Source organism: Apis florea, unplaced genomic scaffold, assembly GCF_048593485.1.
Source record: "Apis florea isolate Af1SG1 unplaced genomic scaffold, ASM4859348v1 contig_1615_pilon, whole genome shotgun sequence".
In the NCBI taxonomy this organism is placed as follows: Eukaryota; Metazoa; Arthropoda; class Insecta; order Hymenoptera; family Apidae; genus Apis; species Apis florea.
In genome coordinates, this window is record NW_028256416.1 from 1,100,157 (window position 1) to 1,540,123 (window position 439,967).

At 33.8% G+C, this 439,967-nt stretch overlaps 47 protein-coding genes and 11 long non-coding RNA genes across 137 annotated transcripts; 36 read left to right on the forward strand and 22 right to left on the reverse strand.

The window, feature by feature from the left end:
• Positions 1 to 17,612: 17,612 nt before the first annotated feature.
• On the reverse strand, positions 17,613 to 20,773 carry LOC147658800 (uncharacterized). 2 transcript variants are annotated; one of them, XR_015291233.1, is made up of 2 exons: positions 20,513 to 20,666; positions 17,613 to 17,975 (listed from the first exon to the last, which is right to left on the reverse strand). It is a non-coding gene; the product is annotated as an uncharacterized LOC147658800 (long non-coding RNA). The 2 variants fall into 2 exon arrangements; XR_015291230.1 differs by lacking the exon at positions 17,613 to 17,975 and adding an exon at positions 19,080 to 19,903 and having other exon boundaries at positions 20,513 to 20,773.
• Positions 20,774 to 26,152: 5,379 nt separating this feature from the next.
• LOC147658801 (uncharacterized) lies at positions 26,153 to 26,758 on the forward strand. Its single transcript, XR_015291671.1, has 2 exons — positions 26,153 to 26,482; positions 26,589 to 26,758. It is a non-coding gene; the product is annotated as an uncharacterized LOC147658801 (long non-coding RNA).
• Positions 26,759 to 27,641: 883 nt separating this feature from the next.
• LOC116415049 (uncharacterized) lies at positions 27,642 to 40,642 on the reverse strand. Its single transcript, XR_015291668.1, has 2 exons — positions 40,259 to 40,642; positions 27,642 to 28,300 (listed from the first exon to the last, which is right to left on the reverse strand). It is a non-coding gene; the product is annotated as an uncharacterized LOC116415049 (long non-coding RNA).
• A 6,815-nt stretch (positions 40,643 to 47,457) lies between these two features.
• Positions 47,458 to 50,352, reverse strand: Jra (Jun-related antigen). Its single transcript, XM_003690182.4, has one exon. It carries the CDS (start codon positions 49,621 to 49,623, stop codon positions 48,811 to 48,813), a length of 813 nt encoding a protein of 270 aa, XP_003690230.1. The 5' UTR covers positions 49,624 to 50,352; the 3' UTR covers positions 47,458 to 48,810.
• Positions 50,353 to 52,222: 1,870 nt separating this feature from the next.
• On the forward strand, positions 52,223 to 52,841 carry LOC147658802 (uncharacterized). Its single transcript, XR_015291662.1, has 2 exons — positions 52,223 to 52,492; positions 52,702 to 52,841. It is a non-coding gene; the product is annotated as an uncharacterized LOC147658802 (long non-coding RNA).
• LOC100872475 (uncharacterized) lies at positions 52,667 to 56,836 on the reverse strand. Of its 3 annotated transcripts, none has more exons than XM_086906405.1 (10): positions 56,656 to 56,836; positions 56,125 to 56,252; positions 55,913 to 56,055; positions 55,695 to 55,842; positions 55,380 to 55,615; positions 55,253 to 55,313; positions 54,891 to 55,153; positions 53,700 to 54,814; positions 53,167 to 53,259; positions 52,667 to 53,074 (listed from the first exon to the last, which is right to left on the reverse strand). In XM_086906405.1, the coding sequence occupies exons 2-10, from the start codon at positions 56,231 to 56,233 to the stop codon at positions 53,053 to 53,055; spliced, it is 2,190 nt and encodes a 729-aa protein (XP_086762531.1). In that variant the 5' UTR covers positions 56,234 to 56,252; positions 56,656 to 56,836; the 3' UTR covers positions 52,667 to 53,052. The 3 variants fall into 3 exon arrangements, with proteins under 3 accessions (XP_086762531.1, XP_031774396.2, XP_086762532.1); XM_031918536.2 differs by having other exon boundaries at positions 53,167 to 53,289; XM_086906406.1 differs by having other exon boundaries at positions 56,125 to 56,589; positions 56,656 to 56,796.
• Positions 56,811 to 59,860, forward strand: LOC100872590 (lymphotoxin beta receptor inhibitor). The gene is made up of 6 exons (XM_012491581.3): positions 56,811 to 57,631; positions 57,772 to 57,890; positions 58,073 to 58,123; positions 58,267 to 58,415; positions 58,488 to 58,636; positions 58,706 to 59,860. The coding sequence occupies exons 2-6, from the start codon at positions 57,783 to 57,785 to the stop codon at positions 58,882 to 58,884; spliced, it is 636 nt and encodes a 211-aa protein (XP_012347035.1). The 5' UTR covers positions 56,811 to 57,631; positions 57,772 to 57,782; the 3' UTR covers positions 58,885 to 59,860.
• Positions 59,861 to 60,091: 231 nt separating this feature from the next.
• On the reverse strand, positions 60,092 to 62,819 carry LOC100868266 (uncharacterized). The gene is made up of 8 exons (XM_012491496.3): positions 62,399 to 62,819; positions 62,148 to 62,293; positions 61,968 to 62,080; positions 61,431 to 61,895; positions 61,311 to 61,374; positions 60,999 to 61,173; positions 60,746 to 60,917; positions 60,092 to 60,672 (listed from the first exon to the last, which is right to left on the reverse strand). Exons 1-8 carry the CDS (start codon positions 62,684 to 62,686, stop codon positions 60,413 to 60,415), a joined length of 1,683 nt encoding a protein of 560 aa, XP_012346950.3. The 5' UTR covers positions 62,687 to 62,819; the 3' UTR covers positions 60,092 to 60,412.
• A 4,707-nt stretch (positions 62,820 to 67,526) lies between these two features.
• Positions 67,527 to 78,814, reverse strand: LOC100872713 (uncharacterized). The gene is made up of 4 exons (XM_012489542.3): positions 78,716 to 78,814; positions 68,174 to 77,826; positions 67,845 to 68,084; positions 67,527 to 67,771 (listed from the first exon to the last, which is right to left on the reverse strand). The coding sequence occupies exons 2-4, from the start codon at positions 77,738 to 77,740 to the stop codon at positions 67,724 to 67,726; spliced, it is 9,855 nt and encodes a 3,284-aa protein (XP_012344996.2). The 5' UTR covers positions 77,741 to 77,826; positions 78,716 to 78,814; the 3' UTR covers positions 67,527 to 67,723.
• Positions 78,735 to 83,237, forward strand: CSN1b (COP9 signalosome subunit 1b). 2 transcript variants are annotated; one of them, XM_086906480.1, is made up of 7 exons: positions 78,735 to 78,891; positions 80,764 to 80,971; positions 81,220 to 81,312; positions 81,434 to 82,555; positions 82,645 to 82,779; positions 82,874 to 82,937; positions 82,996 to 83,237. In XM_086906480.1, exons 2-6 carry the CDS (start codon positions 80,945 to 80,947, stop codon positions 82,928 to 82,930), a joined length of 1,434 nt encoding a protein of 477 aa, XP_086762606.1. In that variant the 5' UTR covers positions 78,735 to 78,891; positions 80,764 to 80,944; the 3' UTR covers positions 82,931 to 82,937; positions 82,996 to 83,237. The 2 variants fall into 2 exon arrangements, with proteins under 2 accessions (XP_086762606.1, XP_086762603.1); XM_086906477.1 differs by lacking the exon at positions 78,735 to 78,891 and adding an exon at positions 79,334 to 79,667.
• A 210-nt stretch (positions 83,238 to 83,447) lies between these two features.
• Positions 83,448 to 95,694, reverse strand: Aldh-III (Aldehyde dehydrogenase type III). 10 transcript variants are annotated; one of them, XM_086906491.1, is made up of 13 exons: positions 95,555 to 95,694; positions 93,476 to 93,596; positions 88,931 to 88,968; positions 88,611 to 88,754; positions 88,437 to 88,532; positions 88,105 to 88,326; positions 87,821 to 87,984; positions 87,501 to 87,731; positions 87,227 to 87,424; positions 86,843 to 86,958; positions 84,852 to 84,987; positions 84,620 to 84,773; positions 83,448 to 84,089 (listed from the first exon to the last, which is right to left on the reverse strand). In XM_086906491.1, the coding sequence occupies exons 1-13, from the start codon at positions 95,555 to 95,557 to the stop codon at positions 84,072 to 84,074; spliced, it is 1,641 nt and encodes a 546-aa protein (XP_086762617.1). In that variant the 5' UTR covers positions 95,558 to 95,694; the 3' UTR covers positions 83,448 to 84,071. The 10 variants fall into 10 exon arrangements, with proteins under 10 accessions (XP_086762617.1, XP_086762628.1, XP_086762639.1 ...); XM_086906502.1 differs by lacking the exon at positions 86,843 to 86,958 and adding an exon at positions 85,932 to 86,047 and having other exon boundaries at positions 95,555 to 95,685; XM_086906513.1 differs by lacking the exon at positions 95,555 to 95,694 and adding an exon at positions 94,171 to 94,319.
• A 2,324-nt stretch (positions 95,695 to 98,018) lies between these two features.
• LOC100872831 (glycerol kinase 5) lies at positions 98,019 to 103,900 on the reverse strand. Of its 2 annotated transcripts, none has more exons than XM_086906570.1 (12): positions 103,675 to 103,900; positions 101,660 to 101,753; positions 101,474 to 101,576; positions 101,235 to 101,394; positions 100,856 to 100,970; positions 100,178 to 100,371; positions 99,915 to 100,041; positions 99,696 to 99,773; positions 99,293 to 99,387; positions 99,041 to 99,204; positions 98,628 to 98,761; positions 98,019 to 98,351 (listed from the first exon to the last, which is right to left on the reverse strand). In XM_086906570.1, exons 1-12 carry the CDS (start codon positions 103,768 to 103,770, stop codon positions 98,197 to 98,199), a joined length of 1,515 nt encoding a protein of 504 aa, XP_086762696.1. In that variant the 5' UTR covers positions 103,771 to 103,900; the 3' UTR covers positions 98,019 to 98,196. The 2 variants fall into 2 exon arrangements, with proteins under 2 accessions (XP_086762696.1, XP_003690234.1); XM_003690186.4 differs by having other exon boundaries at positions 99,669 to 99,773.
• A 615-nt stretch (positions 103,901 to 104,515) lies between these two features.
• On the forward strand, positions 104,516 to 107,146 carry nAChRa9 (nicotinic acetylcholine receptor alpha9 subunit). The gene is made up of 7 exons (XM_003690189.4): positions 104,516 to 104,616; positions 105,167 to 105,360; positions 105,470 to 105,514; positions 105,617 to 105,726; positions 105,825 to 106,038; positions 106,130 to 106,460; positions 106,705 to 107,146. The coding sequence occupies exons 1-7, from the start codon at positions 104,562 to 104,564 to the stop codon at positions 107,055 to 107,057; spliced, it is 1,302 nt and encodes a 433-aa protein (XP_003690237.1). The 5' UTR covers positions 104,516 to 104,561; the 3' UTR covers positions 107,058 to 107,146.
• A 394-nt stretch (positions 107,147 to 107,540) lies between these two features.
• On the forward strand, positions 107,541 to 109,943 carry nAChRb2 (nicotinic acetylcholine receptor beta2 subunit). Its single transcript, XM_003690381.4, has 7 exons — positions 107,541 to 107,928; positions 108,023 to 108,067; positions 108,140 to 108,249; positions 108,522 to 108,738; positions 108,860 to 109,037; positions 109,136 to 109,288; positions 109,417 to 109,943. The coding sequence occupies exons 1-7, from the start codon at positions 107,719 to 107,721 to the stop codon at positions 109,779 to 109,781; spliced, it is 1,278 nt and encodes a 425-aa protein (XP_003690429.3). The 5' UTR covers positions 107,541 to 107,718; the 3' UTR covers positions 109,782 to 109,943.
• A 349-nt stretch (positions 109,944 to 110,292) lies between these two features.
• LOC100863319 (neuralized-like protein 2) lies at positions 110,293 to 112,158 on the reverse strand. Its single transcript, XM_003690191.4, has 3 exons — positions 111,304 to 112,158; positions 110,854 to 111,174; positions 110,293 to 110,765 (listed from the first exon to the last, which is right to left on the reverse strand). Exons 1-3 carry the CDS (start codon positions 111,665 to 111,667, stop codon positions 110,647 to 110,649), a joined length of 804 nt encoding a protein of 267 aa, XP_003690239.1. The 5' UTR covers positions 111,668 to 112,158; the 3' UTR covers positions 110,293 to 110,646.
• Positions 112,159 to 113,224: 1,066 nt separating this feature from the next.
• On the forward strand, positions 113,225 to 116,399 carry LOC147658803 (uncharacterized). Its single transcript, XR_015291689.1, has 3 exons — positions 113,225 to 113,451; positions 115,837 to 116,015; positions 116,074 to 116,399. It is a non-coding gene; the product is annotated as an uncharacterized LOC147658803 (long non-coding RNA).
• On the reverse strand, positions 114,593 to 125,896 carry GLS (glutaminase). 4 transcript variants are annotated; one of them, XM_003690195.4, is made up of 12 exons: positions 125,613 to 125,896; positions 123,932 to 124,029; positions 119,602 to 119,637; positions 118,436 to 118,535; positions 118,206 to 118,348; positions 117,738 to 118,111; positions 117,262 to 117,542; positions 116,988 to 117,164; positions 116,697 to 116,857; positions 116,079 to 116,204; positions 115,827 to 115,967; positions 114,593 to 115,688 (listed from the first exon to the last, which is right to left on the reverse strand). In XM_003690195.4, the coding sequence occupies exons 1-12, from the start codon at positions 125,703 to 125,705 to the stop codon at positions 115,505 to 115,507; spliced, it is 1,914 nt and encodes a 637-aa protein (XP_003690243.2). In that variant the 5' UTR covers positions 125,706 to 125,896; the 3' UTR covers positions 114,593 to 115,504. The 4 variants fall into 4 exon arrangements, with proteins under 4 accessions (XP_003690243.2, XP_012347217.2, XP_012347237.1 ...); XM_012491763.3 differs by having other exon boundaries at positions 116,079 to 116,222; XM_012491783.3 differs by lacking the exons at positions 119,602 to 119,637; positions 123,932 to 124,029; positions 125,613 to 125,896 and adding an exon at positions 121,978 to 122,174 and having other exon boundaries at positions 116,079 to 116,222.
• Positions 125,897 to 130,514: 4,618 nt separating this feature from the next.
• On the reverse strand, positions 130,515 to 138,218 carry NKAIN (sodium/potassium-transporting ATPase subunit beta-1-interacting protein). 2 transcript variants are annotated; one of them, XM_086906619.1, is made up of 6 exons: positions 138,006 to 138,218; positions 137,047 to 137,184; positions 136,888 to 136,968; positions 136,617 to 136,808; positions 136,468 to 136,528; positions 130,515 to 131,625 (listed from the first exon to the last, which is right to left on the reverse strand). In XM_086906619.1, the coding sequence occupies exons 1-6, from the start codon at positions 138,057 to 138,059 to the stop codon at positions 130,802 to 130,804; spliced, it is 1,350 nt and encodes a 449-aa protein (XP_086762745.1). In that variant the 5' UTR covers positions 138,060 to 138,218; the 3' UTR covers positions 130,515 to 130,801. The 2 variants fall into 2 exon arrangements, with proteins under 2 accessions (XP_086762745.1, XP_086762753.1); XM_086906627.1 differs by lacking the exon at positions 130,515 to 131,625 and adding an exon at positions 134,910 to 135,665.
• Positions 131,632 to 137,480, forward strand: LOC147658804 (uncharacterized). The gene is made up of 2 exons (XR_015291695.1): positions 131,632 to 134,833; positions 137,049 to 137,480. It is a non-coding gene; the product is annotated as an uncharacterized LOC147658804 (long non-coding RNA).
• Positions 138,219 to 139,421: 1,203 nt separating the features above from the next.
• LOC100868857 (NPC intracellular cholesterol transporter 1 homolog 1b) lies at positions 139,422 to 146,388 on the reverse strand. The gene is made up of 22 exons (XM_031918875.2): positions 146,049 to 146,388; positions 145,737 to 145,963; positions 145,521 to 145,651; positions 145,296 to 145,431; positions 144,861 to 145,104; positions 144,490 to 144,707; positions 144,324 to 144,422; positions 144,033 to 144,235; positions 143,141 to 143,341; positions 142,545 to 142,749; positions 142,356 to 142,472; positions 142,102 to 142,282; positions 141,878 to 142,005; positions 141,539 to 141,796; positions 141,216 to 141,379; positions 141,022 to 141,137; positions 140,792 to 140,934; positions 140,481 to 140,671; positions 140,093 to 140,321; positions 139,873 to 139,986; positions 139,634 to 139,796; positions 139,422 to 139,565 (listed from the first exon to the last, which is right to left on the reverse strand). The coding sequence occupies exons 1-22, from the start codon at positions 146,287 to 146,289 to the stop codon at positions 139,519 to 139,521; spliced, it is 3,756 nt and encodes a 1,251-aa protein (XP_031774735.2). The 5' UTR covers positions 146,290 to 146,388; the 3' UTR covers positions 139,422 to 139,518.
• LOC147658805 (uncharacterized) lies at positions 143,219 to 144,696 on the forward strand. The gene is made up of 2 exons (XR_015291709.1): positions 143,219 to 143,674; positions 144,345 to 144,696. It is a non-coding gene; the product is annotated as an uncharacterized LOC147658805 (long non-coding RNA).
• Positions 146,389 to 153,001: 6,613 nt separating the features above from the next.
• On the reverse strand, positions 153,002 to 181,495 carry sif (guanine nucleotide exchange factor still life). Of its 14 annotated transcripts, none has more exons than XM_086906708.1 (31): positions 181,395 to 181,495; positions 177,568 to 178,361; positions 175,398 to 175,582; positions 175,183 to 175,301; positions 174,671 to 174,878; positions 174,331 to 174,575; positions 173,632 to 174,190; positions 172,155 to 172,508; positions 172,035 to 172,091; positions 171,718 to 171,883; positions 171,321 to 171,548; positions 170,994 to 171,123; positions 165,248 to 165,393; positions 164,863 to 165,130; positions 163,727 to 163,870; positions 163,409 to 163,591; positions 161,846 to 162,100; positions 160,993 to 161,163; positions 158,963 to 159,149; positions 158,082 to 158,348; positions 157,535 to 157,815; positions 157,243 to 157,437; positions 157,044 to 157,152; positions 156,775 to 156,954; positions 156,546 to 156,664; positions 156,053 to 156,229; positions 155,792 to 155,979; positions 154,755 to 155,164; positions 154,577 to 154,645; positions 154,424 to 154,504; positions 153,002 to 154,195 (listed from the first exon to the last, which is right to left on the reverse strand). In XM_086906708.1, exons 2-31 carry the CDS (start codon positions 177,732 to 177,734, stop codon positions 154,017 to 154,019), a joined length of 6,027 nt encoding a protein of 2,008 aa, XP_086762834.1. In that variant the 5' UTR covers positions 177,735 to 178,361; positions 181,395 to 181,495; the 3' UTR covers positions 153,002 to 154,016. The 14 variants fall into 14 exon arrangements, 12 of the variants coding, with proteins under 12 accessions (XP_086762834.1, XP_086762788.1, XP_086762809.1 ...); XM_086906702.1 differs by having other exon boundaries at positions 153,892 to 154,195; positions 154,424 to 154,507; XR_015291706.1 differs by having other exon boundaries at positions 154,138 to 154,195; positions 154,577 to 154,667.
• Positions 181,496 to 182,381: 886 nt separating this feature from the next.
• On the forward strand, positions 182,382 to 184,417 carry LOC100863951 (NAD(P)H oxidoreductase RTN4IP1, mitochondrial). Its single transcript, XM_003690196.4, has 6 exons — positions 182,382 to 182,994; positions 183,111 to 183,343; positions 183,432 to 183,641; positions 183,712 to 183,824; positions 183,904 to 184,171; positions 184,247 to 184,417. The coding sequence occupies exons 1-6, from the start codon at positions 182,760 to 182,762 to the stop codon at positions 184,352 to 184,354; spliced, it is 1,167 nt and encodes a 388-aa protein (XP_003690244.1). The 5' UTR covers positions 182,382 to 182,759; the 3' UTR covers positions 184,355 to 184,417.
• On the reverse strand, positions 184,058 to 186,459 carry TrpRS-m (Tryptophanyl-tRNA synthetase, mitochondrial). The gene is made up of 6 exons (XM_012491812.3): positions 186,069 to 186,459; positions 185,844 to 186,008; positions 185,390 to 185,652; positions 185,093 to 185,214; positions 184,742 to 185,012; positions 184,058 to 184,650 (listed from the first exon to the last, which is right to left on the reverse strand). The coding sequence occupies exons 1-6, from the start codon at positions 186,147 to 186,149 to the stop codon at positions 184,428 to 184,430; spliced, it is 1,125 nt and encodes a 374-aa protein (XP_012347266.2). The 5' UTR covers positions 186,150 to 186,459; the 3' UTR covers positions 184,058 to 184,427.
• A 1,116-nt stretch (positions 186,460 to 187,575) lies between these two features.
• On the forward strand, positions 187,576 to 195,659 carry LOC100863716 (Inositol hexakisphosphate kinase). Of its 2 annotated transcripts, none has more exons than XM_012493012.3 (9): positions 187,576 to 187,846; positions 188,537 to 188,663; positions 188,780 to 188,903; positions 189,020 to 189,099; positions 189,307 to 189,482; positions 189,670 to 189,875; positions 190,026 to 190,307; positions 194,305 to 194,586; positions 194,711 to 195,659. In XM_012493012.3, exons 1-9 carry the CDS (start codon positions 187,724 to 187,726, stop codon positions 194,934 to 194,936), a joined length of 1,626 nt encoding a protein of 541 aa, XP_012348466.1. In that variant the 5' UTR covers positions 187,576 to 187,723; the 3' UTR covers positions 194,937 to 195,659. The 2 variants fall into 2 exon arrangements, with proteins under 2 accessions (XP_012348466.1, XP_012348470.1); XM_012493016.3 differs by having other exon boundaries at positions 194,308 to 194,586.
• A 250-nt stretch (positions 195,660 to 195,909) lies between these two features.
• Positions 195,910 to 204,987, forward strand: LOC147658806 (uncharacterized). Of its 5 annotated transcripts, none has more exons than XM_086906941.1 (6): positions 195,910 to 196,973; positions 198,428 to 198,503; positions 198,645 to 198,810; positions 198,936 to 199,160; positions 199,336 to 199,485; positions 204,502 to 204,987. In XM_086906941.1, exons 1-6 carry the CDS (start codon positions 196,900 to 196,902, stop codon positions 204,513 to 204,515), a joined length of 705 nt encoding a protein of 234 aa, XP_086763067.1. In that variant the 5' UTR covers positions 195,910 to 196,899; the 3' UTR covers positions 204,516 to 204,987. The 5 variants fall into 5 exon arrangements, with proteins under 5 accessions (XP_086763067.1, XP_086763054.1, XP_086763075.1 ...); XM_086906949.1 differs by lacking the exon at positions 195,910 to 196,973 and adding an exon at positions 197,064 to 197,425; XM_086906928.1 differs by lacking the exon at positions 204,502 to 204,987 and having other exon boundaries at positions 199,336 to 199,830.
• LOC100869208 (mini-chromosome maintenance complex-binding protein) lies at positions 200,322 to 203,399 on the reverse strand. 2 transcript variants are annotated; one of them, XM_012493026.3, is made up of 8 exons: positions 202,958 to 203,399; positions 202,570 to 202,847; positions 201,985 to 202,308; positions 201,548 to 201,867; positions 201,281 to 201,460; positions 200,953 to 201,196; positions 200,701 to 200,874; positions 200,322 to 200,592 (listed from the first exon to the last, which is right to left on the reverse strand). In XM_012493026.3, exons 1-8 carry the CDS (start codon positions 202,962 to 202,964, stop codon positions 200,407 to 200,409), a joined length of 1,713 nt encoding a protein of 570 aa, XP_012348480.1. In that variant the 5' UTR covers positions 202,965 to 203,399; the 3' UTR covers positions 200,322 to 200,406. The 2 variants fall into 2 exon arrangements, with proteins under 2 accessions (XP_012348480.1, XP_086762947.1); XM_086906821.1 differs by lacking the exon at positions 201,985 to 202,308 and having other exon boundaries at positions 202,958 to 203,390.
• On the reverse strand, positions 203,620 to 205,743 carry LOC100869328 (NF-kappa-B inhibitor cactus). Its single transcript, XM_003690385.3, has 3 exons — positions 205,310 to 205,743; positions 204,448 to 204,797; positions 203,620 to 204,307 (listed from the first exon to the last, which is right to left on the reverse strand). Exons 1-3 carry the CDS (start codon positions 205,636 to 205,638, stop codon positions 204,033 to 204,035), a joined length of 954 nt encoding a protein of 317 aa, XP_003690433.1. The 5' UTR covers positions 205,639 to 205,743; the 3' UTR covers positions 203,620 to 204,032.
• A 1,065-nt stretch (positions 205,744 to 206,808) lies between these two features.
• LOC100869456 (p21-activated protein kinase-interacting protein 1-like) lies at positions 206,809 to 210,340 on the forward strand. The gene is made up of 4 exons (XM_003690386.4): positions 206,809 to 207,329; positions 207,797 to 207,959; positions 208,045 to 208,789; positions 209,180 to 210,340. Exons 1-4 carry the CDS (start codon positions 207,252 to 207,254, stop codon positions 209,703 to 209,705), a joined length of 1,512 nt encoding a protein of 503 aa, XP_003690434.2. The 5' UTR covers positions 206,809 to 207,251; the 3' UTR covers positions 209,706 to 210,340.
• LOC100869574 (endothelin-converting enzyme 1) lies at positions 209,494 to 217,097 on the reverse strand. 3 transcript variants are annotated; one of them, XM_086906786.1, is made up of 18 exons: positions 216,528 to 216,940; positions 215,822 to 215,872; positions 213,751 to 213,809; positions 213,505 to 213,683; positions 213,061 to 213,306; positions 212,710 to 212,915; positions 212,412 to 212,588; positions 212,232 to 212,330; positions 212,009 to 212,153; positions 211,691 to 211,905; positions 211,431 to 211,607; positions 211,200 to 211,362; positions 211,073 to 211,121; positions 210,923 to 210,990; positions 210,668 to 210,804; positions 210,369 to 210,533; positions 209,972 to 210,144; positions 209,494 to 209,628 (listed from the first exon to the last, which is right to left on the reverse strand). In XM_086906786.1, the coding sequence occupies exons 2-18, from the start codon at positions 215,831 to 215,833 to the stop codon at positions 209,607 to 209,609; spliced, it is 2,292 nt and encodes a 763-aa protein (XP_086762912.1). In that variant the 5' UTR covers positions 215,834 to 215,872; positions 216,528 to 216,940; the 3' UTR covers positions 209,494 to 209,606. The 3 variants fall into 3 exon arrangements, with proteins under 3 accessions (XP_086762912.1, XP_086762921.1, XP_031774157.2); XM_086906795.1 differs by lacking the exons at positions 209,494 to 209,628; positions 216,528 to 216,940 and adding an exon at positions 216,956 to 217,097 and having other exon boundaries at positions 209,731 to 210,144; XM_031918297.2 differs by lacking the exon at positions 209,494 to 209,628 and having other exon boundaries at positions 209,731 to 210,144; positions 216,528 to 216,970.
• A 1,665-nt stretch (positions 217,098 to 218,762) lies between these two features.
• On the reverse strand, positions 218,763 to 224,074 carry LOC100864457 (dipeptidase 1). 4 transcript variants are annotated; one of them, XM_086906865.1, is made up of 9 exons: positions 223,943 to 224,074; positions 222,831 to 222,967; positions 222,459 to 222,585; positions 221,727 to 221,926; positions 221,220 to 221,657; positions 220,837 to 221,095; positions 219,524 to 219,608; positions 219,356 to 219,431; positions 218,763 to 219,133 (listed from the first exon to the last, which is right to left on the reverse strand). In XM_086906865.1, the coding sequence occupies exons 4-9, from the start codon at positions 221,867 to 221,869 to the stop codon at positions 218,899 to 218,901; spliced, it is 1,236 nt and encodes a 411-aa protein (XP_086762991.1). In that variant the 5' UTR covers positions 221,870 to 221,926; positions 222,459 to 222,585; positions 222,831 to 222,967; positions 223,943 to 224,074; the 3' UTR covers positions 218,763 to 218,898. The 4 variants fall into 4 exon arrangements, with proteins under 4 accessions (XP_086762991.1, XP_031774164.2, XP_086762982.1 ...); XM_031918304.2 differs by having other exon boundaries at positions 221,727 to 221,898; positions 223,943 to 223,960; XM_086906856.1 differs by lacking the exon at positions 223,943 to 224,074 and having other exon boundaries at positions 222,831 to 223,014.
• LOC100869694 (uncharacterized) lies at positions 223,127 to 226,540 on the forward strand. Of its 2 annotated transcripts, XR_015291728.1 has the most exons (6): positions 223,127 to 223,676; positions 224,504 to 224,761; positions 224,870 to 225,022; positions 225,109 to 225,233; positions 225,342 to 225,436; positions 225,508 to 226,220. XR_015291728.1 is itself a non-coding variant. In XM_031918634.2 (5 exons), the coding sequence occupies exons 1-5, from the start codon at positions 223,569 to 223,571 to the stop codon at positions 225,358 to 225,360; spliced, it is 663 nt and encodes a 220-aa protein (XP_031774494.2). In that variant the 5' UTR covers positions 223,127 to 223,568; the 3' UTR covers positions 225,361 to 226,540. The 2 variants fall into 2 exon arrangements, 1 of the variants encoding a protein (XP_031774494.2); XM_031918634.2 differs by having other exon boundaries at positions 225,342 to 226,540.
• On the reverse strand, positions 226,217 to 231,259 carry olf186-M (Ki-ras-induced actin-interacting protein-IP3R-interacting domain olf186-M). 3 transcript variants are annotated; one of them, XM_031919603.2, is made up of 6 exons: positions 231,094 to 231,234; positions 230,892 to 230,949; positions 230,280 to 230,577; positions 229,909 to 230,204; positions 228,900 to 229,124; positions 226,217 to 228,790 (listed from the first exon to the last, which is right to left on the reverse strand). In XM_031919603.2, the coding sequence occupies exons 2-6, from the start codon at positions 230,899 to 230,901 to the stop codon at positions 227,784 to 227,786; spliced, it is 1,836 nt and encodes a 611-aa protein (XP_031775463.1). In that variant the 5' UTR covers positions 230,902 to 230,949; positions 231,094 to 231,234; the 3' UTR covers positions 226,217 to 227,783. The 3 variants fall into 3 exon arrangements, with proteins under 3 accessions (XP_031775463.1, XP_012347364.1, XP_003690253.2); XM_012491910.3 differs by having other exon boundaries at positions 230,892 to 230,903; positions 231,094 to 231,218; XM_003690205.4 differs by lacking the exon at positions 230,892 to 230,949 and having other exon boundaries at positions 231,094 to 231,259.
• LOC147658807 (18S rRNA aminocarboxypropyltransferase-like) lies at positions 231,246 to 232,779 on the forward strand. The gene is made up of 4 exons (XM_086906917.1): positions 231,246 to 231,846; positions 231,905 to 232,074; positions 232,148 to 232,535; positions 232,655 to 232,779. The coding sequence occupies exons 1-4, from the start codon at positions 231,723 to 231,725 to the stop codon at positions 232,774 to 232,776; spliced, it is 804 nt and encodes a 267-aa protein (XP_086763043.1). The 5' UTR covers positions 231,246 to 231,722; the 3' UTR covers positions 232,777 to 232,779.
• Positions 232,780 to 232,783: 4 nt separating this feature from the next.
• On the forward strand, positions 232,784 to 240,367 carry LOC100865134 (F-box only protein 32). Its single transcript, XM_003690204.4, has 7 exons — positions 232,784 to 233,433; positions 236,682 to 236,728; positions 236,951 to 237,000; positions 237,388 to 237,574; positions 237,658 to 237,833; positions 237,908 to 238,158; positions 238,290 to 240,367. Exons 1-7 carry the CDS (start codon positions 233,312 to 233,314, stop codon positions 238,486 to 238,488), a joined length of 1,032 nt encoding a protein of 343 aa, XP_003690252.1. The 5' UTR covers positions 232,784 to 233,311; the 3' UTR covers positions 238,489 to 240,367.
• Positions 240,368 to 241,391: 1,024 nt separating this feature from the next.
• HDAC1 (histone deacetylase 1) lies at positions 241,392 to 246,377 on the forward strand. The gene is made up of 9 exons (XM_086906968.1): positions 241,392 to 241,532; positions 242,621 to 242,733; positions 242,898 to 243,015; positions 243,124 to 243,497; positions 243,572 to 243,719; positions 243,789 to 244,074; positions 244,148 to 244,376; positions 244,456 to 244,546; positions 244,672 to 246,377. The coding sequence occupies exons 1-9, from the start codon at positions 241,484 to 241,486 to the stop codon at positions 244,740 to 244,742; spliced, it is 1,479 nt and encodes a 492-aa protein (XP_086763094.1). The 5' UTR covers positions 241,392 to 241,483; the 3' UTR covers positions 244,743 to 246,377.
• A 42-nt stretch (positions 246,378 to 246,419) lies between these two features.
• On the forward strand, positions 246,420 to 250,293 carry LOC100869811 (uncharacterized). Its single transcript, XM_012491899.3, has 6 exons — positions 246,420 to 247,363; positions 247,442 to 247,712; positions 247,784 to 247,920; positions 247,982 to 248,209; positions 248,308 to 248,515; positions 248,653 to 250,293. Exons 1-6 carry the CDS (start codon positions 246,872 to 246,874, stop codon positions 250,053 to 250,055), a joined length of 2,739 nt encoding a protein of 912 aa, XP_012347353.2. The 5' UTR covers positions 246,420 to 246,871; the 3' UTR covers positions 250,056 to 250,293.
• Positions 250,294 to 252,299: 2,006 nt separating this feature from the next.
• On the forward strand, positions 252,300 to 254,431 carry LOC100865014 (mitochondrial enolase superfamily member 1). 2 transcript variants are annotated; one of them, XM_086906985.1, is made up of 7 exons: positions 252,304 to 252,341; positions 252,462 to 252,523; positions 252,639 to 252,741; positions 252,831 to 252,946; positions 253,068 to 253,222; positions 253,309 to 253,892; positions 253,973 to 254,431. In XM_086906985.1, exons 2-7 carry the CDS (start codon positions 252,521 to 252,523, stop codon positions 254,272 to 254,274), a joined length of 1,263 nt encoding a protein of 420 aa, XP_086763111.1. In that variant the 5' UTR covers positions 252,304 to 252,341; positions 252,462 to 252,520; the 3' UTR covers positions 254,275 to 254,431. The 2 variants fall into 2 exon arrangements, with proteins under 2 accessions (XP_003690251.2, XP_086763111.1); XM_003690203.3 differs by having other exon boundaries at positions 252,300 to 252,523.
• On the reverse strand, positions 253,839 to 255,781 carry LOC100865373 (adenosine 5'-monophosphoramidase HINT3). Of its 3 annotated transcripts, XR_015291741.1 has the most exons (7): positions 255,566 to 255,686; positions 255,361 to 255,454; positions 255,065 to 255,182; positions 254,799 to 254,992; positions 254,689 to 254,723; positions 254,495 to 254,583; positions 253,839 to 254,062 (listed from the first exon to the last, which is right to left on the reverse strand). XR_015291741.1 is itself a non-coding variant. In XM_003690206.4 (6 exons), exons 1-6 carry the CDS (start codon positions 255,577 to 255,579, stop codon positions 254,571 to 254,573), a joined length of 468 nt encoding a protein of 155 aa, XP_003690254.2. In that variant the 5' UTR covers positions 255,580 to 255,781; the 3' UTR covers positions 254,287 to 254,570. The 3 variants fall into 3 exon arrangements, 2 of the variants coding, with proteins under 2 accessions (XP_003690254.2, XP_086763124.1); XM_003690206.4 differs by lacking the exon at positions 253,839 to 254,062 and having other exon boundaries at positions 254,287 to 254,583; positions 255,566 to 255,781; XM_086906998.1 differs by lacking the exons at positions 253,839 to 254,062; positions 254,495 to 254,583 and having other exon boundaries at positions 254,685 to 254,723.
• A 240-nt stretch (positions 255,782 to 256,021) lies between these two features.
• On the reverse strand, positions 256,022 to 283,598 carry Psq (pipsqueak). Of its 6 annotated transcripts, none has more exons than XM_086907013.1 (9): positions 283,054 to 283,598; positions 271,330 to 271,474; positions 270,894 to 271,058; positions 259,791 to 260,054; positions 259,464 to 259,677; positions 259,033 to 259,188; positions 258,185 to 258,523; positions 257,622 to 258,072; positions 256,022 to 257,442 (listed from the first exon to the last, which is right to left on the reverse strand). In XM_086907013.1, exons 1-9 carry the CDS (start codon positions 283,059 to 283,061, stop codon positions 257,238 to 257,240), a joined length of 1,947 nt encoding a protein of 648 aa, XP_086763139.1. In that variant the 5' UTR covers positions 283,062 to 283,598; the 3' UTR covers positions 256,022 to 257,237. The 6 variants fall into 6 exon arrangements, 5 of the variants coding, with proteins under 5 accessions (XP_086763139.1, XP_086763135.1, XP_086763131.1 ...); XM_086907009.1 differs by lacking the exon at positions 283,054 to 283,598 and adding an exon at positions 271,694 to 272,139; XR_015291747.1 differs by lacking the exons at positions 271,330 to 271,474; positions 283,054 to 283,598 and adding an exon at positions 264,696 to 267,282 and having other exon boundaries at positions 257,622 to 258,112; positions 270,894 to 271,036.
• Positions 279,478 to 281,945, forward strand: LOC105736398 (uncharacterized). The gene is made up of 2 exons (XM_031918467.2): positions 279,478 to 280,204; positions 281,497 to 281,945. The coding sequence occupies exons 1-2, from the start codon at positions 279,951 to 279,953 to the stop codon at positions 281,894 to 281,896; spliced, it is 654 nt and encodes a 217-aa protein (XP_031774327.1). The 5' UTR covers positions 279,478 to 279,950; the 3' UTR covers positions 281,897 to 281,945.
• Positions 283,599 to 284,054: 456 nt separating the features above from the next.
• LOC100864777 (uncharacterized) lies at positions 284,055 to 374,007 on the forward strand. Of its 19 annotated transcripts, none has more exons than XM_086907108.1 (9): positions 284,055 to 284,292; positions 286,873 to 287,073; positions 287,935 to 288,317; positions 288,393 to 288,636; positions 288,934 to 289,111; positions 291,404 to 291,544; positions 342,405 to 342,519; positions 343,931 to 344,051; positions 346,449 to 346,993. In XM_086907108.1, the coding sequence occupies exons 2-8, from the start codon at positions 286,900 to 286,902 to the stop codon at positions 344,043 to 344,045; spliced, it is 1,350 nt and encodes a 449-aa protein (XP_086763234.1). In that variant the 5' UTR covers positions 284,055 to 284,292; positions 286,873 to 286,899; the 3' UTR covers positions 344,046 to 344,051; positions 346,449 to 346,993. The 19 variants fall into 19 exon arrangements, 18 of the variants coding, with proteins under 18 accessions (XP_086763234.1, XP_086763230.1, XP_086763231.1 ...); XM_086907104.1 differs by lacking the exon at positions 346,449 to 346,993 and adding an exon at positions 345,344 to 346,109; XM_086907105.1 differs by lacking the exon at positions 346,449 to 346,993 and adding an exon at positions 344,195 to 344,580.
• Positions 330,550 to 332,588, forward strand: LOC147658808 (zinc finger X-chromosomal protein-like). The gene is made up of 2 exons (XM_086907220.1): positions 330,550 to 330,755; positions 332,192 to 332,588. The coding sequence occupies exons 1-2, from the start codon at positions 330,678 to 330,680 to the stop codon at positions 332,486 to 332,488; spliced, it is 375 nt and encodes a 124-aa protein (XP_086763346.1). The 5' UTR covers positions 330,550 to 330,677; the 3' UTR covers positions 332,489 to 332,588.
• Positions 336,540 to 339,649, forward strand: LOC105736426 (uncharacterized). The gene is made up of 3 exons (XR_015291786.1): positions 336,540 to 336,965; positions 338,185 to 338,443; positions 339,100 to 339,649. It is a non-coding gene; the product is annotated as an uncharacterized LOC105736426 (long non-coding RNA).
• Positions 348,203 to 353,633, forward strand: LOC105736407 (longitudinals lacking protein-like). Of its 3 annotated transcripts, XM_086907181.1 has the most exons (3): positions 348,203 to 348,285; positions 348,353 to 348,620; positions 350,833 to 351,358. In XM_086907181.1, exons 2-3 carry the CDS (start codon positions 348,409 to 348,411, stop codon positions 351,056 to 351,058), a joined length of 438 nt encoding a protein of 145 aa, XP_086763307.1. In that variant the 5' UTR covers positions 348,203 to 348,285; positions 348,353 to 348,408; the 3' UTR covers positions 351,059 to 351,358. The 3 variants fall into 3 exon arrangements, with proteins under 3 accessions (XP_086763307.1, XP_086763317.1, XP_086763326.1); XM_086907191.1 differs by lacking the exons at positions 348,203 to 348,285; positions 348,353 to 348,620; positions 350,833 to 351,358 and adding exons at positions 348,635 to 348,796; positions 351,673 to 353,633; XM_086907200.1 differs by lacking the exons at positions 348,203 to 348,285; positions 348,353 to 348,620 and adding an exon at positions 348,635 to 348,796.
• LOC147658809 (uncharacterized) lies at positions 357,148 to 360,026 on the forward strand. The gene is made up of 3 exons (XM_086907211.1): positions 357,148 to 357,998; positions 358,135 to 358,444; positions 359,119 to 360,026. Exons 1-3 carry the CDS (start codon positions 357,932 to 357,934, stop codon positions 359,150 to 359,152), a joined length of 411 nt encoding a protein of 136 aa, XP_086763337.1. The 5' UTR covers positions 357,148 to 357,931; the 3' UTR covers positions 359,153 to 360,026.
• LOC105736139 (zinc finger X-chromosomal protein-like) lies at positions 360,879 to 362,690 on the forward strand. The gene is made up of 2 exons (XM_086907252.1): positions 360,879 to 361,927; positions 362,003 to 362,690. Exon 2 carries the CDS (start codon positions 362,065 to 362,067, stop codon positions 362,344 to 362,346), a length of 282 nt encoding a protein of 93 aa, XP_086763378.1. The 5' UTR covers positions 360,879 to 361,927; positions 362,003 to 362,064; the 3' UTR covers positions 362,347 to 362,690.
• On the forward strand, positions 362,758 to 365,206 carry LOC147658810 (uncharacterized). Of its 2 annotated transcripts, none has more exons than XM_086907156.1 (2): positions 362,758 to 362,886; positions 363,584 to 365,206. In XM_086907156.1, exons 1-2 carry the CDS (start codon positions 362,862 to 362,864, stop codon positions 364,045 to 364,047), a joined length of 489 nt encoding a protein of 162 aa, XP_086763282.1. In that variant the 5' UTR covers positions 362,758 to 362,861; the 3' UTR covers positions 364,048 to 365,206. The 2 variants fall into 2 exon arrangements, with proteins under 2 accessions (XP_086763282.1, XP_086763273.1); XM_086907147.1 differs by having other exon boundaries at positions 362,767 to 362,886; positions 363,578 to 365,206.
• On the forward strand, positions 368,379 to 371,290 carry LOC147658811 (testis-specific zinc finger protein topi-like). The gene is made up of 2 exons (XM_086907244.1): positions 368,379 to 368,702; positions 369,913 to 371,290. Exon 2 carries the CDS (start codon positions 369,915 to 369,917, stop codon positions 370,254 to 370,256), a length of 342 nt encoding a protein of 113 aa, XP_086763370.1. The 5' UTR covers positions 368,379 to 368,702; positions 369,913 to 369,914; the 3' UTR covers positions 370,257 to 371,290.
• A 4,005-nt stretch (positions 374,008 to 378,012) lies between the features above and the next one.
• LOC147658812 (uncharacterized) lies at positions 378,013 to 379,814 on the forward strand. The gene is made up of 2 exons (XM_086907213.1): positions 378,013 to 378,034; positions 378,113 to 379,814. The coding sequence occupies exon 2, from the start codon at positions 378,118 to 378,120 to the stop codon at positions 378,508 to 378,510; it is 393 nt and encodes a 130-aa protein (XP_086763339.1). The 5' UTR covers positions 378,013 to 378,034; positions 378,113 to 378,117; the 3' UTR covers positions 378,511 to 379,814.
• Positions 378,565 to 383,707, forward strand: LOC147658813 (zinc finger Y-chromosomal protein 2-like). Its single transcript, XM_086904904.1, has 5 exons — positions 378,565 to 378,577; positions 379,297 to 379,639; positions 379,893 to 379,930; positions 380,314 to 380,472; positions 381,218 to 383,707. The coding sequence occupies exons 1-5, from the start codon at positions 378,565 to 378,567 to the stop codon at positions 381,490 to 381,492; spliced, it is 828 nt and encodes a 275-aa protein (XP_086761030.1). The 3' UTR covers positions 381,493 to 383,707.
• Positions 383,708 to 383,910: 203 nt separating this feature from the next.
• On the forward strand, positions 383,911 to 388,060 carry LOC147658814 (uncharacterized). Its single transcript, XM_086907289.1, has 3 exons — positions 383,911 to 385,020; positions 386,027 to 386,288; positions 386,895 to 388,060. Exons 1-3 carry the CDS (start codon positions 384,888 to 384,890, stop codon positions 387,346 to 387,348), a joined length of 849 nt encoding a protein of 282 aa, XP_086763415.1. The 5' UTR covers positions 383,911 to 384,887; the 3' UTR covers positions 387,349 to 388,060.
• Positions 388,061 to 389,858: 1,798 nt separating this feature from the next.
• LOC147658815 (uncharacterized) lies at positions 389,859 to 390,943 on the forward strand. The gene is made up of 2 exons (XR_015291787.1): positions 389,859 to 389,994; positions 390,694 to 390,943. It is a non-coding gene; the product is annotated as an uncharacterized LOC147658815 (long non-coding RNA).
• A 380-nt stretch (positions 390,944 to 391,323) lies between these two features.
• Positions 391,324 to 402,963, reverse strand: LOC147658816 (uncharacterized). 2 transcript variants are annotated; one of them, XR_015291801.1, is made up of 3 exons: positions 402,918 to 402,963; positions 392,386 to 392,802; positions 391,324 to 392,277 (listed from the first exon to the last, which is right to left on the reverse strand). It is a non-coding gene; the product is annotated as an uncharacterized LOC147658816 (long non-coding RNA). The 2 variants fall into 2 exon arrangements; XR_015291800.1 differs by having other exon boundaries at positions 391,324 to 392,802.
• LOC100869449 (uncharacterized) lies at positions 392,509 to 400,317 on the forward strand. 2 transcript variants are annotated; one of them, XR_015291765.1, is made up of 3 exons: positions 392,509 to 392,647; positions 393,226 to 396,170; positions 396,662 to 400,317. XR_015291765.1 is itself a non-coding variant. In XM_003698381.4 (2 exons), the coding sequence occupies exon 2, from the start codon at positions 393,363 to 393,365 to the stop codon at positions 393,849 to 393,851; it is 489 nt and encodes a 162-aa protein (XP_003698429.2). In that variant the 5' UTR covers positions 392,509 to 392,647; positions 393,226 to 393,362; the 3' UTR covers positions 393,852 to 395,987. The 2 variants fall into 2 exon arrangements, 1 of the variants encoding a protein (XP_003698429.2); XM_003698381.4 differs by lacking the exon at positions 396,662 to 400,317 and having other exon boundaries at positions 393,226 to 395,987.
• On the forward strand, positions 402,380 to 408,951 carry LOC116414916 (uncharacterized). Of its 4 annotated transcripts, none has more exons than XR_015291794.1 (3): positions 404,215 to 404,836; positions 405,469 to 407,512; positions 408,040 to 408,951. XR_015291794.1 is itself a non-coding variant. In XM_086907279.1 (2 exons), exons 1-2 carry the CDS (start codon positions 402,385 to 402,387, stop codon positions 405,520 to 405,522), a joined length of 234 nt encoding a protein of 77 aa, XP_086763405.1. In that variant the 5' UTR covers positions 402,380 to 402,384; the 3' UTR covers positions 405,523 to 408,951. The 4 variants fall into 4 exon arrangements, 2 of the variants coding, with proteins under 2 accessions (XP_086763405.1, XP_031774373.1); XR_015291795.1 differs by having other exon boundaries at positions 405,469 to 406,084; positions 406,166 to 408,951; XM_086907279.1 differs by lacking the exon at positions 404,215 to 404,836 and adding an exon at positions 402,380 to 402,564 and having other exon boundaries at positions 405,469 to 408,951.
• Positions 408,952 to 410,266: 1,315 nt separating this feature from the next.
• Positions 410,267 to 412,036, forward strand: LOC100866400 (uncharacterized). The gene has a single exon (XM_003698049.4). It carries the CDS (start codon positions 410,267 to 410,269, stop codon positions 410,801 to 410,803), a length of 537 nt encoding a protein of 178 aa, XP_003698097.1. The 3' UTR covers positions 410,804 to 412,036.
• Positions 412,037 to 415,006: 2,970 nt separating this feature from the next.
• Positions 415,007 to 417,990, forward strand: LOC147658817 (uncharacterized). The gene is made up of 2 exons (XR_015291796.1): positions 415,007 to 415,308; positions 416,682 to 417,990. It is a non-coding gene; the product is annotated as an uncharacterized LOC147658817 (long non-coding RNA).
• Positions 417,991 to 439,967: the final 21,977 nt, after the last annotated feature.

The window sequence follows — 439,967 nt, forward strand, 5'->3', positions numbered from 1 at the left end:
ACGAGAAGAAGATTGAAGCGCGCGATTAAAATGCGACGATACGATCATCGATCGCGTCCTCCTTACGCGTTCTCTCCCTCTTTTCTTTCTTTCTTTCTTTCTTTCCTTCCTTCCCTTCCCTCCCCCAAGGATTTTTGCATTGCGGATACGACGATTACGTATAATCGTATAAACGGAAGATAAAGGCAGTCGAAGTTGGAATTGAAACGAGTTATCTAACGAAACGGTTAATTTCGGACGAAGAGCAGAGTAAAGCTGTCCATCCTAGATTGTCGGTCGTATAAGAAGAAAGGTAGGAAGCGAAGAATAAATCTTCTTTCCCCGTGCATGATACGGAAAAGTAGGGAGAATAAATCGAAGGAAGGAGGTGGGGGGGAGGAGAATCGGGGAACGAAACGGGGACGACGACAAAAAAAGAGGAAAAGGGGAGAAATAAGGAGAGGGGGAGGGGAGGCGTTAAGGAGGCGATGGAAACCCTTTGGCAGGGCGTAAGGAAATTCGGCAACAGGCCAATTTTCCAAATCCGGAACGATGACTAAGAGGTCGCGAGGCGCGAGGCTGGCCAATCGCGGCACCGCTCAATTTTAGCACCGCCAATCAGCCGCCACCTGGTTCGCAGAATCGCCACCCCGAGTGTCAACAACGGCCACCTCCCCCCCCTCCTCCTGTCTCCGTGTCCTTTCCACGCGTTTCTTGATCACGGGCCAGATAACTCTCCCTCCCTTCTTTACCATCCGATTCCGGTCGCTCAGTCGATCCAGCAGGTTCAACCTGACCGATCACGCAGAATTTCATTTCCCTTCTTCCCCTCCTCGTGTTTCCTCCAGGTTCTTTTTCGCGCCTCGTCCGTTGTTGTTGACATCACCAGCATTGGGAAAAATTCGATGGTAAATCCTCTCGAGTTTTATATTCTCTCTCACGGAAAGGAGCGAAGTTGACGTGAACGAATGAAAGAGGGAGAGGGATCACGTATTCTTCTTTTTTTTTTCGTATCTATTCTCTGGATCTAACTTGCGACACGTAAGGCAAAACGTATTCGAGGATTTGACAAAAGGCGAGGAAGAAACGGGGACAAAAGAGTCTTGGAAGGCCTCTTCCCATACAAATTAAACAACGTTTAGTTTTATTACCACGGAAACGGTTCATTGTGGTCACGAGTCGGTGAGCAGCATCGTTTTCTTTCTTTCTCTCTTTCTTTCTTTCTTTCTTTCTTCCTCGACAATTATCACCTTCCACCACCTCGTCTCTCTCCCTTCCTCCTCTTCCTTCTTTCTTCCCTTTCCCCTCCCTTCTCCTTTCTCCCATTTTGTTCCTCCTCCTCCTCCTCTTCTCTTCTCTTCTGTCCATAATAGCTTAGCTATTCCCGGACAACGGAGGATAACGAACATCTCCCGTAAAAAATTCCCTTATCCCCGCCAAGATAAATGGATCCTGCTTTCGAAATCACAATATGAATCGTGACCGCTTCTTCTCTCTCTTCTCTTCTTTCGTGGAAGGAAGAGGCGGAGGAGGAGGTAAGAGGAACGATTTGTTTCTGGGGCCCCTTGAGCACCGGTCCTTACCTATTCATAGCTCGTACAGAGAGAGAGAGAGAGAAGGAGAGACGTTCGTTAGACGAATGAATGAATGAATAAATTTGAGAAGTTGGCGGGAAATGAAGGAACTCGTTTTATTGCGGGAGGAAAAAAAATCCTTCGAATTCGATCGCGTCGACGTTAACAAATATATACATATAAAAATTAAAAAAAGGAAAAATTTCGAATTATCGCAATTATGCACATATTTTTAATATCATTTTCTCTCTCTCTCTCTCTCTCTCTCTCGTTTCCTTTTTATAATCTCTTCTCAGACGATGGATCGACGCCCGGAGTTATTTGGAACGCGGTTTAATTACGAAACCTCTTGTGGGAATAAGAGAAAAAGAAAGAAAGAAGGAGAGAGAGAGAGAGAGAGGATTCTTGATTTAAAACACGGAGCACGGAGACGGGAGCGAATTAAAGAGCGAAAACAGAGGGGCAACAGTCCCGCCGATCCCGTCTTCCTCGACGACGATCGAGTGTCTTCGATTACGACATACGAGGGCCCTTAAACGTTTTTATCCTCCTCCCTCTTTCCTTGATACTCGAGAGAGTATCTTTTCTGACGAAGAAGAGATAAAGAAAAAGAGAGAGAGAGAGAGAGAGAAAGGCGGGGTCGCGTAAATATTTAGGCTGTCCGGCCGGAGGGAGTGTTTTATTTCCACGATTCCTCGCGCAAATAAACCGATCGACGACGGATCCGTCGAACGAGATTCGAACATCTGTTTTCGTCCCGCCACTATTTCCAGAATTTCTATTCGATCTATTCGCCTATCCGAAATAAATCCAACCGATCCGCGGTCGATGAAACGATCTCGACGAGATTTTTTTTTTTTTTTTGAAAAGAGATTGTTGCGATAATTTTTTCGAAACGACGACAATCAATGAAACGATACCCTTGAGATTTTTTTTTTTGAATTTTTCCAGATATTTTTTTGAGAAGAGAGATTTCCTTTTTTTTCTTCGAATTATTTGAGAAATTTTTCTTTCTTTTTTTTTTTTTTTTTTTTTTGAGATTCTTGCGATAATTTTTTCGAAACGAATGAAACGATACCCTTGAGATTTTTTTTCGAGAAATTTTTTCAGGTATTTTCTTGAGAAAAGATTATTGAGATTTCCTTTTTTTCTTCCAATTTTTCGAGAAATTTTTCCAGGTATTTTTTTGAGAAGAGATTATTGAGATTTCCTTTTTTTTCTTCCAATTTTTCGAGAAATTTTTCTTTTTTTTTGAGATTCTTGCGATAATTTTTTCGAAACGACGACAGTGAATGAAACGATACCCTTGAGATTTTTTTTTCGAGAAATTTTTTCAGGTATTTTTTTGAGAAAAGATTATTGAGATTTCCCTTTTTTCTTCCAATTTTTCGAGAAATTTTTCCAGGTATTTTTTTTGAGAAGAGATTGTTGAAATTTTCTTTTCCTTCTTAGAATTTTTCGAAAAATTTTTCCAGATATTTTTTTTGAGATTCTTACGAAAATTTTTTTCGAAACAACGACATCAGAGGAGGTTGCGTTTATCCGAATTATTAAGCGTCGGATGAAACAAAGACAGAGGTCGAGATTTTATCTTTTCAATCTCGAACACCTGGGTTGCCGCGCCACTTGCACGCGATCTAGCCTTTCGCGATCCTGCAACCATTTTCCACGACGATTTCTTACACGAGAACAATTAATTTTGAAAAATAATTCTGATACAACGATTAAAGTAGAAACTCCCTATATCTGTTATTATTTATTATATGTTCTGTTATTAGATTACACAATGCAATGTATTCAGGTGTAACAAATATTTTGCAGCGTAATCACATCGATTCGATGCGAGTCGAAACGAAAACTAGTAGCGTAGTTTTAACCCTTTGCACTCGTATGTTTCGCCATCCTATATTTTACTTTATATTAATTACATTCTATATGTGTAATACAATCGCATTCTGTCAGACTCGTGTTACCTTCTTAAATATAAATAAGAGTGCAAAGAGTCAACTAGAAAGAAGAGAAACACGAAATAATTAAAGATCTTGAAAGTGCAACGAAATCAAGAAGAATACACGGTTCGATGATTCGAGGGAATGTAATTCCACGCAGCTGCTTGCGATAAAAAATTTTTATGCGATTAAAAAGATACGGGACCCTTACATGCTGAGAGAAACCGTCAATTTTATTTCTGCTTGAACAAACGATATTTGATGCGAAACAAACGATAATCGTCCAAAAATATTAATCTCCCTGTTAATTCGTATACATATCTCTACTCCCGTATTTAAGAAACTTTGTTACCGATCGAGGTAACAAGAAAGTCCCTAGAATTATATTATACATTATATTTACATTAGTGAAATAAAATGTAGAATGGCGACCGAGTTCGACGACGCAGGAGCGCCAAAAGGTTAAAAAAAAAAAAAAGGACGTGTTAACGACACGTTGGTGCACTTTGATCCGTGACGAAATCGACACCGCGAGATGCGTACGCGGAGGAAAGGAGGAAGCGAGTCGATCTGCTGTTTGCCGACGAGCAGCAGAAATATGCACAGGCCGGGAGGAGAAAATCGAGGGGAAAACGAGGGAGCGGCGTGGTGGTGGCGCTGGTGTCACGGTCGCGCAACAACCGGCTCGAGAAAATTAACTCGAGCGCACGTGTTCCCGTTTCCTTTGCGAATCTCACGTGCACTTTTCGTAAACTGCGCGTTCGTTCACCGCGCACGCCAGTTTAACCGGTCAAGGAGAGCCAGCTTAATCTCGCCTCGCGACTACAACGAAAATCCCCTTTTTCGACGGATGCTCCGTTCGAGGCAATTTTTTTTTTCTTTTCTGGAAACAAATTTTTCTTTCTCTTTTTTTCTTTTTTCTTATTTTAAACGAAACTTGTATCGTTACATAAGGGAAAAAAATTGGGAAGAGACGCGCGTTTTGTTGTGAAATTTTCCAAACTCGAGAGATTTTGAGGGGGAGGGGGGAAACAAATTTTTTTTTAATATCGAACAAGCGTTGGAATAATATCCAGCGATCGATCTAACGATCGTTGCGAAACAGCGCAGCGATTGCAAAATCGCGCGAGAGAAGAAGAGAGACGGCGAAACAACGCGTCAATTAGCCCAAGAAGCGGGAATGACCATGATTACGATCGTTCACGGTTTAATCGGCGTTATTTCACGTCTATTTTCACGATACTTAGGCGAGGTCCGTTGCTGACATCATTTCGATCGAACGTTCCTTAACCACCATCATCACCATTCTTTCTTCTTCCCCCCCCCCCCCCTCCTCCATCTGGATAAAATAAAATCCAACACGATTCCTTTGCGTTTGTTATTATTACATCGAGTTTACTTACTCGTACCTTTTCCTCAAATTGGACCAAGTTTCGATTCAGAATCGATTTAAAATGGCCGCCGATTAATTCGATTCCCTTCAAATAATACCTTTCTAATCCTTTTAGAATAGAGAAATCCGATCTTCTCGGAATAATTCTTAGAGGCGAACGAAGCGTTGTTGTTTCAAACAGATATATTATTTTTAATTATACGAGTTTCGACGAGAAGAAACGAAAATTAGTCGAGGAGATCGAGCATGGTGGTGTGGAATCTTTGAAGATTGCACGAGTCGAAACGATCTCGTCCAGCCTGATACTTTTGCACACCAACTTTTACCAACTAGCTTCTCATCCCTGGCGTTCAACTCTCTCGCTCGAACATGCGTGTCAAGTAATACGAGTTCTTACGTTCAAGATCGAATTGATATAATTAGAATTATATTGGTATTTATGATTTGATTTTAAATTTTTTTTTTTTTTTTTTTTTGCATTTCGGCTGTGCTAAAAGAAGTACACGCAGAACACGGTTCAAACTTTTTCATACGTTCAAACATATAATTTATCAAATATCGCTATCAAACTTTTCCTAAAATATGCATACAATATATTTATTTACTTTTACTTCTTCTCTTTTCTTTTCTCAAGAAATATTTGTACTTCGTTTTGCCTATCGCGGAATAAGCAAATACAAGAATTGTCGGTTTAGCAGCGTTAAGGGATCAATGCACAAAGAGCATCCGTCTGATGAGAGGGCACAAGATTTCGAGTGGATCATCGATACGTCTCGTGAATTATTACATTGCACGTGGTTAAAAAAAAACTTATATACATACGCATCTCTCGCATCTGTTCTCGATTAACACCATTTATCGAATCAACGTGTCGATTGAAACCTACTCAACGTCGATTCAACCTTGAAGATCCTCGATTCGAAAAATTCGATCCAATTATTCGATCGAGGAATTAAGAAATTAATGGATAGAAAATAATCGGTGATAGAAAATATACACAAGAAACACTTAAATGATTGAGAGGCGCTTGTAGTTTCGATCAAAATATCGACTCAATCTTGAAGATCCTCGATTCGAAAAATTTTCTTTTCGATCCAATTATTCGATCGAGGAATTAAGAAATTAATGGATAGAAAATAATCGGTGGCGAAAAATATACACGAGAAACACTTAAATGATTGAGAGGCGCTTGTAGTTTCGATCAAAATATCGACTCAATCTTGAAGATCCTCGATTCGAAAAATTCTCTTTTCGATCCAATTATTCGATCGAGGAATTAAGAAATTAATGGATAGAAAATAATCGGTGGCGAAAAATATACACGAGAAACACTTAAAAGGTTGAGAATTGTAGTTTCGATCGAAACATCGATTCTACCTTGAAGATCCTCGATTCGAAAAATTCTCTTTTCGATCCAATTCGATCGAGAAATTAAGAAATTAATGGATAGAAAATAATCGGTGGCGAAAAGTATACACGAGAAACACGTAAACGATTGAGAGGCGGTTGTAGTTTCGATCGAAATGAAACTGAAGAAGATCCTCGATTCGAAAAATTCGATCCAATTATTCGATCGAGAAATTAAGATATTAATGGATAGAAAATAATCGGTGGCGAAAAATATACACGAGAAACATTTAAACGGTTGAGAGGCGGTTGTAGTTTCGATCGAGACGAGACTGAAAACACGAAGCGATCGAAGCGCACGTGGCGATCGATCAACCTCCTTCGATCCTTATCTCGAAACAATCGTCGATGAGTCAATCGGGCGGAATGCCTGAGCGAGTGAACGCGTTTGCTCGATCGGCAAACCATTTGCATACGAACCGCCCAGATCGTGCCGCGATCGATAAATATCGGGATGAGCCGGGTGACTTCGCGCGCCAACCTTCGACAAACTCGCCCACAACGAGGAAAATCCTCGCTCTTCGTTGTCGCCGACAATTAAATTTCCATTTGGAAGATTTTCCATTCTCGATCTCCCTTTTGAAAGATTTACCGATCTCTTGAATCGTCTTAACCCTTTGGGCACCGCTTGGATCAATGCAGCAATTCGAACGGCGACAATATTTATTTGTGTTTGATTTTTTTTTTTTTTTTGAAATATCGTTTCTTATAAAGTAGAATAATACACTACCAAATGATTTTTTATCTAAAATTAAACCGTGATCGAACTACGTACTCGACGTTAGTCCGAGTTTGACGAGTCGTGGCGATAGAAATATTATTTTCAAAGTTTTTTGGAGCATGGAATATTGTAATGAAATTAGTTCAAGCGGAGTTCATGCATTTGATTTTTCGTTGTTAAATAACGAGATTATTTCTATTCAAAATTGACGATAGAAGAGTAGGAAAACAGTGGTAAAAATTGAGATAAGAGCAGGTGAAAAATAAGAATAATAAACAGCGAATGTGAGAATATTAGAAGTTATTGGAATGTTAGTTAAACAACGAAATTATTTCTATTTTATTAAGAGATTGGCAATAGAGAGAAGGAAAATAATGGTAAAAATATAGCATAAGAGGATGAGAAATAATTTATAACGATACTTTATTGTGATATTTGCCTTGACAAACCGAGAATAGCTTCTTAGTAATTACTTTATTATTAAAACATCACACAACGTAGATTTTTTAATATTCAACAATTTAATATTCAATAGATTATCTTCCTATTATATGTAGATAAGCTAGATAAAACGTTAAAATACAAAAGTTTTATAATTCCCGTTTAAAATCATTTTAACCCTTTGCGAACGAAGCGATCATCCTTGTGTATTGCAAAGAAAATATTCGCGTTTGCCTTAAAAATATATATATATATACAAATTAAATACTTTAATTAAAAATTTATACTAATATTTTATTATATAATTTTTAAAATATGAATAACAAAGTATTATTTAAATTTTTTAAAAATTTAAAACTACAAAATAACCAAAAAACCAAAATAATAATAAAAACTACAAAATAACCAAAAAACCAAAATAATAATAAAAACTACAAAATAACCAAAAAACCAAAATAATAATAAAAATTACAAAATAACCAAAAAACCAAGTATAATAATAAAAATTACAAAATAACCAAAAAACCAAAATAATAATAAAAATTAACCAAAAACCCAAATAATAAAAAAGCCTTAAAAAAAAAATTACAAAATAACCAAAAAACCAAAATAATAATAATAACTACAAAATAACCAAAAAATCAAAATAATAATAAAAACTACAAAATAGCCAAAAAACCAAAATAATAATAAAAACTACAAAATAACCAAAAAACCAAAATAATAATAAAAATTACAAAATAACCAAAAAACCAAAATAATAATAATAACTACAAAATAACCAAAAAATCAAAATAATAATAAAAACTACAAAATAACCAAAAAATCACGTACAATAATAAAAATTACGAAATAACCAAAAAACCAAAATAATAATAAAAATTAACCAAGAAACCAAATAATAAAAAAAAGCCTTAAAAAAACTAAACCTTCATTCAAATAAGCTTTATTCAAAAACTAACCAGTTTCAACTAACCTAACTTCTTAGTATACGTAACTTATCGTTAAGAATAACAGACGTACACCAGCGCGAGAATCGGACACAACTCTTTGCCCACACTCGGCCGCAAAGAATTAAATCAGCCAACAGATTCACCGAACGTCACGAAATCGTTCGCCCGTCGAATCGTTGAAATTACGCATAATCTCGAGATGAAGAGGGGAAGGCGTGGAAGGGAGGAGGATCGGAAGGAAAACTCGATCGGAGTAAACAGATCTCTTGCGCAACACGTGGCCGGTCGAGTGTAAAAAAGAATATAAAACGCGATCGAAAGAACGTGGAAACGAATCGCCGATACGAGCGCTGGTGGCCAGTTATATTAATTATACGGCGGAGTGGAGGGGCGAGTCGGAAGAGGGCACGGTAGCAACGAGAGAGGAGGCGCGTCATCCTCCTCCTCCTCCTCCTCCTCCTCTCTGCTTCTCCATCCGGCTGGCGCCTTCACCCGCCATGTCCGCATGTAAATTAATAAACGACCGATCTCGGCCAACGAGGGAACATGGAGAGAACGTGGAGAGAGAGAGAGAGAGAATCGTGGTTGATCGTCACTGTCCTTGGCACGTTTTCTTTTAAGGACCGGCGATTCTGAAAAAGTACCGTTCCTTCCACGAAATCGTTTTCTCTCTCTCTCTCTTTCTCTAATATCGAATAATATCGTTGGACTTTGATCCACAGATGTTTCTTCGTGTTTTTCCTTCCTTTTTTTTTTTTTTTTTTTTTTTTTACGTGTAAACACGAACTTCCTGTTTGTCGTCCCGATGCAAACACGATTTTAATACGTTCGTTTCAATTCCTACGTTCTTTTTTCTCGAAGAAGAAGAAGAAGAAGAAGAAGAAGAATTTATTAGCCTGGAAAATATACGTTTTCTTGCGAATCGATCGTTCTTCGAGACGAGAGAGAGAATAGAGTTGTAAATAGCGTTAAAGAGGAATGGAAAGAGAGGAGGAGAATTTTTTTCAACCATATATATATATCGATATGAGAGCCACTGTCCACTGGTGGCTGACAGGATGTGGGAGGCGAATGTCAAGGCTAAACACACTCGTCGTAACCCCCCTCCTCGCCTCTCCTCCTCCACGTCTCATCCGATTCTGTTTGCACTCCGATTTTCGCCGTTCTTTTTTAACGTTTCGGTCCCCCTCTCCCCGCCATCCTCGCTCGTCCCAAGGCAACCAGAACCCGCAGAAAATAATTCCTCGCCAAGGACCAAGGGGGGCTTCGTTGTTACGTTCCTGCGGGCCCCCTTCCCCTTGTGTTTCCACAAAGAATTCGTAAGAATCGTGCGTGGCCACGCACGATTCTCTCTCTCTCTCTCTCTCTCTCGTTCGCGAGATTTATTATCGTTATCGCGTGCGAACATCGAAAGAAGACGCCAATTACCAGGGGTTTACGCCTATGCGCTACTAGTAGACTCTTTGTCCGGATCCTCTCCTCGAAACAGAGCTTTCGCGACAGAACGAGTCGATTTATCGTGCAAAGAAACGGTTATTAAACGCACGGTTTAGAGGGAATTTTAGAGAGGATTTTAGAGAGTTGTTGCAAATTTCGATCCAGTTTTCGATAAACCGAGAAAGAAAGTGTAAAGCATAAATATTATATAGTTAGAGACGTTCATAGTGGACGTTTATGGTTTTTCGAACAATTAAACGCACGATGGGAATTTTAGAGAGTTGTTGGAAATATCGATCCAATTTTCGATAAATCGAGAAAGAAAGTGTAAAAAGCATAAAAGCATAGTTAGAGATTCGTTTATGATTTTTCGAACAAACTTACGATGGGAATTTTAGAGAGGATTTGAGAGAGCGTCGTTGTAAATTTCGATCCAGTTTTCGATAAAGTTCGAGCGTGGAGATTCGTTTATTGCGGTTTTGTACGAAATTTACGATCGTTGATTCGAGGACTAAGGTTGAAATATAATAGAAGGGAGGAGGGGAATATAGGTATTGAGCGAGTCAGACGGATGACCCAGTATTCGGGAAGAAAAGTTGGAGAGAGGAAGAATTTCAAAGTTGGGAGGACACACAGTGTGAAAACGAAAGGCAATAATTGCCAGTGGCGCGCAAACGAGGGACCGCGGTAATTATGGGGTCTGGGATAATGGGTCGTCATGGAAACCCTCTGTGGATAACTTTCTCGCTGCATTTCTCTCCCCCCTCCCCCCCCCCCACCTTGTCCCTCGCTTGGAACGACACGGAACGACGGTGGTCGGTGTTGGAAATTGGTCTAATAAACATAGCCGCGCTTAACGCGCCTCTAACGGCACTCTCTGTAACAATAACCGAACAGGAGAAGAAGAAGAGAAGAAGAAGAAGAAGGGAGGAACAAGGGAGATTTATCGCGGCTAAGAAATCTCATATCGTCTCTCGTTCGCGTGATTACCCTCCACATTCCCCGATTTCGAAGAATCGGCCAATGTTAATCGTCTCTCCATCTTATCCTCCTGATCAATTATTTTAACCTAACCGAAATTTATCGTTGAACGAAGAAGAACAGCCAAAATTTTTCCCTAAAATACGGCAAATACCTCGATTTTTCTTCGCAGAGAATTTCGTTTTTAAAAGTTTCTAATTTTTAGCAACTAAGGACCCGTAATCCGATTAAATATCGAGTAACCGAGTCATAAATTTAAAAGGATTTAAAATCGTCGGTAATATTTTTAAAACATTATTATATACAAATTTCGCTTTCTTCCCATTGTTTCCCTCTTACGTGTTTCAATTAAAGATGTAACAGATGAAAGATTAACAAAAAGAAAGAAAGAAAGAAAAACTTTAATAACGGAGATTAAGATTAAGAGAGCGTTGATCGCATCGCGTGAAAGTTTTCATTCGGCCACTCTGTATTTAAACGATACAAAAGATGGATGTTAAAATCACGGATGCGCCGCGGTATAAAAGTTGATTGGAGTTACGCAACGCTAAGTTCTTCCTGCTTGGAAGAAAGTGAAACGGATGCCGCCCACGGATGGCGCGCGAACCTTAAGCCTCGTTCAGAGCCTCGAGTTTACCTGCCTAAGTGACTCTTCTCCATCGTCTAACTCTTTCGTCGCCTCTTTCGTTCCTTCCCCCCTTTTTTTTTTATTTAAACTATTGAACCGGGGAAAATTCTTCCCACCACGTAGAACAGAAATACGGGAGGGCGTAGAATTTAATGGGATCCTCGCCTCCTTCCCCTCGTTGTAAATTCGACCAAGGGTGTGGTGGACGGTCGACGGTGGCGCTACGGCCAGATATTAAATTACGTTTAATAACATTCAGAAGTTGTAAGGCCGCCACCGGGAATGGGGCGAAAGCGATTATCCTTTGTGCAGGGGACCCTTCCCCCGCGCTATGTTAATTGCACACGTGCGCTCTCTCTCTCTCTCTCTCTCTCTCTCTCTCTCTCTCTCTCTCTCTCTCTCTCTCTCTCTCTCTCTCTCTCTCTCTCTCTCTGTGTGTGTGTGTGTGTGTGTGTGTGTGTGTGTGTGTGTGTGTGTGTGTGTGTGTGTGTGTGTGTGTGTGTGTGTGTGTGTGTGTGTGTGTGTGTGTGACTTTTTTTCATTAATTAAGAGCGCCACCGTCAAATGCCTTCAGCTCCGTTGACACCGCCATTTTTCAGACTTTTTTGAACCTGTTTCTTCTTTTTTCTCTCTCTCTCTCTCTCTCTCAACGTTCAATTTCGACGTGAATTAATTCGCACGCCCTGTTGTATCTGTTTTAATAATAATCTTTAATAATAAGAAACGTGAAAAGGACGAGTTTGGAAAAGAGAGAGAGAGAGAGAGAGAGAGAGAGAGAGAGAGAGAGAGAGAGAGAGAGAGAGAGAGAGAGTGAAGGTTCGAAATTTATCTTCCCTCGATATCTCGAAGTGAAGGAAAAATTCAATGCGTCGGTTGTGGTGTTCGAGGCTAAGAATCGTTTACCTTTTCAACCATAAATCCTCTTAAATAAGACGGTACGGCGTAACGACGATGTAATGACACGGTAGCCTTTCACGAAAGATTATGGATTTAACTGCATAACAGTACTCGATCGTTGTCCATTTGTCAATCGGGCAAACTCATCTTTTCCAACTTGGTAATACTTTCTTAAATGTATTTCGAATAAATCCTTGTCTTTTTTTCTTCTTCTTCTTCTTAACGTAACGAGACTTTTAAAATCTCTCTTTCTCTCTCTCCCTCTCGAAGATTATTTCGCGACGAGTGAAAGAAAACAAAGCGATAAGAAGGCGAACGAACGATCCACACTAATCTGGGCAAAATGGTTGCCCCGAACAGTCCATTAAGAGGAATCCTCAATGGGCGACGGTAATGCGACGCTTTCTTGCATTCGAGCCGGATTAAGGCCGCATCCGCGTGTCTTTCAACCAGGTGATCGGCGCTGATGAGGGTTCGGGAAGGGCCCATTAAACCGGATTTTCAGTTTCCGCGATAGACGGAAACAGCACACACAGTTTTCTGAAAATTTTACGATTTTCGATGAATCGATCGATCGGAAGAATATTTTTTTCTTTTTTCACTTCGACGTCAAAAAGCGTTTAAAATATTTTTCATCGGATATCCCTTTTATCATATATCCCGCTCCTTTTTGGCGCAGTCCCCTTGGGATAATAATTGGAGAGTATATCTCGAACGAATGTTCGAAACGCTGCTCGTCCATACAAAGAGGAAGAGAGTGGCACGAACTGAAATGGTAAGAGCTTTGAGAACGAGTAGGTTAAAGTGTTAATGCCGTATGATTGCCGTCGAGGCTCCGGCCCGACGGGGAATAAGTAGCTTTCCTGCGTTAAACCAACCATGCGCTCTATCGGGTGGCGAAAAAATCCACCGACGATTATATCTTTTTCTCCTTTCTTCTCCTCGCTTTTTTCTCTTTTTCTACCCTAAAAGGATCATGGATAAAACAGAAAAAACTTACGGTATTCGATTAACGAACGAATTTTGGACGATAATTTAACATTGGAAATGGAGAGAAAAATCATCCACTTCGAATCGAGATAAAGAGGCGAAGAAATGATCGTTTCGCGTATTCCCTTGTTTCAAAACTTTTTATATCGTCACTGGACACACGTGGAACGTGGAATTATCTCACGGGAGAGATTAACTGATAGATAAACGAGGCGGATATATAAAGTTGATTCGCGTTTTGCAAGAGCGTGAAATATTTATATAGAGGAGTATATAGCGGCGAGTATGGAAAGTTCGAGAACTCGAGTTAAGTTGCGAGACGCGATTCTCCCGAGTCTGCGCGTTGCGATACGTGCGTTGTGTGCATCGAAGGTCCTGGCTTTCCAACCGTCGGTGTGCTGTTCTATCGCCGACGAACGAGAGGACACGTCCATCCTGTCGCGAACCACCGACACCAGAATCGCAATTTTAATCTTTCCCGATGTCCTTCGAGATCATCGAGGATTGCTTTCTTAACGAAACTAAAGGAAATAATTTTAAGTAATTTCGAAATCGATCGTAACGGCGAATTTAAATTTTCCAAGATTTATCTTTTTAAATCGATAAATAATTTACGAAGTTTAACAATTCAAAGGAAAAATCGAAGAGTATTTTTAAGCAAAACTTTTTCTAGAAATTTTTCAAAACTACGAATATTATATAGCCGAGAAACGATTGCGAAAATGCAACGATGCCGATTATTCAAATATCGAAGCAATACCCTTCGAGGGTATCCAATATCAAGGATTTTAACAGAATTTTAAATAATTTCGAAAACTGCATCGATCGTAACGACGACCTTAAATTTTGCAATCGGGAAGCGACTCGATTTATCTTCAAATTTATCTTCTAAATCGCTATACGATAACGATCGATAAACGATTTACAACAATTTTTGAGAATTCAAGGAAGACTGGGTATTTTATTTGCGAGGAAAAATTTTTTCCACAAATTTTTCGAAACAATCACAGCCGAGAAACAGTTGCTATCGAAGCAATTTGAAGATCTTCTTTTCGAAATCACAGAGATAGAGAAAATTTGCAACGATCGAACTTGAGAATAAGCAACGAAGAGCGGATCGAGTATATCGAATTGGAATTACATAGAAACCAAGTTTAAGGAACGAAATTTCAATCATTTTTACTTATTTTTCACCGGGTTAGCGGGTTAGGAAGCAAAAAGAAGAAAGAGAGAGAGAGAGAAACGAAGTTATCGATAAGCGAAGCTGTGGAGGAGCGGCGTGTGTTGTTGGACGGTGAACGTGCGTGCGGCCCCTGCCAGTCTGGGCGTCGGGACGCCCGGCGCCACGTCTCTACGCCCCTGCACCCTCGACACCCGCGGACCCTCGTAAATCCAGGAGCGGATCACGCCGCTGCCTCTCCCCTTTTCGCTCGCTTTATCGCCGCCCGGGGATCGTCCACGATATAATTTCTTTTTCTTTCCTTCCTTCCTTCTTTCTCTCTTTCATCGTTCGTTGCGTTCACGCAATCCTCCTCGTACATTATCTCCTCTCGCGCGACATTCTTCCAGGACAAGTTTTACGAGGACAACTTTTCGTTGAAACTTATTTTTACGCAATTTATCAAGGGTTATTTGTAGATGGGATTATTTAGATATGTGAAAGAAAGAGAAAAGAAGAAGGTAATTGATTTTTATACAAAAGTTTTACGGACAATTTATTCTTATAGAATTTATTATTTCGTAGATGGGATTATTTATATTTGTAAAAGAAAAAGAAAAAGTAAAAAAGAATTGATTTTTATACAAAAGTTTTACGGACAATTTATTCTTATAGAATTTATTATTTCGTAGATGGGATTATTTATATTTGTAAAAGAAAAAGAAAAAGTAAAAAAGAATTGATTTTTATACAAAAGTTTTACGGACAATTTATTCTTATAGAATTTATTATTTCGTAGATGGGATTATTTATATTTGTAAAAAAAAAAAAGTAATTGATTTTTATATTTTTAGATTTGCTATTTCTAGATTTAGGTAGAATTTCTTAGATTAGTGAAAAAAAAAAAATAATAATTGACTTTTATGCAAGATTCGGTGAAAGAAGGATGAAACTCTTCGTTTCGAGGAGAAGTTCGAGACAATTTATTTTTACTCAGGGTTTTTATCAACGGTAGATGGGATTATTTAGATATGTAAAAGAAAAAATTAAAGAAGAAAGTAATTGATTTTTATATAGAAGTTTTACGAACAATTTATTTTTGTAGAATTATTTTGTAGATGGGATTATTTATATTTGTAAAAAAAAAAAAAAAAAAAAGTAATTGATTTTTATACATGATTTGGAGAGAAAGAACTATAAAACTCTGTGTTCCTCTCCGTTTCGAGGAGAAGTTTTACAAGCAATTTGTTTTTATGGAATTTACCAAGTGCCATTTCTAGATTTAGATAGAATTACTTAGATTTGTGAGAGAAAAAAAAAAATAATAATAATTGATACACGATTCGGTGAAAGAACGATGAAATTCTTCGTTTCGTGGAGAAGTTCGAAGCAATTTATTTTAATGGAATTTATCAAGGACTGTAGATGGAATTATTTAGATTTGTGGGGAAAAAAAAAAAAAAAAAAGAAGTAATTGATTTTTATGCAGGATTCGGTGAAAGAGCTCGATGAAACTCTCCGTTTCGAGGAGAAGTTTTACAAGCAATTTATTTTTATGGAATTTACCAAGGTCTAGATGGAATTATTTAGATATGTAAAAAAAAGAAAGAAAAAAGTAATTTATTTTTATACACGATTCGGTGGAAGAAGGATAAAATTCCACTGTCTCTTCTCGAAAGAGAAGAAAATTTTTACCAAGCAAATTTATTTTTATAAAATTTATTATTCGTAGATTTTTTATTACACTCTTTCTACATCTCTCTGTGAAAAGTTTTAATTCTCTTAAATAAAAATTATTTAAATTTAAAGTAAAAAGAAAAAAAATCAATCGATCATTATTTACCACGAAACTCTTCTCTTCCTCTTCCTCTCCGTCGTCGAGGAGAAGTTTTAACAAGCTTAGACTTTATCCGTGGATGGAATCGCTCAGGCGAGAAAAAATTCGATCTTTGCACTCGCGATTCGAAGAGAATAAAAAGAAACGAAAGGAAAACAATCGAGCGAAACGAAAAAAGGTAGGAAACGTTGGAATCGTGGTCGGCGCATAAACGGGGGAGGGGGTGGAGGGGCAACTGCGAGGTTGGAAAACAAAAGGGGCGAGAGAGCATCGAAGGGGGCTTCGCCGCGGTGGGGTCGCTCGATTTCCGTTCTCTCCCCCCGGCCGAGGGGCATGGGATCGATAAAGTTTCGAGGGTTCCACCGCCGTCCCCCCCTTTCTCTCGACCCCGGAATTGCGAATTCTTAAGCCGAGTATCCGCCAACGTTTCGCCATCGGAATAAACGACGAACAAATTTCCCTTCGAGAGAGAAAAATCCCCAATTTCCCTCCACGCGCATGCTGGTTTTTTCTTTCTTTTTAAATTTCGACAACTTTCGAAATGATAACATTTACTCCTTTATGCCAATTGCTGAACAAATTTCCCTTCTTTCCCGAGAAAAAAAGAAAAACTTGCGTCCAATGGTGGTTTTTTTCTTTCTTTTTAAATTTCACTTTCGAAATGATAACATTTATTCCTATTATGCCAATTGCTGAACAAATTTCCCGAGAAAAAAAGAAAAACTACGCGTCCACCAATAGTGGTTTTTTTCTTTCTTTTTAAATTTCACTTTCGAAATGGTAACATTTATTCCTATTATGCCAATTGCTGAACAAATTTCCCGAGAAAAAAAGAAAAACTTGCGTCCAATGGTGGTTTTTTTCTTTCTTTTTAAATTTCACTTTCGAAATGCTAACATGGTATTCCTATTATGTCAATTGCTGAACAAATTTCCCTTCTTTCCCGAGAAAAAAAAAAAAACTTGCGTCCAATGGTGGTTTTTTTCTTTCTTTTTAAATTTCACTTTCGAAATGGTAACATTTATTCCTATTATGCCAATTGCTGAACAAATTTGAGAAAAAAAGAAAAACTACGCGTCTACCAATGGTGTTTTTTTTCTTTCTTTTAAATTTCGATAATTTCACTTTCGAAATGGTAACATTTATTCCTGCTATGCCGATTGCTCGAGTCACGTTTCCAACAATTTATCCTCAACTTGAAATCCTTCTCTTCGTCGGTTTATTCGAAAAACTATTCGAAACTGTAATGATTAAATTACACGTATATATATATAAATCCTATATTTATCCCAGGTACACGGGAGTAGAAAATTGAGGAATATAAGATAAGCGTGTAAATTAAAAAAAAAAATATGTACGAATCGTGTGTCGACGAAGGAATTGGCGAGTATTTGGTCGGATTTGGGTGTTGTTTATTCCGTCCCCTCAGGCTAGAACGTGTCAGCGGGGGGTTCCCGTGGAGAGTCGGGAACCGACGATCGTGGACGATGAAAATTTCGACCCCTCGCACGCGCCGATATCACTTTTATTCCCGACGATAATAAATTGCCCGCCTAGATAGGGGTGGATAGGCCACGAGAGATAGCGCGGATGGTGTTTTGGAAACACGGGGAGGAGGTGTCTTCCATCCTTGGATGGAAAGAGATTGGTTAAAAATCTCGAACGAAACAGCTACTTTTGAGTTATTAAAATATATTGAACAGCATTTGGTAATCGATCTCGTTCGATCGGTTGGAACCAGTTTCTTTCTTCCTCTTTGGAACAGAGTATTAAGACTCGTTGAAGAATGTAATCAGTTGTAAAACATTGTCGAATACCTGTTATAGTCGATTCGCTTTTCGCGTGCAACCTGGTCACTTTGAACCAGTTCTCTCCTTTGTTTGTCCTCCTCGTTTCGGGAAAAATTGACGGTCGATTTTCTCTATTCTTTCGAATAAAATTTACTTTAAACAACGTTCGCTCGTATTAATTATTACGAGTTTCACAACGAGTTTTTCGGTTAAAATTATTAAAAGTAACTAACAATTCAAATTTTCGCTCCATCAACGATATGGCGGCAATATTATATCAAACGTCCGAAAAATCGATCGGTCTTCCTCGTCTTTCAAATTAAGATTATCTACTTCGATTTCACGGGAAGAGACCCGCCAACGTCGACTTAATTTCCTTCGCAGAACCGATACTTCCTTTCTTTTTTTTTTTTTATTCCCTATTTTCTCGACACGACAAATACGCTTCTTTTCGAAGAAATCCCCGAAAAGGATTAAAAAGACGAGTAAAGAGAAAGAAAGAAAGAAAGCGAGGCTCGTGTGTCGATGGATTATCCAAGAAAGGTGGTTGCCAGAGGTTGGGAACAAAGGGCAGTCTTGCAGGCGCCGTCTGGACTTTCACCCCCTCAGACAGAGACACGACAGTGGTGGTGGAAAGGCGCGAAACGGACGGACGGAGCTCGGTCTCAGCTCCACGAGCGTGTCACCCTCGCAAATGGAAATTGGATGGAAATTACACCAATTTTTTCGGCCACTTCCTCCGTTTTTTCCGTACTTTGTTGCTTGTTGAGAACCAGCAATATATATATATATTTTTTGATCCAAAGAGTTTGAAAGAGTATATACTTTTATACGTATATATATATATTTTTTTAATCAACAAGTTTGAAAGAAGAGAGGTTGAAAAGAGGAATAACAGCCGTACGAATATTTTTCTTCCTTTTGTCTAAGAAAATTAACTATATATTTTTACATATATATTTTAATCCAAAGAGTTTGAAAGATATAATAAAGCTGCACGAAAATGAGTTACACATTTTTATATGTATACGTATTTTTTTAATCAACAAGTTTGAAAGAAGAGAGTTGAAAAGAGGAATAACAATCATACGAACATTTTTCACTCTTCGTTTTCGGTATTTTGTCCAAGAAAATGAGTTACATACTTATGTATATATATATATATGTATATACTTTTAATCAAAAGAGTTTGAAAGAAAAGAAAAGTAAAGGCGCATTTTTCTTCCTCCGTTTTCGGTACTTTGTCCAAGAAAACGAGCTATTTACTTATATCTTTAATCCAAAGAGTTCGAAAAAAGGAGAATGGAAAGAGTAATAAAGGCACGGCTGAGATCAAACTGTTTTGGACAAAGAGAGAAGGAAATTACAGCGGTAAGACAATTTTTCTCTTCGAGATTTTGTTCGAAAAAACGAGCTATACATTTATAATCCAAAGAAGAATCTCGAAAACAGATAAAGTTAGAATATGTACGCTTTTCTCCTCCCATTTTCGATATTTTGTTATATACTTTTATATATACGTATTTTAATTCAAATAGTTGGGAAGAAGAATGGAGAGAAAGGGACGAGGGGGAGGAGTTGATCGAGTTTTGTATTTTCGTTGCCTGTGCGACGCGGAACGACTTTCACGCACGACTACTTCCAGATTTATTTCGCGAGCCGTGATTCACTTAGCGCCGTCGAACGTCCCTTATCATATTTTTCGTCACTTCCTTCGTCCGTCCTCTTCTTCCTCTCCGCCCCGCCAATTCTTATCGGCTGACGCCGCTTTCATCCGGACCAAAACGAAAAGAGAAAAAGAAATCCTCGATAAAAGGAAACAAAAAAGAATTCGTTCGCTTCGAAATCCCGCGAAATTCGACGATTAATCGTTCCGCGAGTGATTTTCGAAACCGACAGGGTTAAAGAGAGAGTCGAAGCTTGAACGAAAAGATCGGGAGGGGATGGAATCTGTGATCCCCGATTAGAACGTTAATGAAAATTTAATAGTTGAAATTACGTGTAATAAGTTAGTTTCGATAATTTATCGTTCGAAACGTAACGATAATTGCAAATAATGTTCGAGGTTACACGAAAAAATGGATCGATAATTACCTAATTAATACCTAATTAAGCAATTACTCGAAGTAACTTTATTCGAAATTTTTAACCAATTAATGTTCTGAATACGGATCGTCGATTTTTGAAAAATACGCGTGAAAATAATACGCGTCCACAGTGATGGGGGAAATTTATTAATTGAAGTTACGAATAAAATTACTTTCATACACACGTCGCGAATAATTGTCAAATTGTCGAGGTTATACGAGGAGTGAATCAACTGTAACAGCTACGAATAAACGTTATTGGATTTTAATGTAATCAGCAATTACTTACAAGTAACTTTACTCGAAATTTTTAACCACTTTTACTTTTTCAACGGGCCGAAGCATTACTTTCTCAATGCCCGGCTGTGATTAGAATCAATTCGTCTTTCGACTCGGACGGACGTACAGCAGGAAGTTGCCGAAAGCTCGCCATGGCTGCCGTTGTTTTTATTGGCGATCGATCGATAAACATTTACATTTGACGTCCCATTTCCGAAGTCTCAGAACGCACAGAACGCTGCCCCTCTCTCGACAACTGTCTCGAAACGATAAAACAACACGCCCCCCTATTATTTTATGATTTCAAGATTCGAGAATCTAGGTCGAGTTTAAAAAAAAAAAAAAAAAAATCAAAAATTCTTCTCCGTCTCACCTTTCGATCGCCTATTTTTAGAAAGAAAGAAAGAAAGAAAGAAAGAAAGAAAAAAAAGCGAAAGCGAATTTTCCTTCTTTCGAACGTTACGAAATTTATAACCAAGTTATATCGATCGATATGTCAGAGAGAAAGAGAAGGAGAGAGAGAGAGAAAGAGAAAAAGATTCCTTTTTTCCAACAATTCCTTTCTTGACCGAGCCTTATTCTCGATTCTTGAAAAATTTCGATTTTCGTAAATGAAGAAGGCGCGCTTGTAAATTATAGCCGCATAATTTACACGTTAATATATAGGTATATCGGCTGAAGCCGGGCATGAAATGTACACACGGACGAAATTGCTTTCACGGAGGATACGTCAGGGCTTATCCCATTTGGACAGCTGCCAATATACCAATAGGCCAACTTGTAGGATGCGCCGAAAATAACAGGGGACTAGCCACGAAAAGTTTCAATGTACAAGAGCTGTCAATTAAATGACAGCCGGCCAGGGCTCGTTAGCTCTTATCCGAGAAGAAACCGAGAACCGAGTAATCGCGATCGTGAATCATAAATTTTCGATAAAAAATAAAATCCTTGAATTTCTTCTCCACGTGGACACGTATATACAACAACAGCTTGGGAAAATATTTGTTCTCGAAACGAACAACAACGCTTTGCTCGAGCTGCTGGAACCTTCCTTTTTTTCGAGATTCGAGTGGCGAATTTACATTCGAAATTACGTATGTATCGTATTGCGTGCGAACGGATGATGAATGGGACGGTGGTTTTGGCCGTTAGATACTTGGAAACCGAGTTACAAACGATAGTTTCTATCCAGCCCACGCGACCGACCAACGATCGACGAATACAATCTTTACAGAAATAAATAATCTGCTTTGTATTGATCGTTGTTCATATTTCACCAGGCTAATTATCACAGACAGATTAATGTTTCTTCCCTCCGAAAAATTTTTCGCTATCCTTTGTTCTCGCTCTCGAACGGTAACCAGTAACGCGTTACAACAACGACATTCGTGAACCATTAGAAGATCGAAGTTTGAAACGAGTGTGGAAAAAAAATTAGCCAATGGAAATTTTACGAGCAATTTTACAACTCTATCGCTTTCAAAGATGTTGTATCATCGATTTTCATCAAAGGTTTCTCTTAAAAATAAAAAATAATAAGATTTTATAAAAATACGTACTTTAAATATTTATTCGTGTGTACCAAATTGAAAAAGATTAAAAAGTAAAAAAAAGTACGGTTCTCGAAGATTGGAATTCTCATCAGAATAACTCCTTAAACGATGAAAATATTTCTTGAAAATTTCCTCCATCAAAAATTCCGCGATAAAGCGTCGAGTTTCTCGCGGAATTCAGAAACTCTATATTCTCGGGATAATAAAATAATATAAAGATATAAGATATTTAAATACAATTAAATTTATTAAGGATGATGTTTTTTTAAACTTTTCTCGAAAATACGATAGAACCTTCCAATCGACTGAAACATCACGAGTTCGATTTTCTTTCCCCTTAACTCTTTCTCACTTTCAAACGAGTTCCAATTTTTGCACAAATCGATTTTTCCACACTTCGAGAAAGAAGAGATTCGTCCGTCGTGGAAATCGAGCCAGCAACGAGCGAATCTCTTTTTCCCCCCCCTCCTGGTGGAAGAGGAGCAAGCGAGAGCGTGAAACGAGACACGCACAAAGTTTGAAACGAGCGGTGTCTATTAATAGCGCCAGGGTTGATGAAATAAAAAGGCAGAAGCGTAGGTGGGCGTGAGAACGGCGTGGACGTTGGAAGGTCCTCGAAGCGGCTATTGCGTTGGACGCACGAATTCGCGATCGAATTGTTGCGCAACCATCACAGGACGAATCCTCCATCGATGATTAACGACACCGTGCACCTCTTGGCTCGCGCGAGAAGAGAGAGAGAGAGAGAGAGAGAGAGAGAGAGAGAGAGAGAGAGACAGATTCCTCAACTTAGTCGATCGAACCGTCGTCCGATTTACATAACTCGTGCAAACTCGTGCCAACGAACGCGTGTGTCGCGAAGATTTATGGATTGTTTTGCGTAGTTTGATCCTCGCGAGCTGGTCACCCGAGAGGAGTGGGTTGGATTCCGTTCTTTTGAATGGGGAAGAAAGAGAAGAAAAAGAGTCCTCCTTTCTCCGATACCAACGAAAGAAATTCGATCCCTCGCGTCACGGTCCGGGAGGGGGAACGAAGTTCGAGAAAAAGAACGTGTAAAAAAACAAGTGAAGCGAGCGTTCGCTTTAAAAGGAGTTTAACGTTAAAAGTTCTCGAGAGAAAAGGAAGAGTGGAACAAAGGAGGAGAAGAAACAACGAACGAACGAACGTCCACCTGAGCCAACAACTCTTCTAATCTCTCGTTTTCGCCCGCGTATTCAGAAACCGACAACAAAATCTTATACCTCGCGTGTATATAGCCACGAATAAAGTTATGCCTCGATAATTTATCGTTTAAAACGTATAATACAAAATAATTGGAAATAATTGTAACGGATAAACGTAATATTCGAACATTTTAATAAGCGATAACTTAAAGTAACTTTTTCAACGAACTCTGCTCCCAGGATTTCGAGCAAAAATTACGTGATTCTAAAACCCCGTTTCATTCGACAGATTATCTCGAAATTGATCGATATTATCTCGCGTTGCTTCGCTCGCCGTCGAAGTGAAATAATTCGGTACGTAATTTTATCGATTATCGGGGGAAAAGTGGGAGAGTGGTTTCGAAGAGAGTTAGCGCGAGATTTTATCCGATCTGGCAGAGGCGTGCGCGAAATTTGGCAAGCGGCTCGGATATTTGCGCCCAACAAAAATCGCCCCGTGTGCACAATGTAGAACGAGGCTCGTATAGCAATAATTTTCCAAAATCGCCCGCTCTCTATATACCTATACATCTCGTAAAAGATATAAATATAACGTACCGCGTATTTCCGAGAACGTGACCGTCTTAGACGCGTGGAAGGAATGCGTTCTAGAACGCATGCATGAAAGGGCACGAGCGTTTTATTACTTGTTCCATTGTTTCGAAATACCTCGCGCCAACGATCGTCCCCGATTAAAAACGATGCGAAGGGAGGACTCGGAGGAAAAGAAACATGGCCTACAACAGACGAGGGAAAAAAAGCGAAAGAACTTTTTCTTTTCTTTTTTTTCGAAAACGCGAGATCCGAAATTTCAACGTGGTGCTCTTCTTTCTCTTTGAAAGAGAAGAGAGAGAGAGAGAGAGAGATTGCGGTGAGACGATTAGTCACGCGTTTGGCAAAGGTGGTATCGCGGACGAGAAAAGGCGGTCAACGATTCGACGGAGGGCTACTTGGCACTGTGCGCCGCCCGTTTGGATCAACAGGAAGCGGCGCAACGTGGTGACGTGGTGTCCAGGGATTTCCTCTCCTCTCCACGAATCGCGCACGCAGAAAACACCCGGAAACCGGTCTTTTACACGCGGTCTAATTATACGAAGGGGGGAGGGGGGATTTGCCCCGTGAAAATGGGTCAATTTGACTCGCAGTACGAGAGAAGAGGAGAGAGAGTCGAAGTTGAGAAAAGTAAAAAAAAAAAAAAATAATAATAAAATCCGGTCGATCCGTTTTAAATTTGTTCTTGTGAAAATCCGGTACAAAGCGTTTTTTATCTTTTCGTTTGTTACTTACGACGCGTGGTTGGGAATGGTCACGTTCTACAATAGCGCAAACGACTTTCGAAATGGCAGCTTTTTCCCCTGAAAACACTTGCGCGTAGAAAATACGCCGATTCCAAGAATCTTGCTTTACAAGTTTATTATGCTTTTCGTTAACGCGTCGTTCGCGCTCCGTTACGCGATGAATTTTATAACGTCGTTTTCCCGATTAAAACGATATCGCGCGAGATTGTGTAAAAAAGAGAGAGAGAAAAAAAAACGAGAGAGAGAAATCTAAGGAAAAGCCGAAACACAATCCAATCGCCGAGGAGAACGAGTTTTTCCTTTTCTTTAAATCGCGCGATAAAACGTTTCTCTCTATCTTTTTTTTTCTTTTTCTTTTTCTCGTTTTTTCTCGTAGCGAAACTTTTTTGCGCCCCGAAAAATTTTCACCGCTCGTAGATCTCGGTTGCTCAACGACGAACGTTGTTGTTGTTGGAGAAAGAGAGAAAGAAAAAAAAGAGACGGGGAGCGAACAAATTGCCGATTGCGCAACCTCTGTCGTTATCGCTGGATTTTACGCGTGAAAATTTATTCACAATGGTGTGCAATTAAACTTAACGATCGAAATTCCTGGCCCGAACGAGTCGAAACGTTTCAATCTCGTTGATCTCGCCACGAATGACTTTTTCCATCTTTCGCGCCGATCTCGATCGAATTTCGCCGATCGTAAATCATTCGGATTCGAATCGAATCGAATCGAAGACTGAAATTCTTTTTTTTTCTTTTTCAATTAAAAGATAAGGCTATTCTTGTCTATCTATAATAATATCGAAAGCGTCGTACTGTATGGAGAGAGAAATATTGAAGAAAAATTGCGCAATCGTGACAATCGTGCAATCTTCCTCTCAATCGGAAACACGTCGCTGTTATTCTTATAATAATCGAGTTCCGAACGGTCGAAACGGACATCTTTCTTCTTCTTCTTTTTTCAACGATTCCAAACCGCTATTAATTATATCGGATACCGAAATAATTGATTTTTCTCTCTCTTTTCTGTCCACAATTATACATATTTGATTTTCTTCAAACAAATATCACTTATATCATTAATTCTCCTTTATTTCAAATCGCGATTTGATCCGTTTAACACGAATAACAATTACACGAATAATAATTTCCAATCCTAACCTATATCGTATTATCGTCTCGCGCCGAGTTATGCGACCGATTGTGTTTCATTGACACCGCCCACGCGCCCAGCTCGTTCACGGAAAGCAGCTTTCACCTTATTTGTTCCAGGCGAAAAAAAAAGCACTTAAACAATAATAATAATAATAATAATAACAACAACAATCACGAACACCGAGTCGATAATCGAGTTAACCAATTTTCGAATTTTTCCGAACTTTAAAAATTCCACGATTCCTCCTTTATCGACGTAACTTAGAGTCGTTCGATCGAAACATGTATATATATATATATATATGTATTTCGACGATCCAGATCCAGAATTGGTAAACGGACTTGAAAAGTGGGAAAGCACGCGGCAAAGTTTACTCGCGACGACGGGTACGATCCCGCGGAGGTTTGGAACGGAGCCAGAACACCACCGTGTGTTCCTCCCTACGTCCGCTGGACCAGTTTTCTTTATCCGGCTTTACACCGCGAACAGATTTCGAAACGACCGGTTCTCCTTCCACGAAAACGAAACGCCCGTTTTCGGCTGCGGCGACGAAAATAAAGCGGCACCCGCGATATCCTTGCGAACTTTACGATCCTGTAACGGACACACGCGCACGCGCGTACTGTCCGCCATTTTCGATGAAGGTATACAACGTGTAGATTGGGCAGAGGGCCTCGCGAGGCGAAGCGTTCGGGTCGTCACACGAAGGAAAAAGAAAAAAGAAGTAATTTTGCATCGGGTTGCGAAACTCGTCACGAATTATCGTTTCGCAACGATAATCGTAACGTAAGTAATGCTGTTAAGATAAGAAAAGTAGCTCGCAATCGTTAATTAATTTCCCGAGCCGAATATTATTATCATTATTTATTATCATTACATTACGAAATATCAGGTGGAAAATAAAGGATCGTTTCAGAGAAGAAAAACGAAGAAAGGAAATTGGGAAGCTCGTTGCCACAGCTTAGTGTAATCTCTGATAGATCGAAGTGCCATCTCTTACGTTCGCATAACCTCTTATTTACATAAGTCGTGGACAAAATAAACACCGATTCTTTTTCTTTTTTTCGCGCGTGCATTTACTGCGAGATAAATTATCGCGCGTTTTCGTCCATTTCGATTGGACATTCCGTTTCCTAATCACAATTTTGCGGAAAAGTTTCTTTCGAGAAGCTGAACTCGAACCTATTTACAGCTTGTTGATTAAAAGGAACGGAAGGAAGAGGATCTGTTCGCAGGAGCGAACTTCTCGACGGGCGTTGTTGAGATCCGTATTCTGGATCCTTCTTAACTAACACACGCGCGCGCGACAACAATGCCTGCCACTTTCCGGCAGTCTCTCTACGCGGATCTGTTACGTGATTCCCGCAACGCGTCGACCGCCTCGTTTCCCCGAATCGGAAAGTTCCGCTGTTCCGTTGAAATTTTTAATCGAGAAATTGTTGGACGAGAAAGCGAGATTTATCGAATTAAATTCCATCTCTCTTCCTCCTCTTCCATCCATCCTGGAAAATTATTGATCGATTATTTCGAGGAGTTTGGGATTCTCGAAGGTGGATGGACAAATTGTGGGCAAAATAAGCCAATTACGTCTCTCTCTCTCTCTCTCTCTCTCTCTCTCTCTCTCTCTCTCTCTCTCTCTCTCTCTGTTAAAAACCGTTAAATTCGTTGCGAAATAGCATAGGGATTACGTAAGCGAAACCGGTGAATCTGCTCTTTACCAAGTGGAGAGAAAAGTGGAAGGGGGGGGGGAGATAGACTCGATGTTTTGCAAGAGCAGTTTTGTTTGAAGAAGGACGAGATTTTTGGGATTCGAAAACATTGTTGAATTTTCTACTATACGTATGTACATTTATACGTGATAATACAGAGAATATTGACACACGTGTAGACATCATGGTAAGATAACTTTTTATAGTGTCGATTAATCCTAAAATAAACGCAAAAATTGGTGTAGAAAAAAATCTGAATTAAAGTTTATTTATTAAGTTGTAAAGCAATTTATAATAAGTTTATGAACAGATACGCGTTGTCTTCAACATAAATTTCAATCGTTTCTTTTCGTTCGTTTCTCCCCGACCTCTTCAGAATCAATTTTGAATAAATTTGACGAAACGCGTGTAGAGAAAATTTTGAGAATTTTTGGAAAAGAAATATTCCTCGTTCGAATAACGAGGAATAGATATCGGTGGATAATAATATAGGTCGTTGAACCTGGAACCACGTCACGCCTCAGAAAGCCGTTAGATATCTGGATGGTTGGCGGGAGAGACAGGCAGGAGCCAACCTTGATCGCGTATCTGCCATTCAGAGAAACGGTCTACTAGAATCGGCCGAGGTTCGATTCCGGATCGGCACGTTTTCACCGGCCTTGAACATCAGACGTCCGTCAAACACGGAGGAAAGACGAATAGCCGGGATCGGGCAAAGTCGAGAAAGGGAACTTGTATACGTAGCCAGGTCACGTTCTACCTTCGTGTACTCCCCTGCTTTCCCGCCTATTCCTATGCGCCTTTCCGACCGAGAGAAACACATCTCGACTTTGCGCCACAGCCTCTTCCATCCTCGTTCAACAGATCACTTCCCCCGTGCCGAGATTCGAACACTCTGAAAGGATCCAAATCTTGGTTAATACCGCCGATTACCGTAATATATGAACGTTTATTTTTACGCGGAAAAATAATTAATTTTAGCGAAGAAGGAGGAGGAGGAGGATGAGAGAATCTACGAGTATAACTTGTGTAATTTATTTGTAGACAATTCGAGCTGCATTAGAATGGAAAAAATATACACCGACGATACGCTCTCATTTTTCAACAAGATCGCTTCTCTTCAAGAATTTAATTTCTCTTCGTTCGTTTACTATTTTTTTTTTTTTCTAAAAACTTTAGATTCGTAAACGAGAGACTGGGTAATTTTCGTTTCACAACGTTGTGGATAATGTGCGAGCTACACTGTGGCCTTGAAATTTCGTCTCGACGAAATTTTCGTATTTCGCAATATGTAGCCTATTATTAAGTTTAACTGACTACATATATCGTAAAATAAGTGGGAATTGAAAAATAATAATGGCGAAAGAAAAGCGTAATCGTAAAAACTTGGAAAATATTCCTATTCGATTATCTTAATTCTTTTTTTTTTATTTCTCGTTCATCCGTGTCGCTTGGTTAATACCGTTAATATCTCGTTTCTACGCGCAATAACAATTAATTTTGTCCGATTCGAGTAGAGAAACGGAAACGAGGAATAGTGTACGACTTTATTCTCGATCGAGATTCTTCGAGAATAATATCCTAGCCCTAATTTATTTAGGGCAATTTATTTCGAGCACATTAGATTAAATACACTAGCGATACGTTCTTATTTTTCCACGAGATTGGCATTAATGTAATATATATATATATCGAGTTTAGTTTCTCTTCGTTCGTTTCACAACGTTGCAGATAATACGAAGGTTCAGCGAAGCTAACCTTGAAATCATCTCGAATTGAAAACTATGGAGGGGAGGATCGTAATTCGAACAAGCTTGAGAAACAAAATTTTCACAGAATCGTATATGATAACGCCTAGTTTATTAATAGTTCAACTGGTACGTATATTGCCGAGATAACGGATCGGAATTCAAAAATAATATGTAGAAAGAAAATCGTGTAATTCGAGAAAGAAAAATATTTGAAAAATATTCCTACACGCTATCGATTATCTCGAACGTTAATTCTCCATTCATCCTCCCATTATCGCTCGATTTCAATACCGTAATAATACCGCGATCTCGCTGTAATATCTCGTTTCTACGCGTAATAATAATAATAATAATAACAACAATAATTAATTTTGCCCGACTCCTAACCGAAGGAATAATCGCAACAACCGCGCGACAATCCCTCCCGATCCTTTCTTCGAGGTGAGGAGAGAGGAAGATGAAAGAGACAGAGAGAGAGAGAGAGAGAGAAAGGAAAAGATAAAAAAAAAAAAAAAAAGAAAAAGAAGAAGAGGCACGGCCACGTTTTCCACGTCGCGTATCCTTTGTTCTCCTGTTGTTGCGCGCACGGTGCATCGACGTGCAAACTGCGCAGCGGCGAGCTAATCTCGGGGAAAAGATAAGAGAATCGTGGGAGCGGACGGGTCGGGGGGAGGGGAGGATGGGGGGAATGGGGGGCGAAGGGGGGAGGAGAGCGGAGGAGGCGGAGCACGTGGCGCGCGATGGCTAGGTCAAACGCGCACAATGCCCGAATAAACCGAAACGCGACAGCCAGCGTGGAAAATACATCGGGTAATTCCGAACTGACAGACGTGCCACCGCGTGCACACGTGCTCCGACCAACACTGTTTTCCTCTCTCTCTCCTCCTCGTATCGTGTTCCACCGTATTCCGCTTCGAGAGATCGAGGTTACGATTATGAATTCTCTCTGTCTTTCTTTCTTTCTTTCTTTCTTTCTCTCTGTTTAAATTACAAGAGAAGAGAATGAGGAGAAAAGAAAATTTTCGAAGAAGAATTTGTATAATATCGGTTGGAGAGATGTTTTATCTTTATTATTTTTGTTGAAAATTACTGGGGCGTGCACGTGCACAATCGCGTGATAGTGTTGTTTAACGCACGAGCGTTTAAAATTGCGTGGAGAAGGAAATAAGGATGATGGGACGAAAGTGTTTTTACATGGTTCCATGGGTGGTCTTCTCCCGCGTAATCTCTCGATCGGCGTAGTACGGATGCGCCGTACGAAACGAAGCTTATACACGGTTCAAGAAACTTGCCGCGCTATCGGTCGGAGACTTTCTAGGAAAGTGATGGCTTCCGTGTCGAACGAGCGCGACGGTATTCCGCGTTATCGTTCGAAAAGTGGCCATTTATCGTTCCGCCTTAAAGCGATAAGTCTCTTTAAGGCGTTTCCTTCGAAAAATACCTCTCTCTCTCTCTCTCTCTTCTCTCTCTCTCTCTATCCTCGGTCGTCGATGGAAAAAGTATTAGTGTTATTTGGAAGAGAAAATAATAATTTCAAGTATGGAGCCGTTACTTGGAATAGAATTAAAACAGAGATCAAAGTTGAAAAATTAATCGAGTTTAAAAATTTCGAAATGACGTTACTTTTAAGCGATTACAACTGCTCGAACAACATTTATTCGTAGCTATTATAGTAAATACACGCTTTTCGCGCAACCTCGGCCTATTACAATTATCTCCAATTATTTATTTTACGTTTCGAACGTGATATGAAATTATCGAAGCAGAATTATCCAAGTAAGTTTAACTTGAACCGTATTTAAATTTTGCTGAAGAGGGGCCTTATCGAAAATTTAATTTATCTCTGCGAGGAAAAGATGATAATTGATGATAATTCGGGTCGATCGGTGACGATCCCGCGTTGCGACGAGGATCGAAGCGCGTCCTCTTTGGCGAGTCGAATGTCGAACGAGCGGAGACGGAACGAGGAGAGATGGTCGGATAAGAGAACGTGTGTATATACACACACCGTTCGAGGGTCGTTCGCAGCATTGTGCGCAGCGTGGAGGACTTTCCAGTTAAAACGTGCAAATAAACAGCGGGAGTGGCTCGAATTAAGCACGACTCCCGCGGCGGCCGTGAGGGAAAAGGGGAGCAAAAAAGATGGCGGGCAAAAAGGAGAAGCTCGAAAGGGAGGCGAGAGGGCAACAGGAGCAAGAGGAGGAAAGAGAAGGAGAAGGAGAACGGTGCCAGAAGGCGGGCAGAAAGAGAAGACGGATGAGTGACACAAGGTGGTTGCGCGCTTACTTTTCTCTAGCGATGGCACCAACCTCTCGAACTATACTGACGAACTAAACTAATTATTAATTTTTCAAATCGACATTGATCCGGTATATAAATTTACGATCTCTTTCTTCCTCAACTCGAAGAAATATTTCCGATTCGATCGCGAGAAAAAGAAGGACGGATGAATCGGATGCTCGCTTCTTCTTCTTCTTCTTCTTCTTCTTCTTCTTCTTCTCTGTTCGAGAAGAATGTAATTTAGAAGTTGCAATTTGAAAAGATTCGAAAAAATGTTTCGAAAAAAGTGTAGGTGTCGAGTAGGGATCGTGGCCATCGCTACCAACTACTCTGTCGGCGCATCCCCCAAGATAAAGTGAAAACAAAGCGGCGTGGGATAATATAACGAAGAGAAGAGCGGAGAGGGCAGCAACACGAAAGAGAGGACAACGAACTTGCCCCGTAATACTTGCTGCGTATATAATCGGCCGATTCTGGGTTAAGCTTGACAGAAGTTGGTGCGCAGAATGTCACGTGCGTGTATTTATCGCGGGAGAAATTGCCAACGTGGCTCGAGCAACCTTCGATGAAAGAAATTCTTTTCGAGTTTATTCCGTGGATCCTTTCTCCCCCCACCTTCTTGTCGCGTCCGATTTATTTCACTTTTATCTCTCGAAAAAGTTCTGGCTTCGGCCAGAAGAATTCGTTGTCGCGTTGGAAATCGATCGAGAAATCACGTTTCTGGAAGATTAAATTACGTATTGAATTCTTTTTTTTAGGAGTAGTAAATTTTTCAAAGAAATTTGGAAATTTTAATGTTGAAGAGAAAGTAGAGATAATTCTTATGAATCTAATAAACAAACGTATTCGCATCCGCGTTGGAAATCGATCGAGAAATCACGTTTCTGGAAGATTAAATTTTCTTGGAATTTTTTTAAAGAAACGATCAAATTTTGATCGATCGAATCAGTGAAAGAGAAAGTCAAAGAGATAATTCTTACGAATCTACCAAACAAACTTTGTTTAAACTTCGAAGATTACGCTTATCTACCTTCGAGTATCCCAAATTCCAGTCACAATTTTGAGAAAAAAAATATGTATGATACCACCTACTCGAGAAACTTGTTCAAACAGAGGCTAAAAGGTTTGGAGAAAGCGAATCTTGACAATAGACGATCGAACGATCAGGAATTCCAAATTACGTCATAGAAAGAGAGATTCCTCGAAATTCCTTCGTCAACATCGCTCTCTTACCGATCTCTTGCAAAGAAAAAAAATCGATTTCCCCATCTATTGATGGACACGTTTCGTTTTCATACCTCGTCGAGAGTACGAGTTTCGAAAAGAAGAGAAGAGAGACAAAGGGTTGAAAGGTGTCAGAAAACGCACGAAACGCTAGAACGAGGAAGTGGTTCACCAACGAGGTATATATTCGGTGGTTTTGTATTTTCTCTTGCATTCCTTGGCTAGCCGCAGGTCCAGAAGGGTTCGTGCGACCTTGCCTGGTTCCGTGAATAAAGCCTTCGCATTTTTCAGCTTCCATTTATTACGAGCACCCCATAATGCAACGGCTGTTCATTTAAACGATTTCAAATTGCATTTGGAAAAAATACACTTGCGACACCTTCTTAATTTTTCAACTAACTTCAACTTCTAATTCGTTCGTAATATAATATATATACAGGGTGTCTCCAGATTTTAGTTTCTCTTCGTTTACAAGTTTGTCTAAAAACTTGGGATTCGAGATAAATTGTAGAATTTTCGATATTGTAGATAAGATGTATGTATGTATGTAGATAAGATGTCATCACAGCATTGTAGGTACACAATGAGTTTAGCCTATTAATAGTTTACAAATGGAATAAAATATGGATGGAGAATTTTTCTATTTCTTCTCATCCATTCCTGCCATTCAAACCTATCGGCTGTAATTATTATTTCTTTTTTTTTTTTTTAAACAAGTTTCGAATGTTTCAAAGTGTGAAATGTACAATGCAGGATAATAGGCCGTAATTATTTTAGAAATGAAAAGAGGTACAAAGTCCCTTCCCATTCACTCCTTTGTCCTCCGTTGTCTCCTTTAACGGCGTTTCGAGCAATTGACACCGTGTCCGACACGCGATAAATCGGGAAGAAAAGAAAAAGAAAAAGAAAAAGGAAAAAAAAAAAAAAACGTGCGTTTCGTCCGTTTCTTTGTTTCCGTTTCGCCAGCCGATATATCTAACCGCGCGGCCTTCGAACTATTCCCTTATCGCGAGTCCAGCGCTGGCTCCGCATAATCTGGATCTTTGTCAGCGATTCCAAACAAAGCGGTTCGAAATCTCTGTTTGCTCGACCGGCACGCAATTCCTTATCTAACGTAAACTTTGCCTTTCTTTGTTTCACGGGCAGGAACAGAGCGAGAGCGAGAGAGAGGAGTTTCGGTTCCTCGCTTCCTTTTCAACGACCGTTTCGAGGATGATTTCTTTTTGTTTTTGGAGAGAGGAAAAAAAGAAAAGAAGAATCGATAAGGAGAAATTCAAGTATACAAATTTTACTAAGTGAAAACTAAGTAGATAAGATTTGTAGAAATTTTCAAATATAGTAGAAAAATTTGGATGTTATATTTTCACGTGTAAAAATATATCTGGCGTATATTCGTTTTTTCCAAGGATCGATATAATGGCCAATTAGTCGAGCTGTCTTTCACGGGGAAAAATATATATATATACATATTCTTCTAACGAATTAGTATTTTGAAATTCGTCGACGACCGCTATTCGTCCGGGTTAAATACGTCAGTGACGTTCTACGAAATCTATTGGCTCGTTAACCGGTCACGTGATAAATTGGTGCGCTGCCAATCGGTGTATTGCCTCGAAACTGGCAAAATGCCATTTGTTTACCGAACGTTTGAACGGCACGATATCGGTTTTTGATTCGAAGTGGCCTGTGCGTCGCTTATGCCATCTTTCTTTCTTTCGTCTCATTTATTTTCACTTCTTCTCTTCTCTTCTTTTCGAATCGTCGATCAAGTTGTTCTTTCGTGATCGGTTTCATTTCGGCTACACAGTCTCTCGCACTTTCACTTTTCGATTTGGTAAATTACACGTCTCATAAATGGCAAAAGGAATTAGTTTTCAATTATTCATATTTATCTTGATTTACATTAACTCGGCAACCCATAGAATATTCATTACTTTTCTCAATATTCTTTTGGGCCAAGAATGAAATTTTACTTTTAAATATCTCGAATGGAATTTCGATCGTTTTAACAATTTTCAACAATTACTTTCCTCGAACTGTAATTTCCTTCTTTTTTCTTTTTCCTTACTTTTTCTTCTAATCGCATATTTCTTTTTACGGTTATCAATTTTTTTTTTGCAAACAAATTTTTGAAAACATCCCGCCCTAATATATGATAAAAATAATAAACGAGATAAGATTCTTAGAAACACTTTTTTTTTTTTTTTTTTAAGGCATCGGTCGTTCAAAGGCAAAAGCGTGATTCGTCACGCTGATCGTTTTTTTATTCGAATCATATGATCGGTGTTGCGCGTATATCTCGGATGCATCGATGAGTATTTTGCAAGCCGCGGAATCCGTGACTCGATTTTCAAAAGAAATATGATCCTTGCTGCGCGTCCTCGTTACGCGTGCACGTGAAGCGAATGAAACGCATCTCGAACTCTGAAAAGGAATTCCATCCGAATGGAGGCCGGCCGGAGGGAATTAGCATAAGAAAATTGGAAGCCCACTTTCGTATCGTGTATTTTCGGTGGACGGATCGGCATACAAGGGGCGCGGGACCCATTATGCGCCGCCTCCATCGCCCATTTGCATTCGAATCGATCGTCCAACGTTTTCCGTTTTCATCGATAACAGAACCTCGTTACACCTCCTTTCTTTTCGATATCGAATTGAAAAAAATCCTTGAAAGCGTGTATCTTTTTAATTATATTCGAATTATCTGCATCGTTTCCATGGATATTGTTTTTATCGTCTACTGTTCTTTCAAGTTCAAAAAAGATGAAATTCGATTTTAGCAGCTTCGAGATTCATATTCGATGGGTATTGTTTTCGATTGCCTATTAAAAAAGATGAGATTTTTCGATAACTCGAGTCAAATTCGACTTTGGAATTTCGCATCGTTTTCGATTGTCATTTTCGAGTTTAAAATAAGATTTTTCGATGATGATTCGAGTGGGGGAAAGGAAGGATAGAGCGCGTGGAAATAGGCGAGTAAACACGGAAACCGTGTTTCTCGGAATCGAGACGAAAGCCCAGCCTCGCGTTAACATCATTGTTCGGAAGCGACAATGACAGGAAACTATGCAAAATTTTTCGATTCTTCGATTCTCGGAACCGATTCTCCGATATATTGCAATAAACGATATTTCACGATGGAGTGGAATAAATTATGCGAGGGGGGAAGGGATTGGAGAAGGAATCCGAGGCGTTGGACGAGGATAGAGATAGCGTGGTTAATAACATGCATGAAATAACGCAGCTGCGCTATCAAAGATGTCGTTTTGCTCGCCGCCATTACGCCACTAGGTCACTGGTACTGGACTACGTAAGTATTCCATTATTCCCGAGAGAGAAAGAGAGAGAGAGAGCGGAATTATGGTATTATTATCGCGGGCTTGCACACTGTAACACAGGCCGCTTCGCTTTAACGACTAATCCCCAAGCCTTTAACTAACAGCTTTCCACCGACATACACCGTATTCAATGTAGATTTCCTTTGTCCCGTAGCGAGACATCGCTATACCTCGTTCCAACCCAACGGATTTTATGTTTACATTCGCGAGTGACGCGAGCGACACCACTCTCCTTTTTCTCCTTCTAACCTACCTCGTTCTAACCTAACCTAAACCCTCGTACCGTAGACAGTCCGTTTCCACGATTTATTTAATCCAGGCTAGTGATCGCGTAATACTTATTCGATTCGATTTTCAACAATTTTTCCCGGTAAAGGAGGGGAGCGGCGGACGTGTGTAACGCGCTGTAGACGCGCGTGCTCTTTGTTTACCCGCGCATTCCATCGTGCATGCATACGCGCACAACACACACACACACACGGAGAAGAATCGTGGCGTGCACGCGTAGAGGCGTGCGTGCGAATGCATTAGCCGCGAGTTATCTACATCACAAAGCATCGCCGCTTAGCTGCCCTACTTATCCCGCGCCTCGACGCTTAATAACTTCGGGGAGCGTCCAGATAAGAGCCTCACCACCACGTTTCTTCTTCTTCATTTTTTCCTCAATATTTTTTTTTTTTTTTTTTTTTTTCCTTCATCGATCTAGAGGACGTTGCGATTGGCGATCCATTCCGTCATCGCGAAATAAATTATCGTTGTTACGATTTAAGATACCGGAGAGAGAGAGAGAGAGAGAGGAAACTTGAACTTTAACGATGCTTTATTATTAGAGCGAAATTACCATAAGAAAAAACGTGCAAAAAGGCATGGATGGATTTTATGATTAATTTTTCACCGTGGCACGGTTTCACCGTTTCACGAGATAGAAGTGGAGTGGACTAATCCGCAGTTCCTTCCTGATTAAACCGCATCTCGAGCTCCGTACCGAATTGAAAGTTTTTTTGCGTTGCCTTCTCTCTCTCTCTCTCTTTTTCTCTCGTCAAGAAGAATTCTTTTATCGATCAATGTTAAAACATCTCTCGAAACGATCTAATCGGGACAGATCTAGACTAATGTAAAACCGAAAAGAGAGATACAGAGATATTATTGAAACCTCGGATTTATTAATTTAGAAATTGCTCAATTAGTCTAATCGGCTCGAACAATTAGTCTCAATTTATCAATTTATCATTATACCGGCCATACAATATTGTTACACAGCGCAGAAATCCCATAATCGAAATCATCGTGCACATAGATAAGGATATTTTTCCACGACCTCGGCAAACGGTCGATTATTCATCTTCTTATCGCGTGGGAAAGGTTATCTTTCCAATTCTAAATGGCGTATGTACACACTTTCGTACACACGAGGAGCGAGAGGGGAGGACAGGGGAGGAGATCCGTAAAAAAAAAACGGAAATGTATTTTTCTCTTTCCCCTTCCTCCCCCCACGTGCAATAATTTGTATGGAAATGCATTGAAAGCATTATATTGCAACACATGCTAGAATATATGTTTGTATACGTGTGCATTCGTTTGAACGATCGTTCGTGCGAAGGAGGAAAGAGTTTGCACGAGTTTTAAATATCTAATCTTGAGACACGATTAAGGAGGCGAATGTTAAAACCGGATCGATTTTCCAGTCACAGGTGCGGAATGTTTACGATGATTTTTGAGTTTTTTTTTTTTTTTTTTTTGCGATCGTAAAAATATCTCTCGAAGGAAAAAGAGAAAAAAAAAAAAAGAAAAAAAAGATTTCCTTCGCATAATTTTTGCGCATAAAAATATAAACAGCGTCGATGCTTATATTTAATTTCGTATTTTTAAACGGCAAATATGGATGGATTAAATATGGATTATTTTTTTTCTTTTTTTTTTTTTTTTGTTTTCCGTATATCAAGTCTACGATAAATTTGCATACATTTGACGTGGTAAAAAGACGAGGAGTACAGCGTGGTGAATCGAAGGAATAAACAAATATGCGTATAAAAGGTAATAGAGTCAATTTTCTCTGCAAATTGGTTTCTTTTATTATTAGCTCCTTCTCTCGTTATCTTCCAACTTATATAATAAATCCACACCACTACATTGTACGCGCAAACAAGGATCATTACTCTGCTTATCTCTGAAACAGGTTTTCTTCTATCCTCGAGCGCTTTTAATACATACTCTGTGTATCTTCGAAGAAGAAGGAGAAGAAGAAAAAGACGCAAATATTCATATTCGCGCATAGATAGATATGTATCAAAGGCGTGTTCTGTTTTTCAAAATTCGAAAACTCCACTCGTCGATCGAATCACTCTTTCTTTCCTTCCCGTTCAAATTTTTCATTTTGATGAGAATCGAAGGAAAAAAAAAAAAAAAAAAAAGAAAAGAGAGAGATTCGTTTTAGACGAATGTACAAACGAATATATAAACGAAGATCGATCGAGATCCAAGGATAAAGAGAGAGTGTGTAACGAGGAATGAAGAACGAGGCACGGGGAACGGAATTCGCTATAATAACGCTGGTTCGAGAATCGTATACACCGTGTACGGGTATCTGCGATCGTCCTCGCATTTTTCACCATCTTAGAGAAGTATGTTGCATCGGTTAAGGAGATCTAGACGCGCAACCTTGCGGGCCGAGAGCGACCTTCGTGTCGAATTATCCATTCGAAGCCGTTTGCCGCGTAATCGAACTCGATGCGGATTAATCGAAGGGGGATCGCATCGATCGATCGAGGATAGAATTCAGAATTCGATGGATGCCTTCACTCATACGTACAGATTCGTTTTGAGTCGAGAGGATAATATCGATTACAAATAATACGTACGTATACATTTTGCTAGAGAGAGAATCTGAAAGGTGTGGAAAAATTCTTGGGAAAAATTACACGCGTGATATAGAGAGGTTAGGTTACGTTCACTTCTCAAATATTTTGCTAGATTCGAAAGAGAATCGGAGAGATGTGAAAATATTCCCTTTGGAAAAAATTACACGCGTGATATATAGAGAGGTTAGGTTAAGTTACGTTCACTTTTCAAATATTTTGCCATATCTGAAAGAGAATCGAAGAGATGTGGAAATATTTTCTCTCTTGTTATTCTCCTTGGAAAAGATGAACACGAATTAAAATTCACGCTTGATATAGAGAGGTTAGATTAGGTTAGATTAGCTTTTCAAATATTTTGCTAGATTCGAAAGAGAATCGGAGAGATGTGAAAATATTCTCTTTGGAAAAAAAATTACAAATGCGTGATATAGAGAGGTGTAAGGTTAGGTTATGTTCACTTTTCATTCGCTTTGAAAGTTGCGATATACTTATACAATCTCGACTCGTTCGTCTCGAAAGATCGAATGGAAAAATAGTGGATATTAATCGAAGGAAATTCAGAGACGCGATTATTGTTTTTCTGCGACGGGCACCGTTCTCCAACAAGGTTATTTCTGCCTTCTCGTATTTCAACTCGAAACCGGACTCGTGCCACTAATGAATCGTGGTTCTTTCCCGCGCATTGCATAACCCTTTTTTTTTCTTTTTTTTTTTTTTTTTCATCATACGCTATCGATTCGCGATCACAGGTGCACGCATCTCGCGTTATTTCGATTTATCGCACACAGGTGTAACAACGGCAGATTTTTCATCTTTCCTTCGAATAGAGGGAATCGATTGATATTTCTAATCGTTGATTTTCCTCGTCTTCGTTCTCACTTATTATACATGATATTTGATTTCTTTTTTTCTTTTTTTGAGGGGAGAGAATTTCTCGAGCAATTTATCTTTTCATTATCATTGGAATGTTTTATTATCGGGAGAAGAAATCCGTGTTATTCCACGAGGGAACTATCGGCATATAGCGATCGTGTAAATTGAACCATCGCTTTCAACTAGGAATGCGGCGAGAATTGGCTTGACCTACAGTGCACTACAGTTTCATATTTATCGCCAATGTTCACGGCAACGTACCATAAAAGAGCGCCGAGAAATGTTTGCTATTTAGCTCGTCGAATTAACGTTCGCTACGTGCTAAAAATGTGCACAATTTCTCTGGAAATGGTGAGAAACCGAAGGAGAGGTTTTATACGACGAGAGATTTTTTTTTTTTTTATACGATAATCACGATCACTTAAATTTTCTTCACCTTTGATTAACTTTTTGAAAGTGAATAGAGAAATCGCGTTGCTCGAATTCGACGCACGAAAAAAGAAAAAAAAAAAAGAAAGAAAAAACTTACCTATACATGTATCGTTGTCGCGTGATTAGGTTAGGTTAACCTTACGAGGCTACGAAGTCTTAGTAGAATCTTATCCGAATAATTTTAAGGCTATTACACGTCTCGCCGCGTGAAGAATTCGAAATATTCTAGAAATTTTCCTATATTATCCTTTTGTTATTTCAACTTGGGAAGACTTAAAGAAACACCGAACAATCGTATCCAATAATTTTGAACACTATCGTATTTCACCCGGTCACGTTCCAAAACTCGTTTGTTTCGAGTTTGCATGGATTTATATAGAACGAAATGAGAAATCGTGTCCAATCTTGCAATTCCTACGCGTGAAAGATAATCGGATAATCCAAGTGTGACACACAAGTTTCGAGAAGTCTCTCACTCGCCATCGAATCGATTCTCGCGTCTTTTTAGTTTATCGACGGAACGCTAGACTCGTCGATAAATTGTACAAGTTGATATATTCGCGTAATCGTGGTCTATATACACGGTATAACTATATCGTGGATTGGCAAGCATTCGTGGCTGAAGTGGCGGCCAATTTTGCATACGTTGGTCTTTTTCGATCGAAATACGTACACGTATTCGAGCGGATGATACGAGCTCGAGGTTTCCTTCCTTCGTTAACCACTCTTTCCGTCCGTTCCGTGCGCACCTGTACACGATATTTCCATTGGAAAAAACAAAACCTCTTTCCTTCGTTGTTCGACTTATCTTCGACGCATTCCAGTGGAGCCAAGGTAAACGGAGAGGGAAAAAAAAGAGAGAGAGAAAAAAGAAGGAAGAGGAATATCGTTCTTCTGCGAGCACGTACTCGACAACGTAATCAATATTCTTCTGTTTCCTGCCTTCCCCTCATCTTCCATCGATCGAGATGAAAATCGTAGACGATATGGATCGTGATTCTGTCGTCTAAGAAATTGAATAAAACGAGAGAGAAAGAGAGAGAGAGAGAGAGAGAGAAAGAAATTTTATTTCTATTTTTATTTTATTATCGATAGTTTATTTCTACAACTTTTTCAACTTTTTCTCTTCCTTTCGTGGATCGAAAAAATCGAAATCGTAAATTCTTCGAATTGGATAAAAAAAAAAAAAAAAACAAAGAGGAGACCGTTTTTCCCTCGATCCCTCGGCGATCGATATCGGGATCAACCGTGATCGACGAATTAATTAGAGATCGATCAATTAGAGAACGGGGTCGAGCCAGTTACTTCGTGGAAATTATGCCCGTTGGCAAGCATCGCGATTTCATTTGCTTGTTGGCTGGTTAAATAAAAATGTGAGGACACCACGCGTCGTGACACCACGGCCTCTCTCTACTCTCAATTTCGATTCTCTTCTCTTTCGTTCTCGATCTCTGACAAGCGTTCGTTCCACGTATTGTATTTTTTTTTTTTTTTTGGAAAAACTTGGAAATCTGTATCGCGTGTACGTTTCGAAAACGTGATAGCTTGTTATTGTCGATATTTGCCGAATTATTCGAAGAGATTCGAGAGGATTAAGGAACAAGCCCCCACCTCTCGACTCGAGCCTCGACTCGAAGGCTTTTGAGAGAAGATTCATTGGACAGGCTCTGCAATATTTCATCGCTGAAAGCACCATCCTACGAAATGAACGACGCCGATTTTTTTCAATCTGACGTTTCGAAAAACCCTTTTAACCCTATGAACGTGAGGCGCGGGCTAACCTGCCATGCAATTATAAATATATATTATATTTTAAAAAAACATTAGCTCGAAATCCGCGAATTATTTCTCCCGATATGAAACGGATAGAAATAAAACCGCGTTAACTCGAGATCACCCGTCGTATCGATTTCGATTAATCGCGGGGAGTGTTTATTAAATTCGATCATTAACGGCAAAAGGATCAACACGGGTGTTTGCCTTTCTTCGATTGTATACGTATAAGTCGATACGATGGATCGTGTTCCGATCGAGATAACGTCCCGATAACGATCGATAACTCTTCGATTATCCCCGTTTCTTTCGACGAGCTTCGAAAAATTCCTCATTTTTCACCGATCGATCGATAAAACGATCGAATCTTTCCCGAGTTTCTTTCTCCACGTGTTTTCCACCCAAGAAAAAAATATTATTTGCGCGGTTTATGGTTTGGGCTGGGTCTCCTCCGCGATTAAACGCGAAATTTACGAAGAAGCAAGCACGAGCAAGAGTTGCCTCGAACGCAACACCGTGAATAATTCATGAGCGACGGACGAGGCACACGATCGTTTTTCATATTCTAAGCGTTTATTTACGAGGCGGATCGTTCGTCTGGGGCACGGGACCGAGACAATGTTGCGATTGATTCTTAATCGATAACGACGATCTCGACGGTCGTAAGGTCGTTTTCTGCCGGCGTTGTTAATGGCACGTGGCGATAAATCGGGGAGGAATATCGCGGGGAAAAAAAGGAAAGCGGGTTATAAACTCGCTCTGTCGTGCGTATTATTATTATATCAACGAACACTTTTCACTTGGGCGCGAAAAGGAGCGCGTAAAAAGGAGTGCGTTCAAGAGTAGAAACAATATTTGGTTTCTCGTCTACGATATATGTGCATCGCGCCGTTTACATTAAACTATCGAGTTATTTTTATACTCGAGGACGTGGAGCGCTACGCGAAACAAAGCCGGTTCGAATCTGGATAACGCAAGGTTCTTTCGCGAAAGAAAAGCGGAGGATAGAATGTAGGAAGAAACAAGTGGTGGTGGTGGTGGTGTGGCCTTGGGATCGAACGATCGTCGAAAGAAAAATGGAGAGAAGGAATCTCGTTAAAAATCGAAGATATGGGATCTCTCGATTTTTATGATGAAAAATAGTTAAATTCGTTCGAAATATTAATCCATGTTATTTCTCTTCGTTCGTTATTGAACATTCGTTGTTTTTTTTTTACACGAACGAATCTATATATCTACGTATATATATATATATATATATACACATATGTATATCTCTTGGAGAATTCAATTACACCCAATTCCGTCCACGCCTTCGCTTTCACGCAGCGCTCGTTTATCGCGAGCATCATAAACGCCCGTTTACGCCTGTTAAAACAACGAAATGGTTGATTTTCAACGCGCGAGTGAAAGTTTTTCCACGATCCCTCCATCCCGTTATCTGTCCCACGATCTTCGAGTTAATACTTTTTTTGCCTCGTAAAAACTAAACGAGAGAATATAACGCTGTGTAGAAGAAGAAGAAGAAGAAAGAAGAAACGTTATCTTTATTATTATTAACCGATAAATTTGAAATTTTATCCAACACTTGTGCAACTTTTTTCCGTTACTAGCGAGAATTGTACATATGCACGGCTTCCGCTGAACGAACGTTCGATTCGGTTAGACCGCAAAAATTCACCGTCTTAATTCCTTACCGAGAAACTTGCCCAATTGAGCCAATTAGCCAATTGCGATAATTAACGCGGCGCACCGATGGGAGGACGCGAGTTGAGATTCCGGTTTCTTCTTCGCTTAAATTTATTATTATTTCTACACGATCGTGGTTTTTCGGGATCGGTGGTTGATTGGTTGGTTGGTTGGTTGGTTCGTCGATTATTACGCGATCTTTTAAAAATTCGATTCTTTTTTTCCCCTCTTTTTTTTCCTCTCCCGTTTTTCTTGTTTTCGATCGATCGTTCGACGAAAATTTCTCTTTAAAACGGGTATTAAATTACACGAGAAAGATGTAAGATATAAGGGAGGGAGGAAGAGAGAGAGAGAGAGAGAGAGAGAAAGAGAAAGAGACGGTTTATGGACCGTGAAAAAAAAGAGACGCAAAGTTTAAGTTTTAATATAGTGAAATTTTATTCTTTTCATCGTATTTCATTCAAAAATAAAATTATTCGTAAAAAAAGATTTCTTCGCTTTCTTCGATCGGTAGACAATATATATATATGTATATATATAACATGTACATACGGGTCGCGATATATGTATAAATATATACATACACGCCAATATATTTATACATATATACGTATATATATATATATATAATTCTTTTATAATAATTATTACATATTATTACAATATAGCAATATTTACTCTCGTTTATAGGGTTATATTTAACTCTATATATGCGATGCATTTTATCGCCGCGTCGTCACCGTACCAACTATACTTATTTATTTATTTATTTATATGTCACGCATACATATGTATACGTATAACAATCGAACGACGTTTTATACGTATACATATGGATGACTGATCTTTTTTAACGGGGTTATTCTCGCTTACATACTAAATCACATTGTGGTTGTTTTTTCACCTTTTACTTTCATACGTTCCTTTGTGCCACCGATTTTCTCCGCTCGCCTGTCATATATATATATATCTATTAAAAAAAAAAAAAAAAAAAAAAGAAAAGGATCTGGCATTATATCTCATTATCATTATTTATTATTCGTTTTATCAAATTTTTCTTTTTCTTTTTCTTTTTCCCTTTATCCTCCTTCACAGTGGAAGATTTCATCGACCACTTGCTTCTTTTTTTTTTTTTTTTTTTCTTTCAACTTTCGCACTCCTCGTAATCGTCAAAAGTTTAGTTAGAATAACTAGAAAGAGAAAAAAAAAAAAAAAAAAAAAAAAACATTCGACAGGAAAATAATACACAAATACGACAACGTTCCAAATTGCCTCGTGCATCGCACAATATATTTTAATTTATTAGTGTTATATAATCCGGATAGAAGTAGAACGAAAATTCTACTACGTGTATATATATATATATATATATATTGAAAAATTTCAAATATATATATATGTTTGAAATATCGAACAATAAGAATATTTGGAACATTTTAGTCATTGGTTAATCGATGTAGTTATTGTGTTCTTTTTTTTTTTTTTTTTAATTCGTTTTTTTCTTTATTACTTTGTGAAAAAGGCACGCTGTTAAGTGATGGCCGATTCGCCCTAGACAACTAATTTCTCTCTACTTTCTCGCAATTCTAGCATGAAAGAAAAGAAAGGAAAAAAAAAAAAAAAAAAAATGGAAAATCGCAGAAACGAATTCTAATTTTTTAAAACTGCTTTTTTTCTGCTCTCGATGAAGAATTTTCGCTTTCGTCATAACGTGAAAGAAAAAAACGCGTGAGAGTTTTTCTCTCAGAACGAGGCTGACCATGCATACCGTGGTCTCTCTCCCTCGTGGAATAAATTAAAAAGAAGAAGAAAGGAAGAAAAAAAGAAAAAATAAAAAAAAATAAAAAAGATAGAACGAGGCCTTTCCAAAGCAAGAGAAAACAGAGCACGCTTATCTAATGTGTATTTAAAAAAAAAAAAAAAAAAAAAAAGAAAATAAATATACATATATGTTAAAAATTGTCAAGTTATGTGCCGAAAGTCGTCAAAGGAGGGGAAGAGAAATCGATTTTCAAGCTTTTCTAAAATTTTTCTCGAAAAATTGAGAGGAACAAAAAAAAAAAAAAAAAAAGAAAGAAAGGTTCGATCAACAAACGATTGATTTTTAGTGAGAAACTTACGTGAAATCGAAATTGCAAAAAAAAAAAAAAAAAATAAAAAATAGATTCCTTCCCTTCATTTGAACCCATTCTTTCAATGGTACCCTATATATATATATATGTATACATATATTATTACAATACGTGTATCTAAAAATATCGGATAAATTTCTGTTCTTCCATCGAATTGCATTCTCCCGACAACGAATCCATTTCCAATTCGTTTATTTCCATTACACTACTTCAATTAAGCCTATCTTCTCGTAATTAAACGAGCTCGCAGCCACGGAGGATCCCAACACGACAGTTTTTCGTCTTCCTCTTCTTTTTATCGATTATATTTCATTGTCATTTCGATAAAGTAAATAGTAATAATAATAATAATAAAAATAAAAAAAAAAAAAAAAAGAATGAGTGATAAGAACGAGCAATCGCGGGGGGAACGTGTTTCTATTAATTTGAAATTATTTCGTGAAACAAATTCCGCCGTGAGAAAAAATATATCCACGTATACTTTTTAAAATTGAATTTTTTAAATATCGTATAAATTCGAACCCTCTCGATACGCAGTTTTGCGAAAGAAGGAATATCGACAACAAAGAAAACTTTCATAAACTTAACAAAAACGCGAAGATCATAAATAGAACGAGTCAAAATTCGCGCATGATTGCTCGATTACATTGCTCCTGAAGGGTCGATCAAAAAAAAAAAAAAAAAAAAAAAATCTCGTCAAGTCGTCAATTTATGACTAATCGTAAAAGTGTTGCGATTACTCCGGGAGAAAACTTCTTTTTTTTTTTTTTTTTTTTTTTACAACAATTATGTATTTGCGTAATGGCACAACGGTAACGCCATGCGATTCTGTTACCACTTGCTTTTTTCGATTGAAAAAAAGAAAGAAAAAAGAAAAAGAAAAGAAGAGAAAAATATCGACTCGAGTATCAACGAGAGGATGATTTTTAAAATAGAAAAAGAAAATAATTTTTTTTTTTTTTTTTTTTTTTTTTTTCTCCCAAGCGTTTCTTCTAAATGCAAGTCCTCGTCAGCACGTGGTAACACAATCGAAACCTACGCACGTATTACATGTCTCTGTTGTTCTTGTTTTATGCGGATCTGCGAGTATCACGCAGCGTGCATAAGTTACGAGGGCATACTGGACACAAGACTAGATGCACATATGACGAAACGACATGTTCCAGAGACATGAAAAAGAAAATGTCTTTGGAACCGTGGGGAATATATGCAGTATCCGGCTTAAAAGCTACAAAGAAAGAAAAAGAAAAAAAAAAAAAGAAGAAGAAAAGAAAAGAGGAAAAGATTGAGAGCTGTTTCACGTAGGAGAGTCGCGTACGTGAGCAAGATTGCACCACGTACACGCAAAATCAAAAATGAAAAATTCGACAATTTTTCGATAGAAAGCAAGACAGTATTCGAAACGCGAGAAACGAGGACCTTTGAACGCGGTGATTTCAACGCCAGCAACTATTTTCAGACGCTAACGCTATTTTGTACAGGTTTAAAAAACAATGATGGTTCTCCGTCGCAGAACATGGTTCCAAGATTGATTATAATCGTAAAAAAACGAAATTATCAAGAAGAATTTTACAAGCTCGCGTTTATTTGAAAAAAAAAAAAGAGAAAAAAAGAAAAAAGAGAAACTCGAGAAATATTTTTACAGCACCTTCGAACGACGATATTTCGCCGATTCCTGTGAATACGCACCGTGAAACTTCGATTAACATTACTAGAAAGCACTCGTTTCTTAATTTTTTTTTGCATCTTTTGCCAAACGCATTCGACACATTCGTTTCTTATCAAAATTTTTTTACCCTATTTATTATTCTTATTTCTTTAATTCTTGTGTCGCGCTGCGCAATAACAGATTTTCTTTAATCACATCTTGTTGCGAATTCTTCGAATGAAGTTCTTTCTTTTGATTATCATTCGAGGAAAAATTAAAGAATTATTCTGCGTCGAAGGATTGATAAATAATAATTAATATTCAATTTGCGAATTTATTATTGTGAAACGATAATTTACGATTGCAAAAATTGCCACGAAATTCTTCTAGATCACGTAAAGATCTTTCTTAAATTCTTGAGATAAATCGAAAAAAAAACTTTTCAAAGATTATTTCTTCGGAAGATTTCATAAATTCTTGCTTATTATATAATAATATATACATACTTTTTACAAAATAGAAGAAAAGAATTGATAGAAATAGATAGATAAAAACCCAAATAATTGTAAAAAAAAAATCTTTCAATAGAGAGAAAACTCTAAAAAGAACAACGTTAAAAAGAACATAAAATACGATAATCAAGCATGAAAAAGCAACAAACGAGAATCCAAAGATTTTTTGATCGATTATCAATTTAATTGATTTCCTCCTCCGACGAAAATATAATACAATTAAAGAATTTCTAAAAAAAAACCAGCTGGAAGATTTGAATCTCCCGCCAGTATTCGAGGTTCTCCAAAATGGCCGCGCTGCCAAGTCCCACCCACTCTCCTTTTACTCTATCCTTTTCCTCCCCTCTTTATTCCTCACTTCACTTCTCGTAATATATACTCGACGCTATTTCTCTCTATCTCTTTTTCTTTCCCCTTCCTTTTCCACCACGGTTCCCACTTTCTCTACAGTCTTTCTATAATCGTCACGCAACGCGTTTCACGTATGCATAAAAAGCAGACACACACAAAGAGACACGCGAGTATACGGATGATTATCTTCTTGTTTTTTTTTTTAAAATAAAAAAAAAAGCGTCTCTCTCTCTATTTTACGTCATCCGGTACATCAAGGCACTCCCTTCTTCTTCTTTTTCTTCTTCTTCCTCTTCTTTTTCTTCTTCTTCTTCTTCTTTTACATCGTTAAGCACGATCATCACCGTGTCCTCTTTTCCCGAAAACAACGAAACAAACGAGAAATCGAAAACGACGTAATCCAAACGACAACGACATCGATATTCCATGGTAAAAGCTTCTCGTTTCGGTAACAGAATACAATATCGTCGCATTTGTAAAAGCGACTACAGACACCATCAGACGAAACAATATACGTCGGAGAGTCCCGCCCGATGCCGTCGGCTCAGAACTGACCCGAAACTGCCATGATCTGACAACCAGAATGCACGTGGTCCATCACCTGCTCCTTTAGCCGGCACACGTGCTCTTTCAACCTATGCACCACAGCGCTTAATTCGCTGTTCTCGCCCTTCAGCAATTTAACTTTATCTTCCAGCCTGGAAATACGTTCAAGCTTACGCCTGCGACATTTGGATGCCGCCACGCGATTCCTTTGACGTTTCCTCTCTAACTTGATCCTTTCCTGATTCTCCATGTCGATGGGAGACATCGGAGGTGAACTCGATACGCTTGGTACCGTTTGGGGTTCATCCTTGATCTGCATTACACCCTGACTCACTGACGATTCTGTACTTTGTACACTGTTCGGCGGCTCCAAAGTTGTATATGTAGCTCCATGAATACTGCCAGGTTCTTGTGAACTATCCGAATGGTGTAGCTCGTTCAAAGCGTCGACAAAACCTCGAGCGTATAACTCTTGCGCCTCGGTGACTGCTTTCGGAAACAAGATCTGCGTAGGCGTCACTAAATTCGTTACAAGACTATCTTGTTGGGCGATAATGAACTTCTCCAATTCTGGAGAACTCAGTTTCAACATGTTCAAATCTGGTGAGCTCAAAATTGGAGTAACGTTGTTTAACGCTGGTGGTATAGGTCCTAATCGCGGCTTTTTCGCTTCAGGTCCTTGTCTCTGACATTCGTTCAGATCTAGCGTAAGATTACGCTTCAATTGACCCATGTTGTTCTCGCGATTCACGGCGCCGTAGACGCTCGTGTCCTCGTAGAACGTTTGCTCCATTGTCGAACTTCGCACCATCGATGCCGCGGGACTCACTGCGTGACGATTGAAAGTTTACAGCTCTGAAAACGAGCCGTGCGCGACTGGGACACTATGTATCGCTAACTTCGTCGCTCAACACACGCGCACACACTCACCGCCACTGGAAAAGCGCGATCGGTCACGTTCGATGATCGATCGTCTCTTTACTCGTATCTGTATTCGTCTCTTGTATTCACTATACGTCCGCGTTTTTCACCCGAGCACTCTCGTGTATCTAGTTTTTCTTTTTTTTTTTCACTCTTTGTTACATAACCATGCGACGGCTGCGTTCAAGAAATTCATCGACGCTACTACAGCTTTTTTTTTATCGCACTCGCTACACGGTCGGTCGTCACCAAATATTGTTCGATCCGCACTCTGGATACGATTCATAAACTAGCTACTACGTTTTTAGTATTCGCCACATGTATTTTATCGACGTAAGTCGAAGTTGAGATGCAAAAGATGTGTATTTCGTTCACTGACTATGCGGTTCGCAAACGCGTCGCGCATAGATGCAAGTCGTGTCTGTCCGTTTTGATTTCAGAGGCCGACGGCGACACGAGGACCGATCTGGATCAACTGTCAACACAACAATGACTCACGACACGCAATCCGATGAACGTGATGTTCTGCGCGTGTGCACCTCTAGAACAGACTGCAATGTACACCGAATGCGGATGTCACTCGGCTGCACAGCACGATGTCTCGACAACTTGTGAACACCCAACTAAACGTACAGCCTTATATCCCGTGACTCATGTCCACTAAAAATAGCTCAGTCGTCACTGAAACGAATGATGATTGGCTGTAGCTAACGTCATCTGTCGTTTACTATTGGCCAGACAATCGGCGCTACTAGGAAATGGCCAACGCATGCGCAAATCCACCTTGTTATTCTCGAGGAGGGAGAGTTTGAACGCCGGTACGCGCGTCAAAGACACAACTTTTACTCGCTAAAAATTTGCTTTATTTTCGAGACTCGATAATACTATGCACCCTACGATGCATAAACAATGTGAGATGTTATTGAACAAGAAAAATATTGCAGTTATAATTCCACGAGAGAAAATTCAATATGCATTTTAAATCTTTCAATGTTATGCTCGTCTATATATATTTTTTTTTAAGTTTCCTAACACTTCCACTCCTACGCGAGTGGGTGTTTTTCACGTTCTGTAGTGTAGTGCACGTTACGAGATCTGCTTGTTTTATGTTTCGCCTTTGAAAATGTCCAATCGCTATTTACAAATTTAATGCCTCCTTATTTTTTAAATAATAAATATTTATATATATAAAACGAAAACAAAAAGATTATAAAAAAATTAGTAACCTTGCTGTTTTGTATTTTGATATAGTAACTGTACGTACGTAATTATATTTGCATGGATGAACGCTTTAATGCTAACTATCCATTGCATAAACTTATATCAAGCGAACTACAAGTCAATACACTAATTATGATTGTTTCACGCTATCTCGCATTTACCACATAATGCTTATAATTGAGCGAAATGTTCTGCAATCTTAATTAATAATAATTCATTGGAATACTACAATTCAAGATCAATGTTTTCTTAAGTATTCAACTATCGAATTTATTTTTTCAAAGAGAATCACAAATTAGATGATTGTATAATATATGTTATATTGGATATATTTTATTCAATCTGAATAATTTATTCAAAAAATATTATTTTAACCTATTGGTTTTTTTTTAATTATTTTAAATTTTTCCTGATCACTTGTTTATGAAAATATACGAGAAAATTGTCTGAATGAATTCTTGAATGAAAAATTAAAAATTAACTAAAACGCAAAAAATATTAATAATTAATGGATTTATATATCTATTGTTTTTTTATATTTTATTTTGAGGAAAAAATTAAAATAACGTTATATTTAATATATAAAACAATGTTACATTTAAGATTTATCGTATGAAAATTTTAAGATAATTATTTTTTTTGTTTTTTTCTTAGCATTTTACACAAACATATTACAAACATGTGAATATGAAAATAGCTTTATAACAAATTATTACATAAGCTATGCAAATTAAACGTCGAGTTTAGATTTTAAGTAACACAAAAAGTTCCGCGTGCGTACACCCACGCCTTACGATTGCTACCAGGTAGCGGTTCAATTAAGTTTGTGGCAATTACGTCACGGTGAATTGTTGTAGCTCTTGATGTGGTAGAATTTTATTTATAACTATCACATATCAACTATTAGACCAGATTTTAGAACTGGTCAAAATAATAATATAAAATTTTAAGAAGGAATATATTTTGAAAGAACAAAATTAAAAGATATTATATAAAGACATAAACAAAGTAGAAAGAAAGGAATAATAATAAGTTAAAATTACTTTATAAAGATATCATTAAATCTGGTATGTAAAATCACAAATCGGATCGAAATAATAAAGTTCTTTTATCTTGAAATTAAACAAGCATAATTAATTTCCACCTCTATACCAGATTTTCTATAACTATGTAGGCTAGGAAAAGTTAAATTCATTATATACGTAGCATTTCTTGCTCCATATTTGTTCTAGCTTTTTTATTTATCCATCCATGTGACCTTTCTGAACATTGTCAATAAATCGATTGTTTTTAAATTGTGTTAAAATTTAGATTGAAGAATTCCTCGATAACCTTAAAATTTGTAGTTTCAATTTCAGTTGTAATACTCATTATTTTAATCATTGATCCTTGACAATTATGCGTTTATAAAGATACATATATCATATAATGTTGCCATGTAATATATTTAACATATCACATTTTATATTTATGTATTTATTATATATTTTTCAAGAATAAAATTTACAAAATGTCATATAATTTAAATCTTTATTCTAGTAAGTAAATATTACTTAAAATTAAAAATGGTGTCATGTTACGATTTTTGTGCAAAAAATTAACAAAATTTTGATTTTACAATAATCATTATTTCACGATCGAACATTAAGAATAAAACAATATTTTCGTTGTTTGTTTTCGAATGTAAATTAATGGAATAAATAAGAAGTTCATATTTTTAAATATTTATTTACTCATTAAAACATAGTTAAGTATACAAAAAGTACAATATACGAACAATACTACAAGAGGAAGTCAAAATCATCGAGGCTATGACTACGTCAAAGCAAGCCGATTTTATGTGAATAATTAACAATAGCTGTGTACAACAAAACTGTGCGCAACAATGGAAGCAAAATGGTTCTAAGTATTAATTTGTTTTACACTTATAAATATTTAGTAAAATCAATTTCTCTATTTTTTGGAAATTTTTGTTTAATAATATTTATTATATGCACCAATAACTTATTTACATGAAAGGGAACGTCGATGTACTTTAAAAACACATTATTGTGTTTTATCAATCATTCCTCGAGTATGGAAAAATATCATAGTATAATTATTGATTCCTTCGTAATTTTCTGAAATAAAAAGTAATTATTTAAAATAATGTAATAAAATGTACAAAATTCTTCATGTTCAATCTCCAGTGAAGATAAAATATATTACTCACTTTTTCAAACTAGGTTCATGAAAATTGATTGGAACACGTTTTCTCCTAGGACGACTATAAGAGCTACTGACACTCAAATTACTTTCCGAGTCACTTGAATTAGAGCGAGAAGGTACAGAATTTCTGCACATATAAGTATTTAAATTGTACATAAATATATACAAAATATCCGAATTTAATATTATTGCAAATAATTCGTAAAATATTTATTATATAAAAAAATAGTTAAAAAGATGCAACTTTTGTTCATTCCGTGTATTTTATTATACGTCAAGTTCTATATAATTAAAATTTTTTTTAAAAGGAATATTGAATTATATTAATTGATTGCATAAAAAATTTGATTGTATTTAAGAAAATAAATATAACTTGTATATATTTATACATTTAGTTATAAAAAAAAAATAATTCTGTCAGATTATTATATATCAAAATTATTATATATATAAAATTTTTTCGTATCGTTTTTTTTTTACAATAATATGTTTCGGATATCGTGTACATATTCATACTGATTTTAACATAATACTTACAAAGATTGATTGGAATTGAGAGACAATATTTCATTTGATTTAACATCGAATTCATCCAACTTTTGCAATACTACTTTAACAGCACTTGGATCTTTCACAAATTTATCTTTCTTTTTCTTCTGACAATTATTTTTATTTAATAATGGTGTCTCAACAAAATCATTACATTGTGTCTGAATTATTTTCACTTTTTTTTGTCTTGAAGATCTGGATTTTTTTTTTAATATAGTCATCTCTTTATTATCATAATCATTCACAAGTAATGGCAGTTTTACGGTAGACTCGTTAAACTCAGATTCATCTAAAGTATTGTGCGAAACAGATGGAATTGGATAAATCTGGGATATTTTTCGAAGAGTGGTTGTTATTTCTGGTTCTGGTTCAACTGTGATATTTGGTTTTAAAGTAGACTGTTCCAAAACTGGTAATTTTAAATCATTTATGTCGAAATTCATATTACATGGACGTTGCGTGTAAATCAAGGTAAAATCATCTTCGTCTTCACTTTCAAAATAGCCTCTTCTTTGTGTCACAAAATTTTGTAAATTCATTGTAGATGCATTTTGAGATTTATATTCATCTTCATTTGCACCTGTCAGTAGCGATACATTACGAAAAGTATTATTTTTATTCTGTTGAGACATGTCAAATTCATTTTCATCATTTATTTCTTTACTGTCGTTAGAGTTATACAACTGACTTGAATGTGTAATCGACATAGACATAGTTTTTTCTTCATCGAATATATCGCTCGATTCTGTTAAACTCATAATATCTTCATTAGAAATATTTATATTATCAGTCTTATTATTTTTATTAGTCACAGAAGGCACGACTTGAGAATTGTTAAATAACCAACTTGGTCCTTCAAGAGGATCTTCCCAATTTGATGTACAGTTTTTTGTTTCATTAATTTTTTTTTTCTCCTTTCGATCTGTAGTATCCAACTCATTATTGCTCTGTTCATCTTTGCTCTCAATCTTTTCATCATTATTTTGTTCGGATTCATTAGAAGAAGACATTTCTTGTATAATTTGTGTTTGAGAATCTTCAAGATTCATATCACAAATATGTTTTGATGTATTAATTTCTTGATTATTTTGATTCTCTGTTAACTATATATATAACAATTAAAATATAAATTAATATGAAAGTTTTAATAAAAAAAATAAATTTATTAATGACACAAACCATACGAATATTAATAGTATGAGAATTTTGCAATAATTTCGATACATCATTAAGTTTTACTCTAGGACTTCCTATATGCTCAAAATTTTCAATACTATATCGAGAATTGCTATTTCTCGAACTGTTATTCCTCGAATTACTATTTCTCGAACTGCTGTTTCTTGAGCTGCTATTCCTTGACAATCTTGATTTTGATTTTGAGAGCTTTCCTGAAATTCTTCCAGAATGTCTATTACTTCTTTCGCTTAATCTTCCATTTTCATCTAAAAATAAATAAAGCGTTTGTTTTAATCTTAAAATCAATTTTTCTACATACTAATAAAAATCCATATCTTAATGTCAATTATATTAAAAAAGTATACCATTATCTTCTGGTGAAGTAACAGTTAATCTTTCAGGCATTCTGTATGTGCGACCATTTTTCTATAATATATAATTCTTTTAAATAATTGTTTTTTTAAATTTTATTAAATTTTACAAAATACTTACACAATTACGTCTTTCAGAAACTCCATTAGGAGGAGACCTTAAACTGCTTCCTTCCTGATTTCTGGGTGGTGTTGTTACCTCTGGTATTATACTTAAGTTTGATGAATTATTAATATATTGCATATTTAGTCTACTTAAATTAATGGTAGGTTTTGTAATGGTGTAACCGCTCACCATAGGTTTCACCACTCCTCTAGTTGGAGATTTTGTTGACAGTCTTTTTATTGAATCTCTTTCTACAATATACACAATTTTTTTTACTTATTTTCTTCTAAATCTTCTAAATATAATATAAGACATAATATATGATCTTACTTCCAGGAGAATTAAAAGACATTCTCACATTGGCAACAGAATCTGTAAATTCTTGACAAGATGAAATTGTGTTTGTTAAATAGCTAGTCATTGTTACTAGCATTTTAAGCATTTCTTTAGCATTTTTTAGAACATTTGATATAATAGCCTGAAAAATATATTTTTATAAATTTAATTTTAACATATTCATAAAAATAAATATTTTATACTTTACTTACATCACGTTTAGTACAAGCTGAACCTAAATTTTGCACTTCAGCAATTAAAGCAACATTTTGAGAAAATAATAATTGACATTCATGCTTTTCTCTAGATAATGCTTTTGCTAATGAATTATTGTTCATTTTTAATTGTTTACATACTGTAACAATTAAATTTTGTTATATATCAAAGATATCATGTAATCTATAAAGAATTTTTCAAAACTTACATGGTTTGTAAGATCTAGTTTCATGATAATTAGTTAAAAAATGCCTTCTTTTACTTAATACTCTCTTCTGTGGTTTTTTAACTTTCCGATGTTTTAATATTTGAGGCATTTTCCATTTATTTGGTCTTCTAAAATATGAAAGAAATACCAAAAAAATACTCTTAAAAAAGTAATAAATGAAATTTCACATTATCTTACATATTTTTGACCATTTGTTATAATCAGACATATAATATCATTTCTTTTTTTAAGTAAAGTAATGAAAAGAAAAAATTATATATTTTCTAATTATTTTAAATTAAATAAAACATTTAAGAAATAAGAATTTAAAATCGAAGATATTAAATTATATCTCAAATTATGGGTTATTAAACACACACAATATTTTATGCACTAATTTATTTATTCCAATACAAGTAATAATATGAGACAAATTAAAAGGTACGGGCAATAAATTTCTGAATTCTGAAATTGTACAAAACACAAAAGTTAGTGCTAAAATTAACGAAACCGCGTAATTTTGATACATACCTGTTTAAACAACAAAAGTTTTCTATTTATAAACACTTTATTAATAATATTATTTCTTTTTACGACTTTACTATAGCCATAAATTATTTAACAATTTTTTAAAATAATATAATCACATCACAAATTTGATATCGAGAAAAGCAATACATTTCCGCCATTGTGAAAGTACGAATCTCACAACGGCGGGATTAACTCATTGATTAGAAATAAAATATTATTTATTTATTTTTAAATTCTCTATAAAAATAAAATATGTATTATTATAAGAATTTATTTGAATTTTTTTTACATTTTTTTAACTAATTAATATTTAAATTTAATTCAATATAAAATAAATATAAATAAGAAGCACTTTTACAGCCATTTATAGAAATTCAACGACTTGTAAACATATTTTTTATTAAACATTGTTTTTTTAAAATAATATATGTAATAGAATGGATTTTAATATATAAATGCATGAACTTTCATCATGAAAAAATTGATTGATAGATTTCGAAGTTTGAAAATAATTTTGTTAATTAACAAACAACAATTTCTAATAATATTATAATTAATTGATCAATTTCTGCTAATTGAAGTTAAATATTATATTCTTCATAAAATTTTTAACTACAAAATTTTATCTACTAAATAGTATCTTAAATTGTTAAATAGAATTTCATCCATCGATTCTATTTTAATCCATAAAAAAATTATCAATTTAATATTAAAAACACATGATCTCTTTTTAATTTGTAATAATTTTAATTTCAAATGGTGTAAACTATAATTAATGACAATTTATTATTCATATCTTTTATTATATTTTAAATGTATCGAATGAACTATAGCGGAAAGTAATACTGGTATCTGTCCACGTCAGTATAAAACTTTTGTAACATAACCTTAAAATTTATAATCCGGTATTTGGTCTTGCCAATGAGCAAGATATTTGCGTACATGTCAATTTTATACATTGTATAACATAAACAAGGTATTTTTAATAATCTTTAAAATTTATTATCATTTTTGTGATTTATAATACAATACAGTATAATCAAATATAATATATATATATTATTTTTCTTATATATTTTAAATATATAATTACATATGTGTATATTTGTGTTGTAGAATATTGCAATATGAATTGGACATTGTGCCTTTTTATAATCGGATGTTTTTGTTGTAAATATTTATATGCTCAGCAACAAAGAATTCCACCAGGTGTATCACCCCAACATTATCAACAAGTAAGTTTTTCTCTTCAAATAGTCAAACATATGGTTACTATTATGTTGAAGCTTAATTCAAAGTTTCTAATTCAAGTTTCAAATATTCATTTAATGTTCATAAATATAATGTTTTTAAATTGCATGAAAATACTTTTTTTAAATTATTATTTCATTTATTAAATCAATTTAATTTATTTTAGCCTCAATTTCAACAAGTACATCAGGTACCACAACAAATTCCTCAACAACAGGTACATTCATATAATAGTAAAAAAAAATTTAATAATTTTTATTTTCTTTTAATTTTTTAAATATTAATTATTAATAAATATAATACATAATATTAAAAGTGATATATTTTTGTATCAATTTATATACTATTAAATTTATAAAGTTCCAGCAAATGCCAGGACAGGTACCTATGCAACAAGTTCCTGTTCAACAAGTACCTGTACAACAACATATTCCAACCCATCAGGTACCAATTCAACAAGAACATGGACAAGCAATACTCAATGCTGCTAACATAGTTCATGAAAAAGCGTATGTTACATATGTATTTAAAATCATTATTATTAATCATTTAAATTTTAGTAATTATTAAAAATTTTGCAGTCATATTGCAGAACACATGGAAGTTCCAATAGATACTAGTAAAATGACAGAACAAGAACTACAGTTTCATTATTTTAAAATGCATGATGCAGACAATAATAATAAGTTAGATGGTTGTGAACTTATAAAATCTTTAATCCATTGGCATGGTATGTATTAATCAATTAATTATTAAATTACTAATTTTATAGAGAATATAATAAATACTTTATATGTAGAACAAGAGAAGAAAGAAGTAGGTGGAGTCAATACTGGACCAAAATTATTTAAGGATGAGGAATTGGTTACTTTAATAGATCCAATATTGTCTTTGGATGATACAAATAATGATGGTTATATTGATTATCCCGAATTTATACAAGCACAGAAAAATGCAGGAGCTACTGGTCGACAGTAATTGCATTCAATAATACAATGTTCAATATTATTAAACAATATTTTTATTTCATTTTAAACAAACATACAGTCCCACTTATAAACATCATCATAATTTTCACTTGTTGTCATTGCAGTATCAATAATGATACAAACTTCTATTTTTTTATATTATAATTGAAATTATTTCTATTCTGTTAATATTTTTTCAATTGTACAATATTCATATCTAAGTAAATATTATTTTTTTTATATACAAATTGAAGTATTAATTAAAATTATTATTCAGATACACCTGAATATAATAAATAAAAATAAGTTATAATTAAAAATTATAGATTAAAAATAATTGATTTTTTAATAAAACAAGACTGTTTTTTTTACTGAAAAATTATTATTTTGTTTGATAAAAATTATATATTTTGAAAAGTTAATTATTAATTTTAAAATTATAACTTAAATTCTTAAAAGAATTTTAAGAATTATTTTTTTTAAGATGTAATAATAAAGATGCAAATTTTTTCAATCTACTAGCTAGCTGATTATTTTAATATCATTGAAAATAGTTATAATATAATAAGAAAAAATATTAGTAATTTAAATTCTTCCATTTTTTTTAAATATTTTATACACATTGAATTTAGTTAAGGCAAATAATATTTTAATATTTAAAAATATTTGAAAATTTTAGACGCGCATATAATAAAATTATAATAATATAATAATTTTTATATTTGCATTATATCTAATAATATAGATTAATCGAATTTATGTGTATATATATACATGTCTTCTTTTTTTAGAAATACAAGAAAATTCAAATGAGAACATTTTTGGATATAAACAATTAAATTAAAATATAAAAAATAAAATAACAATCATTTTAGAATAGATAGTTATTATAATTTTGAAAACATTGATTTTATTATTGAGAATAATTATGTACCTTATGTATTATATGGCTGTAAAAGTTATGTATAAATATAATTTTGTTACAAGTTGGTAGTTCTGTTTTTTCAAATATATTGTCTTAAATTTCCATAGACAAAATTTCATTATTAAATTTTCATTATTAAACTTTTTCATATTATGAAAATATTAAAAATATTTTATATCAGAAATTATTATATTTGATAATTTTTAATTTCTTCTTGTATTGTCAATATTTTCAAAAATCAAAACTTATTATATAATCAATACTAAATTAGAGTAAAAAACTTTGATAAATATAAGTTATTTGATTAAAAATTTATTATTTCATGAAATATTTTAATATATTTCTTGTAAATATAATATAAATTTAACAAAATATATAGAAATTTTACAGCATATTAATAAATTTAATACAATTATTTTTACAAAATATATTGCACATCAAAAAAAGCAAAAAAGATTTCATAAGTATAAAGTATAAACAAAAATATTTTCAATTTTAAAAATCAAATTTTTAAAATCAAAGTGTTAAAATAAAACCTATTTTATTATATAATTATTTAAAACAATATAAAAATATCACTAAATTCCTTCGTCCAAAAAAAATTCATACTCACTTAAAGATACATTCCATTTACTAAATAATCTGCATCATAGGCATATGGTCCATGTCGTCTTCCACGTCTTCGAACGACTCGCAATCGACAAGCAATTAATGTAGCTGTAATAGCTATTATTGTAAGTCCTAAAGCCAAAGATATAACTGCCCCCCTAGGTTTTAGAACTTCATTTTCATTTGCTTTTAAATATTCTGCTATTAAAATATTTTTCCCATGTTCTTTACTATGATCTTTTATAACCATTATACTTTTATGTTCTAAAATATATATATGTAAATCAATTATTTATAATAAAATTTTGAAGTACAAATAATTAATTAAAAAATTTACCTTTTGGCTCTTTCGTTTGAATATGATTAAATTTTGGCATTTCATCTTTTAACGCATTTTGTTTATTATTTTGATTAATTTCTTTTTCATGTAGTACATGTTTATCTTCTTGTTGATAGATTTTGTTAATATCTTTATTTTTTGACGAAACATCTTTTTGTTCATGTGATGTCTGAGATCATAATATTTTATGCATTATATTATTATATATGATTCTATTATGACAAATTTTAAAATCATAAAATATACCTACATCACAAGGAGGTGTTGTTGTAATAATAACACTTTTTTCTATTTCAAATATTTGCTTCTGTTGCACATTTGATATTGAAGATGGAGATGGATAAACTTGATTGTTTTGCCATCTGCCTCTATTCGAGGATGGAAAATGTGATATATATGGATGTTTTATATCTGAATAGATGCCACTAAATAATTTAAAATAATTAAAAATTAAATATAAATACACTTAATATTTTTATAATTTCTTAATATCTTTTAAAAATTACTAAAAGTTTTAATTAGATATATTACTATTTATTTAGATATATATTAGATATATTACCTGTCCATCTCTTTTTCTCCTATTATACCCGATCCTTTATGATTAAAAATATGCGATTGATCTTCTGCAAATAAAATACTTTAATAATTCCATTTTATTCATAAAATAATCATTACTTACGTTCATAAGGATTTGAATTTCCTTGTTCACGAAATGAATTATAAATGTCTTTGTTTTGATCATACATAGATTGATAATCCCATGCATATCCTGGTGCAGCAAAACCTTTATGTATTTGAGGTACTTCCATTCGTTGAACTGAATATAAAAGGGGCTGTTGTGGAATCATTCTGTGAGATAAATTAGGCAATTTCCAATTAACTTCTGGAATGCGAGCATACATAGGAGGAAGAGATTTATGTTGATCAATCATTTGTTGATATTTTATTATATCAACAGGTAATAATGGTGAAGGTGATTGAGGTCCTTGAATTATAGAAGGCAAAATTGTTGGCTTTTCTGTGGGACATACTAGATCTGCTGCTTCATCAGACCCATCTGCACATTGTGGTATACCATCACATACATTATATATTGCTATACAATCTCCAGATGAACGACATTCATATTGATTTCTACTACAAACTAAAAAATATAATATTTATTTTTTTTATATATCTTATTATATATAAATATAAAATTTTGATTTCTATGTACCTTGCTTAATAGGTAAAGATGTTGTCAATGATGACTTTGGTGTTAAAGTTGCAATTAATTTTATGGATGATTCTGTGAAGAAATATTCTAGTGGTGCTGGATCTGATAATTTTCTATATATAAAGAATATTATTATTCTATTATTAAAATATTATAAATAATAAAATAATTATTGCCTACCTAAGAGATTGTAATTCATGTTCTTGTTCCTTTTCCAATTGTGAATTATAGTTGCGTACTGCACTACTATAATTAGCATGATTGGTAAATTTACATTTAAAATCATGTAATGGACCACATTGAAAAAGATAACAACTTCCAGATTTCTGTATAATATACATTTTAATTTATTAGTAGTAAAATATAAATAATTTAAATATTAAAACAAAAGAATTTTTATTATTTTTTCACTATAAAACTATTTCTTATACCTTTTCTTCAAAAATAAATACATCACAACTTTCAGTATCACAGCAAAACTTTAAACAGTCTTCTCTAGAATCAACATCGTATTCTTTTAAAAATTTAGCACCCATATCTCGGGATTCCTGTGTTCGAATAATTTTATCTTCGTGAATTTTAAAACTGTCGAGGCACATTTGATAATTGTTTCTGAAATTAGTGCGTTTTTCATTTTTTTTTACTAACGTTTCACCAGATACACATAATAAAATTGTAAAAAAATGGAAAAACACTTGCAAAGCTTTGTAAAACATCATCTTCTTGTCATTTATAAGTAAGAAAAAACGCGCATGCTTTTTGACTTTCCGTTTTGATCAATAACTTTATGTATCATCTGATTAAACTAGTCAAGAATCTATATACGCGATATATTAAAATTTCAATAAAACATATAATAAATTATTTAAAAATATCTAAAAAAATATCAAATATACGATATATTTTAAATTATATTAATAAAATTATATTTTTATGTTATATTATATATTTTTATGAATCATTTGAAACCGCATATTGCTAATTATTAAATAGTAAATTTAATCATTATTTAAATTATTAATAAAAAAATAATATGTAGAAAAAAATATGTAAATAAAATCGATCAAGTACACATTATGTGATATCTTATGTTATATTTTAGAATAATGTATGTTCGTATTATGTATATAAATATATTGATTCAATGCAATTTTGAATTTGTTATATATAAATATAATTGCCCATGAAAAATAGAAATGTAATTTTTATTGTAATAGCAATGTAATTTTTAAAAATAAAGAAATGTCATAATTGTATAATTTTATTATATAAATAAAAAGAGATAAAAAAATAACGATTAAAAAGGATATTAAAGGATTAGAAAAAGACATATAATTTTTTTTTATTTATTATTTCTTTAATATATCAACTAAAATTTTGCAATTGCATACACTTCTGTAGCCTAAGTACAATAACAGAAAATAATCTATTGATTCATACAATTTATTTTTATTAATTAAACTTCTTATTCTAATTATGGAATGGTTCTAGTTTTAGATATGTAACATTTTTCTTTCTTCTATTTTTTAAAATATCTATTAATCTATTTTTTATAATTTTTTATAATTTTCATAATTTTTTATAAATTAAAAAATTTTTTTATTAATTTCTTTTTATAATATTTATATATATATATTATATATTTTTTTTATATATTTTATATATATATATATATATAATAATATTATATATATATATATTATATAAAATGCTTTTAAAATTTTTGCATATATTGAATATAATGAAATTTAAAAAAATGCTACAAATCTAAAACATATTTATAGCTTATTTATAATGTATATCATACAATTATTTTATTATGTTAATCACACATTGTGTATAAAACTATAGCAGAACTGTATAAATAATTTATTTGATTTAGAATTGCACAGCTAATGACCATTTTAAAAATTAGTATTTTCTGATAGAATAATTAATTGTAAACTTTGTAAAAATATACAATTGCACTTATTTTTCTATACAGATCTGCCCTATCTAAGTAGTGCCATTATAGGTGATAATTTAAATGTTAAAAAATATAAAAAGATTATAAATCAAAAATAGATGGATGTATATATAATATTGACTTATGAAAAATTTTTTCATTGATTCACAAATTGCATAAATCCACCTCTATAATTAATTTGATTTACAAATTGATAACTTGCACATAAAAATTTTAAATCTTTAAACTAAATAATAATATTGCTATCAATGATAAAAGAACTTTTTTTCTTTTCACTTTTTCTTTTTTCTTTTTTTTTTTTTTTTAAATATAAATTATTTTAACTGATTATATTTGAATCAGTGCAATCTTATAATAATTTACATTAATGGAAGTCAGCAATTTAATTTTTTTAAAAAACCAATGTTCAACTAAATAAAGCATATGTTTTAAATGTAATCATATTTAAAAATATCCTGGTTCTTTAATAGATATAACATTACTAAATTATTTGAATTTAGATGAAGAATCTGTAATATTTAAATGTCTAATGAAATTTAATATCATTTGATAAATTGCTACATTTATGATTTTGATATATTTTAAATTTGTATAGATTGTATAGATTCCACAACTAAACATTCAAAATATTTAATGTTAATAAAGTTTTTTTTGTGAAACATGGCATAAAAATTAAACTGATATATTTTTTTATCACATAATAATTTATACTTATAAAAATTTTTTAGACTTTGTTTTTCTTCATACAATATACAAGTGATGCATGTTCATATTATGTTGAATATATGTATATAAGTAATATTATGCATATTTGAACTTCTGATGCATACAAATTTCTTAAAATTTAGGCACATAGAACACACAATGATATCATCAAAATATCTGCATAACAAAGCTTCAATCAAGAGAACATTTTTCTTAGTTTATATTATTATATAGAGCTTATTTTAAATATATATAAATGATTTTAAAAGACACACTTATATAGATAAATTGTAAATAAAATTATAGTAAAACTTGTAAAATAAATTTGAAATTTACATATTTATAGAAAAATTATTATACTTATTATGCAACGTATGTAATTTAATGTTCTCATAATTGCAACATGTATTATGCATATATTATACAAGAATAATAGAAATATATATATATATATATAACTTTTTTCATTTAATCTTATATGATATACATAACACGATACGACAAATACTGTTAGGTGTATTTTAAGGCACTCGTGCAAATAAAATATGAAAAATTAAAACAAAGTTATAAGAAACAAAACATTAAGTGGAATAACAATTGATAGACTTATATATATATATATAAATATATTATATTTTCTTTTTATTTGGTTGCATTTAATGATAAAACTAGATCTTTCAATAAAGTGACTTTTACTGCATTTTTATTCTTTGGAATGTAAACCGCGAAAAAGTAAATTATAAAACAATTGTAGATATAGTCTGTTAACCCTGTATTAGTATAACATCTATTTTTTTTGTAGCCTCTTAACAAGGAATATATTTATTCCATTTTTTTTATAACCAGGAACTTGTTCTTTGCCACTCCCAATATGTATATATTAATAGAATAATAAGAAAAACATTTATAACATTTAAAAACAATTAAAAACTTTGTTATTTGTAAACAGTAACTTATTAGGCACATCTAATAATTTTAATCAAACATAAACATGTGACAGGGGAGTGAATAGATATATTTATAAGTTTTTTATTGAACTATGAGATGTTATTGCTTATACCAATTAACTTTAAATGCTTATATCAATTAACTTAATCTATACTATTAATCTATTCTTATTATAAAAATTTATATTATTAAAAATAAATATAAATAGAATCAAGATTTGATTTAGAATGAGATTTAGTAATTTATTATAGGATACCTTATTTTCAGAGAATATATATAATTTTTAATTTTAAAAATTAAATTATATTATGTTCACTCATTTATATTGTATAATTTTTTGGCATTTTAACATTTCATAGTTCAATTTGTTTCATAACATACATATTATATAAAGATATTATTTTGACTACCCCTGTTTCAAATATATAATTTTATATAAATGTAACCATATATAGTTTTAGGTCTATTTAACATTGCAAGAATACATATTTTTTAAAACAAGAATAATAAACATACATACATACATACATACATATATCTATATACATATATACATATATGTATGTATATACAGAATGTTTATAAAAATTAGTAGGGCATCTTTGGACGGTGGATTCTAGACATCAAATCGATCAAAAAAGTTCATGTACACATATATCTGATAAGGCTTAATTAAGGAATTATAAGTATTTTAAGTTTATATTAGATAGAAAGAGACGGCGAAAACACTTAGGGTACGTGATAGTACCGTATTGCAATCGCTTGCGTAAATCCCTCGATGAAAATAAATATACTAATACTTTTTTATATACAATTGATTATTTCAAATGGACTTCGATATAATCGTATAATATAACTATGTAACATTTTTTTATCATTTAAAAAAAATTTTAATTATACAAATTGAAATCTATGTAATTATTTATTTAACAGAAACTTATCTCAGACAAATTATAGCAAATTCCACAATATTTGTAGTTATATAATAATTATACAATATTTTATTTAAAATTATAGATAAATCGTTTTATTTTATTCAATTTGCCGTACTATCGAAATCCATAGAAATAAATCAAAATACACTTTTATAAGATTCCGAATTAGAAAGACTGAATATGTTTTTATATGTATAATTGCTTTTTTAATTATTTTCACATATACAAGAAAGTCCGAAATATTAATGATATTTGAATCTAAATTTCAGATTATTAAATTATCCAATCAAATCACTGACAAATATTTATTTTTATTTCACTTGCACTAAATATTTTTCATTCTTATGCAGAGAGAAATAATAGTTGATCTAGATATTACTAATTAATAATATGAATCAATATTATACATTAATATCACATATCCATAAAAAATGCAAGCGACATTGCAATACGATACTGCCAAGCACCAGTTGAACGTTCTTGCTCTACCTAATCTATCTAACAAATGTTTATAATTAAAATGTTTAATTCAACAATTAAGTCTTATCAGACATATGATATATATAGATTTTTTTTGATCGTTTTGATATCCATCCTCCAAAAGTGTCCCACATTTTTATAAACACTCTATATAAATACACACACACACACATATATATATATACACACATATATTTATGCATTGTATATATAAGTCTTTTCACAATATAAATAAAAATTCATAACGAGCACATTCACTTATCATATTTTCATTTGTACAAATAAAAGACTGTGTAGTCTTCCAAAACTATAAATAATGTAACATATATTTTTTTTTTTTTTTTTTTTTTTTTTTGCTAAAATCTTTGGCTAAATATCTAACTACTTAAAGTAATTTTTTTCTTTCAAGTAACTTAACAATTAACATCAATCAACAAAGCTTTTCTTTTTTGCAAAGCTCACGGATGTTAATTTCATTGTTTTTTTATATATATATATATATTATATAATGATATAATTATATAATATGATTGCCAAGAATAGTAATCATATTGAAAATATACAATTCCATTGAGATTAAAAGAGTCACAGAATTCATTTTGTGTTTGTCATTATAGTACATTTTTCAAAGGTACTCACATCATTTGTTTTAGTATACATAATCACAGGAAATCATCTAATGCATCTATGCAGCCAAAATAATTTATAGTAACTCATTATTATTATTCTTTCGTTTCTGGTTGCATAAATTCAACACATTTTGCAACATCCTATAAAAAATAATCAATAAAATAAAATATTTAAAATTTAAAATGTAAACAAGTATATGAAATAAAATCATACCTGAACCGCAATTTGCAAAGGTGTCAATTCTCCTATAGAACAATCACTTCGAATAACATTTGCTGGCAAAAGCTTTGGACATGGTTTGCCAGTAAAAAGAATAAAAAGCGCGTGTATACTTTTACGTTGTGTCAATTCCATATAACGATGTTGATATCCAGCTAAATGTCGGCGATGTCGTGAAGTTGTAGGAAACCATCTTTCGCACAAATTGCAATATCTTTTATGTTTTATTGTTGCCTATAATAAGTCATTAAAATTAACTTTATTATACAATTATATAAAAATTTATTTAATTAAGCAATTAGAAATAATAAATATTTGTATACCTTTTCATGATAAGCTAATTGCGTTATAATATCAGCAATTGTCATTTCACAGTCTTTATAGGAATGTTTTTTATTTTCATCTATTTTTTCAATTTGACTTATCATTTTACTTTCCATCAACTTTACATCTCCTATCATTTGCTCAACTTCTTCTTGATTCGTTATAACAGGCGGAGATCTGGAACTATCTCTATCTGAATTGGAATCAAAATTTAAAGAAAACTCTGGCACTAATAATGGCATATTATCTTCCTTTGTCTTTTTATCGTTTGAATTATCACTTTCCTTCTGATATTCGCTGCTATTGTTTTTTTTCTGAGATTTTTCCTCCTGCAATTCTTTCATGTTGTTATTTAATGGATCAGAATTATTCAAGGATGCCTTGTTGTTGCTCATTGTTGTTTTATCAAATCTTTTAGAAGCTTTTAACGAAATCGTTGTCAATTCGGAAACATTATTTTCTTCATGTGTGGAAGCTGTAGGGCAAACCAGAGAAAAAATTTCATTTTGTTTTGAACAGCTTTCTTCAATTTCTTCCGTTTTCATTTTACGAGGAGATTTGTGTCCTTTCACTTCTGAATTTTTAGATGTTCTATCCTTTTTTACTTCATCATTTTCTTTGTTAGTACATACTTTTTCAAATTTATCTAATGATTTTCCAAAATCGTTAAAATTAAAACTTAAACCTTGTTTCTTTTCAGCTACTGTTCTAAGTCGTGATTTTCTTTCTTCTATATCTATATTTTCCGGTCGAGTCAAGCATTTTTTCAATGTTTCCTTAGCAGCTAATACTTCTTTAACCAATAAATCATTGCAATAAAAATAATCATTTGATTCTTTTTCTGAATTATACGATTGTTGATTTTTTATTAAGATATGATCGTTTTGATCAAAAGTATCTTGTGAGAAATGTTGAAATTCATCGAAATATGGTTCTTGATTAATATACTTATTCTTAGAATGCGATGCATAGTCAATTTTTGATGCAAATATATCAGAATACATATTATTGTTATCGATAAGCTCCAATTCTAATTCCAATTGAGTTGGAATTGCATTTGCCATATTTATTTTACTAGTATTTTCAGATTCAGAATTCTTTGGTTCATCATCGCTACTATTTGGTGATGCTGGCAGAATTTCTATGGTAGTTTGACTTTCATCAGAAGAATCGATTTTAATTATTGAACTATCATTATCATTATTATCTAAACATGTGACAGAATCTAAAAATTTATCTTCTACAGGAGATGTACTTCCCTTGGTCCCAAATGATGAGTATTTCTTCTTCACAACCATCAGATCGTTGTTTTCGTTCGTTAAAATATTTCTAAAGGAATGTTTCGTGACAGTCTCTTTTATTTCATCCTCGCTCTCATCATTATAATTACAATACGCTTGTTCATTTTGAGAAAATAATTTCTTCTTCCCCTTCTTCTTTAAATTTTTACTTTCATTATTATTTGATTTGAAAATATTATCATCCATATTATCATCTAAATTATCATCGAATTCAGTAATTGATTTCGAGTGTATTTTTATAAAACCAGAGTCTGATAACCTTCTCTGTTTGCACTTAGTGGGAGATAAATTGGATACTGAATTAGATCTAGATAATTTTATTTTATTATTGTCAATTGTAACCTCGTTACTAATATCATTATCTTTATTATCCTTTACGTGAGTGGTCGTATCAATTTCGACATTTTTCGACTGCTTCAAATCTTTCACCATATAATCCAGAACATTTAATCTTTGCAACTTTACTTTTGGTTGCCATTTTGAAGTTTCAGCGATCGAAGTCTTTTTACTTTTACTAATTTCGCATTTAAATTCTGTTCCGATCTGGGTTCTTTTTATTATAACCTTAGGAATTTTCTCGATAACGCACTGAGGAAACTTCTTCTTTAATTCATCGTTAATTGCCGTGCTCTTATTGGCAGTGTGTTTCGAATCTTCTTCCTTTGCTCTTTTGGTTTTTTTCAAAGAAATTTTAGAAATATTCGAATCTTTCCCTTTATTTCTTTCTGGTGAAAAATATTTATTTTCTTCTTGCTTTTTCAACTTTAGTTTTGGTATTCTTTCACTTTCCGCATCGCTGGACATCGATTCGTGAAAATTTGTATCTTCTTCGTCAGAAGAAGAAGTTTCCGCTTCTCCTTCCGTCCCTGAACTATTCTCCATCTCGAACCTTTCACTCTCTTGCGTTTTAAGCTTCTTAATTCTCACCTTTGGAACAGTCTTCTTAGTAGCTTTTCGTTTTAAATATAATTTCAAATCTTTAGACGATATATCCTCCAATTTTATTCTCACCTTAGGTACTTTATTCTCGTAATTACTGTATTTCAATGTATACGATTCAACATCTTTGTTATCCATATCCACACCTTTGTTTTGCTCTGGAGATTGCGTTTTATCATACTTGTTAGAAGATTTTTCTAAAATTTCAACCGTTGGAGTCACTGACCGTGATCTATTTTTCATAATGATCACCTTTGGTATTTTTGGACGTAATTCGGATAATAATTTCGTATCGTATTTATTGTAACTTTCACAAGAATCTGTATGATCTATTGAACACTCCGATTTCGACGTATCAGCTTTCTTTATAATCAGTTTGGGTATTGCCTCCACGTCCGTATTGCTATCCGACGAATTAATTAAATTTTTACTATTAACTCGTTCGAGACGAATTTGTTCTTCTTTCGATTCATCTTCTTCAGTCTTATTTTGGCTAATTTCAACGTCCATACTACCCGGCGAGTTACCACAATACGTATTGAAAATAAGCGTTTCTTTGTCCGCTAAAGAATCTTGATCGCAATTTATCTGAGGGACAGTTAGCAAATCATCTTGTTCGTTCTCGATTCTTAAACCATCATTTCCTATTGTTTCTTCCGCTAAAGTTTCCTCTATATTTGACAGGATAACTTCTATTTCACCTTTATTCGATACAGTTTCGGTGATGCATTTATCCTCAATGTCAATTTGATCTTCCGGAAAACCAACAAAATTTTGTTCTTCGGAAAAATTTTGTTCGTCGTCTATTTGATCGGAATTCACATTTTCTTCTTCGTATTCGATCGTTTCCACGGAAATGTATCGATCTGTTAAGTCTGTCAACATTAATTGAGATTCGGGTTGTTCCTCTTGTTCCATTACGGAAACGGAAGTTGAATCTTTCAACGGATTATCATCATTTTGATATTTCGAAAGCTCAACATCTTTTTCTTTCACCTCGTTTAAATCCTCATCGTGATTTTCACTAGAAATTTCAACCTCAAATTGCACGCTTTCTTTTTCACATTCCAAGATATTTTCTTCATCGATATCTTTCTCGCATTTCTCCACAATTTCATTAAACGCGTCATTTGATTTTTCCAAAGGATCCAAAAATTCTTGTGAAATTTGATCGAATCCGTTAGATTCTACTTCTGAAACTTCATTTGTCACATCAATCACGGACTCTGGTATTTGATCAATTTCTGGATTTTCGTTGACTTCTACACGATGTATTATACTTTCAAAATTCTTTTCGGTTTCTGAAGGAGTTTGATCATGAAACACGTTCGTATTACTTTCTTCCTCGTGCTCTTCGACGTGCTCCGCCGTTTCTTCTTTCGAAACAACGTTTTCATCGTTCTTTTCCTCTTCGAGGTCGCACAAAGTAAATTCCGGCTTATTCTCATTCATCGAGGATTTTTCTTGTTTCGAAGTCGACTCGTTCTCCTTCTCATCCACGCTCTCCTTCCCTTCACCCCCACGAGTAATTCCATTTTCAATTTTATCGATAATTTTATCACTGCATTCATTCTTCGAATTCTCATTTTCATTTATCCGAAGATTTTCTCCCTCTTCCTCTGGCTTCAACTTATTATTCAATTCTGAATTATCTAAACATTTTTCTACTATTTTGTTATTTTCACTCACATCCTGTTTCTCATTTCCTACATTTTCACGATCCGACTCTAGAGAAGTTGAAGTGGCGATATTCGATCGTGTTCGATCAGGATTGTTCGTATAATTAGTAATTTCGCGATCTTCGTTACTCTTATCAAGTTCAACCGTGTGTTGGGCGCCCCCTAAATCTAAATCTTTATCCTTATTCGATAAATTATCGATACTCTCCTCATTTTTAGATTCCAAATCCGATTTCTCGACCGACCCGTCTTTCTGCGATTTAGGTATAGCTACGCTTTTGCTGCTCGTGTCCTGATCTTTCTTACTCGCTTCAGCAATGCAATTTTTATTTCGATCCATGATCTGTTCATCGGAATCGCTGCTGCTGTACATTTTATAATGATCAGTCCAAACGGCATTGTTGTTCCTAATGCTGTGAACGTAGTCCTTGTACTTAACGTGATTCTTACTGTAAAATTCGTCCGAATTATTTCTTTTCCTATCGTAAAGGTACTTCGTGCTCTTGTATTCGTACTTCTTCCTCTCGCTAAGGCCGTGATGCCGCTTCTTCTTGTACAATTTACGAAACTTGGAATTGTAATAATTGTTCCAATTATCCGTGTAGTGGGACTTTTTCGGGACGGATGGGTACGAGTCTCGTTTACCACGCGCCTCCATCATCAATTCGTGATAAGTGAATCTTCGATTAGGGCTATAAGATATTTTTCCATCTTTGGTTGTGTATACAGGAACTGTGTGCGGATCTTCTAGCTTATCTATACTCGAGAATATGGGATTAATGTAACCGTTGCTACTTTGAAACATTTCGCAGTCTTCGAAAATGTCGTCTATCTTTGGCTTCTTCCACCTGCCTGCCGCGCTGTACACTGCCTCATCATCCTTCTCGTCCGGCCGATCATCCAGATCCACATACTTGCCTAACTTTAAATCCAAATCGCTCAACGAATTACCACCAGTTCTTAACTGGTGGTCGTTGCTTTCTGGCAGTTTCGTAGAAGTCTTGGGGAGAGATACGCTTGCCAACTCGTTTTCCATTGTACTCGACGCATCCATCGAGCCACGCGCCTTTCCTATACGAGTATCGTCGTCCACCCGAATAGAATTGTTATCTTCCTTGTCCTCGTTCTCCGGCTTATTCTTAATTTTATTATTTGCGTCAATTATGGCAGTACTTGATATTGCGCTTTTTGATTTGATTATAGGCTCGGTACCCTGATTTGTACCCTCGGTTCTCGACCCATCGCACACATCGTTGGATTTACTTAAGAATCGATTGTCCGACGCAACGCAATTGCAGGTTTCCTTAGAACTCGTTTCCTCCTCGTTTCCCTCCAACGAGCCACCCCTTTTCACTCTCGAATTTTTCTCGCCAGGATCCAACTTCTCGCACGATCCTCTCTGCTCCCTGTCGGACAGTCTCGAGTCGTTCTTTCCCTGATCGTGCTGTCTACGCTGGCAATCGAACGCTGGCTTCGAAAAAGATTGGGGATCGTCGTACAGATCGTCGTACAACGATCGTTTTCCCGCCTGCTCCTTCGCGTTTCTCTCCGTGCACGAGACGTTGATCTCGATTTGGATCCCCTCCAACGAATCTTTCACGTGATCCTCGCCTTTCTCACCGAGGATCAACTTCTTGCCAATCTCGTTCTCCTTGATTTTCAAGTTCACGACTTGAATAGTCGAGTTCCCCTTCCTCGCCTCTTCCTGGGAACACCTCCTCGCCTTGTGACCGTTTGTCGACTTCTTTTCCGCATCCAGACACATCTTCTCCTTCGTTCTCCTGTACTCTTTCAGCAAACGCATCTCCTCCGCCGTGTATCTAACATCCCCCCCGTCGACCGTCTTTAAATCCTTCTGCAACAACTTGGAGGTCTGAGATTGGATGGTTTCGTGGAACGTTGCTTTGCCGTGTTTCCTACTTTCAGTCTCCTCCCCGGGAAGCTCTTTGGCCGACTTTCCACTCGCCGTTCTATCTGTGCCGCCCTGCGTTCTCTTATCGTTCAACGTATCCTTCATCACAGCAACGGAATAGCGTTTGTATTGGGACGTCATATGGCACGCGGGATGCTCTTCACCCTGGAACGAATCTTTCGATTGTCTCGTATTATCCCTTTTCTGGGTTACAGCCTTGTCCACTTTCCAACTGGTCGCCTCTCTTTTTTTATTAAGATCGATCTCGCAGGACGTTGGACAGGCGGTTGTCGTGTTCGTGGACACATCCTTTATCCGTCTCCTTCTGTGCGACTCTTTCTCATTTTTCAGATTCGACTCGTCGCCAGACGCCGTCGGGCTTAAATTTGCATTCATAGAATCGACGTTGTCGCCTGAATTGTCACGCTTTTGAATCCCACCTCTTATCGCCGTTTCCATCGATCTTCGCACGCTTTTGTGCTTCCTTTGCACGTGTTCCTCCTGCTGCTCAACCTCCGACTCGTACTCGACGGACGTCAGAATACTATTCCTTCCATCGTCCTCTTTCACATCCATCAGGCACGCTTTCTTTCTCGCAGCGTTCGCTCCAAAACTTTTCTGCTTATTTTTCTCGTCGTTCGATCTCGTCTTAGAATTGTGGGACAGGCCAAAATCACCTACCGTTTCTCGTTCACTCGTATCGATCTCGTGATCGCCCTTGTCGTGATTTTCCTTTTCCCGAAACTCGAGCCCCAAACTATCGAGAGATCTATTTTTCACTTTGTCCTCGCCGCTCAACCGTGTAAAACTGATTACTGGATCATTGTTTTGCATCACTTCTATGGGATTCGTAGATATCGATAAATCTTCTATGTTCTGGGACGATTCCTCGGTGTCCGAGTGAATAGGGGTGTTCAATGTGGTGGATATCGGTGTGCATTCGGATGTTGGTAAATCTGGTAAACTGATGTCGTCAGGATTGTGGGATTCCTCGAAGCTGTGCTGTTTCTTCAACTCTGTATTATCGTCTAGATTCTCCTTCTCCGACGTTAACACCCTTAATTCGTGATTCGAAACGGTGCTCATAGGAACCGTCGTTGCAACCGTCGTGGTTTTGACAGTTTCAGATTCAATGTTCTTCACGCTTGTACTTTTGTTCATGTTATCCAAAGACACGGTGTAATCGGTAGGCAGTATACGAGTTGCATCGCTCTTGTCCCGCTCTGTACTTTCGGCAACTATGGTTTCATCGTTGTTCGATTCTGTTCTGAAAAATGGTATTGTCTTCTGTTTCTCGAGTGTCTGTATAACCTGATCGTCAGGCGCACCAAGGATGTTGCTTATTTCTAAATTGTCCACTATGTGAATGGTGGGTATTTCATCAGGGCCGTTGCTGATACAGTGTATGATACTTCCAGGTTTTACAACCCCTTCCCCGATAGTTCTTTTGGAAGTTTTCACAATTTGAGAATTGTCAGATGCGGAATACGATATGGTCAAACAATCTTGGGCTGTTATCACGCTCGCTTCGCCTTCTTTGTCGTTACTTTCTACAGCCTCGCTCGAGCAGAAATTATTTTTCCTCGAGACTTCCGCAGTTTGTGTTTTCGATGAAAGATCTATGTTTTCGTAGCTTACCACGACGACCGGTGTTGTTTCACTTAGAACGGTATCTGGCAAGTTGGCCGTCCCATCTTCGTCGTCAGTTTCGTCCCAATTAGCCAAGAATTGTCTGACGTCCAAATCCGGTTTATTGGCAAACTCTTTCGTAGTTTTTTGCTGCTGCATCATTGTTTCGTTGCTAGTATCAGTATTTAAAGTATTAAAGCTGTGACTCTCACTCGTTTGTACTTTTAATTGATTTTGATTGAAATCTTCGTGTATCGAGAATTGATTCTGCTTTTGAAATGTCTCTATACAAGAAGAAGGAACATTTTGTTCATTTTGTTGAGGAATCATTAATTGCTCCGGTTGCTGCGATTGTTGACATTTTTCGTTAACCATAGCAATATCCTGACCCTTATTTTGTTTATCGATCTCTTTTGATGCTTGTTCTATAATTGGTGCATGTTGCAACTTGGGGAAATTATCCGGTAGATAATTGGAATTTATCAACATACCATTCTGATCGAACTGCAAATTAATAGGCGGCATCGTGTTCATCGGTGTTGCCACACGTGGCGTTTGTTGAACCGGATTTTGATATCCAGACGATTGTTGTAATTTTAATACTTCTCTATATCTGAGAATACATTCTTTATATTTGGGATGGGATTGATAGCCAGGTATCCTGCTCAGCTCTCTAAGATGATTTTCTATTGAAAATTTTTGCATTGCTATTTTATGTTGATATACTTGATGCTGCGGAGAAGAGTTGTGCATAAAGGTATTCTGCATTCTGTTCTGCATCATTGTAGTATTATCAGTCGTCTCTTGACATTCGTGAGACATTTCTGTAGAGATATTTCTTGGAAATTGCGAATTAAAATATGGATTTTGAGAGGATGATGCCATATTTGTGTTTACGTTTAAATTAGGCATCCCTTTAGATAACATATTCCCATTCTGATATTGGAATTGTTTGTTATTGAACTTTTGTTGGGGAGGAATGAAATTTTGTTCTTGATGTTTAAGCATTCCTGAATTCGGCATGTTCATATTATTCGTCCTTGTATGTTCTTTTACAGGGTACGGATATTTTTGATGCTCCGTAGAATAATTGTAATTTTGCATGGAATAATTGTGAAACATTCCTGAAGATGTTACGTAATTTCTATGCATTAGATGATCCTTATGATATTTATAATCTGCAAAATTTCTTCTATGATCTATAGTGGGCGCATTGGGTAATACAGGACTCATTACTTCTTTACCTTCTAAATTATCTTTTCTAAAATTACAATTATTTCCAAAATGTTTATTTTCAATCTGATAATTAGATGAATGTACATTATCTCTATACGATGCGTTATTTTGATAGGATCCAAACTTCTCCCACTGTTGATAATTAATATTAGGATCTGAATTGCAACACAAACCTTTACAAGGGATAAACGAAGAAGAGGGGCCAGGTTTTCCAGGAGGTAGTGAATTAATATTAGTACTTCTTGGTCCCATATTTCCAGAGCTCGATCCAGTTCCTAGTGCCGGTCCATGTCTGGAACTAGGCCCAAACATAGAATTGGGACCAGTTCCAGTGCTAGGATTGGTTCCAAGTCCAGAATTAGTTCTAGGTCCAGGGATAGACCCAGGTCCTGTTCTAGGTCCGGAGGGTGCATTTAAATTGCAGTTTGGTCCATTTAGATGACCTATAGGTCCATTGAAAGGCACCTGATTACTTCTATATCCTATTTCATCATTTATAGTTCCAATTGAGGTGTTTCTAGGATCCACAGAAGCATTTATGTTATCTAACATAGGATTTCTTGTATTTGGAGAACCGTAATGGCCAATGCAATTCTGCATTTGCACCATAGATGCAAGAGGGCTATTATTTGGAATAGTTGAACCATTTGAGGCGTTGTTAAAAGATTGAAAATTTCTTGAATTGTAATTTGCATCGTTCTGATGCTTATTCAGGCTCTCCGAGTTAAGGCTAATTGGATTTAATGTAGGACTGACACCAGGAATGAATGTAAGGTGACCAGAATTTATATTTTGCGTAGAAGATGAAACTTCATTTGTTTGTGAGGTATTATATTGGTGCCAATCTGGCATATTCCCACCGTAGTTCATTGTACATTGTTTTACTACAAATTTTCTGTATTTATTTCATCCCCTTTATTCACAAAAAATAATTGCACTAGAAGCAGGAACAGAACCTGTAGAAAGAAAATTAATTTTGTTTTAATCTTTTCAATTTTATTTAATTTATTAATTTATCTATATAATTATATCAAATTATTTTAAATTACTTTAAAAATTATGTTTTATCGGATCATAAAAAATCATAATAATTAAAGAAGAAAATTCATTTTTAAAAACGATTAAATGAATCAATATGCTAAGAGTTTATGTCTTGATACAATGCCTCTTATTTATATATATTTTTAATCTATTTTATAAAATATTATTTATACCATAATATATAAATTAAACTTACATTTCTAAATCTTGTGAAAATAAAATTTCAAAGTATTTGTTCCATTTTTTTAATATATTCATCAACACTTATCACACATTACTACTATATACAAAATTATTATGAATCTTATTTAATTTCAATTTTAAAAAATACGATTTACATAATTATAAAAAATTATAATTTTAAAACTGTTGATTTAATTATACGAATAATTATATGAACAATTCTAAAATTTTTCATCAATTCTTTTAATTCTAGTACTATTCCATTTAGATTTAAATAACAGTTGCCAACGATGTATCTTATCGCGCAATAAATCTTTCTTAAAAATCAATTTTTTTTTGTTTTACGCGAAATTATAATTTTCGCGAAACGATTCGATCAAAGACACATGTTTTCTACACGACACATCTGTCATCATAAATGCACCTCAGCAAACGGACCTTGAAGGTACAAAGGTTGACAAAGTTCACATATTTTAAGCAAAAAGTTTCGTTAATAGTTTGTTAACGATCTATAAGCAAAAATATATATAAATTCGAAATATTGAAATTGTATAGTGCAAAAATTTTCACTTTTTAATTTATTTATCAGATGTAAAAAAAACGAAAATGATAAAATCTTACCTGCACGTTAATGCAACTCACAATATACACGCCATATTGGACATGACTACTAGACAGACATCATGCGTCTTTTGGAGCCAGGGGCTTAGCTACGTTTACGTTTCATTTTAATCGTTACCGTTGGATCGTATCGATCACACTTTTTGTTCCTCGTGAGATAATTGAAACGCCCAAAGGTGTGTTTTCATATTACTAAAATATTTGACTATTATGAATTTTGTATAAATTTATTATTTGTTTTCGATGAATTATTACTTTATATAAGTTTATATTTTATATAAGTTATAATTGACACAAAAAAATAATACAAATATTAGAATTACATAAATGCAATGATAAAATTTTTTCTCTTATATAAATAATTATTTATTTAATAAAATAAAAGGAAATTAATTATTAGAAAAGGAATTAATTTATTTATAACATTAAAAATATCATAATATATATTTTTATGAAATATATCAGAATATTATTATTATATTAATGAATTATCAAGAATTTTTTTGTAAACTCATAATTATTATAAATATTCAATTTGATTGAAAAAAATAGATATTTTACATTATAATTGATCAATACATTATAGCAAGTATTTTTAAAAGTTTACGAATAGTCTTTCCATCATGTAAAAATGTTTTTAAAAATATTTGTATTTTAAAGTTTTGTTATTCATTTGTTTCATAATCATATTAAAAAGAATATCAATTATGCTATTATTATATTAATTATTAACTATTATTGATATAATATATAATAAATAATAATTAAAATAATAATTATTCATTGTTTTACATTTGATACCATAATGAGACAAATCTGGCAACAATGTCAGGTCGATATAAACATAACCTAGTCAATCATAATTCGATCTGTCACGATTTATAAAATATTTGTTTATTGTAATATGTTGTCTTTAAAATACAAGAGATGAAGTTTTCAAGAATATAATTAGGTGAATAATTATTACATAATATAATAGAATGTACAATAATATCTTAATAGTAAAGAATAGTTAAATTTATTAAATATTTATATTTAATTAATATTTTTTTTATTTTTATATATAATACAAATAATTAATTGTAAGTTAAAACTTTTGACCAATAAATATTTTATCTTTTTTAAATTTTTTATAAAAATATAATAATATTGTATAATCTTAAATATATAATCATAATCTTAAATAATCTAATTCTAATTCTAATACTAATACATACATACATACATACATATTAAATTCTATTTTTTGCATTAAAATTAATTAACAATATTATTCATTATTATATTTCTAGTTCTAAAAAAATTTATGATAAAATCAAATAATTATATAATAATAACATATCCTTAAGATAGAACAAAATTTAATATATTCTTTAAATATAAATATATAAAAATACCTACAATAAATACCTAAAAAAATTATATACGTATTAAAAATAATACTATTTTTTAATACGTATTTGTAATTTTAAAAACAATTTTATTTATATGTTTCATTTTTACTCAATATTTATTTAATCTCTTTTATTTAATATTAGAAGTTCTTTTACACTTTTAATCTTCTGCTTATTTTTAAAATTTGCATGTAAACGAAATTTAAACTTGCTTTATTCTTACATTTATTTAAAATCAATATAAATGTTTCAAATATAAGTATTATGTCAAATTTTTCTAATAATTATATACAATATTACTTTAAATATTATTCCTGTTATTATATTATTCATTTACTATATTATTTATTTATTTAAATTATTATTTATATTTAAATATTAATTTTCTAGAAAAACATTTATCATAATTGCTCTATATATTACATTAAAATAAATAAAATGTACATCTTACATTAGAATTCATATATTTAAAAAAAACGGCGTTGCCAAATTAAACACTATGGTTCATATTTAAAATAAATATGTATATTTTATATATTTCATATTTTCGAAATGAAATATCTAAGTTGAATTAATAAAATTTATTAAAATATGTATGTATAAAATAATATATATATTAATTCTTTAAAATAATAATATATATCGATATTTCAGATTAATTTCGCATAAATGAAAATTCGTCTGATTAGAATTATGACAGTGGAAAAGTGTTAGTTGCTGCATGTTACCTGCCCTGTATGTATGTATATACTTCAGTCCTTTATTATACACTATTCTCGGAAAGTTTTGTTTTCTTTCATAAATTCTTGACCGTAACAGAAAAGAAAACATTGTCATGCCGTTGCAAGTTCACGATGTTCAGGTAATTTTTTAAAATAACGTGCAATAATTGCTACAAATAGAAAATTTCATGCACATTAAAATCATGACAAATTCAAATGTTTTTATCTATTTTTTTTTATGTTATAATTATTATGTTGATCCGATATCTTTCTTAAATCTTTTAACCTTTATGTTCTTAGTTTTCTTAACTTAGAATACTGCAACTTACAAATCTTTTTATTCAAATTATATTTTAAAATATTTTTTATTTATATTTTTTATACATAGCAAAATGTTGTGGAGCCTATGCAAGTTGATGCTCCTGCAGAAGATAATGATAATGCAGAAGAAGAACCATATATTGTGGAAAACCCAACTTTGGTATATCTAATTTTCTTTCGAATCTTTTGTTTTTAATAGTTAATAGTAATAATTTTGTATAACTCTGATTTTATAATGTAATATGTAATATGTCAAAATATTTTATTTTGATTTTTTTCAGGATTTAGAAGTTTATGCTAATAGTTATACTGGTCTTGCTAAACTATATAGACTTATATATATAGCTGATCACTGTCCAATGTTAAGGATAGAAGCATTAAAAATGGCTATATCTTATGTGATGACAACATATAATGTTTCTTTGTATGTCATACTACATAAAAAATTAGTTCAAGCTGTAGGTACACCTGGATTACCAGATGTTGCAGCACAATCAACATCTCAAGACATGTTAACCTTAGATCAAGCTTGGGTTGAATTTCGTTCCAAAAAGGCTGCTTTGAAACTAGAAAAATTTGATACTGATCTTAAAAACTATAGAAGTAATTCAATTAAAGAAAGTATTAGAAGAGGTCATGATGATTTAGGAGATCATTATTTAGATTGTGGGGATCTTGTCCATGCCTTAAAGTGTTATTCCAGAGCAAGGGATTATTGTACTAGTGGGAAGCATATCGTTAACATGTGCTTAAATGTTATTAAAGTTTCTGTTTATTTACAAAATTGGGCTCATGTATTAAGTTATGTAACAAAGGCAGAAAGTACACCAGATTTTTCTGATGTTCATGGCAAAGATAACAATCAATCTATAGTTACAAAATTAAAAGTTGCAGCTGGTCTAGCGGAATTAGCTACTAGAAAATATAAAATGGCTGCAAGACACTTTTTGCAGGCATCATTGGATCATTGTGATTGTCCTGAATTATTATCCCCTGGAAATGTTGCCTTATATGGAGGACTTTGTGCTTTAGCTACATTTGACAGACATGAATTACAAAAACAAGTTATTTTCAGCAGTTCCTTTAAGTTATTCCTAGAATTAGAACCACAGTTAAGAGATATAATTTTTAAATTTTACGAATCAAAATATGCATCTTGTTTAAAATTGTTGGATGAGATAAAGGATAACATACTTCTAGATATGTATATAGCACCACATGTTAATGTATTATATACACAAATTCGGAATAGAGCATTAATACAATATTTTAGTCCATACTTAAGTGCAGATATGAGACGTATGGCAACTGCTTTTAATAGGACTGTATCAGAATTGGAAGATGAACTTATGCAATTAATTCTTGATGGCCAAATACAAGCTCGTATAGATTCACATAATAAAGTAAATTTATCATTAAACTTATCATTATCATCATTTAATATGTTTATAAAAAAATAATTTTTAATTTAATTTATTATATATATGTTTAGATATTGTATGCCAAGGATGTCGATCAACGTAGCACAACTTTCGAGAAATCTATGAGTGTAGGAAAAGAATATCAAAGACGCACACGCATGTTAATCTTAAGGGCTGCAATGTTAAAGCAACAGATTCAAGTTAAAGTAATTATATTTACTGTTTTTAGAATTTGAAAATGAAAAATAAACAATATTAATAAATTTTAAAAATTTGTTTTTATTTTTAATATTTTTATAGAGTCCACAGCGTGATAGTACTCAAGGGGGTGAGATGTCGGTTACCTGGAAACAATAGTTCAGTGGTAAGAAATTCAAATATGATTTATATTAATCTTTTAATTGATAATTATATTTATATAGATGACCTGATGTGGTTATTAAGATATGAAATAGTACTTTGATACCATATTGGGCAATGAATGTTTATAATACCAATACTGAATTCAATCTTCGATAAAAGTTACAAAATATGTATATAATGCATTATACTATAAGTAAAAGCTAGTATTTTCAAAAATGTGTTTATTATGAACAAACCTTTGATAAAATATAATGTATACTAAAAACTTTATTATCAATAAATACACAAATACCTTTTTTCAGGCATGAATATTTTCTTTTCCTTATTGTTCATCTTTATCTATATAATAATCATATATATATCAAAAAATTAATAATAATAAACATATTTATTTTTATATATTAATTATTATATAAAAAAAAATAATTAAAACATTGTATGAAAAATATTTTTTTTTAAAGAAATTTTATATTTTTTAATTTTATGGTTTTATAAATAAATGTACTAAAACTATATTATATACAATTTATTCACAATATTAATTCTATATAAAAAAATTAAAATTTTATATTAAAAAATTAAATTATATAAAAATTAACATTATATATATATATATATATATATATATATATATAGACAATAAGATTATACTTCATACATTTTTTCTATATTGGTAAATCTATATTTAATTTTTGTAAATTTGATTGCAACTTTAACACAACGTGATGGTCATTATGAAAAAACAAACTTTTAATTATAAAATATGAAAATATTTCTTTTTCGATATAATTTTTGTGTTAATTTATTTTCTATTATTCTATATACAAATAATACGAATAATAATAAAATATCAATTTTCTAAACCTACATAATATATAAATATATTTAAGCTTTTAAGACTAAAAAATTTTTTACAAAAAATAAATTTTATTTTAATTTAAATTCTTATTCATTTTATAAACACATTATTTAAATCATATTCTTGACTTTTTTGTCAATGTATGAAATTAATTAAATTAAAAAAGAAAAAGGACATTAATTTTTTTATATTACATAAAAAAACTAAAGTTAATCGTACAAATTATATATAATTTATGTTATAGAAATATGCAATTGGTAAGTCGATGGAAATCCATTAATGTTCTTCTTGAACCTGAAAAAATATTTTTATTATATTAATCAACTTTTAGGAAAAAATTAATTGTAATATATATATATATATATATATATATATGTAATTTTTTTGTCTTTATTGATTTAATTATAGTGAATATAGTGTTAATATAATATAATATATAATAAAATATAATAAATATAACATATAATAAAATATAATATAAAATATAATAAACATAACATTTTTTAAGTATGCATTCTATTATATAAAATTTTAATTTTTGATCTATATAATATATTAATAAATTATTTTTATACATAATGAAATATAATTTTCAAATTCAAATGTTTTTTATATATTTTCAAAAATAAATCATTAAATAAAAATGAAAATTAAATTATATCTTTATTATAATTTTCAATTTAATATAAATTATATTTTATACTTAAAAAATTTAATTATAAATACATCTGCATATATTGTGCAATAATTTTTTATGCAGTAGATTATAACAAATGAAATTATTATAAATTAATAAATGCATTAATTCGTCTAAATTTATATACCTTTAATATAATTAAAGTAGTATATGTGGCAAGAATTCCCAAACCAAATGCTAAAAGATATGGAAAATATTTAATTCCAGGTATATCAGGTCGTTTTGCCATTAGAAATTCTAAGAAAGATAAGTTTTTGTCAGAATATGGCGGATAACGACTTCTGCAATAAATTATAATAGAAATTATTTTACATATTTAATTTTGTATTAAATTATATAAAATATAAAATAATATTTACGATGACAATGCTTCTTCTAGTTTATTGAAATATTTAATAAGGCAACCTTTTTTGTGTACAAAGGTATCATAAGTATATTTTCCATGATAACATCCCATACCAGAATTGCCAACACCACCAAATGGTATACTGTCAACTAAAAAATATATATATATATATATTTATTTATAAATAACATTGTATTAAAACAATATAATAGATAAAAAAGATATTTCAAGTAAATTTTATTTAATATTTTATTTAATATAGTTTAGTATTGATGTAGAAAATCATGAATGTTTCACTAAATTAAATTTAATTATTATATAATAAAATTATATATAATTATATTATTTAAATTATAAAATTTTTCAGAAAAAACAATTTTTTGCAGAATTTTTGTTTAATTTATTACTTAAATTTCTAATTAATATATGCTTTTATTTAACAGAGCATATAAATTGTATTTTGTTTCACATAAACAAAATACAATTTATAATATGCAAAATGATGTATATTTCGAGTTACATCTATAGACAGTAAGTGTAATTTTGCTAGACAAAACTAGATGTATTATTTTTAATCTTATTTCATGCTTCGCTATAACACAATTAAAAATTCAAAATATAATATATTAAGTGCATCCTTATATACAAAAATATATTAAGCTTATATATATAAAATAGGTTCTGATGATATAGTTGAATTATCTAGTAGTGGTATTTTTAATATGAAATGACATTAAAATTGTGTAATTTGTAGAAGTAGAATTATTAAAATGTCATTTAATTTATTTCATTTATCAATAGTTTTATATTTAATATTCATTTTTTTATCAAATTGGATTTAATATTCTAAATATTTTAAAGAATTTCAATATTTTTTATATTGTATTTTCTGCACATTTCTTTCTATATTAAATGATACTTGATTTTGCATCTTTATATATGTGCATCATATAATATACATGTAATTATTTATTTCAATCGAAACATCTATAATTTTCCGTTTTATTGATTTTACTGATCTTGCTAAATCACCAGGACCTAATATTATATATTATTAGTAATGTTAATAAGATAAGACAAAAAAATCCAATACCTGTTGCATGCATTATTACATCATTAACACAAGCATTACCACTACTCGTATTGTTGAGAAATATTGATATAGTATTTTCATCAGTGCTAAATATGTATAATGCTAATGGCTTCTCCCTGAATATTAACCATGAATATTAACCAATTATTATTCAAAATAATATGGTAATTTAACATGAACAGGAGAATTAGCCTATTTAAATTACTGATATTACAAAAATGATCATAAAGAATTATAAAGAATTATAACTAGCAAATTAATTGTTATAAGTAATAATCTTAAATAATATTTTTATTTAAAAGAATGTTTACTTTCAGAAATAATAATAATTAAAAAAAAAATAAAAATATTACATAACAATTATAAAGATTTTAAATAAAAACTATTAAAATATACTTGATATAATATGATAACTTAAAAATTTTCTTTATGCAAGCAAATTCATGAATCTTATTTACGATCTAAATTTATATAAATGGGGGGAGAGAGAGAGATATTATATTTTTCTAAAGTTTTTTACCAAGTTGTATGTAATTATTCATGCATTGTAAATATTCTAGATTATTATTATAATTTTCACCTATCACCAATATATAAAAAATTTAATTATATAATTTTTAATTTTCAATTAATGTACAATATAACAATAGTATATATAATTTAAAAATACAATAAAAAGCCGTTATTTCAAATTAATTTCAAAAAAGTTAATAAAAAATATTAAAATTAAATATGTTAAATATGTTAGTAAATTATGAAACAATAGAAATTTATAAAAAAGTATTTTCCAAAAATTAATTAAGTAATTATTCAAAAGGTTTAGGTAATATTACTTATTTCATCATTACTCATTACATAATATCATTACTTTTAAAATAAACAAATTTTTCCAATAACCTCATACAACTCACCACAATATTGCATTATTGTATCATTTACTCCTACGCTTCCACTACGAGTTTGATTTATTATTAAATCCTGAACTCCCCTATCCTTGGAAAATATATATATTACGAGCGGGGATTCACTAAATGTGAAAATAAATTGCTATATATAATTCTTGTTGTTTGTTATTTTTTAAATAACAATATAATTATATAATATAATTGTATAATAATTATATGTATATAATTATATAATAAATTCTATCAATATTTGATGACATTATCATAAATTTTTAATATACATACAACTTTTATAGACAATTTTATAATTAATTGAAGTTTATGGTTATAAAAATTTGTTTGCATTTTCATTAAAATATTTATGAAAAAATAAATACATAAAAAATTTACCGATTATTTATAAATTTAATTGCTTCATAAGCATTATTCACATTTATGATTGGTAATATTGGACCAAATATTTCATCCTGCATTACAGGATCTGTAGGTTTGATATCAACAAGAATAGTTGGAGAGATATATTTTTCATTAGAATCACAGTCACCACCTATCGCTATTCTACCATTATTTAAATATTTAATGAGACGTCTATAAAATATAAGATTTTATAATATAATATGCAAGAAATAATTATAAAATATTTATAAAAATAAATTTATCTTACTGATAATGATGATCATTAACTATACGTGATAAATCTGGACTTTCCTTTGGATTATTACCATACCAATCTTTTAGAATTTCTCTTGCCTTTGTTACAAATTTATTTTGAATTTCTTCAGTACAAAGTATATAATCAGGTGCAATACATGTTTGTCCAGCATTAACATATTTGCCCCAAAGTACTCTTTTCACAGTTATGTCTATATCTACTGTATTATCTATATATACAGGGCTATAAATTGTTACAGGATTGTAAATGTTTATATTAAAAAATAAGAAAATAGAAAATAGAAAAGATTATTAGATTATTATATTTTTTACCTTTTACCACCAAGTTCTAATGTTATTGGCGTTAAAAATTTATTTGCTGCTTGATGAATGATTTTTCCAACACTAGATGAACCTGTATAAAAGATATAATCGAATCTTTGCTTAAGTAATTCTGTTGTTTCAGAAATACCTCCTAATATTACATGAATACATTCCTAGAATATATAATATTATTTTAAAATGTGAATGAAAAGAGAAGAACAATATTTTTTTGTAATTTTTTTGTAAACAATATTTTAGAATGAATTCTTGCAAAATTCACTCGGAATACATACTTGATCTAAATATTTTGGAATAATATTTGCAATAAGTTTTGCTGTAGCAGAGGATATTTCTGATGGTTTAACAATAACACAATTCCCAGCAGCTAATGCACCTGCTAAAGGAGCCATAATTAATTGAAAAGGATAATTCCATGGTCCTATAATAAGAACTACACCATATGGATCTTTCTTAATTTCAATTCTGTCCATTATGTTGACCATATCTTTTGGAGGCTTAAAGATAAACAATTAAATATTATATTCATCTATTTAAATTAATAAATATATTTATAAATATATATATAATAATATATATGCAAAAAATTATAAAATATTAAAAGTACTTTTTCATCAGCTGACCATTCCTTAAGAGACATGAGCAAATGTTTGATTTCTCCTTCAACAACATTTATTTCCATAATAACAGATTCAAATTTAGACTGAAAGAAAAATATGTAAAATAAATTTGTAAATACATAAAAATAAAGTAAATTTATATAATTATTATATATATAAACCTTGCGTAAATCAGAAGCAAGAGCAGATATAATTTCTTGTCTACATTCTTGTATCATAAGTAGTGTTTGTTTTAATTGTGTATGTCTCCATTTTAATGATCTTGTCTTACCATTAATAAATATATTTCGTGTACGTTCAACAAGCTGTAAAAAATTTTAGATTTGCATATATAAATAAATATAAAAAATGTATAATAAAAAATATTAATTTTTTGTACTATTTTGTATTATTTGAAAAATTTTAAGATTTTTATTTTCATTAACAAAATGAAATAAAATAAAGAATATATTTACACAATATATTTATATAATATACTTACACTTGCATAATCCATTATCATTTTTTCTTTAGTTTGTGCTAAAATAAAAAAATATAAATAATCATTATTATAATATTAAATTTATATATAATAATTATTATATATGTATATTATTATTTTGCGTCAAAAATATTTTATTATTATTTGTTATCTTTTTTTTTTCGTATTGCTTTCATATTTTTTAGTAAAGTTGTTATATGTCAAAGTTATTTCTTTTTTATGTAAATTTATGTAAATAATTATGTATATTTATGTAAATAATCATTTTAATTCTTTATAGACTTCTATATGCATTGATTTCATTAATTTATTTCACTATAATTGGTTTAAAATTATAATTATAATTCATGTCATATCATATCGAATTTAGGTTTAAAAATTTCAGTTAAATTAAATTCGATTGAATCATATTTTGAGTAATATTTCTGCATTCTAACTGTCATTATAATATTAATTATTATATTTATTATTTAAAATGTAATAAAATTTCAATTTATTATAAAATTTTAAAAATATTAGAAAAGAAAAATCATACGTGAAATGAGTAAAAAGATAATTTATAAAAGATAAGATTTAATTACATATGAAAAGTTTTATTACAACTTAGAATATGATTTCATTGATTATGGGCTCAGTTGAACAATATGATAGTATTGTATTAAATGATATTTGTTCAATAAAATAAATTATTGGGAAACAAATTATAGATATAATTTAATTTATTAGTTTAGATCGTAATATAATTGATATTTATTTTTAAAAAAGCTATTTTGAATTAAGTTAACTTTAATTTAAAAGATTCTATTTTTTTTTTTTTATGAAGAAAATTTATATCTAAAAGAATTGTAAATTGAACTCATTTAAATTTAAATTCTTATATGATTTTATTTTCTTTATTGTAATATACATAATAATAATATACATAAGTTTTTTATTTAAATTTTAACCAATTTCTAAAAAATTGATATTTTCAAATTGTATTTATTGAATATTATTAAAAAATATAAGGATCACCTCAAAAAGTTTAATTAATAAATATTGCGATTATAAAAAATAAAAGTAATATTTATTTACGATTTAAATAATTATCTCAAGATTTTATGTTATATTATAAAAAATTAAAAATTTATTTATTATAACGATCAACGACATCTACATGCTTAGTAACATAAAAATTTGAAATAATAAAAACAATTGACTGTCTTAATAAATTAAAATAAAAAAGATGTTTAAAACTTTAAATTTAAATTACATTATTACAAAAAAATATCTTTAAAAGTAAGAATAGTCATCATAATTAGATTATATTTACAACACTTTTTGAAATATAATGGAATAAGAAATATATCTTTGAAAGATATATTTATTGTTATAATCCATATAATTTTATGGAGTTTAATGTTTTTGTAATGTACTATACATAGAACTGAATCGATAAAGAAGATATTTCTTTAGTTTCTTTGAAAGATGTCAGCACTATAACTATTTGAAAAAAAAATATAATACTTTTTATATATAAATCATTTCTAGGACTTTTTATGTATAAAATTGTTGTAAGATGTTAATGAAAGATTATTTTGATTGGTTAATTATATAATATATTAATTATTAACAACAAAATAATTAGATAAAATCAACATTGCATTTTTCCATTGTTATTTATGAATTAATAACGAAATAATATTTATATAATTACTATATAAGTACTTAAGATATATTTATACATCTTATCAATTCAAAAGTAAAAAAGAATGGAAAATCAATCACTTTAAAAGTAATTAATTGATAAAGTTTTTTCAAAATTGGTGCAATTAAATGTATATTATATATTATAAACATGCTGTGTGCAAATGGTGCATATACTTTTTCGCAAAATTCCTACCATCAATCTTACTGTAAATCTTTGTTGATGGTTCTACATTAATTTTTACGTAGTTCATATTGTTGTTTTGTCTTTTCTCAAAGATTTTTGTCGTTTTCTATTCTTAGCAGAAAGAATAATAATTCTAAAAATTCTAAGGAGATATATATAAAATTTTAATATATTAATCTTTTAAAATCCTCAGTATTTAATTTATTTGTTTGTTGTGATTAAAAATAAACTATTTTCACCATTCACTATTTATAATTTTCATTAATGTAATGCAGATTTATATATATAATTATTTTTTCAAATATATATTTAAATCAAAATAAAATTGAATAAATGATTTCAGAAAAAAAAAAAGATAAATAAGTATAAAAAAAGTTAAAATAAAGATTCGATATCGTTCATATTCAATAACAGAACATATTTATGATTTATATAAATTATTGTTTTTTAGAAATATTTTTATTATATATTTATTTGAACATTATTTATATCTTTTCATATAAAAAAATATAAAAAAAATAATTAATAATAAGTGATCAATTCTAATTAATCCATGTTTGTATTAACTTTTCTATATAAAGATAGTAGACTGATGTTTCAAAACTTACCTTAACTTATTATTATATACACGTACAAACACACACTCTATTTAGGAAATTTATCAAATTTATTATTAAAATTATTTATATTCGTCGTTTTTCGCCACTAAATGATCATTATATTGGTTATATATGATAATTTATTCCGAGTAGATAGAAATATTAACTTCTATTAACGCAATTGTACGGCATACTCATTTCATGTTTCTCTTCAACCGGTTTTTATATATACTGTAACGTTCCGCCTCCATAGTACGTTTGTTTGCGCCTGCGAACTCGGATGACAACGAGATAATTCTATTTATATCATTTTTTAAATCATATCATTTATTAAAGTAAATATTTAATGGATTTTTAAAACTTCAATTTTAAATTGAAGAGAAAGGAGAATGACAAATTTAATTTAATTTTTTTATAAAATATTAATGATTAATTAAACAAAAATTTAAAATAATGATTTTTTTATTTTTAAAAGAATTTGAAATTTTTGATAGAATTTTATAAGATAATTGTATAAAATATAAAGTCCGCAACAGATTTTTGAAATTTATTTAACAGAGAGAAAAGAATTTAGTTATAGAATTTTTATTAAAAAAAACGGAATTTTTATTAGCAAAACTTGTAAAATTATTAAAATTTTTAAATTTTAATAAAATTTTTTAATTACTTTACTTTAATTATTTATCATATTTTACTTTATGTTATTTTATTCGATTTAGTTTAAGCATTGCACTAAATCTATATTTAAAAAATGTCGAATGTGATTTGATCTCAAAACTGATTATGTGACCCTAAATGAAAGTATATACTTATCATTTATATATATTTAAAATGATTAAAATTTCTTAAACCATATTCCAAGAGCAAAGAAAAAATATGTAATTTATATATCTTGATAAAATTTATATCAAATAATTTTTTTATTAAGTAATCAAATAATTTTTTATTTATTATTTTTTTTTTTTATTATAAATCTCAGGGAAACATCCAAATTTCAATAGTTTCAAATTGCATATTATTTTAATTGCTAAAAAATAAATATTTTTCTGTTTTCTTATTCTTTTCCTATCTGAAATTTAAAAGAATACATAAATCTACATTTTATTAAAGTTTTACATTAAAATATATTTCAAATGATAGTTTGGATGTTAAAAATATACAAATTAATCAACAATTTTATATGATGTTTAAAATAACTGTTAAAATTTCTCAAAGTTACCAATGTTATTTTTAAAATTTCAATTTCAGAATATGTATTTGTATTATTATACGTTTTAAAAATTATCAGCATAAATAATTATATATTTACATAAGTCATGCGTTGTAAAATATTTTATCAAAATTCTTGATAATGTTGCTTTATTGTACGTGCATTTATTTGGTATTAATGAAAAAAAAAAATAAATAAATAAATAAAATGAAATATACAAAATAGCAATCTGTATTCATTTAAAAAAATTTATTATAGATTTCGAAATTTTTGAATATATACAAAAATGTTTTAATGTTTTATTATTTTTTAATGTTTTTTTTTTAATGTTTTCTACAAATTTTTTTTTTTTTTTTATAGTAATTTTTATAAATTAAAAACTTTTTTCACCTCATATCATTTTTCCTTTGATCATTTAATTCTTAATTTTGTATTGTTACAGATGACAAAGATAGGAAATTATAAATAAAAAGTTATAAATAAAATAAAACATAATAATACATAAATAAATACATTGTATATCGTATATGTATTAAAAATTACATTAATAATCTTTTAATTTAATTTTCATTATTTATTTGTTTTTCGATGTAAATCAATAAATTATATTAAAAAATCGAATACATTTCTTGTCATGTACGAAAATTACTATAGATTAGATAACGAAAATATAATATAAATGTACGAAATATACGATTGAAATTATTCAAAATTATTTTTATCAACTTGTTGTCATTTAATTTTCTCGATATTTTTGAATTATTATTATTATTAGCAAATAGAAGATAGAAAAAGATGAAAAAGAAATAAAAAGAAAGAGACAGAATGATAAAATCTTGATAAAATACGGGAAAATCACTTACCCATCGTGGGATCATCTAATTTCGATTCTATATCGATTTGACATTCTTCTGACTTCATGTTTTGTTCTTTCGGAGAGATTTGTTGTTCCTCTAAATCTCCCACTTCGATTTTCACTTCTGTCTGAAATCAAAATCGAAAAAAATTAATATATCAAACGGAATGTTTGCCAATTTTATTTTATTTTTCGAGATATATATTTTTTTTTTCTTATGTAATTATCATTGAAACAAAATTTAAGCAAGTTGAATACGTTGCATTCATCTACAAAGATAATTCTATAAAACTTCGTGCAGAAAACTTTTGAAAGAAAAAAATATTACAAATTTATTTTCCTTCATTTCATTTTGTTGCATTTTTAAAAAATGGAATAATGGAATAAATTTTATATATTGTATATTTTCATTAAAAAAAAAATTCTTTTTACAATTATAATTAATTTTCATATGATTGTACGTATATGCACTTTATTTTCTTTTCATTTTCTTTCATTTCTTTTCGTCGAAGCAAATTATAAAATTGTTCTTTCCTATCTATATAATATAATTGATGATAAAATTATATATATATATATATATATATATATATATATATATATATATATGTGTATGTATGTATTTTTAATACTGTTCTTTACTATTTTATATAATGTAAAATGTTAAAAATGTATCGTAGATGTAAATGAATGAATACTTACATAATAATTATGTTTCAGTATGGAGTTTGTCGTATAATAAATGAGTATGAGTATTTAGAAGGTGTTCAACGCTTTAAACCATAGATATCGGAGATCTAATAGGACGATGTTGCCTTTCACATAGGTATAGTACGACTGAATGCAATAGTGTCCTTTTCTGATGTTACACCAGAATATAAAATGCTAATCATGCAAATATGAAGCAACGTATAGATTGTATTCGCGAATTAGTACGCTTGAAAATAATATTTATTTCACATTTCTATATAAATCTTTGCTTTGTATATAGAATGTTTCCAATTTTTAATATTTCTTCTTTATCAATGTTTTAATTTCATTAGATAGATATCAATATGCTCTTCTAATCGAGAAGTTAAAATTATATGAAGAATATGTTTAAGTATATTTGTTTTCATTGATTTTTTTTTTTTTTTTTTTTTATAAAGAAGAGATGAAAAAAAAAGAAAAGGAAACTTCTTTTTGAAAAATTTAACAAAAATTTTATAATACATATAATATATACATGAATATATGAATATAAATTGAATATAAATTGAATTTCTTCTTTTTTCTCTTTTGAAATGCAGAATACAGAACTATTCACTAGTGGCTAAACCAGTTTTTTCTTCAGTGAAAATAATGGTGACTGAATAATGAAAAAAATGTTGAAGAAGTAAATAAGAAAATTTGCAGGTTATAGAAATAAGAGTAAACGAAACGTAAACAGCGAAGGAACATATAATATGAATAGTAAAATTATTTTATCTAGATAAATAAATCGTTAATATATCTAAATTTGAAATTATTATTATTACATGTTATATCATAAATTATACTTATAATTATTATAATATTATTTTAGCTAAAAAATAATATATAATTGTGGATAAGTAATCACTTTCAAATAAAATAAAATAATAAGCAGATGTTGTAAAAGTTTAATCATCGGAATATAATATTTTATTTCAACGTTCAAAATATGCTACGAATGTCGAATATCGGAAGAAAAAAATTTCAATAACGTTTGTATATTCAAAACTTTCAACCGAATAATACAAATAAATATACAAGAAATAAGATTATTCTTTTGTTTATTTAAACATTTTACGAGATTTAACTACCTTTAGTAGTTTTTCTGTTTCTCAGAATTTCATCAGTTGTTAAGATTTTTGTTAAAATAATAGTATAACTTTTTTCTGTTTTACTTGTTGAAAGTAATTTTTTCAGCATCTTTTAAATAAAAAAAAAAAAATCATTATTTCACGAATCGTATAAAAATATTATAATATTACTTTTTCAAATCTATCGTAAAAATATCTACTCATCATTTTTTACCTTTTTTTTTTAAACGTTTAATGCGATATTGAATAATATTTGTACTCACCATTTTTTATCTTTTTTTTTCTTATATATTTCTGCCTCAAATATTTAATAATATTATTATAATGATATTTGCGTTATTCGTAAATCTTTTTAACAGGTAAAGCACTGTAAACAATACGAGATGGCTATTCAATCCAAACTGAATTGATTACTTATCGCGCGATAATTTTCATAGCAATATATGCATCAAGAAAAAGAATCGAGGTCGTTTTTATTTAAATACAAAATAAGCGGAAGCCACTCGATTGAATGATATTCTTATTTAGATAAATAAGAACTATATATATATTATTATATAACATCATCATTCATCTTTTCTTTATAAAATCAAAAGTATGGTACTTTTTTAATTAATATTTTGATAAATTAATATTTCATTTTAATGCTTTAAATATTATTATGCATTTTCAAAGAACTTTTTAATTACATGATATAACAGATAAACAGAAAAATTTGTTATTTAAAAGATATTATAGTGATGTGATAATAATAAAATGCATCTTTGACTTAGACGCAATTGAAAGAGTGTTGTGATTATGTCATATTGCATTTAATTATATTGATTCATTTTTTTTTTTAATTTTTTACCAGGTAAGTTATATAAATATATACTTTCGCATTTTATTTTCATATTCTCAATTATGAGAATCAATTATAAAAGATAATTCACAGCCCCAAACGAGGTCATGTTCAACAAATTCATAATATTTCACATAGATTAATCCTGTCAATATTTATATAATATTGAATTATATAATTATTAAATATTATTATATATTATATATATTTAAATTATTAATATATCATTAAATATTGAATATTTATATAATATTGAATATTATTTTTCATATGAATTATCACTATTTGTATTTACATTTTATAAATATACATTTGAAAATTTATTACTGTATTTACTCAAGATAAATCTTAAATAGTTTAACATGATTCACTTTATAATAGTTTCTAATGCAATTATTATCAAACGAAACGAAAGTTTCTTTTCAATGATTCTGTTACACTTTCAATTCTCTTTCCTTCTCGCATTGTCTCTGAAAAAGGTTCTCCGTTAACTTTCTTCTAACTTTCTCTATGAATTCAGACACATGTATCCGGTTTTCTGCTCGTGTAAACTTGCATGATGTAATCGGGAGAATGTACAATCTCAAATGAATAATTATGTAACATACGCATTAAGAAGAATTATTCTTTAAGAAAATGTAAATTAACGAATAAACTTTTTTCGTAAAAAATATTTAATTTCTAATATAAATCTAGCAATTTATTACTTTTCTTCTTATTTCTTGTGAATTTTCCACTTCTTTTTTTTTTTTTTTTTTTTTTTATTATTAAATATATAATTTCACATGAATCATATTTTCCACGAAAAGTTCGTACTGCAAAGTTTACCACGTCAGAAAAATAAAAGTTTAATCAGTGAATTGAATCGTATTTTACGTGATGGAAGTTTAGATAGTTGTAATAGATAGTTGAAGGTTCCATGAAAAAATACTCGAGTGATAGTGTAAAATGTTGTTCCAAAGTGTATAATATATAATTTTCTTATGTGCTTAGGAATCACCTATTTATTATCAGTGTCGATAATATATCTGCATAAATACAATTTTTAATAACATTGGTCAAGGTGATCTTATTAATTAATTAACGAGAAAATTTGAATTTTGACATACGTAGAATTATTTTCTTCGATCAATGTGTTATGCATTAATAATTTAAATATATGTAGATCGTTCCACATCTAATCGATCATTTTTTGACTTCAATGATTTATATAATACGTTCAAATTGATATATAATGCAATAGGAATTTAGAATTTAGAAATTATCCATACGAAATCGGGATAAGATTAAGTTATTTTGATAAGCTGATAAATGATTATAAGTGCATCGCTATATTCGTTATTCTATAAATTAAAGTAGAACGTCAAAACGAGACTTATTCTATATATATATATAATTAGAAAAAAAATTTCAAGAAATATAATAGGTTTTCTTTTTTTTAAATTCTTGTCTTCAAACGAAAAATTAAAAAGTAAAATTTCTTTATTCTTATTATTATAATTTTTTAATTTTTGCGAAAATTGGGAAAAATTGCAAAATTCAAACATTTGTATCAAATTTTTAAATAAATTATGATTTAATTCCTCTTTCTCTCTGCATGTGAAATAGTGCAATTTAAACAAAATTCAAAACATCGAGGTCAAAACGTGATTGATTTGACACGACTCTTGTATACTCAACAGGAAATTTACTGTTTAGCAATTAGATACGAGTTTAGCGATGTCGGGGCCCCGAGCACGATCCACTAAAAATACGCAATCCTATAGTCACTATAGTATAATGTATAGTATAATTCATCATGCTCGTACAGTGAATAGCATTGAATGAATTGAATGAACGAATTTCTTCTTTGATGATTAATTTTTGAAAAAGAAAAAAAGAAAGAATAAAATTAATAATTCGTGTATTTTTTTAATAAAAATTGCATTACATTTATCACAATACCTATACATATGTACATTGGTCAATGGTAAAAATCTAATTATCATATGGTATCAATTTTTAATATATTTTCCAAGGCAAACAGATCTTTTCCTTTTATTTCTTGTGGCAATCGTGTGGCCATTATTTAATCTCGGTATACCATTTACCGAGTCTTTGGAGAGCTCGTTTCCATTGAGCGACTATCGGTCGATATCGTTCTCTGTTTTCATTGTTTGGCATAAATATTGTTTCTACTTTTCGTAGCTTGAATATATTTTCCTTGTTCTTCCAAACGCCTAAAAAGTGAATCGAAAAAACTTTAGAAAAATACATTCATTTCTTTTTTAGTCGTATAACAATATTTCATTTCCTTCAATAATTATGATGTTAAGAAATTTTTTTAAAGCGTAATATTTTCAATTGTTATTATAATTTAAAATATGAATTATAAATGAAAACGTGTTATCTTCGGTCGGGTTATTGTTGGGTCAGTTTATAGAATAAAACTGGAAATAAGCAAATATATAACAATAATATTGTTAAACCTTATCCTATCTTAGAAATTTACATACCGCATTGTAAACCAGTGAGAAATATTATTCCCAAAACAGATATTTCTGTGCTTGATGCTCGTTCCACTTCTAGACCTGTCAGATCAGCCAACAGTTGTAATATAAAATCATTTTTAGATACCCCGCCATCGACTCTAGAATAAATTACAATACTTATGTATTTAATATTTAATATTTAATATTTAATCAGATTTAAAGGTATGTAATATAAATATTTTTAAATATGCAATGTAATAATATATAGAATATTCAGAATGATGAGAAAACATTCTTAATAGAATTGGTAATTACAATAATTGTCTACAACAAATTAATAATAAATATTTTCTCAATATGAAATAGCAAGAAATGCATGATTTTGCATGTGATTAAGAAATTCTTCAAAGTTCTTTTTTAACGAATTCATTACTAACCGTATTCTCTTATAAATGAAAGAAGTTTCTGAGCATAATGTTTCATAAAGTAATAACATTCCAAAAACGATACTTTCTAACAACGCTCGAACCAGATGATTTTTTCTTGTGGTAGGTTTTAGGCCTATGAAACCTGCCGCTGCTTTGTAATCATTTATCGGCGCCTGTAAACAAACGATATTCCCCTTATCCAATTGTTTTTATCGAATGAACGATTATAAAAAATTATAATAATAAAATATTGAACGTTACGTGTAATCCACTGAATGCAGGAACGAAATACACTCCATCAGAGTCATTCACCGAATACGCGATATTTGCTGTTTCTGCTACTTGGTCGATCAGACCTGAAACAAACTGCATCTTTAAAATTCTAGCGTTTCGTTGACCAGTTTACTTCAAATTATACTATTTGATTAAAAGATTTTTCTTTCTTTCTTAGTAAGTAAGCGATATCTTAATCTTTTTTTTTTTTTTTTTTTTTTTAAGAAAGAATCGAGAAAACGTTAAAGTTAATCCATTATAAAAAAAAAAAAATATGCAATTTATTACATATACAAATTTATAGAAATTTTTGAAATCGGTTATTGCAAAAGTATAGTAAAAAAACTTTTCATCAAGAAATTACTTATTTCCTTGGCCCATTCAATGATACCTCCAGTTTCGTTCCATGCACCTTCCGCCATGTATACTAATTCATCTCCTGTTTGCCATGCGATTAGAGGATAAAGTCCTGTTAAAAAAAAATTAAAAATTAGAAGTGGACTTTTTTTTATTTTTGCATAAGTCGTCTTTATCCTTCGAACTTATTTTCTTCGTTTATTTTTAACTCTCTGTGGCTTTCGAGATATTATTAAAAAGAAAAAAAAATTACCCGCGACAGAAGCGTGTGGGATGTTACCCGTGTTCACGTTCAAAAACGTGCCAGTCCCCATGGTGATCTTCAAATCTCCCGGTTGCATACACATCGAACCGAACAGCGATGCCGATTGATCCGTCGTCTACTTCAAATAACACGATTAATTTCAAAATTACTTAAAATTCGTACAGATAATTTGTATTCGTCGATTCGCTCGAGGACAAGAATATTTTAACTTCAAGTTATTTAAATTTTTTGAATAAAATTATACAACTTACTGAGCATAATATTGGAATTTCGATCCCGAATAAATCTTTTGGAGTACAACCAAAATTTCCACTGGTCTCCACCACTTGGGGAAAGATATCGTGCGGCAATTTAAGCAAATTTATCATAGAGCTTGACCAACATTTGATAAATGGATCGAAAATTCCAGTCGCGGATGCGCTTGAAATGTCTGTCACGTGTTTTCCTATACAAAAAGAATACAGGATATTATATTTATAAGATTTTTTCAAAGATCGGTTCTAGAAATCAAAACGAACACCAAAGAGATGTACAAAAATGTCGATTAAGACTTATTTTTATTAAGTTATAAGCAAATAAAATTTGGACGAAGCGAGACATGGATACAATGTTCTTTGTTACACTGCCATGTTGCACTTCTATTTCCATTTCATTTAATATAAATTTGGATTATAATTTATATAATAATAAATATAATCTCGACATTCTCGAATATCAACCTTTATGCTTTCAGATTTTATTCTTCGAAAATATTCATAAATATATTATTAACCTGTTTATTATTCTTAAAATTCTTTTAAGAAAATAAATAAATTGAAGCAAATTACTTTTTTTATTCTGTAATAAAATTGGAAAAATTGAATGAAAAATTGACAGATATAAAAGAAATATATACATATTAATTAAAATATAATAAAAAAAATGAATACCAGTGAATTTATATAAAAGCCAAGAATCAATTCCACCGAAAAGGACATTTCCATCGTTCATCGCCTCTTGCAAACCAGGCACGTGTTGCAGTACCCACACTAACCTTAGTGACATCTAAGTAGTACCGTAAAACAAACGATAAAAAAAAAAAATATAAACATAACGATTAAATTAAAATTTTTTAATCTTCTATATCATTATCATAGAGAATTAACTTAACACACGTAGATAAATAGAACTAAAATTCGATAGGGAACGAAAATAGCGTAATAAATAAAAAATATTTGAAAGATTTGAAAGCCAACCGGTCTAATTGATTAGATATTGTAATAATGATATGAAGTTTTTGTAAAATAATTCAAAAAAAGAGACGAGAACCTGTGTATTCATGAATTTAAAAACGCTCATTCCAAGGAATCGTTTGTTCCTTGAGAAAGTGTATAAAATCTTCGATCCCATTTTCAATATTCTCATTATTATCGACGAGTTCCATTCTTTCACCAAATTATCAGCACGTAGATCTTTCCATGTAATAAAACTGAAACATTCGATAAAATAATCGTATCGTTCATATCGGAATTATAGAAACGAACAATAAACCTGATTGTCACACTCACTTGTGATAATGCCTTCCATCTTTCGAATTCCACGTGGTGAAACTGCCTCGTTGCGTCGAAATTCCGATGCCGACTATCGATTCCAAGCTCTCAACTTTTGATTCTACGATGATAAAGAAAACGTAAATATTTGTTATCTTCTCGAAACGTATAAGTATGATTTTTCAAAACGACCATTCAACTCACCTGTCAGAGTATTCTTTATTACATTTACTATAGTTGTCCATAGCGCATCTGGATCTATTTCCACATAATTTGGCTTTGGATACAAAAGCTGGATCTAAAACAAAAAAAAAAAAAAAAAAAAGAGAAAAAGAGGGATAAATAATTTTTCTCGAAGGAATTCGGATTAATATCAATCAAGAAAAATGTATACGAAATTATAGTTAGATATTTATCAATAATCTTTCTACAAAAATTATTTAAATCTTTTTATATTTTGATGCTTTAAAAAGTTGTAGTTTCAAAAATTATTCAAAGATTTTTAAATCCTCATTAAATATATGAAATAAAAAAATACGAATAATGAATAACAAATCAGTAATAAATCTGTTGCACGTTGTAAATATATTTCTTTCTAATGATAATGAAGCTGATCCTTTTTATTTATGTATTTTTTTATTAGAATTTTTTTTCTTCTGCCTTTCCTCTTTTTCTTTTCTATCTATTATTATTCTCTCTATTATTTTTCTCATATACACTCCTCTTTACGCAGATTTATTTTTTTAAGCAATGGCAATGAGGTTAATGAACAAAGTGACGAATATCGGTCAATTCACTCAATTGTCGTTGATATGGATTAAATCATCTCGATCTATACGTAACAAAAAGACGGATGTGCGAAAGTGTAACACCGTTGGAACCGGTTTGTACATGTTGGAACGATGAAAATAATTTTACAGCGAACAAAGGAAGAACGTAAACGTTTGTCGATCAAAAAAATATGATTCAGAGAAAAATATTTTTTTCGTAACCATAGCAAGAATAAAAATAGCACTCTCATCCATTATTATTGCTATGACAAACAATTATTTTTTTATTTTTTTTTTTATAATTACACATGAGATTATTTTAATTATCGTTCGAGCATCATTATTTTTTTATTAATTTTTTTACAATTATATAATAACGTAAAAAGAAACATTTTAATTCGTTCAATGATTAATTTATGATAATGAACGTATTATTATTATTATTATTATTTTTATATTTCTCGCATTAATTGTATCTTAATCGAAAGATTAAAGAAATATTGAAATATTGAAAAAAAAAATCAAAGATTAATCAAATAAATAATAATTTATCGGCTTTGTAACTTTGTTTCTTGAATTTATATTTTTATTTTTTAACAAGTTATGTAAATTTATTGAATATAATATTTTATTAATAAGAAACAGAATTATATATTTTAAATCAATGTATAATTTCAGAATAAAAATTTAATGTTGTTTCTTTATAAGCACGTACATATATTATCTAGAGTCTTAAGGTCATTATATAAATATTGAACATACGCGTATAACATTTTTTTTATATTCTAGCATCTTCGATTTTTTTAGATTTTTTAGGTTTAAATAGAATTTTTAGAAGTGTACTAAAAATTATTCATAAATTTTTTCATTTGTAAAAATTTATAAATCATAGATCAAAGTTCAATTCATCTTTTTTATATTTTTGTATCTAATTGTTATATCACGATCATTATTTTCATATTTACGTCAAATAATTATTTTTTCACATGTATGATGATTTCAATCCTTTGTTATGAAAAAATATAGAATAATTATTTCCAATGTATGTTTAAAAACATTCTTGTTTTAAGAATAAAAAAACAGATATATAATAAAAGAAATGTTTTAAAACATTTATCATTATTCGACATATCAGCGTATTCTATTTATCTCAGAGTTGTTTCATTTAATATTTTGTACACATGCATATATAATATGTACGTGATAATTTACCAAAATTTTTATAAATCATAAAGAATTATTGTTAAAATATTATATTATATTATTAATAATATAATGCTGTGTAATAATAACTTTGCAAAAATATTTAATTGCATTTATTTTAACAAATATATTTTCAAAACGTGCACGAAGACTTTTATGATCGACAGCAGAATGTAAATTATAAATTTTTTTTTTCTTTTCTTCTAAAAAATATTTCTAAAAATCCACAATAACTGTAAATCTAACCTTTTCCGTTGAAGAAGCAATTGTGTTTCCTTCTTCATCGAATATATGAAACCGTACGTTAGTGGTACCGATGTCGAGCGCCCCGATATATCTCATATTTCTTTGACAACAACTCAAATTTGCCTTTCATTCGAATCGTCAAAGATTATTTCAATGCACGTGGCCCAGAAAAGAGAATAGGCCGCAATACGGAGCGTGTTCGCACCAAGTTCCACGATATACTGGCGCTTATCGCATGTGGATTACGTGTTTAAAAGGAGAACGTAGTACTACGCATGCTCAAATAGCCACTTTATCGGTATTACGTAGGCGAAGGCTTACATTAAAGATGGGATCGAGCATATTGCAAATAGGTTCAAATCTTGATTGAAAGGTTTCTAACACCTTATCAGTACTTCGAAAAAAGTAATACTTTTTATTTAACTATGAAAATGAACGAAATAAGTTGCAAATACTTTTCTTCTACTATTATAAATAAAAGAAGCTTGAGCTCAAAGTTAGTCAATGAAAAGTTATCTGTCAATGAATATAAAAAACTGATCTCAGTTTTATATATATATATAAAATATTTATTTTTATCTAGGTTCATCAACGATTAATTTATTTATTTATTTTTATCTTTTTTTTTTTTTGATTTATTTATTTCTTCTTGACTTCAAGTTCCTGATTATTGCTCCACGATGAAAACGAGAAATTTTGGAGAGGTTGAATTTCTCGTAGAGAAAATTCTGCGATAATTGCCAATTGTCTATCTGAAAATAAGTGAAAAGCATTGAACCTGGGGGCGTCTCGCCTATCTCCAGCTTCGAATTTCACGGGGCGTCTGATAATCGTTCTGTCACGAACGAGAAATCGTTCAGTCGAGTGGTGGTTGTTGGCTCATTTCAATGAAAATGAGAATAATAACAGTTCTTGGATTCCTCCTTTTTTGGCAGAATTCGGGTAAAGTGTCATCAAGTATCATTATCGTTTCCCTTTCTCCTCAAGACACGGGAATTTTTTCGTTAGCAGTAAAGTCGTAATAACAGTGTTTCTTGAATTTCGAGAAAGTAGAATTGCGGCACACGAAATAACGACGAGAAACTAACTAAGAATAAAAGATAAGAAATTTACTATTTCAGATTTATTATTTAATTCTTATAAAAAAAAAAATCATAATAATTAATGATATCTAAGAATAGAATTAAGAAATTTCACAAATTTCTAAATTTTATTTCCATCCTATTAATTTTAACTGGCTAAAATCTATTGTTTGAATAGACAAGTAATCATTCGTCGTTGCTTCTTTCAATCTGTCGTGACGAATAAATTTTTAATTCTCGATTATCTTTTGTTTTCTTAATCTTTTTTTTTTAAATTAATTTCATGAAAATTTAATTAGAATTTTAATTACACGATATCCCTTTCTTCTTTATTTCATCAATTTTCCTCAATTATTATCACATTTGATCGTCGATTAAGAAAAATCATCATCTCGAATATATTTTCTCAGCAACCTTAGCTAAAAACGACAATGAATTCGAATACTCGTATGGGTTGAATTGCAAGGATTACGACCATCCAACCACCTTGTTAAGATTGAGGAGGTATCTTTTCTGCGAGTACGATCCTAACGTACGACCGATTTCGTCCCATCAAATCGCCAACAACGTGACCATGCAACTACTGCCAAAACTGATGGAATTCGTAAGTTGAAATCAAATTGAAATTGATCAGAAAATAAATTGCCCGCATATAACTCGCGAATATCTCTAATTAATCTAATTATTCACTTGTTCATTTACATCTGGTTTAGGATGATTGGACCAGCGTGATGGAGTTGCACAGTTGGATGACTTTAGTGAGTAGTCGTCGAATCACGATATCATTTTCTCTTTTTCGAAACGATTTTACACTTTGCCCCCAAGAATCCAGACGTTCGTTTCTTCTTTCTTTTTCCTAGGTGTGGACCGACTCTCATCTGTCCTGGAAGCCCAGCGATTTCGATGGGATCAATTATATTTACGTGAAAAGCGACGATATTTGGGTTCCCGATATTTCCGTTTACAATTCGTGAGCACCAAAACTATCTTTTCTCCTTTTTTTTTTAAAAAAGACTGAATATTCGATGATTAAAAAAAAATATATATATACACTGCTCGTCGAATAAGAGGCGACATGACGTTCGATCAGACTGGTATACCACCGACGACGTGCCTGCTATTGAGTACAGGATCGATCAGTTGTGTACCATCGGTGAAACACGTTGCCAAATGCGCCACGGATTTTTCCTCGTGGCCCTACGACACTCACCGTTGCCGGATCAATTTCGGCTCGTGGATCCACTCGGGAGAGGAGGTGAACATTTTTCTCGACAAAAAGGGGGTAAGTTAGAAATCGAATTCGATTACCGACCGAGGATGTACCGATCGATTGTTTAACGACTTTTTCCACTCTGATTCCGACCGCATGGTAGTTTCACATGGACGGGTATACGAATAATTCCAAGTGGGATTTCAAAGTGATAAAGGCGACCAAAGTGTTGAAGATATACGCGTGTTGCCCGAACGACACCTACCCGATGATCGTTTACGAATTCTCCATAACCAGGCATTACGGTATATTGCACACCACCTACGTAATACCCGCCATAACGATGATGTTGCTCACGTTGACGGTGTTGTGGCTCGACTCGAGATCAACGGAGAGGATGATCGCAGCGAGCGTGAATCTGATCTGCCATATACTTTGCATGTCCGATTTGCATTGGCAGTTACCACACAATAGTACCAATCCTCCCAATATACGTAAGTTATTTCTAAATTGTGAATTGCAATCCGATATTAATGTAACGCACATGATACCGACATTTATACCGAAATTTCTTGCGTACGTGTAATTAAGATAAATTAAACTTTACTACACAAATACGACTATTAGCCGTACTTTACGGCAACATTTATTATTTTAAATAAATATGTTATCTCTATATATAAATACAAATGTACGCGTAGTATATATATCTTTTTACAAAAAGTTTATTCCTTCCAGTGCTCTACTATAGAGACTCGCTTGCCTTGTCGGTATTCGCTTTAATTTTAACCGCACTGCTACGTAAAATGCAAGAAATGAACATCGAGGTGCCGTATTGGATTTCTACGACAACGTCGTTCGTGCTGAGCAACAGAGCCGGCCGTTTCCTCATTCTCACCGAGAACGATTCCAAATTGTCGTCCAACCAGGGGATACTTGGCGAAGAGACTGAGAACAATTCCGAGGTTTCGAAATCTCGAGCGAAGGAATCGGCGTGGAGACATTTCGCGGCCATAATCGAGTGGCTCTCCTTCTTCATCGTGATCTTCACTTACGTCGTCATTCTTATCACCCTTGTACCATCCACGTGAAAAATTCATTCTTCCCACGTTCTTCTACATGATTCTTCATCAATAATCGATTGTAGATTCTCATTTTCAATAAATAATAATTTAATTAACGATGCTTTTTTCCTTTTTTTTTTTTTAATATCGATAATAGTTTTATTCGTTATCCATCCTTTCTCATATCTTTCGAATCGATGTTTTTTAAATTTCGATTAATTTTTTTTTTGTGAAACTTCAAATAATTCAAATCGAAGTTTTATATTTTATAAATAACATTTGTTCAATATCTTATCGATCTTGGATTAATTTACAAATAAATAATTAAAAGTAATAATCAAATAATTTCTGATATTATTAAAATATAAAATCTTTGAGTTTTGATAATAAGAATGTATCCCGTTCTATAAATAATTTTACTTACTTAAAAATTGATAATAAGATCGATATTTTAATTTTCTAATCGAGCAAAGATTGTTTCGATCGATGGCCTGTTTCTTTTAATCCAGTTGGTAGTGAACCATCGAAAATATCGCATCTGATAAAAACGATAAACGAACGAAAGGGGGCGGTCTTCGATGTCCACGGTTTAACATTTCACTGGGCGTGTTCGCTACCCTTCTCGATTCGTCGATCCACTAGTCATTGCGTAGATCTGTCATTTCGTTTTCTTCTCTCACCGTTAAACATGAAGAATATATTTCCCGTTTTACTCGTGATCTTTAACATTTTGTCAGATGGACAAGTGATCTGTTTCGTTTGCAAAGACATCACAAGTACCTCTGCGCTTCACAGATTGAAAGAATATCTATTCTGCGATTACGACAGAGACGTTATGCCCCTAGAAAAGAATGCCACTAAAATTGATTTTGGATTAAGCATTCAACATTATAACGTTGTAAGTATTTCTTTTCTTTTTTTTTTTTTTTTACGAAATACAAATATGAAAATCGCCAATTTCTTTCTACTTTATCTATGCTCGTGTCATTCAGGATGAATATTCGCACACCGTCGATTTCCACGTTTTGTTAAAATTGGTGAGTACAACGATAATAATAATAATCGGTGTCATCGCCAATATTTTCTATAATTTCTATAAATTCTGATAGATGTGGAAACAGAATCATCTCACATGGAAATCATCCGAATTCGATTCTATCAATTCTATTCGCGTAAAGAGTTACGAAATCTGGGTTCCCGATATCGTGATGCACAGCGTGTAAGTTGGCTAGCAATTGAAATGAGTATGACGTAAATCATTATCATATCCGATCAATTTTTTTTTCCCTTTCTTTAACATAAATTACATACGATTAATCGTTCAATAACGAAATTACGAAATATTTTGCTCGCATGTGTTTCACGCTTGTTTACAGCATGACCATCTTGTAGGAAGATTAAATTCGTTGTATCATTGTGTCTCGTAGGTTATACGAGTTGATATACAAAGTTTTGCTCGATTTCTTTACTTGCCAATTTTCGATTTTTTAGAACAAGCGTCGGTGTCGATCTTGAGATGCCCTCGGTCGAATGTTTAGTGTTCAATTCAGGCACGATATTGTGCGTACCGTTCACTACGTATACACCCGTTTGCGAATTTGATCACACTTGGTGGCCTTACGATATGTTGAACTGCACTATACATATTGCCTCGTGGTCTCACGGAACAAACGAGATCAACTTAAACTCTTTGGATACCGACGAACGAGTGTGTAAAAATAAAAATGTTTTAATGTTTTTTAAGAAATCGTTCAATTTAATAATTTTGAGTTATTAAAGAAAAAGAAAACTCGATAAAATTTTGATAAAAAAAAATCATCTCTCTCTAGATTTTAGACGATATGTTTAATAATAACACGGAATGGGAGATTGTGCATATGTCTCACAACGAGCGTAGAATAGATTCCAAATTTGGTTTAGGTTTCACCACAGATTTGTTATCCTATAATATTCTACTAAGAAGGCATTACTCCATGAACAGTACGATGTATGTGACTTTGACTATAGGTGTGTAAATTAGATGAAAAAAAAGAAGAAAAAAAAAATACATATATTACGATAAATGGATGTAAAAAAAAAAAGATCATTTTACATTTATATTACAGTATTAATGACTATGACATTGATGACATTATGGTTAGAGCCAAGTTCCATGGAGCGTATGATCATAGCGAATCTGAATTTTATTCTGCATCTATTTTGCTTGTTAGATGTGCAGTGGAGGATCCCTTTCAATGGAATTCAAACACCAAACTTGAGTAATGCTTTAATTTTTACGATTATTAATTAAATCGAATAATAAAATGAAGATACTTTGAAATTTATCTTGAATTATTATTATTATTATTATTATTAAATATTATTTTTTCTTTTTTTTTTTTTTTAGTATTGTTTTATGAGAAATCTCTTGCCCTAGCCGCATTCTCGCTTATGTTGACCAGCATCTTGCGATACTTGCAAGAATTACAGGCAGACGCTCCAACGTGGATATCCTCCATCACTGAATCGGTTTTAAAAAGCAAAGTAGGCCAAGTGTTTTTAGTTACTATTCTGGATTCAAAAGTGTCGGCAAGAATCGAAATGAACGAGGATGACAACACGAGTTTGGTATTCCTGGATAAAAAGCAATATACGTGGAGTTACACGTCCATTTTGATCGGATGGGGTGCTTTCTTGTGTGTTTCACTCGCTTACATAATTATGCTAATTATTTTTATACCAAGAAACACATATGAAAGTTTCGAAAGTTAATTTATGGAAACTTGACTTATGTATATTTTCGATAATTCTGAAAATTTATATTGGAAGAAAAAAAAAGAAGGAAAAGAATAAATTAAATACTTGTCAAATAATTTAATCATGAATCATGTATACGATGTGTAAAAAAGATAAAATATTGGGTGTTTTAAGAAAGAGTTTTCTTCTTCTTCTTTTTTTATAAATACATTTATTTTGGAAAAACATGTCGTATTTAATTGAATACGTCAATCTGATCTATTTTTGCATTTGTTAACAGTGCGATCAAGTTTATCTTATTATTATCTTTGTTACATGAATTATAACAATAGAAAAAGAACGATATGATATACATCGATAATTCTGCGTGAAACTTATTTTAGATGAAAAGATTCGTATAGATTTACGACGCTGCATGAAATGTGCGAGTAATTTTAGCGAAGAAATGGAGTTTTTAAACTCTTGTAAAAATTGTAATTGCTAATAAATGCTAAATGCAAGAATAAAAAAAAAAAACGTGATACTCTTTTGCTTATTAGAATTTACTCGGTGTTTCGTCAACAACTTCTTACATTATGTACATGATACGGTTTAACATTCACGCGAATTACATATGCTACATACATACGATAAAATATACATGTTGAAAAAAATGAAAGAACAGCTAACTAACTGGAAGAGTGAAAATAATTCTAAATTTGCTTTAGACTTACATTTATCTTCCCCTAAAATACAGTAATTAGAATAAATGAAAGAACGATTTATACGCGATAAATACGTTGAAAATTGTAGAAAAATCGAAATGGTTGAAGAAATTATGCGAATACTAAAATGGCTATACAAAGTTACGATCAAGAGACAAGATGGAATGACGTAAATTTCATTGTGATTGATATAATAGATAATCTTTTAGAACCCTTGGAAGTGGAAGTGAATCAACTGCATTTCTTTTAGTATACTGTAGTATAGCATCACGACAGGCACTTTGTAGGGTAGATACTGTTGAAACATATAATTATTAGCAAGAAAAAGAAAAAACGAAATATTTACAAAAATATTGTACTTGTAAGAAGCAAAAGTAACATACCACCATATAGTTGAACTATCCTAACTTGTTTTGTGGTACCATATACATCTACTACAGCGCGCAAAGGTCCTGCTTTATACGGTATGTCTTTTTCACATACACCTTGGTCTTCACCATTAATTATGAAATGCATTTCTGCCTTGTCAGAACCAGCTTGTGGCACATACATAATTCCTATACGACTACCAGCATCTGTGGGTAATATATACTGAGAAGAATCAATTGTGTTTGGTCTGAGAGCATTAAATGGAATAACTCCACGAGAAGTTTGCACATTTACTCCATCTGTGATCAATTTCTTTTCTTCAGATGGGATTTCACCTTAAAGAGAATACGTATACAAAAACTTAATTAATAGTGTTTAAAATTGCATAAAATTGCAAAATTATCATAGATTTTTTAAACATAAAACTTAATCAACTTAATTAACGATGTATAAAATAAGATTACCATAGATTCTTTGAGCATAACTATCGAAACCATCCCACAATCCATATAGGCTTTTTGTAATGGCAAATATCCATGTATTTCCAAGTTTAGCAAGATTAGGCATAGCAAATTCTGGTAGACTATTATTCACAGACGCTGGATCTATGAGAGTCAGTCCCAATCTCATATGTCCACTCCATCCTCTTTCAGTCTTTTCAATTTCTACCAAGAATATTTCACCTGGTTGTAATGGTTTTTCACTGAAAGCCAGAGAGTTTGCAAAACTGGCAGTGCGATACGCCACTGTATTATCTTCGCGTAACATGATATTTTCCCCGTGAGTAGGGTGAAATCTGGTTACTATTTTTCTAGATTTCTCGGTCATCGTACTATATTATAATTAGCTAAAAAGTCGACTCGGAGCACCGGTACTATGAGTTTTCGAGGATATTGCACTTTGATTTTACGAGAAACCTCATTGAGAAAGAAAGAAGAATAATTTAAGGCGCTCCGATATTTCGCAGAAGAGAAATCCGATCGATTTAAATGATACATTGGAATGCTTTCGATAATTCACATGATTGTCCGAGGAATCTAGCGGCTGAAAAGTGAGGTTAGACGTCCATCCTTCCAATACATTATTAAATTATTTTTTAATAGTTTACGTTTCAACACTATCGTTATATATATTAATTAAAATTAGTTGCCATAACTAATAATTCGTTGTCTAAATTTTATACTGAAATTAATTTCCAAGAAAAAAATAACGACGACAAGACTGGCGACGAAGTGACGGATAGGATAACTACTATGAAAACCGAAACAGAAACAGCTGATTGGATGTATGTATGACAGTAATGTATATAGGTAAATAATAATTAAAATGTCTTGTTATCAAACAATATATATATATCTATTTCAAGTTGAATTATAATTAAGAGAGAAAAAAAAATATATGTATAAATATATGAATTGAACAATCAAATATGAATTATATTTGAAAAATATCATTCTAAATTCAATGTAAAAGAATATCAGTTTGTTAAATTTTTTTTTAAATATTACTTATTTAATGCGAAAGATAATTTTTAGTTTAAATTATAATTTTAAAAAATAATTGATCGTATATCACATTACAAGATAAATAAATTTTGACTATATTCGAAATAATTGATAATTTTAGGAGAGAATTAATTAAAATTAATTATATTCGAAATAATGAAATTTGTAAGCTTTGCGATAATATAAATAAAACATATAAAAAATGAATAAGAAACTATTTCAAATTATATATTTTATATATTTAAATTTATGTAAATTGATATTTCATATTGATTGAATAATTTATGAAAAAGAAAAATATTAAATTATTATGCAAATAAAAAATTCCTTTTATCTTTTAATTTTATCATATGTAAAATTTTATATATATTTAATTTTAAATAATTGCAATCAACAGATCGAAAATCGATTCATAACGGCGAAAGTGTCGACATCTTGCTAGTAATATAGTAAAGATGTAAATACAATTCGAGATTCAAAATTAATATCGTGTTAATAGAAAGAAAAAACAGAATACGTAGATTGTTTATTATTTAAAATGCATATGAAGAATTATTTAAATTCATTAAAACAATGGAAAAAAAGAAACAGGAAATATTTTTTTGAAATATTTATTTCTGAAGTAACTTACAATTATGGAAATGTACGAGTTATTTCTTCCAACATTTTTTAATTAATAGATATCATAGATTATAAATCAATACAGTGTAAAACATTTCTACAAACAATACAAACAATTTATATTTCTCGTTTATATTGTTATAAAAATAAGAATATAAAATATAATTCGATCAAGTACTAATGAATGTTATGTCGATAAAAATTATTGTCTATTTTTATCTAAACTTCAATCGAAAATACGAAAAAGATATTATAATATATATTCTGTTAATTTTTAACTTGTATTAGTCTGATAAAAATAAATTCGTTAATTAAAAGTAAAAGCCATCATAAATATTTTTTCAGTATCATAGTATATCTTTATTGTCTTTAGTTCATTGGAAGAATATTCTGATACATGTCAGATATTTGAAATAAGATTATTTAGTTGGACGTTTCGAAACATTCAAATGACGGAAAATTCAGATCTTGATTGACATTGTGAAGGTGAAATTTTTGAAATATTTATGATTCCTCTAAATATTAATTGTTTTTTTTTTCATTTTTATTCATTAAATGAATTCATCTTAATCTTTTTCTTCTAATTCTGATTAATTTATTATATTGATTGTATGTATTTATGCTAACCTAATTTTTTTTAACATTTGTGATTTCAAATATTTTTTATTAATTAGATGCAAAATATTGATATGTTACATATACTGAAATTATTCCAAATTAAAAACAAAATCGGTAAGTAAAAAATATAGAAGAATCGAAAATTTTAATTAAAAATTTTAAACAATCCTATTTGGCAGGAATTTATATAACACACTTAAGATGATATTAACTAGAAAATCGTTAATGAAAATTCTCTTTTGATGAAACATGCATTCTGTTTTTCAAAAATTCACAAAAATTATCCCTGTTTTTGCAATTTTTATATATATACATACATTTTCGCTCAGAATATATCTTAACATAATGAATAGGAATAAAGAGAAAAATACGAAATAAAGTTTGGAAAGTTTTCTGCTATATACTTTGTATAATTACAATTTTTTCGTCGACTTTAAGGCAAATTTCGAGGTAATTGACGAAATGTGATATTGACACGAATTTCTTATTCGGCAATATTCAAAATTTAATTAATTTATGAAGTAGATAATTTATAGAAAAATCAATCTCCTTTAAGATTAAGATTAAGAGATATTAAATAGCATAGTTTATAAAATCTTTCTAAATAAAGGATTGAAGAAGATTAAAAAGCACATTGAATACAGGAAACAGAAAACATTTCCGATTTTTTCTCGATTTTCTTTTTTATCCATTAAAGATTCGCGATTTCTGTTTCATTGACTAATGCATTTTATGCATAGGACACGGAGAATCACAGTTACGGTTGCTTCAAAATACGCTAAATCATTAAAGACCACATAAGAAAGATGTATACCTATTTTTGTAGAGTTTTTGATTTTTATTATTTTAGTAGTTAACGAGAAACAATTCAATAATTTTCAAATAAAAGTAAATTATTTGAAAAATAAATGAAAAATCTATAAAGGATAAAAAAAAAGTAAGTAATCATAGATAACGTTATCATCAATATTCTTAAAATTTTGAGAAAGATCTGTTTAATATATTAATATAATATCAAATCATACGTGGTCTTTATATTTTATGAAAATAGAATATACAAATTAAGAATTCATAATATCGCAAATTCTTCTATCATGGATATTCGTAGGAACGAGTATTACGTAAACGAAAGAACACTAGAAAATAATTAAACATATTATCCTTCTCCGTTCAATCATTCAGAATCTAAATTGATATCTAAGCGCATAGCACCTACGTGTAAGTACATTACAAAAAAAATAATGAAATATATCCTATCGTAAGTATTAACTAAATCATGTAAAATTACCCTGAATGTAAATACTTGGCCATTTCTCACTTAAATCCTTGCTATCTCGTAAAAGAATAAAGTTTTTAATGTTAGAGATTTTTTAATGCTATGTTCTTCTCTATTATTTAAATAAAAAAGAAGAAAATAACCAAAATACTAGAACAAATTATTCATATACATTTTTTAAAATCCATGCACACACATACATTGTCCAAAAAAATGAAAGAATTAAAACATACACAAAAAAAAAAAAGAAACGTCTACAAATATCAGATGTGTAAATAAATTTGAAAAATCATAATTTCCAAAAAATTGATTAAATAAAATTAAACTGATCATCGCAAATGATCTCAAATAATCTCTTTTATTCGTAATTTACACATCTGATATAATTTAAAGTATCTAAAGGTAACAGAGTTATAGAAAATTGTTTCTAGATTTGCAAATTGATACTTCTAATCGTAAAAATGAATTAAATCAGCCATATAAGATATGATATTTGTAAGAAAATAGTCGATTCACCGTGATCTCGAGATCTCTCCGTCCTTTTTTTTTTGTTACAATTATATCACGCGTACCATTTCTGTTCAATCAATCATCGTACCGTTTATCTTCCCAAAAATAAATATCCTATCTAATGCCGCAATAATCTTATGGTAACGGCGTTTGAATTGCAGATTCCGCGACTGTTCGAGAATTCCTTTCATCATTATTGTTATTCTCCTTTTCTTCATTTTCTATTTCAGTTTTTCGGGCCAAAGCGTAATTATTCAGATATTCCACTACTTGCATATGTCCAAATGTTTCTGCTTCATCGATCGGCCTTTTTCCCCACCTAAAATATTTTAGAAAATAGCGTACCAGATACATTATATATCATTTATACATAATTATAATATATATTTTTTTTTCAAATAAATAAATTTCTTGATTTCTGCAGGATTTAAGGATAATAAGAAAGAGAATAATTTACCTGTCCTTAGGATCGTGAGGAACTGCACACTGCTCGATAAGAAATTCGACACAATCTAGATGTCCCTCACTGGCAGCTAAATGCAAAGCTGTCCTACCATCGTAATCCGACAATGTCATATCCATACCACTCAATCGATGCCTGAGAATTGAATTAATAACAATAAGATTTAATTCGAACAATTTCACTGTAAATTAATAATATTGAAACTATTGAGAATATTGTAGATCAAATAAATTATTTTCAGAATACCTTCTCATCGCTGTGACATCGCCACTGGCCGCGCTGAACAAAAGGTTAACGATTGACAGCCCTTTGGTCTCGTATTTGTGTCTTCTCGGATCTTTTTTATTAGTCGCGTGCTTCAAGTTGTCGTACCTGTGATCATAGTAGGTGCTACACTAATCGGGACGGGATGGAAAACGACGGGAAACCAATGAACACAGACGATGTAAAGAAGAGAGAGTAATAGGCAGAATGTATTTGTTCAGGTATATTCGTGCAGGTGTTGTGTTTGTAGCAGGAGTTGTGAGAAAAGCAAAGGAGGGAGAATAAACAGTTTGATTAATGTGAGTTATTATTGTTTTCGTGATTCAAAGTTAGCACTTTGCAGCAACGATAATTAAAAAAAAAAAATGTATAAATATATATATAAATATCTAAGTGGACATCTAAAAATTTGGATTTTTGCTAAGTGTGATTGCAGCTAATAACATTTCATTTCTTTTTATATATATATATATATGAAAAAATTGTTTCTAATTGTTTCTTTTGTGATCATAGTTAGTGCGCATAACCTAACTAATTGTAAATGTCTGTAGCTGCATCTATGCAAGCACGCTAAACGAATGTAAATAGCATTGAATGTACCTATGAAAATTAAACTCGGAGACGAGTTCCTCGCAAAATTGGACACCTCTGCAGGAATTTCCGAGGGGATCCAATGGTGGTGACCATGTGCAAATGCCCATCACGTTTGGTATCACTACCAGAAGACTTCCCGACACTCCCGACTTCGCTGGGATGCCAACCTATATATTCGAATTTTCGTTCGATATTAATTAATGTATAATCAGAAAGTAATTACAGAAAGCAACGGATAAGAATGATTATTCTGAATTTTTAAATCAAATTAAAATATTTATTTGTGTGGAATATCACCTTGAATGCAAATTGGCCGCTATAATCGTACATTCCACAGCTGTGCATCAAACTTAAAACATCTCGAACACTGTCAGGCTTTAGAACTTTTTCTTCGGTTATGGGACAAATGCCACCGTTAGCCAGAGTGGCTGCCATCACTGCCATCGTGTCGCAATTAGCCTCCATGGAGCAGCACTGTACAGGAAAACACGTTCGTTCGTTTAATATTATACTCTTTCGTAAAAGAAAAAGAGAGAGAGAGAAAGAGAGAAACAAAGGAAAAAAATTTTACCTGAAAATAGAAATCCATGATCTCTCTCAAATTTGATTTATCGGGATAACAATTGTACTCCCTCATGTAAAATCCAAGCGCGTAATTTCTGTCAGCCGCTTCTCGTTCCGATAAAAATACAGCGTTGTTGAAGCCCATATTTTCCCCACCTGCCAGCCTCTTAAAATAATTCATCGTGAAGTCGAATTTTTCGGCTAAAGTCATTTCAGGCTTGATCAGTGACTTTAAGAGAGAACAGACTAGGATTGCGCCAGCGTTGATCATCGGATTATGGGGTTTCTCTAAACAATCACGAATGTATAAAAATAGCGCGACAAAATTAAAAACGGTACAAAAATTTTCAGTTCAAAGCGAACTGAAACTAACTGAAATTAAGAAAATAACTAATTATTTCTCGATTGCCACGCGAATTTGTTAAAATTTGTCAAATTAAACATATAAAACACTACGTATTTGTAGAATAACCTAAAACGTACTGTTGTAATCCAACACCAGCTCGTTGAAGTTGCGTCCAGACGGTTCCTGGCCGACATACTGATGGACCACTTCCTGTCCCAGCCTGTCCAAAGCGATCGCATACGTCAGAGGCTTGCTGCAACTCTGCAAGGTAAATGGGATCGATGTGTCGCCGATGCTGAATCTCTGCCCATCGATCGTGCAAACGGAAACGCCCCAATAATCCGGATTCATCCTTGCCAGTTGTGGTATATAGGAAGCGACCTTGCCCTCCGAGTTCGACTTGCATTTCCAATAGAAGTCCTCTATGTGCTTGGTGAAACCCGACCAATCGGGTATAATGAATTGGTGTCTGAATGCCCGCGAGATCAGCACTATGTTCGGATTTATAATTCTGTAGCGTAATTAAAAAAAAAATTATTCTATTTTATATCGAAGAGGATTTAAACATTTTTTCAAAATTTTTCAATTCTTTGGAAGTTAGCTACCTTCTGAATTGATCTCTGCTCAATTTTTGCGTCTCGTGAGATACACCTTCGTGACCCCCAGTCTTCAGATGTTCCTTCCTCAAGTTATCCGTGAATTCTTGGAGTCTGGGGTCGTCGTTTCGCAAACCGGTAGTCCTCAAAGCCTGGAAACGCGTAAAAAAATAATTTTAACATTCAATCAAATTTGCAGGAGATGAAGCTGATACGAAATTTCGAGGCTGGCTACTCACTGCCAAAAATTTGCCCACCGCCAGAAGACCGGTATCTTCGTTTTTGAACATATCAAAGAGGACATCTTCCGCATTCGTCGCCTGATCTTGATCTCTAGTACTAGAAATAAATTGGTTGGATTTGTTTACACGTTATTTGTGTAATATTTAATTTCTCTTCAATTGACAAACGAAATTCTTAAGACAGGAGTCTAAAATGCAATATATTAGAAAGGAAGATATCGTTGATGAATGACAATTGTTTGTTCTTCTGATTATATCATCGTTCACACTAAATATAACAGGATATTGTAGAATTGTGCTACTCGTGTCTCTATTTATATTCATTCTAAGTGTTGTGGCATGCAATTTGCACCTTACATTAAATAACAAATTGATTTTATGTCTATTTTTAGCTTTATCACTACCATACGTGGAAAACATAATTCTAACATGCAACTATAAATAATACAATGTATACATAACTCTACACAAATTTGGAATCATGCCAATATTCGCATTAACGAGATATCCATGAAGCGGAAAAAACTTCCTTCTTGGATAAATCGAATTTAATTGAACTCGTATTGTCATCTGACTAATGACGTGCATTTGACGTGTTAATCGAACGATGTACTTACTTTACTCGCAAGCAATAACGAAAACTAGTTAGATCAATAGATGAATAGATAGAATTTAAATATACATTAAAAGTGTTATTCTACATTTCAAGGAAATATTATCGTATAATATAATAAGAGTCTAAGGATTTGGATACAAGGTTTCTCAAGAAAACCTGTTAACTTTCCACAATTTCAATCCCATATTAAAATACGTATTAAAACGTAGAATCTAATAATAATAATGATAACGTTGGACATCAACGAATTGTCACGTGATACTTTGTGAACCAAATGGACAAAAATTACTTAAATATTACTTTTATTCATACTCAATATCACGTTACATCACATTGCAGAATATTATCACCAAGAAGCTTATCACGGTTCTATGCTTATTTAAATATACTCTCTAAAGTATTTAAAATAACAAAAAAGAAACAAAAATATCTATCGTCACTTTGTCAAAAAGTGAGAGAAAAAAAAATAAATAAATCCAGCAACAATTTAGAAGAAAAAGAGATAATTTACTAATTGCCGACAACAACATAATTACACGGTACTCACTACATGTAATGGCTGTCATGAATGAAGCTGTACTCGCTGTAAAAACAGAAACAAAGAAGAAAGTTAAGTGGATAGATCAATGGATTTTATTTACCTAAGAAAACGCGCCAGTATCTGTTTAGAACTTTCGCTATTCTTCTCCAACCAGATCGTGTACACGATTTTCGTTCTAAGCGAATAATATTGAGAATCGTCGAAATAATTCATCGGCACTATCTCCGAATCATCGTACGGTTGATCATCCACCTTTACGCAAGGCACAACCATCTTTCGATTTTTCGATTTTCGATTGCGAAACAACTCGAACACGATCGATTATTTTTTTATTTACCGAGCGTTGATAAAACAGAATCGAAAGTGTCGTCGTTTAAAGAAAAGAGAGTCTAACGGTCTTGGATTTAGACGTTTTTCCAATGTGATGCACAACTTGCTCAACAACAGTGAATAAGACGAGGAGGAAACGCGCTTTTATACGAGGGTAGGGAAAATCAGCGACGACCCCACTCGAACGCGAGAAAACTCGGTCCAAAAATATCGAACCGGGACGGGATAGAAATTGAAAATGTAATTTCGCATTACGAAACGTTCAAATAAACGGTGGCGACAAATCACTTGGGTAAATTGGATAATCGCAAACAAGCAATTCACAATCTTTTCTCCCTGCCGTCTCATTTTATATTTTAACGTCGCGTTTCAACTAAATTTTTTTCGTAAACGATATTTGTGATAAAATATCACATCTAACGAAATACACAGGATGACAAATATCAAGTAACTGTAAAATAGAGTCTGTAAGGAGGAAAAGTATTTGAACTCTCGGTTCAAAGCGAAGATGTTTAAGGAGGGAATTATAATTCAATCGTGATTAGATCGTGATCGATTTTATTTCGTTAGAGAAGAAAAATGTGAGATGAATATATATGTATATATATGATTCATCAAGAGTAAACGTAATATGCTAATATATCGCGAGTAAACAGTTGATTAGACAGTGAATTAGAGCCATTAAAACTTGGAGAGGTTGGTGATAAAAGTTTCGTAATTTAACTTAACTAATGATGCAAATAATATACATTGCACAATATTGTCGAAACGTAAAGAACTCCTGCAAAGAAACGTTTAAGATTAAGTATTATTTTTCTTCCAAGTCACAAGGAACACTTCTTGATTTGTATTAAAAAAAAAAAAAAAAAAAAAAAAACTATTTCGATTTCGATTCTACGCTATTCATACACGGATACGATAACAAGATAAGCGTGATTTTTATAATTCATATCGTATGATTCAATTCTTACCGGAAATACCATTTACGAAAATTATAATGAAAATTGAAAATAGAAAATTGGATACGATAAGCGTGATTGTTATATTTATGAAAATTAAAACGAAAATTGAAAATTGAAAATAGAAAAAAAGAAAATTGGATACGATAAGCGTGATTTTTCTAATTCATATACCATTTGCGAAAATTATAATGAAAATTGAAAATTGAAAATTGGATACGATAAGCGTGATTTTTGTACTTCATATACGAATACCATTTATGAAAATTAAAACAAAAATTGAAAATTGAAAATAGAAAATTGGACAAGCATGATTTTTATAACTTCGTATCGTATAGTTCAATTTTTATCGGAAGTACCATTCACGAAAATTGAAAATTAAAAATAGAAAATTGTATATGAACAAGAGAATCGTGATTTTTATAATTTGTATCGTGTAATTCAATTTACGAAAATTAGAACGAAAATTGAAAATTGAAAATAGAAAATTGGACAAGCATGATTTTTATAACTCATAGCTATGTTCGTATAATATAATTCTTTAATTGAAAATTAAAAATAGAAAATTGTATATGAACAAGAGAATCGTGATTTTTATAATTTGTATCGTGTAATTCAATTTACGAAAATTAGAACGAAAATTGAAAATTGAAAATAGAAAATTGGACAAGCATGATTTTTATAACTCATAGCTATGTTCGTATAATATAATTCTTTAATTGAAAATTAAAAATAGAAAATTGTATATGAACAAGAGAATCGTGATTTTTATAATTTGTATCGTGTAATTCAATTTACGAAAATTAGAACGAATATTGAAAATTGAAAATAGAAAATTGGACAAGCATGATTTTTATAACTCATAGCTATGTTCGTATATTATAATTCTTATCGAAAGTACCATTCACGAAAATAGAAAATTGTATATGAACAAGAGAATCGTGATTTTTATAATTTGTATCGTGTAATTCAATTTACGAAAATTCGAACGAAAATTGAAAATAGAAAATCATATACGAACACTATTTACGAAAATTGAAAATAAAAAATACGATAAGCGCGATTTATATCGATTATATAATCGAATTCTTACCGGAAATACCATTTACGAAAATTAGAACACTCCACGAACGATTCGCCGAGATCGAAGCTGTCCATTGTCCTCCTTCTCGAACAAGAGATCGGCCACTGATCGTTCATCGATTCTTCTCAACCGATAAGAAGAAGCTTTATCCAACCTTTATCCCTGTTTCAACGCGCTTCCTGTTTCCGCCCAAGGATCATTCTCTCGAAAGTCGAAGTTGTGAACGAAGGGACGTATCTTTCCGCGTTTAAATCGGCATCGATAAATTACTCGATAAATTATTGCACACCCGTGGGGTCGGATGTCTCGAGGTTCTCAATCTCGATCGCGTTACTCTCTCCTCGCTTCGTTTCGACAAAGAAAAAGGGGGAGAAGAGAAGAAGAGAATAGAAAAGGAAAGAAACACGATTTTATAGATCGAAATGAAGCGAAAATTTGAACGGAGAGGATCGACAGACAGATAAAGAGAAAGAGAGAGGGCTTCCCTTCCTCTTTCCCCTTCGCGAGAGGATTACAATTAACAATTCCACGAACAGAAACCGATTGTGAGAACCGTCAGTATCGATTACTTTGAATTTATTGGCTCTCCATTGTGCCCCATTTAGCCGTATCTATTTCTTTATTGTTAGAAACGATCGCCTTTTTTCCTCCTCCCCCCTCCCCATTTAAACGAAAGGAAATTAATAAACATCCGCGGAGATTGTTGTACACCGCCATTGATCGGCGTGGCGTCAACTGCTCCGACTCCGCTCGCTTCCATTACGCTTCAATTATGCAATCATCCGTCTCTTGAGCGCGGAGAGCCGCATCCTCCCCCACCCGCTTCTTGTCCCCATCGATCGCTTCGAAAATCCAATAATCGTAATACGATTCCAAAAAAATCTTTTCGTTTCGCGATAATTGTTTAAATTTTATTCCAAATTGCGAGTTGAAGGGAGGGGGGAATTGAATTTGAAAATTACAAATCTTGAAATCTTTTGCAAGAGAGGATATCGAAGTAACGATTATTATTATTTGAATCAACTTGTCGTCCGTTTAAAATTATCCGATCGATCGAAAAGAAGCGGGAAAATTAAATTCGCGAAATTGAATTGAAAAATTGAAAATCTTGAAATCTTTTTCGATTATTATTATTATTTAAAAGTCGAGTTAACTTGTCGCCTATTTTCTCCATCTCAAAATTATCCGATTGATCGAAAAGAAGCGGGAAAATTAAATTCGCGAAATTGGATTGAAAAATTACAAAAAAATCTTGAAATCTTTTTCGATTATTATTATTATTTAAAAGTCGAATCAACTTGTCGCCTATTTTCTCCATCTCAAAATTATCCGATCGATCGAAAAGAAGCGGGAAAATTAAATTCGCGAAATTGAATTGAAAAATTGAAAATCTTGAAATTTTTTTCATATCGTAAAGGATATCGAAACAACGATTATTATTACTTGAATCAACTTGTCGCCGACTAATTCGAAAAGAAAATTAAATTCGCGAAATTGGATTGAAAAATTACAAAAAAATCTTGAAATCTTTTTCGATTATTATTATTATTTGAAAATCGAGTCAACTTGTCGCCATCTCAAAATTATCCGATTAAAAAAAAGCGGGAAAATTAAATTCTCTTTAATCTCGGCAAGCAAGATGTCGACGTCGATCGGTTGTGCCTCGGGCAAGGAGGAGATCTCGAATTTTCTCGATCTTTCGAACGTCGCAATTTTCCTCTCGCGGTCGAGAGGCAGGCGAAATTCGAGAGTCGAGTAATTGGCGATCGGGTAATGGGACACCTTGCCGGATCGTGTTGCTCGGCGGCCTCGTAATAAAGAGACAAACGCGTCGCGGCACTTTAGACGATCGAGCAAACGTACGATTCGTTCGTTTTTTGATACGTGCGAATCGAATAATACGTCGAATCGCTATTTTCTCTCGTCGAGAGACGAAAATCCGATGAAAAGTGGAATTAATTACCGCGTTTGGGCTCGTTCTAATTCTAAGGCACTTCCGAAAGCGGCGTCCAAGTATTTTATGGTTCCCAGCTTCTTCGACGCTGGTACAGCGGCTCGTCTCTGAAAGTAGAATTAGAAGAAACTGATCAGAGAGTGTCTTCTCAGTGTGTTACAATTGTTATCGATTAGGCGAGTTTTTGTTTCGAGAATCAATGATAATTTTTATCAGGTTTTTTCCAGGTCTCTCGTCTATGAATAATATCGATCGATATAAAAAAAAAGAAAAAGAAAGGAATACAAAATATCGTGATACAAATATCCCTTTTTCTTTTTCTAAAAAAGTTTTAGCATTCAGAGATCCCTCCGTTTCTTTCTCGCAACTTCGTTGTCCTTGAAAAAAGGGGCTTATCCTCCTCCCTCCAACCCCGTGGAAAAGGGGTCGATCGAGACAAAGAGCAGTTCCTTCCTTTCTAATAACCGGTCCAACGATCGATGAACGAATTTCGGTCGGTAAAAAGGTGGCGAGGGGTGAGAAACGCCGGTTGCCAGGCAATTTCCGTATTGATCCTTTGATGAATCAACTCCTCTAAGCCGAAACCCACCACGTGTCGGATCTTAAAATCTTAACGAGAAGAGAAGAGTTGAATCTCAAAGGTAAAGAGATTATTCGATATATTTCTCGTATAAATGAAATTCTCTTTTCGTTTAACATTGCTCTTTTTAGATGTTACAATTCGAATATTTTTATCGTTAATCGTTAATTTTATTATCTTTTTTAAAATTCATCATTTCAAACACTTCATAGAATTTGGAATTTGGAAGAATTATAGTAAAATTTTCTTCAATTTCGAACGAAGAAAGTATGAGATTGCATCGATTGTTGCGTATAAATAATATCGAACAATTCATTATCGAACGAATCCGTTAATTTATGCGAAACGTTAATACAAATTCCGTCCACGAGTAGCACGTTCGAATATTTCTGTCGCTGAAATGGGCCATTGTCGCCACCCACGTGGACACGCTGTACCGAGTCCACTCTTGACGTGATCGATACCTTTCCCTTGAACTGCGTTTAATATGCACGTACAGAATATCATTTTCTTTTTCTGTTCCATCAAAAAATTCAATATCTCAAGAGAACAAAAATGTGATGTTATATAATTAGATTCCAAGGCGTTTCGATCGTATTTTATTCAACACTGATATATCTCTTTCTAAGAGTTTATACAAAAAAATTGTTATTTCCTTCCCACTCTTTCATTTAGATTCGTTCCCTCGATTGATCAATCAGCGACGATTCTTCCTCGAGAGAAGAAACGCCACGATATTAAACCACGATTCAACGTCTAATCAACAAATCCTCCTCCCCGCAACGTGCTTCTTTTATCCTAAAAATCTAACGAATCCTTCTTCCTTCGAAAGAAGAACTTCGAAAGAAATTTTTCATAAAAGAAAGAAAAGGAAAATCAAACAATCCTTCTTCCACTTCTCTGCGAACAAATATCCACCAACAACAACAACAAGGAAACGAAGAGAATGATGAAATCGATGTAACTCTCCTCCTATTCGAAAATCCTATCCAATCCTCTAAACCGAGCTGTCCAATCGATAAAGTCCGAGAGAACACCGAAATCCGTGACGAGAGAGAGAGAGAGAGAGAGAGAGACAGCGTGGAGAGATGGTTCCGCCGTTCCACGCACCTTATTGCTCGTGTGCAGCTTTCGTAATCCGTTCGAGCCAGCCTTGACGATCTTCAGCATCCTCACACCCCTGACGATCGCCTCGCGGTTCATTCGGGTTGAGATCCGCGATCTTGCCTCGAATTCGATGTTCGATCGAATTGTAACGATCGAGAAAGGAGTGGATGGATGCGAAGGGGAGAGGCGAAAGGCGGACTATTTGTTATCTTTCGGCACAAGCACGAGCGACGTGTGGCGGCGACGCGAGAGACCCTCGACGTCCCGGCAATAACTAACGAGGTACTGAGACGAGAAAGGGTCGCGTACGGCGGCGCAGGGAAAGAAGCCGGCGAATAGGGCACATGCGCGAGTTCGAGGCGGCATTGAAATTCACGACAGACCGCGACACTCTCGCCTCTGGAGGAACGTTGTTGCATCGAGTTTATAGATTTTTTTTTTTTTAGGAGAGTTTAGATCTTTTGAGGTTTTTTTCATCTTTGTGAATTTTATAGGATGAAGGATAATACTGATTTTTCTGAAGAGGTTTTTCCATTTTTTTTTTTTCATTCGTGATTCGAAGTGTGATCGCGCTTAAAATTTTGTGGTTTCGTGGGTTTTATAGAATGAAGGATAAATTGTTTGCGTAGAAGCTGATTTTTGTGAACAGATTTCCATTTCTTCTCGTGAATTTTATAGGATAGATTCTTTTTATGAAAGGTTTTCATTTTTTTTCGTTTCATTTTTGATTCGAACTTACTTTTAAAATTTGGTGGCTTCAGTAAGTGGAAGTGTTTTACAGAAGGATAGATTCTTTGTATGGATTTTAGAGAGGTTTCCATTTTTTTTGATTAATTCGTAGATGGTGCGAGACGTCATTTAAAATTTGTTTCGTTTTCCTTGTGAGTTTTATAGAAAAATCAAAGGATAAATTCTTTGTTCGTGGAAAGTCTTTCTATTTTTTTCAAAATCTTTGATAATCGTCAATTTTTGTTGAAGTTCTTGCATGGAAGATGATTTTTAAGAAAATTTCCATTGTTCGTGAGTTGTATCATTTACAATATTTTTCGTGAGTTCAGCTCGTGGATCTTGGAAGGGTGGAAGGGTCCTTTGTAGTTGGAACTTGACTTTTCTGAAAAGATTTCCATTTTCTTTTTGAAAATCTTTGATAAACACTGATTCATTCGTGAGTTGCGTCGAGATGTAAAATATTATTCAGAATTTTTAATTAGAAAAAATTAGAGAACATTTTGCTACCCTTAAGAGAAGATATGCTAAAAATAAAAATGGCGCTTAACTGTAGATTTTAACGAGTGCTTTGAAATTACTTTGTGTAAAAGCAACTAGAGATTTAAATTTTCTTCTTCCCATTGCTCGATAGCATTCTTTCCTTTTCGAATCACTTCAATCGAAATCAATATCTATTACAACGCGCGTAAAAATGTATCTCTTTTCATTACTGACAAACTGTTCCTTGTTTAATCTAGATAAAACTCGAAAGCTTTCCAGAGACTTTATTACATCTACTTTTCCTCTTATCTCGTTCTGAAAAGTATGCAGTTTCGATAGAACACACGTAACATGCGAAACATTTATCATCAACGAATCGAAGAAAAGGAAATTTCTACCCGAATTGAATCTGAATTATTTTTCGTTTATTGTCTTGCAATTTATTGCTTCGTGTTACAATTGTACAATGGTGAATAGTAAAAACGTTACAAACGATAATAAATCGTGTATAATCCTGAGCGTGAATAATCAAAAACAATATAAGTACAAGCTGGTGGTATTTGAGCCTTACGTGTCTTCGTTTAATCGATTAAACGTAGCTGCCTTTAAACTTAAACGTATACTTAATATACATTTCGCTTAACAATATAAATAGAGTATACAATTATACAATTGTAATACTGTGCAAAGGAAGGAGAAGAAATTTCAAATTTTAATTTGGACAGAAAAATTTGTACAACACTCGAGATTAATCTTGATCTTTTCAAAAAAAAAAAAAAATGTAGTATAAAACACGATGATGATTTCAACAACTCGATTCAACGATTCTTGCTTATTTCGTATTTTCCATTGCACGGTATCATAGTAGATTCGTGTAAAATTTCTACAAAAATATTCGTATCTAATATCGTCTCTATTGATTGTGAAAAAAAAAAAAAAAAAGTTCAAATCAAGAGACAATCGTTGTATAATAATAATAATAATAAGCTTGGACAAACTTAACGTTAAAATTTTTTACAAAAAAGAAAAATCAATACCCTGTTCATCGAACTATTCGTTGAATTAACCTTAACATAATAATTGTAGCCTTAAATAACTAATAATAGAGAACTACATGATCGATGAACGAAAACGAAGATATTTGGAGATATTTGTCGAGTAACAAAGTTAAGTATTAAGTACTTAAAGAAAGATCGGAGTAAGTCGATCGCCTAATCAATTAATTAATTAATCAATTAAACCTAGATTGTACGACAGTCGGCGAAAAGAGTTGAGGCAGTTTTTTCTTTTTTCACTCACTCATTACAAAAAAAGAAAAAAAAAAAAGTATTACGAGTATTACATTAACTTACATCGATGTTTAATACTTTGGTTTCCATTTCACACGTCCCTATATCATCGACGCAGTACATTTTGATTTTCCACGTGAAAAAATATCTCTTATTGCACTTGTCATGCTCAGAGCGTTTAAACAACATTTACGAATTTGTCCAGCGACCAAAGCATATCGATTGCTCTTTTTCAAATTTCTATCTTTTTTTTTTTTTTTTTTTTACTATGAAATTGGTCACCGAAAAATTCCATTTTTTTTTTTTTTTTTTTTTTTTTTTATAACAACTTCCCCTCCGTCCTCCTGGAAGACTATTACAAAATACGAATGGCGTGCGCCATTGAAGTTTCATTTCTCAAAAATACGGCTTAGAAAAAATTATAATTGTAAATGTAAATGTCTCTTTCTAAAATATTGTATAAACGTTCCATTTTTTTAAAAAGGCTTGAGAAAAGTAAAAGTGTATATAAATAAGGATGATCGTGATCGTAGATGAATATTTACAGATATCTTTCTGGAAAAATAGTTAATCGTAGATATAGATACGATTAAAAATTGTCGTGTAGAAAAAAAGAAGTTTCTAAAAGTATATCAACGAATACTCGTCGTAATATCGGTGTGTGTGTGTGTGTGTGTGTGTGTGTGTAAAGCGTCAACTTTTTTTCTCATACATATAAAAGATGTAATTTTTCTTTTTTTTTTTTATCGAATATATTGCGAAATATAGAAGAGATACTTTTTATCAAAAAAAAAAATTGAACGAACGTCCTGAGATAAAAAGGCGAAGCTTAAAAAACGTGTAGATCGTCGCTACGAGATCGCGAAAATACGAAAGCGAAATCTCTCCGATGGTTAATAAATTGCCAGAGAGAGAGAGAGAGAGAGAGAGAGAGAGAGAGAGAGAGAGAGAGAGAGAGAGAGAGAGAGAGAGAGAGAGAGAGAGAGAGAGAGAGAGAGAGAGAGAGAGAGAGAGAGAGAGAGAGAGAGAGAGAGAGAGAGAGAGAGAGAGAGATCTTTCGCAAAGAATTAATACAAGATGCAGAAAATTGCATCCCCTTATGTCACATCGAGTAAAGCTTGAAATCGATCGAAGAAGTACGAACAGATACTTCCCTTAACAATTACACGGTACAAGAATATAGTAACTATTAAAGTTATTATAAAAAAAAAAAGAAAAAAAAAGTAGAGACTCACGTTCGAATTGGACGTTTAATATTTACTCCTTCTCTCCTCGAAACAACCAGACTTGTATTTAACCCTTTCGCTACTACGAGCGATTATAGTCGCTCTGCAAAAGATGCCAGTAAGATTACGAGCGACTATAGTCGCTCTGCAAAAGATGCTACTAGTAAGATTACAAACGACTATAGTCGCTCTGCATAAGATATCATTAAAGTACTAAGGGCGATTATAGTCACTCTGAATAAGATGCCATTAAAGTACTATAGGCGACTACAATCGCTCTGTTTAATATGCCATCGAAATATTACGGGCGACTATAATCGTTCTGCACAAGATGGCATTAAAATACTAAGGGCGACTATAGTCGCTCTGCATAAGATGCCAGTGAGATTACGAGCGACTACAATCGCTCTGCATAAGATATCATTAAAGTACTACAGGCGACTATAATCGCTCTGCATAAGATACCACTGAAGTACTACAGGCGACTATAATCGCTCTGCATACGATACCATTAAAGTAGTACAGGCGACTACAGTCACTCTGCTTAATATGCCATCGAAGTACTATAATCGTTTTACACAAGATACCATTAAAATACTATAGACGACTATAGTCGCTCTGCTTAATATGCCACCGAAGTACTACGGACGATAATCGTTCTGCACAAGATGCCATTAAAATACTAAGGATGATTATAGTCCCTTTGCATAAGATACCATTAAAATACTATAGACGACTATAGTCGCTCTGCTTAATATGCCACCGAAGTACTACGGACGACTATAATCGTTCTGCTCAAGATGCCATTAAAGTATTAAGAGTGACTATAGTCGCTTTGCATAAGATGTCATCGAGGTGCTATGACCAACTATAGTCGCTCTGCATAAGATGATGCCAAGAGGTACTACGAGCGACTATAATCGCTCTACTTACTATAGTTGCTCTGCATAAGATGCCATTGAGATATTACAGGCGACTTTGCACAAGATGCCACTAAAGTAGTATGGACCACTATAGTCGCTCAGCTTGCTATAATCGTTCTCCAGATGTCATTGAGGTACTATGGATGACTATAATCGCTCTGCATAAGATGATGCCAAGAGGTATATTTGCTCTACTTATTATAGTCGCTCTGCATAAGATGTAATTGAGATACCATGTATGATATGATTGGATTATCATTCTCTAGAAACGTATTATCGATATTTTGTTTTTATCATCAGTTTTTTTTTTTTTTTTTCACAATAAACCGTCAAAGCAACTCGGATTGCAGCATGAGAGGCATGAACACGGCCGCTGACGATCTTTCTCGAGCACCGTACACATTTTTGGTGGGAAAGACGTCCGTAGCGAAAGGGTTAAAAAAAGCTACTTGAAAAATGAGAAACAACAACGAATCTCCAACGACTATAACTCGATCCGAAGAAAAGATCGAGCAGGTCTCTCCCCGAATATCCCCTCGATCTCTTCATATCACGGTGTCCTGATAAGCGGGAGGCCCGCTGAGAACGAACTGTCTCTGGCTCTGCCTGACGATATCGCTCCTGTTGGGGACCTGGGGCGTCGCCCTCACCCCGTGATAATTGCTGTAACTCGACCTGGCGCTCGCCGGCCTGTTATTGTAAATCTCGTCCAAATCCTCGCCAGAGTTCAAGCTCTGGGTGCTTGTCTGCTGGAAGGTGGGGTTGCTCTGCCCTTGCCACTGCATCGGGCTCAACTCGCTCGGCTGCCAATTGTCGGTGAGATTCCTGGTCGAGCTGTTCGCATCCCAGTTGGGATAACTCTGGCCAGACGCCGTGCAGTTGCCGCTCGAGTTCGAGTAATTGTTGGCCGACGAATCCTGGTTCGAGGGATGATTATTGTGATGATGATGGTGGTGGTGGTGATGGTGATTCCACAAGGTCGGGGTCGACACGGCCATGTTCACGGCCTCCGGCTGCCAGTTCGAGTTCCTGTCCCTGTCCCAACTCATCGAAATACGGTCGTAGTTTAGGGTGCCTTGCGACAACGAGTTCACGTTCTGATTCGTCAGATTGCTGGCCGTTGTGTTCGCGTACAGGCTCTCCTGGTGGTCCATGATCCTGTTCACGGGGTTCTTCCTGCGCGACTGCCTCACCGAGCTCCTTCTGCTCGACCTCCTCGTCCCGTCCCGCGAGATCACCGACCTCCTCTTCACCCTTCGAGGAGTCATCGGCTTTGGGGACACGCTGTCGTCGTGGATCGCTGGCTCCGGCTGCGAGTACTCGATACTGTACAGCGGCCTGGGCTGCTTCTTCTTCCGTTTAGCTTGGGCTGCGTTCAGAGACAAAAAAGGGGAGGAAACGGTTAGCAGAGTGTCGATAAGGGGGGATAATATCGATCGAGTTCGCGCTTGGATAATATCGATCGAGCGAGTGAAAGGTTACTCTGAGTAATCATTTTTTTTCGCAAACATCCTCGACGTTTCATATTTGTTCTTATGCCAAGCGCAAACTGACGAGATACGCACTTTCGAGTGGTGTAACTGTTAAGAGATCGTTATTAATACAAATCCTCAGCTGTACGAGGTGAGAGAAGGGGTCGAATTCTTACATGCATGCGTAAGAACGATTTCCAAATTTACGAGATTTCGATTAATATTAGAATTAACGACGATTTTACAACACGATAATTTGATCGGTCAGATCCTCTCGACGAGATTAACCGTTTGACATTTAACGTTTAAGAAGAAGTATCGATCGAGAGACAAAAAAAAAAAAAAAAAACACTGAAAATAATAATAATAATAATAATAAAAAAAAGATAGTTCCCCGAAAATCCATGAAAGAAAAATTCCACCAGGAGGAGAATTAGTTAGAGAGAAGGAGTGAAAGAATAGAATGGGGGTTAATAAATAAAAAAGCAAGCAAGTAGTAGGCATTGCACGTTTATTGTCGCCAATGAAACTGCACCAAAGGTAAATTATATAATACAGTAAAATAAATTATAAAATTAAAATCTACGGCCTTAAACGAAAGTACATTGAAAAAAAAACGACACTACTGTACAAGCTTCGACAAAGGGAAGGAAGGGAAAAAAAAAAAAAAAAAAAAAAAAAAAAAAGAAATCTTCGATTGTCTCTACCACTACACACACACACACACACATACATTGTCGACAACCTTATCTGAAGTGACTCGTTAACATAATATAAATAATTCGATTTGAAACATTATTATATATATATATATATATATGATGATGAAAACCTCTTTCATAACGCTTATAAAATAAATTACGTAAGTATATGTACAACTTGTTCGTTCAATGAGCAATTTATATGTCTGAATATTAATTCGAATCGAATCGAATACAACATAATTTTGGGAATAAGTACACATAGATTCGTTGTAAAGATATCCAACATGAAATTACACTTGAGCGAAGGCATTAATTTCAACACGCGCAAACTGTGCGTCACAAAACGAAACAAGATCTTCTTCCAAGTCCAATCAGATATGATGAGAAAAATGTATTATTATTATTATTATTATTATTATTATATAGGTATTGGCATAGTATCTGCTCTATTGTAATCGATATATATATATATGTACCTGGATGTTAATAAAAATTACGTAGCGTGTTCAGGATTCGATTCGCTCGTCGACAAAACGTGTATAATTCTTTTTCCGTACAATTCTGAGAACATGTTGCGTACACGATCGTCTATAATTATTGTCTATTATCGGATCGCATTAAGTATTTCATCGATCGATCATTGTGCGCAACCCGCGATCTACAACATTAACAAGTCGATCGAACTGTTCGTCAAATTATTGTAAACAGATAATAGATTCGTATTTTTTTTTTTTTTTTCGTTTTACATCCGTTTGAAACGTAAAGGGGCGAATAAGCGGAATTCCCCCCCCCCCTCCCTCCCTTCTCTGCTGAAACTACTTTTTTTTCACTTCAACGCGATTCGTTTCGCCTCGTTAAATTTCTTTTACTCATCACTTTCGTAATTGGACTTTTTTTTTCTTTTTTTTATCTTCGAACGGACCTCGAGCTACCAAGTTCATCAAAATATTCTATACATTTCGATATTATAAAGGTTGTCTGTCCTTTTTTTTTTTTTTTTTTTTTGTCACTTCAGAATTCACTTTACCATCTGTGGTTAACACATCCTTCGTTAATCGATCCATGGAATGTCGGAAGTAGTATACTTCGTGTACGCGATATCATACAAATTTTCACTTGCACGTGTTATATTCTAACAAGAATGCAAAGAAAAGAAAAAAAAAAAAAAAGTACGCGATCGTCGTTCGAAAAGAATGGGGAAAATATAAAATAAAAATGCATGTTCCGTCGAACTTAAGAACCGTGAGAGAGAGGAAAAAAAAAAAAAAAAAAAGGGAAAAAAACAAGTACTAGCATGCATTTACCACAAACATTCAGAGACACATTCGTTGAAATGAAGAAACGTTTCGCAGCACCTTACATATAAAGTATGAACAAGGTATAAACTTCCTCGTGTCGCGATGCTACAAGCTAATTTTAATGCAGTCTAAAGATTTCTATCGAAAGATGCTATCATCTCATATAAGCCAGGCTACCGCGCATCATTAAAGAAATTCTAATAATAAGTACCATTCGTATAACAAGAGGAAAAAAAAAAAAAAAAAATAGATACATTGAAAAAGGAAAAGAAACAGCTCTACGTGAAAATTTTACGAATACAACGTACAATCATCCATTCATGCTACATTTTACGTTTTAAAATGTGATATTTCGTTATATCAATATCAAAAACTCTTCTATCGAACACAATTTTTCAAAGTTACAACGATATATATATTTATATATATATATATATAAAAAGCTCGAATAAAACATTTTCAAATAACACGATTCATAACATTCTATATACGTATCACAGTGCATGTATCGATATAAAAATGCATTGTTACGATACAAATCGTATATCGAAATATTTATGAGCAAATGTAAGTTAAAAAAAAAAAAAAAAAAAAAAAAAAGGAAAAAGAATTAATATGAACACGAAAGCAAATGCTACTGAACACACATTATATATATATATATGTATATATTCCACGTTAGAGGGAAACGTGATCGAAATATTTTGAAGAGAAGAAACGGCAAAAATCATTACGCGTTACTGTGATATTTAAAAAAGTTGATTTAAAAAAAATATTCTCTTTAGACTAAACGAGAAGAAATCGATCGGAGAAAGCACTACTAACCTAAACTAACTACTCTCTAATCGTTCTATCTATTTGGCAAGGATAGGAATTCTATGTTACATCTTCGAATTAAAGAGAGTAAAAAAAAAAAAAAAAAAAAAAAAAAAATAGAATATATAACCTCAGTCCATATGCTCTTCTAATCGATTTGAGGCCGACATTGTACGTCGTCCTAGTAATAGTGATAAAAAGAAAAGTCTTTTCTCGATACGATTTTAAAACGAAATTGTGACAAATGAAAAATTTTGCGAAAAATAAGATCAAGATAGAAACGCAAGGTAGAAAAATTATAACATATAATTATTTAAGGTTAAGTTACTGGTTTTAAATAGTGGTATTAATATCTTCTGAAAATATTTTTAAAACGAGTCAAACCTCGAATCGATTAAAAATATATTTAAAAAAAATAAAATAAAATAATAACTACAATAATTCTCTGATTCCTAATAATCTAAAAATTACTGGCATATAAAGATAAAGGTCTACTGTCTCTTTTAGACCTATTCTGTTTCTCTTGGTCATTCACGTTCTGTTGATTTTCAATTGCCAATCTTGGATCAGAATAAAACGACCTCATCGGTTGTTCGCGAACATGATCGATAAAGACTCTAGGCTTGTTGGAGGCTTTATTTTGCTTTGCAGCGGCAGGTCGAGACTTGACACGCGGTGATGCAACGGGACTATACTTGGACGAGTGCGGATAATACAATTTGTTTTTCTGATATTTTAATTTGGCAGCACTGTCCAACGAATCGTACTCGTCATAAGGGGACACAGGCCTTTGCAAATGATCCAATGGATTTGAATAGTCGTTCGAGTAATCAACGTACTTCAAATCGCGATTGGACAGATTGGTTCGATCAGTTTTGATCGTGTCGTTTCTGAAGCTACATTTACTTCGTCCAGAGCTGTTAAACGTTTTATCGTTATGCTTTGGGAAGCTGGTATCGTGACAAACGGATTGATGAGAGCTAGCTGTGCCTGCGGGGTAATTTTGAGCGGAATTTTTGTGAGGGTGGGCAGGTGATGGAAGAGCCGAGTAGCTAACGTACATAGGATGCAACGGCGTGTGGCCTGCCAACCCAAAGTCATCACCTCCCACAAAGTCAACTGAAATATGACGTAGAATCGATTGCATTAGATCGAATTTTATTGTCTGTGGCATGAGCTTAGTAATTCTTTTTGAATAGAATTAGAACTTAGATGGTAGTATACTTGATACTTAAGTTTCGTTTCAACATGACCAATGTTATAATTTTTTTTATCTATTTTGCAACATGCTGTATCAATGAAATCAGAAATGGATTCGCGTAATATTATTTATAAATTCCAAGCCCGATAGAAGTTATTTTACGATACATTCGCAAAAGAGTCGATGAATAACGAGAATAATAAATAGGTGCGTATGAAAGAAACTATTTTACTTCGTGCTTTAAAAAAAAGGAGCAAATGCGTGCAACCATGAATCAGGCAAAGCACTTACCAAAGTGGAGGATCAAATCCACCAATGAAATCAACTGTAACCGACAACCCTTTTTTCAAGCAATAATAAATCTTAAACTTACTTAATTAAAAAGAAAAAAAAAAGAAAAAAATACCCAGGATAATTTACCATAATTTTTTTCCATAGAAAAACATTTTTTATTGTTTTGTTATTTTGATACGATCTTTATGGTAAAAAGATTTATCATTGCACGTTTTTCTTTTTTGATTTTATAAAAATGAAGAATAAAGTTTAGAATATTGTTCCTAGATCTCATTTACCGATACCAGAATAAAATTTACCACAGAATGATATTATGAGATTCAAAATAAAATTCTCATTCTGCAAACTAATTCTTATCTCTAGTTTGATTTATACTAATTGATAATTAATAAAGGAAAAAAAAAGGTCTATGAGTTTTATACTTACAGCTATCATCTTCCTCCAAAAAAACTTTACTTAGATAAATACCACCAACTATTGCAATAAACTGGAATAAAAGAAAAGTATTATTTTAAATGTTATAATTAATATATGATAAATTATGATACGGTAAATTTTAAAAATTGATAACTTACACCTAAGATGCATTGAGTAGATGCGTGTAAAATTTCAACTATTTCATAATCTAGTACACAATCTGTTACATTTGTAGGTCGGGCAGGTCGAAATAATTCTGGTTCAGTAACATCATAAATAGCTTTGCAACCTGGTCCATTGACATGCCACCAAGAAAAACTACCAGTACCAAGATTTAAAATATCACTATTCTGAAAAATTAATTACATATAAATTAAAAATTGAAAATTAAATTAAAAAAAAAAAATTATATAAAAAATTAACACTTACTTTATCCAATACACCTACATTAAGATAGAAACATATCATAAATATATTCCATCCTAACCATAGTGTATTCCATATACAGTACTGAAATAAGTTTAATATAAAGATAATTATCCTTATCTATTGTATAAGAGATATTAATTAAAATAAAATTGCACTTACAGATATAATATATTTTGGTCTATACTGAAAAGCCCCAAAAAATCCTAAGATTACAAATATAATGTTAAAGAAATTGACCAGTATCGGGGCCCACATAAAGCCCAGAAAGTCGAAGACCTGACGTTCTACTGTAGTGATCTACAAACAGAAATTAACAATTCTACTTAAATTTAATAAAATAATTAAAAATATCTTAATATTAATCTCTTTAATTTCTGTCAACTCTATTTTGCCTATGTTCTTAATCTATATCAATTACTCTGTGTTCTAAATACCCAATTAATCTAATGTTCTAAATATGAATGTTCCATGAACCATTTCATTATTTTGCTTGCTTTTAAGTAAAAAACTTATTTTAAATAATGATCCATTATTTCGATTATTTAAATTTTTAATTTATTAAAGCCAAATTAATAAAAATAATTACTCAATAACATTGAATCTATAAATTTTATTAACGTATTGTGTTTGCATCTATTGCATTTCATTTCTTATCAATTGAATTTTTTAATTTGCAAAAAACATCTTCGTAATGCAATGTAGAATTTTATTGACGCTAATCGACAAGAAAGCGCTTAGAAAGTAAGTAGTAAAAGCGGATGTTAAATGGATCGCCCAGTTTCTATTCGAGGATTTCTATTTTACAAAGATAAACCACGCGACCCATGGATCGATAAAGCGATGCGATAATCGAGCAAGTGTAATTGTTTCATCGAGGTCTGATATCGTCGATAAAATCGTTCAAATCGTACGGTTCGTTTACGCGTAACAAACCGCAACGTAATATATTTTAATTCTTAGAAAATATTTAATAATTAAAATCTTTCCAGCAATCAAATCTTTTCGTGAGAATATCAAGCTATGAGTCAGCGCAAGAAAAATGAGAATTGAGCGTGTCACAGGATGATGACAATTTCCTTTATCGGGAAATAAAACATTTTTCTTTCGATGACACTCACGAGTTGTAAGATGCATATTGTCAATAGGAAATGCCTTCGATTACAAATTCCCATGTCATTTGGCCAGACGGATGTTTTAGCGTGCGAGGCCACGGTTTCTTTGGTCACTTGATATGAACGATCTTGTTGCGCGTTAACTGCATCACTGTGGCATGTTCTAATGCGCCGCCATATTCCCACGACACTTGTTCCGTCCCTTTCTCACGATCGACTAGTGCAAGTGACATGCATCATACTGCACAGTGCTGCTCACAGTAACGGTGACAAAGACGATGACAACATAGCGGCAATTTCAAATTTAAAATAAAAATTTAATTGTTCTTTTCAAGCTGAATATTAATTATCAATATTAAATATTAAAATCTTGTTTAATAATTTATAACGTGTATATTTTACGAGAAATAATAGATAACTTTTATACAAATCTAACAAGATTTTAACAAAATTAGAAATATTTAAATTTTTATTGTCTTTTTAGTAGAATAAAAAAAATAGTAATTTAGATAATGATACTTCAAATAATTCATTATAAATCAAATGATTAAATTAGTTTGTAGTTTAGTTTCATATCTATTTCTATTCCAAATATGTTTATTTATATATTAAACTCACTATTGTTTATATTATCTTCAAAAGTGTAAATATTGCTTATAATAAAGCCAAAAATTTAGAAATTTGTTTCGTATTCGGCTCGGCTTCGAATCGAACTGCCGAGTAAATATCCCCTCTCCAATTCGATAGTTGAATTCGCAATCCGCGATGTTATTCTACTGATGAAAGTCGCAGGTATGGGACGTGTATTGTAATACGGTATTGTATAACCTATTTTATGCGTAGTATAATATTATTTTTATTACATATTATTTTTATTTTTATATATTACTTTTATTGTCTTTATACTATCGTTTAATTAATAATTTTATTCAATAAATTTTTCGAATATTATCATAATTGATAATTCTTTAGCAATTAACTTATTTTTTTTCTTTTCTTTTTTCATTCATCTATTTGATCATTGGAATGATAGAAAGTTTATATTATATATTATTGGTTTTTAAAGAACAATTTTTAAATTTGATTATTGCTTTTATTTAATGTTTTAATATTTTATATAATGTTTAATCGATTTTAATTATTTTAAATATTTATTTTAAAGTTTTATTTATTTTTTTTTTCTTTCATACAGATAATGTATGTATTTATATTTGCTGGTTGCTACTATAACTTTGAAGGCAGAAAAAATTTCAATCAATTGGATCAATAGATCATTTTTTAAGGATATCTTAAATTATATTTACCTTTAAATAGGACATTATTTTTTTAATTAAACTTAATATTCGGTTAGATTATTTTTAATTAAGGTAAGGTAAGATTAATTTTATATATAAATACGTAATAGAAAAATATTGATCAACATTGTTAAAAAATAATGTTATTTAATTGGATAGTAATAATAAAAATAAATTATAAATGAGTAGTGAAATTTCTGTACATTCCGTCTTATTATTAAGAATTAATCGATTTCTTCTTCTTTTTGTTGATTTGATTCTCTCGATGGTCCTGTAATATGTAAGGTGTTATACATATACATATTATATACGTGTGTTTGTACATACAAAAGTGTTTACCTATAAAACTTAATAATACTGGTAAGAATATCAAACCATGCGCAGCACCGAAAACTACGATACTTAGATACATTCGGAAAAAGAATATTTCGAAAATTTGAGTTTTAGCAAATGCCAGTATCACGATTCCTATAATTTTGGTCAATGTAATTCCAGAGAATACCTATAACGAAAAAAAAAAAAAATATTATTAATTAGAAGATTGATAAATACTTACAATCTCAAATTATTCTACATACTGAACTTCCTGTATAATTAAGTGTATCAGACGCACGTTCAATTTTAGTTTTCTTCTTTGATTTTAAATACGAATGTATAATGTGACTGCAAAATTCCACAGATATACCAACAGACTGTAAGTGTAAAGTTGAAATTTTAATCGAATTTAACTTTTTATTTTTTTTATGTAATTCGTTATTAGCAAATAAGCGCTATATATATATCCTTATGTTGCCATACCACAACTAAATTAACAAGAGAAACTGCATTTAATTCTATATGCCACCAATACATAAGTCCGCCAATGTTTATGATGATCATGCATACTGTCAATAATACCATTATAGCCGAAAATAAGGATAATGTTAGAATCAATGTCACTACGAAAATGACACAAAGAGAGTAACCCAATGAAATTAATGTTTCTCTCCATATCGTAAGATATTGTTCGTAATAGACATAGAATACACTGTAATAAAAAAATAATCGATACTATAATTTTCATTACATTACAATATATGCAATATATGGATAAAGTAGAAGAAATTCAAAAAAATTCGAATTTGACAAAATTGAAGAATAAATATTTCAAAATGTATAGAAGCATAATAATAAAATATGGGCAAACCTGTATGGAAATACAGTTACATCCTTGTATGCCAGACTATTTATCATAATTGTAATATTATCGGCAATATTTCTGGCAAATCTTAAAGCTTCGTACCAATCCGATGATTTTTTTAACGGGGTATGATATCCCATGAAATAACTGTCTCTGACATCTATTAATCCGTTTTCATCCGTCTTATAATTCAACGCCTGCGAGTTTGTAAGTAACGATTTCAGAAATGTCGACGAGAATAAAAGGAATTGGCTAAATACGTATCCGTAATTCCAGTGAAAATATAGTTCTGAAATATTAAAAGATAAAAATCTTACATCAAAATATGCCGCTCGACCAGCTTTTGCACATCTTTCGTCCGGAATATCTTGAAGAAAATAAGGTAAATATTTTCGAAAATCATACTCGGTCGGCCGATTGTAATTTGTAATATTGATTTTACAACTTTGGCATCCTTCGACTACGATAAAATATAATATTATAAAAAAATTTCGAAAATTAAAATGGTAATATTGTGAAAAAAAATGTGGAAATTGGCGATAATTACATTGCGAGTGTGGACAAAATGATTCGTTTGTTTTAAAGTATTTACAACAATCGGAAATCTGCGACCAATCTATATAATCGTCCAACCAAGATGAAGCTGCTTTCGATAAATATGACCTACGATCGAATAAATTGATTAGCAATGAAATCGGTGAACAGTGTTAAAAATTAATTCGTGTAAAATATTATACAAACACTGCAGGTTGCTTAGATGCTGAATAAATTTGAGTATACAGAGAATCGCTGTTACATCCTTGACCACCACAAATTATATTTTGTTCTACACGATTGCTGTAATTCAATCCAGGTGTTACTATAAAGTAAACAGGTGGACCCATCGATAAAAGATCATCCATAAACTGGAAAAAGAAATCGATCGATCTTTTATCACATCATTGCTATTATCGTTATTGTTCAAATTATCTCTTCGTAAGTATCTGTAAGTTACATGTACATACGAGCACACACTGCATATGAACATTATTCTAATATTCTACATTATGCATGTAGAACATTACCTCGAAGTATTTCAAAACGTAAGAATCTTCGGGCATCGAAAGTTTTTGCTCCAATCCTACATTAATTTGTGGCACTATTACGATATGCATTATCAGAGAAAGGAAAAATATTACCAATACGATTATTCTGACCGGCGTTTTCATAAGAAATGGTGTGTAATAGCGTTCAAAAATCGTATACACGAAATTGAATTTTTGCCCGATCAAAAAATTATTCTTATCCGTTTTCACGCAACAAAGCACATCCAAATATGTTTTCTGAAATATGAAATGAAAATTTCGTTGAAAAATTTGAAATTTTTTTTCTCTTTCTTTCTTTTTAGAATAAATAAATCTTACCTCGAATCTTCGCTCGTGGAGCGACAAAAGGCAGACGAAAGCTGTTATTTGCAGCAGAAAATTGATCAAGATCGATACCGATGCATAGAGTGCAAAAGTATTTACAGCAGGCATTGTCGATAATGTTCCTAAAAATAAGAATTACAGATATACACGATATATGAATAATAAATTAAGTAACTGACATATTATGATTATGAAAATCAAACTATGGATCAACTGACCGATCAAAAAACACAAACACTCGGATATACTAGTGAGTAACATCGACGGACCAACTTCTCCCAAGATTCTTCCAACGTGATCGCATATGGGTTCGTCGTCGCATTTTGGATTTCTCTCGTACGTGTGAATCAAAATAAAAATATTGTCTACGCCCACAGCCAATACCAAAAATGGAATTACCTGTAATACATATGTATTATACGGAATGTATACGGGAAAAATTATTTTACATTCGATATTTTTCGATACTCACTTCGATGGTGAGGAGTGTCGTTGGCACTCCTACGTAACCAAATATACCAAGAGAGCAAGCAACCGATGCTATTACAATGACAACACCTCCGACGCTCAACATTATTTTGCTGTTTGCCTGAAATCGATTATGAAAAATTCGATTCGACTCGAGAAATATACATTTCGAGTCAAAAAAAAAAAAACTTACGAAATATTCTTTCACGGAACATTTTATCTCGCTCAGAGCCAAGGACACGTAAACGAACATTATCACGTAACTGATCACCACTGTTACTGCCTCTGCTCTCGATGATCGTTCCAACTCATCCTCGATCGATCTTTCCGTCGTATACGCGATATCCATGAACTCTGGTCTCTCTTTAGTGTCCCATTCTTTCATAAAGTCAATGAACCTAAAAGAAGATTTTTGGATTGAATCGCAATTCAATTTTTCAATCCATGAAATATTATCTGTACTATATATTTTGGACTCTGGTACTTATTGTAGCTGATGTCATGATTTTGTCATGATTTTTGGAAGAATTTTAAATAAATTGATAATATTATTATCAAATCTCGATCATCCGTAATAAAGTAAAGAAAAAATATTGTTTAAACCCTTTTTTCGGATATCTTTATACATTTATTCGAAAAGTTCACAATAACATTTATTTCTTTAATATAACATTCAATTCATCTTAACATCAACTACAATTCTAAAATGATGAAAAATATATACTTTTTATTGAATCGACATCATCATAACTTTTTTTTTGTAAAATTTAAAATACCCTATATATTTACCTCTGTTCCCATTTGCGAGCCGATTGGAGGACAGTTTCGTCCAGCGAGTTTTTCACCAGAAATGACAAGATTATACCTGTCGATTTAATGTAATCTTCCGGCGCGTAGTTAAATTCACCTTCGCGTAAAAATCCTCCGTAAGCAAGTGCAGGAAAAACTGGGCCTTTGTACGGCGCCATACACTCGTCATTATATTCATTTCTTGAGGAAAGAAGAATGGTGAGCAGACATGTGTCGAGAATTTTTTTCTCGCTAGTAATTTTTCACTCGTGATGCAAAATAATCAAAAGTATTGGGTTGTTCGGAAAGTAATTTCGTTTTTTCACGCGAGTGTCGCTAGTCTAACGTTTATCCAGCCAACTTCATTCTAAACCGTGTTGTTATTATATATTTTGAGAGTTGGCATTTCATGGTTTATTTATAAGAAAAATTCGTTTGATTCTGTGCGGTTGTGCTTTTAGTGTGTGATAACAACAAGATGCAAGACCAAAAGAAGCATTTTCGACATTTTTTTACTTTCTTATTACCAAAAAGGTAAGAATATTTCCTTTCAAACAAAAACAAAAGTTATGCGAAGTCTATAGAGAAAATGTATTAACAGTACACCAGTATCAAAATTAGTTTTCAAAATTTCGATATTAAAAATGCGAAGATCACGAAGATCAGTTAAAACTAAAAGTTGAAGATAAAATAAAAACAACTCGAGAAATTGCTACGTAAATTTGTCGAATTCGAGTGATCATGATCACGTAAAGCGATATAGTGTTTCATCAGACAAAAAGAAACGAAATTACTTTTCGAACAGCCCGGAATATTTTTCGGGCGAATGGATCGAGATTGAGCAAATTTTGACACGTATTCATACGTATGTTTACACTTGGTTCACACTTACTGGGCACATTTGTACAAATGATTCAGATAATTGATTTCGTACGCGCTCGAGTTGTCCACTTTGTTGAACGATTTGAGATCGTTTTGAAAATAACCCCATACGCTTTGCACTGTGCACAAGTCCAAAGTGACAGGTCCTGTGAAATCGTTTTGAACGGGAGCGTAGCAAATCCGTTCCAAACCTTCCCCTTCTTTTTGCCCGAGCTAAAAATTGTTCCATCTAGATTTCTTATCTATCGAAAGAGACACGTGGATGATGCGCTTATTACATATATGTACATATTATATTTACTTGCAATATTTTATGTTGTAGATCGTATACAGCGAGCAAAAATTCTTTGTTGAAGATTGGACCAAACTCGAGACGACCAGTCGTTGTATCGTGATATATCTAGGCGAGTGATGAAATCATATGAGTGACGATGTAAAAGAGAGAAAGAGAGAGAGAATGATTTTACCTTATCGAGACCCACGGATTTGATGTAAATTTGCTCAGTTCTGTAGAAAGGTTGGAAATGAGAATCAAAATAATTTTTCTCGATCCTTGCTCTGCTGGTGGATGCTGCCCAAATCTCTATAGGATTGCTCGTTATCGAGAGATATTTTATTCCGAAACTTAATCTCAATATTATGTATACGAATATTAATAAAAATATTATTGGATATTTTGCGAATGCTGTAAGAAAACGTATAAAACATTATTATATTTATATATCGTAAGACAAGAGGGAGTAAGAGGAAGAGATAGATATTTCGTAAAAAAAAAAAAAAAAGAAAAAAAAACGTTAATTAATCGATCAATGTTACGTGATCGAAAAAATATACGTACTTTTGCCCCAAGTGGTGAAAAATATTTGAAATATCTTGCTCAAGGAGAGCAAATGAAAACAAAAACCAATTTTTATCTTTATAATATATACGATCACAAATATCAAGATGAGTGCAACGATTACGATTGCTGTTACAATTCCATAACCGTTCAATCCGAAAAGGAGGAAACCGTCATTTTGTTTTTGTATCGTAACGACCGGGCAAGATGTTGGACAATCGACGCAGCTACACGGGGATGAACCCTGAATCAATTGAAAGCCTCGAGTGTTAGTTAAAAATATAGAATGTCTATTCTATGAAAGATATTCGAATAAATTTAAATTTTTTTTTTAGAAATTAAATACACTAGAGAGGGACAAGAATTTGAAATACTTTGGCATATATATATATATATATATACACATATAAAAGATATTAGTTTATTTTAACTTACCTCGTACATTTCGTTGCACGTTTTCACCGATTCATTCCATAATTTCATCGATTCGTTTTTCGTTATTTCCGTGAAGAAAAGCATTCGAAAGCTTACGAATATATTTTGATCCGGATTACCTTGATACTCGTACCATCTGCAAATAATTTTCCATCGAGTCTATGCTCGATAAATATCGCTTCGCTTCGTGCGATTCGTAATTTCTTTTTTTTTTTTTTTGCTTACAATTTTGGCGTACACGTGCTAGCATCGTAAATTCCACAAGCCAGATCCATAGCTAATTTCCCACTCTGAGGCATGACCACGTTCTTACAAGAGTCGTAAGTTTTGTTCATGTACTCCTCCTCGATGTAAACCTTAAAAAAAAAAAAAAAGAAAAAAAAGACCATATATATTATATCTCAAAAGAAGCGGAAGCAAAATGAAATAAGAATCGCTCACTTCGATTTCCTTCACGTATTCTTTCCTAATTCCTGTTTCCGTCGTATAATTCCCTGTTTTCGTTACGCGGAGAAACTTGCTTTGCACGGGGCTACACGTCAAGTCGCACAGCAATTTGTACGCATTTTTCAAACAAGTTGGACACCTGCCGAATATACCTTCGGCCATATCCAAATTCTGGAGCAACGTTTTAACATTGTCAACGTCGCAACACAATTCCGGTGAGTCTGAAAGGGAGGGTATATAAAAGTAATAAAACGAGAGTCGGGAGGAGAGGAACGAGGGATTAGATTAGAGTTGAGAAAAATGTACCTTTGCCTTCAAAATAATGGGGGCACTTTTCACGGAGATTCGAATTCGATTGGCGATCGAGCGGTTTCGGTGGATCGTTCGAGGCGCACGTGCGACTTACGCCTAAATTCGATAAACCGCAATTTCCTGTCCATACACAGTGATAGGCGTCCGTTTGACATCGCGCCAATTGTAACGTGTAACACAACAACAACAACAACAACAACGAGGATAAAATAAAATGTAATCCGCGTCGATTCATAATAATTTCGATAAACAATTTGAAACGTGAAGAAAATCAGTTTTCGAAAAGAGAATTTCAGATCTAGACGGGTTACACTTTGGGTTCTTCTTCTATTTCTCCATTTCTTCTTCCTTTTCACACGCGCGACTATGTTACGCGTACGTTACGTATACGTAATGCAAAGCTCGAAAATATAAATTTTAGTTCGACGAGAGAAGATTTTGTGACGAATTGTTCGGTCGTCGATGGATGATCCGTTTTGAACGGAGATGGAATGCTCGATCGAGGAATAATTCCAAGATAATGCCGAGTTTTCGATTTTATTCGAACGATACGGCACTTATCGCCGAGCATCTTATCGTTCGATTGATTGAGCGTGACACAGAAGATGGTCGGCCGTTGTAATTGAATCGAGAATTTTGTAGGAGAATATAATTGAAATGGAATTTATCGAGAAAAGAATGAATTTGTGACAGATTAATAATAGTCGGAAAATTGATAACGATCGTTTAAGCTTTGCACACCTGCGCCTTATCGACATCTCGTTTCGACACGATTCGATAAATTACGTACGTAATCGTGTTATCGAGTATCTATTATACGCCGGTATTATCGAATCGTTCGTTGTACACACGTATGCATTTTTCCATCTATTTGCATGCCATTACGAGAAACGAAATGTTCGAAAGTCGAGATCGACGCGCCATCTTGATTCCAGGAGATATTTCGCTAGAATTAGGAAGGAAAGGAAAGGGAAAATTGATCAACGGAGCGGAATAAAAACAACTTTGGTACCGAATAATCATATTTTAATGACTCAATGATTGTACAAATGGATCATCCTTGAACATTTCCGCATAACCGAGGAACGATAACAATAAATACAAGGAATTACCGTAATTATAATGTTCAATTACTAATGTATAATTACACAATAGATGGAAACGTAAACAACATGGTTTACACTGCGCGTTCGCGTATTTTTTTTTTTCTTTTTTTTTTATTATACGTACTTACAAGGTTTCCCTCCCCCCCCTCTTTTTTTTTATTTCTTTTCTTTTTTATTCTTTTTTTTTTCCCCTCTCCCTTTCTTTTCCACTCATCGTCCAAGATTCATCGCACACAAGAGTCGCGTGTAAAGACGTATTTACGTGACACAATGAAAGGAAAAAAAAAAGAAGATGGAAAGACTTCAGTTACATAGTTTACTGTATCGTTATCCTATCCTTGTTTCGTCTATTACCACGAACAGCTCACCCTGTTCCAATTTGCTTTTTTTTTTCGCATTTTTTTCTTTTTTTTCTTTTTTTTTTTTTTCACTCCCGCTTATATAATTATACAATAATAATCCTATCGATCGTTTAAAATGTTCGGATTCACATCCACTCGAACGATTTGTGTATACTTTTCCGCCATCTCTATCTATCTATTTCCTCTCTACGCGCATGCACTCACGCATTCTCTCTTTCTCTCTTTCGCTTTTCTCTTCTTTCTCACTTACTTCTTTCACACGCACATGTATACGTACACTTCTCTCTCTCTCTCTCTCTCTCTCGCTCGCTCGCTCGCTCGTTCAATCCCTCTTCGTTATCCTTCTCCCTTTTCTCTTCATCCCCACTCTTCACTCCCTTTCCAATATAACAGTATCGAAGTTGTCGTCGTCATAATTCAAGTACATTATGTTCAACGGTATCGATAAAGTTTTTTATTTCAATAAAATTTGTGGATAATGTCAATAATATTGTATAATAGATGATAATTATTCGACGATTCACTGCGATTCGGGGCGAAAAATATGAAACTCGTTACTAGGCCAACTATGTTTTACCAAGATACGTCTCCACCTACATTTCGTCCATTATTCGCCATTTTTTCTCGTTTCATCCGCGTGTTCATTCTGGGGCCGCGTGTTTATCTTTAATCTTCAGGAACTTTGCGCGTTTTCTCGAAACCTGTATCCCTCCTCGAACACAAAGAAAATTATCGCGGGTCCAAGATTCTCTCTTTATTACTCTCTCTTCCTTTTCCTCGCAAAATGGGCTGATTCTCCATTTCTCGATTTATCCTTATTAAATAACGACGAAATATTATTGTTGTTCATTAAAACGCTATCGTGAACGTGATTAACGATAATTATTACGCTTATCCCTGTACTCCCTCTTTCTCCCTTTTCTTTCTTTCTTTCTTTCTTTCTTCTTCTTTGATTTGAAACGAAAAAAGAAAAAGAAACGAATAGCAGTCTAAAAGCTTCGCATTGATTGTCAAAATTTAATACGAAACGTTTACAATTTTCTTTTTTTTTTCTTTTTTTTTTTTTTTTTTTTTTTTTTGTCAAGTCATCGCGTTCGATCATCGAGATAAAACGTTTCGTTTTCAATACTGGATTTCGATCTTGAAAAAAATCGTACGTAAGATCGAGCCGATTACATTTTCATCTCGCGATTTTCATTATCAGGGGAACGAGAATCTTATCTATAGCGTAGAGCGTGTAGAATGAGTAGGATCTGTCACGCTGCGGATCGAGAGAAAAAAGGGAAATGCCAAACTTTTTGTTCGGAGACGCATCTCGGCAAAAAAAATTTATACAATAAAATTTGTGTCTGTGTTCCTGTTTTTTCCGTGTAATGTGTGTATGTGTATTGTGTGTGTATGTGTGTGTGTGTGTGTGTATACAAGTGTATGTATCGGTATTAGTATTAATAGTATTAGTAGTAGTATTAGTAGTAGTAGTAGACAATGCAATAACTCGAGCAACGGAAAATCTTCTGTAGATTTTTTCTTTTTTTTTTTTTTTTTTTTTTTTTTTTTAAATCCGCACGCATGACATCTAGTAGTAATCGATAAGTAGGTATTTTCTTATTTTTCTTCTCTGTCGTGAAATATATTAATCGATAACATTACGTACGTATTGTGTGTATATGCGCACGTGTGCGATTATGCGATTACTAATGTAAGTGTGTGCATATGTTGTTTTAATGTGCGCACGTAATATATGTATATATGGATGTTGAATGAGAAAAAGAGCACACACAATGATAATTGAGCACGTGTTTAGAATTTTATTAGCGCACCTGTGTGGTCAAACTTTTTCCCCTTTTTTTGGATGGAAGAAATATATATATATATATCGATCGGCTTTCGGTTTCGACCTGTCTCTCCTCCTCTCCTTTTTTTAATAGCTTTCTTGCTACTTATCTTGTTTGATCTCTCGTTCGTTTTTTTTTTTTTTCGAACCAGATCTAGGAAGAAGAATAAACGAATGGTGTAAACGAATTTGAAGTCGAGTCAATCATCAGATTTCAGTAGTATCTATTTTTATATACGAATAAAATATACGAAAAATAAATATTAAAATAATCGCGTTGCGCTTATCGACGACTTTTTCCTTTTAACAACAATTAAAACGTTCTAATTACATCGAAATTACACACAGGTGTATCGATAAAAATATTAATGGGTTCCTTTTCTTTTTCTTTTTTTTTTTCTTTTGCAAAGATAAGATTAAATACAAACATGTGCGAAGATGACTTTGCAATAGAGACAAGTTCAATCAAAGTTCAATCTTTCCGGTTGCACACGGTCGTCACGCGTGCCGTCATCGAATGGGATTCGCGACCGAATCGATCAAAATTACAGATCAGGATTAATGCGCTCTTTTCTCATTCTTTCATTGTTCAAAAAATGAATGTCGCGCAAAGCACATAATAATACACTCGGTCGTGTTCTGTTTCCCTTCTATGTATTATACATATTCGATTCGTTCGGGTGAAATATATACATACATATTTTATCGGATAAATCGAAAAAATTTTTCCCGGAATTCTAAATCGGTAATGTCGAACGTGAAAGGGTAGTGTTTATATGAAAAAATATATTGGAAGACATTCGGTAAAAAATGCGATCCGTTACGATAAAAATAAATTGTATATTCATTCATGATATAGGATGAAACTCGTCCGGAATAAATTGTCTTTACACTTTGCGTTTTGTGCTTCTTATTTTCTCCACATTCGAAGAACGATTATATAGATAACATTTGCGAAAAAAAGAAAGGAAAAAAAAAAAAGAAAAAGCGAGGAGGAATAGAATATAAATGTGAAGTGAAAACGAAAAGAAATAACGTTAAACTTTACGCTTCATTGTTCGCTTCAACGATCGAACAAGTGATCAAACTTGGATAGTTAAGTAATTTGTAACACAAAATCCTCTTGTTCGACACAATCGATTTATATCGTCAACGCGTTAATCCTCGATGAAATGTTTCGAAGAAAATAAAATAATATAACGTTTTTCTTCTTTTCTCTCCCTATGCATCCGTATATGCGTGCCATTCATATAAATAATATATGTGTATGTAATAATTTTTATATATAGGATGATTCCAAGTGATGTTCAAAAATTTATGGATACATTATTCGTCTTCTTTTTTTTTTTTTTTGAAAATTCTATCGCGTCTCTTGTCTCGGAATCGGAATCTCTTGTGTATTCTCTTCATTCATTCGAGGAAGAACGAGAAAGTAAAGGAGAAGTGTAAGCGTACACGATGTGCACTTATACGTGCACTTATATATATGTATATATATATATATATATATATATCCTTAGATTTATGAACAACCATTTACTCTCATCCTGTATATATTGTATATATATATATATATTATGTATAATATATACCATATATATATATACACACACCCACGGGCGCACATACGTTCACGCACGCACATACGTATATATGTAGATATACATGTAGATATAGATATACTTTCTGTTTTCTAATTTACAAGTATTAATCACTCGATATCGTGTTAACTTATTATTAGTACTCATTTAACATTGCGTTTATACGTCGAATATCGTTAATTCTTGTGATATATATTTATATATATATATATATAATATATATATATATCATATCATCGATGTTACGACGGTATTCCACACGGACGTTTTCTTTCTCTCCACGTTTTTAATTAACGTTTCTCTTCTCTTCTCTTCTCTTCTCTTCCTCCTTTCCCTTTTCCTCATTTTAGACAGATCTTAAAAGCTTAAACACGCGTATATATATATATATATATATATCACCATAATTGATTCTCTTTAAGATCAATAAAGATACCGGTCGAGCGGTAGGTAGATAGGTATATTTACTCGCTCTTCGCTCACTCGCTTCATTTAACAACGAACATATTATATATTTGTATAAGGTCGTCGACCAAAGAGACCTCTCCCTTGCAAAGCCTCGCTAACCTCGTCATCCCCTCCCCCCTCCCTTAATATTTTTAGCCTCGAATATCCTTATCACCAGTTGTATTACATAGTTCATTGATTAACGTTAAAAATAAAATTTCCTATTACGAAAAGAATACTCGAGTCCAAAAAATGAGATTAAAACTCAGCGTTTGTGTGTGTGTGTGTGTGTGTGTGTGTGTGTGTGTGTGTGTGTGTGTGTGTGTGTGTGTGTGTGACAACATGTGGAAAACCGCCTTTCCTCATATACGATACATATATGTACATATGTATACACATATGCATGTATACGAATTGTATCTCTATACTCTGTGTGCCACCGTTTTCAAAGTTACTTATTCGAAGTACGTGGTGAAGACACGTACGCACAAACGCGTGCATACGCGTATACACACGCGACATACATATGTACACACAATAGTTGTACGTTTTTTTTTTTTTATTTTTCTTTCCTTTGTTGAAATCCATATATGTATATATATATATACGATTTATCTCGTTAAATTTATTTTTTTTTTCTTTTTACTTGATCGCTAAATTTACTCGTCGTTACGTCGTCGTTCGTTTTCTTTTTTTTTTCTTTTCCTTTTCTTTACAGACATATATATATATACATACATATATATATATATATATATATATATATATTATGCCTCGAGTTAATCGACCATAACGATGATGCGTGTCGTCTCAACAACGAATACAGAGAGATGAGGAAAACAACGATGAAATACGATATAATAACAGTAATAACTACGGCAACGATATTATTATAATAAGAGTATATAATACAGAAGTGATAATAATAATAATAATGATAATGATAGCGATATAATGATAATTTAATCATTTAAATAATTAGAATGAAAAATAACGATAATCTTAAATAGAGATAATAATAATTAAATAATAATAATAATAATAATAATAATAATAATAATAATAATAATAATAATAACAACAATAACAAAAATAACGATTAAAAAAGAATCTTGATGATTGATACAATAACGTGGATGAGTTGTATCGCGCAACGATAATCATAGTAACGACAACGACGACGACAATAATAATAATAATAATAAATAATAAATAATAATAATGACAATATTGATCGCATCAATATTACATTATATACAGAGTTTTATTATTACGTGGTGTCGCATTGCCGTCCACGCAGAAAAGAAAACATGGTGAAATAATTACAGTCGAGACGAGAGTCGAGGTATAAACGAAAATCGCTTCGTACGCGCTTGTACGGATGGCATGCAATAAGTTGTAAACAGCAGGAGCAGCAATAATCGCAGAAGTAGTAATAGCAGCAGCAGCAGCGATAGTGGTAGCGATAGCAGTAGTTGTAGTAGTAACGGTAGTAATTGTGTGGTGGTTGAAGTCGAAGATGTTAGTTATAGTTGTGGTTGCAATAACGGGATGCGGCAACAGCGTGGCGATAATGATCGATGTGTATATGTATGTGTGTGTGTGTGTGTGTGTGATAATATCAATAGATAAAATCTCGCAAATTTCGTTAAATTCGTTAAATTTTACTGCCTGGTAGCACGTGTGCATATTTTCCCATCCATAAATCGCGAAATAGATAAAAAATGAATTTTGTATTTATATAAGATGGAATCGTTCGAAACGAAAAATTATTCTTTCAAAGATATTTTTAATATATATTAAAATTCAAGAGGGTGGGTAGATTTATGGACAAGAATGTACACGACGTCTATATGTATATGACAATTTAAATCATTGCAATCGATGATTCGATTTTTCGATCGATACATACGATATATATAATAAGACAATAAATTGATCGATGAGTCTATCCAATAGCGGATGAAAGATTAAGATATAGCCGGCGTAAGAACGTAAAGTTTGAAATTGTCATCACTCGCGCATAATAAAGTCATGCGTGTATCGAAAACATTCTTCGGTCGTTCGATCGATTGCGAGGGAAGTGTGTTTGTTTCCCGCACAAGTTCTAAAAGCAAAGTTCTCTCCCTTCTTTAAGATTCTCTCCTGTCAAACAATTGAATATCGTTCGTTGTACAGAGGAGTAGCACCAACGACATTTTTTTTTTATTATTAATTTTTTTTTATATATATATATATATTTATACATATATATCAACGCGTAGCGCGTTTGGAAGACGAAAAAACGAGAAGGAGATGTGGTGCGGAAGTTGGTGTGTGGTGTGTTGGGAAACGCGTACAGGGACGAGAATAGCTTTTTTTTTTTTTTTTTTTTTTTTTTTTTTTTTGTCTTTTTAACTATTCCGCGTGGGCGGCAAGCGAGCGCTAAGTTAAATCTTTACAATTTTTTTTTTTTTTACGCGATAATCGAATAATTGTTTACTTTGTTGCACGGTATTTTCTCTTTTTTTTTTTTCTTTTTTTTTTTCCCCTCTTTTTAAACTTAATCTCGATGGTTCAATCAATTAACATCTATTTTTTTTCTTTTTTTTTTCTATCTCCTCTCTTTTAATTTAAACGTGATTATTACAGTTAGATTGTTGAGCACAATTATTGATTTCTATGAGAGACTTTCGGGAGGCGCTATGAGACGAGCTTATATCCCCAAACTCGCTCGCCGACTTACCCTTACGTGGCAACGTCGTGGACTCACCTAACGAGGGTAATTCCCGCGGTTTCCAAATCGGCGAACCTTCAACCAATAACGTGTATACATATATATATATATATAGCGGAAAAACGCGATAGATGGAATGGAAGAATAATAACGCGTTTAATTTCTTCGACGACTACTACTTCTCTTGAGTGAAAAAAAAAAAAAAATAATAATCATTGGTAATAAATAGATAAATAAATAAATGTAAAATTGAAATACGTAATGAAAAGTTATTTTTTTTTTTTTTTTTTTACATATTCTTACCAAGTTCCTTGACCGTGATCGGTTGATAATTTTCCGGTTGATGAGAAGATTGGATCAGTCTCGCCTGACTACCCGTACTTCCTGCTGAAATTGTCGAAGTGGTGCTCAAAGTCAAATGATTCGGTGTACGGCCCAAATTCGCCTTCTTCTCACCTAAAAAAGCTTGCGAGTCTTCCTCACCCTCCGATTTCGTCCCCGAGTCCATCTCGACCTTTATCTCCCCTGTGCACGTTTAACGCGTCGACTTTTATATATTCCGTGAAAATCGGTTAAAGGTGAATAGGTAAACGAGATACGAGGTCTGCCTCGTCATGAGAAAAAACGATCTTACCGGATGTGTCGCTTATGGTCTTGCTCCGGGAGCGAAATGTCGTTTGCTGTTGGTTAACGGCCGAGGCCCCCGCCTCCTCGTTGTCCTTGTCCTCGGAGCTTTCGTGCTCGACAGCCTGTTTCGATTGGCTGTATTTCCGCTTCACGTTATGCGACGTTGTCAACAATTGTTGTTTCTTCTTGGACAACGTGGCCGCCCCACTACCGCCGTTGCCACCGTTCTGCCCCACCTGGCTCGTTCCGGCCGATTGTTTCTCGAATTTCTCCACGTGGCCGGTCGACATTCGTGGGGAAATGCTGATCGGTGGTTGGCTCAAGTTTTGTTTCGTCGACGGTATGCTCATGTTCCGCACCGATTCTCGAATAATTTGACGTATCGTCCTCAAAAACGCGTTCCTGAATTCCGTTGTGCTGGACAAATAAAAAAATATCGGCGATTATATAGGCGATTATATAAACGATTATTATATATATATATATATATATATATATATATATATATATATATTCTTTTGCATTCGAGAAATGATCATTCGGCTACTTGGATCGATAACAACTCGAACGAAAATATTTATTTATTTGTTTGAATCTTTTTTTAGAATATCGTGAATAAATTCCTAACCTCTTTAATATATAAGAATTATGCCAATTTATACGTAAAATATTAATGGATAAAAGATTTATACGTTAATTTCTGTGTGAAATCATTTTAAATTGTAAGAAAACGAGGAAAATCGTCTCGAGTTATTGGTTAGACCGAGTGCAAAGAGATATATATATATGTATATACTATATATGATATTTTGCAAATGAGAGAAACGTGTTTCGATTTCATGTGCCAATGTAATTACTACTACGTGCAACGAGAAGCGAGTATGTATCATATTTTTATATACGTAGAGCGTGAAAATGTACCTGTGTCGCGACAAATTAAGATTTGTCGGGTTGATGCGGTTGATGTTCGGGGCAACGATGCGTGTTTATGTTTTTTTTTAGAATTTTAAAGGAGGGAATAAATATAAATGTTTTAGACGATACCTGTTGGAAAGTACATATACTTTCTCCGATCTTCTTTGTAATTGACTTCTTAAGTGGATCAATTCCCACAAGAAATGAGACTCCATATCTTTGGCGGAGCTGGCTCTAACTTGCACTTCCGTTACAGGAATCAACACTTGATAACGTATTATCTCCACCTCGCTGGAGTTCGCTTTCGTTGATACTCCCTGATCAAAAACGTATCATTTATATCATATTTGTTACGTCTGTTCTTGATAAGAATAAACGAATTTTATTTACCATAAGTTTCTTCTTCTGCCTCAATCTTTCCTTGCACAGGAATACGACGGCAGACTTAAAAACGAAACACATCGCGTGCAGTTCCAGACCTTTCTTGATTTTACCAAGAAAGTCGGAAATATTGAGCCACTCGACACCTCCGTAATACAAAAGATCTCCCGGGCTTAAGTCGATCGGCTGAAACGAGAGAAAAATTAGATGTAAAAATTAAAGAATTGCCTTACGTACGTTGTTCACCGATAAAAAGAAATTAATATTCATTATCAAATCTTAAAGCTATTATTCTTATTATAAATCCTAATTGACTTAATATAGAATAAGTAACAACATTTTTTTTATATTCAATTCAAAATTTGCCACTAATCCAGCAAACAATAATTTATCAATCTAGAAATTAACAAAATCACAATTTAATAAATCAACATAACGAATTAATAAATAAATTTCAGTTGTAAAGTTGAAGAATGAACCAAAGATGAAACCGGTCGTTTACCTGCTTGCAAGATTTTTGATGTTGCCTGAACAAGTGATCGAAGATGGCTCCGTATTCTTCGTGAATTCTTTGCATCTCGTTTATGTGCTCTGCTACTTTTTCCATACCTTTCAAAGCCTCTGCAATCCACGATACAATATATATATATAAATACATATATATACAATTTACGAATAAAAGAAGAGATAATTTTCTTTGTTTCTTAACGTCCGATTATATTTGGATTTACCGATCAAGTGTTGGTGTTCTTCGCTCCTTTCGTCGGTGAGATTTCGAAGTTGTTGCAAGAGCAAAGGATATTTCAATATTCGTTGAATAGGTTTAATCAAGTACGATTCTAATGTCGACGAGTGTTGCTGCCTTGGATTTCGCGCTTGCAGGAACTCTTGTAAAGCTTGGTTTCCTTCATCTGTAACGGATACGATGATCTTTTCTCTTTTTTTTAATCAATTCGCAAATGGACAACCCGTAGAAAGGATTAGAATTCCTCTTACTTACTTGGATGTAAAACCTTTTGCGCCTTTGAGTGGCTAGCACAAAACGAACTGTACAACTTGAAATGATTTACGTAATACAAGAAGGCACTTCCAATGGAAAACAGGACACCCTTTTTCAAAATGGGACAAAAAAATATAATAGATTCTTTTTTTATTTTTAGAAATTTGATAGATACAAGTAAAAATATAATAACACGTACCTTAAATTGACTAGGATGATCGAAATTATTGAAATCAGCTTCCATCTCGATCGCGTGATCAAGATTTTGTAGAAATTGCCGTTGAAACGTAACAATCTCTTGTATGTTCCCGAACAATGCGTTTATCTCTGCATTCGATAGGAAGGTTTCGCGTTTAAGGGGCTCTAAGTAGTTCTCCAACAAATTATTTAAATTCTGAAAGAATCAATTTCGTCATTCGAGTTATTTTTCTTTTTTTTTTTTTTTTAACAAGCGCGAATTTTTTTTTTTAACAAAATTATATATATCTCACCTTCACGTAAGTACGTTCAGTCTCAATTAATTCTAGAATAACTTTCTTCAGTTTCTCAGCGTCGCTTAGCTGCCTGCTCGGCGTCAAAGCTTGGGAATGAGAACTAACAACGCTTCCGGTTGGGCTCGATTTTCGCGTTTCGCCAGGCGATCGACAGATTCCCGTCACTTGTTCCGCCGTTTTCAACAAATTCTCTATCTCGAACGAATTCGTCCGAGACGTTTGTTTACCATTCTCCATGTGAGATGTCGTCGTGCACTCCTGCATGATACTTTCTTTGCCTGCGTATTTGTACATACATATTTATATTTTTTTCATATTAAAATTCCATAACTCAATTTGGCGATTCGAAAAGAATCATTATAAGAACATAACCTCTCACCTCCCACATAATAATAATACCACTACGATTAACTAGACTATAATAATAAATGGACAACTGGTTTGCTCCATCCAAAAGCCAATTATATCTTACATTAAAATAATGCTACGATCAAAACTATAAATTATAACGATAAATGGACAAATATTGGCAAACATTGCTTACTCCATCCAGGAGCCGGAACGATTAACCCAGAGATCATTTCTTCGCTTATGACAGGCGGGTCGGAGGGTGGCGGTGGGCAAACCAAACTCTCGATTATGTCGTCGGTCACTCTCATTATCCCCGTGAGATCGGGCGGCTCGGTCCTCGAGGATCTCATCATCATGCACAGACCGACCTCCTCTTGCAACACGCTTTCCAGGTACATCATGTCCAGGTCGCTCACTATCGCGCCGTTGATCACCATGATTTCGTCACCTTTAATGATACCTGAGAAGCAAAATAAATTATCATCCTTGACCGAATGAAATTGGAACGAACATGGATGGCTTTCACGAATTAGCGTTCGCTTAAAATGGAAAGGTAAATAGGAGAGGAAAAAGAAAAAAAATATATATTCTATATAATTCATAACCTGGAGAACTTGGTTTTTATCGATATATAATATCTATAAGTTAATATATATATAGATAAATACTGCAGTTATGTATGCTTGGTTTGAAGGAAGTGTCTGTTGCAAGTTTGCTTGTTCAATAATAAGGGAGTGACAGGATAGAAGAAGGGAGGAGGAGGAGGGAGGGAGGGAGGGGGGGAAAAATCGATATTTTTCAATGTCATTTCCCACAAGATATCCTGTAGATGCAGACAATAAAAAAAAAATCTGATTAAGGACGCTCGACTTTGTCTTTTCCACCTCCTGTGTATCTCTCACCTTCATTCTTAAATTAGATCAAAGAGGGACGGGAAGAAGGATCTTGGGCTCGATCGACTGGCCTTCTATTTATACACCGCGTCGAGCCGCCAGTTTTATAGAGAAGTGCGTGCAATCTCGACGAATCATTTTTATTCAAAATGTAAAAAAAAAAAATAAATAATATAATTACCATTCTGCATTGCCACGCTCTTATCTTCGACCCTGCTGACGTAACAGCACAACTCGTCCTGTCGATCGGAATTCTCGATCAATTCCGCCTCCACCGAGAATCCCCACATTTGTTCAAGGGTGTTTCTTTGCAACTCCACTTGATACAAGATCTTCGCGCATACCTCGACCACTTCGTGCGTGTGTAACTGAAATGATTATTTTTTTTTTTTTTTGTCAGTTTAAAGGTAATCTTGTTGTTCAACAAGTTGCTCGAAGTTGTAACTTCGATTCGTTTGGATATATTCGAGAGATAATAAAGGATTTTAAATACACGTTGAGACGTGTATCGACTCGAGTAATAGGATTATGCAAATCAAAATGGCTTCGACTTTCGTGCAAGGCACGAAAGCTTTATTAAGCCATCGTCGCTACAGTGTGATTCGATAGGAGGTGACTGGATAAAATTATTTTTTTCCCGGTTTTAATCCTTATATACATGGAGATTTAATTTTTAGAAAACATAATGTGAAAATGTGACTAAATATATATAAAAAAGAAATTAACATTAATTTAGTGTAGAATAAAAAATATATATATATACAAATATAGAAATATTTCTGATTTGAAAGTTTAAATAATCGTGTAAAATATCCGCGTGGCAGATGTAGCAAAAAAGCAGACAATTAATTTAGAAAGCGTTTCGAATTTGACGAATGTACGATAAATTGAACTTTGAGAAATGGAAATAGTATTCTAAAGAAACAGATGCTAAGGAAAAATACTTATTAAAAAAAAAAGTTATGACTATTTACGACGGACAATCCTATCCTATAAATAGATATCCAATAAAATATTATTGTAATATAAGATAGGTTAAAATTAATCCATAAATATCAAATGGTTAGATCAAAGAATTCGCTAAACGGCCATAAATTATGTTAAAATTAATTTTAATATAGTTTTGCAATTCAAATATAACAGTAAAAAAAAAGTAGAAAGTTTTTATTTTTCACACATTCGATTCTTATCACGTGGAACATGTAAAAAATCATTGATATTGCGTGAATTTCTAATATAAATTAATTATTTAACTTTAATTTATAAAAAACTTATTGATAATTTATAATGATCTAAATTAATTGAAATTGAAATTTTAATTCTTCTTAAAAAATTATTGAAATGTGAACGATCAATTATCGATTAGTTCTCTATCTATATACGTATTTTGTACGATCTATAAAAAGAGGATTATAAAATTTTAATATATAGTTGTTATACATCGAAACAATTATTTTTTATACATTTGAAAATTAATTTTATCCAGTTAATATATGTTATTCGTACCATTATGGTGTCACCATACCTTGTACAATGCATGCGTGTATATACATCGGGACATGTTCGATATCCGTAAACCATTTAAAAGCAATCATAGAAGAAAGAAAATAAAATAGCTTTCGAAAATTACAGAATTTTGCCGTGATATGTTCTTTATATGTCTTTTCTCTCGATTAGTTTAATATAATATATATCATTATATATCATACTCACGTATGTCTCTATCAATTTTGTCCAGTTTACACATTATTCGAAACCACTATGGCGTCGCTTGCATCGATGCACGTGTCACGATATGTCAAGGTATGTATACATCGTGGCAACGTGTTTTCGATATCCGTAAAATCGTTTAGAAATAATCACAGAAGAAAGGAAATAAAATTCCAACTTTCAAAAATCATAGAATCTATGTTTTTTTCTCTTGATTAGTTTAACACAGTATATATTATATAAAATACTCACAATAATGTTAATATACATTATTCGAACCACTGTGGTGTCGCTTCGATCGATGCACGCGTCACGATGTGTTTCAACGCATGTGTATATCGTGGCAACATGTTTCGATATTCGTAAATTGTTTAGAAGCAATCACAGAAGGGAAAAAATAGCTTTCGAAAATGACAGAATTTCGAATTTTTGCCGCGATGTGTTCTCTACATATCTTTTCTCTCGATTAGTTTACTAATATACGTTATATGAAATACTCACATATGTCTCTATCAAGTCGGTTCTATGTGGTACGAAATAATTATGATCTTCCATGTCGCGGCGTTTCTTCACGCGAACGAAATGTTCCATCGGGTTAAGATTCTTCCTGTTGCAAGCGCTTGCGAGGAATTCCTCCACCGTCATAGCATCGCGCACAAATACGGATACCATCTGTAAATAAAATATATAATCATAACAATAATAAATAGGAGAAAGAACATGTATAGAAATGTATAGAGAAAACGAGTCTATCGATAAAAAAAAATAATAAGCGAATCTTCTATTTCGAACAATCTTCAGAATTTTTTTTAAAGATTTAATTCAATAACAAACAATAAAACCTTAAAAAATTATTACTTTTTCCTTGATAAACGTGTCTTGATCATAAATCAATCGCCTTTATTTAGAAAAACAATATATTCGACTATACTATATTTGTGTTCGTGTATAGAAGAATAAAATCGTACTTCTTCCAACTAACCATAGACGGGCAAAATTTAATAGTTAGAAGTTACGAATAAACTTACTTCGATAATTTATTGTTCGAAACATAAAAATAATCGCGAATAACTGAAATACTGCCAAACGGTCGAGGTTATACGAATAGCGAATCAATTGTAATGGCTATAAATAAGTATTGTTCGAGCATTTTAATTAATTATTTAAACTACAACTTCGTTCTTAATAATTTTTAATTAAACTTTTTTCGAATCTCTTCCTAACCTCTTTTCTCAGGAACCGAAAGAGAAGAAAAAAAAGATGGAAAATATTCACAGAGAGATAAGACTTTTCGTGTAACGAATAGGGAATTCTTGGAAATTGGAAGTGAACATCTCTTGAACAATTATCTTACCTGATTTTCCGGCACGTAAACCTTCACCGTCTTCTCATCATCTCTGGACGAAATTTGAAGGGATCTCCTACTCGATCCGCTGTTGGATCTCGACAATAATGGCGGTCTTCTCTTGGTTGCCCCCCGACCCGCCAACAGATTGTTCAACAGGGAAGGGCTTCGCGCGCATATGAAAGCGTGAAACGACGACACGGTGAACACCCCTAATTTGTTCAACGTCTGCTTCGTGGCGCGGGACACGTGCGTCAATAAACTCTGAGGAGAGAATAATCAAGATTGGAAATTATCGAGGTGATGATTCTCGATATTATCGGTGCTACCCCCTACTAATCTAGCGGAAACTGCCTCGTTCAAGTTTTACAAGAATCTATTTACGGTTTACGATGATCGATACCAGCCTTCCCGTTTCCTATATAGCGGCTATATAATACGCATATTAAATCGTGCATTGTTAAGGCGCGACAAATTTTTTTTTTTTTTTTTTTATCATCGAACCGCCTAGTTCACGCATTTAGCAACGTTAAATCCGATACTCTGGATCGTTTCTTCTTTCAAGATTTTTGCATTTTTAAAGAGGAAAGGGCACGAATGTTATTCGATGCTACTCGTTTTATTTTTTTTAGAGAGAATAATTGAGAAAAAATTTGAGAAATAAAAATAAATATATTATGGATTATGCAAAATTTTTTACTTTTTTTCTAAATAAATATCGGACCAGTAATGTCTAAATTTGGATACTTAAATTATAGAATTACTAATAGAATTTTGTATTAATCTACAAGCATAATAAAAAATAATCGCAATAATATATGAATAATATAAATTGTACTTTCTGAATCTTTTAATTATGTTTATTATCAATACCTCGTATTTCTTATTTCATTTCCTCTTATCATATTATAATCGAAAATCTTCAAATCTTCATTAATATACTGAAACTACCATTGTTATGACTTATCTTTCCTTTGAAAAAAATCACTATAAATAAATTAAAGTAAATTTCTACTTTGAATAGAAACTTTTTATTACGGTCAAAGTATAAAAAGTTTCTGTAAAAAAGAAAAAAGATGACTATTAACAACAATTGCTATGGAAGAATGTTTCAGTTGTTATAATATTTGAAGAAGATCGTATGAACGGATTTGAAAGTTTCTCGTATTTCCAATCTATTTTATATTCGATACTCTTTCCTCTATTATAACGACTTGTTTGTAACTTTGTAAAAAAATTTCATACAATAATCTATATAAATTTATTTTTCAAAAATCATTTTACATAAATCTGCGAATTATATTTTTTTCGAAAAATTTTTTATATGAAAAAAATTGAAGATAATTTTTCTCTTCAGAAACAAGTTACTCGTAAATCCTTTTAAAGCAATAATTATCGAGTGAAATAAAATATCATCAGTTTCTGAATTTTTCATTCAGAATAATTTTTAAAGAAAACTAACCAACTTCACGTACGTTTCAACGTTTAATCTAAAGAAGTTAATAAATATTTTTCTCTTGCAATGAATATTGAAATTTGCTTGCAATCTTGAACGTTCTTAATCGTTCTTACCTTTGGATTTGGTAATTCGCCACTTTGTAAACTGGCCATGTAACATCTGAGTCGGAATTGTTCACAATGAAGTCTCTCCAAATTTTCTTCCCACTGAACAATCTGATTGTTGATCTGCTGTTTCGTCTCTACGTCAGACACGACGGATTGCTGAAGATCAGCCATGTGTTTTAATTTGTGGTCCTGAAAAGCGACAGAGGATATTGAGCGATTTTTTCTCTCTCTCTCTCTTTTTCACTTCTTTGACGGATGAGAATAATGCGCATAAATTAAAGCAGAGTTATACACGATACACGTGTGTACGCTCGACCCGCTTACCGATTCTATCGCTTTCTCTAAGCGAAATATTTCTTCCTGCAATAAATGAAGGGTTCCAGTTTTACCACGATGACGCGCAAACGCGGCTGCACAAGCCGAATGTATACTGTTCACCCAGTTCTCGAGTTCCACTTGACACGGAGCCTAATGTAAAAGTGAAAAAAATTCCGTCACTGAATTTGTAACCGATAATAAAATAATTTATCGTCGATAAATAATTATATAGAGGTTTTAGTAATGTGATAAATGTTATTCGCGATTATTTATTTTATAATTTTTGTTCGCGATGAGTTGAAGAAACAATTCGAAATGTTTCGAGTTTCGAATCTTTTATTTTTTCGCAACGGGGGAAATTTGAGAAGTCAAAATTTTACAAGAAAAAAATTCAGCGATGAAAAGGTATTCTAAAACTTTTTAAAAAATTTTGAAAGTTGAAAGAGATCTGGAAAAAGAGGTCTAAGTTTCGAGAAAATTTCGAGTTTCGAAAAAAAGACATCCCGGATTTTGAATTTAAACAATTTTGAGAGTTTCGAAATTTCAAAGAAGGACATTTCGAAAATTTCGAGATCTCGGAAAAAATCTCAGAAAAAAAGATGGATTTTAAAACTTTTGAGAATTTCGATAAAAAAGAAAAAAATCTCGAATTTTGAAAATTTCGAAAAAGAGACCTAAATTTCGAGAAGAATTTCGAAAAAAAATACATCCTAGATTTTTAATTCAAACAATTTTGAGAGTTTCGAAATTTCAAAAAAGGATACTTAGAAAATTCTAAGATCTCAAAAAAAAAGACATTCTAGATTTTAAAACGTTTGAGAATTTCGATAAAAAAGAAAAAATCTCGAATTTTGAAAGTTTCGAGATCTCGAAAAAGGGATCTAAATTTCGAGAAGAATTTCGAGTTTTCAAAAAAAACACATCCCAGATTTTTAATTTAAACAATTTTGAGAGTTTTGAAAATTCTAAGATCTCAAAAAAAAAAGACATTCCGGATTTTAAAACGTTTGAGAATTTCGAAAAAGAAGAAAAAAAAAGAATTTTGAAAGTTTCGAACGTTTTCGAGATCTCGAGAAAAAAACAGGATCGAGTTTCGAAATTATCTGGACAAATCCAATTTCAATTAATTCTATTCAACGTACCTGAAATAAATAAGCATCGCCGAAGGCGGTGCTCAAGCAGAATATGTAGTCTCTCTTCGGGTGTTCCGGGATCGGTTGCATTATCGCGCCATCGACTATGATCAGATGCTTGGGCGCCGCCTCCATGGTTCTACTTTCTTGGGATTCGCAAGGATAGAAGAGGAGCGTGGTCCCCTTCAGGCAAACCCAGTAACCTTTCCAACCCCTCTTCCTCGCCAGCTCGATTTGATGCTTTTTCCGTAACAGCCATTTCTTCACGCTCAAAAATCTGCAATTTTGCGAAAACATTGGAAAACTTAACTTTACTACCCTCACCCTCACCCTCTATCGAACGATCATTCCGTTCTTCGTCTTTCGTCGACCATTACGCTTTCGTCCCACTTACCCAGCTTTTCGTACCGCCCCCGTACAATTGAACGACGCAGCGGCCGTACCAGTCTGTTTCCCTCGATAGGGCGAATTTATTACGCTCTCCCCGTCGTCGTCGTCGCTAACCGCGGTAGTCAGGGACATTTTATCGTCGTCCGACATCTACAACATTTCACCGTTATTACTTACTCCGATCCCTATATATTTCCAACTCGGGGGAATATTCTTTTACCAAGAGAATTAAGAATACATTTACACATGTATACGCGCGTGTATGATACAGTTTCGCGGTGTTAATACGTGAGAACATTTAACCAACGCACGTGTACCAACTTTAATAACTATTATCCTGTGTGATATGTGAAAATAAACACGAAATACATATATACTCGTGTGTATGTGTGCGTATACATATATGCTCTTCAAACTTGCTGGATCGTATCGAGATAAGAATCGAGATACGAAAAAAGAAAATGGAAGGGGTTTGTATTCCTCGTTGGACGAAATTATCGAAATACGCGTAGGGATATGCTATATAACATACTTACATTAAATCATCCTATTATCGTTGCATCCTACGTTACGTAACGAAAGAATTCGAATTCGAGAAACGAGAAGAAACGGAAAGTAGTAGAAAAAAGAAACACAAAGTTGGGAAAAAGAAAAGATAGCAGCGAAACGAAACGTGCAAAAATATCTATCGCCCGTTCTTCTATTATCGATCGGGAATACCGAAGGTAAAGGTGAACGCGAGAACGGTTGGTGTCGACGGTAAACAGGGACGTGAAGAGAGAAACGAAGAAGAAGAAGAAGAAGAAGAATAACGCGTATACTCGGATGCCTATCTACCTTTTTAGCGTAATTCGTCATACCGCGAAGCTTGTCGCGTATCCCCCTAAGGCCCTCGCCAGCCCAAAAACTTACGACTTTTTTGAGAAAGTCGGCGTTGCACGCGTCCGCCGTCATGTGCGGATGATAATGACAGTAACAACCCTCCTTCAACAGCTTCATGTTCTTCTCGGCCGTGCCGTTTATCCTGAACATGATCTCGCGGCGCGCGACGCTAAGCCCGTCGATGTAACGCTGGGCCCAAGTGTTCAACGCGCCGTTAATTATTCTCAGCAATTTGTAATAATAACCGTCCCCAAGCCCGGGATTCACCTTCTCCCGAACGTTCTTGCAATTGAACCAGTACAGTTTCCTTGTCTCATTGATGCATATCACGCTGATCGTGTGCCTTTTGCAAAGGCAAAAGTACTTCTTGCAATACTTCTTGTGAAGCCTCTTCAGATCCGCGAAACTGGTGCACGGGTACAACAAATTCAACGTACTATTCATACACTTGATCGACCATCTCGGCTCTACCATTATCTTCGTGCTTCGTTACTTGGACGACGAGGTAATCGAACGATCGAGAGATATATATATATATATCTCTCCTCGATGGAATATAATTGCAAATCTTTCTTTCTTTCTTTCTTTTCTCTTCTCTCTCTCTCTCTCTCTCTCTCTCTCTCTCCCCCTATAGTAAAGTTTGATCCAAACTAATTTTTCCCTCGACCCGTTCGTTTCTCTTCCGTCGACGCCTTTATTATTATTCTTCTTCTTATTATTATTGTTATTGTTATTATTATTATTATTGTCTTTTGGACGGGGGGAGGGGGGAGGAGGAGGAGGAGAAGAAGGGTGAAAGAATCGACGATAACGCTAATCGTTCGATGGTCAAACGGGGAAAGGAAAGTTTCCTCGTTCAATTCGACTCGAACGTGTCAACTCTCACACGCCGAGGATCCCGTATCCATATTCCACTGTTCACTGTACGAAAGGGGACAAGTGTAAGATTGCCCAACGTTGCACGAATCATCGTAACCGTTTGTTGTTTATGCACGAAATGGATTCACGCGAATTCTTCCTTCTGATTGAAAATTTGGACGATCTTCTTGGTGAACGTGACGGTGTACGGCTCGAACAGTTTCCTCAACAGATGCAACATCTTGATCACGAACGTGCACACGAAATAAAACAGGCACAGTCGTCGTGCATTGTGCATCCTCCTCTCATTTGGTGACGCTTCGATATATATTCTCGAGCATTTTTTTTTTTTCTTTAAGTCTTTTTCATCTCGAACAATTCGCAACAATTCCAACAGTTCGTATATCCATGACGATATACGAGATAAGACGACGAGGGGATAGACAAGGAGGATGAAAACATATATCTCTTTTTTTTTCTTTCGTTACTCTCTCTCTCTCTCTCTCTCTTTCTTGTTTCGATAAGTCACACGTTAGCGTAACAACGTGCTACGATCGTTCGAAACGACACGAGCGATATCTTTTTTTCTTCTACGTGTTCGTTAAGCAGCATATGGGAAAGCTATATAAGGTGAATACCACGATCGATAGATGGAAAATAATCTTTCGATTATTGTTATTATTATTATTATTATTATTATTATTATTATTATTATATTTGTACATTGGATAATTACTCTCTACTTTTCTTAAGGCAAACCGTTTTTTGCACTTTTACAGATCACTACTGCAGGATTCCTTCTTCTTTTTCTTCTTTTTTTTTTTTCTTGTATTATTATTATTATTATTATTATTATTTTCTGCTTCGTAAAACTAGAACACGAATCTATTTTTAAAAAAATCGACGTGTTTCACGAATACATAACCATAACCTTGTACTATATATTTGATTTCTTTTTTATTGTTATTATTATTATTATTATTATTATTAACTTTAAAAGGATCTCTTCTTATCCGCTCTCTTCTTACGTCACTCTCAGCTGTCACTCAAAATCCTCTCCTTCTCTCCTTCGAGATCTGCTCTCATCGATCTCTTCAATGTGTAAGCGATAATGAAATATCCTTAAGGGGGAGGGGAGGTGTCGGACTCGACGAACAGAAACGATTATTTCGTTAAAACGTTATACTTCTCTTAAAGTAAATCGATATTTCTTCTTCCTTCTCAAAGATAAATATATATATATATATATATGTATATATATATACTTTTGCAATATACGCGTAGAAACGAACTCTCTGTATAAAAATATTTTACATCTTCGATATCACGTTCTCTTTTAGCGTTGTATTTACATTGTAATATAATCTACAACGGATCACGTACTCTTTGTCCACCTCTTCTCTTGCCTTTATTAAAATTAATAATCTCCTCTGCAAATCCTCTGTCCTCTTATTCCCTCTTATCCCTTCCATTTATTTCTTTCTCATATTCCATATCTCTTCCCAAATTCTCTTCCTTTGTACTTCGGGAAAAAACATATTCGTCGAAACGTCGAATATTTATATCTCTTGCTATATTCTCTCTCTCTCTCTCTGTCTCTCTTTCTCTCCTTCTCTAATTTATAAATCTATATATACATATATATACTTTTTGGAAAATCGTTGCTAAGCGAAGTCGAGCAGAGGAGAACGAAAATATAATATATATGTGTATATATATATATATATGTATACCAGGTACCTAAAATCATTCGCGTGTACGTCACGAGACCACGAAAACAGTCTAAAAACAATGGGAACAACAACTCAACTCGAGAGATTCATAGTCGTTGCTCGTTTTCCAACACCACGTGAGCCAGCACGTGTCGAACAAAAACAGTAATAAAATTCAACCGTCCCGGGTTATATCTCTCCGATCTATCCAACGAGAAACAATCTCCTCCCGCTGCAGCTCCACCGACCGTGGCCTCCCGTAACTGTAGATATCCAAACAGTCGAACCGCAGTCATATATACGTATACCCTCGTATATACGCGCATGTATATCCAATTACATATATATATATATACATACATACATACATACATACATATATATATATATACATATATATATATATATATATACTTCACTATTAACGATGCTGCGAAAACAACAAACAGCGTTTATGTTTCAACAATCAACAATCGTGGACTACGACGAACTCGTACGCCAGCGACGATCTTGGCGAGTGTCACCACTTTTGTTATCCTTCCCGTTCATCTTGACGTCTCGTATCTTGTATCCTCCTCCTTCTCCTCCTCCTTCTCCTCCTCTCTGAATCTCCTCCTCGAGGAGAGGAGCCGCGCTAATAGTTTTTTCAACCAGAGGAGGGAAACGAGACGTGTTCCTCTCTCTCCCTCTCTCTCTCTCTCTCTCTCTCTCCCCGATCGATCGACGATTTCCCTCGTCGTAATCTTATTAACCGCGGAGAGCTCGATAACGATCGAGCTCCTCCACTCGTTTCGTGCGCGAGCCGCGGAAAGGCAGGGTTGAAAATGTGATGATGGTGTCCGCAGCCACGGACAGTGAGTTGCTCCAGACTGGGGCGCTGGAGAACAGCGAGAAGCGGAGCTGCCACGGCTGCGAGGGGGAATCAATACCCAGAACGCTCGCTCGGCACTCGCTTCTCTCGTTCCTTCGCGCCGGAGGCCGGCCAAGGGAGGGCACGCGGATGATTGGGGGGGAGACTAGTGGCTGGAAGGGAAGGAGAGGGGTTGGAGAGAGGGTGGTGGTAGGGGAGAATGGCGAGGGAATGCGAAGAGGCCGGAAGCGTTCCGGGGGGGTTGGAATGGGAAAATGGGTGACAGCGAGGAGAAGGAGGAGGAGAAGGATAGGGAGGGGAGCGACGAGAGGTCGGCGAGGAGGAGGAGGAGGGAAATAAGTCGGTTTTTTGCCTGCCTTGTCGTTGTTTCGAGACCGCTCTCTTTCCAATTTCCATGCAATTTCGTTTGTTTGTATTTTTTTTTGTATATGTATATGTGTGTATGTATATATATATATATATATATATATATATATATATATACACACAATGAATATATGCTGTTGGGAATGATTCTGGAAGGAGGGAGGGGAGGAAAGAAGGAATATGTGTAAATCTATATACGCGTACGCGTACGTATACGTCGTACAGGAATAGCAAATTCACCCTGCCCCCTTCGTTCGTTAATACGTTGGACGATCGGTGGAGGTCTTATAACGCGATGAAAAAAAAAAAAAAAAAAAAATGAACGGGGGAAAAAAAAAAGAAGAAGAAGAAGGATATAAGCGGCGAGTACGTTCAAGTACGAGTATGTGCATAGAAATAGGCTGAAAGGTGACTCGTGCAAGACATGTGTGTAGGGTAGAGACAGGGTCAGTAGGTTATCGACGTTCAACGGATAGATACGTGACTTTTTTTCGCTATATGTATATCGATGGCCGCGCGATTCTTTGTATTCATTAACATGCATGATCCTTTCTCCGCTGGCAGGCTATATATAAATATACATATATATGTATATATATTTTATATATATATATATATTCATACCTGTATGACATTTACTTTACAGCTGAATTATAAATAAACGTTATTATTCATCCCCCCTGCCCCTTCCCCCCGCGTATAGATCAAAACATTCGTGCGAAACGGGAACTGTTTTTCGCGTGATGAAATTTTTTCGAAAAAAAAAAAAAAAATTAGTGCAAGATCTTTTTCTTGAATGAAAATTAATGAATAAGGTTTTTCCTCTCCTTCCCCCCCCGATCATTTTCTTGTTGCATTTTCTTGTAATTCTCGTCGCATCGCAAGTATCCGATTAAACACGGATTTTCGACAAGGTTCGTTCGTTCGATCAGTTCATCGTCGCGAGCCCACTCCAAGGTATTATTTCCATCTTGTAAAAAAGTTCGGCTAACCGAAGGCAATAGAGAATTGCTGAAGTGGGATATTGATATATCGGGTTGATAAGGTCAACAACTACTCACCTCTGAGGACGTCAAGTAGCAAATTCTCGAGTCTGTGCTCTCCAGGGAAGCTTGTTGAACAATTCCGTATCTGCCATCCCGATCGGACATGTAATCCGATCTCACGCTGTCCTGTCTGTCGAAAGTGCCTCTGGAAAGTGAGAAAGAAAAGCACACACACACGCACGCACACACACACACACACACAAAGTGTTATATCTCGAAGATACGTTACTTGCTAACGATACTTGCTAATTCGCGCGAGAATGAACGAAAAATTTTTTTTTTTCTTCTTCTTCTACAATTATTATTATTATTATTATCGTTATTATCGTTATTTTTATTCACCTTTGCTCCAAAGAATCGGTACGATTCGATTTGTATCCGCTGTCGTTAAGGCTGCCCTCGTGTCTCAACGATGGTAAAGAGTCCCACGGGGAGTCCCGTTTGTGGCCCGTGTAGCTTGGGTTTATCGAGCTGGAAGCGCCTGAGCCGAGCGTCGAACTGCCTGATTGCCATCCATCCGAATGTCGAAACCATTGCGCCCGTGCAGACTCCCCAACGCAGCTGGTGCACCTTCAAATTTCACCAGAAAGATATCTAATAAGATGTCATTCAACGATAGTCTCTTTCGTGTCTTTCTCGTATTTGAAATATATATATATATATATATATATATATATATATATATATATATATTAGAAGAAAAATTGTTGCGAAGAAATATTGAAAGACCTCAACTTGCCTCGAATTATAATCGCTGAGATATCCACGATCTCGGTCGATTTCCCTGTCCCTCTTCTCCCTGATCATTTCGTTGCGATCGCTGTAATAACCATCCCTGTCCTTGCTGTTCTGCCTCTCGTAACGATACGACAGCGGCAACGTGGACGATTTATTGGAACTGGAGCCTGGAAAGCGACAAAAGTTTCACATGTAATTACGCTTAGACAGGGATGGACGAGTTGGGGAAAAAAAATTGGCAAGGGAGCAACAAGTCGAAAAGCTTTGGAGGGAGGGGCGAGCGTGATAAAAATTGTGTAAAAAAGATGAAAAGCTTACGTCTTCGTGAAACGTGAGGTGTACGTTGAGTGTTCAACGGTATATTTTTCGCGAATTCTGCAACAAATCGAAGATGTGAAAAAGAGGGAGAAAATTTGGCCAACAATTTGAAAAACTCACCTAAATCCTCCATGCTTTGCGTGAGCAACGCCTCGAAGGTGCGTAAACTGTAACTCTCCGCGTCCATACCCTTGGCGAGCGTGTTCCTCAGATGCATCTCGTACTCGAGTAGCAGCCTGCTGGTCGGGCTGCCGGGGGTCGATACCGATTGCATGTTCTGCTGTTGATAAGCCTGGCCACCGTTGCAACGACGCGAATTGCAGTGCGTCGGTTGCTCCATATCCGAGTTTCCATTGGAGGAACTCGGGGTGGTCGCGTAACACTGATTATCGAAGATGACATTATCCGATGGCGGCGACATATCACCTGTGCATCGATTACGTTCCGAATCTAAATAGGTCCTGGCTCTCCCGCCTACGACAAACAGGTGCTTCATGCAGGGATTCGTGTGGATGAATATTGTATTCAGCTGTCGTTAAAGAATCGTTACTTTCGTTCACGTTGCGTTCGACGAGTATATAAATTGACATGCGCCATGCATCCCTGTTAACGCACCCCTTTATTTATTTATAGAATATTTTTTTTTCTTTTTTTTTTTTTTTTTTTTTTCACACTCAGAACAACGCGATAAGCGAAGGAATCCGTTGCTCGCGCGCAACGCGGTGGTTTCAGGCATAGAGAGAGAGAGAGAGAGAGAGAGAGAGAGAGAGAGAGAGAGAGAGAGAGAAAGTAAATTTTTTCGGTTTCGATTGTTCGAATTGGAATTATTAAGCTCGATAAAGGTATGCGGGTTTACGATTACGTATGCACGACGTATGCAATGTATGTGCGAGAAAACGAATGATAACGATCGTTCTTTTAGTTTTTCTTTCCCTAGGAGAAGATATTTGTCGATTCTTTTGTAAACAATATGGCGATTTTCGAAAACAGGGACATACGAAGAAAGTTTCGTTTCCTTCTTCCTTTTATGCATAATTGTATTTTGGCGATCGTGTTGAAAAATAATCAAAAATAATAATCTTAAATTTTGATTTTTCCCGAGATGAAACGAATAGGTTGTTGCAAAATATCGAGAAAATTTAATAAACGATCGATTAATGAATCCTCGATCCCGCGAATCGAAAGTGAAGAAGAGTTGAAAGTGGTAAAAACTTGAATTATGAATACGTACGATTCGATGTTATAAGGCAAGAGATACAAACGTAAGTGTACATAAGTTCTTTTTTTTTTTTTTTATATCAATAATAGTTGAATCACGTGCAAACGTCGAATAAATTAATTACAGTGTGCTCTTTGCGAAAAAACTTTTTTTCGTAGAGCGAAAAAAATTAAAAACTTGTCGAAATTGTAATCTTTACATTATAGTATATATGTATATACATCTATAAAAAAGAATTTCACATTTGTCGTTACGTTGTGAAAATGTTCGAGAGAATGGAACACGATCGAATAAAACGATTCGAGAAGAAGAAGAAGAAGAAGAAGAAGAAGAATCGAAAGAAAGACACAATGTATGAAATTGTTATTTCGTATGTACCGGCGTATTGACGTCCCATGTCATGCACGCTTCTAGTCGTCTGGAACTTGTTATTATACGTTGGTCGATACAGATGGGCGCAATTTTCGTTTTCAGTCTCTTGCATGATGTACTTCTGATTATTATTGCTCGGATGATAATGATAATTATGATGGCTATGCCTCTTTCTCGTCATCTCTGGGGACGTGACCGGGCTATCGATACTCGGCATGGGTTTCAGCATACGTTTCAACGTGTTCGAATCTAAGCTAATCCCACCGTTCTGCGCATTCTCGATTCTCATATCGTCCGTACTCTTGCTTTTCGATTTCTTCCCACTGTGATTATTGTTCACTATGTTGAAAATATTGCCGTTTTGCATCTCCAAGTCTGTGTAATCGGCAGACTTCGTATGATGTAATTGCTCTTTTCGCAACGATTTATTTTGTAACGTGCCACCTGCTTGTGTACCTTCTGACTTGAGCATCTCGCTACCATTTTGTTGAGTAGACGAGTCTTGACTTTGCTTTTGACCTTTTTTCGGTGATATCGCAGCGCCTTTCTCTTCCGGGCTATCGATCTGCAATATTTCATTCCTCTTATTTCTCTTCGCTCGGTCGGTATGTTCGTTAATCGCGTCGAGCCGAACAGAATGAAAATACCGATCGAAAAACGAAATTGAGCGAAACTAGCGATGGATCCGGAAATTAAACTACTTACTTGCGAGCCAACGGTGACAGTTTCGATGCCTACGTTCGCCGTCTTTGGCGTTGTCTGGCATGTCTCGTTCTGTTTCTCCTTTTGCTTCGATTCCCCTGCTTTCGCCGTTTTCCCCGGCGTCACGTTCGCGTTGTTAACGTTATCGTAGAGGGAGGCACTGGACGTTGCCGCTGTTATTTTGTCACGGCCCGGCGTCATCTCCACCTCGGTTGATCGCGCCATCGTCCGTGGAAGCGTGGAGGTGGCTGTTCGAGAAAATTATTAATTGTTAAACGACGAGTGATCGATTTGATACGCGATACGTAATATCGTGGAATGTGAATATCGACGAATATCGTACTGCAAAAACCTCGATATCTGGCTTCTTGGCTTCGAAATCTGGCGAGTTGTTCCGGTGTCATGCAAGTGCATTGGGGCTCCCTGGATCTGCTCGGTGATGCCGGTGTCGATAAGGGCTTTCTCCGTGTCTTGATCTTTTGTTTGTTAGGCGGTTCGAGCTTCAACGAGTAAGAAGAGGACGCTTTCCTTGAAATCTTGAACGACGGTGACTGTACGAAAAATTAACTAATGACTGTAAATGACTCGACGATGGATACGTGAAACCGATTTTTTTTCTTTTTCTTTTTTTTTTTTTTTTTCAGAAATCCCCCAAATCCATCTCTCCTCTCCTCCCCCCTTTTTTTTTATTTCCATTATGAAAAAAATACAACGGGCGTAATTATATCTCGTGCGATTTATTTCGATCTTATCTCGGCTGCTCTCGCGATCACGCGAATGAATGATTGTGCAAAGAGAAAATTATTATCCCGTGCGAATGATACGAGGAATCAATCGATTGCGTTATAAACTTACGCAACATTCTCTGAATTGTTTAGCGTCTATCGGAGAGGTAAAATTCAATCCCCATGTATCGTTGGTCATCGTGTCTTTCCAATAAACGAAACATTCTGACGCTTGTCCAATCCGTGTACCTGGAAGCAATTTCGAAAATATTAATCTCGTCTTTCCAAATGTAATACAATACAAGAAGAGAAAAAAAAAAAAAAAGAGAGATACCATCATTTTACCTGGTTGTACCAATCGTACGTCCAAAATTTTGTCCACCTGACTGTTGTACGCGGTAATATGGAAAATACATTCTGGCGAATCTTGAATGCACGTGATATTTACAGGAACTAAATCCTCGGAAACCTGCTGCCATTTCACGGTCCCAGCCCCGCTTGCGCTTACATGGAACACTTCGGCCCACAGTCTAGAAATTTTGATTGCTGAATTGTACGTTGTAATAACAAGATTAATCGCATTTCGAAATATGATATCGAAGAGGTCGACTACTCGAAAGGAAAATACGGACATAAGATCGAATCGAAACGAAAGGTGATATTATATCGTTCGATCGTTTTCCGACAATATCGTTGTAAGTAAGAACAGAAGTTTCGTGTTTTTTATCTTTTATTCTTCTTCTCCTTTCCCCTCTTCTTCTTTTCCTTCTTATTTTCCGTTTCTCTTTCTTTCTTTCTTTCACTCTTTGTCATTTATAGCATTTATAGTATAAAAACATCGAGCTATAATCTTTAAATTATAAAAAAAGAAAAAGAAAATCGAGCTAATGATTCACGTATACAAGATATCAGGTATCGTTCAACTAATTTCCCCCTCGCGTGTTCAACAGGTAATTCTGAATGAAAAATTGCCACACGCAAATGTGTGGATTCGTCTCATTCTATCGATCAATTTTATTTCGCAACAATATATTTATATCGTTTAACGTCACATCACAAATTTACATTTCCATCAATGAAAGAAATACGAGTGAAAATTCCAAAAGTACCTCTTATCTTTATGGTATATATCTTCGTCAAAATAACTGTGTGCTATATTTCTTAAATGTTCAAAATAGCGCAAAATAACCACACGGGTGAAATTTCTTGAAATTTATTCACCGTAATATCTTGCATACTGAAAAACTGACCTTCCTTATATTTTCGTTTACTTTTAATTACTTCTTAACTTCTGGGATTAAAGAGTATCGAAATTCGAATTTTTCGATCAATTTTCAACAACACATGCCTGTGTTGTATCAATATCGACTAGCCCCACGATGTTTCGTACGAATTAAACGCGTTATTCTATCTGTACACGATTCTTTTCAAACTATGTCGAATTTATAAATTGCAATGTGCATGCAAAAATAAGTAACAACGAGGATTATTTAATTGGTTAGAATCATGCGGAAGAAAGACACGAATATGGATGAAGAGATATGCTGAGAACAGCAACAAATAATTCAATAATTTCATAAGACAATTATGAATTCGGTGTCTTCCTTTCTTTCCTTAAGCTTTTATTAATTTTGAGCGCAATAAAATTGCATAGTAGACGTATCACAACATACGATTGGTCAGGGAAAAATTGATCAAAAACAAGTTAATCGGTTCATTGACAATTCGTCACATACAACCGCAAAGATTCATTGGTAGAAATCGTATATTGCGACTCGAGCAAAGTAGAAAACAAGTACTACTTTAAGTAAGGTGGAATTCAAGCTGAAACAATAATGGCAAATAAATGATAGAAGAAACGAGGATAGATAAAAAGTAGGATATGTATCGAAAAGAAAAATAAATACAGAATAGAGAGAAAGGAAGAGAAAGTGATTCGACCAAACGCGTAGATGAATGTAAAATTCGAGTTTATATACTTAGATATATATATATATATGCGTGTAGGAGAGACAGAGAAAAACAGCAGAAAGACAAACAAAATAGAGAATTTAAAAGAAAATGGGAGGAAGAGAGTAAAGAAGTGAAAGAAAGAACTCAGGTAGAACAATTTAATTAAATGCGTATTTAACCAGCGCGTATTAATAATGGAACCATCTCCTTGGACCGTGTTAAATATCAAAATGAGATGGAAACACGAAACATCTTTGCGCATTCTTTCTTCTCGAGACATTGAAAAAGAAATATCCATATTCAATCTTTTTAATTATCATTACACGTGAGAAAGAAAACAGTTGGAACATGTTCTACCTGAGAAGATAAAAAATTACAGTGCATCGATGTACGTGTGTGTATGGGTGTGTGTGTGTACGTATGCACGTGTTCCAGTTGGAGGAGGTGGGAGGGGGGGTTAATACGTGTTCACGAGAGAAGTAAATAGCCTTCCCAAAAAAGTAAAGACTGATAATGGAGTCGAATGGAGTGGTTGAATGGTTGAATGGTATGGTATGCGCACCTCTTCCTTTCTCTTAAGCTTCCGCACCTGAGCAAGTGGCCAGTGTCACCCCTTCGAGCTCCGCTGCCGCCCATTCCGCCCCTCGCGCCAGCCTGCCATGGTGAATCCTCGTAACGATAAGCCTTTCTGATAAGAGGAGCACAACTGCAAGACAACTTATTGCCCATTCTATTCTCGTTATTCTCTTATACCACCTTGTGTGATCCTTCTTCCTTTCTTCCTTCGCGCCACCTTCCGATTCGACCGATTCACCTTCTTCTTCTTCTTCTTCTTCTTCTTCTTCTTCTTTTTTCAACGACTGTCCCTATTTCTTTTTTATCTCTGTCTCTTTTGTTTTTGTGCTTTCCTTCTTCGTTGAAATGCAACAACGTTTAATCGTTAATCGTTCCGTTCTGTGCGTTTTTCTTTTTCTTTCAATCAACTTCCTTTCTTCTTCTTCTTTTCCTTTTTTTTTTTCTTTTGCTTTGCTCCTTTTAATTTAGTCGATGTTTATCGAGATATCAAGAGATGCTTTCGCTTTTTTGATTGGCTTGTCTGTCGACGTTTGGCACCGTTTTTTTTCCTTTTTTTGTATTTTTATTTTTTCTTGTTTTTTTTTTTCTTTTCACCACCGATTACTAATTAAACCGATGATTACTTTTTTTTTTTTATTTCATTCTCTCGTTCTATTCTGGGAAGCACTGTATAACAGGGACAATACCCCGCGATATGAGAAAGGACGTAGGAGAAGATATCTTTATTGTCACATCATTGCAGGTGTTCGAAAGTTCATCAGCTTGTCCCTGACATGATCGCTGAAAATATAACAATTATATAATATTTCAACCTGCGAATCGAATTTTTTCTCACGATGCGATATTTTCTTTTCGAAAACAATCGATCGAATTATAAAAAAGAAAATTTCCACGATCACTCTCGATTATAATTATCGAAATAATATTTAATTACACTTATCGGTCGTGTAAATTATTTATTAGAGGAAAAATGAATTCTTGAGAAAAAAGAAAAAGAAGAAAAAGAAATTCCTCGAATAATTTAATATAAATGGAATCGCGCGAATGCGCTGTAATTCAATTACATAATTGCCAATAAAACAGGTCGATCCTTTATTTTGCATACAATAACGGATTATAAAAATACAGTTTAACACGAATATAATAAACTCTTTAACTCTTTAATAAAACTCGTTTCGATCCGAAAATTGTTCCCTGCTTGATCCGCCCCCTCTGTCCTATTAATTTCGACAATCGTGAAAAAATAATTACACGATGTCGCACGATGGTGCATGGACATTAGCAAGGTCAATGAAGCGGAACAAAATGTTGCGTGAACGTGTCATGGATAATAATAGGGGTGGCGTCGCCGAGAAGGTTAGTGAACCGATGATGCCGACTTTTCACCTACATAACACGCGTTACACTTTCATATACCTCATATTCAAGGATAATTATTTCTTAAGCAATCGTTCGCAATTCCGCACTTTTGTCCTCGAAACATTGACACACGAGGATATAAGATATTAACAAGGAGTGAAAAAGTTAAACGATGTCAATCATCGTATGCGTGTTCTCGATGATACTCGATATCGGTCAAATCCTTCGAGAGTATTCGTAATACTACTACGTATTCTTTAATCATTGATTGTCGATTAATTTAACAAAAAAAAAAAAAAAAAGAAAAAGGATATTCGAACAAGAGAGACGTTAGACAAACGAATATAACGAGAACTTCGCACTTGTCAAAACGTCGCAGTTTTCGAGCCAAAGATATTAATCGTCGAAAGGCAACCAGGCTCGATCGTTTCGACAGGAATTATTATGCGATTAAATAGCACACATGTCACTGCAATTTGTCATGTTATCGAACAACAAAGGACACCGCCTAGTCGAGAAGGTATCTCACAGTCCAAGTAAACACTGCACCAGGTAGGATGCACCCATTCGCTGCCCGGTGCTCAATCAACGCCCCTTGTCTCTCGATTCTTCAACCAGAAAGGATATTCCCTTCTACTCGAACTCCTCCTTTCTTTTTTTCCCCCTCCTCCCCCCCTCCCCCACTTTCTTTTTCTTTTTTCTTTTTTTTTTCTCTCTCTCTCAAACTTTACTTTTTTTTCACTTTCTGAACAACGGATACGCAGCTTTATCCGTACCTCTCTCTCTCTCTCTACGTTTTTCCACCTTCTTTATGATTTTCACTCCCTCTCCGCCCTCTCTTCTTCTCTTTCTCTCACTCTCTCGCTCCCACTCTCTCCCTCTCTTTCTTCCTCCCTCTCCCTCCTCTCTCGCTCTCCCCCTCTCGAACTCGAACTCGAACTCACTCGCACACTAAAGTACACGTATCTTCTTGATCGCTTCTCTCTCCCCCTTCCCTCCCTCCATCCCTCTTTCCTTCTACTTTCATTTGTTACACGTTCGCGTGTTTCGATCTCGGAATCGCGAAATAAACTCACCGTTGGCGGTTCCAATCTCGTGGAAGATGGATGAACGGTTGAACGTTCTATCTATCGTATGTTGCCCGTTTGGAAGAAAATGACAGGAATGGAATGGAAGGGAAAAAAAAAAAAAAAAAAAAAGAAAAGAAAAGGGACGGCGAGAGGAAAGTAGGGGAAGCAGGGAGGGGGAGGGGCGAGCGAGCGAGCGAGCGAGCGAGAGAGAGAGAGAGGAGGGGGGGCGGTAAGGTGGAGAGGAGAGGAGAGGGTCGGTGGAGGGTAGTAAGAGATAGAAAGATAAACGAATAGGGGGAGGGGTTAGGGTGGAATGAAAGAAGGGATGGGCTAGCGCGGTTACGACCGGGGTGTGAGATCACGGGTGTACCCACCCTTTCCCGAAATCAAATGATTCGCGAGGCGATCACCTGTCAAACGATAAGCGGACAACTCGGGAACGAAACGAGGATGCCGCAGTTCACCACGAATGTATCCAAAACACCGTGGCGATTCACCGTGGTGAAAGGTATCTTTAAAATGGGAGATTATGCGCCCGAAATTCCCGGTATTTCGCGCGAAATCCTCGCGGACGACGTAGCCATGGATACTGCAGGATCGGGTAAAAGAGGCGACTGCCCCGTTACCCACTACCCCTTCTTCTACGAATGCGCGCCCCTCGACCGAAAATGTCAATATCCTCTCTCGCTGCGCCCGCGATGCGCTCCATGTTACTCTGAACAGGCCTGTATGCGTTTTCCCCATTCCCTTTCCTCCTCCCTCTATCAACCCCTACGCCGCCCCTTTCCTTCCACCTCCTCCACCTACTCCTACTCCTACTCCTACTACTCCTCCTTCTCCACCCCCTCACCTGTTCCTTCATTCTCCCGATTTTTTCTTTTTTTTTCTTTTTTTTTTTTTTCTTTCCCCTCCTCTCTTGTCATCTCTTCTTCACCCTTTACCCACAAATTCTTTCTCTTTTATATATGTATATGTGTATATATATATATATATATATCGCCTTCCCTCCCTCCCTCTCTTCTCTCTCTCTCTCTCTCTCTCTCTCTCTCTCTCTCTCTCTCTCTCTTTTTCTCTCAGTTTAATATCATTCCCCCGATTCTGTTTGTCGATCCGATGTTTTTTTTTTCTTCCCCCACTTTATTCTATCGGCAAGTAAACAGAAATGTCACGTAGAGATCGGAATATTTTTACGAGAAAAAAAAAAAGAAAAAAAGAAATTTCGGATCAGCACCTTCAACGCTTTTTCTCTCACTCCCTGTTAAATTTACACTTATTCCTCCCGGTACGAAATGTTCACTTACATTCACTTTTACGTTCGCTTTTATAATATCGAATCGATTATAGTTAATCAACTGTTTGCAATCATTCTCGTTAAACAACTCACCGTGAAACAAATGCAGGGTGATCGCTGTCACCGTCGTTGTCGCCGTCGTCGTCGTCGTCGTCGTCGCCGTCGTCGTCGCCGTCGTAGTCGCTGTCGTGCCTCTATTCCGAGGCGTAACCATAGTGATTAGCGATCGATAACAGGCATGCGCGTTGTCAAATTTACTCGTAAAACGAAAGAACCACCCTCGTTTTACTCTCTCGTATCAAATGATTCATTACTAATAAAGATTAACGAAACTACATCTCCGATGATCTATGCACCTTACTTACCCTTATTCTTATTCTTTATCGTTCTTTATTCGTGTGCAGCCGAGCTCGATTTATTAACGATTTCTTTTTCTTTTTTTTTTTCTTTTTTGTTTTTCCAATTAATTCAATTTATTTAATTACACTTTAGATATAGATTTTATCCTTACAAGTAACATCTCGATATAACATCTGCACGTGATTCAATGATGCACGTACATATACGGAAGTTTTAAAATCATTATCGTGCAAACGATTTATATTTTGTACAGCACTGTAAATATTATAAATAATTATTAAAAGTTTCAAATACGATGTTATAAAAATATCTATTGAGAAGATTAAATTTATTAGTATTAATTTATTTTTTACCATTTATATTAGATATTCGATAGTTAAAGATAATAAAAATAATGACGATAGTATTATATAGTATTTTTTAAGTTATAAAATACATCAATAAATTTATTTCCATAATTGAACTTATAGATTTATTTTTTTTTACTGCATAACGCGTATATATTTTAATGATATTATGTGTTCATAACATGCTTTTAAATATATGAATTGTGCGATAAAAAATTAAAAATTAAGCACAAATTGGGAAGAAAATTTAATTTAAAATTTATTTAATCTGTGATAACATATTTAATATTTAAAATAGTTTTTTTGTTGTGGAAAAAAATTGTATTAGAATTTTTGAGCGCGGTACATTTCAATTTAATAGATAAAAAAAAATAGAAAATAAAAATATTTGAGCAAATTGTAATATAAAACTTGATCATACGTTATAATCGTATAATTTTATGTTTATATATCTTATATACACACACATATATATATATATAAACATTATATACGTATATAAACGAAATACTAAAAAAAAAAAGAAATATACGACAATAACATTCAATTATCAAATATATAGTCATCTGGATGTATCATGAAAATCTGTTGAAATTAAATTTATTAAATTATCCATTTTTATAAAAATTTGTGTAAATTTATGTTGCCAAATTTTAAAAGAAAGTTTTGACATTATTATAAATATAAATTAATAACATCTTTCAAACATAACCTATATTTTTTGGTGTTTAATTGAAATCAATTTGAAACGATGTTAAAAAAAATAACATTGAATTTTAAATCAAATATACGTTTTCTTAGTAATTTATCAGCAAAATGTAAAGAAAATGTTGAAGATAAAATGCAAGCTTGGCAAATTCATTCATATGGAGGTTTGGAAGAACTAAAACTCTCAAATGTCAGAATTCCAGTAATTAATAGACCAACAGATATTCTTGTGAAAATTGAAGCTTCTAGTGTAAATCCTATAGATATATATATGACACGTATGCAATATTTTATATTACATAATTACTTATTTACTAAAATATATAATAATTACTTATTTATTAAAGTTCATATGATAAATATATAATATTTATAATTGAATATTTTATATTAGGAGGATATGGTGCAGTAATTTTAAATTTATTGAGAAAGGCAAAAAATCTTACTAGTAGACAATATGACGAATTAGAATTGCCATTAACTTTAGGTAGAGATTTTTCTGGCGTAATAGTTTCAAAAGGACATGGAGTTGGAAATAAATTAAAATTAGGTGATGAAATATGGGGTGTAGTTCCTGTGGAACAACAAGGTTGTCATGCTAATTATGTAGTTGTTAATAGTTCACATGTAAGTAATGTTAATTATTTAAATAAGCAAAAAAAAAAAAAAAAAAAAAGAAATGTATAAATCAAAAAGTTTACAAATTTATCTATAGGTTACTTTGAGACCTAGAAATTTGTCGCATATTGAGGCAGCCAGTATATTGTACACTGGTCTTACAGCTTGGTCTGCATTGTGGATCACTGGTGCATTATATTGTAAAAGTATAATGCCTCTAAAGAGAAGTAACAGAGTTTTAGTATTAGGTGGTGCAGGTGGAGTAGGAACTATGGCAATACAACTTTTAAAATCTTGGGATATGCATGTAAATCACTCATCGTATCAATAAATTTATTACTTCTATACATATTAAAACATAAATCAAACTGATGTAGGTTGTTACTACATGTAGTAGTGATGCTGTCAATTTAGTACAAAAATTAGGAGCTGATATTGTGATTGATTACAAATTAGATGGTGCTGATTCAAAAATTATTAATGAAGGACCGTATGTATTTTGTTCCTTAAATTTTCATTGATTCATTTTATATGAAATGATATAAATTTCTAATTTATTTCTAATTTAGTTATACCATAATTTTGGATTGCGCTAATCAAGGACCAGATATGATAAGATTAAAGGGTTATCCTCATTCTACTTATATAACTTTAAATTCTCCAATATTAAAAAATACGGATCAACATGGATTGATAGCAGGCACAGTAAAAAATATAGGTGAATTGTTGAAATATAACATGTCTATTGTTGAAAATAGAAGTACAGTGAAATGGGGTTTTTTTACACCTTCAACAGCAGGAATTAAAACTCTTAAAGAATTGGTTGAAACTGAAAAGGTAATATTCATTTCTATATATCATTTTAATTTTAATTTCAATAATAGCATATATATGACTTTTTACTTTGTTCAGCTTATTCCTGTAGTTAAAAAAGTATATTCGTTTCAAGATTTACCATTAGCATATGAGAGAGTAGCTCAAGGTCATTTACGAGGTAAATTAGTTATTGATATGACATAATATTAACATTATCAACAATTAATGCAAAAAAATTAATGCAATAAAATTATTTCATACAATAAATATGCATTTTTTATATTATATTTTGTACCGATTCATTAATACAGAAAATATCATTTTCAAAACCAATTTTATTCCTAACATCATACCAACAATCATTAGCTATTTCGATCGCTTTTTCTGTACCATTCTTCAAAATTTCTTCTAAATACATTGGATCTTTAATTAATTTTGAATATTCTTCACGAATTGGAGTTAATTTTTCTATAATAAAATCTGCCAGCATCAATTTATATCTATAACACATAAACGAATAAATTAAAATAAAATAATTTAAAATCGTACAATAAACAATGAAGGAAAAATTGAATTGTTTAATATACGTACTTTCCAGTATCTAATTCTTCTACTTCAGAACATATTTGATCCTCAGACTTTCCACTAAGCATTGAATGAATAATAACTAAATTTGAAACACCAGGTCTTGTTTCTGGTTCATAAGTTACTTTCGAGGTACAATCAGTAACAGCTTTTTTTATCTTCTCCAGCAATACGTCAGGTTCATCTAATAAATCTAATCTACTTTTTGAATCTTTCTCAGACTTTGACATTTTCTTTAAAGGATCGCGAAGAGATTTTACACGTTGACTTGCATTTTCTGCAATATATATATTTTATTAGAAAGAAATAATTAATATATTTATCATTATATATTTTGTGTAGAAATAAAACTTTTACCATTAACTAAAGAATGAGGTATGGGAAAAGTATCTCCAAATTTTTTATTAAATTTAATAGCTAATTCTTGTGCTAATTGAATATGTTGAACTTGATCTTGTCCAACTGGAACATGTGTTGCTCTATAATTGAATATAAATAGTTTCTTCATGAAATTAGTTTCAATCAGGAAGTATAAAAAATTAATATGATCATTCTTATGAATAATTGAAATATTCTTATGAAAATTGAAAAAATATTCTAAGATATTAAGCATTATTAAGAAACTTTAATTTTATTATTTTTGTGAATACTTACTTATATAGTAATATATCAGCAGCTTGTAAAACAGGGTAAATATATAAACTCAAAGGGATGACTTTTAATGTCTGACTTTTTTCTCTATATTGAGGTAGACGAGCTAATCGTGCTTGAGTTGAAAGACATCCCAAAATCCAACTCAATTGTGTATGCATAGGTACAGTAGATTGTTGAAATAATATACTCTTTTTTGGATCAATACCACATGCTAACAATGTTGCTGTCATTTTAAATATATTATCATTTAACTCTTTTGGATCCTATTGAATATTATATTCACTCTCAATTCATATTTTTTTTCTTTTTTATTTTTAAAAAAAGATTTTTAAATTTATATAATCATATAATATATTATTATTCTTATAAAACAAGAATTAATGAAATATAAGATCTTGTTTATATTATTATTAATATAAATTAAACACGAAATACGTATTTAATAAATTCTTACATGTGATAAAGTAATAGCATGCATATCCACAATGCTCCAAATAACATTTTCTCCATTATCCTGGAATTGTATCCATTTTTGTATAGCACCGAGATAATTTCCCAAATGTAAATTTCCAGTTGGCTGAATTCCCGAAAATATTCTTTTTGGATAACATTTTGAAACCTACAATTAATTGATATATTTAAATAAAAAATTAATATTTTTAATATTGTGAAACTTAACCTTTTGACTATATTTTTTTATGAGTATATATTTGGAATTAATTCTTTGAAAACTATGAATATTTTTTAATCTTTTAAACATTTTCAATAAATTAGTACATTTAAATAGATTGTTATTTGAAATTAAATTCAAAATACGTGTTTTGAATTAAAATACTGAAAAACTTATCTAATATGAAACTAAATGTATTTTATATATTTTTTTATTTATATATATTTATTTATTTATTATTTATGTTATTATTTTTTATTTGTATACATATACGTAGTTATTAGTTTATGTGCAAAATTATATGCATAAATATTGTATATTACAATTTGCGGGAATTTTAAAGAACATATATATATACGAAACAAATCAAGTCTTTTATGTAATTATTATTATAGAATTTGAATATTGTTTATTTTTGCACAATTAAAAGAATTCATTATAATTATATTGTAATAAATATATTATATTTTCATTTCATATTCATATAAATACAATATAAATATGTAAAATAATTCTGAATACTAAAAAAAATAATTCATTATTTTTACAAATGATATGTACAATTTATTTGAAATAAATTTTCTGATATATTTTTGCTTAATTCTTTTTTTATTAGATGATACATCATTATATATTTTTATAGATACTTTCATATGTTTTCCTAGAACTAATAACATTTTTTACCAGAAGATAACTTCCGTTTAGCAATGCTGATTAAAGAAAACCACCAATGAGTTTGCCAAACTTAGTAAAGAAATATGTTTTAAGAAGTATACTTCATTCAATGAGAAAAAATGTCTAAAGTAAATAAATCAAATATGTAATGTTTTGAAATCACATAATATATAAAATTTGAAATTTAAAATAATAATTAAATAATACATCAAGATTAAGATTAGATTAAGATTACATTATATATCAATACATAAAACTATATTGATTCTCACTATAATACACCTGATGATCGTTTTTCATGAAAATGAGTTCACATTATATCATTTATTGTAAATTTTTATCTTAGAAACTATTATAGAAATTTAATTTCTTCTTATTTTAATTTAAAGATTTTGATAATATTTTACTATATATAATTTATAATATTTCAGACTTGTGAATCCAACTTTATTTATTTTAACTTTTATACTCATAAAGTTTTATTTACATTCGGTGACTCAACTAGTTGGATAAAGTATAATACTTGGAATATATTTTTTTGTTAGGATTGGCAAACTCGATAGTGATACGCAATTTCTACTAATATTAGTGTCATCTAGTAGAAGTTATTAGAGCTAACATCTTCTGCCACAGAATTTTCTCAATTTATATATACCCTTCGAAAAAGCAATTTGCATCTTAATTGTTGCACAGCTGATCTCGTAGTATCATCTAAAACGATATTTTTTTGTGTGTGTTTTTTTAATACTTATGAAAACTCGACTGTGAAAGAACATTACAGATATTTAGAGGTTTGTTTCGTATTTGTTAATAATCATATCTTATTATTCTTTTAACATAGTGACACATTCAAGGAAAATGTATTAAGCAAGTAATTCAGTAATAGTGAATGGATGAAAAGTGTATCGTCGAGATTTACAGAAGTAAAAATCGTGTGAATAATCTGTTTTGGTGTTTGAGTTTTATTTATTGGACTATAGTCAACGGTTATGGTATATTTGTCGGGTACCTGGGGTATGGGAGAAACAAAATCGCAGTGCCATAATACAAATAATTCCTCCTTTCTGCAGGAGAATGATGAAGAAGTCGCATTATTACCACTCAAAAATCAGGTGATGATAATTTGTTTTATTTCATTCTACTAGTATATGTTTAAATAAAATATTGCCTTTATAATAATAATATTACCTTTGTTACCATTTATTTTTTATCTTTCTATTTTTTAATGATAATATTTAGTAAGAAAGATTGTTTTTGTTTATTTGATTTTATGAATCGAAAAATTAGCAATTATATATTTTTTTCTTTTTTGCTTTTATTTGTTTTTATTTAATACAATTTTATATTCATACAATACATCATACAATTTTATATTCATTTTTATTCATTATTTATTCACGTTTATTTGTGAATAGAATTATTTATTTTTTATTCTTATTAAATAAAACTATAATAAGAAAATATGTTCAGAAAAATTATTAGAATTATAAAAGAATCAAAGAAAAAGAATAGAAGATAGTCAAAAAAAAAAAAATGAAATTATATATATGATATATATGATGATATTATGATTCAGTAATGATTCATTAATAGAATTCTATACTATGCATTTTTTTAATATCTATTCATCGCAAATAAATAGAATTAAAAATAAGAACTATAAATAAATTTTGTTACAAATTGCATAAATATTTGATCAATGCACAAGACTTTTTATTTGTTATACTATATATTTAAAAATAAAGCATTTTTTATAAAAAATATTAAAAAATTATAACAAAATAATTTTATATATTTTATAGGTTGGTGGACATACAAGATTACTTTTACTAAATCAAAATACTATTTGTAAACCATTAAACTGTAGAGAACTTGATTTTTATCAAAACATTCCACAAGATATTCAAGTGTTCGTTCCAAAATTTAAAGGTAAGATTTTATTATTTCTTATTTCTTTTTTTTTTATTATTTTTTTTTTATTTATAAATTAATTGTATTGATATCGATTAAATGAATTAAATAATCAAATTTTTTTTCTCATCCAGGTGTTTTGCAAGCTTCCAATAGTGGTGAAGTTACATTAGATAAACGTTATAGTCCTAGTTTTAGAGAACATGATAATAGACAGGGACATAATTCAAGTAAAAGAAAAAGAGAAGATGTATTAAGGTATATATTTGAATTTTTTATATTAAAGTTACATTAATTTAATTAATGCATAAATATTTTATTTTATAAAGATTAAAAATAATAATAAATTTTAATTATTAATTTTTTTGTATTAGAATGAAAATTCATCGTGATAACACATTAGCAGGGATATTAAAACCAGGAATGCATTTGGACAATGCACCAAACAGACAATGTATGTATGCAAACATTAAATAACATTTTTGTATAAAAAATGTTATACAAAATTAACATTTTTTATGTAAGAAAAGAATAATATAAGAATTGTGATATAATGTTGTAACATATATGATTGATAATTTTTTTTATAATAACTGATAATTTTTAATAATTGAAAAGAAATGGTAATTTTTTTTTTTTTTTTGTTTTCTTGAACTAAAAGATTTCCTTTTATTGGAAAATATAACATCACAATATACTCATCCATGTATATTGGACTTGAAAATGGGGACCAGGCAACATGGTGATGATGCATCTGTTGAAAAACGTAATAAACAAATTGCAAAATGTGCTGCTAGTACATCAGCTTCATTAGGTGTTAGATTGTGTGGAATGCAGGTTCGTGATATATAATATAATCTTGAAATGATATATATAATATTTTTACATTAATGTCTATATAATATCATAATATTAACAATGAAAGTAATAGTAGCTATAACTTTTTTTATAAAATTTGATAGTAAGATATTACAAATATGATACATAATGATATATATAATATGATAAACGATATATATTATAGGTTTATCAAGCCAATACCAATCATTATGTAAAAAGGGATAAATATTGGGGTAGAGCGTTAAATGAAGAAGGTTTTAAAGCAGCATTGTATCGTTTTTTTCACAATGGCTTTTGTTTACGAACGTTAGTTATCGAAAAAGTGGTATCACGATTAGAACAATTACGACGTGCAATAGAGAGACAAAGCAGCTATCGATTTTATTCGTGGTAATTTTTCGTTGGAATATTTTCAAGAACACTATTATTTAGGAGTTAAAAAGAAAAGTACTCAATTGCTTTTAATATTCAAATTTTTTATTACGATTATCATATTAAAAATGTCAGAAATTCATATTCTCTTTATTAAATTTGTTTTAGTTCATTATTAGTCGTTTATGAAGGTTGTCAAATGGATTTTTCGGGGTTCGGTCATTCATCGTCTTTATTACAAATGGACGAAGATTCAACAAATTCTAGTTCTATTAGTGATGACGGTCCTCATACCTCGGATAGCTGTTACGATGGTGACATAAGTAACAGTTCCACAGATTATAATCTTTCAATCGAAGAAGAAATCGGTCAAACGAGTACTTTACACAGAGGATTTGGCAAGGCAGCAACTCGAGGGGCCAAACGTATCGCCAGATTTTACCCTACAAGGTTTGTAATTGATATTTTTTTTTTCAATCATTAGCGGGTAAACATTGTTGTTAACATTTTTAGATAAAAAAATATTGATTATTCCGTTTCGATTCCGTTTCGATAAATATTTGTAAATATTATATATTTAATATCAATATTAAATTTATAAATATTAATAGATTATAATAATAAAATAGATTTAAAAATAAATTGTATATACACACAATAAAATCTTCTTTAAAATTATATGAATTAATATGAACAAATGAATATGATATATTTCAATATGATTAACAATGCAAAACGATTCGACACGGAAAGATCTGAATTAAATCTGAATTAAATTCCTAACGTTGTGATTTCGTCAAAAATTTACAGCAGAATATAATTTCAGGTGTAAATCTTCATTTACGTTTTTTTACGTTTTATGAAGTAATTTATTTAGTTATATTTTTATTTATATTTATTATATTTTATACATATATATGTATTATTTTGATGTATTACAACAATAGGAATCTAACGAATATTTCTTTTCCTTTTTCTTTTAAATATTATAATTAGATGATAATTGCACATATCAATAAACAATTTAATACATTTAACCCTCCGATATATTTAAATAGAAATCGGAATGCACAATCTGGTGAAGTATGTATGTATAAGGTATATCATGCGTATATTTTAGTAATTCGTCCGAATCTATATATTATATATATATGTACTATATTCTTTTTTCTTTTCTTTTTCTTTTTTCTTTTTTTCTTTTTTTTCTTTTCTTTTTGCGTATACGTTTTCTTTCTTTAAACAAATCATTTATCATAATTTTTATCGAAATTTTTATCAAAACAATCGAAGAAGAATAAATTATATTTGATAAAATTTAAAACAATTGCATATATCGAAATGTTCCTATATTAATATTCATTTTCAAATTGAAGATAAAACATACTCCATCAGAAAATTGGAGGGTTAGTTATTACGACGATTTCAATGTATATTCAAATTATTTATTTCAATTATATTTTGTTAAAAACCGGTTTAGAGAAAATATCGCATCTTCAGTCCCTTAGTGTATTGATACTCACACAATGATTAAAAATTATTCTACGTAATATAGCATTATAAATATTTCTTAGAGTAGATACATTTTACAGTTTTCATATATTGCATATAATTTTTTAATCAAGTAGACAATAGACAATTGTATATATTGTAGATTCGAAAATGTATTACAAAATTAGACAGCTATGCTTATTATTTTATTTGTACTTCAAAGCAAACGTTCAATTCATGGTTCCTTATTAATTTTTTATTAATAATTTTTATATACATATTATTACTTTATTACTATTACTATATATATATATATAACTTAATTAAAATATGTGTATGCATATATAGAAAATATTGAACAGATATAACAAAAATTTTCATTACAATTTTCGTCCAGACTAAGAAGTATTTATTTACAATAGTAATTATATAACTGATAACTGGTACATACAATTTACATTTTTCTTCGAAGGAATCGACGAAAGGATAAAAATCATAACTTATTTTCCATCGAATCAATTACACTAAAAAACTGATATTGCGATATTTTCGTAATTTAAGCATGTATATTTCTGTGTACCATCACTTTTTAGAAAACTGCTCTTTATTACGGCCGAACTATAATAAAGCGCGGCAATACCAGTCCCTAATCGAGCCCAGTTTCTTACTAGGGGAGGATCAAAGCTGAAAGTGGTGGATTTCAAAATCCTTTCGTAGGTATATTGTTGCTCAAGTGTAGAGTACAGCTCTACAAAAGTTATTAGGTGCAAATATTTCTGCACTAAAATGAAAAAAAGTTAAAGGGACATTTACATTATATCATGCGTATGCGCATATATGTATGTGTACGTGTATATGTATCTGTATATGTCCTGCATATGTATATGTATATATGTATTTACGAAAGATATTTTATATTTTATAAGATGTATATTACATGTATTGATAAAAAGGGATAGACAGGGAAAGAAACATGAATAGGGTTGTTGTTTCTTTGCGATTTAAATTTAATACATGTTTAAATACATAGATGCATTTTAATAATTGATCACGATGTTTTTATAAACGATTTTTATTTTAATAACGATCGCACATATTTTAAAAGAAAAGTATATTATAAACGCGAGATATTTCAAAATTATTTTGTTACGTATTTTCATTATTTGATAAACGAACGATACGAGTTATTTATTGAAATTAAATAAATATAAAAAATTTTATTCTTATTTTTTAATAGCATTGCATTTTTTTTTTTTTTTTTATTAGTTTATATGAATGTTGTATTCTCGGATCTTATATATGTATGTATACGCAACATATATAGATATACATGTATGCATACATCTGCAAGTGTGCGTGCGTGTATGTATGTATATCTATTTTTTATCACTCATTGAATGTATACTTTTTAACTTAATTAAAATAATTTAATTACTCGATTAATCTTATGCAATAAACGAAATTAGGCATACATGACGTTTAGTAAGTGGTGAATTTTGTTATAATATTGAAAATAATATATTTATATAAATTATTTGTTTATCTTTTTAAGTTTGATGTATATCTGTGTATATATGTATATTAACATGTATATACTTTTATTTTATGACACACAAACTAAAAAAGATAAATTGCTAATGTACAAGTGAGTTGGAAAAAAGTTTAAGTTTAAAATAATAAATAATAAAATTTAAAGAAAGATAAATAAATTATATAATATTTACCATTAATAAATTATAATATTATATAATATTACCATTCGATTTTTATAAAATTTTCTTTGTAAAGCGAAAATCTATATGTTAAATATAGGTTAAATATAAAAGACTGTGTTTGTAGGATAGCTATAAATATTTTTTTACGAAAAGTGCGAATTATGTATTCACTTTAAAGAGGCTTTGTATATCTATCATAATATATAATATTAATAATTTATAGATGATTAATATTTAATAAAGAAAAATATTAAAAGAAACGATGAAATATAATTAAAATGCATATTTGCATATTCATAAGGCTTATAGTATGGTATTTAAGGTATATAAGTCACATATATTAAAACACAAAATTTCTTTGTCTTTGTATCATAATATGAGAAAAAAAATTTTTTTTTTGAAAAGAATTTCGCCATTTACTTTGCATCCTGTATATCGAGATATAAACATTCTCTTTTACTCGAAATATATGACCCACAGGGCCTGCATGCCCGCTATGGTCTGGGCAGTAAAAGGGTTAATAGATGGTAAGAGGTCATACATTGTACCATGTGAAATCTAATGACAGGGCTGTGTGAAAACTTCGTTGTATCTCATTGATTAAAATGGAAAACTCGTTTAAGAGATTGAATCATGATTAAATGAAATTTTAAATTAAATGATAAAATTCCAGATGATGTTCCGTGAAATTAAGATTTTTATCTTGTTTCAAGCATTTCCACGTTAAATATGTACTTAAGTAATCTATATATATATAAGAAATGTACATATATATATACATAAGAAAATTTTATGATGTATCTAATAAGTTAATTTGCGTTTTAATTGTTATTATTTTTCAACACGATACATTTATATTACGCGCGAAAAAAAAAAAAAATTGAAATAATAGTAAGTATACATGTAAACGTATCTATAAGTAGAAGAAATTATACATAACGTTTGTTACGTTATTAAATATATCAAATTCATTAATTAAGTTAAGGAACGTTAATCGAATTACTCTTTATCATTAATTATATTAAATCTGGTAATTTTGGAACAAAAAGTCAATAAAAAAAATAAATACTTTTACGCATTTGTTCATACATCGCATGTTCTGTGCCGAGACATTTCGAACTTTTTGCGCGGCCCATAATAAATCTTTTACATTAATATTCGATAATATCTGAAGAGAAGGAAAAATAAACCAAGCAATAATAGTTAATAATGCATTCTATGCGATGACCAACTGACAATCCCAGCAGTGAGGAGACAGTTTTCGTTGGATCTACGGACAGCTTGATCGACAGGATGCTGCAATCTCCCAGATACGAACAATGGATGGTTTATGGCACTTCGAGCGATGAATATTGTTTTGGGCAAAGTTCGGACAATGATACGCAAAATGCTAGTTCTGATATTGAAATTAGATCTGATCCTGGAATAAAGCGACAAAAACATGGGCATGAATTATTTCACATTTACGAAAGGGAAAAGAGAATAGAGGAAGGACTCAAGTGTACCAGTATGTCGAGCAGATATTCGTAAGTAATTTTGCAATCGCTATAAAAGAAAAAAAAGAGAGAAAGAGAGAGAGAGAGAAAAAATTATCTGAAACTATCAAATCGATATAGTTTTAGAAAAAGAGGTAATATTTGTAATTCACAGGTACACGTCTTATCCTTATCAAATGAAAAAGACGAAACAGAAATCTCAAGAGGCATTGGTCGACGTAAGGATCATTGATTTTGCGCACACGACCTTTGTTCACGGTTCCACCATGCCTTGTAACTCGGCTCACCCTCCTATGGTACATCAAGGTCCAGATTGTGGTTTTCTAACCGGTCTGGATAGTTTAAAGCGACTTCTACTTGAAATTTTAACTGAAGGTTAATTTGATTAAAAATCTGTTATATAAACTTCTCTGTATACATATAAAGAACGATACATAAAAAAAGAAGAATTGACGAAGAATCTTTAATTTATATTAAAAACATTGATGATTGAAAAAACTATGATTATCTTATTAAATGTGATTGATTTCTGTGAAACAAATCTGTACATATGTATTTTGAATGTATGATTTTACATAGCAAAATTTAAATGTACCAGTGAGTATATGTGAGAAATTTATGATGAGTCTGTATTGAAATACGTGAATGTGAATTGCATACAAAAAGTATTATTTAATTTATATATTCATCAGATGAATATATATATCTATATATAATACATATATATATATATACACACATACACATATATATATACATATATATGTACATAGCTTGTACATTACGCGAGAACCGTTTTCACACGGTTACTATATGTACATATGATTCTTAATATAAAAATATTCGAAAGAAGTATTTTTAAGAGAACATGTATTTATGTATTTTTTCCCTTCTAGATTTATCAATTTAATATTCACATAGTTCATAGATCATTCAGTAATCTAGTTAGAGTTATATATATATATATATAATAGGAACGTATAAATATTTTTTACAAAATGCATACGATGGCAAATAATTTAAGTGTTTTGACTATATATATAAAAAAATGATAATATATGTAGCTAATTTATACACAATAATATATACGATACATTCTTCAATTTATTGTTGAATTATTTTCATCAAGTTAAAGCAATCTAAAGCAATTAACAATATGTAAAATACAAATTTTTTTCTCGCGTGAACGCGTGCGAGATTTTTTTGATTTTAAAATATTTTTTTAAATCGACCGATTGTGCAGATTTAAGTGGCCCTTCTTCTTTTCCCCACTTACTGCACGTATCGATCTTCTTGAAGGTAACGAAGTTGAGTTACTCCTAGGAGACCATTGCCTGGTACTAAATCGTATCCAGTTATCGATGAAACGCGAAAGGAAAACGGTAACGCGCGTCACGCTCGTTTACGATTGTTAAATGAAACAAAGCTTCATAATTATACGTGGAATTTAATTGTTCTTACGGAACAATTTATGGAAATTATTCGAATAAACACTGCATTTATTTTGTGCACTCGAATCATCTCAATTTTTGAGAAACTTTCTTCAATAATTTTTTTTTTTCTGTAAATGAAAAAAAATCGAATTGTTGTGTTTCCACTCCGTTTTTTTTATTCTCTCTCTCTCTCTCTCTCTCTTGAAATTTAATAAAATAAAATAAATAAATGATTAACAAAGTAATTAATTATTAACGGTACACGAACCGTTATTAATTAATCTTGTGTGCATGTAAAATGTTTTAAAAATTAACAAAACGGATGTTGATATGAATAAAATGTTGAAAATTAAGTAAAATTGAACAAAAGAAGAAAAAAAAGGATGTTGAATGAATCTTTGTCGAAGGATGAAGATGTGTGCAAAGAAAAGAAGAAGAGAATCGAAATGGGGAGATGGTTTTAATTTTAATGGAACGTAATTGCTGTGTTAAATGTATAACTATTGACTGCATATGCAATATGCAGTTTTATTCGACTACTTACGTATGTATGTATACCGAGCGCGGCACGCGTAACATTCGCTTCGATTCTTCTCAGTATGCAGTATATCACTAATACATGCATGCACAATAATGTGTATACGTTTCTTATGACTAGACAAGTCATAAGCGTGACTACTCTCGTTCGCTCTCGATCGCGAACGAATTTTAAACGAAACTTTACGTTATAAAAAATTTAAGAGAGAGAGAGAAAAAAAATATATATATATATATATATATATAAAACCACGCTCGAAAAGTGTAAATGTCGAAAGGGGAGGATGATTGAAACGTTGATCGTATTTATAATACAATAAAAATTATATTAAAACAAAAAAAAAAAAAAAAAAAGAAAGAAATAGATCGAAAGATGGTGTATGATCCGGTGTCTGAAGAACAGAAGAAACAATTTTTTAGACAGTGTTATGCCGCTCATTTACCTGGGTAAGATTTGATAGGTAGATAGACACGTACTCGCGAGAATATTACCGATGTTTAAACGGATATATCGAATTACACGTTGTAATTTAATCGTTTTCTTTTTTTTTTTTTTCCCCATCTCGTTCGCGAACCGAGATAGGTTCGAATTTCTTCGTGCGGCAAACACTTGCATTGGTATTGAACAGTATTAATTGAATTTGCAACGTTGATTGTTAACGCTAAATATTTTCTAGTAGCACCGTTTATTTTTGATTGCGTAACGTAAGCGAATACAATACGTGCACACGGGCTAGCACGGGCTTTTAAGGTCTAGAGAGATTGATTTTTGAAGTACCATGTTGGAACGGTTTTTCAATTGTTGTTAATAATCGGATGCGTAGATAAGAGGAACGGATGTCGGGAAAGAAATCGAATGTGAGTTTAGTTTTGTTTGGAATAGTCGAATCGAATACACGGTAGGTATATCGAGCAATAGTTTTTAACATGTAAAAACCTTGAACGCATCGTGTATATATATATATATGTGATTAATAATTAACAATAAGTACATTTACACCGTGTATCGATTTTAACGATAATTTTTATATGTAAAACCACGACATACAATATTGGATAATAACAAAAAGATATTGCGAAATATTTTGATATTAATGTCATAAAAATTTGATGGTCGATTCAAACGAATAAATCAAATCGATATGGATAAGTAAAATTCTCTCGTATTTGATCGATGGAATTAAATATTTAATGTGTAGTGAAACATGATCAATAGATCTGCGCGCGAAACTATTTTTTAAGCAAGTTGAGTCAAGTTATTGTTAACTGTAATAAACTTTCATTTTGCATTTCTTCTTTCTATTGCACTGTTTTATTTATCCATATATTTCCGATTAATTTCCACACTTTTATATGTCTATCGATTCAAAGAAAAACTTTCATTCAGAAATTTAAAGCGAATAAAAATTAATTCAATTTATTATTCATGTTATACATACATTATGTATTCATATTTATTTTCATTATATATTCATTATATTTGTAAGTTGTTAAATGAAAGAAGTCATTAAAAAAATAATATATCATTAAGAAAAAAATGATTGCTAATTATCTGACCTAAAAATATTAATGCATTTTAAAAAGAAGAGAATTAATTAAAAAATTTAAATATAATCTAAACTATTTTGTTTATGCTTTTTGTAATGTTTCTTCGAATAAAATTTTATTCGGAATCTGTTTTCAATGGAACAAATACGCATGCGCGCTAATAATGAATAAGCGCGAAAAGTTAAACGATACGGTTGTTATTATTTTTTCACTGAATAATATTTTTATTTACTAGTTGATCGATATCGTTTTTTCCCATAATTTTATTACAATTATTTTGTCTACAATTTCGGATCAATGGAAATCACGCGCGATTATTGTTTCATTTTCATAAATCTATTTTATTTTTTCAGCTATACAGGACACTGTCCCACTCTTAGATTTCGAGTTGGAAAACGATTTGGAGCATGCACTCAAGAAATTATGAAGGTAAGAGTATGCAAATATTAACGATCCGATTTCGCATTGAGAAAAGAAAAAAAGAAATCAAGAAAAAAATACAAAAATAATGGTGGAAATTATTCACTGTAAAATTAATCAAAATTTCCATGAGCATATTGCATCATACAGGAATTACTTGAAAAGAAAATTCTCAAGACAGGACCTTACAGACCCAATTGTGAAAAAGATATGCGCGAAAATACGACGATTCTTTGTGAAAAAGATACAAACACGGATTGGAAAAATGAGAGGCATCTCTTAAAACCTCCCCCTCCATACATCTTAGGATATACTGGTAAATAAATAGATAAATCGATTTGATCTTAATTGAGTTAAAATTAATACTGAAATTAAGAAATCGCATAATTTATATATATGTTGAAAGTGAATTAATTAAAATATTTAATCATTTCACTGTAGGATATATTCCTGGTTTCAACACTAGGTATGGTTTATCTTTTATGCGAGCAGTGGAAGAAGGTACTAGAGAATGGCGTGAAAATCAAATTAAATTGAAAGCTCGTAGAGATCTTACACAAACTACAGAGAGAAACGCTACCTCTAGAAATCTTTTATTACAAACCCAAACTGATATAAATGTTCTAACTGATCGCGATAATGATAAAAATCGACTAACTACATTTCGTATGTATAATATTATATGATCATATTTTTACAATTTTCAATAAACTTAATAAATAATAAAGAATTAAACAAATAAAGAGTTTAATTAAATTTAATTAAATGTTAAGAAAAATCATAGACAAATTCATTAGTTCGTATTATAATTATCTAAAAATATAAACGATATTGTTTACAGATTATGAAATTTCTCCCGAAAGACCACCAATCGTAGGTTATACTGGCCATATTCCGGGTGTCAGGGGAGAAGTTGCGCTTTCGAAAAGATACGCACAAGCTGCCAAAAAAGGATTGGAATTAGTACGAAAGGAACGTGAACAAAGACTTGGTAAATTAACGGATGCTAATAGTGTAGAAAAAGTTTTCAATGTGGCTCGTTTAAACTGACCTAACAAGAGATCGGATTCTGATCTCCACAATTTCTCGAATTTCAAGTTTTCCATAACAGAATAATATTTAATATGTTTCGAATTTCAATTTTTCCTTAATAGAATAATATTTAATATGTCCATAAATTAACAATCTTTTTTAGATAATCTTTTTTAATTCGATAATCTCTATTTGACTAGAATTATTCCATTAGATATAATTTATATTTCTAATTTCAATTTTTAATCAATTTCACGCTGCCGATAAGGGATAAATATCCAAATAAAATTATCAACAGCTTTTACCTTGGCTTCTTTTCTTTTCTTTCTTATAGTAAAGAATAAATCATATATATTGATCTTTCATAATATTCTTATTAACATTTACATAAAATAAGTGACTTTTATAATCTTTTCTTGGTAATTATCATATATATTCGATGTTTAATATCAAAACAAAGACAAATCGACATTTTAGCAATATAAATAATCAAACGAGAAATTCTTGAAAATATTTCGAAATTGACAATATTTTTTAAGAATCAACTATGAAAATAAAAATAATGCTATTTCCATTTTCCAGAAAAGAAAATATTACCTTAAATATACATAGTATATGACGAATAAAGTAAAATGGAATTTAGCAAAGATGTAAATTAATAATATAGATATATATAAATATTACTTTTTAGTATACATTTTGATATAATTTTTTAGATATTTATTAGCATATAATTTGTATAATTCATGATAATACATGGTTCATAATTAATGATGATAAATTATTAGGCTAAAATTTTTAGTAAAAAATTTTTTATTAAGATATATAAAAAAATAATCTAGGATTATACATAATTTTTTAATTTTCAATTAAATTAAACTTATTTTTTTTCTGGTAATCTATTTAACCTTTCTATTTCCATTTGGACTGCTTTTTTCCAATACTCTATAGTTAAGGTATTTGATCCATATGACAAAGATAATAATCTAGACAATACCATTAATGAGTGTAAATTATCAACATTTTTGTTTATTTGTTTCCATTGTACGAAATCATTTTGAATTTCCTAACGAAAAACAAAGATGCATATCAAATATATATTTATTATGTATATATAACGAAATATTTTAACAAAATATGGATAATTTCTAAAAGTTGAAACAATATTAATTACCTTTATAACATCTTCATCATTTAATTCGAATTTCGTATCCCGTATTGCTTCTAAATACTGTCGAATATTTATCAATCGATTTTCATCTTTTAAATATTGCTCCGCAATTTCTTTTATTTGAGAATATAAATTTTCCGATTCTGAATCTATTTTTAGAATTATTTGAGTTTGACACTAAAATGGACATATATTATTCGTAATTTAATCTAATTCATTCATAAATACTATTATATATATATATTTTTTTTATACCGGAATAAAAGATTTAGCTTCTGATAAAATTAATACAGGAATATCAGTTTCATATTCTATTTTATAAAATTTAAAATCATATGTCACTTTTTGAAAATTAATCAAATCGCAAATCGCATTGTAATTTTCTCTTCCAGCTTGTGTTATTTGACCTGTAGTTAATCCTGTTTCGTCTATTATAAGATGTGTATTGTCGCTCAGTTGGAGAACTCCACTAGTTAGTCTATTACATTCATAATCTTTTCTAATAATAAAAAAAATATATCGTAAACTAGATAATATTAATTTTTATATGAAAAAAATTGTATTTAAATTAATATTTGCTTACTTTGGTATTAAATTCAAATCATTTAAATTCTCCAAAGTAATTTCCAATAAATGACTCTTTTTAATAAGTAAATTTAAAAATTTGTATAAATCTTTTGGAAATTCTTTATATTTAATCACAGGAAAATGTGTTATATTTAAGGGATAACTACCAAGACAAAAGTAATCTCTTCTCATATAGCTAAAATAAAATAATGCTTTTAAAAATGTGTTAATCAGATTTCTATTGTGAAATAATAAAAAAAAGTAATAAATTAAATATATTTACACTGAGGAAAGTAAATGACAGATTAAATAATCTGCAGCTAAATGATCTCCAAATAGAAGTTCACTTAATATTAAATGAAGATCGTTTCTTATTAACTCTGCTTTAGACATTACTTCTGGGACAATGTCTTGTTTAATTGATTGGATTATTTTTATAGCATGTAATCGCGGAACAAGAGATGCAGGTGGATGATGAACAGTTATTTCAGCTTCTGTCATAGTCTCATCTGAATGAACAATATTATTTAGAAAAGGATCCAAAGATATGAAACCTATTATTTCAATAATTTGATTCAGCTTTAAAGTCATATCTTCATATATCTGTAATTTAATATAGAAAAATATAAATTATATGACAGCAAATTTCATATATGATTTATATCACATAAAAATTGTTAATATTATATGAACTATAAATATTAAAAATTCATTAATAACCTTTACAATACAAGCTTTACCATCATTTATAGGAATAGGAAAATTTAATATATATTCTTCTGAAACTAAATATTGCCTTGTATCATATTCTATTTTCTTATTATCATCAATTTTTTCTTTCTTTCGTACTGACTCTGAACAGTCCATAGATTCATCATTATCTTCATCTAAATTTCTTTTATATCTATTAGTTAATTTTGAATAATGTAATTGTTTATATGTTTCCTTTACCCAATCATTTAAACCTGGAATTGATATTACAATACATGTGTGTCTTTCTGAATTTTGATTCTTTTCCGATTCCAACAAAATTGTTTCATGTGGCTAAGAAACATATACAACAAAATTATTAAATTTCAAATAAAAAGATATTAAAAATATATTTGTATTATATAATTCTTAAATATTCATATAAAATAATAATGTAGGCAGTTGTATACATGAAATAAGCTGTTCTTCTCACATTTCACACCTGAATCTACCATATATTTACTATAAGCCTCATGATATACATCCATATAATTTTAATATGGACAAAAATATATTTGAAGGCTTTATGAAATAAAATTTTAATTAAACAATTACCAAACATTTTGCTGTATCTATATACATCCCAGATTTGAGCTCAAGTGTTTCAGTTTGGTTATTCTTCACTTCATATTGTTGTAAATAATATTCAGGATCATGCATATCTTGAATCATTCCTTTAAATCTGACTAATTGTTTATCTCTGAATTCATGAAGGGGAGCATTATTTAGTAACGGAATTTCATTTAAAGTATCTAAATTTTCCAAGATCACATTACAATTCGATCGATTTGCAATAAAGTAATCAGGTGTCCAATCCGTTATTTTACGTGAAGCTAAAATAAAATATTAACACTTAATATACTCTTAATATTTATTTTTTGATTAATTTTATTTAATAGTGACTTAATGATAGCTTAAAAATACTTTAAAAAAGCATACTTACAAATCATTATAAAGTTATAACACAAATACCAAATCTTTGCTGAAATCAATTATAAAGTACTCGAAATAACCTCGAAAAATCTTATTAAATAAGAAAACGTATCAAAAAAATAAAAAATCGCAAAAATATAAACATCCACTAAATACAATTAAACATTTTCGATTTTATATTTGAATTTATATTCAGAAACAAAATATTTAAATAAAAGATTTATACATAAAATATTCTTTTAGATATCTATGTACAGAACTATAACTAACTAATAGCGCTTTTTCTTTAAAAAAAAACTTATGTGTAAATTTAACAGATATTAAAATTATCTTCTGATCATATAAATTTTATACAGGAACAACAAATAATAAGAAAAGGATATAGATAGAATAAGAATTGATCATCAGCGCCATTTCTTAAAGGTAAAAAAAGAAAAAAATCTAAAAAACATCTTTCCAAAAACATTCAAAAGATGATCCATCTTAATCAAAGAATAAATGTTATCTGATCTTTAAAGAATTATTTTTAACATTCGGAAGGTATTATTGTTAGTTAATTCTTATCCTATTTTATTCTTCTTTTATTGTTTACTCTTTTTGTCTATACTTATATTCTGTTTACGATATTTCGGAGATGACGCTGATTTCAAAATTTTTTAATAATCTTTACTCTTTTTTCATTATTATCTTCCTATATTTATTCTTGGTGCATGATTATAAATGGGATACAAGATGTCAATTAAATGCATTTTCTTTTTATAATATATTATAATTTTTAATAAAATTTAGTAAAAAATACAAGTATATTTTTTAATTTTAGAATACATATCCAAAACAGTGACTTTGCAAAATATAATTAATATTAATATTAATATAATTACCAAATAATTGCAATTAATAAAATTAATTTATAATTGATAGCAATTAATTATTAATTGATTAGTAGTAGTAGTAGTATTAATAGATTAGTAGTATTAGTAGATTAGTAGTATTAGTAGTTATACAAAAAAGATTAATAATTTTCTTAAGATTTCTGATTAATCGCAAAGTCACCGTGTGTCAACTCTCAATCAAAAGATAATTCGCTAATTTTTCTTCTTTAATATTTTTGTATATTGACTGTTAGAATTTCGAGCTATCTGATATGCCGTCTTTCCAGCATAGTTTTTTAAATTTAAACAAGTATTGTTTTTTTTAAGAAGAAGCATAATTATCGATTCATATCCTCGTTCTACAGCTAGATGAAGGGCAGTATTTCCTGTCAAACCGTCCTTGGCTTCAATATTCGCACCATAATCTATCAGAAGTCGTACAAACTTTATATGATTCGATGAAACGGCAATGTGCAAGCACATTTGTCCTGTATCATAATATAATAATTAATATTTATAATAATATATATAATTCATTTAATATTTTAAATGAATGTTTTATTTGAAGCAATGTTTAACAAAAAAAAAAAATATTGAAGAATAATAAAACAAAAAGTTGATCAATTACCATCGTAATTCCGTAATTCAAGATTTTGAGGTAAGGTAGGCACTTTTGTTCCAGGGCGAAGACAATGATATTCCATAGGATTTAAAGGAGTAGTGAGGGCAATTACGGAATCAAAATCGCCGATCGAACATGACAAATGAAGCGGTGTGTTTCCACGAAAGTTCGTCACTTCTAGATTTGCACCTGCCAGAATTAATTCTCTAATAATCCTCGGTTGCTTTGTCAATACGGCCAAGTGTAGTGGTGATTGACCATCATTGTTCAACATATTTAAAAGCTCAGATCTTGTCGTTTTTATCATGGCACACGCAGATTCTACAAAACCTTTCATTATGGCCCAATGAAGTAGCCTGAATGAAAAAAAAAAAAGATGAAATATTAATGATAAATATATTTTTTTTTTTTCATTTATAATATTGATAATTGAAATATCGATTACATATAATGATATAGAATATTTTTATTATTAATTGATAAAAAAATGATACCATCGTATGTGATTTCTCATGTGATTATAAAAAATATATAATTAAATCTTAATTTATTTATTTTATTATTTATTTTGTTTAACTCTATTAACTTTTTCGATTTTTTCTTAGCATCAATCAATATCGTAGAATTTAATCTGTCCCATTTAAATTTTCATTATCCACAATAACAATTGATTAATGAAACATGATATATCAAAATAGTTTATATATTAAAAAGATATAATTTTTGAAGTAACTGATTTCTAAATTTAAAATTAATACAGACTCTATTCTATTCGTGAAATATTTCTATAAGTCAAAAAAATAATTCCAAGTCCGTTTTTGATAATTCTTCAATTATAAATTATTGTGTTACTACATTGAATACTTACGGATCACCTTTAAAAGTTTGTATACAATTGCCCAGCGATAGTTCATTCGACATAAGTTGCTCAAATTCATATTGCTCCAACTCTTCGGTGTTTTCCGAAAACGTTTCGAAAACAGATTCATTTGCCAGTACATTGTTCACTGTAAATTGATTTAAGTCATAGTCTAAACAAAAATTTGTGTTATATTCGGATGATTGATATAGCGGATCAGTTTGGAAATTTCCATATGTAGAATCGATATAATTTGAATAAGAATGTTCGTATACTTCTTGTTGCGGATAATAATGATAATCCATTGCATTCCATGGATTTTCTACCGAATTCCACATCTTTGATATTAATATTCGATCACTATATAAAATTTACTTTTTTTTTTACACTCGTCGAAAAAAACTCGTGATAAATATAATCACTGTATTTAAAACTTTTTTAAAATTTCGATGTTCCACGTATCTTTTCCAAAGGAATAGTTACAATCGATCTTTATAACTTTATTTGATGCTTTTGTCTTTGAATAAAAATCTTTATCTTTATTTTATTCGTCCACAATTATATTTCACCTAAGAAATAAAAACTTTTTTAACGGCAAAGATTGTTTAAATAAGAATTTGCGTATTCAACGTCAAAAAAAAAAAAAAAACAAAATAATTGTGTCAACTTTACTAATTGTATAAAAACTCTGCTCAATGCACTTCCTGAGGACGAACTAAACTCGAATATAAACGCGCCAAATATTTTAGGATTGTAATGTCCTGGACACGAGTAGAGAGGGAAATAAAATAGAGGGAAAACCCATTATTTTCAGGTAATAGTAATCAGCAACAGGTAAACAGGTAAGGGAGTCTTTATAATTCGGCTTTTCAAATTGTTTGAAAGAGAAAAAAGTTTCTATAAAATTTATTTAAAATTTCTAATTTTCTTTTAAAACAAAGAATTTTTTAAATTTTTTAAATTCTTAAAATTCTTTAAATTAAATTCTAGTTTAAAATTTTAGTTCAAAAAATCCTACAATGAAAAATTCATTTCATAAGTTTTTGAAAACCTATAAAAGGTAAATATACCTGAATATATTGTAAAGTAAAATTATAAGTTTTCGAACAATAAATAAGGAAAGTCATATACTTTTTCTCTAATAAATTGAAAGAACCGTTATAAATGACCGTTATAAATGAACCGTTATATACCTTTGGAAAATTTAAATAAATTATTGAAAATTTATAAAAAAATTTATTATAATTAATGAATATTATTCATTAATTAATTAATTTATATATATTAATGCTTTGAGAAAAAAATTGAAAATAATTTAGAACATGATAAATTTTGCTTGAAATAATTAGTGTTTATGTACTTTATTATATTATAATTTGATGAGAGAAAAGAGAGTATGAATAAATGAATGAGTGAGCGAGCATGTCTCTCTCTCTCTCTCTCTCTCTCTCTCTCTCTCTCTCTCTCTCTCTCTCTCTCTCTGTTTGCGCGCGCGCGTGAGAAAGAGAGGGAGAGGGGGGGGAGAGAGAGAGAAAGAGAGAAAGAATAAAAAGTGTCTATATAAAATTTATATACACTTTGTTCACAATTGTAAAAAATCATTTTTTATAATTAACTTGTAATTTCATAAGAAAATTTATTTCCAGTTTCAACTAAACATTATCAAAATTATAATTCTTATTCTATATTGCATTGATAATTTTCATGATAAAAAAAATTGATTCTAATTTTCATATAAAAAAAAAATGCATATTACAAGTATTCTATAATTATAATTCATTTATGAACTTCACGAACTACAATATGGTTGGATGTCTAGAAACATCATAAATCATGAATGCCGGTAATAGCAGTCATAATAATTATCATAAGTCTAGATGCACGTGTGAAAGATATGATTTTATAATTATTGTAACATAACTTATATATATTAGATATTTTAAATTCAATCATGCCAGATTTATTTGAAGTAATTGTAGGAACGTATGAGCAATATTTGCTCGGTTACAAAGTAAATAATGTTGTCAATGTAAGTGAATATGTTTCTCTTTATTATTTAATTGTAGGTTATGTTCGATGTTTAAACACGATTTTAAAATGAATTACTTGATTTGACAGATGCATACTAATATTTTTTATAAATATATATAAAATTAATCGATAATTATTATCTGTCATGTATTATATGTTAGACAAATCTCAATTTATTTGTAATGAATGTTTTATAAACTTAATGATCTAAATTAATTCTAATTATTCAATTGTTTATATATATATTTTTTATATTTTTTTTTTTACCTACATAAGATAATTATATTTTTTTTAAATAAATTGTTCTTAGTAAGATAAATATATTTTGTATATTCATGTGATTTTACATAAAAATTAATACAGCAAAGATATTAAATTATTATATTTTTTAATTAAAATGCAATATTTGATATAACTTTTATATTTTTTTAATTTCATATTATTAAAAAGTAAATAATTTTTCAGGAATATAAAATGGAAAAAACTTTTGCAACTCATAGTCATGCCAATAGTATACGTAGTGTTGCGAGTAATAAACATTATTTAGCTTCTGGTGGAGCAGATGATTCTGTTTATTTATACGATTTGCGTCATAGAATAGAATCAGGTAGATTAGTACATCATAATGGTAAGTATAATAATATATTTTATATAATTGACTTCTGCTTAATATGTATTAATTTTATGTAAATATTACTTATATGTTTATATAGATACCATTAATTGCATCGCATTTACACCTGAAGCATCTCATCTATTTTCATGTAGTAATGATGGAACTATAGCTGCAATCCGATGTGGAAATTGGCAATTGGAAAAACATTGGCAAAAACCACATAAGGGTTTAGCAGTTAATACTTTAGCTATTCATCCAACAGGAAAAATAGCATTGTCTACTGGAGCAGATGGTATTCTTCGTACTTGGAATCTAGTTAAAGGAAGACAAGCATATGCTATAAATTTAGTACCAAGATTGAAATTAGATGCAAAAAATGTAAATGTTCTTAAATGGAGTCCTAATGGTGAAAAATATTTAATGGCTGTGAACCAAAAAATAGATGTATACTCTGTGGAATTAGCTGGAATTGATACTGAAATTGAATTTGATTCAAAAATTGTTTGTGTAGAATTTTTACAAGATGATTTAATTGCTGTTGGCTTGGAAAATGGTCAAATTAAATTTTACGATCTTGAAAAATCCGTGCAAACCGTAGAAGCGATTGCACATGATATAAGAGTGAAATGTATGGCTTTCAAGGACGATTTATTAGTTACAGCTTGCAGTTCTGGAGAAATTAAACTATGGAAATATAGCAAACATAAATTAAATATGATAAAAAAGATTAATTGTGGTGCTCGAATTACCTGTTTGTCTCTTGCAATGTTATATGAGAATCTTGTGTTTGATAATAAATTATCAAAAGAGGAACAAAAAATACAGAAAAAAGAAAAATTTTCGTAAGTAATACTTTATTATTTTTCTTTTTATAATGATTATAATTATTATCAAAAGAGGAACAAAAAATACAGAAAAAAGAAAAATTTTCGTAAGTAACTTTATTATTTTTCTTTTTATAATGATTATAATTATAATGATTTTGTTTTATTTATCATTTATTTTTTTAAAATAAATATTTTTTTCATAGTTATTATTATTTCATAGTTTCATTGTGTCAATTATATTATTTTTTAAAACTATATTAATTGATTAAAGAAGAATTGAAATATTGCCAAAAAAATGTAATATTCTATTAAGATAAAATAAATAGCCATAAATTTTGATTATTTTAATATTTCACATCTTTATTGCATATATATACTCACGTGTATATATATTCTTATATTTAGGCTTCGGCAGGAAGTTGTCATCGAGGACGAAAATGATTTGGATGAAATAATTACAAATAATACTTCTCAATTATTGAAAAAAAAATTAAAAAAGAAAAGAAGTATAGAAGAAGTACAAAATCCAAATATTCCAAATAGAAAGAAGAACAAATCGATTGTAAAGAAGAAAAAGGCAGAAAATGATGTAACATTTGAGTTTACACCGAAAAAAAAAAGTAAATTGTCAAACAACAATGATGATTGCAATTACATTGATGATAAAAATAAAAAGAAAGAAACTTTTTCAAATAAGAAAAAAAAGAAACGCTTTATATCTTTAGAAGAAAATAATAATATACCTTCTAAAAAAACAAATTCTGAATTAAGTGAAAAAATTTTGAAACGGGATAATATAACATTCAATCAATCAAAAATAAAATTGATAAAATCAAAAGAAAATGATGAAGTTCCTGTGAAAAAAAGAAAAAAAGAAACAATTGTAAAAGATAATGGAACAATTCTAAAGAAAAGAAAAAAAAAACAATGAAATAATAAATTATTTCACGATGCTATTTCAATTTAAAGATATTATATTTGCATTCTGTATGACATTTACAGAAAGTAAATTTTACCATAGAAAATATTTAAAATACTAATTCATTAAGTTAAACATTATTTTTTATAAATCAGTCAATTTTTAACTTTTATTGTTCGCGTATTTTTATTATAAATATTATATAATACGCAAGACTAGTAGAAAATGTAACAACTTTTGAATAATGTTTGATTATATGCTCTGCATAGATTAATTACCACAGAATACATTTGCGAGATGGATTCATGGGACTTTCATTCGGACAGTTCCATGCTTTTGCGAATTCCGCATTGTTCGATAAAGTTCCTATAACTCTGAAGTGATTTGGCGCATGAACTCCTTGTATCAATTTAGATTTTAATGCCCCATTTGTGTAATTCCCACACCAAATCTATGAAACAAATACATATCTATGAATATTTCTCATTGTATAAATTCATACATATAACGTATTATATATGTACTATGTCATAAATATATGTATTTATGAAAAATATCAAATTCAATCATTCTAGAAAATTATGTATATGAAAATATTAAATTCACGAATAATTCTTTTAATAAATGACAGAATATTTAAAAAAAAAGATTGTTATTATTTATAAATATATTTACTTGCGCAAAACCTATGAAAAATAATTGTTCTTGATTATAATTGGCAAGACCGGGTAAAACTAGTTGATCAGTATTTCTTTTTTGAAATCGTTGATATGCTCTGTAAGCTTCTCGTATACCACCGTTATCTGCTATATTTTCTCCTTGTGTATTAATACCATTTATCTAAAGAACATTAAATATTTCATCGAATAAAAAATATATGCATAAGAAAAAGTAAATGTATTATTCATTTTGATATAAATATATTTGGTATATATTTATTTCTCTTTATTTCTCAGAAGGACAGTGATACTCACCGTGAAATTATGACCCAACTCTGGCAAATGATAGTTACTGTATTGCTTGATTATACATTGGACTTTTTCATGATAATGTCGTAACGTCTGATTACTCCACCACTGTTTAATATTTCCATTTTCATCATATCTACGACCTATCGTGCATAATTTTATTTTTCTCTTATAAATTTTATTTTTTTGCAAGATTTATTTAATCTTTTACAATTGATTATAATAGATACACATAATACAAATCAATTTTCAATATATTACCTTGATCGTCAAATCCATGAGTTAATTCGTGACCCATAATTGCACCCATAGCGCCATAGTTGATAGACCTACAAAACATATTTTGTTAAGTCTAATTATGTATTCAAAATTTAATTGAGAACTATCAATCAATGCCATATTGATACATACTCCAAGCCATTTCCATAGAAAGGAGGATGCAGAATACCAGCTGGAAAAGCTGTAAATTGGAAAAGTAATAGATTATTGCAGAAATACAAAGTGATAGGATATTAAAAAAATATTATTTAATACTTACTAACTGAATTTAATATTGCACTGTAAAACGCATTTACTGTCGTACCAGTCGATATCCATCGATTTTTGTTTGGTTTTTTACGCAAATTATTTAAACTTTTCCTAATTGCAACATCAGTTAGTATTAAAAATGTATCAAATAATTGTCCAGGTATAACATTCATCTGGAACAAAGATTCATTTTTGAATCTTCTTAAATTTTAATTTAATTGAAACGTGAGTAAATATTTACCTCTTCGTAAAATTTATTTAATTTTTCCGAATTATTAATCCAATCCGGAATTCCTACAAACGGTCTAATCGCATGCAACTTTTTATGAGCTTGAACTTTCGTATCAGCGTCCATCCAATCTAATTCGGTCACCATCTCATCAAATGCTGCTTTAATATCGAGCAACATTTCTAGAGCCTGTAAATCTGTTATCTTTTCTTTTTCTATTTCTCTCTATCATTTATATATATCAAAAATAAAAAAATCGTGTTACACTAAACCTTTTGTCGAGATCGATCGTCAAAATATTTTTGTGCATAAATGTAACTGAGAGCCATGCCAAAGTTTGCGTTTGCACTTAAAGTACAGGCTTTCCATCTCGACGTTTCCTCCTTTAAACCAAAAACTTTTTGCGAAAATTGAAAACCGAGATCACGGAATCGTTGTAATGTCAATGGAGAAATTCCTGCGTAAGTAATCCACCATATGAATCGCACTGAAATATTTTAACTATTAATTACAATATTATCGATATGATTCAAAATATAGTCAGTTACATCTAAGATTTTACAATAAAATAATTATAATATATGATATACCTATTGTAGCGAACGGAGTGACTGTTAATAGTTTAGGTAATTCTTGCAGATATTTTAGATCCATTACAATTATACGATCCATTTCAACATTTATTGTCACGTTTGTATTATCAAAAACTGCTTCCAAATATTTAGTCCAATTCCACTGAAATAAATCAGTTAAAAAAAATTGAACAATTTATTTAATAATTTTTTCTCTAATATATTGCTCTTTATAATTTACCTGTTGCATATGCAAATCTGTCCATTGTTGTAATTCGTCAATACTGAAATCGTAAATAAGATGATTTACACTCCGCCTTTCTTCCGGTGTCGCCATAATCTAAACAAATGAGTAGAATTTATAAAAGAACACTTATTTGCTTAAATTCAGCAAACACAAATGATATAATAAAATACTTACACGCGCAATATTTGTGGTAAAATTTAAAATTTCATTGGCAAATTCAACACTTCTATTCCCTACGCCTGCCAATTCAACCATATTTTTTATATAATTTTTATATTCCATTAACTCAAACCGAAAGCGCAACGGATCAAGGAGATAACGTTCGCTAAATCCTGGTGACACTTGTTCTATCTAAAATTATCTAGGTCAGTTCAAGGCTAATACTCGGATCGAGATTGGAATTCACTCAGTGTCTAATAATAATATAAGTACATACATGTAATCAAAAGAATCATCGCTCCTATGGGCTTACCATTATCTTGTTTTTTGTCGTGTTCCGTATATCTTCACTAATGTACAATTTGATAAAAAGATTCAGTCCTAAAACTCGTCGCGCTCTTCCAACAATATATGAAATGTCCAAGGGCAATGTTTCATTTTTAAAAAATGGATTTCTTGGTAATCCGAGCCTGTCTAACGTTTCATAGATAGGTTTCAATCCCATAGCTTCAACGCTTGCTAAAAATAACATGTATCACATATTTAAATTCATTATTACTTGTACGAGTTTTCTCGTTTTGTAATTACCAGCATATTTCTCATTCTTTTTTTTTTTTTATTCTATTATTTATTTAGAATTATAATCGATCGGTTTTTTTCTTACTTGTGTTCATACAAGTTTTGTATAAAGCTCTAGCCAATTTAACCGGTCTCAAATTGTTTTCATCGTCCGTTTCTTCGAGCAAAATTCTCAGATTTTCCAGTAACCGTTCCCTGAGAAAGCTCAATTGATCCCAAGAGGTTTGGCTCTGCGGTATAGGATTTTTTGAAACCCAACCGCTGCAAGCAAATTTGTAGAAATCTTGGCAAGGATCTACCGATCTGTTCATCGCATCTATTATCCTAGCGGCTGGAATGATCAATAAATTTTATTTTCATATTATTATAAATGTGATGATTATCTGTGCGTAGACGGAAGATCAACGTGAATATAAATTATCCTTATGTAAGGATAATTCAAATTGAAATGTGATATTTCTGTGTTTCGATTACATTACAAGGCTAACTGAAGGTGGGGAAAAGAAGAAAAACCTTGATTTCACGGTACCTGTCCTCACGCATTCCTCCGTCTGGCATATCTCATTGTATTTCTCCTTATGAAAAATAGATATTTGCAAGGCTAGCGTTGCGAGCAGTCCAATCACGATTACAGTTAATATACCAATGATTATAGCCAATTTTCTTCCATTCTTAATTAATTTCTTCTTACCCTTTGTCTCGTATTGCCTGTTAATGTAATGCATCGATATTTTAAGATGCAAATTTATTTCTAAAAGCATAAACTGATAATTACCACGAAAGTATAGAGTCATTTGCCGTATATCTTTCATTATTCGCTTCCGGATCGTTTACCTATAAAAATAAAAATAATAATTGTTTTATCTAATAAAGACAAGATTTAATATTATAACGCAAGAAATTGTTGGCATATTCTTTATAATTGTCTCTATAATCGCAATCTAAAAAAAGCAGCAAAATAGATACCGTATCTCATTTCGATGATGTTACGCTTAAAGATCGATGTACTTTCACCTTGGCCTAGAATTGTTGAAATTACTTTAGCATTATTTGCCCTGCTTTTAATCTAGATTCCAACCTTTACTTCTTTTCCCATTTATAGAGTAAATAAGGACATGGAATAATTATGTATAGATATTGATCACTGATACCATTAGTAAACCATTAGTAAATCTTTTAACTAATTTTTTATAGTTTGTTAGTAAAATGTTTGTAAACCGTCAATAAACATTGTAAAATCTAGCGAAAAATGAAGAAATAATGATTACCGGATATCATAAGATTAAAAATTTTAATCGTCAATTAATGTCGTTAATTGATAATTTACAAGTACGTTATATCTTTGAACGAATAATTCAGATACTGTAATAACTCGGAATGCAATCTCTGGAATAAAGTAACATAGAAGATAATAGATTTTTTTAAATAAAAAAAAAAAAAAACATCTGCCACAATATGAAATAGTTGGTGATGGCAACTAATAATAGCACAAGTGTATATTCGTGTATGTGTATGATAACTTCTCTATCCAATTTGTTTATGTATATCACAAGAATAGAATATATATTATCAGAAATATTCACACTCTAATTGTAATTCGATATTATATGGTTGCATCATAAAGAACGAAAATCGTATTGTAAAATTATCTTGTTTTATAAAAAAAATTGATAACTATTAAAAAAATGAAAAAAAGTTAAATGAAAAGGAAAAAATATCGTCCTCTATTGGGGAATTCAATGATTGAAATAAAAAAATAATCAATTGTGGTTATAGAGATATAAAGGATTTCGAGAAAACATTTCGATTTTACATCATTTTATATCATTCAGAAATTATAAATTAAATATGGGAAGATGTGGAAGCGAAGAATCTTAAAAGATGTAATAAGACATGTAGCACAGACTATGTAGCAGACAGTTCGAACATTGTGTTTTTTTTGACTCCCGCATGCTACAAATAGAAAGAACGCTTAGATGGATAATCTACATATGCTTTAACATAAATGAAAAGTTAAGTGGAGTAAATATGATCTTCGAGAGTAAAATTTATTATGTAATTTATTATTGTTTATTATATATTTATAGAAATATCTTAACTTTTTTATTGAAAATATTGAATTTATTTATTTCTTTGTAATTCATTTTTCGTTTATACGAAATAATACGAACTAGTATATAATACGTCAAAGTATATAATAATCAAAATCAAACCAAAAGATCATAAAGTTAACATTGAATTTCGCGTTTGCTTCCAAGAAACTAATCTTTAATCGATTAATCAATTGTGTGTAATTGATCTTCATTATATGTGTTTTTATGCATGTATCTTCAAGAATTATGCAATTATAAAATACATTGTATATCATGTACCAAGTTATATAATGATATCAAAACAAATCTAATAATCATGATTAGATTTGCCATTTTCGTAACAATTCTTCTTCGAGTTAAGCATAAAAATGAATTTTTTTTTATTATAATTAAGAAAAAAGAATATAGAATCATTATTAATTGTAAACATATGCATAGAACACATGACGGTGATGCGATTTACTCAAGGTGTTGCGATGCTGCAGCTTTTGTCTTGTATATTTTATGTATACGTATAACAATGAACGATCAAACAAGAGAAAAAAGAAAGAATAAAAAGTAGGAACAACAGCTATTGTCTCTTTTTAAAAAAACAAAACAATATTATAATCACAAGTCAGATTATTTGATGTGTTGTGTATTATGTGTTATGTATTATGCATGCGTATATGCGAATATATGCAAGTACACATAAATATACATGTAAATTCGAATGAAAAAAATATTTGAAATTCGCCAAGGTTGTTATCTCACCTTATATCTCATTTTTCATTCCCTTTGTCTTTTTTAGTCGATTGATTTCGTCTGAAACAAAAAACAATCAAAGTCATCTTACATAGATAGATAGTATATTATACATAAAAATATATACATATATTTCTACAAACGATTATAACAGTTGAAATTATATGATTGGTACTTTTATAATATTATAAAAGTTATAATATTCTATGTATACTATTTTCCTAAAAGCATTCTTAATATATTTTTTAATTTAATTAGTAAAATTTAATAAAAATGTTAGTTTCAAATTTAAATCTTTTGACATTTGGTAACATTGTGGTTATGTCAAGAAGTTGAAGAAAGAAGAAAATAGAAGAAGATAAACATAGAAAAATTTGCGAACGTTTCACAACATGACAAGTATATCTCTTTGATTCGAAATTAACCATAGCTATTTTTATTTAGGACCCTCTCTTTCGGAAGGATTACGGTTCATCGAACGTAAAGCAAAAAGGAAAGGGAAATGGCCGAGTAGATGTTTACAAAGAAACACGTGCTCACGTTCTAAAGTTCCGAGTTCATTGCCAATAGTTACTTCCTTTCATTCGTATCGTATCGATATGATCATTTTTTAAAAAAAAATTTATCTTAGTTGATTGAATTAATTAAATGATTAAATAACAATATCAAAATATACGATGTTTTTATCATCAAATAATCAATTCATTACACTCACCTGTGTTTTCGTATTCTCAAAAAGTTAGATTCAGAAAAACATTAATATTGTTTCGTATCAATAATTATTTTTATATGTCTTTTCTCATATATTTTCATTAATTTATAATTAATCGTGCAAAATCAAGATTGAAAGAGAAAACGTGAATTGTAAAAATAATCAGAAATGTATAAACAAGAAAAATTTAATAATGTTCGCGAAATGAAATAGCTTTTTTTATGATCAAATCAACTCGTCACAATGATTAGATCGTATGATCGCTAATACCGCACTCGTTTTTTCCTTCTTTTGTCTTTTCGCTTCGATTTTCGATTCAATATATATGATTGCGACTTCTATTTAGTTTTTAATATTCAAACATTTTGAAACTCGGAGAAAAATAATATAACTCGAAAGCGATCGTAAACCAAACTGTTCTTTCGACTTACAAACCAACGAGTATAATCTTCGAATCCCCTACCACTTCCGCGCCACGAAACCATCATCCAGGAACGGATTCTCTCTGATTTTGCTTTGGATGAAACAGTGATCAATTCCCGATCATTTCAACGCGGGCTTTCTTCGATCATCTGCGTGTCGCACTGCCCTCTTGTACTGCTTGCATCTCGATCGACTGAGGCGTTACACTTATAATTAATCGATTATCGAATAGATCGCGTGACAGTGATTTGGGAAAACACAAACATTTAACTATATGTTTGAATAATTAAAGACTGTCCTTCAATTAATATTTCCACATTTTAGATTTTTGATCGTGCTATGATTTCTCGTGAACACTTGCATTTCTGCATTGTGTAATTAATAATAACATAAACAACATATTTGTAAGTGTTACTATATTCTCGAGTTTAGATACGTATTTTAATCAAGGGAACTGACTTATTAATCGATAATGAGTAACCATTATTTGATAGTTGGTAATCATTAATCGATAATCGATAGTTTGTAATCGATAATTGTACGAAACAATGAAAATTTTGAAAATTTTTTTTCTATATCACGCTATTTCTTTTTCTAGCATTACTTTCTTTTCTTTGTCTTGATTTCCATAGCATTTCTCTGCTTCTAAAAATCTAATCGTGATTTATCTTATCCTTTTAGATAACTTCATCACGTATTAATTTCTCTGCTAGTTGCATGTTATTATTTGGTATTATTATATATCTTTCGATTTCTTTCTTTTTTCTGTACATTCTTTTCATAATAATTCTTTCCTATTTAATTATTAAATAAGTTTTTTGAATATAAAAAAAATTAACAAAATATTATGCTTATCGTTATTACGTGTAACTTTATAATTACGTAACGTAACTATCATTCTACATCGAATGAATCGATACTATACGCATGAAAAATATATAGAGTGTTTCAAAGATATTAGAATATCGATTAAATTCTTAATGTAATTTTCTTCTGCAAAAACTTTAGTTTTACGTTTTTATTAATAACGAGTTATTAATAACAAAAAATATTCTAGACTCGTCAAATCGCGATGGATCGCCGACCAAAAATGATTAAATCTAAATTATATATATCGAAGAAAATTTGTTAAATATAATAAATATTTTTTTATCAAAAAAATCATATTTTTTTCATGTGTTATTTGTTTGTATTCGGACGGCGGCAAATACTCAACGCTACTATAACCTATCTTAACTTGATTAGTTTACGTTCTCTGTGATTGGGCAATACTTTTTTATTAATAATTTATTAACAAAACGATAATAAAAGTTTTTGCAAATCAAAAGGAATATTTCAGGAATCTTTAGTTAAGTAATATTCCCATATTTTTATGATATCTTGTATATGAATATAAATATATAATATTTATTGTATATTTTATTATATTATAATATGAATACACTTCATTCATATTAATAAGAATACATAAATATATAATTATGTAATAGATAAAGATATGTATAGATAAAGATATGTATTTAAATATATAAATATACAATATATATATATATATATATATTTACACGAACATTAATTCGACGTTCATTTTATCGTGCATAGACGATTTGATTACGAACGAAAGGATTACAGTTAATTATATTTTTTATTTTTCGCAGCACAGTTAGGTGACTCGTTAACCGTGGCGCAAAGGATGTGAAATTAAATACATTCGTCTCGATAAAGGTATTACATTACATGTGGATGGTGAACATGAAGCGTTTATAAGAGGTTATATGCGAATTATTAAAATGTAAAAGATAGAAAAAACAGTGATTCGGATGATCCGTGACTACTTTATTAGAAAATGTAAAACAGAGTAATTCAGGTACAAAGAGAGGAAACAATAAGAAATAGATGATTCGACATTTCGAAAATTATCCATTATCGAAATATTGATATCGAACTGTTTTTAAGCGTCATGATATCTGCAATAGGCGGTATCTTCTATCAACTCCTGAGGAATCAATTCCTCTGCTGGAGATTGATGCGACATGGATACAGCGTGATTTTCCACTTCTTTCAATACTCTCAATAAATTTCCACCTACCAACTTCTTAATGTCCAAAGCCGACCATCTTCGATCTCTCGTCAGTTCGGCCAGTAGTAAAGGATAACCAGAAACGTCTGGAAGTTCAACTGGCGGACTGAAAACATGCCGCATTCATTTTATTTTTACTCAAAAATAGATGTAATTCACAAGGGATCGTAATATAAAGAAAGAAAAACATTTTTTTTTTACTTTATTAAAAATATTCTTATGTTTTAATAAAAAAGAATGGGAGAATTGCAGGTTATTTGGTTATTATAAAAGAATTTCGTATCTTAAAAAAGTTTAAGGAAATAGATTATTATCCATTCATGTTTACCTTGATATTCCATCATAACCAGCTCCAAGACCTACATGATTAACACCAGCTATTCGCCTTATATGATTGATATGAGCTATAAAAAACAATAATATATTTTTTTCTTCTTTTTTTATATTTTTATAAAATGAAATTTTGTTTTTTAACGATATTTTAATACACACATACCTATTACATCATACATAGAAGCTTTATCTCCACAGTTTAAATGTGCACTGTCAAAGCTTACCATAACCAGACCACCATTCACCGACTAAAACAAAAGATAAGACACGGTGACACCAGCATTCTCGGTTTTGCATACTTTTCTCGCCTATCTACGAGGTATTGTTTGACATACTAATCAATGTACTTTAGCCATGTGGGCCAAGTAGTAACAATTTTACCAAATAAAAAATTAAATTAATCGAGATATTTTCCTATATTTAGTATTTATAATGAAAAATATAATATAATTTTAATATAATTTTAATATTATATATAATTTTAATATTATTATATAAATATATTATATAAATATATTATAATATTATATAAATAATTTATTCTGGTATACAAATTATTTATATTGATTTTAAGTAATAAATAATATTGTTGTTGCAAAAAGATATATATAAAATATGGATAGAAGAAGATTTAGTTGAAATAACGAGGTCATAAATTATTGTATTCAACAACGGCATTGATTAATGCCATATGACATTATTCATGTTGTTGGCTCTCAGCTTTATATATTTTATCCTGTTTTATCCAGAATAAAATTCCAACCAACGAAACAAAAAAAGTAATTAATTTAACTTTTAATTACAATTTAAATTTAATCTAGCTTAAACGTCATTTCAATGATATTTACGATAAAACACGATATTTTACAGAGTATCTATTTTATCTATATAAAACATCTTTTAAGACGAGTGAAAAAAATATTATTATAAAATTTACTTAATATAAAGGTATGTATTACTTCATTTTTATAAATGGAATTATACAATTTTTAATGCAATCGATACAATTCTTATGAGAAAGTATTAAACTATTTATATTGAAAAATCAAAAAATGGTATGACTTGAAGTTTCTAAAACTTATTGCATAAAAAACAAAGAGAATATGAACAAAAGAAATATCGCTTCGCATGTTCCTTGTCTTTCATACAATCTATACCTTTCATATCTGATGATTACACGAGCAATGTGAATGAATCTTAAATAATATTATAAATTTTATTCAATATTTAAAAGAATTTTAATTTTTCGTAAATTATTATAAATTCATATAAAATTTACATACCGATACCGAAAGATGATCGAATTCTTTATGTCTTCTAAATATCTTAAATTGATATTCTAGCAGTCAAAAAATTTTTTATCAAATTAATTTTATGACTTCGTTATAACAATCAGATTATACGTAAAATAGGACAAAGATGAAGAATAAAGAAGTTGAGAAAAAAAAATCGTCTTATTCAACTTTCTTTTCTTACCAAATTACGAAGTATATCATCTGGAACATTGCTGGACGAATTACAGAGAGCTCTGGCAGCGCTATGAGAAAATATCACAGGTGCCTTACTCATCGTCAACGCATCCCTCATGGTCCTTATCGAAACATGAGACAAATCCACGAGCATTCCTAATCGATTCAATTCTTTTACCACTGCTTTACCAAATATCGACAATCCGTCGCTGTGAAAATCCAATCGCGCGTCCGAATTCGGATCTTCCACCGAACAAGAATCCGCCCTATGGATAATAGCAACGATTGGTTCGTCACTATTATATTTGTATATTTACTTACGTATGTGTGTATGTTCATCTATGTATTTTTCATATTTCTTTGCTCTTGTATATTCCTACATAATCTTACCATGGAGTATTACATTTATGTGTCAAGGTCATGTATCGTGCTCCTAACCGATGAAAACTTCTTAACACAGCCATGGACGTGCCAATGCTGTGGCCTCCTTCAATTCCTACTAAACTCCCGATCACGCCATCCTTGTGTGCTTTCTCGAGCTCCTTACTACTCGTTACCATCCTTATTTTCTTCGAATATCTCGAAGTGAGCCTACGTATCACGTCTATCTGTTCCAGAGTAAGTTGCACTGCATCGAGAAATTGTGCTTCGCACGGTACGTATACGGACCAGAATTGCCCACCTACAATACCTTGTCGTAACCGTACCAGATCAGTCTGCCATTGAGATCCCCAACTTACGTTTCGCGATAAATTCTCGTCGAAAGGAAAATCTTTCAATTTTGTACTTCCTCGATGTTTTCGTAGATTCCACGCAAAATCATTGTGCCTGAAACATTCATTCACGAATTATAGAATTTGGATCAATGTTTTTTTTTTTTTTTATATAATTTCGTACCCATCGATCAAAGGTATTTCAGAGAGCATTCGTCGGACAACTTGAAGTCTAGCTTCCAACAAGTGCGAGCTACGTAGTTCCAAAGCTAAAGGTAATCCAACACCGGCGACCAGAGCACATCCAAGGAAAAAGAAACCAATCATCACTATCCATTTCCTCAACACGCTCCGTCCTGCGTATCATAGCATCCACACACCTTCCTTTTACGTCGTTATTTAGTCATCGACGAATGCAGACGTAGAAATAACAATAAAACGATTATAAATTCTTTTTATTCCGCGAGAATTTTTCTTCTTTTTCATCGATTTCAATTAGAAGTTGGTAAACTTCTTAATACATTTCAATATCGATTATTGGGAATCGAAAATTAATTCATATGTGAAAAAAATTAACCTTATATCGAATTCCAAAGTGAAATCTTCAACCGAACAAGTTGATCATTATAACAATTTTCTTATATCTATCTTTCATCGTTAGAAAAATTATGTGGTTACGCAGTTCCACAGCAATGAACAAACTCATTGATATAAAATGAGAAAAGAATGAGAAAAAGAATAAGAAAAAAAGTGATAAACTGATAATATACAATATTATATATAAAGAATATAATCTGTTTCAATTTTTCTAACCTAATTCATTTCATCCGTAAAATCACATTTCTGTTCTAACGATACGTAATCATATGCATAAAAATATAATTAAAAATTATATTTTTCACGTATAAAAACTTACCGCTTTCTCTTGGTGGATCTTTATTTTTATCAAAAGAAGTTGAAACACCTGAATCCTTTGCATGATGTATTGCATCACCGTTTGGTAATTTTCTCATTAGTTCAGGAGATGGTAATTGCAAACAAGTCTGCAAATATAATAGTTTCAATCAAATCAAAATATTTGTTGATTTTTTTTAAATATTTTATTATGTATGATGTAGTATTAGGAATGAAGTCTTCCAATAAAATTCAATATATTATCATCATTTATTATATATATTGTAAAGTCTTGTATGCAAAAATACCTTTAAATAGAAAAATGAACACTGATAAATACAACAATGCTTACCGAATAATTAAATAATTAGATCGACCAATTTTTTCGAATTACCTCTAATATGTCGACTTCTTTTCTTCTTGGCGGTGGAGAACGATAAACCATACCATCTTTGTTCATACCGTATAATTCGAACATCTTTATCTTCTTTCCGTAATTGTTTGTTCTCTCTGCACGTTAAATTCTTAACACTGTTAATAGCAAAGGCAGAGACTTATTCTCTAAAATATTAACGCATGCGCCAACTCTCATATCGATCCAGCTCGAAAAACATTTTGAATTCGGACAAATTTTTATAATTCAAAATATTAAAAAATATCGATAAATCACAAATAACTAACTAGTTAATTATATAATTAAATTTATTCAATAAATACACTTTCAAACTGCTTTAAATTATTATACAATGTATATCATTAACTTTAAGTTTAATCATTTTATTTATTATTTTTATATCTCTTTTATTTATTTATTTATTTTAAATAGTAATTTATATGTTATATTATTGCAATTTACAAATAGATTATAAAAATTTCATAAACAATTTATATAGTTATCTAAAAATTCCATTTTTCGCGGGTTTATGAACGCGCAGGAAGTTACAAAGCACGCGTCGCTTCCGGCTGCGCAGGAGGTTGTGCGTAAAAGTCAATTCCCATCGCTATATACCGCCATATTGTTTGCGGCAGTCGCGTACGTAATTGGTTTGTCTCGTACATAATCTCGTCAAGTTTTTCTCTCGTCCAGTGAGCCCCATTGGGAAAGTTTGCAAACATTTCGCGAAAAAGCAACATGAAGAAAACTAAGGACGTCTCAGACGAGGATGAATATTCCGCGGATGATCCGGAAGAAGTTGAAGGAGCCTCTGAAGAAGAGTGGACTCCTGAGGCCGGAGCTGAAGTAAGCCCACGCTACTAATACTTTCCTCTTTTTTACTATTTTTTGAATATATTTTTCCTATTTTATAATTTATCATGACTTCTTGTTTTTTTGTCACATTTTTTATGAATTTTCTTATATGTGAAAACATCTATATATACGTCGTTAGTCACAAATAAAGCTCTGTCAATCGGCGGCACTTCGATTCTTCATATTTTTCATTAAGTAAGAAAACAAACATAAATGTTTGTAGATAAGAGATTCAAGTTATTATTTCTGATACTTACGTTTTTCTCTTAATTTCATATTTTTCGTTATTGTCAGAAATAAATATCATTTCTAATCAATCAGTCCCACTTAGTAGATAATGAGAAAACACAAGTCGATTCAGTTATGTAGCAGTGATGTATCGTAGCCGTGTCAAATACGCAACCGATGTATTTTATTGAATGTATATCATCATCAAAATATATTTTCAATATTTCTTAAATCTTAATATAAATAAAAATTTAATTTTTTATTGTAAAAAATCTAATTTTTTATTATATGTAGAAAATCAGTAATTTTTGAAATATTATAGTCGACAAATTATTATTACTAAGTTATTAATGCTAGTTGAACTATGTATTTTTCAAAACATTGCAATTCTGTGATAATCTTTTTATCTATGTTTTGTATTGTCAAAAGTATATTAGTCAAAATAAAAATATTATTGTTTATATTTTTATTTCAAAAAATTAATATAATATAAATATATATAATTATGTATCTATATAATATTAATAATTTTATAATAAAATCATAGATTATCTCAATAATACAATATTTTATATAATTTTAATATTTAGAGTGGTGCTAAAAAAAGGCCACAAAGAGAAGTTGCTAAAAAACGACAACATTCAGAAGAAGAAGAAGATGAAGAAGAAGAAGAGGATGAAGAAGAAGATGATGAAGAAGATGAAGAATCTGATTCAGACACAGGAAAAAAACCTAAAAGAAAAAGACGGTCTAAAAAAGAAGAAGATGAAAAAGAAGATGAAGACGAAGAAGATTCTGATGATAACAGTTATAACGAATCATCAGGAGAGACGCCAAAAGATTTTACTGTGAGTTATATAATTTATAACATTCTAAATTTCTAAATTTGTTTATTTATATTACAAGAATACAATGTGTAATTTATATTATAAAATTACGTGTATTTATTATTCTAGTCTGGTGCATTCGTTGTTGCAAAAGCTGATATTGGAAATACAGATGGTGGAAATACGGATCCAACATTATGGAGGATAGATGGAAAAGCATTACTACAAAAATTTTTACCTTTTAAAGAAGATGGAAAAACGTTATATAAAAGCACATCGACGGTAGACTTTTAACATATTTATTAATTTTATTATAAAATCTGAATATTAATGAATATTATGTTCCTAATGAATATTATATTTTATAGTATTCGGGATGGTCGGTAAATAACAAAGATAAATACTTGGCTGCACAAGTTACTTTCAAAGTGCAAAGTAGAACAGAAACCATTGTTGAACTTCACCTTGATCAACATCAACAGGAAGTTGTAAAGTATGTTTTTTCTTTTTTTTTTTTTCTCTCCTTATTTTTTATATGATTTCATTATTATTACCCTAGAGTAAAATAAAAAAGATAAATCTATTTTTTCCTATTTTTCAGAGAAGAAAAAGAAGACTAAATATAGATCATGTTTGATCATATTTGTTTATATACATTTTAAGATATGCTAAGGAAGAATACATCTACATTCACAGGTACATCTCAACATTACACAGACATATTACATAAATACATGGATGCAGTTTACAAAATGATATTCTAGCAGATTCGTGTTTAAAAATAAGATTGAGTGGACCATGGATCTCAGTTCTTTACTAAGGGTAGCTTTATGTATAATTAATAATTCTACAAGATACTTATGTGTATTTGAATTAACAATCAAGCTATCCAAATATTTGCAACATTATTTCTTTCCTTAAAAGGTACGACATCCACTCATATTCTATGTTTCATAAATTCAACAAAAGTCTAAGCTTTGTTTTGACTGCATGTTACTTTCAAAATACTATTGTATTACTTTTTTTTATCTAGTGATAATTTGATATATAAATTTTCGCGTAGTTTTAATTGTAAAATTCACTCAATCCTCTGTTGCACTTTAAACAGTTCAATGTCCAATTATAAGAACATCTTCAGTAACTAGATTCCGTGTTATGTTTAGTCATTAAAATACAAAATATTAGATATAGAAAATAAATCACAGTGTCAGTTACCGTTGTGGTCTTGTGTTCCTATCGTCGTGTAAATTCACTGGAAATCATAATATTCTTAATTTTCTATTTAAATCTCGAAGTTTTCATAGCTATAAATATTATGTATAATGGACTTATGTTAGTAGCAACAGTGTGAATAAGAAATTAATTATACTGTCATCAATCATGTTCAATGATATGTCATGTTCAATTTAGCTTTATAGATAAAAATTATGTTTCACGTACATAAAAAAAGAGAGAGAGCGAGAGAGAGAGTAAAAATTAATCCTGTCAAATATTTATTCAATATTCCTATATTATTTGTACATTTCATATTTTCTACAAAGCTCCTATCCTGTTTGTATAATTTGTATACATCAAATTTATTGGAATGTAGGCACATAATATGGAATAGAACCTTTGTTATAAATTTAACAATTAAAAACATTAAATGATACGTTAGATTAAAAAAATATGTGTGTGTGTTATATATATATATATAATATTTATATGTACACACGTATATACATAAATCCTGTTGTAACTTCCATTTTAATTTGTACTTTAAATGTTTTGATTAATAATACGTAAATATAATTTTTATAATTATGTCTAACTTAATTATAAAAGTTTTGTGCTGAAATGTAGTTAATGTTAGCATAGAGCCCCAACAAAACTATGTTTAATTCGTAATAAGAGCTAATACAATAATAGAAATATATATAATATTTGAGCATTAAAGATAATTGATGAACTTATAAAATTATGACTCTATTAATAATAATTAATAATCATTCATAATAATTTTTTCATTATACAAAAAGTTTCAATCAAAAATAGTTTTGTCACTTTAAAATGTATATTTTTAAATTGATAAAAATTCGAATATTTATATGAAGGCATAAAATTGTTTATGCAAGATAAAGTTAAATATTGCAGAATATTGCAGTTCTTACTTTCTTTTCTTTACAAATATATTATTTAATTCTTATAATAAGACTTATAAATTACTTATAAATTAATTTATATTACATAAAAAAAATATTAACATTTATCAGAAAAAAATAGTTGAATCTTATTTTTATCTTTATTGTTATTATAATTACTATTAGTGCTGCTGCTACTTCTATAATTATTATTGCCTTTTTTCTTTTTTTATAGCAATATAACGAAATTATGTTATTGATGCGAAAATTAATGGGACTAGAATTTCAAAAAAAATTTTTTGTTAGTTTGAAGTATATGCTTACATGTGTATATCTTCAAATCATCGAATATGAAATGCAGTTTCTAAAGTTACTTCATACATATTTACAATTTAATGTATACGCGTACATTGAGTACGATTGAACAATGGTAAAATAATTTATATATTATCAACAATGAAATTTAAATGAAAATTTTAACATTAACATGTTTTATATATAGCAACAAAAATAATAAAATAATAGCAATAATTTTTCAAATATACTAAAATATTTCATAATAATGAATCAACAATATACGTTATTTGTAAATATATGAGATAATGCTATTTCATCCATATCATCCATTAAAAAATAAAAATTTTTAATTATAACAAAATATTTACATCTTTATTTAAAATTAAAAACAGAGATATAATTGTTATAAGTAAAAATGCATTCTTACTGCATTGCAATTTTTATGAGCTTATTATGAGCTTTTGTGATAATTTTACGGAATTACACTCTTCTTAAGTGTAAAATATTTTAAAGATACATTCAAAAATAGTATATGCAAAATAATTTTGAAAATACATTGTCGAAATTTATTTCGAATATTCTATCATATGGAGCATTATGTTTTTATTTATTGTGTTCAACTGTAATTAAAAACCAGGTTCTAATCGTACAGATAACACGCTACTTAGCATTTCTCGAATTTCTGCCATTTCTCTTCTACTTTTTGTTACCATATTTTCTAAGTTTTTATTTTCTTGTATAATTTTTTCCATTTTCTTCCAATACTTTTTAGTACCAGAATGACAACAACAAGTTGTACTTTCATCTTTATTTATTTGTTCTATAGACTGAGATTCCTTAATACAACATTCATTATTATTTCCTTGTTTTTCTTTACTTGAATTAGTTGATTCTATACAATTATATGTTTCTTCGAGAAATGTTTGTGAACATTTAATTATGTCGTAATTTCTGGTTCCACTTTTTAATTCTATTTTTTTATCATCATTTTGAACTAATTTCGTAGAAATGCTTTCTTGCTTGTCATCGTTATTCAAGTTACATTCAAATTCTTTGCATTGTGCTGTATCAGATTCGCAGATATTTAAATTATAATAGTTTATGTCATCTGTATCATTTATTCTAATCTGTCGCTTCAAAGTTTTTCTTCTTCGAGCTAATATACTGTCATCATTATGCTTAGAAGTTTGCATAAAACCGTCGCTGTGTCTTCGTTTATTTATCTCAGATAAAATCTTTCCATCTTTCATATTACAAAATCCATCACTAGCTCTTCGAATATCAAATAGATTATGTGAAATTGTGTTTAAAGAAATATTGTCTTTACAATCAATATTTTTATCTAAATTTTGCTCATTTAAATTTTCTTTGAACGCTTTTGTCAATAAATTAAAATCAGTGTTAAATTCTTTATCATCATTAAAATATAAGTTTTTTGGTAATATTTTTTCTATTTTCTGAATAGTCGTTTGTTTAAATACTTTAATATCATTAGTTAAATCATTAGATTTCGCTTCTAAACTCTCCATAACATTAGTTTCATTGTCTAAAGTATCTTCAAATGATCTTTTTGGATTAGAAGAATCAATTTCAATTAAATCACCATCATGTCCAAATGCAAATGATTTTTGTCCTATAAATATATGTTCAATATTCATTAGTATATTTTTCAATAATATAACATAATATATATATGTAATTAAAAAACAACTAATAAAAGAAATAAATGAAATCAATTTTACCTATGATCATACGTTTGTTACGCATGTCTGGACTTTTAGAACGTGGTTGTTCCAAAAATTGTCTACTGTCAGGGGACAGTACAGAAAGTGTACCACCACAATGCAATGGGCTGTATTGTTCGTACGAATTGTACATTGCATATGGATCATGTTCGTGACTTTCGTGTTCTCGTAAACGTTGCATAATTTTCTGTACGATTTCCGATGGTGCTACGTACGGTGAACCTTTTAGATAAAAAAAAAAAATAATTTCACATTCCTTAGCAATTAAATATCATTATTATATACTAACAATGAATAAATATAATATAACATTAAAATTGTCTGTAAACAAGAAGCGATAACAATTTATAAAAATATATATAATATGCAACTTAGAAAAACTATGCAATTTTATTTTTATGGCTAAAGATACTACAAATTTAAAAACAATTAATGATTAATTTATTTTATTTAATTTTAATGTCTTGTAATCTAAATAAATAATTATAATTATCTATGATACAAAACAAATAATTTATTTCAGGCATTAAATACTTTCACACGGGCAATAACTATTTCATGCATTTTCTATTTATTTGTTATTTATCAATATAAAATAAACATTTAAAAATCTATAAGCATAGATACTTAAGCACATCAAAAAAACAATTAAAACAAAATTGAAATATAAACCTTTCAAATAAAAATTACTTTGGAATCATGAAAAATTCAAAAAAAAACCTAATTGTCACAAGACTTACAAAATTAATTGGTCCAGAATGTCTGCGATGTGGACAAAGTCTAGACACAGATAATGTGTCATCGCTTCCTATAACATTACTATTTGTGTAACATAAATTTATTTTTTTAACTTATAATAATTTATCTATAAAATTTATTTGATGTATATATTTTAGTTGTTCCACATTAAGTGTAATAATTTTTAAATTGTAATTTATATATATTTCTATTTTATTATTCTATCATATTTTTGCCTATATATATCAATTTTTTGCATGTATCTTACCTGTCAAACCTCTATATCCTAAAGATACTGAATCAAAAGATTCACTAGTTTCTTGTTGTTGCTTCATAAAATCATTAATAGCTATGCCTTTTAACTTTGATGGCTGTAAAAATCTTTTTGGTATGCGAGAAAAAGAGCCATTTTCTTGCGGACTATTTGAACAACCACCAAATCCAAGACCAAGTAAAATTGCTTCTGGATCTGCTTTTCTTAATTCTAATAAGCTTTCAACACTACTACAATGACTACTATCAGATTGTAGACTTGGATCTCGAACTAATTTATGAGGCAATGAACTATATAAAACATAAAAACATAAATAATAATGAAACTAGTGATTATTATGTATTTCTTTATTTGTGTTTTAATACCTAGGTAATCCTGTTGTATTAATTGTTGTATTAGGAACATTGATAGGTGCAGATTTAGTCATGGTTAATTGTTTTGTTCCTATAGGATATGGAATATCCTTAGGTTCACTTGGTATCAATGAAACATTAGATTTTTTATTTGATTCTCGTTGGTTTTCATTTTTTATTGAAAAATTAGATTTTATAGGTGATGGTATTGAATCTAACCATTGTTGGACAGGACCAGTTTGACGTCTCATTTCCCAAATTCCACGTAACCAATCTGTTACTTTTATAATTGTTTCTTTCCTTGTTTTTTCTTGTAAAGAGAGAAAATATAAGTTATGATATTAGTTATTAAAAAATTTATAAATCACAATATTATTTAAAATAAATTGATTCGCTATAATTTATAAATTAATATATTATCGTAAAATATATATCGTATATAAATTTGTTATATATTTCTAAAAAAATTCATAATATCCATATGTTACGTAATAAATATTTAAAAAGAATATATTAAAAATTTTTAAACAAGAATTAATAATAATTTAAACATTTAGATACGATATATATACACAAAAAACGTTATAAAATAAGAAACAATATATTTATCTCAATAAAATGTACCTGAATCCATGTCTTTTAAGCGGCATGAACGATATAAACATTATTAATATCAGTAAAGCTAAAAATATTCAATTACACAAATACGCATTAACCAGTCAATGTTTTTATATATCATTGCGAAATAATAATTTTAATAATGTGAATTGATAAAATATAAAAACTAATAATAATAATATATAAAATAGTATAAATTAACACCTACCTTTAATTTAAGAACAATATAAGTATGAACAAAACATTTCTCTTCTGATTAAATTGTCTTTAAACACATGTTTAAAGAATCCCTATTCACTGAACAATTTGTGTTCCGCGGAGCGATTGAGAACAGAACAGCCACTTGTTACCCACTCTAACAGTATATCAGTGCCGTCTAATGCAGTGGTACTTTTACAAATCTTAATATATATGAATTATTATATTTTAATTTTTATGCTTTTATTAAATAATAATTATATATAAATTTAATTCATATAAATAATATTGTAATATTTGATTGCAATTTCACATAAACATATTGATAATAAGATAAAGCATCTTATAAAAAATTATGTATATTATATATGTTTTGAGAAATAATTAATGCCCATAATGCCCATAATTGGAAAAATTTATACAATATAACATTACTATATTATAATAGATACTATATATGCATTGTAATACATATATTATTTGAATATAAATTCATTTGTACGCACGAATACACGTGGGTTTACAACTTATAGTTATTACGTTTATACATATCAAGTTAAGTAACCTTCAAATTGAAAAGAATAGTTCATGCTCACATATATTTTTACGAAACAATTTAAAGTTTATGTTATCTCATAAATGTCATCTCACGGAAAGAAAAACAGAAAACGAATACTAACAAGACGACCACGACATGTTGTTGGAAAAGAAGAAAAATATCGTCAAGAAAGAGATAAATCCGATAAGGAAGATGAAATATCAGGTTAGAATGGAATATTTAGAAAAAAGTCTGAAACAAATTCGATTATTTTAATTTTTAGAACAAGAAGAAAATGTTTGGTCCCCCTCTTTTCCCGTTGCTATGTGGGATCTCGAACATTGTGATCCTAAAAAATGTTCTGGTAGAAAATTAGTTAGACATGGCTTAGTAAAAATATTAAGGTTAGGAGTTCGATTTTCAGGATTAGTTCTTACACCTATTGGTCAAAAGGTATGGTATATTTTGATACAATAAACGAAATAAATTAATTTTCAATATAGCAAATTGAAATTTCATATTGTAGTGTGTGAGTCCAACAGATCGTGATATTATAAAAGATTATGGTTGCGCAGTCGTCGATTGTAGTTGGGCACGTTTAGATGATACTCCATTTAGTAGAATGAGAACTTCCAATCCGCGTCTTTTACCGTTTCTAGTTGCTGCAAATCCAATAAATTATGGAAAACCTTGTCAATTAAGTTGTGTAGAAGCTATAGCTGCTACTTTAATTATAACAGGTTTTCCTGAAGAAGCAAAATTTTATCTCGGAAAATTCTCTTGGGGTCACTCATTTTTAGAATTGAATGACGAATTGTTAAAAACATATTCACTTTGTACAAATGCAGAAGAAATTATATCTGCGCAAGAAAAATTTCTCGTTGATGCAAGAGAAGAAAAGTTAAATAGACATGGTAATTATTATAATATAAATATTTCTTTACATTAATTAATATAATGTGATAAATCATGAATATTATTATTATTATCAATAAATTATTGCCAATGTTTAAAATTTATATTTATTCAATAGCTATTTCAGATTTTCCACCAGCTATTTCAGATTCAGAAACAGAAGAAGAAAAAGAAGAATCAGTATCCATAAATATTATTTCTGAAATAGATGAACAAATAAAAAATATAAATATAACATAAAAATGGTTCGAATGTATTTGTATATATTTTCTTTATAATCAAAACATATTCATTAATATACACGTATTTTGTATAATTTCAATTTTATTAATAATTAAAAAACGAAATTGATTTTTAATTTACAAAACATAATTTAAATAAAAAAAAATCATATTTCAAACATGATTGAAACGCATAAATATGTAATATCTTTTGAATTGAACATCCGAATATCGTATTTTTTGAATCAAATTTAATCGCGCATGCGTGAGATATAAATATTAAAATGGCGGAATGTATATGGAAAGTATTGAGAGTCCACAAGTTCGTCAGTTGCACAGCTGATATCAGAGTGACGTCAGTAAAACAAAGCCATGCGCGGTCGATCGCAGCCGCGAAGTAAACCGAACAGACCGAGGTGTATTACGAGCAAACATTGAGCGTCCGTGATACAGTGAAGTGTGTTCCGTAATATTTTTTAGCATTAGTCGAAGAATCGTTCGCAGTTTGCATACACAAGTAGAACAACGGTTTTGGTGTGATTATCTTACGAACGATGCCGTTCATATCAAAGGATTGGCGCAGTCCTGGTGAAGAATGGGTGAAAACCGTCGAAGGTTGGGAAAAGAAAAAAATCCTCGAGTGCGCCAACAATAAAACACTTTCTCTCTTGCTTCGGTAAGCAGTGCCATTACTGACTTGTTCTTTTCTCTCTTTTTACATTCCCAGTGGTATTCTTTGTTTTTAAATGACAGTATACACAAATAACTAATCATTTTCGCATATTCCATCTGTCTCACAGCTGTTACATTGATCGAATGACAGTTACTGATTTGTTTACTATTGCAAATTTTATTATTGTACATATCATATATTATTAAATTAAAATTAAATCTTAAATATTAGGTTAATACAAACAAAATAAAGAATAACAATTTTTAAGAAATAACATTTTTAAGAAATTTCTAAATTGCATCGAATAATTATTGTATATACTTTATAATTATTAAAATTCAATAGATTTTTAAATGTTCTTCTATATACATCATGATTAATTAGTTGATATATAACTTAATATTGAATGAATATAGAAAATATAAAAATAAATTTTTTAACTCATTAGAAAAATCTTTAAATTGTTTTTTTTATTTTATAATTTATTTTGTTTATTTAATATAAAATATAATGTCAAAAATATCCTTTTCTATTATCTCTTATGTATTCTTATTTTATTTTAAAACAAATTTTTTTTTGTAAGAAGAAAGAAAAAAAATATTAAATATATATATATATATAATTTTGAGTATATTTTTTTGTTATTTCGATTCTTTACCGCAAAAAATCATTGAATTTTCACTTAAGAATATGTACTTGCGTATACACTACATATATGTAGATATATGCATTGCTTATTCGCTATACCATGTACGCAAAAATATATATGTGAGTATACACGAATGTGTACTGTGCATGCGTCGCGTGCGCATTTAATATATGTACATGCGTGTATTCTCTTTATGCCTTCTCTTTCGACTTGATACATATAATGAGTTTGGATGCATTTTCGCATTCGTTCACGAGTTCTAACATTATGAGACCGTGAAAAATAATACTGAAGTATAGTAAAGAGTGAAGAAGTATAGTAAAAAGAGACAAAGGGAAAGAGAAGGAATTATAGTGTGCATAGTCACGCTTTCGCGCGCTTCGCAAAAGAAACAATCCCCTTCTTATATCGTTTGCATTAGTCATAAAACAATTTATGACTAATGACAATATATAAGATTTTGACTTTTCACCATAAAATATATTATTAAGTAACCATAAAATATATTATCAATAAAAATTTACTCTATTAAAACTTTTCTAGCTTCTCTGATCATATTTGTGTTGTATATCATTTTTGGACAAAGAAATTATCGAAATGATAAAAGGAATATATTAGGTCAACCGAACTATCGTTCATACTTGTGTTGAAGTAGGTCATGACCTAGCTAACATGACCTGAACTAATTTTGCAAATCTTTCACACCATCATATATTGCAACAATATGTTGATCCTTAGTGAATTTTTTTTATATTTATGAATGTATTGTCGATTATCAACTTAAAAAATATTTGTAAGTCGAAAGGTAAGAGAAAAAAGAAATTTGCATAGCTTAATGTAAATTGTTCCATTCGGTTTTCTATAGTTTAAATTTTTTAATATCATATCATATAATATATATAATTACAAGTATAATTACAATTGTTAATAGCAACAAACATCTTATTGAAGTGTAAACGATTCTTAATATAAAATAATTATTAAAAGAATTTATAACTTCTTGCGTAGATACCGCGTGCATATATGTATATGCACATACACGTAAACACAATAGTATACATAAACATTCATCCAGAGATGTGATTGTAAATTGTTTTATCAATCAACAGTATGGTTAATGCTAATGATATTTTTACTATTGTCGGTATTCGTTGGTCAAAATATTTTTTCGTTTTTACCAAATTAATTTTAATTTTATTAATATATTTAATTAATTATATTTAATTATATTTAATTTTATTTATAATTAATTAACTTCGTTGTATCTCTGGACAAATTCATTCGATACTTCAGACTATGTCTCATATAATAGCAACAGTATAGAACTGATCGTGTGCGCGTCTAGGTACTACGCGATTCGTTTCACGCAAATACAATATTACCGATAGTTATATAATGTTACGGATTATTGGCGCGGGGTTTCTCCCCCCGTATCGTGTAAGCATATTACTACAAGGTCTCTCTTGACGATTATATGTCGTCGCAATTTGACGATTTAAGCATTTCACCGAATTTACTTGTTTCTATATATATATATATAGTGTATTAGTTGGTTAAAGACAATACTCTGATCAAATTTAAAGAAAAACGATTTTTTTTCTTGCGAATTCCAGCATGATTTTCACTGCCAAGTAACAATCCGGATGAAACTGTTTCTTTATTGAAATCGGAACATATTTGTAGCGATTTTCATTTCGCTATGTCACTATTATGGTTAATTAATGCATAGCACCAAAAAAAAAAAAAAATGCGATCTGAATTAGATGAGTTGAAGAAAATTGAAAAAGTAAATTGATAAACAGATTTCAAATTGAGATTTCACTCAAGATTGCTGGAATAAAATTGAAATTCTTTTTCTAGAATTAAACAAGTGTAAGTATGTATTATTCATTTACGCATTTTTGTTTTGACTGGTGGTTGGTATTGTGAATTTATTAAAAATATAATATATTCAAGTGGCAAATGATATTTATTTCTTTAAGTTCTAAATTATGTCATTGTCATTTTTTCATCAAAATATTAATAAATTATAATTAATCAAAAATAGTTATAAAAAAACATAAAATTCAAATAATTCATATTTTATTTGTTTAATTATTATTCAACTTTTATGAAAATTAATAAAAATAAATTTATTAAAAAATGAATTTCAGTCTGAAAATAAAAAAAATGTTTGAGAACAATTATTATGATAAAATTATTCTTTGAAAATATTATGTCTCTGATGAGCGCTGATATCATTTTTTAGTATCTCAGAAAATTAAAAAAAATAGTGCTAAATTTTAGGATTCTAAAGAGAATTTATGATGATATTTTAATATAAACGATATTAAAAATTGGTATTGCAAAATATTAATTACATAAAGGTAAAAAAGATTGACTATGTATTATATACTTGAATGGATCATATAAATTTATTCATTTTTCTATATTTCATTGATGCAATAATATGCATGAATAATAATATGTGCGATAATATGTTTATACAATTACAAACTAGTAAATATATTCGGTTTTCAAAAATCTCATTTGCTAATCTTTAAGTGATTTTATAATATCAAGTATAGAGAAATAATATTATTATTTTCTTTTTTTTTTGCAGCGGCGATAAAGATGCACTTGACAAAAAAGAGAAGGATAAAAAGAAAGGTAAATACTTGTGAAAAATATTTGTGAAAGCGAAGGAAACGATTTATCGTCGATTTATATTTTTTCGATATTTCTTTTTCTTTTAGTATATCATTTATGATTAGAAGTTTCTAAAAAATTACTTTCTAAAAAATATCGATTTGAAGATTTTGAAAATAAAAAATCATTATTTAGATTTTTTTAAGGCTAACTTTTTTCTAAAGCGTTTTCATATAATTTTAGAAAACACCGTCCAACCGCATTGCCGCATCACGCTGAAATGCACCCGCGAGGTGAGTGACTTGTTCCATCCGTGCTTATATTTAACCTTAGTCTCGAAAGAGGAAAGAAATGGGATTGGTTCGTTAAAAAAGAAAGTTAAAAGGAAACAGGAAAAAGGAAAAAAGAGGAAAGGAAAGAGAACAAGAAAAAAAAAGAGAAAGAACGAAGAGGAATAGAAATTGAAATGAAAGAATAAGAAGAAGCAAAATCAAAAAAAGGGAAAGTAAGAGAGGAAGAAAGAAAAATATTATTATTGATTGGTTTTTTCTTTTGTTCGATTGCAAATATACATGTAATTGTTAAGGTTGAATCGCGGGCGCGGGCTATATCCGATGCATGCATATTCAGAAATGGAGAAAAGAGAAACGATCGCGACGCGTATCTCTTTAAATTCGTAGATCGCTGGTTTCAACGGTTTAAGCGATGCTCTGAAACGGCTGGACTTTTTATCCGCGGTACATGATTGCCGGCGATTCAATTACATCGTGCGACTGTTGGATCTTTTGGTCAGTCACAGAATGGGTGGTCTTAGCGGATGTGCTCAACGAGTTCTCTTTAATATGCTGGAAGAAGTTGCTTTGGAAGGTAATGAGATTTTAAATATTAAACGAATTATCTTTTGACAAATATATTTTTTGACACGTGTTCTTATAATGTATGCTTGACAGTATCATTATCACAGCAACAAACTGGAAAACTTCGCCGATTGATTGAAAGAGTACGAGCTTTCAGCGCTAGTTGTTGTTGGGGTGGCAGACCTTTGGGTTCTGTAGTCTTATGGGAGAAACATAAAGCTGCTCTAGAGAGAATATTACAAATTGCTTCGTCCATCACTATAACACAGGTAAAAAAATGTGTATTTAGAATGAAATGAAATGAATTGTCTTATGGTTTTTGTCCTCATTTTTTTGATTTTAGCCGGATGAGAAACAGCAACCGCAATGGTCAGATTTACCCGCAGAATGCCGTCGAGAAGTTCTCCTTCGATTAAGTGATCCACGAGATATTGAAGCATCTTCAGAGGCTTGCGAACATCTAGCTATTCTTGCGCAAGAACAAAGAATCTGGCGGGAACTTGCTCAGTACCATTTCACGCCCCAGCAAATAGCTTCTACAAGACAACATAATCCGGGAAAAGATTGGAAAACTATATTTACTATTGCACGAAGGTATAGATCATATATAATTTTTTTATGAATGATAAGACATTCATTTTTCTCATTTCTTATCTATATATTTATATTATATATAATGTCGTCTGTTGCTATCGACAAAATAAATTAATATAAATATTTTACAGATCATTTGGTTTGCGAGAAGAATATGCAGAGATAATTCAATTATGCCGCAATTGCCGTTGCTTATTTTGGCGATCACTCGGGCATCCCTGTATCGCTGATCAGGATCCAGCCTTTCAAGAAAAATTGGCAGATGTTGATAGAGCGTCTCTTCACGTTCCGATTCCTCCGCAGACTTTCCTCAAATTTTTTTCTCTATGAAACAAACAAATAGACAGTCAGAGAAGAGGGGATTTATGCTTTTACTTTTCTAGCCTTTCTTGACAAAGGAAATACTATTTAGAAAAGTATGCATATAAACCATAAAAATCTTCGATATCCTGCATTTCCTCTGCCTTGTCTCGTCCTCGATAAATGCATCGAAAAACATACAAAATACATTCATTTTCGTTTAAATATCCCCTCTGCCGCTCAAATATTACTTTCAAATGCTTAAATTTTTAATAATTTTTTATTTAAATATCAACTTACTTCATTTTTTCAAAAATATTATATACAGAAGAAAAAAATTGAAACATTGTAATTGTTTTATTTTCTTTCTAATATCTTATATATCCAATGAATGTTATCATGTTCTTTTCATTTCATAATTTTCTTGATATTGAATGAAATCAATAAATTATATTAACATAGTCCAAGTTACCCTTTTTAAAAATAGAAGGAATTTTTTTCACTTGATTAATAATATTCTTTGTTTTACAATGATTAACATGAATGATTATTGAGTTTGAAAACAATTATTCACGATGATATTGTTTATTTATTGAAAATATATTTATGATATATGCGTGAATGAAATTTAGTTTAAAACTACTTTGTTTGTTATTGAGATTGCATTGTTGTTCCTGGCAGTTTTCTTGATATTTTATTCATAGATAATTTTATGTACATTCTAAATTGTATTTATGTTTTTTATAAATTTTCTTATTTTTTGTATTATCATTGTCATAGACATAATTATAGACATAATAATCAGAATATGCACTAACAGCTCATCTTATAAATAATGTCGTTTTTTTATTTTAATTATTAGTGTATAATATTAACATTTATATTTATTATTAATTTATTATTGTGATTTTTCCATTATGTTAATTTTTGTCAGTCAATTTTATAATCGAAATTTCGAAATCAATATCAATATTTATTATATTTATTTTTAATAATTATATATTTTTAATTATATGTACATTATGTTATCTGTTTTTGAGTACAGATTATACAATATTCAAAATGATTTATGATTGTTAATATCTGATTTTCTGATTTTTTTGCTTTTCTTAAAATATCAATTTGATATTTGATGAAATCAATTAATTGAAATGCTTCTTGTATTTTATAATATATAAATATATATAAATTAAAATATATTCAAAGCAATATTACTTATGGGATGAGCTAATACAAGAGATCTTATTTTTAACACAAAATAAATAAACAAAATAGATATATTTAAGATATTGCGAACTTATTAAATTATATATATATATTATTTTCTTTTTTCTAAAGAAAAAAGGAGGGGAACAAAAAAATGATATGTTTACATAAAAAATATAATTATTTTCATTAGTACACATTTATTATATGTTTAATTATAACATTAAATTTTTAAATGTTTCATGAATACATAGATATTATAATTGATTAAGTGATGATTAATTTGGAATACTGGAAATTGTACTGCCAAAATCGATACTATTGCATTTATCTATATCGATGCCTTTTTTTTGGTATTCTCCATTTAAATACTATATATACATAATAGATTTCTTTTGATATATTACTTCCCTTATGTAATGCAATCGTATTGTAAATTAAAATATGTATGCATCGTATTATATATCTTCCCGAAGTGATTGTAAAACAATGTATATATAATATACATTGTATTCTGCAGTGAATATTCGGAAAATAAAAATACGAACTGCGTTTTTCAGTTTAATATTTTAGTAAATCGTTGATATCTTTGGAATTTATTTTACCGTTTTCTGTATTTTTTTATACTGACACAACATCTTTTTTTACACATTGTAAAGCAATGTTGTGCCAGATGCTTCAAAATAAAAAATTTATTTCTGTATATACACGTATGATTTATTTATTTATGTATAGATATATCCTGATTATACAATGTATATTTTAATATGATGTATATTTTTATCAAATTTATCAAAATTTATTATAAATTATATATTAATTATATATTATATATATTATAAATAACATTATTAAGTTATTATACGAAAACAATATCAATTATTATTCATTTAATTCTTCAATTTCATTATTTTATATTTTATTTTATAATATTATTTTCTTTTCTTTTATAAAAAAATGAAGAATTTTTGAAAAAATATTTTTTTCTTATTTTTCAATATATAATATTAAAGTTAGAAGCAAATTAGAGAAGAAGCAATATATATATATATATATATATATATATATATATATATATATTTTTTTTTATGCATATACATTTATATTGAAAATATATATGCATATATATTGTTGCTAACCAAGTTCTCAGATGTAAACAAAACCACGTGATCAAAATGCCGGGAAATCAGGATCAAATGCAAAATTTTGAGATCTAAAAGATAGAAAAAGAGATAAAAAATTATTTTTTGTGAAATAAATATTTTCTATTTTTGTGAAAATAATCGTGATAAAAATTAGTCTCGATCATTTCGACACATTTACACATATTATAATATATCGATCTCAATATTATTTTTCATTAATCAATAACTAACTTAACATTTATTATACATATTTGATTTATATAATTCGATTTGAATATAATATATATATATATGCATGTATTCCTTCCATATATATGTTTTTATTAAAAATTAAAAAATAAAAATAATTTAGTAAACTTTTAATTTTTAATATATTTGCATATAAAGTTATATATAAATTTATAATTTATAATTTTGTAGAATGAAGTTTTAATAATTCTAGTAAGAATATACTATAAGAATATACTCTTAATATTATTCATTTTATGGTTAAATTTATTTGAACAAAGCGCCGTCTATACGATAAATTTAAAAGCTTAAGTTAAGGAAAATTGCGCACGCGTAGTTAAGATCTTTAGTGACGCTGTGTCCTGTCGGTGGGTGCCGCGACACTCCGCGGTTCGTGTTTGATTCATATCAGATATTTTAATATTAAGAAGAAAAAATTGGTAAAAATGTCAGCGTTACCTCACAGTAAGAAGCGTGTCTGCTACTATTATGATAGTGAGTATAAAATTTTAGAAATTTCAATATAATTTAGTATCCCGCGAAAATATCTTACATGTACAAAGAGATTGTCAAAATGTGTTTGTGATATCCGCGCTTGTATCATATATTATACATTTATTTTATATTTACTTATACTATTTTATATGTTTTATTCTAATAGATTTATTCAATCTTAAAAGAAAATCTTTTTTTTATACAATATATGCTTTTTTTTATTTTTTCGACAATTGCTTGCACGGTTTCAGACGCGTTAAGGCGAAAGATTCACAAGTGTTGCTCCATGTTACCTTACGTGAACCAAGAAAGAGCGTCGGCTTTTTACGATCCATATAGACAGTTGCCGTTCATTCGATATTCGATAATGTGCTTTTCTTTTTTCCTTTTCTTTTTGTTTTCTTTACATAAAATTATTTTCTAAGGTTAATGTTTAAATTTGTTCTCTTCATATACTTAAATGTCTAATAGTCGTTAACGATATATAAACAATATAAGAAATATAGAATAAATATTACTGATATCGTCAATATATTTTATATGTATGTACAGAGTATATTATTAAAATTAATTTCAATTATTAATAATAATATTTCGTACATGAAAATGTTGATTTTTCAAAAAAACGAATTAATTGAAGGTTATGGAAAAATTTTAAGAAAGTATAAAGAAAAGTATTAATTAATTGGAATACAATTGTATAAAGTCATAGATTTGTTTAAAACTTTTAATAAGTTTAAAGAAGATAGTACAGTTCCGATTAAATATATAAACAATAACGCTTTTTTCCATGAGATATGCGAGAGATTCTCAAATATGTTTCATGCGTCCGTATTATAGGAAACGAAAAATATATATATATATATATACACACGCGCGCGCGCGCACACATACACATCTGTATACATATATATATCATACATACATATATATGTATATATAATATATATATATATATATATATATATATATATTATATATATATATAATATGTAGAATTAGAATTTGTTTATGTTAAAAAATATTACAGATTTGTATTATAATTTTTTTTAAATTTTGATAAAAAAGAATATATATTTATATTTTAGGTGATATTGGAAATTATTATTATGGACAAGGACATCCTATGAAGCCACATCGTATAAGGATGACACATAATTTACTGTTAAATTATGGTCTTTATAGAAAAATGGAAATATATGTAAGAATTATTAATTAATTTAAATATTTATTTTTTTATGTAATATATAATATCATATATTTATTATGATATATTTATTAATTTAAAACAATATTTAAAAATATAAGAATATTTTGTTGCATAGATATTTTAATCAATTTATTTCTTTTTTTTTTTTTATTTAGCGTCCACATAAAGCTACTGCTGATGAAATGACAAAATTTCATAGCGATGATTATATTAGGTTTTTGAGATCCATAAGACCTGATAATATGTCAGAGTATAACAAACAAATGCAACGATGTAAGATCACATATTTAATATTTATATATTCAATTAAAATATGAATAATACTTATATTTGATAACTATGTTAATATTTAATGTTTTTTTTTTTTATTTTTTTCTGTAGTTAATGTAGGAGAAGATTGTCCTGTTTTTGATGGTTTGTATGAATTCTGTCAATTATCAGCTGGAGGCTCTGTAGCTGCTGCGGTAAAACTTAACAAACAAGCTTCAGAGATTTGCATAAATTGGGGTGGTGGTTTACATCATGCCAAAAAAAGTGAAGCATCTGGTTTTTGTTATGTAAATGACATTGTATTAGGAATATTAGAATTACTCAAGTATCATCAAAGAGTTTTATATATTGATATTGATGTTCATCATGGAGATGGTGTAGAAGAAGCTTTTTATACTACTGATAGAGTGATGACAGTTTCTTTTCATAAATATGGTGAATATTTTCCTGGCACTGGCGACCTCCGCGATATTGGTGCGGGAAAGGTAGAAGTTTTATTAATATGAATTTGACACTTGTATTTTGAAAATTTTATACTAAGTTAGAATCTTTTATATAGGGAAAATATTATGCAGTCAATATACCACTAAGAGATGGTATGGATGATGAAAGTTATGAGTCAATATTTGTACCTATTATTTCAAAAGTAATGGAAACTTTTCAGCCCTCTGCTGTGGTCCTACAATGTGGTGCTGATTCTCTGACAGGTAAATATTATTTTGTAAAATTTAATGAAGAAAATATAATAAAATTAATTTAATACATGTTACTTATAGGGGATCGGTTAGGTTGCTTCAATTTAACAGTAAGAGGTCATGGAAAATGCGTTGAATTCGTAAAAAAATATAATTTACCTTTTTTAATGGTTGGCGGCGGTGGATATACAATTAGAAATGTATCCAGATGTTGGACATATGAAACTTCGGTAGCTCTTGGTTCAGAAATTGCAAATGAATTACCTTATAATGATTATTTTGAATATTTTGGGCCTGATTTTAAATTGCATATTAGTCCTTCAAATATGGCAAATCAAAATACTCCTGAATATCTTGAAAAAATTAAGTATGTTATTATAAATAATTAATTTTTTTTTCTTTTAATTGTTTTGGTTCCATATATTTTATATTTTTTACAGAACCAGATTATTTGAAAATCTAAGAATGTTGCCTCATGCACCAGGAGTGCAGGTTCAATCAATTCCAGAAGATGGTGCAGTTATTGAAGATTCGGAAGCTGAAGAAAAGGTAAATCCAGATGAAAGATTACCTCAACGAGATTTAGATAAAAGGATACAACATGAAAATGAATATAGTGATAGTGAAGAAGAGGGAGAAGGAGGACGAAGAGATAACAGATCATTTAAGGTAACATTTGTTATTGTTATTTTATATTTTTATTTTATCTTGTAGGAGCAATTGCATTTATATTATTTTTATTTAAAAGGGTTCTAGGAAAAGACCTCGTTTAGAAAAAGGACAAGAAGGTATTGAAAGTGACTTAAAAAAAGAAGAAGATATAAAATCCGAACCAAAAGGTATCTAAAATTATTTATAGTTTATTTTTTATATATACTTTTTATTTTATTTATACTTTTAATATTTTTAATCTTATTTTTATCATAAATATTATTATTATATTATATTAATACATATTTTGTAGAAAATGAAAAAGATGAAAAAACAAATATTACAAGTGAAGAAACAAAAAAAGATGGTGGAGCGAATCCCTGATAAATGGTATTTATTTTTGAATAATATTGAAAAAAGTTCTTATTTAAATAAAACATAGATGAGTGTAGCTAATTTAAGTCAACAAACATATAGTGTATAATTGATGTCCATTGCCTCGAGTTCGATATATCATTTTAAATAATATGATTTCTTCTATTATTTGATTCAGAATTATAGAAGTATTTCAATAGAAAATTGGTATATACATATATACATATATATGTATGTATGTTTATATGTATATATAATACATTACTTAAATTCGAGGCAAGAGACATTGTTATCACTTATGTATACATTCGAACACATAATTGAACATATAATTGGACGCTCAGCAAATTAAGTTGTTATCTCGTTAAATTTACAAACATTAATCAAAATTCTTAAATTGACAATTTATCAAACAATCAATTGCAAAAATATTTTTAAAATTATGCGATGAATGGTATCTTGAGTAATCGGTCGAATCTTATGGTCTGATCAAAGCCTTCATATTAATTTAAATCAATAAATATAACTAGTCAAATAAGACAAACAGATATTTTAAATGTACAGGTATCTCAAATGTACAAAGAAAATTTTTTATAGAAATTTAAATTTCCACCAAGATCAGAAGATATAGGCAGCTTATCAAGATATCTTACATTTGTAATTAATATATTTCGATGAATCATGCAAAAATATAGATAACCATAATACGTTTTGCATGAGTGCGGTTCTTTACCTTTTTACCTATTATTCACTGCGTGATCTTGATTAAATCATATAATCGTAATCTATAGCTAAAAAGAAATGAGATTGTACAACGGGCAAGTATTATATGTTAAAAAAATTTTTTTACTTCCTATTCTTGTACATAACTTAAAATCAGATTTAAACAATATTCTACATGCAATACTATGTAATAATGATATAATAATGATATAATGATATTCCTTTTGATATGTAAAATATTTTATTTTATATGTGAAAAATTGAATGGTCAGCGGAAAAGAAAGTATAAAAAAATGGAACAGTCAATGAATATATTGAACGCAAGCATAACTGTAGAATCATAATCGTAAATTAAGTAAAAATAATGTTAAAAATTAAACATATATGACTTAGTCGATTTTTATCTGTATATCGAGGCTGCAAAAGCGCTCTCGTTCAAAGAAAAGATAAATGATGAAAAAATAAAAGAAACATTTATAAATATATATATATTAAAATTGTAACTCTTTTACTATGTTAATTTAATATTTGCACGAGAGTGAATATACATTAATTTTGTGTACATAAAATTAAACTTTTCGCGCCTCGAAAGTATTTGAAAAAACAGATTTAAATTCGACTAATTGCACTATGTCAAATAAATAATCGAGAAAAAATTATGTCGATTTATCTAGTTGTAATTAAACGCATACCTTTATTGTAATTAAACACATACCTGTAATTAATTACCTAAAACACAAAGATAAATTCGATATAACATTTGCGTACACTAAGTCGATTTGAGATAGATCAGGCGTGATATAAGTATATATATATTATATGTATATTATATTGTATATTATATATATACTGTATCCAGATATGAATAATACGAATGTTTTTAAATATTTATAATAAAAAAATAAAGAAATCTATCATATATATTGGTGAATTTATTTCTCATGTTATAAATTAATGAAATATGTATTGTTGAGTCAAAATGGTGGCAGTTTTAAGAGGCCAACATAACACCCGCTGGTTTTTTGAAATTGTCGAAAAAAAATTGTGATTTATCAAAAACGTGACATTTAAATCACGATTTTGATACGTTCAACATGATAATAAATTATATTATTTGTTTCCTATGTAATATTACGGCTCATATGTTAGTGTTTAATGGAATTAAAAATCTAACCTCATAATTAAAGCAGTTTATATTTTAATAGTATTCGAAAACAATGCATGAACGACTATTATTTATGTATATTAAGAAGTCTTGGAGTATTCATTAAACGTTATAATATTGCTGCTTATTTAAAATATCATTTAAAAAAGAATATTTTAAGAATTCACAGAAGTTTAAAAAATTCTGAAAATTTTAAAAAATTGATATCCATGCAAATTCCATTATATTATATCAGAAAAATATAAAGACTATGCTAAAAATGATTTCCCAAATGTCGCATATTATGACTCTTGCAAACAGCATCATTGGAGTAAGCGTTCTTGCAATGCCATATTGTTTCAAGCAATGTGGCATTGTTTTAGCCATTGTAGTCTTAATATTGAGTAGTATTCTATCCAGGCTTGCTTGTTATTTTCTTATTAAATCAGCTGTGATGTCCAGAAGACGAAATTTTGAACTTTTGGCTTTTCATGCATTTGGTCATATGGGCAAATTCTTGGTAGAATTATTTATCATTGGTTTTCTTGTGGGAACATGTATCGCTTTCTTTGTTGTTATGGGCGATTTAGGACCACAAATCGTGAGAAAAGTGATAGATAAAAATCCAGAGGATATTAGGACTAGTTTATTAGTAGCAACAAGTATTTTCATAGTTTTGCCATTGGGATTACTTAGAAATATTGACAGCCTGACTACTCTTAGTACTGCTACTATCATCTTTTATCTTTGTCTTATATTAAAGGTAAATAATTTGAAATTGATTTTGCTTGTGAAAATTATAAGAACAGTTCAATGGTAATTCATTAAATTTCTTTAATAGATAATAACAGAATCTGTGCAGCACATTTTTGCTGGAGATTGGTATGAGCATGTATATTATTGGAAACCTTCTGGTATACTTCAATGTGTACCTATTTTTTCTATGGCTTTATTCTGTCAAACCCAACTTTTTGAAATTTATGAAACAATTCCAAATGTGTCCTTAGAAAAAATGAATGAAGTTGTACATGGTGCATTAAATATATGTACTATTGTATATCTTTGTGTTGGTTTCTTTGGTTACATTGCATTTTGTACAGAACCATTTACAGGTATTTATTAAATTTTAAATGTATTTTCAATATTTTATTCAATACTAATTAAAAATTATTAAATTTTTTAGGCAATATATTAATGAGTTTTGAACCTAGTTTATCATCTGAAATGATTAAGATGGGATTTGTATTTTCTATCGCATTTAGTTTTCCCCTAGTCATTTTCCCTTGTCGTGCAAGTCTGAACTCTCTCTTATTTCGTAGGGTTTGTATTGTAATATATAGTAATAATGAAATAATAAATTTAATTATTATATGATTTTTAGGTATATGCTCATGAACCTTGTGTAAATTATTTGCCAGAAACAAGATTTAGATGTCTTACTATTATAATTGTAGCTGTTTCTTTGATTACTGGCATTCTAATACCAAATATTGAATTTGTCCTTGGTTTAGTTGGATCTACCATTGGAGTAATGATTTGTTTGATATTTCCTGCAATATTTTTTATATCTATTAGTAGTAAACATACTAATGAAAGATTATTAGCTCAAGTAAGATTATTAAGATTATTATTATTAAATATATACAAATTTTAATTGTTTTATTATTTAATTATAATATTTTCTTTTTAATATATTTTTCTATCTAGATAATCCTATTTATTGGTATCTGTATTATGATTCTAAGTACATATGCAAATTTGTATGCATTAGAAGAATCTACTAGCAATACAAAAATATTAACAACAAACAAGCCTTCTAATCAAATAAATAATTTACCATTAAATTTAAATAAAGATGATATTAATGTAATAGCAAATATTCCAAATAATCCTAAAATTCTTCCAAATATTAAAGGTATTATAAAATTATTTATTTTCTGATCTTATAATTTTATATAGATATTTATTATTAATTTAAAAATAAATAATAATTAAAATAGTAATATATTATTGTTATTAAATAATAAAAATAATTATATTAATAATTTTTAGAGGAAATGAATAAATTGCCAGACTTAAATATTATTAAGAATTCTTTAAATTTACAAGCAAACGATATGCGACAAGAACCACCGATACCAGTTGAACGTATAATTATTACAGAAAAACCAATGATAGAAACACAAAAATCTGTTGATAATATATTAGTTACTTTTGCTCCAGTCATTAAAAAAAACTTAGAAAAAGTAAAAGATACAAAAATAGATACAAATTTTGATAAACAATTAAATAATTTAGTAAAAAATGACATAACAACAATAGAATCTGATATTGAAAATAAAAAAGTAAGCAATTTAATGAAAATAAAAAAAAATTTTATTAGTACAAAAAAACAAGATAATCTTATAAATTTTGATGCAATTAAAAAAGAAGAGTCAGAATTAGCAGCTTATGTAGAGGATGTTAATATGTTATCTGTTGAGAGACAAGAAAAACAAAAGCAGAAAATTATACAAATCAAACAGGAATATGAAAAAAATGAAGATAAATCAAAAACTCTTAATGAAAAGCCTGTTATGGAACTAGATAAAAATTCTACAATTATAACTAACAGTTTCAAAAAGAAATCTTTAGAAAAACTGAAAGAAGATATTAATGATAAAATTCTTGATTCAGTTCTTTTGAACAATAAAAACATATATAAAAAAAAAGATACAAATATGAATTATACGTTACTTGATAATAAATTAAATAATGAAAAAATTAAAGAAATAAGTTCTAATAATTCAAAAGAATTACATAAAGGGCCTATTTTGAATGCTTTAACAAAACGAGTATTGCAAAGATCTATTTCTATTAATGATACTAAATTAAATGATAAAACTGAACCTGATAAAATTATGCATAATAATAAAGATAATTCTAGTGATATGATTCTTAATTCACGAGAAAAAATAGAAAATGAATATTTCTTACCAATTGCGTTAAAAATGCGAAATCAAACAAAAGTAGAGAATACGTTAAATCCAATAGAGCATAAGTCTGATAAAGATGTGCAAATAATTCATAGAGATATTTTAGAAAATCATGAACGTGAAAAGCGAGAAATTAATATAGAAATAGAAGAAACTAGTACCAAAGTTACGAGTGATATTTCAAATAAAAAATCTGATAATTTAATAAAAAATTTCATTATTAAAGATAATGAGAAATGTTGTAAACGAAAAAAAAAATTAGAAGAAAATTTGACGAGCAAATTAAGGGAAAAAATAAGTCAGAACTCATCTAAAAGTAACACAATTGAAATATCATTGATTAAAACTAATGCATATTTGTCAGATTACAGATTTGAAAATGCACTTTCAATAGATTCAAATATTTCTATTAGAGAAGAATATATAAAATTAAAACAAAGGGATTTAAAATTTGTGAATATTGGTAAAGATTATATCTAAATATTTGGAGACCTGATTAGATTTAATTCATTAATATAAATGATATACATAAAAATTTAATTTTATAGATGTTAATTAATAACAAGTATTATTTTCTCTTATTATCAAATTGCAAACAGATAAAAAAGATTTTAAATATTGAAAAATATTGTCATATTGAATATTATTGTACATATCATTATTCTTCTATGTAATCAATGAATAATTGAAATCATAAATATATTTTTAAATTGAAAAATTTTACTTGTATTAATTTTAATATTAACAATATTATAAACAAATATTAAGTAGTGATAGTAGTAGGAATCGAATGTGTTTTATAAATGTGTTTTATAAACTCTAGTCTTGTATTATAAAAGCAATTTGAATTAATATTTTGTTTACAATCTTTTATTAAAACTATATAATATTAACATTATATAACATAAGTATTTGAACATTTAGTGTTTGAAGAACTGTTTTAGTAATGCTTTATAAATAGTTAAAAAATAGATTTGACAAACGAATTTTTAATTACCTAATTTTTCAATAGAATATTTTGAAACTTTTATTTCATTTTTTTTTTTTTTTTTGTTTAAATTTCATTGTTATCAATAAATATAGCAAGTATATTATATTTTGCGAGACCATTGTTTTAGAGATATATATACATTGTAAATGTGAAAAATATAATATTTATATTTTGTCTCAATAAAGATTTTATTTATATTTTTTTCTTTATATAATTTTTTTAAAGATTAACATATATTGCAAAAAGAAATGATGAAAATGTGTGATTGATTTGTCGTTTATGATTACAAGTTAAAAATATAGATAAAGAAAGCAAATAGAGTCGCAAATGAAACATGTATGAAAAGGATAGAAATAAAATAAGAATTAACTATCAGCGCCATTTCGGAATATTTTTATAAAAATATTTTTTTTTAAAGATCATTAATCTTCAATCCTTATTTTGTTTTATCTTAAAAAAATATTGTTTCTACTCAAAAGATGGCACTATTGATCCATTCTTATTCTATCTCTATCCTTTTCCGACTATTTCTTGATATTTTATTCATATATGTTTCATTTGCACTCTGAAGATGGCACTGATTTCAATATTTTTACCATATCTTTTATTATATCTTTTGTCGCATCTTTTTTTATTATTTGTTCTTCTTGTTTATTATTCTACAAAATTTATAAATTTTAAAAATGACACTAATATTTGATTAAATTTATTTATTTTTTTTTTGTTTAATTCATTGATTAAAAATTTTAACAGAGTTCATATTATTTTATATGATAAAAAAATATAAAGATTGTAAACCAAAGAAAAAATAAAAATATGAAATGTTTGCGATTCCTGTGATTTTAATAAAATGTTTTTATCTTTTATCAAGTTTTAATAAAATCATCAATGTTTCTTTGTTTGTATTGCATAAATATTAATATTTATATAAATAATATATATAAATATATTATTTTAATTTTAAATATATTTATTTTTAATATCATTATTTAAATTTATTTTTATAAAAAAATTATAAAAATTGATATTTTCATTGTAAAAAAAAATATAAACATAATTTTTAATTTATAAATAATTTAACATGTACATACTATTTATTCATAGCAATTAAAGATTTTTAATTACAATCCAATATCATATATATAATCTTGCTAATATTTATCAATTTTCTCAAAAATTATTTTCGAAATATATTAACTTTATGAAATTTTATGATTGAATTGAATATAATTTATTGCGTTTAAATCAAAGAAAACATATTAAAAAATTTTTTTTAAATTGATTTTTCAAAACATATGACACAAAATTCCATCAAATGCCATTTTGTACTTCATTTATAATTATAATTTTTTGAATATTATGAAGAAATAAAAATTAATTTCCGAAAAAAATATTATATATTTAAAAACATAATTATTAATATTATGGAAACAAAATTAATAAAAAATAAAAAAATAATTAAATGAGTAATTTTGGAAAAAAATGACTTTATTTAAATTATTTAAAATTATTTAAGAAAAAGAGATTAAATATTTAATTAACTAACAAACAAAGTAATAAATTAAGGAATTAGTGAAATGAATAATGTGTAAAATATAATTGGAATAATTGTAATGAATATAATATATCATTCTTAATTTTTCAAAGTATTGACTTATATCCTTATCTAATTCTATTTTTTTTATTTTCTTTTTACTATGTTCAAATTTAGCACAGATAATGCTTAATCGAATGTTTATATAATATGATAAAAGAGATGATTTGATATTCTACTGGTTAGTATTCGGGAAAACATTACGTGAAAAATCTTTATTGAAAATTCTATGAAAAATTACTTTTATCTGATTATTTTAAAAGTTTTTCAATATTTTAAACGATGGAAATTTTAATAACAGATATTGATGTAAAAGATATAAGATTTCCAACATCATTATTAGCAGACGGAAGTGATGCTATGGTATATAATGATTTAATTTTGTTTTTGGTGAAATAATTATTAAATATTATATAATTAATAGATCAAATCGAAAATTCATTATTAACATCAATTGCAAAATGATATTAAATTACAGCACACCGATCCTGATTATTCTTGTGCATATGTTACTATTAAAACGAACAAAGGAATTGAAGGATATGGATTAACATTTACCTTAGGCAGAGGTACAGAAATTGGTATGTATGTATATTTATTTATAAAATATTCAATTATCATTATTATAAAATAAAATTATATTACTAAAAATATTCAAATATATCCATAGTCGTACAAGCGTGTAAATCATTGTCTTATTTGGTAAAAGGAGAGAATGCCAATAATATTTTTACACACTTTGGAATTTTCTGGAGAAAATTGGCTAGTGAATCGCAATTAAGATGGGTAATACATACAATACTATAAATAAAGATATGACAGAATTATTTTTATAAAAAATAATATTACATAAATATATAAGTATTATGGGAAATTTTTCAAATTAAAGACAATTAAAATACAATAGATTGGTCCAGAAAAGGGTGTTATTCATCTCGCAACAGCTGCTATAATAAATGCATTGTGGGATTTATGGGCTCGAATAGAAAAAAAACCAGTCTGGAAGCTGCTTACAGATTTGACTCCCGAACAATTAATTTCTACGATTGATTTCAGATATATGTAAATTTTACATGTTTTATTGAATGAAGATTATTTTAAAATAAATTGACCATTGAATTAATATTCGAAATAATTACTTTTTACAGTACTGATGTTATTACAAAAGAAGAAGCAATAAAATTATTGAAAGATAATCAAAAAGGTAAAGAAGAACGCGAAATAATATTACGAAAAAATGGATATCCGGCTTATACAACACAAGTGGGCTGGCTTGGATATAGTGATAGTAAAGTTAAGGAACTTTGTGCTAAATATTTAGCTCTTGGTTTCACATCTTTCAAAGCAAAAGTTGGCCAGAATTTAACAGACGACATAAGAAGATGTCAACTTATTCGCGACGCGATAGGGTATGAAAATAAATTAATGGTAGATGCTAATCAAATATGGGATATAAATGAAGCAATTGAATGGATGAAACAATTGATCAAATTTAAACCAACTTGGATCGAAGAGCCAACGTCTCCGGATGACGTATTAGGACATGCAAAGATCGCGAACGAATTAAGACCACATGGTATTGGTGTTGCAACAGGTGAAATGTGCGCAAATCGCGTAATGTTTAAGCAACTGTTACAGGCAAGGGCAATTGATTATTGTCAAATCGATTCGGCTAGAATAGGAGGAATCAATGAAATATTATCTGTTTATTTGATGGCAAAAAAACTGAATGGTAACATAGATAAATAATAATTATTTTGTACATATTCTATCGTTCAAAATATTTTATTGTAAAACACTTTTTCGCATTAGTTCCAGTATGTCCACATGCTGGTGGAGTAGGTTTATGTGAAATGGTGCAACATCTTCAAATGTGGGATTTTATTTGTTTGAGTGCATCCACTGAAAATCGTGTGATAGAATATGTCGATCAACAACACGAGCATTTTGAACATCCTATACATATTCAAAATGCTTGTTACATGCCACCTACAAGTCCGGGATATTCCACCAAATTTAACGAGGATAGTATTAAAAATTATTCATATCCAAATGGAGAAAAATGGAAAAATATGTATAAAAAAGATTCATCAAATCTTGTACAAATCATATGATTAAAAAACATATAAAATCGAAATATATATATTTATATATATTAATTAAAATGTATATGATAATTTATGTTTTAATATAAATACATATTTGTAATATATTTCATAAAACAAATTAATTAAAGTTTGAACATTAAATTATAACAATGCTATTCACAAAGAACACAATTTTACTTTTTACCAAAAAAGATATCACAGTTACTGATCTTGATTTTAAGCTTACCTGATAAATAAAATTTTAATAAATATTATGGTTGATAAAATATTATATTATTACTTATTAACTTCAAGTTGAGACTTCATGTAATTAATCTGTAAAATATAATAATAAATATCATAAAATTAATATGAAATATATGCACTTATAAATATAATACAAAATTATAATATAATACAATATATGATATTATGTATTACTTATTATCTTGAAGTCGAGATTTCACATAATCAGTCTGTAAAATATAATAATAAATATCATTAATTTGAAGTAAATACACTTATAAAATTAAAAAATTCATTATACATACGCTTACAAACCAACATGAACCAGGTTCATATATAAATCTTTTATAAAATTTTATATTGGATATAGGAGAAATAATATGTAAATGTAAATGAGACACTGTATTAAATGGTGGCCAATGAAATCCTGTACGTGTAACTGCACGATCCAAACCTTGCTTTTGTAATATTATATCTATTGCGGCAAGCATTTTATCATCTAAAAGTTATTATTTTTTAAGTAATACAAGCAAAGCATAAAATTAAATTTTTTCTATCTAGCTAAACTTACAAAGCTCAATATGTTCTGGTTTAAGTTGTTTTGCATTGCGTATATGTTCTTTTGGCAATATTAAATAATGATGCGTTGAAACTGGATGAATGTCTTTAATACATATCACATAATTATCCTAAAATAAATTTGTAAATGAAATAATATAAAAAAATTTATTTATTATTATATAATTATTTATATACTATTTCTTTTATAAGTATCAAAAATAAAATTTTCTGAGTTTCATCTGATGTTATGAGGTTATACATATATTTAATCATGTCATATTGTATTAATGATTAATTATTTCATACCTCGTATATTTTTTCGCTTGGTTCTTTGTTATTAATGATATCACAAAATATGCAACTTGTTCGAGACCCCATAACGACAAAATTGCATAAATAGCTAATGATAAACAAATATTCAAAATATGTTAAGAAAAGTTGATATAATTTTTTTTAACACATGTATAGATATTTAATCATATGAAATATGGAAATATTATAAATAACTTACTTATCTCTGTACATACATATTGCACATGTAAATATGTTATATGTGCATTACAATATGTATAATATATATATATATATATATTATAAGCATAATTATATATATATATTATAAGCACAATTATATATATATATATTATAAGCATAATTTATAAGCAAATAAAATGTATATATATATAATGTAATCCTGATATCTTGTGAGCAAGATAAAATTTATATTAACAAGATAATTATTAGATAAAAAAAAATTAGAAGCAAGAAAATATTTATTCCATTTATATTATTTTAAAATTTTTAATAAAAATCAAATGTTTTTTTTTTTATTTCGAATTAAATAAAAATAAATATTCGTGTAAATAGAATTATCAAATTATCATTATTGATAATTATATTAGATTATAATAATGATAATTATAAAAAATAAATAATAAAGTAATGGACAGTAAATATAAACATTTAGTTTGATATCGCATTACTTTTTAATTTAAAATATATAAACTGTACATATATTTTTTTATAAGTAGCATATATTTATATGTTTTTATATAATAATTGTGAGCATGACAAATTATTAATGGATGTAACACATTGTGTGGCAGTTTAGTCGAACAAGAAAAGTATCTTTGTCTTCAGAAATTGATTAAATTTCCGGAAACTTGATGTATCTTTCCCTTAATTCATATTTCTTTTTCCGTATTTCTAGGAAAATCCGAAAATACTTTTTACATTCAATATTCTCTATTCAGTTCTTAAAGTCATAAAATTTCATAAAATGTAAAGGGAGAAAAAAACAATAGAAAATATATGTACGATATTTCTGAAAATAAATTGTAAATGAGATGTAGCAGAATAATTTAATCGTACAACGATTTGAAAATTAGATATTTGTATTTAGTTTACTTTATATGAATGAGCAGAAAGATTTTTAATAAAATCTTTTTCTTATTTTTATCCATTGATATTTTTTCTTTCCTCAATTTTCTGTTTTATTAAAACGGATATTGTATATAACAAGGATTAATTGCGTGACAGATATTGAATAAAATTGAGTAATTTTTTTAAAAGAATGTGATCGATTAAAGAGACATAAAAATTACGGTAATTGCATAAAAATCGATTGAAACATCGAAGTTACTAATCGATTGTAGAATATTTAACATTCTCTCATATTGGCCCATTGTATCGGCAACTTACATGCTATGGTAGGTTTATCGGTATTATCCCGATACTGTACAACTTTTTTTTTATAAATAATTCTTATAAATTATAATTAAATTCTACGTGTCCGATTCGACGTAACAGTTATACAATGTACATAATATTTGCTTATGACGATCCATCTGTAATACTGCACACTCGTCAATATATTTTTCCTCCATCATCTGGTCACTCTTCGCGACATTATCATGTTTTCGGAACTAATTCACTTTTGTTCCGGTCTTTCGATTATCATCGTATTATTTCACAATCCCACAAGTCTTTGCTTCCGGCATTAAGTTGTTGAGAAGAATTTGTTCGCCAATCGTTTCTGTGATATAACACGCTTTTGGTCAATGACATTTATAGTCGTTCATATTGTTTGGCTTCGTTCAAAGAGCGAATATCGATTGCAAAATTGCAGTAAGGAATTCGAGGATTTAAAATTAACTTAAACCATTCTAATAAAGAGGCAAGTTTCAGCTGCCTTGATACGGCATTTGATCCGGTACGGCAGATGAATGATTTTGGCTTGGACTTTGATGGAAATGAGGACTGCTACCGTCTTGAGATATCTCACCAACTGTTGGTTCTTCGTATTTTCCTCTTTTAAAACGACCGTATAAAGAAGAATACGGTAGGTTATAATGAATTGCTGCTTGATTAATGCTCATGTGCCCTAACCTAAAAAATTACGAACAATTAAATGATATGTTTCTTTCTTTTAAAAATCACACACAATATCATGAGCAGTATGCGATATCATCACATATGTCTACTATATAAATAATTATATATTTGAAAAAAAAATAGATGAAAAAGAAAAAATGGTCGATAAATAAATAAATACGAATAATTTTTACCTGACAGCTTCGAGAGCTTCGGTCATAGCATCTTCGCTCCATGGTGTAGGATTGCTCCTACTAAGTTCTATTCCTTCTCTTTTGCATCGACCATACAATGTTCCTGTCGGTATTCCAAATTCCGTGGAGGCTCTTTGCACAGACGTTTGACCGGAACGTATCGCTTCGAGGGCGCGATCGAGATCAGCGGGTGACCAGGTAGTAGGGCTGGCGTTGAAAGGTGCAGCCAATCTGATGCCTTCCCTTCTCGCGATTTTGTACAAGGTGCTCGATGGTATGCCAAACGCTTTTGAAGCTTTGTTCGCCGATATTGTGCCCGTTCGTAATGCATCAAGCGCATTGTTTAAACTCTCATCGCTCCATGATTTAGTAGGTCCATCCTTTTTTGGAGTATCGATGCCAAGCCGATGCGCTCTTTGCCACAAGGTCGTCGAAGGTATACCGAACGTTGCTAAAATGATCGCGAGACCACTGAATTAAATAGGAGAACGCTGAAAACAGACTAACCGTAGGCTCGAGTATATTAGCCGAGCGGAAAAAGATGTTGCGTGCTTTTGAATTACCAGAAGCTTTCGTAAGGCTCATATCATGATTTCTTAAGGCTTCCAGAGCGGCATCCATATCCTCTTGAGTCCATGATTTTGAGCCATGATGATGAGAGCTCGATTGTCCAGAATGCCCTCTTGAATTATTTTCGCCTGAATCCGAATGAACAGAACTTCCAGAGGGCATTAATCCAAGTAACTCTGGTGTGATCATCATCATATTATCACTATCAGCCGCGTTCTTTGAACTAACGCTCGCCCGATCCGACATGTGGCTATCGATATCGATCGTGTCCGACGAATCCATCGTATGCAACGTTTCGAATTTGATTTTTACACTGTCACAATTTTGAATGTCTGTAAACAGATTAAACGAAAAATACAATTCAAACAGTTGTTGATTCAAATAGTCGCGTAATATCGAATAGCGACATCGCGAATAGGGACAATTAACTTTTCTAATTTTCGTCTATCCGAGTGCTGCAAACCAGATGGTGTTTTTATCACCGCCATAGCCTTCATCGAGATCACCGTGGACGACGTTGTTCGACGAAAGGAATGCCATCGAAGGCAAAGTTGGCTACGTACGTACTAAACGAGCTTGCGTGGGCTGTTATGAACCGAGCAACGTAAATCTAATCGCAACTAGTTAAGCCTGATTAGACCAATTATTTTGATTCCCTCCCTGTCTAATGACCGACTATGGTTTTAATCCCCTCCATACGATTTACACCGAGTTTACACGATTAAACAATAACACTGATACCTTGCCCGATCGTTATACCGATAAGAATAACGATAACAATCGTACAACCGAGTGTATGTATGACGCTATTCGATACAACTACTACAACCAACAACTGCACCTGTGGAATGATGATCTGGGTCTCTTAAATGGGTAATCGTAGTGCCTACCAACGTGGCACTTGGTGGTGTTGGTTGAGTTTCAGGTGGTAGGTCAACCTCACCGGGATCCGGATGATGGCCATAATGTCCGAGGCCTGTATGACAAAACATGTCACCTTTTTATTTAAAGTGAAAACGATCTGTCCTCTGTGTTGCTATAAATCGGTAAGTTGCCCCACACCTAAAATCCATCATACGATCGTTGTAAGTTGACGAAGAGAAATTAAGATGGGGGCGGGGAAGGGAGGGGGGGGAAGAGAGATATCTACAGTAGTTGATACATGCTGGTGAAAAAGAAAAAAAGAAAAAAAAAAAAAAGAAAAAAACGATATTACGAAGGAACAAAAAGCTTTTCAGGTGTGGGGCCCGTATCGCTTTATCGACTACCTACCGTTGTTGTTATTGCTCGCACTGTTACCGTTGCCGTTGTCGTTAGCGCCGTTGTTGTTATTATTATTGTTATTATTGTTATTATTGCTAGTGGTGTTGGTGTTGCCGGTGGTGATGGTACTATTGTTACTGTTGCGTTGGCAAGTTTCCAAGACTACTGCTCCCGCTGTTGCCTCCGTGCACTCTTCATCTTCGGGTTGCCAGTCTATGTGGGTCTGTGAAATATCCGGTACGAATTTAGCGACGACCGTGATGGGATCGCGTCGCCTGTTTTCGAGAACGGTGATCGTTCGTTCTCCATAGCTTTCCCTGCGATATTAACGCTTACCTCTTTATGCTCCCAATTGTAATTTTCATTCGATTCCTCCTCTTTGTATCGATCGTAATGTCTGGAATCCGTTGCACGAGGCTCGAACGTCGTTCTGGGCCTCTTGTATCTCGGATGATGCCTCTTCAGCTTGGTGAAATTTATCCTAGGTGTGCCAGGCTCTCTCGGCGGTGAGCTCAAACTTACCGAGGGTGGGCCGTCTCTGCTTTCAGGCACCTCGCACAATCCTTTGATCTTTAGTTGATCGGCTGTTTTCAACAGTGACTGTAACATACACACCATATGGTCGTAAACAAATGTATTCGGTCAGGCGGTATCTTCGAACTGTCTTTGAGATCATACATCGACAGCACACAAACGTGTTGTAACTCGATCGATCCGCGGATTGCAAGATTGATAAGAAAAAATTAAATAGAATTTCGCCACTATGAAAATTGGCAATGATTAAATTAATTTTAGGAATCAAGATATTTTACGATAGAGAAAATATCGTGAACGAAAGAAATAATCGTCGATTAAATCGAAAGCGAAAGAAACGTTATACTAATATACGTATATCTCGAAATATAAATAAGGGAAGAAAGGAAGAGAGACTCGCATATTTTAGGCAAAATCTCGTCGCCCTTACGGCTTTCCGTTTCAACGGATACGGTTTCATCCTGCGATTGCCCTCTGCGGTGGTACAGTCTAAAATCAGTGTTCGCGATCCAGTTTCGGCGTACGACGATTCACCAGCATGGTGCGTCGACCCGTATCGTGCAGTTCTCCTCGCGGCTACGACATTCACCCCACCTGTCTCCTCTTGATCTTAACCTTGAACCGGTACATAAGGGAAACTAAACAAGGAAGGAAAGGAGGAAGGGGAAGAAGGTGAGAAGAGGTGGTAAAGAAACACCTGTACGGAACGAACGAATGGAATAATCAAATTATAATAAACAAATTATTAACGAATTATAAATGATTCTATATTCCTCCACGTAAAAAAAAAAAAAAAAAAAAAAAAAAATCAAAATTACGAGAAACGAGCAACAGTGACAACATGGTGGAACGTTTACGCACTAAACGGTTAGAAACGTATACAAAGTGGGGAAGCAAAGTTAACGAGAAGAAGGGTTTCTTAGAAGGAAGATAAATGAAATGGAAGAGAAACGAAAGGAAAAGAGCGAACGGACAAGACCGAGTTCGCGTTGAAGTTGAGGTTCTCTGTTCTTTAATCAAGGCAGGGGTGGTGCGATTAGGCGGGGTCGGCGAAGAGGCAGGCGGTATGAGAGCGGCGATGGTAGCGGCGGCGGTGGCGGTGGCGGTGGCGGCGGTAACGACGTGGCTAGGAGGGGGTGAGAAAGCAGAGGAAGAGTTAGACGATGGTGGAAGCGGCGGCGGTTCAGGTGGAGGAGGGGTTTAGGCTGTGCCGGGGGGTGTTGGTGGCGGCTGGAAACGTGGAGCGTGGGTGGAAAACTGGGTGGTGCTAGGTATGACTAGGTTCACAGTGCTGGGCAAGGGAAGGAGAGAAATATGTATGAGAAAGTGAGAGACAGAATGGAGATCGAGAGGGAGAGAAAAAGAGAGAGAGAAAGAGAAAGAGAAAATGCGAACGAACTAGCGATTGAGTGAGCAACTGAGAGAGAGAGAGAGAGAGAGAGAGAGAGAGAGAGAGAGAGAGAGAGAGAGAGAGAGAGAAGTAAAAACGCCCGCAGGAAGAATGGGGAGGCCTCCGACGCGGCTGTCGCGGCCCCAGGGCCGTATCGACCACCCCAACCTCCGATCCTCTTCTCAGCATTCGCGACGGCACAGGCACCGATATGACTTCCAACCGTTTCCACGTATATACATATATCTCATGTTTCGTTCCGAGAGTCTTGTTCTCTTTCTCTTTTTCATCCTTTCACACTTTACTCTGTCTATTAATTCAGAGAACGAAGATACGTTTATAACCTGGTCAAAATGTTCACGAATCTTCATACTGGACGAGTCGTAAAAATTTATCGGTTCTAGAATGATCGAACTTTCACTATTGGACGAATAAGTAATATGTATTGGTCATCATCATCCTTAAAATGATTTTAATAAAGCAAAATTGTATTTTAATTGACAATTGACAATTTACAAATAATTTTTCATTTTTTTCCATAACGATGGACGTGAACTGGGATCGTGACGATATCTCATGTTCGAAGAAGCGATTATTGCATCGCGAGTAAATGCAAATGCATTTGTCCGCATTCAATTAAACGAATAAAGAAAGAAAGAAGCGTTTGGAAAGGTGCGAAGCTTTAACAAACGATAAAAGCAACGACGACGATAGTCGCGGTAAGGGCGAAGGCGAGGGAGGGCGAGAGCGAGAGCGAGGGCGATGGCGACGGCGACGGCAATTTGGAGAACCACGGACGCTGGGCGATGGGTAGGGTTGTACGTGTGCTGGTGCAGGGGTTAGAGAGAGTGGGTGGGTAGTTGGTTGGTTCGGCGGTGGATGCATAGGGGTGGTGCCATCGGTTCGGAGGCAAGAGGGAAAGCCACCGGCAGAATCCAACCTCACCAATCAATACTTAGGGTTCAAGGGCATCGCCCGACCAATTATCCCAGACTAATTGACACGCGAGACAAGAGAAAAAAGATTGTACCTACACTATCTTTTTTGTATTTTTTGTACGGCGGACAACGACTACGAGATACTCGTCGAATGTTTCCAGAAATGACTCGCCACTCAAAAACTCGATATGACGTAGCGAAGAACATTCGTATTCGTTTTCGATTGATTCTCATCCAAGTCGAAGCTAAACTGGACAAATGTTTAATTTATTCAAGATTTAGAGAGATTAATACAGAACAAATTTGAAAAAATTCGTTTGAAATTAATTAGAATGTATTAATTAGCGTATCTCTTTTTAAATGTAAATAAGTAAAGTGAAATAGAACAAACAAATGAAAACTGGAAAGTAAACGAGGCGTTACCAAAAGATTTTTAAATGGTGATAGAAGGATGTAAACTCAAGTTCTTTCGTGGAAAGAAATAAGAAAAAGAAGAAAGAGGAAAGAAGGAGGACAAGAGAAGTCCAACAGGTGTAAATCCGCAAAAAGATCGACCGTGGAAACGTTTCACGAGAACAGGAAGAACGTGAAGGGGGTGGTTGGGGGCTTGGTCCGTGTAAGATTGTACTAGCAGACGGTTGAAAGGTATGCGTTATACAACCATGCCTGTACGAAGAGACTGGTCGTTAGAGAAGAGCAGAAAAACCGAGGAAGGGGAAAGCGACGTGAGAGAGAGAGAGAGAGAGAGAGAGAGAGAGAGAGAAACGAGAGAAGAAAGGCAGAAGAGAATGTACTGGGGAATCCCTGAAGATGGTCGTAGGGTCGTCTCCGCTATTACGAATACGGCGTCATAACGGAATTGATAATGTAACGGACGTCACGAGCATAACCTTCCTCTCTTCTTCTCCACGCTACATAACCTCCTTTCTCAATGGAAGTGTGACTCTCGCTACCACGTGCTCTTCGAACAAGTTGCAACAACAAGTAGATGTCGAATCCTGCGATACTTATGATTTTACTGTAATTTTAAATATTTTTTACTTTCACAGTTTAATATATTTTTAAATTTTCTCTCTTTTAATTCTTTTTTGATTCAATAATTTTATGCTTTATTTTTTGTTTTTTTTTTTATATCGTATTCTTATATATGTTATATATGTTATCAAAAATATCATTCAATTTGCATGAGAATTTAATTATCAGTTAATAAAAGTATGCATTAGTTTACGATTTTCTTAATGGTAAAATTTAAGAGGGCAAGATAAGATGTACCAATCGAATGTTTACGAATATGAAGTAGAGAAGCCTGATAATGCGGATGGCGCAGTTTCATAGACATTCCACAGGACTCTTGCATTACATGCACATTGCATACATGTTACGCAGGTTATACGCACGTTATATGTACGCGTGGACGCATGCAGCTATATACGCGCACACACTCGATTATTACTCTTCAGTTGTTGTTCATTCGCAGAAGATCGCTTGATCCGCTGTAGAATTGAAAGAGCTAATTTTGTAACGTACAAGTCACGTAGCCACTATTTTTTTTTTTTTTTTTTTTGATGAAAGACCAACGGGATTCAATGCACTTGATTCGAATTCATTCGAATTGACTTAACCACAAATTTAACATATCACTGGTCAAAACTTGCAGCACGCATACTTTGATTCGGTTGAATTTATCAGAGCAAGCGATGCCTTCTGATTAAATCATCGAGGGTGACGATTACGCGCGACATGTTGTTTCCACAGCATGCACGACACTTCACTCGTTTGATCGATGCTGCGTGCATCGTAATCCGTGTATTGTTCCAAAGTGGATTATTCGAATATTGTAAACTTGATCAAATACATCCAAAAAATCAAATCAATTTCTGAACATTTCTGTCTCATTCACGATAAGAGAAAGACACTAAGAATTAAATTGTGATGTTTCTTCGTATTCTTCGTAAATTATTACACGATAATTAATCACTATATAAATTTAGTTATTATAACAATATTTTAATTCGAAAAATGTAAAAGAATTACATTATTCTTTGATACACCAAAATATCTCGACCACGATAGTTCACGTGCACAATACGACCGTCCAAGATTCGGCGGGTAGTAGTACGTGTCGTGTATCCATGTAAAACTTTCCCTTCCTTTTCTCTCTCTTCTGTTCTCTCTCTCTCTCTCTCTCTCTCGCTCGCTCGCTCGCTCGCTCTTTCTCTCTCTCTTTCTTCCCTCTCCCTTTGCCGTTGTCTCTTTCTGTGTGTTGCGAGAAGTTCATCGGAGCAATGCCCATTCTATGGCAAGTAGCAATAACGCGACGCGTCTCCCAAGACAGTCTTCCATTCCGGTGCGAAGGAAGTTGTATCGTTTATCACTTACCTGACTGCAATATTCCGTGGACGAATGATCCCTCGTTGAAAGTGTAAAGATGTACACGGAAGAAATAGGAAGAGAGGAAAAAAGAAGAAAGAAAGGAATAAGGAAAATTTGACGAGTGATTGAAAAATAAACAAAGGAAAGATCATATGCGACAAGCAGGAAAAAAGGAAAAAAGGAAAAAAGAAAAGCAAAGCGAAAAACAAATAAAGAAAGAATTGAAATGGAGAAAGAAAAGGAAGAGGAAAGAAGAGAAAGTAAAAGAGAAATTAAAGGTAGAATAGCTGATAGAGAAGAAAGAGAAGAAAGAAGGAAATAAAGAAAAAGGAAAAGACGTAGAAAGAAGAACAGAAGGACAAAGGGAGGAAGGAAGAAGAGGAAGAGGAGGCGGAGGAAGAGGAGTTGGAAAAGGAGAAGAAAAAGGTGAAGGAGGAGATGGTAGAAGAGGAAGAGGAGAAGAGAAAGAAAAAAATAAAAAGAGGAAGAAGAAGAGGCGCAGAAGTCACGACGAGAAAACGAGGCGGTATCGGCGTTAGTAGAGTCGACGTCGTGAAAAAGCCAGACGAAACCGTGTACGAGGAGGTTACGACCACGTAGAACGAGAGGATAATTCCTGGCAGGGCCCGATCTCCTACGCGGCGAAGCCCAACGAAAGTGAAATGGCATTCGGCGCTCCGTGCTGAGGGCGCACGGCATTCGGAGGAGCGAGGAGATGAAGAGGACGCGGTGAAGAGCGGGAGGAAACAGCGGCAGCGGCAGAGCCAGAGCCAGAGCCAGAGCCAGAACCGAGGAGGAAGAGGAGTATCAGGAGGAGGAGGAGGAGGAGGAAGAGGTGGCGGCGGCGGCGGCGGAGGACGCCGCGAAATTCGCCGACGCGACGAACAAGGACGGATTGAATCCGCGCTCGAGCGCGTACAACGAGGAAGAGACTCGCGGGGGATGCGTGCTCGGCGGTGGACAGAGAGCGATTGAGCGTACGCGTGGAACGAGCAAGCGAGCGAGCGCACCTGACCAGTCCCTGAGAGAGCGGGGAAAGGGGTTGAAAACCGGCGGGTGGCAGGACGGTTGGTGGAACGCGGCGCAAAGCGAGGGGAGCGGGCCGGTAGAAGTCCGTTTGGTGGAGGGGTGACAGAGAGCATCGAGTACGGGGGTGGGAACGGGGATCGGCGGAGAGGCAAGTCTGCGGTGTTTGAGAGAAATGCGCGCTCGCCTCTGACGGTTAAGCGACGAGCATCGACGAGTGGTTCCCGTGGGAGCGAGCAAGACTTTCCGCGGCTAAACGAAAACAGAAATATAGTCTGTGCGGAAACGAACGAGACGGAATGTGGAAGACGAAGACCTAGGACGCGTTTGGCCACAGCGAAACGAAGACAGATGCAAGGTTCGCGAGAGAACGGGAAAGGACAGATCGTGGCTCTACCTTCGACGCGACAAAGGTAGCGTTATGTACTCGTGTGAACACGACTATATATATATATATATATATATATATACATATGCGTGCATACATGATATAGAGAAAGAGAGAAAAGAAGAGAAAGAGAACGAGAGAGAGAAAGAAAAAGAGGGTAATAGACGAGCGTTCCAGTGATGTATACCTAAAGTTAGGATCCTGGTTTCCATGCGTTACAAGTACGAGCAAATAAATATTTTTAATCGGTTGTGAATTACGAATAAGAAAATGTATGATAATATTCACATAATATACGTTATGAAATAATTTCACGCAAAACAAAAAGACTAAAAATATAAAATATTTTTAATAACAAATCTTAGTTGTTTTTCTCTCAAATATATGTATGTTTGCTATAATAATCTCAATAAATATATATAAGGCAATATTTTTTGATTATATTTGTTATTCGATTATACTATTTAAAATTTTATTTTTCGATTGATTCATGTTTTTTAGAGCAATAAATCCATTACTCGAGTAATAAAAATGTAAAGGACATCTTGAAACAAAAATCAAATTATTATCATTTTCAATGAAATAGTAACAGTCTTTCGGGACGGCCCTGTATAGAACGAACTCGACTCGACTCGACTCGATTCGACTCGACTCCATTCGATTCAACGCAACTCGACTCACGAGCGAGACGATGCGTCGTCGAGGGAAGAGTTAGTTTCGGGAGAACGAGCACCGTAAAAAAGGATGGAAGAGCCGAATGAAGCGAGACAGAAAAAGAGGCAGACAGATGAGAAAGACAGAGAAATAGAAGAGAGAAAAAGAAGCGGATAAAGCATGATTGAACAGGGAAAGTGCTCGAGAAAGAGAGAGGACACGAGACGCGAATTGTAGTGCTTGCGCGGACAAAGGGAATCTGTGGTTCCAGTCGTCCCTACGCACACGCATGTACGAATGACGTGCAACTATGCGCACGCATGCACGCCACTGTAGAAACCGCGTGTCTAAAGTCGACGGAAGAAGCGCGAATTCTCTTGTTTCTCCCCGTTCGACATTGCCGCTAGCCCTCTTCCCTCTTTGCCGCCTCTTCTTCTCCTCCTCCTTTTCCTCTCTCTCCGCCGCATTTCTCTTCACGTTTCTTCTCATTTCTTCTCTTCTCTTCTCATTTCTTCTAGTTTGCATCTATTAAGAGGAATAAAGAAAGCACGATCACGAACGTTGTACGAATCATGCTACGTTGCTTGCTTTGGCGTGCTGTACTTGCACCCCTCTGAGTCCCCCACAGAAGGAACAGAAGAAAATTATTAGTTACAACTACGATTAATTTACATCTAGCCGACACAGGTTTGGCCAGAAACGCGAAGACCAATCCAGGTTGCGATTGTAACCCTTCCAATTAGACACATATCACGCATCGGCATTCATGATTATCGGCGCGCCTTTTTCATTACTTCTGTTTAACGATTGGGTCGCGCACCAATGCAAGAAATAATACGATTGCAATGTATCAATATGTAGTTCGTACAGTAAATAACTAACGAATCGTACATTCGTGATTATCGAATATCTCATTTTTTTCTAGAATTATAAATTTTGAATCTCAGTACATGTATAGGACATACACACGCACACACATACAATAAATATATCGAATATCGATTAGTGTTATCGATTCAATATCTGATTAAATCAATTTGTACAATTTGTACAATCGAATTGCTTCTCAGAATTATTTTCTTTATTATATCTCTAGCATATATATTCGCAATTAAAAGTTCGAAAAATTCAAAAATTATAAAAATTATAAAATGAATTTCCTTAAATCAAATTCAAGGTAATAATAGAAATAATAAGTAACTGATTCTTTATCATTTCTCTTCCGTTTTCTATCTTGTTGCGGAGCCCTTACTGAATTTCTCGCCGACAAGTCGAAGAAAGGAGATACGGATGGAGAACGAGGTCAGTAGAGAATACTATCCTCAGATACTCGCCCTATATGTATATGTATAGTATAAGCAAGTATATAAATCATATTATTTCCTTTTTCTTCTCATCATTTCTAATTCGATTTTGTTATTAATTGCATTCAATAATCAAGAACGATCAATTTTCTGACACGAGAGACTAATTGAAACTATTGATGTACAAATGTGATCAATATAAAATCAAGATCGGCGATCTGATTTATCCTAATAAATAGTATTTAAAGTAATAGTAGTAATATATGTGTATTTTGATACACATATATGTACGAATACGTATAAGTTGTCGTCTTATTGTTAATTCTTGTGTCAAGGACAACGAGTCGAAGAACCACGCGTTGGGCATGGCCATATTCATAAGTTTTTCTCTGAAAATGAAACACAAAGCCTTTCTTGGATTAAATTGGATTTCTCTTTGTCTTTGGCAGTATTTTGAATTTTGTGCCAATTTTTTGAAATCGAAATAATGAATATAAATAAAAATGAAAATATAAAGAATCGTTATAAATAAAAAAGATTAATCTTTAATTAATCTTCACAAGCTTATTACACTAAAGTTTATTACAACTCTGAATCACAATCGTTTGAAGCGAAAACGAACACGTACAAAAGTTTGGATGAACAACATCGATTAGGGACGTGAGCATTATTGCGTGCCAACACGTTTTGCTTCACGGAGCGGTTTAAAAAGAAAATAAAAAAATGGCGAAACAACGAAGCTCAAAACATCGCCTACAAGTTACCATATTTTTTCAAATATATCGCCTTATTTTGAAAATTTTATTGTCAATAAGATTGACAGATTTTCCAAAGATTTATTATAGTGCAATATAATAAATATTACGAATATTTATGAAATAATAAAAAGTTCTGTATATTATCAGTGCTCTATATTATAATATTAATAATTAATAAGTTATAAAAACCAATAATAATTTCTTATATTACATATGGATGTTATATAGATAGATATATAGATAGATATAAACCTTGCATTGAAGAATAATCAACACGTGTGTAAAGATACCTCGAAGCATATCTGGCCGATGACGCGTGATGCTGGAGATGGTAAAGCATCACTCGTCAAGGTTCACGGAAAGGATGGGTTTTACCATCCGGTATTTCTTAGAGGGGGAGAGGACAGTTGTAATTCGTTCCTTCACCAATTCTCCTCATATTCATATTAATATGTCAGAAAATCCAAATTCATCCTACTCACTATCACTATTTCTTTATTTATATAATTTAAATAGAGATCATTCATCTTAATCAACATCAAATAATAATTGCTTTTCCTAAAATCATTTTTGTCTATTTATTATGAATATTATTAATAAATCAAATACGTATGTGAATAAAATATACTAATATAATACTATCATTAATTTCTTTCAATATTATTTTCTTTTTATATCTTTCATTGTGATGAAATTGAAATTTTGAAACAAATTTTGTGTGTTCAAAGAATAAATACTATCACAATTGAACTAGATTAAACAAATATTTTTATATGAGAAAACTAACGATATGAGTGAAAACTATTTTTGCTGTTATATTTTTCTTATATTTTTGAAAGAGATAGGTTGCTTAAGCATTTGTCAATGGTCACGTAATTCTTTTTTAGTAATTTAAATTTGGTTTTTGGTTGAATCGCAATGTCAGTTCGTTATACGATGGCGTATTGAGTCAAATGTTTAACCAGTATGTATCTTCATCATATGTAAAAATACAAAAAGATTCAATAATAATAAGTTAATATGTTACTTCCTGATTTGTAGTTGTAATATCATTTGCAAATACATAAGCAAGTAAGCAAGTTGTTATCGATGAATGTTTTACTTAATTTTATATAATTCTGATATATAATTTAATTTTAACGTAAAACTGGACTTACGTATTGAAAAAGAGTATTAAAACGTACTGAGAAAGAACGCTCGATATTTGTGAGATTCTTTTACATTAATTATAACAAATATAACAACTTAAAATGTTAATAAGTAACAGAAAACGAAAAATGGAATATCGGAAATAGGAAGGATACAAAATCAAAGAATAGAACAAATCTAAAGTTAACATGGATAACAACAATGGATAAATAGATACATTTACGCCATCTAGAAGATTCAGAAAGAATCTATGCTATCGATAACTTGATAGAGATAAAAAAGAGCAAATGAATCTGGATCGGTAAGTTAGGAATCAGTTCATGACGAAATCGTTTCGTAGAAAATGAAGTGAGTTAACCTCCGACGGATATGTAGAGTTTGTGGACAAATGCTCAACGAGTAATGGTCGAAAATAGAATACTTTACTTGCACTGTCGGTAAAAACGTCTATAAGGGTTGTGTTTGTATTTACCTAGGATACGATGATGGAAGGGGAAGGAGAAAGTTTCGAACATCTTGTCATTTATATCGTTTAATCAAGCATTCTGAACAACATCAGGGGGGAAGAGGGTCGCGATTCGATTGCGTTATTCTCGCGGTTCAAAGTATCGCCAAGTTTTTCTTTGTATCGTTTATTCTTTATTCTTCAATTTCTATTTGTCAATTTGCGTCACGGTTTGAAAGTGAGAGGTTCAAATTACTTTCGCTGAATAAATTTTTATGCGTTATTACGGTGATTAAAAGAACGATATTTCAATAAATAAAATGAGAAAATTAGAGACTCGACAACAATGCAACACCGAACAACAACGAAAGAAAAAAAAGAGATGAATAGTAAAAAAAAAAAAAAAAAAATAAAGGATTAATGATGACATGGTTCGTCGTTTTCTAATAAAACATATGTATACAGAGCATTGACTCTTACCTGAAGTTCTGCTTGTGAAACGTCGATCTCCCCTCTGTAGACGAATTCTATGATGAATTTGAGATCATTGAAGCATACATCTTGTGGCATAATGATTGTCGGATGTTTGCAGGGATTTGAAAGTAGGAGCTTTTGAAAGTAGGAACTGCACGCCGATAATACCACCTGCGCAAACAAGAAGAAGCTGTATCGAACGATCAATAATGTAGATAGAAGAAAATCGGTACATCAATCTAAATCTATATGAAACAAAAAAAGACAAACGCGTTACATTACGTCGATTAAATAAATAAATAAATAAATAAATAAAAAGAAAAAAAACAATCGTGACGTTTAGCAAAGTGAATTTCGATCGATCGAAATTCAAGAGACATCTCGATTATTGAGATCAGGTAAATCTAATGTTTATTTCTTCTCGGAAAATTTCTTCACTTACCTTGTGCGCTTTTAAGGAAGCTTCGTTACATGCCAGGGTAACGTCGACAAAAGCTTCCGTTTGAAGTAGTTGATGGAAAACGGACGTCATGTTTGATTGGTAGTTATTCCAGCGCAGGCAGTAATGCTGCCCGGCCATGCCGCCGCTGCAACAAAAAGATCAGGTTAATGATCACTTTTTAACAGGTAAACAGAACAGAACGGTTCGATCCGCGCGAAATTTCGATCGGGAAAATCGGGAAAACCGGCGGTCGTTTCGTAAAGAGGATCTAACTTGGTCCTTTAGTCGGACGAGCCACGACACGATCTTGTTCCTTGGAACCCTTCTTCCTTCTTTTAAATCGATCCGTAAAGCGGGACAGTACCTGTAGTGCACGCCCCAATAACGATCCGTCTCCATGAAATATTCGTTTTCCTTTCCGGCACAGCTACGAAAAGTAACTAAGAGGAGCGCGGGGAGGAGAGATCGTATTTGTGGCTGAGGTGAAGAAAATAAAGGGAGGGCGGTGAGAATAAATCGATAGGGAAGGGAAGAAGGAAAAGATGGGTGAAGAATTGACTAAGAGAATCGGTTTCTGTGGAACGGAATAGAATGGAAGGGAGGGGAAGAGAAGGAGATAATAAACGAAACGTTGGTAAGCGGTAACAAACAACTGGCCTCCTGTCTGCGCCCTCGTGACGGAACGAAATCGAGAAACACTTTCGCGGTTTGATCGTCTGCCGATCCCGACGATCGACAAGATCTCGATGAATTACGGATTCGAAGATCGAGCAAGTCGACAAGTGACGCACGCGATGAACAACGAGCGGACAAACGAGCAACGTTTACAACGAACCTTCTATATAACGCGTGAACAACGTTTCTCGACAACCGTTCGACGATGGAGAGGGAGGGAGGGGGAAGAGAGAGATAGCGAGAGAGAGAGAGAGAGAAAAGGGAAAAACGAAAAGAAGACACAACGAGAAGGAAGCCGGTAATAAACAATGTGTGTGTGTGTGTGTACACGGAAAAAAAGTGAACGATATATACTATATGAACGCGACACTGCAAAAGCGACGAAGAAGGTCGGGCGTTGGTCTGTCTCGTAACATTCACCTGTTCCGTGGACCGTGCTTTATCTGCCTCTATCTATGTGACTCTTTATACGGCCCATTCCCCGTTATCTATCCGTAGGAACACGGACTTTTATCAGTTGCTTAGACATGAGCCGATAACGTGAAAAACTTTAAGCTCTCCACTCATTTCGCGCCTCTTTCCTTCCATTCCCCCCCGGATTCTCTTCGTTCACCGATTTCTCTCTCTCCAAGCGTTGCCCTGTCCGCGATTCCGTTTCATATCGCATACGGATACGCCGTGCCACCGACAAGCCTCGAGACAAATCACCTCGTTATTATTACGGAATAGAAGTAATTTCGATCGTTCAATCGCAAAAGGATTGAAGCGTGTTCCCTCGGAATTAACACTTTCGCAAGAATCGATGTATATTTTGACAACATTATTCTCGCTTTGGTTATTATTTTGGTTATTTTTTCCTTCGGTTGTGATTCGAATTATCCATATTATCGGTGATTAGATTTTTTACGCAAATTCATATTTCTAGTATAATTTACATTTCTTGATCTTGGAAACTAACTATATGTATCTTATTTTCTAACGTTTTTTAAAATGATTTTCGAGAGATAATTGATATCGATGATACAAATGCTGGATCTCTTGTCTGAACCAACTCGGTCTCGAACGTGTTAATTAATACTCACTCGGAATTAGTTTGCGGTAGATATTAAGGAAGGTCGTAGATAGTGCACAACATATACCTGGTCTAATTACCAATCGTTTTTTCTACTTTCTCTTATTTTTAACGATGTTTTATATATGTATATTCTCATTCACGATTTCTACGAGAAGAGTTGGGCACGAACTCGTCCCATGTATGATACGAATAGACACGTCTGAAATTCGAGTAACGAAGAACCAATAATTAATGTTAATAAACAAACCGATAGTCAACAACGATTCGACCAAGTTTCCTCGACCTCGAATTTCATGCCCTTCGCACGACCATCTCGCGATCGATATCCTTTTTCTCAAAGGTATTGCCAAATAAATCATCCTTTCTTTGTACATTTCGTTTGATATGTTTAAATTCTCTTATATCAAGTTATATTTGATTCTTGGAAAAAGAGGACGAAGAATTGGAAGAAGAAAGAAAAAAAAAAAATATGAAAAAAATTTGATAGTTTCGACAAATGCAAACTTAAGATTGGATGTACGAAATTGTATTAATTTCTCTCGTATGTCTGAACTATCGTATTTTTCATTCCTCGAATATACACGTTCGTACGAATTTTTTTTGCTACATATTATAAAGTTACAATTCTCTGTCGAATTGTTACGCATAAGAAGACTTTGATGATTCATTGGTGAGATAAACTCGATTCGAATAAAATATGCAAAATAATCGTGCGAGGAGAAAATAGAGGAAAGGAAGGATTAAGGTGATGGGTCGAATTAAGAGAAAACCGGATGTAATGCGACTCGAAGAAAAGAGGAGACTGCTTTTCTTGTCTTGCACGGAAAGCGTGCCGATTTTTTCATCGATTTACGAAATTTTAATTTAATTCGACAAATAACAATTGTACAATTTCGTATCTTCTCGTTGAAAAATTCAACGTATTATAATTTTATCACATCGATATCCTATGTTTATTTAATAAATTCGACGAAACGAAAAATCGCATCATTTGAATGTATTTTTTGTGAAATAAAGAATAAGAAGTGGAAATGTAAGGAACGATCGCGATTGATCGTTTGTGGCTGAGCGAATCGATCGATACGCTTTCTCGCTTGTCGATCTGTTTTACGTGTACATCGATCGATAACGTTTCACTATTACGTACGTAGTCCGTATCTATCTTTTCAACGAATTTTAATATTATTCCAATGTTATATGTCCTTGTTTATCCACGAGTTGAAAATTACGAAATCGTTTTAATTCGAACGGATACAGGATAGAAAAGTGTAGAATGTAAGCATTTTCGTCGGTGCGTTTCCCCGCGTAAATGTTGACCGTGAAAGAAGCAACGAGGGTAAAGAGAAGCTAAGCTACTCGAGCGGGACACGGTAAACGAGAGCGCGCGCGTCACTCGCGAGAAGGTATGGCAAAGATACGGTGATGGAAAAAAGATGATATACAAGGTGTCCCAAAAATATCGGATTAAAGATTAATCGAATTATTCTTGAGATAATTTCGAGTGAACCAATTTCCTTTGTGAAAATTTCTATTGTGGTTTTTTAAATAACGAGTTATTTAACAAAAAAACGCTGGCCAATCGCGAAGCGCATTATTCGAAACGAATTATTTGAAATTGCGGTGTGAAAAGAAGAATATGAAACTTTTCTAACAAATGAACGATAAATGATACATATTTGAGGAAGAGGAGGATGATAAAAGAGGGGAGAAAAAGGAGGACGATAAAGAAGGGGAAGAAGAGAAGGATGATAAAGAAGGGGAGAAAGAGGAGCATGATAAAAAGGGAGAGGAAGAGGAGGATGATAAGGAGAGGAGGATACGAATATCTTATACGAATAATAATTAATTAGTTTCATTATTCCTTAATAAGATGCAATTCAATATAATTTTTTCGATTAAAAAAAATATTTGTTACAGAATTATTTCTTCGACACATGTTGCTTGGACTTTGTTTGCGTTCGGCGGCACGTATCCAACGCTACCGTCGCAGCTTAACTAGTTTACGCGCTTCATGATTGGCTGTCAATGTTTTTCGTTAATAATTCGGTAACGTAAAGCGTAAACGTAACGAAAATTTTTGCAAAAGAGAATTAAAATTGAAATTACCTCTAAATACGATTAATCTTCAATTAACCGGTATTCCCATATTGTTGGAACACCTTGTATAGGAGCATAAAGATAGCTAGACAGAGCACAACAGCGTTCACTTACACGATCGACGTATTCGTAGCAGCAGTAACGGTAGCACAATAACGACACGAGGGACAGCTATGACGACAGCAATGGCAACAGTAACAACGTGAACCGTGTGGTTGTATGGTATACGCGTTTTGAAATGGCGAGTCGCGCGAATACAAGAAGAAAAAGACGGGAAGAGAGGGAAAGAGAGATAGATAGAAAGAGAAAGAGAGAGAGAGAGAGAGAGAGAGAGAGAGACAGAGCGGACAGAATATCGAGTCTCGTTAAACGATGACTAAAATTGGCAATAATATACTACCATAGTATACCGTATCGATGAACGATGTTCATCCCTCGTGCGTTCACGCTTTCTTTCGCGGCCTCGAAGAAGGACACTGCGTTGGTCTCTCCCTTTCAGAGAATCCTCCCTTCCATCTTCCCTTCCACGATTCATCTCAATTTTTCTTCGAGCTTTTTGTGTCCAATTTCACCTCGCCTCCCTCGGATCCCATCCTCTTTCTTTTTCCCCGTCTGTCTCTCTGCCATTCGTGGAGAGTAGACGAGCGCGCGCTCCCCCTCTTCTTCTACCCTCGTATCGTTCTCGTTCCATCTCCCTCTTTTCTTTTCTCTGGCCCTCCTTGTCCCTCGGTCGTTTCGTCGTTTCTTTCTCGACCCTCCTCGTCTCTCCTTCCCTCTTTCTCCGCGCGTTGGCTCCATTTACTCGTTCCCTCGTTCCCTCCCCACGAGGCGAAGACGCTATTTTCTCGTGGCCCCTTTTCTTCCACGGTCTCCGCCACCCTTCTCTCTTTTTCTCCTCTCTCCTCTCTCCACAACTCTCCTCTCCTATCCTATCCTCTCCTCCGCTCTCTCTTTCTTTCTCTCTCTCTCTCTCTGTCTGTCTCTCTCTCTCTTTCCATCACACCAGCCACTCGGTTTTCTCGCTCGATGGGAAGCTTCTACCCTCCTCTCTTTCTCCTCTCTTCCTCTCCTTATACTACACGCCGCGTTTCCTTTTCCTCCTGGTCGGTGCGCGTTTTACGTTTTTCCAACGTTATCGACGTTCTTCCTCGGCTCTTCTCGGACTTTTTCCTTTCGTCGTCGTGGTACCATCGTACCCGTCGTACCGTCATCCTCGAGACGACCAACCAGCTCTTTCTCCGGGAAAACGTAAGCGGAAACGGCTTCTCCCCTCCTGCCTTCGGTTCTTCCACCCAGAACCGCGGCGTTTCTAGAGGGAACGTTCTGAAATCTTCCAGAACAGTTTCCTTCGCCTCGTTTCGCTTCCATATTCTCGTTCCTCCTCCATCATGGAAAAGGCGCGGCTGATAAAACGCCGAAACTAGTCGAATTTCTATATATCGATTAAATTCCATCATCTTTCCTTTTTTCTCGTCCTTTTATTTATTTCCTTCTCTCCTTTTCATTAGACGTATCAATTTAATTATTCGAAAGGATTTCGAATTCTCTCCCGCGACACGTTGTGATATCGCGGGAAATATGTAAACCTTGAATCATCCTTGTCGATGATTAATTGTTAATTGGAATTTTTGTATTGTGAAAATTGCTTTGCAATATTATTGAGGTTATATATTGGGCATTTATTTTTAACCAAGAAATCGTATTAAATATGATTTCGATGAACGTAACAACGTAATATAAGAATAAGGAGAAGAATAACGAGGCTTCGAGTTTCTTGCTGGATCGATTTTTCAAAAATGATCTATTTTTCTAATCCGAAAGAAAACATCGACATCGAGTCACAGCAATTGAATCGCCGGTATATCCATAAGAAACGATTTCTATCGATTCTTTGGAATATCGAACGCAAGGTGGTGAAAGGTAGTCGATCGTTTCGTTAATATTTTCCGGTCACTTCACTTTCGCGAACTTTTCATTCGTATGCGCGTAGAAATATGAAACGAGTAAGGCGTAGAATTAAAGAGGGAGAGAGACAGAGAAAGAGGATAAACAAACGAACGAGGAGAATAAGGAACAACGAGTGGTCAACGCGGTCGAAGCAGTCCTAATTTCCGTCCTGTCTGTACCGTAAGGCATAACAGTACCGCATTCCAAATGCCCTTCGTTTCTTCGTTTCTCTCCGTTCACCTTTCCGAGAGAACCAGGCTCTCTCGGCCTCTCACCTGTTCCTCTTCGCCCTACCACTTGAAACAGCACAGTCGTATATACATGTATACACTGTACAGTGGCTGCCTATGTTGTCTCCGTTCTTCCTACCACCTTTACATCCCCCTCCCATTATCCTCTGACGCCGTTTTCGAAGGAAAGGAAAGGAAAGGAGAGGAGAGAGAGAGAGAGAGAGAGAGAAAGAGAGAGAGGAGGAAGAACGAGCCGCGAGATATCGAGGAGGGGGAAGTAGAGGGAGAAAGAGAGAGAGAGAGAGACCCGGAAACGCCAATTTCACTGGAAGCAAACGAGAGCGGAGGAATCGACACGTGGAGATGTGCAAGAAAGGAGAAAAGAAAAATGCCCTCTGTCTATGTCGGGACTGTTTTCGATCGTCCTTCGTCGTCCTCAATCTCTAAGAGAGAGAATATCTATTTGACGGAACATCTCGTGTAAACTTGTTTACATTAACCCTCGACCGGTTGACCTTCGGTCATTGAAAAATAATTCATTATCTTCTCGACTTTATTTTCTTTTCTTTCCTTTTCTTTTCTTTTCTTTTCTTTTTTTTTTTTACAATATTCTATTTTATCGTAATTCGTCAGTAATATCGTCTCGTTTTATATACATATATATATAGTAATAACAATTAACAATAGTGATAAGGGTAATAACAATTTTTAATAGAGGGACTATTTCTAAAATATTGCGGTTATCGACGAATCGCGCATAGCGATTTTTCCTTTAAACATTTCTCTCTTTAAAAAATAACAAGTATTGGAACAAGTATTGCTTGCACGCAACCTGTTCTTCGCATCCTTTCCTTCGTATATGCCGATATAGTGTACGTTTTCTCTCTCTCTCTCTCTCTCTTTTTTTTTATTTCGCTCTTATAGAACAAGGATAAACGAGGGTTAGAAACCACCCCCGGGATCCACGTGATCAGGGTTGCGTCCCTTCGAAGGGTGCAACGTAAGAGGGTGACGTGGACTTGTCCAAGGTCGCACGTGGCTTGCCCAGAGGGATCTCTTCTCCCTAACTACGAGGGTGCACAATTTTTTTCCCGTTCATTCGATTCTACGGCTATCGAACAACCACCATTCGTGTCATGAATAAAAAAAGTTTCTCTCTCGTGTAACATTTTCTTCACCATGCACTTTCGCTTTGATATGACCATACTTTTTCGCATACCAAATCCCGATTGTCTTAAATTTATTAACGTTGCTGAAATTATTACTCCCCTCCTCCCCTTCTCTTCCTCTTCCTCCTTCTAAATAAAAAGAGGAAAGAAAAAAATCCGATCGCGATTTAAAACATTAACGAAGCCAAAGTTACTGAGAGTCTCGATTTTGCTACGTTGCCCTCCCCCCTCTTCACTGTTTCTTTCTCCATCCGTCTATCCGACGACGATTATCAATAGCACTACTACTATTTAGCCGGTAAAGGTAGCCGGTTAAGTTTTCGAGGAAAGAGAAAGGAGCAACGAGGATGCGCAGGAGTAGTCGGCTGAACGGAAGCAACGAAGAAGAAGGGAGAAAGGGTGAAGAGAGGGTGGTGAACAGCGGATAAGAGAGTCTCTTTGTGTGTTCGTGTACAGCGGAGGGATGAAAGCGGAGGATGAAAAAGACGGGGGACAGATGGCCCTTTCAGACAATGAGAAACTCCGGAGATAAGGGGAACGCGAGCGAGAATCTAAGGGGGAGATAGAGAAAGAGGAAGAGAAGCGGTAGGGAAAAAAGGTTGGCGGGAGAAAGAAGGAGGGAAGAGGCAAAACTGCTTTTTTGAGACGGGAATGGAGAAGGGACGTAATGAACGGATGAGGCGGGAGAGTGCGAGAACGGGAGAGCGAGAGAAGGGAAGGAGGGAAGGAGGAGAGAAAGAGAAAGGGAAGGTTGAAAGAGTAGAATAACGCAAGTGAGTCAGATCTTGCCTGTGTCGAACAACAATCTTTAAACGCGATTAATCGCCGAGCAATACGGTTTTCTTCTCGGGTGCGTGTACACCGTGCATTTAAATTGTTTCCAAGTGGAACGGAAAGTTTATGATTCGTACGGGACAAGTGGTTAGAAATGATCGCGTGTAAACGATGATTCCAAATTTCTTTTCGACACATTCTCTATTTCGAGTTGTCTCGCTAACATATCTTAAAATCACATTTAGATTAACGATAAGAATAATAATGGGTTTCATTTCTATTATTTATTATAATCGAATAACGATTATCTTTGGGAAAAAAGATAATTTGGCGCGCGTAATTTTAATCGATCCGTATTAGGTGAAAGATCGTCTCGTATAATAAATAAGTTGCAACAAACAAAAAGGCGGAATAATCGATCAAGAAAGTTTCCCTTCTCCCTCTTTTTCTCTTTCCTCCTCTTACATTTTTTGCCCTCTCTATTTGCGCGGTTTCAAAGAAATAGGATATATGTATGTATACATTGGAACGAGGAACGGAGAATACGGAGAGCGCGGAGAGAAAGGCAAGAGGGTTGCCAGCGGAAAAGATCGGTTCCGATGAGTAGGGTAAGAGGGGACGAAGGTGAAGGAGGAGACAGCGACGACGTCGACGATGGTAACGGTGGCGATGGCGGTAGCGGTAGAGGTGGCGGTGGCGGTGGCGGCGGTGGCGACGACGACGACGACGACGAACGAGCAAGCGGAGGAGATTGTAGAGGAGAAGGAAAAAGAGAAGGAGAAGGAGGAGGAGGAGGAGGAGGTGGTGGTAGAGGTGGAAGTGGAGGTAGAGCTGGAGGTGGTGGCGGTGACGAAGAAGGTTATCGAGGAAGGGGAGCACGGGAAGGAGGCGGTGAGGAAAAGGAAAAGGTGGGTAGAGGCAGATCGAAACGTAGGAAAGAAAGAAAAGAGAGGTTAGGGTGGTAGACAGGATGCTACGTGGGAAGTCAGAGAGGGTGAAGAGAGAAACTGGACAAAGCCGAGCGAAGCAACAGAAATTTCTTGTCTTGTCATCTCCTTCTATCTTTTTTCGTCCGTTCTCTTCCCTCTTTCCGTACTTTTCTCTTTCGTGGTGCGACAAAGATGCTCGCTACGGATCGAGGGAGTACGATGCTTGCTACGGGAATACAGAATGATGGAGAAGAGAAGGAAGAAGGAGAAGGGGAGAGGAGGAGGAGGAGGAGGAAGAAGAAGAAGGGGAAGAGAAATAGGAGGAGAGGGCTCGGATGAAAAGAGAATGGCCATGTTCTTTGGTTATTCCGTGTGAATCTGTCTATGGGTTTCGTAGGAGATAGAGAAACTGAAAAAGAATGGAACAGCACGAAAGGAAAAGAGAGCACTCTGAGAGAACGGCAAGCCTAAAACGAGGACAAAGAGAAAATGACAAAGGCGAGAGGGGCGTTCGATTCGATTGGAAAGGCAGGCAGAGGGGCCTCTTTCCTTTTACCAGCGTTTTCTCCGTATTATGCTCCGTACTTTCCGTTGTTCCTATGCACGTACGTTCAGCATTGCACACAAATGCATACGAGTACACACGTTCGTGTGCTATACATGTGTAATATACTCTGTCCGGAGAAACATACATTCACCCGAGTTCTCCTTTTTTTTTTTCCTGCGTTCTTTGCGTCCATCGCGTTTCATTCCTTCTTTCTATCTGTTATATTTATAGCTATCTCTTTCTCTTTCCCTATGTTCTTAACACTTTCGACGTGTACATGGCTTTATCCGTTCGTCTCTCCGCTTCCTCTCTCTTTTACCATCTCAATTACTATACGAGGTTTCACGTTATGTGGCTCTATGCTTTTGCGGTGAGAGGGCAGCTTTATACGTGGGTGAACGGGAAAATGTCTTTTGAAACCTTTCTAGGTCGCTCTCGATCGCCCCACTGTCAGTCATATACACGCGATTCCGCTTGGGGCTCTTGAGAAAATAGTCGATCTCATCGTAGTTTTCTTTTAAAGATAGTACAAGTTGAAATTATAGCTCTTACACTCCCTTTTTCTTTTACCCTTTTTTTTTGAAACGTTATTGTTAATAAATAGAGGAATCAGAATTGTAAATAAACCTGATTGCATATAATATATATTCTTTTTCTTTTTAAGTTAAGCAAAATTTAACTTGCAAGTTTTTAAATGCGTTTACTAACGTTATCTCTTACGCAGTCGCAGTCGCCCTCCGGAACTCGAGCCTTGGATCGTTCTAAGAAAAAAATGGAAAGAAAGAGAAAGAGAAAAGAAGAGGAAAAGAGAACCTGACAGCAGAATGGAAGGGATTGAGAAACGACAAAGAGAGGAAGAAATAGACGAGAAGAAGAGAGAGCGGAGAAAAGAAAATATACGTGGTTCTCCCGGCGGATACGAACGCGGCAAGGCCGAGAGAAGGAACAGTAAAATTGTAGAGAATGTGTACGCGCCATCAGGGTGGCCTAGATTCAGTCAAGACCTGCTTTCTAGGCAGCATTTCTCTTTATCATCGGCACCGCTGGTACAATGTATGGGTAAACCGTTGGTTGCCGCACGATCGTGGAGAAAATCTCAGGTGTACATAGTGCGTACTTATTAATGATTCTTCCAATTCTATCAATGATTTAATAAATAATTTCTATGCATAATTATAGATTTCAAATATGATAGATGCATCCTAAACTCCTAGATGTATTCTATTCTCCGAGACGTTATTTTTTTTTTTCTTTAGATCCTGTGTCTTTATCGTAATCTTTATTTTCAATACCTTACTTTTAATATTTTAATGAATATTTGTTATATTGTTCCAACTTGTGTAGTCAAAAATTTTTTATATTCTTCAATTTCTTCACTTTAAATATCGTAATTCAAATTTAATGCATAAATCATTGATATCATTACAACATACATAAATACTTATACTATATCTCTATTATTATCTTTATGTATATATACGCAAAAATGAAAGAGTTAAACGCGAGTAATAAATATTACATCAATGATTACAAAAAATATGTATTTGATGTCTTTGCGAAAGAAAAAAATTAAAAAAAAAAAGAAAGAAAAACGAATTTTGTAAAATCTTTGTTGTATGATTTGCGTATTACGAATAATTTTGCGCCAAGACAAGATGCTAGTCATGTTTTTCTTCGTATACAGCTATACTATACGCGCAAACATTAAATAAGTGTTTCCTGCGCATACGTAATCGCTGATTATTGGACAGTTATCGTGCACGTGACCTACCGTAATCGACGACAGCGATTCGAACGTGCACGCGGCAACTGTTCCAAATCCTCATGGTGAGAAGCCACGAGGCGCGCGTGGAGGGACGTTTGATTTGTCTTTCCGAATGCGACAGGTCGTTAAATGTCGTGGATCATTGTCACGCACATCTATGCGAGTACGCACACGCGACTGACCAGCTGTGCGGAACTATAGACGAAGCGGTCGAAAGTCAAAACAATACAAGACAAACACGCGTAAACGCGGTATAGAATATCGCTTGTGAAAAATTGACAGTATTTTAACATCGAAGCCCCAAAATAACTATTGCTCAAAGATTCATTGATACATTTTTCATCTATTATTATTATTATGTATATCTAGGATTTTGTTTAAGACGTGTCAATGTAACAATAAGTAGATTTAATGCATTCGTTGTTAAACAAAGAAATGATTAAGAATCATGATGTAATGATATCGATGATTCACGGGGTGAACAATCGTAGTGTATAAATTTATCATTGCACTTACCTTACCATGACCTGACCCTCGAACAAAATCACCACTGGAGTTAAACTTTGGCTGATGTTTGGCAACTCTGTGCCAAGGTTCGCAGAAGACACTCACTTTTACTATAGTTATGACACTTGGTATACACGACTACGCGCAATAAGATGTCTTATAAAGGATTTTTCACAAAACGCGTGTTCACGCGATGACACAAGGACAATTGTCAGTCGTCGCGTAAAGCACGTACTGCGTCGACGACTGGCAGTTGTCACTCTCGGTTTGCCCGTGAAAACGTCGCGGCACGAAGTGGCGTAGCGAATCACGGAGAGAGACGGAAAAAGAGAAAGACATAAATGCACACTAGGGGGCACCGTGATGGCGGCGGACGACCCGTGTTCCGTTGCGGACGGTGGCGCAAAGCGATTAAGCGATTTTGTTGTGGACCCCGATTCTTCCCTTCGTCGGCTCTCTCTTCCCGGCTTTCCACTTCTCCCGCGTCGCCTTTCGCCTCTCCCGCCGGCTGCGCTACGCCGTAAACGCGCCCCTGAACGGAAATCTGCCTTCTTCCCCACTACGTCCATGCGAATCCCTTCCACCGCTACGAATTGCCATAATGTTGAACCGGCAAAAATCAGGATTGTATCAACTTTACAACTTTGAAATTTCTTTATTCAATATTTTTGATAAATAATTGAAAATTCGTACATCTGATAAAAAATTTGAATTTTCCGCCAAACCGTAACGTGTATGTATAACATTGGAAACAATTGATACAGGGCAAATTTAAATCGCATGGAATAAAAGAGAAATCATTGTCATTCTATGAATTTGTTATGCATTACGCGTAAAAAATTTCGTCATTAATTATATATTTATAAATTTATTGTTTGATAAAAAGAAATTTACCAATAACTTTTCTTCCTTATATTCATTCTTTTGCCTTTTGCCTTGAAAGTAAAATCTCTAGGTTCTGAAAATCTTTTGACGGCCCTGTGTTAACCGGCCGTTCTCTTTACCCCACTATTCGTACCTTGATGCGCACAACGTCAAGTTCAATTTTCTGCGCCGCGTCTCCCCACAAGAACCACACTGTTTCCGAGCATCCCGGTTATCCCTTCGCAGAGCGGGTCGATCGTTAACGCGTAGCAGTTCGGCCATTGTGTAAAAAGAAGCCACGGCGCTCGGATAGTGTACGCTGAGGACAGGACGTGTAGTTTTCCCAAGTTTTCCTCTTGTGATATTTAGATTGTGCCAATATAGGTGAGTAATTTATATATATTTGTAGATTTGTGTATTAATTGTGTTTCGAATTTCATTGTCGTTGTGAAAAGTTCATGAAAAATCAGGTTGTCCCGTTAAATCAACGGATAAGATGCAGATACATCATAAATACTTAATCCTTCTACGAAAGTATGGCATTCGAAATGTTTTAAATGAAATGTTTATTTCAAAATTTGCATGAATTTATCAATTTTTAAAGTATATCTATTTTCAATTTTCAAACATTTTTGAACACTTCTCGCCATTTTGCTTTGACCATGTCTGTAAAGTCGGCCATTATGTACGCGTGCTAGGTTGCGGCCCAGGACCGGTAATGACGTACACGACATTTTATACATTTTTATTATCAATTATTGAATTTTAATTCTTCATATGTTCTCCTTTTTTCTTACGATAAATGAATTATTATAATTGAATGTATTTAAAAAATGTTCTAATTCAAATTTTAAAGTTAATGATCTTACATTTTATCGACCAGTTTCTTTTTTGAATACACAGCTATCAATATGTATTTTATCACTTTGCATTTGAATAGTAAAATTATTAATATATGTAAATTATAAAGTATGGATTCTTATAAACTATATGATTTGCATTATTGTTTACTTTAACTTCTTTGCTTTTTTGTTATATTGTTGGGTTAGATATTTTTTTTTTAGACGAATTTTGTTTTTCTAAAACAAAAATTTCTATCAGAATCAAATTCGAACTTATAATCTTTTTTTCTTTAATATAATGTTAATTTTATGTCAAACATTCAATATTCGTGTAAATTATTATATGAAAATGGAAAAAATACAAATGTTGTCGGTTAGCGTCCTCTAGCCATAATTTCCAATCACGATGAAGATCATCATAACTTTTGAGACCAGAGCGCATGCTCAATAGTTTCTTTCGTTTTTCCTTCTCTCGTTCCCTCTTCCGGGGAAGCTTGCGCTCTCTGACGGTCGGCATACAACGAGTTAGGCATTCGGCTGCGCCATTGTTGAAAAGGGCAGCGCTCGAGGCGCACGCCGAGCTCGGACGTTTACGCAGTTTTTTTTTCATTTTTCACCCATCCTGTGATATTAGATTGTTTTATAGTCCATATTAGGTGAGTGTTACAACAAATAGTTAATCATTTATTATATTTTTTGAAATTTGAAGAAAATTCCGGAAAATCCTAAGGTAGGGTGACATGGCGCGGGCGGATCCTCTGTACTTCTAAGAAAACTTATATATTTTTTTTAATTATTATTTGAAAAAAACTTCCCAATAAAGCAAGTGTTTGCGATTTTAATATTCTCGTCCAGACGATGCTTTAACGGGAAAATCTAATATTAAAGATAAATTTCAAATCATCTTTTTCTTTGCGAACTTCACTTCTATCGCCATTTTGTCTGGGCGCGATCTCGCGGACGGCCATATTGTGATCCACGTTTCCTCTCCTTTCGTAGTTTCTAGGGGCGGTATGCGGAAAGTGCATCGTTCTTTTTCGCCGGTTGGTAAATATGTTTGAAAAAATTATCTATCGTCAATTTGTTTTTGTTTCACACATTGCTCGGCCCATCTGACGTAACATTCAATACGAGATAACAATATAAATAGATTACGCAATCGTCTGTAAGCAGTGGTGAATGCACTTCGCTTTATTTCATATTAATCTTCAAGCGCGTATGTACTTGCATTACATTGCCCCCTCCAATACTAGTTTTACGCGGTGCGCATGTGAAGCAAGGAATCGATTTTACATTTTATTGCGCGTCAGTGATGTAAAGCTCGATGACGTAAATTATGTTACTTTTACCTTTTAATCCGTGTCATAAACTTTAATGTAATTCTTCAATGATAGTATAAAACTTTATGTGCGGTTTTAGTGATAATTAAATATTGTACATAATAATATTGTATGGCAGTTAAAAATATGATAAAAATACAAATGTGTATTATTTAAAGAATACTTCGGTATCAAAATATCCTTATATAATATAGAAATGTTTTCACATTTATAAATTGTTACATTTTTTAATTTTTTTATTTACTCATAATTTTTTAGATCGATTATTTTATGACTTATAATTTTTTTCGATATAACTTACATAAACTACGGTTTTGTTTTTAAATTTGATATATCATTAGGGGGTACTAAATATCCTGCAGACGTCCCTGAATTCCAGGGGCACTCGAACTAGTGCGCAACTTAAATGCGCAGGTCGGGCGCAGCTGCGCATGCGTAGTGCTTGCGCGTCCTCCTGCATCATCCCCACCAAATCGTCCATTACCGTTATGAGGACACGCACAAAGGAAAAGGCCAGAACACCAATTCGACCGACGCGCTTGCATCGTACGGCCATTTTGGAAGCTTTGGTGCTTCCTCGCGGAGCTTTTATCGCGATTACACATATCAATCGGAATAATAGATATTATTAGCTCTGCCCTGTATTTTCAAATTATCGGCCTCGATGTTCGTGTTAATTGGACGTAATATAGTTAGATAGCATTAAGCACAGAGTCGATCATCTTGAACGACAAACAGATCTGTTCTGTTCATTACCACGAATATTTTTTTTGCTTATTCAGTAACGAGGGAACGAAGTCCGAAAAAAAATGGAAGACGACCAGCAATTCTGCCTTAGATGGAATAATCACCAGAGTACATTAATTCAAAACTTCGACACGCTTCTCGAAAGCGGGACGCTTGTCGACTGCACGCTGGCCGCGGAGGGGAAATACTTGAAAGCGCATAAAGTAGTGCTATCTGCTTGCAGCCCCTACTTCGAGGTGAGTGTATTTTTTAATATTTCGTTATTTTATTAATGTTATTAATATTTTATTATTATTTATTATTTACGTTATTTTTAACAACATAATTAGTAATAATCAATTTAATTAAATCATATTTGATGTATATATTTTATGTTATATATTTTTTTAAATTAAAATTCAAAATTATTTAATACTATCGAATTTTTGCTAAAAGTTTCCATTAATTTTTACATTAAACGTGTATTTAGTTTGTATAATTAGTACATTGATAAATAGTACAAAAGATTGAAGAAAATTCAGATGAAGTTATTTGAAACTTTGATTTTGTTTCTATTAATATAATATTTCTATTATTACTTAAGTTTCGAATTATGATAAATTTTGGAATTCAAACTAAAAGAGAGAAAACCTCAAATTGAAACAAGATGGCTGCTGCTCTTGTTGAATGTTGCCTGGGTGGAAGCCAGAGAGGCAGGGGGACTGAAAGCCCAAACCCCCTCCTGGTTCCTCCTGGTAATCAATACAGAGAAAGCAAGATGGCTGATTTCCAGGGCACTTGCCCTGGGATTTTACCCTGATGTGGGTGGAAGGGGTTTATGAAGCAGCAATACATCATTGATTTAAATTCAAATTAGGAAATTGAATTTTATTGATTAATGTTTCAATTCATTATATTAATTTGAAATTTTAATTTGATAATATATATAATTTTTATTTAATTAGATTATTTGTTAACTTTGAAATAATTATATTTAATATTTCAAATTTGATATTTTGACATGAAAATTAATAAATTTTATGATGCAGTTAAATGATTGAAATTGGTAAATAAATATTTGTATAGAAAATATTAGAAAATTTAATTTTTTGTTATAGGGATTGCTGAGTGAGCATTACGACAAACACCCGGTGTTCATTCTAAAAGATGTAAAATTCAAAGAATTAAAAGCAATGATGGACTATATGTACAGAGGGGAAGTAAATATTTCCCAAGACCAACTAGCAGCACTTCTTAAAGCTGCTGAATCATTGCAAATTAAGGGTCTATCAGAAAGTAGAACAAGTGGTAGTAGTAAAACGGACTTTAGGCAACAAAAAGTAGTTCCACAAACAACATCTCAAATGGACATTCCACAATCGTCTTCCGGTCTCACGATAGAAAAGAACAAAGTTCCTAGGCAGGGTATGGCACAAGGTTCCGTAGGGGACCTGCCCGAAGACTCGGCCAGTCCCCAAATACCTAAGGGTCTCTCCTCGAGGTAAGAACATCGAAACATTTAAAAATGATTATATACTTGATTATTTGTATAAAATAAAATTATTGTTCTTCTCAGGGAAGGTTCTCAAAGTCCCACTTCGAGGAAAAGAAAAAAATTTAGACGAAAAAGTATAGGCGATGATAATTCTATAGAAAACCACGAAGCGTCGAATTCAAGCGATATGCCTCAACAAATGAGTGTTCCTGCGCTTGGAATTGCACCTGTGGCAGATGAAAAAGTACACGCAGACCCTACAGATTCCATTGGCAGGTCAGCCTTAATGACGCAGCTGACGAAACCTGCCGATGAAATGCTGCAGGTGAGATTTATGAAATTTGGTAAAAAACATTTTATTGTCCAGTTACATCGTTTACCAACGTCTAATAGAAGCTTGTGTTGTAATGCTCTTGTTTCGTTCGCTACGTTGGTAGAATAACGATATCGTACTTTATCCTGCTGTTTGATGTCATATTAATTTAATCTTATAGAGTGGAAACGGTACGATACACGACTGTAATAATTCATTTAAAAATTTTATCTATTTTATCAATTTTTAAATAAATATTTTTAAATAAAAGAAATATTGTTTTTTTATAAAATATATATTTTTTCATAGTTGCCCTTGGAGAAACCTGAGCCAAATGATAATCTCATCGAGCCAAAGTCTGAATATCTAGAAGATCAAGAAGAAAGCGTTGAAGATCTGACGCTGGATGACGATATGAACGATCTGAACGAGATGGAACAGGATAACAATAGAGCCGGACCGTCCCACGACCCCTCCCAACATCCTGGTAAGTTGAACGAACTATTTCTTTTATATTTTATTTGATCTTTTGTTATAACGTAGTAGCGAAATACAGGGTATTTTTACAAATTTACTTGATATGTGAATCAATTGAAATTTTGTACATAAGTTGCGAATTCTCAATTGTTATCGGACATACGTAAATCATTACTTGTACACTCGATACGAAATTAAACGAGAAATCATACCGTATTGTGCAGACGATATGCATATATTATATATATATATTACAGTAGTAAAACTTCGATTCAGAGAAACTTTGAATCGAAGCACGATTTTTTAATCCGTGTGATGTAATAAAAGGATAGGAAATTTACATATCTCGCAAAATACGTTTGTTAAATTTAAAGTGTAAAATTATATTAGAAGAAGGGACTCAATCATTGGTGACTTCAAATATAATTACGCGAACGTTTCGTTTTTTGTTTCTTAAATGTTAAAACGGGTCGTGTAATGTTCGGCCGACACTAGTTTGGGTTTCCTCGTTGCAGGTGGGGGGGCGGGAGCGCGGTCTCGGTCGAGAGGGAATTTGGTGGGTGGTGATGGCGGTGCCCTCTGGGCGTCCCATTTCCTCGAATGTAAAAAAGGGCCGAACATGAGGCGGCCACGCCCAGATGTTGACGTAGGCGCGTTGCTTAAATCGCTGGAAAAAAAACAGGGCAGAAAGTATAGTTTAGACTCGGTTAAAATGTCCCTGGATGCAATATTACAGCAGGGGGTTAGCACCACTCAGGCATCAGAGATGTATGGCATTAATCGCTCAACCCTGCAATTCTATTTGAAAAAGTTGAACGTCGTCAGAAGGAGATGGAGACAACAACCTAGTAACCTGATCCAGCCTAGGCAGCCTTAGTGTGGTGTATGCTTTTACATGTATAGTTTATGCAATGATATTCAAGACTCGGCAGCGAATAATAACATGGCATCAACCGATTGAGAACAATTTATGCCATTCTCTTCTGCTCTGTTTTCTTCATTTTCATTGTCGCGTGTGATAATTTAAAAAATATACATATATATAATATATATATATATTTCTCTCCTGTAAGGATACAATGATACACGATTCATTGATCATTGTATTTCATTTTAGTTTTCTTAGATTTAATTTTACAGAGAGGAAGAGAAAAATGCAAAAAAAGCGTCTTTCAGATATGTGATAGTTTTTTTGAAATAAAACATATACATGAGAAGCTGATGTATAAATTTTACATCACGCATGTTAAAATGTTCAGTTTTTCAAATACAATTATTTCTTCTTTTAATTAATTGATAAATATTTCTTTATTATGAAATACAAAGCTTAATATTTTATCTCTCGTTTCTTAGTTGACGTATTAAATTATCATTATATAAAAAGTATCGCACACTTAATTTTTTTCATTGTTATATTATGTGTATTAGAATCACAACTACCTACTTATATATATGAGTTTGTATAATCAATCCTTCTTTCATCATGGTTTCTAAAGAATATTCAAGAGCCGAGTCTCGTTGAGAAGATATTGAGGGTACTGATAATATCTAAGCAGTATAGTGAGATCTCGTTAATTGTTTATTATAAATATATTTTGTAGCTACGTTTCTGTTATTGAAATTAGTTATTAAAGTTTATATTAAAATCATCACTATGAAAGATTAAGGGTATGATAAGAAATGTACAAAATGTCAGACTGTAAAGTAGCTTGGAAACGATCAGTATTACTTTGTCCTAAGTGTTATCGTAGATATTTAATTAAGGAAAAGATATCTAAAATATATCCAGAAATTGGACGTACGTTTTCGTATGTATGTATGCGTGTGCAATGATCACAGATGTAATAAAAATGTAAGATGTTCGATGTTATTTGCTAAACGTTACTTCTCGCGAAAATAGAAAAAAACCGACTTGTTCGGTTCGGGATGTGTTGTGTTACTTAAATACTATACACGATACTGCCGAGTGTACTTATTTTGTAAGAGGGTATGTATGATTTATATCATCGATATCACCCTGTATTTCACTACTTCGAACACTACTTCCAAAATCCAAAGAATTTTCTTTGTTCTTGTTTGAATATAACGAGAAACAATAAAGTATAATCCTTTGTTCCTAGTACAATATTTTGTTGACTTTAATTAAATCGCACAATTTATTGAAATTATATATGGGTTTTACTATTTTTTTTTTTTTTTTTTAATCTAATTTTAAGTCTTGTTTTATGTGTAGAAAGTGCTCAGTGTGTATCATCTGTATCAGGAAGAAAATTTTTATGAGTATAGTTATTTGTTTTATTAGCAGGTATAGGTGCATGGCACGTTACCGGTGATCGAAGTAATGCGGGAGGAGTCGTGGGCTCGGTGGCAGGAGCTCCGGGAACGACAGACGAAGTCTTTCTTGCAGCCCAGGAGGCCGCCCAGGCCCACCGCGACTCTCAAGGTAGGCTCATCCATATCATTTTTTATTTGCTCCTGCTCGCTGTAACAATAGGTACTCGTATTGACATTTTTTTTCCTTTTTTTTTTCTTTTTTGTTTTACTTTGTATATACAAAAGACTGGAATATCTAAGTTTGTAATTGATTAAATGAGAAAAAATAAGAAAATACATATTTTGTGCTTAAAAATTCTATAAGTTGTTAAATAATTTGTTTATACATTTTCGAATTTCATTATCTAGAAATGAACCATTCAAAATGATTTGTTAAAACCATTTTTTAAAAATGGAGACAGATTATAAACTAATGTTCAATTACGAGAAAAGCCTATTGCGCAGGTGTGACAGGACTTATATTTTCTTTTCACTGTTGAATAACGTGGTTCAACCTAGCAGCCGGTACATTCAAGAGTAGCACGGTCTCTGAAAGAGCTTTTTCATTTCCTGAACAGGGCATGTAGCTTCTCGTTAATTTCCAAGTTCCTTCTATCTTTTTTTTACCTTTTTTATTTTCATCGCGATATTACGTTACGAGGTTGACACGAGATTTGCCGATGTTTCGATGAAGGTATATCATTTTATCTTTTCACTCTATTTTCCGTTTGTCTTAACGAATTATCGATCGACGGTGCAAGATACCCTGATAATATATCCAAGACTATATAATGTTACTTTCCTTCCTTTCCCTTTTTGTTCTTCTGCGGCTAATCTGTATCGTTGGCCTCGCAACGCGATATTGCATGACCTCTCTCTCCTCTGCAAGGAAAACGTCGACCGTGCGGAGCAGCTCTCCGTCATGACCACCGACCAAAGGAAATACGAAACTCCTCGCTTCTTTCATATTGTGCGTCTAATCAAGGAAAAATTCATTATTTGTATGCATAATTTCATGTACATTGTACATAATATATAATATATTCGGTTCTGTGTCTTAGTTTCACATTAGCAATCGTGGTTATTTATACGACAGAATAAATCCAAAAGTATGGATGGTTAAGAGAGAGTGGGGGGAGGGTTATATGCCGGAAAGAGAGAGGAAAAAGAAACAAGGGCAAGAGATCCGGAAAATACAAATGTCGCGTATCGTGATTCTGGAAATAGAATATATATTTTAGAATAATTATTTCTCGTATTCAGTTTCGTTTTCATTTTTCTACATAAAATCGTATTCGATTACGTTTCACAGTGTGTAACAATTTAGATATCAGCGAATTGTGTAGAACTCGATGTGGATATAGGATCGGTCTCTCCAAAGTATCTCTCTTAGATATTTTTTTTCTTTATGGTGAATAATAAAAAAAAAATATTTCTAATATTAAAATTCTGTAATATATTTCTGCTGATATATTATTTATTAGAATTATTCTTGTTTAAAGTGATATTTTACATATACATATACATCATATCGTTGATTAAATTTTTAGTGGTTATATTATATAATTTTATAAATCATTTTCATTAAGTCTTTGCTTTCGACACGTTAGACGTCATCCAAACTTCAATATTAGGTACTAGGAGACGTGTTCTTCATGAGGATCCACCACAAAGGCTTTCCATGAACTGGAAGCAGCATCGTCTTCAAAAAATTCAAAGTTCAGGAACCAAAAAGTTTCCCCAGAGATCATGCAGGGTCTGTAAAGTACACGGAAAACGTAAGGATACATGTTATATGTGTGAATACTGTCGAATACCCCTTTGCAGAATCAAATGTTTTGAATGTTATCACACGAAAGAGCAATACTAAATTTTTGTTGCACGATTTTTATATTATTTTTATTTTATCGAATTACAATTAAAAATTCTCTTGTAAAAACTCTATGGACGATTATAATTTGAAGTTTAGGTATATTATGATTTTTATAGGTACAGGAAAATATTTTATTTAGTTGATGAGTATATGAAAAATATGAGTAATAATAATATTCTATATAAGCTGGTGAAATTATGTATTTAAAATAAAGTTATATTAAGTGCAAAAGGACTTAAGAGGCCACAAATTTTGTTACAAATTAATTTATCCAATCAAAGAAATGAAGAATATTACGTGTAATTTCTAATTAGGTTCGTATAATTTCTGGATAAGAGATGAATAAATAAGTAAAAAAAGTAATGAAAATGATTGAAATAAGGATTAATCTGTATAATGTGAAAATTATTATCAAAACTCTGCATTTCATAAGAATATAGAATATACATAATAGAAAATAGAAAATAAATTACAGAAAAAATATATTTGACCAGATTTTATTTAACTGTAAGAGGAATATAATCTGAAATAAGTTTTTTTTGTAGGTGGCAGTGCGCAGAAGATATGAAGGTCAACTTCGTTTTTTAAATGGTATGATATGGTTTTTATTTATTTTCTGATAGAACATTTTAAAACGAATACAATCACCTATAGTTGAAGGTCATTCAAGATCGTCAAAGATCAATTACAGTGGAAAGTAAATTATTTCCTAAGTTATATATTTATTGTCAATAAAATATGTTTAAAAAATGATGAGCTTGAGCATCAATGCATGCTTCAGATATTGTAATAATGAATAACATATATATTTAATTTTTAATTTTTACTTAAATTTTTTTTCATAAATAATTATAGATGTTAAAATATATAAAAACATATATTTCTTTATTTTTATTTTTTAACCGATTAATCCAATAAAATTCGAAGTTTCTGCTGCACGAAATATATATTCATCAAAATATTTTTTAATAATTGTAGCAGAATTTCTATTACAATTTTTCATTTATATTTCCAATTATAAAATATATCATTACGATGAATGAAATAGCAATAGCAATAAAAAGAACAGAATATCAATAATCACGAGTGAATTTTGAAATAATTTATTTTTCATTAATTTTGAATTCGATCTTCAATTACAAATCATTGTATTCGTTTCAAAACTCAATATCAGAAAATAAATAAGATCATTTTCTTGAAAAAAAAATGAATTTTACCTTCATATTTTTTCTGCATTTTTAAAAAAAATATTAATATCTGTCTCAAAACTAAGCAAGCTTGATTTGATATATTTAAATTATTTGTGGCCTGTTTTAAATGTTTCACTTCATTACATACGTATTAGGTTCTTATGAAGATACTAGTTTGCCTTGAGCTCGATGAAATTTTTGTATATAATCGCGATATTGAGCATTCTCAATTAATAACGCGTTGAACAATTTATCAATGTTATTAAATATTATCAATGTTCATTGAATTATAATTAATTGCTGCAAATCGTGTATATTGCGAGAGATAAAAAGATGTTTGCTATAATCATTTTTAAATGTAATATTTTTATAAATCCTTATATAAATAGTATATTACTTTTCGAATACATAATTCGTTATACATAAATGGAAAAGAGAAAGGAAGAAGAGAAAAAAGAAAAAAAGAAAGAAAAACAGAAAAAGAAAATAGAGATATGTGCAGCTGTTGTTTTCTCGAGTTGGTGCATCTGCTCTAGCAGCTGTCGTTGGCAGATGCAACGCGAAGCTATTTGGTGTAGATGCGACACGGATGCATATGGCATTATGAAATGAGAAAATTAATGTATAGCATATCTTCATAATAATAGGAAAATATTTGTCGTTTTTTGTTCCAATTTTTTTTCGCAGATATAAATTATTGTTTCAGGAAAATTATTAATAGTGGTACAAAATGAAAAGGATGAGATACTTTTGGAGAGACCAGTTAGAATTTAGGTTAGCGGTAACGAGTTCTGACAAACAGAGTTAAGATAAAATAAAAAGGGTATTTTCACGCGAGCGCGATATTCTTCTCGTTACTTTTTTCCGTTATCGAAGGAGAGTTATATTAGGATAAATGGTCGCCAAAATAGGTGATCCAACGTGGGAAACAAGGTAACTTCGGAGAGAGAGGAGCGATCTCTCTGTCAATGCTAGTTCTTGATTTCGAGAAAATGTTGTATTCGTTTTTATTTAGTTTGAAAATTATCGTTCTTACAATTCGATTTTTATATTTGTTTCGAATGGAAGACGATTTACGAATATGTCACATTTTCCATATGTTTTAAGATCGAAGTTTTGATATGAGGGCTCGCATTGATGGGGAAGGTTGTTGTTTTTGTCGTCAGAGACTTGTTACCTTGAATCGATTGTTCATGCCGGAATTAAAAAATGTTAAAAAAATTTTTTTAGTTGAACGCAAGTTTCACATTTTGTATCGTCTTAACACGTTCCGTGTTGAATAATGTTCAATGATTTCTGTTTGCGCCGTTTAATATTTTTCTTAAATGGAAATTTATAAATATTCTCGAGATTTTGCGTAGGATTTTTCAATAAAAGTTCCAATAGAAAATTCCAAGCAATTGCTTAGCGCACGGGTCTTTGGTCATCCATTTTGGCTTATCATTCTGGAAATGCATGCCATAAATATAAAATATTTTCTTTTATAGATAGAACAAAAAAAATTTCATCGCTTCAAAGAATATAAACCTTTTATACAGAAAATTTATTCTTTTGAAATATATTTTGCACAGTACTTTTATATATAAATAGTACTTTTATCGATTATTTTGAGTCGATACAAGTTTAAAAATAGTAATTCGATATGTTATAGATTACAAAGTGGAAATAAATTCCGAATTAGGTCTGGTCATGAAGGAGCGAGGAGAATAGAGAATAGGTTAGAAAAGGAGAGTATATTTAAATTAGAGAGCCAGGAAGTATGAAGCGAAAGTGATCATAAGATAAATGAGTGAAATGATTTAGTTTTCATGAGAGATATGTATAGACGGCGCAAATGGATATTATGATATAAATTTTACATAGCACGGAACGTGTTTTCTGCACCGTCATTGCATTCGATTCTATCCTAACCAAATAGCACGCAATTATAGTTAATTTGATTGAGATATTCAATTTAACGATCTGTCACATAACGCGTACTTTTGTCCATTTTGGTGTTCCATATTTTTGATATATTATTGAGGTAGTACCACGTTTGACCATTTTAAGCTCAGTGGTATTTCATTTTCCACGTTGACGCGTGCGTAGGTAAAAAAAAAAAAATAAATAAATAAATAAAAATAAAAAATAGAGCCGGCGTTGCGCCACGTTATTTGCAGTGCGTAGAGAAACTTTCTGTAAATGTTGTTGTGGAAATAAATATTTATATTTCGGTAGAAAGGATAGAGCAAATACGTGTTTATGACTGCTCGAATAATCTAAGCTTCGTACCTTTTTTATGGTTTTTTCTTTATAATTTAAAATTCTTACGACATGAGCATGAAAATGATCGAAGCAAATTTTTCGGGCAAAATTGTAAACACGTTTTTGATCTTTACCCTTGAAGCCGAAATGCAACCCTCGTATCCTCAAGAAAAAGAAAGATACCCATTTGTAGTCGTTTACGTGTTTTTTTTGTTGGTTAAAAAATAAGAGAATTCACCACAAATATGTGGTAATAATGTATAAGGAAAAACAATCGGACAAAAGAAGGGATTAAGATTTATGTATATATAATCGCGTATCCGTCGCGCGTGGCAAACTACGCACGAGACAGTCGAATTGGCTGCGTTCTCTCGTGTATAATTTTATTATTTACGACGTAAAGCCAATCATATGCGTGTGTGTATTAAAACTTCTTTTATCATATCTCGTGATTAACAAGATTCACTAGGGGACAAGGCGTTATGCAATCAACAATATTAGCAATATTTTTTTTTTTCTTTACTTGCACATAAAGGGATTCTAAAGCATATCTCGCTTATTTTTTAATCTCATTGTTTTTGTTTTGTCTATTGCGTTATTGTATAAACGAGGGACGCTTTACTTCATATTTCTAACAGCACAGAAAGCGCACTGGTTGGCAATACGTCGATCGGCAGACGTGTCCTCTTATTGCACGTTCTCTGTGTAATATGAAACGCGTGGCTTTTTGAAAGGATCTCGAATGTAACTGTAGTTATTCTCGTAACGAAGACGAACATCTCGTAAACATGGCGATGGGGGTATATGTTTTTCCTTCGTGTTGGAACACGATATACGCGTTTTTCCGCGTTGTCAAGTCTCTGTAGGTTAGTGAACATCATAACGATCTAAAACTTGAAACAAAAAAAGCACGTGTTCTTTTGGTAGTCGTGACATGCGTGATAGGCGCTGCACGTATCCGCATTAAGACCTGACATGCGCGTGACGTCATGTGGTTCGTGCGCATGCGCGTTTCACGCGTGTCCGATCTTTTCCACGCGTATCGGTACTGTGTGTTTATGTACGTGTTTTGTGTGTCCGCATGCATGTCTGATGCGTGTTATTTATGCATATGTACGTATGTAATACATACATTTGCAGGCACGCATAAGGTACATGCATACATGTACATGTACACGCACATTACATACATACGATGTGTGATTCAACGTACTTTTTTCTTTATCCATCCGTGTATGCGTACACTCGATAGTTCTCAATCCATTGCGTTGTGCCATTTTTTGCGTAATTCGTCTTGCATGCCTACGCTTCCTTCGGTAGTGTAATTAAGACTCTTTAACTCTACGGAAGTGAGCGAGCGTGATGCGTACTCGTCGTGTGAAAAATCTTATCGATTTGCCTGCATATCAATATCTTTTTCCCGTAGGTAATGATATCTATATATATACATATATACACATATGTTGAGTTATATATATATATATATATATATATATATATTTATATCATATACAAATATATATGTTTAACGGTGGTGGTACTCATCTTACGAATATATACTTTCCTTGCATTTTTTCTATGATATATAAATACGAGACGTACGCGCTTGCACACATTCCATTACATTTTTTTGTTTGTTTTTTTTTTTAAACTAACCCATGTGTACATAACTTGCTTCTTTGTTCGTAACGCATATAAACATCAAGTATTTGATTAACCCGATTTAAATGCATATTTTATACATGTGCGCATGTATGATGTGTATGTACATAAGGATACATATATCGTATATTTATCTTTGTGTGTTTATATGCATATATATATATATATATATAAAAGAGCGTGTTCATATATACATATAAATACATATTGGGATACGTATGCGTGTATGTTTACATGTATATACACACGTACATACACACATACATACATATATACGTAACATATAAACATACATCTATTACACAATGTTTTCCACTCGATATATGTACTATTATCATATATCTATATTGCGTATGGGAACATATTTGTATACAATTGTTAATACTGCTCATAGTGTTGTATTTTATATGGCATTCGAATTTCGTTCAACCTATGCCATGTGATTTCACGATTTTGTACGTTATTTGCTAGCGTTTTTACTTTCCAAGTGTTTAGGCTGTTTTTGAAGAAATTTAAATAAAAATTATAAAGAAGATACGAAGTGACGAAATGCGAGAAAGTTGGTTGATCGCGGTCGAGCGATTTCTCGATCGCGATGTGACGAACGCTCGTTCGAGTTTTAACCATGTGATTATACCAAAGAAGAAAAAGGAAGGAAGAGAAAATCGATCGATGCACTTATTTGTACATCGATTGGCTTACGTGGAATTTCGTGTTTTCGTATGCTTTTTTGCTACGAAAATCCTTTATTGTTAAATATTTTAATTGCGATATCTGCATCTTTGTATTTTATTGCTATTTTTTTCCCTTATTCTAATAAGCAATACTTTGTATATTTGGCTTGTTAGTTCACGGGAATATGCGTGAATTTGATAAATATGGCAATTTTTCTGGATCAACACGAGTCGGCATTATTTGATCGATTTGTAAGTTGGCCATATTTTGCCATATCGTGTGTGTGTTTCTGGAAACGAATATAACAGAAAAGAAGAAAGAACATGCTGAAGAAAAATCTGAATCGTGTGATGGTAAATATGGTAAAATATACAGCTGTTATAGCGATATAAGAGGTAGTATTTCATTCATTTCACTGCGCATTTATGTACTTGTTAGATTTGCTACATTTTCTGCATTTTTTTGCATTTTATGGTTACATATCATTTACATATATATATATATATTGCTATACATTTTAATTGCGTATAATTTCAATTTATATACTACATACGTGATTTTTATAATACCTGATCTTTCATCACTTTATTTTGTTACTGCAAACGCGGGTCACTTTCATTATCGGATTACCTGATCAATATAATTTTAGGTAAGGAAATTGGATTGTTCAATAATTCGATAGCAATGCTGTGTGACCCTATTTGCAATATCGTATGTTGTTCTACCATATATCGTATTGCAATGATGCAAGTTTACATTATCTTTTTCAAAAAGTATATATTAAAATGGTATATTAAAAAAATGAGTAGCAACATTTTCGCTACTCATGATTGTTTTTCCGATTATATATCATTTCGACATGTGCAATGATTTAATTTATTTTTCAAATGATCTTCATATTTTTTTTTTGATATTTCATGTGCATTGAATAATCCTGTTCAATGATTTAACAATAATAGATCTTTTTTTAAATTTCTCTTCTACACAATGATAAATGAAATTAGCGAGAAATCAGCGTTTCTCATCTTCTATTTGTGATTCTAACGAAAAAAAACCGTGTAGTTTTTTCGAGCAGTCATCACGATGATTGCTCGGATTGTTGTTCTAAACTTTTATTTGTGATATATATGTGCATCGATATATTGTGTTGTTGCATTCAATGTTATGAGAAGAAATTAACAATCGATGTTCTCGAGTGATCCGGATGATGAAAGAATTTCGTTGTTTGTTTCTATTTTCGAAAATTTTCCATTTTGAAAGTTTTTAGAAGTAGAAACGACTAATTACAGTTTTTTTTTTTTTTTTACAAGTTTTGAAAATTCTATTTCTCTCTTTTTTCTTCATTTCTTTTTAATCAAACAAATTATCCTTTATACGTACTGTTTTAAGGAACAGTCAAAATTTCGATCATCAAAAGATATCCAATTTGATATCTTTTTACGACAAACGAATATAAAAGCAAACCATGCTCGGGTTTTTTTTAGTGTTCGTACGATTAAATGTCAGTGTTGAAATCGATAAGAAGATTCTTCTTATTAAAACTTCGTCATGGAGAGAACAATCAGGTAAAAGGTGGTATGACTTGAATTTTTTCCCCTTTTCAATAGTATAAAATAACTTCTAACTGCAGTTAGATTTACATTTACATAATTTTTATATTGTATATGACATACGTTGTTTTCGTTTCTTTTACCCATACATATATATTTCACATGTTCTTTTACATATACATATTTATTACTTTTTGCAGCCAAGCTTCTATGTGATCTTTTTTTATCGTTCAAATCATCTAAATGTTTTGTTCTTATAATTGTTAGTATTCTAAGATAATTTGTTTTGTTCTACATGATATGATTATTGTTTCATATGATATGACAATTTTATTATATGTGTATATATTATTTACAATATCAATAATCGTTGACTTTTTATATATTTCTATATTGTAATTTACATTCATATTTCAGTGTCATCAAATTTGAAACGAATTTTTTTTATTATTGTCGAATATCGAATATCATGTATATTCAATTTTTTAAGAAAAAATTCAACTGTTTTTTTCGACGCATTGACGCAGTGTACGTATATATTTTTTATATACGTATGATATACGTTCAAATGTCACCACAAATTTTTTGTCGTGACAATAATTGATTTTATGTTTGCGCATCCACTTCGATGCAGCATTATATTTATAAAATTTATGAAACATTTTCCCTTTTCTTCCGTTTCGTATGTTGCTCGCCAGTGAAGTAAAAAAAAACGCTCGGTTTCTTTTTTTCAAAATTCCAAGAAAATTGGAGTTTTCGAGATTCCGTGCCAAGTGAACGAAAATTTGACGACTGTGAAGAATGTTTATAGACAGTGTTCGTGATACGTTTGGAGGCAATCGGTTAAATGTAAAAAAAAAAAAGGGTTAAGTATTTTATCTTGCGTGTTGTATCGTCACGCAAGATATTCTTACATATTTCTATATACTTTAATAATAATGATAATAATAAAAATACTTTTTCGTAAAAATGATTGTTCGTGCAAAATTTGATTCTTGCAGTTAATTCTTCTCTAATTTTATGTGGACAAAACGAATTAATAATAACATTTCGAACAATCATTTTTATCGTAATGCAATAATATTTAAAATTTTTAGTACATGTTATTTGGTCATGTTATATATATATATGAATTTTTATCATCTTTCTTTTTACGATATTGTTCCGAGGTTTTATATACCTGTCTCTACGTCTCTTCGCTCGAAATATTAAGTCGTTATCTTTTTCAGTTCTCTAGGATATAGTTTTCATTTTAATTTGTCTTCTTTTTTTCTTTATTTTTAACCCAATGGATCTCCCTCCTATCGTTTCGTATATATATATATATATAAATATATCGCTGCTTGGATTAAATTTCACGGATAATCTTTTCTTTTAAAGAAAAATTATCATTCGTGCCATCTCATTCAGATATGTCAGGCAATTTTTTCTTTTCAACGTCAATCTTGCATTCGCTTGTGGTTCAATGTTCTCAAGTAGCACGTGGTTCAAATTTTTCAAGTGTGATTGGAAGCACGAATGTGTATTTTATTGTGCGCGAGAGAAATAGTAAAATCGATAGTTCTTTAAAGAGTCGAAAAATAATTGGAAAAAAAAAAAACGGAGACACGTTTAAAAGAAAAATCACGAGATGGATGTACGTTCAATCTTTACCTTTCGTACTCTAAGGCGCCAGATAATGAAAGACCAATCGATTGTACTTTCATCCATTGTGATTTTTTTTTAAACGAAATCGTTAATAGTTAGGTGTTACAAATTCCGATGGTGTTGTTAGATTGAAAAATAAAATTTCGAATCGTATTAATCGTTATCCACGAAGTATAATGAAAGATACGTAGATATTTCTAATAAATTTCTAATTGGAATAATTTATTAGAATATTTTTACGCGATTTTCAAGCAAGCGTTTAATATTCTCGATTTGACTCCAATTTCTCGTTGCGGGTATCGCAGAGAGATCGTTATCATTTCGAATATGGATGCTAGCAAAATATTCGTGGAAAATTAGTAAGATGAGAAACATAATATTTTTTTTTCTAACGATGTCTTTGGAATTCAGAATGCAAAGTATCTCGAGTGTGTGACATAATGAGATGAAAAAATTAAGAATGAGTGAAATTTCGTATCATTTTTTAATTTATACCACATTGCATTCCATCAGACGTATAAAAATGGTACAATCTTGCTTATCTTCGATAAGACGAGATATAATTTTTTAATTTTCAAGTATATACAAATAGAAGATAGTCGCTTTCCTTTATGGTTGCTCGAATTATCTAAGAGGCAAATTCTCCCTTTATACAAGTTCACAAGTACGGACTGTACGTACAATTCAGTGGACGGAGACGAAACCAGTAGACGAGAGGTTGTCAACATTCGTGGGTATATATGTATCGTTGTTCCTCCAATAATGTTTGCTGCGCAGCGATCATTATTGTAAGATCAAACGTGTGTACGTCGTCGTCGTCGTCGTATCGTTTTTCATCGTAATGGGGAATCCTTTCGATTCTGACGAACCGCACCACGACATATCTTCTCCAGCGATGCTTCTCGACGAGAGAGACACGCCAACGAACGTCCAGGCAGACGAGAAAGATATTGGTATATATGGAGAGAAAGAGAGCGAGCGAGAGAGAGAGAGAGTACGAATGAACGTGTATGATTGCGGTGAGGGACTCGACGGGGTGTTTCAGAATCGATTTTTGGCTAATGTTGCTCGCGATGCGGTCGACGTTATGCCGTCCAATATTCTTTGGACAGGCGCCAGAAGTATGAGTGTGGAGTAGAAAAGCAGTTCTCCTGCGTAACTTGCTGTCGTCGTTTCACTCGGCTGGTGGACATCATGAGAGAGGGGGCACGTCAGAAGCGGACCGGTCACCACTTGGCGCCTTATTCCAGAGGAAGGTTTTCCAGATCGAATCAACATGTCTCCATCGCAGTTCTCCGTCACTCTCGAGGAGAGACCAAGTAAAGGAGAAAATTGTTCCATAATAATACGTTTCCCCTTTTCGTTGTTCTCTTACTTATATATTATCCTTCCATTGTGGCACAACACCGTTCACCATGAAAAGTCGGAGAGAATCGATGTGTCACGACGCCAAACGTGTATTATAATAATAATCGAGCAAGTAGAATTCTGTAATTATTTACTTGTTCGAGTTTTTGTAGTTTGTCGAATTCATAAATATACAATGCGTTCCGTTTGTAAAAAGATTAGACGTATTTCGTAAGGCTTGATCGACTTGCCCTTTCTAGAGTTATTTGATTTTTCAACGCGAAAATTTATCTTTTTTTTTTTTTTGTGGTTTTGTGTCAAGTCGTATCTGTAAATATGTGTATAGACGATCAAGCCTTAGAAAGTTAAAGATATCTTGGCTCGTGACACGATAACGATGATTTTCAAAAACGGATAGAATATGGTCCTCTGACTGATAATATTGCGTCGTTGCGATTCGTGCGGAGTAATATCGATTAATATCTCGAATTATTAACTAGCTTCGATTAGAAGTAATAATACTTGAGATTATTTTGAAAAGATATTTTATTGTTAGTATATATACGAGACAGGAAAACGGAAGATGTTTATTGTAAAATATTTTCAAAATTCAAAATTGTCTAATTGTTAATTGGAAAATCAAAATCGGGTTCTTTTTCTCGTAAACAATTGTACAAGTAATTCTATAAAAGAATTGCAGTAAGACATTGTTCCAATAAACGATCATTTGTTGAAAATATTAAGATAAAACTATTCGTACTGCGATAAATACATTTTATCTATCTCGTGGAAAGAACGTGTATTTTCTCGTTCATAATAATATATAATATATATATATATATAAATATATGAAATTTTAAATTTCGGTATTATTAGGATTAATTTATCTGTTATCTTGGATTAATATTCGATCGCGTGCGAAGTTACAAAAAAAAAATTCGAAATCTTTCAATAATTTGCAATCTTCGAGGAATTGATCTTTATTAATTAAATTAATGATAATTGACGAAATCATTGATAATTGTTTAATAAATGCGTTTGCGAATAGGGATTACATGGAAAGTATTAATTTAAGTAGGTGCTCTATTCGATTTTTCAATTCTATTCGTTCACGTGTTTCGCGAATTGGTCGGAGTAAATATATAATGGCGTTTAGGGAGATATTCTGCACACAGTTTGCATTCTTCGATTGCACGTATTCCAGCTGTCGTCCAGTGGAGTGGAGCATCAGAAGATATGCAATAAATTATTTCTGACAAAAGTAATTGTTTTTCATCGCTTCTTTTCATCGTCCTCCTCTCCTGTCCTCTCGTCTTTCTAATTTTCAAACTGTCTTTTACACGATATCAAAACTTAATTTACATTTACATTTACATATTAAAAATACGAAAAAAAAAAAATTTTTTTTTAAAGATTGTTCCTTTTCTTTCTTCAATTTTTAAAATAGATATTTTACAAGTACAATTTTTAATATCGATCTCGATTTTAAAAATTTCTCAAGTAACTTGATTATACATATTTTTCTTTTTAAAATTTATATTTAAATTTGGAAATTTATCGTTCAATATAGAGTATTTTCTCAAGTAAATTATTTTATGTCCTCTTTTATTTTATTTTTTCTTCAATTATCAGGTCCGTGTATGAATTTAGTTATATTTTATCGAGTAACAACGATCTAACGTGACTCGCAAAGCTCGTCGAAGAAAGAAAAGCTGTTGTAAGCTCGGATAAAAAATAAGAGGGTGTGCAATCACCTATGTAAATCACCTACCAAAGTGATTAATCGTCGCCATCATTTTATGGAATAACAACGAATGGAAGAAAGATTGGAAAAGGAACAACTTATCTGCAATAAGAAAGGATTTGCAGATCTCTCTGTTCAACGAAATTTAAAAAAAAATCCTCTTTCGTTGTTCAGCCTGCACCAGGTGGGTTCCGTTCACGACAGCACAGGAGATGCCCGATTTCTCTCGTTTCCTCGTTCAATTAAAAACCTTGAACTAACGATTTTTATATAATAATAATAATAATAGTCAAAAATTAAAAAAATTATAAACAGTTTCATAATGAATTTTTTTAAAAATTAGTTTTCTTTTTTTTCTTTTTTTTTTTAAAGGATTCTATAATCACGATGATAGAGAATAGCAGCATGGTCTTTTTTATTCATCGATGTTAATTTTTTTTTTTTTTTTTTTTATAAAAAAGTTAAAATTATCCGATTATAGTCTCGATAGATTAACGAATTCTTAAGTTATTTGAATTTTTGTATATTTATATCCGATGAAAAAGAAATGGAATTTTCTGTGTATTCCCTTGTTATAAAAACGTGTGTTGCCTCGCACAATTGTATAATAAAATATATTTTTTTCATAAAAAAAATCTCTGTTATATTTAATTGAATCAAAGTGTTGATAAAAAAAAAATATATACGTTACGTTTATTCATGATGAGAGACTGACAAATGTGTACTGCATGCTGAATCATGGTTTGCCGCGAATTTAAGCTTTCATAATCATATTAATGTGATGCGGAAATAATACGTTATGTATCAGTCGAATTAAAAGAATTATATTGTCTCGAGTGTTCTGACGAAATGATGCAGTTTCGACAGAGATTGTTTTATAGGTTTATTTATACGTGTGCCATGGGCGTGTTTTGGGTGAAAACTATACAAGGAGGCATTTTTTACGTTGGGTTTAATTAATGAATATATATTACGGGTGTAAAAATGGAGACTAATAAAAGCGACTCATTTTTGGAGCAGCATGTAAATAACAACGGCTCGAAGTAAAGGAGACTGCGCTTTTAAATCACGATCGTGTTACGTTTTGCGTTTCATTTGTGAGGGCGTATTTTTTTTCGATAATTTTCTAAATTTCTGAAACAAATTTTTTTTTTTTCCTTCCGTAAAAATTGCGTTACGTTGTTTCACCTTAATCGTAGTGTAATTTTTCAAAAACGTTCGTCATAATCATAATTTGTGGATATTCTACATTCTCGTTCTCTTCGTTTTTTTTTTTTTGTTTGTACTTCTTTGTATTTCGAAACTTCCTTTGTTCACTAGTAATTGTACATTGGCGTGCAAAGCTATGGTTACGAGGAATGTTAACTCGATATACATATCGATCTTCTCGTTGGTTAACTTCGAAGGTAATGCCAGCATACGTTACGTATGCAATTATGTTAGCACATTTGTCAACAGAGATGGATATCGCTCATTTTATTTCGCAAAAAAAAAAAAAAAAAAAAAAATACAGGTCGCTACATATTTCATTACATAATCGTTGGCGCAAACGATAATATCGATTTCCGTTGACAGATACGCAACGTAAGCCAGCAAATACGTTTCAGAGTAAAACTCTCGAGAATTTTATTCTCAAATGTATTCTGCGTCTTGACACAATTTTATCACCACGGAATATGACCAATAATGGTATTGCCTTCGAGTTAACTACCTAGAACCACGACGACATATATACAACGTATACAATAAATTATTTCAACATCGTGTCTTACCGCTCAATTTTTTTTTTTTTTTTTTTTCCCCCTCCCCAATCAAATTAACAAAGTGAAATATCACGCGCAGTCTTCTTTTTTTGGAGCGAGCTTAAGCCTTGACCGTATATCGTTCACATGCTTAGCTCGAGCTTACCTTTTCCCATCGTTGCCGCGAGACGAGCTTCGAAATACATCGGTATATTGTCATTTACTTTTTTTTTTGTACGCCTACTCATGCGGGGGGGGGGTGTGAGGGAAGGGAGGTGAAGAGAAGAGAATGATTTACGGGCGGGGAGGGGAGGGGAGGAGGAGAAAAGAAAGAGAGAGAGAGGGATTTTTCGATTTCGCGCCCCCGTTTTATGGATAAGGGAGGATGGAACACAGCCCATAATGTAAAAAGCCTCCGTGTGTATGCTTACAGCGAGCCCCATGATGGAGGGTGTCTCTTCCGGCGAGCTGAAATTTCGGTGTGTCATGTGTGGACGTGCATATAGGTCACGATCCTCTCTGACGCGACACTCCAGGTACGAGTGCGGAAGACTCGGGTCCAGGTATACTTTCACGTGCACGCTCTGCGGAAAGTACTTCTGTCGACCGGATCACCTTAAGCAGCACATCCTCAATATACATGGCGCATCGGTCGCTAAATAGCTTCCATACGTTATTATCGGTCTCCAAAGATGCTCGATTTCTCCTTATCTCTATGGTTGGATGAGTTTGAAAGGAAAAAAAAAAAAAAAAAAAAAAATATGATGGGGACACGAGGAAATCGAGGGCCGTTTATACACGCGGAGTAAGTGGAATTGAAATTATAATTCCGATGTGGAAGCTTCCTGGCTTCGTGGTTTTCACGTAAGAAAAAAAAAAGAAAAAAAAATTGGAAAAATGGTATAGTGAAAGAGGAGAAAGGAGTGAAAGTATCGAAATAAAATCGTAACTTTAATTTTTTAAATGGTGTGTCGAGGGTTTTGGTACCCTCATCCTCCCTGGTGGAGGGGATCGCCGGGCATTTATAATATGGGCTACGGTATACAGCAAATAATTCGAATCAAATGTTAAGTAACGAGTTTCGATCGATTTATGGATAGATTTTAAAAGAATGCAGTGACCTATTATTTAACTTACGTTTGCTGTATCTTGGCTCGTGTTATAGACTATATATCGGGAACTTGTCCAATTTTTACTGTAGTTTTTGTCGTTCAATCAATCGATCTTCCGTACGACGTTGCCAATGAACATTATTGTATTTTTTCTTTTTTTTTTTTTTTTTTTTTTTTTTATTTTTAAATTTGGTCTTCTATGGATGTTCAAGTTTGCATCGTTAGGTCATGTAAATAAAGGCTTATGCCTATATTCTCTTTTTTTTGTTCTTTTTTTTTTTTTTTTTTTTCTTTATATTTTTTAGATTCTGTGATTTTTCATATTATTCTTTTTTTTCTCTCTCTGACGGTAAAAATTATTATTTGACGCATAATGTACATTTTTCTTTTTTGTTAATATTTTTGGAATCTTACCTGCTGTTATCCAAAGGCATAACCAAAGGAAGAACTTTTGTGATAAAAGTTTTGAATCGTATGTACAAAAAAGAGTCAATTGTTATTAGCGACATAAATTTTTATTGTTTTTTTTTTTTTAATCACGATATATGATGATATTTATTAATGGCAAAATTTCTTATCAGGCAGTTGCGTTATATTGTAACGAGGATTGTTATTGTTATTTCATTTCGTGTAAAAAAAAAAAAAAAAACGATTGTAATACGTGCGATTGTCGCCGACACGCGGAATTGAATAATGTAACATTAGGAAGGAAAAATTGCCAGGTGTCGAGTCGTGTCATTTTTTAACCTGTATCTATTCGAAATAAATTCGTTTAAAACGGTTCAATCGAATAAAAAAATTGTTGCAGCAAATTGGACGCGAGTATAGCGTCGCGATACTCTTTAATTTTTAGCCAATTAATTTTTTTGTATATTACAATTAAATGTTCAAGAAATTTGTGACATTACGAGAAGAAAATTATTTAGACAGGATGAAATTTTGTCATCATACGACATGTTAGAAACTGCCAAATAATTTAATTAACAAATAATGCCAAATAAATAATATTCCTACCTGTTTTTTTCTTTTTTTTTTTTCTCTCTCTTTTAGTAGCTTATTAAAGTAATATGTATGTAAGTTATTTTATACATTGGGAGATAACGTGTATATATATATATGAGTGTATACAAGCATTTGATCACATAAATGATATCCGTTTAAATCTGTTGAATAAGATAAAAGATATCCCAAAAATATAAGAACAAGTTGAAGATTCTTGATGGTAATTTCAAATAACATTTTTCTTTTCAAAAATTTTCGTTATGGCTTTGTTAATTCGGTATTAATAAAAAAAAAAAACAATTAGATAACTAAACAAAAGAGTACAAACAAATCCAAGCAACATATGTCGAAGAAAATGTCTTGAATACTGTAATTTATTCATTGTTCGTGATATAATTTTTTATTGATAAAAGAAATATTTGTTATATTCAATATACTTTCTTCCATATATATTGCTTGGATTTATTTGTGCTCATAGCCTACCGTCGCGATTCAACTAAACGCTTTGTGATTTTTTTTTTTTTAATAACTCGTTAACAAAGCAGTAACGAAAATTTTTGTAAAGGGAAATATTGCTTGAAATTATCTTAATAATCAAATACAATTTACGCATGTTCCTACATTTTTGAGACATCTTGTATATATCGAATGGTTATTGATAATTAATTTTGACAAAAATGTTGTTGAATCATATCTTGTATACACTTATTCTTGGATATGGCGTATGTAAGAGTGCGGTACTTTAACAATTCAAACTATAGAAATTATTAGTTTTTTTCAACTAGGTTTATAATCTAATATACACACAGCGGATCAAAGATGTTATATTTTTTATCGCTGTCACGATGCATATCAAAGAGATATTTTTCATCGTGTACAAGATAGTTCGATTAATAATATAATTATTACATGTTATATATATATATATAAAAATATATATATTAATAAAATATATAATTTTTTGAATATAAATTTATACAACGAGAGAATCATGGATAATGTCGTTAAACGTTACAGTTACATTTATCGTTGTCGTTGTCGAGCATTAAACATACATTAATTATTAATGCTCTTCGGATTTTACAAATTGTTATGGAAACTAAATAAAATGAGATCTCGAAAAGAAAAAAAAAAGATCGTTTCCTTTGGATCTGACCCGTATACAGTAATACTATATTTAAATAATGTACTTATGTAATGTAATAAAAGGGGAAATAAGATCGAAGAGAAAACAGGATGGCAACCTAATCGTATAAAAAAAAATCGTACCTTTGTCGAAGCACAATTCAATTAAAAAATGTTTAAACCACTCCAAGGGAATGATAGTATCATCTATTTATCTCGACGAAATTATTATTTCCTTCACGCGTGGTTAAATATGAAAATTTGATTTAAATTACATTTTTTGAAACGTTATTTTTTTCTTCTTTTCTTGTTTCCTCTTTTTTTTCTCCTCGCTTTTCACAATTCGAACGAAAAATTTGTTTCTATGTAAATTACACAACTTGGTTGCAAATTTTCTTTTTATATTATATTCTAATTGCTAACAATTTTCAATCTCTTGCCTTCTAGTCTCTTAGAAATACAGAAATATCTTCAAATTATTAAATTTCATAACAATGATCGTGTCTCGAGGTCGCGCTGTGTTTTGTTTTGGTAAGTAACTCGAACGTTTCAGTCGAGTTAACGACCGCGAAGCGAGCGCACGTGTTGAGAAAACTTTCCTTTCCATTTATGAAAACGATTATTTTTATAACGCCAATCTTTTAACCGTGGAAATAAATTACGCGCAACATTCTTTAATAGCCTTTTATCGCGATTCACGAGGACTTCAGACTTCTCTAAATAAAGCTAAGTCTTTCCATTGTTATCCTTCGAGCCAGATGTATCCGATTACTTTTGCCAAAAGGAAAATTCATTCCAGAATTCGAAAGTTCATTTTCATAGACAGTGGTTCGAGAAATAGTGAGTGAATATAATTATCAATCGTTTCTATCGTTACATTTTCTTCGAGATGTAATCGAGGTGTGAACAAAGTATAAATTTATCAATTGTCAAGAATTCAATTGACACGTTCTTTTGCACAAGTAAATACATGTAAACAATACACGTCGTGCGTGCTTAGTGCATAGTGGGAAATAGTGACTGTGCATTCTATTTTATAAAATACAATATATCTAGACAAAAATAAGTAGAAAGAAATGTGATGCCTTCGAATGCACTGCGTGATTCGATTCTTGTTTACTCTTCAATGAGGGGTTCATTGATAAAACCTAGGAAAAAAACTATTTTGTTTTCTATAATTATCGTAGATGATTCGAGCCTACAATTTTACAGTGAACAGTATTTTCCTGTCAAAAATCGGTAAAAATTATTTTCTTATCAAAATCGTATATTAATCTTTTAATGTATTTATAAACAAATTATTTAAAATTATTATTTTGGGCCATCTCTAAAATTAGATTATTATTTTGAAATCGTATAAAATTCAATACGAATAAACTTACTAGAATTTTTACTGTTTTACATGTATTTATGCTAACTTATATTGTTACTATATTTATATACTACGTTATACTTATATTATTATCATTCTTTTTTAAATACATCTGCACAAAAAGAAGAGATAAAAAGCTTTCTCTTTTATGGAAATATATCTAATCATCGTTTTTAAATTACACCCGGAAATTTTTAAAAGAATACAACGAGAATAGAACGAATTAATGAAAAAGAGTGAATATTTATATGCATACGAGGATCACGAAGATACGTATTTAAGCATTAAAAATCTGATCGTTCAAAGCGAGAAAGAAATTAACTTGTAAAGCTTCTAAAATGCAAAGAAACGTCTTCACTTATTCCGAAAATACATCTAACTCTCTTCATCACAGAAATTCGAAGCAAAATTCTTCAAGAACACTTTGTATGAAACACCATCATCGATTAATAACTCTAACTCGTTAAGAAAAAAAAAAAAAAAGAGGAACGAACCGAAGGATCTCTTACAATTCGAATCACATCCCCAAAGAGAGGAAAATATATAAAAAAAACTGTATCGATATTCGAGTTACTGCTTGTGTGTTGCAGCATTGATCCTCAATTTCAACGTCGAGGAATATCGATGCAACTTCTGCAACTGTCCGTACTCCTCTCAAAGCCATTTGAAGAGGCATTTGACCAGAGGTTGCTTCATGGATCCCTCGTTCAGGATCGAGGAAAGGCGTACGATGAATCGAATCGAGTCGAGGAACCACGTTTGCCCAAAGTGTTCCCAGGGGTACAAGAACAAGAGGACACTGGACACGCATTTGCGGACAGTTTGCGGCCGAGAACCGAAATTTCATTGCCCCTATTGCGGCCTCAGGAGCAAACATCCGCCTAACATTTACACTCACATCAGGCGTAGACACAAGGGGGAGGATTTGTTCTTAATTGTCGACAAAGATCAACGATGTTGAAGTCGTATCGTGCTTCATCGATCTCTACTTTTGTTAATCCCCCCCTCCCCTTCTCATGTTTGGTATAATATCGATATTTTTCTTTTTCTTTTGGGTACAATAAATAGAGTGTTTCGTCTTCTCTCCTGATTTTATTCCTTGCGTCGTTTGGTAAAAAAAAATAAGTCGGGAAGATTATCGTAAAATGTATTTCGTTGAAGATGGGATTATTTATGTAGTACGATAATCTTTGCCGTGAATATTTTCCAAAATAACGAATAAATTAATGTTGATTTAATACGCTATTTTTTATGCTCCTTCTATCTTTCGGTCATGTTTTATTGTCGATTGAAAGAATTTGTTTATAACGTCGTATGTACGGTGATTCGAGCAGAATTGAAACGGATTCTATCTTTTTTTTTTTTTTTTTTTTTTTTGATTGGAAAAAAGTATTGGACGTGAATGGTTCGAAGAAGATTAAATTTTAAGTCCTTTTTATTTTTTTTTATTTTTTTTTTTTTTAATGGAAACGTATGTATTTCGTTGTTACGCGATTGAAATGTGATTAAAGTATTTTGAAGAAATACGATTAAAAATATTTTCGTTCAATTTGTTGAATCTCTAGAATTTTTCTCGATGAAGTTGTTTAAAAATATATAAAGGTTGTACTCACGTATTTTAAATTCTGTGGAAATTAAAAGAAATGATAATTAAAAATCAGATTAATTTATCATTAATGATAAAAGGAAATATTCTTCAAAATATCTCGTAAATTTTTCACTTTTTGATCATCTATAAACAAAAAAAGTGTATACTTTCATTAAAATAAAAAATGATGCAATTTGCAAATATAATTTTTCGTATTATAATTTTTCTGCTCGAGATTTTTTTTTTTCTGTCGATTCCAATCGAAAAAAAAATCATGATGATCACGTTCCAATTGAATCACTTGTATGTACGACATGTGAATTAATACTAAGGTAGAAACTGTGTATGGTAAAATTCGTAGCTAGCTATGTTTATTTCGATATTTCTTACATACATAATTCGATCAAATTATTTTATACATGCATGAAACACCGAAAATACATTAAAGGCAAACACATAATTGTATAATAAACAAGTATGATATCGTAACAAAATTTAAAGGAACGTATTTTTTAATTTTGTTTCAGACTTCATAAAAACCGAATATAAAGAAGAATTTATCGTTAAAACTGACGAAACGTTTATAACAGACGACCACATTTACGAATATAAGGAAGAAACGTATAATTGCGAACCGAAAGTGTATAGCCTTCGGAAAAGAGAATACGAGAATACCGAAAAATTCTATGAGGATATTTTTTATACCTGTGATATGTGTTACAAACAGTTTAGATGTTTCCGCACGTTAAAGTCTCATAAAACGAACGATTGTGGGAAAACGTATTATTGCCCGAAATGTCATAAACCTTTCACGTATCGTGCTAGTTTTTGCCGACACAAAAAACGTTGCATGAATTCGTAAGATAAGATCGAGTTATGTTCACGTTGCACGCGATATTTTAAAGAAGAGATACGAAAAAAAATAAATAAATAAAAAATCATGCGATTAAAGAAGAACAGCATGATATATAACAAAGATAGAATTAAAGCAAAAGAAAAGGAAGGAAATTTCTTCGAATAAAATTTCTTCATTGCTCTAAGAGATCGGAAGAAATGATAAAAGCTATATGAACGCAATAATTTATCGAACGACAGTCAAGGTACACTTGACGTGGTTTTATTCAACCGCTTGATTCCTTATCTTTTTTATGCTTTTAAATGCCCTCGAATTTGAACGTTTCGTTGCCGTATTTCTCGATGTAGTAGATCAGGCAAAGTTGTTTAATTTTTCTTGACAGTGTTCGCGACGCCACTTATACTTCTCCAAGTATTTTATGCGTCGCAAGAAATGCGAGAAACCACAAGAAGAACGAATATTGTTGGATTATTAAAGAATTTTATGTACATGTACATATGTTGTTATACACATATGTTATCAAAATAATGACAGAGATGGATCGCTTAAGTTTGCGGATCAATTTTCGCACGAAAGATGAATTAAATTTTTTTTTTATTGTTAGAATTATGCGCATCATTTTTTTTTTCTACTGCCTTTCCTTATATTACGTATACATTCTTCGTCATCTTTTTATACCCACACGATCCTATACGTTTTATATACACATACATAATAATATATAGTTTATTATATATCATGATATTATTAGTCGAATCGTTCTGTTTTTCTTCTTTCATACGTAAAATTTTATTTTCCTTTCTTCCCGACACGGGAATAATAAATTCGACGATTTTTCGACGGACGAATTTCGATGTCGGGTGATTTCTCGAGACAGATGTCGCCTCGGAGTCGTCGCAACGCGACCAAGTGTTAAAATCGAATAAAACTTGTTGGCAATAGTGGAGATGATAGAACGTAGCATAATCATCGATGATTATTACTACACTACGGAGGAATGTTGTTTCAAAATTTCGTTTTTTGTTCACGTATTGTTGCGTCGTGCATTTAACGCAGTGTTGTTGGCCTGTGGTGTTTCAGGAAACTTGGTAGAGTACCTGGATCCGGAACGTGTTCGAAACGTGTGCGAATATTGCTACAAGCCGTTCACGCATTTGAGATTTCTGAGCAAGCATCGTGATAATTATTGCTACCTTAATCCACGATCGATGTTTTACAAGACGAACGCTTTCAGACCGTGCATCTGCGCGGGGCTAGTTACAGTCATCGTTGAAATCGTTTCGGCAAGAGGCAGAAATGCGATTGCTGCGGCAAAACATTTTTGCAGCAGGAAACACAAATTTCTCTCTTTTTCTAACGCACTCTTGAAACCTTTTAAGGTGATCATCCTAAGCTTTTCCACGAATTTTTTTTAGGTAATAAATAATTTTACAGGTAGTCGAGAAGATCTGCTCGTCCAGAGTTCGGTTTTCGGTTTAACGATGTTTCACGAAGGAAGAAAAATTGGTCAGAGAGAGCAGCAGCCATATCGAGTTTCAAACTGATCACCTTAAAACCAATTATTCTTCTGTTGTTCGATCCTCCGTTCTTAACGTGGAATCGAAGTTACAAACATCTGTTTTTACATATTTTTTATTCGATTTTGCGTCCCTTCGAGCACCGCCTTCTTTGAATTTACTCGTTCCTCGGAGCTAAGAAATACACAAATTGCAAATTGTTATTCTGTATTCGTTTAAAAGTTTTGCAAATTGCGCTCGCCTGTACGTTATAAACGAATAAAAAAGTATTGGATGCATCTTCTCTTGTTCCTAACCTCTTTTTTTTCAACGCATATTTTCTATCCTCTTCTCTCGAAACACACGAAACACGCACGTACGTACACGCCCCTTCTCTCTCTTTATCGCCTCCGTCATTACATTTCGTTTGATCATTGGATCAATCGTGACCAACAATGAAATCCATCGAAATGAAACGATCATCGAAAAGAGAAAGAAAAAGAAAAAGAAAATTTATCATAATTGCGAAAAATCTCCCCTTCGAGATTGGCATTCGCGAGATCAGAAACGGGGAACCGGCGCGCAAATTTACGAGAGAGATTTGTTCCACGAGTTTGATGAACGAGAGAATGATGCACAACTGATATCGATCGTTAATAATGTTGCAGAGCTTTTCGCGGGGCACTCGATACGTGGGGACGACTCGAAAAGAAAATACAATTGCAAATACTGCGGCAAGGGTTTCACCCTTTCCGGTCATTTGAGGAGTCACCAGAAGAGTTTCTGCTATTGGAATCCTAGATCGACGTGCCACCAGTTGCAAAAGAGCCGGCCGTTCTCCTGCGGCCAGTGCGGCGCCTGTTACGCGAAACAGTCGCACCTCATTTTCCACGTTAGGCACGACTGTGGCAGAACGCAGAAATGCCCCGTCTGCGGGAAAACCTTTCTTCACAGTAGCAGCTTGCGCAAACACCGTCAACGCCCCCCATGCAACTTTCAAACCCGTTAAATCGAACTGAGTGACTCTCGACGAGGAATGGTCGAGAGAGATGGGTCGAAACCTGAGTTTTCAAAAAAAAAATAAGAAAAGAACAAAAACTCGAAGCTATTTTTTTTTGTTTACATCTCTATAATTGATTGGGATCTCGATAAATTTTGATTTTTCTTCTTTTTCGAAATCAACTTTTCAATTTTCCAAAATTTGTTAAAAATCAATCCATAAAAATGGATGGTTATTTTTCAGTTCGAGTTTCGAGAAAAATTTTGTTGAAATTTCAAAGAGTTTCGAGTATCCCATTCCTAGGGAAAAAGAAGAAGCACACCGAATAATACATTGTTGTATCTAGAATATCTGTTAGCATCATGTGCTCTTTGTGTGTGAAGTAAAAATGTAAGATATATAAAATATCCGTTAAAAAGAGGAGGAATACGACGAGAAACGAAAGGAAACGATTAATTTTTCTTAATTTCACTTTCTTCGTGTTCGTCACCAATTATCGTTCTCCGCGATACTTGTGTAATTAAGATATGCGTTCGCTGATACGGTGCTCGATGTTTTCAGGTATCCTCGTGTCCAGGTTGGTCGGTTGGCCATCTGCCATTCGTCGAAACATTGAATCCGGAAATACTCTACGAAGAGATGAGAGAGAGTGAGAGAGAGAAAGAGAGAATGGAAAAATCTTGCAAGACTTTTCGAAGGCGTCATTGTTTTTTTTTTTTTCCTTTCCTCCTTTCCCCTCCTCTCTTAATTATAAATCTTCGAATTTACGACACGCGTTGCGAGGAGAATGGCGACAATTGTTAGAATAGACGTTGTATTGTAGCTCTCGAAAATTGTATTGTAGAAAATGTACAATGAGAATAAAAAAGGAATCGCAGATGATATCAGTTCGCGATTGCCACCGATAGTAATAGTAGGCCGATCGATTTTCTTCCTCTCTTCGTCGTCCGTTTTTTTTTTCTCTTTTCTTTTCTCTTCTTTTCTTTGCACGATGAAACGTACACGTCTCTCTACACGGTGTGTCTTCTTTCTTTCTTTTTTTCTCCCCTCTCTTTGTTTCTCTCCTCGTGGTTTGAATTCTGTTTGTGTCACGTTCCTTTTTTTCTTTTTTCTTTTCTCTTCTTTTTTTCCCCAAGATTTGTGGAAGGAAGAAGGGACGCAAATTATTCGATCATTGTGATTGTGTTATAGGGAGAACGTTGGGGAAAGCGAAGAGTCTTGCTGCGTGGCCCACGATCGTCGAGGAGACCAAAAAGAAGTCGATCGTTGAACGCGACGCGACGACAAGCGCGTACAAGATGCTCGAATCGAAGGAGTCGCGCAGGGGAAAGAACTTTTGGAAGGAGGGAGGTGCGAGAACCGAGGATCCATCGGACGAGATCGTCTCGCTCACGGAGGCAGAATCGTCCGCGTGCGACGAAGAGTCGCGAAACGGAAGAACAGTGGCAAAAAAGAATGCTTGCAAACGGGGCGAAAGTTCTCGAAACAGAGAGAAGGAACGTAAATTCAAAATTCCGCATAACGGCGCGAAGATGGAATCTTGGGATCAACGCGAATTATCCGAACGAAAGATAACGATTCCACGCAACAAGGGATCGTCCACGTGCGATGAGAACGAAAACGAAAGTGAGAGAGGGGAAAGATTCTCGTTGGCTCGTATAAAGAGTCCGAGCAAAGGATCGCGAAGGAAACGTTCGTTCGTGTTGGCGCGTAACGATTGGAACGGGAGCGAAGACGAGGACGAGGACGAAAGGGAGGGGATGAAAATTCACGCGCGGAGGAGAAGCAGAGGGGACGGAAGGGAGAAAATTTCGTTCGCACGGATGGAGAGGGAACCGTCGTCAACGTCGTCCAGTAACAACGTCGTCCCTCACGTGCGAATAGAGAGACTCGCGAGTCGTGACGAAATCGTGGACGAACGGGACGAACGAAAGGAGATTAAGAGAGAAGAAAGCTCGTCGGCGAGCAGTGGCTCGTTGGAATGGATGGACGCGGGGGACGCGAGGAGGTACACGAAAAGTTATAGGTGCGAGTGGTGCGAAAAAACGTTCGACCGCGCCACCAATTTGTCGTCGCACTTGAACAGAACCTGCCTGAGGAATCCGGATACAATGAGGAGGCAGAATTTCATCGACACATTGTACGTTTGCGACACGTGCGGCCGCCGTTTCAAGCACAGAAAGAATTTGACCTTTCACTCGCGGAACGAATGCGGAAAAGTTAGCACGTGCGAGTTCTGCAAGAAGGATTTTAAGGCGGCGAAAGTGCCGTACAGGCATCGTGAAGCGTGCAAGAGGAAGCATGAGCAAACAAATGCCATTTCCGTAGTGCTTCGCACTAGGGCGTCTCGTGGCCATGATGGCAACGATTCCATCGTGTCCGATAGTTCCACTTCGAATTTTATGTTCGAGGTTATATCGGACAGCGAATAACTTATTTCGTAAAATTCTTTTTTGCCTTTGTTTTTTTTTTTTTTTTTTTTTTGGATTTAATTAATATAATATTACAGTTTTGTCTTAGATTCCATAGAATTTCATATTTGAGATCATATCGAAGATCGAATAATTTATTTCGTGAAATTCTTTTTTTCTTTGTTTATTTTTTTTTTTTTTTGCATTTCATTAATATGAAAGTATTTATTACAATTTTGTCTTATGTTTTGTTATAAATGGAAAGTGGTATTCGTATTGGTATCATTGATATTAATTTGTTTCTTATTTTATTTTAAATGTATCGTGACGGGATACAGGATTTTCTTTTTATTTATTTTTTTATACGTTTTATACCTTGAATTATTTCCTTGCCGTTACTCAGTAACGATTCGAAAAAAATATTTATTTAATGGAAAATTTTACTATTTAATTTTCAAATATATATATATAATTAAATTCTTTTATTTTCGTTTCGTATTTGTAACAAAATACCATCGTACTCGATATTCTATGCGTGATCCTATAAATCTCACATTTAGCAGTTTACCATATCGTTGTTCGTGACAGTAAGCTTTAATACGTAATCTGCTCATCGATTATCGAAATCGATAATTCTGATTTAAAGATTTTTTTTAAATATATTTTAAGTATGATATAATATCATTTGTATCGTTATAATTTTTTTTACAAACCTATTGCGAAGTTCTATGTAATAGTTGTGTATATATATACATATATACACACACAACGAATAAAATCAAATTAATTCATACACATTTGTGTTAAAACCATCGTCGTAATTCTAAAGAGAAAAGATAATTCAATATCGAAAGAAACTAAAACGTGAAAATATCTTAAGATCTCATCCAATATTCTTGCATTCCAACTTTTATTTTTTCCTCGAAGTCCAAAATCAATTTTTAAACTATTAAGATTTTGAATATTTTTTAATATACAGAGTGTCTCAGAAGTGAAGGTTCAATTAATTCCAAGCAACTTCTTCCTTTGCGAAGATTTTGTTAAGGAAAACGTTTGATCGATCAGCTCTACGCGCACAATTAACGAAATCGAAACGAAAATTTTTTCGAATCGGTGTTCAATTCAAATCAATCGTCCCTTTTAAGTCAACCTTTATATTACGAATTTAAATATCTCATTGAGGAAAAAGGTCTTCGTAGTATAAGTTTGCGGTACTTGCGATTAAAATTATATGTTTTTAGACTCTGCATGATTTTGGAAAACATTTTTTTTTTTTTTTTAAATTTAGATCTTCGAATTTGTGTAATACGTTACAAGAGTTGTTCCTAACATTAGATCTCTAAATTGTAACAACGTAAAAATACGTGTAACACGAATAAAAAAGAAAAATTACGACGATCGCTCGCCATTATTGCTACTCGTTCGACCGATTTCCTCTCCTCCCTCCCCATTTCTTTTTCATCATTCCTTTCCTTCATTTTTCTTTGCACGATAACGGCTGTAGAAACGACTACAATGGGTTTTTCTTCTCTCTTTTTTTTCTTTTTTTTTAGTTTATTATTTTCTATTTAATTCCCCTTCTTTGATTTTCTCTCTTTATTCCTCCCCCGCTTCCTCTTCTTCGAAGTATCAAAGAGAAAACATAAACGGGAATTATTATTACTCGATTGTGTTGCAGGAAACGTAACGTCGAGGAAAAAGAGAAGGAGAATCAAGGTGGCGACGTTCCAGAGGATACTGCGCGCGTTGAACGAGGAGATAAGCATCCGCCCGATCGCGAGGATGACGCGCAAGGTGAATAATCACGAGAAGAAGACGAGCCCGATCGATTCGTTCGATCGCAAGAAGAGAGAGAATTCGATGGAAGGACGAATCGACGGGAACGACGAGTCTAGCGGAAACTCGATCGACGATGGAGCGAGCAACAAAGAAAGTGTCGAAAGTTTTTCAAGCGAAAAGGGAAACGATAGAGAGGAGGGGGGCGCGAAGGAAAGAGGGAGGAGTAAAGATCCTAAGCACGAAACGAGCAACGATACAATTTCGGTTAAGTGTACGGACAGCGAGCAAGAGATGGACGTATCTTGCGTCCGATTGGACAGCAGCCCCTCTCCTAAATTAAAGAAACTGAACAAAAAATTACGCGTCCATCAGGGACGGGGCAAAGGGAAGGGAAGAAAGCTGGCGGTGGCCGTGGAGGAGAGGAGCGAACGAGGAGAGGGCTCGTGCGAAGAGGGGAAGGATTCGCGCGGGCAGAGCGAAAGTTCGTGCAAACTCGTAGGCGAGAACTCGGCCGAGCGGGTGGAAAAGGGGCGCAGGCGAGGGGGAAACCGCGGCAGGGGAGCGAGCTCGGCGAGAAGAGTGGGGCAGAGGGGGGGAAACTCGCGAGAACGTGTTTTCAACAAGAGGGGCGAAAGTTGCGGGAAGCGAAGTAAAGAAGATAAGAGGATGGACGAGGAGGAAGAGGTGGAGGAGGAGGGGGGAAATTCGTTGGAGAAGAGGAACGAGGAAGGGGAGAAGAGAGAGGTGGCCGGGCCGAGCAGGATGCGAAGGGATTCGGTCAGCAGCACCGCTTCCACTGTCACCGAGTGGATGGACACGGTGGATCTTAACAAATACAGGACGACTTACGCTTGCAAATTGTGCGAGAAAACGTTCCTCCGCGCCACCAACTTGTCGTCGCACATGAAGAGGAATTGCCTGAAGAATCCGGAGGCGAAGTGTAACAAGCGTTCGGTGAACACCAACTCGCACGTCTGCAAAATGTGCGGCCACTGTTTCAAGGAGAGGAAGAGTTTGACCCATCACATACGGAACGAGTGCGGGAGGATAAGCATGTGCGAGTATTGCAACAAGATTTTCAAAGCTGCCAAAGTGCCGTATCGCCATTACGGGATCTGTAAGAACAGGCACACGAGGAAAAACAATGCCACCCCCGTGTCCTACGTGAGACGATTCGGGCAGAGAAGCAACGACGAAAGTGATTGCTCTATATCCGAGTGCAGCAGTCCCTCCTTGAACGTTACGGATGAGATGGCATCCGATACCGAATAAATTATTCTGTAAAAAAAAAAAAAAAAAAAAAAAAAAAAAAATGTGTTCTCTTTTTATATCGCCGTATTTTTAATTCTTCTTATTTTCTTATATTTTTGATTCTTTTTTTTTTTTTTTCTTTTGCTCAATTCATGCAAAAGTATTATATATTAACATTGTGTTCATTCTTCGATTATGTAAATATTTTAGAAAGATAATATAATACGGTTAATTTATTCAGTATTGTTAACACCTATGACAAATTCAATCTGGCGATTTGGTTTATTTGAACGAGCAATGGAAAATTTTGTTTTTTTATCATTATTTTTTATACATATATATATATATTTATCGTTTATTTGCCATTAAGTAAACTACTTAAATAAACAGGCAAATCTCGTACATTTCTGTTACTATTATTATTATAGAAAAAATTATTACTTATTTTTCGTTTACATAAAAGATATTTCCGTTCTGTTTTAACGCGTAACAAAAGTGTAGTACTCGATAAATATTCCGATATAACGATCAACCATATTCTATCTATGTCGTAACGATTATTTAAATTATCATTATAACGACAAAGCAAAAATGTATCATTATTTGTGATACATGCTCGGAGATATGCGAATCAATTTATTAAACATCGATTCCTTTTTAGATTTTAAGTATATATATATTATAACTATAATGTGATATCGTGCGAATCAGATTGCCATATTTATTGTATAGAATTAGCGATGCGAATTCCTATATGTAAAAGCCTTACAAATAAATAAAATCAAGTTAACCAAACTCGCACGCATTCATCGTTTAAAAAAAAAAAAATCAACGCAAAATTACGTTGAAAAATAAATATGTACGAGAATCCTTAGGAGGATCGATTGCTATTACACAGGCGTTTCTAAGATGCTCGCCAATTCTTATCTTTCTTCACGAGAAAATCGATCCTCCAAAGGATCTCTCCACCATCTCGAGTAGATATTCCTAATATAAACCATACATATTCTCTGGTTTCTTCTTTCCCTGTGTATTAATTTTATCTCCCTTTCCCTTCCTTCTCCTCTCTCTCTCTCTCTCTGGATCTCTCTTTCTGCAAATCACCATTACCACGAGACAATACACGAATCGAGAAAAAAATGCAAGATAGAGTAAAAAAAAAAAAAAAAAATATCGAGCAAAGAAGGAAAGAGAACTCGTCGTCGATCTGTTAGAAAAAAAAAAAAAAGCGAAAGTAGCTTTCGAAGGAGCATGGATGGAAAAAAAACAAAAAAGCAAAGAACAAAAAATTGTATTTCTCTGCAATGTCGTCAACTCGTTGGTTTCCATTCCCAATCGTTTGTTCTTTCTAATAAGTTGCAACAAAAATTCGATTCTTTTTTCTAGATCCGATGTACGGCCAGTTACACTCGTCGTACATCCGCCCTGAAATGATAGGAGGAGGGAGATCGTTGGGTGGCGATGCGGGTTATCAGCAACCGGGAAGAGATTTCTCCAAGTCGCAGCCGAAGGACGAGTCGTTCCTCTACGTGGAGGCAGGCGGTTGTCGTCAAGAGCCTCCTCCCCCCCCGTTGCCAACCTCCGTTTCTTCGAGGGCCCACTGGCCCGACAGTGTCTCCGTTCAAAATTCCGTGCCGAGGAAAAAGTTTTATTGTCCACGGTGTAACAGTGGTTACACCCGGCTGTCCGACATGAAAACCCATTGCCATTTCCAGTGCGGTAAAGAGCCCCGTTACCAGTGCCCGTATTGCACCAAGAAGGCGAAATTCTCCTCGAACATGTACGTCCACGTGCGACGTATGCACAAGGACGAGAAGTTGCAGATCATCGACTTGTATAAACAATTGTCCAGAGTACGTTACTAGCTGGCATACGATAAATGTAAACACGATTAAGAGATATGCATATATATATATATATATATAGATATAGATATATATATATATATAGGAGGGACCGACTGGTGGAGAAGAAAATTATAGAGAATAAAGAGAAAGAAAAAAAGGGAAGAAAGGAGGAGATCTCTCGATAATACATATCCCTCTTTTTAAAGTTTGTTTAAAAATTTCACACTGTTTCACCTTTCTAGTTTTCTAAGATTGTCGTCATTAACGTTTCCTCTCCAGCCAACGAGTGTAATTTCGTTCGAACGATAGGCGGGAAAATATTGTCTAAATATTTGGAAGAAGTGAATTTAAAAAAGAAAAAAAAAAAATATTCACATTTTAATTAATATTCTGCGGTTTAAAATCTCTGTGTCGATGAGGCAAAAGTGATTTCCAGTGGTTTTTCACGATTGTTCGAAAGAGGGCGAATTAGATATCGATCCATCTTGTTCAATTAATTAACATTTGTCACCGATCTACTCTGAATAAAGTGCATTTTGAATCTCTCTTATCCCAACGACTCACGTTATTTTTTTTTCTCTTAGGATTTTTCTTTATTTTTCTATTCGTTTTGTTTTCGTTAGCATGATTGTTGTTTTACGAGTAAAAACCAGCAATGTCTCTGTTTCTTCTCTGCCGTCTGCGAATAAAACTTTTCGTGAACGAAAAGGTGATTTATCGAAGAACAAGTATCTCTTCTTTCTTTTTTGATTTAAAAAAAAAAAAAAAAAAAAAGAGAAAAACGCCTACACAAATCGGTAGTTGAAAACATTGTCAAAATTTTACTGATCGTCGCACTGAATTTTTCCAGGTTTCAAACAATTTGCCACGTCAAGAATGTTATTGAGTGCGGGACACCGTGGCAGACTTTACAGAAGTTTCATACCGAACAGTACGAGGTATCCTTGCGCCAATTGCACGAGCGTATTCGGCCAGAAACGAAGCCTCCTCACGCACTTGAGATACGAGTGCGGCCAACCGCCACGCTTCAAATGCCCTTACTGTGATCTGATCTCGAAGAAGACGTCCAACATACAGAAGCATATACGCCGGAAACACGAGGGGAACGCGGTCTACGTTCAGGATATTTATCGATTGCCAAATCTGACCGTTTGAACCGTTGTCGTCTCGTTTTATTCACGAACTCTCTTTTTTTTTTTCTTTCGTCGATCTTTTTCAAAGTTGAACGAAGTTTTTCTTCCCCCCCTCTTTGTCTTTTCTCCTCCGGCCAATTTATATTCACTCACAGATTGTTGTCGCGCGACAACAACTTTCCCCCGACAGAGATTTTACTTTACCGTTTGATATTTCAGATATTTCTCGTCCTCGAATTTTTCATCAGCAATGGATCAGTAAGAAGGAGAGAAGTAGTTTGGAAACGGTTGTTCCAGTGCGGGGTGATTTTCTTGTTAGCTCAGGTTCAAAAACGATAGAGTAATTCATGACGATAATTTAAGTATTTGAACGTGACTTTATTACGTGACGAGACACGTAACGTCAAACTTCGTTGATCGATCGTTATATACACGTATCAAAAATAAAATTATTATCGTTGTGGATTTTACTACTCTTTGGCACATCATGAGTTGAGAAAATTACCCTATGTATGGAGAGAGATGTATGAGAGTGAGAGAGGGATGCGTTGATCCGATCGCGAAGGAAGGACAAGAAATGTTTAGTTTCATGGTCAGCAGCGCAATATAATTCCGACGTTCGCGTTCTATGCTCACAATGTATCCTCCGTTTACGTGCGTTTCGCTAATAAACAGACTGTTTGATCAATTTAAATAATTTTGTTGCTCGTCCTCGATCTTGCAAATTCCTTTTTTTTTTATTTTACTCGCGAGCAAGCAAATCATCGTTTCAGACGTTAATGCAATATGATTCTTCGATTTGTATTGTGCAGATCGATCGAGAGAAGTCCATTCTATGATCGCATAACTTCATCGCTTTCATCAATCGAGTCGGTGAAATAGGATAAAAAATTGGGTATCAAATTTCGCCAATGATCATATTGTAATCATCAACGAAGATAATCATCGATCTCGAATAAAAAAAAAAATAAATAAAGCACGAGATACATATTCGAGATGCTTCGACGAGCAAAATCTGTAAAATCTATCGTTTAACGTTTCAAGATTTTTATATTTTTTTTTTTTCTTCGTTCCTCGACCGATCGAGCAAAATTCGTACGTGGATCACAGCCAACATAGCAGACTGGCCTACTTCTTTTTAATGTTTCCTTTTGTTCGCAGACGAGTTATTCCTGTACAATCCTGTGCTACTGGGCGAACGAAACGCCACCTCGTCGCAGTTCGCTTTGCAACAAGTTCGCAACGTCAAGTTTCCGTGTCCAAAGTGTAGCAGCGTTTTCAATCGGAAAAACAACTTGCAGAAGCATCTCAAGTACGAGTGCGGCCAATTGCCGAGGTTCAAGTGTCCTTATTGCGAGTACCGTTCGAAGAAAACGTCCAATGTTCGCACCCACGTCCGTTCCATTCACTTCGGTTGTAATGTTTACGTGATCGATCTTAAATCCGATGCGATTAATTGTTTATGAATTTTATTTCGAAACGTTTCAGATATCGGTATCTATCGATTTAGATGCCGTTTATATTTCGGATTCGGAATTCAAATCTTCTGCAAGCTTATAAATCTCGTTAACAAAATATTTCTTTACGATTGTTCAATCGGATTTGTCATTATAAATGTAACCATAGAAAATTTCATCCACCCGAGATATCCCGATCAGACCCGATCATTTCCGAGTTGCCTGACCTCTACCAGCTAAATTACGAACTTTCAGAATCCCGATCTAATCCGACCGACACCGAATCCAACCGAAGTTTTACGCGACAACCTACATTACACTCTAAGAATAAAAGAGAACAAGAGAATGAAAGAAAAAGAGAGAGGGAGAATGAGAGAAGAATGAAAGAGAAATAACATGTGATTTTCTTGTAGAAAACAGACCAATTACCATTCTTTTTTTATAAATGGTCGAAATAAAATTTTCTTTTGTTCAAGAACAAGCCGCTTAAAAAAAAGAGGAAGAGGGGAAGGGATCCGAGAACGTTGTTGCGGGTATCGTTTATATCGAAAACGATTGTTACGTTTGCGCTTTATTTATCAATAACATCCTTTTCCTCGATATTCCATCAATCGATATCGAATGGAACATCCATTGAATGGAACGTGTTCGTTGCTCGAGCGCGGACACTGACGAGTTCCGAACATTTTCTTACAGATCTGGAACATCTGGGCGGCTTCAAGATACCGGGGAGCGCGGCGGTGCCAAGAGGTACGGAGTTTCAGGACCGGAACAAAGGCAGGTTCCCTTGTCCAAGGTGTACGAGCATATTCAACCGGAAGAACAATTTGTACTCGCACTTGAAATTCGAGTGCGGCCAGCTACCGAGATTCGGCTGCCCGTATTGCGATTACGCGTCGAAGAAATCCTCGAATATACGTGCGCATGTGCGACGGAAGCATTATGGGTACAACGTGAGCGTGGTCAACGTGTCGCGCGATAAAACGTTCGAGGCGACGATGGAAGACGAGGAGGACAGGAATCTCGGGCAAACGTTTTAAAAAACCGATACTCGTTTGACCTCGTTTCTTTTCAACACGTATTTTTATCATCGTGTCTCTCTCTGTTATCGTGATAGAGTTGATATTGTAAATCAAATTACGTTGCACGTAAAAAAAAAAAAAAAACGCACTCGAGATTGCACATAGACAAAGATGCAACACGCACACTCGAATATATAATATTTTCGATGTAATTATTTTCACGTACTACCAATACCATACCAAAACTATCGCATATCGTCATCTAAGCCTTTTTCGTTGCTCTCCTATAACGGATATATATATCTATTACGTGTTATATATATATATATATATCTATATATTTTCACTCTGACACGATATATCTTGTCTAAGCTCGAAAAAACGGAAATAGCAACAACAATAAATCATTAAAAAAAAAAAAAAAAACTGATCACCAGCTATACTGTAATTAACGAGCAACGATCTTTTCATTATCTTCATCCTTCTTCTCTTCACGGAAGATATCAAGCCTCTCCCGGTGTTATCGTCGAACACCGCGGTGAGATCGACGGCCGAAGAAGGTTTGACATCGACTACTACCGAATTATTATTATCTCCTCTAGTTCCTCCTTCTTTGTGTTGCGCAGGTGTTTTCCGGTTGTGTAGCAACTACACTGACGGGGACGTCGTGTTCTTGTTTCTGTTCCAGGGGTGAATTATTGCTGGTTCACCGGTGTCTCGAAGCCGTGGCAGAACGTTCTCCATCAACGAGCCGGCACGCAACAAGGACACTCGAGGGCCGGCGGTGGCGGTAGCATCGTTTCGCCATCCGACTCCTCGAGAGTGCTCGACCGGAAATTCCCCTGTCCGAATTGCACGAGCGTGTTCAGTAGGAAGGGCGGGCTGACCTACCATCAAAAATTCGAGTGCGGCCAAAATCCTCGGTTCAATTGCCCGTACTGCAGTTACTGCGCGAGGCACATATCGAACGCTCGCCGACACGTTCGCAAATGCCATCCGGGAAGAGACGTGTACACGGTGGACCTTTGCCAGTTGCAACAGAACGTCGCTTGAAACTACACTTTCGGCCGAAGATTCGAAAGCTCGCATCCGGAAGAAGGGCGCTTCGATCAGAAGCTGTGGAATATATTTTTAAGGGGCGTCGACGCTTCTTCTGTCCATTTTCCATTCTTGCACTCGCCTCTCTACCAACCTTTCGTTCATCCTCGTTTGTCGTCGTTATTTGGAGGGATGGTGGTGCCGATCCAGATTCGTGTAAGACAAAAAGTTTAGATTTTTTTTTGATTTCACGAATTTAACTTTTAGCTAGCTGGAAAATGATCGTTGTTGAAATATAATTCGGTCAATTTTGTAAATTGAATATTTCGATGATTTTCGATTTATTGATTTAACGTGCCTGAAAATCGAAGAGTATTTAAGAAATATTAAGAAAATAAAGGAAAATATTGTAAATCGAATCTAGATTTACGAACGTGTTGTTAATTTCGCACTTAACTCGATTGGAGAAACAGTTCGAATATTGAACGCGATATTCTTTCTTCTTTTTCCAGGAGTTCCAAGCATCCACGAGGGAAACGACGACGGATGGAAGGAAGAATTTTCAAAAGAAAAGACAGTAGGATTGAAATACGTGCGCGAATACGTGATTTACGCGAAGATGATCGGATGTATCAGAATTTTCGTTTCCACGCTCGAATCGAGAAGAATGATTGTGTTTTCAGAAGATTCGAGAGATCGATTCGATTCGAATCTGATAAATGGAACATTTAAAGTGATATAATACGTCGAAAATACCACGATACATACGAACTGTGCAACTATTTCCGCAAATAGAGAGATAAAAACGTGTATTCCAGAATTACACTTTTACAGCGGGACAATTGTTAAACAATTGTATTTGCGATAATGTCGTTCTAGATTTTTTCACAAATATATAAAGCAATTGGAGCAATTTTATTCGTTAATTACGTTTACTGGTAACAAGAATATATATATATATACAGGGTGAGTCATGTAATGTGATCGTTTGAAGTAAAAATCATTATTGTAAATCATTTGTTATATGAAAAAATTGAAGTGAATATACGGGAGGACTTCAACAATTCACAACTCTTTGAAACTATTAATTTATATATTTAAAAAAGAAAATTTCTTTATCGTTCAAATTTTAACAAATCGATTAAATAGTTGCTTTAATACTCAATCGATTTGTCGGCTAAAAATTTAAACAATAAAGAAATTTTTAAACCGGGCAAGCAATTCGTTCTCAAACTTCCATTTGATTGGCTCTCTTGAACCTTCCAGAACAACGTATAAAAGGTTCTCCGTTGTTCCATCATATATCCATTAAAAAAAAAAAAAAAAAAAAAAAGAAAGAAAACGAATAATCAAATCGCTTTGCAATTATTTTACCACAAATTTTTTTCTTTCCAACAATTTATAAATCATCACTTCAAGCGATGGCATTGCTCATCTCGTATATACGCATCTATATCTCGTCCAATCCCTGTCTTTCCCTTTCGTCGATCAATGGCCGGCTCGACCACGAACGAAACGAATATAAGGTATGCCAGTTGTGCCGCATCGAGAATTGTCGAAGCAACCGGTCGAATCGCATAGAAAACTTAACGATCGATCGAACGTGATTCACGATTTCAACTGATCCGAGCCATGTGTCGTTTCTGTTCCAGTGTGTTTTCAACCGGCAGATTTCAGCCACGCGTCCAGCGCCGGAAGAAGGCGTGCGAGCTTTCAGAAATCGGCCGTGACCGCGTACGGCGAGAAGCAAAAGTTTCCATGCCCGACGTGCCCGAGCGTCTTCAGTCACAAGAACAATCTTTATTATCACGCCAAGTTCGAGTGTGGCCAAATGCCACGATTCAACTGCCCCTATTGCACTTACAGAACGAAACACGTGTCCAACGTTCGTGCCCACGTTCGTAGAAAGCATCCCGGTAACAACGTCTACGCCATTGACGTTTGTAAAATTTTAGACGGATGAATAATCCAATCGTGTGTTCTCCCTGAAAGGAAAGGAATTTTTATAAGACTATGCACAATCTTTTTTCTTTTTTTTTTTTTTTTTGAAAATGGATTTAAAGTTGATTTCGAACAATCCTCCCACGTGTTTTTTTAGATATGCAGACGTTACATATCCGAGGAATGAATCTAGGATTTGAGACGTCTTCGTGGATGTTGAACAACTTTTTTTTCTGTGTGAGTAACCATATTGGTTTTAGTTTTCGAGATATTTGTAAAAAGTGGTTGCCATATATGTATGCTGAAGTTTGAGCATTGTGCAAAAATAAGATATAAATTAATTCTTTGATGGATACCAGGTGTGAATGCGATTTAATATTATCGTAGCAATTATTTTTTGCAGATATTTGGAAAATCGGCGATTAAATGCAAAAATGGAAAAAAAGTTGTCCGAAATCTTATCCTCTATGATAAAATCCACGAGGAATCGCATATCGTTCATTCCATATTCTATCATATGATAATCACACTTATCCTCATTATTGTCTTTAAAAAAAACATTTTGATAAAACTTGCGAATCAAATGTAACTGAACTATTTTTTTTTTTTTTATTTTTTGTTTAATAATCGAGAATAATTCTAGTCTGATCGAAGTGGCTAATAATGTATTATGGCCACTGGTGGCAATGAAAAACATTTGATCTATATTCGCAAAAAGTACGACTTAATATATTATAGATAAAGATGTTTTTAAACGAAATGTATTTTAAGATATACAATTGTCCATATGAAATTGTAATGTCGATTTCTAAAGAAATCGATAAAATTAAATTTCCTTTAAAAAGGGATACCGTTATTTCTCCCGCGATTATGTTTCTTCTTGGAAACATCGATAATCGCGTCTCTCTCTCTCTCTCTCTCTCTCTCTCTCTCTCTTTTACTTTACCACTTTGCGTTCCATTTGTACTTTTTTACCGAAAAGAAAGGAAATTTTTATGTTTAGAAACGGAAAGCAAAGTAAAAGAAAGTCATTTTATTGATCTACGGATCTAAAATTGCGATTTTGTTTGTACAGAGAAGATGTTATAATAAATAGGCAATGTATATATATATATATATATATACATACGAAACAAAAAGTGACAATCATTCGATTTCATAATGTTTCATTTTTTTCAAATTCTTAAAAATATAAGCTCATTTTTAGTATCGCTTCAAGTATCATTCATTCAAATCATCATTTGTAATTTTTAATATTTAATCATTTTTTTTACATGTCATTTAAAAATAATTTTTTTCCAGATTATTTACAGCAGTTGACATTCTGACGTTTCTTGGCGACAGTCTGAGAATCTTTTGTTCCCCCCTCTTTTACTATGGAATTTATTGAATTTTATTTCGAAAAGATAACATTTTTATATTTTTTCTTTTTTTGCAAAACGTTGATAAATCATATATTATGCAATGTTATAAAAAAAGAAGAATGTCACTTCCGTGATATTATTTCCCGAAACGAAAATGGTTTCGTGATTTTTCTGCGCGTTTGTGAAACGAATCCTTCGATCGAGCAGCGTGGCGAGTGATTTAATTGTTAGATGTGTTGAAATTGAAACCGTGTCGTGACATCCATCTAAAACGATTAACCACGAGAACGTTTGTATTTTCCAGAGCAGTTATCGAACCACATCCAAAATTACGGATGGTGTCGCGCGATGGCTAATCGTAAAACGGCTCATCCTCGAGTTCTCCGCAAGGAGATGAGACACCTATGTCCAAAATGTGGGCGTACGTTCACCTGGCGGTACAATCTGCAACATCATTTGAAGTACGCTTGTGGACAATTGCCCCGATTCAACTGTCCCTATTGCGCTTACAGGACTAAACACACGTCGAACGTTAGGGCCCATGTGCGTAGAAAGCATCCGGATAGAGAAGTCTACGTTGTCGATCTGATGAGTGTTCAGCATTGAGCGAAGCATACGATTAAAGTGCTATATGTAGATGAAAAATTGCGTGATAAATTGCGCTTCGATCACCGAATTTTAATAAAAATCATCCTTACCCGACGAACACTCACTCGTTCTTTGAAAAATCCTTGCGTGCATGTCGTTTCCTTCGTACGTATATCATATGTTTTTTCTTTATATCGTGATATTATTGTATATTTATATATTGTATATTTTATATATTGTAAGATATATTGGACCTCGATTTGGGATTATAGTAATATTTTTATGTTGCTCGGAATTTAAAAACTCTAAGAATTCTCAAAGTTTCGAAAACTTTCCAGATTCTGAGACTCGAATATAAACGTTAATCCGACTTCGGCTCGATTCGGTAATAATCGGACGTGATCGGGTTCCGTAGCTCCGAGATCACTTCCGATTATTGCCGAGTTGAGCCGAAGTTCGAAGTTGTTAATACTTTTAATTCGAGCCTAAAAATCTTAAAAGTTTGAAGACGAAACATGATACGAAGTTTCGAGAATTTCTTGAAAATTTTGGGGCCGAGCAATATGTGAACGAGATATTTGTGATTTTTTTTCAGAGACAAACTACTTAATACCGCATCAGAAGGAAAAGGAAGTTCGTTGGTCGTCGATCAGAGGAAGCACGTTCTCGCGAACGGACGAACAACATGTGCAAAAGTTTCCTTGCGGGAATTGTCACAGCGTGTTCAGCAGAAGACACAATCTTCAATATCATTTGAAATTCGAGTGTGGACAGTCGCCACGATTTAATTGTCCTTATTGCGTGTACAGAACGAAACATCCTTCTAATGTGCGTGCCCACGTGCGCAGAATTCATCCTGGCAACGAGGTCTACGTTATAGATATAAACAAGATTTCAAACTGTGATTTTTCATAGTGCGTGTCGATCGTGTTATTTTCAGATTCTTCAGAAACTTTCTTTTTTTCAAGGGGATATTTTAGTTTAGATCGATATAAGATCCATCTTTTCGCATTTTTAAACTCATTGATTTTTGAAATTAAATATACAGATCCATATTTATACAACTAATGGATGTTTGAAAAATCGATTATCCCTTTAAGAAATATTTAAAAGTGAAAATTGCTTTTTCAATTTAAATAATCAAAATTTATAATTCGAGTTTAATTATTTTTAATCAAAAATGATGATAAAGATGTTCTTAAAATATATGTAACATAAAATCTTGTGGTAATTTTTGAAAAAAATTCTGAAATTAATTTTAAAATAAACATTTTGGACTGGAATATCCTCTTAAAGTTCTTAATTATATTAATATTTATATTTATTTAGGAAAGATTATTTTTATCACCCATAACACTTCCAATTGCAACCTTTTCATCGTAATTTATTTTTATTTAACGAATCTACGAATTTATTTCCCATTATTTAAAATATTTATACTTTTATATTTAGAAAAATTTAATATCTTCATCTCTCTCTCTCTCTCTCTCCTTCTATCAATTTCATCTAATTATAATTAAATTAATCTATGTACATAACGGCTTCTTTCACGTCAAACAATATTCACATCATTGACAATCGAATCGAATTCGAATAAGAAATCACAAAAATGTGTCTCTCATATATCATTGTCTCCCAACCAAATGAAAACGATTCGACGTAGTTATTTGGTAAAACCTTTTCTGTTCGCAGGTGTTCGTTATCCAGTATCGCGTCATCCGTGTTATCTCGATGGTCACCAATACATGCAGAATCACGAGCGAAGCAAAAAGTATTCTTGCCACAAATGTGGCAACGTTTTCACGCGAAAGAATAATTTGTACAAGCATCTGAAATTTCAGTGTGGCCAGATGCCGAGATTCTGTTGCCCTTATTGTTCATATTGCACGAGACATTCGTCGAACGTTAGATCTCACATACGTAGAATGCATCATAACCAAAGAGTGTACGTCGTGGATATTATCAACAATCAATCCAAGAACGACGTAATGCAATAATTGCATTCTAATAATGCAAACAAAAAGCGAAAAACGACAAGAGGATTATTATACACACAAATAATTGTTTTATTTTATTTTTTTTTTTTTTAATTTGCGTTAAAATCGAATAATATATTCTATACGATAGAGATAAATCTACTGTATTAAAATTGTACATGTAACATATTAGGCGAACAAAGTTTTGTCGAATATCACTTTGTACAGCATTTTTATTTCGTAATGTGACACATTTTATCATACAACCGTTAATATTTCTAAATACGTTTCTTAAAATTTTTGCGATAATATTTGCTAGATTGCGAGTATTACGATTATAATTACGCGTTTTTAGCTCTTTTTTTCATCGATGACACCACATTCGATAATTATCTAACTTTGCGTAACCCGTAAGAAGTTGGATTCTCGATAAGAGCAGAACTTTTGTAGAAAAAAAAAAAAAAAAAAAAAAAAATTAAAAATGTAAAAGCATCGCAATCAGTCAGACACGTTTCGTTCCAGATATTACTGGCCCGTTCACCGTTTACGGGGTCAACGTTGGTATCGGAGATGGCCAAGGCCAAAACTATGGCAAACTATGGTCCCGAACGTCGAGTCAAACCGATATAGACAATAACTATAAGAAGAAGTTCCCGTGTCCGAATTGTGCCTGTGCCTACAGCCAGAAATACTCGTTGAATCGACATCTGACTTACGAGTGCGGTCAAGAGCCGAGGTTCAAGTGTCCACACTGCGAGTATCGGTGCAAGAAGTCGGCCAACGTCTACGAGCACGTGAGAAGAAGGCACAAGAATTGTCAGGTGTACGCGATCGATGTTCTCAAGGTCACGGAGCATCACATTTAAACGATTTCATTTTCGCAAGAACGAAGCAGCTTCGCATTGCTGCTTATCATTACGAAATTAGAGTTAGATCGACACGTTTCCTCCCCCTCCCCTTTTTTTGTAAGTTTATATGTGACATTTTAATCGATATTCGACGAATTATATAGACATTCCAGGCTATAAATAAAAAGGGCCATTCGTTTAGAAGCAGCTAGATCGATCGTCGTTGTTTATTTCACGTTTTTAGGTTAAGTTTTCGCTAAGCAATAACGAGAAAATATCAATTGTTTGTTTGTTTAATAAAACTGTTTAATAAATTATAAGAAAGAGAAATTGTAAAAGAATTTTTGCATTCTTGCTTTTCAAGTTTGTATTACATATTATATACGCATTGAAGTTATATCTTTATAAAAAAAAAAAAAATGTTGATTATTTTTATCTATTCGAAAACAAACAAATCAATTTCCAACTTTGTTCGTCAAAAAATGATTGAGATTTAACAATAAAATATTATAATAATTTTGTTACATACATTATCGATTGTCAAATCAAATACAACTGATTCAATCTCTCCAACGTATGACGTCGTCCCTAATTATAACAAAAAAAAAAACTCACATCACGAATCGAATCGTACGTCAAGAGATCCAGAAACGTGGAACATGGACAATTTCCTCGTTCGTTCAACGAGGACTCGGCTTATCCCTTTTAAACAATACCAGAATATTTCCGTCTCTCCCCAACTCCGCTTCGCTCTATTCCGCTTCGCTCTGCTATTGCTCTGATCTTGCTCTCGCCACGCTACATGCCATGCACTGTTCTGCATCTCCTCCCCGTGCTCTCCTCGTCTCCCGATGGCCACGAATACATGCAAAACGAAGATAAATTTAGCTATCAACGATATATATCAGAGTTGTCTTTTTTTTTTTAAACACAGTTCAGTGGTGAAAATCTTCTTTTCCAGGCGTCGTCTCGCGTTTGGTTTGCGCAGCTTGGAGACAGCGCAAATCGACCGCCCAACGACCCTCCGCTGCTAATAAAAGGTTCTTCTGCTCTAACGCTTGCGGCAGCTCGTTTACCCACCGTGGCTCTCTAACCAGACACCTTCGTTACGAGTGCCTGCAAAATCCACGTTTCAAATGTCCGTCTTGCGACTTTCGTTCTAGATGGACCTCGGACGTTTATAGGCACGTACGAAGAAGACACGAGGGTAGCGTCGTACGTTGCATCGACATTGGTAGAAATTAATTCAGGATGGATATAAATAAACACACACTTGTCCTTCACTGTACACTGAAGTGAGAAATGTCACGAAAAATAAAAATGCTTGTCCATCTCTGTCGCGTTGTACCTTCGAGGTTATGTTTATCGTTACCGATACTCTCATTGATAGGAAGCATGCAAGCTGTGTCGGAATATATGTGTGTGGGATACATTTGAACAAAGGGATTAGCGAGTGAAGTTTGTTTTCGTCGTGGTGATTTTCAACGTTGCGTCGAACGGAGAAAGTAACAAAAATTTTCTCACGATGCATATAACGTCTACACGTCACGGTCGCCATGATGATAACTGTGGCGGCGCTGTGGCATTTTTCATCTGGTGATCCTTGAAGAATTTACGAACCGTTTGCAGGACATCGATCGGAGATTCGACGTCTTATGAATCGAAAAATGGGTACGATGGGAAAGCATAACAAATCGAAGATGTTTGATGTGCAGAGTTGGAAAGAAATTTATGGAAAGAGGAATAGGATAGAAAAAAAGAATAGTTACTTCTCTTTCGAACTTGTATTTTTTTTTTTTTCTGTGGATTTTATTTTAGCTCTGCACATGCTTCGCTGAGAAGAAATCCGCTGGAACATTTTGTGAATGTGTGATTATTTTTGTGTTTCTTTTTATGTCATTTTATGTTGGGTTTATAGAAGGTAACTAATCAAATTTGCCTTGGAGGATTTCTTCTGAGTAATGGTTTACTCCTGTTTAAAAATCTTAGGGATAATTTTAACGTTTGGTGAATATCATTTAAATTTAAATTGCATGCATCTTTTTTGGGAAAACAACAATTAAATAACCATTCGTGTTTTTAACGATTTATTCTTATTCCAAAGTTAATATATCTGTCTTAAGACTTTTGAACGGGGGTGTATATGCTAGGAATTTCGATTCACGATATAGATTTGGCACGAATCAATCGCTATATTTTAAATGATTCTAACTTTTATGAAAACTTAATCATTTTGTGTTTTTTTTTTAATTTCCATTGCATATTCTTTTTTCCATTTTTAAAATTGAAAAAATTAATTAATTTATAACACATCATATTTGTCATGTATAATTTCAAATACAAAATAATTTTATTCATTTATGAATTATCCATTAATTGATCGTCAAAAACAAAAATAAATCTCGATAATTAATTGTAATACATCATAAATAAATAAAATTATTTCAAGATTTAGTAATTGAAATGTACATGATATGATTCTGAATTAATTCCTCTCTATTTTAAAAGTATTATAAAAGAAAAATATACGATAAAATAAAACGATCACAATTTTTTTTTTACACCAATTAATTCTTCACTTAACATCATTTCTTTTTTTGTTAAATTATTACAATTACAAATATCTCGGCGATTAATTAGTGCCACATCTTGTACGTACGTCTTATGGACATGCATCGAAATATATCATCCAAATCACAATATGTTCGTGAAAAAAAAAAAAACACTCGATCCCATTGTGTTGCGTTGTCTTCCATCGAATCGTCGAAGAATCATCGAGAGGACGTCGATCGACGTTCAATTTTCAACTCCTGAAAAAAAGGGAATAAATTGTCCCTTGTTCGCACATCGTTCACAATATATCACCCCGATTGTTTCATTCTGCTTTCAGATTTTCCGTATTACGCGAACCATTCCTACAAGAAGCAACGATTACGATTCGACAACTCGTACAAGAAATTCCCGTGCCCGAATTGCCCGAGCGTATTCGTCTGGAAATGCACGTTGAAGAGGCATTTGCGGAACGAGTGCGGCCAAGAGCCGCGATTCAAGTGTCCACACTGCGACTACCGTGGCAAATGGAAGGCGAACATATGCAGGCATATCAAGAGAGTCCATAAGAATTGCAGCATTTACGTTTTGGACACTTAGTTAGCATTAGTTTTTACTCGATTCATCCGCGCACAGATTGAGATACGGATCGTCCGATTTTATTAAAGTTATCTCTTCCATGAGAATTGTTTCGATGCCGATAATTATTCGTCGAGTATTTTTTCGCGACGAAAATTTTCTGCGAATAAATAGAGCATAATGGATTGCGATATTTCCCGTGGATAGCCAAGATTAAAAGTTTTCAATCCGCGTGGATTAGTTATTATATTCCACGAAAGTCCAAGAATTTATAGGTTAGGTAAACATGGCTAGTTACATAGCGACAAAAATTACGTCACGATCGAACCAGTTACGATTGCTTTTGTAAAGTTACTTTCGAAAGAATTTTGAAATCTGGTTTCACGAACAAATCTCGTAGAAGAGGAACGCTTTCAAAAATTATCTCGTATCCCAATTCACACGAATCTTCGCGATCCCTACTCCTCCAACAATTTTACCAACATTTTTATATTATTTCCATTTTGTGTCGATCGATTCTTACGTCAATAAAAACTGAACGTTGCTATCACGAATTATATCAAGAAAATAATAATAACACGCGTTATTATCGACATTATAAGCGAAAATTTAAAGAGAAAATTTATGGGAGCGATATCATCGCCATGAGAAAATTTCGTCTGCTCGTTTGTTACAGGTAACGGCACGGGGAATTGGTGGACGTTCGCGGATGGCAGGTTATCGGCCGAGTATACGGCCAATAAATCGACGAAACGGAGGCGAATGAAAGTGAGGACGGCCGTGTTCACGTGTCCAACACCGAATTGCGCCAAATCATTTAATTGGAAAGGGAATTTGAACAGACATCTGAGATACGAGTGCGGCCTTCAGCCACGGTTCAAGTGTCCGTATTGCGCGTATTGTTGCAAGGTTAAGGGGGACGTAAACAAACACATAATAAGGAAACACCAGGGTTTGGCCATTTACGTGGTCGATCTGTTCGCGTCCACGACAAGTTAAAACGACCGTGTTTTCAATTTAATTTAAATTTGTATTTTCGTTCGAATAAAATGCACGACTCGTCTTTCCCCCTCCCCCTGCTCCCAATATTGTTCGAAACCAAGTGGTAAGAGACAATTTGCAGCGATTACGTTCTGGTGATTGTATTACATCGATTGTAATTGTTACTTGTTTCACGATTGTACGATTAATTACGTTTCTTTGAATACAGGTTGAATTACAGACGATATTTTGATTAAGAATTTAAGACTCTCACGATCTTAACAAGGTATTTTCAAGCAAGCGTTATCGCTATAATATTTTTAACTGATCTCGAATCGTATCCCAAGCTTGGCCAATGCTTGGCCAGCTAGATCGAGTGTCACGACGATGTCTCGATAACTTTTACCCCTGATTTTAATCTTGTTCGCGAATCGTTCCTCGATCGAGCACAATAATTTTCCAAATTATTATCCAATCGATCAAAGAACGATTTCTTCTTCTTCTTCTTCTTCTTTTTGGCGAGCAAGTATATAGTGAAAACACGTATAGTGATATACATACATACCTCGTGTAACATTGTCATCCGATCCTCGGGTGAAACTGATCGAGCAAAACGTTGACAAAACGTTGGAATAAAATTCTTGCCAAACGTTTACACGTTTGGCTCCTCGTAACACCTGAAACGCCTGCAATTGCAATTCCAAACCGATGATCCCCGATCAAAGGAACGGAGATCGGTTCACGTTGTTGCGATCGTTCGCTTCATCCTATCTCTCGCGCTTGATTATCATCTTAACCAGGTGTCTCTCTCTCTCCCCCTCTCCCTCCCCCATCCGGAACGTGTTTGATCGCGAACAATTGGTTGTTTTTCAGGGGGCAAAGGATCCACGTTGCGTGTGGACGATCATCGTCAACGCGGCAACTGGTTAATGAAACCGAGCAAGTACGCCTGTCCGAATCCCAATTGTCGAAGCGTGTTCGCGTGGAAGAGGAATTTGACCAGCCATTTGCGATATCAGTGCGGTCAGCAGCCACGATTCAAGTGCCCTTATTGCGAGTACAAGTGCAAAGTGAAGACCGACATAAGAAAGCACATCAAGACGAAGCACAAGAACAGGGATGTCTACGTGATCGATGTGTTCCAATCGTGGCAACTTCTTCAGTGAGAAACGCACACGAGTTTGCAACGAGTCGACAAATTCGAGCAGGGACGAGAGGAGGAGATACACTTTTCGAGATTCGAGGTGGACGAAGGATCCTTCTCGTCTCCTTTCCTCGATTCGAGGCAAATGTTCCGCGTAAAGTTATCGGCCGTAGAAGAAGAAGGTTTGATTTTTGTCGACGTTTCGCATGCAACCAAGCCTTTTTTTCTTCCCCTCTCCTGTGTCTCCTGGCTTCAGGGTATCTGTGTTGATTATTACGCAAACGTGCTAACAACGAGTCAAAGTTTTCGAATTACGTTTCGTTTTTTTCTTCCTCTTCTTCTATTTGAGATCAGAGAAAGACAGTTGCTTTCGAAAAATATGCTCGAGAAGAAAGTCGATGTTTGTTCAAGCGAAAGGAGGTGATTTTTTTTTTCCCCTCTTTGAAAAAGGTGATAGATGCGATTAAAAGATATTATTAATTTTCAAATTGTCCTCGATTGTGAATCGCTCGTTATAAAAAAAAAAAAAAAGAAAAATCATTTAGAGATAAGAAATCGTTCTTCGTTGTTAGAAATTATATCTTTTTTCACCAATTTTCCGGCTCGAAAAGAAAATAGGATTGTTGTTGATCTTAACGACAGATTTTTCTCCTTCTAGGTTCTGCTGGCTTCTGTTTCGTTCAAATCGAACATCCGTTTACCAAGGCAAAGACAAGGTTCCCGTGTCCGAATTGCACGAGTAGCTTCGGCCAGAAAGCGAGTCTTACCCGTCATTTGAAATACGAGTGCAGACAAGAGCCACGGTTTCTGTGCCCTTACTGCCAACACAGAAGTAAAAAGACGTCCGACATTTACACGCATATCAGAAGGAAACACGCGAATTCGAAAGTTTACGTTATCGACATTCACGGCACGCCACCAAACTCGTTGAGTTTCCAAATGATGAATCAATGAACCAACGTTGCTGCCCTATCGAATACTTTCTCTCGTATCGCGTCGTTTTCGCGTTCTTGGTCGTAGGCGGCCATATTGGAACTAAACAAAGGCGAGGAGTCGGAGCGCCCTCTCTTTCTCTTTTTTTTAAGTAATCGAGATAGAACGAAATCTGATTGGATCTTCTTCAATTTTTGTTATTTATTGACATCGTGTCGCGTTGCGTGAAATTCAATCAAAAGTTTAAGTAGTTTCTCGAGAATCACCATCGATATTATAATACGTGATATTAATTTTAAGATCAAATATAATAATATATTTCTCTTCTACCTTTCAGAGGAAAGGTAGTCAATTCGATTTCGAATGGCCAATGAAACGACCGGTTCGTTCGATCGTGTTTTCTTATCGATACATGTATAAATATCATCCATACGACGTTTGGGTGTAACGGAAAGACTTGTACGCGAGTGAGCAAGTTGAATCAAATAAAACTGAATGTTCACCTCTTAACCGTTTGTATTTATAACCGTTTATTCTATCCACGCTTTTCTCGCAGTTTTCTCGTCAGTGTCGTTTCCACGCCTACGCCCGTTGTCCGACGGGATCGATGTTCCAGGCGGACAACATTGTCATTCAACGTATACGTACGGCAAGTGAGAGAATTTAGAAAAAAGAAAAAATGTGCGTATTGACGCGAGAAAAATTTTACAAGATTTTATTTTCCAGTTTTTTTTTTTTTCTTTTCGATCGTTTTTCGCGCGCCTACAATTCGAATTATACGTATCTCGTATAAGTTGTTGCACGCAATGAAAAAATGCCGCCGTCGATCATTTTTTTTTTCTTTTTTTTTTTTTTCTCTACGACGATAAATGCATCTGACTGATAGATTGTGCGCGAGTATCTTGCTGCGTTTTCTGTTTCAGTTGACCGAGGTGGTTACCACGAGTCGGGCCACCGCTCGAACGAGTCGAAGAAATTCTGCTGCCCTAACTGCCCGAGCGGATTCACCAGGGTGACGAACCTTCGAAGGCACGTGAGGTACGGGTGTGGCCAAGGACCGAGGTTTAAGTGTCCATACTGCGAGATGCGCTCGAAAGAGATCTCGAACGTGTACAGGCACATTAGGACGAAGCATCGTGGAATGCTCGTGTTTCTCGTTGACGTCGCCACGAATAGAAAGTTTTACGCGAGGAAGAATTGAAGAAACGTTGTTTCGATGAACGTTGCGCTCGTTCGATGAAATTTCATCGCGATGATGTAACGTGTTTATTTTGTAATCTTTTCTTTTTTTTTCTTTTCTTTTCTTTTTTTTTTTTCTCTCTTCTCCTCCCTTTTTCTTCGTTTTGGTCGCGGATCAAAAACGAAAGCGTGAAACGATAAATTTTGCCTAATATCATCACTTTTTTTTTTTTTTTTTTTTTTTTATATAATATCATTCCACGAGTATTTTTGATAAACCTATGCAGTTTTGATTTGTCTCGGTATCTTCCTTTGTTTGTTTTGTATCTTGCGATTTATTTATTTATTTATTTATTTTTTTCTTCTTTACAAAACGTACGTTACGCATCGTTCACTGGTGGTGGAAAGAAGTCTCGCGGAAGGAATTCTCTCGAGTCTGATTGGTTGATGTCAATGGGAGGAAACGCCCATTTTCGCACGTCTGTTTTGTTTCTAACGTGGTATTTGTCACGTATACTGATTCAAATTATAGTTGTAGTAGTAATGTGTGGTGTCAGGATTGTCAACAGATAGGCGATCCCTCTTGCCTCTTTCCTTCGAGACCTTTTTCCACCAGTGAACGGAGGAAATATTTTTACCCGAAACAGTGTCGAAGAAATTAACGAATCGGAATAAATGATTTCGAAATTGAAATTATTTCTCGATTTAATTTCAAACGCTTTTTGACGAAGCATTTTTAGTCGTTTTCTAGATTCATTTTTCGTCGGCGAAAGATCAGTAATAATGGTAAAAAAAAAAAAAATATATAAATTTCGACTCGACGATTTAATTAATTTCACCATCGAACGGTAGGCGAAGAAAGAAATACAATATCTGAAATAGTCTGTAACGAACGAAAAAAAATTTCCACCGATTTTCTTCGTCTTCTTCTCCCCACCCACCCCTTTTTTTTAAACATCAAAGAATTTGTAACCACCCAAAAAATCAAGAATGTGTGTACACAATAAACGTACGTTTGTTCGAGAAATCGAAAATCGAATTTTTTCGAATCTCGGAACGCATCCAACTCTGGTCCGTTATTAAAACGCGTAGTAAACATCCGTTATAGTAACTAGTTTTCGAATCTTCTGTTTTTGAATTCTCCCTCTCTTTCCTCCTCTACTTCCTTCCCTAAAAAAAAAAAAAAAAAAAAAAAATTAAACAAATAAACTAAACAAAAAAAAAAAAATAGCAAGTTTCATCACGATACTCTCTCACTTTGTGGTTTCAGGCACGATTTACTATCCGCCGTCGTCGAGCTTCCATTATCGCGCGGATCACTCCCAGCAATTGGAACGTCAACAATGTTATCGTCGTCTAGGGAGCAAGCAGGGGAGCAACGATAACGATAGGTCAGTTTTCAACGCCCTCCCCCCCGTCTAGTTACGACCGATTTCCGAAAAATTGCCCCCGTGAAACGTGTCGTCACGTGCCGCGCGCAAAATTCTATTCTATAGGCGAATTTTTCATGTAATACGATGATACGATGCATCAGGTATACTTGTCCAAAGTGCGCGAGGAGCTACCGCCATTTGCATCACATGTTGCGCCATTGTAAGTTCGAGTGTGGCAGCCCGCCCAGATTTCAGTGCCCGTATTGCGGGATGAGGAGCAAGCAGTCCAACAACGTTTACAAGCACATACGTATCAAACATCCAGGATCGAAACTCGAGATCGTCGTGCTTCATTACGATCAACTGTGAACCTTCTTATTCATTATTCATTCTTTCTTTCTCTTCTTCTTCGTTTCGTCGTTGTTGATCGTCAATTGGATATAAAAAAAAAGAAAGAAAAAACAATAAAGCGTGCGATATATTTGAATTTGAAGGGAGAGAAAAAAAAAGAAAAGAAAAGAAAAGAAAATATATATATACACAACGAGTTTGTTCTGACTTTTGCCCAACCACAACCAATCACCACACCATCACGTATCTTTCTCTAATTTTATTCTTATCTAAAGCGAATCCGAGCTTGTGATTAACATAGTTGATGTTACAGGTTTTGAGAAAGAATTTGGCGGAATCGAAAAGAAGTCGAACAAGTGAGGAACGACGATGGAGAGGAATCCTCTCCATCTAGCCATTCTTCGAGTAATCAAATTTTGTTCCACGTACCATACATACTACAGCTTGAGAGATGCCTGCTCAAAAAACCGCTTTACTTGTTTGTCCTATAATAACTATATATATATATATATATAATAAAGGCGAGAAATATCGCGTTTCGCCCGCGTGTATGTGTGTGTGAGCCTGCAAAAGCACAATTATCGCGTTCTCTCCATCCTTCTCTCCCTTTACATACAAAGTCGTAATGTCTCATTCACTTTCATTCTATCCCGTATTATTTACACGTTTTCTTGTTCTTTTTCCTCCTCTTCTTCCTCCTCCTCCTTCTCCTCTTCCTCCTCTTCACCGCAACGCGAACATTCTCCTTCTTCCTCCTCGCTTTCGAAGCGTAAAGCAAGCAAGAAACTGTAGCGGAGAAAACGTTCACGTACGAAGAGAATTGACGATGAGAAAAGCGTGGAAAAGAAAAGAAAAGAAAAGAGAAGCAACGAAGTATGAGATTTCGAATCGAGGAGCTTCACTAACTCGAGAGTTAACCGATTCGATCTAATCGTTTCTCTCCCGTTTTTTGTTTACAGCGTTTCTGCAAATGTTGCCGCTACCTTGGGTCGAGGACAAGTACACGGAGCGAAGCTCGAGAAAGAGTAAAACCCGATTCCCTTGTCCACGTTGTCGAAAGAGTTACACGACCAAGAGCGCGGTGACGGCCCACTTCAAGTACGATTGCGGAAAACCGCCACGTTTCGAGTGCCCTTATTGCGGCAAGTTGAGCAAGAAAAAGTTCAACATCCAGGATCACATAAGGCACAAGCACCCGTCCAAGCCGGTCATCTGCAACACGTTGTTTTAAGACAACCACGGTCTGTCATCGTCTCGCACGCGACTTCGTCCCACGATAAATTTCTCCATAAATTTGGTCGCAAAAATCTTGGCGGGCTCGAAAAATTTGAAAGTTAAAAAAAGTTCGAAAAACTCTTCCCTTTTCTTTTCGTGAAACCAATCCTCAAAGTTTCTGGCGTAGATTCTCAAGAAAAGGCATTCTTGAGGATTCGTTTCACCGTCTTGAAAATTAAATTTTGCCCCTCCCCCTAAAGACCAGAATTTTTAATCAGATTTTTGCGACCGAATTGGATTAAACAGATTTCGTTCACGGAAGCGTAGCCGCGTGAAAAACTGGAAAAAAGTAGTTGAATGGGTGCTGGGAAAAACGGAGATATCCGAGCCAGCCAGATATCCAATTCGATCTTGCGTGAAACCCGGCCCGATCTGTTAGAAAGAATTTGTTCTCAGAGAATAAAAAATCTTTATTGTTTGAAAAAAAAAAAAAAACAAGGAGAATACATACACACGTGTTTCGACGATATATCTTTTTCTCCACGAACAGCGAAAATCGGCTTTGACACGTTGTATTGATATTGCATTGGTCGATGTACTCTCCTCCCGTTTTCTTCTTTTCTCTCTCTCTCTCTCTCTCTCTTCATTCTGCTAACGTCCCATTTTTTTGCATGATCCCCAGTGTTTTTTCTTCTTCCCCTCGTTTTTCTTTTCTCTCTTCAATTCGAATTGACCGATTTGAGCCGATGTTTGAGCAAAAAAGAGAGAGCAAAAGTGGTGGTCGACGCACAACCTCGTCGTCGTGGCTGGCCTCGACCGTGATCCTGACCGTGATACGATGTTTTGTAGGTGACCGACTCGACGACGACAACGACAACAACGACGACGACCACCCCCCCCTTGTCGCTCACTCGAGGAAGTACGCGAGAAGAAGGGACATGCTGTACAACTCGTTCACCGGCAAATTTCACTGTCCAAACTGTAACAACGGATACGGGAGGCGGGACACTATGCTGGGCCACTTTAGATACGAGTGCGGCAAGGCGCCGAGGTACAAGTGCCCTTACTGCACCCTGTGCAGCAAGAAGACGTCCAACGTTTATCAACATATCAGGTGTATGCATCCGAAGGAGACCGTCACCCTCGTCAAGCTCTATTGATCTGTCTGGAATCGAATGGAACGTCGATATTCTTAGCCCTCCTCGTCCCCCCTCCTTCCCCTTCTCTCTCGCGAGATCGAAGGCACGATTCCGACGTTCGAATTGCTGTGTTCCTTCCCCCTCTCGATCGATCGATCGATCGAACGAACGTGTAGACGACGCACAATTGTTCTTGTCCGAAATTGTCCGTTTCGAACGAATAAAATTTGCAAAGAAGACGAAGAAGCAGGTCAATTTTCTCATCTCAAGTTCATTTCTTTAACGATCATATAATCCCTCCCTCCTCCCCACCCTCGGGAATTTTCAGCCGGTCGATCAGAGTGGTCGGAGAACGCCGGTTTTTCTTTCTTTTTCCAGGAAGGTAATAAGACGAGAGTGTGTAGAGAGTGTGTTCGTTCGATTAACGGCCATTCCCATCTGTTTCATTTCAGATACAGCGAAGTGTCCGTGTCGAGCAAGAAATTCGTCTGTTGGATTTTCGACGAGATTTGGATAATGAGCGATCGTGGAAGAGGCACGTCTTTGCGAGTGCGTTGGGTTACGCGTGTTTTTCATTCTGAAAAACGAAACAAATAGACATCTCGATTTCGAGGTTATGACGAATCTTCTGTATCGAATGTATATAGTTTACAGAAGATTGTGTCAATGCTTGTTCAACGTATAAAATAAAAAGTTGAACATTGCTCGATATATTTCACATGAAACGAGGTGAAGATTCGAATCTGGATTCTGAGGTGACTCCGCTAGATGGCTCGCGCGTCTCCAAACGATGGAGTCTATTGTATTCCTGTAAATAAACTCTAGGTACCTAGCGAACAAAACCAAGCTTCTCTCTCCTTTCGAAGTGATACGTTCGCGATGAACGCAACGTGTTGCTGTTTCGATCCTCCCAAAAGATTAATGTAAATCTTCGGTTTAGCGACTTTTTTTTCAGTTTCGATCGATATCGTTCAATTTCTCTCTAAAAATAAATTAATATCGATCCAAGATTATAAGCAATAAGGTTAATTAGATAAATTAGATCAACGAGTTACAAATATAACTAATTTAAATCTAATTGCATTGTAATATGTATTCTTTCGCTCATTGTTAATGTTCGTGGAACATTTTTGAAGAGCGAAAGAAAAATTGATGTACAAAAGTGTCGGTTGTATGCTTATTTATTAACTTAACGTAAATTTATAAATAAGTCTATATCCGATATTTTTGTATACACCTATACAATATCTCAAGATCATCTCACGAATACATTAACGTCATCGAAGTCTCGTCTTAACTATGAAACGAATCTCTCTAAAAAGAAAAAAGAAAAAAGAAAGAAAAAGAGCGTTAGAAACGATATCGTTTGAAACAAGAAAAAGTGACTAAACTTACAACAAACAAAAAAACTCCATCAAAGATCAGTAAAAAAAAAAAAAAAAAAAAGAAAGAAAAAAAAAATATCTCGTCCCGCAACTCGCTTTAACCTTTAGTTCTCCGCCACCCGTCTGGGTCACCCGTGCCGACTGTATCGGTAGTCGCAAAAGGTGATAGACGCCGCTCGGCTTTCACTTCTCTCTAACGGCCCATCCTCGTCTCTTTTTCTGCTTACAGACTTCAGACCAATTGTCCTGGGAAAATACCACGGTGTCGTGCGAAATTCTCGCCACATGCTCAGGCTACAGACGTCCCTTAACCGGCGGGGGTTCCCGTGCCCGAGGTGCGCCCGTACCTTTCACACTTCGGGCGGCATGAGCCGCCACTACAGGCTCGAGTGCGTCGATCTGCCCCGTTTCAAGTGCCCCCATTGCGATATGCGCAGCAAGTATACCCAGGCCGTGTACAGGCACATTAGAGCAAAGCACCGGAACATGGAGCTAAGGTTCGTCAAGCTTTACTGAAAAAAAAAAAAAAAAAAAAAAAAAAAAAAAATAATCCTCGATCTTGCGCTTCTCCCCGGCGTCTGGTTCGTTCGCCCGCCAACGTTCTTCATGTTTTTTTCACCGCAACGAGCGAAGGACGACACGCAAGGTTTAGAAGGACGGCGGGGTATGCGGGGTATGTTTACATTTCGTTCGCTTCGTACGCCTTGTCCCATTTGTCCTCTTTGTGGGAAGGGAAAAACTCGAACGAAAGAGGAGACGAAATTGTACGGAGAATGAGAGTTTGACGATTTAAACGATCGAAGCGCGATAGCCTCGAACGGCGATGAGTGTGGGTGAATTGTTTGCCTTTAGTTGTATTCGTCGGAGGATTATTTTGAGGGTGAGGAGGAGAGGCGAGTATTAACCAATGGCGATGTTGTATGCTTGCGATGTTGTTGCTAATGTTATTATTATCATTACTTATTATTATTATTATTATTATTATCATCATTATCATAGCGGGTACGTACTTGCCAATAATGTACCGTCGTTGTATAATCCTGTGACAATTATGCGTTATTGTATTTGATTTGCGCGAGGCTGCAGCATTTGTACATACTGTTGCGTATGATAGTTTATTCTTGAGAAAGAGAGAGAGAAAGAGAGTATATGTGTGTGTGTGTGTGTGTGAGAGAGAGAGAGAGAGTTTTTACGTGTTCTGTCGCAGGAATGACGATAGTATGTGATATTAACCAGAGATAATTAAGGGATGTGGAGAAAAAGATCGAGAGAGAGAGAGAGAGAAAAGTGAGAATGAGAAAGAGAGAGAGAGAGAGAGAGAAAAGAGAAAAAAAAGAAAACATGCACAAAGACAACAATTGTCGTTTTTCATGCGTTCTAAGTATGTTCTTTTTTCTTTTTCCATGTATTTTTTTCTTTTTTCTTTGAACAATTTTTCAAACACTTTCCATTCTTACTTCTAACACGTGCCATCTTTCGTCCATATTTCGTTTCATTCCTTCTCGATACGATTGGAAATAAGAATTTCTTGCGTTTAAAATCATGTTTAAAAACAATTTAAATGGACACTACGTGGAGGATTCTCGTCTCGTCGCGTAGTATCCATTTACAAATGTCTCTTTCTCGAGCAAATCGAGAATCGTGTTTGTGAGAAAAAAATGATCCAGCTATTGGAATCGTGAGAATCAAAGATGCGCGTACTCTTTCATACTCTGTTAGAATAAAATTCTTGTTTTTATTCCTCGTCAATGGACGGTTTATCGACGCCATATAAAATCTCACGACAAGTGCGTCCAACGTCCATTTACGAGAAATACTTGAAAGAGAACGAGAGTCTTTTTTTTTCGATCAATCTTCGAACGATTGCACAGTTTATCCTCTGATCGTACGTGGCGCAAAGTTTCGAAGTTTTTGTGATGTGTAATCCGTGGTTGCTAGTGTACAGCCGGTAAATCATCACGTTGGTTCAAGTGTCCTTGTTACACGTACACTTTCCTGTCCAAACACTGTATGATGCGTCACTACCGGCCCCATTACAACCTGAACGAGATACATTTCCGGTATACGTACTGCGATTACCGGTCAAAGTATAGCTCGAACGTGTAGCGCGTGAGAAGTTGTCCCTGTTTAAACCGCATCGCGTTGAAAGAAGAAAGGAAGAGAGGATATGACAACGATGGATATAGAAGGAGAGACCGTTCTTCCTTGAACTCTGGAATAATCGTTCGACTCGTTCGCTTCGACTCTTCCTCCCGTGTTTCTTCTTCGCGAGATTGAGAATTTGTTTTTTTCCTTTTTTTTTCTTTTCTTTTTTTTTTTTTTTCTTTTTTACGAAAAAATCGCTTCTACGAAAACGATAACAACAACGAGAAACTTTGTAATCGTTCTATCTTCTCATCTTCCTTCCTTCCTCCCCTCTCCTCCTCCTTTTCTAACCGTTTCTCAATAAAATTCGTGTTCATTGTTCATTTTGACGATCGATCAAACGTCTCAAAGAGATTCGTTCCGAGAGTTGCCTCCTCCCGAATAACGAAGGAAGGGGGAAAAAAAAAATCGTAGAAAAATCGTAAAGAGAGGGGAAAAAAAGTGTCGAAAGTGCGAAAATCTCTCTCTCTGTGTTGTGCAGCTTGCTCGAAACCTCGAAAACTCTCCGAGCAGCGGGTAGGCAAGCGTTACTTACCCGGCCTGTGATCTGCTTGTCTTTTGCAGGATACGCGAAGGAGCCGTCGAGATCGTCGTGGTCGAGTCAGCCGGATCAAGTTCAGAGATACTTTTGCCCGAGGTGTTGCAGCTCGTTCAGCAAGAAGGCGAACATGCTGACCCATTTCAGATACGAGTGCGGGAAGGAGCCGCGGTTCCAATGCCCGTACTGCGGCAAACGGGACAGAAAATCGTCCAACACCTACAGGCATATCAGAACGTATCACCAGGGTAGCAGGATTCAAGCGTACAAACTCTACTGAACCGAGGAGGAAAAAAAGAAAAGAAAAAAAAAAAAGAGAAAGAGAAGAACAGAAAAGAGAAGAGACTCTCGTGTGACTCTCGTGATATTGTATATTGCGATTATACAATATATATATATACATACGATGGAACATCGTAGCTCGCGCGCCCGTATTCCTTCATCGATTGTGAAAAACCGTGTGTGAAAACTTGTGTGACTTACTGTGTGCGTATGTATGCGTGTATGTGCGCGTGTACACGAGATGTTAAAAATAGATAGATCTTCCTTGTCCTCGTGAGGATCATCACTGTTCTTCTGTCCCCATCTATCTATCTTCATCCTCCCTATCGTATCATCATCGTTTCATCGCGCGAAAATTGTAACGGAGGCAGGAGAGGAAGAGGTTTTATTTTTTTTTTTTTTTTTTTTTAGAGGCGTTGTCGTCTCGCTCCTCGACGACACCAGGATTCCTTCTTTGGTTTCGTCGGAATCGTTCGAATCGCTCGTTCGCTCTATCTCTATCCCATCCGTTCCTTTTCGTTCGACCACGTTTGGCTCTCTCGCCCCTCTCGGTCTAACGGTCGCCTCTGTTTTCTTGTTCGTAGGGGCGTTGCCGTTGCCGGCCTACGACGAGTCGAGCGTGATGGACGGCCACCACCACCAGAGGGGGACAGTCGAGTACAGTCGAGGAAGGAGGACAGCGATCAAGAACGAAGACGGCTCGTTTTGGAACTCCGGCAAGATGTCCTATCACTGTCCCATTTGTAACGCGGGATACACGTATAAGAAAACGTTGAAGACCCATATGAAGTACGATTGCGGAAAGGAGCCAAGGTTCAAGTGTCCTTATTGCAGCAAGAGGGACAAGTGTTCGTCGAACATTTACAAGCATATCAGGATGAGACACGACGGGATGCCTGTGATCGTGCATAGGAATTAGAAATTTATATCTGATGATCGTCGTAATTTCGTTTCCTTCACCTCTCCCTCCCCCTCCCCCCCCCCGCCTCCCCCTCCCCCTCCCTCGCCGCGTCGTTTCGACGCGACCGAATCCCCTTTCCTCTCCCCCGTTTGGTAATTTGACGCGCGATGACCAAATGAAAAATTCGAAGAGTATTTAAAGAGAAATCTCCTCTTTGGAGAGGGAAAGAGAAAAACTAGAAACTAGAAAAACTTTCGCTAGATGATGGTGGAAAAACGATGATGAAGTGAGAAAAAAGTGAAAAAGTTTCCTTGTAAAGCTTTAGAGACTATAGAGGCTAATAATGTCGGTAATACGTGTGTAATATGTATATTTCGATATTTTTCGCAGACAAATGTAAAAATTTTTATGTTAGAGAAAATTGGAAGAGTTGAGAGAGAAAGAGAGAGAGAGAGAGAGAGAGAGAGAGAGAGAGAGAGAGAGAGAGAGAGAAGAAGGAACAAGAGAGAAAGAGCAGGACGAGGAAAGGAAAAGGAAAAGAAGAAGGGGAAAAAAGAGAAAAGAGAAAAATTGGAAGAATACGTATCAATTCATCGAGTACGTATCATGAGCTGACGAGCAATTTCGAAATAATGATACATCCGATTTGTATCGTTTATCTTAATAAAATAATTCCAGACGTTTATATGTGTATATATATATATATATATATATATATACACGCGCGCGCACATGCACATACATATACAAACATACATACATACATGCATATATATATACATATATAACTTAGTCGTATAAATTTGCGAGCATAACGTTAATTTCAATTATTCCAAACACTCGTTCGATCGCTATCCTTCTTTTCCTTGTCACACACACATAGATACATAGAGACGCGTGTTTGAACGCGTTGAACGACGTTCGATTAGGTTGTTTGGAAATGCGTGATGTTGTGTAGAATCCGATGGAGCACGAGGCAAAATCTGTAGCATGCCGAACGATATTGAGATTAATTAAAAAGAAAAGAGAAAGGAAGGAAAAAGGAAAATCTCGTTTCGAAAAGAGGAATCTCGGTCGTTCACTTTTATTTTTTCTCATTGTTCGTACTTGTATTTTGTTGCGTTTGTTACAATCGTGGTAGCGATTAGTTGCGCTTGTCGAACGTGCAGACGAGCGAGCGATCTCGTAATTTTAACAACAATGATCCTGGATATTGGAGAATTCAAAATTGCCGCGGTTAGGCTGCAACGTTGCCAGATATCGCTCGTCCGCACCAAATCCCTAGCACTTTGACGGTCGCCGTCGTGTTGCGGATGATTTAAAAATCCTCTTTCACATTTTTTTCTTAATTCTCTAAAATATTTTACAGATTGTAATAATAATACTAATAACGATACGAACAATTACACCGAAATTCCAAGATTAAAAAATACGTTTAATTTTATAGAAACGATCCAAAAAAATTTGCGACGAAGGATCTGTTCGAGTATGGAAAATGGCGTGCCGTCGAAGTGCGAAACGCGTAGAGATTTGTTCGCAGGACCTGGCCGAGACGATATTGCGTTATAGTTTTCGAGAGAGAGAGAAAAAAAAACAAAAAAAAAAAAACGAATCGATCGGCGCAGGACTAATTGTCCTGATTCTTTTCAGATATACGGATATTGGAATGGCCAAACGTGAGGACGCAAGCCGGTGTCTCGAGTTACATCTGTTCAAAGTGCAACGCGGGATTCCGAAGGATGTGGGACCTGATCAGGCACAAGTGTGGCCAGATCCCTAGATACGCGTGTCCTTATTGCCATAAGAAGGACAACTCATCCTCGAACGTTTACAGGCACATCAGACGATGGCATCCTAAATTGCCAGTCGGTGTGAACAAAATGTTTTGAACGGTGTCCCGAAACTTTCGGTGAAGTATTATATAGTCTAGAAGCATTAAAAAAAAAAACAAAAAAAAAAAAAAAGAAAATAAGAGAAGAAGAAAAAAAAAGATGAATCGAATCGAGTCGAATTTAACTGGCTACTTTCATCCCTCGTTTTCATCACCCTTTCAATTTTACCCTCTTTTTTTTTTTTTTTTTAATTCTAAATAATAACAATCCGCGCATGCGCGTCGAGTTGTACGAGTACGTAATTTCAGTTAACGTGTGAATGCGTGGATGGGAGTGTGTGCAAGGAATCTCGTCTTCCGTCAGGATTCGCAGGAGAGAATCTTATCCATCGTTTCCTTGGTGTTTCTTGCCTTGATTTAGGTGTAACTGTGTAAACAAACGCTTAGTAGATTATGTATCTACGCTTCAATCTACGGAATTCAATATATTTTTTCTCTCATTTTCCCGATACGTACACGTGCACGCATACACACACACACACACACACACACACACACACACACACACACACACACATATGTATCGTACACAATGATATCGTACACACATCGTGCACGTATACGTATACACATAGCGGGGGACCAAATAGAGATCGAAAGGGGGACGAAATATAACCCCCCCTTTACCTTGCTAAGTCTCGAAGGTATCGAAGCTCCTCGAAGAACGTTTGCTCTACATATCGTGTTTGTGTTTTTAATTTTCAGAATGGAAATACTCGACGTCCCGTACAAGGACGAACGCTATAGAGTGTTCGAAGTGCGGCAAGACGTTCCCCAAGCAAAGAGATTTGACGTTCCACGTGAGGCACGCGTGCGAAGAGAAATACAAGATTCGTAGCATGAGAAATTCGGATGCGTATCTCTATGGCAACGATTTGGACTGCAATCGATGCGGGAAGACGTTCAAAAGGCGGAAAGATCTCAATTACCACATACGTCATTTGTGCGGTATACGTGGTATACAGTGTCCTTATTGCAACAAATGTTACACGTATTCGTCCAACGTCAAGTATCATATAAGCCGTTACCACGAGGGGAAAGAGGTTTATTACAATAAACTTGTTTGAACGAATTTCGATTAGATCAGCGCGAATCATTTTCGTCGTCGAGAAAAGAAACAACGTGGTGTTTTTTTTCCGAATCGATTTCTTTTCTAATCGTACGCTCGATCCCTCAAGCTTGCCGCAAGATTTTCGTGCTCGTCTCGTCGAACGAGAATAACGTTCGAATTTTCGAACGAAAGAATTCTTTCTATTTCGTATTTCGAATCATATAGGATTACATTACGATGGAATTTTTTTCTCCCTAATCGTCGCAATTCTCTTTCTGTTTCTTTCTTTCTTTCTCTCTCTCTTTCTTTGTCTCTCTCTTCCTCTCTAGTCACTCGTCGAGCCTGTGAGAGCATACGTTTAACTGTGTGTTCGAAATCTCGCCGATAACGCGAACGAACGAATTGTAAAAGATCTCGTAAGCATAATGTAAACGTTTATTTGAAAATAACGATTAAAAACTCGATCAACTTTCAGCTCAAGCTGTTTTTATCTATTCCTAACAATTCCATCGCGTTACGATTCAACGAATCGCGTGTGATATCGATATATATATATATATATATATATTTATATATATAAACACGTGTTACACACATCTGTATCCAAGTTGAGACGATCCTAACCTTCTTTCCCGTTTTTCTTCCCCGTTCACACGAGTATACATGGCGCCCTCTGCAACTACTTCTATCTCTCTCCCACCTTCCCATACGCCATTCTTTTACTCCTCTCTCTCTTTCTCTCTCTCTTTCTGTCTCTTTCGCTCTGTTTTTTTCTATCACAGCGTGACAACGTTCCTCCAGCAACGTTTCCCTATTGCACGGTACAAAACTGTTGGCCGCCCGCGACCCGTTTAACCTCGATTAACCATCATTCGTATTGATGTTTTCAGGTAATTACCAAGGGGAGCGTTACGTGAAGTGGAACAGCATGGGGTATGTCGGTTATACGTCGGAGAAAAACTACTTGGACAGGTATAGATATCACCCGAACGAGCGTAAAAGATTCGAATGCCTCAACTGCGGATGTCGTTTCACCCAGAAGACAACCATGACCAGGCATTTACGCTACTTTTGCGGACAGGGGCATCGTTACCAGTGCCCTTACTGCGAGATGAAAGCCTCGTGCTCCTCCAATATTTACAGACACGTGAGATCGAGACACGCCGGGTACAAAGCTCACGCCATAAAACTCTTCTCCTCGATCAATCCCCGTAGAAATTTAGAAACCATGTAAAAAAAAAAAAAAAAAAAAAAAAAACAAAACAAAAAAAGCGGATGATATCTCGAGCGGAAATTTCTTCCCTCTGTGTTTTTGCCGCGAGGAAAACCAAGAAACAAAAGTGCATTCCAGGATTACACTCTCGATAACCGATCGAATGGTAGCAGGATGTAAAAATAAGAAAGACGAAGAAAATGCCTTGATGGAAAAGGAAATTCCATATCCGATTGTCCGGAGAAATCGAAATAATAAATCCGGAGAGATCGAGACAAGACTTAGAAAAGTAAGGCCGTGTCACCGTTTTCTCTTCTCACTTTTTGTTTCCTCCGATGTAAAATATATATACATATGTGTCTTTTCTTGTAATTCTCTGGTCGCATTGCTCTCTTCGGTAATTCGTCCCGCGCGCAGCTTCTGCTTCTTGATCACGACACGAGGATTTTCGTTCCTTCGAGATCCTCGTTGTTTAAAACGTTTCCCCCACCCCCTCCGTTATTATCGAATATTTCCAGGGACAGAAAAGAAAAGAGGAAAAAAAGAAACAAAAAGAGGATCCACCTTCAAATCTTTCTTTTTTCACTTTTCACTTCTATGTGTCACGACGAGCCGGAAAAACTCGATGCACGCGCACTCGATGCCTCCTGGACCGAGGAGAGAAAAAAAAAAAAAAAAAAAAAAAAAAACGCGTAAAACACAATGTTCAATTGCCGCTAACACGCTCTATTCGATATTTCAGGTGTTTGCGAGAACGTAACCAGGAAGAGGCGGAAAGTGTACTCGGTGAACAAGAGTCACTATTGCCCACGGTGCAACCGTGGCTTCACCCTAAAGAAAAACATGACGCGGCATCTGCGTCACGAGTGCGGCATGGCGCCGAAATATCAGTGTCCTTACTGCGACAAGCCCTCCAAGTTCACACAGAACATATACGCCCACATCAGGAAGTATCATCCTGGCCAAGTGTTGTGCTTCAAACGCCTCTATTGAGAATATATATATATACACACACATACATATATATATATATATATCATTCGCAAACAACTTCCCTTTTCTTCCCCCTTCCCCTCCGTGTCCACGTGTCTCGATGTGTCAGAGCAACCAAATAAAGTTCAAATTCTTCAATCCCAATGCGTCTCGAGTCTCTTCATTCCACTATTATATCGGGGAATATTTTACGAGGAGGTAGGAGAGAATGGATGGGTGGTGAATGAGGGATGAAAGTTTTTTATTCAGCTAATTATATTGGTCAATTTGATTTCAGGTGTTTCGTCGATCGACAATGTATCCAAGTTTTTTCATCAATGGCTCAAATGCTCGTTCCTTTTTTATACGTTTAATCGTGAAGAGATGGGAATAAGAATGTGTATAGGTGTAAAAAAGAAAGTGTACCTCTATAACTCTATAACACGGTCTCTCTCGTCTTTACAAGAAAGACAGAGAATAAAATCGCAACCCTTTCCAACCCCCCCCCCCTCCCTATCTTTATCTCTGTTTTATCTCCAAACCAACGGCTCAAATAATTCTCGCGAGTGGACGCCAACAACAAGCGGAACAAAGCGGACTTCCGCTCTGAGAGCAGCGTCTACTCGCGAGACAAAACTCGTATAGATCCATCCATTTCGGAATATACACACTCTTTGTACAAATCAAAATCCAAAAAGAAAGAAAGAAAGAAAAAAAAAAAAAATCGTTGCTTCTAAGTGTTCTAAGCGCCTGCTCTTTCTATCGCCCAGACCAGAGTTGCAAGGGGATCGTCGATCCCCAGTTTCGAAGGACGGATGCACGACATTGCATCTCTCTCGAAACGTAGCCGTAACTCTTGTTGTAACCCTCACAGAGACAAAGGTGATGATAAAATTGGCGAGGAAACGATTGAAACATACAACCGTTCCCCTTATTATGTGTCGTCGAGATAACGTTCTCACCCAACGTTTTAACAACCAACTCACCTGTCAATTTACTACTAATCTGTAATTTACAGTGATATTCAACCTGTCCACATTGCCTTACCTGACCGTCGTGGGTCCGGAACGAAGGCGGAGACGGTACAGCAGCGGTATCCATCAACCTGTGAACACAGCGTCCCGTGGAAACTTCGACTGTCCGAAGTGTCAGAAGACCTACAAGTGGTATCGCGGCCTCCACAGGCATTTGAAGTACGAGTGCGGTAAGGCGCCGCGTTTCAAATGCCCGCACTGCATGTACACAGGCAAGCACAGGTCGCACGTGTACTCGCACATCAAGAGCAATCACAGCAATTGGCCGATATACGCTCTGGACACTCAGCAGGGGTGAGACAGTTGACGCGCCCGTAAATTCTTCCTCTCTCCCTCACTCTTTTTCTCTCTCTTTCTCTTTCTCTGCCATCCGAGGAAGTGACGCGTCTCACCTCTCTCTCCTTAACGCTTTAGAAATTACGCTTGTTCGTACGATATCCAAAGATATCGCGGATACACGTATCCTTGGATATATATATATATATTCGGATAACGGATGAAGTCGACTTTACCGACGAACCTCATTCTCCCCCCATCATATTGTGTACATTTCTATATTGGTAGTCATTGTATAGAAAATAAACGAGATTCTGTAATCTTAGCGATAGCTAACGGCCTCCGCTTTCCTCCTCCACCTTTCTTTCGTTTTTTCTATCTTTCGTGTTCGTTTCGAGGAGATAAAGAAGAATAAAAAGGAAAAAAGGTGCCTTTGTCACGCGCGTTTCATCTTCTTTTTCTTTTCTTCTTTTTTTTTCCGTTTTCGTTTCGTTTCGATCGATAATTCAGGATCGTATACCCGATCGATAACAAAATGTGTTGATAAATCAATAAAATTCTTCGATCGAGTGTTCTCGAACGTAAGCCGACCCAGAGGACGAGCGTGTTACACGAGGAAGAAGGTGTTCCGAGCCTGTTCGACGATTAATCGCTTCGCCACTAATCGTTGGAAAATTTTTCCTCTTTTTCAGAACTGGCGCGAAGAAGTGGATGGGCGGCAAGTAGCGACGCCAGTTGGGGCGGCGAAAATCGACGACACCCATGCCCCAATTGTTCACGGAGTTACAAACACCGTAGCCACATGATACGCCACTTTAAGTACGAGTGCGGGACGCCGCAGAGATTCGAGTGCCCCTACTGCAAGCACCATCTACGCCAACGTACCAACGTGTGGACCCATATACGCACGTTTCACCCGAGATACGAGCTCTACTGCATCGATATCGCGACCAACGCGAAACTCTATCACCAGGAACAGTATCGAGCCGATTAATTCGATCGATTGTTAATTTGATCGATTGAATAATCGATCCTCGTCCAGAAAAACGTTTTTCTATCGTCCCTGTAAAAGGATACGTGTTGACATACGTTTTCGAAAGGGAAAAGGAAGGATTTCTGTGATCTTTCTACTTTTTCTGAGAATTACGTAGGAAGGTGTTTCGAGAGGGGAATAAATGACCGATCATCTATTTTCAAACCTGTTTATTTCTTCTCTTCGGCTCGAGGAATGCTCGATGAACAGTGATGTAACAATCTTCTAACAATCTTCTTCTATTTAAGTGTATCTCGTAAAGAAGTCGACGGTTAACGGAAGAGAAGTTGGAAGGCAGCGCGCAGGTTTGTAGAAAGAAAGGAAAATCTCTCTCGTTTCCCGAGGAAGAAAAGACCTAGCTAAATGGATGTGGAAATTGTGTACGGTGATTTTAATTTCATCGTGGTATCGTTACGTTTATAAAAATACGATAAATTTTTTGTAAAAATTGGACACGTTTCCCCAAGTGTTTTAAAAAAAAAAAAAAATTATCGAAGAGAGGAAAGATATTCCCGTTGTTTGTAACGAACGAAACGAACGTTGAATAAACCTTTGCCTCATGAAAAATTTTTACACAAAGTTTTAACAAAGTTCGTTCGCGAGCGAACACCGAGCGAATCCCCGTACTCGTCTCGTAATTCTTTTTTTTAAAAACATCAAGAAACGGCGCAAAATATCGCTCGATAAACGTTCGATACGCTATACGAAACATTTCACAATTGGAATCATCGTGTTCACTCCGCATCCTCTTCTACCAGGATATTTCTTTTTCTACTTTTTTTCCGTTTTTACCCATATATATATATACACACCGTTAAAAGTATTGGAAATAATACAACAACGGACGCGATTAAGAAGGAGAAGGAGGTGGTGTGCGAAGCTTCTAGTTTCCTCCCCTCCTTCTCCCCTCTCCTCTCTCCCTTCCCCCCGGAAATTTCATTTCTTCGGCGGGGAAGAGGAACGGTTCGGTGCTTGAGAAGAAGATTCGTTGAGAAAAGAAAGAAAGAAAGAAAGAAAGAAAGAGACAAAAAAAGTACACGAAAGGAAAGAAAAAAAAGTGGCGGTTGGCCGATCCCGATGGTTCCCCGTTAATAACGCTCTGCTCGTCTGTGTATCTGTTTCAGAGAGGGGTAAAGAGAGAACGGAGGTGGAGCGATTCCACGCCCGTTCCGGCCGCGTGTTTACTATCGTGAGGCGGGACGGGATGTACGAGTGCCCGAGTTGCCGTAACCTCTACAAATGGAAGAAGTCGATGCTGTCCCATTTGAGGAACCAGTGCAAGCAACCGCCTCGATTCGAGTGCCCCCACTGCACGATGAAGAACTACCAGAAATCGCACATGATACGCCACTTGCGGGTCCACCATCCCCAGCTCAGCCAAACGTTCTGGGATCGAAAGTTGAACGGTTTCTTCCGGCTGTAAAAAAACATTTTTGACATAATCGAGCTAATTTGATCTTATTGCCCTTTCCATTCGATCGATTTAATTGTCCACGCAATAAACGAATGTGAATTGAGGATATGAAAGAAAAGAAAAGAAAGAAGGAAAGAAAGAAGAAAAAAAGAAGAAATAAAAAATAAACTTTGTCCCCCTTCCTCCGATCCATCCATCCTTTCTTTAATCGTTCGAGATTTCTCTTTCAGCCTCCGCTCTCTATGCGTGTTTCTCGACCATCTTATTTTTCCTTTTCACTTTTGATATCGCTCGCGTGGAAAAGGGGGAAATCCACGAATTCGAGAACAATCGTTTCGCAATCGCCACGGTTTACCCTTTGCTACTATCGATCGGTCGAACTTGGAGTTAGGGGTATCAGCGTGTCTCATATGCCTGTTCGATTTTTTTCAATCCTCATTGCTTACTTAACGAGCAGGCGGGGCAAAAGGAAAGAAAAGGGAGAGAGAGAGAATCTCGAAGAAGCGCGCCTTTTTTTTTAAAGCTGCTCCGTCGCTGTTCCGGTTCCTCTATTCGCGGTGAAAAAAAAAAAAAAACGAACATTTCTTCGAAAAGATCGTTTTCTTTTTCACGACGAATAAGAGGAACTCCACGGAGGACTAAGCTTTGAACTATCGTTTTAAAATAAAAAAAAAAAATTCTTCTCGATAGACACGCGTCCATCGCGAGAAATATCTAATCTTCCAGATCGATTCTCGAGAATTTCGTCCAAAGGGTGGAAATAAATTTGAACGAAAGTTTCGAGAACGAGGAGGAGAAACTCTCTCTCTTTTTCTCTTCCTCTCTTCCTCTCTCTCTCTCTCTTTTCTTTTTCTCGAGAGAGAGAGAGAAGGGGGGGGGGGAGTTTTCGAGATGCTGTAAAAAAAAAAAAGAAAAAAAAAAGAAAATATAATCGCGCTCCCTGGAATAAGGGGTGGAAACGAGTTTTGCATCTTGCTCGTTCGACTCGGAATTCCGGGTCCCCGGGGAACCCCCTCGTTCGTTGGTTCGTTCGACGAGGGGTGGGCAAAACTCCGTAAGTTGTACAGCCATTATTCTGTACAGCGGTCGAGAGTATTGCTGTTCAGTATTGTATGTCTCCGTGTTTCAGGATTCCATATTCTACCGCCCCCGCTCGGACAAAACCTAATCTTCAAGAGCCGATCGGGAGCAATGGGGAAACGTTGTTTGGAATCGGTTGGGAAAACGGTGAAACGGAGGGGCTTAAAGATAAACGCCTCCGACAAGAAGAAGCCGTTTCAGTGTCAAAAGTGTGGTCGTGGTTTCACCTTGAAGAGAAACAAAGATCGTCACGTGAATTACGAGTGCGGCCACGAGCCAAGATTTCAGTGCCCCTACTGCGGATTGAGGAGCAAGCAAACCTCGCCTGTCTACGCCCACATCAGGAAGAAACATCCTGAAGAAGAAGTGTTCATCTTCGACATGAAGCTGTGAAGATTTGTTTGATTATTCGCCAACGACGATCGTCCATCCAGTTTTAAATGCAGTTTCAGTGTGTGTTTTTTAAATTGTTTCCGGTGTCGCTTTCGACATTATTAATCCGCTTTCAGTAGAGAAACTTCAGTATTTCTCAACGGAGTCGTCTACCTGCTGAGAAACGAAATTCAGAAACGAAGAAGAGATTATCAATCCGTCGTTATCGAGGATGTTTAGTGTAAAAAAAAAAAAAAAAAAATAAAACTTTACTTTTTTTTTTTTTTTCAAGTAAAATATGCATGCTTGTTGATGCGAAAGAAAAAAAAAAAAAAAAGAAAAAAAAGAAAATATATAAAACGCAACGATTCTTCGTAGTTTAATCCTCCTCTTATGCGAATTTCTGCTAGAGAAAAAAAAAACAAAAAAAAAAAAAAAAAAAAAGATTGTTCGAGTACCAAACCTTTCTTACGCGTTTTTTTCGGTGTCTGAAACGGATAGCCGAACAACAAGGATGTCCTCATCACCCGAAGATAATGGTACACAACGATCTCCATTCCGGTAGTTTTATAATTAATAATTATTGTTAAAACGCATAGATTAAGACGCATTTTCTTCCTATAGATATATATATATACACACACACACATATATATATATATATATTAGATAATTGAAAAAAAAGTTCATTAATAATCGCGCTTTTGAAATTGAGAAATTGCAAAAAAAAAAAAAAAAAAGAAAAAAAAGAGTGAGCTCTCTGGAAATGATCGATATGATGGCTCGACGTTTTCATCTAGAAGATCATCCGCAACTTGTTTAAGGTATTCTTCCTTTTTTTTTTTTTCCGTTCCCAACGTCGTCGATCCGAAGCATGCCGCGATCCGAATCAAAACTTACTTTACCCGATGAAACCAAAACCAAAAACCAAAAAACCAAAGACCCGATTCGCCAAAAAAAAAAAAAAGAAAAATGTCACACGATCCAAAAAAAATTCGATCGCGGTGCACGTACAACGATTCTGACCGACGGCGATCGATTTTTCTCATTCTATCTCTCTCTCTCTCTCTGTCTCTCTTTCTCTCTCTTTCTCTCCCACGAATCCTTTTACGCAATCCTTTTATCTTTTATCCGCCAAAGCATCGACCAAAAAATCTCTTTATAAATCGAAATGAATCAAAAGCATCAAATACGCCCCTCTAATACGCAATCCCCTCCGCCCAGAAGCTCCATTAACCGGCCGATCTTGAAGTTTCAGGTTTCTATGCCGCGGCCCCACAGTTGGATCTAAACTTCGTTTTACAATCTTGCAAGGCGTTCGAGAACTCGGAAGCAGGCGGTAATAGGGAGGCGGCGGCGGCGGCGGCAGCGGCGGCAGCGACGACGACGACGACCACAACGGGCCAGCCAGATTTCGGTGGCGGTTACGTGACGCCCCTGCCTAATTATCACGCGCAAGCTGGTAGGCAAAGGAGCACATACGCGAAGGGTAACTTCGCGGATTGCTTCAGAAAGCCGTTCCCCTGCCCGAAATGCGGCCGTTGCTTCACCGTCAAGGGGAACATGACCAGGCATCACAAGTACGAGTGCGGCCAAGCGCCAAGATTCCAGTGCCCTTACTGCGAGTTCCGTAGCAAACAAACGTCCAACGTGATGTCCCACATAAGATCGAGGCACACGGGCCAGAAAGTTCACGTGGTACACCTCAAGTACGAGAATTGAAGGGTATAGAAGTCGGCCATCCGGAGAAGACGCGAATTAATATAGATAGGGAGAGAGAGAGAGAGAGAGAGAGAGAAGAGAGAGAGAAAGAGAGAGAGAGTGAGTGAGTGAGAGAAAGAGTATGCATGCGCGTGCGCGTGAAAGAGCGTGTCTTATTGGAGGGAGAGTCGTTTTCGTTTCGCCGTGTCGTAAAAAAGGCGACCGAGAATGGTGGGGATACGAGTGACCGGCTTATTTTATGCTACAATTGTGTATATAAACGATCGGCCGACTCTTCGCGCAAAATAGCTCCCTCCATCCGTGCCTATGACGGATTCGATCTCCATTCCAAACAGTTGACAGTCGGTATGCAATAGGTCCTTTCCTCAAATCCCTGTGCGAAATCGAAATCTCACGTTTCGAGTTGTAATTAATCCCAATTCCCCGGATCTTAAGCTTTAAAATTTTAATTAATAAGAAATCGATGCACACAATGCATTCTAGATTTTCCAAGTTCTAAACTTGGAAATAGCGTTAAGTTTTCTTAAGAAGCGTTCCGCCACGAATGGAAGGAACGATGGGGAAAAAAAAAAAGTTGAGATATTTAGTAATGTGATAGTAGCGATATTATAGCTAGAATACAGGAGTATAGGAAATTCTTGTGGCAACGCTGATCCCCCAGATCCTAACAAGCCCTAAGTCCTGAGCAGCGTTACCGTGAGTGGAGGGGATAAAGTTGAGGAGATAGAAGAGGATAGCAAATTCTTCAACGTGGCAACGTTGCTTCCAAAATAGTCCTCGAGTCCTAAGTCTTAAGGAAATTGGCTCCGTGTCGATCAAAATGAAAAGTCATTGGGGGGAAGAAGAGGCAGTGTTTATAAAAGAGATTGCGCCTCTTCGTTGGCTGATCTTAAAGGCCTTCGATAAATTAAGAAATAAAATATTGGCCAACTCCTTACGACTTGGGAAATTTGAAAACTTCTTCCCAAGACTTATCGTAGACCGGCTGTGAGAGATCTCTGTCGTCGGTTTTTTGGACATGGTCCACGGATGGGTTCGATCTGTTCGCATCGGAAAACGTAGTACCTCCGAACGAACGCGGCCTTTTTTTTGCTAATTTTTCTCCCGATTAGAAGGATAAAACTTATTACGCGTACATACACACATGTGCTTATATATAACATATGTAACATGTGTTATATATATATATATATATATATATATATATATATATATATATACACATATATATAGACTTAACATTCACATAACACGTCACGCGTATATATATATATATATATATATATATATATATATATATATATATATAAATATTATTCATATATTATTATAAATATTATATACATATATATTTTCCGTTGTTATCGAATTTTTAAATGTTTTATAAAATTAGGGGGAACGACCGTTTTTACGGGATATTTATCGTACGTGGAATCGGGACAATGCTCAAACGAAAAAAAAAAAAATAATAATAATAATAATAGTAATAATAAAAAAAATAAAAACAAAAATAAAAAAAAAAAGAAAAAAATCTCGATCTTTAGGATTTATCGAGTGCGAAATCGTCGATTGGTTATAAGGTTTGTTCCAATGTTGAAATTCGTCGTGTTTTTTCTATTGATACGATAGGGCTCCACTACTCCTCCGCCATTTACGTGGAGGAGGTGGCCCAGTGCCCGAGGAATATTCGAGCGAATAACGATGTTTCGAGTACAACTACGTTAAAAAGAAAAAAAGGAAAAAAAAAAGAGAAAAAAAAAAAAGAAAAAGAAAAAGTTCCACGATGCGCACGAAACGCTATCGCGTGAAACGTTCTTCGATTCCTAGACGTCCTATTAGATAATGTTGCGCGTTTTGTGTGTGTGTGTGTGAGAGAGAGAGAGAGAGAGAGAGAGAGAGAGAGAGAGAGAGAGAGAGAGAGAGAGAGAGAGAGAGAGAGAGAGAATAAGCGAATGAGAAGGAAAGTATGAAAGTAGAAAAGAAAGAAGAATTTAACGATAAGAACGACAGTAATAATAAACGATAATAACGGCATTCTTAACGTTCATAGTAGCGAAGAAATCGATCTAATCGATTTCATGGTATCGAGCGGGTAGTAAGGTAAAAAAAAGAAAAAAAAAAGAAAAAAAAAAAAGAAAAAAGAAAAAAAAAAGAAAAAAATAAGAATGAAAAGGAATAAAAAAGAAAGGGAATTTAAAAAAAGTAATATAGCGAACGTGCTTTCATCGAATATTTAAATAAAATTGTTTCGAATGATACTGCGTCCGGCGTATATTGTTTCAGAGAGGAAGCAGTGGAAAAGCGTACCCTTCGATCCGCCAGTACGTTTCTCACGTCAAGACTGAATGGTACAGGGTGAAGCGGTCGGGGCAAACGTTGTGTTCTTTTGGTTTCTTCTTCTTTTTTTTTTTCCTCTCTTCCTTTTTTTCGTTTCGCAAAGAAATGAAAGGTTAAGGTCCGGTGAAGGGATGATAATGATGATAATAATGATGACGATGACTTAAAAATTTGCACAATTTTCAAGCATTCCATTATTATATCTATTATAAAACAATTATGGATAAAGCTAAAAAAAAAAAAAAAAAAAAAAATTTAGGCGTAAAAAAGGTTGAGATGTATAAAAAAAGGTGAAGCATGGTCGATGGTGTACGGTTCAAGCGTTTGCGTTCGATGTTCTCCTCGATTCGTTCGAAATTTTATTTAAAAACCTTAGACGTTCGACGTTAGTGGCCGACTGTTTTTGTTGCTGTGATATATATATTATTAACGATGTTGTAGCGTCAAGTGCGTTTATCGAATAATAACTCTGTGTAACACGCAGGCCCGATCGAAGCCGGGTTTAAGACGCGTCCCCATTTCATCGTGACGAACAAATTTTTGTTCATTATTAATCCGTTCGGTCGCGTAACGGCCGAGTCAAGTTTACCATTTCGGACTTCGACTACGAAAATAAATGTTCGCGACATTAACGACTCGATGTCTAAATAATTGCTATTCTCTCCAGTTTCCACCATGTTTTGTGATCGTATATCGTCGTCGCTGTGGAATTGTAAGATAAAAATACAAATAATAAATCGATGTTTAAACACTCCATCGATATTCTCTACTCTACTCGCTTGATTGCACATACATTGTGTCCACTTTAATCGTGTTTACCCGTGTTTCTTCTTTTTTATCTTCTTCTCCTCTTTTTTCAATTTTCCACTTTGTTTTTCTCTTACTTCTTTGTCACCTGTTGGTACGATGCTACAGTGTTTTCTTTTTCTTTCTCTCTTTTTCTTTTGTTGCTTTTATTCAACAATACTAACGACATCCCTCTCTCCCCCATTGTGTTATTTTGTGGATTGCAAAAAAAAAAAAAAAAGATGGCAAGCAGAGACGATCGTGCTCTTCCTCTTGTCGAGCCAACAGACTTGATCGAAACGACGAAAATGAGGAAAGAAGAAGGATTGCCGATCTTATTCGTTGTACGAGGTAAATCATTTCGGACGGAGGTTCACCGATCGTTGTTTTTTTTTCTTTTTCAGATCTGACCATGTTGGACTCGCTGATGAACACGTCGAAACCCGGGAACACGACGGGGATCCAGGATCGTTTGCTTCATTACTGTCCCAGGTGTCTGCACGGTTTCACCCTGAAAAGTAACCGTAACCGTCACTACAAGTACGAGTGCGGGTACGAACCGAGGTTCAAGTGCCCTTATTGCGACTTGAAGAGCAAGCAAACGTCGCAGGTCTACTGTCACATCAGAAAGAAACATCCGACCGAGAAGGTTTGCGTGATCGATCTCAATTACGAGACGAGGTGAAAAAATACCTCTCTCTCTGTGAACAAATCTCTGTGAGGTATTCACCGATTTTTAATCAGACGGACGGATCGGTTTCCTACGATAATATTGTACACAGTGAGTGATAATAAAACGTTTTAATTCATCACGATGATATTGCTCCCACATCCTTGCGCGCGGTGGATTTTCTCCCCATCCTTTTCCGTTCTTTCTTTCTTTTTCTTTTTTTTTTCTTCATCATTTTTCTCCCGGAAAAATGTGAAAAAAGAAAAAATGGGTTTGACGATTGACAGAAAGAAAAGAGACGTAAGGAGAAACATAACGTTCCATCCTTACGTTAAACGGACGAGAGTGGCGCGACATCTATAGCGGCGCAAAAATCGTCACGTCAGAATCGTTGTTCGTTCCCGCTAACCGTCTCGCTTGTTTTGCTTTCAGTGGATCGTTCGTTTCGCCTGCTATACGGGAATTACGGAGCCGATTCGTATCAGGAGGCGAGGAAATATCAGGCATCGGAGATCGACGTCTACGGATCGCTTCGACGGAGAGGAAGCAAGAAAAAGAATTACGTGTGTCCAAAGTGTGGAAACGGTTACACCGTGGTGAAAAGTTTGAAGCGCCATCTGCGTTACGAGTGCGGTGTAGCACCAAGATTCAAATGCCCTTACTGCGGCACGCGCAGCAAGCAGAGAGCTCACGTGAACGAGCACATACGTAGGAAACATTCGGGTCAACGAATCTACATTATCGACTCGCCTTGATGTTGACGAGCTGCCATTCAGAGTAGACACATCTATCGAATAATCGACTTTCCACCTTCTCTTTCCACGATTAGGATTAGGATCGCAACGAAGCACATCTAGCCAAGGTATCCCATCGTCGTCATCGCCCTCGACGAAACGTCGTTCCGTTTCACATCGATAAACTTCGTGTCCTCGTCGTATTATTTCTTATATCAGGAGGAGACATCGAATTATCCCGGGGACACGGAGCGACAACGCGTGCAGTTTTAACGAATGTACATGTGAAATGCGAATAAAAGCATTGTTGCGGTACTCTTGTACTTGAACAAGTATCTGTTTGCGATCGTGGCAATTTTCGGTTTGTAGACGATATAGGAGCGGAGTGATGAGGAATAAAAAAAAAAGAAAAAAAAAAAAAAAGAAAAAGAAAAAGAAGAAGGCACCTTCTGGGTGCGGATATTGGAATCCTGGATTATTTGGCCAGATTGGCCAGAGATTCGAAATTCAGAGATCTCCTCATTTTTTCCTCGCTCCTGTAAATTCGACGCGCGACAATCACTCGCTCCCTTTTTCCCATAATTCGCCTAGATGGCGCGCGCACGCCCCCCCCCCCTCCCACTCGCTTTATCGTTTTGTTTTTTTTTTTTTTTAGACTTTGTTCCTCCTTTAACGAATCATTCATTGGGTCAAAAAAAAAAAAAAAAAGTCGAGTCTATACGTGTTTCGCTTTCTCCATGGATCTAAAAAGTAGTGCTATCTAAAGATTTTAAATTTTAAAATACGAAGGGATGAAACTAGAGAAAGAAGAAATATCATCACGGCTGTGTTCGTAAGTCAAGTCGGTGGTGCACTCTGCGGGCAAGCTCTGTTATTAACATTATGGTGTATAATTTGTTACAAGTTTATCACGTGGTTTATCGCCATTTATCATCATTTGACGTGCTAATACGGCTGCAAATTTTCTCCTTTCATCTTCAGTTTCGATCCCGCTATCGAAGCCAGGCGCTACTCTTTAAGTTCATCGAGCTATTTCAAAAAAACATTGACAAAAAAAAAGCCAGCTTGCGGCCTTCTTCTTGGGAGACAAGGTGGCGGGGAGAAAGGAAAAGAAAAGAAAAGAAAAAAAAAAAGGAAAATAACTCTCGCCTTAACTCAATTCCTGTTCGTGACAAATCGTTTCCGTCGTTTCACTTTTTTTTTCTTTTTTTCTTTTTTTTTTTTTTTTTTTTTTTTCGTTCCCCTCTTCGTTCCCCTTCTTCGTTATTTGACCGGTCGCGCGTACACGTCCCCGAGATTGCGACTAATTCCGTTTCCTTTTTACTTTTCTTTTTTTAGAGATGAAAAGGATCAAGATTGAAACCGATCTGGAGAATCTTTGCTCCGTGGTGATGGAAGAAGCGAAGGATTACGATTACGAGGAAGAGAGGCCTTCTCTTGGAGGCTCGAGGAGGCGTAGGGCGGCCACTCTTCGAGACATCGAGAGGCACACGTGCTCTAGATGCTCCAAGAGCTACATACACGCCTGGCATTTAAAAAGGCATACCAAGTTCGAGTGCGGGCAAGAGCCGAGGGTTCAGTGTCCATATTGTGCCGCGCGGATGAAGCAACGCGGCCATGTTTACAGACACATACGCCAGTGCCATCGTGGCCAGAATGTTTACGTGATCGATCTAAACTGAGGTCAAAACGATCGCGTTACAAAAACGTGAAAACGTGTGGGCTACAAGTTCCTGTTCTCCTGTTATCCTTGACAACGCGTGCTCGTCGATATGATAAATAAATTATGGACAAGTCAAGAAATAAAAAACGTAAAAGAACAATTGCGAAACAATTCTCTGTGTTATTGCTCTGTGTTATTAACGCGAATTTTATTCGAATGGAGAAATATTGGTTCTTGGAATGTTCCATATTCAACGACGAAACTTTGTTTCTTTTTTGGGGACCATTTCTTATAACCTTTTTTTCTTTTTTGGATTTTTTAATAGTATCCGGTGAATAGAGAATGAAAGGTGCGTTCGAAAATAACTTAATTTAATTTAAACTGTATTATTTCTTATTTCTTTATTCATCGACCACTATTGGAAAATGCAAATTAAGTTTTATTGGACAAGATAACGCATGAGAAACGGCGGTCTATGATCTACGATCTGTTTTTACAAAAATTGTTTTTACAAGAATCATCGAAGAAGCATGCGTGATTGGTGCGTTATATAACGAATGTTTTCAGAGCGTTTGTTTGCGAAGGATAAGAGAGAAGAAAAGTAACGAAAGAGATAAAAAAAGAAAAAGAGAAAGAAAGAGTATCGAGATGAGGGTGAGAAGGAAAGATTCATTTAAGACGCGTGTCCTCGTTCTGTTCGTTCTTTTTGATTATTCTAACCTTATTGTACGCGTAGAGTTAACGAAGAGTATTAAAGAAACACAATAAATACACGAAAAAGTACAATTTAAATCGAATAATTGTTGCGTGGATAACGATAATCATTTTAATTAATTATTTCTTGCCTCCTTGTTCCGTTTGATCTTAATATCAGGGGTTGAAGGAAGGAGGTTATGATTATATCGGTTCTGATTTATAAAAATTATTTAAAAAATCGCGAGAAAACAAATTTTGGGTTTATATCGATTTTTAACTATCTGTGACGATATATTCTTTATATCATTTGTTTCTGTACATTTCTAAAAATATACCAACCTGCTATTGTTTGAATTACAGTATCTAGCATAATACTCACTTTATATAGAAAATTTCATAGCAGAAAGCAGAAGAACAGTGGAATCGAGGGAATCAAGATTCTACAAGCGTTATGTATTAAATATCAGAACCTTCTTTATCTTCACAATTCTTCATAATTTTATAACTTTATATATAGTTTTGCAATCTTCTCACAACCCTTGCCGAGTAACGAGAGGACACACACGTTGATGGATCGTGTTGAAATCGATGTATATAATAAAAAAAACGAAGCGACGGTTTGGATAGGGATTGAGAAAACTTCTAATTGGGATACATTCGATTTCAGGTAGGAGTCGAAGCGCGTTGTTTAACTTGGGGGCGGAAGTGAGGTTTCGACGCGCAAGGATGCAGTCAGGACGGGCGGCGAATCTTCGAGTAAACGATCGTTCCCCCTCTTTACCGAGGGAATCCGTGAATTTCTGTCCAAAGTGTTGCGCGAAGTTCGACCGTTTGACCGATCTTCGCACGCATATGATCCGAGTGTGCGGACTCGAGTCGAGGAAGATGTGCCCTTACTGTGATACCGCGGCGACAACCACCGTGGACCAGATTCACCGTCACATCGAGCATCGCCATCCGACTCTTCGCCCAGCCGTGCTCGAAGTGTACAACGTGGATGGAAATTGAATTTAACGTTTCCTCTCAACTCTCCCCACTCCTCATTACTCATTCTCGCTTGCCCCTATCGTGAAAATTTTCGATAATCATTTTCACTTCTTCCTCTTGTTGAGTAAGTTGATCAAAATAAAAGAGAAAGTGGATTGAGATACTTTGCGCGGAGGAGGCTAGAGCGTCCGTCTTTCTCGTGTAAGAGAATCATTTATAAGAAGAATTATTTATTTATTTTTTTTTAATTCAAATTATTCATCATTTGTCTCGAATAATTGTTATACATCTCTTATAAACGATTGTAATCACAAAGACACAGAAATACGGATTTGTTAAACAACGTTGTGATTCGATGTGTTCTTGATATCGACTGTGTGTGTGTGTGCGCGCGTGTATGCCATAATTAAACGAAACGATTTCACGATTCGTAGTTGGAATTTCTTGTCTTCACGCACGTATATATAAAAAAAAAAAAAAAAAAAAAGCATCTCCCAAAATACGAAGCACACGGTCCGTTTTATACCCGCCAACTAACGACCTTTCGTTTTCTTCTTCATGTGACTTGCAGACATATCCATCCCGTGTATGACTATGCCGAAGAACTTTCAAAGGAATTGCAACTACCCGATGATACCGCTGATCAAGGACCTGGCCAGCTTTTGGATGGCGAAGCGGGTCGAGTTTCCGTATCGTTGCGAGACTTGCGGCAAGGGTTACCAACATCGCGCCACACTGGTCAGACACACGAGGCACGAGTGCGGCAAGGAGCCGCAGTTCAAATGTCCCTATTGCGCTCATAGAACCAAGCAGCGTGGAAATCTCTATCAGCACATACGAACGAATCATCCTGGCAAAAACGTGTTCTCGAGTAATGTCTAGAAGACGTTTGGAAGGAGACATGATTCTACTATTTTTTTTCTTTCTCTCCCTTATTCGAATAAATAATTCGAAGGTTAAAATTCTAGGAGAAAATCAAGAGAATATTTTTCGCAATGATGATGAACGTTGCGTTAAGAATAATCGATACGATAATTTCATCATTTCTCTCGGAAATAACTCTTCGTCAGTTTGAAAAGAAAAAAAAAAAAAAAATAATAATAATCGAGAGTTTTATTTTTTCGAACAAGGTATTCTTTCTGAATCTTCGCTATAGTTTCGCGAAGAACGTGTTGCTCGCGCCATCTAACGTGTTTTCTTCTCAAGCGCTTGTTTCGTTCGATGAACATAACCTAGGTAAAAAGCATAACGATTAGAATTGATCTCCTGTCTTAAACGGAATTGTACGAATCGAATTGTAAAACGTTAGGATAGAGACTGATTAGCGATCATGTTTCAAATAAAATAGAATTATTCTTTTGCTTTCGATCGAGAATAAGAATTGGCGATCATCATCGCTTATCGTGTACTGTGTACCGCCTAACTAATCGTGATCCTGTATAAAACAATGTGCCAAACGAATATAACGAAGAATAAAGTGTAAAACGATGTTTGTAAAACGATTACGAATACGTTCTGTTCACAACACAAGAGACTACATTGCAGTTCGTCATTTATATCGTGAATCTTTGAACATTTCATCCGTTCGACGCGTGAAAACACGCGTTTTATCTCTAAAGTGAATTCTCTGTGAAAATAAAATACGATCCTCTTTTTTTTTTTCTTCCAGACCTGTACTGGACCGGATATCGTTACCAACCGAGAATCATTGGCCAACGCAGAATTCGAAGATCGAACAATTTAGACAAGAAGCCAGGTTGCTTCAGGTGCCCGAGTTGCAACAAAGGTTATCGTTGGCTACGAAACATGAAGAATCACTTGAGGAACGAGTGCGGCAAAGATCCGACCGAATTTTGCCCATATTGTCCCCACAGAACCAAATATAAGAGCAGCTTACAGAAACACATTCTTCGAATACACCTCGCGCACAACGTGTGACACGTCGACACATCTTCGAATTTCTCTATTTATATTACACGATTGACAATCGCGACACTCGCAATCTTTCGAACGTTAAACGAGTTACTTCGATTCGAAAAAAATTTTTTTTTTGTGTAATCAATAAATTGTTGCCTAGATTCTAGAAAGTGTTACATTCGTTTTACATTCGTGTGTTTTATTCTGATAACTACAGTGCAGCGTGTTTCGTTTGTTTTTACATATAGGATATGTAGGATTTCTGTGATACAGATATCGGTGCATTTACGCCATTAGCGACATCTCACACTCTAGCGGGCATCGAGAAAAACAGAAAGGACAAGGAGGACCGATCTTAAAAGTATCCGGCCGCACGAAATTCGTTCAAAACAAATGCACTGACTAAGATTTTTGTTTCAGGTAACAGGCACACTTGCGAGTGGTGCGGCCGTCCGTTCTCCTGGCCATCCAGTTTAAGGCTCCATCAAAGAATGGCGTGCGGGAAACCACCAAACTTCTGTTGCACCATCTGTGACTACAAGTCGAACTTTAAGGGAAATTTGAAGAGGCATTTATTTTGTAAACATAGGATACACATGCAATAGCTTATCGATCCTCCATTGTTTTGTAATAAAATACATTTTTATATATATAAGAAAAAAACCTAGCCCCTAAAAGCGACAAAAGCGATGTTTCTTCTCGAAACGTAATTTAAAATCGTTTTGCGAATTTATTTTTTCAGACAAGTTAAAAATAGTAGGACACAAAATCTCTAGGATGGAGAGAAGAACGTAAGTATGCACGAGTACGAGAATACAGGTGTGCTAGCATCGTTTGACGTTTTATATCCGCTATCCACACAATCCAAAAAAAAAAAAAAAAATAAAAAGAATAAAAACTCGAAAAGATATCTTTTCGAGAACAAATAGTTGAAGCGACTATTCATCATTCACAGAGCTAGAATTTTTCCTAGCTCGGATCGAATAGAATCAGCTTCGAAGAGTCGCTTGTTTTTTTGTGCTATCGACGATCGACGCGTGACGATTGTCGCGTGTGTTGTGTTCTAATAACCTGGCAGGGCATGCGCTTCGATGTCTAGAAGCTAGCGCCACCGCGTTTTTTTTTTCTTTTCTTTCCCCCTCTTCATTCCCGATATAACGTCCACTCTCTGGTGTAACGCCACGATAGTTTCTCTTTTTCTATCCACACCTCCGTTCGTAATCGTTCTTTAACTGAGATTTCTTTCCAGATGCACCCTTATTCCCGATCGTGAGGCCAAGGCTACACGTCTGCCCACGTTGCGGACAAATGTATTCCTGGGCGTCGAATCTGCGGAAACATCTGAAGATGGGCTGTGGGATGGTTACGTTTGAGACACACTTCTCCTGCCAGTATTGCCCTTACAGATCGAGGATCGAGGCATCGTTCCTCAAGCACCTGCTCTCGGTGCACAACATCAAGTAGACGGCTGATTCGCTGAACGTCGTTTTTTCGATCGTCCACGCACGACGACGCGTTTCGTTCAGCGGTCATTAATTTTACGAGTCATCGCGATGGAATTGGTTCTTGAGCGAGGAACAGTAAAAAAACGTCTCGTGTTTCACTCGTTTTTTGTTTTTTTCATCGGTGTTTGTAATACGTACGTCGCCACTCGTGTTCCCTTTTTTCGATTTGTCGTCGGAAACGATATGTGACAGATGTGTTTTGAAAAATTATTTCGATTATTATTATAGTCGATACGAAGAAATGTTATCGTCCACGATTGGAATTATTAATTGAGCGTAAGAGTCGGAGAGGAGGGATATTTTAGTGGCGAAAAAACAAAAAAAAAAAAAAAAAATTATTAGTGTCGTCGATTTGCGTGAAAGATTGTCGTATTATTCGATAAGTCGAATCTAGTCCGATGGCTGTTTTTATTTTTCTTTTCTTCTTCTTCTTTTTTCCTTTCCCCCTTGATCTTTTTTTTTTCTCGTCGTTAGATTTTGATCCACTATATCAGTATACTAGTATTTATTTTAGTACTATATACTAGTATTTAAGCCTATCTGGGATTTACTTTGTACTAAGGTGCAATTCTAACGATACCGTAGATTCGTCGAGTGATATACCATTTTTACTTTTTTTTTTTTTTTTCCAACTATTTAGTTTTTCGTACTTTAGCGTCACGATTTTTACCGAAGTATCGACGAAAATAAATACGATAGCGACGTAAGAGACTCGAGGCTTTCACGGCCTGATATCGCAAAAATTTTCAGCATCAAGAATTTTTGGGTGTAAACTGGGCAAAATGTTCTAAGGGGAAATACTGTTTCGTCAGTATTGCTAGTTTCAAGCGTTCATCAACGACACAAACGATCTTGTAAATCTTGACGTTGATTTAAAATTTTTGTAGGTTTGAACAATTTCCCCCTAGGAGTTTTTACGCTTAATAATAAAAACTCACCAGACGCGAATAATCCCTAGCAACACCTATTAAATCGTATTTTCCCTCAGAAGAAAACAGAACTTGTTACACACCGAAACTCAGGAAAAATTTCGCGATATCGAAGTAAATCCTAGCAACCGATTTCCTACCTGTTTGATATCAAAGCGATCGTAGTAAGGATAAGTATGCATTCGCAGCCGTTTTTTCCACTAGAGAAATCGTTCGCCGACATTGCGAGATTTATCACATCGCGGTGAGTAGAGATGTGTAATAAATAATCACGGCGTTGTACGATTATCATCCTCCCTCGTTCGGCCGTGTTCTCGAACAAGAATTCACGATTAAAGTTAAAAGAAAAGAAGAAGAAAAAAAAAAAATCCAATGTTCCTGTTTCGTGTTTCCTTGTTCGAAACTTGAGCGAACACGGCCACGGTGAATGAAAAATTTTAGACGACGTGCGTCCAATGTCGCACGATATGTCTCTCTCTCTCTCGCAGATAAGAAACATTTACTTATCGTGGAGCAGAGGGGTGAAAAGAAACGAAACACCTTAATTATGAGATTATTCTTTTGTCTATCCGTATTTTTTTCTTTTTTTTTTACTTAAAATTCGGCAAGGCAAATTGAATGGAATAAGAAAGAAAAGGAAGGAAGGTGGTGGACGAGAAGAGCGAAAGAGAGGAAGAAGGATATCACGTGAATCGTAATCGGATGAATGAACGAGTTCAATCTCATATACCCTATTCACGCTAATCAAAGTAGTGAATGTCAGTCACCTTTCATCTCATTCTTTGTATAATCGTATTGAAAACGCGGAAGACGGATCGTACTTGTTATCGATATAGTTTAGAGAGATAGAGAAAGAGAGAGAGTGTGTGTGTGTGAGAGAGAGAGAGAGAGAGAAAGAGTGAATGAGAGTGAGTGAGTGAGTGAGTGAGTGAATGAGTGAGTGAGTGAGTGAGTGAGAGAGAGAGAGAGAGAGAGAGAGAAAGTGAGAGAATGAGAGAGCGCGAATAATGTACGAAGCCCCATTTTGTCTACGATGCATGAACATCTAGCCTGTCTTTATCCATTCGATTCGATAGATCGCGTAAATCTATTAGAGATCGAGCAAAAGAAACTTGCTGCGCAGTGATGGTTAAGTGTTCCTGTGTAACGATGTCCGGCAAAGTCGATTGCTTTTTAAATAAATACCAATGTGTACAGAGATCGTGTAAGATCTTTTTTCGAAAAGATTCTTCGAAAGATTCTCGACCCGATTTCGTTTTTTCTTTCATATATTTTTTGCATTTTTTTATTTATTGTCTCCTCCTTTCTTTCTTTCTTTCTTTCTTTTCTCTCCCTCCCCTGTGTTTTCGTCCAATGGAAATTGGAGAACGTTTCTTTCTTCTTCTTCTTTGAGAAGAAGTTCACGATCGTTCGAAGATTCGTAGATTCGTTGCCACGAAAATTGGAAATGGAAGTCTTTGTAGAAATCTGTGGAAGATGTCTGTGCAGGGTGATTTGTACAACGTGTAACGTGTACTTCGTTTATTTTTTCCCAATAATTTTTATTTCTTTTAAGGCTGATTTTGATTCCTCCTTGATTTTTCAATTTTTTTTTTTAATCTCTTCCAATAAAAAAATTGTTGGTACATAATTGAGGATGATCTTGAGAACGTGTGTTCAAATGTTGCAAGAATATTGTTACAAAAAAAAAAAAAAAAAAAAAAGAAAAAGATTTTAATCGTTCCACTAATAGAGAAAAATAACTCGAGTTTATGGAGATCAAGGTGAATGGCTCATCTCGTTACCATTCGTCCCTATATTCTTTATATTTCACCCGCGTTTTCTATGCTCAATTGTTTCAGATTCTATGTATCGTGAATGCAAAGTGAAGGAAGAGGCTACGATGGAAACGATTGATCCCAACCTCGAAGACGAAGGTGTCGAGGAACGGCGCGCTGAGGATCGGCTTGAAGAAATTCGCGAGGACGAGGGCGAAGTGGAGAACGAAATGGAGGGCCCCGAGGGTAGCAGCGATGAGTCGAGGAGAAGGAGGCAGGAGTACAAGTATTTGTGTCTGAGTTGCTTCAAGAGGTACAAGAGGAAGGGTCACCTGGTCGAGCATCAGAGGATATTTTGCGGCAAGGATAAGCAACAATATTGCCCCTACTGCGTTTTTCGCACGTACAAGAAGTCGAATTTGAAAAAGCACGTGATACGAAAGCACTGCCACCTTTTTAACTACATGCAATTTTGGAAGTAATCTGTTAGTTAATCTATTGGACGGAATAATTTCGTTGATGAAAGATGATGAAAGATGAAACGAGAAAGTTGGAAGGAAATTAAAAAAAAAAAAAAAAAAAGTCAAAGAAAGAAGAAAAAAAGATCGAATAGACGAATTTTTATAGGATTTTTATAGCATTTTGACCGAAACAAGTTTTAAAGCGAACATTTGTATAAATTTGCTTAAGGAAAGGAAAAAAAAGTAGGAGGCAGAAAATAAAATTTCGATACCGCTTTTCTCATATCGCTTTTCTCATACCGCTTTTCTCCCTCCCAGCCATCAGCCATCCTGTCTCCATCCATACTCTTCTTCTTCATTACGGAGTAGAGATTTTTAAACCTTTCATTCGCAGATCCAAAGAATCATTTATCGAGACTTTGTTGCCGTAAACGATATCCTTCTTTCGTCTCGAATTTCCCGATTTTCTCGCTTTTTCATCAAGGATCGAAAGACACGCCGATCAATCTCACAATTTGTATTGATCGTGCGTGTTCTTTAATCCCCAAAATATCGGGGAAACGAAGCAAGCAATGGAAAAACGTTGAAATTGAAATTTCTATTTTCCAAAAGGAATGCAGTTTAAGGAAGAAAGGAAAGATCGATGTTCTCTCTCTCTCTCTCTCTTTCGAGAACAATGATCCTTCGGATTAATTTAACTATTTATCTCGAACCGTCGTTGTATATCCTGCATCTCGTTAGAGACGAGAGGATGGGATTTCGCAAGGCGGGAACACGGCCAATGACGAATCGGTTATTGTGTTTCAGGTGAGCTAATCCTGTGGGAGGACTATCGAAGGTTCGAGGCCACGGCCATCGCCGGGACGAGGCAATTTCGTTCGGGGAGGTGCTCCTCGTCGTACGACGCGAATTATTTCGGCCCCGGCCGCAATAAGCACGGCCGGGTGTTCAGAAACAAAAGCACGGATCCTTTAGGGGACAGATACAAGTGCTCGAAATGCTCGAAATCGTATCGTTGGAAGCACCACTTGGTGGAGCACGTAAAGGCATCGTGCGGCCAGAAGAAGGCCGAGTGCTGCCCTTACTGTAGTTACAGGAGCAATCGAAAGTGGAACCTCAAGTCTCACATGAAGAGGATTCACGCGGACGTGTAAAATTATGGAAATTCCCCGAGAAATTTTTTTTTTCCTTTTTTTTTCTCTCTCTCTCTCTCTTTCTCGGTGTCGTCTCGCTCGCCGTTCTCAACCACGATCCACGCCAACGAAAAATTAACCAATATATGTGTATAAAGTGGGTCGTTGCCAGGCGACGATTCTCCAACCGTTCTTTCGTGTCGTTTTTTCCCCGTTTTTTCTCTCTCTCTCTCCGTTTCCACGCCTCTCTTTTCATCCTCGACGATGAAGAAACAAATTCTCGCGCAATTTTCAATTCTTTCTCGAAGGTACGTCGATCGTGTTTTTTCTTATCTTTTTCTATCATCTTTGTCCTTCGTTTGTTGTTCTTCCTTCTCCCTTTTTTACGACTTTTTTCTCTCTCTTTCTCTGTCCATTCGTCGAGCCAGTTTTTTTTTCCATCGTACGAATATATATATATATTTCTTTCTCTCTCGTATTCTGTCTTACTCGTGGTGTAAATTGGGAGCTCGAGAAGGAGGTGTAAAGGAGGAAACGATAAAGTTGAATTCTTTTTCTTTTCTCTCTGTCTCTCTCCCTTCCCCTTTCTCCATTCTCTTTCTCTTTCTCTCGTTTAAGGTTGACGAAGATATTATCGTAGCGTCTATTTCTTTTTTTTATTTTTACAGTCGAGTTTAATTAATTGTTGCAGGACGACGGCATTGCAATGGGAGAAGACCGAGGCCTAGGGAACTCGAATTCGAACACGTGAAGTCGGCCATCGAGGCGGTGGCCAACGGTTTGTCGCTGAGGAAAGCGGCTAATATGTTCTGCATATCGAAATCTGTTCTCCATCGTTACAGTAAACTGGGTATACCGGTTTTAATGAAGAAATATTACATGCGAAACGATTCGATATCATGGAGTAACGCCCTGTGATTAACCATTTGTTATATATATATATATATATATATATATAGATAAAATAAGAACGAAAGATCAACAAAAAATAATATAATAGACACGTTAAAAAGAGAATATGTTTAATAATAATAATAATAATAATAATAATAATAATAATAATAATAACAATAATAACAACAACAACAACAACAACAACAACAATAATATATTATCAAATATATTTCATTAACTAATCGGTTATAATATGCCTGTAACTGATTTATGGTGTATCGAATGTATCATAAGATATGATTTATAAAAAGGTTCGATGTAACGAATACTGGAAGAAGAAAATCGCCATCGAGATGATTATTTTATTTTTCATTATTCGAGCTCGAGTTGGTCGAATAAACGAGTTAGCTACTAGAGAGAGAGAGCGCTTCTATATCGTTTCTCGAGCGAGGCATTAAACATTAAAGAGACACGTAACGTGAGACGATCGTTGTTTCACGCTACGTGTATCGTTCGAATACTCGAGAATACCGGGACCGAGATCGTCGAACGACGAAATGGACGACGAGAATGAATTAAACGCGAAAAAAAAAAAAAGTGCCTTCACGCCTTCGACGAAATCCTCGTAATTACGATAATCCAATCCTTGCCTCCAATTATTTTTTCTAATATCGAACTATTCTGTGTTTACGATTTTCCAGAGTCACGGTCGGTGGGATACCTCAACTGCCAGAAAGTCACCTATCCGTGCAAGAATTGCGGCAAGGTGTACAATTACTACTCCAGTTTGGCGAGGCATTTGAAGCACGAATGCGGGGTGGAACCGAAGTTCCACTGTCCACTCTGCCCTTACAGAACGAAGCACAAATCCAGCTTGAACACGCATCTGAACGGCAGGCATATGAAACTTTTGAGCGAATTTTACACTATGCCAAATGGGAACAAGCTGTCATCCACCATGGACACTGGGAATTAATAATTGCCTCGCTCATGATTATTCGTATTTCTTCTTCTTGTTTCTTATCTTTTTATTATTGGAAACATTACTTGGAAACTCGATTTCGTTTTTCTCGAAAGACGATAATTAAGAATTTTATAGATCTATCTCTATTTTTCGACAATTCCCTTCTCCCTTTCCTTTCCTTCTTTTTTTCGCTTGAAAATTATTATTATTAGAGATAGAAGTTTAGATTATTATTATTAATAATAATAATAATAATTATTATTATTATTATTATTATTACGTAATTTTCACGTTCACGCGAATACTTTCGTTCCCCCGTTTCACCTTTTTGTTTTATTTCATTTTTTCATTTCCATCGCTTGAAAATTGCGATTATTAGAAAAAATTCGTGCCGATAATTTGATTAAACGATGCGTATAACGATAGCTCGGTTAGAGAAAGCGTGAATATCGCTTATAACACCTTATATGAGTGTATATTCTTTTCTCGTGAAACTGAGAAATGTTTCATCGTGGTTCATCACGGAGCATTTTTACATTAGCGTTTACATACGCACTGTTACGCGAAGTACTCGTAAGAATGTGTTGGTCGAGCAACGATAAAAAACGGAAAAGAGGAAAGTAGTTGGTCGGATAGATGGCGCGCTTTGAGTTGAGACGCGCATGTTTATATAGTATATATTATATATATATATATATATATATAGATTCATGTGCAATTGTAAAACGCGTCCATTTGTGAACTAATCGAGATTAATTGAATGAAGATAATTTTTTCATGAAAACTACCAGTACCTTCGAAATATATAATTAATATATAATATAATTAAAGCCATCGATGAAAATTTCACGGAATGTATCGCGAAATTGAAAGCTGGTTTCAATGAATTTTAACCGGCAAAATTTGTGTTGATGATCTTTTAATGCAATTAATTTCGAAACAAACATTTCAGCGTTTCTCGATTACAGAATTAAACAATTAAGAAAGTTACCTGAATACACCGCGCCACTTTAAGCTCTCGTTCACTTACAACAAACAGCATTACAAACACACGAACATCAGATCAGTATTTTTTACGCGTTGCAAATATTACTTGGAGCGTTACGTAATTTTTCTCAATAGTTTTTTGAAATATTTAATATCTTATGTATCTTATAATTTTGAAAGATTATTCTTCTTCCAGATGCATCACGATTATCATCGACAAACGTCTGATCGGTAAGACGATCGTTATCGAGGCGATACGAAGCAATGTCAACGCTGTTTTTTTTTTTTTTTCCATCATTAAGTGGTGCATTTAAAATGCATGGCATATTGCGAATAATACGATGCTGGTATGACGTCCTCTTTAAGGTCGTCGAACGTTTAATAGCACGTATCCATCGACATATATCACATCTTAACGATAATAACACGCTATTCACCGTAATCTAGATGGCGACACGAATGTTTTGCCAATCAGACTGTACGCCATTTACAAGCTGTTCGTACGCTGTTGATGACAAGATCGCTTACTATATTAATTATATTCCAAGTTGAGTAACGTTCGATTGCTTCGTATATCATACGAAAATCTATTTTATCGTAGAATATTGTACAAATTGAAATATCGTTATATAATTATTATAATAATTCGATCCATCCTTCGTCTCTCGAAATCTATTATTATTATTATTATTATTATTATTATTATTATTATCATTATTATCATTATCATTATCATTATTATTAAACTGAATTGTTGTTGTTGTTGCAAACATCAAATGAATGATAGCTGCGAATATTTCAGACTGGATACTGGTCTGATTTTCGACGATTACGTTGAACGTTTTCGATCGAGAAACTTGAATTATCCCACGAATTATCCGTCGGTTTGCACAGCCAAAGTTAGAATAGTCGAATAAGCCTCCTTCCCTTAAGCAGGCTTAACGTAAAGCAAGTTACAATATTTTCCGTTTTTGGAGAACGGATGATTATTATGATTTATGTTGAACACTTACGCTTATTTCCATATATCATACGCGATCGACAATAACCATAATTATTAATAAATAAATAAACCGCCTGTGCCGCGATTACGCGCCAAGAGTTATTATTCGGTCATTGTCACAAGCTGCATTGCGTTCAAATCGTTCGAGCATTCGAACGAAAAACCAACCAAGAAGTATATCCATTATAGAGCACGTACCTATTTCGTACCAATAAAATATGAAACATTGAGATTCCACGTGTTTTGTACGAACTTTCTTTTTCTTTTCTCTTTATTCTCTCTTCTTTTTACTTTTCTCGTATCGAATTCATTCTCGAACGAGGAATTTTTTCGAACGATGAAAACGGACGTTCTTCCGTTTTTCTTTTCTTTTTCTTTTTTTTTTTTTTTTTTTTTTTACGTATTTCACATCGACGAAGTGTTCCATTCTTGTTCAGCCTGACGTTGAAGTTCCAGCTTTGAGGTAATTCTAACTTTTTTAACTTTTTCTCAACTTTCCCGCTTCTTCTTCTTCCTTTTCTTCTCTCTCTCTCTCTCTCTCTCTTTTCTCCTTCTTCTTATTTCTTCTTTTTCCAAGACTCTAATTTGACCATCGACGATTTCAGATTTCTCGCGAAAAAATGGAACGGAAGAGAGGATACGATTCGATACGAAGTATGAAGGTTTGATTCGACAAGAACAAAGCATCTACTCGTCGGCGGGATACAAAAATTATCAGCAGCAAGCGACGTGTTGGAAGCTCAGTAAACGTTTTATTCACAGATACACAACGGGGTATCTGTAACTGTGACTGTGTTCACGTAGGTGAAGTGTAATATATTATCGGAAATATATTGGCCTGGCATATCTCGAACAGGATAATTAACAGCTTGCCAACAAGCACTTGCTCGTTCGTCCGTTGCCATTGATCGATTTCATGGGAATGTGAAGGACACAAATCTAAACTAAAATCTTGCGACGTCGAGGGTGAAATTTACGTTCGAACATAATCTTTCACTCTCGAATTCACGGACGAATATGCCGTGAAAAACGACACGTGAAACGCATAAATATATGTCGGAACATTATGTTCAAAAATATCTGTGACGAGCAAAAGAAAAGAAATAAAAAAAAAAGAATCGTGTCCAGGGAAGATCGAATTTCTTCCCTCTTTGTCCCTTTTGCCTCTCTCTTCCTCGCGACCTGTGCACACGTTTAAAGATATATATATATATTGTGTGTGTGTGTGTGTATATACACACACACACATATATATATACATACATTTTATCTGCATTGATCGATCGATGAGCGAATAAAATAAAATTTCAACTTCGCATTCGATGAAAAGGAACCGCGACCCTCAAACAAGCCTCTCCCTATAATTTAACCCGTGATCATTTTTTTTTTCTTCTTCCTGGTTCCAGATTACGCGAAAATGCGGTTCTACGTTAGCCGAATGCCCAAGGATCGAAGAAGATCTCGGGGACAGGGGCGGTTCGCGTGCGACAATTGCGATCGCCGTTACCACCAAATGAAGAACCTGAGGAGGCACGTGATTAACGAGTGCGGTAAACAACCGATGCACCAGTGCACCTTCTGCCCTTATCGGGCCACCTACAGGTCCTACCTTCAGGTGCACATGATGAAACACGCCAGGTCTGGGTTCACGCCTCGAACAGCGAGCATCAGGCAACAGAGAAACCCCTGAGACGGCTCTTCTTATTCTTATTATATCCCCATCTTTCTCTCTCTCTCTCTCTCTCTTTCTCTCTCTCTTTCGCTCGCTCGTTGATCGATCGAATTCGCGCGTGCGAACTCGCGTTGTAAAGTGGGGAAAAAGTTGTGTTGTTGTGACGATAACACGGATACATACACGCACGCACACACGTGTTTCTACTTAAATGTGATATGTGTCTATCTTCTTCTCTGTCGTACACACGCATACACATATACGTACAGACACACGACAAGGACGTAGACAGGCATGCGCATAAGTAATTACGTCACGGGTACGATATACACGAGGATCATCCGTCGCCGATTCGTTATCCCTTCCGAGGTACGAGAATGTCGAGAGCGAAAGGGGAAAACGAATGGAAGGAAGGAAGGAAGAATAGAAGGGATGGCGTATTTTTTCTTTTTCGCTTTCGTAATGAATAACGAGACGGAAACAAATAACAACAACAAGTGACACGATCGAATCGAATAAAAAGAAAGAATGTCTGTCACCAATGAGCTCTATACAAAAAAAAAAAAAAAAAAAAAAAAAAGAAAGAAAAAAAAACGACTGTCTGTTGTCTGTGTCCGGTGCATTAACCATAACCCCGCCGCCGTCGCCACTACCACCATCACCACACCTCACCTTTTTTTGTCCTGCGAAAAATTTTTTATCCTCCTTCGTTTTTTCTTTTTTTTTTTTTTTCTTCTTCTCTCGTTTCGAAACGTCGGATCAACTCGAGGAACAAGTTGTGAAAAATTTCGAGATCGTCCGACTACATTTATCTGTTGGGAAAATACGCAGTAGCCGCAACAATCGATCCGGACTAATCGATCGTTGTTTCGTGTCTGTTTCAGCCAAGTCCCAGTACCATCCGGTCATGTCGGTGTTCAAACACACTTGCGCCACCTGCGGGAAAACTTACAAGCACAAACACCATTTGAAGAGGCATCACGATTTCGAGTGCGGGATCGATCCAAAGTTCAAGTGCGCGTTCTGCCCGCACAGAACACGTTACAAAGACAGCCTGATGAAGCATATACTGGCGAGGCATCAGCATTTTCTCGATCAGAATCCACGATACAGATTGCAACAGGCCGATGTCCTCTCGGACGTGGAGGGGAACGTGCACGTTCAGGGAACTATGTTCGCCTCGTACCACGATTTCTCTCAAAATTTATAGAGAGGAAACATACAATACGTATCATTTTACGTATCAACTTACGCGAACTTTTGCCGTGAACTTTTTTTTGAACTCGTAATACGAGATATCCTTTCTTCTTCTTCTTCTTCTTCTTCTTCTTCCTTCTTCTCCTCCTTTTCTTCTTCTTTTTCTTTTCTTTTCACGGCAATTGTGAGTCGTTTTTTGTCGTATGTATCCACACACACACACATCATGCATACATACGTACACACATACACACGTTGTAGAAAGCGCAGAAAAACGAGAAATAATGTAAATAAAGATCCTGTGTATTTTACGTATTATTGTCCAATATATATACATATACATATATATATATATATATATATAATTTCTGCGAATACGAATATTCGAAATTACACGAGAAAATTAATTAATAAAGGGGAAATATATATTAGCGATTATTCTTGCAGATCTCTATCTAGATCGACGAAGATCGCGCGCGCCAATTCAATTCAATTATCGATCTCCTTAGAGAGGGGGATATTCTAAAGGTGTTTTTATTTCGTTTGTTCGTTTCCAGACGCACAAAACTACAGCTCGTCGAATTGGACCGTGCCCACGTTGCCGCCCACGTCTCGCATAGTGACCAGGCATCTTCGCTCGATGACGTTTAAGGACGATCAGGGGAAGATAGGGAACAGATGCGGGCCGAGAAAGTACCTGTGCACCGATTGCAATCGAAATTTCGCGCTGATGGCCTCGTTGAAACGTCACAGAACGTTCGAGTGCAACAGGCGGTTGCTCGTGCCCGAGAGGAGCAGCAACGCGAGGGAGAGCGCCGATCAGGAAAAGAGGAGGAGGAAGAAGAAGCACGTGTGCCCCGATTGCAACCGCGTGTACGCGGTTTTCACCTCGCTTTGGAGGCACAGGAATTACGAGTGCGGCGTCGAGCCTAGATTCACTTGCCCCATTTGCAAGTTCAGGTTCTCCCAAAAGAGTAATCTCGATCGACACGTTAGAACCAAGCATTGAATTTTTTCTTATTCCTTTTTTTTTCCCTTTTCTTTCTTCTTCTTCTTTTTTCTTGATTCTTTTTAAAAAAATAAAGAAAAAAAATAAATAAATAAAAAATCTTCCTTGGAAGTAGCGAGGGGGGAAAAGGTAGAAATTTGGTAGAGAAATAATTCGATACCGATTTTATTTTTCTTTGTTCTTCTTTTTTCTTAGCTTAGCCTTATATTTATGTTTATTTACGTCGATTTGGTATTTTAAGCGGTGATGACTAATATTGCGATTAATCCTGCGATTTTAATTAATTCTCTCTAAAATCGTTTATATTTAAATTGCGAAAATTGGTGTACGCATGGATATGTCATCGGAGGCAAAACGTTCACCTACATTGTGTGCGAAAATAAAAAAAAAAATAATAATAAAAAAAAAAAAGAAGGCTATAACCGTAAGCCATCTTGAAAAAATTTGGTGTGTAACACCAATTGCGTGGATGCAACGTAGGGACCTAAAGAAAAGGTTTAATCGCTTTAAAAAGGAATATCGTTTTCTTTCCTAAAACTAAAAAGAAAAAAAAGCTAAAAGTAAAATGTACATAAAACAAGTAGACAACATTATTTCGAGAATATCGATTTAACTATATTCATATAGTTTGAAGTTAGAAAGTGTTCAAAAGCGCCCAAAGATGGAGTTGTAATTGTAAGAATAGAATAAACGTGTGCGATTCTTAAACCGATGAACGAGGGGTGTCAATATGCCTTAAACATATATAGAAGAACTTATCTATCGAAAAACGATCTCTCATTTCTACTTCATCGTTACGAAATTATCGCCGAATAATACTTTAAAACTGTATTCCACGTAAATCAACTATTCTTTGTCCCAAGGATCCATCGTCGTCCATGGAGGGATCGATAAAAGTGTGAGTGAGTGTGGTGGACATATTGTTTCAACCATCCTGGTGTTTCCTCGTCCGAGTTTCGAAATATCGTTTCGACCTTTGAAACACTCCCCCCCCACTAACGGTACTCTTCCCTCTTTTTATTTTCTAGGATTGAGGAGGGGCAACAGGCTTCCGAACAGCTGCGCGCGCATGAGATCGTTGAGTACGAATCAACCGCCCGTGATGTGCCCGTGTTGCGGAACAATGTACAAGATGAACAGGAGTTTAACCACGCACATGAAGTACGATTGCGGCGGGCAGACCAACTTCGTGTGTCACATTTGCTCGATCTCGTACAGGAAGAGTGTGAAACTGCGCAGGCACATGCTGCAAATACACAAGATTTACATCCCGCCAAAGTATTCCGTCCCCAAAAAAATATTCTAGAGACCTCGTCGACGCGAGCGACGTGAAAAAAACCATTGCTTTCTTATCTTTCTCTTTGACGAGGATACTGTTCGTCCAATGTTTCTTTTTTTTTTTTTTTTTTTTTTTTACGATTTTTACGATTTGAACTTTTTTAAACTTTTGACAATGTTGTTCTTTCAACGATTTTAATCCCTAATACAGTATTATGTATTTTTAAAACGTATGGACGTCATGGTGAGTAGTTGGAACGAGGTTTCTTTCTTCTTTTTTTTTATTTGCGACACATGGACAATTCAATATGGACAATGGATGGTACATCGGTGAAAATTGATGAATATAAAAAAAGTAGGGGAGTAGAAAAATAAAGAAAATAAATCGAGCGAGTCAGATTTTCAGTTGAAGAAGGAGAAGAAAATTCTTCGCTTCTCCTCCCTGTATTATCTTTTAGCCCCGTTTACAGGGAAGAGGAGTAAAACTTAACAAGGATATTCAGGATAAATGGTAAATCTGAAGGACGACGAATCGAATAATTGTAAAATGAATAAATATTGCGCACGTTGGACAACCTTTCGATCTCCTTTCATTATCCAATTGATCGACAAAAAACTTTCCAGTCCAATCTTTTTCCTTCGGAAGTTACAACTGTAACCGTTTCGCCCCCGCTTATCCGCTTATAGATTCCACTTGACATTTCGTTTTCATTGTTTTTCAGAGGCGCGAATCGACTCGTCTACGGGATGCTCGAGGACGATCATGGAAGGTTTCACCTGCCACCAGTGCGGCAGGTCTTACCAATTGAGGCACAATCTGGTCAAGCATTTGAGATTCGAGTGCGGTGGCCAGAAACACTTCCTCTGTTACCTGTGTCCAGCGAGGTACACCCAGAACGGGAAGCTGAGGCAGCACATGCTTAACGCCCACAATGTTTTCATACCACCGCGTAGAACATGGATAAGATCCAGTTGAAGCGTACACTCGGAGAAGAATGACGATATCCTCGTGATTCTCGAATAATTCGAGAAATTCGTTGCTCATCATGTGTAACTGTTTAGATTTAAAGATAAAAGGAGAGGCAATAAATCGTTGACGAAGTGTTGTATCGAACGAGCAAACGAGTGGCTGCGTCCTTTGCCCGCCTCGCTCACTTTTCAATTCGGATTTTCAGGATTTTTCTTCGCCATTTTCTCGTCGAGCTCGAAGAGAGAGATATTTTTTCCAGGTTCCCCCCCCTGGGTTCGAGATTGGTGATAATTTCGTCGTCTCGAAGAATTCTCGTCGGTGAAGAGAAAATCGTCGAAGAAGAAAAATGCATCTTCGGACGAAGATCGACGAGATAGCCAAGGATGAACCAAAGTCGGGTCAGCCATTGAAGATATCGCGTTTCATTTCCCTGCTTTCATTTATACACTTTCCCTCCCCCTTATTGTAGAATTGAATAAAAACGAGATTGACTCTGATAGTCGTTCTTTGGTCGTTTTGATCCATTGTTTCAAAATACGCGCGCTCGTTTGAAAAGTGGGACCGCCACCATCTTGGAAGAACACGATACATAACATAATCGCTTTCAAACGATTCGCGTTTTCTTCGCGTTTCAAACAACTGGACTCGACGAAATCGAGGAAAAAAATTATTGCCAGTTTCGATCTTCATTTTTCTACCTCCCTCCTCCTCTCCCCCCCCCTCTTTTTTTTTCTTTTTTCTTCCCCTTTTCGAGACTGTCAATTAATTTCCGTTAAAATCGTCGATCCGTCATATAATCGATTAACAATTACACTTTGATCGGTTTGATCGAAAATCGAAGACAATTCTCACGAAGACAAAGCATTCGAAGATTGCCACGTTTAAGATTGATTGATTAGATAAATAGATAAATAGATAGAGAGAAAGAGAGAGAGAGAAAGAGAGAGAGAGAAAGAAACGCTCGTAACGCCCTAAAGAGAATCGAGAATAGCTTTTTTTTTTTTTTTCGAGATTTGTAACGAAAATTGTTCGGATTTCTGCCGGATTTCAGCACCACGACATATTCTGACGTCAGTGTTTTTCTTTTCGTTCGACAGGTTACGTGAGCTTTCGATTCCCCTGCCAGCAATGCGGCCGGGGTTACACGAGGCGGTGCAACTTGAGGAGGCACATGAAATGGGAATGCGGAGGAAAACGCCAGTTTCCCTGCTACTACTGCAGCTACAGTTTCACTCAGAAGACGAGCCTGCACCGTCATCTGATCGCTATTCATAAGATAGATATTGTCAATGGAGTAGAGCCTAATCTCATGCTGTAGACGACATTTTTTTTTTTTTTTTTTTTCTTCCTTCTCTCTCAATTAATCTTCAACGAGAGCCTCGAACGTCAACGTCACGTGACGAGGAATATCCTCGAATTCACTTAGAAAAATTAATACTTACCCTTCTCCATTTTATTTAATTGGAAAAAACAAACAAAAAAAAAAAAAAAAAAAAAACAAAAAAAAAGACGAATATAATCCTGTGCCTCTCCGTGCCTCTCGTAATACTTCACCTTTATTAAAAGAGGCCTTTTCGCTTCCCCCACGTTCGAATTCTTCCACGTGCTTGCTTGCCCACGTCCCCTCCCTACCCTCCACCCTCCCTCTCCCTCTGATTATCCATCCATTTTCGATAATATATATATATATATATATATATATATATATATATATATATTTTTTTGTAATTTGTTGTTAATCTTTATCGCAATGGCGCTAAAATGGCCGGGGGATGGACACGACATCATCCTCCTGCGAGAATTGAATAGGATTGACTTCCTTCCCGATTTAAAATCGGGAAAATGGAGGGAAAAAAAAAATGGAGAGGGCGAGCTGCCCCCCGTTTTCTGGCCGTTTCGGTGGTAGTTTGTTTTTCGTGATTAACGCGAATTCCACTGTTAATGTTCTTCTAGGTATTAGCGAAGATGACCCCTTCGTCGAATCTCGCAAGCATTTCGGCGAAGCAAGCGGCGGCCGTCTTCTCCGTCTGCAGGCGCAGGGACGTCTGTCTACCTTGGTGTGTGAAAAAAAAAAATGAAAGAGAGACTGGCTCTCTTGTTCGTCACTTCGAAGAAACGATGTCAGTCAGAAGGAGAAGGAGAAAGGAGAAGAAAAAGGCGTCTGCGTCTCGAAGAATGTTTCCTTGCCGCGCCAAGAAAAATTTTCCGCTTCAAAATTTTGGGGGTCATCCTCGGCTTCTTCCTTGTTGTTGTTGTTGGGCTCATCCGGATATGTATTTCGACTCGAAGATCGGCTCGAAGATCAACGAATGGCCAATCGATGATCCATCCAGGATGGTCACGTTCGATGATCGCATCATCGGCGAAGAGAAAAAGTGATTCCTGCGTACACGAAGATAGATCCCGCCAAAGAGATTTCGGACACGCGAGATGAACATTTTTAGTGCACAGATTTTTATTCATTCCTGCGTGTTAATTCGATTTTTAAGCACAAATTGTATTATTAATCGTAGATTATCGAGATCGTTGAATTTTATCACGTTATATAAAAGATTTTTGGCTGGACACGTTTAACGTATTCAATGTCGTTTCTTTTTAAATAGTATATTTATCGAAATATTACATTTTAAAATCGTCTCCTAGAACCGTCGATAGTAGATTTGATGTGCCATCGAGAGTGTCTAGAAGATAGATAATAAATAATAAATAATAATAGTAATAATAATAATAATATTAATAATAATAATAATAAATAATAATAATAATAATAATAATAATAAAAATTTTACCTGAAACATCTTCACCTATTCACCACAATGGGAGCTCTCATTCGAAGATCCAAGATAATTTATATTATATTTTTCGTTTCCTTTCTTAAATTTATAGAATATTTTCGAGTCTGTGCGTTTTTCGACAATTTCTTTTTTCTTTCTTTTTTTTTTTTTCTTTCTTTGAACGAAATAGAAATCTTCTTTTTTATCAATATATACGCTCTGATCGACGTCCTCTAATATCGAAGATATTCGTCCTGCGTGTCATTTCAGTGTACAAGTACGTATACAGAAATTATTATTCGATCGACCCCATCTCTCAAATCGATCTTCAATCGATCGCGAAAAGAACAAGCGAAATCGAATTATTATTAATTCCTTTTTCTTTTTTCTTCCTTTTTTCTTTTTTTTTTTTTTTTTTATTTCTTCCCTCCTCTTTGTAAATCAAGAGTTCAAAAGTGAGAATGAGAAAAAAGAGAGAGAGAGAGAGAGAGAGAGAAAGAATGGAGAGAAACTGAGCGAGAGATTGATATTCAATTTTCATATTTATTTACTTTCCATTCCAATTCTTTTCCACGCACATATATATATATATATATATATATATATATATATATATATATATATATATATGTTTAATTTTCTTATCCGGAATATTCGCGATTATCCTTCGATTTGAACCATTTTTTCGATTAAATTGATTAATTAATTGATTAATTATCCACGCGTTATTCTCTTGTAACGATAATAATAATAATAATAATAATAATAATCCCAATAAAATTCTCTTCTTCTCACTTCTAAAATTCTCCACTTCCTCCCCCCTCACATGTGAAATTTCTCTGATTTCTTTTCCAGAGAGCAAAACGGATTACCAAGTGTATCCAAAGTGTCCCTCGCCGATCGATCATCTGCCGAACAACACGCCGCCCTTTAACCCGCCTATAAACTGCTCCAGTTACTCGAGGCTTCTGTTTCAAGATTATCCGGGCGGGATGCCGGACGCGGACAGGCCCTACAGATGTTGGAACTGTGGAAAATTGTACACGCACAAATCGACCTTGAAACGGCATCGCGAAACGGTCTGCGGCAAAATACGAAACACGAACGGCAAGTGGAAGTGTCTGCGCTGCCCGAGATCCTATCGTTCCGAGGGGAATCTCGAGCGCCATCTACGATACGAGTGCGGTGTCGCCAGACAGTTCTCATGTATCCTTTGCAACAGGAAGTTCACGCAGCACAGCAGCCTGGTCAGACACATTAAGAAATTGCACGGAGAGAGTTTCGGTGGTGGTGGGGGTGGTGGTGGTGGCGGCGGCGGCGGCGGCGGTGGCGCTGCCGGTAACCCTATTCCTCAAGATTATCAATCGGTGAACAACACCGCTACCTGCCATTCGGAAGTAAAAAAATCCGAAGAGACGAAAGTGCGAAGATGCTTCGTTTCCGAAACGAGCATCAGCCCTAATTGCCGTTTACTTTTGTGAATGTAGAAATTGAATTGCGAGCTTGATTGTAATCCATCTGGCGAGAGAGAGAGATTTTTGCCAAGCGATCACTTTTTTTATTTTTTCTTCTTCTTCTTCTTCTTCTTTTTTTTAATGACAAAAAAATTGGGATCGGTCCATGGGATTATAGATACATGTGTATATCTATATCTATATATATATCTATATATATCTATCTATATCTATATCTATATATATATATATATAGATCTTGGTAAAGCGAGATAGGACGTCGGTTACGTTTCGTGAAACGTTTCCTTCGTAAGAATATTTTATTCTTTTTTTTTTTTTTTTATATATATATATATATATATTTATTCTATTTTTCTTGTTTTTTTTTTTTTCCTTTTTTTGTTGACTTCTATCGATTCTTCTCTTCTAGAAAGATGTTGTTTAATCATATTATATATACGATATTTAGTTACTTATTATCTATTGTTTTTATTCGATCCGTGGAGAAGAATCAAATGAATGAAAGTTAATAAGCGTATAGGGGATAATTGTTCTCTACTTTGTTACGATTAAAAGAAATCGATATAAGAAGGAAAGAAGGGGAGAGAAATTTTTACATTAAAAAAATTGCGTACGAATTTAAATATTTCGCCAATGGCTAAATTAACTAATGGCCTTTCAATAAGCTTTCAACTATCGAAAGAATATATATATATATATACATATACATACACACACATACACATATATACATATATACATATACATACTTAATATTTGTAAGTAAGATTATGAATGGCGCGAAATATGAAAACGTCTCACACGATGGATGTTGCGTAGAATTGATCAGGAATTTAAAAAAAAAAAAAAAAAAAAAAGGAAAGAGAATAAGGATGCGATTAATCGTGATATTCGCGACAATTACGTGCCCTTTCTTTGAAAAGTGTCTTACAGTTAGATCAACGATTCAAGTACAAGAAAACGATACGCTTCGTTGTAATTTTGAAAATGCTTTGAGGTTATATTACCAAAGCATAATCAGACTTTGATACGATTATTATTATTATTTTTTTTTTTTTTTTTCTCTGGATATTATTGTTGTTGTTATCGGTGTGTCATCTCATAGGGTCTCGTTTTAAATAGGCTTTTTAAAAGTGCTCGAATGTTTTTCGGTACCAATGTATTTTTTTAATTAGAAGAGAATGCAACATATTCGTTGTACACTTTGTGTTTCGTCGAACATTGTATACCCCGTCAAAGTGTAACTTTGAACTCGGTATATCAGTGGTGGTGCTGAATATGTTTAACTATTTTATTTCCCCCCTTTTTTTTTTCTTTTTTGTTTTTTATTATCATTATCATTATTATTATTATTATTATTATCACTATTACTGCTTATCACATGATTACTATTATTGTTATTGTTATTATTATCTATTATTATTATCGTCATTATCATTAGCATCATCGCCATTATTATTGTGCGTATATTATCATTATATATTATTGTCTATTATACTATTATCTTCTAATTAATCTTTTAAGACTGTGTTGTAAGAAATATTAGGATATTAGATGTTCGTAATGGTGCACTGAACGAAAGAGAGAAAGAGAGAAAGAAAGAAAGAAAGAAAGAAAGAAAGCAAGCAGACAGGCAAGGAGGAAAGGAAAGAATAAGTTTTTAGTGACACTGTAACGAAAAAAAAAAAAAAAAAAAAAAACAAAAAAAAAAAACGACGAAAAAAACGGCGATCGATACTAGATTTGTGTATCGCGGTTGTTAAATTGTGACGTTGATCATTTTTCTTGTTAACTCGCGTCTGGTAGTTGATTGGGCTGTGAAAATTATTTTGTTCTTATAAATTTCGACAAATGGTGATAAACGTGAGCGTTTCAGTAAGTGAAAGGAGGAAAAGAAAGAAAGAAAGAAAGAAAGAAAGAAAGAAAGAAAAAAAAAAGAGAAAAAAAGTTAAAAAGAAAAAAAAAGAAAAAGAAAAAAGACATTTAAAAAAAAGAAAAACGCTCATGTACCAGACTATTTCGAGCCTATCGGCTTTTCATTTTACCTCGATTCGCGATGCCGACAAATACGAGCTAAGAGAAACATTGTTGTTATGTAAGGTGTTGCGTAAAAGATAATAATAAATACACACAATTTACATATCTCGGGTGACGATTTTCTTTCACATTTTCTTGCACAATCCATGAACAATCCAAAGAAAGAAAATTAATCTTCTACCATCTATCTAAGGAAACACAACACACCTGTTCGACTATTGGAAACACACGCGTCACCCTCCTGCCATCGAACCAAGACGAAAGAAGAGAAAAAAAAGAGAAGGAAAGGTAGATTTCTCGAAACTTATCGTCACAAGTGGAACCACTCTTTTTCTTCTTTCTGTACTTATTTGCAAACGAGGCCAATCGATCGTCAATTCTTTTGACGATTTAAAAAAAAAAAAAAAATCTATTCTTGGTTGTCGTTCAACACGCAAAAGCATTCGAGATTGAAACTTTCGAAACTCGTTCTCGAGATTTATTTTTTTGTAACCAAAAACTTCGAGGATGAATGTTGTAATGCCGTCAGACTCTCTCGAAGCAATCTCTCCATTCTCTCGAAAAATGTATTCTCGAGGACGAGTCTCAGAATTTTACTCTCAAACACGTTTGCACCCCTAGAAGAGTTTTCCAATTTGTCGATATTCATTTCGTTCTTTTCTCTCCTTTTTCTTTTATTTTTTTATTTTTTTTTTTTTTTTATTATTATTTTCTTTTTACCCCCCTCCTTTTACACGGATAGATCACCGACTGATGCAACATTCCGATCCCTGTTTCAGCCAAAGGTCCACTTTTTTGCGACCAACTCCCGCGCGATATTTGGAGGCGGTGCAAGGACGAGCTTCTCTGTTTGAAGTGCACGAAGAAGTACAGCGACTGGAGGAGTTTAAGGAAGCACATGAATTTTTTCTGCCAAATGGAACCGCTCTATCCTTGCCCTTATTGCACGCATAGAGCCAGAATACCGACCCTGCTCAAGTATCACGTCGTGCGCGAGCACGCTACCGAAGAGATATATTAGTACCGTCGTCACGTGTATTTTTTTTTTTTTTTTTTTTTCGTGTAATCGGATTCACGGTTTGAGAAGCAAAAAAAAAAAAAAAAAGAAACGAAGATCTTTCTTTTGGCCAAAATGACTGCGAGTCTTCGTACGCGATTTGTGTCGAAATATCGAGGCAAATTCTGTTTTTGACGAAATTTTGTAAGTATGTAGAATATACACAGAAAAAGAGAAAGAGAGAGAGAGAGAGAATGTGTGTAATTTCTTTCGGTTATTAACTTTCAAGAGATGAGATAAGAATGAAATTCTAATAAAGTTTGAAAACATAATTTTAACGTTGAAACTTTAAGAGATTTTTCTTAATGGATTCGAAAACTTTCATCAAAATCAGAATTTCCTTGTAAAATAGTGTACAAATATTTTTGCGACCGAGTGTTATCCAATTTCTTGCGTTTTATCAGTAAGTTGTAGTTAACGTTGGTGAATATGCAATAAACGTATCTGATCCAAGAAATCGTCGTACATCAACGTAAAGTGCAAACTTCTTTCTTCTCCCCATAGCGACACATAAATATAGCGCACAAGGGTTTCAATGATCGCCATTCCATCTTTCGATCATTGTCCTCGTCGTCTCTTTCTTCGTCGATTTTTCTTTCTTTTTTGCGATTCTTTTTTCCTTTCTTTTCTTTTTCTTTTTGCAGAATAACGCTTTAGCAGAAGGGATGAACGGCGAAAAATTTGTGCGCGTTCGAAAAAGCAGCACCGTTTCGTCTCGATGTTTCTCGAAGGGATTACGAAAACGAAAGACGTACTTTTTTTTTTTTTTTCTAACTCGATCGCTTTTGATTTTTAGGGGGCGGCTTGTCGGGCCAACAATTGGACGACTCGCTGACGCCTGACCAATCCGGGGGCAAACCCGTCTTTGTCTGCCCGAAGTGCGGCAAAGGTTACACTTGGAAGGCGAGCCTTCAACGCCACTTGAGCACCGGTTGCGGATTACCACCTATGTTCTGCTGCAAGTTGTGCGACTACAGAACGAGCAGAAAGGACATACTCTTCAGGCACATGAGACACGTGCACTCGCGGCTACCCGCTTAGCGTATTAACTTTCCCCGCCACGTCCATCCTCCACGTTCACGCCGCCGCTTCTCACCTCGGTCCGCAGCGATTCCACGCGACGAACACCATATTCTCTCTCTCTCCCCCCCCCCCGCCCCTCTAAATTGTTGTGCAATCCGCGAGAACGGGCAACGGATCGAGAAAGTCGAAAATCGAAGTCGAAAAGTTCGATCGTGAGGATCGATTTTTGAAAGAAAACATGGTAAATCTATCGACAGAGGATTAGATTTTCTATTACTTTCGCTTCTCTTGAATATTATTTAAATAAATAATATATATTATTTTTAAATTATTTAAAATAAACATGTACGCCACACGTATTACTCATTTACACGTCGTCCATTTGCAGCGAGCATAGCTTGCTGCAAATCTCTCGAGAATATCGAGTTTATTTTTCTTCCTTCGCTCGTCGCGTTCTTTTACGTACGCATAATTTGAAATACTTGTACTTACTTCCCTGGTCCCGTTCACGGCGCAAGCATATGCAAAAATCGTATGCAAAAAAGGAGGAAATTACGACGTTACGATTCTTCGTTGAGGGGGAATGATCGAAGGAATGATCTCTTAAACGGAGCACGAATTTATTTCACGAATTCGAACGTACGAATATTAGGTCTGAAGAGTACTACTACCGACATCTATTTCCAACGCGAACTCTGCTTCATCGGTGTTCTTTTTGCTCTGTTTCAGGGGTATGGAACGTACAAGGTTATGTTGCTGACTACGGCCCCGTCGATGCTCTTCAACTCCCCCCGGAATTCGATAAGTTTAAGGTAACCGCGGCTGCGCAATCCATGTTGAACTGTCACAAGCGACACATGTGCGGTTTCTGCAAGAAGGTGTTCCCGTTGAAGAATTTGTTGAGGAGGCACGTGCAATTCGGTTGTAAGATGAATCCGAGAAATTCGCAATTCGCCTGCTCCTTCTGCCAATACAAGAGCACTTACAAGGCGAACATGGAGAGACACGTGCGAAACGTTCACGATACAGGCGTGTTGAAATTTCGCTGCGATCTGTGCAACTTTCGTAGCAATTATTCGTTCTGCGTGAGAAGGCACATGAAGACGTTTCATCGTACAGCCGAACCGAACGAAACGAAGCAATAGTTGTGCGCGAATAATTATTTTCACCATTCATCGAATTTAACAGAGTGACGGGAGTAGTAACACTCGTAGATTACGTTACGTTATCCGTTAGGAGAATCTCGGGACTGATAATCAAGATAAATTCGAGTAAAATTTGCACTATTTCAGTTCTTTCGAATAGTCTTCCAATTCCTTCTGTTATCTATAATTGAACGTTTTCGGGTCGCATCGATGGAAGTCGGGCGGATTCGGCCCGCGATCTCGATTCTATTCGGTTCGTTAATTCCCATGAACCGAACTTACCCGACCTTGCCCGAAATTTTCGTGTAATTCGACGCTTCGGGTCGCGTCGGACAAACTCGAGTGAATTCGGTGCGAGAAGATTAGAAAGACGTGCGACAATAGTATCTCGGATTGTATCTCGCCCGATTTCGACGCTAGTCGAAGTAAGTTCGAAAATAACGAATTATTCAAAGATATTAGGCCATTTACCAAAAAATTATTCAAAGTAACTTGAACTACCCGATAGAAAATATTGCCAAGCATTATAACAATTCGAATTCGAACCTGTGATTTCGATCATCGTATTTTTATCAAGCCTAATGTTCTCCTTTCATCAGAAGATGAAATTGTAATAAAGATATATACATTTTCATATTGTGGTGATTAATGACGCGTAAAATACTATTATTAAGCAAAAATTACTTATGTAATTTGTGTAAAAAATCATACGCGTATCTTTTAAAATTGAGTTTAAAAAAATATCAGTATTATACTCGAAGCGCTTTTCCCTCCGAGGCAAATAGAATTTTAATTCTCCTTTTAGAAACCGACAATAATGTAGTCGTCGTATGTATAATTAGAGAGCGCATATAACGTATTTTGCGTAACATTTTCCGATACGAGAAAGAGGATCGAAGTAATACGCGATTTATAGATCATTTGAACTTACAACCTTATTAAACTGTAAATTAATTTGTATTAACATTATAAAATATCCGACAACCGAATTTTCGATATACTCTCATCCACGATTGATGATAATGTATACATAATTTATCGAAATAAACAACAAATGCTCAGGTTGTTTGTAACTCGAGGATAAAAAAAATAAATCATTCCATAGGTCTCTTCGTCGTATCATGGAGTGTGGACGTTTTCCTTGTATTGATATTTATCAAAAGAAAAAAAAAGAAAAAAGAAAAGAAAACGATACAAATTTTACACCATATTCCATTTTTGTTTTCTTCTTTTGTTTGAAAATTATTTTCAGGCTCTGCCCTCGTGCTGGACTCGTCTCTTCAATGACAGTGAGAAAAGGAGTATATATATATATATATTTTCTCGAATGTCAGCGTGGCCAGAAACAAAAAAGATACAATTTTGTCAAATCGTATTATCTATGTGCTCAATAAAAAAGAAAAAAAAAATGGTTACGTATCGTTTCGCGAGATTCGTGGTCGATCCGATCGTATTAACCGATCTGGTATTGTTGTTTCAGCATTGTTGTGGAATTACAAGAATGTCTACACCCTCGAGTCGGAGAATCGAGTTGCTCGAAGGAACGATTGGCAGCAACAGCAACAACAACAACAACAACAACAACAGCAGCAGCAACAACAACTCCGTCAAGCTGGCAATTTGGATATTCGAGAGAGAAGTTTCGTGTGCGTCGACTGTGGGAAAGCGTACGCGGTTCACAGATCGCTGTGGAGACATCGAAAATTCGAGTGCATCAACGCCAAGCCGAAATTCGCGTGTGACGCTTGCCCCTATAAGAGCCCTCACAAGTGGTGCATGGAGAATCATAAAAAGAAACATCACAGCAACGTTTACAATCGATAGTTCGCTCGTTCGTTTTCTTCGGAAGGAAGACAACGAAGAAAAAGTGGACAAGACGGTGCAATTAGAGACGATATTTTTAAGAGAGAATATTTGAATATCGAATCATATTGAACGCACGAATGTACAATCGGCTCTGATTATTCTTTTCCTCGAAAACTCCATTGAATGGAATTTCCATTCCCTTTCCATTTTAATAAACTTTTATTACACGATACGATGTGACACGGTCGAAGGGAAATGAGGTTCGATTTTTGCGTGATCGAACTTGGAAAAAAAAAAAAAAAGAAATTATCGATAAATATATATATATGTGTTTTTGTTCTATCGATGACACATATCTCGCGTATATATGTCCATTAAGGTACATTTACAAATTAGCGTTTCAAGCAAACCATATCTGTGATAAGCTGGTCTATCTAAATGGCAGTATTTAGACGAATATTTTTCCTCGTATTTTATTTTTCTCTTCCTCTTTTTCTTTCTTGCGGAAACACACACACACACACACAGCACATACATAGACACACACAGCATACACATACGTTTCTGCGTGTGAAATACGTATTTGTCGCATGCGTTTCGTATTTTTCGACGAAGGTCGACCGATAACAATCGCGAACATGCTCACTCATTTCGACTTTTTTTTTTTTTTTTCTCTCTTTACATCTACTCTTTCGTAACCGAAATTTCATAAAGATGTTCGCTACAGATATTTTAACGGGTGGATCGAGCACGAATCGATCGCGATCGAAACGATACAAAGCGATGCATGCTTTATCGTATATATACAAAGAGTATATATATATATACATATATCTATACCTTTTGAAAATGCGTGAAATTGGCGATAAATTCGCCGATGCAGCGGTGCTATATGTATGTATAGAGGAAAAAAAGGCGAGGAGGGATTCAACGACGACCCGAAAAGAAGGGATTCTAGAGCGGATACGAAGAGGAAGGCAACGATCTCGTAATAATTCGTTGCGGCTAGTCGCTTTAACCCTACCACCTACGTTAACGTGGCAGTGAGTGATTTATCTTAAAAAAAAAAAAAAAAAAAAAACTTACAAATCCACGCTTGCGCCCGAGTGACGAGATCACTTCTCATCTTTCTGTAATAAACAGATTCCGCAGGAATGCGTTATACATGTTGATGAAAACTCCTTTGGTTTCCTCTAACCATGAATTTGCCCATCACCATAACTCGAATTCTACCGATCGAATCGAGTCGAGTCTAATTCGATCGAAGTCAAACTGGCCTCGCCATTTTGAGCATATTGCGAGATGTGTTTTTTTCTTTTTTTTTCTCTCTCTCTCTCTCTCTCTCTCAAACTCGGTGTAGATCGGACACGATTCGATCGAGGATGCCAGATACCCTGTTTTCTCTCCTCAAGCCGACTCACTGCTCGCCTATCGATCTAACTTGGTCCCTCTGTTTTCAGCCTACCGGAAGATGTACATGGGCGACCAGGTTCTCGGCTATACGTGCACAATGTGCAGCAAGTTCTACAAGATGTGGAGCAACTATTTGAAGCACAAGTGCGAACCGCCACAGTTCAAGTGCCCGTTGTGTCCTTTCGCTGCGTTCAAGGCCTTCATACTGCACGCCCATCAGGCTGAGCAACACTTCAAGGTCACGTCACCGAACACCTGAACCTTCGAATCCGATTCGAGCGTTCCCCCGATCCGCGTCACGCGGCAACCGATTGCCTTAAACTCGCGTCGAAGCTTCCTCGTGCCTGCCAGCTCCTATAGCGGAAACGGTGTTTCAATCGACGACGAAAACTAGCGGTGCAGAGTGGAAAGCGCGGATTTTTCATTTCTTTTCCTTTCTCCTTTTCTCTCTCTCTCTCTCTCTCTCTCTTTCTCTCTCTCTTTCCATTGTTTGTTCTCGCTTTGCTCGTTTTTTTTTTTCAGTAGTCAGCGTCGCCTGTGTCGTTTCAATTTTCGCGCTTTTCGCGATTATTATATTAATATAAGTCCTACGAATGTTTCAGGATCCGGTAAGAAAGTGAATAGCGACCGAGGTTACGATTCTACTAGCGTGCGCAGTTCAATTTTTAACATTACACGAGTATAGTGCGTTGTTCCGTAATCATAGGTTCGGGTTGAGTCGAGAAAATTCGAGTAGAATCGGGCGAAACTTCGGGTAGAATCGTGAGACGGGGAACATATAATCGGACTTCGGATCGATTCGGCAATGATCGGACGCAGTCGGTCGAAGACCGACCATTGTCGAACCGTATCGAAGTCGGACTGCCGTTCAAAGTAAAATTCACGAAATCGAGTCTTGAGATCTTGAAGAAAAATTTTTATTTTCCAAGAATCCATTGCGATTTTACCCGATCCTATTCAAATTTTTCTTACTCTAAATTCAGACTTTCGATACGGAGTAATATGGAGAACGAAAACGTTACGTCCGATTCTATTTAAAGAATTGCTTTTCCTTTTTTTCTCTCTCTCTCTCCCTCTTTTGTCTCTCTCTTCGTTGGACGATCACGTCGAACGATTAAAAAGAAAAAGAAAAAAAACAAAAAAAACAAAAAAAAACAAAAAAAAATAAAAAAAAAAAAAACGTCAAAAATAGTAGTTTAAGTTGTACGAAACGGAAAGTTTCTCGTAATATCGTTAATCATATATCTTACCAAGATTTGAACCGTCTTTCTGTACATTGCTAGTCCAAAACGCAAGCATAATTTTTCGTCGTAGTCCATTGCTTCGTTATATACGTATATACGTACGTACGCTCGACTCGTACATCATTTCAGGTCTCGTATATTCTCTCTTTCTCTCTCTCTCTCGAAGAAAAAAAAGTGGCAGGAATCTTAACTATTAAGGACAATTTTCCTCCCTCCCTCCCGTGATTTTTAACTTTTTAAACCAAACCAGTTCGCCAGTTGTTCGTTATGTAAACGCGTGACTGATTTTACACCGCTCTTAGATTTAAGGAAAAACTAAAAATATATATATATATATATATATAAAAGGATAAAAAAGCGTCGACTCGAATTGCGTTGTTCCTCACATAGCGAGCGTGATCCGTGACGAATTGATGCTCGTTAAAACACGGCCATCGCGAATTTAACACTCCTAACTCTCCCCCCCCCCTCTCTCCCTGCTCTACTCGTAAATGCATGTATTTTCGTAATACCAAAAAATAAAGAAAACAGAAGAGTATCGTAAACTGATGGTTAGAAAACTGTCTTTTTTAGGCGATCGATGACAAAGAGAGTATTATTTACTTTTATTTCTATTCACTTTATTCTGTCTTCTCTCTCTCTCTCTCTCTCTCTCTCTCTTTCTCTCTATCTTTCTGTCTTTTTCTTTCTCCTATTTTTCTTCACATTGTTCCTTTTTATTCATACAGAGAAGAATAGCAGAGAAACAAGAACAACGAACGAATGGAAGAAGAATGGAAACGTTAGTTCGACGACGAAGGCAGAAGAGTAAACGAGATTTTTATCAGATCTTTCTTAATAACGAGTAATTTGTTTTACGTGTTTCAGCTACTTATACGTGCGGTTCTTGCGGCAACACACGTTCGAATGGAAGAGAAATTTGGATCGAGAGAAGTACGGCAAGATATCTTATCCTTCACTGTCCTAGCGCAAGCATCGAAAGAAAGCCTTATAAACGTCATTCGCGCATGGGTAAAAGGCTCGAGCCGAACGAGCTCGAGGTAAAAAATTATCGAAGTCACGCTAGATGGCGGGGTTGCTCCAGATCGTCCAGAAAACTCGTTGTTCGTGAAACTCGTCTCTACTCATGATCGAATTTTTTTCTGTTGGAAATTCGTCCGTCAATTCGTAATATTAACACGATCTCCAATCTATTCTTTATGGCACAAGTTTATGACGCGGAGAGAGGAGGCATGGCCGAGGAAAGGAAGAAATCTGTGTTAAAAGGTACGAAAAGGAACATTTCGCCTGGAGATTATCTATTACATTGATTACGTCAACGTTTCCGCAGACGATCTCTGTGACGACACAATTTTGGATGGAATTTTATTTCTCGTAGAGTAAGAGTCAATGGGAGACATCTGGTAACGAGTGTTGGAACTATTCAAACGTATCGAGAATAATTTGAACAGGCCTATTCCATATATACGATAGACAGAACGATTTGTTTAGCTTTCGAAATGATAGCAGATAAAGTCTTTTTTCTAAACGTGATTCTGCCGGTTTCTTATAGATAGGATTAGGGAGTTAACCTGTACGTTACGTTTTATGTATGTACATATTAGCAAAAGATGAATCGTTAATAACTTACTTCGAGGTGTGTTAACAACGTTACGCTTGTTAAGATTAAAGTAACGTACACGCTTTTATATTAAGGGAAAACCGAAATCGAGTCATCGAGGGAAGAAAGAAACGACGACATGAGGAGAGCGAGAGCGAGAGAGAGAGAGAGAGGGAGAGAGAGAGAGGATAGTATGCTTTGCTGATGCTTTTGTGAAGCGACTATCTCGCTTATTCGTGAAACATCGTCGATGGAGCCAGGTTTTTACTCAAAGATACCTTTCTTCCTTCGTTTTCAGGTTTCCACGCGTGCTGCGAGTGCAAGAAAACGTACAGATCGAGAATGGCCCTAAATCGGCACGTGCGGGAGGAATGCGGTAGGGTTTTGTACACGTGTCCCTTTTGCCACAGCATCATGCCAATGAAGTTCAACCTGCTCAATCATCTGAAGAAGGAACACGGTTGCGTGGCCAAGATTTGAAGGAAGGCCCTCGAATAATCGCCCTCTCCTTCACCGATCTTCCGTGAAAAACTCGTTCAATCAGTCGATCACGACTATCCTTGATCGATGTTATCGCGAAAAGTGCATAAACGAGAAAAAAAAAAAAAAAAGAACTCAAAGACGGGAGAAACGATCAGGAAAGTGTGTATCGCAGCGACGAGTCGTTTTATGACCAGCACCAATCAATAAAGTGTCGACGAAGCAACGATCCAATCCGTACGCGTATTTTTTCTCAATTCTCTTTTAATTTCGACGTTCAACAAGTTATATATATATATATATATATGTATACATAATCATCATATATTCTTTATTTTTCGCGCATGAATCGTCGTTTAGCACTCCTAACCCCGCCATTAGAGAAAGAAAGAAGAAGATGGAGAAGGAATTCGTATCGATAATATCGGTAACAGGTACATCGGTGTCCATTCGTGAAAACGATTGGCGAACGATTTCTTCCTCGATCTCGACTAATCGTGCGATTTCTTTTGCAGGTCGTCTATAATTGGAGATGTTGTATTACAGCTGTTCGAAAGAGTCGAAGTAAAAGAGAGAAATGAGATGCTGCTCGGAAAAGAAAGAAAAGGAAAAGGAAAAGATTGATTAATTTTTTATAACGAAGCTTCCGGCTTCTTGCCTATATTCTATCCGATTCCATTGTTGAATCATTCAATCTGCACGCGCCTCGATTATATTACCCTTGGATTTACACGATTTTTCGCGCGTTATTAGTCAAACGTTCCTCCCGTTGTTGGAGATAATTTTTTTTCGTGAACGATCGTTCGCGAGATACACGGAAAAATATTCATCGATTGATTTCAAAAGTTACGGATAAAATTGAATTCCGTTCCGATCTCTTTTTGAATCGTGTAATCTCACGATTCATCTCCCGACCGGGTGACACAATTTTTTAAAAATTTTCCAAGTGATTTCCAAGATCAAGGATCGAATCAAGGATTTAAAAAAATATTCAACGCTTGTTGTGAAAGAGTCTTTCAAGAGTCTTTACACCGTGATTTCAAAAAGTGATCCTCGCCTAAAATTGCCAAACGTAGAGCATCGAGTGTGTACCATCACCGACGGATCAACGGTTCCCTCGACTGTTCTCCACCGAACTCGACTTCACTCTGCACACAAAAAAACATACGTCACCCAAATAACGCAATCGCGCCTACGACAATTCCCCTACTACTACTACTGTAAACGAACGATCGAACATGCAGCCCCTCGAGATTAAAAAGCACGACCAAAATGCGTACATTTTCTTGGATGAAATATCTCCCCTTATTGACGAGACGAACGCGTTTCTTTTTCAGAGTGGAACACCTGTTTGGCCTGCTCGAAATCCTACAAATGGAGGAAGTCGTTGCACCGCCACGTACGAGAGAGCCCGGAATGTTGGCCCGTTCTCCTTACCTCTGGGAACGGCGAATTCATCCGACAGATACACTACAAAATGCTCTACAACGTTAACAATTGATCCGTCGAGTCTGCTTGCTCTCGCGGGCGAAAAAAAGAGAAAAAAAAGAAAGAAAAGAAAAAAGAAAATCGATCCGGAACACGCGCAATCGTGACACCTCTCCTGCATCGCAACACTCGACAACACTCTTCTTCTCCTTCTTCTTCTTCTTCTTCTTCTTCTTCTTCTTCTTGTTACTTGGAATATCTTTTTTATAGAAATAAATGTTGCGTTATATTCTGATACAAAAAAAAAAAAAAAAAAGAGAAAGAAAGAAAAAAAAAGGTTAAATGTTGTATGCGAGATCGTGATATTTTTTTCCAAGAGTCGAACAACTTTATTATTACAACCGATTGTAACGCAGTCCAAGGTGACGCCCAAGGTGATTTTTTTTTCTCAACGTTTCTCACTCTTCAGATCTCCCCCACTCGCGTGGATTCTCTTCCTCTCGTTCGTTCCTCTCGAACGAGATTCAATAACTTGATGCTACTAAAAAGTTCTCGAAATGCTCGAAAATACCCTCTATCTTCTTTCGTTGTTTCGCATATCGATTTTTTTTTTCTTTTTAGCTTATCCCTTATCGATCGCTAATTGTTCAATAACGTTTGAATTCGTATATTATTTAAATCCTTTCGTCCATCTTTCGTCCTTATTTATTTATTTTTTTTTTTCATTCGTTGTTCCATTCTTGGCAGATTTCACCACTCTCTCTCTCTCTCTCTCTCTCTCCTCTCTCGTTTTTTCTCCACCCTCCCCCTGTAAACGAATAATAACAAAGTCCAAAGTTTCTTTTTTTTTTTTTTCCATTTTTCTTTTTCTTTTCTTGAACTTTTATTGAATGTATATTCGCCATATTCCGTCGAATGGACGAATTCACGTTACACAGCTGACGCTGATGATTTTTCACAGATTTCTGGCAGCATCTAGGACAACGAATAATGGCTAGGACGACGAATAAACCTCGAAGGATGTACCCTTGCGGAAAGTGTCAGAAGATATATTCGAACGCATCATCCCTCTACCGCCATTTGAAGCTCGAATGCGGGATGCTTCCGCAATTCCACTGTCCCTACTGTCGCTTCAGCTCAAAGAGGAAATTCAATTTGGACTCTCACGTGGCACACAAGCATAGCAAATTGCTCAACTGTTATGTAAATAAAATAGGATAAAACTATTATTATTATTATTATTATTATTACTATTATTATTAAAAATTATTATTATTATTATTATTGTGCTGCCGATCTGGTCCAACGTATTTGTTCGTTTTCGAGCTGCTGAAACGAAGAAGAATAATTATTTTTTGTTATTTCCTCGAATTATATTTATTCGAAAGAAATTTTTCGAGACGAAAATCTCGATTGGAACGATCCCAAATAAAAATTGCGACTTTTGTACATACCTGCAGTACCATCCTTGCTTCTTTCAGATCTTTCAGATATATTTTGAAAATGACGTCGCACGACGATCAACGACGATCGACGAGCTATTTCAAAAATATCCACGGATCTGGATCTTAATTATAAGATCGCATTATATAATATATATTATATAACGTTATATTATATATTATATAAGATATAACACTGTAATTCGAACAATGTCGTTTGAAAATTAACCAGATCAATAACTGAATACGCGTTCAATAAGTGAACGCAATTCACGATAAGATAATAACGAAAATTCATACGGAAAACGAAAACTTGTGTAGCCGATACGGGTATAAGATATTCGTGTCTCTTTTTCGCTATAATCGTTCCTTATAATCCCAAAAGTGTAAAGAATAAACCGCATGGGTAATTATGTGTGCATTTCTTACAATCTCATTTCATCATTTTATCTCTTTACACGCTCTCTTTCTCTTCCTTTCTCTTTTCCCAAATTTAAAAAAAAAAAAAAAAAAAAGAAAAAGAAAAAAAACCGTGTTGAACACTATCGTTAATCGTTCGTTTAATTTTTACAGATAAATATAATGACGATATCCACAACGAATATCCACAATTTCGTCGGCCATACATTCTGGAAAACGTGTTTTCTTTTCCATCAACGTGTTTAATAATTTCCTTTAAATCCTCGTTGCATATTTTTTGTTTCAGGACATCGTGAATAACGTCACCTGAATCGTCTCGATGGTCGGAAAAAAAGGTTAACTTATTGCTGTTACGTTCGAACAAAAAAAAAAAAAAAAAAAAAAGAAAAAAAATGAAACAACGAAAAAAAAAAAATAATAATTTGTGTTTATCCTCTCTTTCAAAAATACGTGTACGTGTTTCAAACGCACGCACGCCTCATATATATACCATACATAAACTCACTGAACGCAACAAAATCTCTTGTACATTATATATACATATATATATATGTATACATATATATATATATATACGAATCGAAATCATTTAAGATGGCCGAAACATCCTGTTTTTTTTTTTGATTTTTTTTTTTTTTTTGGTTTTTTTTTTTGATTATCTTATTGTGAAGGGTTGGAAATTGGCATCTTTTCATCGATAAGAAAAACGAGGGTCGAAGAGGATGGAGAGACGATACGTGTCATGGTAATCATTGGTCCATAAAATTAACCAACCATACTCTAAGCTTTTCAAGTTACTACTACTACAACTACTAGCAATATTTCTCGGTCTCTCGATCTCTCTTCGCAACCTCTTTACAAACAACTCACGCCTATTCACGTAAACACGGCAAAAAATTTTAAACCACTGGGCGCACTTATTTCTCGGGGCTATTGGCTGATACGTTATGTGTTGGGTTGGTTACGGGTTTAATCTCACTGATCTCTCTTGCCGCCATTATAACTTATTATATTCGTGCATCGAAAACGGGAAGACTAAAATAAAAAGAAAAAGAAAAAAGGAAAAAAAAAAAAAAGAAAAAGATTTCGCACCACCGTTCGTTCCACGTTTATATTTTATACATATGCATCCCATCTTTTCCCCTCCATCACCGTCAATTTTTCTTTTTTTTTTTTTTAAATTCGCGGATCTTTTTTTTTCTCTCCCTCTTTTTTTTCGTTTCTCCCTCCCCCCCCCCCAAAAAAAGAAATTTCTTTTCATTCATTGGAAGAATAACCTCTTACCACGATCTCGCGTCTCGCTTGGCGTCGGGACCTGTTGCAGGAATGGTTGCATTGCTGTCGTTGTTACGGTCGGATTGTAAGCAGCAGCAGTCACAGCCACAACAGCAGCAGCAGCAACAACAGCAGCAGCAACACGCCAGCAAGAAGACTCGGCCTTCGTCATCGAGCACGTCGACCACCACAACGACGAGAGGCGGTATCGTTCTAGCGAGCAGACGCGTGAGCAACACTTGGGACAGTAACAGCTACGACAGTGGAAACGATAATGGCGGTGGCGCACGCGCGTCCACGCGCGAGGTCGTATTTCCCGACTCGTTCGAGGTGTTGCCCCAACCTTGCGATCTGAGCGTTGTTTACATGGGCGTGCCGCACGAGCAGCAACGAAAGTTCAGGTGTCAATTTTGCGGGAAAGGTTATAGGTGGAAGAGCACGATGCGCCGCCATGAGATGGTCGAGTGCGGCGGGAAACCGCCTGCCTTTCAGTGCCCCATGTGCCCGTACAAGGCGAGGCAACGCGGCAATTTGACCGTGCATTACAAACGGCATCATCAAAAGATCGAGTACGACGAGGCCGCCTAATTTTCTTGGCGCACGGATAATTAATTTTTGCGCTTGGCCGATGCTCCTCCTTGGAAAAATTATTTCGCAACGCAGATATCTAAAGATAATCGATAATCTTTATGCTTGCGTGTGGTTTTTAATCGTAACAGTCGTATGACGGGTCATACGTGATACGACTGTCAGATTTCGCCCTTCTTTACCGATAGATTTTATTGCGCTATGTAAAATTGGGGATTATCATCGGAGGAGATGCTTAAGCGACGTTTTTGAGTAATGCAGGGTGATTCGAAATCAATCTTTAAGAACATTCTCGATGATAAGCCTACGTTTGTAGTTTTCATTGGCCTTCAGGTATAAAGAAAAGGAGTTATCGAAAATAATTTTGCCTAAATATCGCGATGTTAATAATCCTGTTTCTAACAGAAGAAAGTTAAATTGAATGATCTCTGGTCCGCTAGAAATTGGTACGATATTTGTAACAGTTCGCGAACGTTAACATCTACATGCAAATATGAAATTGTCAATTATTTAAACTTTAGATGCTACTTTTTGAGTTCACTGACGAGAGAATCATCTTATATATATATATTTTTTTTTGTGTGTAAACGATTCCGTCTATTATTCCCTTTCATCTGACTTATCGTGTCTAATTTTTTTTTTTTTTTTTCCGTTTCTTTTTCTTTTTCTTTTTCTCAGATGCTGTACATAGCGTACGTGAAAGGAATCGTTTGATCTTTTTTTTTTTCTCGAGTTTGTTACCTCAATACCGCGAATTTAACACGTATCTCGACAATCTCTGTACATAATAATCTCAATTTATTTACCAATTTATTTAAACTTTCTTTAACATCTATTCAACGATCGTTTTCATACGACTTTAGTTAATCGATAACTAATTATGCTTATACGCACGGAGGTTGATTATTTAATATTCGGGTTTTTTTCTTTTTTTTTTTTTTTTTTGTTTTTCATTTAATTCCTCCGCGACGATCGACGACCGCAATCGGCGCAAAACTGAAACACGTTTCGCAGGGGCGAAATCGAACAAATTCGTTCGAGAAACGTGCGGCCACGAACGAATACTACTTTCGAGCCTCAGGATATTTTATCCGAAAGGAAAGAATTGCTAATTTTAATAAAGTGAAATCGATCAAACGTTAGGATAGTCGATATAAAAAAAAAAAAAAAAGAAATTGACGATCGTGTTACCACTTTTGGAATTTTTCTTATTCATAGGATATTTTATATATATATATATACATATACAATATATATATATATATAGATATTTTCTAGTACTTTTATACATATCTTAGATATTTCTCTTCTTAGATGATAAGATTTTAAAAGAAAAACGTTACAAAAGGTAAACATTGAACGGTAAAAATGGAACTGACAGTAACGGTTATGAAATTATAAATCATTCCGAGCGTAATTAGGGATAAGCGATACGATAGTGCCTTCTTTCGACAAAACAAAAGGAAAAAAAAAGAAATGAACATATATATATATATATATATTTGCACGTATATAATAATATACACTTACGCACGCACTTATATATTTGTAATAATTAAGTAAAGTCGCGTGACGATCGTGTATTTGCAACGATCACTTGTTATGCAGAAAAATCGGTTACCTGAGAACACTTAGATTTACTGATAGATGATAATAACAAGATTATCGTTATATCTTTCAGCTTTGCCTATCGCGTTACAACGTTAAGACAAATAAATTTTCGTTTAAATTAAATGCCTCGAGAAAATAAATAAACGTTTATAAACGGAGGAGAAAAAAAAAAAAGATAGAAAGATCTATCTTTTGCTTTCTAAAGCAAGGTGGAAGATATATCGTAAAAAAAAAAAAAAAAAAAAAAAGAAAAAGAAAAAAAAAAGAAAAAAAAAACGAAACAATGAATCCCAGAGTTATAAAACGCCGTTCTATCGTACATATATATATATATTTTTCTGAACTATATCCCAGAACGAATCTCTGTGAATCGCGTGATCAACGTGTTCACGTCATATAACAGCGAAATACTTAATAATAATTAACGATGTTGTAATCGTTAATTATCGTTTTGCTATTACACACTATGCGACAATCGATACGACGTTTATAATTTTTAGGGATCATCGTATTTTTTTTCGTTTTTTTTTCTTTTTATATATATATATATATATATATAGACGAATTTACCAATGGCGAAGAAACATTTTTTCTGCTCTTCTGCGTCTTAATCACATATAGAGGAAGGATCGTACGAGTCTTTGCTCAAGCAAAAGGGCCGATCTCTCTGCGCGAGTACTTGATGTAAATTATTATTATTATTATTATTACTATTACTATTATTATTATTATTATTATTATTATTATTATTATTATTATTATTCTCGAATTTGATTCGAAGGATGAAATGGGTTTAATATCGTCGAATGATTTTTCGAACGGACGCACTTGTCGATCGATGATAAACGCGACTTATCAACTTCTTGAACATTCCTCAGTCTTTCCGAGATCGACTCGTTTGTCGTTTACAATTATACAATTATATATTATTATTATTATTATTATTATTATTATTATTATTATACATTCGTATTCCTAGCCTTGTTAAGTAGCGACGTTTTTTTTTTTTTTTTTTTTCTCTCCCCTCCCCCCATCTTTACGACGAACTTTTTCGACATACATGCGCACAGGGATGAAAGGATGAGAGAGAGAGAGAAAGAGAGAGAGAGAGAGAGAGAGAGAGAGAAAGAGAGCGAGTGAGAGAGAGAAATATATATACATACACACATACATATATATATATATATATATATATATGCAAAGAATGAGAAGAGAAAACAAGGGCCCGTTTCGAAGAGATCGTTCCTCTCTGAGTGAACGTGGCCCAGTATTTTTGATATCAGTATTTATGGATGCTCGCATCGACCTGCCTACGAACTAACCTAGGATATACTCGTTGATTGTACCCAATCTCACCCACTGTTTTTTTTTTTTTTTTCTTTTCTTTTCTTTTCTTTTCTTTGTACCTTTGTTGTACGTTTGTCGAGGGAGTGGAGGGGGAGGGGGGCGCCTAACGAGGGTGAAATTTCTCCTCCTCCTCCTCCTCCTCCTCCTTCTTCTTCCTCTCCTCTTTCAGCCGATGGAAACTTGTCGAGAAAAACAGAGCCGGATAAAAGAATACTCTCGAGACGTTGTAACGTTGCAACTTGGCTCTCCTTTTTTTAAAGTTTGGAGGCTTGTTTTCGAAGGGACGGTGTCCAATCACCCGATCATGAAGCGACGATTTTCCACCTTCTTCTTTTTCTTCTTTTTAATCGGCGCTCGAGAGAGAGAGAGAGAGAGAGAGGAAGGAGGAGGAAAGGAAAGAAAGAAAGAAAGAAAGAAAAAATTGTAAAAAAAAAAAAAACGGATTTATAGAACGGATTTTTTTATACCTTCCTCGCGAACTCTTGTGTCAATATCTTGTTTCAACTTCCAAATCACCGAGTTTGCAGATGTGCCGTGTCAATGTCAATGTGAGGAAAAAGAAAAAAAATAATGCAAATCGCCCATCTCGAATACTCGTTCCGATAATCCTCGAACAAAGAACTCTCTTATCGAGAAAGAAAGAAAGAAAGAAAGAAAGAAAGAAAGAAAGAAAGAAAAGAAAGAAAGATTTAGCAGTCGGGCTACGAATACCCATTACGATTAATTATCAACAATTAATGTTATTATTAACATTATTATTATTATTATTATTAATATTATTATTATTATTATTATTATTATTATTATTATTAATATTATTAATAAAAAAAAACAATTTTTGTTGCGGGTTATTTTCTAAAGATTGTACTATTTTTTTTTTTTTTTTACTTATTTCTCCCCTCATCATCACACACCCTCACTCACGTTTTTCTCTCTTCTCGTGAGCGAAATTCGTGTGGCGAGACTTTCATTCAGTCGGCTGTTGTCTCCGTTGGTTCTTCACGAAAAGTAACGAAAAATGAGGAGAAAAAAAAAAAAAAAGAAAGAGAGAACGAAACGAGAGAGAGAGCGAGAGAGAGAGAGAGAATGAGAGAGAGAGAGAAAAGAAAGAAAAGATCACGATCCGAGCCGAGACGAATCGCACCACCGATTGATCTCGACTGGTGTCGAGGCAAATCATCCGATTTGTTCGCACGATGGACAATTAAATTTTGGGGCTAACCAAGAATTTCTGTTTTCAGCGTATTGGTACCGGCTACCCATCAGTTTCGAGACCTATCCCTGCGACACGTGCGGAAGGCAGTACAGGAGGGTGATCTCGTTGCAACGGCACAAGAGGCTCGAGTGCGGGAAGGAGGCCCAATTCGAGTGTGTCCTGTGCCACGCTAAGTTCAAGCACAAGCACAGTTTGTTGAGGCATTATAACGTGCACGTGGCCGACGTGAAGAAAACGACGAAGCTGGAGCGCGAGGAGAGGTCGGCTTGACAGCCAGAGCCGTTGGGGACTTCGATGCGTGGAAACAGATGCCACGGCCGTTGACACACAGGTTCTCCGCCGCCGAAACTTCATCCCGAATTTTCCACCTTCTTCTCTACTCCGAATTCTTCTGTTTCGCTTCGACTCGAAACGATACGATCTCTTTTCTCCTTTTTTCCCCCCCTTCTTTTTCTTTTTTTTTTTCTTTTCGACCGATTCGACAATTCTTCGTTTGTTGCACGCGTTATTTTTTATTTACGCGTGAAAGGGATCGTTAAGGAGTCGGTTAAAAAAAAAAAAAAAAAAAAAAAAAGAAAAGAAAAGAAAAGAAAAAAGATCGCGTCGTTTGGACGGGCTGCCGTCGAGGGGAGAGACAGTGTTGATTTTGAAGGGGAAGGCGAAATTTAGAATTTTTCGTGTATCGGTTTTCGTTGTGAGCGACGAGCCGATTCGAAGAATTTGCGATTTCTTCGAGATTTTGTTCTTGGAGAAAAGATCGAATACAAATGAAAGCTTTGTCGCTTGTGAGTATTTTCTTTCAATGGTTTCGAGTAGCACGCTTTTCGAAAAGTAAGTTTTTTTTTCAAATTTTCGAAACGATGTTTGAAATTGCGACGTCATTGTTTTTTTTTTTTTTTTTTTTTTTTTAAATGAAATTTACAAAATTTTTTGATTTGTTATCGCGGTAAACGAGCGATCGTAATTCTTTTTTTTTTTTTTTTTTTTTTTTTTTGGTGTTGGTTTCTCGAGAAACGAATATCGATCTCGATTTTTCCGATTTTTCGACTTTTTTGACTTTTCTACTATTGTCGAATGATTTTTATTTGTTTTACGTTGTAACGTTAACGACAATGATGATGACACGAGGATAACAAAAGAAATATATATATGTATATATATATACATATACACACACAAAAATTTGTAACGAGAACGAAGACAACACAGAACACAAGCGACGATGTTACGTGTGTACATTTGAAATGAAGTTGAAAAAAGTTCAATAGTATTCGTTTGTATTATTATATTATTATACCACAATATATTTCATATATTGTTTATTTCCTTTCTCGCGTACATACAATTTTGCAATTCGAGACAATTCGATCGGAATAATTTTTTTCTCCGTTTCAATTAATTGATTTGCGATTTCTTTGTTACGATGAATAAAATTTACATTTTCCAACGTACCACTTGTTTATTACACACACACACACACACACACACACGTGTATTATCACTTTGTTTTCAATGTGATCACTGATTTCGTTTTTCTTCAAACGTTCTTGTCCCAAAGAATCGATTTTCCGATTTCCACGAGAATCGAGAGTGTTCTTTTATACACACGAGAGAGAGAAAAGAAAAGAAAAGAAAAGAAAAAAATGGAATCAGAACGCCAACGATAAACTCGAACACTCTCTACATCGTTCGTTTCCGTTTCAGGTTATTGGCTGCTGTTCTAACTAGATAGGAACGAGGCGATCCTACGAATGAAATGGTACACGATCCAAGGACAATCCAAGGGAATCGTGCTCGAACGAAATCGACGATAAATCATTGAGTGCATTGTTCAAATGCATCTTAATATTCGCGTGAAACGATAAAATTCCACGTCTTCTATACACGATAACCAAATTATTTTGTAATAAGTAGAGGCTAGGAAGAGGGGGAGGGGGAAAAAAGGGAAGAAATTAATAAATAAACGAAAACGAAAAAATCGATTCATTCATTCAGAAAGCTATTCGATGGAGCAATATACCTTCGTTATATTTAATAACATAAGCCTGTAAATTAATTAATTCTCTCTTTCTTGCAACCTTCACTTCCAAAATAAACTCCACTTGGAAAATAAATGGAATCACGCTTATTCCCTCTTAATGCAATAATTGTTTCTTTTTTTCAAAATCAAACGATTTTATGATCCCTATACCGTTCCTAGGAGAATGATCCAACATTTTCAGATGTTGGATCTCTTGATCTGTTCAAGTTAACGCGTTGGCGCCAATCGAGCAGTCGTCGAACAGTAGTACATCCGTATTTGATTTTTCAGGTGGTCCAGTTCGATGGGAACTCGCTATGGTCCAAGTGACGCCGTACCAGTGTCCGAAATGCTTCAAATATTTTAAATCCTCGAAATCGTGCTGCAATCACCGAAGCACGTGCGGCACGGACAAGAAATTTCGTTGCGCGTTGTGCGCCTATCGGTCACACCAAAAGGGGAACGTGCTCCGCCATCTCGTCACGCAGCATCGAGAGGCTAGCCAGAGGAGACGGGTCAACTACGTCCTCAGGGTCAACGATCGTGGAAAAATCTCTTTCCCGTCCAACACGAATGAATTTAGTAGTTGAAAGAATAGTCGAAAAAAGAATGTCGCCTCCGAGATATTATTATCGCGCTCGTCGATCGTTCTTTCCTCCCTCCGAAAAAAAAAAAAAGAAAAATGTAAAATGTAATACTTTCGATGAAAAAGTGTGCGGTGTATTTGTACGTTTCATTATACTCGAAATCGTCTATCATCTTCGATTCGATCAACGACGGATAATTTAACACGACGAATAATTTTTACTCCTCCTTGAGAAATAAAAAAAGAAAAAAGAAAAAAGAAAAAAAGGGGAAAAAAAAAAAAAAAGATCGACAGAGAGAAATCTTCGAACTTCGACAGAACAAGCGCAAACTCAAACTTAAAAACTTTTGTTCGTCCGCTTGTTTGCCAAAACCATTGGTTTAATTATATCCGTGTCCATCATCGAATATCGATGTAATCGGTCTAAGTTCTTCCTCCCCACATCTATCTTCCTTCATCACCATCATCGTGTTGTACACTGACCGCGAACGAAATCGATCGTTTTATCGTATCAACACCAACTTTACCGACCTTTATTGACAATGAATCAACCGATCAGATCCGGCCGATCGATGAACGATGGGCGTTGCCTTGAGAGCGAGAGAGCGAGAGAGAGAGAGAGAGAGAGAGAAAGCGCGCGTACATGCGCGTACACAGCAAGCGTGTGTGTGTGTGTGTGTGCGTACTTTACACAAAGTGTTTCTTCCTTTCTTTCTTTTTTTTTTTTTTTTTTTTTTTTTTTAACGGAGCGGTGTCGCGGCGTAAAATCGGGGGCAGGCCTAAAGTTGCTTTTTCTTTTTACCAATTACAGATGGGACGAGGGAGAGGAAAGCGTACGAGGAGAGCACCGATCTCCCTGTTCAAGCGTGGAAGATCCAGGAGCAGGGGTTGCTACCGTTCGCCGAGCTCAAGATACCGAAGGCGTGCAACTACGTCGGCAAGAAGCCGCCCGGGCAGTTCGGGTGCAGCAGATGCGGAAGATCTTACATGAGGAAGGACTCGTTGCAGAGACACGTCCACTGGGAGTGCGGGAAGGAGCCGCAGTTTCAATGCCCATTCTGCCCCCAGCGGTGCAAGCGGAAAGCGCATTGGCTACGACACATCCGCCGCCAACACTTGGACAAAATCGGGGACATGGAGGCTTACCTGCTCGCTTACACGCCGAAGCTCGAGATAGATTAAAAGGAAAAAAAAAAGAAAGAACGAGAAAGAAAGAAAGAAAGAAAGAAAGAAAGAAAGAAAGAAAGAATCGCTTTCTATTACGCTCGATATTACATATTTACATTTACGCGCGAAATTCTTACGTTGATCATCGAGATCATCGAGTTCTGCGAATCGAACTTTGCGATTGTTTCCTTCCCCCCCCCCCCTCCCCCTCCCTTTCTGCCATCTTTTTTTTCTTTTTGGAAATTTTAACGAATTCGTTGCGTGGAACTGGTAATATTCGAGTTGTTCATTCCTACCCCCCTCCCTTTTTTTTTTACTTTTATTATTATTATTATTATTATCATTATTATTATTATTATTATTATTATTATTATTAATATTATTATTATTATTATTATTATTATTATTATTGTATAAAAGTGTTAAGAAACGATAAGAAGAAAGGGCAGCTTCGACAGGGGTTCATCGTCGAGTAAACACCTATCGAGTGATCCGAGTCGTTTAGAGATTATTTTTCTCTTTTTTTTTTTTTTTTGCAGAACTGATTTACGATGATAGAAATATCGAATGCGTTTTATTTATATGTATTTATGATATATATATATATATATACATACGTTTCCTGCCTTTTTCTTTTTTTTAAATTATTTTTTTATTATCATTATATTAATTGGAGAAAATTCGTATCGAAATTGAAATTCCGATTTTAATCAGACCGCAGGAAACAATATGGATGACAACTTTGCAATGGAATGAAGCAAAGGTGTGTGTTTTTTTTTTTTTTTTTTCGAAAGATGCGAAATCGTAATCGTGAATCTTGTATTTCGAAGTTCAATGACACGACTGATAATTTATTTACAAATATGTAACATAGAATTTTTATTAGTTAGTTTCTTGTGCCTTTTTTTTTTTCTTCTTTTTTCTTTTTATACGTTTTGCGATCTTCTACTCTCCTTCCACAGACACACACACCCTCCCTCCCCCCTTTTGCGAAATTTTTCGAACAATTATTATACATTTTTCTAAAGCGAAAATAGACTCCGTCGATCGTAAGTAGTCCAGTTGTATACTCCATCCAGTGCCTTAACGAGATAGATATAAATATAAATTCGTCACCGAGACAATAAAAGTTTGCGAGTTTTCTAATAAAAAAAAAAAAAAAAAAAAAAAAAGAAGAGGAGGAGGAGGAAGAAGAAGAAGAAGAAGAAGAAGAAAAAGAAAAAGAGAAGAAGAAGAGGAAGAACAAGAAGATGAGAAAGAAGAAGAAAAAAGAAAACGAAAAAAGAACAATGATGAGCGGAAACAAAAAGTAAACTTACACACACACACACACACAAATACACACATATAAGAAGGAATTAGCCTTAAAAAAAAAAAAAAAAAAAAAAAACATAAAACTTGATTTAAATCCTAAAACGAAGTAGTAGAAGTAAGACTATTTTCTATGTTAAGCGTGTTAGGAGGATAAATGACTAGGTTCGTATGCGAACTTTCCACTTGAAGACTGATCCGTATTTAAGGAAACAAGAAAAAAAAAAAACGCGACAAATCCACGATTCGAATTCAGTGTTGCATTATGATTTTGCGACTATAGTATTAACGTTCTAACTAAGCGAGTCCAAATCGTATTTCGTACGTTTGATTAAATAAATGTGTCGTAAAGACGAAAAGTATCAGAACGTCACCCAAACATACACATATATATATCTATCTAATACCTTGCCATTACACGCGTTGATTTTTACAATTCTTTTTCTTTTTTTTTTTTTATATATATATATATATATACATATATACACATATATATGTATATAATATATTTGTTCCATTCACGATCGAGTACCGCCGCAAAATTGATCCTTCCGTAAATTTAGCAAGTTAATCCGTAATTCGTAAACTATATTTCAGCTTGACGAAATATCAACGATTTCAAGCGTGTTCACGATACACACCTGATCTTTCATAATTTTTTTTTTTTTTTTTTTTTTTTTTTTTTTACCAGCGAAAAAAGTACTTCTCACCGATGTTTGCCAGACTCTGTACTTTCCTTTTTCGCATTGTGCCCATATATATATATCTCTTCTCGCTCTCTCGTTTTCTTCTATCTATTTCTCTTTAAACGCTCTCTCTTTCCTTCTTTCCAATTCTCTCTCTCTTTTTTTCTCTCTCTTTTTCTCTACTCTCTTTGTCTCTTACTCTCTCCGTTTCCTTCCATCTCTGATTTATTATTTTTTTTTTTCCTATGATGATCAGAAATTACATTGTACATTGTTGTAGAAAGTAAAAAAAAAAAAAAAAAAAAAAAACGATCGCATCGATGTACTCGTGTCTCATCCAATTGTGGGGGAAAATAGAGTCGGAAATCGGGACGGATGACGAGGAGAGTGAAAACAGAAAGAAGGGAAAAAAAGAGAGAAAGAGAAAGAGAAATGAGAATTTCTCCACTGTATTTGATCCCCACGATTCGGACGAGAATATCACCGACCATCGTTGCGATCCTCACCTTTTTTCTTCGTTTTCGGACGCGTTTCCACCGCAATTGCATCTCTCTCTCTCTCTCTCTATTGAATTTTTTTTTTTTTGACCTCTCTCTTCTCTCCTTCTCTCGTCGATATATTAGGGGAGTAGCATGTGCACTAACTCTTCTCTCGAAAAACTTGTACATAGAAACACGTCTTTTTTATCGCTTGTGCGTCGAAAGGAACAGACAATCCCGCCATCGCCGTGTGGAAGAGAGAGAGAGAAAAAAAAAGAAAAGTGTCACACACGATTGTGTTATATTTTTTTCTCTCTCTTCCTCTTTCCTTTTTTTTTTTATTTTTCTTTTTTCCTTTTCTCGAAAATAAATCGAAGGAATAGGAATAATACATATAATATATATATATATATAGTTCTGTTTCTTTCGTCACGCACAAATACCGCTCCTTCTTCGTATGCGAAATTCATAGCTAGCTGCTTGGGGCTCGAACGTAGGGATACGAGACAAACGTGCATTATTATTCTCTCCTCCCTTGACAATATATAATATAATCCAATACGATCCATTTCGATCGCGTGGAGTGGTGGCCGAGCTCGAGAACGAATCGTGTACCGATCGAGGCAGCCGAAATAATATACTGTATTACCGATCGGGCCGAACGATTCCTTCACGAACCTTCGTCGAACAAAGCGCGATCGCTTTTCAGGAAACCGGCGAAAATGATCTTTCGCGTCGAACAGCTGGTAATTTTCTCTTTTTTTTTTTTTTTTTCAAATTTTGGCCAGGTAGAGGGAAAGAGAGAAAGGAAAAATAAAAAAGGAAAAAAAAAAGAGATCAGAGAAATAGAAAAAGAAGAGAAAGCGAATGGAAGATACGATGATCTTTTCTTTCATCCAATGTATATATATGTGTATATATATATACACACACACACACATATATATATATATCTCGCTGTTCGCCAGCTGAAGACCGCTTTCGCACGCGCTTAGGCTCAGTACAGCCTGAGATCACAGTTCGAAACGATCGCCGTTTCTCGATCGGCTTTGTGTCGATGGCCAGCGTATTTAAGCTTAAATACCCGCAAGAGTCGCGAGCATCGCGATGTTTTATATATATATATATCGAGAAAACGATAGCGGAGAGGCCGATCGACGCTCGGTCGATCCATCTCCGTTGAGAACGGAGGACGAACACGCACGAGCGAGCGAATGAAAATCGAACGATCGCATCCCAGGATTATATATATATATATACACACAAAGAGAGAGAAAAAAAAAAAATAAAGAAAAAAAAAAAAAAAAGACCGTCCAACTATCGATTCACGGTCCCAAGTGAACAGCGTTAAACTAATAAAGTCGTGAATCATGTGTTCCAGCCGAAGACCTAAGCATCACCGGGCTAAAGTGGGCGGCTGCCTGGCAAAGATGGAGCGTTCCTTCGATCATGTGGCGGTCGGGCGGCGGATTGGGCAAAGGGCTCGGTTCCAGCTCCTCGAATCCCGAGGGTTTCAATTGTCCGGCGTGCGGAAGGGTGTACAAGCTGAAGAGTAGCCTGAGAAATCATCAGAAGTGGGAGTGCGGGAAGGAGCCCCAATTCCAATGCCCTCACTGTGTGTACAGGGCGAAGCAGAAGATGCACATCGCGCGGCATATGGAACGGATGCACAAAGAGAAGATATACAAGCAGGAGCTCGTTTAACGAGGAGGCTTGGTGAACGCGGAGAGTGACCGTCGACGTCGTCGCCCGGGCGCGAAAGAGGGGCCGGCCGAATCGATACGATCCACCCACGTTTGCATTTTTCTCAAATAATCGACCATGCGCGTTTATTTCCCGTCTTCTTTCGCGCTTGGTTGACGTTCCAACAACGATCGTAGAGGCAGGGAAGGGGGAGGGGGGGGGAGAGAGAGAGAGAGAGAGACAGAGAGAGATAGAACACCTATATACACACTCACGTACACGTAGAGACACGAACACACAATGGGAGAATGCGAGGTGAAGAGTGGTAGAATACGGTAGAAAAATGCGGCAAACGAGGAGAAGACGCGTGTAGAAACGATCGAGGAACGACGAAGAATGGACGACGAGAAAGAAAAGAGAAGAGATGGAACGAGGCTAAATTCGGCAAGGATCCGGAACGAACGAACGAACGATCGAGAGCGGTGAGACCGAAAGACGACGCGGCTGGTTGAGTTATCGCGACAACGCCGCGATATCCTCCGACATTATATATTATCACTCGGTTATTTACTGCCGATCCTCCTTATCTCGATTTTCGATTCTATTTTTTTTAACGTTTTCTAAGGTTTATTATTATTAATTATTATTAATTAATTAATTGATTAATCGATCGATTAATGTTATTATAATTTTTATTTTTATTTTTTTTTTCGCGTACGAGATGCACCGCGAATAAACGAGAGACCGCGTCAATCTCCCGCTCGGGGCGCTGCCTTCGCAAGGCAACCACGTCCACTCGAATCCGCCATGTTCGTGAGAACGTTCCTCCTCGATCGAGGAGGCGATTGTACGCAACGCTCTTTTCGCATTTACGGCGTTCGCATTCGTTCGAATACAACGCCGGAAAGGGAATCGAGATTTCGTACGATCGACCGTCGATCGACGCAATAATTCATCGTATAGTGTATAGACCGAGTCGTTGGAGACACTGTATCCCGATGAATCGACCGACTTTTATCTATCTCGATATGAAGACGAACGAGGCACGCGTTATATATTTAATTAATTTAAATTTACCAACACAAATCTCTATTCGATCGATCGTCAGGCACTACAGTGTTTTCACCGATCACCGTACACAACTTCAACGCGTGTTCCCCCATGGATCCTAGAAGCTAGCCAATACGGTTTCGGAGAAAGAATCGAGGCGAACAAAAATCACGATATCCTTTCAAAGTTTTAGAGTCGTCCGCTAGAGAACAGCCCGCCCCGAGTCGGATTAAGACCGTCCGGTAAACCGGAGCTCTTCCATAGCAACCATTCTGGTCACACTGGTTCCATATTTTTAAACGGGCTATGCCGTGCGCGTGTGGCTCACCGGGGACGCAAAAAGAGAAAGAGAGAGAGAGAGAGAGAGAGAGAGAAAAAAGAAAATAAAAAAAGAAAAAAAGGGAAAAAAAAGGAAAAAGAAAAAAATCCACTTTCGAAATTTCACGTCGAATTTTTTTTTTTCTTTAAAACTCATTTCGGTATCGCGGTATCGAACTGATTCTCGTGCTTCCTGTATCAAAGGTTAGGATTCAAACACGGATACACCAAACTTGTTCTTTAAGCGCTAAGTTCACTCGAATCGAGAGAAGATTACATTTCGTCGCGTTCAACGAATCGCATGAAAACTCACACACTACACGACACGCGACGTTCCCATTTTACACGCGGTCCGCGAATGGGTTGGACACCCATTGTCATTTCCGACTCGCCTTTTCGAGAAAGGCAGCCATTTTACGATATCCCTTCGCCGCTGCTGCTGCCAAGCGGCCAACTAGAGAGGGTACAGTATTAAGCACCGATTCGGTATCATTTGTAAGACCGAAACGTCTTTTGCTTCTCACTAATGCTTCCTTCCATACGCAGAACTCTAAAGGAACACATATACACACAAAAAACACACAAATACACATACATACCACGTATATATAATTACGAACGTACGTACGTATGCATATATATACGACATGTACACGCAACCCCATAAGACTAATCGGTAGCGCTCACGCGCGCTATACAGGCGTACACACACTGATTAGACGTATATTTTTTTAAGTTCAGCGGGATATTCCTATAGCATTGTGATCGTCAGACTGCCAGATACATGAACCTAGTAGATTCCTATACGATGCATTTAAGTATATACATATATTTATATTATATAACGCGTAATAATTATTGCTTTTTAATTAAGTGATTGCTCGAGTTAAGATCATTCTCGTACGATATTTTTTTAATGCACTGCCGATAAGCCTAGAAGCACGTCAACCGGCTCGATACAACGATCCTTCAAAGTGTCGCGGAACCAAAATGGCCGAGCGCGGGAACAAAATGGCGGTCCGCTTTCCGTCCTTCCCCATCGTCCAGCCTTTCGTGCAACGTTCTTCCACTTTATAGATATACCGTAATCGCAATTTTCTTTTTCTTTCATCAATCGTATACACTATTTTCTCATCTTCGTCGTTATTGTTCCTCGAGCAGTTGATTCGTTCGATTATTCTCAGCCACAAAATAGCGTTCGGTACCTGAATCTCAGCTTCGAAGCAAATTCGAAGGTTTATTCGAATTTGAGTCGTTTCGAACGTGATTTGATCCTTGCAACTTTTGAAAGTATTGATAAATATCTATTATTGAATCTTGACAAGTCTCGAATGTTTGAATTTAACAAAGTTTTTGTCCAATTGTATTGGCATAAAATATTCAATTCCGATTATCAAAAATCATTCGCGATCGAATATACTCCAGATACTCCGATATTTCTTTCAAATAACGGTTCAATCACGATCAAAATTTGAAAATCCACAAACTCTATCGAGATTCGACATTCAAGACTTATCAAACGATTCAACGATATTAAAAAGAATCGAGTCGCATTCGAAACGATGCAAATTCGTCGCCATCCGCAACAGATCCGAAGTTTTCCAGTATCGCGGGCAAGGATGATGGTGGATCAAAGATCCGTGCTCGGCAAAAAAAAAAAAAAGAAAAAGAAAAAAAAAAAGAAATACCTGGCATCGAGTCCCGTATTCCTACGCCAAATACGCGCGTCACGGCTGCCCGACTTTCCATACTGTAGACAATATTTATGAGACAAGCTAAACTAAACTAAACTATATTATGCTATACTATACTATACAATACTATACTATACTCGTAATTCATATTATACAGTGTAAGTAAGCGCAACGTCTGACGCGAACGAGAAAGCGGTAGGTTTAATTCTATAATATTATTATAATTATTTTTTTTTTTTTTTTTTTTTCTGTCGTTGACTGCATTCTCTCCGCGTTTTCCTAGGACGAGTTCTCGATCGTATCATCGCTCGCGCACACCATACCTCTCGATCACGAAGAGTCGATCCTCGTATCGAGAACATACACATACAATTGTGTACACATTTTACAACAATCCGATTGACAATAGCCCCGATAAATCGCGCTTTAAAGGGAGAGAAGAACGTCTAGATCGACGTTCGAAAACGATCCCTTCGACCGCTTTCGAATAAAGCGAAACGAAGCAGGCCAGGATCGACCGTTTCTCCACACGAGTGCAATAACTAGCCATTCTCCGTTATATCCTTTCGACATTCCGTATACAGTTTTTTTTTTTTTTTTCTCTCACTTTGCCCGGTCACATTTCTCTGTTTATGTTATTCGATCGGTCGAGAACTCGTTCGTAGACGCGTGTAACCGTGCATTGAGCGAACAAACGAGCGAGAAACGACGAGAACAACGAGAAAGAGAGAGAGAAAGAGAGAGGGAGAGAGAGAAAGGATGATGAATTCAGGGAGAGGAATTGAGGGAGGGCGGAGACGAAGATGCTCGCGCTCGCGTGGAGCGTGAGCGAACGAAAGAACATTTTTTTTTTTTTTGACGAAATAACCGAGAAAGAATTATCCAAATGATACACCAGGAGTGTAGTGTAAGGGCTTGGAGATGTAGATGTAGTTACTGCGACGACGGCGGGAAGACGGTAAGAAAAATAGCGTTAACGATTAAAAAAAAAAAAAAAATATGGATCGTCTCTGATGCATAGTTACTGAATAATATTAATCGATAATATACTACTGCCTCGCGAGGCCTTGATGCGTGGCGGCGGTCGAGAAGAGAGAGAGAGAGAGAGAGTAAGAGAGAGAGAGAAAGAAAGAGAAAAAAGGAAAGAAAGAAGGAAAAGGAAATTTGACAAAAAATCGAACGAGATCAGAGCTGGTATCAAAAAAAAAGAAAAAAAAAAAACGTTCGCGGGAATAATTATTATTATTATTATTATTGTTAGGGGATGAAAATGCTTGAAAATTGTATTATTATAAGAGCGGTGATTTCGAAGGTCGACGAGCCACGACCGACCGCCGTCATCGACGGAGATTACTAGATTATTAGGCACGTAAGAAGTACTATTAGGTAGATTACGTAGGATTTAATGACTCCTTTCTTTTTTTTTTTTTTTTTTTTTTTTTTTATATATATATATATATAAATATAAATATTATATATATATTATCTAAGCAGAGAAGAAAAGAAACGAGAAGAGACGCCTTAGCGTTCTCGTTTATCGCGAGAATCTGTGCTCGGCCAAGCCGGAGATTTAATTAATTATTAAAAAAAGAGATAAATGGAGTGATGATGTTTCTCGTAGAGAAACCGCGTTTATATTGGGCGATATTTTGGTCGATATGATTGATCGATCTTAAGATATCGAGTTTATATTATTAGAATTAGAATTTTTTTTTTTTTTTTTTTCTCTTATTTCTTACGTTATGTGATCTTCAATCGGGAAAAAAATGATTTTGAAAAGTGTGAAATATTTTTGAAATATTTTCCGGTGAAAATGCGGAAACAAGAGTTAATTTCTTGAAGGATGATTTTATTGAGATTATTATTATTATTATTATTTTTTTTTTATATATATATATATATCTTTTAATGAATTTAATTTCTTTATCAAAGAATTAAAGAAATTAAAGAATTGTTACTTATTATTATCTTGTAGCGATATTTAATAATAGAGTCAACGTTGTATCTGTATCTTTATTTAAATTATGAAAGGTATACGTATATATCCTTCAAGGATAGATAAAAATATTGGTCGACAAAGTCACAATTTGTTCAACGAAAAAAAAAAAAAAAAAAAAAAGAAAAAAAAAAATACTGCAATTTGATTTCGAATTTCGGAGCTCGATCGATTCGATAAACCGATCAAAGGATGCCCAATGGAAACGCGCCATTAACTGAGCAAAACGAGTGGAAACAGAGAGCGAAAGAGAGTGTATGCGTCTGCGTGAAAGGGTAATTTCGAGTGGAAACGTTCGAAAGGGGTCGTGTTAGGTGTAGTCGTGATAAGGGGGAAAAAAAAAAAGGAAAAAGAAAAAAAAAAGAGAAAAAAAGAAGAAACGTTTGGCGCGAAAAAAAAAGAAAGGCGGTAAACGAAAATCGTTGAGCGGATTACACGATCCGGAATCGACTTCGTCGAGATGCATTCGCAAGGATATATCAAGCTTTCGTGCTTTCTTTCTTTAATTTATCCAATCTTTTTGTCAGTCGATTCATTCAATACCTATCGAAAGTATTTTCTTCTTCCCTCGTCAATCGAGAAGTCAGTCAAATCTCAAGTTTATCGTTTATTGTTTCTTCAATTGCGATTGGCTATTCGTTCCCAATCTGTTCCCTCCTTGGTTAAAGTGTCTCTCATCTCGTGTGTTTTTTTTAACACATATGCTAAGCTAGTTGAAGAAAGCAAAAATTTAAGAAAAGAGGTAATTTCTTTTGAGAGAAATAAATTAGATCTGATATTCTTGAAAAGCGCACAGAGCTTTTTAATTTTAGCTTAAAAGGATAGCTACACGGAAGATATTTTAATGTATCTTTTAAAAACAGAAATACAAGTTCAGGATATTTTAATCAAAGAGGTCTGAGAATTGAACGCAAATTTGAGGATATTTTAAAAAATTCGTCTTCGTGAGTTAGGGAATAATTTCTTCAGAGGTTAAAATTTCGATTTTTTCCTTTATATATATTCGCTTATCATTCCATTCCAATTTCTAGATCTTCGATTCTATAACGTAAATCCGAAAGCTCTCGCTTAGCTTTTTCTCAAAAAGTTAATCGATCGATCAAGCTCAACGACGATGGCGAGATAATCTGATGTGGACGTGTGAAAAAAAGAAGAAATGAATACGGCATACATAACATTTTGTACGTAAAATTGTAGGTAACAACAAATGTGCCTTTGTAGCGTTTGACGAGAGAAAGAAACGCGAATATAAAGATATTCTTGCGAATATTGAAGAAAAAAAAAAGAAAGAAAGAAAGAAAGAAAGAAAGAAAAGAAAAGAAAAAAAAAACGAATTGAGCGCAACTTTCTTCCGCGGTTGAAATTTATGCAGGGATCGTTTTGTTTGATTGATATTTTTTAACTGACGGGGAATAACAGAGGGGGAAATAAGGAGAAAGAAAAACGATGGATGTCGCGAGAAAATTCCAGGATTGTCGTCGGTTTCGAAAAATGTAAAAGAAGGAAAAAAGAAAAAAAAATTTTAAAAAGTATATATATATATATAATTATGTAAAGAAATCGCGATTAGAAAGAGGGGAAAGAAGAGCTATAGAATTTTTTTAGGTAAATAAAAAAAGAGACATTACACGTCGTACACGAAAACAAAATGCGTATCAACAACACACACGTATACACAAACACACGCGAATACACGAAGGAAGTTTTTCGTAAAGAAAAAAAAAAAAAAAAAAAAGAAGAAAAATTGGATTAGCTCCTTTACGAGCGTGTAATCCCTCGTGCTAATTATTACCGCTTTTAATCAGGTTTAACTCGAATCTTTACGCATTGTAATTGGGCTTATTGTTATCGTTTACTTACTTTTTTTTTTTTATCTTTCTTTTTATAATTAGGTAATTTTTTTTTTTTTTCCATTACGAATATTGGCTAATCGCGTCGAGCAAAGGTAGATTTCCTTAAATTTTTCTTTATTTTTGGGTGTCGGTTTGGGATTGGGAACGCTCTAACCGAAGGTAAATTTAAAAATAATTTTAAAAAGTAATAATAATAATAATAATAATGATAATGATGCTATCATTGCAATTATCGAGATGGCATTTCTTTAAAAGGAACGGCGACGAAGCAGATGTCGATGTATAAGTTCTTTTTTTTTTTTTTTTTTTTTTTTATTTTTAATTTATTTGGCTTTTTTCTGACCCGGCAGAGATTTTGTGATCGTCAATGTTTCGGAAAATGTTAAGCAAGTGGAAGAAAGTACAGTCACTTAAAAAAATCTTTGTTAATTTTTTTGTCGAAAAAATTATTTTTTGAATTAATTCTTAAATCGAAGCTTTCGATAAATTTTCACAAACGGAGATTTGTGGCTCCTTGTATAAGAAAAAATGATTGGAATAAAACGTTAAGAATGTTAATTCTCAGCTTTTTAAATCGGTAAAAAAGAGAAAGAGAGAGAAAGAGAGAGAAAGAAAAGAAATAATGATTCAAAAATAAATTGTCATAATTTAAAAAATTGATCAAAATCTCTCTGACTTATAGAATTTCATACGAAAATGAAAATATCAATAAATTGATAATGATACATTGATTCGAAGATTTTATTAAGTGACTAAACGAGGATTTAGAGTACGAAAGTTTAAAAAGTAAACGGCTCGGTTTATCAATAATTGTTGAAATTTGAAAGTATTTTTATATTATATCGATGATAAGAGATTCGGTATCATTATAGAGAAGACAAAGAAAAAGATATTTTGATATTTTTCATTTTGTATTTCACATTTTGGCATTGAAATGCATCCAGAGCGGAGGACAGATTCTAGTGTTTTTACCACGGATCGCCATCGGTAATTTTCGACTCGTCCGGGGGAATTTCGATAATAATTACTCGTGGCTCGCGATTAGATCGCGATTTACGCGCCCAGTGTGATACTTTTAACGACGAACGTTTAACGTTTAAGGTCCGACGAGAAACTTCACTTGCTTGTCTTGAATGTCTTTTTTTTTTTTTTTTTTTTTTTCTTAATTTAATTCCCACGAAATTTCCTTAGTACGATCGAAGAAGTTATTATTAGGATTTATATATTCTTTTCTTTTTTTTTTCTTTTGTTTTTTGAGAAAAGTCTATTTATTAAGGAAAATAGTTTGAACGCGATTAAGAGATTTCTCGATTATTCGAAATTTGTGTATTAATAACAGAGAGAGAGAGAGAGAGAGAGAGAGAGAGAGAGAGAGAGAGAGAGAGAGAGAGAGAGAGAACGGAAAAAGATAAAATACGAAAAAAAGAGAGAAGAGGATGATGATAATTATGAGAAAAGATATTATATTTTATAAACCTTTATCACTCGTTAGAAAGTTAAGCGTTTTTGAGTGCTAAATGAGTAAAAAGTGTGGTTTCTCAAACGGCCAGATTATTTTCTTTTTTATTTCGCGGCACTTGTCGGGAGGAAGAAGCTTATATAACGTACGATTAGAAACGGTTCCGGCGAACATAGTAGTAGCATCGGAAATTGAATTTCGTGTGTTAATACGAATGTAGGGTATGACGTAAGGCGATTCGCGAAAAGCGGGACAAATAAATGCCATCCAGGAATTTAGAAAGTACAGCGCTTTATTTTTTGTATGATATATATATTATATTTCTATTCTATTATATCTTGGACAAAAGAAAAAGAAAAGGAAAAAAAAAAGAAGAAGAAGAAGAAGAAGAAAAAGAAAAAGAAATTTCCGAAAGATAAGATTTTCGATTGCAGAGCAATTTCGCTTTTTTAAGATGGTTAGAATCGAGACACGTAGGGAAGTGAGACGCGTAAACGCGAGAAAGTGCGAGCGAATTAATCGAATGAGTAACAGTAGGCAGATAGATTAGGTTAGAAACGAAACGAGAGATTGAGAGGAAGAGAGTGAGAAAGGGATGAATGTGTGTATGCGTCGTGTATTTGCCGCGTATGGATGCGTGTGTATGCGTGAATGAGAGGGGAAGAAAAGAGAGAAAAAAAATCAAGGAACGAGAGAGAGAAAGAGAGAGAGAGAGAGAGAGAGAGAGAGAGAGAGAGAAGCCCACGAAATTTGCCTTTTCGATCTGGCGACGCCCCGTTGAAAACTTTTTAACTTTCGTTTCCACTTGGGCGAAATACATATATTATATACACATATATTTATATATATGTTTATATATATATGCATACATACATATATAAATATATCTGTCTAAATTCGTGTGAACATTCTTCGGCCGTACTAGTTTCGACGAATCGGTTGCTCTTGTTACGCGTGACGCGTATCAATTTACCAATGTACTGTGCACGATAAAGTGCGAGCGAGAAGGATATAGATAAGAGAAGGAAGGTGTTGGTGACGGAACGGATGAGGTATCGCGTTCTATCGTGTATAGTGAAGAAGTAAGGATGAAAAAAAAGATATTACTCATTTATTAGATTACTCGTTTTTTAGAGAAGACAAGAAGGCTATAAAAGAAACGATTTTTCAATCGTGTCCCCAGAAATGATGAAAGATGCGTTTAGGTATTAAGAAAATTAAAAAGAAAGAAAAATTATTATAGAGAAAGAAATACTTATGGACAGGCAACGTCGAAAAACTTGCGCAAACTCGGAACACTCGGGTCGAAATAGAAACGAGCCGAGAACGAAAACGTTAGAGGGCGCTTTCTGTGTAACAGAATCGCCAGAGGACGCGTTTGAGTTCTCTTCTAAAAATGAGATCGCATCGCGATATTGTACCTTAAATCGTTAATTACCCGGTGTTTTCCGAGTCTAATCTCGAATGCTCCCAAAAAGAAAAAAAAAAGGAAAAAAAAAAATAATATTATATTTGGCTCTCGACTCGAGTTAATATACTTATAATATAATATAATATGTAGATATAGCCTATAAATATATATATATATATATAAACATATATATTGCGATAGAACGCGAACACGATGAATAAGCGGGGACGAACAACGCGTTTACTGTCGGAAGGGAAACAAAGAGAGGGGGATGGTACACTATCATCCCTATTAACTCGAGATAAATCGTACTAGAATGTATTTAACAAATGTCGTACTATCAATCAATCGTACTAATAAGCAAAAAATTTTGAACAAGCAGTCAGGTACTGCGAAACGCACTTCGTTCACGTTACACTCGTCGTTCAGGAAACGTTTATCGAGTTCTTTTTTTTTCTTTTTTTTTTTTTTTCATTATTTTTTATTTTTTTTTTTTTTTTTTTACGAAAATCACCGTAATTATTTCTTTCTTGGCGTGGATCACACACGGTCTTGTGATAGAAATGATGAGAAAAAAGAAAAGAAAAATTAGCCGACAGTTTTCCCAGATACTTTTTTTTTTTTTTTTTGCGCAACGTGTGTTCGCGAAAAAAAACTCGTCTAAGAAAGAAAAGAGATGCTGGAATGAATGAAAAGAGAGAAAGAGAGGGAAAAGAGGGCGTAACGAGAGCGAAGCGTCATGAAAAGCGTCACGAGACAAGATAATACCGAGAGAAGTATAGCTTTTGAACCGAGAGAGCCTTGTGTTAAGTGCCTTCAAGTAAAACACTTAGATTTTAGGATAGACGAAGGAGAGGAAAAAAAAGAAAAAAAAAGAAAAAAAAAGAAAAAGAAAAAAAGAAATCAAGAGGCGCTGGGCGCATCCAGCTGTGAACGAATTTCTACGGTATTATCGGCCGAGTGTCACCGTTTACAGAGAGAAACTTAATCGTCGCTTAATTTCGATGGATCTTCCTCCTTCATCCTGTCCTCTCTGCTTTCGAAGAAAGTAAGCACGATTAACTCAAACGATTAAATTGTCGCTGGATATTTGATTTTTCGCGAATAAAGCGTAGGGGAGAGGGGGGAAGTTATCCGGCGGGAATTACAGCGGTATCGATGTATCAATTTACAAGTGGTGGTGGCACTCGCCGAACATCTTGAGACCAGTGATATTTTTTTAGAAATTATTTATTTACGCCGAAGAAAAAACAGAATTTAAATCTCGATCACTCGCCTTTATACTGCCAATGTATCCGCTAAGACGTACTCATCTTCGTTGTCGATCCATATTATATACATAGTGACTCCACCATCCCCTGCGCGTTTACACACATTTTGTTCCTTTTTTTGTCCACGATTTTCCTAAAACACAACTGCAATGTGATTTCCCGATATGTGTTTTCTTTTTTTTTTTTTTTTTTATTCTACTTCGATTTCTATTTATTTCTTATACGTTTCTCCTTGTTCTTTTGTTTTTTTTTCCCCCGTCCCTCCCACCTACCCCATCCTAACCACCCTTTTGTATCAGCTATTATATTTGTTTTCGTTTTTTTTTTTTTTTTTTTTTTTTTTTTTTTTTTTAAGCAACGAGTATTACCAATACTCGCGTTCCTTTACAATGACTACTTTTTTTTTTTTTTCGTTCGTTCGCGTTTAATTAAACAGTACAATTATCTGTAACGAATAAATAGCGAATTTACCGCGCGTGGCACGAGGCCGCGACGAAAACGAATCGAGATCGAGACATCCCTTGGCCACGGTAACGGTTGTTCCATTTCCGGAACAACCGAACTTCCGGTTGCGCGACATTAACGCGAGAGTGATCTTGATTCCAAGAGTGGCATGAATTACGTCCATCGATAATCCATCGAAACTGAAAAAGAAAAAAAAAAGAAAAAGAAAAAAAAATGTCCAATACTGTGGAATACAAAAGTATTATATCGCGGTGTCTCGAATTAAATTTCACTATTGGCGCTACCAAGGGAATCTCGCCCTCGATCTTAACTACGATATTCTTATAATTAGTACAAGCACCGCTACTGAATTGTACGAGGAGGAAGAGAAAGAGTATGTGTATGCGTGTGCCTTTACGTGTGTGAGAGAGGCAAGAGAGAGAGAGAGAGAGAGAGAGAGAGAGAGAGAGAATGAGAGAGAATGAGAAAATGGAGAGAGAGAGAGAGAGAGAGAGAGAGAGAGAGAGAAGAAGAGAGAAAGAGAGAGCGAGCGAAAGTAACCGATTTATTATCAGAGAGAAAGGGAAGAGCGAACGAGTAAAAATACGAGAAAGCGTACGAGTGTACGTATGCGTGTATACCGTGTGTGTATGCGAGAGAGAAAGAACAGAGAGCACGTAAAAAAAATAAAAGAAAAGAAAAAAAAAAAAAAAAAGAGTAACGCAACTACAACTTCCGCTCAGCGCCTCGAACGCAAAACATATTTGTAATCGTAATTTCTTTGTCGCCATGTATTTGCCAACGAACGATGATTTATTATTACATTTTTGTCTCCATTTTATATTAATATTATTTAGAGAGCAATAATTATTAACGATTACGCTATGATGATAACGATATTCTTTCTTTCTAGATAATTTTTTTTTGCTTGTTCTCTTGCGACGAATCCACACATGCATGTAAACGAAAGTAAAACGCACGCCGACTCACCCGTTCCCGAAGGGTGGCGCGGCACACGAGCAACACGAATTGTGCGCTCGATTATCGAGATCGAAGAAAGATCGATCGCGGACAAATGTGGCAAATCTCTCCTGTACTTGCCACGAGGAAAGCGGGAAAAATCGGTTTAATTGAGCGATTCGTCGTACGACCGGTTTTTCGTGTTTTCATCCGCGAAGAAGAAGCGTCGCTTGCTTGTGAAATTTTTATAGAACGATCGGTCGGCCGATTGGACGGAATCGCGTAACCGACGCGCCATCTTGTTTCGCCGCCAAATTCGAATCGCGCAACGGCGCGTATCCCATCCGTGAAGCGATCCAGTGAAAGTGATGAATTCGCGGTGATTCCATCCAGCTGGCCGATCGTTCGCGTCTTCTTACATTTTCTTACACCACTACTGTGCTTCCTTTTCATTTTGTCTTTTTTTTGTACACGTATCGTTTCGACTTTTCGAACATTCCAAAATGCTTGTTTCCCTCCTTTTTTTTTTTTTTTTGTCAATTTGTAGAGAGCCTTGTATTCGATTTAGAGCAAAATAAAGTCTAGAAAGGCAAACCGCTTCGAGTTCCATTTCTTGCTCTTCTCATCTGTACACCGTTTATGGGACGTTCGCCAACGGAGTTCGCCAAGGAAAGGAAAAATGGGGAAGAGAAAGTGAAGTAAGAGAAGTTCGAATTTCCGCATACTGATTCAATATTGTTTTTTTCGCAGGTGATGCTGTGCGGATCCAATCTCCAACGAAAGAGTCGATCGATCGAAGAGACACGTCTGGAAAGAAGGGAAGGCACGGGCAAAATCTTAACGAATATTTTCACCAATCTGGCATTCTTTAAAAACTCACCGGATATCAATTATTAATCGACACGTTGCTTGAGTTTCAGGGACGATCCTTAAACACGAGCGGGCGCAAATTCAAAGGACGAAACACGAAGACTACGGACACTGCTACCACCACTACTACAAAGTGAACAAAATACGGAGTAAACATAAAGGAGACACGTTGGAGGTACGAAAAGAAGACCGGTATCTTCGAGAAAGAAAACTTTATTCCTATCTTTACCATTATCGAAAAATACGCAGCAGCGAAAGCTCGAATATCGTGTCATCGAGGGATTGATAATGACGCGAGATCCTTAGGAGGATTTTTGAACCTTAACCTTAGATCTTAGAGAAAGAAATGTCTAGGCTCGATCCAAGTAATAACGGAAAGAAGATGATCCTCCTAGGCGAAATAGCTAGCCGAGTAATCATACCCTTGATCCCCGATTCCCATTTGACATGCTCGTTGTTGCTAAGCTTGAAAACTTGAATGTTTTTTTCTTTTTTATCGCATGGCCCTCGCCGTTGTAAAGAGCAATTTCGTGCAACGAAATATAATACCGTACCAGTTACAGATAGCTTTGTAGAGAGACGAAAACACACGTGAAACTAATCGACCGTTCGAAACGTTCTGTTTCGATTGGTTTCAGGTTTCTTCGCGAGCCTTGGCTGGAGCTCGGACGGGGCGAGGCGAATGTCACGCGTCACAGCCAATGAAGTTCCAGCACCGTTGACGCCTCAACGGCGAGCAAGACTTCATTGTCCCTCCCGTCACGGAGGGAGAAACAACAACAACAACAATAACAACAACAACAACAACAGATCGATCGGCAGCGTGTCCGTATCGGGGCTCGATCGTCGACACAATTGCTCGAGATGCGGGAAGAGCTATAAGAACGCTTACATATTGAAGAGGCACTTGTTGTACGAGTGCGGCAAGGCGCCCTCCTTCAATTGCCCCCATTGCACGTTTAGCTCCAAATACGAGAGGAATTTGAAGGCGCATATTAATCACCGCCACGTAGCCTCGCAGTCGGCCGGTGCCACGGTTAATCAGAGGGCCTGAACGAGGAGGATACCTCCTCGCGATACCACCGAATCTGAACCGGGGGGGAGGGAGAGCGAGTGACAACCTTCGAATCGAGAAGCCAGTTTTAAGCGTTTTTCTCGTATTTTTTTTGTTTTTTCTTTTCTTTTCTTTTTGTTTTCTTTCCATCGAAAGATCGCAATTTTTTTTAGATTCTTTTTTTTTTTTTTTACTTTTATTTAATCTTCATCATCCGATTGGAAAATGTATATATTTCGTAAGTTTCGAATGTTTAGAGTATTACTCTGGACTGAGGATTGATTGCTCGTGTAGTATTTTTGTAAATCTTTGAAGGGGAGAGGGAAGATTTGTTCTAAAAGAAAATAATTGGTTCGATGTTTGGACCAAGGATCGTTTGGCTAGTTTCATCGAGAGTTAAGCGAGACGTTGACATCGAACGAATCTCAGTTGAGCAATTAAAATTTGACCATGACACGAGACCATTTTCCACGCATTTTCTTCGTGTCGCTCAACCTCCGATGAAATAATCCTGATGAAATATTGGAATTAATTTTCCTTTAGAAACAAATTCTGCAACACTTGAAATGTCTCGATCAATTTGCAATCGATTCATCGTCTTTCTTTTCTTTTCATATCATATACATATGATATGTACGTACACATTTTTCATTTGTTGTTGTTTCTAATCTTTCTTTCGTCATCTAAATGTGCTATCTCGATACATCATCCGAGTGAAAAATTAACAAGCATGTGTTCCTGACGTAACCGAAAAAAAGAAAGAGAGGGGAAAAAGGGGGAGGGGGGGAAAGAAAAAAAAAAAAAAAGAAAAAAAAACAGCCGTAACAACACGTGACAATACGTTTCCGTCATACAAACTCGGAAGAATTTGTTTTTGCTTTTGCTTCGTGCTCACGCGCCAACAAGTAGTAATGGATATTAGGGTAAAAAAAAAAAAAAAGACGGTTTTTTCTCGCTGCTGTTGACATATAATAGAAAAAAAAACAAAAAAAAAAAAAAAAAAACAAAAAAAATAAAATTAGCGATCCGTCTTTCATCGTGTCACGAAGCCGTTGTTGGATCCCATTGTATAACCCATTGTATAAAATGGAAAAAAAACATTGTTGAATATTTTAGAAGACTCGAGAAGACCGGCCAAAAGATTTCGTGTAATTTTTTTTTTGTAGTTTGGAGGTTAGGTTAGAGACGAGATATTAAGAGGAAAAAAGAAAAATAGAAAAAAAAAAAAAAAAGAAATAGAAGAAAGAAGAAGGAAAGTGGAGAAGCATTTTTCCGGAATCTTTTCGAGCCTTCGATAAATTTCTAAATCGCCTAATTATTTTTATACTAATTGTAAGAGAAGCAAGAGAGTTTTTACATACGATTGAGCTATCACGGAAATCGATTTTTCGCAGGACAGAGGAATTCCGTCGTCCATCGATCGAATTGAGAATTGCGCAACGTTTGGGATAGATAGATCTATCCTCCTCGATTAAAATACTCTGTCTATTATATATATATTCTTTCTTCAAGTATTTACAAAAGTTCCATCTATATAGCCCTCAGCAGAGAGCCCGTAGAGAAACAATATAATTTATTTTGTTCCAATAAGGATAGAGTTGGCGTTTGAGAAATTAATGAAATACGTTTCGAAATAGAACGATCTTAATCGAGGAGGGAAAGTCGGATTGTCCTTGGAAATCGAAAACGAAATTTGTCCGAATTTAACCTTCACTTCGCGCGAAGGACCAAGTATTTCTCATTTCGATCGAATGTGCCGAGATTCTTCGAGATTACCAACCAGCTACCTACGACGATCGAATTAACGATTATCCACCAAGTTATTATTATCCACCAGTGGACATTTTGACTCTTATTAAAAATTGGAAGGGAGGATTGAAATTCTCGATGCAACGAAAAGTCTACGATGTTAATAAAGTAGTCCCATTAAGTAGGCATCCTATAGTTCTATATAGCTGTAGCTTAGCACAGAATAACGTTCGAAAATTCTAGTCAAATAGGAATAGAATATTATAATATATATATATATATTTATATATATATTATACAGTCTCGTCGAATTTGACGATGGAGAGGGGAGGGAGGAGGGGGACGGCCGAAACACGATTATCGTGTTCGCGAGAGAAGTGAAATTTTGATTGAAATCTTTTGCGCGATTTTATCGATTCGATGTATAAAAGAAGGAAAGGAACGAGACGAAAGGTCGTGTTTGTTTATCACGTGGCGAGGAGAGAGGGGAAATATACGGAAGCTTTATAATAATCACACGATCGAAACTTGTGCGTTATTTTTTTTTTCTCTCGAATATGAGATTGTAGAATTTCGCAGAATTTCAACGAAGCGATCGAACGCGATAACGCGAATCGGGGACGGAGGAGAGAAGGAAAGATTTTTCCCAGTCTCGTTCGATTGGACTGTTCCCGACGTTGGTCATGTTCGTTCGAATCGACAGAATCGTCTAGTTTAGTAGAGAAACGGGCGGGGTGGGGGGACGGGGAGTGGGGAGGGGGAAGGGGAGGCCCTGAACCGGGTCCGTTACCTACCTAAAACGTAGAATAATACCCCGAGATAGAGAATCTATTTAAATCAAAAAAAAAAAAAAAAAAAGTATATATATATTTATATATATATAATATATTATACATATATATATATACATATTATATACATTATTGTAT

Excerpts from the sequence above, each read along its gene's own strand:
- Jra (XM_003690182.4), bottom strand. The coding sequence starts at position 49,623 with ATGGTGCGAAGTTCGACAATGGAGCAAACGTTCTACGAGGACACGAGC.
- LOC100872475 (XM_031918536.2), bottom strand. The coding sequence starts at position 56,233 with ATGCCTCAAATATTAAAACATCGGAAAGTTAAAAAACCACAGAAGAGA. Across the intron at positions 55,616-55,694 it reads GTCTTTTAATTCTCCTGGAA|AAAGAGATTCAATAAAAAGA; the intron begins GTAAGATCATAT and ends TGTATATTGTAG. Across the intron at positions 53,290-53,699 it reads CTCAATTCCAATCAATCTTT|AAATTCTGTACCTTCTCGCT; the intron begins GTAAGTATTATG and ends TTATATGTGCAG.
- LOC100872590 (XM_012491581.3), top strand. The coding sequence starts at position 57,783 with ATGAATTGGACATTGTGCCTTTTTATAATCGGATGTTTTTGTTGTAAA. Across the intron at positions 58,416-58,487 it reads AACATAGTTCATGAAAAAGC|TCATATTGCAGAACACATGG; the intron begins GTATGTTACATA and ends AAAATTTTGCAG. Across the intron at positions 58,637-58,705 it reads ATCTTTAATCCATTGGCATG|AACAAGAGAAGAAAGAAGTA; the intron begins GTATGTATTAAT and ends CTTTATATGTAG.
- LOC100868266 (XM_012491496.3), bottom strand. The coding sequence starts at position 62,686 with ATGATGTTTTACAAAGCTTTGCAAGTGTTTTTCCATTTTTTTACAATT. Across the intron at positions 61,896-61,967 it reads ATCTTTACCTATTAAGCAAG|TTTGTAGTAGAAATCAATAT; the intron begins GTACATAGAAAT and ends TATATTTTTTAG. Across the intron at positions 61,375-61,430 it reads AAATTCAAATCCTTATGAAC|AAGATCAATCGCATATTTTT; the intron begins GTAAGTAATGAT and ends TTTTATTTGCAG.
- LOC100872713 (XM_012489542.3), bottom strand. The coding sequence starts at position 77,740 with ATGAACTACGGTGGGAATATGCCAGATTGGCACCAATATAATACCTCA. Across the intron at positions 68,085-68,173 it reads AATTAGCTTATCATGAAAAG|GCAACAATAAAACATAAAAG; the intron begins GTATACAAATAT and ends GACTTATTATAG. Across the intron at positions 67,772-67,844 it reads CTTTGCAAATTGCGGTTCAG|GATGTTGCAAAATGTGTTGA; the intron begins GTATGATTTTAT and ends TATTTTTTATAG.
- CSN1b (XM_086906480.1), top strand. The coding sequence starts at position 80,945 with ATGCCGTTGCAAGTTCACGATGTTCAG. Across the intron at positions 80,972-81,219 it reads TGCAAGTTCACGATGTTCAG|CAAAATGTTGTGGAGCCTAT; the intron begins GTAATTTTTTAA and ends TTTTATACATAG. Across the intron at positions 82,556-82,644 it reads GTATAGATTCACATAATAAA|ATATTGTATGCCAAGGATGT; the intron begins GTAAATTTATCA and ends ATATATGTTTAG.
- Aldh-III (XM_086906485.1), bottom strand. Across the intron at positions 88,327-88,436 it reads AATGGTCAGCTGATGAAAAA|CCTCCAAAAGATATGGTCAA; the intron begins GTACTTTTAATA and ends TTTATCTTTAAG. Across the intron at positions 84,988-86,842 it reads TACAATAATGCAATATTGTG|TTGACAGTATACCATTTGGT; the intron begins GTGAGTTGTATG and ends TATATTTTTTAG.
- LOC100872831 (XM_003690186.4), bottom strand. The coding sequence starts at position 103,770 with ATGAGATATATCGGGGCGCTCGACATCGGTACCACTAACGTACGGTTT. Across the intron at positions 101,395-101,473 it reads GATGGAAGGCATTATCACAA|TTTTATTACATGGAAAGATC; the intron begins GTGAGTGTGACA and ends CGAATGTTTCAG. Across the intron at positions 99,774-99,914 it reads CCCACACGCTTCTGTCGCGG|GACTTTATCCTCTAATCGCA; the intron begins GTAATTTTTTTT and ends TTTTTTTAACAG.
- nAChRa9 (XM_003690189.4), top strand. The coding sequence starts at position 104,562 with ATGAAAATGAGAATAATAACAGTTCTTGGATTCCTCCTTTTTTGGCAG. Across the intron at positions 105,727-105,824 it reads GATATTTCCGTTTACAATTC|AGGCGACATGACGTTCGATC; the intron begins GTGAGCACCAAA and ends TCGTCGAATAAG. Across the intron at positions 106,039-106,129 it reads TTTTTCTCGACAAAAAGGGG|TTTCACATGGACGGGTATAC; the intron begins GTAAGTTAGAAA and ends ACCGCATGGTAG.
- nAChRb2 (XM_003690381.4), top strand. The coding sequence starts at position 107,719 with ATGAAGAATATATTTCCCGTTTTACTCGTGATCTTTAACATTTTGTCA. Across the intron at positions 108,068-108,139 it reads TCCACGTTTTGTTAAAATTG|ATGTGGAAACAGAATCATCT; the intron begins GTGAGTACAACG and ends AAATTCTGATAG. Across the intron at positions 108,250-108,521 it reads GATATCGTGATGCACAGCGT|AACAAGCGTCGGTGTCGATC; the intron begins GTAAGTTGGCTA and ends TCGATTTTTTAG.
- LOC100863319 (XM_003690191.4), bottom strand. The coding sequence starts at position 111,667 with ATGACCGAGAAATCTAGAAAAATAGTAACCAGATTTCACCCTACTCAC. Across the intron at positions 111,175-111,303 it reads TTATGCTCAAAGAATCTATG|GTGAAATCCCATCTGAAGAA; the intron begins GTAATCTTATTT and ends ATTCTCTTTAAG. Across the intron at positions 110,766-110,853 it reads GATAGTTCAACTATATGGTG|TATCTACCCTACAAAGTGCC; the intron begins GTATGTTACTTT and ends ATGTTTCAACAG.
- GLS (XM_012491763.3), bottom strand. The coding sequence starts at position 125,705 with ATGAACCGCGAGGCGATCGTCAGGGGTGTGAGGATGCTGAAGATCGTC. Across the intron at positions 117,165-117,261 it reads TCATGGATTTCTATTTTCAG|TGCTGCTCCATGGAGGCTAA; the intron begins GTAAAATTTTTT and ends TTTCCTGTACAG. Across the intron at positions 115,968-116,078 it reads GATGTCACAGCGATGAGAAG|GCATCGATTGAGTGGTATGG; the intron begins GTATTCTGAAAA and ends TTCAATTCTCAG.
- NKAIN (XM_086906619.1), bottom strand. The coding sequence starts at position 138,059 with ATGGGAATTTGTAATCGAAGGCATTTCCTATTGACAATATGCATCTTA. Across the intron at positions 137,185-138,005 it reads CAATATGCATCTTACAACTC|ATCACTACAGTAGAACGTCA; the intron begins GTGAGTGTCATC and ends TTCTGTTTGTAG. Across the intron at positions 136,809-136,887 it reads ATGTAGGTGTATTGGATAAA|AATAGTGATATTTTAAATCT; the intron begins GTAAGTGTTAAT and ends TTAATTTTTCAG.
- LOC100868857 (XM_031918875.2), bottom strand. The coding sequence starts at position 146,289 with ATGAATCGACGCGGATTACATTTTATTTTATCCTCGTTGTTGTTGTTG. Across the intron at positions 142,750-143,140 it reads GCTCGCAAATGGGAACAGAG|GTTCATTGACTTTATGAAAG; the intron begins GTAAATATATAG and ends ATCTTCTTTTAG. Across the intron at positions 140,322-140,480 it reads GTAACTGTATTTCCATACAG|TGTATTCTATGTCTATTACG; the intron begins GTTTGCCCATAT and ends TTTTTATTACAG.
- sif (XM_086906642.1), bottom strand. The coding sequence starts at position 177,734 with ATGGGCAATAAGTTGTCTTGCAGTTGTGCTCCTCTTATCAGAAAGGCT. Across the intron at positions 174,576-174,670 it reads CAGATATCGAGGTTTTTGCA|CCACCTCCACGCTTCCACGG; the intron begins GTACGATATTCG and ends TTTCTCGAACAG. Across the intron at positions 165,394-170,993 it reads GCTACTTGACGTCCTCAGAG|ATGTCGGACGACGATAAAAT; the intron begins GTGAGTAGTTGT and ends GAAATGTTGTAG.
- LOC100863951 (XM_003690196.4), top strand. The coding sequence starts at position 182,760 with ATGTTAAAAAAAATAACATTGAATTTTAAATCAAATATACGTTTTCTT. Across the intron at positions 183,642-183,711 it reads TAAAATCTTGGGATATGCAT|GTTGTTACTACATGTAGTAG; the intron begins GTAAATCACTCA and ends AAACTGATGTAG. Across the intron at positions 184,172-184,246 it reads AATTGGTTGAAACTGAAAAG|CTTATTCCTGTAGTTAAAAA; the intron begins GTAATATTCATT and ends TACTTTGTTCAG.
- TrpRS-m (XM_012491812.3), bottom strand. The coding sequence starts at position 186,149 with ATGTTTAAAAGATTAAAAAATATTCATAGTTTTCAAAGAATTAATTCC. Across the intron at positions 185,653-185,843 it reads ATGCTATTACTTTATCACAT|GATCCAAAAGAGTTAAATGA; the intron begins GTAAGAATTTAT and ends AATATTCAATAG. Across the intron at positions 184,651-184,741 it reads GAAGAATTAGATACTGGAAA|ATATAAATTGATGCTGGCAG; the intron begins GTACGTATATTA and ends TATGTGTTATAG.
- LOC100863716 (XM_012493012.3), top strand. The coding sequence starts at position 187,724 with ATGGTATATTTGTCGGGTACCTGGGGTATGGGAGAAACAAAATCGCAG. Across the intron at positions 189,876-190,025 it reads AGCTATCGATTTTATTCGTG|TTCATTATTAGTCGTTTATG; the intron begins GTAATTTTTCGT and ends AATTTGTTTTAG. Across the intron at positions 190,308-194,304 it reads GCCAGATTTTACCCTACAAG|CAGTGAGGAGACAGTTTTCG; the intron begins GTTTGTAATTGA and ends TGACAATCCCAG.
- LOC147658806 (XM_086906928.1), top strand. The coding sequence starts at position 196,900 with ATGGTGTATGATCCGGTGTCTGAAGAACAGAAGAAACAATTTTTTAGA. Across the intron at positions 198,811-198,935 it reads ATACATCTTAGGATATACTG|GATATATTCCTGGTTTCAAC; the intron begins GTAAATAAATAG and ends ATTTCACTGTAG. Across the intron at positions 199,161-199,335 it reads AAATCGACTAACTACATTTC|ATTATGAAATTTCTCCCGAA; the intron begins GTATGTATAATA and ends TATTGTTTACAG.
- LOC100869208 (XM_012493026.3), bottom strand. Across the intron at positions 201,868-201,984 it reads GTAAAGCTTGTATTGTAAAG|ATATATGAAGATATGACTTT; the intron begins GTTATTAATGAA and ends ATTAAATTACAG. Across the intron at positions 201,197-201,280 it reads GATTTGAATTTAATACCAAA|AAAAGATTATGAATGTAATA; the intron begins GTAAGCAAATAT and ends TTTTATTATTAG.
- LOC100869328 (XM_003690385.3), bottom strand. The coding sequence starts at position 205,638 with ATGTGGAATTCGGTAGAAAATCCATGGAATGCAATGGATTATCATTAT. Across the intron at positions 204,798-205,309 it reads CAAACTTTTAAAGGTGATCC|GCTACTTCATTGGGCCATAA; the intron begins GTAAGTATTCAA and ends TTTTTCATTCAG. Across the intron at positions 204,308-204,447 it reads TGAATTACGGAATTACGATG|GACAAATGTGCTTGCACATT; the intron begins GTAATTGATCAA and ends ATTATGATACAG.
- LOC100869456 (XM_003690386.4), top strand. The coding sequence starts at position 207,252 with ATGCCAGATTTATTTGAAGTAATTGTAGGAACGTATGAGCAATATTTG. Across the intron at positions 207,330-207,796 it reads AAGTAAATAATGTTGTCAAT|GAATATAAAATGGAAAAAAC; the intron begins GTAAGTGAATAT and ends ATAATTTTTCAG. Across the intron at positions 207,960-208,044 it reads TAGATTAGTACATCATAATG|ATACCATTAATTGCATCGCA; the intron begins GTAAGTATAATA and ends ATGTTTATATAG.
- LOC100869574 (XM_086906786.1), bottom strand. Across the intron at positions 211,363-211,430 it reads TAAATAAATTTTACGAAGAG|ATGAATGTTATACCTGGACA; the intron begins GTAAATATTTAC and ends TCTTTGTTCCAG. Across the intron at positions 211,122-211,199 it reads TGCAATATTAAATTCAGTTA|CTTTTCCAGCTGGTATTCTG; the intron begins GTAAGTATTAAA and ends TCCAATTTACAG.
- LOC100864457 (XM_031918304.2), bottom strand. The coding sequence starts at position 222,914 with ATGTTCGAATTATACGGTATGAACAAAGATGGTATGGTTTATCGTTCT. Across the intron at positions 219,432-219,523 it reads TTCTATGTATGATGTAATAG|CTCATATCAATCATATAAGG; the intron begins GTATGTGTGTAT and ends TGTTTTTTATAG. Across the intron at positions 219,134-219,355 it reads GGTTATGATGGAATATCAAG|TCCGCCAGTTGAACTTCCAG; the intron begins GTAAACATGAAT and ends GCATGTTTTCAG.
- LOC100869694 (XM_031918634.2), top strand. The coding sequence starts at position 223,569 with ATGAAGAAAACTAAGGACGTCTCAGACGAGGATGAATATTCCGCGGAT. Across the intron at positions 223,677-224,503 it reads CTCCTGAGGCCGGAGCTGAA|AGTGGTGCTAAAAAAAGGCC; the intron begins GTAAGCCCACGC and ends TTTAATATTTAG. Across the intron at positions 224,762-224,869 it reads AGACGCCAAAAGATTTTACT|TCTGGTGCATTCGTTGTTGC; the intron begins GTGAGTTATATA and ends TTATTATTCTAG.
- olf186-M (XM_031919603.2), bottom strand. Across the intron at positions 230,205-230,279 it reads AATACAACAGGATTACCTAG|TTCATTGCCTCATAAATTAG; the intron begins GTATTAAAACAC and ends TGTTTTATATAG. Across the intron at positions 229,125-229,908 it reads AGGATATAGAGGTTTGACAG|GTTCACCGTACGTAGCACCA; the intron begins GTAAGATACATG and ends TTTATCTAAAAG.
- LOC147658807 (XM_086906917.1), top strand. The coding sequence starts at position 231,723 with ATGTCATCTCACGGAAAGAAAAACAGAAAACGAATACTAACAAGACGA. Across the intron at positions 231,847-231,904 it reads TAAGGAAGATGAAATATCAG|AACAAGAAGAAAATGTTTGG; the intron begins GTTAGAATGGAA and ends TTTAATTTTTAG. Across the intron at positions 232,536-232,654 it reads AGAAAAGTTAAATAGACATG|CTATTTCAGATTTTCCACCA; the intron begins GTAATTATTATA and ends TTTATTCAATAG.
- LOC100865134 (XM_003690204.4), top strand. The coding sequence starts at position 233,312 with ATGCCGTTCATATCAAAGGATTGGCGCAGTCCTGGTGAAGAATGGGTG. Across the intron at positions 236,729-236,950 it reads AGAGAAGGATAAAAAGAAAG|AAAACACCGTCCAACCGCAT; the intron begins GTAAATACTTGT and ends ATATAATTTTAG. Across the intron at positions 237,834-237,907 it reads CGTCCATCACTATAACACAG|CCGGATGAGAAACAGCAACC; the intron begins GTAAAAAAATGT and ends TTTTGATTTTAG.
- HDAC1 (XM_086906968.1), top strand. The coding sequence starts at position 241,484 with ATGTCAGCGTTACCTCACAGTAAGAAGCGTGTCTGCTACTATTATGAT. Across the intron at positions 243,016-243,123 it reads TAACAAACAAATGCAACGAT|TTAATGTAGGAGAAGATTGT; the intron begins GTAAGATCACAT and ends TTTTTTCTGTAG. Across the intron at positions 243,720-243,788 it reads TGGTGCTGATTCTCTGACAG|GGGATCGGTTAGGTTGCTTC; the intron begins GTAAATATTATT and ends TGTTACTTATAG.
- LOC100869811 (XM_012491899.3), top strand. The coding sequence starts at position 246,872 with ATGCTAAAAATGATTTCCCAAATGTCGCATATTATGACTCTTGCAAAC. Across the intron at positions 248,210-248,307 it reads ATGAAAGATTATTAGCTCAA|ATAATCCTATTTATTGGTAT; the intron begins GTAAGATTATTA and ends TTTTCTATCTAG. Across the intron at positions 248,516-248,652 it reads AATTCTTCCAAATATTAAAG|AGGAAATGAATAAATTGCCA; the intron begins GTATTATAAAAT and ends AATAATTTTTAG.
- LOC100865014 (XM_003690203.3), top strand. The coding sequence starts at position 252,443 with ATGGAAATTTTAATAACAGATATTGATGTAAAAGATATAAGATTTCCA. Across the intron at positions 252,524-252,638 it reads CAGACGGAAGTGATGCTATG|CACACCGATCCTGATTATTC; the intron begins GTATATAATGAT and ends ATTAAATTACAG. Across the intron at positions 252,742-252,830 it reads AGGCAGAGGTACAGAAATTG|TCGTACAAGCGTGTAAATCA; the intron begins GTATGTATGTAT and ends ATATATCCATAG.
- LOC100865373 (XM_003690206.4), bottom strand. Across the intron at positions 255,183-255,360 it reads CAAGCGAAAAAATATACGAG|GATAATTATGTGATATGTAT; the intron begins GTATGAAATAAT and ends AATTTATTTTAG. Across the intron at positions 254,993-255,064 it reads ACCAGAACATATTGAGCTTT|ATGATAAAATGCTTGCCGCA; the intron begins GTAAGTTTAGCT and ends AATAACTTTTAG.
- Psq (XM_086907003.1), bottom strand. The coding sequence starts at position 265,388 with ATGCCGTGCGCCCTCAGCACGGAGCGCCGAATGCCATTTCACTTTCGT. Across the intron at positions 259,189-259,463 it reads TGCGAGCAATAACAACAACG|GTGACATGTTTTGTCATACA; the intron begins GTAGGTAGTCGA and ends TTAAATAAAAAG. Across the intron at positions 258,073-258,184 it reads GAGCCTTACGAAAGCTTCTG|CAACGTTCGGTATACCTTCG; the intron begins GTAATTCAAAAG and ends CGATCATTTTAG.
- LOC105736398 (XM_031918467.2), top strand. The coding sequence starts at position 279,951 with ATGGTAACGGTGGCGATGGCGGTAGCGGTAGAGGTGGCGGTGGCGGTG. Across the intron at positions 280,205-281,496 it reads GCGGTGAGGAAAAGGAAAAG|TCGCAGTCGCCCTCCGGAAC; the intron begins GTGGGTAGAGGC and ends TCTCTTACGCAG.
- LOC100864777 (XM_086907044.1), top strand. The coding sequence starts at position 286,900 with ATGGAAGACGACCAGCAATTCTGCCTTAGATGGAATAATCACCAGAGT. Across the intron at positions 288,318-288,392 it reads CCTAAGGGTCTCTCCTCGAG|GGAAGGTTCTCAAAGTCCCA; the intron begins GTAAGAACATCG and ends TGTTCTTCTCAG. Across the intron at positions 289,112-291,403 it reads CGACCCCTCCCAACATCCTG|CAGGTATAGGTGCATGGCAC; the intron begins GTAAGTTGAACG and ends TTGTTTTATTAG.
- LOC147658808 (XM_086907220.1), top strand. The coding sequence starts at position 330,678 with ATGCAGACGTTACATATCCGAGGAATGAATCTAGGATTTGAGACGTCT. Across the intron at positions 330,756-332,191 it reads TGAACAACTTTTTTTTCTGT|TTATCGAACCACATCCAAAA; the intron begins GTGAGTAACCAT and ends TTTCCAGAGCAG.
- LOC105736407 (XM_086907181.1), top strand. The coding sequence starts at position 348,409 with ATGCTCAGGCTACAGACGTCCCTTAACCGGCGGGGGTTCCCGTGCCCG. Across the intron at positions 348,621-350,832 it reads CACCGGAACATGGAGCTAAG|GATACGCGAAGGAGCCGTCG; the intron begins GTTCGTCAAGCT and ends TGTCTTTTGCAG.
- LOC147658809 (XM_086907211.1), top strand. The coding sequence starts at position 357,932 with ATGCACGACATTGCATCTCTCTCGAAACGTAGCCGTAACTCTTGTTGT. Across the intron at positions 357,999-358,134 it reads TAACCCTCACAGAGACAAAG|TGATATTCAACCTGTCCACA; the intron begins GTGATGATAAAA and ends TGTAATTTACAG. Across the intron at positions 358,445-359,118 it reads GCTCTGGACACTCAGCAGGG|AACTGGCGCGAAGAAGTGGA; the intron begins GTGAGACAGTTG and ends CCTCTTTTTCAG.
- LOC105736139 (XM_086907252.1), top strand. The coding sequence starts at position 362,065 with ATGGGGAAACGTTGTTTGGAATCGGTTGGGAAAACGGTGAAACGGAGG.
- LOC147658810 (XM_086907147.1), top strand. The coding sequence starts at position 362,862 with ATGGTACACAACGATCTCCATTCCG. Across the intron at positions 362,887-363,577 it reads ACACAACGATCTCCATTCCG|TTTCAGGTTTCTATGCCGCG; the intron begins GTAGTTTTATAA and ends CCGATCTTGAAG.
- LOC147658811 (XM_086907244.1), top strand. The coding sequence starts at position 369,915 with ATGAAAAGGATCAAGATTGAAACCGATCTGGAGAATCTTTGCTCCGTG.
- LOC147658812 (XM_086907213.1), top strand. The coding sequence starts at position 378,118 with ATGTATCGTGAATGCAAAGTGAAGGAAGAGGCTACGATGGAAACGATT.
- LOC147658813 (XM_086904904.1), top strand. Across the intron at positions 379,640-379,892 it reads AAGAGGATTCACGCGGACGT|AAACAAATTCTCGCGCAATT; the intron begins GTAAAATTATGG and ends TCGACGATGAAG. Across the intron at positions 380,473-381,217 it reads CCATCGTTACAGTAAACTGG|AGTCACGGTCGGTGGGATAC; the intron begins GTATACCGGTTT and ends ACGATTTTCCAG.
- LOC147658814 (XM_086907289.1), top strand. The coding sequence starts at position 384,888 with ATGCGGTTCTACGTTAGCCGAATGCCCAAGGATCGAAGAAGATCTCGG. Across the intron at positions 385,021-386,026 it reads GCACGTGATTAACGAGTGCG|CCAAGTCCCAGTACCATCCG; the intron begins GTAAACAACCGA and ends TGTCTGTTTCAG. Across the intron at positions 386,289-386,894 it reads GATGTCCTCTCGGACGTGGA|AGACGCACAAAACTACAGCT; the intron begins GGGGAACGTGCA and ends TTGTTCGTTTCC.
- LOC100869449 (XM_003698381.4), top strand. The coding sequence starts at position 393,363 with ATGCCGGACGCGGACAGGCCCTACAGATGTTGGAACTGTGGAAAATTG.
- LOC116414916 (XM_031918513.2), top strand. The coding sequence starts at position 404,770 with ATGGCACAAGTTTATGACGCGGAGAGAGGAGGCATGGCCGAGGAAAGG. Across the intron at positions 404,837-405,468 it reads GAAGAAATCTGTGTTAAAAG|GTTTCCACGCGTGCTGCGAG; the intron begins GTACGAAAAGGA and ends CTTCGTTTTCAG.
- LOC100866400 (XM_003698049.4), top strand. The coding sequence starts at position 410,267 with ATGGTTGCATTGCTGTCGTTGTTACGGTCGGATTGTAAGCAGCAGCAG.